We start from the raw sequence: 532,879 nt of genomic DNA on the forward strand, positions 1-532,879 counted from the left end.
TGCTAGTGATGTCCTGCTTCATGATGGGATGTGACTGCATGAGTCAGCATCACACAGCAATAACTAAGAACACCCCCGCATCAAAGACCCTCACGGAGAGACGCTTCACTTGATGACTGAACTGGTGAGTCTCTCACTGGCCCAGACATTCTCAGCAAGTGATCACTCAAGTGCATCTCAGATCCTTGGCTTGGGCCACACTTTATTGTTTAAATAGCAACCTTTCCCCTGCAGCTCTCAGCCTTCCTTCCTGGCTACTCCCTGCAGAAATAGGCTCCCCGAGTCATCTACCTGAGAGTCTCATGCAAACTGCGTTCTCTTAGTCTTCAGTAGAGTCATGTCATTAAAAGGACTTGTTTCCCACAACAGCCAGCTGCTGAAGTGGGTTGGCCCTTCTGCTAAGTCCCAAAAGTCCACCCCTTCCACAGTAATCAGGTCCAGAGGAAGATCCCATCCTTCTGTCCCTTCTTCCTCCCCTTAATATCAGGGGGTCACTCCATTACCTCACCTGGTGGCAGTTCCTGGGAACTATTCTCTTCTATGGGCTCCCAACACAGGAAACCTGATGAGTTGGACAGTCTGCTCCCATGGTCAAACCAAGAAAAGGATTCACTCTTCCCAGTGGCTTTTTTACCAGCCTGCCTGGATGGCACCCACTCTTTGAAGGGCACCAATACCAGGGTTCCTTTCCATATAGTCTTTCTGTGCTTGGCTTTCCCTCTCCAGAGACTCACCCAGCTTCCACCAGCCCACCTTCAACAGTCATGCATTGTCTCTTCTCCAGCCAGTCTCCTTTCCTCTCCCAGGACAGCTACGTAGGAATAGGATGGAGGAACCTTAAGCGTTGCTGCGATCTGTGTATACCTAGGAGATTCACAGTCTGGAGCATGAACTGAATATGTGTCTGGGCTGAGAAGGAATTTGACACAGATTTTGGTAGCACTGCTGAGTTTGTATTAACAAAGGCAACACTGGACTGGCCCTTTTATGCTGCTGATTAAATATATACACCTGACACTTTTACAAAATAGCACAGCACACCTTTCCAAAAAAGATAATGACCTGATCTCAGGACACCAGGGCTAACCCCCCAACTCTTGGGACAAGGATTCTGTTGGGATTCTAAATGATTTAAAGTGCAGTCAGGAATTCAGTTTTATGTGTCATCAGCGGTATAGTGCACTTCCAGCAGCACCAAGCTCCTAGGACCATGCTGGGCTAGGTGGAAGAGTACCATGTACTCCAGTCATGACTGCCACCTAGCTTTTCATTGGAGGTCTTCCATCCAACGCTACTGGCCAGGCCTCTCACTGTGTAGCTGAGCAGATCACAGCTAAAATACATTTGGCTGCAGATATAAGATGACCCAATGACCTAAAACCCCAGTAAGAACTTCTTTTCTCTCCTGGAGATACCAATACTTTAATGAAACCCACCTATGACATGTCCAGATAGCTACACTCTTGGTTGTGTAGGCCAATCCTCCTGAAGGATCGAGAGCCACTAAACTGGTCAGGGGCAGGGGCTAGGCTTTAAACCTTATCCCCACCTTCTTGTCCTTTCAGTTTTCTCCTTATAAGTACAAATGGGAAGAAGAGGGGTTTTCCTGAACTTCCATGTTGCAGCACTTTCTCTGGAACCTGTAAAACATTTATTTAGTGCATTTCCCCATTCAGCCAGCACAGCATCCCTAGCTGCTGCTAGCAAGGCAGATGGGTGCCTAGAGAGTTTACTGCTAGCTTCATGGGTGACATATCAAGATACCTCCCAACCAGAGGCTCAAAGCTTAATAGTGTCAAATGAGCTCCTTTTCCTCTGGAGCAGCATTCCAGGCACTGGACAGTGTCTGGAGATGAGCTAAGGTCCTGTCTGCTCTGCTGGTATGTTAAAGACACAACCAATGTGGATGTCACTTGTAAGGGAGGGGCAGGTTGAGGCTCAGAAATCAAAATTGTAGGCAAATACTTCAGGAAGAAGTTCAAGGGATCAGGGATCAAAACTCGAGTCACAGAGTTCCAAGTCATTGGGGAAGGGGGAGAGGCGGCATCTGGGATGTTCTCTCTTATTTTGCTTTAGGGCAGGAGACCAGTTATTCAGCTGGTGTGGATCAGAGTAGCTCTGTTGGCTTCTGTGGAAACACACTGGTTCAAACCAGCTGAAGATCTGGTCCCTGATGGGAGTTTTTGGAGGGTATGAAGCAGGGATTATACACCTGGCCTAAACTCCAGCCAATGCAGAAATTTCCCCTTCTCTTGTTCCACAATTGTCTCCTAATCTAAGGATCATATGATGTCCCCCCTGAAGAGTGTCTAAATTATTGAGAAGCACAGCCTGTCACCTTGTGCATTAGATTTTGTTGTGTGCATACCCACTCCTGAGATAGACCAGAGCTCAGTACTCTGCCTTGTGGCATGAAACATGCAGTTAAGGGATTGAAGGGTTTTTTGTTTGGTTGCTTCTATTGAAAGGCATTATGAAATAAATGAGGGACTTTGCAGAGTTACAGGGTGCTGCTCTCATGGATAGCCCTGTAGCTCAAATCCAAGGGAACAGTGTCCTACACTAATGGGTGAGATGTTCGATGTGTATGTGAGTTCAAGCAAGAAGATCAGTGTGTGTTTGTATGAGGGAGAGAAAGATGTGTGAGATGTTTTATGTGTGTGTGAGTTCAAAGTCTGAGATGTTCTCTGTGTGTGTGAATTTGAGGGTGAGTTGTTTGATGTGAATGTGAGTTCAAGTAGGGAGGTGTGTGTGTGTGTGTGTGACAGAAATGTGAGATGTTTTATGTGTGCATGAGTTTGAGGGGTGTGTGTGTGTGTCTGCGTGTTTAAGAAAGGAGGCTGTGGGCTTTGATTCTGGATAACTGCCTGCAGGTAAGTGAAGAGAGAGAATAGGAGAAAATGGGGAAAGGACCAGAGGGAATAGCAGCAGTAGAAAATGGGAGAGGGACAGAGGAAAAATAAGAGTGGGTGAAAGAATTGAGGGGGAGAGAGAGAGCAGGAGGGGGAGTGAGTGAGTGAGAGGGAAGGGGAAGGGGAAGGAAGAGAGGTAAATAAGGATGAAATTGCAGGTAAAAATAAAGCAGAAGAAGCCCAGGTGGAATTCAGGCAAACTCTTCTCATCAACACTGCTACCCCCTCCTGTCATGGGAACTGTCACACGGGCTCGGCTCATAATGAAAGGAAAAATATTTTATTCAGATTTATTAATTTGAAAATGAAGCCCGCCTGTCGAGAGGGGGGCAGTTCTTCTCAATCTGTCATCGTTGAACCACACGCTCCTGACACCGGGATTCATTTGTCTTGTCGGCTCTGACAGTCGGATTCTCCCAGAGCTCTTCCTGGTGGAGCGCCCTGGGATTTTAAACTGGATGAAACACATTCCGACAAGGAACAGCCTCTTTATTAATGCAAATTACACAAGGAGAAAAGAGAGAGGGAGGGCGGGCGAGTGCGTGACGCCAGCAGACGTTCTGGTACCTCTCCCTGTAGCAGTCATTTGTTATTTACATTTATACACATTTTTCAGTTTTAATAAAAGGAGACCTGGATTTTCGGTGACATTTATGGACAGTTTGTTTCTAAAAAAATGATGCTATCACCGCAAATGTATGCAACAATATCTATCTATCTGTCTTCGTGCCTGCCCTCCCCCCTGCGCTGAGCAAAGCCTCCAGGAGAGCTAGCAAATGGGCTTTACACGGCACGCATAAGCTCTGACGGGCACTAGCAGCACAATGGGCAGGGGTAAGAGGTGGATGTTTGATCTCTTGGCAGGAGCTGGCCTGTGAGCACCCAAGCTGCTCTGTGGGGTCCCAGCCGAGACTCAGCAACGGACAGCCTAATGCCCCTGCAGAGGGGACACAGCTCAGGGTCTGTTCCCCTTCTGGCAGCAGGACAGACCAGAGAGTAGAAGGCAAATCCCAGCCACACCCCCCTCTGGATCCAGGAGCGACTCCAAATGGAAAGGCTGCTCCCAGACCAGTCTCCCAGCCCAGTAGCAGGACTGGCTGAAGAAGGAATGACTTCTGGGCTGGTCTGGCTCTCCTGACCAAAGAGTGGAAGCCAACTTGAGGCCAGAGTCCACCAGCAGCACAAATGGGCCTGGAGAGTGGAGAGGTCCATTTGGGAGCTGGAAACAGGCAGATGAACAATCAACTGCCCTCCTTCCATTGCACCAGCACAATGCACGGCGCTGAGGAGAGTGGCTCCCTTGTCACAGCAGGAAGAATGATGCCCTGCCTCTCTGATAAGCAGAGGGCAAGGAGGGTGCTAGGGAAACACAAGGAGCCCACAAGGGCATATGTGGGATATGGATAATCTGTGTGGCCACCAGCATGATGTAACCCACCTTTGAAGTGGGGATCCCTCTGCTGGTGGGGCTTGGTAACTAGTTGGGAAATGTCTGCCATGATTGCTAGCAGGTCTCCCCTGGCGGGTGTTGTGAGTTATGAGGCACAGGGCTCCCCCATGCTGGGGCTGAGCAGGCGGACGCGGCTTGGGGGGATGCTTGCTCACTACAGCAACAATGTGGCTTTGCTGCCTGCATGGTGTTGGAGAAGCCAGCATGATGCTTGGCCACTCGGAGTGGTATTCAGTCCCCCTCTAGTGGTTGCAGGACCAAAAACTAGAGGGGATGAGTTTGCTTCAGCCTGTGCTAACGCAGCTGGGTTGTTTTGCTCAGCTAGTAGATGTTCAGAAGTCCCCACTTCAATCCCACCCACTAAAACCCAGACAAGGAAGCAGGCAGTGCCCCAGCAGCAGCGACTATGTGATAAACCTGAGAGATACAGGAGGTGACCTCCCACGCGTAGCAACTTCTGTGGCCTCAGCAGTGGAGGGGAAAGCCCTGGCCTTGATCTCAGCCTAGTGGAGGTTGATGTTAATAGAGCAGGTGTAGTCTTAGCATTTACAGGTGAGCCTGCAGAACAGTTTCCCCTGATCCCTTGCCCTAGCCATACTCAGTCCCTGTCCCTTTAAGGATGGGCAGGATTTGGAACATGGGCCCACAGGATATTAGGTAACTAACATTCCTACATTGCCACTCGGCAGCAGCTGCAACCTGGATGCTCCCTGTGACCCACCGTCCACAGAGGTTGCACACCACAAGTTCTGTCTCTAGTGATCTGACTGACAGTTGTCTTAGCGACCCCTGACTGGCTCCTTAATCCTGTATAAGCCCATGGGCATATCAGGAAGTGTTCAGGCAACAATGTGGATCCTTAGCTAGCTGCCATGCCCACCTTGCTTCTGAGCTTCCAGGATTGACCTCAGCTCTGCCTTGGATTCTGGCTCCTGACTGACCCCAGAACCCCAACACATACCAGGACAGCTGTATTGACCCTCGGCCTCATTCCTGGCTCATCTCTGACCCTCAGCTTGACTCCTGAGTTGGGCTTGACCCTCAGCTTGAGGCTTTGACCACAGGCTGGCTCCCAAGCTCCTGCCACTAGCCCTGCCTGTCTTCACCCAGGATCCTGACACGTCCCCATTCTCCCATGGACTAGGGCTTGAGGGAAGGTCTGTGAGGTGACTCTTTGGAGTACCCCTCAGCCCAGGGCTCAGAGTGGTTGCCAGGCGAGGTGGGGGGGAGTGCTATCTGCTCAACACAGAGCAAGGATGGGAGCTGTGATCTCCTTATATTAACCCTGCTTCAAAGATAGCTGCTGTATTTACATAAAATGGGGACAAGGAGAGCCCCTCTCTGACTCCTGCTGCAGAACAGGACCCCAGCTACTTGTATCTTTCAACCCTAGCCATTGGGTCACACCATGTTACATATCCCAAGCTATCTGCAGAAGCTAAGGCATCAGAGGGCGGAGGGCCTAGTGACTATGGCAGCAGGCTGGGGTTCAACTCTCACTTCTGACACAGCATTGCTGGGTGGCCTCGGGCAAGTCACTTAATCCCTTGGTGGCTCAGTTGCCCATCTGTGTAATGGGGATGATAATGCTCCCTGTCTGCTCAGACTGTAAACTGGTCAAGGTCTCTTGCTGTGTGTTTGCGTAGTGCCTAGCACAATGAGGCCTCTAGGTCCTTCTGTTAATAATGATAAAGGGCTAGAAACTCTGGAGTTTTTTTGTTTGCTTTTTTAAAAAAAGCAATCTGCAATTCCTCTCCATGGGGTCCAAAAGCCAGTTCTGTTAACAAAGGAGTGGCTTGTGCCCCTGCGAGACCCCGTTAGCTCATCAGTGCTGTGTAAAACAAATATGTATGCAGAGTCTGAGCGTATGTGTCTAATGATGTCTCCACAGTGTAGAGAATAAATATTTAATAGTGCTTGTCAGCAAGATCTTATATGGGGATTTCTTTTCTAAAATGCTTGTTAGCTCTTGTGATTTCCATGGCCACCCTGGTTTTAATATTTGAATTTCCTGCTGCATTTTTTTCTCCCTGCTAAAATGTTGGCTTGTCTTTGTTCGTCTTGCCTTGAGATGGCCAAAAAGGGGTGCAGTGGGGATCACACAAATCCGGGGCTCCTTTTCGGCTCCCTTTGCCTTTCTCCCCTCATCAAACAATAGTGGGATGAGTCCCTCAGTTACAGTCATTGGCAAGCCCATTGGCTGGAAAATCAGGGCATGGAAAGAGACTGTCCTTGGTTTCTTTGGAGAGGCCTGATCCAAAGCTAAGTGGAAAAAGTGGGAGTCTTTCCATTGGCTTCAATGTGCTTTGGATCAGGCCCCAAATGAAGAGGAAACAAATTCTGAACTGGATTGTACTCAGGTCAGCTCCTCCCAAGCCCCCCCTCGTAACCAGGGGTGGTTCTATTTCCCCTCACCCAGGTTTTCCATGTTTCCCGAGGATTCACATAGCTCAGCCTGCCAACTTGGTCACTGTCAGACTTCACTTCCCTATCAGGGTAACAAAAGTGCAAACTAACAACAAGGTTCTTCCATCCTGCTTGCACTACTCTTTAGCCTGCTTTCTGGGCTCCGTTCTCCACTCTCTTTAAGTATCTTTGCTCTGAGAAACAGCACAGACTGCCAGGCTGCTTCCAGACCCTACATCAGGGCCTTCTATAGAACCCAAACTTCCTTCCTCCCCCAAACTCCACCCTTTCATGAGGGCCAGATGTTTATCAGGCTGTCACCTCACCTCAATTAGTCCTGCCTCCTTAGGCCGGGAGCCTGCTAATTATGGCACAGGCAGAGGTGTCTTGATTTCCCCATAGAAGGGTCAGTTACCCTGTGATGTAGACATTCTCATGTTCACCCTGTTACGTGCCAAGACACAACCCACGTCATCAAATTGGCATCGGACCATCACTCAGCCAAGTCCTGGCTTGAACAGCAGTGGAAATAGGGCATTTAGAAAAGGGTGGGGATAACCCAAGGGCCTGTTTGCTCCATCAGGTACATTCACATGACTCTTGTTATCTCTAGTTGACATTTCCATGCACATGTTTAACTGCGTGTGACTAGGCCCTGCTCCCTCCCCTGCATTGCTGGAAGTATAGCTAGCACTTCGAAATTGGCCCGCCAGTTGCTGTTGCTCTCCCTTTGGGCCCATGATACCTCCATATTGTCCCTGGCTCTGTCCTTTCACCCACAGATATGATAAAAGATTAGCGCAATGGGTAAAGCAAGAAGTGTAAGAAAAGGGTGGAGGAGGAATGAACAAGAGTCAAGGAGTTCAGCTCAGGAATCTTAGGCAAATCTCTCCTTCTTCTAGGTTCAGGAGAATTTGCATTCAGGGCTCTTTGTGAGCTCCCAGCTAAAATGGTCCATTGTCATCTATAGGGTGCAGGTTCACCTACACATTTGCCTTAAATGATGAGCTTAGGTGTGGTGCAGCAAACTTTCCAGTGCAGTAAATGATTTTGTAACCACACCTCCAACCAGATGAAACTCTTGGCTTCAGTTTTCATGACAGCTCCAAACCTTACGTTGAGTTTGCTGAGGTTCACAGTCTTTTCAGTGAACCTAGAGCCTGAGTGCTGAGCAAGGCTGGGCCATTTGGTGATTTGGAGCTAAACTAGGCCAGGCTTAGTAGGTTTGGCTATGTTTCCCTCTGAGTTTTTGGGATTCCTTCAAACCAGAAGCTCTTTGTAAAATTTCTGGGGCATGAACGCTGTGTCAGCTGAAACAAAGAAATAAAGGCTCTGTATCAGTCACCTCAAACCCCTAACAGATTCCACAATGTCCAGCTCACCTCATGCCTAAAACTAGATCATAGCTCTGGCAAAGTTAAGCTGATGTCTGCAAACATCGCCCTCCTGCACACTGTGTAGGATGATCAGATGTCCCAATATAATTGGGACTGTCCTGATATTAGGGACTTTGTCTTATATACACAACTATACCCACCCCCTGAAAAAATAGTGTCCTGATTTTTCACACTTGCTATCAGGTCACCCTAATGCTATGCCCTGGGGCAATCTATAAAGTGTCTAGTACATACATAGTTTATTTGCCCATTCACTGCTACCTGTGTGAAGCCATTCATCAGCTCAGAGCAACATCTTGGCCTTCTCCCTCCTCATGAAACACCCAAGGGCATGATTCCCCTCGCATATACTGATTTTTTCACCGTGAAACATCACTGGCTTCACGGGAGTTACTTCCACTATGAGCAAGTTGGACAGTGGCCATCAGTTCATTCAGTAATAACAACAGATAAAAATGTGATGACAGCAGCTACAACCCAACTGGGCAAGGACCAGTTACTGCTACTGTTTCTGTTTCCTAGCAACTAGTAGGGAATACCCTGGAGTGTGTGAAAAGGCCTGGGGAATGAGGAGAGTAGCAGACATCAGGAGTCAGGTTAATAAAGGATGCCATTTCTCTCTCTCTTCAGCTTCCCTTCTTCTGCCGACTCCATGGGATGTTGCCCCAGCCAGGGACAAACTCTATGCGTAGGCCTGAATGGCTGGGAACACTAAGAAGGGCAGACCAGTTTGGATAAAATAAGAACTGTCTCAAACCTTCACCCAAGTTTCAGCCAAAACCAAGGTCTTCACTAGCTGAGTCTCCACCTTCACGTCTTAGAATGGAAATATCTACTGCTGTTCACCAGACCCCAGCAAAGGGACTGGGAACTTTAAAGTTATAGGGTTGGCATATGGCATGTAGCTTGGCTGCTACTCCACCTGAGTTCCAGCCACTAACTTTTCTGGCTGCTTCCTCATTCGCCCAACAGCAGATGGGAATTCCAGGGATTCATGGATTCACAGATTTTAAGGAAAGACAGGACTATTATGATCATTTAGTCTGATCCCCTGCATAAGGCAGAGAACCTCATCCAATGATTCCTTCAACAAGCCCACAAATCCTGTTTGAGCTACAGAATCCCTTTTAGAAAGACATCCACTCGTCATTTAAGGACTGCAAGCGATGGAGAACCCACCATGGCCCTGGGTAAGTTGTTCCAATGGTTAATTACCCCACTATTAATGCCACTTGGGCATCAAGAGTAGTCATTTCCTAAGACAGCTGAAGAGCGGGGGAGCAGAACTGGGGGAAGTGGCTGAAAAGAAGGCAAGCAGGACTGAGCGTCAGTGAGAAGAGCACGCCACAGACCATCCATTCCCCCTCTACAGATTCTAGACCTGTGCAGAGTCCTCTGCAAAAGTCAAGGATGGATGGCATCTCAGAGGTGGAAGAGCTCCAGTTCTGCGCAGGAGGGGTGAGATCTGCATGGAGAGGTGAAGCTCCAGATACCCTGTATAATGAAACCTGCACCCTTCTCTGTATTCCCTGCAGGTCTGGGGCTCAATTCTGACAGCCTTTCTTGGGCTGAATAGTACCTTGCAATGGTGCTGATCCAACATCCCCGGAAGTCATTGGAAAGAATCCCATTGACTTCCACTGACTATGGACCAGGCCCAGTTTAAACATCCCTTTTGTTTGCTTGCTTTATCTAAAACCTTTTTTTAATGCGTCAGAATGCCAACCTTCCCTCTGCAATGGAGAGAACCCAGACACCATAGGCTTGTGCTAGTGCTGGAGGTCTAAAAAATTAAGCTGTCCCAGAAATGGGGAGGCGGAGGAATCATTTATGAATTTAAGAAACTTTGTGTAACAGAATTAATTAAATAACAATAGAATCTGTACCAGCTAGGTGTGGAAACTTAGACATGAAAAGGAAATACAGAATAATCCCAGAAGATCAAATGAAAAGTTCTCAGCTCTAAAGGGAAGAAGTCTCTGTAATAAAATAAATACTATGCAAATAATCAATATGTGGCTCTTTTCACTCACAATCAGCTGGGTCTGGATTTGAACCCTTAGCAGTCAGGGCTGCTCAAGCAGACTTGGGACTCCATCCAAACCCCACAAAAGTCAGTGGGAGTCTTTATGCTGACTTCACTGGGCTGCAGATCAGGCCCTGGGGGCGTTCCTAAAAATCCACTTGTGCCCTTGAATTCCCATTTCATTGCAAGACTGTGGACTGGGCTCAGTATTGATAGGATGGGCTCATGATTCTCAGTAACATCTTTCCCATCTGCAAGCTCCCCACCCCCTAAACCTACTTATTAAATAATGTACATTGCTCCAGTTTTATCAGCTACATGGCAAAAAAAAAATCCATTATAAGAAATAAAGGCAGGTGCAGTTAGGTGCAGCAGGCACTCGTTCACTTTCTTTCATCCTCTCTCTCTCCTTCACTCCTGGTGTTTGCTAGTTTGTATGATTAATTTTATCAATTTTCCTGACCTGCTTTGCCACTGAAATAAATATGACAGCTGCAGCGCTGCCTCAATTCGTTCTCTTGCCAAGTGAGCTGCTGAGATGTGTTTTCTTGTTGATCGCAGACTTTGGTAAATATCAAGTAAATAGACTGAAGAGGATTCATTTCAGCAGCTCAAGGCATCAGGATTGTAGACTGAGGGCAAATCCTCCTACAGGAAAATAAAAGAAGGGAAAATCCTTACTCCCCCCCCCCCCCCCCCCAAAAAAAAAAAAAAAAAAAAAAAAAGCAGATATGAAATTCACAGAGCCAGCAAGACCACTGGTACTAATTAATCCTTTTGCTGGATGTCTCAACAGAGGCTAATGGCATGTTTACACTGCAAAAATAAGATGACCTAACTTATGTCGGCATACAGCCACTGCAGTAATTACATTGCTTTTGTGTATCTACACTTTGCTCCTTGTGTCAACTCTGTGCATCCTCGTCAGGAGCACTTTATTGATTGTATTGTCAGTGTGGGGCATTGTGGGAAGGCTCCTGAAAGCCAGTAACAGTCAACATAAGCAACGCAGTGTCTATACTGACACTGCATCAACCTTACTATATCAACCTTGACTTTACATCGCTCCTGGAAGTGGAGTTAAGTCGGCATAGCTCAGTGGGAGCGAGATGTTAGTGTAGACACTTCTATAGTTAGTTCAATGTAAGCTGCCTTGCTTTGACCTAACTCTCTAGTGTAGACCAGGCCTAAAGACCAAATGGATCATGGAGAATGAACATCCTTCTCAACCTTTGATTTGGTGCTTCCAGGTCAGAACTACAACATTGGGTGGAGAATCTTGTACTGCAGTTGACCATGATGGTCCTTTCCCATGGACTAGCAGAGGACTTCAGTCAGAAGGTTAGTCAATCTAGCACCTTTCGCCAGACTTCCCAACCCATCCCTGCATTTTCATCATTCCTATGTAATCACTTGACCTCATTTTCCTCTTTTAATAACCCTGTTTTACTTTTATTATAAACCTGCTCAGTTCTCTGATTGAAATCAGAGTGTTTGTCAAACCCCAGTTAAATTAATGAGCTGCAGCTAATTGTCTCTTTAAAGAAGCAATGAACTTAATAATTTAATATTGGAAGGAGAGAATAAGACATGCGGTGGGGGAGTGGCACTATTTGTGAAAGAAAGCATAGAGTCAAATGAAGTAAAAATCTTCAATGAACTAAACTGTACCATTGAATCACTATGGATAGTAATTCTGTGCTTGAATAATAAGAATATAATAGTAGGGATATACTACCGACTACCTTACCAGGATGATGATAGTGACTGTGAAATGCTCTGGGAGATTAGAGAGTCTATAAAAATAAAAAACTCAATAATAACGAGTTCCAGAGGGGTAGCCGTGATAGTCTGTTTTTAGCAAAACAGCGAGAGTCCTGTGGCACCTTAAAGACTAACAAATATATTTGGGCATAAGCTTTCATGGGCAGAAACTCACTTTGTTGGATCAATAATAATGGGAGATTTCAACTATCCCAATATTGACTGGGTACATGTCACCTTAAGATAGGGTGCAAAGATAAAAATTTTTGACACCTTAAATGACTGCTTCTTGGAGCAGCTAGTCCTGGAACCCACAAGAGGAGAGGCAATTCTTGATTTAATCCTAAGGGGAGCACAGGATCTTGTCCAAGAGGTGAATGTAGCTGATTCACTTGGTAATAGTGATCATGACATAATAAAATTTAACATTGCTGTGCGGGGGAAAACATCAAAGCAGCCCACCGTGATAGGATTTAATTTCAGAAAGGGAAACTAGACAAAAATGAGGAATTTCACTAAACAGAAATTAAAAGGTAAAGTGCCAAAAGTGAAATCCCTGTAAGCTGCATGGGAACTTTTTAAAGACACCACAATAGAGGCTCAATTTAAATGTATACCCCAAATTTAAAAGGATAGTAAGAGGCCCAAAAAAGTGCCACCATGGCTAAACAACCAAGTAGAAGAAGCAGTTAGAGGCAAAAAAGCATCCTTTAAAAAGTGGAAGTTAAATCCTATTAAGGAAAATAGAAAGGAGCATAAACTCTGGCAAGGGAAGTGTAAAAATATAATTAGGAAGGCCAAAAGAGAATTTGAAAAACAGCTAGCCAAAGGCACAAAAAGTAACAGCAATTTTTTTTAAGTACATCAAAAGCAGGAAGCTGACTAAATAACCAGTGGGGCTACTGGATGATCGAGATGCTAAAGGAGCACTCAAGGAAGATAAGGCCATTTCAGAGAAACTTTGCATTGGTGTTCACTGCTGAGGATGTGAGGGAGATTCCCAAACCTGAGCCATTTTTTTTAGATGACAAATCTGAGAAACTGATCCAGACTGAGGTGTCATTAGAGGAAGTTTTGGAACAAATTAATAAATTAAACAGTAATAAGTTACCAGGACTAGGTGGTATTCATCGAAGAGTTCTGAAGGAACTCAAATGTGAAATTGCAGAACTACAATCTGTGGTATGTAACTTATCATTTAAATCAGCTTCTGTATCAGATGACTGGAGGATAGCTAATGTGACGCCAACTTTTTAAAAAGGCTCCAGAGGCAACTCTGGCAATTATAGGCCATTAAGCCTAACTTCAGTACCAGGCAAATTGGTTGAAATTATTGCAAAGAACAGAATTATCAGACAGATAGATGAACATGATTTGTTGGGGAACAGTCAACGTGGCTTTTGTAAAAGGAAATCATGTCTCACCAATCTATTAGAATTCTTTGAGGAGGTCAACAAGCATTTTGGACAAGGGTGATGTAATGGATATAATGTCCTAAAAATGCATATAAGGGAGCACAGCACCAGTGAAAGCACAGCAACCTACTTGTTTAACTAGGTTCCTAAATAGCTTATAGGATCTGGGCCTAAATCATTGTGTGTTGATTAGAGGTGTTATGATTACTATTTTTTATTAGTATTACAGTAGTTCCCAAAGGCCCCAGTCAGAACCAGGCTCTGTTTTATTGGGGAGACTGTTCCAGTATTGCCAACCCCAAATCGTGAGCCAAGTTGCCAAAATCATGACTTTTTAAAAAAAACCAAAACGTTAGATTCCTTTTATTTTCTGAGCTGTGGGGTGTATATACTTCACTTTAAGCTTTTTTCAGCAACCACAAGGGAAAGAAACTTACTTTATTTTTTTAAATGAAAGCTGCAGTTCTCATACAATCTCTTGATTCCTGCAACTGGGACTTTAAAAGAAGCTCGAGATATAGCAAGTCATATTACAAGAGTTGGAAAACTGTCTGAAGAATCTAATTTCAGACAAGTTTATTATTAAATAATCAGATAATTATTTAATTGTTATTATTAGATAACAAGTATTAGTTATCTAGTTGATTGCTTAGAGTAACTCTAAAGCAGAATCCTATGTATTCCAAGATTCTTTAGCAGTGAATTTTTCTGCAGAAGTTTCTCTTTGCTGGAGAATGGCACTCTAGAATCTCATCTTCCATTTAAAAGAAAAATGTTTCTCACTTCTATGGTTGTAAAGAACACTTTGAAAACGTGACCCAAATATAATTAATGTAGTGTTGCCTTCTTGAGTCTGCAGAGAGCCTAAATCAGTAGCTCTGAGAGGTACGAACTGTCCCTTTTCTCTCTTGCATTGTTCCATCTAAAACTGACTACTTCATTGTCAACGTTAACTATTTCACTGCTGATTGCTTTAGCGGACACATCCAGCCACTGCACTTTACCCACAGTGCCCAAACTGCCTCCGTGAGGCCAAAAACCTCATCTACCCTCTAAACAACTGCTGAAACCTCCAGCTTCACCTCTGACGACTCCTCTGATGCAATTACACATTATTAACACAAAATCCTTTGACACTGAGAATTCAGGTACAGCGTAAAATATGTTGAGCTTAATAAAGATAAGTAAACCAGTGGCCACTGAACTGACTGTATTATTTAATTTATCATAGAATTAACTAAAAATCTATTTATTATTATAAATAATAATACCATTCTACAGAATTCAGGGACATTCTTTCTGAATGTAGGCTCAGTTTGCTATAAAATCTGTAAGAAGACTAAGGTCCAGAATGTCAAAAGGTATTTAGGCACCTTACTCCTATTGAAATCAATGCTGGATAGGCAGCTACTCAAAACCTTTGAGGATCTGGGCGTAGGAGACTAAGAAACTAGAGAAAAAGTTGGAAGTTAGACACTGGGAAACCAGAAGAATGAAACCAGCCAATGAAAAGTGTAATTTTTTAACAATGAGAGTAATTAACCTCACTGCAGCGACAGAAAGAGACATCGGTTGTGCACGGTTCTAGAAAAACACCCAGTTTGTGACAAGGATACGAGTGTGGCCTTTTTCTGGTTTACTGGTTTCTGGTAAACTGCTTCCAAAGCAACATAATCTAAACCAGAAAAAGGCCCTCATATACTGCAGTAAGTGTGTCCCCAGGAGGTGCTATATCAATATAACTATAGCTGTTTAATACAACTATAGACGTTTAAATTCACACTGGACTTTATACCAGTATAACTTCCTATGCAGACAAGCCCATAGGCAATGTGGATGAAGTTACTGTCTCTGCATCTTGGGGAAGTCACTCAGGGAATGTCTACACTTGGAGCTGGGGGTGGAATTCCCAGCTTAAGGATACCCACCCATGCTATCTCTTCGAGCTCAGCTAGTGCGCTAAAAATAGGATGTAGCCCCCGAGTGGGAGCGGTCGGGGGAGCTAACCATCCAGAGTACATATCTGTCATCCAGCTGGGGTCATGCCCCCAACTGGACATGCTGTATCCTTATTCTCTCTGTGCCTCAGTCCCCCATCTATAAATGGGAATCATAAGCTTTTTTTTTCTGTCCAGTTGATTTGGACTAAGGTCTTTGCGGCAGGGACTGGCTTTTGCTATCTGTGTGTACAAAGCCGAGCATAATCGATCTCATCCAGAGCCTCAAGGCGCTACAATCAATAAATAATAAACTGGGATCCTTCTCATTTAGGGTCAGACCCCCAAGTCCATTTGAGTCAATGGAAAGGCTCCCATTGACATCACTGCACTTTGGCTTAGGCTCCTAAACTTGAGTAAGTACTTTCATAGCTGGTTATTGGTTCAGTCTAGAACAGACTCATAAGAAGAATCATGGCGATGTCCCAAACAACTAGAGCTCTGTTTTGGGCTACTCCCAGCACTGATCCATTATGCCTCCAGGATGATATTAATTATTAGGATGATCCATGTTATTTCAAAGGATGGAAGGAGGCTGTCCTGAGAGTAACAAAAGTACCAAGAGCAACAAAGCAGGACTCTGTTTTTCATACCAATTGAGGTAGTCAGAAATCCCCTGTCTGTTGGCTGGGCTTGGTTTGTTTGTTTTTTAAATTGACGCAGATCATCTTAGTCTAGGATGAAACAAATACAGCGGCAGATTCCCATCAATTCAAATATCTCCCTGATTTTCAAGGACTTCTGAGAGCAAAAGGCTTGCGGCTACAAAGATTTACATCCCCTCCACAAGGGTTAACCTCATCTCACAGCCACTATTGTCTCAGGACAAGTTGTCAGTCTGGGAGAATGTGCGGTAATGGATTTGAAGAGGATTGCTCAGCCCATGGAGAGGGAGATGCTGTATTTATTGAATAGACATTAAAAAAGAACATTTCTCAGTTTCTCAGGACTGAACTCAGGGTCAATGGATCTTCTTGGCACTGACATGCTGAGTCAACTCCTAGCTTAAAGCTTTTAGAAGGCCCACAGTTAGATTAAAGGATTAGACTCTGTCTTTAACGTTTCCCTGGCAAAATCATTGGGTCTTAAATCATTTATGTTGCCTTGCAGTGCTTTGCGTGGCATTTCTCTGCTTTAAAAAGGAGCATGCGTGCGCACACACACACACAGACAAAATCTTCCTCTTTTCAGATTTAAAATACAGAAGTTCATCATTTCCATTGCTCTGTGCCAATCTGACATGAAGATAAAGGGCTTTGGATTTCTAGTGCACATGCATTGCTGGGCTTGAAACAAAATGGAAGAATGTGAGCTAGAAAGAGTTTGTTGGTTCCTTTGCAAATGGAAACACCCCAACAAAGATGTGATGGAATGCACCTCTGTAGTCCCACCCTGAACACTACTGTAATGATTTTTCTACAAAATATATCTTGTAAGGTATCATTTGAATACTGAGCAATAACATCATGGTGAAATGTATTTAACAACATTATATGTACAATTATGAACCTAAGCTGAAATCATGATGGAAGTGTTTACCAGACAAGTCTGGGATACAGGTAAACATATTTCTCAAAGACAAAGGACAAGTTAACACACCAGCATTCAAAACCAATCATCAGAACCAATGGTCCATCACCTATCAAGTTCCCATTCTTTGGGAAGGAAGGGCATCAGGAGCAACCAGATCTGCATCTTAGCAAACAACAGTGGAAAACCTCTTCCTCCATCAGGCTCCATGTCTCCTTGTTAGCTGCAAAGAAATTTATCTAGAAGTCACTCTCAGGAAAATACATTTCAAAGGGAGACTGAACTATAATAGTGAGGGGCAAAACTACCAAGTTCTCTCTCCTTATCCATCTCTCTTGAACCTAAGATGACAAAAGAATCCAGCTCTTTGACTTTTGGAGGGAGCCTGACCTGAAGGTTGGTCAGTAATGCTCTTGGGAGCATGTGTTCGGAAATTTACCTCGAACCAAGCATAGTTTGTAAAATGTTAGTACTAGGAAGCATTTTATCTTTATTTTTCTTGTAACCATTTCTGACTTTAATGCCTTAATACTTGTACTCACTTGAAATCTCACTCTTTGTAGTTAAATACACTTTTTTTGTTCTTTAATCAAAATTAATCCAGTGCTGTGAACTGTGTGGGTAATTCCATTTAAGGCGGCAAGTTGTTGTATATTGTTCCCTTAAAGGGACAACAGACTTAAAATATCTGAACTGTCCAGGAGCAGGCTGGACAGCATAGAATACACATGGGGAGGGAATTCAGGACTGGCAATGCATTTGTTGGAGTCACCCTGCAAGTAACAAAAGGCTGGTGGGAGTCAGAGTGTGGCTGGTGTTTTGCTGATGAGCTACTGTGATCAGAGTTGCTTAACCAGAACTGTGGCCCCACACAGACACTCAGGGTCTGGCTTACCTGCTGGAAGACTGTTTGTAAGCAGCCCAGGTGGAGCTATAGCAGCAAGGCAGTGGAAGGCACCCCAAGTTGCGGGGCAGTGGTGACAGCCCCTCACTGGTCTGGATTACACCCAGAAACAGAGAGAGATCATCCAGTTTGGGATTAATGAGACAGACGTATCATAATGAAATACTAATAGATTACAAAAATCTTGACTGAGGTTGGCAATTCTGTGGTCAGTAAGTGGAGTTAGGCCTCGAGAAGCTGAAATATATAACTGACCATCTCATCTATTACACAGGGTTCTGTGTGCAACATCGCTTATTTGCTTTCACTGGGATTTTTGCCTGAGTAATAAACCCTAAATAGGGCCTGTCATAGGGTTCACTCACTGCTAATGGCGCCTCCTCGTGACCATCCTGGGGACTAGCTCTGCCCGGTGTTACAGCCTCCCCTGGCAGTGTCTCTCCCAGCCCTTACTGCTCCTTCCTTTGACTGCTTCCTACTCTGTTCTTGCAGCTTCCTGTCCTTCCCCCTTATATTAAGGAGTACAACTGCAGGTTTTCCCTCTTCTAGTCTGTCAACTATCTCTTTTATAGATCCTTCCCAGCTCCTTCCCCCAGCTGGACTTCATCTGCAATTAGGCCCTAGCACACCCTAGATTTCCTCCAGATGAATCCTAAAGTTAATGGTCTCTTGTACCCCTTCAGGCCTTGTATGGGGTGGACATCCCATCACAGGGCCATAGGTATTAAACCTTGATAAGTGTATCGCATCACTAATTAACAGGGGTCAAATGCTGTTCTCTTTGCTGGCGTAAATCTGGAGTAACTCCATTGAATGTGGATTTATCTTGTGTAACTGAGAGCAGATGCTGACCCTCATGTCAGAATCTAATTGCAACTAAGAGTGTATTTTTATGTGGCATCTGGCAAACCTGCAATAAGCTACAGTATTTTTGTGCCAGGGGTTGGGTGAAACCTCATTGATGTGGGTGGATGGAATAGCCACCCTTCATTCTTGATAAATGTAGAAAGCAGTTAAGCTGCTTCATGGAATAGATAGCTGAAACAACAGTAGCTACTCCCCAAAACACAGGCCTTATGCAAGGCTGGAGTAGGAGTTAAATCATGTGGTCTGAGGGGTGTTATGTGAGGTCTGAATGCAAATGGATGGGGCTGCGTATTGTCTGAGAGATCTGCATGCATGTGAGACAAGGAGTAGAAATGCTACCGAAACACACAGAGAAGGCAGCAAGAAAAACCCAGAGAAGCACTTGTAGAGTGACCATGAGAAAAAGCAAAATGAGTGTCCTGGCTAGAAAGAGGCTTGGAATGTGAGCAAAGAAACTGTCTTCTGTTGTGTTCTTTATGTACATTCTGTGTAAATAAACAGAATTGCATCAAAGAAATACCTGACTATCACCAATTTTTTCCCCTAACAACTCACAAGACTCCAAATATTGGCCAACAGCTCAGGTCAAAAGGGGTAACATTATCTATTTCCAATGATTATCTGTTCAGCTAGATGATAACTTAGGGTCAGAATGTGATCCCTTTACTCACATATAGTACCTGACTCGTGGAAAAGTCCCATTGAAAACAATGTATTACTTAGCATGAGTATGGGTGTCACTGTCTGGCCCTTTTATTGGCAAATATAAATGTACACAATATGGGCTCAGTTCTGCAGTCCTTACTCAGACAAAACTCCCAGTGGTAGCCAGCATTTTTTCTGAGAAAGATCTGGCGTTTCAGGCCTTCTGGCAGCCATTCGACAAATAAAGTGCAATCCACTTTTATCATAAAATCCAATAAGAATGAAACTGAACATCCACTTGGAAGGAAGCAAGTACATGGTAAATTTATGAACTCCTGTCTTGTGGAGGACAGAATAGTTAAGGGGGGAAGTAAAGGGCTAGTAAGGAAAAGAGAGAGAGTGTGAGGGATAGTAAATATGTTTTCAGTAATGAAGAGACCTTATTACCTTCTTTCCAGTAAAAACATGCAGAATAAAAAGATGTTAAAAAATTGCTCTCAAATAGACTAGTATAGCTGCGCCTTGCAGTTCTATGCAAATTTTCCATCTAAGTAGCAGCCAGTGTGTTTTGGTTCAGTGAGGATGGCTGGTCTGAGGAAGGAAAAGGCAATATTTACTTACATGCTGGAAAAACACCTTCATTTACGGCTCCCCGACCCTTAGGACACAATGGTTTGCCTGTGACCATAGCAACCAGCTTAGCTGCGAAAGATCTGTATTGTGCACAGCACAGAGGCACAGGAAGCTGATGGCATCCACACGCACAGGTAGACAGTACAAGAGTGAACCATGGGTGGATAACAAGAATGCAGTCCTGAATAACTCAGCGTTACCAAGGTAAATGAAAGGTATATGAGAAGAAAGGCTCAGCTGACTGCAATGTGAATGTGTACAGCATTACAATGTACCACATCTGCTACTGTTGCACAGACAGTGTTAGTCCTCCTGTATCCAGGAAGGCCTGTCTGCTCTCCTCGCTGATGCACACATGGTTGGAGATTGGTGTGTGGTTGCATTTGATCAACAACAACAAAAATGTAGCAACATACTGACCAGGGCAGGGACTGCATGTCCATTCTGATTGATAGATAGATAGATAGATAGATGATAGATGATGAGCATACTCTCAATCTGAAAACCATATAATTCTCGTTTATGGGAATCATCCTGCAGAGTGCCCAAGGACCCCTTGCCAGCACCAGTACTACAATCCCATGTGCAAGCTGGTAGAGGTGCAAATCATGGCTATCTTTCCCCAATCTCTTCTTTTAAGATGCTTCTGAAGTGCCTTGTTGTAACAAGGCAGCCTACCCCTTTAAAGGCCAGGAGGCCTAGGGCCAACTAGCCCTGTTTAATTAGCCCCATCTCATTACACCTGTGCTGGGTGTTGGACATAAGAGAAAGGAAGCTCAGTAATGGAAGGGAGAGCAGAAGGCTGTGAGGAGCCAGAGCAGATCACAAGGCAGGCAGAGGGCTGTGGAAGACTCCAGGTAGGAAGGCTGGGGAGTAGTTGCTCGAGGAAGAGCAGGGAGCCAAACCCAAAGGAGTCCAGAAGGGGGGATATGGAAAGGAGCCTAGGAAGGGTGAAAGCTGAGCCAAGAGGGTTGGGCAGAATTAGAGGAAAGAAGACAGACCCTTTGGGAAGGAGGTGCTAAGCCCACTTGAAGACTGGGGCAAAAGCTTTGTGTTCTGTTTGCTTTGGACTTGCATACCCTGGCAGGGGTGAACTTCTGTAAGTCACCTAGCTGGATGGCCAAGACACTGCAGCACCTTCTGTGGTGGGAGTAGGCTGAAGATTGTTGTGGGGAAACTAAGGTAGAAATTGCTGTAACACCAGGTCTTGCTGGAAGGGAGTGTTCTGGATGGTGAGTCTTATAATGATCATGCTGAGTAAGGGATTTGGCCCTGATCCCTGTCTCCCTTTTGGAAGGCCACTCCCACTTTTTCCAGAGTGCTCCTGAAAAGTGAGAAAGCATTGTGTACCTTTTTCTGCTTGATTGATGAGCCCTCTCTTACCCGATTTCTGGGTATTTATAGACTGTGATCAAGTCATCCTTTAACCTTCTCTTTGATAAGCTAAATAGATTAAGCTCCTTGAGTCTCACTATAAAGGACATCTTCCAGTCCTTTAATCATTCTCATGGCTCTTCTCTGGGTCCTCTCCAATTTTTCAACATCTTTCTTGAATTGTGACAGCAGAACTGGACACAGTATTCTAGCAGTAGTTACACCAGTGCTGAATGCAGAAGTAAAATAACCTCTCTACTCCTACCTGATATTCCCCTGTTTATACATCCAAGGATCACATTAGCTCTTTTGGCCACAGCATTGCACAGCCAGCTCATGTTCAGCTGATTATCTGCCATGATTCCCAAGTCTTTTCCAGAGTCACTGCTTCGCAGGATAGAGTCCCCCCTCTTGTAAGTATGGCTTGCATTCTTTGTTCCGAGATATGTGACCTTACACTTGGCCATATTGAAACACACATTTGCTTGCACCCATTTTACAGAGCAATCCAGACTGGTCAATGTCAGTGACCTGTCCTCTTCATTATTTACCACTCCCCCAACCTTTGTGTCCTCATGTACACCAATGGAAAGTGACTGTAAAACACTGCTGAATCTGAATGGATATTATGTGTATTGTGGTTGCAACTAGGAGATCTAGGCACATGTAACAAAGGTAGTGCCATCCCCAAAGAGCTTCCAATCTGAGTACTGATTTACACCAACTGATGTAAATGATTCCTTGAGGTGCAGGGCAATTGGGAATCTGGCTGAGGGTCAGAAGAAGGTGATGTTTCCAAAATTTCTTTCTTCCAGGCTCCGGCTGTCACACCATCTTGTATCACCTCTACTAGTAGGTAGAACTAGACTTCTAGACCAGGAGAAATGGAGGGGAGCAAATGTTTTACTGATCTTTAAAAGAAGCATTAGGGTGTGATCCTGGTAATTACAGACCAATAGATTTCCCCCCCTCTCCCCAATAACAGTAACCTGGATGAAATGATAATTAAACAGATGAACATGATATGGTAGGTGGAAAAAATAGAAAAAGGAGGTGAAGTGACAAAAATACTATATTGGTCAGATCTAGGGAAGATGGTGATGAAGATCAGAGGAACCTAACAATGCTAGTCTGTTGACTGGAATGATGGCCAATGAAACTTTGGAAGGAATAACTTCGAACCAGTCATACACCTTTAATGGTTTCTAAATTAGCCATAATAATTCAGGAAAAAGACGTGGGCATCAGTGAAGACAGCTCAGGGAAGACCTCTGCTCAACATGCAGAGGTGGTCAAGATAGCTAAGAGAATATTAGGATATGTATAATATAGTAGACACTCGTTTGTAGCAACTTCTTGTTGACCTTTTGCAATGTTGTTCCTAAGTGGCTGTTGCTGTTATGGGGAGTGTCATCTGACCAAAGGCAGCCTGCTTTTCCTGATAAGTAAAACAGCTACAGTACATACATTGCATTGTTACACTATAGATTGTTAGTATGTTTATTATTGCTCCATGTTACATTAGTATACGCACTGTACATTTTAAACGTATGCTCCATTCTGCATTTGTAGCCCACCATCATATTGTATCAAGAAGGTGGTGTTAATTAACGTTATAAAAGCATCAAGTTTTATATTTAGGTTTTAAGAACAAACAAACATCAACCATGACAACAAACACAACCTCTTGCTCTTACTTGTAAACGTTTTTTGTACTTGTTACTCACACTTAACTGTAATGCTTTGTATGCACTGTAAGGTGCTCTGGATAAGGGCATCTGCTGAGCAAATAATAATAATTCTGTAATAACCTAAATTAAAGTATTATTCCATAGCAAAGTGTATTCTATTTATGCAGTGAGTATCAATGGATAAATGTACTCATTTTGAGTGAAAAGAGTCTGTCAATTTGCTCTGATTCTTCTCAGTCACAATTTTGTTTCGAAAATGGGATTGTGTCCCTAAGAGACCTGTAGATTCTGTCACCAAGTCCCTCTATCCATGCAAAGTGCCAAAGTGTGTTCAAAGCCTTCAAAAGCTTGGAGTTTGTTGGAGGTGGAACTTCATCAAAATCATCCTCTCTCTCTTGATTATGAGATTTTCATCAACACGAACACAAGCTTGTTTCTCTGTCCTTGCAGCAGCTGCCGTGCTCAGTAATTCCTCCTTGGTTAGTTCTCTGAATGTGAGCAAATCCTCATCCACTGCCACAGCAGCTATTAAGTCCTTTTTTCCATGTTGACTGGATGTGGAACATTGTTCAGGGGGTCATCAAACTCTTTACTAACCTCGTCTTGTCCACCTTCCACTAGCACAACAAATTTGCCTTTTCTGAAACAGCTGGAAATTGTTGTTGGTTTTACCTTTGTCATGCCTCATCAACAAGACGAACACAATCTAGCAAATTTTACAGTTTTCAGGACTGTCTGAATATCTGCATTGGCGTCCACATCAAGAGCAACAATAATCTGGTTTGCAATTTTTGATCAGTAATGTTCCTTCATGCTCTCAATCACATCTTGATCTATAGGCTGCATCAAAGATGTAGTGTTAAGGGGTAAGAATTCAAGCTGAATGTTAGAGAGAACCACTCCTTGGGGGTGTGCAGAGCGGTTATCTAGTAAGAGCCATATGGCTCTGCAAGTGAAGCTGACAATCCCACTTTTTTAGCCAGTTGATGAAAATCTCACCTATTATCCAGGCATTTGCTGAACTGACATAGTTGAGGAGAAATTTTACCAAACTCCTTCGGAAAGCATCTGGGTCATTTTGACTTTCCGATCATGGACAGTGGGCATTTGTCACTCCCATCCGTGTTGGCACAGATGAGCACAGTTGCCCTGTACTTTGAATTTTTCTCTCCTTCTAACTTTTCGTTTTTTTTCAACATGTCCTGTGTCACAGAGCCCTTTTATATAAAGTCCTGTTTCGTCAGTATTGTAGATGTCAGCTGGGGAAAACTTATCAGGAATGTGCGGAAGTTTTTCACACTGCCACTGCTCAGCTGGTGGGTTGTCCACCAACAATTTTTCGCCATGATTTTTATTGTAAGCGACATTGAAACGTTTCTTCCATCTCGTAAACCAACCATCTCTTGCCTTAAAACTGTTCAATCCAAGTGAAGCAGCAAGCTGAAGGGCTTTTTCCTTGATTGCGGGTTCAATGAGCTGTGCTTCTTAAGCCCTCTTTTCCTGGAACCGTATAAAGAGAGCCTTCACGCCCATGCTTATGGCAGCTATTTGACTGTCCGTTTTAGTATTTAGACAAAAGCTTATCCTTCTGCTTCCTCATTCCGCATACAACTGATTGGTGCAACTCTGATTTGACTACAAATTTGTTTTGAGCAGCCCCTGGAGTTTGACGATCTTGGATAATCTATACTTTTTTTTAACCACAAAAAAATTATTCAAATAAGTGGTGGCTGTGACATCAGAACATCATAAATGTTGCTCTTAGAGGCAGTTATGTTGCTGTTACTAAGAAGACAATTCATGGTAGGGAAAGTGTTCCCAGCGGCAATGGTGTTCGTAAGTGGCGGTTGTTCTTACAAGGTCTTGCTGCAAACAAGTGTTCACTGCTTTTAGGTTTGGCAGAATTCAACTTTTATTTTTATAAGTAATGAATAATGTTGATTATTTGCATGTGGTTTTTTTTTAATTTTTATTTAAATTTTCACAGTTGTTGGAAATTACAGGAAGTTGGACAATAGAGAGGGTCAGAGCATTATTATTTAAAGACAGTAGCTGTTGAGTTTCAAAAAGTTAAAGATTTATAACAATTAAAATACACATTGTATATTTTACATATGATGTTGACAAAGTAAATATCCTTAAATCAAACACTCAGTTTCTCAAGTAGCATTTTTCTTTCTTTCCCTGTCTGTAAATTTCAGTTATCAATGGAAATCTTTTTTGTCAGTTTGTGTGTGTGTGCAGTGAAACGCTTATTACATTTACTAATAAAAATCTAATCCTTCCCAGCCTAACAACATTATAATGTGGTTCTATAAATCAACGAGACGGCATCTCCTGGAATTCTGTGTTTTCTTCTGGTCACATTGTCTCCAGAAGATAGAACAGCAATTGAAAGGGTGCAGAGATGGGCAATGAAAATGATTAGAGGCCTGGAAAGAAGAGACTGAAAGGGTTAGGAGAGTGTAATGTAGAGTGGAGATGAATGAAAGGGGGACATGACAGAGCTACACAGATTAATGAATGGAACAGAATAGGTAAATCAGGTGGTCCTACCTTCTCTCTCTCCTTTCATTACATAAGAACAAGAGGGGTGCAAAAAAGGTGAAATATTTAAAACTAGCAAAAGGAAATCCTTCCCCTCTTCCCCTCTCCCCCCATGCACATCAAATCTGTAAAACTCACTGAGTCCAAGATCTTAGTCTTCAAAACAAAGATTATTCTTTTATAAGGATAATGAGTCTGATTCTCCTCCCACGCATGCCAATGTAAACCAGGAATAAATGCACTGAACTCAGTGGAGTTATGCAAGTATTAAACTTGAGTAGATAAGAGAAGAATCATGCACAGTGAGAACATCCACTATTACCTTCATAGTTCAGGGCAAAAGCCAACTGCTTGATGATACTTTGGAAGGAAGCTTCCCCAACTGGCAAGTTATTCCACAACCTCCATTACTGGAGACAGGCTACCAGAGTGAATGGGCAGAAGGGATGATAATTCCTGTGTCCCTATTTGGGCCCATATGCAAGCACAAAACTCAAAATCTCATGAAATAGCCTGTTCTTGGCAGATGTAAGATGTTAAGAGTTTGACTAATCTTTGGATGCCCGCACTTTTGGAAGCTGATTTGAACAGAGGGCAACCTTCAAGTGTTTCTGATGCTCATCTGAAGATAATGCACAATAGAATGAATGCAGACATCTGTACAATATTTATATTAATGGAATTTCTTCCAGCTTGATTGCTAAAGAGCTCCTTTCTACCCCTCCCCCACTTTCTTCACAGTACATGCAATTGGATCATAGCTTTTGGCTGCAGTTTGTGGTCAGTGCAACTTTATTTTCTATACCTCTTTCATATGAATCCCCCAAATGCTTCCCAGAATAGTAAGAGAAACACAGTGCTAAAGGCAAGGAAGAAAATAGATGCTTTCAGATGAGTCTGAAATAAGAGCAGAGATACTGAAATGCTGTTCCATGAACTTTAGAGAAGTCACTCATATTGACAAGGACCAGACTGCATAAAGGGACAGTGAGAAAGCCAATGCTAAAGGAGTGGCATTGAGAGCTGGAATAAAGTCCTGCAAGAATGGCTGGGGAAAGTTCTTAATGTGCTTTAAAAACAAAGAGGGAAATTACTAGCAGGATCCTGGAAGGGGTGAGTCAGTGGAGGGTCTGAAGAGGAAGGTGATACGCTCTGGTGGGTGTAGGCCTCCACAAGGGAAATGAGGCTTTGTGGCTAAGACAATCTATTGGCTTGCAGGTGAGTGAGGTTCAATTCCTTATTCTGATTCAGATTTCTGGGGTGACCGTGGTCAAGTCTCTCTGCCTCAGCTTCCCATGGGGAGAATGATGCTTCCTTTATCTATCTTGCTTGTAAATGTTTTGAAGCAAGGACTGCCTCTTGCTATGTGTCTGAACAGTATCTAGCACAAGGGGGAACCCGATCTCTGCTGAGGCTGCTAGATACTAAAGAAGGAAAGAGAGCAGTAGAAATCCAGCATATGCTGATGCCTGGAAAACTGAGTTGTGGAGACCCTAGAGAAGGCAGTTTCACTCAGATGCAACACTCTGTTGCAGGGAGAATTTTTTTTTTTAAGCCTCTCAGATCAAATGCAGCTGTGGGGTGGAGAATGGTAACCATCTCTCACCTTGTCCAGCAGTTTGAACATCAGAACCAATGATCACTTATTTATTTTTATACCCAGGAGGTATAAAATGGAAATAATCTACAATTGTCCCTGAATTAATTGTACCTCCCTGCAACCTGATCACAATCTTCTTGCCGAAAGAGTGCCCTCCATTTTCTCAGCTCTCTTCCTTTTGCTGTGGGAAGCAGCACACAGACCGGCTGCCTTCACAGCTGGCTGTTGAGTCCTGAGATTAGAGTTTTCCCTATGGCAATAATTTACTTGGATGCTAATTGGGTTGGCCAGTAGTGAAGTGATAAAATAATACACTGTCAATCTGGAGGGAGAAGAGAGGTTAGGCATGCTGGGACCACTATAGCCCAGCCTAGAGGAAACTGGGGGTCCTGCAGAGGTGAGATCTAAGCAGATCTGGGGATCTTGGGCCAGATCCTCAAAAGTATTTTGGCACCTACCTCCCATTAATTTCAAAGTACCTTTGAGGATCTGGGCCCTTTTTCCCTGGAAAAGTATGCTTTATGCATTTGATGTATTGCTCTAGGGTTGCATGCTTTAAATCCAAGATGGTGGCCAATTTTTGTCCCTTCAAAAAACCAAAAATGTTATCTGCAATGGAGTTGGAGCTATGGCTAATGGGGAAAATGGTATTTACCTTAGAAATGTTAGGGTTTTTTCCTCTCAAAACAAAGAAGTAATTTTGGTTGTAGTTTGAATCACATTGAATTAAAAGTTCATTTTTCTGTGGGCAGGTGTTTCCTTCCCTCTCTCCCTTTTTTCCTTAGAAAAAATTGTCATTTCTATTCAGATAAGCTTTTTTCATTGGCTCTGATAACTTGAAAATATTCTAATTTTTTTATACTACCTACATTTCTTTTGTTAATTTTTTGGAAAAATTAGCAATTGGCATAATCTGGATCACAGGCAAGGCCTCCCTGTTGGAATCATCTAAGGGTAATGTTGTTCTGATACATTTTTTTTTCTTTATGCATTAATGCAAAGAATACTACAGGAAACCTGTGAATATGGCTCTATAGTGGAGCTATGCAGCACTTCTGTGTTTGTTAGAAATGCATCAGTACTTACATAGCACTGTTGCAAGCACTTAAAAATACCCAAGATATTGAGAGAGTAGAGATGCTTGAAATATTTAAGATGAATTTTTTTATTGGTATTTTGTCAAACAATTTGTATGAAGATTTCATTTTCAATTTAAATATATGGGTTTTAATTAACTCCCCCTCCCCCTGCCCAAATCTGAATCTTGCAATTGTCAGCATCCAAAACTCCAAAAGGTTACATTTTAAAACAGAAAAATTCTAATTTTCTGGTTTGTCTTTTCAACCAAAATACACTTTTTGTATGTGTGGAAATTTTCAATAAAACTTTTTTGTCAAACTTCCACCAAAAAAGACACTCCATTGACTTCAATGGAAATATAGCAGAGTAACACTGGTGTATAACTAGGATTGAGATCCACTTCAATCTGGCTATTAGAGTTGGTTGGATTTTTTTTTTTCGGTGAAAATTTTCAGTGCAAATGAAAAACTCATTTTCAATTTTTTTTTTATTTTTTTTTCAGGAAAAACCAATTGTAACTACCTGTAATAGGAAGATTGAGTGGCATTGAGGTGTCATTTACACTAGAGTAACTCTGATGTAACAGGACTAACTTCAGTGGAGTTATCCCAAATCTGGTGTCAGAGGAAAATCAGGCCCCAGACTCCATCAGATAACACAGGGATTGACCCTTGCTGTTTTTTCATGGGGACTTGGGTTCACTTAGAACCTTAACCTGCACTTGCTCCTCTGCCACTTCTCCTGCCACTTCTGTCCTCCCAGACCCTGACCCCACCACACACATCTTTATTAGATAACTTACTGTCCTGGAAACCAGTGGTCCCCTGCACAGCTCCCTTCCCTTCAGCCAGCTCTTCAGGAGCTGCCAGACAGAGCTGCTGCTTTTCCTGATCCCCATCAGGACTGTGCCTTTCCCGTTACAGGGACTGTGTAAGTGAGCACACGCAGGCTGTACCCCTAATCATTTGCATGTAGGGTGACCAGATGTCCTGATTTTATAGGGATAGTCCCGATATTTGGGGCTTTGTCTTATGTAGGCACCTATTTCCCCCTACCACCTGTCCTGATTTTTCACAGTTGCTATCTGGTCACCCTATTTGCATAGTTATTGCTCATTAGCAACCATGCATTGTCTGGGATGTCACCATAATGACCACTGGCATGTGGTTACTGGGACCCCCAGGGAACTGCTCAAAGGATTCTGGGTGTGTGACTCTTTCCTATTCAGTAACACAGCTACCGCAGGAGGAGCTGCCGCCGTGCTTTGGGGAATGAGACCATCTCCTGACCCCCTAGGAGATCTTACTCAACATTAGGAGAGAGAGAGATCATAGAAATGTAAGGCTGGAAGGGACCTCAAGAGGTCATCTAATATCCTTCCCCCTAGGGAACTGCTGAGGCAGGATCAAATATATTTAGTCCATCCCTGACAGGTGTTTGTCTAACCTGTTCCTAAAAACCTCCTGTAACAGGGATTCTACAATCTCCCTGTAGGAAGGCGCTGTGGCCTCCCCCAGAGTCTGGACCCGAGGAAGGGCCGCAGCAACCGGGTTGGACTGAAACAGGCCCAGCAGACAAGTCTGCCTGGCAACAGAGAGGCCGGGCTGTGATAGGGTCGGCAGGCCAGTCTTCCTGGCAACCAAAAGGCCGGGCCGTGATAGAACCGCCCAGCTAGCCCAACCAGCAACAGTGGGGCGGGGCCCCTACAGGAAGGGGCAGTATAAAAGACAGGCCCCAGAGTTCAGTAAGGGGAAGACTGCTGTCAGAGGCAGATGTGCTGCCCCGCCGGCTGAGGCCTAGGCCGGAGTGGAGTGGAGCCGAGCCGAGTCAACACCAGGGATGCTCGCTTCCCAGAGCAGAGACCCCGATCCTGCCACCTGTGGATGAGGAGGGACTCGTGGCCCTACCCCAGACCGCATATCACAGCGACCCCGAGGACCCTGACGAGACAGGTACCTGGGAATACGGGGAGGAAGTGGCCCAGAGACAGCCATAGCTGTGGCTGAGAGAGGGGCAAGACCCCGTCGGCGTGTTGCGGCAGGAGCCCTGCTGACTTAGTGGCAATGCTTTTGCCATTGCTAGGGCCCTGGGCTGGGATGCAGTGGAGATGGGTGGGCCTGCGTCCCCCTCCTCCCTTCCCTAGCCACCCCGGGAGAGCCTCCTCCTCCCTACCGCTCCAGAGAGCGGACCCACTGCTCGCCCGCCCTGCCTAAGGGCTGGACTACGACTCATACGGGGGTGCTGTGGCCTTCCCCGGAGTCTGGACCCGAGGAAGGGCCGCAGTGACCAGGCTGGATCAGACAGCCATCCAACACTCCCCAATATCTATTTCAAGCCTTAACTAGTCTTATAGTTAGAAAGGTTTTTTATCTTAATATATAGGCTTAGCAGAATTAGATGTTGTGTTATAATTTTGAGAGATAATATCAATGTTTATTTTTAAGCATTTTTTCTATTTCACAGTTGTGAGAAATTATGGGTGGGTCACACAAAGGGGAGATCAGACCATAATTAATGACTGGAGACACTGAGATTTAAAAAGTTAAATTGTCAACATCACATGTCAAAATATACAAAATAAATATGCTTAAATGAAATTAAGTTCTCAAGCAGCATTTTTTTATTGCCTTGCCCGTCTGTAAATTTCTATTATTGGTGGAAATATTTTTGTCAGTTTGTGTGTGTGTGCACGGTGAAAATGACTTTTACCAATGTCTGCAGATAAAAATCTACTCCTTCCAAGCCTACTAATATCCAATCTAAATCTCTCTTTCTGCTGTTCCACGCTATTACTCTTTGTCCTACACTTGGTGGACATGGAGAACAATTGATCAGCATCCTCTTTATAACAGCCCTTGACATATTTGAAGACTATCAGTTCCCCCCTCAATCATCTTTTCTCAAGACTAAACATGACCAGATTTTTTAATCTTTCCTCACAGGTCAGGTTTTCTAAACTTTTTATCATTTTTGTTGCACTCCTGAAATCACTCCAGTTATCCACTTCTTTCCTAAAGTGTGGTGCCCAAAATTGGACACAGTACTCCAGCTGAGGCATTACAAAAGCAAAGTAGAGCTGGACATTTACCTCCTGTGTCTTACATATGACACTCCTGTTAATACATCCTAAGTGACATTTGCCTTTTTGCCAACTACATCACATTGTTGACTCATATTCAATTTGTGATTCACTATAACTCCCAGATCCTCTTCTGTCCTATCTGATATCTCATTATAGAGTCTGCAGCATGTGAGCACCAAAGACGCAGGGAGAGCTATAAGAGTGCTCTAGTCTCCTGCAGATCTCTGTGAGAGGTGGAACCTAGACTGATGCTTGAATTCAGATCAGAACCTGGAAGCCTCCCAGATTTTGGGTGGGTTGGGAGCTCTGTGTAAACACTTCACTGAGCTCTTTCCTGAGGGAATCGCAAACAACCGATATGTCAGCATCTCTGGGTCCCACAACATGAGTGGAACCCCCTAAGGTGTGGGGTTGCTCAGTGCTCCTGAATGTCAGGTAGTTGTGTAATAAGCAGTAACCTTTGTTGTGTAAGTACAGTGCTCCCATATCAGAGACCAGCTAGGGTGTATGAGTGAGCATAACTTAGGTTTTTGAAGGCCCTAAAGGTATCTAAAGGAGGCACTGAAGCCACCTCTGGAGTCTAACACAAAGCTGAACCTATCTGGCTTCAAGACTGAGCTTGACAAGTTTATGAAGGGGATGATATGATGGGATAGCCTGATTTGGCAATTAACTGGGCTTTGACTACTAGCAGTAAATATGCCCAATGGCCTGTGATGGGATGTTAGATGGGGAGGGCTCTGAGTTACTACAGAGAATTCTTTCTGGGTGTCTGGCTGGTGAGTCTTGCCCACATGCTGAGTGTTTAGCTGATTGCCATGTTTGGAGTCAGGAAGGAATTTTCCCCCAGGGCAGATTGGCAGTTTTTCGAGGGGGTTTCGCCTTCGTTTGCAGCATGGGGCCCGGGTCACTTGCTCATGGATTCTCTGTACCTTGAGGTCTTTAAACCATGATTTGGGGACTTCGATAACTCAGTCATAGGTTAGTGGGCTATTACAGGAGTGGGTGGGTGAGGTTCTATGGCGTGCGTTGTGCAGGAGGTCAGACTAGATGATCATAATGGTCCCTTCTGACCGAAAATGTATGAGTCTATGTTTAACAATCACACAGTTTGCAAGCCAAAGATTTTTTTAAATGGAAAAAATAAAAATACTTTTGAAATTTTTGTCAAAGTATGGAATATCAATTGATAAAATGTTGACATTCAGAAATTTCAGCTGATCTGAAGCTGCTTGATAAAATGGAGGGAAGTCATAAAAATGTCAGATGTTTTCCCCTATTCTTTCATTGAAATTAGAATCTTAGTCAAAAATTTTCAGCGAGAATTCAAAATATATTGACTGATTCTGCACAGCAAACTTAAGACAGGAGCCCTAGCTGGCTGAAAATGAAGGGGAAACTTCAGGAGAGCAGAACATAACTACCCAGGAAGGAATTTGGCTAGGAGACTGGGACAAAAACCTAGGGAAGTTTGAAAAATTCAGTTTATGTCCAGGAAAATCTTCAAACCCAATGATTTTGTTTTGAAACATTTTGTTTGAAACATTTTGCTTAAAAAAACCCTCAAAATCAATTTTTAATTTAGAGTTGAAATTTTCATTAGAAATCAATAATTGTCTTAAAAGTACTTGTTTTCACAAAATATTTTGGTTTTAACACAATGGCATATTTGTAATGAAAAAACTTTATGGTTGAAAAACATTGACCAGCTCTATTAATAATAATGCTATTTAGGACAGGGACTGTTCTGTGTTTATACAGCATCTAGCATAAGGGGATCCTAGTCCATGACTTGGAGCATCTAGGCGTTACTGCAATATAAATGACATATTGGGGTGCAATCCAGACCATTGAGTTTGCCTCACTATGCTTTGCTGCTATAGCTCCCAACCTGGGATCCACACAAACAGCATACACCCAGAGTGTCTGTGTACAGCAACAGCCCTGGTCCAGCAACTCTGACCCCAGTAGCCTTTTAGCAAACACCAGTCACACTCTGGTTTCCACCAGCCTTGGTTAGTACTTGCAGGGTGACCACAACACACCCCCAGTCCTGGATTTTCCCCCAAAAAGCCATGCGTTCTGCACTGTCCAGCCCTCTCCTGGACAGTCCAGATATATTAGGTCCATTGTCTCTCTAAGGGAATCGACATACAGCAGTCTGCTACCTTAAATGGAGTTGTCCAAGCAATTCACAACATTGGATTAGTTTTAATTAAAAGAAGAAAACCAGTTTATTTAACTACAAAGAGAGAGATTTTAAGTGAGTACAGGTATAAGGCATTAAAGTCAGAAATGGTTACAAGAGAAATAAAGATAAAATGTTTCCTAGTACTAAACTTAACAAGTTAGACGAGTTCAAGGTGAAGTCCCTTACCTCATGTTCCCAGTAACATTGCTGATCAAACTCTTAGGCCAGGATTTGCTCCCAAAGTTCAAATGCTGTTTCTTTTGTCTTCTCTGAAAAAGAGAGACATATATAGAGAGAGGGGTGTTTTTGTCCCTCACTTCTATAGTTCAGTCACCTTTTGAAATGCATTTTCCTGAGGGTTACACCTAGTTAAAGTTAATTCAAACAGTAAAGAAGGCAACACAGTGTCTGGTAGTGAAAGAGGATGCGTATTTTTTCTTCTCACCTCTGTTTGCTGAAATGTAGATTTTGCTTGTCTCCTGTCTTTCCCCCTCTTGCTGTCTGAGGACCCAGTTTACAATTTATATGTAAACTGAGGTAAACACACATTCCTCTGTTTAAGACCTGCTTGACCAGTCATGCCTAATTAGGGCTAAGTGGGTTTGAACATGTGCTATCAACATTACTTAGGGGGAATTCATAACATATAATGCTGCTACAGATATGTCGGCATGGTAGTATTGACCAGTGAGTTATTCGTTTTCAAATGATACCTCATAAGGCATATTTTGCACAAAGATTATTACAATGGTGTGTAGGGTGTGAATACAGGAGTGCATTCTGTCACAAAATGATCATAAAAAATAACATTACTATTCCATAAAGCACTGTGGGATTTTGAATTAATACAGGGGAGCCAGTGTAAGGAGAGTAATCTTGTTTTTCACTGCTATGGGAGTGACTGCTAGAAACTAGCTATGAAAGTTCAGGACCATCAGGGAGGAAGCAGGACTATGCCACCAGCTGGCCTGGCATAAAGAAGGCAGCACGCTGCACAGTCTTACTGGTTGGGTCTCTTAGACAGACTCCAACTGCTTGGAAGAGAATCATCCCCTTCCGTGGCACAACCTCTCCCAGAGCCACCAGGAGGCAGTATGGCTTTTCATCACTTCCAGAAGAAAGTTGTACCCAATAGCTCTATAGGTTCTTTGCCTGCTCTTTGAGAAGGGCAGTTTTTGAGGAAAAAGATTTTAGTGTCACTGCTGCTGTGCTTTCAGAAATGGACCCTGAACGTGGGGACTTGGGCTTGTGAATATAACTGCACTTCACAGCCAGAAGGGGGAATGCTGTGCACCTGTATTGAGGAAGATTGTAAGGGTTTGTCTACACTAGTCACACTGGTTTAATTTAAAGTGTGATTTCAAACTGATTAGGCTAAGCCGGTGCAGAAGGTTGTGTGTACACACATATTTCACTTAATCCAGGTTTATTTGGGTTAAACTTAAATCAGTTAGGAATTGGTTTAAACTAAGCCGCTCTTAAGCTGCAACAAGAGCATCCTGTCCCGTTTGTACTCGACAAAGGAGTGCCTGGGTTCAGCTGGAAACCCTATCACTCAGATTCGCCCCAAATGAAGTGTGTAATGGCCAAGTTATGTGACTGCCGCACACTTACATCATAGTTTCTCAACCTGTGGTATATGTACCTCTGGGGGGTACGTGAGACACAGGCAGGGGATACCCGGGGAAAAACAGAGTGAAGGGGAGGTGGGCAGCTGCCCCCACTTCCCGCCCAGTCACAGGTCCCAGCTGGGAGGCGGGCGGCAGCTGCCACAGTCCTGGGAAGCTGGACTGCAGCTGCCCACCTCCCGCCCTGTCAACTCCCAGCTGGGAGGCAGGCGGTAGCTGCCAGCTTCTGGGGGAGGCAAGCAGCAGCCCCCCACTTCCCACCGGGTCCCAACTCCTAGCTGGGAGGTGGGCAGCAGCCGCCTGCAACTTGCCCAGGTGGCAACCTCCCTCCTTGGCTCAAAGCCCAGTGCCCAGAAAACTTGTCAATTTCACTGCTTTAGCTGAGCAGTGAAATTGACAACTATGACAGCCCCAAATTTTACTAGTTACCCTCTTTTCCTGTTTCTCTCTCTCTTTCACCCTCCATCCCTGTCTCTCTCTCACCCCTTCCTCCTCTCAAATCTATGGCAAAAAATTTGGCGCAGCGCTTTATGTTCCCCATCATTGGCATGCCACTCAAAGCCTCCTAGCTTTGACCAACATCATCTCTAGCCCATGTACATACTTGAGTTGTGCACCCCTGGTGTAAAGGTGGTTACCCCGCCCATGCGAGATCTGACATCTGTCATATCATGGCCTTATATACTCAGCCCTTCTTCCAACATATAGCTCATATTAGTCTGTAAACATAAAATCCTGTGGAAAATTGAGTGTCGGGGTACTTATTAAAATTTTCAGAAGTTAGGGGGTACTTGTTACTTAAAAGGCTGAGAAATATTGACTTAAATTATCAGGCTGTTAGTATTCATGAACGTCAACCACAAGGATTGAATTTGTTCGTTCTGCACGTTCTCCCTGTGCAGCTTGTAAGTTAACAGGATCAGGTGGGGTATTGAGGAGGGGAGACGCACTCCCTTTTCCCGGAAGCTTGTCTACTAGAGCCAATTGATTTAGGGGGATGATTCAATAATGCGCCTCTGGCACTGGCCAGTCTGTTTAGTCACTCACTGGTTTGCTGCTATTTGATGTGGCACCATCGGTGGTGGTGGTAGTGGTGGAATCAGGAGACCTGGGATTCTATTTTCAGTTCTATTACTGACTTGCTGGGCAAGTCACTTTGTCACTTTCTCTTTCCCGTGTCTATGTAGACTTTAAGCGCTAACTTTTAAAAGGTATTTAGATACCTAATTCCCATTGAAATCAATGGGAGTTAAGGCCATATTTTTAGAGTATGTAGGTGCCTATGTTATTTGGGGCAGGGACTGTCTCACTAAGTGTATGTACAGCTCCTAGCACAATGTGGTTGGGACCTCCACGCTTTCCTGTAATAAAAATAACAATGTCAAGAGGGCATCATACCAGAGTTGCTCGGTGCATATGGAGGGACCTGACCCCAGTTCTCTGAGATAAAAAGATGCCAATGACGTTTAAAGCGGAGTGTATAAAATTGTAAGTTGACCCACCTGATGGACAGAACAGAGACATGGCCAGCCACAAGAAAGGAAATCAGTAATGCTCTCCACCATGGAAATGCAGATGTTGAGATGGCCAAATTATTGGACACTCCATGATAGGCCTCTCACAACCTCATTCCATTTTCTAATGCAGGTTGCCCCAGTTGAAGACAAGTTGAGGGAGATGAGGCTACACTGGTATGGGGATACCCAAGAGTTAGAGTCATAGAATCATAAGACTGGAATGGACCTCACAAGGTCTTCCAGTCATGGCAGGACCAAGCATTATCTAAACCATCCCTGACAGGTGTTTGTCTAATGTGCTCTTAAAAACCTCCACTGATGGGAATTCCACAACCTCCCCTAGGCAATTTATTCCAGTGCTTAACTACCCTGACAGGAAGTTTTTCCTAATGTCCAACCTATATCACCCTTGCCGCAATTTAAACCCATTGCCTCTTGTCCTAGCCTCAGAGGTGAAGGAGAACAATATTTTTCCCCCCCTCCTCCTCGTAACAACCTTTGATGCACCTAAAAATTGTTACCATGTCCCCTCTTAGTCTTCTTTTCTCCAGACTAAACAAACCCAATTTTTTCAATTTTCCCTCATAGGTCATGTTTTGTAGACCTTTAATCATTTTTGTTGCTCGTCTCTGGATTTTCTCCAATTTGTCCACATCTTTCCTGAAATGTGGTGTCCAAAACTGGACACAATATTCCAACTGAGCCCTAATCAGTGCAAAGCACAGCGGAAGAATTACTTCTTGTGTTTTGTTTACAACACTCCTGCGAGTACATCCCAGAATGAGGTTTGCTTTTTTTACACTGACTCACATTTAGCTTGTGATCCACGATGATCCCCAGATCCCTTTCCGCAGTACTCCTTCCTAGGCAATCATTTCCCATTTTGTATGTGTGCAATTGATTGTTTCTTCCTAAGTGGAGTACTTTGCATTTGTCCATATTGAATTTCATACTGTTTACTTCAGGTCATTTTTCCAGTTTGTCCAGATCATTTTGAATTTTAATCCTATCCTCCAAAACACTTGCAATCCTTCCCAGCTTGGTACTGTCCACAAATTTTACAAGTGTACTCCTCTCTATGCCATTATCTAAATCATTGATGAAGATATTGACCAGAATTGGACCCAGAACTGATCCCTGCAGGAGCCCACTTGATATGCCCTTCCAGTTGACTGTGAACCACTGATAACTACTCTCTGGGAACTGTTTTCCAACCAGTTATGCACCCACTTTATAGTAGCTCCATCTAGGTTGTATTTCCCTAGTTGTTTATGAGAAGGTCATGTGAGACAGTATCAGAAGCCTTACTAAAATCAAGTTCTATTGGGAGGATGGCCCTTGCAATGATCATGGATGATGAACATGGGGGAGGCCAAAGCCTCAGTGCATGGCCTGGATATCAGCAGACCTTAGACAGACCAATTTGCACAACAGCCAGGTGTTCAATCATGAGTTTTGGAAGAAGGTGGCAGGAAACACCCCCCCCCCCCATAACAGTGTAAGGACTGCTGAGCACAGATTTGTGCTGAAGACCTGGTGAGAGGTCATAGAGCTGTTTGGTGGGACTCTGTTAGCTCAGCAGGGGTGGAACTGAGCAGCACCTAGCTGGAGGGTCCAAGTCAGGAGAAGAAACAGACTACTGCAGGGCCAGGATGATGATGAGTCACTTTCTTACACAGTGGTCTTCAATCCTGATGTGCAGTTCCCACTCCAGTCTTTAACCCCAGCCCACGCACTGAGTCTGCCAGTGCTACTAAATCCTGACCCACGGCTCCACTACTGTTCCAGTCCTACCACTGCATTACCAGTACATCCCACTCCTCCTCCACAACACCTGCTACTATTTATGTCCTTGCTCCTTCCTACCACACTCTGCCAACAAATTTCATTTCTGAGCTGGAGAGCAATGTCACGCCTTGCCCTCTCTCTCTGAACCCCAGCTCTGCTAATGGCCTTCTCTTCTGATCTATGCCTCCCCCCCAACCTTCCAGCCGAGAGCCTGCTCAGCAGACACTGCCCATGCTGCAGAACAAGCTGGTAATTTTTGCAGGGTGCACAGATGAGCACCCGGGCTATGGGTGAAGCTCACCAGTCATTTCCCAGGTGAAACCCTGTCTCCAAAGTCAAGAGTATAAATCCCAGGCCCCTTCATTCTCCCTAAATGTGGCCTTCAAATATAGTTCCCATACAGCTGGCATAATAGTGATCCTCCCTCCTGCCAGCACTGCAAAGAAGTTGAACATTAAAAAGAGCCCTAATTTGTACACCACTGATCTTGGTTTTAGGTGTGTCTAAGCCGGGGCTTCCCAGGGAGTGAAAGATGGTCTGTCACATGGTGTGGAGATTCTATAGAGAGAAAGGAGGCCACTTAGTATCTTCTTCTATTCTCTATAGGTTCTTATACCACGCTTGTCACTGTAGTAACAGATTGCCTTCCACTTGTGCATTAAACAATGTTGCTTAACATCTGCCCATGTCCTCTCTCATTCTCTCCCTAGGGACAACAGTGTGTGCAGTAGAGTGGTAGGTTTATTTTGAGGGGAGGAGCATGTTGGTGGTTTTTAAATATGCCTGTTACTATGTATTTGTCAGAGAAGTCATGGTCAAAGAAATGCACTTGGAGCGGAAGGTAGGAAGGTTTTGTGATGGTCCTTAGCTTCTGGGGGAGTTCATTCCACAGTGTGGGGCCGGCACCTGAGAAAGCTCTGTCTCCTGCACAGACGAGCTTTACCTTTATTGTAGAGAGTTCCACTGGGCCAGAAGAGTGGAGCTATCCACCATCATGGAGCTTTACCTGGCCTTCTAGATGTTCTTGCCCACGCCATGCTTTATAGAGACAGATCTTGCTCATTCAGCTCCACCAGTAATAGCGCTAGAGCAGACAGCACACCAGTATTCCACAGCTACCACTCCTCTTCCAAAACATCCAGGGGATCCTTGTGAGCAACGGGTGACGCCTGCTCCTTAGCTTTCCATCTCATCCCCAAGTCAGCACCTCCTCGTGCTCTGGGCATGAGCATTAGTGGGTGTGGTGGGGAAGCAGTAGATGTGATATCTTGATTTTTATTAAGGCTTTTGAGAGTCCCACATGACATCCTCATAAGCAAACTAGGGAAATGTGGTCTACATGAAATTGTTAAAGGGTGGGTGCACAACTTGTTGAAAGACTGTACTCAAAGAGTAGTTAAGAACATAAGAAAATAAGAATGGTCATAGTGGATCAGACCAATTGTCTATCTATTCTAACCCAATAACCTACCTCCCAACAGTGGCCAATGCCAGGTGCTTCAGAGAATGAATAGAACAGGTAATCATTAAGTTATCAATGGTTTGCTGTATCTAGTGGGGTCCCTCAGGAATCAGCCATGGGTCTGGTACAATTCAATATTTTCATTAATGACTTGGATAATGCAGTGGAGCATGCTTGTAAAATTTGCAAATGATATGAGGCTGCGAGGAGTTACAAGCACTTTGGAGAACAGGATTTGAATTCAAAAGGACCTTAATAAATTGGAAAATTGGTCTGAATTCAACAAGATGAAATGTAATATAGACAAATGCAAATTATTTCATTTAGGAAGGAAAAATCAAATGCACAACTACAAAATGGGGAATAACTGGCTAGGTGATGGCTAGGTGGTAGTACTAGGGTAGTACTAGTATTAGGGCTGAAAAGGGTCTGGGGGTTATAGTAGATCACAAATTGAATCTGAGCCAACAGCAGCTGTGAAAAAGACTAATACATTCTGGGGTGTATTAACAGGAGTGTTGTTTGTAAGACACGGGTCATAACGGTCCCACTCTACTCGGCACTGGTGAGACCTCAGCTGGAGTACTGTGTCCAACTCTGGGCGCACACTTTAGGAAAGATGTGGACAAATTGGAAAGGGTCCAGAGGAGAGCAACAAAAATTATAAAAGGTTTAGAAAACCTGACGTGAGGAAAGGTTAAAAAGAATTGAGCATGTTTAGTTTTGAGAAAAGAAGACTGAAGGTGGACCTGGTAAGTCTTCAGATACATTTAGGGCTAGTATAAAGAGGAAGGGGATCAATTGTTTTCCTTGTCCCCTGAAGGCAGGACAAGAAGTAATGGGCTTAATCAGCAGCAAAGGAGATTCAGGTTAGCTATCAGGAAACGCTTTCTAACTCTCAGGATAGTTAAGCTCTGGAACAGGCTTCCAAGGGAGGTTGTAGAATCCCTATCAGTGGAGGTTTTTAAGAGCAGATTCGACAAACACCTGTCAGGGATGGTCTAGGTTTACTTGGTCCTGCCTTAGTGCCGAAGGCTGGACCTGATGACTTTTCAAGGTCCCTTCCAGCCTGACATTTCTGTGATCAACACTACTTCCCATGGCACTTAAGAGTATGTCTACATCACAACTAGGAGTGAACCTGCCAGCCTGGGTAGACAGACACACACTAGCTTGGCTCCAGGTAGAGCAGTGGTTCCCAACCTGTAGCCCGTGGGCCAAAAGTGGCCTGCAGGGACTTTCAAAGTGGCTTGCCGTTCCTCTCCTGCCGGCTGCAGAAGGGAGTCACTGCCTAAGGACCCAGACAGAGCGCATTGCCGTGGGTCTACAAAACTGGTGTAGGTTCCTTGCTGCAGCCAAGGGGATGGGAGATTAGTGCTCCCCTCCCCCAGCTCCAGCAACAAGCATGGCAAAGCACTCCGCCTGGGTCCCTGGGTGCTGGGGTCCCTGCTAGAGCCAGAGGGAGGGGAGCACTGATCTCCCGTCCCCCTGGCTACAGAAGGGAGCCACAGCGGGCTACAGGACACATGCGGTTTCCCTGCTGCAGCCAGGGGGATGGGAGATCAGCAAGGAGGCAGCTGAGACCTCCTTCTGCCGGGCTGCAGTGGGGGGGGGGGTGGCTGCTGGAGGAAACTGGTGGCCCTTCACGGTTGTAAAAATGACATCTGTGGCCCTCGAGCCAAAAAGGTTGGGAACCACTGAGCTAGAGCGTGCAAAGTAGCAGTGTGGACATTGCAGCACAGGCTGGCTGCCGGAGTGCAAGCCTGCCCAGCCCTCAGGCTCTGCACCCAGGTGGCTAACCCCTGTCGCCGACTTAGCTGCTGTGGTCACACTCCTAGCATGCTAACTCGAGCGGAGCTAGCATGTGTGTTTACCCTGGGCTGAGAGACATGCTCCCAGCAGCAGTGTAGATACCCCCTAAGTCAGTGATCCCCTAACTTTTCCTCTCATGTCCCCCCTACCAGTAATAGACTGTGTCTGCACGCCTTGGGCCAGGTGCAGAGTCGTGGACAGACCAGGGTCCTTGATGGAGGCCAGGAGTAGAGCTGTGGCTGGGAGCCAAGAGCAGGGGCCAGGGACTGGTGGCTGAGCCACGGTGTGGAGCAGCCAGGGCTGTAGCTGTGGCCAGGGACCAGCGGTGGAGCTAGTGGCAGAGCTGGTGGCAGAGCGGGACTGTGTGGCGCTTCCTCCCCACCCCCTTGTGGGGGCTGGCCCAGGCTGTGACCCCTGGACATTCCTCTAGGCCCCCCCGAAGGGCCTGCCCCAGAGTTTGGGGACAACTGTTCTAAGTGTTCCTTGGAGGCTTCTCTCCTCCCCCACTCTGTTCCCCTTTGCATAGACCTGCTGTTGCTTAGTTTGCTAACAGCTGAAATAGCCATCCAAGACTTCATTGCTGCAGGTTCAATCTATGCACAGCAGTGAGGGATTCCTTGCTGCATGACCACTGGCTGGGAATCCTTCTCTTGCCAGCTTGTCCCTCACATTCAGAGTCCTCTATAGCAAATGTTTTCAATGCAATTTTCACAGAAGTTTTGCTGCTGCAGCTGAGCCTGTGCTCTCATTCCTTCTGGCATGTGCCTCTAAACAAACATTTCCCCTGCGTGTTTTTGCCACATTGTTGTTTCCAAAGTCAGGCTGGGTTAAGGCAGATGCAGCCGCTGCTATCCTCCCTGCAGTTGTCCGAAATGTAAATACATTTTATTCATAGGTTTGTGCATTTCCTGGGGTTATGGATTCCTTCAGTTCCCCAGGGAGCTGCTATATAGCCATTAATATTACACTCTGGATTGCTTTTGGCTCCGTTGTGTGGCATTAAAGCTTTCCCTATTGACGTCTGTTTCTAAAAGGGTGGAGGAGCAGCTTCATGCTAAATGGCCCGATAAAAATTGAATTTGCCATGAACCACTCTCTCTGTTGGTGTGAAAAGCCAGGCAGCGCTAGAACAACGCATGGAGCATATGCTGAGCAGAATGTTCTCAGGGAATTGACTAGATGGGATCTTTTGATGTTTAGAATCTCAAACTAAACTAGTGATGGACAAAGCTGGGCAAGTAAGTACCCCAGATATGGCTATTTAGCCGAATGTTAACCAGACCATCTGAAAAGCTTGAACCTGCCAAATTTCCTGCTCGGGGTATCTCACAAAAATAGGCTGTCTTAATATTTGTTAGAGCTGGTAGGAAAGTGGAATTTACATCCTGTGTAAAATGTCAACACTTTAACATTTGTATTTTATCCCAGTGTGTGTGAGGGGAGAGGGGTGGAAGACAGAATTCTTGAAATACATAACAGTGTGGCTTGCCAACCCTGATTATAAAATGAGCCCACTTGATAGAAATCAGGTGATACAAATATAAAAGGCAGCAGGAAGTGGTAGGGTTAAGAGAAGTAGCTGAGAATGCCAGGGGCAGGAGGCCTAGTAGTGAGCTAGGGAAGCCCACAACAGGAGACTGGATGGAACTGGAACTGATAAAAGACTGTTTGATCTGGGACTTTTTTTAGTTCTGTTTGGATTGGCTTGGTTGCCAGCTTGGTGAAGAGTGAATTAAAGGATTTGGGGCTGAGAAGGTGACAGGAAAGATTGTGAGTTCTTCAAGGGGCTCCGGTGAAGAGGAAATGGAGGCAGGTGGTGGTTGTGACATTACAAAATAGTTCTGAAATATTTTGATCTGGAAACAGTGAAGCAATGTTACTGAAATGTTTCATAATATGGAATTATTTCAATTTTGGAATGTCCAAACATAATATATTTCTCTATATAGTATAATATAACAACATTAAAAGTTAAAAAAATTATATCAAAACAATGATAAAGTTGGAACAAAATGTGCCATTTTGACTTCAGATTGGCAAAAAAATGTCAAAACAAACTTCATGAAAATTGACATGTTCCCATGAAACAGCATTTTGCGATGGAGAACTCTTCCATCCAATTGTTCTACTACAATGCAAATGATAGGGCCTGGAGCTCCCAGCCATGATAAAAGTGCCCTCTTGTACAACACCTTGTTGGACAAAGATACAGGTCGAGATCCACAAGGCTCCTAACTTCCATTGCAATCAATGGAGTCACCTTTGTGGGTATGGGCCACAGTTCCTATTTTGAAGAGTTTACAATCTAAATAGATGAGTAAAGGATTATTACTTCCATTTGATAGTGAGGAACTGATGCCAAGAGAGATGAAACTACTTGCCCATGGTCACAGAGGAGTCTGTCGCAAAGCCAGGAATGGAACCCAGGTCTCTTGAGTTTCATTCCAGTACCTGATTCCAGAGATAAGTGTAGATGTAACAGTGTCGATCCCAGGATATTAGAGAGACAAAGTGGCTGAGGTAATATCTTTTACTGGACCAACTTCTGTTGGTGAGAGACACAAGCTTTTGAGCCACACAGAGCTCTGTGTAGTTTGAAAGCCTGTATGTTAAGAAGAATGTCTCTATTTCCTTACCTCTCTGAGATGCTCAGATGAATGGCATGAAATGTTCTGGCTTTGGTTAGTGTGGCATCTATTTTGCCATGGGTCAAAAAGCTGTCTTTATTAATTCGTTGATTATTAAGTCCACGTGAAAAGTGAATTGTTCATTTAGAGTGAGTAGTACCTTTGCCATATGTTGGGGTGCATCTAACAGCATCGTATCCTGGAAATAAACATCTAAAATCAATGCCAGACACAGAATTGGATGGTTGGGACATGGAGAGCCAAAAAACCTAAGCTCTAAAAGAGAGAGACGTCCATCTCCTCAGCTGCAGTAAGCTTGCAGAGCTCTGGTAGCTTCAGTGGAGCTCCACTGGCTTACGTCAGCAAGGGATGTGCCCCAGATGGTTCTCCCAGTTAGGCTAGAGCATGAGTGACCTTCATTCAAGATTCCACCTGAATCAGAAGAACAGGAAATACCCTCACAAATAACTGTCCCACCAGGACGGTATCGGTTCCTTCCTCTGCTCCCAGGGGTGAGGCTGCATCCCCTACTGCCTCACCTGCAGTGCGGGCCAGCACCCAGGACCCTACAGTGACGCTACCCGGGGTTGTGAGGCACTTTGCTACCACCTGAACTTAAATGTGAGGAAGCCTTGTCTGTGCCCGACAGGGTCACCTCCCCTGGCTACAGGCGACACAAGCCTCACCTCTCAGTCTATCCAGGCCCTGGTGTTACTCTGCTGGTGAGCAAAAAGCATGCGCCAGCCCTCTGAGCACCTCCCTGGAGTGTCCAGTGCTCTGGTTCACTGGACACTCTCAGTATTCACAGGTTCAGTGCTCCCAAGACACAGAATACCCCAGCTTCACCTCAGATCATCACGCCGCTTAATACACAGCACTTAGACTCGTAAGAATAGCCATACTGGGTCAGACCAATGGTCTATCTAGCTGTATCCTGTCTCTGACAGTGGCCAGTGCCAGATGCCTCAAAGGGAGTGAACAGAACAGGGCAATTATCGAGTGATCCATCCCCTGCTGTCCAGTCCCAGCTTCTGACAGTTGAAGCTTTAGGGACACCCAGGTCATGGGGTTGCATCCCTGACCATCTTGGCTAATAGCCATTGATGGATCTATCCTCCAGGAACTTTTCTAATTCTTTTTTAAACCCACTTATACTTTCAGCCTTCACAATATCCCATGGCAATGAGTCCCACAGGTTGACTGCGCGTTGTGTGAAGAAGTGTTTCCTTATGTTTTAAACCTGCTGCCTATTAACTTCATTGAGTGACCCCTAGTTCTTGTTATTTGAAGGGGTAAACAACACTTCCTTATTCACTTTCCCCACACCTTTCATGATTTTATAGATCTCTATCATATCTCCCTTCAGTCAACTTTTCTAAGCTGAAAAATTCAAATCTTTTTAATCTTTTGTCATATGGAAACTGTTCCATTCTCCTAATCATTTTTGTTACCCTTCTCTGTATCTGTTTTGATTCTAAAATGTTGTATTTTAAGATGGGACATCCAGAACTACATGCCATATTCAAGGTGGGGCGTACCATGGATTTATATAATGGTATTATGATATTTTCTGTCTTATTATCATCCCTTTCCTAATGGTTCCTTACATTGTTAGCTTTTTGGACTGCTGCTCCACACTGAACAGATGTTGTTTTCAGAGAACTATCCACAATGACTCCAATATCTCTTTCTTGAGGGGTAACAGCTAATTTAGACCCCATCATTTTGAATGTCTGGTTGGGATTATGTTTTCCATTGTGAATTACATTGCATTTATCAAGATTGAATTTCATCTGCCATTTTGTTGCCCAGTCACCCAGTTTTGTGAGATCCCTTTGTAACTCTTCACAGTCAGTTTTGGACTTGAGTCCAAATTTAGTATCATCTGCAAACTTTGTCAGCTCACTGTTTACTCCCTTTTCCAGATCACTTATGAATATGTTGAACAGCATCGATCCCAGGACAGATCCTTGCGAGACCTCTATTAACCTCTCTCCATTCTGAAAACTGACCATTTATTCCTACCATTTGTTTCCTTTCTTTTAACCACTTACTGAGCCAGGAGAGGACCTTCCATCTCATCCCATGACTGTTTACTTTGCTTAAGGGTCTTTGGTGTGGAACCTTGTCGAGGGCTTTCTCAGAGTCCAGGTACAGTTTATCCACTGGATCACACTTGTCCACATTTTTGTTGACCCCCCTCAAAGAATTCTAATAGATTGGTGAGGCATGATTTCCCTTTACAAAAGCCATGTTGACTCATCCTCAACACATTGTGTTCATCTATGTGTCTGATAATTATGTTCTTTACTATAGTTTCAACCAATTTGCCTGGTACTGAAGTTAAGCTTACTCATCTGAAGTTGCCAGGCTCACCTCTGGAGCCTTTTTTAAAAGTTGGCATTACATTAGCTACCCTCCAGTTATCTGGTACAGAGGTTGATTTAAGTGATAGGTTACTTACCACAATGAGTAGTTCTGCAATTTCCTATTCGAGTTCCTTCAGAACTCTTGGGTGAACACCATCTGGTCCTGGTGACTTATTACTGTTTAATTGATCAGTTAGTTCCAAAACTTCCTCTACTGACACCTCAATCTGGGACAGTTCCTCAGATTTGTCACCTAAAAAGAATAGCTCAGGTGTGGGGATCTCCTCCACAGCCTCTGCAGTGAAGACCAATGTAAAAAATTCATTTAGCTCCACTGCAATGGCCTTGTTTTAGATGAGTGCTCCTTTAGCATCCTGATGTCCAGTGGCCCCGTGGATTGTCTGGCAGGTTTCCAGCTTCTAATGTACTTTAAAAAAAAATTCTGCTGTTCAGTTTTTGTCTTTTGCTAGCTACTCTTCAAGTTCTTTTTTGGCCTTCTTTATTACACTTTTCCACTTGACATTCCAGAGTTTATGCTCCTTTTTGTTTTCCTCAGTGAGATTTAAATTGCCCTTTTTAAAGGATGCCTTGCTGCCTCTAACTTGCCTATAATGAAATCAGATATACATTTATTTAACAAAACATAGAGATTGAAGTAGTAGTGAGTAGAAATATTGAAAACAAATGGCTACCTGTAAAATAAAATCATAACATGCATTCTACAGCTTCCAGGTAATTAATAGGCTACTCTCATGTCTAAAAGTATTGCTTACCCAAAAATCCCTGCAGTGCTTTACAGCCAGGCTGGCTTTGATCCTTCTTTCATGAGGTGTGCATGCGGTCCATTTGCTTTCTAGGTACAGGACTCAGTGTGTCCCTTTGCACTCCGGGGTATACCAAAACAATCCATTCTCTTTATTCATAAGCAGGACACTCCCCTGCTGTTTGTTTCATCCTTGTAGATTTTGCAAACCTGTGAATTTCCATTTGGCTCAGTATGCAATAGGCCTGCAGTGAGAGTCACACAGTACACAGGTGGCCAGACACAGAGATAGGTATCTGTCACTCCTGCCTGAAAGGTACACATGGAGGCTTGTCACCTCCTGCCGATCTGCCTGAACTTCAAGACCTTAAAAGCATTACTTCCAGTATAGATACATATCTCCTTAAATATTACCCATCCATGTCTTTTGCAATGATTACAAAGAACGTTGAGCTACCGGCTTATGGTAGAGACCGCACATACCACCCTTCAGTGAATTATCTGACCCAAGGGAGCCTGTAAACTCTGTGCACCCTGTGTCCTCTACCAGTTGGCACTGAGCAGTCCCTGGGTCACACCTACCATCTTCTTTCTCCCTCTGTGATCCTAAGGGGAGCACAGGCTCCCTCTGTTGGCCTCCAGAAGCACAGTAAGCTTCTGGTTACATTACTGCTGGCATATGGGGCAGGGAGGGGGATGCTTCACTCAGCTCTCTATCTCTTGTCCACATGCCGGTCCAAAGACGGTGCTGCAGAAGCAGTGCACGCTCCTGCCATGTGACTGGAGAAGATGGGCAGCACAGGTAGCTGCTTCTGCATGCTGCTTTATGGGGCACAACACAACCCTTTGTCTGAGGACGTTCATTTAGACTAGACTAAAATGTCTCCAACCCCTGAGCATTCCTTGTGAAGCTATCTTTGTTATGCATTTTACAATACCAGCTGAGGCTCCCAACTGAGATCAGGGCCCCATTGTTCATGGCGCGGCCACTGTACGAACACTGAGTGAGGCGGTTCTGCCACTGAGTTAGCTGACAATCTAACTAGCCAAAGGATGAGAGAAAGGAAGGATTATGATGGGGGGAATTCCCATAGTGCAAAGTTCTTTAATCCAGCTCTGACCCCAGACATTCAAAAAATCATGAACCAGGCCCTAAAAATCATTATTTTAAAAAAATGTTGGGTTCTTTTTACTTGATCTCTGATTTTAGAGCCTTGAAAACACAACCCCTCAAGGTTTTCTCTGCCTTCAGGAGGGCCAGAACACACTTTTTTTTTAATGAAAGGTGATGTAATCATTTGACTCCAGGTGCTGTGCTTTAAGGAAAATACCAGAAATTGTGAGAGTTGGCAACACTGTGAAAGTTCAGTGGAGACAAGGCCTTAAAGTGTGTAAGACCATGCCATGGGTGTCTGTGAGAGAGTTAGATTCACTAGTGTAAATTGTCATAGCTTCACTGACTTCAACTTATCCCAGTTGGGGATCTGCCGCAGATTCTTCCAGGGTGTGTGTGTGTGTGTGTGTGTGTGTGTGTGTGTGTGTGTTTACACTAAGGGTGCACTAGTCAAGGTTTGACTGGGTGGGTAAATTTTTCCTGACAATTTTGCAAAGCTGATTTACATATTGTTGTCATATTAACATAAAATCAGAGGAAATATAGGACAGATGCAATATATATGGAATCAATATGTTTCCCCATTGAGTAAAATATTGTGCAATTTTATCTAGTTACTATAAAACAGCTTATCTCTTGGTTTGTTTTTTAACCATAAGCATATTTCACTTTATCTGCTGACAGGGTATGGAGGAAATATATATTTGTTGACTTTAATATTTCAAACCAAACATACAAAAAGGGAAAATCAGCAATTAACTAAAAAGCCCAGCAATTTAATAGTGGAGTCCCTTCTCTCTGGATTCAGCTACCATGTTCTCTTCCTACCTTAGACTTACTTAATTGCAGTCGTGTTAAATCCCTTTATTAATTTTCCAAACCTGCCAGGAGCATAGTGAAATTACTACGTTCACCTTTCAAACATCAGCAAACCTTTGATACAGGGCCCTCATACGATGCAGTAATTTACATTTATGCAACACCAAAACCCAACATGCTCACTCTTCATATTAAAGGTCCATTTATAAAAGTTTTGTAAAGAGTTAATGCATGATTAGCAGATGTTTTAACAAATGGTTAATCGATTGTTATAAAGTCCAGCAGGTCTGTAGATTGCTTGTAATCATCTAGAACACCTTCGAGACATGTGCTTATAACCATCTATAACACAGACTGTTCACGTGTATAGTATCTATCAGTCATCTATTCAACCCTTTAGAAAGGGAACATTGATTTGTAGAGTGACCCATTTCGCACACTGTTCACCAGCTCCTCAGCTGCTGTAAATCAGCATAGTTCCATTGACTTCAGGGGAACCATGCTAATTTGGACCAGCTGAGCATCTCACCCATTACCAGCCTAACCTTGAAGTCCTTGCTAAGGCAAAAGTCCCATAGTTTTAAAGAGGACCTTTGCCTGAATAAGGACTTCAAGGTGGGGTCCCAGACCAATAGAGTGCAACTGAAAGGCAGCCGGCTCTGGGACAAAGGACAGCATCCAAACCACTAGCCAGAAAAAATTAAAATGAGACAAACCTGTCATTCCTGCACAGTAAGCCCCTCCCTTGCCTGGCCAATTGTCTCGGCAATGTGATTCGTGTGCACACTGGTGTCTCCGTGCTTCACTACCGTGACTGGTTAAAATGGTCAGTTTGGGGGGTTTTTATCAATGGGACATTGGCCTTTTTTTCCCTAAACTGAAAACTGAGAAGCTGTTGGCTTTTCTGGTCTTTCACCCAAACCAGAATTCCCAAAACATTGCTGAAGAACTCAGATCTCTTGAACACCTCTCAAATGCCTTGAGCACAAGCCCATCCTTCTTCACATGTTGGATACTCTTCTTTAGGTTTTTAAGATGAGGGACAGGCGATAAGAAAACTTGGCTCCTGCCTCACTCCTCTTCTCCCTCTCCAGCCCCTGACCTTCTGTTACCTCTCCATGCCCTTCCTAAGCTCCCTCAGAACTGCACGCGCACCACCCTGCATGGGCAGGCAACCTCATGCTCCCCACTCACCCTAATGATGCCACCGGCTGTGTCTTCAGCATGCAGCAGCATTCGGTCTTGGTGCCATGAAACCCCTCTCTCCCCAGCCATGCGAGCTGCTGCGAGCTGCCCATCCAGACAAGAGAGAAGGCAGTGGTGTAGGGGCAGCAGGACAGTTGACATCAACCTGCTTGGTTAAACAGCCTACCGGGCAAGTTACAACATTTATCACTGTGCAAGTGCTGGATGCTTTCCCCTGGGGTTTGCAAATGTTAGTTAGTGCCCCCACACTGAAGAGAGGGGGTGTATTATAATACCCATTTTGCAGAGCAGGAACCTCAGACACACAGGCTGAGAAACTAGGTCAAGGTTGCAGAGTACCTCAGTGGTGGAACCAAGATGTAGCTCCCACTGTGCCTCCCGGCCTGTGTTATTATAAATAGCTTCTCCATAAGGGGGCACTATGTATAAGGCAATGTCTAGGAGCGTGGCACTCTGCTTTCAGAAAGTGCTTGATGAGAAAGGACTGTACCCATGGAAGAACAAAAAAAGCTCATTGTTGCACTATCTGGGCTCTCTGTCTTACTCTGCTTCAATTCTGGGCATGCTACATCGCTCTTTGTTCTCATGCTACCACCATTTGATTGGTCTGTTTTGCTCTTGTGCTGTATAGTCCACAAACTACTCTAGTGCTCCAACTGCTTGGGTGGCCTTTGTGGACAAAGCCAAAGCCTGTGAGACTGGTGCTCAGAAACAGTGTTGTGGACCTACGTCCACACTTAGGCTACGGCGCAGGGCTTCTAACATCCCAACTGAGCCAATTACAATCAAGTCTGAACTATGCTTCCAACAGTGTTAGTGCTAGTGTAGATAGCTCTACAAATAGCAATTTTTGGTACTGTGAAATATACTTCAAAATCTCAGAAAAGGACAGATTTCCTTGTGCTTCTCCTCTGTCAACCCAGAGCCCTAAAAATTGGCATCAATCTCCCCAGGATGCCTGTAGAATTCCAAAGCTGGCTTGCTAGCTCCATTCTTCTGTCAACCTTCTAGAGCCTGCTTCATTGCAGAGAGTGGCGCTATAAGCAGAGCTGTGCAAAACTTTTTGTCCGAAAGCTTTTTTGGTTAAAAAATGCAATTTTGGGAACACTGAAATGTTTTATGGATTTGTGTCACTTTCCCCGAATTGTTCGTGTTTAAAAAACACCAAATAAACCAACACCTCATTTTTTAAATTCCAAATGACTTTATTTCAAAATGTCCTTCAATGTTATTTTTCTAAGGATAAAACATTTACTTTTAGATTTGACAATAATTTTAAGAAAAAATTGCTTTTGGGTTGATCCAAAATTAATTTTTTTAAATTGCCATTTACCCCAAAAAATCAGTTATTTGCACAGCTCTAGGGATGAGGCACCTGAACTACAACGCCTCGGAGGCACCATGTCACCTTAGACAGATGTCATTTATTGTCCACCTGTCTCAAAATTGAAACGATCTGGTTCAGTTCAACAAACCAGAATGTTTCAATTTGGACTAGACTAACCCAATGTGAAATGTTTCCTTTTGGTTTTCATGGGGTGTGTGTAGGGAATAAAAAAAATTGAGCAAAATCAAAATTGTACCAGGGAAAAATTTGATGGAAAGGAAACTTCATTTTCCTTTTGAAAAATCATTCCAACCAAAAACTCTTGATCAGCTCAATAATCCTCTTCAATTTTTTCAGCATAGTTAAATGACAAGCATCCATTTCAACTTTACATTTTGTATGTTTGGTCAGCTGGTGTCACACCACTTTCCTGTTGCAGGAATTTTATAGGAGAAGTGGTTACATGGAATATTACATACATTTATGGCCAAATCCAAACACCTTAAATCAATGAAAGACTTTAAGGGGTTTGGATTATGTTTATATACTGTAAAATATATACCATGGTTGGTATAAAAATTGTGCTACACATGTGCTTTGCATGTATAGCTGTATGTATATTTTTGCACTAGTCAGCTGCAATCTCTACTTTCTGTGTAGTATATTAAATTTGCTGTGCACATTTAACTGTGCAAGCTAGGTAGTATAACGGGGTGAAAATGGATTTTTCAGTTCACTGGCAACTCTGATTTCAGGGGGGGAAATTCTAGTTTGATTTGGACCAACATTGAACATTTTTAGCAAATTGAAAAATTTGAAAAAAAATTGTTTCAGGCTGCACAAAATATTTTTCTTTTGACAAAATTGAAACTTTTTGTTTGATTTTGAACTTTTTAAAAAAAGACTATTTAAAAAGAAAATTAAATACAATCTTAAAACATTGTTTCAGACTGAACAATTGAATTATTTTGTATTGAAAATACTGGCTCTTTCAAAGCTGTTGAAATTTTTAAAAAGTTTTTGTTTAAACCAAACAATCTGGTCAAATCACAAATTTGCAAAATGTTAGTGTTGCCGAATATGCATTTTTCTCCAAAAAAATCTTTTGAGTGAAAAATTTCACCTAGCTCTGCTAGGCAGAGAGCATGAAATACACAATATGTGTTTTGATTTCAGGTTTTAAAGTATATATTGAGATAGCACAATGATGGGTGTATTAGAAATGAAGAGAGTTTAGCAAGTACAACATGGGCTAAGATGGAGTGGGACTGCAGGTTCCCAAGGGGTGAGAATGCGGGTTCACTAAAAGGTAGCACGGTAGCGTCCCCCGAGTGAATCAGTATTTGGCTCTAATACCGCTGCCGACTCCCACCTCTCTCCTCTCCTAGGATTCCCCTCACAAAGCCTTCTCAACCTGCTGTGGTGCCTTCTGTCAAATGTTTCACACGTTTGTCACCAAAATGTTTTGGCAGCAACATCATCTCTAGGTTTTGACATAATCCCGAAGAGAGACTTTCTCAATTATTACTAATGGAACATTATGCTCCTCTTTGGGAACTTCTGCATGAATAAAAAGGGTCATTAATGACATCTACTCACAGCCCGGAAATTATTAGTCAATGCTAATCCTTCTTTTTTTCCCTAAACTCCTGGTAATTTCCCATCTCACCTCCCACCCCCTTCTCCAAAGTGTCTAGTCAAAGTCTGCACTGAGTGGAGTTATTGTTGGTGTTATTGATTTTGTGCAAGTAAATGCTATTCCCCTCTCACCTGTGTTTCCCCTTTATTCCCTCCTGTATTGTTTAATAATAGCATCGCACATTACTAGAGCACCTTCCAGACCGAAGGATCCTGTAGTACCTTCCAGTGGGGCACAACCGCACTCCCAGTGAATTTGGGACTTGGAGTCGGTGGGACCATGGGAATGTGACTGTGACCCTTCCCCTACCTGGACAGCAGTGGGGTGAAAGCATGGAAGGAATGGTGCCCCCATGTTCTCCCTTCCTTGGGAGCTATCCGAGCATTCTATCCCACCACGCTGTGGGGTAGAGGCTTCCTGACTCAGGGAAGCAAGTGTATGTCATAGGCCAAAGGGAGTTGATGCCAGTTGGAGACACAGGCAGGTCTTAATGCTGTTCCACAGCTGTGTCTCTCCGGTGGGGATGGGGATATTGTTGAGGTGCTAATGGGAGAGCCAATGGCATTCAGCAAGGTTCCTGAGAGAGGCAGATTTGTCGTGGGGCTGGTGTTTCTTTGTTCTGGGCACCACCCAAGTCTGTAGCATAGAGGCCACATCCCGTGTGTTCATGAGACTATTAGACCACCCTCACTCAGCTTTCCAAGTTGTCCTTCCCTCCTCCACTAGCATTGCCTGCACCCATTTACTGCTAGAAGGCGTATTTGGAGATGGACAGAGAGAAGACAGGGAACTGTTTTAAAGGGTTTGAACAGCATGAGTTTAGGGTAGTCCCATCACTTACAAGTGGCAAAACCGTAAGTGAATTACCCTGGTCATCCCAAGTGACTGCTAATGAACCCTTTATACCACCCAGCCCATCATATACTCTCCATGTGCCATGTATGTTACAGGAAACTTAGGCTCAGATTGTCTGAGAGTTTAAAAAAAACCAAATTAATGTATTCTCCCCTATCTGTCTGCCATGTAAAGCTGGGTGTCAGTCCTGTGAGCCCAACATGCAGGGCCTAGAGGGAGAGGGAAATTACAATGAGAAACCTCTATAAATGGCCTAAAGTAGGTTTTCTCTGCATAATAATGCAGTGATTTTAGAGTCTGATGTCTTGCAACCACCCAGGATTAAAGAGGAAAGCCTTATCCCATTGGAAAGCAGTTCCTCTGGAATAGCTCTAAGCAGACTGCTGTTTCCTCAATGCTGTGCTTTGCTATCTCTATGTAACACTCTGTTCTGGTTGCAGACTTGTCTCTGGGAGGCTGTGAGTGGCATGAATGCATTGGGATTGGTCAGACAAGTCCACATCCTGGGATAGTTTTTCCATTCCCTGGTTGGAGGTGTGGGGACCCAAAGGTGGAAAATTAACAGAGAACTCATGTTTCAAAGGCGAGTAAAGATTCACAGGGAAGGAAATGTTTTGCACTTTCTTGGATCCAATGACTGTCACCTGGGTCCCCCTCCAACCTTGGCCATGTGGTCAAAATTTAATTCTACAATGTACTGATTTACTAATTAGGATTGCAGTAGTGCTGAAGGGCCCTAAGCAGGGATGGGGCACCATTGTGCTGGCACCCTAATGGTTGCTGCCCCAAAGGGCTTACAATAAATGTGAGAGGGCTCGCTCTTTCCTCTGTAGTAATGGCATCAACGAAGGGAAAGGACTTGCTATGGAAAAGGCCAGCCATGCTATGCTTTGGTCATGGAAGGTGAGAATAATTCCTTCAGCCAGGAACCAGATTTCAAATGTGGTTCCTTTGGCTGGGAGGTGGCACCTGTGGGCCCCTCAGGCCCTGTGCTTGGAGTCAGGATGAGGGAGTGGGATTTAGGTAGCTCTTAACCACCATGGTGCTACCTGTATTCTGGCACCATGCAAGGGCCCTGCCAACCCTTTGTTGCACTTCCCATGACCCTGTAGGGAAGAAAAGAATCATCGTACAAGGTCCTCTGGCTGTGTCCTGACATGCTCCCAAGTGACACCCTACACCAGAGGCTGGGAGCAGGGCCAGTGTCGAACCGTTAGCCCAGCTCTACGCTGCTCAGGGAAATACTGAGGCACCATTTCTACTCATTTTAAGGCCGTTTTAGCTGCCAGAGTGACCTAAAGGGATCTTAGCACAACTGAGAATCAGGCCCTTTGTTTTGATTAACCAGAAGGGCTTTAGTTCCCAGACACCTCCACAGCTGATACGTAGCACGATATAGGCGTGGGACAGTACACGTCTAGCCCTGCCCCCCTGGTTCTTCTCTGGTCTTTCTGTAGCGCTGTACATCCTAACTCAATTTTCACTTGTCCCAGCTTCCCTTCTGGCTTCATTTTCACCTGTCCTGTTTAAATAATCCAAATCCTCACCTCTCTTTCTCTTTAAAAACTTTTTTTTTCCTAGCAGGAGTCATGCCTATGTGTGAAAATTACAGTACAGAAGTGTGGTAAGAGCCAAGGAAAGGTGACACTGAAGTTGGGGTGTGCTCACCAACTTATCTCAATTTACTTGGTAGGAGAAATACTAACATTTGGCCTCAGTCATAAGAGGGATGCTGTATGATACTCCACTGGGCTTACATAGTTATTCTCTCTCAGGGAATTCATATTCGCATCGCTCTACTTACAAATCAAAAGACGATTGTTCTAATGGGGAGCTGATCTGAAAACCAGCCATACATTTTCTGTCTTTCCATATTGTTAGTTATTATATTACTGTAGCTTCACAGGCCCCAAACTGAGATCAGGAACCCGTTGTGCAGGGTGCTAAACATATACAGTGAGAGATGATTCCTCCCTGAAGAGCCTACAATCTGACTAGACGAGACAGACAGGCAATGGGAGGAGAAATGGGCACAGAGAGGGGAAGTGACTGGCCCAAGATTACACAGCGAGTTAGAAGCAGATACAGAAGCAGAATGGAGATCTCCTAACACCCAGTCTGGTGCCCTATCTACTAGGCAATACTGTCTTCTAATACATAATTGACAATGGGGGGAAAAATAGATTAACCATTTTGAATTTAGCTGATGAGGCGCCTAGCAGAACAATATCCAGCTGCCTCTCCTGCTGCTGTCAGCAGATGTGACTCAGACACATGGGTCAACATTTCTGAAAGCAGCCAGTGATTTTTGGAGTGCTCATCATGAGACACTTACTGGTGTTTCTAGCTGGATGTCCAGAAATGAAGACATCTAAAATCACTGGCTACTTGTGAAAATTTTCAACCAGCGGTCTTATTGCACTGGGCTCAGAACAAGAGAAATTAAAAGTAATTACAAGTAAAACTCCTGCAAACTTGACCTAAAATTGCTTTTTCTAGACCTAAAACTGTTGTAGCTTGAGGGCAGAAATGAGGGCAGCAGCCCACTTGGAAAGGAGGTGAAAATCTTTAAAGTCATAGTGGTTTTATTTCTGAAACTTTCCTGTCTGGGCTTCAGGGTGGCCTGATTTGGAGGAGGGGAGAAATTCCATATATGAGGAATTGAAATTGTTTAGCAACTAGCAGGTACTGCCGAACAGCTGCTATAATGTGCTACAGTTAGATAGCTTGAGAAATTATAGGCCTGATTTCTGAAGGTGCTGAGAACCCATGCCTCCAGTAAACATCAAAAGGAAGTGCATGTGCTCAGGGCTTCTGAAGAAACATGCTGTGTCAGCCAGCTTTTCATCACAGCTCAGCACCCACTATGCTTCATGTCCCAGTGGGAGCTGCTGGTGCTGAGCTCTTGAAAATCTGGCCTTCTGTTGCCTATAGAGACTGGAAACAAAATAGCATCTGGAGCCTTTCTTTTCTTGATGTCCACTTGGAATCCACCCCCGAGGGTCCGCAAGTTAGTCCTAGCTGGGCGTTGCACAGTGGTTGAAAATGACTTGGGGGATCCCAGTCTAGTAAACATGTGTCCATCTCATAAAGCCTGGAATTAGTTGGCCATCTGCTGCCTTTCCAGGCCTGGATTTAAACTTGTATACTAGAGAGTAGAACACAACTTGATGGTATGCTTGTGTAGAACTAAAACATCCCCAATTCTAAATGTGAGCCAATTACTAGCACCTGGGATTCTTAAGCCAGATGAAAGGAATTCACCAGATAAGATGTTTACTTGTCTATCTTGTCCATCAGCCAGGGGCCAGTGCAATATTGTCCCCCTTGATTCGAATACCTACAGTCTCTGTCTTATTTTCCTGTGAAAAAGAAACCTAGAAGATGCCACTCTCAATTTCACTGACCTTTGGTAGGCAGAAAAGAAAGGATCAACTCTTTCTTCTCTTTTAAGCCTGATCAGCTGAGAAGGGTCTCATGCACTCTGATGAGCAGATACAAGAACTTGCAAGGGCCAGCCATGATGGTCTCCCTCCCATCCAATCTGTCTGTACCTCTTAGTCCTGACACGAAGTACCCCTGCTATTCCAGTCTGCATCAGCATTACTCATGCTCCTCAGTCTTGACCTACAGCACACCCTGTTGACTAGTCCTGGTTTCCTGCTGGATGGAAGCTTTGGGGATCAGATACAATCTTGTTATGGTTTGTGATGTGCCCGGTCACTGATTGGGCACCTGAGACTAATTTCACTGGTGATGTCAGTGCAGGATCCCAAGAGATGCTCAGAATGGTTGGCATTTTAATCCACCTTCCCACACAGTTGAGTTCTGTTCCTTTCTTTCCAGCCACTGCTGCTTTCCTGGCTCTTCTCTGACAAACCCACATTTGACCTTATTCTTTCCCAAGGCCAAGAGCATGGTTTTAAAATCATTTTAAACATAAATACACTGATTCACCACTCTACTGCTTGGGTCTGAGCACACAGTAAATTATCAGGACTTTAATGGAATTTAATGTCACATTAATAGTTAGTAAATGACGTGGGTTCATGTCCTGCTGGAATGCAAAACTCAGCCACATAAATGGGCATCTGTCTCCTATTCATCAGATACTTCTCTGCCCTAGCTGACTCTGTGTGAGCACATCCTGTAGGTGTTGCCCTTCCCTCTGAGTCAGTACTGAACCACTACCGGAGCCAAAGTCTAGGGCTCCCAGCCAAGGAAGCAATCTCCCAACCAGAGACTAGTGGCTCTCAACCTATGAAACACAGACCATTGATGATCACATGCTACTGGCTCCTCCTGCTTGATTCCAGCTGTTTACATTGCATCAGAGACAGCTATAAATGCATGACATATTCCCTGACATCGCTTTCCCAAATAGCTGTTGCTGCCACAGGGATGTTATATGGTTGGGAGGGGAGGTAGCCAGTGGATCACAAATGGGAGGAGAAGTGGGTCTGTGAAACAATCTCCTTAGTCAGATGTGCTCCATTCAGAGGCCCTGTTTCAGGCTGTGGACTAAAGCTGGAGGCAGTCTTCCAGAAATGTAAAACTGAAGTAATCAGAGCCACCTGTGGTCACAGGAATGAGCACCCTTAATTCGGGCATTTCCTATCTTTTGAGTGCTTGACTTTGCAATGTTAATAATATTCTTTTAATATAGATTCTGTGTATGATATGTAAATAGTTAATAGACAAGTGCCAATAGATGATGTTCAAGAATGTGTAGCATAGGTCCTGTGCTTTGTAGAACCAATCCAACTTGTTTCTGTGCTCTGCAAATGGCTTCCTCTTTACATGGGACTCCTAATATGTTGTTAGAAGTGGGATTAAAAGATCCCATAGCAGTTTCTGTAAAAAAAAATTGTAATCTCAACCAAAAATCCCCTCCCACTGCAGAGCTTTGTTTCTGTAAGTGATCTCCCTATACCCCAGAAGTGGTTGCATTTCAGTGGCACTGTAGTTTGTGGCCCAAAGGTGCTATATAAGCATGTTCTATTACAGTAAATGCATTTTATTATTTAATGTTTTATAGCAGTTTCATCTTCAGATGAAAGACATCAATAAAAATGCAGGTTAAAGTATTAAATAAAATCAAACAATAAGATACACTGACATAGCAGGGATGTTTCAAAGTATCTTCAGAAACCCTCTGTTGCTTACCTGGCTGTCAGGTGTTACACGTGGAAGGGTGAAAGTTCAGCAGTCTGAAGTGAAGGCTGGCAGTGTACTGATTTGGAATAGGAATGGGTTTGGCAGAACCCTGCAGTGTTACGTGTGATCAGTTGTTTTCAATAAAGAAGTAATAAGGCTGTCAGTTCCCCCAGCTACCCTAGCAGGAATTGTCTCCAGAACAGTTATGCTAATGCTTGGGGAAGCATCTCTGAATGGTCGCATGGCCAGTGCCTTAGAACAGTGATCTTCACTATTTTTCAAGTGGGGGCCACTTTGGCAAAAATCCTGCAATGTGAGAGCCACATCAACTACTAAATTAACACGTTGGTTACTAAGGTAATATTATAGTTATTATACAATGGATATACTTAGATGTACTTATTGGTGCACATCGTACCATATGGTCAATGTGACGTGTAAAGAAGGTGGACTTTGATAGGCTTGGTACATATTCTAATGTTAAAAATAATATAAATTTGAATATAAACAATTAGTCAGGGAGCCGCACTTAGGGTTGATGGGAGCCACCACTGGCTTCCGGTCCTTGCAATGAAGAACAGAGGGAAAAGAATCTTCGCAAAAATCATAGCTCCAGAATGGCAGTAACTCACCTAAGTTCAGCTCATGCCAGGAAAAGCCAGTCCCTGGAAGGTTGCTGTACCTGGAAAGTGCTTCTATATCCTTACACATCAAAGGGGCTAAAGAAACAGCATGGATTGGTGTACCTGAAAAATCAGTCTATTACACACACACACACACATTACTTTCGTCTGGAACTTTGACATAAAGCGTGCAAGTTGTGCACATACAAATGGGATCACACTGGGTACAGAAATCATTTTATACTGAAGATGGGATGGGCAGGATTGCCAAGGGGAATAGACAGGAATCCATGTTGTGTTTTGTCATGAAAAGGAGAGAAATTCGCTAATTTTGGCTCCTGTGGCTTTTGATGGACTTTGGGTTCAGCCCCAGGATAGTGAAGGTGAAAATCAAAATGAAACTGAGTTAAGTGACACTCTATTCATGGCTTGTGAAGTGTAAGAGTTTGTTCCAAGTAAAAGACTTACTATGTGACTATCCCTCACAGACATTGTGCCCAGATGTATCCCTTTGTTCTGCTGTGGTGGGCGCATTTATTTCTGAAGTGGTAAATATGGTGAACAGGGAATGAGTGTTTAAATTGGATCACCTCCTCTTTGTGTATTTTTCTGTGACCTAATGGCTGACAGACTATCATCAATCAAGTGTTAATAGGGCCACCATTATCTATCAATAGCAACATCTGATATTTCTAGTAGAGATGGGCCTGAACAAAAACCTGGATCCAAACATGCTTGATCTACGGGGAAGTTTGGATCTGGTACCAACCTTTGCAACTGGCTTCTATCTCTATAAAGGGACAAACCAAAACCTAGATCCAAACATCCCTGAAATTTGGGAAAGTTTGACTCTGGACCTAAACTTTGTTGTTCACGACCATCCTTAATTCCCATAACTACTTCCATCCACAAGGATCTCAAAGCACTATACAAACTGTAGATACAGAAATCATTCAATCCAACACCGAAATGCAGCCACCTCTGGAATGGAACACATCAGTTGTTTAACAGCACCCAACACTGTACAGCAGTTAGAGACAAGAAATAAGTAAGAATGCTCTCTTAAATTACTGGTACCATTTTAACTGAGGGATGCAGATTTAATTACCTCATTTATAATTTGATTCATGTGCTCTTGAGAAAAGTACAGTAGTGAAGACCATCATTTTACAACCCATCTGAAAAACAGCAGTACCTCCAGCAGTGAAGGCAGCTGGGGCAGAGTTCCACTACTTACTCAGGAAGAAGATGACCACTTTCCACAGCACCACTGGTTTTCCTTGGAGGTCTCCCATCCAAGGGCTAAGCAAGTAATGCTATTTAGCCTGTGAGATCTGCCACAAAGATCACAGTCTGTGGTGGCATGATCTGAGGGAACATGGCTGCAGCTGCGTCAGTCTGATTCAACAGGATACTTGCAAAGAAAAATACACAACTGCATTCAGGTTAAAAATACCAATTCCAGTTTGAGGGGATGTATTCTGCCAACGAGACCGTCCTACCCCAGTTGTGTGCTTGGGTTTTACAAAGTGGATGAATGGCCCCAGGGGGACAAATGGGGATCACCAGCCACATTTTGAACCAGAACTCGAAGGTGAAAGGTCAATGCACTCAGTCTAAAAAGAAAACTGCTAAACAAGAAATAGACTCCTTTAAAAAAGTCCCTCAGAGAAAAGATTTCAAAACCTTTTTGATTTATGACCTACTATAGAATATTGAGACATTATTTACAATCGATATATGCGCCTGCAAGACTCCCACTGGAGCCATAGACCCGGCCTGTTAGAGGAGAGCTGCTCAGCGTGATCCAATGGAAGTGCTAGCAATGTCCTACTGGAACGGGCAATAAAGTCAGACATGGCTATATATCTTCCAGAAAATGGACCTGGTTACACATGTCTTTGGGCAGCTGACACAGGGATATAGTTTAGGGCTAAGCCAGCAGTTTAGTAGCCGAACTCCTTATTTCTTAACTTTACCAGTAATGAAATCTCTTGCACCACATATCATAGGTATATCCTCAACTGGTGTAAATCAGCAAAACTCTATTGACGGTCATGGAATCAGGCCAGCTGTGGATTTTACTGTGGATTTTATGGCATTTCATTTTTAAAAGGATTTGCAAATACTTTGGGGGCAAAAATTCATTCATGGTAGAATTGCATCCTGGTCAAATTCCAAGAGACTTATTCACAGTCTCCTTTTTAGATGGCCACAGGATAAAGGACTGTTTATCCCATTCTAAATTCTGCAGTGTACTCTATTGCAAAGGTGGCTGCATTTCTGCGTTGGCTAAAATGATTACTTTATACTGAATGATGTGCACAAAAAGGTAGGAAAGTTTGGGATCTAGTTTGGATGAGAGATCGAAGTGCAAAAAGAGCTTCATCATTGTGTGTTGAAGGCTCCAAATGGCCAGAGCAAGAGAAACACTTTGCAAAAGAGAGTGCTTTAAATTTACCTATGCTTTCCTCTTCAGATCCCCTGAAATCACACCTTGCCAGCTTCTGCTTTGTGAGTTGCCCCATTGTACTGGTGCCGTCCCGGCCACCATGGGAACCTTGATGGAACATGTAATGTGCATGCCTGCAGTTTTCCAATTTCCTCCGCTCATGGTGCCCCCCATTGTGCTCATGATGCTGCACTTATCAGACGGGTCTTTGGTGACTCAGCTCTCCAACTGAGTCACACTCTATTAATGTGCAAAAACTAAACAAACCCCTTTGGGGGTGTATGATTCAGCCAGGCCTAGCTCAATGCCCACAATAATATCCTGCAGCCCTCCCAGGCTCCCTCCTTTAACAGTCCAGCCAGGCCCATTGCAGTACCCCTCTGTTTTTAATGTCTCTGCTGCCCTACCTGGGCTCATTCCTCAGTCTGACCAATAGGGCCTATCTCAATACCCTAATTGGCCCAGCTAGGTTGCAAGGTTCCTCTCTGATACTGAGCTGTGCCCCAAGGGCTTTGTCCCTGGGGACTCCTTGCCTCTGCTTGAGTCCTCTGACCCCAACTCTCCACCTGGGTCAGTCTCAGTTCAGCCCCCTTCTAGGGGGGTAATAGTTCCAGGCACAGTTCCTTCCCTAGGCCTGTTTAACTCCCTTCTTCAGGCTTAGCCGCTTCCCCTATGGCTGTTGGGAGGGACCCAGGGCCACCCACTACTCCAGGTCCCAACCCAGGGATCCTCTAAGTAGCAGCCACATGCCACATCCCTTTAACTATTGCTGCTCTTAGTTTTCCTGGGCCACTTCCCCATAACCAATCTCAGCTGAGTCCTGGGAGCCAACCAGAAGCTATTCCCTCACTTCCCTGGTCCCTGCCAGTAACTACCTGCTTAGTCCCATTCAGCCCCTACAGACAGCTAAGAGCACCTCTTGCTCCCCCATCCCTGCAAGGAGACTGAACTCACGCTAGCCCTGCAGTTCCTTTTATATGAGCCTGCTGGGCCCTGATTGGCTGTGTCCCACACAGCCACTCTTGGCAACTTGGAGGACCTCTCTACTGCACTTTTCTGGAATGGAGTGAGGCAGGACTACAAGGCCTCCCACAGAGGGTGTCAAGGTTTCCTTCAAGAAATAGTAAATCTCCCAGGCAAAGCACTGAAGCAAATGATTGAGTCATTGACTTTAAGCATGTGCTTTTGTCCCATTGAAGTTAAGTGTGTGCTTAAGTGTTTTGCTGGATCAGGGCCTTGCAGATGGAATCTTACAAAATTCAGACTGGAAACCAAGCATAAATTAACAGTGAGAATAATTAACTATTGGAACAATTTACCAAGAGTCACCATGGGATTGTCATCACCAACAATATTTAACTCAAGATTGGGTGTTCAAACGGGAGTTCATGTTCAAACAGGAATTATTTCAGGGGAGTTCTATGGCCTGTATTATGCAGAAGGTCAGACTAGATAATCAGTGTGGTGCCTTCTGGCCTTAGAATCTATGAAAAATGCAGCCAGTCGGGAGGGCTGAGGGTAGACAAAATAAGTGATAGCCAAAAATACATAAAACACAAGCCAGAGGGAATGTGATTCAGGTTCCTCATCCTTGGAGTTCAGATGATATCCCCAACCATTATCAGCAGGATGTTATCAGAGTTGCTTCACATCTGTGTCTACAGCCTTTTTATTCCCAGTTTCCTGAGTAGTGTCTCTAATTATTACAGCTGCGTGGAATGTTTGCAGTGAAAAATTGAAGCCACACTTGGTATTGTATCTCATTCAAAATTTGGAGCTAAGTCCAGAGTTGCTGAAAGGTTCATTAAGGTGTGGGAGCTGTCTCACAGCATGCAGCAACACTAACAAGATCTTAAGGGAGGAAGCAAAAATACTATGTCCAGTTGAAACAATGGGAGATTTTAGGGAAGCAGAACAAAGGCCCAAACTGGAATTTGGCCAGGGCATGAGGATTTTACTCTGGTCCACTGCATTGTCTGCCTTCAAATCCCTCTTTATAAACTCACCTCTGCTGTAATGCCAACTAATTGGACAATGATTAGGCAATAGTGTGCTGTGCCTTCTGGTTAGCATGCTGATTAGAGGAAATTGTCACATTTAATTCTTACCTTGTGCTCCCTCATCTGCCTGTTGTATCCATTTTTTGTCTCTTGTCTTCTATGTAGATTGTAAGATCATTGGGGCAAAGACTGTGTCTTTTTATATGTTTGCATAGCGTTTAGCACAGTGGGGCTAGGGACTCTAGCTGCTACCACCATGTAAATAACCTACTCTTGTGCAAAATGCCCCAAATCTTTTATGACCACCACTGATCAGGAGCTTGGTTTTATGTCTCATCCCAAAGATGGCACCTGTAGCTGCAAAGCCTGACCAGTAGCGTTATGCTGGGCTATTGCTGCAGCAGCAGCCACCAGGAAAGGGCACTACCTACTTACCATCAATATTGCTTTCTGCAGCATCTCGGGTTTTTCCCTTGTTGATTTCCAATCAAAGTGTTGAGCGGATCAAGGCCTGCTTAGCTGCAGGGGGTGTTGCTGCTGATTGGGTAGAGGCTGCACTAGTGCACAGCAGGTGTGGACGATGTGTGGGATGGATGAGTGGGAGGCAGGCATTAAGGCGAATGTACATGTGTTACCTCCCTGTGAAGTTCCTTTGCCTACAAGCCTTGATAGTGTCCCTTTAAAGCAATTTGTAGATGGTTATCCTATATCATTAACCTAATTAGTGTAATTGCCACCACTTACTTAATGAGTATAAATGCTGGAGGAATCCCATAATTAGAAGATGTAATTAGGTAATTAATAAGTGACATAGTAAAAATCCATAGAAAAGTTTGTGAAATGGACATGATGCAGAGGTATGTGTCCACAAACATTATTATTACAAATCTTGGCCTCTCCAACATCTATAGGAAAGAGAGCTCCTGCTTAAAGTGAGTAGGAACAGCCCCTGAGAATGCCTCTTGTTTAGATATCCTCTCTGGTACATGTGGAGCTGTTATACAGGCTCTGTGTCAGCCTTGCCCCCTGAACTCTGAATAGGTGGTGTGGTGGGCACTGAATTCTGGCTGTTCTCCTTCTGAGGCCCAGAGGAAGCAAAGCATAAGTTAGAGCAGCCCTAAGATCTCTTCATGGCTGCAGAGCACAGAGGGCACAGAGGTGGCATGAAACTACATTTGCCCCCACCCCCTCCATCTCTGCATAAGAGCAGGAACAGACTGAGAATAATGCCCCATTGTATAAGTGTGATGGAGATTCGGTAGCATCTCCGTAGCTAAGGCTGTAACCAGCTTCTAAAGAAAGTCCTGCTTTATCCAGCCTTTAAATTTGGCTTGGGAAACTGACTAAGTCTGGCAATTGCCAGTTTTACACTGAAGACAAACAAGAAGGTTTCTCTGCTGTTTGAGGACAATTGGTCCAGCTGTTTTGGAGTTACAGGTTTTAAACATTTCCCCTTTCCTGAAATGTTGACTTTTGCCTAGTGTTTCTGTGTCTCCCTGGCTTGTTAAGGCCCCTTTGTACTTTCCATGGAGTTAAATGGCCATATGTGTCTGAAGGAAATCGGTTGTAATTAAGCAATGACATGAAGGATTTTTGTTGTGGATAGTCTGGACTCCAAATCTGCTTCCAGTGACATAAAAGCAACTCTGCTTTTAACTCAGGTTTGCTGCTCTAGTTAAAACCTATAGAGGGGCCTGCATTTGAACTCAAGCTGCTAACCCGAGCCAATAGCCAAATTGTTGTGTCGTCACTGCTATTTTAACCAGAGTTAGTTAACTTGGATTAAGAACCCACATTTTTTCCCCCATTGAAAACATGCCCAGTGTGAGGTATTTGTATTTTATTTATTTATTTGCTATTCATTGCAGTGGAAGCAGGAGTAGGGGTGTGTGAGAGAGAGCCAGCATGTTTTCTGCTCTGTTGGATGGTTTCAGAAAACATAAGGCCAAGATTTTAAAAAATCATCCCTAAAGTTAGGCTTCTAAATACATACTTAGGCACAGATAGCAGTTAAGCCCAGTTCCCTTAGAAGGTCACATTACACAGAACCTAAGCGCTCCGAGCCGCAGCTCTGTAAGCATGTGTTGCTTTCTTCTGGAGAGCTCCATTGATAAGGCTGACAGAAAGCATAGTCATCAGCAGGGATTGAACCCTCAACCTTCAGCACCAGGCACACAAACTCTCATTCATTTGAACTAAAGGAAAATTGACAGTGTGGGATAGTAGCAGGTTATCTAGTCCCTAGACCTAACAGCTAGAGGGAGATATGACCACACATACGGCCAGTGTTTTATACCCAGTGGCTTTATAAGCCTGATTTTGATTTCTCTTGTAACCTCAAACAAAGAAAAAAGTCTTCTCACTTTCAAATGCTTAGGGTTAATGTAATTGACAAATATAATGCCTGGTACAAATTTCATTAAATGGAGTAAGGACTTTTTGACATTACAAGCCTTTCAAATGGATTGTGTTGGAATTTTTGCCAGGTATTCCTTAGGCCTTGTCTACGTGGGAAAGTTGTGCCAATTATACTGAGATAGCTGTACATGTTATAGTTATACTGGTATAGCCCTCATGCGGACACTCTTATTCTGGTATAAGAGGCCATTATTCAGTCTAGCTTAAACCCTTCACAATCAATATATGCTAAATCAGAAAAAGGCTCTCCTATACTGGAGTAAGAGTGTCCACATAGTGGTTATACCAGTATATCTAGATTTGTTTAAATTCAAACCTTAGGTTATACTGAATTTTTTCCTGTATAGACAAGGCCTTGCTGCCCCTCAGTCAGAACAATTGCCAGAACCGGAGCCTGGTAAGTTCTGCCATCATGTTTGCTTTCATTAATATATGAATGGGAGGGATCTTCGGGTTTGGACCTATTATGTTATTAATACAAACTGTGGTTTTGGTGTGCTTCCGTTCAGGGTGGAACCCAGGCCATTCCCATAACTTCCACTCCTCTTCCCCCCGATGCTAAATGGGATTCAAAATGGACAGTGCAAAAAGAGGAAGTTAAATGAGCAGGTATCATGAAATTTTTGCTAGCTGCTCGCCAATTGTTATAAGTCTAGTTTGGGGCTCCACAGCGAATAGCCTAACGTACCACGCCCATGTAATACAGCACACCTTCTAAATTGACCATCTTTGCACTGTCCCGGACTGTTTTGAGTCCAAACAAAATCAGAGTGAGGATTTGGTCTATTGATGGCTTTAATGTATGAGTCTGAATTACTGCATGGAGTGTCACTCTGTTAGGAGTCCCCATGGTTGGCAGTGAGTCAGCTCTGTGCATGAACACAGGGTGCTTGTAAGGATCTGTGCTGTGTCTGCAGGCTAAGTCAGCATCTTGTTGATTCTACCACAAATTTTTCACCCATTGCTGGCTGGTGAAGAAAGCGAACTTCTCATGGAGTAGGAACTCCAGTCAGTAATGTTCTGGGGCAGGGCATGCTTGTTAGGGCCACCTCCATCACTCATGAGCATCCTCCATTCCAAGATGTGCTGGTTAGTCACTAGATGCCTAAATATCTCGTTAGCACACACAGATGGCTGTCCTTGGCTGGCCTGGAACAGAATTTCATGCTTCAACTCAAGGACCGCTAAGATATCAATGTTCTTTGAGTAGTGTCCCTGTGGGTGCTCCACACCAGGTGTTGGCGCATCCTCATGTCCTTGATTGGAGATTTCATCAGCAGTGTCCATCCGAGTCATACATACGTCGTCCCTATCTCGCGGGGCCATTGGCACCCTTTTTAGCACATGCGATCTGACCCCCTCAGTTCCTTCTCAACAGTCCACAGTCCAAGACGGAGCCCTCAGCAGCTCTTCGGAGCCCACTTCACAAATTGTTAACAGTCTCTTTTATCCCAATTAAAGTTAGTCAGTTTACCTGTAGTTTAGAGTAGTTTACCTCAATCCTTCCCTCTGTAAAAAAAAAAATTCTCAGACTTTCCCTGCAGTTAATAGAAATATCATGCCAGTCTCTCCTGTACCTCATGCAGAGACACTATACCAGCTTTGGAAGGGCACTCGGCATGCATCAGATGTCTAGGTAAACAGCATATCACACAGAAATGTATCCACTGCAAGAACTTGAAATCTAGAGCCAGGCATGACAGGGACCTCCACCTGCAGCTGATACTTATAGAGAGGTCTCTGAGACCTGCCTCAGACCCTGGACAGGGTAACAGGTCTTCGGAGGATAAGACTAGTAAAAAGCACTCTACTCCACCTGCAATGGAGCAGAGCAAGAAAAGGAATCATACCAAAGAGGCTTTAGATTCCTCCGGTATACTGACCTCCACGACAAGGAAGGACTCTCAGTGCTGCACTAAATATCTCAGAGATAAAACAAAACAACCCCGATCTGAGATGGCACCATTGAAAGTAACAGTCCGCAAAACAGCAGTAACTGTCACAACATCGGCACTGAGACAGACCTCAATGCCAACAAGTGGCATGGCACCAGCACATACTGTGTCCATGACATCGGCACTGATTATACCCACGGTGCTTACAACGCTGATAGTGTCTGAGACACCAATGGCGCCGAGAGCACTGACAGTGCCAATGGCACCGACAGATATGTCTGCATCGAGAAATGTCCTGGAGTAGACTGTGGAACCGACATTAACAACGGAGCTGATGACACGGGCCCCATGAAAGCATACTGAAAAGTGCAGGCCCCATGTGAAGGAGGAAGAATTCTTAGCATCCTCCCCACTATCACCACTATACAGGACTGACACCTCTCCAGTGCAATTCAGTCAGGAGGAGCCCATTTCTCCCATCTCTTTCTCCAATGATGAGTATGAAGGTGAACAGGCTATCTTTTCCCCCCAACAACCGTCACCTAGGGGGCACCCAACCAAACACCCTCCACATTCTAGACGTCCATCATACCCAAGGCTTGGACTTCCGTGGTTTGCTCCACCAGTCCCATATCGCATGCATTGGCCTAGATGGGACACCTGGTCTACTTATTTGACATCGCGCAGTAGACCATCAACCTCCCAGAAATACAGGGAAAGGTCACCCTATAGATCACCTCCAATAGGACCCGAAACAACTTGTCCTACAGAAGAACAGGAGGAGATAGCAGAGCAAGAGAACTCCATCTGCACACAGCTCATCTTCTTCACCAGATGAGGCCATAGTTCCCCCACCTCCTAGGACTGCAGATGATTTTAGGCAGTTCCAGGAATTGTTTAAGAGGGTGGCTGACAGCTTGGAGATTCCACTCCAGGAGGTGGCAGCTTCACAACATAAACTACTGAGACTATTGCAGACCTCAGCTTCTTCTAAAAATCGCCCTTCCCATGGACAATGCCTTGATGGAGCCAGCCAATAACATCTGGCACATGCCCACCACCATTCCTCCTACTTGCAAAAGAGCTGATAAAAATTATTATGTTCTTTGAGTGATATCCCTGTGGGTGCTCCACATTAGGTGTCATCTGAGATGATCTCAGCAGTATTCGCTCAGGCCGTGTGTGTGCAGCTGTCGACTCCTGGCGCCATTGGCGCATCTTCTAGCACACACGTGACCCGAGCCCCTCAGTTCCTTCTGAACCATCCACGGTCTGAGATGGAGCGCTTGTCAGCAGTTGAACTTTACTCATCCTTAGAAAATAGAGTTAGTTATTAGCTTTATTTAACTATGACTAAACTATTAACTGACTAAAACAGACTTATCTGTTTTTAAAAAAATCAAATTTCTTTTCTTTTCTTTTTTATTTTTCAGAGATTGTAGGAATAAGAATGCCAGGTTCCCCTGGTTTTAAGAGATGTACCTCCTGTAGGGAGGCGATGCCAGTGTCGGACGGACACTCACTCTGTGTGCGGTGCTTGGGTGAAACCCATGTATCTCAAAAGTGATGAAAAAATCCCTCAGACCCTCCTCTGACCCAGGACCAGAAAAGCCTGACACAGAATGTTCACCGAGAAAGAGGGCTTCATCTCCTACCTCTAGTCCTGCAACAAAGAAAAAGCATTCTCCTAGAAGGCTGTCCCCTAAACAAAGTACCAAAGAGACAAAGGGATCCTCAGGTACAATATGACCAGTGCCTTCCAAGGACTCTAAACGTCCTGATCAAGAGTCGAGTGACTTTAAAAGCTGTCCTCCTCTGGCACAGCACTGCATAAAAATATGGTGCAGAAACAGGCTGACCAACTGTCAACGGTCACTACGGCACCGTCATGCCCAGCAGCACTTAAGAAGAATACGGGGCTGAGAGAAATTATGGCACCTACGCTAGCAACAAGATTGACCATGGTACCGACCCTAGAGAATATGCCGATCACAGCACCAGTGTCTGCCAACATACCAACAGCAGCACCGACCCCTAGTGATGCACCGACCGCACCACCAGCTTTGACACTGCACCGGTCTTGGCACCAACTAATATAGTGGAGCCAATTGAGACGATGGCACTGACCTTGGCATCATTGGGCAAAAGAAGATGCAAACAGCACAATATTCAATGTTTCACACCTCATCCCCAAGATCCGACGGCACCACTGGCTCTCCCATACACTTTGCACATGATGGGGCATTCTCGCTGATACATTCCTTCAGCACTGATGATAGCGACGCAGAGGAAGCTCAATTCTCATCTGAGCACTCTTCCCCCACCAGGCCTTCAGTAGAGCCCAGTCATTATGCCCATTATAGAGGACACAAGCTATAGCCTTATTATGGCTCAACATGGTTTGCTCCTCCAATGCCATACCACATGCAGTGGCACAACTGGGATGCATGTTCCTCCCACTCTAGACCATACGAAAGATCTACCAGCTCCCATGTGAGCACAATGAAATCTGTGAGGCTATAGACCTCAGGTTCAGTAGCTGAGAAGAGGAAAGGACCTGGGGCAGAGACCCCATTCATGCATCAGGGGACATCCCTCCCACAAATGAGTCATTGTCTTCACCTGATGAAGTATTCATACCATCTGCACCGGCTGTTGTAGGCGATCCCAAACAATGTAATGACCTCTTCAAGAGGGTAGCTCAGGATTTAGAAATCCCTCTGGAGGAAGTGACAGAGTCACACCATAAACTGCTAAAGATCTTACACACAGCAACCTCCTCAAAAATCACCCTCTGGATGGATGAGACTTTGATGGAGCCAGCTAATACTATATGGATGACACCAGCAACCATCCGTCCAACCAACAAGAGGAACGCTAGAAAGTATTATATTCCAGCCAAGTGGCTGGAATTTCCATTTACCCATCCACCCCCGAATTCACTAGTTGTAGATGCGGCCAACCAGAGGGGGAAGCAGACAAATTATAAATCCATGCCACACGACAAGGACTGGAAATTACTTTATTTATTGGGCAGGAAAGTATATTCATCCTCCACTTTATTAATGAGGGTCTTTAATTACGTGGCATTATTGTCAAACTATGATCACAATACCTATGAAAAGTTATCCCAATTCATCAGTGATATCCCAGAATCCAAGAGAAACTAATACAAGAAACTCATTAATGAGGGCCAATTTGCAGCTTCAGTGTCTCTGCAGGCGGCCCTAGATGTGGCTAATACCGCGGCTACGACAATGGCCATGGCATAAAGCTTCCTGGCTTCACTGTGCAGGTCTTCCTAGGGAACTGCAAACTAAAATAGAGGACCTCCCCTTTGATAAAATGCAGCTGTTTGCCGAAAAGACCGACGAAGTCCTGCACTCTGTGAAAGATAATCCCTTTCAACCACAGTATATGCAGTATGAACCGCAAAAGGGACAACAAAGATCACAACGCCACAGACATCCTCAACAATCATCCACCACCTCTCAATCTACGCAGTCCAATCAACAGTTTTGAGTGCTTGGTCGAGGGTCTGAGCAGCCCCAAACACCATGCAGTGCCAGCCTCTTTAAGGGAAAACTTCAAATTTTGCCTAAGACCATTCTACCCCATCTGGTCATCAATAACAGACAAATGGGTTTTGGAAATAATCAAATATGGATATACCATTCCATTCCTATCCATCCCCCACACCCATTACCCTTCCCCATATCTTTTCAGGGACCCATCTCACAAGCAAGTGTTGCCACAAGAAATAGACCATCTTCTTCAAATAGGGGCAATAGAACATGTATTGCTTCAGCACATAGGAAAGGGATTCTATTCCCATTATTTTGTGGTACAGAAAAAGAGTGGGGGGATGGAGACCCATATTAGACCTCAGGGCATTGAACAAATTTGTGAGATGTCAAAAATTCAGAATGGACACCCTAACAACGATAATATCGGCACTGCAAAGAGGAGACTGGTTCTCAGTCCTCGACCATCAGGATGCGTATTTTCATATTACTATCCACCTGGCACACAGGCGCTTCCTAAGGTTCATGGTCTCAGGAAACCACTACCAATACAGAGTTTTACCATTTGGCCTATCTATGGCACCGAGGGTGTTTTCCAAAGTGCTTGTTCTTGTTGTTGTTGTTTCACATTTAAGGAGGCAAGGAGTCTCCATCTTCCCATATTTGGACGATTGCCTCATAAAAGCACCTACCCAAAGCCTAGCCAAATAAGCTACTGATCAAACCATGACAATATTTCAGAAGCTTGGACTAAGAATAAACATCGAAAAGTCCACTTTGAATCCGACTCATAGAAGTGGACTTGGACTCAACAATAGCCAGGGCATCATTACCAATGCCAAGATTCAGAGCAATTACACACCTGATATCCTTAGTAAGGAACACTCATACTGTGACAGCTCATGTTGCACTACAGCTCCTGGGTCACATGGCAGCTACAACTTTTGTGGTGTGACACAGATGACTACACATGCAATGCCTGCAGGGATGGCTCGCCTCAGTATACAAACCAAACAAACACAGTCTGGGTGACCATTGTCAATACCAAACGAAGTAAAAGCTTCCTTGATGATATGGTGGACTCAGGAAAAGAACATGATGATGGGAATCCAATTTTTCCAGATTCCACCCTCAATCATGATTATGACAGATGTGTCATTCTTAGGATGGGGAGCACACATGCAGGAGGACACAGTTCAGGGCAGATGGTCGGAACCAGAAACTTACCTTCACATAGACGTATTAGAACTTTGAGCGGTGCGCAATGCCTGCTGGCACTTTCTACCACACATAATGAACAAATCAATAAACATAATGACAGACAACGTAGTTTGTATGTTTTACATAAACTGCCAGGGAGGAGCCAGATCCCGCTCCCTGTGTAGCAAATCAATGAAACTGTGGAATTGATGTATAAAACACAACATCGACATATCGACTGCATACCTGCCCAGCAAGCAAAACATCACTGCAGACAATCTAAACAGACAGTTTGCATGTAACCACGAGTGGCAGTTGAACAACAAAGTCCTCAAAGAAATTTTTTTACCTATGGGGGCATCCAGTGATAGATCTATTTGCCACAAAACAGAACTGCAAGTGTCACCTTTTCTGCTCAAGAGCAGGAATAGGATCAGGATCAATGGGCGATGCTTTCCTAATCAAATAGGGCAACGGACTTCTATATGCGTTTCCACCCATACCAGTAATACACAAGGTCCTACATAAAATCAAGACCGACAGAGCAACTGCCAGAGTGATAATACCAGCTTGGCCAAACAAAGATGGTTCTCAGATCTCCTGAACATGTCAATACGCAAACTGATTACACTTTCCCCAAGACGCAATCTCCTTTACCAGGATATGGGTCGGATTTACCACCCAGAAATACAAAGGCTTCATTTCACAGCGTGGCTAATAAGTGTCTCTGTCCCAAAGAGTTAGAGTGCTCAGAACAGGTTAGACAGATACTAACAAATAGCAGAAAATTGTCAACAAGAAGGACTTCCTGCAGAAGTGGCACAGATTCCAATCATAGTGCGAAGGAAGATAAATTGAGGCAACATCTTCTTCTATCCTGATAGTTCTTTAATACATATTACAACTAAAGAAATCAGGTTTATCAGTTAGTTCCTTAAGAGTTCATCTATCAGCGATCACGGTCTTCCACGACAGAGTAAACATGACCATATTCTCTCACCCGATGGTGAAAAGATTCTTAGTGGGTCTACAGAGAGTATGTCCAGTCGTTCGTGCCCCTATACCATCATGGGATCTAAGCCTATTACCTAGATCCATTACAAGAACACCATTCGAGCCTCTAGCAACATGTTCATTCTTACATGTCTATGAAGGTTTCATTTTTAGTTGCTATTACATCAGCTGGATGAGTAGGTGAGATTAGCATGTTGATGGCTTATCCTCTCTACACAATTTTTCACAAAGATAAAATCATCCTTAGGCCACACCCAAAATGTTTACCAAAGATAGTGTCTGACTTCCATATCAACCAACCTATCCATTTACCTACCTTTTATCTGAAACCGCACAACAATCCTCAGGAAGCGGCACTCCATACTCTGGATTTCAGAAGGGCCATAGTCTTTTACCTGGAGAGAAAAAAAGACATTTAGAAAATAAAACAAACTTTTCATATCTCTAGCGGAGTGATCAAAAGGCAAAGCCATCTCCAGTCAGAGGATATCCAAGTGGATTTCAACATGTATTCAATTATGTTATAAACAAAAAGGTTTACAAGTTCCATCAAGGACCAGAACTCATTCTACGAGAGCAATAGCCCTGTCTATAGCCTTTCTGAACAATGTCCCTATAACGGACATATGCAAAGCTGCAACATGGACATCACCACATTCTTCTGTAAAACATTATGCTATTGACCAGGCACCTGCCAACGATGCCTCATTAGGCTTAATTGTTTTGTCATCTGTGCAAAATAATTAACACCGAAGTCCCTCCTCCAATACAGGGTACTGCTCTATAGTCACTTAAAGTGGAGCACCCAGAAGGACATCACTTGAAGAAGAAGAGGTTACTCACCTTGTGCAGTAACTGATGTTCTTTGAGATGTGTGTACCTGTGGATGCTCCATTACCCTCCCTCCTTCCCTCTACTTAGGAGTTCTAACAGTGGACGCTACGGTAGAGAAGGAACTGGGGGGCTCGGGTCACGCACGTGCTAGAAGACGCGCTAACAGTGCTGTGAGTCAACAGCTGCGTGCGCTTGGCCCGAGTGAATACTGCTGAGAAGATCTCCGATCAAGGGTATGGGACGTGACAACACCTAAAGTGGAGCACCTACAGGGACACACATCTTGAAGAACATCAGTTACTGCACAAGGTGAGTAACCTCTTCTTCCTGCTAAAGATACCGAATTCCTCTTCACCCACCCAGCTCCTAACTCACTGGTGATAGAAGCTGCTAACCAGAGGAATAAACAACAACATAACAAATTGATACCACATGACAAAGAGGACAAAAGATTAGATTTACTTGTCAGGAAAGTCTACACATCAGCTACTCTACAATTGAGGGTAGCAAATTACATCACGTTGTTGTCAAATTATGACCACAACAATTACGCAAAGATGTCTGAGTTTATTGAATGCATCCCTGAGGACAGAAAACAACAGTTTCAGACTCTCATAAAAGAAGGACAATTGGTTGCAAGAACTGCGTTGCAGGCTTCCCTCAACGTTGTGGATACCGCAGCTGGAACAGTTGCAACTGCCGTTGTCATGCGTAGGGCATCATGGCTTCACTCTGCAGCCCTTCCTAAACAACTGCAGGCAATGATCGAGGATCTTCCTTTTAATAAAGCGAAGCTCTTCGCAGATAAGACCGATGAAGTCATGCATACCATGGAGGACTCTAGGGCTACGCTCCACACGCTCGGAATCTACACACTTGCAACAAGAAGGAGAACCTATAGGCACCAACTGTATAACTCTAGGTATCAACACTACCCACAAAGCACACAGTATGAGCAACCACACTGCAGACAAAGGCCCCAGCGCCACCAGCAGACAAACCATCTCAGGCTGCCCCTCCTAAATAACAATTTTGAGGATTTGGTCGAGGGTCTGTACGACCGCCCCCGCCCGCCACAGCCAGAGCCCATAATATCTACCATCTTGTTCAAAAAGCACCTACGCCACTTTTACCAAGGGCGAGCATAACAGAAAAATGGGTTCTAGAAATTATCCGTTCCGGGTATACTGTCCCTTTTACCTCCATACCTACAATCCAAACCCTTTCCCCGTCCCTCTTCAGGGACCCATCTCATGAGTACCTTTTGCAATGGGAGGTAGAACATTTACTCCAAATAGGTGCCATAGAGCATGTCCCCTATCAACACAGAGGCAAAGGCTTCTATTCCCATTAGTTCCTCATCCAAAAGAAGACCGGAGGTTGGAGACCCATTTTGGACTTAAGAAAACTGAACAAGTTTATAGGGATACAGAAATTCAGGATAGTCACTCTGGCTACCATATTACCGGCTCTGGAACAGGGGGACTGGTTTGCAGCCCTCAACCTTCAGGATGCATATTTCCACATTACTATTCACCCAGCTCACAGAAGGTTCCTAAGATTCACAATAGGCAACAACCACTATCGATTTGTGGTGTTAACCTTTAGCCTTTGTATTGCTCCAAGGGTCTTCTCCAAGATACTTGCCATCGTAGCCGCGCACCTTTGCAGACTAGGGATTACCATATTCCCCTATCTGGACAATTGCCTGATAAGGGCACGCACGTTTATGGGGGCGGTTCAAGCAATTCACACAACAAGGACATTATTTCATATGCTAGGACTGATGATCTATGACAAAAAATCCACTCTACAGCCTGTGCAACAACTAGAGTTTATAGGCGTGCACCTGGATTCTCTCACTGCCAGGACATTCCTACCAAGAACCAGATTCAACACCATTGTGAACCTGGAATCTATAATTGAAAACAGCCTGACCTTGAATGTACACACATGCCTCCAAATGCTGGGTCACATGGCAGCCACCACATTTGTAGTACAACATGCACGATTGTAAATGTGAGCCCTCCAAATGTGGCTCATGACAGTTTACAAACCACACAGGCAATCATTATACAAAACTGTGGTAAGGCCAAAAAAGTTCAAGCAATCATTAAAATGGTGGACACAGTCCAACAACCTTCTAACAGGGATTCCAATGTTCATAAGGGAAACACCCTCCATCATGATCACTATGGACATATCACTAATTGGATGGGGAGCACACCTACAAGAACACACCATTCAAGGAAAATGGTCAACACAGGAAAGGAAATTGCATATAAATCTGCTGGAGTTATGTGCCTTCCGCAACGCCTGTCTACATTTCCTATCTCTCATAGCAGGGAAAACTGTAAAAATAATGACGGACAATACTGCGTGTATGTTTTACATCAATCAGCAAGGTGGGGCAAGATCCAACTCCCTATGTTCAGAAGCGATAAGGATATGGAATTATTGCATATGCCACAATATCCACATATCAGTGACATACTTAACTGGTATTCAGTACACAACCGCAGACAATTTGAGCAGGCAATTCAGCAACAATCATGAGTGGGAATTGCACAATGAAGTCCTGGAAAATATATTCCAGCAATGGAGTTACCCTACAGTCGATCTATTTGTGACAACGATGAACTGCAAGCGCCGTTACTTCCGCTCAAGAGCAGGTCTGTGCAGAGGATCGATGGGAGACGCATTCCTTATCAACTGGAATATAGGTCTCCTTTAAGCATTCCCACCCATCCCCCTGATATCCAAAACCAGATGCAAAATATGCAAAGACAAAGTGAAGGTGATAATGATAACACCAGCATGGCCCAAACAAACATGGTTCACTTACCTAACACAAAACCCCATGCTAATACATGGGACGCGGCCCTCCATACGTTCGATGTCAGACAAGCCATTGCATTTTACCTAGAAAGAACAAAACTCTTTAGAAAATTTCCCAAACTTTTCATGTCAATTACAGAACATTCCAAAAGCAACGCCATATCCACCCAAAGGCTATCAGAGTGGATTTCCAGCTGCATCTGCACATGCTGCACCCAGTCAGGGGTAACACCACCACAGACGGCCAGGACACATTCAACTAGATCAATTTCTACATCTGCAGCCTTTTTGCATAATGTGCCAATCACTGAAATATGCAAAGCAGCTATCTGGGCTTTGACCCACACTTTCATAAAGCATTACGCAATCAATCAGGCATCAAGACATGATGCAGCAATCGGACTTTCAGCACTATCCTTCATTCAGCCTAACAACTCTGAAGTTCCCTCTGCCAGTTGACAAAACTGCTTGAGAGTCACCTGGAGTAGAGCATCCACAGGGATGCTACTCGAAGAAGAAGAGAGGGTTACTCATCTTGTGCAGTAACTGATGTTCTTTGAGATGTGTGTCCCTGTGGGTGCTCCACTACTCACCCTCCTCCCCTCTACTTCGGAGTCGAGTGTTACAGGTCTTCAGCAGAGAAGGAACAGAGGGGTTTGGGTTGCATGCGCCAAAAAGGGCGCCAACGGCTCTGCGAGATGGGGATAGCACATGTGTTACCCAGACGGGAACTGCTGACAAAATCTCTGATCAAGGATGCGCCAACACCTGGAGTGGAGCACCCACCTGGAGTGGAGGACCCACAAAGACACACATCTTGAAAACCGTCAGTTACTGCACAAGGTGAGTAACCTTCTCTTCTCCAGAAGTATCCCTCCTGGACAGGACAGAGAAACAATAGCTAGTAGCTGCAATACTTATAAGTTCCCCATCCCACCTCCAGAAAAAAATGAAGAGGCTATAGAAATTATTTCAAATTAATTTTATGTATGTCTTGATGGTGTCAGTGCTGCTCCAAAGGACGTCTGAAGTGGACAGTATTTTCTGTGTTAATAAAACACAACTCATTGATTAAAAAAAAGTAGCATCTTTTGACTTGGAATTAAAGCAACCACTTTCAAAGAGTGGGAAATATAATTTTTTATCATGCTCCGACAATACTATGCTCTGACTTTCTCCTTTCAAGGCTCTTCCACCTCTACAGGGCTAACTCACAGCACTAGGAGTCTGGGGGTGGGGGCTAATCTATGGCGAGCAAAGAGAGAGTCTGAGGTGAGATGATGGGAAAGCTGCTAGATAAAACTAATTGGCAAATAGAGTTCCAGAAGGATCAAATGGAGTATCAAAAAGACAAAAATGTACAAGTGTGGAAAGAGAAACTGAATCTGCAGACTGCAAGGAGAGATGGGTGGAAAGATCCATGAAGCTTGACCACAGGAGGAAGAAAGAGCACAGTAAAAGGACCTGTTCAAGTGATTACTTGTGCTCATGGCTACCAGACTCCAGGCTCCACTGCCATCTTCAGCTCCTGTTTGTGGCCCAAGGTCTGAGTCCTCTCTGTGCTCTGCAGACAATGTAGCCTTTAGACAATTCAGGGGCTGGCTGGACCCTGGCACAGGCAATGAACATTTGTACATAGAACGGACATAGGTACTCTGGGCATTCATCCACTGCAGCCCAGTCATGGCCCGCCCATACAAAATGCTCCTGAAAGGCCAAGGAGAACAGAGAGCCAAGGACCCCCAGGAGTAGTTTGCCATGTAATTTGGCACATGGATGTTAGACTATTTTGAAACAGAATTGGTTTATTGCACTGTATGCTTTGATGGCCACTGACAAACACCTGTCAGAGATGGTCTAGGTCAGAGGTTCACAAACTGGGGGACAGTGCAGAGTGTATTCTGAGGGAGGCATGAGACCCTTTAGGAAAAAAAAATTGACTGCGCACTTTTTACCCACCACCATGAACAACTAGCCAAGCTGATCCCTCCAGACAGATCAGGTCCTCAGCTAGTGCTGTGCATTGGACTCGAGATGGCACTGTGCATTTGGACAGATTTCTGTTGAGCTTGCATAGCATTATACAAAGTCGTTGCCATCTGTACTTTAACCCATTTGCTATGACGTGGTGTGCACATTTAATTGCAAGCATCGATCACCGGGCAGTTTTGCTTTTGCTCTTATTACAATGGATCGTGGGCTCTGTTTCAATCAATGCCTTGCTGCTTTTCATAGTTAGTGAGAGTTGCATGTTGGCTTTTCTTTATTGGTATATGTAATTGTGTGGCAGGGGAGGGAGTGTGTAGCGGGGGGTCCTGTCTGGCCCCGTCGTTGTGGCCCTTCCTCGGGCCCAGGCTCGGAGGAAGGCCACTGCACCTTCCAAAAAGGGGAAAATTAGTCACTCCGTACGCGGTTCGCTCCAGCCCCCAGGGCCGGGCGGACGGCCAAGCAGTCTAGTGGCCCCAGCCCTTGGGCAGGGCGGGCAGACAAGCAGTGGCTCCGCTGGTTGCAATGGCAGGGGAGATCACTTTCTCCCAGCGTGGCTAGGGAAGAGGGGAGGGGGAACGCAGGCCCACCCGTCTCCACTGTGTCCCAGTCGAGGGCCCTAGCAGTGACAAAGGTGTTGCCACTGAGTCAGCAGGGCTCCCGCCACAACACGCCGACGGGGTCTTGCCCCTGTCTCAGCCATGGCTATGGCTGTCCCTGGGCCACTTCCTCCCCGTATCCTCAGGTACCTGTATCCGCCGGATCCTCGGTGTCACTGGGGTACACAGCCCGCAGTAGGCTCACCAGTCCCTCTTCATCCACCGGCGGCAAGGCAAGGAGCTTCTCAGCGGAGGGCAGCTCTTCTAGGTCACAGGGTTCCTGGGGTTCCTCAGCAGAGGGCAACTCCTCCAGATCACAGGGCTCCAGGATCTCAGTGTCAGGCAGCTCCTCTAGGTCAGGACCGGCCTTTGAGGATATCCCCCAGCTCTCTGGCTCAGGGGGCTCAGCCCAGTCGCTGGGGTCCAGAGGTCCTGTCCAGTCCTTGGGGCCTGGTGGCCCAGGCCAGTCTAGGGGGCCCAGAGGCCCGATCCAGCCTTTAGGGCTTGGTTGCTTGGGCCGTTCCCGGGGCCTATGCTCTGGGAGGCGCTCACTTGGGGCAGCAGCCCAGCTGGGTGCAGGCCTTTGCTGTAGCCGGCGGGATGGCACGTCTGCCTCCAGCAACAGCCTGTCTCCTACTGAGCTGCGGGGTCTGCTTCTTATACTCCTAGCCCAGGTTGAGGTTCCGCCCTTCTCTGGCCAGATTGGCCGGTCGGTTGGACCTATCCGTCTCCAGCTCCCCGGTTGCCGAGCAGACTGGACTGCCAGCCCTATTACTGTCTGCTTGGGTCGTTGTGGCCCTTCCTCGGGCCCAGGCTTGGAGGAATGTCACTGCACCTTCCTACAGGGTGTAAACTATTCCAGACACAAAAAAGGGGGGCGCGATCAAATGAGTTTGAGAAGCACTGGTCTAGGTAATATTTAGTCCTGCCATAAGGTCAGGAGACTGGACTAGATGATGTCTTGTGGCCCCTTCCCGTCCTACAGTTCTATGATTCTATCCACCTTTCTGATTCTTGCAGTGGCATGTAAATACCTGAGTACAATGAAGTGTTGACTTTGCACTCAAGACTATAATAGCAACTTTTAGTATATATAATGGGAAAAGTGGCACAAACTAATAAATGTCATCACAAGCTCATTCTCAATAACTTCTGTAATAAAAATGTACAACCTGTTGTTACACAATCCATAAACTGTGAGTTGCCATACGGGGCCAGTATTGTTAAATTTCATAACACATCTCCATACATTTCATGAAAGAGTTTACAAAATTCATAATACACAATTCCAACACCTTTGCAAAATTTTTCACACAACTGGCCCACACCCTTCCTCAGAACAACCTACCATACCATTTCATTCCCCCTCCTGCATGGTACTGTGCAAACACATTATGTATGTAGATCCAGAACCAGCCATGATGGGTGCACGGTCTCGCTGTGTGTACTGGTTCAGAAATCCAAAAATGTCGTGAGTCCGCTCCTGGCAAAAAGATTCCCTCTTCCCCTTTCAGACATTGTGCAGAACACAGTGGGCCACAGGAATGCAAATAGCATTGATGAAATTGCCATCCAAATGGTGTTGAAGGCAGTGCCAATGGGATTTCAATCTGACAAATGCACATTCCATCATCACCCTACAGTTACTCAGTATGTAGCTGAACCTTCCTTTGCCAGGTCCTCTGAAATCAAGGTACAGTTTCATAAACCATGACAATAGGGGGGTTCCCTAGAATAACAGCAGGGACAGTGATTCCATTTATAAACCTGTCATTCGGTGGGAATAATGTCCCAGCTTGTCCATGAAGGCAAAGTCCTGAGTTCCATAACACTCTGGCATGATCCCCCTGCCAGTCCATCCCAGTGGTCAACAAAGGCCTGCATAACAATCGTGTAGTACCCTTTATGGTTCACGTGCTCCTTGTGGAAGGGAAACTATAGGCACGTGATTCCCATCAGTGGCCCCCGCATTGTTTGGAAAACCCATTGTTGGAAAGCTCTTTCCAGCTTGGCAAAGAGTGAATCAAAGAATGTTGAGCTGAGAAGATGATTGGATACTTCATGAAATTCCTCAATGGGCTCCGCTGAAGGGGAAATAGAGGTGGGTGGTGGCCATGGTACTGTTGGTAATGTTCAACCTCTTCTATTAAACCACATGCACAATGTTATTCTTGAGGAAGGTGTTTATAAGTACTTGACAAAAAATGTCCTGTCAAGTTATAACTAAGTTAACTGGTACTACTTCCCACATAACAATAACCATTAGAAGGAAGTTTTTAGATAATGGAATCAAGATAACAAAACCATGTAAACTGGCAGTGTGTATAGGTCAGAGTTAAGGTTACTGTGTTGTAATTAAATATGCACTTTCTCCTAGATCATAAGAAAAACGAGTTTGTTCATTAAGAAGGCAGTGTAAGAACTATGACATCCTTAATTAGTAATGTCCTTCCTTTCAAAATGTTTGGGATTCATAAATGATGTGATGGGTAATGACACTGTCACCTAGCCACCTTAACTCATTTTTAGATAAAACATTTTAGTTTTGGAATATTATTGATATCTATAGATATGATTGGAATGTTTTTTTCAACAGAACAATGAACAAAAGTGAATAGAGACTAGAGAATAAACTAACAAATGGCATTGTTCATGCATCGACACCCTGGTTTCCATGGGTATGTGAATATTCATACAGGGTAAAATTCACTCCTGTGGAGAGGGCATTTAGGAAGCTTATACAATGTTTATATTCCAGTTAAGCCTGCAGTAATCCCATATTCTTATGCAAACAATGGAACTCTTGCACGAGTCAGGTTTCCTTATTCATTGCAGCATAGCCCAGTGCAGAGACAGTGTGACCTAGTAGATAAAACACTGGTGTTGGACTCTGGCGACCAGGCTCTATTCCAGGCTTTGCTATTGGCCAGCTAGGTGACCTTGAGCAAGTCACTTGACCACTCTGTGCCTCTGTTTCCCCATATGTAAAATGGGGATAATGATACTGACCTCCTTTGTAAAATGCATTGAGCTCTAATGAAAAGAGTTGTTCTTACTTGTTCATTATTCACCCTTTTAAAGATGCCCTCAATAGAAAAAATAATTAGATTTATGACATCTTTTTGCTTCTTTCTGGTATATAAAGAAGGCCTGAAAGGTTGTGGTTTTTAAAAAGAAAAATTCCTGCTGCTTATTTTTGTTTGTTTGTTTTCTTTTTAACACTAGAAATTCAAATCCTGTATAGGCTCTAGGATGATTAGAGAACTGACATCAGCAGTGAAAGTTGAGATCGGGAAAGAATTTTTACGCATTGTAAAAAGCACGAGTCTTATTTTTTTTAAGATTCCTTTGCTAGTGGCCTTTAAAAAGTTTTAGGACAGGCCACTAGAAACTCTTGCTGATATAGCGGTGCTGGTTAGGAGGTTATTTACAGGATTTTGGTACTGGCAAAAGCCCTAGTTTAGAAAAATTATGCTGGCAAAAAGAAGTGCTTTTGCCAGAATGGCTTATTTTGTTGGGGACCTGGTATAAATTATACTGGCAAAATTTAATATAAACTGCATCTGTGCTAGGATGGTTTGCTGGTAGAGCTATACTGGCTACACTAGAAAAAGTTTGACTAGGCCTTAGTCAGCTAGGGGCCTGATTCAAAACCCACTGAATCACTGAAAGATTACCATTGACTTCAGTTGGTTTTGGATCAAGCCCCTAAATGAGGACCAAGGCCTTGCCCCTAAGAGCTTGCATTTTGAAAAGTTTTTTCTTTGTTTAAAGGCACAGACAGCTGAGTCCTGAGTTGCTGCTAGATTGATTAGAGAAGGATGCCAAGGTTATGGTGCAAGTGACCTCGCCCCAAGCAGGGCTAGGACAAGGACCACCTGCAGAACCATGCATGGCCCTGAAGAGGGTGCTGCAGAGCAGCCACACCTCCACCACCACCACAGTGGAAAGGCTTATTTCCACTTCACAGTTGTGGAACTGGGAGATGGAGTTCACTTGCCCAAGATCCCACAGGAAGTCTGTAGCAGAGCCAGGAAAGGCACCCACATCCTCATAAATCCCAGTACGGTGTCTAAATAGCAAGGTGATCCTGCATTTCTTCACCTGTGTAACAAAACCCCCAAAGCTTAATCTCGTGGCTAAAGGGACACTGTTAAAATTAAAACTTTTAGAATGCTAAAAGTCAAGATGGTTAAAACTGAACCAATATTTTAAACCTTAGTGAGTTTTCACAACTGATCACGTTTGTTGAATTCCAGCATGTCACGCAGCTTTGACAGTGAATGCAGAATAAGCCTTATTCTTTTATGTATTTCCAGTAGAGCCTTGAATGTGCTAGGAACTTTCCAAGCAGAATGCTGAGTTTTCACTTTGTGTAGCTCTTCTATATTCAAGGCTGTTGTGTTTGCTTTGCCCACGCTGCAGGGGAAAGTTTTAAGTCCAAAACACCTCCTGACATCTCTCTCCCTTCTTTTAATGCCACAAAAACATTTTTACTCCGTCAGTTTTGTTAAAGCTCTTTGTCTACAAAATCTAAACTTGAGGCTATAAAACAATTTAGCTGTGTCCCTGTAAAGCTCCCCTCACACTTTTTTCAAGAGTGGGGGTGTTAACCTTGCTGTCCTGGCCAGATTCCAAAGGCGGTAATTACATTCTGTCTCCATAAACTAGCCCTGCAGTTTCTGCTGGAGAATTTATTCGTCACTTCCCCTCCAAGAAATGCTGTGCAGTGCTGCATACTGGCTACTGTGCTCCTCCCCAGAGGTAGCTGCATTTTGAGTGGGTGGGGGGGGGGGTACAGGGTGTCAGTGATCCATATGTTCAGCATACCTCAATAGCCAGGCTGCAACCAGCTTTGAGTTCCTATAGGGTCCCTGTCTGGATATGATGGGCCTGATTCTCAATACCTCTGTTCCTATGCTTGGGGTAGTGATGACCTGGAGAAGGGCAAAGCCACCCTTAAGACACCTTTGTGCTTCCCAGGTCAAATTCTCTGCTGTCATTACGCCAAGAGAGAATCTGGCCCCTGTTATTCCAGGGCTGTGCAGGGACCTGCCTTACCTTCACAGTGGATGCTAGAGCAGCCTCAGGGTTGTTCAGACTGTGCTCTGCTTCTCATCACACGTGCACGCATCCATGTGAATACCGTAGGGCAGCAGGCTCTGGCAATACCCACTCCCCAAGCCAAGGCAGTCATGGCCTGTCTCAGACATACCCCCTACATGGGGGGCTGGGCTGAGAGCAGGGCTGGCATAGAGCCCTCAGATCAGCTTTAAGGCCTCTTTATACTGCCAAAGTGGCATAAAGGGCCTATACTGAGAATCAGGCTCAGGGAAACCAGGCCAATAATCCCTAACAAAGCCTGCTTTAGGCCCAGATGGTATCCTGGCTTGAGCAGCAGGTGTCAGCACAAAGGGGAGAGCACCTTTTCTGGGACTGCTTCTTTCCCCCTTCCCTGTTCAGTGAGCTGGATGACACAGGGACCAGACAGCCTTGACTTCACCCTGCTCTGCTGGTTAGTACAACTTTGCCCGTGTGCCCAAGGAAATACACTGCACCAGGCATACACCAGGTGCTGGGTGTGCCTCCCTCGACCAAGGAAGAATCCAGAAGGCAAAATACATTCTGGTCCTCTCCAGCACAACACTGCACTCCAGGCCTGGGGCCAGGAGGAACAAATGTCAAAGGAGAGAAGGGAAATTGGGAAACAAAATAAGATTCTCCCCTCCCCCAAGTGTTTCCTTTTCATGCCCACATTATTCTTTCTCAGCCTTAGGCACATATTTACTATATTAATTGTAGCCTAACTTTCTCAAATTTTCTAGTGAAATTAACCCTTCATCACCCACTTGTCTCATTTGCCTTCCAGGCAAAGGGTATGGGGAAGTTTTTTGCTAAATTAAAAATGTCGATCACCATTTGAATGATGTGTTTCATAAACATTTTGTAGGGGGAAAAAATCTGTTTTTGTTAGAAATTTGTTTCCCACCCTGTCAATAGCTTTGAGATATTGAAAAAATTTCCCTTCCTGATTTGGGATGAAAAGTTGATATCTTGAAAAATTTCACGAAGTCTGAAACTTGTTTGGTTTGGGTCGACTGAAATGTTTCATTTTGATAAAGGTTTTATTTTAATGTCAAACTTTAAAAAAAAAAAAATCTCTTTAGTCTATGTCTACAAAAATAGTTGATGGAAACGCAGTTACAACCTTAAGGCAGGCACAGAAAGATGTGGCAGATGTGAACAAAAGATGGGATTTTAGACCAGTTTAGTTAAATTGATGCAACTATGTGTGTAGACATTTAAACCAATATATAGCTTGCCTTATAACTTAAGAGTGTCACACTGGAAGTGGCTGATGTGGCAGACTATTTCCTGCCAGATCTTTGGGAGACCTTATTGTGTTACGTTTAAGTATCTTTGGGGTCCATTGAATGGTGTATGTATTATTGTGGGCCAGGATTGTATGTAACTGCTCGAAGTGGGAGATATGGAAGATTGAGACCTAGAGGTTCAAAGGACTATATTGAACAATGGGCCAGACAAGAATGGACTGTTGGAACAAAAAATGTGAAGTGGTTTTCCAGGGGAATATCTAAGGGGAGATGAATGCAAATTTCCCACCTCTGGTTGTGCAAAATCCCAGCCTTTTGGGGCTACACCCTGAGGAGCGGGCCATCGTCTGCTGATCACATTACCCGAGGCCAAGATCAAAGACTCAAGCTATGTAAAGCAAAAACTTAACTAGTCATGGTGGTTCTGGTTCTGAATCTGAGACAGTTAGGAACTTGGAACCCTAGGGCAAACCCAGTTGTGGGTTGGAAGGACTGACACCTCCCAGAGCCTGCAGTTAGAGCTGTGGTGATCTGTAGTAAGGATTTTAGCATGCGTGCAGATTATATTATTGGTTTTTAATATGTTTTTCTCTGTAATGCTTTCACCTTTAGAATAGCTGTGCTTGCTTAGAAAGAGTTGTATTCTAATTTATAACAGTGGGCAATTACAGCTGTTCCTAATCTCTGGATAGAAAGCAAAGCACAGACATTGGCCTGTCTAGGGAACTGTGTAGCCTGGATATACTCCAATCAGGAGGAAGAGAGATGCAGGTCTGTCACCAAGAAGGTGATGGCTGAGGAGCTGGGAGCCTAGAGTGGATGACCTTGGTGGGCCAGGATGAGGGAATACAAGTGCAGTTGCCCTGAACTGACAGTTGAGGTTAGCTAACAAGTTGTAGCTAACTTAGACCTCACCTCGATCTTTTCCCTAACATAGATGCAGGTTAACAACTTTTACCTTAATTTAGCAAATAGGGTCCTTGACCTCAACCAACTAAATCAAAGTTAATGATGTTAAACTGCCTGTGTGCTAGTTTATTATCTAAACTCCCAAGTTCTCATAAACAATTGCCTTAGACAAATCCTCAGTACCCGATGGCTGGAAAAAAAATTTCAGATGAAGAACTCTGGAGGAGAACAACACAGAAACCAATAGGACAGGAAATTACAGAACAAAAATGGAGATGACTAGCACATGCACAGAGGAAAGACCCAAACAATGTGAGACAGACATTGGATTAGAGCTTCCAGAGACGATAAGCTAGAGCACTTTTCCTTGTGTAGGCAACTCTTTGAGGAGCCAGCTAAACTGATTTAAACCAGTATATTAATGTGCCCACATGGAGGGTTTCATCCATTTAACTAATTCAGTTTAATCAAACCAATGCAAGTTTGTGGCAAATACATCCCAACTGTGAAGAGGCAAGGTCTCTCCATAATTAGTACATTATAGTCTATTTTGTCTTCATCCCTTCAAAAGGTTAGTTGTGAGATTTCCATGCTATCCCCATATTTCTTTGCAAAGCAACTGAACGAGGTTGCCATTACAGTTAGCAGAATTCAGTGTGGGATTTTCAGAAGTGCCTGACGTGATCTGATAGAACAAATCCTGCTTGTACTCCTAAATCTTAGCTGCTTTTGAAAATCTTCCCTTTATATGTGGGATTTGTGCTCCTGAATCCCTTCAGGCACTCTTGAAAATGCCAGACTGAATTCTGCTGACAGAAATTTCCCCTTTGATCTGGGGAAGAAGCTCATGAAAGAGCAGAGACAATTCTTCATTTGTTTCTTGTATATTGATAACCCCATCCCAGGGCAGAGATGTACCTCTATGTGGGTTCACATAGTGAACTGTCACAGTGTGGTCCTGATCTGGGTTGGGGCTCTTGAGTATCATCATCAGAGTGGCTCTCTTATAGATATCACTGCACCTACAGGTCTAGAATCTCAGTTGGGGTAAAACAGCATAGCTCTGTGGAAGTAAATGGGCCAGCTCCCCAGCTCATGCAGCTGCACTGATTTATACCAGCTGAGGATCTGGTCCACAGGTGCTGAAGTTGGGACTTGGGCAAATTCCGCTACCCCTCTCTTTTGGCTGTTGGCAATAACTACGATGGGTGACCTGCATTTCCCTTCCATTTGTGAGCTCTTGGTTTAGCAAGCAAAGGAATGACTCCACCTTCACCTCACTGTTCTGTGTGTCGGAGAAGGTTTCAAGAAACAATTGACCAAATGAAACCTCCATAATGCGCCTAAATACTCAAATGTTTTAGACATGCCTGCCCAGCTCAGAGATAAATTAGAGCTATTATCACTAGTGCACAGGCAAACAGAGGGCCATCACCAAACAAGCCATTCACTCAAGAGACTAGATTTTGCAGGCTCAGGGAAGCAGCTTCCTCTGAAACCTCCACTGATCGGCCATATTTACTGGCTGCAAAAAAGGAAGCTTTCCCACAGTGCATCCCTGAAACATAGATCTCTAATTCAGAATTCCCAACAGGCTTTTTTTGGGGGGTCTCTGCTTGGTATTACCTAATGCTATTATTTTTATTTATTATTATGTACTGTTTGTGCAATGCCTAGCACAGTGGGGTCCTGGTTAATGACACGGTCTCCTAGATGGTATACAAATAATAAGAATAGTGGGAGCTGCTCTGTAGTTAAGGTTGTAGAATTCAACTTCAGCAGGAGCTTTAAACCTTTATTTTTAAAAAAATGTAAAAAAAGCAAGTGGCAAATCCAAAGCCTGGCATATGAATGCTGAATGCTGATGAAACATGAATTGATACAGAAGAGAATAAGGAGTTAAATCATCAGTCCTTTTTGGCAATTTTCACTCCAGTGCAAAACTTTACCAGTGACCTCAATGGAATAACTTCCCAAGTGCCTGGAATGTGTGACTGTCAGATCTGCTGATATAATAGCACAAGAGATCCACTAGTAAAGTTTTGTGCTAGAGTATGAGTCTGAGGAAGCTGGGGAACCTATTGTTTTTGGTATCTGCTGGAGGTAGAAGTGAAAGCCTTATGGAGTGTTGGGTTGCATTATCAACCTGTCCTTCACTGGAGCTTTTCAAGAAGAGGCTGGATAGCCATCTGTCTTGGATGGTTTAGACCCAACAAATTCTGCATCTCGGCAGGGGGTTAGAATAAATGACCCTTGTGGTCCCATCTAACACTATGGTTCTAGGTTTATGTATGGCCCACAGCACTGAAGATGCAAAGGAATGTACAAATCTTTCCCCTTAACTTCTTATTTCCATGCTTTTAAGGATTTGGGTGGGTAAAATGTGTCCTGCCCACAATCTGAACTGTCACTAAATGTAAGCCTGTCTACACCTAAAACTTATTCACACGCCTGAGATACATAGGTGAGCCAACCTCAGCCCCTGTATAGACACCACTAAGTGGACAAAAGAATTATTCCGTTGAAGCTGCTGCTAACTGCTGTTTCTTGAGGGGGGTGGATGGAACAAAGCCTTCCATCATTGTAGCAAGTGTCTACACTACAGTGGCACCGCTGCAGCGTCGACATAGTTCTACTTTTTAGCTGCTAACTTGTATTGTGGTAGCACATGGAGGCTGCATTGTGTTAGACATTCCATGGACACACAGCAAGACACCCAGCCAGACACTGCAATAGGAGGTGTGCCTGAATAATCTGCCAAGATGCAAACAACCCTGAGAAAGCAGGATTTCAAAGCACTCCAGGTATGTCTACACTAAAGTTGGGAAGTGTGATTGCAGCTTTGATCTAGCTAGCTCAAATAATAGCAGTGAAGCCACGGCTGCGTGGGCTGGCTGCTTGAGTACATACCAGGGTCCCAGGTGGACTTGTATAGCCCATGCTGCCCGAGCTTCACTGCCACTAATGTTCATGCTAGCTAGGATTGCAGTGTAGACAAACCCTGTGTCTGCCCCAAAGAGCTCACAAGTTGAACAGACCAGACAGAAATCTGATCCCTGTTTTCTAGCTGGGCACAAAGACATTAAATGGCTTTCTTATGATCACATGGGAAATTTGTGATTGCCCCATGCCAGGTCCTGCACCACACAATGTTTCTTCCCAGAGTGACTGCCAAAAAGAGCGAGTACAGAATTGTTTAGTGCTCCAGGCTGACTGACTGAGACAGGATCTGCAGCAACATTTGGAGCAGGGCTGTGATTAATCCAGAGTTTCAGCACTTGGCTGAATATCAAATAGGCAGCCTTGGTACTCACTGACTATTGAATACAAGTAAAATAGCAGTGGGAGCAAGCCTGGCAAGCAGAAGCGGGATTCTCTGTAGCAAGGAGGCTGCTGGGCTTGATGGTGGGAGATTTGGAGCCAGGCTGAGGTTGCAAAAGGCAGCGGTAGGGGCCGAGTTCTGCTGCAGAGCTAATGAAGCTTGTGTGATTTGGGAGCTGCCATTTAAGAGTATATCTACACAACAATCGGGAGGGGTGATGCAGCAGAGGTAGGCATACCAGAGCTAGCTCATGTTCATGCCACCATAGCCACACTGCTACTTTTGGTGTAATCACACCTCCTGACTGCAGTGTAGACGTACCCTTAGTGGCTTGAAATCCTGCTTTCTTCGCACAGGGACAGGAAGAGCAGTGTTTTCATGTCAGTTGGTTTACTCAGTTGAATATAAATATCAGCCAAATGACTGCACTGTACACAAACAGAGTATGAATCAAAGATTCACCACAGCCCTAACAGTGGGTGAGCTGCCAGGGCGTGAAGGCCAGATGGTTCCACTATGGCCAACTCATCTGACCTTCTGCATAACACAGGCCAGAACATTTCACCTGGTAATTCCTGTAATGGAGAGAATTATTCTTCCCTGTCAGGTAAGCAACACTGCCAAGCCCAATGGCTTCAAGCTGAATGAAAGCATCTCTTTTAGAAAGGTACCCCATCTTGATTTAAAGATCTTGGGTGATGAGGAATTGACATTTTCTCCTGGTAAGCTGACCCAATAGTTAATTACCCTGACTGTTACAAAGTTGCATTTTATTTTAATTTGACTGAACTCATCATTGACAATTCTCACAGTTTTTATCATGTCTTGTGATATTTGATTTCTTTAAATCTGCAGCTCCTGGATTCATGTGAGAATATCACCTTTCACTAGGGAAAAAAGTGAGTTTCTAGCCTTCACAGTTGTGGAGAAAAGCTTGGAAATGTGTCATTAGTGTGAGTTAAAGGCTCAATAACCAGAAGGCAAATAAAAAGAACCCTAGGTTTTCTTTAATTGGCTTAAAAAGTAATGAGAATCTTTTTCTGTGTTGCTTTTTTGGGGGCTGACTCATGATTTTTGAATACTTGGCGTGGCAATACTACTAGTTTACATAAGGCCCAGAATGTCCTAGGTTTTATGCAAGGCATGTGGTGGACTGTCCATCACAGTAAGTCTTTAAATCAAGTGATGCTCTAACTCAAACAAAAGCTATGAGCTTTTTTGCAGAAACTATTGGGTGATGTTCTCTGGCTTGTTTTTATGCAGGAGGTCAGATTGGTGGTTAGAATGGTTTGTTTTTGGCCTTCAAATTTATGAACTTCAAATTCAGTGCATCTTCTTATGTCTTTGCCTGCTAGATAAAATGGGTTCCCTAAATTCCAATATTTTCCCCTTAAGTAGATATATGACAATTTGTGGATTTAGTTTATGAACGGTCTGATATTGCAGGACTCTGTACGTGTCAGAAGGCAAATTCCATCTTGATTAGAAGGCTGGACTTTGCCTTCCTGTTGTCTTTTAACCTATATCTTGGGCTAAAATTCTAATGCACGGTGGCAGAATTGGGCTAACAATGAAGGGTTGTTAAACTTTGATCATCCATTCAAATGGAGCGGCCTTGAACAAAGATGGCTGCCACTCAGGCACACCAGCTTTTTGGGTCTGAACTCTGGAGGGGAAGGTAACTAAGCAATGGATCAATTCGTAGGGGACTTTGATCACCTGACAAGACTGACCCAGGAGCTCCCTGACAAAGAGGGCAAGTGGCTATAAAAGAGAGGGTCTCACCACCTATTTTACAAGAAGCTGGGGAAGGAAAGAGGGAAGAGTCCAGAGAATCCATATTTTGGAGAAGCCAAGTGGTGAGAAGAAAGTTCCTGGCTACCTTGGAGAACTCTGACCTAAGCCCAAAGAATGCTCAAGTGGTGAGGAAACTGAGGTAGGGAAATGCTTGTAGGGCTTTAGTAGTACCCAAAGATGTGAACTGTGAACCCCAAGGGCCCACAGTGTGGAAGCTCTGGGAAAGACTGTGCTTAAGCTACTGGGGAGTCTGGAAGAGGTGGGTCAACACTGGTACTATGAGGGCCTGGATAGCTGGTCCTCATTTCCATGAAGGGGTAACACAACCTGTACCCAGGCAATGTCAGAGAGGCCAAGGGTCACAGACAATGCTGAAGCCTACTGAGATGCAGGGATGCTTCAGAGCGCATGGGTCTAGCGTATTAGTACCCAAACACAACAGGCTGGTGAGTGTCCACAGAAGGAACTTCCCCAGGACTGAGTGTTAATGTCAGAGATCATCCCCTTTTGCAGGGGATTATGATTAAACTGCCAATTAGATTTTCTCTTTGATAAGCTAAATAGGCCGAGCTGCTTGCTCTTGCAGGCTTGAGCACACACACTGGGTAAAAGATGTGTTAAAAAGAGAACCAGTGTATGTCAAATATCCTCTCCACACATACTCCTTGCATGACCTAGTGTTCCTTTTAATAAAGAACTAGGCTGCATGAAGCATCCTGGTTTAAATGATATGACCATGTGCTGGAGGGGACTTTAATTGCCCAATGGATGGTGTATTGAACACATCAACAAACTCGCCATTCAGCCTCAAGGAAGATAGTGAAATGCTCTAAAATGTAATTAAAGACCTGGGTCTGCTAAAAGCAGGGAGTCAGCAGCCTCCCACTTATTTAAAAACAAACGCTGCTTGATTGTACATGATTTATTCGCTGAAACTGATTTTCTTTAGTTTACTATGTAACAGACATGGATCATCATCCCAGGACCTGTTCTGTCCACTTCTGTTTATACAAAGGTCATAATACTGTGCACCTGAATAGTTTTTTTTTCAGCCAGCAATTTCTACATGGTTTGGAAATGCACATTCTTACAACACCCTGTGCAGTAGGTAAATATCCATATTTTACAAGGAGGCTAAACTGAGGCACAAAGAGGCTGAGTAATGAACTCAAAGTCTCAGAACAAATCTGTGCTATCGCTCAGAGACTCTGAGTCTCAGTCCTGTGCCTTAATGCCTTCTCGTTATGATGGAGTGACACCCACATCATGGTGAGGAAAGGTTAAAGGCCCAGTTAGTCTTCACTTCACCTGGGTGGTAATTAAGTACTTGTCAGCCACAGGAGTGGAACTAAAGAAGGATCAGGTGATAACTCAGACACTGGGGCCTTATAAAGGGAGAGAAGCAGGCGAGAGCTGTCTAGCTTGCTCTCTCCTGTGAAGGGTGAAGTGCTAAAGAATGCAGGCTAGAGGCCTCAGGAAGACTGAGCCTGGGCAGGACACTGCTTGATCGTGGGGTTGCTACCTTTCTAATTGCTGGTAACCAGACCCCAGAGGCCCTTCTCCACCTCTTCCCCCAAGTCCCTGTCCCCATTGTTTGTTTTTTTCCCCCTCCACCCACCCTTTGCTTGCTGGATCATCTCAAGGAGCCTGCCTGCAGGTAGGAGGCAGCCTTGACTGAGCAGGAGCTGCCATGAGTTAATGACCCAGTGCCTTCCCCTGCCCCGAGGTAAATGGACTTTTGGTTAGGGTGCCATAGGGTTGCCAGGTCTTTGAAAACAGGGCATCTGATAACCCTAGATGGCCCCTGGCCACAAAAGCAAAAAACTCGACTGTCCAGATAAAAACTGGACAGGTGGTAACCCTATGTGATACCAGAGCTGGGGAAAGGCTGTGGATCCTCAGGAAAGGGTGGAACTCAAGGCCTAGGAGTTAGGTTGATTCTTTGGGACTGTGGACTACATTTGGACACTTAGTTATCCCAGAAGGGGTTTGAACTTGCTGCTTCCCAACCAGAGAGCTGAGTAGTGCATGAAGACAGGAGGAGGCACTGGAGACACAACCCCCTGTAACACCCCACCCTGACACACAAGGGTGCTCTGGTGGTGAGTGCACTATAGTCACTCCCAAGACTCAGTCATTGAGCACAGCATCTTGCCTGGTTGGTGAATTGGCGATTCCAGGCTTACTTGCAAAGCAAAACTAAGGAATATATCCAGTGTTTTGCTCTGGAAGACCCATCACATGCTGAGAAGAGAGAGATCAGGCTGCTGGGGAACTGAAAATGAACTGGTTCCCATTAGTAGCTACAGGACACCATTCCTGTGCAGTTCTTTCTGGACAAGCACCCACTTCATAGCTAATCCTGTCTGATCCCCTTAGCAGTATTCTGAGGAGAGGCCAAGGATAGAATGGGCCTAGAGAACATACCGCTCACTTACCAGTAGAAATAACCTCCTGCTGGACCTGGTGAGACCTACTGATGGGACAGTGTGCATGTGACATGTGTCTTGAGGCTACCCTGCTCTGTAGATAGAGGCTTTCAAGTCACATGGTCTGCCAGCAAAAGAGTTTTAATTTGAATGACTGTTTGACAAAGAGAGCTAAAATCACATAGACAGACATCCTAGAGCTGGAAAAACAGCAAGGATCGCACCCCTTCTCAAACACTATGAGAAAAGCAGACCTGCAGACACTGGGACACTGATGTGATCGTTCTTCTCCAATCATCTGTTGAGCAGGGCTGAGAGGTCATGGTCTGCTATACATGGGCAGCTGAGACACGAAGCACTTTCTGGATCCATTTCTGTTATAATTTTGACCCTGTGAGCTAATCCTATGCACTGGAATCGCCTTCTGAGCTACCTACAGCTAATTATATATGTATTGACAGCAGTCAAAAGAGCTCATCAGGATTAAGCAATGTGTCTAAACAAAGTCAATGAGCATGAAAACTTTATGCACCCTTTGGCAATGGGGCTATCTGACCACTAATAAAGCAGTCCTAGCACAGATAGTTTGAAATTGGGCCCATTTTGGAAGCTGGTTACTATCCTGAGAAGCAGCCATGGCTGAGAATCCAGTACTTGAAATCTTGGTCTCTAATATTGACTTCTTGAATGGCTTTGGGCAGCAATTGTCCACTTGCTGCTTTACCCACTTGTAACTAACCTACGTCCCAGAGGGTTTTTTGTGTTTTTTTTTTGTGTTTTTTTTTTTGTTTTTTGGCGGGGGGGAAGGATTCATTACGTACCTGGTGCACAGCCTACTTCCCTTACCCACTTATGCTGACCCATTGACTTTAGTGGGACTAGTCCTAGGGGGCACAGCCTTGTGTAGACCAGTGTAAAGAGCAGGCCTCACTTAATACCTATCCTGAATGTTGCCCTCTCTGCCCAGGGATGAATTTCTCCCTGTGTAAATAAAGTAAACTGGGTGACCTAATCTGCGAAGTGTCACACACTATATAAATGCTGAGTACTCTCTGTTCTCAGAACTGCTGGCTGACCCATCTATTGGCAATGTATAACTATGCTGACCATGAGTGAGAAGAGAACTCCCTTATACGGTACAATGAACAAAGCTACAGTTTACACTCTTTTGTAAGCCTAATAAAGAATCACTTAGTTATGACTAGGGGAATGTCTGCACTTTGCAAAGAACCATGAACAAGCAGAGGTGTAAATCTTAGCTAGGGGCATCTGTGATCTAGAAGGCTTTCTCTTAGGCTACGGTTTACACTGTCAGTATGTTAAGTAAAAATTTAGGCTTTGAACAAAGTTACTGTAGGAGTAGAGGAATATGGGAAACTGAGGTTGCTAGTGTGACAATTAGATGAAGTTAGCAAGGACATGACCCAAGGTTACCCATTATGGCTATATTTTTGGTTATTACTGGTTTTAGCAGGGTTCTTAATGTGTTAAGAATTGGGAATATTTTATTAAAATATCTATTCTGATAAGTATAGGAAGGATTTCCACTAGTTTGTGCAGACATTTGTTTAAATAATCTTTATTGTAAAAGGCCAGTAAGGAGGTGGCAGAAATGCAATTTATGGTGAGGGGCAGAATTTTCTTAATATTAGAAAAGGAGTAGTTTTGTTAATTTTGAGGAGTGCTCCAGTTAACATCCAACGAGTACCTCTGGGTCCAGGATTATAAAGTTTTACTTCACTCTGTCAGTGGATTGATGTCCCATTGATATGTTCTTCCATCTTTGAGTGTAAGTATAATTGTAATATTGTGTTAGTGGCAAGCCTGTTTGCTTAACTAATATTTTCCTTTTGAATAATGTTTTAGTTTTATCATTCAAAGTGTCATTTACTGGTCCTCTACTAAACTTTCTGTAACCGACCTAGAGGCTCAAACCTGAAAACTAAGTTGGCTTTTTTGCACTCTTATCTCTAACAACTTAATATTAATTGGGAAAAACAGAGTTTTAGAACTGCTAGGAAACAACAGCATAACTTACATGGATATAGACCAGGTCTTCCGTGTGTACTAGCAATGAAAATTAATGTTAAAAGTTAGGTGTCCTTAATCACCACAGACAAACGTTCTACCCCATGGATCATGATACTGGGTGCTGCAAAAATAACAGCAGTGCCCCAACACACTGCTACGTTCAGACCTCCGGTCCTAGCCCAGATTCTGGTTCATAGGAAGGAGCAGCTAATCATTGCTGTTGTACCCAAAGACCAGTCAGGCTGTAATCCTGGGAAAGACCCAGTGGAATTTCATAGAGGCCTGGTTAGTGTTGTGTACTCCCCAAGGGGGTGAAAACCAAGGATATAGCTTAATCCCAGTGCTATTTTAAAGACCTCATCTCCATAGAATGACACTACCTGTCTTCTGAAATGAACCGGGGTCAAAATATTTTGTAAAGTGAACTAAGCATTCATGTGCAGCCTCCAAGATACTCACTCCTGACAAATTACTTGCTTGAACATGGGGCTAAATCAGATGCTTCTTGTTAGGCTGCTGGTTCCAATCCCACATATGTCAGGACTGACAGAGATGCTACCATCTGCCTACTCTTAGGTAGCCTTTGTGGTGTGACATTGATGACCGCATAGTTTATAAAGGCCAGAAGGGACACTGTGATCGTGTAGTCTGACTTACATAACCCAGGCCAGAGAACTAACCCCAAATTCCTGTTTGAACTACAGTGTGTGTGTGTGTGTGTATAAAAAAAATCAAATCTTGATTTTTAAAAAATTCCAGCAATGGAGACTCTACCCCCACCCTTGGTAAGTCATTGCAATGGTGAATGACCATTGCTGTTTAAAATGTGTCCCTTTTCTCCAATTTGAATTTGTGTAGCTTCAACTTTCTGCCATTGAATCTCTTTTTACATCAATCAAGTTCCCCTTGAACAGGTGTTGTCATTGGTTCTAACTGCATCCCTGGTGATTGAACTCTGAGGTGAGTGCTGCCGGTCAGTAAGGAGACAGAGAGAGATGTTGAAAATTGGCCTGCTCCTCTGTGCTGTTCCTTCTCTTTTGTTTAATAGAGGACTGCAATTTCTAGGTTCATTGGGCTGGCTGACCATTAGACCAGCACTTCATAAGCATTTACTACCTAAGCTATTTTATAGCATTTCTCTCTATAGTGTCAGCAAGAAATTATACTAGTCAAGACTGATGAGACCATCTATTAAGATTGCTTGACACTTCCTATTATAAGAGACTTTTTCTTTTTTAAGGAAATGATGTGACTGGGAGCAAGCAGGCTGGGGGAAGATTGAAATTGGGTGAAGAGCTAAGAGAGGCTGGGCTGAGGTGGGCAAGGAGACTGGGACTGAGAACCAGCAGGGCAGGGGAGAAGGAACTGAGGAGAGATGGGGTGCATCTGACAAGGAGGTGAAGGGAAACTGTTACTGGCTGGACAAAGAGATTGGGAGAAGGAACTGAGGGCAGAGTGGGAGACTGAGATTGAACAAGGAGCCCAGAGAGGGAGATTGGGACTGGGAAACATTGAGGGCAGGGAACCTGGGTGGTGAAGGGAGACAGACTGGATGAGACAGGACTGGAGAACTGGGACTAACTGGGCAAAGGGACTGGGACAGAGTCAAGGGGGTTAGAGTAGGACATGATGGGCAAGGAGACAGGGACTGGGATGAAAAACCTGTGGAGTAGAAACTGGCTAAGTGAGGAGAGGAGGAGTGATGGGTGGGGAAGAGACAGGGTTGGGGCACAGAAGTTGGAGGAGGTGTGAGGCTATATAAAAGAAAGGTGACCATGTTTATACTAATTTATCACCACTGTTGCCCAATTATGATAAATCTTGTACAAAGTATTTCAGGTAAGGGGTCATTTGAAAATGTATAGTCTAAGTATGATTATCCTGTCTATTTGCATATATCATCATTGTATATGAAGTTATGAAACTTTGCTGTATGTTTATCTCAAACCTGTTGTGTTTCTGCATAACATCCCCACGGCAAGCCAGCCTGCTTGATGGCCCATTAAGAACAATCTGCTCTTCCAGGGATCCTTCCTGAGGTCTTTTCAGGCAGCACATAGGCAATGAATGCCTCATGACTCATCAAGGCACATGTAACCCAGAACTCCATGTTTGTGCCAGTAACTTTCCATTCACATAGGCTGTGGTTATAAATTGCAGACTGTGACATCACTCTGTCTTCACTCCTGCTCCATTTCTCTAGACTGTGATTTTTTTTTTTTCTAACAAGAAGGAAGCTTTGAACAAAGGACTGCTGACCCCCAATCTTTTTAGGAAATCCAGAGAGACTTTTTGCAAACTGGCAGAATTACCATCACTGCTATTATCCTGACCTACAGTCTCTGAAATCAATTGTAATGCATGAGTCCTTTAACCATTTAATAACTGTCTTCTTTTTTATCTCTATAAATCTTTAGTTAGTTTACTAAATATTGGTTGCAGCGTGGTATTTGGTAAGACCCTGAAAATACATGTTGCCCTGGGGGTGAGTGTTTGATCCTTTGTGATTGGTAGAAACTAATGTGTGATGAATTTTGGTTTTAAAACTTTCATCACCTAAGTTCAGTTGTTTGGGTGCTAACAAGGGGCTAGAGTGCCTAGTGGACTGTTGTGTGGCTCTCTGTGAACTAGTGTAGTGATACAAGAGTGCACTTTTGTTACTGGCTTGGTGAAAGTTTGATAGTCTATACCACCATTTAGTGTACATGCCCTGCATTTTGTCAATCTGACCTGAGATTGGCACTCTCAGCTGTGTCCCATGCCAGCCAGCATGACAGGAGTGTGGGGCACAAGGGGTCATGTTTGTGTGGTATGGAGGGGGGAGGAAAGGGCAGAAGAGTCTATGCTCATTCGCGATTACACCCTTCCATCTTGGGCCTGGAGTGGAACCCAGGATTCCATTCCTGGGCTGTCAGCAAATATCTGTGAAGTCCACTGACAAGTGTCCCATCCCCCTCTTGTGCATCCACAAAGAGGATGACAACCTACTACAGCTGTCAGTTAATCTCTTAGCTCCAGTGGCAGAGATCCGTGTTATGGATCAAAAGGCCCCTACACTGATGATGACCCATGTGAGTGTCAATATAATGGAATTTTCTTTTGCTTTTTAAAAAGAACCTAGCAAATGAAACCTCTAAAATTACATTAAAAGGTTGCAAAGTCAGGCACTCAAGTTAGGTAATGCAAGAATTAAGGTTGCCTCTGTAACCTTAATTCAGCTTCTTTGTGCATATCCATCGTGATACAGTCTTTGGGCTTGTCTATGTGAACACTTAGTTTGTGGCAAGCTGCCTCATTCATTGTACAGGATGGATCTGCTCTGGGAATGCACAAGCAATCATAATTCTGACTCTCCTCACTTTAAGATTTTGAAGTCAAGCACTCGAAAGCTCTTTTAATTTAGTGTGTAAAATACACCCACAGCTCTTTCTCTCGCCTCTTTTATGGCTCCCCATTCCTTGTGGAATATAGGGCCTTCACCACTGCCTTCATCTTTGCTGCTCTCCTGCTGAAGTCCTAGCTTCTTCTCATGTCATTTTGATAGCTTTCACTTCTGCATCTCTTGTGCTTTTCCATTCATCTTTGGTCTACACATACAATACATGAAATTAAATCAAAGCACCTGATAAGAACATAATCCTCTCCGCACTCTTGCACAGACTTTTCCTTTCAATCCTCTTTTGCCATCACAGAAATCTTGATGGCACCTTTAAGTTCAAAGGCCTCTGTATACATGAAATAATATAATGCCCTCTCCCTTTACATAAATGGTTTACTGCTGTAGGTGACAAAGCATAAACATTCTTGCTACAGAGCTTAATGCAAAGATTCAGATAAATTTTTGGAATAGCATCAAGTGGGGATTTTGAACACATTTTAATTGAGCTGTGCTTATGGTAATGAGCTCAGATCAAGAACACTGACACACTTAAGGGTCTTGCTGCTGAATAAATAACTACAAAAACAAGGAAAAACTCTCTGAACACAATTCTACCTACCTTCTGCTCACCCTACAGAAGGGTTTAAATAAGTTGAGGGCTACAGGCTCCCAAAGCATGCACGAAGGAACAGTCTGAAGCTCCAGGGTCTTACCATGCATTCTATGCACACTACAGGCTGTAGGATCCAGGTAGCATATGTAGCTATGTCACTACCACCATATGACTTTGTTTTCTATGTACTATGCTTTGAATTTCTAGGAGTCAGCTGTCTGCGGCTGCCATTTTGGGAGGCAGAGTAGTTGTGGGGTATGTCAGAGGAGAGACATGCTGCTCTTGTATGGAAACTTTACTTTAGTTCATTCTTGTTAGGTTCCCCCTCCTCCTGAAAGAATGTGATTTGCTCTTGGGTATGAAAAAACAGCAGGACAACAGAGACACATGAAGGTCAGGAAGGATGGTTCAGTTCGCTACCCGGAGTTATAGGCGGAATTTCCTGCTCTGCCACAAACTTGTTGTGTGACGTTGGGCAGGTCACTTAGTCTCTCTGTGCCTCAGTTCCCTATCTGTACAAAGGGATAATAGCACTGCCCTGCCTCACAAGAGTATTGTGACGATAAATCCATTAGTGTGTGATGCCCTTCACTAAGTACCTTGTAGGTAGGACTGTGGTGCAGCCTGAATAGCTCAGTTAGCCATATGGAGGGGCAGCCTAGTGAAGCTAGGAGCAGGTCTGCAGTTCCCCTGCATTACTGCCTGGATCTGCAGAGGGCAGCCACTGGACACTCAGGGGGAGCTATCATGCCCCCCGACAGCATCAACTTCCTGATTGTCTCTTTTCCTGAAGTCACTGGGGTTGCTCCAGTCTTACACCAGAGTCACTGAAAGTAGAATCTGGTCCATTCTGTCTAGTCGACCAGACTTATTTTCGTGGCTTTTCGGAGCTCTGCTTGAGTGTGTGAGCAAAATGGAGCTGTTGCCCTCCTAGTGAAGAAGGAGATTATGTGACCAAGGACCAGTGTGTATTACATGTCCAATGCACAGAGGTTATGGGCCTGTTATAGACTTCCAGTTACACAGCCTGGCTCTTCAGCTCAAGCTGTAGACATTGACGTTTGACGTTCTTGGCTCAGCCAGTGATGTTGGCCAACGTGGCAGTTATTGCCAGGGTGTGGCTGGATCTTCCATAGTTTTTATGTTCTTATTATCCTCCTAAAGAGAGAATGCATGGGTGCTAATGGACCTGCCCATTTGTTTTAGTCATTCAAGTCCTTTTCCAGCTTAGCTACACTGAAATGAGTCTTAAACCTAGGTGATGGATTTGCATATTTAAGGGATTGTTTTATTGTAAGTGCTATATTTGAACTGGTTTGCTTCCATTTTCTGCCACCAGTTTCACCTAGCGGACAAAGGCATAACAAGACTCAATGGCTAGAAGCTGAAACTAGACAAATTCAGACTGGAAACAAGGCACCATTTCTAACAGTGAGGGTTACTAACCATAAGCACAACTTACCTAGGGACATGATAGATTCTCCATCATTTGCAGTCTTTAATGACAAGTCATTCTAAAAGAGATGCTGTAGATCAAACAGAGGTTATGGGCTTGATACAGGGATTATTGGGTGCTTTCTTTTGGTCTGTGTAATGCAGGAGATCAGACTTGATGATCATAGTGGTCTCTTCTGTCCTCAAAATCTATTGTAGATGGAGGAATTCAGTTGCCCAAATGGTTAGAACAAACTATGTTATGTGAATTTAATGTTTGTAAAAGCTTCTTCATTTCTTACTTCCCTTTAAGGCCAGTTGTATTACGATAACTCAACTGAGCTAACATAGATGAAAACCAGACTCTTCCCTCAATCAAGACATGGCCTTTGCCATTCTTTCCTGTTTCATCTAGCCACATGGTGGAAAACAGACCTGGGATGAAATCCTGTCCCAGTCAAGTCAATGCCAAAAACCTTCTTAACTTCAGTAGGACTAGGATTTCACCCCAATCATATAATCCCAATAGCAGCAATCAAGATAAAGGAAAGATACAAACAGAAGACAGTCAACGAGAGGGGGAAATGAGAAATGAGAAATTAGGGAAAAAAAGAGAGAATTTGGGAACACAAAGCGTAAAAGGAAGTTCTGGATAAACCATCAAATGGCCATAGTACCATGGAGTGGGAACTCATCAATGTCATAAACTGAATAGAAGTGGTAGGCCCAAATCAGAACCTATACTGGAAACTCCCAGAACTGTGGGAATGTTGAGGGTATCTCTAGTATGGGTTCACCTGGATTCCTGTTTCTGAATCCCATTGAATTTTGGGGAAGTTTGGGGCTGAAGCCAGACTTTGCAATTTGCCGTCCTCTCCACTAAGCCTGGCTAGAATACCCAGGGCTCTGCAGGAAGCCGTGCTTGTGAATCAGTACGTGAACCTCTTTGCTCTAAATTAACACTAACCCAGTGCCCAGTAAAAAGCACCATGGTGCAGTATTTCAGGTACCACATGATACTGAGGTCCTGACTGCATGTGACAATTCTCATGCGTAAGCCCACTGTGCTGGCCAGTTTCCAAACTGGTTAATTACATTCTGCCTTCCTAAATTCCTTCTGCCCTTTTCAGGTGGATATGATCCTGTTTTAAATTTCCTGTCCTAAGCTGCTGTGTGCTGTTACTCTACTCGGTAAACCATTGTAGTGGCTGGTGGGTTGATTACTTTATTCTTTGTGCATGCATGCGTGTGCATGTGTTATAGATATAGATATAGCCTTTGGAATATATCACAATATCCCAGAGGCACTATGTAAATATATCCTATTATTACTTACTATAGACACACCTTACTTACTATATATGGTCTAATGTATGTTGATATGATTAGTACAATAGGTAAGGGAGAAAGGATGGCCATGTGTTTAAGAAATTATCCTGAGAGTCAGAAGATCTTTGCCTCTGCCAGACACTTCCTGTGAGACCTTGGACCCAGACTTTAAAACTTGGATCCCTTAAAGTTAGCAACCTCATTCCACCATTTGGTGCCTAAACATGTGGCTTGGTTAACTCAACATGCGCAAGGTTTTGTGAGGTCAACGGAACTGGTGAATTCTCAACACCTTTGAAAAAACGGTTCACTTAAGGGCCTAAATGTGGATGTAGATTCCTAACATTAGGCATGAAAGTATGAAAAGGTCAGCTTAAATCTGTCCCTCCATTCTCCCATCTGTATAATGTGTATAGTAATGTCTTTAGTATTACAGTAGCAATCAACACCCCCTCTGAAATTAGGGCTGTATCTAGTCCAGCACTGTATGGACAGAGTAAGAGACAGTCCTGCTCCAAAGAGCTTGCAGCTTGAGCAGACAAGACAAAGAGCGAGAGGGGTAACAGACTGTCTAAAGACCCACAGAAGGCAGATACATAGCTGGGGCTAGAATCTTTGGGGCTCCTGACTCCCATTCCAGTGCTCTATCCAATGGACAACACTGCCTGTCAGACACCCATTCTAACATCACCCATGAATGCATAAGCTTGTAAGTCTGCATTCATTACTGACTGAAGAGCCCTTTGCGATCCCCACATGGGAGCTGCAATAGAAAGGCAACATATTTGAATATGCTGTTTCTTGCCCCAGGCAAGCTAAATGTCCCCAACCTATGTGCTCTGTGCTTATGTCTTAAAATAAGATAAGCTTCCTATAATCACAGAAATTACAGATGGACAAAGATATAAGGCAACTAGTAAAGTGCTCCAGCTCAGAAACGGTTGTTCCCTACAATGTATCTTCTGTTGCTTTTTCCATCACTTCCTTTTGAGAGAATCTTCGACACACTAATATTTCATTGCCCCTGAGAGAGGCATTTTTTATATTCAACAGGCAGTGCCCTTTCTTGATTTCATCCCATTACCTAGCTATACTACCTCATCCCTCCCTATGCAGTTCTTCTCTGGGTTCTTCCATTCATGAGAGAAAAGACAAACACAGACTCAGACAAGAGAGGTAAGAGATAGTCTTGTGGTGAGGGTAGAGGACTGGGTGTAAAGGAGTGAGCCTCAATTCTCCTCAGACTTCCTGTGTGACTTTGGGCAAATCACTTTGGGTGACAAATGCCTCTAAATGACTCAGTCTCTCTGTGCCTCATCTTTAAAATGGGTATTCTAATACCTAATTTTTCTACATAGTCCCTGCACTGAAGAGCGTATACTCTCTCTTATTATGTGTCTGTACAACACCTCACACAATGAGGCCTGATCATGGCTGGAGTCTAAAGGTGCTACAAATACAAATAAAACTACCTTTGGGAATTTCTGGATCTGAACTGCAGCTCTTCCTCTCACTCTAGGCGTCCAAGCCAAAAGATCAGATGCCTACACCCTCCAAACGCTGCGATCTAGACACAAACTGCCCCGGCTTTTGAACTCAGGTGCTAACCAATGTGGCGTTCATTGGATTAGAAATAGCTCCTGTGGCAAACTGGGAAAGAATGAGGAGCTGGTGCTATAAAATTTCCAAATCTGTCAGTTTCTTTGAATTTTCAGTATTTATTCCTTCTAAAAGAAAGGGGGGAGAGAGCACTTTGAATCTTGCAATCATTAAAACCAATTCCCCTTTTCCTGCCCCTGCCCACCTCCTGATATGTGTGTGAAGCAATCTTTACAACTACACAGCCATCAGATGGTATTGATCCAGATGTGGAAATTGGTATTGACTGCTGCTCTGTGCACTTCCGTGGCTTTTAAAGATACACCATCCAGGTGATTTCACTTTGCACATGACACAGCTTGGGAAGCATTGCCTGCAACAGACCTAACACTGTATATACATATATAATATAGAAAGTTTTGCTTCCTTCACTCCTATTTACCCAAGGGAAGAAGTATGGGAATGTTAAAGCTGCTGGGGTTGGATGCTAAAAACACCAGAAAACACGTATCTAATGAGAGGAATGAAAAAGTTGGACTTGTCTCTATTCTGCACTGGTTGTTTCTCTCTATCTGGCAGACCTTTTCTTTTTAGAGCCAAAGACTGAATCCTAAAATCCACAAATGGACCGGGAGTAATCCTGCATCCGTATTAGGGCAAAGACCCATTGAACTCCTCAGTAGGAGCAGTGTCCCTGTATGAATGCAGGATTGGGCCCACTGATTTTTTTTAAGGGACACCTCTAATGTTGCTTTAAGAATTCTCCGTCTCCCTTCTGTGGTGGAATTTTGAAAGCAGGAAGTAACATTTGACTTTTAATATAACTCTGTGTTGCTTCAGATATTTCCTTTATCATGAGAGACGAGAGCAGAGTGCCAAGAGGACCATAAAAATGCACATTTGCTTTCTTTAGGATGGCTTACTCTGTGCTGCCTTCGTGTTCAAGCGTATGGGGCAGAGCAAGCCAAAAGGTAAGGGAATCTCAGAAGAGTCACAAAAAAGAGCGGGTTAGATTCTGATCTCATTTACATTGTGTAAATCCAGAGTGACTTCACTGCATTCACTTAAGGTTTAGCTTGGTATAGCTGAAAAGACAATTTGCCAAATGGAGTCTAAAGGTATGACTTTCTCTGACTATTGCTGCTGCTGCCGCCATAGAAATTAGTCAGACACTCAATGTGGAATCACAAAAATTCAGACAAGACGCCTTAGACTGGAACTGTGAAAGAAATGCTAAATTCGGGCAGGATGTCTTAGAACTACAATAGAAATGCAAAATCGTTGGCCTATGTTGTAAGGCGTTAACTACCTTTGTAATAGCACCCAGCCATACCCTGTCAGATAGATAACAAGTGACTATATGTGACTCGGGACTCACTGGCACCAAAAGAATCACTGGAACATGCTGGCACCATGAGACCCCCACTGTGTGTTATAAGTACCCTTTGTGCGATAAATGATCTGTTAAGTACCAGAAACTCCACTATACGATCTGTATGTAAAAAGGAATCTTAAAAAAACCTATATAATCCATCTGTATTTTGTACCAAGGTGAAGTTCCAGAGATCAGCACAGGGACGTGCTGTCTGGGCTTCCCTGTAGCTATAGCTTCCTGTGTGTATGTCACAATTGAAGTTCTGCTCAATCCAACCCTAAAAGAGAAGCTGCGTAATCTTTTCCATGACAATTTGGTGCCGTGACTCAGATCTCCAGGCGCTGGTATCATCCAGGACGGACTGCAGACCGCTCCCCATCGAACCCCAGGCGTCACTCAAAAGGTAAGAGACCTCTTAAATCTCTGTTTGGGGTTTCAGAGGAGGGCTGCCTGTAGGCTTCCTATTCGAGAACAGCCAAGTGAAATCCAAACTTTGTTAAGGGTCGAGGTGAGCTTTAAATCTGTCTGTCTCTGGAAAGCGCGCAGGGAGAGTCTGGGGGTTCGTATTGTGGGCTGAGGACGTTATCAGGTCCTCACCTCGGCAGTTTTAAGCATTACACCCCGCAGCACATTAAGAGGTGCTAAGGCGAATGAGTGAGTCCTGAATGATTGTGTTTGACAAAATGAGCCGTTGACCAGGTCTTGGACTAAGGCAAGCTCCAGCCACCCTGATTCCACAGCTAGCCTTGTTGGTGATGGCCGGTGAGAATCAACTGCAAGGGGAGCTTGCCTGAACCCAGTGACCCAACAGACAGGTGGAGTGTTTGCAGCCTCAAGGCTATCCCTTCCCCTCCCCCTTCTCTGATTCATGAGCCTCCTTAGATCCATTGTCCAAGATACCTTAGCCTGGGTCGCTAGATGGGCCTAGGGTTCGGACTCTTGTGACTTTGGAGGACTCCTTTTGTGTCTTGTCTCCTTCCCAACCCCCTCCTGCTAAATAAGCATTCCGTTATCGGGTTCTTTCACCTCGGCAGTATTGAATTAAAGCGGTGCGGATTCCTCAGTAAGCCGTGTGTGAGAGTGAGAGTGATAATGGAGACAGGACAATTTAGACAAGTCAGGTCCCCCGAAGGGAACCCCAGCGTATTATCCGAGTACGCATTATTCTCCCAGGACTTTCAGGTTTCTGGTGAAATGGCACTCTTATACCAAGAGTGACTCGGCTAGGCAATTCCCCGAGGTGGGAACGTTTGATTTGGATAAAATAATGCACTTAAGAAAAGCGCTAGAGTCTCCCAGTCACAATGGGATGCATTTTTGATTGGTATGATGAAGCTTCAAAAAGTCACAAACTCAGAGTCTCAAAGACTCCCAGGAAAAATTAAAACAGCAATTGAAAGAGATACGGGAGAAATTGGCCTCTCCCCCAAATTCAGGCCCTAGACATCTGTATCCAGCATTAGAAGGGGTACCCCATCTTCAAGAAACAATTGAGGACCTGCTAGACCGTGGTCCCCGACAGAGCTATCTATTTCAATAGTGCAGGAGTGTGCCTGCCTGTTGAAGATCTTGGGACAGGGCTTAGTAGCTGTCCCAAATCAAAGCACATTAGAAATCCACTGTGCATTAACAAAGTATTTTTGCAGTCCCCTGGGATAAAAAACTGATTGCTAGCAACCAGAGGATTGATGAAAAATCCAAAAAATATGTTTAAAAAAAAAAAAAACAAAAAAACCAAACAAACCAAAGCCATCCACAGGGAAGGAATTTAAAATCCTGACCTCTCTGCCATCTATACAAGAGGAGACTCCCTTCTCTGCTTTGCAAAAAATTTGGTCCCAATCCCTGGACAAGACAAGCATTAGCAGACGTCTACAGAATTTCCAGTTTAGAGGATAAATTGGCCCAGTACCTGGTGGTATATAACCCATCCAGCCCAAGCAAAAGGGAAACTGAGGTACACCACCTTGTGAAAGAAATTCACCCTAAAACCTTAAAAGGTAGAAGCCATACCAAACACAGGAAAACATAAGGGTAATTTGTCTGTTTTGCCTGCAATCAGAAAGGAGATATGTAAAAGAAAGGGGTATTCTAAGCAATAATCTGCCACCCCCCAAAGGGGGTAGAAAAGTGTTCTTTTTATCTTTCAGAACTGCAGGAAAAACTCGTACCAGTAAAACAGCTAAAGAACAAAACCATGGATCTACTGTTGCAACAAAAATTGTGTTTTGTGTTTTCTGTTTTGTGGTGTTTGTCTTGTTACTAACACTGTTGTGTATGGATGCATGTATGTATGCATAAAGCAGAAAAAAAATCAAGAAGCACTGTAATTGTATTTACAAAAACATCCTCTATCAGGTAGCAAAGAGGAGAAATAAAGGGCAATCTAGATCAATGAATTTGGAAGGAAAAGGGATCCTGAAAATAGATGTTTTTGTAGTATTATAGAGATGAGGGGATGTAATTTTGAATTTCAAGTGCCTGAACTTAAATATAATCAGTTAAAAGTAATGTATACTCTTTATTTTGCTGTAAAACCTGTACTACTTGGAATCATGGAGTTGGAAGGGACCTCAGGAGGTCATCTAGTCCAACCTCCTGCTCAGAGCAGGACTAACCTCAGCTAAATAATCCCTGCGAAGATTTTGTCAAGCCGCAGCTTAAAAACCTCTAAAGATGGAGATTCCACCACCTCCCTAGGTAACCCATTCCAGTGCTTCACCACCCTCCTAGTGAAAAACTTTTTCCTAATATCCAACCTAGACCTCCCCCCCCTTCAACTTGAGACCATTGCTCCTTGTTCTATCATCTGCCACCACTGAGAGCAGCCTAGCTCCATCCTCCCTGGAACCCCCTTTCAGGTAGTTAAAGGCTGCTATCAAATCCCCCCTCATTCTTCTCTTCTGTAAACTGAACAAGGCTAGTTCCTTCAGCCTCTCCTCATAAGTCTTGTGCTCCAGCCCCCTAATCATTTTTGTTGATTGTTGAATTTGATAGTTTTACAAAAGTGCTTGTACATCCTAATTTGTAGAACCAGCTGCACTGCCAAACAGGAAGGGCACAGAGTCATGGTTATTGTGCCTCAGAATGTCAAAATAGGTATTTGCAAGATTTGCCCACCAGCAATCTATGAAGGTAGAATTATGGAAGGTAAGCCCCTTATCAAAATTGGCCACAGGATCCTTTTGGTTACCCCAAGTTATGAGTCAGTGGGCCAGGAGAGAGGGAAAACTATTGGATACCAGGGTTGTAGTGCCTGGAACCCCCAACAATGGGTCTGCCTATCCATACCTTCCTCTGTAGGACCATGCAGCAGAACTACCACAGTGGGAACATGTATTTGGGATAAATTAGAAAATACCACCAAAGTTCTATACAATGGACAATGTGTTTGTATATCATCGTGGGAGGAGGTATTCTGGGAGGATGGGAGTACTAGCAAACTCCCTGTAGATGCATGTAAATGCAAAGTAAGTGTTCGGTATACCACAAACCATACATATTACCTACCAAAGAATCCAAGGGTACAGTACAACTCTCATTGCCAGTCTAACAGAATTTTCAGTGAGCCTTGGGTTAAATTGGTCTGAAACAGCTGATCACTTGTTACAGGGAGCAAAAGTAACCCAGTTACTGCAGCAAACAAAGCAAGATGCTGGAAACAGGACTATTCAAATTTCACATTCTAATAAGAAAATGATTAGAATTGCTAAGGCAGAAAAAAAGATTACTGCATATCATTGGTATGATGTTTTTACTGGATGATCCCCCACCTCTACAGTGATAATGTCTATTATACTATACCCATTGTTAATTGTTTTAGTGTTAAGTTGTATTTGTTTAATTAATATGTGTGCCATGCGTTGTTGGGTAAAAAGAATGTTATCCCAATCCTGTTTTCATGAAATACTAAAAGAACAGAACCACAAACACACACCCCTTCCTACCAAGAGGCACTTCAGCCTGATACACTGTGCCTTAAAAAAAAAAAAAAAAAAGAGGACTGGCTACAACAAGGGTGCCAGTTGCACCCAGACATCTTGTGGCGCTCCCCAGACGGTCACCTGGTAGCACCCACAGCCCTTTTACCCTACCTTGCCCGTGTGACCCACTCTGTGGCTCATTTGAGCAAAGGGGGGATGATCACAGCAGTACAGCTCAATTGGTTTGCCTCACATTTTTCTTCTATAGCACAGCAGTACTGCAGCACCTGTCCTATTTGCCTAGCCCATAACATAGGCCAGAGGGAAAAGACCAAACCTTCAGCACACCCCACTCCATGGGGTCCCTTTGTGAACTTGCCAATGGATTTCATTCAAATGCCTAAATGTTGTAACTTTGAATATGTGTTAGTCATTATGATATGTTTTCAGGGTGGGTAGAAGTATATCCTTGTAGGTGAGCGGATGCAGTAACTGTCGCCAAGAAACTGTTGAGAGAATTTATACCTAGGTTTGGGTTGCCCCTCATTCTGGACAGCGATAGAGGGACTCACTTCACAGGACAGGTCATTCAAAACATATGTAAAGCCTTAGGAATTCAACAACACCTGCACTGCGCATATCACCTCCAGTCTAGCGGAGCTGTAGGAAAAAAAGAATTCAGACTAGATTAGCCAATATATGTGCAGAAACCAGCTTGAAGTGGCCAGATGCCCTACCTATAGCTCTCATGTATATTAGTCCATGTTTTCTGTTGATGGTATTTCTATCTCCACATGAGATCCTTATGGCAAGATCCATGAGATTGCCACACACCCCACCGCCAAACCCACAAGAATTGAATCTACATTTAACTGATGATGTGATACTAAACTATTGTAAATTATTAATGAAGTGTATCAAGTCTACTCACAGGTTCAAGAAGCCCTTCCAGCACCTGCAACGGAACCGTGCCACTCCCTCCAACCTGGACATTGGGTCTATGTAAAGATCCACCAATGACAGAATGCATTGCAGCCTCGGTGGAAAGGACCTTATTTAATGTTGCTAACCATTAATACCGCTTTGCGATGTCAAGGATACCCTAGCTGGGTTCACGCTTCACATTGCAAAAAGACTCCACCGCCGTTAGACCCAAGGGCAATAGAATTTCGGACCCCATTGGTAAACCCCAACTCGACGAACCCTGAGACTTTGAAAGATCGCAGAGAGAGCCCCTCCTCCGACCATCTGTTCTCGACCAATACTGACGAAACTCCAAAGCATCAATACAATCTAAGACCACAAAAACCGTAAAAGACTCTGGTGATGGTAAAATGAAAACCTTAGCTATTATCTTATCCCTAACCCTTTCATTTGTCTTGTCTGCCTGGGATTCTAACCTCCTCGTGAAACTGTCCCAATCTATTGCCGACCAGAATAATCACAGTAATTGCTGGATTTGCACTCACGGACCAGCATACCCAAAGCAAGGTATCCCATTAGTGGCTATACCTGCATCACTAGACATATGGGCCTCAGATGACGACAGCACCCACCTTATATTACAGCCCCTTTTTCCTTCGCTAGGGTAACCAAGTTGGAAAAAGCAGTAGTCACCCTTTCTACCACCATAGAAGCAATGGGAAATGCTATTATGGATGCTATTCAAACCTTACAAGAAGAAGTTTCCCAACTGTCTCAAGTCGCTACCCAAAATCGTATGGCCCTAGATTTTCTTTTAGCCTCCCAGGGCGGAGTATGTGCCTTAATAAATTCAAGTTGCTGTATGTATGTGAACCAGGATAAAAGGATTGAGACAGATATTCACAAAATTCAATCTCAGCTCAGGATATTGCACCAGGTAGCCTCAGAAAACACTAATTGGGGCTTTAAAGAAATGTGGTCCTGGTTAACCTCCTGGCTACGTGACATAGGAACTTTAGGAAAGAAAATTATGTATGGTATCTTTTCAATCTTAATAGTCATGATTGTTATATATGTTGTTGTAGTACTCTTACAATATTGTTTAAAGTTATGTGTGAAACAGTTTACCCGAACCCCTAAAACAAGATTAAACTCCAAGACCAAAAAAGGAATGTACCTGCTGTATTCTGAACTGCTCCAAAGGGAAGAGGAGAACAACAAAGAAATCCAGCAACTAATGGACATTTCCGTTTTGCTGTGAAAGTCCAAACCCTTCAAGGAACCCGTGCATTCCAGCCAGCCCCCAATTGCCTGTTAAATCATACTTGGCTTAATGTAACCTGTGAATAAGCTTTTGACTTTTTTTTTATTTTGTCTTTTAGGAATGTTTAACTGTATACTACTCTAGTCTCTCCACGAAGACCGTGCCATTAGTTTTAGGTATAATTGTCCAAGCAGTGAACCGCCTCCCTTGCCTCTCCGTAGTATGCCCAGTGGATAAGGCATTGGACCAATCTGGAGCCAGGGCCTCCTGGACCTGCACCCCACTGGCCAGTGTGCGGGAAGGATAGGTGCCTGGACCTCTCTTTGGATGAAAGTGAGGAAGTGTGGGAAAGTATAACGTATAGCGGGACAAGTATTTGAACCTAGACTACAGGAAATGGATTCGTGCCACAGGCAAACTGAGATTGTATTTAGTAAAATTTTAGCTAGAAATTTTGATACTTCCATGGTTCCCTCTCTTATAGTGAATTGTGTAAGAAGCAACAGATAACTATGCCCTGTCTGGACAAAATCTTTGTGAGAATGTAACTCCTGAAGTTGTACTAAAAGTACAAAAGGGGGGAATATGGAATCACAAAAATTCAGACAAGACACCTTAGACTGGAACTGTGATAGAAATGCTAAATTCGGGCAGGATGTCTTAGAACTACAATAGAAATGCAAAATCGTTGGCCTATGTTGTAAGACGTTAACTACCTTTGTAATAGCACCCAGCCATACCCTGTCAGATAGATAACAAGTGATTATGTGACTCGGGACTCACTGGCACCAAAAGAATCACTGGGCCATGCTGGCACCGTGAGACCCCCACTGTGTGTTATAAGTACCCTTTGTGTGATAAATGATCTGTTAAGTACCAGAAACTCCACTATACGATCTGTATGTAAAAAGGAATCTTAAAAAACTTATATAAGCCATCTGTATTTTGTACCAAGGTGAAGTTCCAGAGATCAGCACAGGGACGTGCTGTCTGGGCTTCCCTGTAGCTATAGCTTCCTGTATGTATGTCACAATTAAAGTTCTGCTCAATCCAAACCTAAAAGAGAAGCTGCGTGATATTTTCCACGACAGCTGAAAAGAGAATTTGCCAAATGGAGTCTAAAGGTATGACTTTCTCTGTCTATTGCTGCTGCTGCCATAGAAATTACTCAGACACTCAATTCAGTTACTTGAATTCAAAACTCACATGTGCCTTCATTTCCATTAATTGAAGGTCTCTTTTGTGCTGCTCACGTCAATCCATCCACAGTGACCATTCCCAGAGCACTGCAGAGGGCACCTGTCCATCATGCTGAATGGGTGCTTTGAGATAAGCACCCCATGCAGCCACTGAAGTCAGCTGAGGATTTCACATTGCTGACCAAGATCTCCTCCACTTCTGAGGGCGGAGTCTGCTAGGAATTGTCTCCACTGGTATTGCTCAGAGCTTCTCTGGCTGACTTGTGGGCAGTCACCCAACTAAGAACTAAAGTCTCCAATTTGTTCAGTCAGATGCTGTAATTAGAAAACTCTTAAATGACTTGTCTTCAAACTCCTCTCACAGAGTGTCTAGGAGGTCAGCAGCATCACAAGCTCTGCCATCTGGTTCCAAGCCAAATGAAACCTGAGGTAAATCTCTGGCTATGGAGACATCACTTAATAGGAGGATGCGGTTGGGCATATATGCAGACACTATGGTCATCATTAGCTGACGATAGGCCTGTGGTCATGTAGGCAGCCTAGGGGAATGGGCTTAACAACTTCAGTTCTTAATAGGTCTTTTTTTAAAGAAGAAGGGTAGCTGCATTTTTCATTATTGACAATAGGGGACGGTGGGAGGAATATGTTTTGGTTTTTTTTAAATTCCCCCCCTCTCCCCCTCCAAACTGAATTTTAAATTAAAAATCACTTTTATGAATCCTGGAAAACAAAAGCCATTTCATTTTTCTCCATGAAGTTTTCCCTGCCCCTTTTATTAACCAGCCCTAAATATTATGAGGCTGGTACATTTTATTTTTACTTAATCTACTGTTTCTTTTTATATAAACATGTAACAATTTTCTGAGACAGGACATTAACTGGTATAACAAAAAAGTCAGACTTACTCTAGTTGGCAGTGTTCCTTTAGTACCCATCTTTTGATTTGGTAAATACTTAACAATATAGAATCTGAAGGCAAAATTTTTTTACGTGAAACTAAAACTGCAATGTGGAGGAACGGGAGATGTCACGAATGTTCTCCTGAGGAGTGCCAGTAAAGGTAATAGGAACTTCAGCAGGACTAAAAGGGGCTTCCTCCCAACTATGCCATCTGTTGCTGCATAGCAGCAGCACCACCACAGCTCAATAAATAAATGATGCACAAAGCCTTTAATGGTGTGTTTATTGGTTTTGGAGTCTTTTTGCCTACTTTCTGCTTAAAGAAGGCCCTCGGGGGGTCCTGTCTTTCCCCAGCCGTTCATAAAAAACCCTGCTTGCTTTTTTCCATTAGAAATACAGACCTTCCAATCATAATGTACTTGTGTTAGTTTAAGGATCCTATAGATGCTCTCCTAAGATCAAGCTCCTACTGTGCTAGATGTTGTACATAAATGTAGCGAGCAACAGTCTCTGCCCTGTGAAGCATACAATTTAAATAGACAAGCCAGATACAGGGTGGGAAAAGGAAGGGTGGTTTTTTTTTTTTTTATAGCTGGAGCTGCCTTCATCAAGTCAATTGCCTAGGGCTCAGATACAGCAAAGCATTTAACTAGATGGGTAACTTGAAGCACGTGCTTGGAGATCAGTTACTTAGTATTTTGTATGAACCACAGCCCTTTCTTCTAAACTCTGCATGCATGAAGAAAAACATTTTACTACATAAATGAATAATGTAAACTCTTTGGAGGAGGAATGGTGTCTCTGTGTATGCTTGGACAGCACCAGCCACAACAGCCCACCATTCTAACTGAGCCCTACCAGTACTGGAGTAATATTAATCTAAAATAACAATGTTTTGATGCAAAAATCATCAGAACATCACTTCATACTATAGTCTCTGATCCTGCATTGTCTTATGTATGTATGTTTCCTTTTACATACTGAGAATTGTACTATTTAAGTCACTGAGACTACTCAGTGTCTGTAAAGTTAAGCACATGCATACATCTTTGCAGGATTCAGGCCTTATTGGTTTTATAACAAAATATTATGGAAGGGGGTCACCAGGTGGTGCTGTTACAGTCTTAGTTGATTCTCTTAATATGTAAGCACGTTTTTTAGTCTTGGAAGAAAATGTGATGGTCGTGGTTTTCTGGTGCAGTTTCTTTGGGGGAGCTGTAGCAAACTCTTTGCTTTAATTTCTCTAACTAGAGTTGATTCTTAGGGCAGAGTTGGTCCCTGCTAATTGAGCATTGTTGTTTTAGGCTGAGATTCCTGCAAGAGGGGATAGTCTGCATGCTGTTTGTAATCATCACTGTTCCAGGACTGCTGTATATAGTGTAAATAAAACGCATTTCACTAAGAATATATCCAGACTCTGCAACACTGATTTCTCCTCTAGTGGGAAGCCAAGCTGCCAGGCCCTGACATCTGCTATCCCCCATATCAATGAGACAGAAAACACTTAGTTAGCCACAATAAAAACTTTTCAGCTTTCAAATATACATCAGAAAATATGCAAAAATCTTCTGGGTCAAATTCTCTGCTCTACTTTGCATTGCTCAGGCACTGCAAAAGGAGAGAAGAATGGCTGCAAACCCCTCACTGATCACTTGCATTATATAATGCACTCCAGCAATCTCGAGCCAGGGAAAGGTCCTTGAGTACCACCATCTGCTAGACCACATTAAGGAGCTTCAGGGTATCTGAACCTGTACTAGGGCTAGACAGAAAATCAGGGAGACATGAAGAACTCCCATCTTGTAGCAGAGCACCCAGTAGAAGTCAGACAATCAAAATATTTTCTACCCCGACTACTTGTAGCATGGTTTGCTCTTCAGTTGCCTCTGCTCACTGTTATAGTGTCTGACCTATTTTTTAGTTCAGGATGCAAAGCCCTTCTAAATGCCAAAATATTAAAAGATGAATGATGGTAACATTTTATCGTTAAGACGTTTGTTTTTAGAATAGAGCCAATGTGCAAAGTAATTCCCAGCATTCCCCTCTTCTATTTGCATATTCATACTTTTCATGTTTCAGGCCCTACAGGGACACCTGCTGGCACGTTCCTGTGTTGTCTTTGGCTGCAGAATTTATTGCCTCATCTGAGGAAGTGAACCACTGGAAATATTTGGCGATAGAGAGGCTTTTAGCTCTTGGAAAAGGTAGCAGCCATCTAACAGATCAGCAACCCAAAGAACAGGTATCTGAACCCAACTTTCCATCTCTCACATCTTCTTCCTGGCTGCCTCTTGGCTGTGGAACACACTCAAAGTCAAAAACAGTTTGGGGCAGCAGGTATTTCTTACTAAGTGTTCAGTGCCTAGCACAACAGAGCCCTGATCTAACTAAATTGCTTATTACTATTTTTCTTCAGTAATGCATAGATCTGGCTAGAAAATTGAATTTCTATCCTGCAGGAAAATTCCAAAATGCTGAAATGTGATTTTGGCCCAAATTGGGATGAAAAGTCAAAATCTCAGAATTTTGTGCAAAATGAAATATTCTGAAATATTTCATTGGACCATATCATAGCATTTCATGTAGACTTTATCATTTGGCTTTATATTATTTTTAGGCTTGGCTGAATTCAATTTTTTTTCTTTAATAATTTTGATGGATAATATTGATGTTTATTTTTAAGCATTTTCCCCCTATTTTTATCGGGGGGGGAGTTTGCTTTTTAATTTTCAGTTGTGCAAAATTATGAGGGATTGATGGGCAGACAATAGGCAGGGTCAGACAATTATTTAATGATAGTATGAGATTCAAAAAGTTTAAACGCAAATTGCCCACATTAAAACATACAAAGTAAATATCCTTAAATCAATCTCTAAGTTCTCAAGCAGCAGTTTTTATTTACTTTGCCTATCTGTTCATTGCAATATTTTTCTTGGAAATATTTATTCATCAGTTTGTGTGTGTCACTGAAATCGGCTTTTACTGACATTTACGAATAAAAATCTAATCCTCCCAAGTCTAGTTATATTATATTAATAATCAAATCAATAAAGTCAAAATTAATTGTTTCAATAATTTTCTGTGAAAATTTTTACAACCAATATGTTCCTGCAAAACATTTCAGTTTCACTGAATCAGCATTTTCCAACAGAATTTTGGAAAATTTATCAGAATTTTCAACCAGTTTACTAATGCGTTTACTGAGTCACTTCTAGTAAAGGGTGAAGTATTCATTTACTAAATTAAAACAATGCTGCCCTTAATCCTTTTAGTTTATTATTATTTATCATTATTAGCACCAGCTCTAGAAAGAGTAATTTTTGGAAGGCACTTAAGCATATGCTTAACTAAGTTGATGTGCTTATGTGCTTTCATGAATCAGGGTTAATAATAATTGTTTATTATTAACATATCCACTACTGTGCCCTCTTTTAAGTGCCATCTCTTCATAACACCTTGGTGACCTGCCTAATGAGAATGGCTTGGCCTGTTTGTCTTCTCCAGTTCTCTTACTTCAAACACATTAACAAACACACCACAGTATATTCCCCAGAAAGGAGCAGATAAACATGCCATAGGTATATGCCAGAAAGGGATATATTGACTGATTTTTGGAACTTAATAAATATTGAAGATCAGATCTGTGTACTGCTTAATTGTTTGCAAGTGTTGTTGTAGCCGTGTTGGTCCCAAGGTATTAGTGAGACCAGGTGAGTGATACCATTTATTGGACCAACTTCTGTTGGTGTGAGAGAGAAGGTTTCAAGCTACACAGAGCTCTTCTTCAGATCTGCGGAAGGTACTCAGAGTGTCATAGCTAAATCAAGATGGAACAGATTGTTTAGCATAAGTAAACACATTTTAAGAGACCATTCAAGGTGAAGTGGCCCGTTAACATCACTGCAATCATAGGACAAAAAAAGGGGGGGTTAGTGGGTTACAGATTGTTGTAATAATCCATAAATCTTTATTGAGATCATGACTTTTAGTGTCTAGCAAAGTTATGAATTTAAGTTCCCAAGCTTGTCTCTTGAAAGCATTGTGTGGGATTCCTTTGAGGACAAGGACTGAGAAGTCAAATATGGAGTGATCACTTTGTGAAAAGTGTCCACAGTGATATGGTGTCTTTTTTATCATTTTTCTGTGTGAGTTCATTTGAGAGCATAGTGATTGTCTGGTTTCACCCACATAGTTATTGTTGGGGCATTTATTGCACTGGATAAGGTACAATGCATATTGTGATTGGCATGTGTAGGACTCATGAATCTTGAAAAATGTGTTGTGGGGGGACTAACGATCATGGTAGCAGTGGAGATATGTCTGCAGGTTTTGCATCTGTTGTTCTGGCAGGATCTGGTGCCACTTAGAGTTGGTGTGTCCTGGTCTGTGGGGAGCTTGCTTCTGATGGTGAGTTTGGGGGGTTATTTGAAAGCCAGAAGAGGTGGTTAAGTAAAGATTTTCTTCAGGATGTAAAACCCATTGAGTATGGGTTGTAATTGTTTAATGATGTTGTGTGGGTTCCAGTGTGGGGTGGTAGGTGACAACTGGGGTTGTGTGGTCAAAAAGGCATGGGGGGAGAGTTCTGTATTGAAGCAAGTTCTCTTGAGGTATTTGGGTGGCCATACCATGATGCCATCTGCTTCTCTGGTGGAGTGTCCTCATTTAGTGAAGACTGTTTTAAGTGTGGTAAGGTATGTATCCCGGACTTTCTCCTTGGAGCATGTTCTGTGGTGGCTGAGTGCCTGGCTGTAGCGAATAGATTTCTTGATGTGTTGGGGGTGGTTACTGGATTGGTGAATGTAAGTGTGGTGATCCATGGGTTTTTTGTATATAGCTGTATGCAAGGTTTCATTGCTGAAGCTGATCTTGGTGCCTAGGAAGCTGATGCTGGTGTGGGAGGGTTCTAGAGAGAGTTTGATGAATGGGTGGTGGTGGTTGAAGTTGTGGTGGAAATCTATGGGGGAGTTTAGGCCATCTGTTCAGAGGATGACAATATCATCTATGTACCTCAGGTATATCACTGATTTTTGTGGTGCATTTATCCAAAAATTCTTCCTCAAGGTGGCCCGTGAATAGGTTGGCAGATTGGGTAGCCATGCTAGTACACATAACATGGCTCCCATGGTTTAAACAAAGTGCTTGTTGTTGAATGTAAAATTGTTATGGGTGAGGATGAAATAGATGAGTTTGACGATGTGTTTGGGGTGGATATCTGAGGGTTTTCCATTAACTGGTAGCTATTTGAGACAGACAGTGATGCCATCATTGTGAGAAATGTTGGTGTATAAGGAGGTGTCATCCATGGTGGAAAGGATCGTGTTCTGAGGGAGGTTGTTAATATTGTGGAGTTTCTGGGGGAAACTGGTTGTGTACTGGAGGAAGATGGCTCTTTCTATGGTGAGTGATTTGTATGTTTCTATTCCTTCAGTAAGAGGCAATGGCCAGATATGATGAGTCTGCCTGGGTTCCTTTGTTTGTGTATCTTGGGAAGCATGTAGAAGGTCACTGGGGTGGGCTCATGGGAGAATAGGTTGTAGAGTTGTTTGGGGAAGGATTTGATGATATTCTTAAATTCCTGGGTGAACTGTGGTGTGGGGTCTTGTCTGAGTTCTTTATAATAGGTGGTATCAGAGAGTTGTTGGTTAGCCTAATTGACGTAGTCATCAGGATTGAGAACTACAGCAGTGTCCCATTGTCTGCTGGTTTGATCACTGTTTGGTGGTTGGATTTCATGGGCTGAATAGCTCTTACTCGGTAGTGGAGTGATTTTTGTGGATGTGATGTTTGTTAAGGATTTCATAATCAATTTTTTTGCTTGAAGCAGTCAATGTAATAATCAAATGTGTGGTTTCGTCCACTGTGGGGTGTCCAATCAGATGATTATTTTTTTCTTATGTCTGTCAGTGGGGGAGGGTGGTGGTGTGGTTGTGAAAGAATGCTTTGAGGTGGAGTTGGTGAAAGAATTCATCTAGTTCGCCACATATTAGTATGATAGCAGGTTCTGTGGTGGGGCAGACATTCAGGTCCTTGGAGAAGACAGATAACTCAGCTCCAGTTAGAGATCCTATTGTTAAATTGATGAAGTTGTGCGTGTTGTGACGTGTCCATGTGGTGGGTCCTGGTGCCATGGTTTCTCCCATAGGGGGTGTACTGTGGACTGTGGAGTTGTTGTAGTTGGTTCCATTTCTTGTTTTTGTAGTTGGATGGCTGTCATCAGGGTTGTTTTTATAGTTGTTTTGGGTTTCTTGCCTGATCAACAGATAGGCTTCCTGATTTTTTTCCTTCCAGTGTACAGAAGAAAGTGATGATTTCTTTTTTGAGATGGTCCCTTCTGGAGTATATGAGGTTCAGGAGATGGTTCCTCTCTAACTCCCCCCTTTTTTTTGTCCTATGACTGCAGAGGTGTTGATGGGCCATTTCACCTTGGCTGGTCCCTTAGAATTGGCATGACCAGATGTCCTGATTTTATAGCAATGGTCCCAATATTTGGGGCTATGTCTTATATAGGCGCCTATTACCCCTCTGAATGTCGGTCCCGATTTTTCACAGTTGCTATCTGGTCACCCTAATTAGAATATGTGTTAACTACTTATGTGAACAATCTGTTCCACCTTGTGTTTAGCTGTGGTGCTCTGAATACCTTTCCCAAACCTGAAGAAGAGTTCTATATAAGCTTGAAAGCTTGCCTCTTTCACCAACAGAAGTTGGTCTAATAAAAGATACTACCTACCCCATCTTCTCTCTACCAACTAAATTGTCTCTTTTGAGATAAGTGACTGACTGATCGTGCCCAGTTTGGCAGCTCCTGTACCCCAGATGACCCTGTCCCATTTGGGTGCTTTCAGGAATAACATCCTTTCACAAGAACACCTCCCTGGCAAACACAGCATTTACACTGGTATTTTGATAGCTCCCTGTAGCAAGGTGCTGTGGCCTTCCTCGGCTTCTGGGCCAAAGAAAGGGTTGCGACGTCCCTGCTGGACAGAACAAGGCCCTACAGGCCAAATAACCTGGAGCCAGAGGGGCGAAGCCAGGACAGGAAAGGGAAGTATAAAAGGCCGGCCTAGCAGCTCTGTCAGTGGAAAGCTGTTGCTGGAGACAGATATGTCTTCATAGAGGTTGCAATCTGGGCCTGACCCAGGCCCTGCCCCTGTGCGGAGCAACCACCTCACTGATCGGAGCCTCCAAGGCCTGCCCGGGTTGCCGGGCCCAAGTGACTGGAGAAGGCTGCTGAACCTTAGTTGCTGGAAAGAGCTTCCTGAGACCACTGAATGGGAGAAACACCCTGAAGCCAGCCCTGACCTGGAGGCGCTGTCCGACGTCGGGGACCTACTGGAGCGGCCTGAGCCTCGTGTACCAGAGGATCCCCTGCGACCTGGAGCTGCTGCCCTCTGCTGATGACCCTGAATAGTTTCCGGACCTGCTGCTGGTCGATGGTGAGGGACTCGTGGGGCTCCCGCTCGCCATCTACCCCAGCGATCTGAAGGGAGACACCTGGCTGCAGATACCTGGAGATAGGGTGGGAGGAAGTAGCCCAGGGACAGCCGACTAGAGAGTGGCTGAGTGTGGCTAAACCAGTCAGTGTGTTGCGGCTGGATCCCTGCTGCACTGATAGGGCCCTGGGCTGGGACGCAGTGGAGTCGGGTGAGCCTGTCTCCCCCTCCCCCCTTCCCTAGCCACCCCGGGAGTGCTTGGCTTCCTCTGAGCCTGCATACCAGAGGATACCAAGCTTTGCCAGCCCCGCCTGCCTGCAAGGCCGGGGGTTATAGACTATTTTACCTGCCCTGCCCGCTTGAGGGCCGGGGGCTATTGACTGCCTTACCAGCCCTGCCCGGCTTGAAGGCTGGGGGCTGTAAACTGCTTACCTGCCCCACCCACTTGAGGGCTGGGGGCAACAGACTGCTTGGCCACCTCGCCCTGATTGAGGGCTGGAGGCTATAGACTACTTTGCTTGCCCTGCTCGCTTGAGGATCGGGGCTAAAGACTCATAATCTGTGATCTTATTCCCGTAGACCAAGGCGCTGTGGCCTTCCTCAGAGCCTGGGCCCGAGGAAGGGTCGCGACGCCCTGGCTGGACTGTGCCACGAGCCTACACTCCCCAATGTTCCATCGGCCAAAAGCTGGCTCGTACGCTAGCTCTTCCTACAGCATATGGCTCAGTTGTGCTGTGAAAATAGCCTGGATTATATCTGGGTAAATGACTGTTTGCCCATACAGGAGTAAAACAGGGCTATGTAGGTGTCAGAAGGTAGCGTGAAAGAGCTTGCCATGTTCAGCAATTCCTGCTGAATGATCCTGTCACTAACACTGGTGCAACCTCATTTAAGTCTATGGGGATGTATGATACTGGGGCAACTGGGAACATAATTTGGCTCACTTGAGGGAAAACTGCAATGCCTTGTCTATGCAACTTGATCAAACCCGGTGTGGCGCTTGGTCTCTTTTGGGGGCTACTCCACATACACAGATTTCAGAGTCTGATGCAATCGCTGAGCTAAGCAGCTTAACTCCATTAGCTCAGGCATTAGTATGTCATGCTTTTATGGCCAGTGGCCCCAAATTCAATCCCGTCATATTACAAAATAGCTACTTTACTTTCACATTACTTCTCTCCTGGTGGTTTACACCAATTTCAGCCAGCCCTGGGTTGCTGCACTGGTGCAATTTCTGGAGTCAGTCTAGGTTAGGAAATGCGGTTCAGCATGGTGGATCCAGATTCAAGGACTTTCAAAGTTGCTATATCACAGCAACAGCAAGAGGTCCCACCCGCCTGAGGTCAGCATTCCGTCAGGCTAAGTGCGGGGTACACCTGCATAGCAAGAGAGATGGTTCCTGCCCCAAAAGAATTTACAATCTGAATAGACAAGACAGAGAGAGGCTGGGAGCAGAAAACAGGCCCAGCGTGGAGAAGTGAGTTGTCCAAAGTCATTCAAAGGCAGAACCACACATGGAAACCTGTTTCTCCTGAATGCTAGTCCAGGGCTCTGTCACTGGGCTGAGCTGCCTCTCAGACGTCAGTGAAACACTAAACTTGGCAGAGACTTTCAAAGCTTTATTAAACCAAGTTCTGTTCAGAGGTAGGGACTCTACAACACTTTTGAAAAGCTCTGCATGTGCCATCTATTCTAGTGGGAACCTGCATTTCCTGTGTTCCAGGCTGCTGATGTACCAGTAAAATTGCAGACACCAACACCCTTAGTTAGTAAGAATTGAGACGTTAGGAAAATTTGTTTGTCTGATTTTTACAGAGGACTAGCAAACAGGGACAGCTTAAGGCATAGGCACGATGCACCTTTGCCTAGAGCGCCAGTGCTTGGAGTCATGTGATTACACCAGAATCTCATGTTTCTTTTTTTTTTTTTTTTAAAGTGCATTTCTCACCCTTGTGCTTCGGAAGAGAAGCTTAAAGTGAAGTCTGTTGCAACTGATACAGCGACCTCTGCCTGAGTCTGCAGCTGGCCTGAGACTAAAGCTCTGCGAGGTGAATAGCCCGATACAGCTCAATGGGGTGTTCAGTCCAGAACTCATTGCTCTGGGGCACACTGCCAACCCCATCTCAGGAGAGGACTCAGTGTGTGGCAGGAGAAAAGGCATGTAGCTGGCCCAGCCTTCCCATCCATGCAGATACATCCCAGCTTCTGGGATAAGCATTTAGAGCCCCCTTACTATTGCTCCTGTTTCTGCTGAGTCCATGGGTCCCCAGGCCACTGCCTCTCTGGAAGTAGAAGGTGACTCCTGTCACTGCCATACCAAGTGTGTCTGTATGTGAGGGAGGATGCCATGCAGGCGGGAGTCTGTGCCATGCCATGCCTAGCACCACAGATCGCTTCCGCCCACCGCTGCTTGGAAAGCTTCATCAGCCAACATTGATAAAGCACCATGCAATCCTTGGATAAAAGACACTATGGAAGGGCAAAGAGTCACTGATGACTGGAATGCTACTATATAAGAGCCTGACTACGCTAACACCTACTACCCTGGGAGTTGCTCATGCTCAGGAGCCATCCCATTGGAGCTGGGGGCACTACTGCTGACAGTGAGCAGTCCCCGTGCTGGTGAGGGGCAGGCCATGTGGTATTGCAAATAACCCATTTTGTTTCCATACAATAACAAAGAGCTGGATCTAGCCATTTGACCTCCTCTCCCTTTACTTAACAATTTCACATCGGCTTTGAGAGTCACACTTCACGCGATGCTCGCCCTTTCATGACCGCCACCAAGACACCTGCTTCCTCATGAGCAGAACCAAACACGTTCCATCCCATTATTAAGGTTGGACTTTCAGGGGTGCTCCCCGTGCCTGCTTTCCTTGCGCTCTGCCAGTTTCTTTCTCTCTTCCCTAATTCTCTTATTAGGCCAGAAATAGACTATTCAATAGGGGAAGAACAGTTTAGCTGGAATGCAGAAGGCATTTCAGCTTCCTTGTCTAAAGCACCAGGAACACAGTACTTCCAGGCATGTGCATATGGATCTTGAAATTCAGGCTCCAGTGAAATTCACATTCAGGCTCCTGTAAAATTCAGGGTTTGTGTTGTAAATCAGCATAACTTCGCTGACTTCAACAGAGGTGTGTGGATTTGCACCTGCCGGGGATCAGGCCCCAGACTTGGATTAGGGAAGAAGTTGTATATTAAAAGGTCATTATTAACTCTCAGAGCATAGTTGTCCTCAGCTCTTACTTCCTCTCACAATGCTCTAGCCCTAGGCAAAAACTGCTGCCTGACCCTTCTGCTCTTCCCTTCCTCTCCCTCATCAGGCATTTGCTGGCACTCAACTTCCTCCTCCCTTTCCTCCCAGAGTGCCCCACTCTTTCCTTGGGCTCATCCACACTTCAAAGGCAACTGAGGCAGGGTGTGAATTTAAACCCACATGAATTAAGCTAACCAGGAAAAAAGTACTCTCTTTCTAGACGGAGACTGTTTAAACATGGAATTGTTCCTGATTAGCTCTGTGTAAACAAGCCCTTATCCCCCCACAGCTATCTACTGCCTCCCAGCCTCTTCAGACCCCAGAGACCCAACACCTGCTCTGCCCAGGTTCTCCCCACACCTGCACTTAGTACTCCTGCTTGCTGACACCTGTCCAGCCCTCTGCTTGAGTCTGATCAGCCAGCATCTAAAGCACAGCCATGATTCCTCCAATCTCATACTCAGGTCCTTAGGAAATTAGCAGGTGGCCCAGCTGGGAGCCCATGTCCAGGAAAGTGGTGCTGGCTTTTGGCAGTAGGAAGGCATGTCATTCTCAGCCTTCTGCCATTCCAGCGCCTAGCTGGAACCCACCTTGACCTCATCCTCAGAGTGCATAGGACTTCAGGTATCCTCCAGCCCTGAATTGCTCCATGTTTTACCATTATAAATCAATGGAAGGCAGAAATACAGTGGGACATGGTGTGATTGTGTATCCTGTGTGAGACACTGTGGATTGTTGTCTCCCATAAGTGGCCAGACCATATGTAGAGGTTGAATCTGCTAGTACCCTTCCCACAATGCTTTGCAAACCCAGGGATTAATAAACATAAACCGATAGCTTTCTTCTTATTATTGTGGTCCAAAGCACTCTCTTTGGCCACCTGCTCCTTACAATGGGAACATTCACAAGGCTGCTTGTCCTCTTGTCTCTGGAATGGGATGAAGGAGATATGAGTTTCTTATGGGCAGTTCTATCAACAGTTTTCCTGGATTCTTTGCTTTTTCTTGTAACATTTTCCTCCTTAAAGAACCTGCTTATTTTCCTTTCTGGTGTCTGAATGATCTCGAATAATAGCCAGGGCCAATTTGTTTTCCTTTGCCTTTTCCCTTCTCTATCTCTCCACACCCAGAGTTCCTCTGTCAACAGTTTTTTGTCTCTTTTTGTCATGGCTCTTCTTTCACTCCAAGCCTCTAAGTGTCATAGCACCTTTCTGCTCATTCCTTTTCTGAATCCACTTTGATGTTCAAGCACTTCCTTTTTAATCTTCAACTGCCTGATTTGACTTCTCTTCCACATCTCCCTGCTTCTTCACTTTAGCTTTCAATTTCTTCTTCACTGTATCACTTCTTGGGCATTCCTCTTCCACGAGACAACATTCCCGTTAATGCTGTTGCTCTGCCTTGAGAGATTGCCCTTTTTTTCTGGTTCTGCTTTCAGTGCACTGTGGTTCTGAAAGGCTGTAAGTTGTCTTCCTGTCATGTAGATGTGCTTAGTTTCCTCTAAGTCAATATCATCTTCCACAGCTATAGCCTGGCCACCTGAGCTCTTCACCCGTGACTGTAATCTGCCTTTGCTTTAATGGGTGGTTCTCCCATTTCCTGTTTTGGGTGTGAATTCTGCCATCTGGGGTTGGAATTGTTCCTCAGAATTTAAGCTAATTAAAGTAAAAATGTTTTTAAGTTAAAAAACTGTCAAAAAACAATGTTTTGATTGATCAAAACCACATTTTTTTTTCAGACTTTCAGTTCACAAGAATTTTTGCAACTTGGACTTTGTATTTCGATTCGAGGTGAGAAAATTTTAAAAAAATTAAAAGGCTTTCATGTGATGGGAAACCCATGGGTATGACTACACTGCAAAAAGTCCTCATGGCCACGAGTGTCAGAGCCTGGGGTAATTGACAGGCTCACACTATGGGGTTAAAAATAGCATTGTAGACATTACCATTGGGTCTGGAGCCTGGCCAGGGGAGTGAATGTCAGAGCCCTGGGATCTGAGTGGGAATGCCTACACTGCTACTTTTAGCCCAGTAGAGCAAGCCTGAGTCAGTTGCCCTGGGCTATGAGACACACTGCTGTGCCTTACTCTAAGCCTGCTTCTTCTAGTCTCTTCATTGGAAGTCAGAACCTGCTTCCTCCAGAGTGCTACTCTGTTATTAGGAAAGGCAGCTGTTTATATCCCCTGGTCTTCTTACTCAGCATTCCTTTCCAGCATTCCTTGCCATTCTGGACCACAAATCCCAGCATGCTGTGCTGTAGGAACAGAGAGTGGATCATATGTCTGCCTTAAATGGCTAAGACACCCTGTTAAAGGGCTGTTGGAATGCTCTCCTCCTGCCTGCAGTTCAAACCAGACTGTGCCTTTTGATCTTTTAGACACACTGCAAAGCCCAGCTCTTTGAACTGGCAGTAGCCGAAGAAGGGATTTCTTACAAGTAGGACTGTGTGGATGGGCGAGTAAGCTTTATTGCTCTGATGACTGGTGATCCATTGACATCAATGGATCCCAATGAGTTCAGGGGATGTAGGCTCAGGCAGTAGATGGTCTGTGGTCTGTTGGGGAGGAAGGAGAGTTGCTGCTGCTGCTTTGGTCAATTTCTGTTTTCTAACTCCCATGGTAGTGTGTTTTTAGATGCACGTCAAGCTCTGGATGGGCACCTGGTGATGCGCCATTTGGATCCAAATCCCAGTGACTATGTTGTCCAGATGGGGTTTCTAGGGTGGCCGTGTGTCCCTGAAAACAAGGAATTTCCCTGCTGTGTTAGGGCCTGACTTGAAATCTCTGTTGGTTTAACAAAAATGTCTGTTTTGTCCTGGCCTTTGTATTACCTTTTAAGGGGTTAGAAGAACAAAACATCTAAGCCAGTAGGTGAACTTCACAGGTTGAAGGGACTGTTAAGTTACTGCTGACAGTATGTCAAGAACATAGTGTTCCTTAGATCAACCAGGAGATATGGCCTTCATACAGGAACCACCGGGTGAAATTCTATGGCCAGTGTTATACAGGAGGTCAGACTACATCAGTGGTTTTCAACCTGTGGTTCGCAGACCCCTTCGGGTCTGCAGACTCTCAATGGGGTTTATGAAAGGTTGTCATTACCATAAAATGGTGGTTTGCAACCTGTGGTCTGTGGACCCCTCAGGGTCAACAGACTGCCTAAGATTTCCAAAGAGGTCCACACCTCCATTTGAAATTTTTTAGGGGTCAGCAAATGAAAAAAGGTTGAAAATCACTGGACTAGATAATTAGAGTGGTCCCCTTCTGACCTTTAGACTCTAGGGATCCATGAACTTTGCTCAGCCTCTCCATGATCTGCTAGTCAAGGTAAAAGAGTGATGCCATAAGACCTGCAAGGAGAGAGCAGTGACAAGGACTATCAAAATAGCATTAGCCCAGCTGATTGGATGATCTATAACATACACAGAGATAATAAATAACCTGACTGTTTGGCTAATTAATAGTAATAATATTGATACATAGCTCTTATACAATGATGGGGTATCCTGTTGTTTTTTTTTAATGGCCATTTGTAATATATATTGAAGCTTCACAAGGTAGCTCAGGTGCTGTTTTATATGAAAGTCAGCAGGGAAAGCTTTGGGTGAGTCCTTTTTAGATCAAGGACACTGACACCTCCAGAAAGCAAGTATAATTACTGTTCCGGGAATTTGGAGAGGGTTTTAAGTGGACATTGGCAATTGCATCAGCTAAGGGTTTTTTTGTTTTTTTTGTTTTAGAGAACACTAGACTCATATTTAAGCCAATTAATAGAATGGAACTGAGTAAAGTACAAGAGGGACTGGACGGATAATAAGCCAAGTGCTTAAATAAGAAATTGGGGCAGAAGCCAAATGAAAATGGAAATAAAAGGCTATGGTCCAAATCCCAGGATCTTGCTGGAAGAAGGTGACAGACAACATTCCTTACAAAGACACTGGGTCAAAATCCCAGTTAGTGCTGCTGGAGGCAGCTCATGTATGGGCGACTGCATGAAGAAATGAGTCATTTAGGGGTATAGGGGAAACCTAATTGAACAGCGAACCACTGCTACTAGTCATGCTGGCCTGCATACAATATGGGAGACCAAGGCCTCTCTCCATAACCCTTAACCTAATCTATTGATTACATCCACCTTGAGAAATGCAAGGGAGGATGAAAATATATCCTAGTAACTAGTGATCATCTCCCCAGTAGGCAGATGCTCAGTTGTGGGGCACTTTTCTCTAACTTGTCTGCCTCATTTGAGAAGCATCTGTTCTCTCTTCGACTGATTGCTTATATCCATTCCAATATAGGTGTGTGCACGCCCTGTGCACAGATTCCCGGAACTTTTTTCCCTTAGCTAGCTCCGTAGGGTCAGCTCAGGTGTCCCCTGGAGTACCACGCTCATGCCGCGGTACATAGGGCGCCGCCGACCCTGCGGACCCTCAGTTCCTTCTTTCCGCCTGTGACGGTTACTGGAACATCTGCCTCTTGCATACCGCAAGTAGCATCCCTTAGTCTATAGCACGTTCTTTGTTATTCAAGTTGTTGTTAGTTGTTATCATAGTAATAGTAGTAGTTAAGTTAAGATAAGAGATAGTGCCCTTAGGGGCTAGAGCTGAGCCATGCCTGGCTCCACCGGCTTTAAAGCCTGCACTGCGTGTGCAAAATCCTTCCCCGTGAGCAACCCTCATGACCGTTGCCTCCGATGCCTCGGGGAGCAGCACCAAAAAGAGAGATGCCGCATCTGTAAGTCCTTCAAGCCCCATACCCAGAAGGAGAGGGACGCAAGGCTGAAGGCGATCCTAATGGAGTCTGCACTTCACCCGGACTCCGAGCCGTCGCGTTCTCCAGTGGCACCAAGCGTCTCCTCGGTGCAGAGCGCTCCACCAGCACCGGCATGGTCGATACTGAAGAAGAAGAAGTGGCTGAAGGCCGCACACATGGACTCCCCCTGCTACCGGGACAGCAGGGGGTACAGCAGGAGATACCCCAACCACGTGCTGTGGAGAGTACTCCGGCACCGGAATCTCCCCACAGGGAGCGTCCCCCGATTCCTGGGAGTGGGGGAGCGCCCCTGCAAGGGCCGTCAATGCCGGAGGCATTCGCTGCAGCACATGCCCCCATGGGCCTACCCATGCCTCCGTCCCCCCCTCGGCTGAGGGTTCCGGGACCGGCGTCTCGGGGTAAACCCGTGCTGGGTTGCCCCGGTGGGTGGAGGATACAAGAGCCGAGGTCTCCCCCCAGACGATCGAGGAGGGTCGAGAGTGCGGGCTCCCCTCCTAGCTCCGACTCTGAGTCGTCAAGCTCCTCGACACCGTGGCACCGAGGGCGGTCAAGAGACAAGTGCCTGAGGCAACGACGTTACAGTTCCGCCTCGAGCAGGGACCACGGCTTGGGCTCAGATACTCCGGTGCAGAGCCCAGCTTGGCACTGATCCCCAACTCCGTTGCCACCGTCTGCCTCGGCACCAAGCGCCTCGGCACCGCCTGCCTCAGCACTGAGCATCTTGGCACCGCCTGCCTCGGCAACGAGCACCTTGGCACCGCCTGCCTCGGCAACGAGCGCCTTGGCACCGCCTGCCTCGGCACCGCGCGCCTCGGCACCATGTGATCGGTAGCGCTCCCAATCAACGTCGCGACGACATAGGCGTCACCGCTCTCATTCCAGACCTGGGAAGTGTCGCCGTAAATCATCCAGACGGAGAAGGCGTTCCATCTACAGCTCCTCCAGCCGCTCCTCCCCCCGTCAGCACCACAGACGCCGGCACCGGAGATCATCGTCGTCCTGGAGCCGCTCACATTCCAGGACCCACAAGCGCAGGTCAAGCGGCTCAGGTTCCAAGGGGCATCGTATTGATGTGACCCAGCAGGCTCCTATGCCTGCACCGACGTGGTCCCAAGGCCCCTGGCAATGGCCATATTGGGGGCCGTGGGGTACCCAGATGGGTCAAGGGCCCACCTCAGTCCATTCGTTGGTGGCCCAACCAGTACCCCCAACACCAATCTGCCCACAGGAGGGCCACCCCTCGGAGGAGGGGTCAGACCCGGAGGAAGGCCCCTCCACAGGGCTCCTTCCACAGTCCTCCTCCTCCTCTCCGGATGATGCGGCAGCCAGGGACCATAAGGCCCCCTTCTTTGACTTCTGGGCCCACCAGGAGCTTCTGAGGAGAGTGGCGGGCAATCTCAGTTTAGAGATTAAAGAAATATCGGAGGAGGAGGACCCCCTTTTCGGGGTTTCTGAGTCAGCAGGCTCCTCACGAGTCTCCCTACCTGTTCACAAGAGGGTGATGAAAATAGCCAAGACCCTCTGGCAAACCCCTTCCTCAGTGGCCCCCACCTCCAAGGGCGCTGAGCGGAAGTACTATGTACCGAAGGAAGGGTTTGAATTCCTTTATACACACCCCGCCCCAGGATCACTCGTAGTAGACGCAGTGAACCAGCGGGACCGTCAGGGTGGCCAGGGCAACACCCCTAAGGATAAAGACAGCAAGAAGCTGGACCTATTCGGCCACAAAATGTACTCTACTGTGGCCCTGCAGCTGAGGGTCGCGAACCATCAGGCCCTCCTAGGGAGATACAATTTGAACCTGTGGTCCTCGCTGCAGAGGTTCTGCTTGGGGTTGCCCCTGGACCAGGCCGCAGACTTCTCCACTGTGTCACAGGAAGGCGTGGCGGTAGCTAAGGCGGCACTTCAATCGGCCAGTGACGCAGCGGATACTGCTAGCAGGGTGATCGCTTCGGCCATAGTCATGCTCCGCTGCTCTTGGCTCCAAGCTTCAGGCTTGTCCCAGGAGGTCCAACAGACAATTCAGGACCTCCCTTTTGATTACACCGGCCTCTTCTCCGAGAGGACGGATGAGAAATTCCACGTCTTAAAGGACTCACGAGCCACCCTGAGATCCCTAGAGCTATACACCCCACAGGCCTCGAGGCACCAGACCCGCCCTCAGACCCAGAGGCAACTGCAGCCTCCACCTAGGCTGCCCCCCAGACCCGCTCAACCCAGGAGGGGTCGGGATCGGTACCGGGCGCCCAGCTGCCGTGACCAACAAGGATCCTCTGTGGGGTCCCAGCAAGGCCCAAACAAGGGCAATGCGGCCAATAAAAGATTTTGATGGGGTGCACAAGGGTGGCACTCCTCCTTTCCCACTGGGTCTCTCCAAGTTATTTACCCACAGGCTTCAGCCGTACCACGCCGAATGGGAAGCCATTACCACGGACCAATGGGTCCTTGGCATAGTCCTCAAGGGCTATGCCTTACAACTTACGGCCTCCCCCCCCCCCCCCAACTCTCCCCCTACCCAGTCCCTCTTCAGGGACCCCTCTCACGACCAACTCCTCATACAGGAAGTCAACTCCCTCCTCACACTCGGTGCGGTAGAGGAGGTTCCTCCACGGGAACGGGGAAGGGGATTCTACTCACGGTACTTCCTAATCTCCAAGGCCAAGGGGGGCCTGAGGCCAATTCTGGACCTCTGCCATCTGAACAATTTTGTCAGGTGCACCAGGTTTCATATGGTTTCCCTAGCTTCCATCATTCCCGCCCTAGATCCAGGGGACTGATATGCCGCCATCGACCTGAAGGATGCGTACTTTCATATCACTATCCTTCCAGGACACAGAAAGTTCTTAAGGTTTATGGTAGCTGGATGCCACTACCAGTTTTCAGCCCTACCCTTTGGCCTTTCGTCCACGCCAAGGATGTTTACAAAATGTATGGCAGTGGTAGCGGCCCACCTGCGCCTCAGAGGGGTTCAGATATTCCCATACCTGGACAACTGGCTGATCTGGGGCAAGTCCAGGGCCCATGTGAGGAACAGCCTGGCTCTTACCTGCTCCACATGCACCAGACTGGGGCTGCTCATCAATGAGCAGAAGTCTACTCTCACCCCGGCGCAGCGCATAGAGTTCATACGGGCCACCTTGGATGCCACCCAGGCCAGAGCCTTCCTCCCTCAGACTCGGTTTGAGACCATGACTGCCATAATCGACTATCTGCACAGGTCCCCCACGACGACAGCCAGGCGCTGCCTTCAGCTGTTGGGACACATGGCGGCATGTACTTATGTGGTGAGGCTGGCTCGCCTCAAGCTCAGGCCTCTCCAAGGGTGGCTGGCCTCAGTTTATGTACCGGCCAGACACCGGCTGAACAAGGTGGTCACGGTTCCCGCCCAGGTACTGTCCTCCCTGGAATGGTGGAGGGACCCCGGGAAGGTTCTGAGGGGTGTTCCCTTCAGAGACTTGGCTCTCTCAGTGACTCTGATAATGGACGCCTCAGACGAGGGTTGGGGGGCCCACATCAGCAAGGACCTGAGCACCCAGGGACTATGGTCACCAGACGAGAGGGCTCTCCATATAAATGTCAGAGAGCTCAGGGCAGTCCGCTTGGCCTGCAAGGTCTTCCTCAATTTCCTGAGGGGCAGGATGGTTCAGGTCCTTACAGACAACATGACGGCCATGTTTTATATAAACAGGCAGGGGGGAGCGCGCTCCTCGGCTCTTTGCCAGGAGGCTACTCATCTTTGGGACTTTGCTGTGAGGCACGATTTTCACATATCTGCCTCTCACTTCTCGGGGGTCAGGAACAACAAGGCGGACCACCTCAGCAGGTCGTTCTTACCCCGCCATGACTGGTCACTGCACCCGGAGGTGGTGACTTCAATCTTCTGGAAGTGGGGGGTTCCCCAACTGGACCTGTCCGCGTCGTCCTAGAACAAGAAGTGCCCGAGGTTCTGCTCGCTCCAAGGTCGCAAGCCGGGTTCCCTCTCCGATGCGTTCCTTCTAGACTGGACGGGGACCCTCCTGTATGCGTTTCCCCCCATTCCGCTCCTGCCCAAGGTCCTCTTGAAAATAGAGGGACAGAGCGGACATGATACTGATTGTGCCAGCTTGGGCGCAGCAGCACTGGTACAGCATGCTGCTCGACCTGTCCATCGACACGCCAATTCCGCTCCTGAGGTGCTACGACCTACTCTCACAGGACCAGGGTCACCTGCTGCACCCAGACCTGGACTCCCTCCACCTGACGGCATGGAGACTCTGTGGCTGACGGAGGGAGAGACAGCCTGCTCGGCGCAGGTCCAACAGATTCTGCTGGGCAGCAGAAAACCTTCCACTCAGGTTGTGAACCGGGCCAAGTGGAAGTGTTTTACCTGTTGGGCGGAGTCCCGGGGTATCCCACCGTCCGGCTCTCCTATACAGGCAATTTTGGAGTACCTGCTCCACCTGAAGCTCCAGGGTTTAGCACTGGCTTCCCTGAAAGTGCACCTGGCAGTTATCTCGGCTTTTCACCAGCCGATGGAAGGGCATTCCCTGTTCTCCCACCCCATGTCAGTTAGGTTCCTCAAGGGAGTGGAGAGGCTGTATCCCCAGGTCCGTGACCCGGTGCCTCCCTGGGATCTAAACCTGGTCCTCGCCATGTTGACAGGACCCCCCTTCGAGCCCATGGCTACATGCCCGCTGCTCATCCTCTCTTGGAAGGTAGCCTTCCTGGTGGCCATTACATCAGCTAGGAGGGTCTCCGAGGTCAGAGCTTTAACCTCGGAACCGCCCTACACGGTCTTTTATAAAGATAAGGTCCGACTGAGGCCCCACCCAGCCTTCCTGCCTAAGGTGGTGTCTCAGTTCCATTATAACCAGGATATCTTCTTTCCCAAACCACACGGTTCGGAGGAGGAGCGGAGATGGCACTCGCTGGACGTCAGACGAGCCTTGGCCTTCTACATCGAGCGCACCAGGCCGTTCCGGAAATCAACACAGCTGTTCATGGCAGTGGCGTACCAGATGAAGGGCTCACCTGTCTCCACCTGGCGCATCTCCACCTGGATCACCACCTGTATTAAAACCTGCTACAAGCGGGTGAAGGTTCCGCTTCCAGGAGCTGTGACAGTGCATTCAACCAGAACCCAGGCCTCATCTGCAGCCTTCCTGGGAGGAGTGCCCCTGCAGGACATCTGCAGAGCAGCGACCTGGTCGTCGGTCCACACCTTCACGTCTCACTACGCCATCGTGCAGCAGGCAAGAGAGGACGTGGGATTTGGCAGAGCCATGCTGATGAGAGCAGCTCACTATTGACTCCTACTGGACCTTGCCTTGGCTACCCCTCCATTAATACAACATTTGTAGGATAAGCTTGAACCTATTCCTCTCATCCCATCATGATCATGCCTTCATCAGCTGCTGGAAGCCCTATAGAAAGAAAGGGTCCCTTACCCTACAGGTGAACTTTATCAATGTCATGTGTAGGCAGACAATGGGAAAAATCGAATGAAGTCACTGAAAATATCTATTGTTAATAGAATTGTAATATGTCTGCAGTGTTGTAACCGTATTAGTCCCAGGATATTAGAGAGACAAGGTGGATGGACTAATATCTTTTATTTGACCAACTTCTGTTGGTGACAAAAGCAACTCTAATATGTGTATTTCTCTGAGAATCAGCTTGTGAGACACATACAAGAATAATAAAACACTGTCCCAAAGTGTATCCATCCAAAAAGGGGAAAAATATTAAAATATATGATATATTATATGGGCAGCATTATTAAAATACATAGAAGTGAATTTATCATATGAAAAGGAAAGTCAACAAAGATATACTAGACCATGAAGAAAATGAAAATAATGTAAGAATACAAGCGTGTTTTTTAACGTTATAGCATGTAATTTACATGCATGTATGTTAGGCTATTGAAAAATTGTTTGATAAGATCAGAATTCTATTCCCGGCTCTTCCATTGGCTTGTTGGGTTACCTTGGGTTTTGCCTCCCCATACCTCAGTTTCCCCATCTGTACAATTGGGATAATGATACTGACCTTCTTTGGCAAGCGCTTTGAGATCAATGGATGAAAGGTGCTATAAAAGAGCTCAATGTTGTTGTTATTGTTTGTTGTTATATTGTATTATTTGAGAAAGAGAGCTGGTTTAAAACAGGAAATTTCAAATTGGTGTTTTGTTTTACTGAGTCCAGAATGGATCCATTTTCCATATAAAATGTTCTCACTTTTGTTAATATTTGTTCTAAAATTTTGCATCTGAATCATTTTCAAAATCATTAGTGAACATTTGCCCAAATCCACATTTTCTTACTGAAAATCAGTTTTTGAGTAAACCAGAAATGTTAATGATTTTGAAAATGATTTGGATAGAAATGCAATAATAAATCACTGAAAATGTCACAAAAATGGAACATTTTGATATAGCTGACAATTTTTTGCAAAAAGTTGTCATTTTTGAAATGCAGCCAGTTTTCAATTAAAAACCTTTTTGTACTAAAAGTCGCAACCACTTCTAAGAAATAGCATATGATCACGTAATTAAAGGCTGCATTGTACTGTACAAGAAGGCAGAGTTTAAACTGAGGGTATGCCTATGCTACAGTGGCATAGCTACGGCTAGCACCATAGTATAGATGTTTCTTCTTTGAGTGATTGCTCATGTTGATTCCAAATAGGTGTGCGTGTGCTGTATGCACAGTCCTCCAGAAAATTTTCCCCCAGAGGTACCTGTTGGGTTGGCTGTGGAGCCCCCTGGAGTCACGCCTCACTGACACCCTATACAGGGCTCTGCTGATCCTCCACTCCTCAGTTCCTTCTTACTGCCCCTGACAGTTGCTGGAACAATCCGGTTCTCTTGCTTTGCAAGCGATTTCCCCCTTGCTTTTGTTGTTGAGTACCTGTAAATAGATGGAATAATTAAGAATTAGTTGTATTTAGTGTAGATTAAGATAGAGCACTCCTGATTAGTGGTAGTTCCTCTTCTTCCCCTCCCCAACCCTGGGGTTGGGCATGCCTTTGTGTCCTGCAGAACGCCTATTCCCAGACACGACCCGCACTCCTCCTGACTTAAGTGCCTGCGAGAGTCAAACCAGCGGGATCCTTGTAAATCTGTAGGGGCTTCTTTCCAAGGACCCAGAAGGAGAGGAACCAAAGACTGAAATTCTTGCTGATGGAAGTGGCTCTTTGGCCTATGGAAGCTCCAGCAGAGCAAGGTCCCAGCATCTCTGCCTTGGTGAGGAGTGCTCCAGCATCGGAGAGAGAGGTGCCGCATAGAAAGGACTCTGCCAAGGAGCCATGGGTACCGAAGGGCCCGGCACGTGGGGGACAGCAGCACCGATCCCATTCCCTGGCGCCGCACAAGAAGAAGAGGTTGGATACAGGGCACTCACCAACAGCAAGATCTTCCACAAGAGATATGAGCAAAGTGCGACCTGGGTTGGGCCACTTAAGCCCCAATCCAGAAAGTGTGACACTGTTGGTTCCGGCCCTGGGAAGGGGTTTGTTGAGTTCAGCACCTGTGATGTCTCTGCAGAAGGAGACACGGGAGGAGGATCTGCAACTCCCCTCCACTCCCGAGACTTTTGAGGCTGCAAGGGAGCTGATTGAAGAAACAGCCCCGCCGGCCCACTCTCGATGAGAGCAGGCTCAAGCCCTAGCACTGAAGAAGACCTCAGTGCCCTCCAAAGGTAAACTGACAATGATGGCCAGGTCCTGTTCCTCTTGGCACCACTCCCCAGTACCATCTGGCAGAGCACCGCCGTGGTCCCCACGAAGCGAGAGGCTCTCCTTGGACTCTGAGGCAGAGTCCTTTACATCCAATAGAAGCCAGTACCAGGGCAGGTATCAGAGGGCAGAGGCACCACATCCCCCTTTGATGCAGTGCCACCTCTATGGCAGATGCCCCTGGAGTGGCCATTCTGGACCCTGTGGGCATATCACCAGGCCCAGGGGTCCCAGTCGGGCAGGTCATATTCCTTTGCATTGGAATCCAGACCCCGGCCTTCCCACTCACTGAGCACCCCACCAGACACTGGAGATGTCTCAGACCCCAGCACTGAGGTGGATGAATCTCAGGACCCTGGCACCATGCAACCCGGCCAGTGCAGAGAGGCAGAAATCCGTAGTGCTCATTAGGATGTCTTCTTTCTCATCTCCTGATAAGCCGGTTGCAGGAGCTACTCCGGCTCCCATACCAGACGACAGCAGGGCACATAAAGAGCTACTGCGTACAGTAGCTCAGAATATGGACCTCCAAGCAGAGGAGGAGGCGGAAGGTGCTGACCCTATGGTGAACATATTGGCGCTGGTATGTTTTCAACTCCTAGTTGTCAATGGAGAAGTTTAAAGACTTGGTACAGTTGGACTCCAAGTCTGAGTTTGCGGCCGTGGTCAAGGAGGGAAAGGCGGTCTCAAAGACTTTGCTCTGGACAGCTTTGGACGCATCAGTGTGCACCACGTCGTTTGGTGTGGCCATGAGGAGGAGCTCCTGGCTACAGGCCTCGGGCCTCCCACAGGAAGTTTAAACGACTATTCAGGACCTTCTGTTCGAGGAATTGGCGTTGTTCTCATCCCAGATAGACTCTAAGCTGCAAAGCCTAAAGGACTCGAGAGCCATTTTAAAATCCTGGGGTTGATACACCAGCAACTCAGAGGAATCCATTTAAGTTGCAGCCCATGTCCCGTTTCTACCAATCAAGGAAGGACTATAGCCATAAAAGGGGTAGAAACAACGGGAGGAATACCTCTCATTCCTCCAACCGGAATCAGGGCCAAATGCAGCAGTCCTTAAGGTTAAAGAGAAACTATTGAGGGTGCTTAGATCCAACCCGCCCTTTGTTTCTGAACCATTTATCCCAATTTTACCATGCATGGTCCCAGATCGCATCAGATCAGTGGGTCTTGTGCACAGTAAAATAGGGATATTTGCTCCAGTTTTCTTCTCCATCACCTTCCCACCCCCCATCCCCTTCCCTCTTCAGGGACCCCTCTCATGAGCCTCTGCTTCTCCAAGAGGCGCAGTCACTTCTAGGGATTGGAGAAGTGGAAGAGGTCCCTCATGATTTGAAGGGGAAGGGGTTTTATTCCCATTACTTCCTAATCCTGAAGACCAAGGGAGGGCTTTGTCCTATTCTCGACCTGCAAAACCTCAACAGATTCATGAAGAAAGTGAGGTTCCACATGGTCTTCCTGGCCTCCATCATTCCCTCACTGGCTCTGGGCAACTGGCATACTGCCCTCGACTTGAAAGACACGTACTTTCACGTAGCCATCATACCAAGACACAGGAGATTCCTCAATTTCGTGGTCAATCAGATGCATCTGCATGTTAGTCTACAGATCTACACTCCTGCCCTTTGATTTATCGGCAGCACCCCGGGTGTTCACCAAATGTCTGTTGGTGGCCACGGCCTTCTTGAGGAGGCAGCGGATTCAGGTGTTTCCCTACTTTGACGACTCGTTGGTCAGGGGACGCACCAGGAAGCAGGTAGAGGTGCATGTCAGGGTCATAAGGGTCACCTTCAACAGGCTGGGTCTTATGATCAATGGGAAAAAGTGGACGCTAGTACCCACACAGCGGATAGAGTTCATTCGAGCAGTGCTGGATTCAGGGCAGGCCAGAGTGTCCCTTGCCAAAGCTCGTTTCCTGACCCTGTGAGGCACGATTCAGGATTTAAAACAGTACCTTCACATCACAGCTTGGAACTGCTTAAAGCTGCTGAGTCATATGGTGGTGTGCACTGATGTAATCGAGCATGCGAGGCTATGCCTAAGGCTGCTGCAGGCCTGTTTAGCCACTGTGTATTGCCCAGCCCATGACAATATAGACAAGGTAGTCTCTCCACCCCCCTGAGCTTAGTATCTCTGGATTGGTGGTGCGACCCTCAACGGGTGTGCGCCGGACTTCCCTTTCTATCACCCCAGCCTTCCTTATGCCTGGTGACGGACGCATCAGACATGGGCTGGGGGGCCCGTCTAGGGGATCTCAAGACACAGGGCTCTGGACCCAGGCAGAACTGCTGCTCCATATCAGTGTGAGAGAGCTAAGGGCCATGCGTCTGGCATGCCAAGCCTTTTAGGGCCAACTAAGGGACAAGGTGGTATCGGTCCTAACAGACAATATGATAGCGATGTTTTATATAAACAGACAGGTTGGAGCTCGCTCTTCTCCCCCGTGCCAGGAAGCCCTCAGTCTGTGGGAATTCTGCATTGCTCATTCGATCCACCTTGTAACATCATATCTTCCCAGGATCCAGAATACATTAGCCAACAACCTCAGCAGGTCCTTTCTTACTTACGAGTGATCAGTTTGCCCAGACGTGTTGAGCAGTATTTTCCATCAGTGGGGCGTTCCCTGGGTGGACCTATTCACCACAAGGCTCAACAGGAAGTGCATGAAGTTTTTCTCCTTCCAGAATCTCAGCCCCAGGTCCATCGCAGATGCCTTTCTCATTCTGTGGAAAGGCCAGCTGTTCTACGCCTTCCCTCTGACCCCTCTCATCCACAGGGTCCTGGTGAAGATCTGGAAGAAGAGGGCTGTGATAATTCTAATAGCCCCGGCTTGGCCCCGTCAACACTGGTTCACTACGCTACTTGATCTCAGTAGAAATGCCGATTACTCTGCCTCTTCTCTCGGACCGAATCACCCAGGATCACGGCACCCTGCAGTACTCCTACCTTAAGTTGCTATACCTCATGGCATGGAAGTTCCATGGTTGAACTCCATGGAACTGGCATGTTCAGAGCAGGTCAGGGAGGATCTCCTCGGTAGTAGGAAACCCTCCACTAGGGCTACTTATCTAGCAAAGTGGAAACGGTTGTCTATTTGGGCAGCAGGAAAAGGTATCCTACCTACACAGGTGTCAATTTTGGACTATCTGCTTCACCTAAAGCAACAAGGCCTGTTGGGATCATCAATTAAGGTCCATTTGGCAGCCATTTTGGCATTCCACCCTGGGGTGTGTGGGCACTCGGTCTTCGCTAACTCCATGGTTATGCGGTTCCTGAAGGGGTTGGACAGACTATACCCACCAACACATTCGCTGGTGGCCTGATGGGACCTTGTTCTCTCAAGGCTTATGGGTCCTCTGTTTGAGCTCCTTGCGTCCTGCTCACTTCTCTACCTGTCCTGGAAGGTGGCCTTCTTGTAGCCATAACATCAGCTAGAAGGGTATCTGAGCTCAGAATGCTTACTTTGGAACCTCCCTACACAGTCTTCTTCTTCCAGGATAAGGTCTAACTTTGTCCTCATCCAGCTTTTCTGCCAAAGGTGGTCTCTCATTTCCATGCGAATCAGGACATTTTCCTCTCAGTTTTCTTCCCGAAACCGCACGCTAATAGTAGGGAGTGTAGGCTGCATTCACTGGATGTCAGAAGGGCCTTAGCCTTCTACATTGAAAGGACCAAACCATTCAGGAAAATGACCCAGCAGTTTGTAGCAGTGACTGATAGGATGAAAGGGCTGCCAGTTTCATCTCAATGGATCTCATCTTGGATCACTTCCTGTGTCAAGGAGTGTTATGACCTGGCAAAAGTGCCCACATTGGGAATAATGGCCCATTCCACGAGAGCTCAACCATCCTCTGCAGCATTCCTGGTGCAGGTGCTGATTCAGGACATTTGTAGGGCAGCAATGTGGTCCTCAATTCACACCTTCGCAGCACACTATTCTATTACTCAGCATACCAGAAATTATGCTGCTTTCAGCAGAGCAGTTCTGCAGTCTGCAGGTGTTTGAGTTCTGACCCCTCCTCCTATGGTATGGCTTGGGAATCACCTACTTGGAATTGACATGGGCAAGCAGTTGAAGAAGAAGAAAGTTACTAACCTTCAGTAACTGTTCTTCAAGATGTGTTGCTCATATCCATTCCAAGACCCACCCACCTACCCTGCTGTTGGAATTAGCCAGCAAAAAGGAACTGAGAAGTGGAGGGTCGGCAGAGCCCTATATAGGGTGCTATGGCAGCATGACTCCAGGGAGCTCCACAGCCGACCCTACGGTTACCTCTGGAGAGAAACTTTCCAGCAGACTGTGCACACAGTGCACGCACACCTACTTGGAATGGACGTGAGCAACACATCTCGAAGAACAATAGTTACAGAAGGTTAGTAACTGTTTCTTCCAACATCAATAGAAGCAGTTTTTCCATTGATATAATTTAATCCAACTCTCCGAGAGGCAGTAACTAGATCGACAGAAGAATTCTTCCATCAATCTAGCTGTGTCTACATTGAATGTTAAGTTGACTTAACTATGGCACTCAGGGCACAAAATCTTTCACACCGTAAGTGATGTAATTAGGTCGGTCTAATTTTTAAGTATAGACAGTAACAACTGAATGTAGAGTATGACTCACTGTGAATATACCATTTATTTCATACATATAATGCTTAGAATAGTCACTTACACTTTTATGTCACCTTATGAAAAAATCAGTTTTCATATTAGTTTAACTTGTGAAAATAGAAATTTATTTTACTTTCAAACCAATAATGCACAAATATAAACTCTGGGCCCAACACATTTTAATGTGAAAGAAATACATCCACTTTCAAAGGAAGTAGTGTTTGACATATATTAGGTTAATTTTGGGGTTAGCACACACAAGAGAAAAATTTTGGGGTTAGGACACAAGAGAAAACAACATTTGTAAACAGGCTGACATCAATTTATTTAAATAAGCAATTCTTTATGGAACACAAAGCGTACCCTATTAAAGGCAATGTGGGCTAGAGGGTAGGGCACTGGACTGGAGTCAACAGATGTGGATTCTATCCATCACTCTTTCCCCACTGTGACAAATTTGCAGCTCTAAGCATGGGAGATGAAGTCCAGCTGAGGAGCCCAGTCTAGAGAAGAGAATGGGCACCTGAGGCATGTGAACTACAACTCCCAGGAGGCTCCACACCAGCATTTCAGTTTTCAGGCCTGTAAATTTTGGATCAAAAATATTTTTTTCTATGCTCTTTCAACCTTAATTTTGGTATTTCCAGATGGTGCAGGGCATACCCATGGTCTACATTTAATAAACAGTGGAAATTACATGATATGGTGCCAAGATTTTAACAAGGGCCTTCCACAAACATTTCCTGTGCTAAACCAAAGATAGGGTTGCAGAGAGCAGGGATGAGGGATTTGGAATTGATCCATCCCATTTACCAATGAAACAAAACCACTCTTTAATAAGCAAAGTGTGGGGAAGTAACATAACTTAGCACTCACACTGATACTATGTGTAGAGGAAATGTTTATTCCTTATTTCACAGTGTTCTGCTTGTGCAATGGTAGGATGATTTCTTTAAGGGAGTCCAGGGTATCCTCCCCAGGGAAACTGTTTTGAGAATACTAGTTGCAATTTGGTGCAGTGCAAAGGAGATAGGGGTAATGTGCATTTTAGGAGTCATTTGTAGGTCTGAAGGATCAGTCATCTCTCATGGGGACAATTGAATGGAATCCAGTCTTTAGTAGGGGCAGGGGAGTCCCTATAACTCTCCCTTCAATTGGTCTTTCCAGCAGGGGTGGGTGAGCACATTGGAGACAAACAATGGCAAGCAACTGAGGCCTGGACTTCCACCTCCTGCCCCAAACAACTGCATTCCTTCCTAGTCTGTGCAGGGCTTTGCAGAGGGAAGAACAAGGATCACCTGTCTCCTACCTCTGCTCTCAGTCATACCGGGAGGCAGAGATTGATGGGGGCTCATGCCCTCTCAGCCCCCTGCAGAAAGGGGTACTCCTGGCTGCCATCTACTTACTGTCCCATTGAGGGGAAAGTCACGCTTGCCAGCTGTGCTTACTGAGTTGTCCTTAGGGACACTACTATTTTCAGACACAATATGATTTTCAACTTGGTGGTGCCCCTTTGATAACATTTGCATAATTTAATCCAACAAAGGCAGTTTAAAGGGACCAAGTTCCTGAATTATACAGGGCTCTGCTTTGTAAGCTCCTTGTATAGGGCACCTTATACATTTGTATTTGTACAGGGCAGGGCAAACATGGATGGTGCTCCATAAATAATTACAAAACATTCTTTGCCCCACAGAATCCTATGGCTCTTGGGAAGAAAGGAAAGCACTCATTTAACTGAACTCTTCCCATGGGTTTCTCCTACTGCAAAATTGTCACCTAGAGCCCATGCAGGCAACTCTTACAGTATTTGGTGTATGTCTTAAAGCCCCAGCTCCTGGAGGCAGGGGATTATGTGAGGCGCTCAGCTTTCATTTAACCCCCCACCACCACATACACACACAACAACAAAGCTTCTAGCCTTCATGATTGTGGAGGAAAGGTTGAGATTGTGACCCAACTGTAACTTAAAGGCTCAGAATCTTAAGGTGAATAAAATAACCTGATATTTATTTATATTTTGTTATAAAAAATCCTGTGTTTTTCAGACAGTCCCAAAATGTCTTGGGGCCCGCCTCATCATTTTGAAGGTGGAGGGCTGCTCCAGCTACTGAGTGAACCAGGCCCTCTTGCTAAATCACAAAGGGCAGCTCCCGGCTCCTCAGAGTGCAAATAATGCTTTTGCAAGGACGCGCAAGAGAGGCTTGTAAACTCATGGTAGGTTGGCATGTTTGCAATAAACCTCCTTTTGTTTCTTTCCTCAGGGCTGCAGGGGGGCCGGGGTGGGAGCCTTCGCCTCCCATAGGAAGAGCACATGGAGGGAGTGGCCAAGTACACTTTCTTTTGCAAAGGCCCCCTTGCACCTTTAAGGACTGGAGACTTCGGATTGAAGCAGGGCTCAGCCCACCTCTGAACCCGGTGATTGACAGGAAGCTGGGACGAGGAGGGGGGGTGAGTGTATGTGTCTGAGGAAAGGGTGGGAGGAGCTGGGGCCCTTCCCAGATGGCCAATCAAGGGAGAGGGGTGGGCAGCCTGGCTCTCTCCTCCTGTGGCTTTTCTGTGTCAGTTTCAGGAGTCCTGAGCTTGAGCTAAACAAAAGCAGGAGGCAGAGGGGGGCTGCTGGAGTTTGCAGAGACACAGAGGAAAGGGAGGGTGTTTTGCTTGCTTTGCTGCTGCTGCTGGGGTGGGGAAGAGACCAGGCTTTTGCAAGAAGAAGAAGAAGAAGAAGAAGAAGGAGAGGAAAAATAATAGCGAGCAAGCAAGCCAGCCAGCCAACCAACCCACCCCCTTTGAGATTACTCTGGCTGTGGCTAGAGGGGGGTGGGGGAAAGTTTGCCTTGAAACCCTCCTTCGCCCCTGCCTTCTGCAGATCAATGCCTATTTGCAAAAGGATTAAGAGGCAGATTTAAACGCTGATAGTCCATTTCTGCAATTGCAAAAGGAGCCTGGGACTAAGAAAGCAGCCAGAATCCAGCTCTTCTCTCCCCCCCCCCCCCCGCCCCAAGTGGCAAGGAGGTTTATTTTTCTTGCTTTTGGAGTCACCATCCTTCCACCCCCCCCAAGCCCCCTTCCCCCCTCCCTTCAAGAAGCAACGGGATTCCCCCCCACCCACCCATCTCGTTTTGCCTTTTTTTTTTCTTCTTCCTCCTGAGAAGGATTTGGAGACAGCGTGAAGGATAAAAAGCCTGGTTTCTCCCTAGGAGGCGCGCCGAAGGAGCAGGAGGGAGAAGGAAGGGAAAAAAAGGACTGCTGCTCGCTTTGGCGATGGACGATCAGCCCAGGTTGATGCATTCCCATGCTGGGGTGGGGATGGCAGGACATCCCGGCCTGTCCCAACATATGCAGGATGGAGCAGGAGGGACAGAGGGCGAGGGAGGCAGGAAACAAGACATTGGAGACATTTTACAGCAGATTATGACCATCACAGATCAGAGTTTGGATGAGGCACAAGCCAGGTGAGATTGGGGGTAGGGGTGAGAGGGGGGGGAATCTTCTTTTCCTTGTATGGTGCTAGGTTTCTTCTGTAATAGACAGATGAACAATAAATTCATGATCACCATTGTGCTTTCTCTGCTTTGGATAACAGATAGGTTGGTGAAAGGAAGGAACCAGATCTGCAGGAGAAATGTTGATCGCAAGTATATATATTTTGGCGGTATAATATATAGTCACATTATATCTGTCTGTATCTCTATAATTGAAACTCTTCTCTGATCTCAAGCCAGCAGCCTTCATCACTTCCATGGCATAGGGAGTCCAACAGGACAGGAGGGCTAAGTTTTGAACATCATCTTACTGGGTGGTATCCCAGGAGTAGAAAGTCCCAAGCTATACTTTATTGCTAAATTATTTGATTTCCTTGCTTTAATCCTGCCCTTCTTGCCTGCCTCTTGTGACTGTTAGGATTAAAAAAAAAAAAAAAATTGATTCCTTGCTCTTTTGTGTGTGTAAAAACAAGTCACTTTCTCAACAGTTACCAGTTGCTTTAGAAAAAGCTTTTCCATGGGATTTAAAAAGGTAGGCCTTTTGATGAAGGGTGGATGTAGATATTTGCTTTTATTAATTTAAAAAGTCATTCAAATTCTTGTTTGGGGTAGTGGGATGTTTTTTTAAAACTTGGGCCAGTTTCCCTCTGGGTTTACTGTGTAATCCAGCTATATGTACAAAAACTACACTCTTTCTCTTCCCATGAAGCACCTATGACACTACTGAGTGTTATTGGAACCATGTGTGGACCATGTACATTTTTGGAATAGGATTTGAGGATGGTCGTTTGAAGAAACAGCCTAGTAAAAACCGGCTTCCAAACTTAACCCCAAAGAAGGCAGTTGATTCTTCTTGAGCTTTGCATCGTAGTATTTCATTTTGCGCAGGCAATTCTAAAAACACAGTAGCCTGCTTTGAATTCCATAGAAAATGCATCAAGTGGTGTATATCTCTGGGCACATTTAAAAATAATGCACTTTTTGCTAAGGCTACATTTTATGGTTGCGGGAGGGGCATGCCCAGATTTTTTTTATGATAGGATATTAAAAAGAAAAAAAAGCAGTACAAATCTGCTAGCAGGAACACATTCAGCTTCATCGCATGCAAGCTCCATATACAGCTTTGAGACGCTCTAGCAAAACTTAAAAAAATGAAGGCACAGTTTTGGGGGGGTTTTATATAAAGTTGCCAAAAATTGTCTGGAGTATATTAGAATTTTATTATCTGAAGAAAAGCTGTTTGGTGTGGTATGGTGCCCACTGGCACATACGTTCCAAACTGGAGCAGATTGCTAGAGTACATTCTTGCTGGAAAAATGCACATCTCAATAAACTAGCTGATATCCATTTCCAAAAGGATGAGGGTATGGTATTGTATTTGATCTCTCTGTCTGCCTAGCCTGTAAACCCCAGTTTCATAGGACACTTCATTACTGGGCTTATTGTTACAGAAGCAGAGCTTGCTAGCTTTTAGGATGAAGAAATTTCCCACTTCATCCCCAGACAGAGCTAAGGGGGAAAATCTTTATTCTGCAAGTTACAGGAATTGTGTGTATGTTGATGTGTTCCTGCATATATAATTTACATTCAGTCAAATTAAAAACAAACAAACAGAACTTTGAGACCTGGAAGATGCCGTGTGTTCCTTCTTGCTGGGCTTCCACAGCTACTTCCTTACACTACTTTCTCTTCAGCTGCAAAACCGACTGTATTTTTCAGTAATGCGTGGTTTTCAATTCTACTTGCACATCCCAGATTAGTTTTTTTTTTATGACCTTTCTTGTGAAGATGTAAATTGCTAATAGTGTTTGTGTTTGCGTGCATGAAGCACATACATGTTGTTTATATACAAATGGCTGTGATCATTTGGGTTCTCTACTAAGGTGACAGTGTAGCTTTTTTTGGGCTATGCCTTTGTGAGACTTCATATACCAATCTTTTAACATAAGAAGGGGTTTAAGGTGGTGAGGAAAACAATAGTGAATGTTTGCCAGATGTTCACACCATCTTTACATATAATTTCGCTTGGTAAACAGCATTCCCATAACTGATGCCTGATAGGAACTGCCAAGCCCTTTGCAAAGTGATTTTTTTTAGCCATATAATTACATTGTTTCTTTGCTTAAGTGGGCACCTGATGGGTTTTAAAACCAATCAGCCAATTAAACAAGCAACTCTCCTGTCTCTCTCAAAAATAATAACCAATCCCTGCCTCCCCAAAAGAAAAGAAAAAAATCCAACAAGCAGAGGGTTGTGTTTTATAAATGTGTACTGTCCTAACTGTAAGTAATTGAATTTTAACATCAGCAAGTAGGCAATGTGTACACAAGAAGCATAATGTAAACAAGAAAAAAATGAATTTTCTTTCCCCGTGTGTGTATGCGCGCCCCTGGCAGTACATTTCCATACTGTTTAACTTGGGTCCTGAAAAGCGATAAATTGACAATTCCAGTCAGTGCACCTTTCAAATATGGAGGGTACAGGGCATCTGCAGGATGAATTGGAACACATGGGTGTATGAACTAGAAAAGGGGGTAGTGGCGGCGGGGAGAGACAGATCTCAGTGCTGTGTATTTCAATAAGATTGTCTTCCACATGTTTCTGGCTTTGGCTGTTCATTGCCTGGCTAGGGCTGCTAGATTGCAAATGCCACTTAGTAGCAAATGCCATTTCCAAGTAATTCGTAAATTGGTGTAATTTATGTTATCTGCGCTAGCAGGTAGCCCCTGTAACTGATGATCTTTCATCCTTAAGTCCTAAAAGTTACTGCACAGTGGCTTCCCAAGCAGTTTTGACCAAAATGTTTATTATGTTTCTAGATATATTTATATTCCCCCCAACCTCCTTTTGCACATATGAGCCAATCTGAATTTTGAAAGTTGTCTTGAGCTAGCATGGCACCCTAACCTTGCTTCTTTTTTGCAGGAAACATGCTTTAAACTGCCACAGAATGAAGCCGGCCCTTTTTAACGTCTTGTGTGAAATCAAAGAAAAAACAGGTAGGAATGGGGATTCTGATGTTCTTATGCATTTTGTGCTGATTTTGTTTTTCCTCTTCCAAGGGTAGTTCCCTCTCTCCAAAGTTCTTATTTTTTTAATATTATTTTAAAGGGGAAAAGGGAATATTTTATATTTCTGGAATTAACATTGCATAACAGGGCATCTATCGAAAAGGATAAAATATTAATTAAACTTCACCCCATGGAATCTTTTTTGCCATATGCAGCTTTTAATCCATTGTCTCTCTCGTTACGGCTTTAAAATATTGCACCGCTATGAAAAAGTATTTGGAAGTAGATTTTTTAAGAAAACAACCTCCTAAGAATGTGTTTTCATTTTGTCTGTTAAATAATAATAAGAATAAAATTACATTTTTAAAGTTTATTTTATTTTAAAGTTAAAATCCCTGTGTATTTGCCAGTCACTGGGCCAGAGTTGTCAAATACCTTTAGTGGAAGCCTATATATTAGATTGTTGATTACTTTAGGGTGCTGTTTGTTTTATGGCAGGGGGTGTCCTCTTCTAAGGGCGGTAATGACATCACAGCACTCATTCTGCTGGTTCCCACTTTTCCAGACCTCCTACCATGCACTAACACACTTAGAACACGTCCCAGGAGGGCATTTAAATTTTAAAAGCAACAATTAAAATATAGCAGTCATCAATCAAGGGTGATCTTTAACAACAGATGCTCAGGGAAGAACATTTAGTAACATCCGCCGCCATTTATTTATTGTATTTTTTGCAATCTTTAATTTCATTTTTCATCCCCTGGAATTGGTAAATCCTTGCCTATGCTATAGCCTCCCAGAAAAATGAACAGAGTATAGGCAGTGCACAGGTTTCTGTTCTGATCCAACTGCTTCTTTTTTTAGCAAGCTGCGAACTACTTGACTTTTTTTCCCCTCCCCTTTTACAAGCAGGACTGTAACAGTCAATAATTCATATCTAAACTATATAAGCAAGGGCATGACATGAATGAAAGTGACAATAAATATGATTGCACGCCCAGTTGATATACATTGATGGTTACACATGGGGGGAGGGAAAACAGCAGCTTATGGAAACCCGAATATGTGTCTGTTTAAAAAAAAAAAATCATATATAAAGTCTCATCGTGTTAGCAGCTGATTGAAAATGTGATTACTTGACTCTTGTAATATATATAAAATGACTAAGGAGATCCTTTGTTAAATGTTGTTTGAGCAGCTTGTAACCTAGACAAAGCACCTAGCAGTGGCATTCAACTCTCTGAAGTCCTTAGGGCTGCATTGCCAGTGCCTGACCTTATTGAGAAGCCGTGCATTATATATTTCTTATAATATAATGGAGCCTGTATATGGTTCCATAATATAATGGACCCTATATGTGTGTGTGTGTGTGTATGTGTATATATAATATAAATATATATATATATATATATATAAAAAATATATCAGGGATGCTTTGGAAATCCAGCAAGTTCCTTTTCGTCTTCTCCTTTTATTTTCTATTAGCCAAGAAAAATACCCCTCTCTCTCTCTCTCTCCCTCTTTCTTTCCATTATTTGTTTTTCTTGAGAATGTTGTCTATAAAATGTTGGTTGTTGGCCCAATCGCTAATCAATTTCTGCTCTGGTTTGAAATTGAAGCAGTCATGAAGTTGTAGGTGGTGATTCTGGAAATACAGCCGAAAACAACCACCACCCCCACCCGCTCTAATATTTGGAGAAGCTGTGAGGCCATAGGGAATCGGAGTGAGGTGGGAGCATTTGAGTGTCCGTAATGAGTGGGTGTGTTAATGCAGATCCCCTAATTAAAATCTAGAGAGACATTAGGTCAAAGTGTGACAGTGCAAACAAAGAGCAGGTGTACATTGGTACTGTCTTCCTTTAATCATTCTGGCTGGATTGCTAGACATGAGACTGCTGTGTTAAACAGAATAACCCCGCTTACCCCCCCAGAGGTAAATTAGGATGGCATTTGAAATGAATTTTTATCAACTCTGCTGTATATTTATGGAGAATAATTTGTTTTAGAAATGGGGAGGGAAGAAAAATCCATCACACTTGAAATTAAGAAGAGGTGCAGGTTTTTTATCTTTATTATTTTCTTGGATCAAATTCTATAGCTAAGTAGCGATGGTTTCCTGAAGATGAGAGCCTCAGCCAACAGGAAGACACAGGCCTAGTGCAATCCAAGGTGCAAGTGCAAAGGTGAAAGTTGCACTAAGTTAGATTTTCTCCCTGCGTCTGAATATCTGATGTGAAGTCAGTGGGGTAGAATCCATTGTCAGATAAAATCCTGGCTACTGGAGCGGCTTGTGGTTCTGGTGGGGTGTGTGTTCCACTCTTCCCATTACAAGCGTCACAATGTGCGGAAATGGGCATTCACTTTCAAACAGCTTGATTTAAGTGACTCCAGAGCCTGATGGAGACTTTACCACCATCTCCCGCAACATTGTAGCTAATATTTTATAGGGTTACTCTTGTCTGAGCAAACCCAAAGTGTCCGTGAAGTTGTTAGATAAAGAGGTTGTGTTTATTGGCTGAAGAGTTCCCCTTTGCAAGCTGACTCCGCAATTATTTTAAAGGATTTATAGGCATGCTTATTTGTTGGAATCGTCGGTCTCTTTTGTCTGTGATCTGGAGATTCCATTTTTCAGGGTGATGTCTTTTAAAAAGTAATAAATTTAGAGATTTGATTTGACGTTAATGCCAGAAAAATTGTTGCTTAAAAGTACACGTGATTAGTCTCCATTAATTTGCTGTGTTTTCATTTCTTTTTTGGTTGCTTAGTTGAGGGCTAATCAGGAGGACTAGCTGCAAATGGATAATTGGTTTTTTTGGAATAAAAGAATAGTAAAAAATAGAAGCCATCATTGTCTCAAATGCAATTGATTTCCCAGTCAATAGAAATTTAAATAAAAAATTGCACTGGTAATTATGAAAAGTTTGCAGGAGGGTCAGGGTTCCTGTGTGTGTTTTTTAAAGATGATTCTCTGCCTGAGCAGAATTGCTAAGTAGAGGAATCAGGCAAGGCAAACGCAGATGTGCGGTCCTTGGATAGCAAACTGGAAAATATCTGCTGTCAAAATGCAGCAGCGTCTATTTCAGCTGTGAGCGTTTTCCAACTCCGTTCCCCATCGAACAAGATGGGAGAAGAGAAAGAGGGTGAGCGCAGGATCTATGACTATTTAATCCGATTCCTCTTCCTTCAGATCCCTGCTTAATGTTTCACTTTTTTGCTTCTTTCATGAAGGTGGGAATGTGAAATACATTCTAGTTAAAATGACCCTGACAATTTTTTTTCTTTAAATTTCTCAAATGATTTTTTTTTCCTTTCTATGTGTCAAAGTAATTCAGGTATAAAAGGACAATTAATACACCCCAACAGCTGAAATTTACCACGTGGAATATTTATAGACAGCAATGATTAGCTGTGCAATTGTTGTTGAATAGTGGTTTTGGTTTATTGTGTGTGTTTTTTGTTTGTTTGGTTTTTTTTTTTTAATTTAGAACATAGTAGCTATATAAGGCACTTCTTAGCCCCCCCCCCCCCTTCCCCTATGTATTATCTTCACCAAAGTTAACTCAAATCAGCTCTTTGGAGGAGGTAGATTTTTATTTATTTCTTTGCTTCCTTAGCATCCCTTTGTTCTCTCTAGCTCTCTGCCTTTCTCTGCGTTCAATTAACACCCCATCACAGAAATGTAGTCTTTTTTTATAATGTCTCCTACTGTATTTCACTTCCGACACCTCCCTTATTATTCTTTCTTGCCATTTCTTTCTAATATAGCAATTACGTTATGAGGTTTCTTTTCTTTTCTCTCCTCCCCCCCCCCTTCATTTCTTTTTCTAAAGCTGGAGAAAAAAGGAGGACTGAGCATGTGGCGCATGCAGTTGAATGATTCGTGGGGTGCATCCTGCATGTATGTGAGAAAATGGTCACACCAAGGCCCAGTATGGTAGCATGGGGCATCTTTTTTTCTGCTCTGCTTTTTGACCTTTATGCGTCACTTTAAAACTCTGCCCTCTGTTTCCTGTTCTGCCCTTATGCTGGGAGTCTGCAGAGGAGCCCAAGTAGCATTAAACACCCACATTAGAATTTCAGTGGCCGTTTTGCACTTACGGCCTAATCCTGCTTCCATTCCTGTTGTCTTCCCTGCAGCAGAATCAGGGTCCTAACTCCTTCAGGCTCCTTTGCGAATCCCAGCCTCGGTTCCAGTGCTCCCCAGCTTCCCTCCAAAGTAAAGCAGGGTTTTGAATTGTGCTGCTTTTAAAAAAAATGCTGCTGTTCAAATGCCTTTAGCTGCCCTTTTAAGCTGTGCACTGTTCTCCTACTGACCTTGTGCTAGATCCACTGTTGGCATGTGTTTCGCAGTTGGTTTAAGAATATACAACCAGTGGCGGGGGGAGGGAGGGAAGGGAAGAGTGGGGGAGCTTTAGACTTTTCTGCCCCGACAAATGCGGCTTGGTGCAGGCCTCTGAAGGTTGCCAGATGCAGGCCGCAAAAGCCTTTGCAGGACTCTTGATTAAATTAGTTCCAGAAATGTAGCATCTTTAGAGGGAATTTTTCTCCCCAAAACAGTCTTGTCTAGCCTGAAGTGCCAAGAGGAGGGAAGAGTTGGTATCTGTACAGATATATATTTCGCTTCTCCCTTGTAGCAGGCGGCTAACGCAGTTAGAACGGAACAGATGAAAGTAGTGTAATCTGAATCGGCGAGTCAGTGGGGAAGGAGGTTGGAGCTGGCAGTGTGTGATTGACTCTGGCCTGGCAATGGGGAAGACATCTGGGGAGTTATGGGGTGACTGGGTTTTTTTTTTGTAGCCGTGATGCCAAATGAACTTTCAAGCCGCCGTGGCGATGGAAGTGCTACCCCTGCCCCCCTATGTTATCCAGAGGGAGCTGAATCGATGTGATCTGAGGTTAATGCAGTGTGAGGTGGCCCGACGGGATGCGAGTTCCCCAGCAGGCTACGTCTTGTTCGGACACAGCCTTTGATCAGTCTTAAGTCTCTCTCGTGCATCAGACAGTGTCGGGGTGCTTCGGATTGGTTGGCTCAACTGTCCTCAATTTGCGGTGTTGCCTCGGCAGAATTCATTCTGGAGACTGCCTGCCATCACCAGTGTATTGGATACTTTGGACATGGAGTGGTTCATGCTCAGTTAATTGATGCAAGCAAAATATCTGCATGAACCAGGTGTGTGTGAGTAAGTGAATAAGCGAGAGAGAGAGAGAATAACATTTGATCAAAAATCCCTCTCATCTAGATATATTCCATTTCCCCGGTGTCAGGTATTTTCTCAACTCCTTCTCCTACTCCCGGGAGTTCTATTCATCCAAACCTCTCTTGATGTTTCTGAACCATTTTTGAAGAAGACTTTTATTAGAGGAATAGTTCTTGCACCTTATGATTTGAACAAGAATTTGGGATTAGAACATGGGAGCTTCCAGTTACCAGCTCCTGCCTCTGACTGCCTCTGTGGCCATCAGCAAAGTCTTTTAAGGCCTAAATTTTCTAAAGTGACTCGTGATTTTTTTTTTGGGTGCCCTACTTGGGATACTTAAAGGCTCTTCAAGAAGTGCTGAATATTTGTCCTCTGCAAATTGGGTCCCTTCCAGGTGTCTCAGGTTGGGCACCTAGAATTGCTACTCACTTTAGAAAATTTAGGTTGTAACCACTCCCTGCCTCAGTTTCCCCACTGGTAAATTAGGGCTAATATATCTGCCTCATGGGGCATCTGTGAGGAATAGTGCATGTTTGTGAAGCATGTTGGAGAAGCTATATAAGTATTAGGACTGTAAATGGGCTTGTAGTCTGTAAGTACAATCTGTTTTTTGAGAGGAATAGTCATAAAAATAGAGCAATAGAAAAAATGCAAGGCACTATATTTCATCACTAGGTCCCTTTTCCCCCCCCTCTCTCTAGAGTCAGTATTTTACACAGCAATAAGGGAAAACAGCATGTGTTCCTTTATACCTTTGTAATTTCGCAGGTTTTGTTTACTTTAAGAATATGAGGATGAGATGAAAGATCTACCAGATCATATCATCTATTTATCCTACCCGACGATCCAGGAAGAGGGATTTGTGGCTAAAGCTGGGAGTTTAGAAATCTGCATCCTTTCTTTGCTTCTGCCATAGGCTTCCAGCATGGCCTTGGCTATGCTGCTTAAACCTCTCAGAAGCTCAGTTGCCTGAGCTGTAAAGTGGGAATACCACCTCCCTGCTGGGAAGCTGCATTAATGAATCTTTGTCAGTGGTTTAGCGCTCCTCTGATGAGATGTGTTTCTGAAGTTCACGTTGTTGTTTTTATTTCCCTTGCAGCTGTAGTGGCTCAGGGCTTTTGAAAGCCTGGTGCCATCTGCAGCTCAGTCTTTGTACTGGAGAGTATGTACCATGCTCACTGATGGTGAGATTTGCACTTCTCAGCCACATCCCTTTATAGAGGTGGTTGAAACACTGCATTGGGTTCACCTCCCCACTCTGGCCATTATGACCTCTGGGCCTTCATTTGTACAATGGGAATAATATTCTCTTGTCTATTTAGATTATCAGATTCCCAGGGCAAGACCTTTCTTATCATGTATATGTACAGCACCTAGCACAATGGAGCTTTCAGGAGCTACTGTAATCTACAGTAATATAATAGTCTGCTTAATAAGATACAGTAATATATAATAGTGTTATGTATAGCACACTGTTATTTTACTGTAGATTTGTTATAGTAGTTCCTAAAAGCCCCAGCCGTGAGTGAGTGTGCACATGTGGGTGTGTGGGCACACCCACTATCTAGCTGCTGAAAAGGCTACGGCCATCACCACAGCACTATGCCTTTGGTTATTTCCCTTCCACAATCAATAGAAGAGCTATTCGGCGGATCACTGGGTTTCCGTGCAGATTCCTTCCCTGTCAAGTCTGCATTTGGAAGCATCTGCTCAGAGCCACATTTTAAAACGAAAATAATGATTTGGAAAGCAGGCAGCCCGATCCGGCCATGTTCTGCGTAGCGTCGCTCACAGGCATTTTGTCCCCAAATGCTTCCCAAAGTTAAATAATACAAGACAGCGGGCAGCATAAGTATAAATTACAGAAAGCAGTAGTGTGAAGACGCTGAATGCTGAATAAATTAAAGCTTTCAGTTATCAGGCCAATAACAGAGCGGGAGAGGAATTAAGAAGCATACAGGCACAGGCAGAACGGCGACATTTTCTCCTGAGAAGGAGAGTTGATGAGAGGCTTTGGAGGCTATTTATTGAATAATAACTTTTTGTAAATGAAACCCAGATTAACCAAGAATTAGTCACTTGCCCTTGCATTAATAAACCACTCCCTTCTCCCTCCTTTTTAGCCAGAACGATATTATTGTGAACTGTGCATTGGAAGAAGGAAGCTAGTCCTTCAGCAGTGCATTATGGGACACAGTCTTTTGGAAGGGACAGTTAGTGGAGGGGAGAGAAACCCCAATCTCAATTATATTTTCTTGACGTCATGAACAAATGACCCCCCGCGGCACACGCTGCCTAGCAGTGATGGGCTGAATAAGTTCCTTTATTTTTACTTAAATGATTGCACCATACACTAAGATCGTGTCTATGCTTTGCTGCTGTAGGGTTTTTCCATGGGTTTAGGAACTCCCGTAGCTACCGCCTTGTGGGGAGGTGGATTAACTACACCGATGGAAGAACCCCTCCCATTGTTCTAGAGTGTGTCTACTCTACACTGAAGCATTACAGCAGTGCGGCTGCAGCAGAGCCGCTGGAGGGTTTCAAGTGTAGACAAGTCAGCTCCCTGAGACACTCACTACAGCAGTGGGAGGCATTCTTCCGTTCGTGTAGTTAATCCACCTCCCCACAAGGCATTAGCTAGATGGACAGAAAAATTCTTCTGTTGACCTACCGCTGACGACGCCGGGAGCTAGGCTGGCTTAACTACGTTGTACAGGGAGGTTGATTTTTCACACCCCTGAGTGAGGTAGCTGAGTCAACTTAACTTTTGAGTGCGGATCTCTCCTAGGTTGATAGAAGCATTCTTCCGTTCACCTAGCTGCATCTGCACCAGGGGTTGGATCAGCATAGCTCCGCCACTGGGGGATGTGGATTTTTCATGCTCCTGAGCTCCATAGCTACGTTGTATTAAGTGTAGGCCTAATTCAGATTGGAGAAAGGGGAAAAGCCCACTTCTGGCTTCGGGTGCAGAACCCAGCAAATGGGCTTCTCTGCTCTGTTCTTTGGTCAAAGTTGTCTGTCACAGGAATCTCTCACAGGCAGCATCCCAGTTTTGTCTGTTAGTCTCTCTCTCAGGCAGCATCACAGTTACATGCATGTGTAACTTTTTTGGGTGCGTTCGCCAGAGAGATCGGCGGCAGAGATGTGCTCTGAGGTGGGAACTAACAGATCCTGGATTTTAGTCTCTTCGTTAGGAGGTTCCCATATTCCTGCCCCTTATTAATGTGGGTCACTTCTTCCCATCTTTTCCCTGCCCTCCCTTCTTTCCCATCTGCAGTTCCTAACCTGTCTTGCCACCCTTTAATAGCTTTCTTCTCGTCTGGTGAATAGAGTTGCGGGGACAGGGGAAAACCACTGACAGTAATTTAACTGTTTAAAACCTAACACAGATTTTCTTCCTTTTTTTATGTTCTGGTTTTCCTAACAGCAAACATTAAACTAGAAAAGGATCAGGCAGCCTTATGAGGGAGCTGCACAAAGATCTCTGTTGCGGGACAGAGTTTGCCGAGTTGTCTATATCCATGTCTGCACCAGATGAAAGCAGCTCCCAATGCCTACAACATAGAAGTGCAGTACATTGTGCATTGCTCTTGTAGATTTTGGGATGTGCCAAAGCAGTCCAGTTGGATAGAATAGGTTTCAATGTATATTTTGAGGGGGTATCTTTTGTCTGCTTCATGCCCACATGCATGCCACTTTCATGATCTTTTATTTGCAGAAAAGAAGAGCTTACCCAAAATAACCTTCCACTCACTCTAAACAAAATGGACAATTTTTCCCCATTGTTTTGAGACTGTGAAAAATGAGTATTAAAAAAGATCCTTATCCATATTACTAATAACTCTGGTAATTAAAATAATTATTTTCAACATTTTATATCAACTACATTGGCAAAATTAGCTAAAACTGAACAGATTTTAAAAATGTAATTTGTGTTTCCCCACTTCTGCTGATGGCTTGCTTTTTTTTGTTTTTTGTTTCCTTTGTCCACTCACCATGGTCAGTGAAACTAAGCTGGTCAGTTTCAGGTTCTGTTTTTAGTCAATTTCCCATCTCCTTTCTTCTACCAAAATATTTGACATGAACTATCGGACTGCATGCCTTAGACAACGGAAGAAGAAGATCTAGTTTTTCTCCTGTTCGATAACATTTCTTATTCTGCAGTGATGCTGATTAGTAAAATGAGTGGTGAAAGGTGATCTGCAAAAATACAGTACCTGGTTCCTACCTCTTTTCATTGTGCTTTGGTGCCTGATTCCCAGTAGCCAGGCTGAGGCCCAGATCCTGCAAAGACTTAAGCGTGTGCTTAATTTTATTTGCTGTACGTAGTCCTCTTGTCATCAAATGTTTTGTGAGGTTGGACCCTAGAGAGTTTTCCTATAGTCATCTGAAACTTTTGCATTTTTTCAAAATAAACTTTAAAAAAAAAAGCTCTTTGTGTGCGTGTGCATACACATTCCTTAGTTTATGGGCTCCTGCTCTGATTCTACAGTACAGTGAAGCGTTAAACATGTTTTAATAGTTGTAGTGTGCCAGCCATGGCATGGATAGACCTCTACAGGTTTCGCTGCAGTCAATAACTATACAAGGGGCAGAATTAAGGTTATGCATTCAACCTTAAATTGTTAATGTCCTGACTGTTGAAAACATTATGATTGCAAAGTTTTATAGATTTTTTTTTTTTTTTTAAATGTGGCCTTTTTGCATTAAATTGCATTTTGGATTATTATATGGTATGAATGAAAGTCACTGGACAAAATTATAAATTCATAGATTTTTTTTTTCAGGTCAGAAGGGGAATCATTTTGATAATTTAATCCAATTTCCAGTATAAAACAGGGCATAGAATTTCATCCAGTAATTATTGCATCAGGCCATAACTTCTGGTTGGGGTAGAGCATCTCTGTTAGAGAGACATCCAGTCCTGCTTTAAGACTTCAAGTGATAGAGAATCCACCAGATCCCTTGGTAAGGTGTTATAAATGGTTAATTACCCCCTATTTAGAAATCAGGCCTTTATTTCTAGTCTGAATTTGTCTGGCTTCATCTTCCAATCATGAGATCATATCATGCTCTGTCTGCTAAATTAAAGAGACTTCTACTATCTGGAGTCTTTTAAAATTCTAATCTTTGGAATTAGTGGCAAAACTCCCACTGACTTCAGAAGAAGTGGGTGCTGCAGTATACGGGGAAGTGAGTTTGCAGAGAATGTGTGGGCTGTCCTTGGCTGTTGAACCCAGTTAGGAGAGATTGCCAAAGTGCTGATGCTTATTGGGGAAATTAAAAATTTGAGGATCAGTGACTTGATTTACACACTTGTTAACTGAAGTAATGCAGTTTCTTTATGTCTGGAGAGCACTTTGCAGAGCATTTATTCTTTTGTGTATGAGCCAGCCTCTTACCTGCTTCAGCCTAAATCTGCTGGCGATTTTGGATGCTGAAGTTGTTCGGGTGCCTAACTTGACACCTTTTTAAGGGAGCTCGATTTTCAAATGCTCAGTAGCTGTCACCTTCTGAAAACTGGTGTGTCAAACTGGCACCCAAAATTGTAGACACTCCTGGAAAACCTAGGCCATTTTAACACATCCAGATTCAAGAGTCATAAAAATAAGTGCTTCTACCTGAGACAGGATATTCTGTGTGTCCAATGCCCTGCGTGGTGGGACTGGCACCTGCTCTGCTTATGCCTTGGGCAGACACTGGGGTTGCTGTCTGTTGCATATGATGCCGCTGTGGTGGTGGTGGTGGTGGAGTTCTGCACCTGTGGTTGGCCTAAAAGGTCTCTTAGCTCAGTAGCAAATATTTAATTTCCTCACTCTGTGAATACTTGAGCAAACATCCTTCCATTGGTTTGAGGGGCGGGGGCTTCCGACAGTCACCCCACAGGGAGGATTAACTGTTGGAGTGTCTGACAGAACAGGGTCTCTCTTCCCCTAAGGTCTCCTATTGCTATTTGCAGAACCTGTGGCCTGAGTCAGTGTGGCATTTCCCCAGCTGGCTGGAATTTACTTTCTGCCTGGCAGGGCCGTTTTATAATATTTGCTCACCTGGATGGCTTAAGCTTCAAAGTAGGGTGGAGAAGCTGCTTCTCCGGGACCCTGATTTCTCATTGGTGGGTGGGAGTAAAGCAAGCAATGGCTCTGCCTTTACCTGGGTATTAATAACAGGGGCAAGCTTATCTGCTGTTACTCCTCCTCATGTCAGTAACTAGGAGCTCCAGTTGAGGATCAGGACCCCATTGTGTTAGATGCTGTAGAGATAAGAAGATGGTCCCTGCCCCGGAGAGCTTGCTATCCAATCTGCTTCCCTTTAGTTAAGGTGATGTTTGGCTGGCTGACTGTCCATCTCTGGCGGTGTGGTCTAGAGCAATGCCCAGGACTGGAAATCAAGAACTCGGATGTGTTCCGTTCCCACCTCTGCAGTGATGGGCCCATTGCTGCCAAGCACTGCTGCCCAGATCAGCCAAGCTCTTTCTTTGAGGATCTGGGTCTCAAGCTCTGTATTTGCTTCCCATCTATAAAATGGAACTCCTAGTTATTTACCTGCCTCCCAGTGGGGATGGTTAATTGGTTAATGACTTTTACAGTCCTGTATATATGTGTGAGCCCTGTAGAAATGCCCTTCTTCTCTTTCTCTCCTGCCTTTCCTGTTCCTCCGTGGAAGAAGTTGGGTTGCTTTTTGAGCCCCTGTCATTAGACTGCCTGATTCTGGGCAATGGTCTCTGGCTGTAGGACTTGTTGCACCAGAGATCAGGAGGAGGATTGCTGGTTTCTGGGGTGTCACTTTGCCCATGGAGACAGTGGCTATTCCTTCTGTCTGTCAGGCAGGGTAGCTCTTCTGGATAGAGAGGATTATAATGCCCATTCTGTGATGCTTGGCTGTGCTTCCCAGCTATCTCCTGCCTCCCCTGGCTGATGGTTCTCTGCTTTCTCCACAACTTTTCAGTCAGAGCAGATGCAGGAAACGGAAGCTCTGTCTTTCCTGCTCCAGCCCATTGTCAGCCTGGCTCACCCACACCCCAGCCGGTGTGCACTGACCGTGGCCCACTGGCAGCTGGGATATGTGGTGTGTGCTCCTGTGCAACAGAATGATCAGACCAGTGGCTACCTCCAGATCCACAAAGCCAGTGTGGACTGGAGGTTAGGTATAAGGTGGTGCCTCTCTGGGAAGGATCCATGCTAAAGATGGGGTGGGGAAAAGGATCTCGGCAGGGTAGGTCCTGCCTCTGGCAGACCTAGCTCTTCAAGGCCTAGCCTGGCTCACTGCTCTTTCCTCCCAGGGACCCCTTCTCATTCTCCCCAAAGGAACAGCTGAAGTGGGGCCTCATCCCCTCAGTCACCAGCCTCTTCTGCTCCTCTAGAGACTTGTTTGGGTTCCTGGGGAAGGAGACTGATTCAGAGCCACAGGCAAGGGAAGACCTTTTCTATCCCCGGAGAGGATGTAAAAGTTGGCAGCACTGTAAAGATATGTCCATCAGTAGCTACGTCTCCCTACTGAGGAGCCCAGTGCTCTGGTCTCGTGGACCCCCTCAGTCCCTCTTCTAATTCCCCTGACCTTCTGGGGTGTGTCTGGAGATCTGCAACCTCAAGCCATCCTCTGACAGGGTTCAACTCCCTAGAAGGAGTCCCCAATGCTATCGATGGGAGCCTTAGGTGCGGTGTCTGCTCTTCTTCCAAATCAGTTCAGGGGGCTTGTTCACTGGGAGAGGAAGCTTTTCATCTGTGTATTAAAACTCAGAGTGGTCAGGCATTCGCTGTGTCTGTGACACTCCATCCGGTGGGATGACAGCGCAGCGGTGGCTCTCCTTGGTCACTATGGGGAAACCAGACCATCACCTTTATCACTGGCCAGGAAGAAACTTGGTCCTGCAGAAGCCCTTCATGTCTGTAGCCATGTGGACTGGCTCAGTCGAGCCCAGATCTATCTAGTTAAAAGGAAGTGCCACAGGGAAGCTTTTTGGTGAACAGTGACAGGGACTTAGGTCCAGGGACACTGACTGTCCATCCTCAGTCAGAGCCATTGGAACCCTCTTGCTGCACCAGTGCCCTACATCTGGAAACTGTCTGGGAAGTGTTTGCAGTCAGCTGGGTGGCACAACAAACTTACATCTGCCGTCCCTTTTAATCTGGAAGGCATAGGAGGGTTGAGGCATAGGAGACCCTGGTGGCCCTAGAGTGGATTATGTGTGCCTGGTTCTGCTTTACTTGGGCCAAAAAGACCAGTCCTTCCAAACAGAGGCAATCCCCTGAACCAAAGTCCACTGCTGTACCCCACTCTCCTATGCTCAAGCCCTGGCTTGTGGGTGGTTCCGTGACAGCCTGAGGGATTTCAGACACAGCTATGAGAACTTTCCTCTGCTCCTATGAAAAGAGAACATCCTCCATGTACTACTGGATTTTTGGTCTCTTCTCCATTTTGTGTAGGCTTGGGAATTCCAGGCCAGGGAACCTTACATCTGTACCTGGTAATTTGGTTGCAATGATGATTTAAAAATAAATAACTAAACCATCTGGCAGACCTTGATGGGGTCTCACCAGCACAGTTTCTGCCTAGGGAACTGATGTCTTGCTAATGTATTAGAATTCTTGATGTGTGTTGATAAAGTCGTGGATAAAGCCAACTTATTTAGACTTTCAGAGGGCCTTTGACAAAGTCCCTCCATTAGAGGCTACTGAAAAACCTAAGTGGTCCTGGGGTGGGAGGTCAAGGATTGTCCTGGATCAAAAAACTGGGTAAGAGATAGGAAACCGAGTGATGGGAATAAGTGGCTGATTTTCATTGTGCCAAAAGGTTAACAGTGGGTGCCTTAAGGTCCCATAATGGATCCCACGTTTAATATATTGATGTTTGGAATGGGAAGGGTGAGAGTGAGGGATCAAAATTTTGCAGGTAACACAAAGTTATTTAAGTTAGTCAAATCCAGAGAAGACTGTTAGCTTAAGCCCCTGTGAAGTTCCTAAGTGATGGGTAACACGATGGCAGATAATTTTCAATGTCTATCACTACAACATGATGTAGATTGGAGGGCAATTTTGAATCACTCCTACATCTTACAAGGTTCTAAATTGCATTAGCTGTGCATCCTTACGGCCAGCGCAATGCAGGCTTCTGCTCAGTGTGCAGCTGCAGTCAAAAAAGCCAGTGAGGTATTAGGAAGCCTAAGGAAAGCAATACAGATGTCCTTCATAAATTGGTGGTATGCCCTTATCTAGAACATTATGTGCAGTACTGATCACTACATCTCAAAAGATATTGCAGAATTAGAAGAAGGTTGGTTTAGAGAAGGGTGACAAAAATGAAGCCAGACTGGGATTTTTTACATTAGAAAGGAGATGAATGAATAAACCTATAAAATGAGGGCTATAGAGAAGGTAGACTGGGAGAACAGAAGCTCTTGATCTCAGAACACAAGCAGCAAAAGGTGTCCAATGAAATTGGAAGGTGGCAAATTTAAAACTGATAAAAATTAATTTTTTTTCATACAGTGCATCAGACTGTGGAACTCGCTGCCACAGGACGTCATCGACACCAACAATTCAGCAAGCTTCAAAATGATTGGACACTTTATATTGATAGCAAGAATATCTGGAGTTAGTGATTAAAAATTAGAATTGGAAGGAATATTAAACCTCATGTGTCAGGTTTTACACCAATCTCTGACTAGTAGGGATTAGGATGAGACTTTAATGGGGGAGCAGTTCACCCCACATCTTCCTTTTGTGGGGTTTCTGCACCTTCCTCTGGAGCATCTGGTGCTGGCCTCTGCCCCAAACAGGGTGCTGGATAGAGAGGCCTCAGGTCTGGTCAATATGACATTTCCTCTTAGCTTCTGTTTCCCCATCTACAATAAAGCAGTAGGTTGAGTGACTTGCTAAAGGTCTCTCCGAAGTTCTGTGGCAACCTGCATCTAGAACACAGATTTCCTAATTTAGGGCCTCAACACATGATTTTCCTCTGCAGTTGAAAAGCAGAGTTCTGCAGGGCATGCTGTAGAACTGCTTTGTGGATCACGTGTTCAGATGTCCGTCCATATGGTTTGGGCCAGACAATTGGTCAGACCTGGTGCATGTGTGCAGGTGCTGTGGCTATTAAGGGAACTGAGCAATTAGGATGAGGTCCCTGGGGCTTCTCTTGAAGTCCCTAGTTGTGTCCAACCAGATACTGTAAGATGATTATAACTGAAATAAATGTAACAATCTCATTTTAAGTTTTGCCATGGATGGCGAAGCTTGATGGGTCAGTTTCCCTTCCCCTGTATAGCTTCTTTTTCTCCCACGTTAATGCTAGGTTTGCATTCCCAAAGCTACGAAGGGAATGTGCAACCGAGTCTCCATTTTGCTTTCCGTAATAGTATTGAGAACAATTTTGTCCCATCCACATTAGCAGCTATGCTGTTTTCAGGACCCATTGCCGATAATGATTATCTTCACTGGTCACCTTGTTCTAGTGGAGAAGTAGGCAGGGACATGAAACCTGACAAGATCTCTGAGATGCCATGTGGCCCATTACCTAGGGGCCAGTGCAGTGGTGGTTCCTACAATATCTTCTTCAGTGCTTTGCCACTCCCAGCTTCAAATGTTTAAAGTGTCAGGGCTCCCACCAATTCCCTTTGACTATCCCACAGTCTGATAGATCATACTGGTATGACGTTTTTACCTATCTCTTTTTCATTTAAATTCATCCTGTCCTGCCTAAATCATTCCTCTCCTTTCCTGCTCTTCAATCCCTTGCCATCTTGGAAGGTACCCAGGTATTATGATGATGCGCATGTTATGGATCTACTTAGGGATAGCTCTCCAATTAGTAGACACAAGACAAAAGTGGACTGAAGGGTTTTTTTTTATTGGTCAAGGCCAGTTTGAGACTCTTCGTGTCCCTTGCTAGAGGGGAAGGCATTGCTAACTCCATGGGGCTATGTTCCTTACCCTGATGAGATTATCTATAGCAGTGGGGAAATCCTAAATTCTGAACCAGGATCTGGCATGTCACTAAAAGTGGATCTAACATACAAATAGAAGTGGCCCTGTACCAAAACTTGGGTCTAGATCAGGTTTCAGATGTGAGTTGATGGGAAAAGATGAATGCTGCTGAAAACTGCAAATCAGGTAGAGACTTGAGATTTCCAGGTGTGGGATTACTTGAATCTGGGGTTTTTGTTTAGGTGCTTTTTTCCTCTCTAGCGATTCTGGGACTGATCCTTATGTTACAAGATCTTTTAATACTTGACATAAGGAAGGCCCTGTTATGCTGGCAGGCGGCATAATGGGTCCTTCACATCAGTGCGCTTTGGTTCTCCTGTTGCTAAAACCTTTTTATCTGAGAATCCCCAAGTTTTCCCTAACTGAGTAGGGGACCATGTGCGCATTCAAAAGAATTTCTATTTCACCTTTAGCAGAGTTCCAGAGGGGTAGCCGTGTTAGTTTGTATACAGCAAAAACAACGAGAGTTCTGTAGCACTTTAAAGACTAACAAATTTAATTTCAGCAGGCATAAGCTTTTGTGGGCTTCAGCCCACAACTGCATCTGAGGAAGTGGGATGAAGCCCACAAAAGCTTATGCCTGCTGAAATTAAATTTGTTAGTCTTTAAAGTGCTACAGAACTCTTGTTGTTATTTCACCTTTGAGGCAAAGTTGCTTCTTGGAGGGAGGTATGTCCTATTGATTCCCTGCTGCAGCATAGTTCTGCTTTTGGGGAAGAGGGAGCGACAGCCCCATCTGAATGCTCTCCCTTCATCCACTCCTTTTTCAGCTATCTTAGATTTTGTGGGGAGAGGGGAGGGGATGTGAAGGAAGAACAAATGAGAACCATATAAAGACAAATGGGAATCAGATTTAGGAAGCAGACTAGACAACCCCTTGGAAAGGAGGGCGGAGGGGAGTTATCGCTTTAATAGGTCTCCTTCTCGGGTTCCTGGCAATAATAAAAGCTGATATTTTTTTTCTTCCAGAATCCTGCCTGCTCCCCTCCCTTTGCTCTTTTCCCTTAGCCTTTTATTTACTGTTTTCAAAACATCTCTGGATCCAACAGCAACAGCCTCTCCTCCCGGAGCGCCCCACCCCTCCGCGAATCAAGTTACCATCCAATCCCAGCTGACCTCTTGCCCGCTTCCCTTCTCCTCCTGTCTGGTTACCCGTCTGCTCTCTGTGCTCTCTGACCAAAGCTATTTCTAGCTGGACTGTGTTGGCAGGGAAGCTTTCTGAAGTCCCCCATTCCTTTCCCCCCCTCGTCTTTTTGAGCAAGCCTGGGAGCAAACTCCTGTATGTTTTTGTTTGTCTGTATTCTTTGGTGGCCTAGAAGTCGTCTTCTAAGATGGTTTTTAGTCTGATCCTTTAGGTCCCTCCCAAGATTTTTGCCCTCCTTACTCCCCATGTAATTTACAGATGGTCCCTAGGGGAAGGTGGTGTATATGGTAGGTCATTGTTTCTCTGCAAGAGTTGCTGGGGGGCATCTCAGTAAGATGCTGGTTGTCCCTCAAGCCTGCTCCTTGATGGTCTCGGTTGTGACTGGCATCGGATCCTCCGCAGAAAGGCTCTGTTGTGGCAATAGCCAGCAGCTGGGTCAGTTCTGCACCCTTACCTCGGAAAAATCTGCTCCCTGGGTTCTCGTGAGGAGGGGAGGGGACCTAGCCAAATTCCTGAGTCATTTGGAGCTGTGGGGAACTTTCTGGGATTGAGTCCTCCTTGACTGGATGATCCTGCAGGGAATAAGGGGTTCTCCATCTCCAGGAGAGGCTGCTGTGCTGTTTTGGGTTTTTGAGGCAGACGAGAGAGTGGGGTCTCTCTTAACATGTATCAAGGGCTCCCAGAAGCCTCTTCTCCACACCTTTTCCCACCCAAGCTTGGCCAGGAGTGGAGAGAAGTTCCCTTGGGAACCCATCCACCTCTGCTATTCCCCTGCCTGCCATAAGGGCCACTGTGCAGTAACTAATGTCACTGCCCTGGCCTGGGAATTGAGCGTGTCTCATACTCGTTGCAGTGCAAGTGGGGCCTAACCCATTGCTGGTGAGATCAGTGGAGGTCTCACCATTGACTTCAATGGCCTCTGCTTCAGGCAGCTGGGACAGTTACCTTGGAGTCCTTTTGGTGCCTGGCTTGTTTGTTTTTGTTGCAGCTAGGAGAAGAAGGGAGGCAATCAGCCCTGCACCTCTTCCAGCTTGGTATGTTGATAAAAGCACAGGGCTGGGAACTGACACTCTGGGATGCTGTGCCAAACTCTGCTACTGACTCTGTGGCCTTGGCTAAGTCACTTAACCTCTCTGTGCCTGGACTGGTCCTCTCATCTGTAAAACTCTAAGATCCTCTGAGGAATGGGGCTTTAGAACAGCTGACAATTGACATTGGTTCCAATTTCCAAATGGGTGTGCACAGAAATGTGTACGTGCCTGCCTCGAGCACAGGCCAGGGGATTGCGGACACCCCTGTGTGCGTTCGTGAGCATTGATCTTGGTGCTTAAATAGGAGGCGTGCAAAGGTGCTCCTGCACCATTAGATTTGAAAAGGCCGGGCTTATTAAACAGGCTAGATTTATACTTAGTGCCTTCCCCACCACCCATGCACACAGCGATAGCTTTATAATTGCATCACTCAGGAACGTGAGAAACCAGAGACACTCCTGTACCTAGTGGTCCGTTTGCTGCAGCCACACACAGAGTTGTGCAAGTTCTGTGTACTATTCAGAAAGGACTGCCTGAAGGCCTTTCTTCTAAGGCCCCAGAAGGAGTCTGGGCCATAGCCAGGATTCGAACCCAGGCTTCCTTTGCCTGCTCACAATCCACGTCACTAGCCGGCCTCTTGCTTCGAAGTAAAGAGACACACCCTGTGTGGCTAAAGGCCACATTGGCTGCACAGCTGGGAGGAAATTTGTGGTAGCCCTAGTGCCATCGTTGGCAGCCCAAGAGGGAATGATTGATTGATTCCTGTAAGGCAGCATATAACCATTGGGGCCCTCCGGCTGCCAATGGGTTTGCCTTTGCCCTTGCCCTTAAAAGTTGAGGGAGGAAACCACAATGCTGAGAGTTTGACCGATCTCAAAGGCCAGCCAGGGGCAGCTGGGTGGTGGGGAAGCCATGTCAGTTACACACTCTTGATTTCACCACTAGAGGTAAAACCTGTTAGTCATAAACTCTCAGCCTCCGCTTCCAGCAGCAGCCTTATATTTTTGCCCCTTCAGTGAGGTTCAGGGCTGAGGGTTGGGAACCCAAGGCTCAGATTAGCCTGGCTGTTGCTGTGACCCCTAAATAGGGGCTCTCCCCCTCACCCCCCCGGGCTGGCTCAGCCCAAGAGGCACCACGATCTGAATGATCGTTCCTGATGTTTCAGGGTGTGTGTGTGTGTGTGTGTGTGTGTCCGTCCGTCCGTCCGTCCGTCCGTCCCGTTTTCTCTTTACAAACCCCATGGTGACTCTTTATTAGCAATTCCCATTTGGTTGCTTTAAAAATGCAAGCTTTTGCGGCTGGCCCCTGGCCTGCTGCTAGCAGATTTGTTTGAGAAAAGGCTGCATTGGCATCCTGCTGTATTGAATGTGCCTCCTGGGACCGGTGTCTCCTGGGAGCAGGGAGCCAGAGGCCAGTTGCTGGTGCGGGGATGGGGGATGTGCCTCTCTCCTCCCCCACCTCCTCTTTCCGTTGTTCCAGACTGTTTTTGGAGGAGCCCTGCGAGAGCTATGCCTGGTGTGTTCCACTCCACACTGCTTTGCTCTCTCCCAGCGGAGTTCATCCAAAGTTCGTATCCAGCCGATGAACAAAGTGGCTCAGACCTTTTCCTGACTCCTCACCCTTTGTCCTCATCGCTCAGTGACAGACAGGAATCAAATGCCACGGATGGGGCAGGGGTGTGTGTGTGAAAATATTCCCGTTAGCCGGGTGCGGGGGGGGGGGGGGGGAGAACTCTTGTTTAAACAGCTCCCCGAATGCCCGCCGGAGCTGAAAGGTGAGTTTGTTTTCCTTGGAAGGGAAGAGGATGTTCAGCATTTTTAATGACACATGGGAGGGTTTGAACAGGAATCAAAGAGAGGTGGAGATGTGAGGGCCGCAGGGCCTAACAGGGCCCACAGGGCAGAATCCACATGGGTGCATTGCTCATGCTAAACTGGGCACAGGAGGGGGAGAATGCAATTTGGTTCCCTTCCAAAGCTCCATACCTGCCCCCTGTGAGAGGCACATATCCCCTCTCACAGGACTGGTGGGTGGTGCTGGGCAAATTTCTTTCAAGACCCTGCAGAGAGAGGTGTTGGGGGGAAGGGGCAACCAATACATCCTTGCCCGACCAAATCTCTGTTTGTATCTGTGCTACAGACTTCTGCTGGCACAGCCATATCCGTCGGGGTGCGAGGGAGTGAGCTGTAGCTCTGCCAGAGAAGCCCTCAGCAGAGATGCAGTTATGCCAGCAATGCCACACTTCCACCAGGGTAGCTTGTTTTGCTCAGGACTGGGTGTGAAATAAGCCATACCGACAAAAGCTAGTGTAAGTATAAGCTGTGACCAAATGAGCACTTGATTGCTATAACTATCCCAGCCAAAACTCTCCTAGTGTAGATGTGATCTCTGTGATAGGCCCTTCTGCATGGCAGCTGCCCACTAGAGGGGTTTTGTGCTCTAAATTTGGCCTGCTCTGACCCTAGCCCTGTACTGGCTAGAGCTTTGTGGGTAGGGAAGAAGCACATATAAAATACAAGGCAGCAGGGGCTGGCAGGTCTGTGGGTTTGTCTTGAGTAGAGGCTGAGCCTGTCTTAACTAGAGTGTTGCCACTCACTCGATGTTTTGTTCCAGGACACAGAGGTTTGTGGCTTAGCATAGGCTGAGCTCAAATCCTTCTCTACCCACCTTCTGTGTGAGGTAAGCTAGGTCACTTGCCCATAAAGAATGGGAAACTCTCCTGACTGAGACTCTCACCTGCCTCTGATATTTCCCTAGCACATCCTGTATGTCTCCATCTCTGTCGTATTCAGGGTCTGAGGGCTGTACCTCTTGTATGTAAATGCCATGCCCTGGTGGCCAAAGAAGTGATGCTTGGGCACAGAGGGCAGTTATGCACAAGGCAGCCGTATGTCAGCAGTGAGTTGTGAGCCTCAGTGACCTTGTGACAGTGCTTTAGGATGTGACGTGCTGTAGAAATGTGAGATGACCCTTCTTTCTACCTGTAAATAGTACCTTAGCCTAGGAAGCCACGAGCGCTCTGTCCAAGGCATGGGGAAATAGATAGGGGAGAGAGAATGCTATTACCTGAGTTTTGGTCTGCCAGGAGTCCCTCAGTTGACATCCCAGCTCTTGTGAAAGAGGCCATGGAAGCTTTACTGACCTCAAATGGAGGGGGCCTTGGTAATGCAGCTTGGCTATAAGAAAGCAGTTTAATACCACAGGTGGCCCCCTGTTCCATACCATCTTGGAGAGAAAAGCAGACTTAGCTTAGCAAATCACCAACACTACTTCGTTGGTCTCCCATCCAAATACTGAGCGGGCATAATCCTGTTTAGCTTAAGAGCCAGTGAAATTGCACCCCAAGGCTATGTAGCTTCACATTGCTTCTGCTTTTGTAAACTCCATTTTTTAACATAAATCAGCCAGTGATGTGGTTTTAGGCTGGCACTTGGTGGAGTGTTTTAAAGAAAATTAGATGGGGGGAGAGGGGGTGGAGTGGGGGGAATGAGAGGGAAACCACTTGAGCAAATCTGTCAGTTGTACAAGGGCAAGCGAAGGAATGGTTTGCCTGTCAGATGCTTTGTATGCACCTAGAATCCAAAACAGTGTTTATCCCTCTTCCCCTTGCTACCATCCTCAAATGATCAGTTGACTGGTACAGGAATTGATTAGTTTGGCTTTAAAAATAATTTAAAAAAATCCCCCCTCCCGTGGAAATCAAAATGAGAGTGGGGTTCCAGCAGGGTTTCTGCAGAGCTCTGTGAGATACCCTGCTGATGGGTTGCACCACTACAAGTGAAAGGCATGCTTGCAGTGCTGAACTGAAGGGACTCTCTGAGCTCCTGAGGCTCTATACCTGCTGGATGGTGTGAATTCGCTGCTGCCTTGCATCTCGAATTGGGGATGTTGCCACAGAAATCTGTGTTCAACTGTATGCATGGCCCTAAAATAACTCGTAGCCACCCTCCTGTAGGGGGTGCTACACAGTCATGACGTTATTAAAACAGATGATTGTTAAAATAGCTGTCTGTGGGCTGGGGAGGACTTGGGAGAGAGGACTGGGCTCTAGGTTACAGTCCCCCATCTGCCTTAGACTGTGTAACCTCAGTCAAGTCGCATGATCCTTTCTCTCAGTGTCTGCAAGCTCTGGTCTACTCCTGTACCTGGGTCCACATGAGCAGAAGGCTGCTCTGCGCTAGCACAGGGGTCTGCCCATGGAGATACCAGTGCAGGATCGGAGCCTGAGTCTTGAAGCCTTCCAACACTCTGAGCTAGTTCCCAATTGTCTGGAAAGGGCAAAGCATGGACTCTGTTTCCACATGAGTTGTTCCTAAAAATGCCCCTTCCCCCGTTTCTGACACCTCATTGGAATCCCTAGTGTAGACAAGGCTCCTGAGTCCGCAGCCCTTTTAACAGACTGTCTATTAGAAGTGGCTGTCTGGGCTGAGTATGTTGGATTGGTGTGGACTGATAGATAACATCAGAGGCTTTGTCTGCATTAGGGCTCCCCCTGGTGTTTAGCCAGGGTGGGAAGAGTTTAGAAAATATCCCTAGTGTAGACAAGGACCCGTGATTGGCACCAGTCTAATTAGGATGGATGAACAGAGAGAGAATAAAAAGAAGTGTTGTCATTCTTTTTAAAACTGAGTAGGTGTTTGTATTACGTTAGCATCAGGAGATCAGGAGCCTGTTGGCTAGGCACTGCCCCAAAGAGTTTACAGTTGAAAAAGACAAATATTATGTGTCGTCGTCGTCGTCGTTCCCCCCCCCCCCCCCCGGAGATGGAAAACTGAGGCACAGAGAAACAGTGACTAGGCTAAGAACAGAACCCAGATCTCTGGAGTGCCAATGCAGCATCTTAACCATGGGCTGCTCATTCTCTCCATGTGGTGGAGCGAAGCACAGATCTGCCAGGCCTCGGGGGAGAGTGGGTTCCGTGCCTCCACGTTTCAATGTGCTGTGCTTCAGTTGTGCTTTATTTAAAAAACAAAATTTAAAATCCATCAGCTGGGACTGGGTGTAACTTCCCCTCCCTGCCTATAAAAATGAAGTAGGGCCGAAGGGTGGTGAAGAGATTGGATGTTCTGGAGTGACTGCGCTGGCTTGCTTGCGTCTGGGACCTGTGTTCCCTGGTCCTTAGCCCATCTCTCATTTAAATGTGGATAAAATACGGTGGTAATGTGTCATTTTCCACCCATAAATCTACCTCCGTAATATTCTTCTCCTCCCGCCCCCCTCCTTCTCCCCTTTCAACTGTGAGACATGCCTCCTGCCAACACGCACCTCTTGTGAACGACTCAGTGACCGGAATATTGAGCGTCTCTGGACTAAGTGCTCGGCAGCTCTCTGCCAGCGAGGAAGATGATGTGGTGTGTGGGGCTGATTGCTGAGCTGGTCGGAGTGCGAGATGCCTGCTGACAGAATTTTTTTTTAAAAGTGCTGGATGTTTTCAGATGCTCTAATCTGAAGAATTAAGTTATGCCTGCACCTGCTTTTCTTCCTCTGCTCATTGGGTACTTACTTACCTGGCTCCCGTCACTGAGGTATCTGAGTGCCCCATAATCTTTAATGCATTTATCCTCCAACCTCCCTGTGAGGAAGGGCAGTGCTGTTATCCCTATTGTAAAGATGGGGAATTGAGGAACAGAGGAACCAAGTGACAAAGCCAAGGTCACACTGTAAATGGTAATTGAACCTAGGCTAGGTCCCTAAACCCTGAGCCATTCTTCCTGGCCTGTGTGATGGTGGCAGCTTCAGGCTCCCGCAGAGTTTGAGATCCAGTTTGCTCTGCTTACAAGGCAATGCAAGGAATCCCTTGCTGCTAGCGTAGCAGCAGCCTCTGCCCGAGAAACAGAATGTGCAGCTTTGTTTCCTGTCTGATCTGTGCGGCGTCGGCGTCGCTAGGAGCAGTGGTGTTGGAATTGCCACTCAGCTGGCAGTGTGGCTGATGAGGTAGGAACCAGTGTAAAATCCAGCTTGCCCTCGTATGGCTGCTTGAGATCTGCTTTGTCTGCAGGAATTATTTGCTTTGTATCCATAAACAAAGCAGGGTGGGATCTGGAAGGCGGATCTGGGCAGTATCGTAAGTGGTAGCCCAACTGTGAAAAGCTGCAGCAGCGACACAATTGCAAGTGAGCTGACTTGTGTCTCTTGTCATAGACTGAGTGCAGATACTGGCAGGCAAGGTCAGTTCTCGCCAATGTCAAACTTGAACGGTGACCTCAGCGATGTTAAAGCAGAATTATTTTGGACTGTGTGCCAGTCAGAGATACTCATTTGTTGATCCAAGAGAGTTTGAGGTACGCTACAGATTTGTCCCATATGACGAAAGGGGATTAAGAGTAACCCATGATCTTTAGGAAAAGTCACTGATCAGCACCTAGGTCCCTAAAATACAGGGAGGGTACAGTGGGAGGAAATGCCATGAGATTAGTGGGCCCCAATGGAAAGGAAGAAGAGTTAATTTTAATATATATTTTGTGAATCTATTTTAGCTGATGGCTCTGCTCCCCCTGGCTGGCCAGGTTTTGACAACCTTGCCTGCTCCGATTGAAATGAATGGCAAAATTTCCAGTCATTTCTGAGGCAGCAGGATTGTGGTCAAAGTGGAATTACTGAAATAATCCAAAGGACCCCTCTTTCGAGTGTCTTTCTGGCCCAACCGCAAGTGCGAGTGATCTGGCAACGGAGCCTGTTCACGTCCATTTCCTAATGCTTGAGAGGTTTGGGGGGAGAATCTCAGCAGAGGTGGTAAACCCTTGAATGTCGTTGTTGTCTTGCTCATGCATCCCCTCTGTAATGTTGAATTGCCCCCCTTGTGCACTGGAGTGGCCTGAGCCAGGCTAACATGGAGTCTGTGGCTATCTTGCTTGCAGAGAAGAGGGTGAGGGTGGTGGAGTGGGGAAGGCCATAAGTCTGTGGGAAGCAGGCGGGGAGTCCCCTACCCAACAAAAAGATGAAATTAACTGGGGGTGTGTGGCAAGAGAATGATGCATGTTTATCCTGAAACACCTAAATCAGCATTAATAGGCATCATGGCTCTCACTGGACCATAGCAAACAAGATTTGAGCTGCTCCAGGTGTGACATTTTATGCTAATTATTTAGTGAGCTTATTTGTAAATAACTCGTATTGTGGAGGTTTAATGGTGATGAAAGAAGTGGGATTTGATGGCTGTCCAGGGTCTAGCTACATCACAAGCTCATGCTGCCCTGCACCACGGCATAGCCATGTTATGGGATGGCGTGAAGGTGGGAAGCTGCTTCTCCTAGTTCAGCCTCCATGGCCCTTGTAGTTCTTGGCTCCTCTGCTGAGTCTACCAAACAGTGCAAACTGTGGTGATGAGTTTGTGATGGGGGGGCTGGCCCTGAGGCCCATGAAACTCATCACACACAGGGCCCATGGACCATCCATTAATCCATGCTGAGCTGGATTTAGGAAACCAGCTAAGGATTCTGTAGCTCATTAGCAGTCCCCTGAACCATCTAGTCGCCTAAGAAGTGCTAACGTTCCACCTCGGAGAATGAGACTTGCATCCCAAAAAGATCAGTTGTTCAGTCAAGACCTGGTCTTTCTGGAGCTTTACAACAGCAGCACACACTGTCCCTTCTGTCTTCCTCGCACAAATGCTACAACACTTGCCCCACCTTGCCCTTAAAAGAACAGCTCCATTAACCAAAATACAACCATTCAAACAAATATTAACGCCGCCTCCTCCAAATTTGGTTCTTAATACAATGCACTGCAATATAAAATCACGTCAAGCCTCCCCAGGTCCTTGAACTATTGTTATTTATATTACCATAGGGCCTGCGGGCCCAGTCTGGGCCCAAGGCTCTGCTGTGCTAGATGCTGTACAAACACACAACAAAAAACTAGTTTATATTGCCTCATAGGGATCACCTGCAGAGCTTGGACCCACAACAGGTCTCTTCCACAACAACAGATGTTTCTAGTGGGGGTAGGCTGCTGTTTTCACGTGTGTAGACTCACCTAGAGAAGGGGACGTGACACACATTTTGACAGTGTGGCTATTCCCTGTTTGTGACACTGCAGTGGAATGTTGGGAATCTAGGCGCCGCGGAGGGCCTACTGATTGGAGAGAGCCAGTTCTTTTGATGCCCCATTTGGATCTTTTGCAGGGAATGAGCCCAGGATCTCTGGATCATAAAAGTATAAGATTCTCCCACTGGAACGAAGTACCCCTCTCAGTTAGCAGGGAGGCAGTAGCAGACTTATAAACCTCTCTATGATCTTATCCAGTGACGCTCAGACTGAGGCTTGTGAGCTGCAAGTGGCTCTTTAATGTGTCTCCTGCAGCTCTTTGCAGCACATGCTATTAAGATGCTGTGTGAGTTAATTATTAACCAATCAGGATGCTTTTACTGTGTTATTAACCAGTTGTAATTGATACAATTATCCTTGGTCAGTCATTTTCTGGGAGGAAAAAATATAAATATTTCCCCTGGCATGCTGTTTAAATATGAATATATAGTAAATGAAACAATGAATTCACACTACTCTGGCTCTTTTGAGTAATGTTGATTGCTAATTTGGCTCCTGAGCCACTAAGGTCTGAGTATCACTGATCTAACCACTAGAGGGAGACAAAGATCTACACTGCAATCACGTGTGCTACATAAGCACATACTTTGGTGCATTCCTTCTGAAAGGCAATGTGGCTGAGATGTGCTGGCCGTATTAGAGTCTGGGAGCTTTTGTTTCTTGTCCTGTATGCAGTGACCTTGTGCAGTCTCAGTTCTACTCAAGATAACATTCAGAAGCACACTCAGTGACTTAGATACCTAAGTTCCATTGATTTTTGATGGAACTTAAAATCCTAAATCACTTAGACACTTGAGAATTTGACCCATTACCTGTAAAATGGGGAGTGATAGTTGTGAAGAGCACAGAAATATTAACAGCCGTCAGTGGAAGCTCCCAGCTTATAGCCAGTTTGCAATTGCCTAGGATACAGAGTATTTTTGAGGGGAGTTTCTCTGAGTGTGATGTGCGATGTGTGAGACTTGGCAGGGGGCTGCCTTTTCCCCTAGGAGAAATTGCCAGGCATGCCCAGAGTTGAGGTCCTTTCTTTCTCTTCCCACAACTGCTTGCCTCCTCCTGCCTCTGGCTTTTCAATCCAACTGTGTGTCAGGGCCAGAAACCCCCTGAGCCTCAGCAAACTTATCTGAAGTGTCAGTGTGCAGCATTTCGCCTCCCCCACCCCCTGCCTCTGCCTCCACATTTATCAACAATTTCTATTCCCTCCAAGTCTCTGAATTCTTGCTTCGTGGCGTCATTCCCCGACAGAAGCCGATCCATCCCCGTTCTCCCTTCCTTCAAACGAGCCCCGAAGTGCTGGGCAAACATTTAGCCTGTTGTTATTACAGTATTCCCATCTGCATACTTGGTCATAAACCCTTTTAATTCCAGCTCTTTCTGGGGTGGGGTTAAGAGTTCAAACCCATCATTTTTCTTTTGGGGGTCGAGGCGTACAAAAGCTGCCTGCAGCGAGATTGTTCTGGCGGCTGGGGCTGAGAGTGGGTTTAGGCGGTTGGAGGGAGAGGACAGGGAGTTGAGCTAGGTGGAAATTGAAAGAAACCACGCAGGGAAAGTTTTTGGAAGTTGTTGATGCAGAGTTGGGCAGCTGAAAGTTGGAGCTGGACTCAGAGCTGAAGAGGGTGCAGCTTTGGCCAAGCCAATGGCATTGTGCATGCTCACGTAGGCTCTGCGTGGAGCCCTTAGTGCTTCTCTCTCGTGTCTTCTGTTGAGTTGCTGAGATTTAGCAGGGGAACTGCGTCACAGGCTCTTTGAAGGGGGAACATGGAAGGTTGCTAAGTCCAGAATTGTAACCTGTTTTTTTTTTTTTTTTTCCCCCTCTCCCTGCTTTGTGAGATCCTGTTATAAAAGATTCATTCTAATAAACCCCAAATGAAGAGGGAACCCAACTAAGATGCTCCAGTATTGAATTTTAAATGTGGGCACCCCTAGCCTTGGGGAAAGACCCTATAATAACAAAGTGATGTTGTAAAAATTAATGCATAAGATGGGAGGAGCGTAGAACTAAGCTTGCTTCTAAAGCAAGCAAAGATGTTTTTTGCCCCCCAAGCTTTTGTGGCTTTGTTACCACCTATATAATCCTCTCTAATATGTAAAATACATTGATGAGTTTCTTAAACTCAGATCAAACTCTTTCTTTTTATATGTTCTTTTTATTACTCTTGGCCTAGAACAAGGATGGCAGAAGGGGAGTGACAGCGCTCCTCCAGCCAGACTTTAGCACCGTCTGGTGATCCCTGAACTCACCTCTGCCCATGCACCTTTCTCTTGTGTGGGGGCCCAGGACTGGAATAACAAGAGTGGCTGCACATTAGGAGGGCAGTGTGTTGGCAGAACTGCCTGATGGGCAGACTGCATGGTGTTTGTCTCGGTGAACTATGCCTGATTTCTTCTTTTAGCCTTAGTAATATATGTCACCCGTTAATAGAGTTAAACCGAGAACAAAGAAAGTGGAACTGGCTAGTAACACCCCTGTGAGATTCATGCTGGAGTGAAGGGCTGGAGGGAGAGGTTTGGGGCTGCTCTTCTCCCAGTTTGATTGTCAGCGGAATAACCCAGTAATCAGCTGTCAGCTCATCTTGCTAGGAGAAGATTAGTGGGTTCTGCTGAGCTCCAGGGGCAGGTGGTTCGTTAACTCACCGGTATATGGGAGGGTTAGTTATGAAAGCAAGTAATGCAATAAGTACAGGAGCCCTTGTTTTTCTTTGGCTGGCTACTGAGTTTTAATGTACACTGCACCATAATTATTCAGTAGGTAGTGCCACATGGTTTGTACTGTCAGTAGTATCCAGCTGTATGTAACTGCATCGCAGACATGGTGAGTTAGCCTGATGGAGGACTTGACAGCTGGATTGGGGACAACTGAAGCTTTGGCCCCCAGGAAGAGGTGGGAGGCAGTTTGGATCTGTGGGATAAGCATGCCAGCTGGCTATTTCTGCTAAAATCATCGGCAGTGAAATAGTTAACAAGTCATTATTTAAGCCTTCATTGCTGGGCTTCAGGTTTATCACCACCCTGAGCTGACTGGGGCAGCTCACCTCTGAGCTATTGTTCGGAGCTGTCTGCAGGATCAGGCAGGCAGCATTGTATCCGGTATACTCATAGGTGTTTGAAAGGGTTTCTTTGTCAACAACGCTAGAAATGTGTTCTCCCTGCCCATTAATTAAAGTTTAGAGTCTGTGGCTGGGGTGATTCTTTAACATAATCCAGGGTTCCTGAAAGCTGCGCTGTGAACATGTGGAATGTTGTACATACAAGTCAACAAATGTGTGTGAAGGCCTGTTGGACAGCACCTTAGGAATGCCATGCTTGAATGATCCCTTGCACTGGCCCCTGTGGCCTTGTGGACTCAGTGTCACCAGATAATGTGCGCACTGAAAAACGTATGCAGCACAGCTCCTCCCCTTTCCGATGCATGCCACTTAGCCATTGGCTCTTTCACAGCTGTCTTGCTATTTATAGTGGGAAAGGCAGCAGTTGCTATAGTTCAGGTTGCATAATGGTTTCCATTCTAACTCTGTGTTCGCAGTGGGTCATCGTTCACCTTTAAACTGCAATATTCCAGGTGTGGCCTGGGTGGGGTGTAGTTTGCCTTGTGGGGGAGGAAGGGCACTTGAATACAAGATTAGGTGAGGATGTGTGGGTTGGGAGGCAATTTCCCCCCGCTTTATATTAAAGGAATAAAAATCCTCCAGTCATTGTGAGCTGTTGGCCTTAAAGGGGTAGCCATCGTTGAGCATTGGAGCCTTCTACTATACTATGGCTTTCATCTGAAAGTCACGATCCTTTGCAAACCCCGTGTCATACACCAAACTACGTTCTGCATGAGATGTCATGCCAAGCTCCTGAAGTGCCTTGCTGCTCATGTGTGACTGCTAACTGTCTCTGCCAACATGTGGCTCATAGTACACTTTGCTTCATGGTGGGGAGCTCCTGCAGGAAGCTTTGGCTTGTTGTTCTGACAGGCAGCTGTGCATTTGGTAAAACGTTATTCCGAAGCTCCACAGCTGAGATGGGAGCGAAGGCCCAGATCCTCAAAGGTGATTGGGCACCTAACTCCCATTGTTTTCCTTCCCTAAGTGCCTTCCCCGGATGCTGGTATACAGGAGACGGAGGCTTTGAAAGAGGGAGCCCAAGGATTGTGTGGTCTGGAGTTCAGATGATGCATAGTTCAACTTTGTTCTGGAATCTGCAGGCACTGTTGCAAATTTTTTTTGCAAGCAAGCAGTGCTTTAAAGCTCAGGACAGTGATGTTGCTTTTCCAGTTCCCCCTGCCCCTTTTTATGAAAGCAGTTGGGGAGGTGAAAGGCTCGCTACAAAAAAAGACTGTTAAGGGTTAAGGTTGCAAAGTGAAGCACTCAAAGGTAGGAAATGCAAAAGTGAAGGTTGCATCAACACCCTTAACTCTTCCTACTTGTGCATATCATACCATTTGATCTTGAATTACACAGTCACAATCTATTACCCAAATAATACAGTACAATATGATAGAAAGTACAGCTTTTCTCCTGCCTTCTTAGAAGCATGAGTATTGCATCTTGGCGCACTCTGTGTACATCAAACAGTTTCATGAAGGTCATTTGTAGGAAAATAAATTTCCCAGGATTCTGCATCTTGTAATGTTACAGCACAGAGTAGTAGTGAAAGTTTGCAGGTGTGGAAGGCCCAACCTTGCAACTGCATCTATGAGAATGGAGCTCTGGGGTCAACTTGTGTGGGTACGTCTGTTAGGGTTGCCAGTTTTGGTTGGATGTATTCCTGGAGGTTTCATCACATGACATAATCTTTCATTAAAGATGAATCTTTAATCTGGGAGACTCCAGGACAATCCTTGAGGGTTGGCAACCCTAGCTGGCTGTGGGATTAGGGACTAAATTTGCATCTAAACTAGAGTCATGGTATCTGTTTGATCTCCTGAAATACACTGAAAGAAGGCTGTGCCACTAGATGAAAAGAATATGTACTTTACCTGGGTGCTGTTAAAATTCTTAAAATGCCTTGGAGAGAAGAGAACTTGAAGTCTGTCAACAAAGATGTTCTGAGCGTGAAATTTAGTATAAACTTTTAAAAGAATAGAAAAAGCTATCACACGATGTCATCTGTGTATCTTAGCGTCGTAGAAAGAATTGTACAGTATGATGTACAAGGCACTGGTATACAAACTGAGCTTTAGCTAGTAATTTAACTGTTTCCATTATAACAGCCTGTTTTTACTGGCTTGTAAAAATTGGAAACTTTCATGTTTTTGGTTGATCTCTATCCACAGGTGTATTTTATTTTTAAAATTGCATGTTGGGGTGAAATAGTCCATTAGTATATATTTGGGCATCTTGGTTATTTTTTTAAACAAAAATCACGTGAGATTCTTTTTCACCTTTTACAGAAGAAATGGCTGGAAGCAGAATGTTGAAAATATCACTTGCTGAAGTGCCATTGAATATTCTCATGGAAAATGCTTTGGGTGTGACAGCATTAGAGCCTTTGGACAATCATAGTCAGTCTGTGCAAAGTATGTTTTTGCACAGACTTTCTTGCTGCGCTCAAAGCATGCACTAAGGCTGTGTATGCGTAACAAGACCTTGTCTGGGATGGAGCTGGTGATGGCAAACACCTGGGGTAGCTGCCCTCCTGCAGACCCCAAGTGTTGACTGGCTTCAAATGGGTAAATTCAAATGGTGCAGATCACAGATTTCCTTAGCTGTGGCTGTTGGAAGTGGGAGCTGCTGGGAATGGTGGAGAATCTGCCCATTACATTGTAAATGGGAGTTGAGCAATTTTGAAAATCGGACCCCAAATCTGAATCATTGTTCCAGGACTTTATTTGCTGGACCAGACTACGGTGCTGCTTGGTGCAGAGTTTTGAAGCAGTTGTTCTGTCTGAGGTGACGTGCACTTGCCTGCCTATCTTTGCTGGAGGCTGTGAGGCCAATAGAGGGAAGAAGTGTAGTGCAAATGCATAGTATTTTTATTAGACCAATTTCACAGGAAATGAGTCTCAAAGGGTGTGTGCCTCACCAGAATGGCAATGGAGGGTACCAATTAGACCTTTGCATGTGAGCCAAAAGACCTAGGTTTGATTCCAAGGTTGGACATTTAGTTGCTGAGTGACTTTGGCCAAGTCCTGTCACTTCACTGTTCTCCCCTCTGTAAAATGGAGAAGTTAATCCACATCTACATACCTCACAGCTCTTTGACAAAGTCAAGGAGCTTGGAAGAGCAGAGAGCACTACCTAGGGGGGAAAATATCCCTCCGATTTGTACTATCTTCTACCTATTAGTAGTCTACCTAAGATCCCTCCTATTTCTACCATCTAGAGGCAGGCTGGAGATTTTCAGGTTATGCAAGTTGAGAAGTAGTGGAAGGGATTGGGTCGGTACCTGCCACAAACAGCTCCTCTGGAGAGAGAGGCTATCTTGAAAAGAAGTTGAGAGAAAACTCCTTCTGCTGTGAATACAGCGTTGAGCCTCGTCTGTAGGCTGTGGCTCAGTGGTCTGGTGGCAGAATGTTTGGTCGCCATCCTCCAGGGCGACCTCAATGGGAACTATGGGTGCTCAGCCCTCTGAAAAATCAGCCTCTTATTCAAGTAGCTAAATACGGACGTAGGTGCCTAACTCTAGCATTTGGAAGAGTAGGCCTCCACGACTTCCCCACAGTCACGTGCTCAGTTAGTGTCAGAGCTGAAGATAGAACCTGCCTTTCCCAACTCCTGCTTGGAGCCTTATCCATAATAACAAAGCCAACGAAGAGCCACTTCATTCATGTGACCTGGTGAGCCTTTTCGGAGGTTTCACTGGCTTGGGGTTAGTTTTTGAAGGTGTGAGTGGCATTCTATTCAATTTTCAGGAGTCAGGTTTCTGATTTACTAGACAAGGAAGCGATCTACTACATAATAGATTCCTTTTCCCCTACCATCTTCTTTTTACTACGAGGACTCAGTCAATGCAAGCTCTCCCTGTGCTTACCTGTGCCCCTCCCTATTCTGGTGGCTGATGTGTTAATTACGGCTTGAAAAATTGTTTGCCAGAAAATCTTCCAAGAGCATGACCCCCTTCATACTGCCCCTCTTTCCCACTTTCAGAAGCCTCACACCTCACATTCCAGTGCCAGGAATGTTGTCCACGTCTGGGTGAGCGGTAGCCCCTGCATTCTCTTGATTTCAGGGCGTGCTGTCACCCCGGCTCCTTTACCCTCTCTCTTTCTCTCCTTTATGTGTTGCTTGTTTAATTGTTGGCTCTTTGTGTGTTAATGATTATAAATTAGAGGTTGAGTGTATAAAAAGTTAATGAAGTTCAGTGAGTGGAACCATTACGACTTCCCCGGCTGGCACGTACAGGTCGACTGAGGCGGTAAGAAAAGCCAGACACCGAATCCAGCCTTTCAGGGGATCAGGTTTCAGCTCACTCACTTTCTTTCCCATGCACTCTTTCTTGCTGGAAGGAGCCAGAGCTAAGCGCTGAGAATGCCGAAGGTGGCAGGTGATATCTATTCCACCAGTGAGTGCAAAGCCCCACATTGCTCCCATTTTATTTGTTCCCCTTAACTTTTTTTTTTTTGCCTTCTTGAATCTAGCTTAATGGAGGCATGTGCTGTGCTGACTTCCCCCCACACCCAGCTGTTTCAATGTCCTGAAATACTCTCCTGCAGAAACCTTTGCTATTTCAGTTCTGGGCTCCAGCATAGCTTGCCTAGTGCACTTCAGTTCTGGCCTGCAATAGCTGCTGTTAGCTCAGTGCTGGAATTCAGTGGCAGACACTGACTATTCAAAACCCTCCTCTGCTGAGCTCCTTCTGCTTCCTTTCCTTAAAGGGACAGTCCCTTGCAATGTTAGGCTATTCTCACAGTGATACAGCCCTTCTTGTGGCGTTTTCGTACTTGCAAGCTCTGGATCGGAAGGGGTATGAAAGTGGTGGAAAAAAATTATAGCGGGTGCAAGTAGCACTGTCTATAGTTTAAAGTTGCCCATTGTTCAATCTTGTTTTCAGTTGCTTATAACTTTGCTCAACTCTAACTCTTTGCGCTGAAATTTCCTATGCTGGGTGTCTGCCTCAGGCTGAAATTTTTTTGTGTGTGTGTAAAGTGTCAGCTTAAATGGTGCAGCTGTTTCCAAGAATGATATTAGGGACAAATACGTTGTTTTGCCCATGTTCTTTAAATAGTTGTAAGATTTTTTTTTTGGTTCTTTCAGTGGGAAGATCTCGCTCTTCTATGCTTTAAAGCAGGGACTTCAATTCGCATTTGGGTTATGGAGGTGCCTTTTGCCATCCTCGTGAAAATTTTTCCAAATTTGGACATGTTTATGGGCCTCTGAAAAACCTCCATTTGCACACACTCCAGTAGAGCCTTATTAGAGGTTGGCAGCTAAATTCTCCAAAGATTCTGTCTGCACTGAGCGTGCTCCAGTCCAAGGCTGACAGGGCTGAGCAGAACCTCCCCTGTAATTGCTCCTCATTTCACCCAGCAGTTGCTGTGGTGCCAGGCAAAGGAGTTTAGAGCAGGAAGACTATCTTCTCTCCTGTGCTCTCCGGACTCCTGCTGCTTGTCTTGTGAATCACGGGTGCCTTCCTATTTTGCATGTGTTCACCTCCCCTCCTGGCCACACAATCCTATTGCATTGCCACCTCTCCTAGTTTCTACCATAATTATCCTCATGCCTGTGACCTTGTGGGTCTGCTGTGGCAACCAGGCTTCTCCTTGTCTCTTCTAAGCTCTGTCTAATTTGAGTCAGGGGACAATTGGTTTCAAAAGTGGTTTTACTCTCACAAAATGGTGGTTTTACTCACACTGAATGGCCCATCTTGCCGGAAAAGTGGTGCGCCCATGCGTGCGCACGCTTGTCTGAATAGTGTAAAGACCAGTCCATCCGGCCCCCTTCCCCTACCCAGGGACCCAGCCCTGTTCTGGGGGAGTGCTGTAGACATAAAGGAGAAGAGATCTTGGGGGGTGGGGCAGTGGTAGGGGCACTGGGGCTGCAATTTCACTCACAATCCATCCACTGCAGACTCATGACTCTTTCCCTGTGGCTAATTTTCTGTTAAGTGTAGGCATTCCAGGAATTTGTAAGGAATTATGGGGTGGGGGGCAGGGAGGGCAGGAGGGAGAGTATGAAGACTCCTGGAATATAAACCATCTGGTTACGGTCTCTCAGAGCTGCAGTGTCTGGGATAAAGGGCCTGATCTAAAACAGACATTGCTTTAGACAATAAAACTGTATTACACGTTAATGAGCAAATACATTTTAGAAGCAAAGGCGTCACGCACTCTGGGTGTTCTCTTTTTCCCTCCTGACCCAAGAACGGCCCAGCTTTGCTTCCTAAGGGTCAAATGCAGTCAGTGGCTGCCTCTCTCCATTAGAACCGCAGACTCCAGTCACTAGGGACTCGACCGATGACCAGCCCTTTCTAGTCCTCTCTCTGGAGGAATCCAAATGTGCATAAGAGGTTATGGCTTTCTGCTTTCTTTTTCTACTTTTAAAATAAACACGTGCCAGTTGCCTGCTGGCCGGCCAGCTGGCGCTGTGGCTTTTCTGTCACTGTGTCTGGGATTCGTAAGCCTGCGTTCAGGTAACACGCTGAGCATTGATCAGACTGGGCCAACTTCACTTATTGATTTGATGTTGTCTTCCACGTAAGATTTTGTTAACAACTGCAGGGCCTTTCTTAAAGAGCAGCAGACCCCTTCCTGCCAACGTCCCTGCCACGTTGGGGGAAAAAAATAGCTTCAGACCCTGGCGTCTTAATTTCTGCCCTTGCCCCCTCCCCCCCAACCACCCTTGATTGCTGGCAGTTGGTGCTGAGCTGAGTTTACACAGCCCTGGTGTGTGCTCTGACCTCCTAGGCACACTCCCTCGCCCCTCCCCCACCGTTTTCCTGGTGGACAGGGAAGCCATCACATAGCAGCCTCTCCACTGGGGAGAGGTTGTGGAGGACTGAGCTTGCATGCTAAATGGACCAGCTCAGACTCTGCATAGCAGAGGGCCTGGTGGTGGGGGTAGGGGGTTATAATGGCTAGGAAAGCTTCAGTGGAGCAGGAGGCCTTGACTCACACCCCATTCTGCTTGAGAGGCAACGTGGGGACTCTTAACGGGGGCATATAATTGTAAATAAGTGTGTATGCTGGCACCAGAAGGCAGTGCTTTGGAGATGCCAACACATACCCTGCTAATGCTGCTTCTTACAGGAGACACGCATCAGCTCCCCCGTCCTATTAACCCCACCCTGCTCTGCACAGTGATTCCCAGCGCTAACTCCCCAGCACTAACTCCCCTGCAGAAAGGGAAATCCATCGGCCGTCACTCTCTTCAGCCTCAGCATGGCTCGCCGCAGCTTTGCCGGCATCTCTCTCACTGCTTGCCCATAGGCTGCATGGGAACAGAGGCCCCCAGGCTCACAGTGATGACTGCCTGGCAGGCATCCGAATTGTTCTAGTGCCAGTTCACTCGCCTGTCCTGGTCCAACATCCCCTCCCTCTTCTGAAAGGAGCGGGGAAAGGGGGAGACGCAAAGTTAGTTCTGGCCCATCCCAGCTTGGTTGGATTGCCATTCACTTGCCCTTTACTTTCCTATCTTTCGCCAGCAGTAAATCCCAGTTCGCTTTCAGCTTTCTTTTCAGGCCTGCCAGTGCTCTGCATTTCCTTGCTGGCTCTGTGTGTGTTTGTTTCTGGAGCTGCCTTCAAAGTGCCTTCGCCTCACTCTCCTTGCACCTCCGGCCACCACTCAGATATTGCTTTCATCTTTTCATTGCCTATCTCTCTTCTTCTGTTGTGCTGCTTTAACTTTTTGCCTTAGTTTTCTTGCAATTTGAGCTACTTCAGCTCTTGTCTCCGTTGTGTGCGGGGTCGATTTTTTTGTGTTTTGACTCTGCTTTGCATAGGTGTCATCTGCTGGGCAGTTCTTTCTCTCCCTGGAAGATTAGATCTGATTTAGAAAGGTAGGGCAGGATCCCCAGCAGGTGTGAATCAGCTATCGCTCCACTGGAGTCAATGGGGCCAGACCCCCGGGGGGTGTGAATCAGCCATAGCTCCATTGACTTGAATGGCCCTCTGCTGCCTTAAGCCAGCTGAGGAGGTGACCCTTCACAGTTGTGCCCCAGCACCCAGAGCTGTAAGAGCTTGTGCTGGATTTCAGCCCTGCTGCTCCCGGGTGGGAGCGATGTGCTAGCCAAGGCCCTGGCTGAGTGTAAATTCCATCTGTGCTCTTAGGAGAGGCCCCCCAGCTGGAGCGAGTGCCTTTTAAGAAAAGGAGAGGCCCCAGTTTCTTCTGTGGGGGCAGTGAGTGAAAGGGGGCGGGGAGGCGGGAGTGGGCCCGGTGCCCTGCACCTCCCAGTCGCACAATTTCCGAGCTCTTTCTTCACCTAGAGCAAGCGGAGAGCTGACAGCCCACAACAATGGCCCCTTTTCTTCTCCACTGCTGGCGTTGTGATAGGGTTGGGTTACGGCCCCCTCTCTTTGGTGGGGTGCGGGGGGAGGGCATTTGTAAAACCTGATACCGGCGACATGATGTCATGTTGTTTTTGCAGCACTAAAACGAGGCAATGTTTCACCCAAAGTCAGCTAAAACTTACATTGAGCCCAGAGTCCCGGCTGATTGAGGTCTCTCTGGCCAGTCCTCCAGCACCTTGGCTGATCCCGTGACAAGTCAAAATTCCCATGCAGTGGTGGCACCTCTTAACCTCCCCTACAATCCCATTTTGCCACTTTCCTGTGCCTTAACCTATAGATTTAATTAAATGTATTTTTATTTGTGGTGTGCAATTGGGGAAACCCATTTTATACCCTGTGTTCAGTTAATCAGCCATCAACATCTGTTTCCTATTGAAAGGCTATTTGGAGGAGAGCGATCCTTTTTATAGCTTAATCGTTTCAGCAGCAAACATGCAGCCCTGGCTGTCTTTCCAGCATTTCTCCTTCTCTCTGCCTCCCCCTCCACAGCTTGGCTGAGTTTTCATTTAAATCCGTAATAATTAAAAAAACAAAACAAAAAACAAACAAACAAACAAAAAAAACTTTTATTAACCCCACCTTTAGTATTCCACTGAAAGCTTGCATTCAGCAGCTCCTCCACTCTGTTTACCTGATTGTATCATCACCTAGCCTCTGTTTCTCCTTTCTCCCGAAATGTGCCCTGCGTACTGAAGACATTTTGCGCCCGCAGCATGTGCCAAACTAGAAATGGGCATTGGTAAAAATAAATAGGGACCCTCGGTTGAAATGCAAGAGATTAAGAAATCTTTTTTTAAAGGATGAGGGTGGATAGATAGTAAGCATTACTAATAAAAGCTTTGGCTTTGTGATTATTTATTATTTTAATTTCTGTAGCCCCTAGGAGTCCTTATCCTGGAGCAGAACTCCATTGTGCTAGGTGCTGTCCAATCCAGGCAGGTTAGGCATGGATGTGCTGAAGCCATGGATTTAATTATTATTAGTGTTGTTTATTGTGGCAGCACCCAGCGTGATTAGGAACTCACTGTGCTAGGTGCTGCAGAAACACAGAACAAAAGAGATGAGCCCTGCCCCAAAGTGCTTACAGTGTAAGTAGAAGATGTTAGCCAGCAGGTGGGCGTGATGGACAGGTGGAGAAGCGCAAGGGAACATTGATGGCCTACAAGGAAAGCAGAGCCTGCAGCACACCAGCTGATGTGGATCAAACTGTTGGTAGGCATCCTGGCTGGGGAGTTTGGAAAACATTTAGGCAGGCTGGAGGACTTTATGGTGGGTTCCTTCCAAGTGCAGGAGAAGGCAGGAAGGCCCCTTTTGGGACTGTGTAACAAATGGGTGCCATGCTGTGCTGTGAGATGTGCATTTTGTTTCGGGTTAATTACCAGTCCTCAATGCACTCGTATCCAACGGTGGACATTTGACGCTGATCCCTTTCCCTGTTTAGACTCTGCAGGGCAGGGATGGTCTCTTGCATAACTTTACATGGAGTCATTCCAGAAGAGGTATTGGGCTTTAAAGCCACACCCTACCTTAACCTGAATTAATTTTCAAATGTAGCCAAGCCTTTATGTGTATGTGCAGCACTTAGTCCATTGGGGCCCAGATTTCACTTGGGCCTGTAGGCTCTGCGGTAATACAAATACTGATGGAATGGCTGCCTGCCTTTTATTGGAGAGGGGCTGAGGTGGAAATGGGCATCTTTGTTTATGAATGGATAGAAAGAATGGGGTGGCCTGGTATATGGACAAAAAAGGGCATGCTGAGTCATGACGGCCTTTTGAGATATACTACAGCTGCAAAAGTTTAAAGATGGTAAAACTCTATTGGCTCTCATCTGGTTGTGTGTGATGCCTTCCCCTCACATACCCCCTCAGCTGAGCATAACAGGTGATAAGGAAGAGGTTAATGGCCCAATTAGGTCTCAGGCATGCCAACCTATCCACTTCTCCAACAGACCTTCAGTAGTTGGAGACAGCAGCGCTCTGTGGGATGGGGTGAGGTGATGTGTACAGTATGACTTCAGATCTTAACATCACACACACTGAGCCTAGGAATGGTTAAAAATTAGTCTAAAACCAAAAATTCAGCATAAAAGAGATACTTTAGAAGAACGTAAAAGAAAAAATCCATTTCCCTCTTTTGTCGGATACCGTGAGATCTTTGAAGCGTGGCCTCCTCTCTGGCATGCACCTACAGCATCCAGCATAGTTTTGTTGGATCATTTCACTAAACAGTTGCAAGTTATTTCATTGTTACAAACTGCAGCTCCAGAAGCAGTTAACCCTCAGCAGCTGAGGGAAAGCTTTTGATTGTCTCCTCTTCCCCCTTTACGTGAACGTTGGGATAGAGACAAATGCCACGCGAGAGGTATTCACTATTCCCCCCCCCCTTTCATAATCGTAATAAACATGGTGTTTTTAATTTGGAAGATCGGTGCTGTGGATCGGAAAGACTTTCACTGGGGTAATGCTGAGCACCCTGAGTCCCACCGACTGCGATGTGTGCAGAGCAAACTCTGTGAGCTTGGCAAAAGCAAGAGAGTGTAAATGAAGGCTAATTGGAAGCAGTCCCAACTTGCGCTCTGCTGGAGTTATTTACAATATCTTTCGTGCAATGACTTATTGGGTTATTCAGTAAAAGAAAAAAACCCTGCTTTATTTATAGCAACAGTGGTAACCCCTGATACATGAGCTGCTTTGGACATGGAGGCATCCGACCCCACCGAACCCTTGGCTATTCATATTCCCGCTGGTATGCGTTGAAATACGCAGATGTTTGCTGAAAGTGTGGACTGGGGGTGCCATTGGCAGAGGATTTGCTAGGCTGGGCGCCACAGTTGGCCGGTAGAAATTCTGATTGCTCTCGTGACCAGCTGCATAGGCCAAAAGACCAATACTCCAATGAAGGCCAGGTAGTAGATATTTGATCAATGGGGTGGAAGTCTTGTCTATGAACACCCTTCAACTTACACTGTGTCATGCAAGGTTTGTTTTTAATGAAGCTGATTTTGTCCATGAGTAAATTGCAGGTGAGTTGCTCCATTTCACTTTTGTTATTGAGATCCTGCAGGATGAACCTTTGTGGCTTTGTCTTGATGAGGTTTTGTCTCGGAGAAGAGTAATTTGTTCTGAGGCTGTGGGGTGTCCGGGAAGAGGAGTGTCTGCATTTGTTGTATCGGACTTTGAGTTAGGACACGTACCCTAGGACTGAAGTGCATCAGAGTCCTCGAGTCAAGGCAGACAGGACCATCAGATCATCTAGGGGATCACCAGCTCGTGTGTGTGTCGTTGGCATGAACATAGGGATCCTGGTTGTGAATGAACTGCCCTGCCTATGAAGTCCTGACTAGGCAAACTCAGTTATCTGTCCTGGAAGAGGAGTCACCAGGGCTTACTGCTTGGAGCACATTCAATCTCTGTGCAGACAATGCTACTTTTCTTTGGGCGTGTTGCATGCTGTTCTCCATGATGACCATCGGATTATCCCAGGTGCTTTCTGAGTCAGCTTCTGTGGGTGAGCATGCCCTGGTCTAATCTTTTTTAGTGCTGGACTGGATTTAAGAGATTTAGGGATCATGCCTTTGCTCTGGTTGGGTCTTCCTCTTTCCGGGGTTGAAGTGAGGATCTCACCGAGCTCTGAAGCATTTGATTGACTTGGTTGTTTTGATGGTCAGCTCTTGAAATTAGACTCATAGACTATAGGGTCAGAAGGGACCATTATCATCTAGTCTGACCTCCCGCACAACACAGGCCACATGACCTCACCCACCCACTTCTGTAATAGACCCCTAATCTAAGACTGAGTTATTGAAGTTCTCAAATAATGATTTAAAGACTACAAGGTATAGCGAATCCACCAGCAAGTGACCCGTGCCCCGTGCTGCAGAGGAAGGCGAAAAACCCCCAGGGCCTCTGCCAATCTTCCCTGTGGGGGAAAATTCCCTCTTGACCCCAAATATGGCGATCAGCTAAACTCTGAGCATATGGCAAGAGTCACCAGCCAGACACCCAGAAAGAATTCTTTGTAGTAACTCAGAACCCTCCCCATCTAACATCCCATCACAGGCCTTTGAGCATGTTTACTGCTAGTAGTCAAAGATCAGTCAATTGCCAAATTAGGCTGTCCCATCATGCCATCCCCTTCATAAACTTGTCAAATTCAGTCTTGAAGCCAGCTAGGTTTCTTGCCCCCACTGCTCCCCATGGAAGGCTGTTCCAGAATTTCACTCCTCTGATGATTAGAAACCTTCGTCTAATTTCAAATCTAAACTTCCTGATGGCCAGTTTATATCCATTTGTTCTTGTGTCCACATTGGTGCTGAACTTAAATAATGGCCCCTGCTAGATTCCTAGACATCTCTGCAGGTACCTAGGTACTTTGGACTTAGTGGGATATTCTGGCTATCTCTTGTCCACAACCATCGCTGCACTGGTCCAGCCTTGTACTCTTCGGTTATCTGAGCTTAATTTTGTAGGAGGTGACAACTCTAGGGGTGAGCAGAGACTAAGCTTGATACTGTACTCTGCTTCCTCCTGCGTTGCAGTGCCATTGGCATCAGACTGCTGGATAAGCCCCTTCTGCTCCCTACATCCAGGCCAACATTATCTGTGTGCCTTGAGTAGTTGACTATAGCCCAATTACTGCAGTGGCCTACATTCCACCCCCAGTAGTGTGAATGGGGCCCTTTCTGCTCTGAAACGGGTGTTTCTTGGGGCCAGGTTAGATTTCAAAGGGCACCTGCTCCTTGCCATGTGGGGGGCTTCCTTTAATGTCATTTAAACTGCTGCAGCTAGGGCAAAAACATCTGCCACTTTGGCTATGCTGGGAGGCAGGACTACCTCCAGCACAATCATTAGTGGCTTATATTAAAACTGAAGGAAAGGGGATGAAAATCTGGTCACCCTTGCAGTTAGTGAGATTCTGAACCTTGGGGGAACTTCTCATTCTGTTTCTGGCTGCCCCAGGGATTGGACTGAGTTCCATTTCATCCGTACACCTAATGGTAGTGGTTTTGGGTATGCACCTCTCTGGTCCGTACATTACATAGAATACAGAGGTTTTGTGTCAGGGTAATGGACACCGAAGAGCACCACATTGCATGGGACCCCGTGTTCCACCCTCCCATCGTTTTGGCAAGCCCCTGATTCTAAAGCTGTTTGCCTCTGACCCTGCCTCTTTGATTTTCTTTCTCTTCTTTCTAAAGCTTAGCATCAGTGCTTTTGATGTTCCCATCCCCCTATCACTGCACAGCTCCGACAGCACCAGCCCTGTGCCTTTCATTACTGCGTTAACAAACTCGAGTCGTGCCTAACGAGGACGCCTCATACGTTATGCTAATGATCAAGAGACATGTTAATGATATTTTAGAAGCCTAATTAGTGGAATATATAACTATATGCAATTTGGTAATGGACTGTGACAACAAGTTGTTAAAAGGGGGCTTGACAAATCCCGTTGTATGTGGCCTCAGACAAACAGTGGCTGAGAATGGATGATCAGCGACCGTGTGGAGGTAGTGTGGGAGATGTGTGAATTCCTGTGTATGTAGCTGACACGATCTGCTCTTTGGTTTTAAATTTCCTATGCTGCCTCTTGTGAACTGATGTGACCAAAGCTTCAGTTTCTGTGCAAAGTAGTTTTCTCTCTCCAGCTGTCAATAACTTCACCCATACAAACAAAACACCATCTGTTTGTCTACAGCATTGGTTGTACTAGATCAGGTCGTGGATTCATTGGATCGAGTATTTGACCTGGGCTTCGTGCTCCATTGCTTTGGCAGAAGAACACACCCTGAAACTGCCCTGGCCTACTGCATAGCACTGCAGGTGGTGTGGGTGGGTGTGCAGAGAGCATACAGGAGATGCCTGAGAGTAGAATAGCTTTGTGAGGGCTGGAGATGTTTTGGAACTGTCAAGCCCTCTTCAGTTGGCTAAGACAGAGCCGTGTGATATAAACCACAACTGTAACTGTAGAGAGATGAAACATAGTCTCCCAGGTAAAGGCCAGGCCTGCGTGTTCTGAGATCTGACTTCTAGTCTTGGCTCTGCTGCCGGTTGCTTGACTTGGGCAAGCCATCTGGATGTATGCTTTCAGAAGTGTCAGCTGGAAGCAAACGGCTGCCCTCTCTCTCCCTGTCTCTGTTTCCTTCTCTGAGAAGTGCAGACAGCATAGCCACTGTGCTCTAGCATTGTCCCTTGCCGCTCAAAACATCCCAGGTTCAGCTGTCCACTTTTTCCCTCTGGAGACTGTTCTGCTTCTTAAGAGGGAGACCTCATGGACCAATGTTTAGGTCAGGTGGGAGCCTGGGTTTTCTTCTGATCTCTGCCACTGATTTGCTGTGTGTCCTGGAGAAAGTTTCTTCACCTCTCTGTGGTCCGATTGGAAATAATGTTACTTTTCTTCCCCTTGTCAAGCACTTTGAGATCAACTGATAACCATTGTTGCATAAGAGCTAATGACTGATAAGTAATAATGAATGATTGTTAAATATTACTTAAGTAGTATTAATTATTAGATCTTATTGTCAGGAAGCATTTCATGATATTGAGCCTATTTTTTCCTCTTCCTTAATTACTTCCCAACATTCCTTGTTGTATTGTAAGCCTGGTACTGTCTTTTATTCCTCCAGATATTTGTTGACCGCTGTGCCCACCACTAAGGTCATTGTGTATCCATGCTATATACATTTAAACTCTCGATATTGTCATGTGTTCTCTCCAATTTATCAGTATCTCTTTGGTAATGAGAAGCGAAACTGAACCCAGAATTCCACCCCAGAGACCTAGAAAGGTTGCCTGTGATCTTCTTGCTCCATAACCCAACATCTCTGAATGTGCACCTCAGAAATGATCAATCTGATTACATTTTTGGCCCTGCAAATTTCTAAATTTACTAACCACCACCACCTGTCTTTTTGAATGATTGCTTCCTGTATTCTTCCTTTCTCCTGAATATCCGGGTTTGGATTTGTTGCCCCTAAAATATTCCAGCTCCCATTTTTACCAGCTAGGAGAGCAATAATGAGGTGCTGTTTCACAGGCCCATGACCTTGTGGCAGGCATTTTGCCCCTGCATGGCTGCCCATACTATGAATGCTATAATAATCCTGGAGGCACTGTGACTTCTGTGGTTATGTAGCTAGCACCTTTCTATGGAATTATTTCGAGGCTGTAATTCAGCGTGCTTTACTGTGGCTTAAAGTGGACTTTTGGGGGGAAAGCGTGAAGAAAGTACACTGAGATGCTCATATTACCTGCATGGGGGGAAAAATACATCTGAGTTTTTGGATCTTAGCACAATGGAGGCCTGGACAATGACTCATAAGTGCTATGGTAAAGCAAATAATAAATATGTACCCCCCCGGTCTGGGTAGTGATACCCTTTTCTAGTCGGTCTTCTCTCATCTATTGCACTTGTATGGCTCCCATTGCTGGAGAATCTGAGTGTATGACAATCTTTAATGGATTTATCCTCGCAACACCTCTGGGTGGCAGGACAGTGCTATTAGCCCCATTGTACAGATGGGGGAAATGAGGCACAGAGAGGCTAAGTGATTTGCCCAGGGAGTCTGTAGCAGAGTAGGGCTTGAGCGCAGGTTTCCTAGGTTAGTACCTGACCACTAGGCTACCTATGCTTTCGTCAGCTACTTTGATAGGGTTACTGACACCGGATGCAGTTTCCTGTTGTGTATTAGAACTAGGAGTTTATTTCCCCTGCAAGAGAGACAAACACAAGATCTTGGTCAGTACCAGTGGGGTTCTTTGACTTATTTGAATCTGGGGAAATTAGCAGCCTCTTTGAAGCTCAAAGAACTTTTCATCGTCTTGTTGGGTTTTTCTTCCTTCCTTTAAATATTATTTTAAAAAGTTGAATTTCTTTTTCTTACCACTTATTTGGTTTTTTCTGCTAATAACTAAATTATAATGAGACTCCCGTTGGGATTTAAAAAAAAAACAACCTTCACATAAATTATTCCTTTTTTTCCCCCTTCTTCTTTTCAGTAAAATCCATTCTGCATAATAGCTCTTTGTCTCACTTATAGATAGAACGGGGGAGGCCAGGCATCGGAAATGAAGCAACTGTGTTCTTGGGAAGAAATCTGAAGTTCTGCAGTGTTAATAGGGGACTGTGAGAGGGGGTTGGGGAAATCGGGCTTTAAAGTTATATGCTCCTCTGACTAGTGGCAATGTAGAAGCATGTTCTGTTACCTTCTGAAAACATTACCTTTACCTTCTGAAAACATTACCTTACCCATGAGCATTAAGTACATAGTCGGTGTCTGATGTGGAGACTTGGTCTGATGGCTTTTGGACAGTGACTGGTGGGTGATAGTCTTGTGGTTCATAGGAGCGGGAGACTGACCTCTGTTTTATTCCTGCATTATTAGTTGTATTAGTCATGGACCAGGACTCCATTATGCTAGGTGCTGTATCTCCTCGGTTTTTCTTTATGATCCAAAGCAGTCACGTATTCTTTCTTTGCTTCAGTTGCTCCATCTGTAAAATGAGGATAATCTCTGCCTACCTCACCAGTGTTAGCGAGGCTAAATTCACTGACATCTGGAGATCCTTTGGTGGAGGGGACTGTAGGGGGACAAAGCATTATTATTTATTAAACAATGATCTTTTAAAATATTTTTTAAACAGCAACAACTTGGAGTAAGCCATCAAACTCTTACTGGAAACTGCTGTTGTGCAAAATTGCTGTGTTCCATTGTATGTTGTACAATTCACATGTCTTGTACGCACAACATGGCGAAGGTGTTTGAAATGTCTCCATTGTGTCCAAATGCCTCCATCTATTATTTTTTTTTAGCAGCGGGGTGTGGGGAACTCTGACCACCTCAACCTTAGCTTCTCCCCCTCCCTCATGCACCTCTCCAACTCCCTCCTATTAAACAGGTATAATGAATCAGGAGAATCTTTACACTTGGTGATTTTATACCATGGAACAAAGATCAAAGCAGAGGAATACACAACGCCCATAAAATTAACTGCTTTTTCAATTTTACAATGCTTTCAGTGATCAAGAATCATATAAATTTAATATTAATTAAACACTTAGCTTTTAACCTCCTCCCGCATCTACTTTTGGCTGCTTGTTGGGGAAAAATTAATTGGGCATCTTAAATCTTGCGTTACTAAACGGTTTGACAGGGGATTTCAAAGGCACTTATAACTTCAGCAAAATGCACTTGGAGCGTTTGTCCTTCCACTCACCTAATTGAAAAGTCTGAGGAGGGGAGGAAAAGGAAAAATGTATCATTTTATGGTTTTATTTCTTAAAAACATAAAACTTATAGCCCCAGTATTATAGTCTGTTCTTTAATTCAATCCTCTGTCACACTTAACACTTCACAAAATGGAAGTGATTGATCATCTATTACACATGCCCGATTGCTCCTGAGCCGTGTTGGTAGAAATGCATTACTGGTGACGTATACTTAGTGTTACAATATCTTGCAGTTCTCTAGGACTTTCCATCACAAAGTGGTTTACAAACTCTGTGTGTTTAATGCCTCTCACTGTATAAAAGATCTAAAATGTGTGTATGAATATATGCTATATATATTATTAGCTCACCAGCCATTGAAATGCAGCTGTCTTTGGGGTAGAACACAGCACCTCTTTAATAGCACACAGCTTAATCTCATTGCTTAGGACAGAAAGAGAGGAATTGCAAAATAACACCATGGAGATGGGGAAAGTAATAATAATCCAAAATGGAGAGATTCAGTGGAAAGAAGGCTCTTGGAAATCAGTATTGTTGAAAAAAACCTGAGGAGCAGCATGGACAGCAAATTAGATTTGTATTTGAACTGTGGTTTGGCAATCAAAAAGGCCAGTATGATTTTGAACTATATGTGCAGCACTTCATAGAGCAGAGAGATCATAGTCCTTCTCTCTAACTGGAATATTATGTTCTTTTCTGGAAGTCTTACAAATGGAAACCTATTGATTTGATAAAGGGAATTTAAAGAAGGATGCCCCCCAAAAAAGAGTGTACGGAGCTAGCTCGGTGACTGAGAGAACCTTGTTAATTTCCACTATCGACTGGGAGCCTAGTTGACCATGCTCAGATACTCTAGGGTGAAAGAACTTGGTATGAAGTATCTAGATTGACAATAACAGAAACTTACCATCTAGTGAATAATTGATCAAGCAAACCATAGGTGCTGCCTCACAGGATGTACTTTTGCTCATTTGATGAATGCAATTTTACTTATTTGAAATGCTTCCTAGAATACCATTAAGAGTTCTATAGCGTCTTATGTAAACATTAAAGGCATCTTAGTAATGTGAGACCTCACTACAATATTTTCTGCTACAGACCCTTTAAATCGGGGAGAGATGATCTATGTGTGTGTTATTGGACGTGCAAATGAGTGAAGTGCAGAGTGTGTACTGTACAGCTTGACTGAGAGGCCAACAAATTTGGGGGAACCGATAGCTGCTTATTATACCTTTAGAAATGGACCTGAGCTGAAATTTTAGATCTGGATTTAAAGCAGCCCAAAGTTCTTAGTTGGTTCTCTGGTTTTTTGGTTTTGTTTTGTTTTGCTCCATTAAGGATCAACTGTGAAATCTGAATTGAAGTTTGAATTCAGATGTCCCTATCTGGGGACACTCATACCAGGATATTTAATGTGAATGCCTCTCTACTCCTAATCTAATGCTGAAGGCTATGGCCCTGCAAACCCCTTTCTTTTATAACAAACACTTGTGCAACCTGGAACCAGTCCTTGGTGCCACCCTTTGGGTGGGCAGAGGAGAAAAGGGGGCAAAGAATGGAGAAGAATTATTTAGTGTGTTATCCACAACTAAAAATCATGCAACTAAAAATCATGGGATGGAATTAAGAAAGGGAACACTTAAATTTTTCTGATATTCAGCCTTTTTGACAGTGATCTGTGTTAGCCTACAGAGAAGTCTCCTAGTGAAAGGGATGGAAACTCCATGGCTTGAGGTAAAATGTACAGTTTGGCTTAATCTTGCTTTGCCAGAAAGTGACGAACTTTAAATCTCCCTTCACTGCTAACTACTGATTCTTTGTAGCATCATAAGACCGGCCATACTGGGTCAGACCAATGGTCTATCCAGCCCAGTGTCCGGTCTTCCTACAGTGACCAGTGCCAGGTGTTTGCTTCAGAGAGAATGAACAGAACAGGTCCAACTTAAACTGCTGGGGAAATGAGAAGCGGCAAATATCATTGCTGAAGTTATCCAGGCCACATTCCATGATGCTCAACTTCCCTTCTCCAAGGCCCCTGGGTTTCATTCCTAGTTGGATTGAGCCCTTCTCCTGTATTTTATGGGAAGTCTCTTATATGGTTCTTAAATCCTGTGGACTATTGCTCATAAGATACTGAGAACCATTTCATTAGATGAGTATTTTCAAGCAGTCTTCATTGTATAAGATTATTACTAGTGTATTACAGAGCCTAAAGTATGCTAGGCAGAGCCTAGCAAGAGACCAAGCCCCTATCTTTAACAACTTCTATTATAACATTTAGGTACAACAGACCGTACTCCGTAAATGTTATACTATGAGTAAAACCTTGTGGGGCAGTGTCCCTTTAAAAAGAAGCCCTGTCCCATTTGTTTCATGCAGTTGCCCTTTATACACTTGAAATGTAGGTAGTTCCTCGTTCCTGGCACAGATGCTGAGTCTGAGACCTTGGGGAAAGTTCACTGTATGTGGTTTTTCCCCCTGTATGTGTAATGGGGATAATGTGGGGGCAGGGGCATAATAGATGGGGGAGGAGACGGTGTATGGGTAAGATTGAAAGCACCAGAGAAGAGCCAGCTGTTGGTACTGTTTTCATGACCCCATAAAGAAGGGTGTATGTGGGCAGACCTCCCAACAGGCCCAGGTTTTGTGGGACTGTCCCATTTTTGGCCTCCAAACCCCCTGTCCTAGGTGAGGGGCAGTTTGACCCAGGCTCCCCATTTGAGAGGGCCCCCAAACCAGGTGGTGGTTGTGATTTGGTGCACAGGATTGCAATGAATGCCACTAAGATTTGGTCCAGTCACTCCTCCGTGTGCATCTCCAGAAGGACAGCCAGGCCAAACCTGACTGGCGCTGCACCTCACTTTAGGGATGGATGGGAGTGATTCTTTGTCTGTATTTGTGCATCTTGAAGCTCGGAGCCAATCCCTGTCCTAGCTCGCACATTTTTAGGAGAAGCAGTGGCTCTGGCTGATGTCTTGGAATTCTAGGAATGTGGGCAGGATTCCGGGGAAGCAGGGAAAGGTGTCGGGCCACATTTTTGCTGCTCCTCTTTGAAGAAAGAATGAGTGACCTTGCATGCCTCTCTGCTCCTGAGTGCTCCATGCAGCAGCAGGAATGCTACTCAGTGAAGGAGGAGTTAGCCACGCTACCCTGCTAGGGGAGCATGTTCTTGTGGGGACCATGATTGAAGTTCTTTACTCCCAACAGCTAGATCAGGATCTTGATCTTGCTGCTTGCAAGTTGGGGAGGAGAGAGAGGAAGGCTCCGTAAGCTCTCTTTCTTCCCCACCATCCATATTTTATACCTACCTGCCTGCTACATAATTATAGTATGGGCCAGTGTAGACCTATTTAATAACTACATCCTCAGATGGCTGTCAAAAGAAATGGCCCTATGCAGACTCGACAAATACCCTTAAGGATTTTGAATTTTTTGTAAGTCAAGTGTTAAATAGCCCAGATAAATAGAGTTGGGGACCTTAGCCTGCTCATTTCCACCTTCGGTCTCCTAGCTGGAGAGTGTTCGTTGCTTAAAGAGGTTAGCTAAGCCCTGTTTTTCTATATGTTTACTCTACAGGGTGTATAAGACCATTATAAAGAAACAATAGGGCATGGATGGAAGTTTTTAAACCAGTGTAGACCCCATTACGGTATAAGAGAACATTAAGGAAGAACACTTTGCAGTGTCATACACTGTTGAGAGAGAAACATGGCTCATGTCTCCAAAGCTGTGGTGCAGGGTTCAGTGGTGTGCGAGGTGAATGGAGTTCATCATGGGAGTTGGCACAGATCACGATCTGGCCACTCTGTTGCTGGGTTGTGCATTAGAGACTAGAAAAAGATGGTGGAGAGGATGGGGAGAAGCCCAAATTAACGTTATGGGGCCAGAGCTTCAGCTGACGTAAATTGATGTAGCTCCCCTGACTTGAAAAGTAATTTACACTGGATGAGGCCGTGTGGTCTAGTGATGGAGGACTGGCCTGGGATTTAGGAGAGCTAGGTTCTAATTCCAGCTCTGCCACTGGCCTGCTGGGTGACCTTGGGCAAGTCACTTCACCACTCTGTGCCTCCGTTTTTTCCTTCTGTAAAACAGGTATAATGATACTGATCTCTCTTTGTTAAGCACATTGAGTACTATTGATGAAAAGCGCTGAGAGCTAATTATTCATCTCATCCATTTACTGAATGCCTTAGACTGTTCTGTATGTGTCATTCAGTGCCTAAGTAATGTTACTGAGTGCTGGTTTGTTATTCTTTTTAAAAAACATCTTGGGTAAAGTTTTTCAGAATCAACTGAGTCCTATTTTCAAAAGTGACTTTTTGAAAATGGGACTTAAAATCCTAAGCTTTTTACAGGTGCTTTTGAAAATGTTACTGGATATCTAGTTGTTTGTCTCAAATTGAGGTAGAGATGTAAGTGTGTGTGTGTGTGTGTGTGTGTGTGTGTGTGTGTGTGTGTGTGTGTGTGTGTGTGTGTGTGTGTGTGTGTGTAATGTCTGCTAAAGATGCTTGTGTGCTTTAATGAAGATAACAACCGAGATTTCAGTGAAGAAGTTTTAAGTATTAAAACTTCCCCTCCCCCGCAGCGTTGCATTCCCAAACTCAGCTACCCGCATGAGAAACAAATAGTGAAACTGACTACAAATGGACAGTGCAATCCATCATTGTGGGGAAGAGCAAAAAGGAAGCAACCCCATCAATGATAAATACGTGCAAGGTGGGATTTTCAAAAGCACTTGGCTAACTCTGCTCCCATTTACGTGGACATTCGTTTACTGTTGAATTGAGTGGGAGAAGAGTTTAGGTTAGAGCTGAGCTGAAAGTACCCCCTCCCCCTTAGATACTAGTGTGGCTGAAAGATATCAAGCTGCAAAATGCCTGCAAACAGCTGGTTCTAGCGCACTCTCTTGGATCTGCACAGAGTTGTTCTCTTTGGCCTCAGCACTCTTATTATTTCCCCTGCTCTCTCCCTGAGGCCCATGTTTCTTTGACAGGATCCCGAGTTGCCCGCAAAGCTCAGTCTGAATAGCCACTGATGATGATGATGATGATTGAACTTCTCTCTCCTTCTTTCACGTAACGGGTGGCTGGCACAAAGGAGTAAGACATGGGGCTTCTGAGTAATGGCCACGTCACTGGTTCCAGGCAGAGAGAGGTAAACCAGTGGAAAGGAAAAGGCTTGAAATGTGGGTCAGTCACTCACTATCAGCTCCTGCGGGAGGATCAGATTTCAGGTTCCTAGGCTCTCCAGAGGAAGTTGATTGCCCAGTTGCTTTCAAAAGGGCTCCCTGGCCTCACAGATCATGCAGAGTTCTTGTTACCTGCACTAGAAAGGGAAAATTAACTCTGTCTTTGGTTGTGCTCATTTTATGGGACTCTCTAATCTCCTGCCCTTAACTTTTACTATATTTTGTCATGTTTCCATGGTCACTTAGTGCCTTTTCCTTAAAAAAAAATTGTCCTGACAAAAATTGCAGTAGAGAGAACACTGAAATCACAGCCCTGGTGATTTGTTGGTGGGGAGGAGAGAGCCATTAATTTAAGAGATTGATCTCAATTCAGAGGAGGCTGGGCATTGGATAAGACTGGGTGCTGCAGGACAGGATGGGCAGAGCTGCATGGGACAAACGTACACAGTTCGGCCCAGATTCTCAAAGGCGTTTTGAGGGTCCCGGTCTTTCTGCCTATCCTGTTGTCTGTTCCCCCAGCACTATCAGTGACATGAACTCTCACAAATCCTGGCAGAAGTATTATGGCACACTTGGGCCTATCCATTGAAAAAGCCCAAAGAGCTAAATTCTCCACTCTGTAGCGCTATGACATGTTGGGCTAAAAACCTTTTGATTTTAATTCTGAAGAGGCACAAAAGGAGAATTAAAATTGACTCATAGTTTTGTTGCATAGTGAATTGTCACCTTAAATAGAACATTTCTGTCTGAAATGATTTTTTAACCATCTGTACACGTGTACTGCCTGAGATGACTATAACTGACATGTTAGGGAGGTAGATATTTTTCTGGTTTGTTTCACTTTGCATGCAGTGTGCTACACTTGTCCCTTTTAGAGTCAGTTAGTTGCCCCTGCTGTTTGGGCCTTTTACACAGCGACAGCAAGAGAACAGCATTAGAATTAAAATAGGAAAGTGAGAGTGTAGCACCCCACAATTGGCAAAGGGACTCAGGGCAGGTGTGGTACTTGAAACTCATTGGGTTTGGTTTTGAAACTGACTAGATTTCAAGTGGCAGGTGTCTGTTTCAATAGGTAACTGTCCATTTCTGGTGCAGCAGCTTTTTTCCTAATTTGAGTGTGTGATGAAGTGGGAATTTTCTGTAATATTCTTATGAATCCTATGCATGCCTCAGTTCCCACTATAGTTTGCATGACTACCCAGTGGAGGGAGAAAAGAACTAAGTTTGCTCTCAGGACAGGCCAAGAGCCATGGTGTGTATGTAAGGTAGGGGGAGGAGGGCAGGGGCTTGGCTGGCCAAGGCTGACCCCATATCAGTGGAAGACTCCAAGAAGACAATGGAAAACCCAGTCACCAGGATGTTGACACCTAGCATCCAACCATAGAGAGGGGGAAAGATTTCCCTGCCTCTTAGCAGCCCCAGTTTGAGAACAAAGGACTGGAGAGGTGTGAGGTGGAGGGGTAGAAGGGTTGGCTTCTGGAAGAAGCTGGGAGCTCTCTCACCTAGGAACTGACTATGGAGGTGAGATGGAGAGAGACAGACAGCTGGAAAATTCTTTCACTGCAGCTTGGCTGGGGCTCTGGCTAACCAGAATGGACTATGCTTTAACCTTCCTCTCTCTCTGCTAACCTAAGGACTTCCTGTGCTTGACTAATAAACCTGATTGGTTTGAAAATGCTGCCGAGTGTCCCTGTAGATGCTGGGTGAGGTGCATCAATCCCTGAAGAACGTCCATGTAGAATATAGGAGTTTATCCCAGCTGAACAGAGTTCACGATATGAAACAGGAGGGCTGAAGCGCAGAGATTGTCTCAGGAGGCGTTGGGGCCACGTGGCTGATGGGTCTGGCACATTGAAGGGTACTGGTCTAAAGCTGGGGGGGCATAGCACCGATCCTGTGGATCTGTGACTGCTGCTGGCAGCAGAGGGATACTCAATGCACCAGTAGTATTTTGCAATAAGTGACTTGCAGCAGTCACACAAGGCTAATCCAAAGAAACAGCAAGAAAATGGCATATAACCACCTCTCTAAGAAGGACATCATGAACCTGCACAAGGAGAGAGGTTACGCATTGGGAGTTTCACAAGGTGCAGCTGAATGAACGGCTGGAGAAGGATGATCAGCCCCAGGAGCAGGTTCCAGACCCAGCAGAGGTTCCAGCAGCGGGTTGTCTGTCACTGAAACCCCTCCTCATTCCCAAATTGTAGAGATTGTTAGTGTTCTGAGAACTCTTCCCTTCAGTGGGGACATCATCCTAGGACAGGGCTATGTCTCTGGTTTTGGGTCATCACTCGATCTTGTAGGCAGCTAAATCCTCAGCACCATCGGGTTTGCTGCCCTGTGCCAGTTACCCACCTCCATCCAGCTTCTTGTGGCATATCAGAAGCTCCTGTCACAGCCTGGCTAGTGAGAAGAGACCGGCCCTGAAATCTGGCCCTGGTAACTGGAGAGAGCAGTGAAGACCAATGCGTGCCTTCACCATGTTCCCCCTGTGCGCTTTCCCCTTCCTGCCATGGGAGGGAGGGAGAGAAAAGGAGGAAGAACTGTATAAAAAATGTTAATTTATTAATCACTGAATATATAGCAGTTCATCTGAAATGCTGTTGCTATGCCAACACCCTGGGAGTTTATTTTCTTAATCCAAGTGAGGAGCGCTCGGCCCCCTGGTCCCCTGCTGTGTCATTTGAATATGTTGCTGCCGCCACGGTATCTATTTAAAAGGGGGAAGGAAAAAAAAAAGTAGGCTAAACCACCAAAGCAGTCAGATGCAAAGCAGTAAGAGGCCTTTCTCAGTACGACTTAGTAAAAATGACACAAATTAATATACTCTACTTAAACCAGACCAAGATTAATGGTTCTCTTTCAGAGCAGCTTAGCCCAACTGTCACTCGACAGGCGTTCGTCGGACAAAATCAACACTAATCAACATTTATTCCTCTCTTGCCCTTGGGTCTGAGGAGCGTAGAGCGGGCTCCGCCATTCTCCCGCTCGTCTCGCCACGCTTTTCACCCTCTATCCAGCTTTGCCATATATCACCCTTCCTCAGTGTGCCTCTCCTTGTACGGATCCACACGCTCAGCTATCAGGCTACATTAGAGGCATGATAGATTTTCTGTTTTAATTTACATCTATTATATTACAACATAACAGATCTTGATTCAGTGGAGACCAGTGTCTCCTATAGCCAGACTCTTTGGGAGGATTTCTGCATTAACTTATTAGGGTCAGTTAGAATGTGGCTTTGAATAGACTCGCACGCACGCTCCCTCCCTCCCTCCCCTGCAGGCTGAGCAAAGAAGTCTTGGCGCATCTTAGCCTGGAGAGCACACGGCAGCCTCTGTTTTCTATAGACCATCATGGTGAGGCCCTTGGTGTCATGCCTGCAGCCTGGGACTAGGGAGAAAGGCCTCTTGAGTTCTATTCCCAGGCCTGTGATTGTCTTACTGGTGGCGGCTGCTGCTATTATTACTACTACTGCTCGTTGTCTTATGTTGTATGCTGGCAGACCTAGTGCTGAGAACAGCGCTCAAGATCCCCTTGTGCCGGGCTCTGTACAAATACGTAGTAAGAGGACTGGACTGAAGAGCTGGCAATCTATATAGACAAGGGCGGTGCCATTATTTCCATTTTATAGGTGAGAAACTGAGTGACTGGCTCAAGGTCACACCAGGCATTTTGAGGTACAGCTGGAAATTGAACCTACTTCTTTCAAGTCCCCAGCCCACACCTTACCAACAAGGCTATCTTTCCAACTTGCTGTATCTCGGCGCCATAGTTCCTTATCTGTTAAATAGACTTAATACTGCACCCTTACCTTCCTCCGGGTGTGGGGAGGCTAAATTCATTAGTGTCTGTAAAGTGCTTTGAGATCTGTGGATGGAAGGTGCCAGTGAAGGGTGCTGCTATTTTCTTTTGAATAAGAACAAAAGTTCCTGCTATGTGCATGCTATCAGATAAATGGATGGGATGTCAGAATATGGCCTGGTAGGCTTCCACACATCTTGTTGGGCTTCTGCTCTCATTTTGCACAACCGTGCCTTGCCTTCCATATGAACTCTAACTTTGGCTTCTAGCTCTATGCCATTTGATTGGCTGCATAGGAAACCATAGGTAGCAGAGGTATCTTGGCAAGGCAGGAGACTGGAAGAAAAAGCAGTGGCAGAAATTGCAACTTTTGTGTTAATTTCCTCTCCAACTCTTGGAAATGGAGCGTAGGTCAGGGTGCTGTCAAGCAGAGCATGGTATCGTTTGAAAAGCCCGTCCTGTTCTTAGAATTTTGGATTGTTGAAACGAGAGGATTTTAAAAAACAATTATTTCCTCCATTTTTTTGTGTGTGCGCGTGCATGCGAGAGAGAGAGAGACCAATTTTTCCATTTCATTTCCTTAGTCTCCCTGTGCCACAGTGTCACATCTCTCTGTGGACAAAGGCCCAGGATGTGGTGAGGATAAATGTATTAAAGATTTCCAGAGGGGTAGCCGTGTTAGTCTATAGGCAGCAAAAACAACGAGAGTTCTGTAGCACGTTAAAGACTAACCAATGCAAAAATTAAATGTGTTAGTCTTTAAAGTGCCACAGAACTCTCGTTGTTTTTGTTGTACTAAAGATTGAGCGGTGCTCAGATCCTATGGCAATGGGAGTCCATGCAAATACCAGAGAGGGATCAGAGAGATGAGTTTCCAGCTCCCCAACAGCTCTGGCCCCCTCCTGCACTAGCACCATGCTGTTGTCTTTAGGTTTCCTTTGAAATTTTGCAGATAACATTTAAGGCCTCGGCCTTCAGGGACTTATGCTGATTTCAGCCGTAGGTGCTGCAGGCAAATCCCTGAGGTTGTCAGGCAAGATTGGTATTTGCACCTTGTTCCTGCTTGCCTATGTCTGCAATTGGGGCAAATCCCTAGTTGGGACAAGACCTAAATTGTGCCCCCATCCCCTGGATGATCTAATCCAAAACTGCAACTTCTAGTTCCCTGCTGTGGTGTTTGGTTGCCAGGGGTTCTGCTGCCTAGGAGGCAGGGGTGATAAATGGCAGCAGAACAATGCCCAGTACCAAGATCCTGTCAAAGAAGTCAAGCTCACTCTTGCTGGGTGCTGCACAAAGAGGCCTGTGCACCCATTTACTTTGCATCCTGCCTTCCACTGTTTGCTTTGCAACAAGTGTCCGTGAGGCTGGAGGGAGGAGGATCGGTCCAGGAGATACATCCTGCTGTCCCTTCCCTCCCTCCTAGCCTGCCTTCTCTGTCCTATGGCAACTTAAAATGGGATCGGCAAAGGCCCAGAAGCATGGTGGTACCTATCTCTGTTTGAACTTAGCTTTGATTAATCCGGGCACTCCAGCACAAGTGCCATTTTCTAGGCGGTAGCTCTTGGCACGTGGAATTCCTGCCTGACCGGAGTGTAATGAAACTGCAGACAGTGTTTGTGCCTGTGCAGTTTATGATGTGTTTGGAGGAGAGCCTGGTGCTTCCGTTTAAGTTTCTTATTATTCAGCAGTAAAGTAAATGATGCTTGGTATAACTTTGCACTTATAAGACTGTAGCTCAATTTAAAAAACAAACTCCAGTAACAGGAGTGGCACTGTAGCAAGCTCATCTCTGGAAACTGACCTCATTAATTTTAATGATGGGAGAAATTCTCCAACCAGGGAAGAGAAAGAGAAGAACACTGGAGTTTCAGCTGGTGTGAGAGGTGGTGTTTAAACCCATACCCAGGAATCACTGTGAACACTCTTAAATTGGATGCAGAAGGGTTGGAGATCCCCAAAAAGGGGCACAACCAATTTAAAACATTGAGTGAGTCCACAGCACATTGCAAGCCAACAAATGGTTAACTAGGAGTGAGATGGCAGCCCCTGCGTGTATTGTACCAAGCAGACTAGGGTGTGGGCTCTCTCCATCTGAAGTTTGCCAAACTATGCCAGTGCTTGATGGAGCACTTTAGAAGGCAGATATTCGTGCATAGCAGTTCATTATATTCATAAAGTACTTTGAAGATGTGGAAAAAAATTCTATAGAAATGTTGTTTTCAAAAAGTCTGGCTAATTAAGTTCCTCTGAAAAACTTCTGTTCTCATAAATTCATCTGTAATAGCAACTGGTCAACTATTGGGAAAATTAATTTCCCCCAATCCATGCCAGGATTTAAAAAAACAAGTGAATTTCTCTAATTGTCCCGTAGAACTGGAGTCAAGATGTGAGCGAATCTCATATGGTGTGGTATGACAGGGTCTGAGTAAATTATACTATAGTGAAGCGAAACAGATATTTGTAAGTGTCCATATATATTCTTTCATCTTAGCAGATCACTGATCACCCTTCCATTGAAATGCAGCTACTTCTGGGGTGGAGGACAACAGCTGGTTCAAGAACCTGGGGAAGGGAAGGTTAGAGATATTTTGGACAAGAGCAAACCCTTACTCTTATGAAAAGTGCCATGGGCTCTTGAATGGCACATCAGTTTTTAAGGCTGTCTCCAAGAGGCCAATATACAGCATGGAATTGAATTCATCTACCTGCTGAAGGAATTGGGGCTGACTCTCCCAGACTGGGGTTTGAACCTGTTAGCTCCAGAGAGTCCAGATATGCCAAACGCAGTGCTTGGCTCATTTATCCCTGAGGTCTGATTACAGTGGAGCTGTTGGTTCAGAACCAAATTAAATTGCACAATTGGTGGAGGGGGAGAAGTCTCTAAAAATGGAGTTGGCTGTTGAGGCAGGTCAACCAGCTGAAATGAAGGATTGAGAAAGTGCCTGCTGAGCGGGCCCCTTTGGGTGCCTCCTGTGCCAAGCAAGACATCTTCCTGTGTGGTGTGCGAAGATAAAGGAGCAGCTCCCTGAGGAGTTCGTGGAGAAAGGAGCAAAGCGTGACTGGCGATTGTTTGCTGAGGCCCAGGGAACAAAGCAGTTAGGAGAGGGAAATGCAGCCCAGCCTGGCTGGACTGTCCTTTCTCAGAGCTCTGTCCATCCCTTCTCACAAATGACAGTCTCCTCTATGAGGTCACCTGCTGGAGGATGAGTCTGGGTCAGATTGGGTGCTAGAGCTTTGTTAGGTCCCTGGGAACTCACAGGAAGAGGTGGGTGTGCTGATAGGTGGGTGCATGTAGCCAGGATTCCTCCCCTTCCTCCCTCCCCTCAACTGGCTTTGGCTTTTGGGAACTGAAGATGCGGCCATTACTTTTGCTAGGAAGCTGATCTCCTGAAAAGAGGCGGTCAGCTCATGCAGCTGGAGTTGGGTAACACAGTGCAGGGCATCTTTTTATTTAACCTGCTGCCCCTGAAGTGAGGTGTGAATAGCTGCTGTAGGAAAGGGGTGTAACTCAGGCAGAGGTGCTACAGCCAGCTCTACTAATGCACTGAAATCTGGATTTACCACACCACAGGCCTTTTTGGAGTGAAAGCTCTGGGGAGTTGCGTCGATGGGAGGAGAGTGAGCGTCAGCAAACTTGGGAGAAAAATTAAGATTTGAACTCTGGTCTCTCTTAATGCAAGGCTGGAGCAAATGTTATACCTATCTTTTTAAGTAGGCGTTACTGGGACCACAGACCACTAAACCTTACTGCAGTACCTAGAAGATCTGTTGAAATGATAATGTAAAAATAGAAGTATAGTCTACTTAACTAGGGCTGTAGGATAAATCAGGGCTGCTTCTGTAAAGGGAAACTGCTTCTCCACCAGGCTAGAATTCATGGAGAGCACAAACAAAGCAGTGCATAATAGAGAAGCCCTGAGAGTCACTTATGTGGCTTTTCAATAATGCTTTGACACAGTCTCTCACAAGAGGCTATTAAGGAAATGAGTGGTCCCTGGATGAGGGGGCTAAGCACTGACATGGATCAGAAACTGGCTGAGGGACAGACACCAAAGAGTGGTCTGTTTCTAGGATGTCCAGAGGTTTCCAATAGGAGCAGTGTTAAATATGTTAACTAATGATCTGGGAAAGGGGGTGGATGGACAGTGAGTTGGGAAAATTTTCACTTGGCACAAAATTCCCTTGGTTGTCCCTCGTGGTCTGCTAATCAGAATGGATGGCCTGGTGGCACGTGAAATTCACTGGTGCAAGGTAATGCATGTTAGAAGGAAGGAGCTGATGAGACTGTTGGGCTCTAAATTAGTGGTAACCACTCGAGATGGGGTGGGAAGAACTGGGAGTCATTGTGGCCAACCTCACTGAAAGCTCTTATTTGCAGAATTGGCCAAAAAACCACAACCAAGCGCCCAAATCTATAGGGAATATAACAAGTGGGATGGAAAATAATAGTAACAACATGATGCTGTTATATAAATCCAATGGGATTCCTGTACCTGGAACACTGTGTTCTGTTTTGGTCGCTCTGCCTCAAATAAACACAGCTGAATGAGAGAGGCTTCCATGTGAAGAGTTGGAAAACACTGAGATGGTTCAGTTTAGGGCGAAGATGATCAAGCAGGGAAGTCTGTGAAATACCGTGTTTTGTAGGATGCTCCTGTCAAAATACAAGAAGGAAAGACGTCCAATGAAATGCAAAGGCAACCAATTTCAAATCCTAACCATGTGGAGTTTGCCTTATTAAGGCTAACGTTTGGTAGGATTGAAAGGTGAGACATTTTAATGTTTTTAAACCTGAATGCCTAAAGTTAGGACAAGTGTGCTCTTTAAACTTTTGCTAGTATAGTAGTGTTGGTCAGTGTGACTTTTTTTTTTTTTTAAATGACAGTTTTATACCAGCAAAAGCCCTAGCAGCTTATTCTGGCAAAAGGTAGAGATCTACTGGCAAACCTTTTCTAGTATAAACTAGGCCTTGGGTTCCTAAATCCGTAGATAGTCACCTAACAAAAGCTGCATAATTTTCAAAGGTGCTGATCACTTGCAATTCTCATTTAACTCCTTTGGGATTTCAGCGTGCTCGGCACTTTTTGAAAATCAGCACTCCTTGTGGTGCCTGACTGTGGATTTGGAAGTTGAACTTTGAGCACACCCAGATTTGAAGGCTTTGGCCTTATAAGACCATCCAGTTGATAGATAAATATTTTTTATAAGGGCTATAAACCCTTATGCTTCAGTGCATAAGCCAACCCCTCACTACAGCTTAGGAGGAGACTTCTTCTGGAGTGACTTATTCCAAAATTTTCCACTGCAGGGTTTCTTGTGCTGTCCTCTCAAAGATTTGGTGCTGGCCACTGTCAGAGACGGCCTACTGGAGTAGATGGACCACTGGTGTGATCTGGTAGGGCAGTCTCTGGGTTCCCATTAGAAATTCAACTCTGAAACTATTGAACAGGAGAATAAAAATAACATATCCCTTTCTATCTGCCTGTACCAAGGTAGCTGGGCCTGGAAAAAGTATCTCCTCTCTTTCCCCCTCCCTTCCCACTCCATTTCACTTGGCTCCCCTCCCAGCTGAGGCCTGAGTGACATCAGAGGTAGCAGATATCACAGCAGGATTCAATAAGCGACCTTCTCCCTGGGTCACTGGTTGCCAGGGTCAGTTGGCTGCTAAGCTGCATATCAGAGATGTTTTTCCCAGCTGGTGAAAAAGCAAAGGAGAAAGACCGCAGGTGGGGGAGGGAAGGCTACAACAATGGTGCATTGGTCCCACCCTTCTGTGGCCCCGTAGTTGCAGCCTTTTGGCAGTGTTACAGAACTCAGTGGAGAGTTTGTTTAATGTTGATATAAAAAAAACAGAGGCAGCATCTGGTGAAGAGGAGAGAGATTGTCTGGTGGTTAAGGTGTAGACCTGGGAGGCAGGAGATCTTAGTTCTGTTACCACCTCTGGTGTGACCCCGTGCAAATCACTGACTCTGTTTATGCCTCAATTTCCACATTGTAAAATGAGACTCAGTAATTCCTTCCCTCCCTTGCAGGCTGTTGGGAAGGCTTGTTTATAAGGCACTTTGGATCCTTGGTTGGAAGGTGCTCAGTGTTTCATTGCAACAATAACTGTTTAATCCAGAATTATCCAGCCCGCGGGTCAACTAGGTACCTGTAGTCAAATGACTATTATAGGCTTGGTGAAAAGAGAAAATAAGAAGTTACAGACCTAGGCTGTCACAGAGTGGCTAGGATGCAGGTTCAGTGCCCCATGGCCAGAGCAGGTGCTCCCAGTTTGGCCAGTTTAGAGAGTGGGGCAGTGCCTGGAGCTATAAAGGAGAGCAGGGCTGGTTGGGAGGAGGAGACGGCGACTGGCAGGAGATGAGGTGTTTCTTGCAGGGAAAGCTGAAGAGCAACCAGAGGCAGAGGTTTGCTGGCTGGTGTCCACAAGCTGGAGAGCCGGGCTGGAGATGGCTGAAGGTCGGGAACAGCAGAGGGAGTTGGCTGGAGAACTGATGCCGAGAGCAGGGGAGCAGTGGAGGGGCTAGCCCACTGACCTTTCCACGCCAGAGAGCTTGGCCCTAGGAGACAGTGTAAGGGCTGGGGGAGTGAGGGACCTAGTGGAGAGGCTGTGAGATTTCCCGTAGGGAAGGGCGGGTGTTGCACTCTAGCTGGAAGAGCTGGAGTGCCTGTCCAGGGACAGAAGAGGACTGACTGAGAGCCTGGGTGTGGTGGAAGGTGCTGGAATGTGGTAGATCGGTGGCTGAGTGGCGCTGTGGGTTTTTTTTTTTTAAAAAGACTGTTTGTACTGGGGTGATAAATGGACTATGATCTGAACTGTTCATGCTATTTTTGTAATAAGCCAGCCCCAAGGAGGGGTCCTACTGAGGCAAGAGAGCCCGGCCTAGAATCCTTTGGTTACTTGAGGGGGCAAACTATGGCAGGTGCACCGGTCATGCCATGCCCTGCCACAAGAGGGCGCTCCCATCAGGGTCACCCCTAAGCCAAGGACCTAAGGCCAGATTTTTTTAAAGGTACCTAGCTGCCTATCTTCATCTTCACTTAAATACCTTCAAAATCGGACCCTACATTTTCAAAGTTACTAGGGATAAAATTTTCAAAAGTGCCCAAGTGACTTGGGAGCTGAGGGCTTTCAATGAGAACTGACTTCCTTAAATCACTTTGGAAATTGTTGCCCTAGGTGGTTTTGGGGGGGGGGGGGAGGGTCCCGTTTGCAATACTGTAAAGAGGCCTGCTTTTCAGAAAGTGCTGAGCACCCGCTATCTGAAAATCCGACTTTTAAGGTGTTTTAATTTGGGCCTCCAGAACCACTAGACACTTATCCCTGCTTTGTGCCTCTGTCTTTCCCTTCTGTAAAATAGGGACAGTGGTACTTGCTGTCCTTTTTAAAGCGTGCTGAGATTCCTGATGGAAAGCACTAGGTGGCGGTGGGAGCATCTGATTAATTACGTACATAATAATGAAATAACCTGAACACCTTTCACTTTTAAGAGAATTGAGAGTTGTTGTAAGTGATGGATTTACAGCCCTGGAGTGTGAAATCCTTGACCCACAGAAGTGGTAAAGTCCTAGCAGCTGGAGTGCACGCATCTGTGTGTCAGGCTGAACCAAAGGGGCTAACTCTCTAGGAGCAAGTGGAGCAAAATCTCAATGGCCCGTTTGGTCCATGGCTGCTTTTTCAAGCTTGCCCAATGGGGATAGGGGCCAGCTGTGGTGGTGGTTCTTATGTTTGGGAGAGGTGCGTGCTAGGAACTACACTGAGATCAAACAGGTTACTGGACAGCCATCAGATGGTAACAACTTTCACTCCCTTTTGGCCTGGGCTGGATTTGAACTGGTGACCTAGAGATGAAAGGCCCCATGTCCCTTTCTTTGACTCATCCAATATTTGATACTTACATCTTCTGTAATGTACCAGTACCAGCAGAAATCTCGTTCCATGTGAGCCATTTACCACTGTGTTCTCCCAGAAAGTCACTGTCTTCAGTGAGTAGTCTAATGCAGAGGCCCCAACCCCATCATATCTGAGCACCTTCCACGTATTTATGTTTGCAACACCCATGGGAGGGAAGGGTTTTTATCCCCACTTTATAGACGGGAAACTAAGGCACAGAGAAATTCAGTCAGTGGCAGAGCCAGGAATTGAACCCAGAGTTTGTCACAATCCAAACCATAAGACCATCCATCCATCTGTTTCCAATGTGTCTCAACATCCTGGATCTCTTCCCTTCCCCTCCACCCCTAACCCATGCTCAGGTGGGGACGAGGCCTTGATCCTGGCTCCTATCCCAGTGGCATGTGAAGTAAGCTGATGGCTTCCTTTAGATGTTCTGGTACAATTGGGACAGGCGGAGGGCAGGCGTGGCCCCACAAAAGTGGAGATTCAGTAGAATTAGAGAGAGATTTCTTTGGGTGTTAGTGGCTGCTACTGTTTGATGTAGAGCAGCCCCTACTGGCTGCAACCTTTTCCTTTCCCTGGTGTCCATGGGGCAGCTGTCATCTGGGAGAAGGAGCTAGCAGCATGTCTCCTAGGACTACAGTTTGGGAACGGCTAATTTAGAGAACTCAACTGTCGTTTTTATTCTAAATATCTTGGGGCGTCGGGTGTGTGTGTTGGGTGTTTGTTTCCTCTCCCCCCCCATTTTGGCTGTCATAGTGGAATGCATTTAAGATAACCGTTTGCCTCATTCTAGTTCCAACTGGATTCCAGAAGCCACCCCACAATTTGCTGTCTGAGTGCCGGAGATGGCCTGGACTGGAATAGCAAGTGGGGTTTTGGGGGAAGATGCAGGAAATGATTGAGGTGCATTGTCAGAGCTGGGTGGAGTAGCTTTGGAATAGCAGGAGGTGGGACAGATCTGGGTAGGTTGGTGGAGGCAGGTGGGGTAGCTTTGGAAAAGCCACAGATGCGGCAGATCAGGATCAGGGCACACCAGCAGAACAGTATTGGGATAAAGCTTTGAGGAATCCTGTTTCAGGCCCCTTGGTATTGATGTCAATTTCCTGAAATTCATCTAGATCTTTCCCTTCTTCCCCGCCACCACACACAATCTCATTCATTCTCTCTCTCCAAGGTAGAAACAGCCCACTGCAGAGTGGAAGCCATTCTCTGCCCCCAACCGGGGCAAGGGACACTATCCACAGGGACACATATCTGTTAATTTCGCCCTTAATTTTGTGGTTGGAAATGAAACACAACAAAGGGAAATGGCACAGCGCGGGGATGGTTTAACCTTGATAAAACAGTGATTTCACCAAGGCTGATGTTCTCCCATCTATCTTCATCCATCACGGTGCATCTGAAATATGCTAATGAAGCCCAGGGATAGGAGTACACTGCCGTTAAATGGGGCGTTGCAAACGCTCTCTATACCCCCGTGACAGGGTGATGCTACTTACTATCCAAATTTAGTACAGGAAGTAGTACAATTGTTACCTTTTGGATTTGTGGGCTGGGGCAGAATATAGATTGGGCTCTAAAGCCAGGGGAAAGGATCGGGGGATGGGGATGGGGTGTCTGTTAACCCTTTGTTCAGAGTGATGGTAAGTCCCAAGAGCCTTAGCGGATGTTCGTTGTCAGAGCTATTGACTTGAGCGTCAACTGATGATCTGCCCTGTGCTGTAGATGTCTGAATAAGCCCACAAGCCATGATAAAATCAGAGCAGCCACTTCTTCAAATGCACTTGGTCATTTTATTTTGAGAAATGTTTCTCTTTTATCTGGGATAAAACGTCTAATGGCAGGTTAGTCAACGTGCTGCAGTATATCTGGTCAAAGTAATGTGGTCTTACTAATATGGGACTTCGCTTCAGCAAGGAGTGGGCAAGTCACTGCTGTGTGTGTGTGGGAGGCGGGTGGGGGGGAATTAGCAATGTGGGAGTGAATGCTACTGTATTTTGGCTACATATCTAAAAACTACCTTACTGGCTACATGAATATATAGGGATATAAAGTTATATAAACCAGTGATAAAATGACCCCTGTAATCTAATCTTATTCTTCCCATTCCTGTGAGGTCAGACTGGGGTTCACATGGGTGCTCCACGATTCTTTACAACTTCCAAACATCCATTTGTGTCTTTGAGTTATGTATTTTACCGATGTCTATTTTAATTAAGTCTCACAACACCCCTCTGCAGTAGGCAAAGAATATATGTGGATTGCTTTGCCCCCTTGTGGGGTGGAACACAACAGTACAGAGAAATACTTCACAAAAGTGCAGTGGATGGGCAAGGCCTAGTCTGACCTTTACTCTGGAAGTCTGCGCCTCCAGCAGCACAGTGCCCCCCCCGCATCCCCATCCTAGGGCGTTTGGCTTCAGGGCTGTCTCAGAGAGAAGAGCGACACTTACGGATTATCAGACATCACTTCCTGCAGTGCCTGCATTTCCTTTAGCAGTTTCCCATCCAAATTATGGACAAGGCATGACCGTGATCACCTTGTGATCTTAGAGGATGGCAGTATGGCATGTGTGCCTGCTGGAATATAATGTGGGGCCCAGGAAGTTCTTGATCCTCATGGGCTCCCCTTTAGTACCTAATGGCTCCTGCACGCACTGGCCTCTCTGTGGTCAGTGTGGGAATCACTGGACGGCATTCTCTGGCCTGTGCTATGCAGGAGGGCAGACTAGATGCTCATAATTAACTATAAGATTATGTCACGGGAGTCACGGAACCTGTGACTTCCTGCGACCTCTGTGACATTTTCTGCTTCAATTGTGGGACAGACGGGACAAGAGCTGTCAGCCAGTGGGGAGCCCAGCAATTCACTGCCCCTATAGGCGGGGAGAAAAGGGGACCAAGAGCTCCAAGCTGCAGCAAGCAGTGGGGGATCTCTGGAGTTCCCTGCCGCTGCCTGTGGCCCCTGCAACTCCCAGGAGCGGGTCCCTGGAGCTCCTAGCTACCACTGGCGAGGGCCCCCTGGAGCTCTGACCCACCATTGTGTGCAGTGCCCCCAGAGCTTGGAGTCACTGCGGGACGCCCTTTGAACTCTGAGTCACCACCGTGGGGGACATGGGAGCCCCTTGCAGCTCTGAACTATGGGTCCCACAGGGTGGTGGTGGGGGAGCCCCACAGATCCAGAGCTCTCAGCCCTGGCCCCCAGCTCCCTGCCTCTGCAGGCAGTGGGGACAGGATGGGACGGGGCCCTGGCCTGTTGCTCTCATCGCACCTCCCGGTCAGCCTCATTTTGTCATACTTATTTTTAGTAAAAGTCAGGGAGAGGTCACTCCTTCCGTGAATTTTTGTTTATTGCCTGTGACCTCTCCCTGACTATTACTAAAAATAACCATGACACAATCTTAACCTTAGTCATAATGGTCCCTTCTAGCTTTGAGACCTAAGAAACTCCAAGTTTAGAACCAGTGCATTCCACTTCCAGTCTTGTCTGCGAGGTTCTGTCTATCTGTCTGGGGACGTGGGTCACTTATTGAGGGACACTTTGCACCAGTTTGGGGGTATGTTGGATCTCATTGATCTTAGTTCTGCGTTGGCCATGCTGCCCCTAGGCCTTGGGCTATGACCTGTTTGGAAGGAGGAAGCAGAAGAAGGGTTTGGGGTGTCTGTCTATCAGGAAAAGTTCCTACAGGTGTGTCTTCCTAGTGCATCTCCTAGCACGCACATCATATTTCAGCCACGTGTGCTTTCTCTCAGGGAGAGTATTATTTCGATCCTAGGGACTCCTTCAGAGTTGGACAATAGCACATCCATCAAGACTTCTAACAACCCTGCTCTTCTAGTCTTGAGTCCTCATGCTGTTTCCTGAAGCATCTCAATCCGAGACCTGGAGAATCCCCTGCTATCCCGCTCCTGGGGCAGTAGCAGCTGCCAGTCTCTACTGATTGCATGCTGATTTTTGTGCTGTGCACAATTACAGTGACTAGGAAGAAATCCTCAAACTTGGTGCTTTCAAACTGGGCTTGGGAAGCAGGTTTCTGCAAGCTCCGGATCAGTCTGCCATCCTCTGCTACCGATCCTTTGGTGAATGATTACTCAGAACTTTATTAAATCCTCTTCCTTGAAAACCTAGGGCAAGCCAATGTGAGCTAGAGAGCAACCTGGCAGGGCCCATGCTAGCTACAGGAGCAGTGCACCGAGTGTCGTCCCCCCCCCCCCCCCCCGACCCCCCCCGACCCCTCCACATCTCTTGTTCCCATTCTCCCATTGCTGCCTCCATTCCTAATGCACTTGGGAGCATTAGGAAAAAGTTCACAAAAGAAATGAATTATGCATAAGGAATTAATTTCCTTGATGAATAGGGACTTGCAAACTCGTTTGCTTTCAGGGGGTGATTGGGGGAGGTGGAGAAATGAGAGCAAAAGATAAAATGATGGGAGGGAGGGTTTGGTCTGCAGAGGTTCCTGGCCATCCACTGGCCCTTTGGAAGCAACACTGGCCCATTTAAAGTTATATAGCGACATTTTCCTGTCAAGGAGCGTGGATCATGGTCCATGAGATGATCGCTGTAGTTGCACAAAATTGGGTGAGGGATGGTTTGTGTGGGGGGTGCAGGGTCATGGTGCGGTGCATGAGGATATGGTAATGAGCATCTTCCTGTGATGCAAACATGAGAAGCACAGGGTGAGATACAGGATTATCCAATAAGAAGCATCATTACTTTTTTACAGGTCGGGGAAACTGAGGCACGCAGCTGGGAAGTGACTTTTCTAAGGCCACACAGGAGGTCTGTGTCAGAGCCAGGACTAGCAACTAGGTTTCCTAGAAATTTGGCTTTTGCCCTTGGAAGCTATGAAGCGTTAAATGCCGGGAGCACAGGGGTGATAGGGGCTAACATAGCAACTGGTTCATTGCTCATGCTCAGTCTCTTGCTGTTATTGAGAGAGGATCTATATATGGTGTCTGTTTCAGTTCCCAGCGGGCTTTGGGCTAGTCCTCCTCTTACCACACTGAGGGGAGTGGTGGGCTGATAATGGGGTGGGTGGTGAGATCTAGTATGGCCCACCAATGTCTCTTGCATGGCAAGAACCACAAGCATTTGAAGCATTTGTGTCAAGATACTGAAAAGTAATCCCCTGGAAATGTGTGCCAGCAAAAAACCTTCCCCAAGTAGGGTATTCCTGGAGGAAAACGGTTACATTTGTCAATGCCCCTTCATGCAACTTTTGCTTAGCAGGGTCACTTGTGTCGAGGGGTTTGAGGCAGGTTGGTGATAGAATGAAGCTTCAGACAGGCCATACACACACACATGCACACACGTTCGTTCGTTCTCCTTCTGCCCCATTCCTCCTCTGGTGGTGGGAAGGCTTCAACTTACACAGCACTGAAAGGGTAGAGAAAAGCCCCTTTTGTTGGAGAGGCAGGGAATTTTCTGCTAGTAAATTTGAAAAATATCTGGTGGGGTGCAGTGACGGCGGGGGACTGGAAAGGTATTTTTGTCTTTAAAAAGAAAACAGCTGGGCGGACCTCACAGTGAGACCCAGCATTCCAGTGGCTGTGGCTTCTCCTGAGATTGCTCTGCAAAACCCATGTAATTCTTCCTTGTGGTTTTCCCTGACCAATATACTGTAAAATATATTTACCCAAAAAACACTTCCATCAGTTTGGTGTTTTTGAGCAACCCTACAATAACAGTCCACTGTACTGTCTGACCCTCCTAAAGCGTAGCCTATCTACTAGCCAAACTAGCATATGAGGAGCCTTCAGAGAAGGTCCACAGGATTGTTCCTGAGAAGAAAGATTGAAAAGTTTAGGATTGTTTTACCTTTGAAAACAAACGAATAAGAGGGGACATGATAAAAGTATATCAAATCGGGAGCTTCTGTTGTCCCTGTCTCATAGCATAAGAACAAGGGGACATTCAATGCAATGGAAAGGTGGCCCATTCAGAACTGATAAAAGGAAATGCTTTTTCTTGCAACCTGTCATTGGACTGGGGAACTCACTGCCATAGGGAATTGCTGAAGCCAAGAATTTAGGAAGATGCAAAAAGGGATTGGCTGTTTGGCAAGAATATCCTGAGTTACCATAACAAATTATGATAAAAAATAGGAAGGGCTATTAAACCTTAGGTTTCAAGGTTAAGCCAATCTTGAAGTCTCACCCACATCTCGAATAGTTAATGTGTGGGGGGATTTTCCCACATTTACTTACAGAGGGATATTCACCCTCCCTCTGAATGTGCTGGCCATTGTTGGAGGTGGGCCGCTGAACTAAATGGACCTCGGGTTTGATCTAGTCCGGCACTTCTACTGTTCAGTGGAGGATAGGAAATGGGGGGTGGGAGATATTCAGATCAGTGCCTCTTGCGGGGGCGACTGGGGGATTGTAAACAGGACTGGGTAAGATGCTAACGCATGGATGCTGTCCCCTTCCCCTAGCTTGTGCACTGTCTGTGGCGGATCTTGTTTATACGGCTCGCTTTTGATATACTTGATGACTCTGTAACTTCAAAGTAGCTTGTCTCCAGACACTGCCTCCCAGGAACAGCAGTCCTCCTTTGTCGTGTGTGAGCACGTGGGGAAAAGGTAAAACGAGGAGAGGGTAACTGGTGAGGGCTCGCATTTGCAGCTCCAGCCGCTGTGTCTCTACGAGGACCGTCTGGGCCGAGTTGACTTTAGTGGTCACCAGGCCCATGAGCAGCACTGTGTAGAGTCCATGGGACGTGGACATGTGGATGACTTCACTGGCCATTCGTCCCCTTTGGGTGCATGAGAGCAGTGTCTCTTCCTGACTCGGAAATCTCTGTCTGTGATAGCCCATGGCGTGATTCTGACCAGCCCGTGCTCTGCAAAGACCCATAGTGGAAGATTGGCCGTGGGGGTAGGGGTGAGCGATTCCACCCCAAAGCCCACATACGCTCTGGAATATGCAGGTGCTTAAGGTCCTCCCTGCTGGTTCTGGGAGCTTTGCCCTGACATTGCAGCTCTGGGGATGGCTCCGTCCAGGAGCAGCCCATTATGGAGCAGTTAATGTTGCCTCTGTCTGCATTATGTTTCTGCTGGGATTTTCCTGGGAGGGTGCAAGACACTGCACAAAGCTCCCCTGGGCATGGCCCCAGCCTGACCCTTCCTCAGCCATTAGAACATAAGAACGGCCATACTGTATCTGACCAATGGTCCATCTAGCCCAGGATCCTGTCTTCTGACAGTGGTCAGTGCCAGGTACTTCAGAGGGAATGAACAGAACAGGAAATCAAGTGATCCATTCCCTGTTGGCCATTCCCAGCTTCTGGCAAACAGAGGCTACGGACACTTCAGAGCCTGGTTTTGCATCCCTGCTCATCCTGACTAATAGCCATTGATGGACATATCCTCCATGAATTTACCTAGTTCTTTTTTGAATCCTGTTATCGTCTTGGCCTTCACACGTTCTTGGCAGGAGTTCCACAGGTTGACTCTGCATTGTGTGCAGAAATACTTCCTTCTGTTCGTTTTAAACCTGCTGCCTACTAATTTCATTTGGTGATCCCTGGTTCTGGTGTTATGAGGAGTAAATAACACTTCCTTATTTACTTTCTCCACACCAGTCATGATTTTATAGACCTCTATCATGTCCTCCCTAGTCGTCTCTTTTCGAAGCTGAAAAGTCCCAGTCTCCATAATCTCTCCTCATATGGAAACTGTTCCATAACGCCTAACCATTTTTGCTGCCCTTTTCTGTACCTTTTCCAATTCCAGTAGATCTTGTTTTGATAGATAGATCCTTGACCCTTCGAAAGGCTCTCGGCTAAGGCTCAGGTGCAGGGAGCTGGTGCCGCAGAAGTGGTGTACCTCATCTCATCTCTAGGCGAGGCAGAAACAGAGGGACCAATTAATTCAGGAACTGGGGGAGGAGGAAGGAAGCTCAAGGCCCCATCCGAGGGTGTCAGGAGCACTTGACGAAGGCATAATTAAGTTGCACTGTCCTTTCTGTGACTACAGGTTAGTGTTACACCCCCTAGGCAGAGACACCGAGGCTCGTGGGGAAGCAGTCACTCGCCCCAGGACACGCAGCATTAGGATTAGAATTAATTAGGATTAGAATGCCAGCGTCTTCCCTACCCTGCTGCAATTTTGTGCTGTGCCATTTTACTCAGGTATCTGGGCACCAGGAGTCAGATGCCTGGGACCTAGAGCCTGCCCTCTTCCGGCTGTGGGTTTCATAAGAGAGCCAGGACCTGCTGAGAACTGCACAGTCACCAGAACCAACCCACATAGGGAACGGACAGCAGCGGCTCTGGCAGCCGCTGGTTAAAGTGTCTCTTGGGGGGCTAAAGGGGAGGAGGAGGTGAGCTTTGGAGGGAGCACCATGTCGCCCTCAGCTGGAAGGATGGTGGGTAAGATGCAGTGCTTTTGAAGCCTGGTCTTTGTAGATGAAGGGTTAAAGCATGTGCAGTGTGCTTTGTATAGGCCTTCAGAGGTCCACAAGGGAACCTGAGGTTCCCCAGCCACCACTCCCTTCATGTGGGGCAGAGGAAATTCCCTCCTGGATGCATTTGTTGTCCTCAAGATTCCTCCACATCCTTGCAAATTCCTCCCAAAGGCCTTTCTGCACAAACGGGCGGGGTGTGTGTGGGAGGGACATGGATGGGTGGATGCCAGCTAATATCTTTGCGCCAAGCTGTGGTGAATAAAAGTGCTGACTCTTCTGATTTTCATCGCAAAGCTCATGATGTTTGGTGGGTTTTTTCCTCAAAGCCCCAGCTCCTGGAGTTGGGTCATCTCAAGAGGGGCTCAGCTGTCTGTATGATGAGTAAATTCCTAGCTCTCCTGGTTGCAGAGAGAAGCTTGAAAATGTGACACCACTTCGCCCCCTTAAGACTGGAAACCTAGAAGACAAATAAATGGAACTCATCATGTATGTTTAAAAATGTCAGGAGGTTTTTTTGTTCTGGTTTTGAATGCTTACTCCTGCCTTCTCTCAATGTGATTTGCTTATGGCCGGTGAGAACGTAACCCCCGAAGTTGTCCAGTGATCTCACAGGCCCAGTTCTTGGGTGTGTGTGGCAATTCCCTGTGTCCCACCAAGGTCCAGTGGCACAGATCAGGGATTGAGGTTGTTGGGAATTATCAGGCAAAACTCCGCTAAAAACTTCTCGTGGCTAATGAACTGTGTACCCCAGTTCCCGTTAGGAAGTATAGTAGTGTATCAGGATGTCTCAGGCCTGTACTGGGATGTTAAATGGGGTGGGTTCTGAGTTACTACAGAGAATTCTTTCCAGGTGTCTGGCTGGTGAGTCTTGCCCACATGCTCAGGGTTTAGCTGATCACTATATTTGGGATTGGGAAGGAATTTTCTCCCAGGCAGATTGCAGAGATCCTGGTGGTTTTTCACCTTCCTTTACAGCATGGGGCCTGGGTCACTTGTTGGCAGATTCTCTGTAACTTGAAGTCTTTAAAGCATGATTTAAGGACTTCAGTAACTCAGTCTTAGGTTAGGGGTCTATTACAGGAATGGGAGGGTGAGGTTCTGTGGCGTGCGGTGTGCAGGAGGACAGACTAGATGATCATAGTGGTCCCTTCTGACCTTAAAGTTTATGAATAGTGAGGATAAAAACAGACAGGATAGGTTGCTTGATTCACTGCACACTGTCCAACCTGCAGAAAAAATAGCATGTTATCATGTAATTAAAGACTGTTGTACTGAACTCAAGCAAGGGGGCAGAGTTAAGGTGATACAGTCAGTCTTCATTTCTGACTTTTGAGTGCTTCATTTTGCAGCCTTGGTATTTCTCTGATGTCGCTTTTTGTATGTGCTAAAATAACACTGTATAGTGGTACATTAAGATATAAGTACTCTGACAGTTGTATTGTATATAATTGCACAACAAACAGTTGTCACACAGTATATATTAATTATGCATGTTACCATATACACAGAGTATATACTAGCTGTGTAAAATTCTTTTCATCCACCTGGGGCAAGTAATTTTTTTTATAAATGAGCAAATTAAAGTATCGTTAGCTTATTCATTAGCATCTGGGTAAGATCAGGTATGTAGCTTTTGTCTCTGGACTGATGAATTTTCACAGCAGTTTTGCAAGGCAGATGTGCACACATCATGCTCTGGTTCTCAGTGAATGTACATATATGTACACCTGCATGTGAGCACGCATGCACGCACACCCCTACAGTGATCCTACATCCCTCCATGGAACGTGGTATGTACGTGTACACAAATGCGATCACCAGGGTATGCATTCTGCATGACGTTGGCCACTTCCTTCTCACTGACACACTTCGGTCCCCCAGCAGCTTAATGCTACTGATAATCTAGGAGGAGGAAATGGGGATGGGGCAGTGGATATCTTTGAACTACACCTGTTTCCACACTCGACCATTCATCCACTGCCCCCAATTTGCTGGTGCTGACACATGGGGGAGGGGCGGGATGGTTCTCATGAGATGCATTGACATCACAGCTTTAAATTCCTTTTTGAACCCAACCCAGGCCGGTGCCTGGGTGGCATTAGCCAGGTGCGTCCTGCTTTCACATACAGCACCTTGAAGGAGGAGGGATGGGTTTGGTTCCCACTCCCTCTTAAACTGATAAATGGAATTTGTATGTTAAAATGATGATTTAATTGTATTTTCTTTTCTTTCCCCCACCCCAGTCAGTGGCAAGCACAGGGCACCAGCAGAAAGGGGCTTCGTGAGCTGTCGCTTTGCATTGTGCGGATGGGGAAAGGTCTCTACCTGACTTATTTTGTCCCCTTTGCTTAGGCTGTCACTGCTGACAGTCCTCATGTTTATTTCATCTAGCGTGGTAGCTGTCTCGTTTCCCTATCCTCCGATGTCATTAACGCACAGAGAGCGGGCCCTGCAGTGCTGCACCTAATGAATTCCACTGTGGCTGTGCTGTTCCACACCTTGTTACCAAAGCTCAAGGTGTCAAATTAAACCCAGCCTGAAAAAAGAGAATTAAAAAAAGGCAAGAGGGGAGGGTGCATTAAACCATCTTGAGGGGGGGTGCCCGCAAATGAGGAAGGGGTGTTTGCCCAAACAAGACCCTTTAACTGTTCTCTCACTAATCATGGGAGCGCAGTGTCTTCCTCCCCCATGTGGATCTGGTTTGGTGGCTTTTCATTTCCCTTTGATCGTTTCTTTGTTTTATTTTAGCCAGCGATTTCTTTTCATAACTCTGCAGGTCACAAGATATGGTGCAGGAAGTGCAGCTGCTGATTGCCTTGTTAAATAGCGGTGACTTTGCTGCTAAAATTAGAGCATGTGCGTTCCACGCATCTTTACGGGGCTGTGGAAGCATTGGTAGGGATGGGGAATGAAGCACTTCTGTGGGTCTTAAAAGCTGGATTGATGTAGCTAATCAAGCACTCAAGTGGGAGTCCTCTGCTCTGCTCCCCCGCTGTCTCTGGATTGACAACCCTGTGTTTTCAAAAAACATGAGTCAGGGACCCCCACTATTGTGAGATTGACCTAAAAATCATGAGGGTTAAAAAAAAAACCCAAAACTTTGGAGTTCTTTTCATTTTCCTTCTTGGGTACGTTTTCAAGCTTTTTTACACCCCCATCAATGGCTAAAAATGCATATTGTTTTGAAATAGAAGCTGCAGTTGTCCCTAATCCCATGACTCCAGGAGCCAGGTCTTTAAGAAAAACACCAAATATCCTTTGACATGTGATAAAAGTGTGAGAGTTGGCCATGTGGTGTGTTTCTTTGTTCCACCATTAGGGATTGGGGGCTGCACTGGTGGCAGGTCTAGCTTTGGTGTTTGCCCTTAATTTTAAAAAAATAGAACTTTTTTTGTTGTGTCTGTACAAGGCCTGGCACAATGGGGTACAACCTAGCACTGGGACTCTTAGGTGCTACTGTAATGCATCTAATATATAATGTATAGCACCTGGCACATGGGTCCTGGTCCAGGATTGGGGCGCCTAGTTGCTACCGCAATACACCTAATACATAATGCACAGCGCATGGCCTGCTGGTTCCTGGTCCAGGATTGGAGTCCTAAGCGCTATCACAATATCTAGCACAGGTCCCAAACACGACAGCCTGCAGGCTTATAGTGTAGTGATATAAGCGGTTGCTGTGAGGCTGCATGTATCATTGAGGGGGGTTGGGGGATGGGTTGGGGGGATGGTGGGAGTAGTTGGGCAGAGGGGTGGATTCAGAGGTATTTTTTTTTTGCCAAGCTGAGAGGAAGAGGCTGAGCCTCCGCAGGGTGTGGGGAGATGCCTCTGTGCATTGCTGTGGTGATGGCAGCCCCCCCGCCCCACTCCTTCTTGGCTTTCATTGATTTAAAAGAGTTGTGTAATGCAATTATCTCCTCCTGGCTAGTCTTTGTCATTACCTCTGCTGCTGCAGCAGTGGTGAGCACATTAATGTGGAATTAGTAGCAGGATGAAGTGGGGTGGGGGTAATGCCGGGGAGGGAGAGAAGCAACCCCTCTGAAAATGAAGGAGAGTGGAAAGTGCCCTGTGGCAGATGCTGCCGCCTTCCCGTCTCTGAGGCCAGGTCCGGGTTTCAGCCTCTTGGCAAGTCAAAGCAGGTGTTGTAGGAGACCGTGGATTACTTCTCATCAGCTGAATAGCTTGGGAGAGGGCTCCCAGGCTCTGTCATGTCTCCCGGACACAGCGTGGTGTCAGGGGCAGTGCAGAGGGCCCTGGTCCCAAGAGGAGCTCTGGGAGGGATTGTGCGCCAGGGAGATGCCAGGCGAACTGACGCTGCCCCAGCATGCTGGGGTAGTAGTACAAGGAGGGCAGGGCTGGCTTGGTGCTCCATGGGGTGACTGCAGGGAAACAATCAAAGCAGCCATAAAGGCAAAGGTTTTCCAAGGTGACTTGTGTTGTGTTTTGTTTTGTGTTTAGGGGCCCAACTTGAGATGCCCCGAAAGGGCCTGATTTTCAGAGTGCTGCACAACCAACCTCCCAAGATCAGGGCCCTCTGGGGGGCGGGTGGAGTGTCTCAAACTGTGTACCCAAGGTCACCGGTCACTTCTGAAAATCTTGCCCCAAATCACACATCTAGCCGTGGTTTATGGTAAGGCTGGTCATTGCATTTTTGCCAGACAAGCACTATCTACTCTTCATCCATGGCGTGGCTTGCTGTATTTACAGCTGGGAGGGGTGTGGATTCCTGATTGCACGTGGTGCTATGTGGATTTGACAGTTCAAGAGCCAGACTTGCAAGGTCTTGCTTGGGGAAGCCACATTCAGATTGATAGGTAGGAGAACCACTAACATTAACCTCTTGGAGATACTCTCTGAGAATCTCTGTTAATAAGAGCAAGAACCCAGTGCCTTTGTGCTAGGTGCCTGCTATACCCTCCCCCCCCCCATCTCTCTCTTCCCTCCTCTTCCTCATCTGAAACTGGGCCAAGGTCACTGCTTGCCCCCCACCAACCTATGCACTATCTGTGTGGCTCTGTATTCCTGGGGGCCCACGTGGCCAAGGGGGGGGAAGTCTTTGGTTTGAATTTCACCTGGTGCTGGTGGGTTTGACTCTGCCATTTCTGCAACTCCCCCGTCATTTCAGGTGGCACTTTCAGAACCGACTGAGGAATTAGCTCCTGGTTCTTCAGCGCAGGCGTTCCCTGTGTGGTGATCACTTCTCCTCACTGGGTTATCTGAGAGGAGTCCTGCCAGGCAGCCGTCTACAGGTGACTCTCTCGCCATGTGGAAACTCCTCACGGTAATATCCTGCCTCCTACGAATCACCCTGCTTTAATTGTGGATTGTATTGCTAAGGGTAGAGAGAATCGCTTACTCAGTGCTCTTTCTGCCTTAGCTCCATGTACGCTGCTGGATCTGCAGTGTGTTGTAGGAGAAACTGGCCTCCTCTTTATTTGACTCAGAGAAATTAGAGACTGAGAAGACGTATCAAGTCCATCCCTCCATTAGCAATTTGATTAGGCTTATTCCCTGGGTCTATTCTTCAGTGCCTAACTCTGCCTGTCGAAAATAACTCATGTACCGCGACTTCTTTTGGGCCTCCTTTTGGATCCAACATCCTTCGTTGAAGGGGGCAGAGGTCAGAGCTGTAGCAAAGTCTTGTCTGTTGCTTTTTCTTTTATTTTCCCTCACCTCTGAGGTTTGTTGGATGAATCAGCTTCCTTCCGAGGGAGGAGGGAAAGGGGCGATGGATGGATGGCCCCTAGGTTAGCCAACTCCTGGAGCATCTGCCATTCCGTGGCATTTCAGCCCCGTGATGTGTCAGCGAGGTTCCATTCAAGACACTCCCCATTGTGCTGGCTGAAACACCTGCGTCTTGGCTGCCAGCGTGTGACCTGTCAAGCGCCTTCCATGAGCAGAGGGAACAGAACAGGGCGGCCTTGTGCTGAAGTCAAACATGGAGCAGCTTGCTAAGCTTCCAGTTGTGTGCAAGGCTGAATGCTGACTTCTGCAGTAAATGAAATGGGGAGGGGGCAAATAACACAGCTCTCCCCGCCCCCTTCTTCCCCCCAAATCCTCTGACCATTATTTTATCTTACCAGGAAAAGGGAAGGTGGAACCTGATGGCATTGAAAATGGACATGTTAATATTTAAAGACTTCTACCTGTGTCGATATGTGGGAGACGAGCTGCTTTTCAGTTCATTGCCTCGCTGGAATTGGTAGAGTTTTTTCCACTCCCTCCACCTTGACAGGATGGAAAGTGCTCTAAATTCCCAGTGCACCCTCTTCGTCTCAGGGGGCTGCTCAGCACTGTTCTTTTCTAAAAAATAATAGTAACTAATAATAATTATATGGAAATGTACATTTCTGTTTAATGCATGTCATCCCGATGGAACCCCCTTCACTCCACAGGCCTAATCAACTGTGATGCGAGCTGTACGTAGGAATCACTTTGCCTCCCACCGAAATGCCACCAGTTCCAGTTTCACTCCGCACCGCAACCTGGCACAACTGGGTAGGACAGGAAGTGAGGGAAAATTCCATGGCCAATTGACAGTGCAAGGGAAATGGAGAGAGGCAGAATTTAATTACCTCAGTTGGAATTTGGCCAGGACACCAAGGTTAAAACACCTCTATATTGCAAAAAATGCCGTGGGAGGATTAGCTGTCATCATTCATCTGCAACTTGGCACCTCTCACAGCAGAGTGCTCCCTAGCATTCTTCAGATGGGATTGGGATCGGGATCAACCCCTCCTGCATCATAGAGACGGGGATTAAAAATGTCCCTGATGCTTTTTCTAGAAAGAGGATTTCACTGGAGTGAATATGTGTGTGATATTCCTGTTTCCATATCCCAGAAAGCCATGGCCTCTGGAATGGAAAAGTGTTTCTGAATATCTGAGCCCTCTCTCTCAACATGCCTTGTTATCCTCCATTGGCTGGATCCCAGATCCTGCTGTCCTTAGGGTCTTTTACACATGTCTGATGATCTTAGGCTCACACTCTTATTAAAAGTCTGATCGCTGTCCCTTTCCTATGCCCCAGTTCTGGAGCTGGGCATCTTCCCTCAGCATCTGTACAGAGGGGCCCGATCCAGGAACCAGTAGTAGGCAGCTCCTGCTCCTCACTGGTGGGTTTGGGGTCCTGTCTCTACAGATTGCAAGGCTCCAGTGATCCCTTCCCCTGAGGCTTATGTTTGTGTGGGATGAGGGGCTGAACTTGGTGCTCCCCCCAGCAGCTGTTTAGGGAGTAACATACTCTGTGTCAAGGCTACTGTGCTCTCAGGTGGCAGTGGCTGAGTGGCACAGGTCCTGCAGGGTGAATGGGATTTTCAAACCCAGCACATAGACTCCCATTTAAGTATTGATCTGGCCTGAGCCTGCTTCACTTGGGAGGAGTGATAGGATCGTAGCCAGAGGTGGCATGACTGCACGATCAACAGCTTCTGGCAGGGAATGGGAAATGGAAGACAACCACCTCTATATTTCCCATTGGCCAGCACACTTTGCAGTCCTTTGGACTCTGCCACTGAGCTCCCCTGGGCATACCATTGTGGGTGGATGACCTTGACATCTAAGAGCTAGAGAGAAACTGAGTTAAAGGGACAGACAGCAACCATCATGTTCCCCGCACCAGACTGAAAAAGCAACCCCTTTTTGATAGGGACCTTTGATAAAAGACTAACCCTATTGAAAAAATAAACAACTCCCAGAGCAGCAAAAAGGGGTAAATGCAACATAAAATGGACTCAACAAGAGAATCGATCTATTATATGAAGATATTTCCTCTGCTGCCAACATAGGTTTCAAAATGCAGCCAAGTTGTCTTGATTTAACGGGTTCAGACTGGGTGCTTTTACTTTACTGTAGACAGAACGACGGTCTTAAAACCTGCACTGTCCTCTTCTTGACAAGCACTGTAAAAATCAAGGGTTTTTATTATCTCCGCAGGAGCTTTTATTAGGAAAGAGTGATGTCATCTGCGTTAAAGCTAACTTCCAATAATAGGTGTGAAATAGGTGTCACGGGTTTGAGGCAGCTCTGGGGAGCGCAATCATAGCTCTGGGATGCTGCTGTCATTTATCAGGGATACATTTGGAAGTTCATGTTCTTGTTGAGAGGGGTTTTTTTTGTTTTGTTTTTAAACAGTGTCAAGTTGCAAGACTAGAGATCTTATTGGACACCTGCCCAGTAAGTCATTTGCCGTCTCTGTTATTTCCATTAATCCAGGAGGACTATGGTGAAAGTCGTCTCCTAAACGACGAATACAGCTGTGCTAATCTTCCCAACTCTCTGTCAGAACTGTTTTGACTACATCCGGAAGGACAGTCGTGGAGCTAGCGCATGGGGCTGGGAATGGTGCGAAGTGGGCTCCATAATTGTCCCGGCTGCAGACTCCTTGCATAAGCTGGGGCAGGTCCCTGCAGAGTTTCTCCCTCTGTTCAATGAAAGGTTTTGTGAAGCAAAGCTCATTAATGTCTGAAAACCACTCTGGGCTTCTCAGACCGAAGGCACAGTTGAAGGGCAAAGTATTAATAACTGTTGTTGAGGTAAATGTTGTCTCTACATCCAGGAAGTGGGGCTGGTAGATGCATATCTGCCAGATGCTTCTGTCCATAGGTAGTAATAAGACAACTGCGAGGTTAAAACATAGGGGGAAAATAGTAATTCCCATGGAAGTCCGTTCAGCTGTCTTCTCCAACTGCCATCTTTCCTTTAAAAAAAAAACTATGGATTGAAGTTGTGATGAGCAGTAAAATCTTTGCCTGGCCTTCTGCCTGAAGGCACGGCCATGCTGTATTTTCTGTCCCCACCATAGCCAGTGGATAGCACTATACACGATGCCCTGGCAGAGCTGTTTCTGTCTTCCTTGATTTGGCAATTTATTATTTTTTTTTGGGGGGGGGGGTTTGATTTCTGTAATATCCCACTGATCCCAACCCTCTCCCACCACAGAGGAAACAAAGAAATACTTGCAGGCCTGATTTCTAGGAGTTGCTGAACACCTGCAGCTCCCATTGTAACTGGGCTCTGATTACCCCATTGCTGCCTGCTGTATGATGGTTAGAGAGGCAAGCAAAGGACTGCAGTCATACCCCGCTAGACCTCTGTTCTCTTTGGAATTGTGTTTATGCCTGGGTTGGCACCCGAAGTCTTAATTTGCACCCAGACTCCCCCACTGCCTTGTAAACGGACATCCAGGTAGACGGAGGAGAGTTCTCTGTGTGTGAGGTTAGCATGGATAGTTCCAAGGCTCGTGCTCCCTTAGCTTTGCCTGTGGGATGAACGAGACGGTGTGCCTGCATTTTCCCTATATATAGAAGTGAGTTTCGCTGAGCTCTTGCCCGTGCATGACTGCCGTTCTCGACCTGCTCCTGGTCTCCTGAGATACCCAGCATGCATCATGATTTGATGAATGGAGTAGCCAGGAAAGGGAATATAGTAACTCGGCAATAATACCTCACTAGGGGCATCTGCCACACATGGCTGAGAAGAGCTGATGAAAGGCAGCACTGGGCTCTTTGCTGCTGACAGGTAATACTCCAAGCCAGGCAGGTACTCTAGCAAGCAGGAAAAAGTTGGAATGGGTAGGGGGGACTCAGATCTGGTTACAAGGCACCCAGATTTGCCTCTTCCTGCCACCATCCCCAACTTCTCCATGGGAGTTTCCTCTCTATGGTGTCCAGGGTGTCATTCTAGGTCTCCCCTGCTCCGGTAACCACCAGTTCTAGGTCTTTCTTACTGCCCCTCTCACGATGCTCTGCAGATCTGGTTAGCTGGCATGTCCACATTCTCTTTCTATGACTGTTCATGGGTCCAGTTTATCCCCTGCTACAAGGTTCCTGGGCTGAGATTCTCTGCTCCAGGATGGTGTCCAGATCCCTCTGTGTTCCTCTGATTGTCTGTCTTATCCCCAGTCCAGACGGCCTACATCCCGTGTTTCCTTGGCTGATCAGCTATGGAAAGACCATTTGCAGTGAGAAATCCAAATAGTGGCTCTTATGTGCCCTACAGTAACTCCAGCCAGCCAGGCAGAGGCAGTGTCACAGCTGGCGCAGGCACGTTGCTCTGAGACTTCGTCAAAATGCTGAAGGCTTATCATCCTTCTCCCCCCCCGCCCCCCCCTCCAAATCCTGGCTATGGCTGCTCTTTGCTTCATCCAAACATCTTGGAAATCTGGGCCACTGGCCCCGCCATGACGCTGTCCAGCCCGAGAACCACACCCCTGGATTTTGGCAATAAGAGGCGGGTTGACCTTGAACACCGTGTCCCCTTGCTAAGCAACAGCCTGACATGTTGGTGACAACTACAGTCCATTTTTCCCGCTATCACCAGCTCCTGGCTTGGAGATAGGGCTGGTTGGGAGAGCCTTTCTATGTAACCCACTCAGGCTGCAGCTCATTGCAAGCACACTGCATAGTTGCCTGTCCCCAGAGCTCCGATACCTGCATGGCTGGGAAATGTTTCATGGTGCCAAGCAGGAGTAAGGTCACAAATCTACAACTTGCCAGCCGGGTTTGAACTCCATCGACTCCAGCCTGCGCCCGTCCGGCTGCTGCAGGGTCTGGCCTTGCCTTTGGTATCTTGCCTCTTGCTCTGGCAATAGCCTACTAGCAAGGAGAGTCTCATCCTGCATCATGCACTTGGCTGTTTGTGCAGCACGGCGTGGGGGGCGGGGATGAACACCCATTCATTACCGACCCTCCCAGTTGATCTGCTGCTGCCCTGAAGCACACGATGTGGTTCCTTTCCATTTCTCCAGTCGCCTTCAAGTGTAACCCCTGCTATTAAAGAGCCTCTCACCATCCAGCTAATTAGACACATGCTGGAGTGGTGATTAACCTTCAGCCTCCCTGCTGCATTGTGCCCTTAGCTGGCTTGTGCCCATCTGCAGTGGTCAATCGCTGCGTGTACAGCTCACTGTCTGAAGAGGCTGAGGCTGGAGGAGCAGGGACCCCCAAGCCCAGCTCAGTGACTGAGGGTATATCTACACTGCGCAAAAACACCCTCACAGCAGCAAGTCTCACAGCCCCCGGGTCAACTGGCTCGGGCTTGCGCTAAAAACTGCAGCGTGGACGTGCTCAAGTGGGAACGTCTACACTGCTATTTTTAGTGGCATGCCGTGAGACCTGCGATCAGTTGACCCGGGGGCTCTGAGACTGACTGCCATGCTTTTTTGTAGTACCCAGAGCCTATAGCTCCTACTGCTGGGATGCAGACCCACTGGGACAGCCAGCAGTGCTTCACTCGAGGGTTGAGGCTTTAGCTACTAACCCGGATGATCTCAGATACCCAAGGTTGGAGAGCCAGACGTGCAGTACTGACCGGGGGAGTCACTGAGCAACATCAGCCGCTTGTAATCTTGTCCCATTGCTTATTGCACCTAGTCCCCTCCCTACCCCCTGGGAGTGGGCTATGGGGGTGAGAAGAACCACAGTGAATTGTAACACAGGTTCGTACCCCCCTTGCCTGGCGGGGGGAGGGTGTCAGCCTGCTGCATGAAGGGATCTAGAGGGAATAGTGATGCCGGAGAGTGTATTTTCTGGCTGCACCTTTTAGCTCAAGCCATGCGATCACCATTCGGATGTGGATGTTTTTAAAGTCAGGCCTGCAAGGGAAGCCTGCCCATGAGAGTGGTCCTCTGGCTGAGGTAACTGAATTTGATGCCTAAGAAGATGAAAGCCTAAGAGAGCCAGCTAAGTGAGGCATAGTGCAGTAGGTGTTAGGGGCCTTTCCTTGTAGAGCTCTGCTGTTGTACTTAGCTCCTGATCAGCCATACCCTTGCTGCGCCAGCCCTGACTCTGCACCCAGCAATGCTAAAGGCACTTCACTCCTAATGTGTAGTGAGATGCACTCCTCAGGCAAGATGCAGAGGCTGCCAGCTGAGCCACTTTGTATGGTGTTTTATACACATGCCTGCTCCAGGGGAGCAGCCAAGACCTCACAAACTCATTCTACACCTTGTGATTTAGGCCGGATTTGAGCCGGGGGTGAAAGGGTCAGTGTGTGAATCCCACTAGTGCCCGTCCTCCCTTGCTGATGCTTCCCACTGTGTTATCAGAGGGATGTGGCAGTGCCAAGACAGGCTCCTGCGCCAGCGTGGCAGCAGCCACAGCCCTTAGCTTGTTAGACTGAAAGAATGTGCCGTTTTAATTAATGATATGTAAATATCCTTGAATGGGCTGCATTTGCATATTAAGAGAGATTTGCGGAATCTGCGGAGTAATATATTTTAATTAAGGATTAATTAAAAATAATGGGAATTTCATTTCGCCTGGCAGAATCCGTTTAGATCTTAGCACACGTCTGCTTGGGACTCTGGTCTGAGTGCTTAGCATCCTGCATCCAGCAGCTGAGACCGACGTGCCTGCATTTATCCTTTTCTAGCTGGATCTCAAACAGCAAACACAACAGAAAGGGGGCAGGCGGCTATTCCCTTCCCTGCGTCTCCTCTTGGCCGTTTTTTGGGCTGGTTTTTGGTATTCTTTATGGTAAAGTAAGTAAATGGCTCTGAGACACGGAACACTAGTTGTGTTGGCAATTATGTTAATGGGATGCTATTAGGCTATGATTCTATATGAGCAATTGGGGAGAAGAAATGCCTTACTGAGAGAGAGTGATACAACAGACGTCTGTCTTATTGATATAGCTCCAGTGGTGCTTTCTGCATAATTACAGTCGGCCACTTTCCATAGGTGGCGGAGAGGCTGGTGCTGTGTGGTGGAGGGTGGGAATTTGGGCAGCGGTGAAGGGGGAAGAGCAGCCAGTTGCTGGCTGTGCTGTGGAACCCAACGCACGTTCACGCCCTGTGTTTACACACCCCTGAATTGCACCTCCATACTCGTGTGGCCTTCTAAAGCCTAGCGTGTCTCCCCCTCTGCTTGCAAGTCCGTGCAGGCAACCATGATGCTCAGTCTGTGTATTCGCGAACCAGTATGTGCACATCTATCTACTTCATGTCCATGTTCGCACGCATCCCTACCTACCTACACGTTCCCCAGAAGCACACTCCTTCACGTGCACTTGTTCAAAAGACATGCATCCCGACTCAGTCTTTCTGCGTGCACACATCTACTCCCTCGTCTCCATGGGGCACACACGTGTATCCATACAAACCCTCTTCTCCCAAGCTGCAGTGCACCCCTGAAATTCTCAATAGGCTGATGCAAAGGACCCCCAAAGCTCTGCTGTAATAGACTGGTGTTTTTAAGTGAGACCCCCTGGGCCATTTGATGGCTTGTGGCTTAGAAATACCTTGTGCAGAAAGCAAGCGGTCAGTAAATAACGTGCAACAGGGTCTTGGGACAGCCAAGCTCTCCAGCAGGTGGCGACACACCCTCGTCCTAGTGTAAAGTTCCACTCCCCATTTTGGGCTGGGGTTTGGGCTCCCCATCTCTCATCTGGAGGAGGCTTTTTCATGCCTGACGCGGCCTCTGACTTAGATTTCTCCAAGTCTCTTCAAAATCCTGATAGCTTAATCTATTTCAAGAATTTGAGTGTGAGCATTGTGGGGGGGAGGGGGTACAGTGAGTAAAGGGGTGGTTGACAAGAGAAGAGGATGGGGTGGTGAGCATGGGTCAAGGGGTGAGTGAAGTGGGTCAGGTAGGTGGTGGGTGGGGTGGCGAGCAGAGGAGAAGGGGGATCAGGGTGATTGAAGAGGGAAATGGGGTGGGTAACTGGTAAAATGGGTGGAGAGTGAGATGGAAAGTTGGTGAGGGGGAAGGGGCGGGTGGGGGCGAGGTGTGGAGCACTGGAGGAGGAGGATATGGGGGGTGATGCAGAGGGTGGGAACACGGTAACGTTTCCCTTGCACTCAGCTGGCGTATCTTGCAAATGGAGGAAAATGCAGTTTGTGGTAAGTGTCCCTTAATAAATAACCCCAGTGCCTTCTTCCCTATCAGCCGGTGACATCCTGCATTTCTCTTCCCCGTTGCACCAGCCCAAGACATTTAATGATGTGGTGCTCCTTATGGGATGTGATGTCCATGCTAAATATCTCCAGCCTCACAAAATGGTGGGAGAGGAGCATCTCACCCCCCTTCTTTAAAAGATGTTGCACTGAGTGCAGTCATGTCGTCGCTTCCCCCTCCCCCCCCCCAGCGCTTTACATACAAATCCATCCACCCGCTAGTTCTTGGTCGCTGGAGTATTTCATTAACTGAACGAAGTAAAAAAATAATCAATTTCAGATGTTCCCAGTGTTTGTAGTAATGGTCTCTCTAACCATTCTGATTAGCCGAGTGAGATGGAATTTTTCTTTTAAATTACAGTGCGTTGACATTAAATATAGGCAAACTTTGTGTGTGGGGGAAGGGGACCAGCTTTACATTCATCCTTGTCCTTCTCTTTGCTGTTCATCACTTGCTTCATCTTTCCATCCCCCCCCCCTCCCCCCACTGCCCAATCGGGCTTAAATCTCCAGTGAATTCTTTTGGCTACCCATTTGATTTTTTTTAGTATTATTTTTCCACATTGCTGACCCATCATTAGGTTGGTGGTTTTATTATAGGACCAGACTATTTCTAGGAATGGTTCTGTAGCGCTTTTTGAAAGTATAAATGTGCATTTAGATCAATAGCAAGAGACTCTGCATTTGGAAACAGATTTAGTTTATTTTATTTCATTTTTGCCCTACCCTCCTTCGATGGATTGGTATTTGAATTCCCAGCTCAGTAGGGATCTCGTCAAAATGACTTGCTTGCCCATATGCCTTTACCTTTCCTTTCTTCCCCAGACCCTCTTGTACTTCCAAAGAATGAATAAATTAGGCTCAGAGGAGCCCACAGTGGATTTTCCATTATTAATTTTTCTTTTTATTTATTTTTCATGCATTTCCCTCCCTCCCACTTCTCTCTCCTTTTTTCTTTGCTCTCTTTCTCTCGCTGTATATGAACATCTATATGTAGGTGTAGCTCTTTCTTTCTAGATATCTGTGTGTGTGTTTGCAGTATAGGAGCTGTTTGTACTTTTTCCTTTTGATAAGCTGTCATCCCCCTGGCCCTGCTCAGGGATTTGATCAGCATGATCTCTCGACCCCGTGGAAGACATTAAACACCCTCCCAGACCCTTTGCTCTGTCTCCATCTCTGAACCTTTCACTTTCCTTTAATGAGAATTTCTCCTAATTATTTCAGTGGCTGCAGCACAGGGACCGCAGTGTACTTAGATCTCGATACTGGGACGTGACTGTTATGCTGATAAAGGCAGAGATCAATAATTTAGGCCCCAGCTTTAATGGCAGCACTGAGAGCTTAAGTGTCTGCATTCAGGTTTAGTCCTGGAGGTTCCTGGAGTATTAATGATTTCCAGAGGAATTTCCCTCCCTTTTTCTTGAGCTGCCTTTGCTTTTTCATATGCCCCGCATCTTTGAAAAGCTGTTTGTTTTTTTTTAATTTCCTTCGCACTTCCCTTTCCATGCTTATTGGCACAGCCATATAGCTTTCAAGTTGCCCCTGAATTGCCCTTATAAGATTCATCTGGTTATGTTCTGGCATGTCTAAAAGCTGGGGTGGGTGGGAAATCTCTCTCTTCCTGTCTCACTTTGTAGACCAGACAGATCTGCCCTGCTTGGAGGCTAAACAGCAAAGCTAGGCATGGATCATATGTACATAGGGTTGTTACATAGAAATTTATGCTATCAATGGATTGTTGTATGTCCTGTAAATATAGATTATATTTATTATCCTATATTTCTATATATAAAATCAGTGTTGCAACACCAAACTGATTTAGGAACCTAAATCTTATCTTCAAAAGGGATTTAGGCATGTAGGGGACTAAATGCCTTAAAAATGTGGGCCCAGAGTAAATTTATCCTAATGCAGAGGGCTGGGCCAAGGGTTTACCCCTGTGGAGCTTCCCCATTCCCTGCACATAGTGGAGGTGGGCATTGGGGTCAGGCCAGGAGATGGGCTGTCTGACACACAGCTACACATCCTCAGTAACCCCCATCAGGGACAGTAGTGGTAATTGCAGCCGGTTGGCTGGGGCAGCGGACACGGAGGAAGGAGTTTCTTGCACTTCTTGCCCACTGCCGAAATGAGAGGGGTAAATTCCCTCCCATGTTTGGCTCCCATTCATGCAAATTCCCGTTTCATCGCAGTTTTGAATTTGCCCCAGGCAGGAAGCGCAGCTGGGTGCAGCCAGGTCATCTTGCATCCCCCAACGTCCTGTTAGCATGCAAACCCTTGCCAATTGCAAACAAAGGGGTTGGAAACAAGCGCAGCTCTTCAAAATCTCCTCCTCTCCCTGTATACCTGCCAAGACCTGAGGTCAGGCTCCGCCTTGTCTCTGCTACAAGCCAGGATGGTTTAGAAACCAGCAGCAGGCTGGATTAGTGTTTGCTAACTCGCCTGGCTCCTGCCCCAATAAGTAGGCTGGGGAATGTGGTCCTGGCTGATAGATAAGACATTGAATTATTTTCAAATACTGTGTTTGCAAATGTCACTGTTGCTGTTTTTAAGGACAGGTTGTGCAGCCCGGGGAGGGCATGGGTAGCGGGCACTGGGCAGATGTGTGTGTTGGGGGGGAATTCACTTCCGCCTCCCCATCACCAACCGCTGACCCCCAGAGGCTTTGAAGTGGCCCATGCAGCCCCTGGTTGGGGAAGAGGAGGATTTGTGCCCCACTCAATCCTCTGCTCCCACTCTTTCAGGCCTCCTGTACCCTGCCACAGAGCTGAGCTTCACAGCATGCCCTAAGGAGACACCCCCTCTGCTGCTTTGGGCCTTCCCACATCTAGAGGAGGGGCCTGGGGCTCTCTCTTGTTGAGCTAGGATTGCTTGCATAATTTAACAAAAAATGCTCTCTAGAAGGTTTTGCTTCCTCTACCTATCTCCCCATGGCCTCACCGCTGCAGGAGGCTCACACTGTCTTATAAGTGACCTGCCTCAGTGTACCCATCTGTAAAACGAGGAGCATGGGGGTGGTGTGTGGTGGGCTGGGTGTGTGGAGAAGGTAAAGTGGTATTGGGGAGGAGGGGGAGGAATAGGAAATATTTAACCAGTTGTCTTTCAAGTCAATGTGGGCCTTTTCTGCTTATTTCCAACTATCTGCACTTGGGCATCAGGAAAGATTTGGTTGGTTTGAAAAAAGACGACAATCGATAAAGGACACTGGGGGATAAAGACTCTCTGAGTTGAGGACTCAGGGCATTTAGCCACTAGACACTTCTGCTTGGAAATGTGGCTTCATGCACTATCTGGTTAGTGGGAATTTTGCTTGTTTTATCCCCACCCTGATCGTGGGGAGTGTACTTAGATTACTCTTCTCTGAATAGCTCTTTAGTAGCTTTTCTGTATGTTTGCTACAGGGCATCTCTTCATTGCACTGTTAACTTGAGTTATTACATGCGTATTGCCCCTTTCAAGTCCCATCCACACACACAGACCCTTAACTTGAGTGTGGCGGTGCTTTTATCTCAAGTTGGCCAGCCCATCAAGGGTATAGGCTATAGTGTCAAATTAGCAGAACTCATCATAGCCACTTTATAATGTGGCACAGGCTAGTCCTCCAGGGCCTTCCCACAATTCCACCTCCCCATGTACCCCAAAAGAACAGACAAGTTCTCCAACAGTTCACTTGGAAAAAATTCATAGAGCAACTCAGCTTGGTGTAATGCCAAGAACCATGGGATATGCCTCCCAGGAATCTTAGCATCATGTGTGAGTGTGCGTAGCACCAGTTTGGACAAAATAACTTGAGGTTATTTCAGTGTGGCCGCTCTCATTTGAGCTAGGCTGACTCGAGAGGAGTTGCTTGAGTATAGATGTCAAGATTCAAGAGTTAACTCTGCAGTAAAGACAGACCCGCTGGGTCCCTCCCTTCCTTCTCCCATCCCTGGTCACCCCTTCAGAGATGTAGCAAATGCTGGTTGAGAAACCCTGTGTGCCTGTCCTTTAGAACAAAACTGCCCTTCCTTTTTTTTAAAAGCCAGATTTTAATCAAGTTTGTTATGGTATGAGAAATCACGTGTCTCCCCCTCACACCCCTTCACTGATTCCTCTGAAAGTTTCTGCTCCAATCATGTCAGTGTGATGCACGTGATGCAGGTTTCATGGAACCCTGATTATCTTGTTTTTTTAAAGGAACATTCTAAATATAAAATACATTTCAAAAGCCTCTCCTGAGGTTGCTGATATTATCTGAGACTGAAATATCTTTGATAATCTGAATTTGTTTGCCACCGTTGATCGTCTGTCATTTTCTCAGGGCTTTCTGCTTGGACAGTGAGGCTGTACTGCTCAGTTCACTGGTTCTCCTGCACTAGCCCAAGGCTGCTGGAAATCCAGATTCAAATCTTAGGGTCCATGTTTCCTGCATCTGTGTCCCAGGTTCACTGTGCCGATTGGTGAATACTCTATTGCCAGCTCGAAAGGTTCCAGATGTGTGAACTAGGCCCCTCAAATCATGAAATGAATTGAAATGAACAAATGCAGTTTCTTCTTGGTTTTGAGCCTTTTGGGTTCATGTTTTCAAGGTCTTCTCCACAATCACGTGGGGTAGAAATGTACTTTAAAAAAAAAAGAAGGGGGGAGGGGAGGTAGCTGAAATGACGAGAGTTCTGTAGCACTTTAAAGACTAACAAATTTAGTTTTAGCAGGCATCAGCTGGAACCCACTTCGTCAGATGCAGTGGGTTGCAGCCCACGAAAGCTTATGCTTGCAGAAATTAAATTTGTTACAGGACTCTCGTTTTTGCTGTATACAGACTAACACGGCTACCCCTCTGGAACTTTTCACCATTTTTACACAGACACTTTGGGGTTTAAACTGTCGTGTTTAAATCTCAGACAAAAGAAATAGATTAGCCTGTGGTCCCCTAAGCAGCTGTAGCATTCAGGAAGCTGCCAGTCAGGTGGGATGGAATGGGAAACAAGTTCTTGCATGATGATGGAATTCTGTCACCATGGGGCATGGGTATCGTCTGTGAACATCCAGGGGTAAAGGATTAAATGAGCTTCCCCCTTTGCTCTTTTCTTTCATCATGCACCCAAAAGCCATGCTGTAGGATTGGTGGAAATGGAGAAAGAGGAAGGGAGCTTTTAGGACTGCATGGCCAAAGTGTGAACGGTGGTGGAAATATGACCTGCAGTTGCCATCCTCTGCAGTATGGAGTTGAGGCAGCTGGAGGTGACCGTTTCATCGTGGAATGCTGCATTATAATTTAAGTGGTACAGGCACATTGCACGTTGGGACCTGCTCTCTCTAGAAGCTTCCCCTCGATATTCAACAAGAGCTTGCTCCACAAGGGGAGGCCATGTGGCCTAGTGGCTAGTATATTCAGCTGTGACTTGGGGAGGAGCTGGGTTCTATTCCCAGCTATGCCACTGCCCGTCTGGGTCACCGTGGGCAAGTCACGTCCCCTTTCCGTGCCTCAGTTTCCCCATATGTAAAATGAGGATGATACTGACCTCCTTTGTAAAACACTCTAGATATCAACTGGTGAGAAATGATAGGTGGGGGTATTTATTTTTTGACAAGTTAGTTAGAGGCCTGCTTCTGCTCCCGTTAAATCAGTTGCAAAACTCTCATTGACTTCACCGAAAACAGGATCTGCCCTAACTGTGGTCTTCTCTGGTTCTGGTTATTAGTTAGGCCAAGTTTGGGTGCAGCAGTGCTTTCAATACATCCAGGGCTTGCCTTGGAGAAGAGAGGCCTGTTCTGGACCAGGGACAGATGGGGACAGCTGCAGCTTTTACTGGCCACCACAACGTTGCTAGTGAACTACAGAACAACTCTACAATATCCCGCATGCTGCCAAGATTTGTTGGGTAGCCCAGAGCAGCAGGAAATTGCTACTGAAATGTTAATAGAGACTGAACTGCTGGCGGAGGAGCTGTGAAGCCATTTGTGGAAGGAGCCCAGAGAAGATCAATGAAGACACATGCGCAAACCCTAAAAATCCCAAAGTGAATAATCTACCGTGTGTCCAGGGAAGGAGATTAATCCAGCCCAGGTTCAGCCTAATAGGGCTATTGGGGAGTGGGGAGCATGGAAAGGAAATACTCTAGGATTTGCCATAATAGAGCAGACCACGGATCTTTGTGCTCTGCTACCCTGGCTTCAGAAGAAAGGAAACTTTCTGTCGGCGTAACATGTCAGCTATCGAAGGCTTAGTTCTGCTGGAATGTTGGCCTTTGCTGAAAGGGGGATGTAGGTGTGTGCGTATGAACGCGGGGGTTTTATATACAAAGCGTGTTGTGTATGGGTATCTGAATGAATACACGAAACTTTGTAGAGGTGTACCAGTGGTGAGCAGTTCCTTTCACTAGCTGTTTCTTTGGAGTCAATGGGAGCGTGCTCCAGGGGATAAGGCACTGGGCTGGGAGTCTGGAGACCTGGCTTCTATTCCTCGATCTGTTATTAGCCTGCTGAGTGACATCTGGCAAGTCCCTTCCCCCTGCTGTGCTTCTGTTTCTCCTCCTGCCCTTTGTTGCCTGATCTGTTTAGATTGGAAACCCTTTGGGGCAGAGACTGTACAGCATCTGTGCACAATGTGTGGTGCAAATATTAATAGTAATAAAATAGACACAAACTTAAAACTAAAGCTATTTCCAGACACTCTGGTGATGGGGAAGCTAGAAGAAGGGGATGGATATACTAGGAGGCAAACAGTAGCGCTGTAAGTTTAAAGACAGAACTCCTGGTGCATCGGAGGAAGAAAACTGAAGACATCCTTCATGTATATGAATCCAGCATGATTGCTGCTGGACCTTTTACTTCTGAGAGAGGCAGGGCCATCTGAAAGTGAGCACATTTAACACTGGTAGAAGGCAATACTTTTTTGACCCAACAAACAGTTAGCCTCTAGAATTCATTGCCACAAGGTACGATGGAGGCCAAGGGCTGGAGTGGATTTAAAAAAAAAGCACTGGACATTTATATGGCTAGCAAGAATATCCCAAATTTTTATAGGAAAGATTTTAAAAGGAAACCTAAGAGTTGAAGGGATATAAACCCTCCTGTTTCAAGGGTCAATCAGCCACTAAATAATGAGGCTCAGAAAGAAACTTTCCCTGCAGTTGGATTCTCCCTTAATCGCTATTGTGGGCTTTCTTGTATCTTCCTCTGAAGCAGTTGGTGCTGGTTGCTGTTGGAGACAGGACACTGGATTAGATAAACCTGTGGTCTGAACCAGTATGACAATTCCTGTGTTTCTCTGAATTGAGAGGAAAAACGGGGCTTTCTCCACAGGAGGCAACTGAAGAGCAGCACATCTGTGGCACAGAGGAGGCTTTTTAGAGAGTAAAGTAAAATGTATCATCTTAAAAAATTCCAGTCTTATGCTCTTTGCGCTTGGATTGAAAAATAGTTTTAAAATTGGCATTTGGGCTGAAAGAGATAGCAGTGGGATACCAGGCCCAAAGCCAGTAACTTTCATCCTGCAGTTTGGTCGCTCTCTTTCAACCTGTGAAGCTAAAAGTTCTTGCTTCGTTCTCCACTGGTGTAAACTTTTACAACAAAATCCTCGGGGTCTGTTGAATTACACCCAGGATTGCCCTACACCATTCGAGAGCTTGTGATCTGGGGTTCTCCGAGGTAGCCTTCTGTTTCCAAATTGGCCAGCAGGTGATCACCTAGCATGACCAGCATGACTTCTGCCTGGGAGAGCAGTTTGTTGCGTAGCTTGCTTGAGCAATAACTTCCTTAACAGGCGATAGATGGGGAGCAAGTGGGAGATTTCAGATGATCCCCTTGTTCTGTGCTTTCTACTATCAGTGAAAGGGGACACCACTTGTCTTGCAGTGACTATAAGATGGAAGGACCAACTCCAGAGAGGGCTCAGAGGTGGTGGACAAGCACAGCAAGGCAACACTGATGACCTGTTTACATGATGAAATGTTGAGATATGATTTGATGCAGAAAATAACCATGGCCATCGTGTGATTGATGACATTCTGGCAAGTGTGTGTGTGTGTGTGTGTGTGTGTGTGTTTTTATTCAGCACCTGTGTGTTTTGATATCATTGTCCAAGAGAAACATGTTCCATATGGTGGTTATTTATTTGTAGTGTGGTACATAAAGGAAGCCTAGTCGGGGATTATTGTGCTAGGTTCTGTACACGTGAATAATGAAAAAGACTGTCTTTGCCCTGAAGAGTTTTCAAATCCCCCTTGTTCTGGAGTCTAGTCTCTGGCCGAGTTGTGCGTATCTCTTCAATGCAGTTAGCCAGGTGTTATCCCTTAGTCCCCCTTCCGTCCACATACACCATCCTCTCACATGAGCTTGGTGGTGCTTTCAGTCCAGGCTAGCTGGCCTGGCTGGGATGTGAGTTAGAGCCCACTTGCGCTGGTAACCCATCCACTTTGCAGTGAGGATGCAGGCTAACCACTAGTCCGTGATTGGCTTTCCACAGACCAGGTCTCCCACAACTCACTTTGAATTCACTAGAGCTTACTGCAGCACAAAGGATCACTGAAGACCTAGCGTCACACCTGGGGAACGCAGCACCAATCAGGACACCGAAAATCGAATGTGACTTGCAGCGTGGCTGCTCACACCTTGGCTAGGCTAACCTGGGTGCTGATCGCCCAAGTTGACTCTGCAGTGAAGACATACTTTTGATGAGGGGTGCTCGTGTTTAAGTGCGAATAATTGAGAGAGGGACACAAACACACAGGCTATGATTCCTGCATTTTTCCCCACTCTGTGGGGAGAAGTAGGTTCTGTGTTATCCCCAAAACCAAATGGAGATGGATGGAAGAGGATTTGATAGGAAGAAGTGCTACATCTGGGTCTGCATCTTCAGCATCTGTAGGCAGCTTCTTTCCAGCTCTTCCCCCCTGGAAAGTACAAAGCCTTTAATGATTCAGAGGGTAGCAGAGACCTTTACACTGGAAGAGAGTGCCTGTGCATTGTATCAGGGCTAAGCAGGGGCTTAATGGAAAGAGACTTCTGCACCAGGGTTGGGCTAGGAAGTGTCTGTGAGAGGGGGTGAAAGGGGGGGGGAGGGGGGACAGGTCTGAGTTCCTAAAGGTTGTTGCCTGTGAGTTGTTATAATCTTAGCTGTTTTTTTCCCCTAGGTTTCTTTTAGGGTCGCTGACCTTTTATAACTGTGTTTTGCAGCATAAACTCACGATGAAAAATATGTTGCTATGTCCCGACATTGTCTCTCTCTGGGAACCAAGACATGGCCATTGTGGGAATACCTCCTACCAGCCCTGAAAGATTTTGGGGGCCCTATGGTTTGCAGGAACTGGGATTGCCCCTTTCAAAATCTGCATACCTCCAGAACAATCAAGAGAGGCTGAAATCCTGGCAGGCATTAGCCCTTGTTTCAGCAAACTACTTAACCACATGCATGACTTTAAGCACATGAATAGTCCCGTAGAAGTCAATAAGACTAGTCATGTCCTTACATGCTTTGTTGATCTGTAGTCCTGAGCTGTAGCATACATTCTATTTTAAACCTATTTCTAGGCATTGATTGTTTTAAAAACATCCTTTTTATTATAAAACAAGCTAGTAGTGAGAGGAGAGAGATGAGACAGTTCTGCTGTCACTATAACATTCTCACAAAACACGTTACACAAAATCAAGTGAAAGGCAGAGCTTTCATAGTTGTACCTGCCTCTATATTTTATATTTAAAAAAAAAACCCAAATGGAGACAGTAGACTGAGAACTATAGAAGAGGCCTTCACATCTCTCTTTTTTTAAGTTCAGCGCTGTTCCCTGTGAGCAGGGTATTGTGAGTGTTTTGTTAAGAGCAGAATAATTCTAATGATACAAATAAAAACTTGAGAGACTGTCAGAGTATCAATCACTTACAACGATGGTCTGGGTGCAATTCCACTGAATTTGGGGTGGGCAACACTCATTTATTCCAGCATTCTTTTCTGCTGTCCTTTTAAAATAGCCTTGTAAGTAAACCCCAGTACTATCGATTTTTTTTAAATTGGAAGAATTTAACACTACAATATTTTTACTCACCATTTATGCAGTTTGTTTACTCTTTGCACTTCCCTCAGTTTGGACAATGAAATTAGACTGGTTAGTTTAATTTTGTTTATAGTCCATTTCATCTTCCATTTCTCATGGATTAGCTTTAGGCTGCTGCTTTTGGGTTTTAAGTGCTGCAGAGGGAAGTTTCAAATCTTCCTGCTAACCCTCCCAGAAAACCTGTTCTGATTGTGATTACTATAAAAAACATTTATAGCAGGAGCCCCTATCCCCTTTTAACAGAAAATATAGATTTGGAGCTTAAGATCTAAAACCTATACATGCCTTACATTCGCCTTTTACTATGCCAACATAAAGTGTCCGGCTCAAAGATCTTACCATCTGGGTCCTGATTCGGCACACCACTTAGCACATGCTTCACTTTAAGCGAGTCAGTGCTCCCGTTGAGTCAAAAATTGTGAACCCTACATTATGCTTGCACACCATCACTCAGTTTGCTCTGATTGTGTTATAGTCCTTTCCCCCACCATGTGTCTTTCTTGTCTATTTAGATTGGCATCTCTTTGGGGAAGGGATGGTTTCTTACTCTGTTTGTAAAGTGAACAGCACAGGGGGACCCTGAGATTGGACCTCTAGATGCTACTGTAATACAAATAATCATTTGTTTTCTCCAGCAAATCAGTCTCTCTGAGCAAGGGGACCAAACAGCCCTCTTCTCTTACATGCTTATAGAGCCCTCCTTACTGTACTAGCTGAGAGTCTTGTGACCTTTAATGTATTTATTCTTACAACACCTTTGCAAAGAAGTGCTGTTCTCTCCATTTTACAGATGAGGAAGTGAGAGCGAGAGAGATCAAATGACTTGTACAAAGTCATGTCGGGACTTGAATATAGGTCTCAGGAGTCCCAGGCTGGCACTCTACACTGGACGGTTGTTGCCATCCAAAGCCCTTCGGGTGGGTCCCTGCAGGGCAAGCTTAAGGCACAATAAGGGGGAGTCCTGGTGGCAGTTGGTATTGTCGTTTCTCTTCTCCACGGGCAGCCATTCCAGCACGTTTTGCCAGCCACGCATTTCACTTCACAGAAAGAGGGAGCGTGAGAGTGAGTGTGTTCCCGACCTGATGGGAATTTAGTACAATCTTTCCCAGATCTGGTCTGTACGGAATCATTTGGGATTCAGAGGAATTCAGAAATAAACCATCTGGGCACCAGTGCCTAATGTCGTTGATGCTCTGTAGCACTCCGCGATATCCGTACCACCTGCTGCCTGAAGCCTGTCCTGCTGGGAAACCAGCACTGGCACACTGAGCATGTAGCTCCAACGTGGTGGATGTGGAAGTCCCTTGAGCAAGAAGAAACGCTGGTCGTGTATTTCTACAATGGTAGCACCCAAAAGACTCCAGTCAGGATCAAGGCCCCTTTACAAGCATGTGGGGTAATGAGGCCCCCCCACACAAAAAGCTTACAATCTGAACAGACAGAGCAGCACAGAAATAGGATCTCCGATGCACGCGTTGTCTTAGTAACGTGAGGTTTTAAATGTTGGTTCCCCTCAAATCCTCCACCGCCCTGCCCTCCTGTCCGGTGCTGCTTTGTGTCCTTCCACCCCCATCTACCCTTCCTGTCCCTGTTTGAAACAGAGATCTCTAGCTTTACGCTTTTGTGTGTCTCTCTGCGTCTCCTCCCCCAGTCACTGCAACCCCTAATCTGTGTCCCTTTACCAGGAGGCACGACAGGGAGGTTAGCCGATGGTTCTGGTGATGCTGTGGGAGAGAGGGATTCTGCATGCATCTAGAGCTTTCCCTGACCCCAGGTTGGGGGGGGATCACTCTGGGCCAAATCCTCAGCTGGGTAGATGGGCAGATCTTGACTGAAGTCAGTGCTAATGGGTCTAGCTTTCTGTCTGGAATGGTGCTGCTGGGTTTTTTTAAGCACATCTTAATCTGTAACAAACAGATTTACTTGGGCATAAGGGTTAGACATGCCCATTGTTGCCACCACCGATCATTTAAAAACAATCAAGCCTCAGGCTGCGCAAAATCATAAGATTTCAAAAAACTCATTCTTTTCATTCTCCCTGGTTTCCAAGGCTTTAAGGAACATTTGAGTCCTGTTTTCAAGTTTTTTCTCTGCAACCATAAGGACTATAATCTTCCTTTTCTTTCTAAAGAAAGCTGAGACTTTTCCCATATTCACAGGACTCCAGGAGCTGGGGCTTTAGGAAAAATGCTAGATATCACAAGATGCACAATGAAACTGCAGAGGTTGACAATATTGCTTACCAATGAGTGTGTCTACATTATAAATGAATGAGATCAATAATTCATCAAATTCAGCCACTCAGCTGCTGCTAAAGGAGTCTGTGAAGGAGGCAGAACAAAATAGGACTTTCCTGGACTTGACTGAAACCCCTCCCTCCCTCATTCCTCCTCTCCACATGTGTTTCCTTATCAAATTCACCCTTCCAGACACAGGAAATTAAAAACAAACATGCACCTTGTTCCTGGTTTTAATCAGGAAAGGTGGTTGAACCAGGCATTTCTGACTAGGCCAGAGGCAATATATTGGCTGAGCTTTTTAAGGTTTGCCTGAGTCTAATTTATTTATATAGCACAATAGGTGCATGTAGTGCTGAGCAGATAAAAAAGACAAGGCCTTGTTCTAAGAAGGGTGATTTTAAATGAGACTGAAACTAGCAAGAGGGGGATAAGGCCCTAGACTGAGACGCAGAAGATCTGGGTTTAATTCCTGGCTCTGCCACAGACTCCCCATGTGACCTCAGTCAAGTCATTTTGACCAAGGGGAGTTAGGCACCTAAATACCTCTGAAGATCTGCGCCTTTATCTTTTCTTTCCCCATCTTTAAAATGGTGATGATAATCCTTCCTCTTTACTGTCCTTTGTCTGTTACAGATGATAAAGTCTTCAGAGCAGAGACTTTCTCTTACTATGTGTACGTACAGCGCCTAACACATCAGGGCCTTGACCTTGGTTAGAGCCTCTATACCATAAAAAATAATCAGCAAGGAAAGGCAATAAACAAAGTGCTGGGGAGAGGACATGGGATCCATGAGTTTAACCACAGTGAAAGGTTCGGGATATGTTTATTCCATACACTTCTTGATACTTCCACCTCGTTGTTTTTTTAATTGGGTTAAAATACCGCAGTGTGTCTGGAAAGAGGGGTGGTGTGGTGCTGGTTAGTAGAAGGCTGGCTGAGAGATGGGAGGAGAGGGAGATTGCATGGCTCACAGGGTATTGGACGTAGAGCTTGGAGTGAGAAAAGTTGCTTCTGGGAGAAGTCCAAGGGACTGGCTAAACCAGGGGGAATGAAACATCTGGCCCATGTGTTGTCTCACCTGCTTGATATAGTTATGTGGCTGTTTGTTTAGCTGCCATTCTGAAGCCTGCCTGAGTCTGCAGGCAGCCTGATACAGCCTTGCAACACCCACGCACGCAGGTATTGTCCTCATTGAAGGAATCTGAGTCACAAGGTTCACTGGCTCTCTGAAGCCATGGGCTCAGGTCTGGTCAGCTCCTCAGAGGCTGTTTTAATGCAGTTTAATTTCAGATGAGTCTTTGAAAGCAAAGGCCATGCCCGCCCTGGGTAGACAGAGGGTTGCCCTGGCACGCTGTGTCACTGGCCAAAATCTCTCCACTTTTCCTCCAACTATTTGGCTGCCAGCCTGCATGCCTCAGAGCTGGCCGCATGGTCGTGAAGTCCACCTAAAGGCTGTACAGACGCAGTGAGGAACAGTCGCTGCCCTGAAGAGGTTACAGTCTGAGCAGACAAGGGAGAATGGGGTAATCCGTCATGTTGCACAGATGGAGAATCGAGGCATAGAGGGATGAAGTGACTTGCTCATGGGTCGTATAGGGCATTAGTGGCAGAGTTAGGAAATGATGGCAAATCTCTGCTTCAGCGCTTCCCCTGCATCAATGTAGAAATGGAAAGGATCATTACTGTGAGCGTCAATAGTTCGTCTCAATTAGCATGTCCCAGAAGGAAATGAAATAACTGGCCCTTATGCCCACACCTTCCTCTGTCCCCCACCAGAGGTGGGTGGTGTCAGTCTCTAATCTGCTGCTCACCTTGATTGGCCAGCCCCACCTCCCTGTGTCGGCCCAGGCTGACATGCGGAGGGGTTGGGCACCAGCCAGGGTCCCTCTCCTAGCCTCGATGTGCTGAGCCAGGAATGAATGATTGGGACTCGCCAAAGTGTTTAAACACCAGAATTGAAATTAATGTCCCCTCATTGCTGGCTAGGCTGACAATACATTACAGCGAACACCTTCTCAAAGTGAAATGAATGTTTGTTTATCCTCATGAAATATACATCAAAACATGTTGGTGGAAGAGGCCCTTAATGAGCAAAAGGGCTGGGCTTCCATTAATTCCAGGCAGGGAGCGGGCACCGATCGTTTCGCTTCCCTCTCTTATTTTTATGTTGTTCTGAGGCTAACCTGTCCACAGCTGTGTATCTAGACCATTAATATGGGTTTAATGAAAATGCCGGTTGATCTGTCCAAAGATATTGATGAGCGTTCTGCGGTCATATTAATCATCTCATCGTAGGAGGAAATGAAGGGGACGGCTGAGCTGGTTTGTGTCAGGTGCCAGTCCAAATGGGAGAGCGGGGAAGGAGGAAGCTGGGTTTTTTGTTTTTGTTTGGGGTTTTGGTTTGTTGTTTTACCTCCCCTCCCGCGGCTGGATGGCGTGGCCCAGTGTTTAACGTTAAAATCATTAAGCTTCTGCCAATAAATCTATTACTGTTATTTATATTGAGAGGGCTAACGATCCGTCGACAATATTCTCCCATTGATTTTCATTCGTATCGAATCAGTGCCCTGGTTTTAATCTGTTCCGGGGTGGGTTTTTTTGTTTTAGCATTAGCAGTAATGCAGCACACGCTCTCTCTGGCGATACAGTTCTCCCTAAGTGCCGAATGTTTCTTGATAGGAATAAGCTACATTTCTTTATGGCTTATGGCAAACTGCCTTGATTACTTCTACTGTTGTACCCATTATGTGAATTAAATATGTATTCAGTTGCATGCTGCTTGCGATGTTATTGCAGGGTGACATATGGTACCGGCTCAATTAGAATGGAAACTAGCATTAGATAACCCTTCTGATTACATGCATTCCAACCCATTCCTCAGCCTGGCTGCTGCCGCTGCGCCTGCTCTCCTCTTATCTGCAGGCCACGGGCTTCATTATCTGTTATCATCTCTGCCACGCCAGAGGTGGGCTGTGGGTGGGAGTGTGACAGGAAAGGACTGTGGGAGAGAGTGCGTCGCTTTTGGCTCCCACCTCCATGTGAATGAATGATATGAAGCAGTCGCCTTTCCCATCCTCTTCCTTTCCAGACAGACCTAGAAAGAGGGGAGCAAAGTGTCTGCCCTTCCTTCAGGCCTCCATCTGTGGTACCGACCACGGCACCATCCTCTCTGTCTCCAAAGTAGGGGTGCTGTGTTGGCACAGCCTGAGATGGTCATGTGCAACGTGTCGGCGGTGCTCTGGGGCTGGAATGCCTCATTAAAGCCTCATTGATTTCAGGGGGGATCTTTTGTATATTTCTATCACAGTGATGCCTCCTGTTCTCTGGACTTACCTTTCCCCATCAGCAGTGCCTGGATTTGCAAACCATGGCTGGAGGAGCGGGAGACTCTTGTGTGGTATTGGTGTTTAGAAGGTCCCCCATGCCTAGGCTCTGAATAGTAATACTGCTGCTATGGAACGGTCTTTGTACTTCCAAGCTCTCCTCTGTGTTAGTATTTTCCCCCTAATGCTTCACTGTGGATGAGAAGAGGCTCTGTTAAATCTTCCTGCGCTTGGGCATGTTTTCAAAGCGCCGCAACCCGCGTTGGGTCAGCAAGCTACCCCAAAGGGTGTGGCATGAAGTGCTGAGTTTAGTTTGGCCTTTGATTTTGTCTGTGAAATTGTATAAAGCCTCTCGTAAGTTAAGGAAATGAAGTGAATGGTGATTTTTAAAATGAAGCAAATGCCATGTGAGAAACACGTTGGAAGCTTCAAAGGGATTTTCAGTTCTTTTCAGTCATTACAGGGTGACACAGACTGCTAATGGTAGGGTTGAAGTCAGAGAGCGGGAGGCAAATTGTAGAGTGTGCATGTGTGTGTGTGAGAGAAAGACAGACAGACTGACTGTGGCAGGTATGGGGTCTGGTTAAGTATATGTCCTGAGTCCTACAACTGCTGCAACTCCGAATGATTCTCCTACAGTTTATCTAGTAAAGACCTTTGATTTTGGAGTTGAAGAGTCTGGGTTCTACCCTCACATATGAACACGGAGTCCTGGTGAATTATGCACTAGCTATTGGGCAGACAGGCTTGGATAAAAATCCCTTCCCAATTTCCTCCACTCCCAAAGAATCTTTGTTCAAAACTCAGACCAAAACCAGAGTCTCTTCGGAAGCTGGAAGAGGTTGGAGTTCTTCTTCGAGTGATTGCTCATGTCCATTCCACTATAGGTGAGTGCACGCCACCATGCGCAGTTCCCGGAACTTTTTTCCCCTTAGCAGACCCTGTAGGGCTGGATCTAGTGCCCCCTGAAGTCCCGCGCACGTGCTGCGGTATATGAGGCACCGCCATCCCTACATCCCCTCAGTTCCTTCTTTCCGCCCATGAGGGTTGCTGGAACGACTCTTGCTCTTCGCAAGTACCATTCCCCATTGTTGGACTTTGTTACTGTTATTACTTTAGTATAGTTAAGTAGTTGTTAAGTACTGTTAAATAGTGTTAGTTTAGAAGATAGATTAGAAGCCCTGAGGGGCTTAGGGTGGCCAGGCAATGCCTGGGTCACCTGGCTTTAAGCCCTGTGCCTCCTGTGGGAAGGCTTTCTCGCTCAGCGACCCCCACGAACGCTGCCTTAAGTGCTTGGGGGAACAGCACTGGAGAGAAAAATGCAAAATATTCAAGGCTTTTAAACCTAGGACCCCAAAAGACCGGGACATTAGGTTAAAAGCCATACTAATGGAGGCAGCGCTCCGCCCGGCCTCCAAGCCGCCCCGATCCACCTTGGCGCCGAGCGTCTCCTTGGTGCAGAGTGCACCCCCAGCACCGACATCGACTCGGCGTAGAGAGGCATCCCCGGCACCGAGGAAGAAGAAGCGGCAGCGCACGGAGCGCTGACATTCTCCTGTGCTGCTGGTAAGGGCAGGGTCGAGTGTGGAGATGCACCAACCATGGCCTGTCGAGTCCCCTCCAGTGCCTGCATCTCCGAGCAGGGAGCCTCCCCCGACTCCTGGAAGAGGGGGAGTGCCCCTGCCGACGCTGTCGACACCGGGGGCTTTTCAGGTGGCAAGAGCCCTGATGGCCATGCCTACGCCGCCTCTGCCCTCCCTCCACCGAGGGGGAGAGGGCTGGTGTCCTGGGGCAAGCCCACATTGGGTCCCCCCCGGCAGGGGTGGAAAAGTCTCCCACCGGACAGCCATCGGGGGTAGAGCGTGGACGCTCCCCCAACTGTCGCTCCGAGTCTATCTCGTTGAACCGACCCTCCTCTCGGCACTGAAGTCGGTCCCCAACACTGGAGACAGCGCAAGCAAAGTGGCACCACTCGAGGCCCACAGCACGGCACGGGGACAGTTCAAGTTCTCGATCCCCGGTACCGAGGAGGTCACCCGCACCGACACGGTGTAGAACCCGGTCACCCTCAAGGGGACGCAGTGCCCGATCACCGGAGTCTGGTTCGGCACCGCAAAGCTCCCAGCGACACCGCTCCCGTTCCCCTAAGGGCAAATGGCACCGAAAGTTGTTGGCGCCGAGGCGGCGTTCAAAGACGTTGAGCTCTTTGGAGCGCACCTCCACTCGTCGGCACCAGTTGCGGAGGCGGTTCTCGTCATCCTCCATGTTGGAGGGGTCGAGAGGACGGTCCCCGGCATGGAGCCCCACCTAGGTCCTTCCAGCCCTACAGGGGCAGGGACAGAAATAGGGGGTTTAGAAGGCGAACTCAGCCCCCTAGCTCGTCCTCAGCCTCCCAGCAGGGGTCCCCTAAAGGGTTGGGCAGTAGAAAAGGGCAGTTTTGATGGTGCGCCCGGAGGTGCACCCCTACTGCCTTCCTGGATCTGCCCCGCCCCTTCCTGAACAGATTAAGGCCCTTCTATGCCGAATGGGCAAGTATTACATTGGACCATTGGGTCCTCGGGATAGTCCTTTGGGGCTACGCCCTACAATTCACCTCTACTCCCCCCACAACTCCTCCCCTCGTCCCTCTTCAGGGACCCTTCCCATGAGCAACTCCTCTTGCAGGAGGTGAACACTCTCCTCGACCTAGGAGCAGTGGAAATGGTCCCTCCTGGCCCCTTATGCCTTGGGTTCTATTCGAGGTACTTCCTCATCCCCAAGGTGAAAGGGGGTCTGAGACCTATATTAGACTTGCGTCGTTTAAATAAATACATCAAACGACTCAGGTTTCGCATGGTCTCCCTAGCCTCCATTATCCGGGAGACTGGTATGCCACCCTTGATCTCAAGGACGCATACTTCCATGTGTCTGTCCTCCCCAGCTACAGGCATTTTCTCTGTTTCACTATGGCTGGTTCCCATTACCAATTTACAGCCCTACCCTTTGGCCTCTTGTCGGCCCCCCAGGGTGTTCACCAAGTGCATGGCGGTAGTGACTGTCTACCTGAGACGAAGAGGTGTGCAAATCTTCCCTTACCTGGACAACTGGTTGATCAGGGGCAGGTCCGGGTCCCATGTGCAGGACAGCATGGCCCTCACATGCGCTATGTGCAACAGACTGGGACTGCTCATAAATGAGCAGAAGTCCACACTAACCCTGGTGCAGCGCATATAATTCATTGGGGCCACCCTGGACGCTTTCCAGGCCAGAGCCTTCCTCCCTCAATCACGGTTCGAGGCGATGGCCTCTATTATCTCCCAGCTGCACCGGTGCCCCACAACAACAGCCAGGCACTGCCTACAGCTGTTGGGCCACATGGCGGACTGTACATACGTAGTGAGGCTAGCTTGCCTGAGGCTCAGACCGCTTCAGGCTTGGTTGGTCTCGGTATATGTGCTGAGCAAACACCCACTGGATCAGGTGGTCACAGTTCCCCTGCTCGTCTTAGACTGGTGGAGGTCTCCCAGGGCAGTGTTGATGGGCACTCCATTCAGGGAACTGGTCCCGTCGGTCACCCTAATCTCCAACGCCTTGGATGTGGGATGGGGAGCCCACAACAGCGCCAACCTAAGCACTCAGGGGCTCTGGTCGGGGGAGGAGAGGCACCTGCACATCAATATGAAAGAGTTGAGAACTTTTGCCTAGCATGCAGGGTGTTCCTCCGATTCCTAATAGGCAGAGGGGTGCAGGTGCTGACGGACAACACTGCAGCTATGTTTTATATAACAGGCAGGGGGGAACACGCTCCTCAGCCCTCTGTGAGGTAGCTGCCCGTCTGTGGAAGTTCGCCGTGAGGCACAATTTCCACTTGACTACCTCTCACCTCCCGGGAGTGAGGAACGACGAGGCTGATCGCCTCAGCAGGTCGTTTCTACCCCACCACGACTAGTCGTTGCACTTGGAGGTCGTGACTTTGATCTTCCAGAACTGGGGTGTTCCCCAACTGGACCTGTTCGCGTCAGCCTGGAACATGAAGTGCCTGAGGTTCTGCTCGCTCCAGGGTCGCAAGGCCGGATTGATACCCAACGTGTTCCTCATCGACTGGACCATTTCCACCCATTCTGCTCTTGCCCAAAGTTATGTTGAAAATCAAAAGCGACAGGGATGTCATGCTCATTGCCCCAGCCTGGCCCAGACAGCACTGTTTCAGCATGCTGCTGGAACTTTTGATCCCCTCACTCGGGGAGCTCCCGAGATGGCACGACCTTCTCTCCCAGGACCATGGTCGTCTGTTGCACCCAGACCTGGACTCCCTACACCTCACGGCCTGGAGGCTCTGTGGCTGACGGAAGGAGAGAGAGCCTGCTCGGCGCAGGTCCAACAAGTCCTGCTAGTCCTTTCATGGAAGGTAGCCTTCCTCGTGGCCATTACCTCAGCTAGAAGGGTCTCTGAGATTAGGGCCTTGACCTTGGAGCCCCTTTATATTATAAGGGTAAGGTGCAGTTGAGGCCACATCCAGCCTTCCTGCCCAAGGTGGTTTCCCAATTTCATTGTAACCAAGATATTTTTCTCCACATGTTTTTTCCCAAACCACACGGCTCGGGGGAGGAGAGGAGATGGCACTCGTTGGATGTGAGACGAGACCTGGCCTTCTACATCGAGCGTACAAAGCCATTCCGGAAATCGACACAGCTCTTCGTCGCAGTGGCCGACCAGATGAAAGGCTGACCTGTCTCCACCCAGCACATCTCTGCATGGGTTACATCTTGCATCAAGTTCTGCTACGAGCTGGTGGGGATGCCGCTTCCGGGAACCATCACAGCGCACTCAGCCAGAGCTCAAGCCTCGTCTACAGCCTTCGTGGAGAGAGTGCCCCTGCAGGACATCTGCAGAGCCACCACCTGGTTGTCAATGCACACCTTCACATCCCACTATGCCATCGTCCAGCAGGCAAGAGGAAGCGGGATTCAGCAGAGCCGTGCTGAGGGCAGGTCACCGGTAACTCCTACCTACCTCCAAGGTATTGCTTGTTAGTCACCTATAGTGGAATGGACATGAGCAGCACATCTCAAAGAACATCAGTTACTGGTAAATAACCCTGTTTTTTCCATTGTCTATACTTTCTGTACATCCCTGGAGTTTGTGTAGGCCCAGAGGCAGAAGTGCTGCTTGCTAATCTTGAGATAGAATTTGCAATATTGAATTCTCAAGGAACAAACTCCAGACGGTTGGCTATTTCAGAGAAGCACCCAAACTTTAGAGCCAGTTAAAAAATGGGTCCAAATTTTCATGAAAACATTGACACAAATTTTGTCACTTGTTTTGGATCAAAATTTGCCAATCACCTCATAGACGTTTGCCCGTCACTAGATGCTAATGGCTGGTAGAGGAGAATGGAAAAGTTTCTTTACCATTAATAGTAGTTGCGTGGGTTGAATTGATCAGTGTAAGTAACATTAATCATGAAATTAGCCCTTTTTTTTGCCTGTGAATTATCTGCCAAGGGATTCTGATTTCAGCGAATGGCTTCATTAGAAGTATTTGCCTAATCGTTTATACAAACAAGTTTCAGTGTATGGGTTGTTTGCAGATTTTTCTCTTCAGCTGTTTGCTATTGATTTGTGTTGTCATTGCTGACCCAAGTCACATGGTCCTATTTCTGCTCTCTGATTGAATGAGGGAAAAGGCTGAACAGGTGAATAATGAAGAACAAAGCATATCCTTTTCCAGTATGAATTTTTGAACGAATAACCGTTTTTTCTAAGGTTGAAAATGTTGGGATCTATGTCTTGACCTTTCTCACGTATACACAGTGAATGTGTGAATAACAAACATGACCCCAGAAGTAACAAGAGAACCAAGCTGTCTGCTTTTATTTATTTATTGGGAGAAAATATTCAGAAATCACTTTGTGTAGTTTACAATCAGTTTAAGTTATTACTCTTCTTCTTTATTGTTATTTCACCCTTTGCATTTCTATAGAACGTTCCTGTACTAGGCTTTACCTGCATTAATTCTGGCCTCACACCTGGGAAGTAGTAAGCATTATTCCTGCTTTTGCAGATTGGGAAGCTGCCTAGTACAAAGAAATTAAACCACTTGCCTAAGGTAGCAGCTCTGTGGCAAAGAGGGCCAGGATTTCACCAAGGGAGTCTTGACTCTTACTGCTTCTCTCTTCAGTGTTCCAAACTGTTTATAATGCAAACTGCATCTTAGCAGAGATTGTCTCTTGGATATGCACCCTCCTTCCCCCATAGGTCTGCAGCTCCCTTCCCCTGCTATTCCATTCATGAGTGTGTAACATCCTTGTGACAATTGTGGCAATTGCTTCCAATACAAAATGATGAAAAGAAGGTGTTTATATGTTTGTAACTGTCTTTAATGCAATGATGAGTCCGGAAATGAGGAAGAGGAACTGGTACCATGTGATGTCCCAGCTCTGTGTGTACCATCGGTAAGTGCTCCAAGCTACTGATGGTCCACAGGCCATGGTATGAGGAAAGCTGCTCTAGCTACTCCTGCTAGTAGTGCAAGTCTCACAGTAGTATCTAGGAGTTCCAGTTATGGACCAGGATCTGTACAAACAGAACAAAAGGATGTTTCTCCCCCGAATGGCTGACCGTGTAACTATGAGATGAAAGACAGGAGGTGGCTACAATAAACATCCTCCTTCTCTGGCAAAGCTCTCAAAATACCTTACAAATCTGAATCAGACCTGAAAACCTTCAACAACTCTAGAATCCCACTCGAGTAAGAGACCTTATCTACGAACTGGAATACAAACAATTTATTTTCTAAATGAAAACTTTTGCTGATTTAGGTTTTTTTCTCCTTTACATACCTGCCAAGGCCAGAGTTCATGGGTTCATCTTGATGGAGTAGCCACCTGCACTTCATGAAGATGGTCCTTTTCCTGCATCTCTTGCATTGCATTAGATGCTAGAATTGTCAACACTTGCAGGGGAAAGACAGTTGCCAGGGCTTGGCAGGTGAGTGAACAAAGGAGAAATGTATTTTCAGAAGTTACTTGATGTGTGCAGTATTGGTGATCTCCAGGTCTCCACATCTATTCTGGTACTGGGCTTGGGAAATGGCACCATTAATTTGTTTTTAATGTGGTTTAATTTATAGTGAATGCAGTGCTAAACGACTTGGAGAAAGGCTCGATTGAGTTAGTGACCTAGAAAGCGCCCTTAGCCTGTGTTTGCTGGGCCATTTTGAGCTCTGTTGTATAGTCTTAAGTTGTGGTTTCTCAGAGGCTGCGCCCCCCCTCCCTCTCTCCCCCCCCCCCCCCTCGGTATGTGGCAGATGGAATGGTCTCTGGCCACGGTGTCAAAACTGCATCAGTTTAGTAGGGGTGGGAAGGGACCCAATTTTCTTGATTCAGGAATTTTTGCAATTTTTTAATGTGAACTTTTCTGGTATGCATTATCAAAATGCTCCTCGAGACTGTTCAGGGAATGAAAAACTTTGGCAATCAATTTTCTAACTATTTCGGATTAAAAATACAAGTCACACCAAAAAAAAAAAAATGTGTAAAACAAATAATGCCTAAAAACCCGTCAGTTTTTCATATGATTTTTCATTTTTAAAAGACTATGTAAAAAATGTCAGTTAATATTTTTGTGTTTAACTGACTCCATTTCTCCTATGCCCTAGTCACTGCAGCCAGTATGTGTTTAACCCATGTTCACCTATCATAGGTAGAAGTCCTTTGGCTTGGGTGGTAAAGACACTTGTACTTTTAGACTGAGTGGTCCCATGACCAGGTCTCAATGCTGAGCACCCCAGGGGTCACTACCTTTCTTTACCATGGCGATCTATTTTGCAATTTGCAGCTGGGCTGTGTTTGGATATTTTTGGTTATGTTTTAAGTGAAAAAACCTTTAGGTGAATTCAAAGCAGACTTGGCAGCAAGCAGGCTGTCACTGGTCTCCTGACCTGGACCTTACTTATTTGAGTCCAGACTTCTGATAATGACTGGCTGAGTGACACAGGTATTACTGGCCCTACAGAGATTGTTGGGCCCAGTGGGTTGGGGCCAGTCCTCATCTAGTCCAGGTTGAATCCAGCCACAGCTCTGATTTGCTCACTAGAGGGAAAAATCTAGATTTCAGCTTTGAGACTTTAAAAAGAGTGAAAGGAGACAGAAGAGACCCAGGGGCTACTAAGCTGCTAGCCAGAGTGGATTATTTAAATGGATTAGTGATTTCTGATCAGGGGGTGTGTAGAGAGCAGAGCAGTTTTATCCTCGCTGGTTACTGTTATAAGAATAAAGTGCTGTTGTGGGTCTCCAGGCGTTCCCCTGGGGTGGGGTGATTTGAATCCAAGCCATTCTTGACAAGTGCAGAGCCAGCAGGGTCATGCGTGGATGGGGGTAACGGGTGTTGTGCATAACTTCCCTGTCACACTGATTCTGGTTTCACACACACGCTTAGGATTTGCCAGTCTACATCCCCACCAGAGATCTGTCCCCCCCTCAGGCCCTTCCTCCTGCCTGTGTCCCCAAGACATACTGTCCTGCATGGCTGGCTGCCAGCTCCAGCCCAGTATGGGCACATCCCAGCACCTTTATTCTCTTTCCCAATGCCTGCTATTGCTGTGAACGTTATCCCCAGCCTCCCTAGCTCAGAGACTCACAATCTTTAGGTCGTCCTTACCTCTTGCTCTCCCCATGTATCTGGGGCCATCACCGAGTCCCTCCATAATGTATTTCACAAATCTTGAGCCTTCCTTGCTCTGCTGAAGCTTAAAATGCTGGTCTGTATCCAGGCCAGCCCAAGCCTTTATTCTTGCAGTGTCCTCCTCTCTGGCCCTCCTGATTCTCATCTTGCTCTCACCAGTTGGTGCCAAACGCAGCCTCTTGGGGTGCATCTCTGCAGCAGCAGCAGTCAGAGGGAGATTCCCAGTGTGGGTAGACAGTCGCATGTCCGGAAAATAGCAGTGTAGCAGGAGGTAGCATGGGCCCACCGCAGACACACTGCAATTTTTAGAACACCAGCTTGAGCAGAGCTGGAAAGCACGCTCCCAGTTACGGTGTATACATGCCCTGAAATGCTGGGTTCTTCACCCTTTGAGTAGATAGTATCCTTCTGTCTCCAAATCCCTCCACTGGCTCCTGTGTGCCTGCCATATCGTTTAAACCTGATGTTCTTGCTTTCCAGGGTCTGTATCATTCCACCCCACCTATGTCTTGGATCAGGTTTCTTACTGTGTCTCCAATCTTCTCCTCTGTTACCCCGTCTCATTACCTCCTTCTGTCCCCGAGGCATCAACTGGCTTCCCAGTCACCACCCTCCTCTTTATTCATGTCTCTCCTAAAGATTCAGTGAGGAGAAGAAATCAGTGTTGTCACCCAACACGTCGGATTCCCCCAGTGCATCTTGTGTTACTTGTATCTGTCCTGTAAATTTTAAGCTGTCTGAGGCAGGAACTGTCTTATCTAGTCCCTTCCAGGGATTGTTTACACTTGGACCGGCCAAAGCACTGAAGAACATATTGTAGAGAACAAGCCCCCATTGCCCCAGGTTTGACTGAACAGCCTAACAGGTCTCTGCCATTTCACACTGCTCTGACCCTTTCCATTCTGGATGCACTGGTGGTGCTCCATAGTTCAGGTTGACTCACCTGAGTTCTTCTCACCTCCACATGGAGGGGGGAGGACGTCAGAAGCTGCTAGCAATGCCCCATATCACTGCAGCATGCTTAAAACTCCGGCCTGTACCGCTGGCACCAGCCACTGGCTTGATCCGGAAGAGACCGCAGTCACTCTATGAGGTATGAATGAACCCCCAGGGAAGCAGCAAAGAAGGACAGTAGACCTGCATTTACTACTTCACTTCCTTCTCCAATACCCTCCTCTGTAGCTCTGGCTTCCATCAGAACAATGGACTCTGCAGAGAGTTGGGCGGCTGGCCCTACACCCTCCCTTGGCGGGAGGGGTGCTTGCAATTCTGGAATGACCTGTAGCGCGAAGAGAAGCCTTTGATGGCACAGTGGCTCGCCTGGCGGTGTGGCAGACAAAAGGGAGCCTGGTACAGCAAAGTCCCTTCCCTTGTCTCCCGCCAAGCCACTGGTTCAATGAAGAAATAAAAGAGCAGGGTCAGAGGGAAAAAGGAGGCAGTGGTGGAGGGGATAGCATCCCTTTGTCTGAGTCGGGAACACCATGCAAACCCTTCTACATCTGCCTAGTGTTCGTTCTGGTGAGAGGGAAAACCCCTTCCCCCTCATATGCATGTTTCTCTCTCCCCTCCCCCGCCCCTTATAATAAAATAAAGCCCCCAGCAGAAAGCAAGCTGTGATGCTGTCGTCCCCGGCGTTGATGTTATTTATTTTCCTCAGTTGCTGCTCTGGAAGCCTGGAGTTGACAGAGCGGTTTTGTAGAATAGAAACATTATAGACTGTTACTGTCAGAGTGTTAAATGTGATGGATAGAGAAATACAGGAGAGGGAGGGGACTTTATACTAGCCATGTCTGCGAGCCAGGGTGCTCATGGGAAAATAAACCATCCGCATATAAGAAATGAATGAGGTAATGTGGCAGGAGGTAATGGTCTCTTGCTACACGCTGGAACAGAGATGCTTATTACAGGGTGGACTTAACCCTCGGTGGTCTGGTTTCCCGCAGCACATTCGGGGTGGGTGTTTTGTGGAGGGCTATTTTGGGAGAGCGCTAGTGAGCCGCTGGGGAATGGATTTATCTTGAATAACGCCATGTGAGCAGCCTGAAGACTTGTGAAAGCAGGGTCTCCTGGCATTAAGAGACAGGAATGTACTGTGATGCTGATGTAGTGACAAAAAGAGTTGAGCATTCGCTGGTTATTTAACTGAGAGATTTGTTCAGAAGTAATAGCAGCAGCAGTATGCATTTCTATAGTATGTTTGAATGTCTTGCACTCTGTGTGTGATGTATGTGTACATACAAACTCGTGTGTCTGTGTAATTAAACTTATCTGGTAGTGCACAGCGATATTACACACAACTCTGTAGGGCTGGAAGGGAAGAAGCAGTGGATTTCCAAGTGAAATTTCATGGGGGTATTTATGGAGCAGGATGTAATTAACAGAAGTGGAGTCAATATCCCAATGGCACTGTTCATATGAAAAATCCCATGAGCTCTTTAGTGCCAAAAGGTAGTCAAGATTCATGCATCCCATCCAAGTCGTTATGAGCATGTTTAGCTGTGAAGATCTGACACCCTGAAGTGACGTGGCTGCAGACAGCTCAGACTGCATGGCAGGTGACCATGTTGTGTGATTTCTTGTTTGCACGTTTCCTGACCTCCAAGATTTCTGAGGTGTGTGTATGTCTGTGAGGTGAGAAGCTGTTTCATACAGTCTCAATGTGTCATAAGGATAAAGCTGTGTTTTGATGTAACCTGCGATAAAGTCCAAGCTTTCCAGGAAATGAGAGTAGGGGAGAGCAGGTATAGAGCTGGGGTTCCAATACTGAGTCTAGACCTAGCAACTTCCCTGGTACCTGAGTCATGCACCTCATCTGTGTAAATATTCACGTTTGTTTGTTTGTTTGTTCCCCATCAGAGTCCATTAGTGATGCGACTTGCAATTCGTGATAAGGTATAATCCTGCTCAGTGATGCAAAGGAAACTTGCTCTTGATCTTTGGGATCAGTGGGGGCGTGGCTATAAATCTGAATCTCTTGGCTATGGATGTAGTGAGAGGGAGGAATGCTGTGACCCCAGTGGCATTAGCCACTTCAAGTGTTGCCTACCAGCTGTGGCTCTTGGGGTGATTACAAACTCCTGTGTCTGGGAGGTAGCTGTAATCCTTAGGAAATCCACTCATTCGTTAAGTGGCTCTTAAGTGGGAACTAATTAATTTCCAGGGTTTGGAAGTGGCAGTGGAGGGTGCTGTGCAGGAAAAGAGAAGGGGCCTCCGGCTGTTGGGTGGTGGGGCAAACCTGATACAAGCCACCTCCACTTGGGCAGTTCCTTCTCTCCTCCCCTGCCATGACTTGCTTTCCCCTGCGGCCGGTTGCTGGCTGCTACCTGGAGCTGGCCAACGGCTGAGATGGGGATGGGGAAGAGCCAGGATGGGGCAAAGGAAGGAGTCCAGCCTGGCAGGAGGAGGAGCATGGCATCACCCCTCATTTGAAGAGGTGGCGGCGGAAGGAGGGCACGCCAGGGAGATGGGAGGGGCCTTGTTTTTGTTCAGGGTCCTGGTGCGTTGGGATGGAGAGCTAGTTGGGCCAGAATCCCAAGGATGTCCAAGGCTGCAGTGAGGGCTGGAAACCAAGTAATTAAGCCAGCTGGTGAGTCTGAACCTTAATTTCCATGGGAACATGGGAATTGCCATTGTCTGGTCAGACCAGGGTCCATCTCATTCAGTGTCTACAGTACCATCTGCTGCAGCAGAAGTTGCAAGAAACCGTAGTGGACAAAGCCCATAGGGGAAGTAGCTGCTTCCTGACCTCCTGATTTATGCCCTGAAGCATGAGTGTTTATATCTCTCCTAATTCTTTTATCCTGTCTAATGTAACTATGGGTGTTCCCTCCATCTATATCATTATCTCGTCCTCTTTTGAATCCTGCTAAATGCTTGGTTGTCTCTGTGCATGTGGAAAGCTTTCCATAGCTCCAATCACCATCATTGCCCTTCTCTGAACCACCTTTTTTCAGCTGTAACCTGCTTGGGCTAGGTTTGTATTCCATATAAAGGTATACTGTCAATTTCTGTACTGCCATCTTCTGGAAGAGATGCATTAGTCAAACAAAAGTGATTGGGCTCAATACAGGGGTAACCAGGTGAAATTCTCTGGCCTGTTATACAGGAAGTCAGATGAGATGGTGCATCGATCCCTCCTGGTCTTAAAAGCTGTAACTCTTTCCTTCTCCTTATGCTTCCTAGCATTTTGTTTGCTTTCTTTGACTGCCACTGTGTGTTGAGCCGAGGTTTCAGGTATAGTCAATATATATGGAGTACAGTAGAACCTCAGAATTACGACACGAGATTTACAAACTGACCTGTCAACAGCCACACACCTCATTTGGAACTGGAAATATGCAATCAGGCAGCATCCGGGGGGGGAGGGGGGGAGAGTAAATACAGCACAGTACTGTGTTAAATGTAAACTTCTTTTAAAAAAAAAAATGGTGCGGGGGGAGGGTGAGGGGATAAAAAATACAAAAAGAAACTGTTTCTGTGCTTGTTTCATTTAAATTCAGATGGTTAAGAGCAGTATTTTTCTTCTGCATAGTAAAGTTTCAAAGCTGTATTAAGGCACATGTTCAGTTTTAAACTTTTGAAAGAACAACCATAACATTTTGTTCAGAGCTATGAACATTTCAGTTGTTATGAACAACCTCCATTCCCGAGGTTTTCATAACTCTGAGGTTCTACTGTAGTGCCAATTATCCCTTCTAGCACGTGATATCTTGTATTTATCAACACTGAATGTCATTTGCCATCATTCTGCAAATTCACCTTGATTGGTTAAGTCCCTCAGAAGATCCTCTCAGTCTTTTCAGGTCTTGACTGATCTATATAAGTTTGTATTCTCTGCAAAATTTTGTCAGATTTTTATCACTGCTCATCCTCTTTTCCAGATCCTTAATACATCTATTTAACACCACTGGCCCTAGCATAGAACCTTGAGACACCTTAACCTTTTGCCTTGTTGAACATTGATCATTTATTCCTATTCTGTTCTCTCTCTTAGCTGCTTTCTAATCCATGACATCACTCATCCTCTGACCACTTAAGTTTTTTAATAGCCTTTTGTGGGGGTCCTTGTCAAAAGTTTTTGAGAATCCAAATAAATGATACCAGTTATTCTTCTTCATTTACTGTGTTGTTGACATACTCAGAGTTCTAATAGATTAACAAGGCATGGCTTTCCTTTATGATAGCTGTGCTGGTTAGTCCCTTTGATATCCCAATCAGCTAGATGTTTCATTATTGTCTCTCATTATTGTTCAGCCAGTTTAGCTGCTACTAAAGTGACGCTTAGTGGCCTGTAATTCTGTGGCTCTCTTCAGCCTTTTTTAAAGATACACTATGGCACTTGCTGCTTTCCAGTCTTCCAATACAATAGCTGATGAGCAGGTGCGTCTTTTTGTTAGCAGCTCATCCACTTCATTTCTACATTCTTTCAGAACTCTGGGACAGATCCCATCTGCTCTTGATGGCTTGTTGCTCTTCAGTCTATGAATATATTGCACCACCACCTGTTTTAACTGCTCGGGCTCTGACAGTGCCTCATCTTTGCTACCTAAAACCCCCCACCTCAATGGATTATTAACTTTGAATTTTTGTCTTCCATTGAGGCCTTGATTCCCTTTCTCTGCAACCTTCCCCTCCTGGGCCAGCAGAAAGTACTTGATGCTCATCTCCAAAGGCAGCTGCTGCATGTCTATGAACACATTCTGGCTTAGTCTCTCTGTTTTTAGATCTCCATGATGAGAGCTTGATCTCTTGGTCTCTGTGATGGCTTGTATCAGGCTTACTATTGCCTTTTCAGTTTGTAGTACTGCCAGCCCCAAGTGTTCAAAAATCAGGAGTTGGGACTTAAAAATCACCACTGATTTAAAAATTGTTAGATTTTCTTTAAAAATTGGTTCCTATTATTTGCCTTCCGGTTGTGAAGTTGCCCATAGGTCATGTTTTAAAGCTTTCCTCCTCAACCCTGAGGGATAGAAACCGAATTGTTTAGGGGGAAAAAAAAAAAGATTAGATTCTATTGTACTCACATGACCACAGAAGCTGAGGCTTTAAGAAAAAACACCAAATGTTGCAAGACTTTTGATAAAATTGCAAGAGTTGGCAACAATTTCCTTCTGTAAAGGTTAACACAGAAGCCTAGATCAACTGACTGTCTTCTGCTTAGTGGAGTGTGTATGCGCGTGTGTGAGTGGAGTCTGCCACTGTGTGTGCATGTGCCTCTAGCTTTGTTTTAGTTTTTGTCATTGTTTGTTTCTCATTTGTGAAAAACTAATTCCCTAAAAGTTTCTGTTCATGGAAAGCAAGATCTGCTGGCTGATCTGGGTCCATTAATTGAATCTCTGCACCCCACTTTGGCTTCCCAGAGATCTCTGATTACACACACTAGTTCCTTAGGTCTCCATGATTTTTCGATTGTTTCACTAAAACAGAACCGAGAAGAAGCAAGTGGAAAGTAGTCTGCATGGCCACTGGACAGCAGGTCTCTATATAGCCTGTTGACAGAGAGTCTCTTCTCATGAAAGAGTTTTGTCAGCCTGCCGGAAACCAGGACCCAGTTCAACTCTGCAAACCAGTTAGCCAAGAGCCCTCCTGTGCTGGTTTGTTGCCGGCCCCATCGGCCATACCACAGTCCTGGTTTATCTTAGTCAGCACCAGGGCTGGAATGGTGACATCTGTGAAGCTGAGGAGATGACAGCAACCCCTGTGTTAGCTGCCTGGGAGCACTGTTGCAGATGCTCTCTGTAGTGAAGTTGAGGAGTCAATGAAGTATCCTTTCTCATCCTTGGTGCTCACCAGCATAGCATTGTTGCATTACCCAATGCTGTGGCTCTCAGAAACATTCTTGCACATCCTCTTTTTTATTAGCATTTCCTTGTGTCTTAAACCTCCCTGAATCAGTTTAGAGGAAAAAAACTATAACCTTTTGCTGATAATTTTTTTTTTTTGTGTGCACAAAGGCAGGGCTGCTCCAAACCAGCTTTATTTGGTAAACTACTGCAATAGAGACATGTCACAAATAATTTATTCCTGTTTGCTGTAATCTGAAGGAAAACAGATACAAGACCTATAAGAAAAAAATAAAGTAAAGTATTCTTGCTTTCGCTGACAGTACAAAGGTGTCATATGTGAGAAGGATTGACACAGACCAAGGGGTCTTGTGGGAAATATGATAATAACTATAAAGAAGACAGATTATTCCCCAGTTGCCAACATTCAAACCTTTTTACAGTCAGTTCAAACATATAAAACTTTATTGCTCTAGCAGAAAGGGGAACAATTTCTGGTTGCACAGCTTTCCCAGGGCTGGGTTTATACTGTCTGTGTTATTGCTCTATAGTGGCATTTTAAAGTTTATTGAACAAGACTTTTACAATTGAAGGAAGTATATAAAACTGTAAATTTATTAGATTTTTCAGGATAAGTGCCCTTTCTAGTTGTGCTCAAGAATTCGGAGCTACGAGAAACTGCTAGTTACAAGACTTATTAATATTAAAGACTGAGAGAGCGCCCATTTTATACCTTAACTGATCTCAAAAATAATATTATTATATTACTGAAAGTCTGAGCTGTCATGGTACAGAGGTTGTGCAGTGTGTTGTATAGGTTGGTGTATATAACTATCCTGTGTACTGTGTGTGTTTGTGTATATATAGTGAGCATATATGCTATGCACTAATATTTTATATTATGAATGTTACATTGTGGATATAAGTATTTTATAAAATGTACGGGATTGTGTGTATATATACTATACATTGTGTGCAGGTATATAGATGTTCTACAGTGTGTATTTATAATACGTAGGTGTGTGTGACCTGTATATATACTATATATAAATGATTACCAAAACATTATTTTATCTTTATATAACCGTATAATATAGTACAGTACCTAGCACAATAGAGGTCCTGGTCCATGATGGGGGGTCATAGGTACTACTCTAGTACAAATAATTTTGTGTGTGTGTGTGTGTGTACATGTGTATGTATATACATACAATATAGTGTGTAAATGATATATGGTGTGCAAATCATATCATTTACATTATATGTAAATATATAATTTACACATACTATTGCATGTGTATATATAAAGTACCAGGTGAGTAAATTATGATATAATTACATATTTCAGGGGAATGGCTCTTTAGCTGATTTCAGTGGCTACTTTTTAAGCCTGCGGTTAAATAATAATACATTGGAACGGCCTGGATTCTCTCAGCCTCCAAATTCACTCTGTGCCACTTATGCGGCTTAAAATGACCTTAAAGCTGCTGGAGATTTCCTCTGGGGAATTCCCTCTGCACTGAATCAATGAGGGGAACCAAGTCCTGAGGTGTCTTAGCATTTGATGGTCCCAGCTTTGGGTTTTCCTCATTGGCCTTAGAATTCTCATACTAAATATTTGTCTTGAACTAAAATACCCATGAATTTGACCTCCTAACATCCAGATCCTACTTAGTGTCATAGCATGGGGGACGGCGGTCACCATAACAAATGCTGATGTCTTTGTATGTTAGTGTGGGTCCATGTCTACCTCTACACAGCATGTCTCTATGTGTGTGACCGTCTGCTTGTCTCCTTTGTATTTGTCTGCCCGTGTACAGGGCACGTGTGTGTGCATGCACACCCACGTATCTACAGGCAGCATTAGAATGTAGCCATTCCAGCCAGGACCCCCCTACAGTGGGACATGTGGAATATACTTGGATCATGGAATTTGGTCTCCTTCCTTTAGTTGTTTTACATCCTGTTACTGTGTTAGCCTTTTTAATTAGGATTTCTATTAAATTTGGTGAGGCTTTAGCTGGGGAGAAAATAATCTCCCTATAATTGTGGCATGTGCATGCACAGTTTGAGAAGGATGAAGAATATGAATGAGATGTGAGGGTACCCTTCCCCATTCACATGCAGACAGTCCATAATCTCCACCTTTTGTGTTCTCAAACATGCCCGATAACAGAAATATACAAGGACCCCTAACACCCCCGTCCCCTTCAGGATTCTCTCCCTCTCTTTTTGTCTGTGTATCTAGAAAATATATTTTTGTTTAAAAATAGCCATGGAAAGGAAATCTTCATCAGAGCGAACTATCCTTTTACATGCCTTTCCTCTGAGTCAGAGCTGGGAAGGAGAGAAGATGGGAAAGAATCCTTGAGTTAAACCGGAAAGGTTCTTCTCCGGCTCTTTTGTGTGTCAGTCCAGCGGTCCAGAGCAAGAACATTTCTTCCACTTTGGTGTCTGTGATGACAACTTGAAAGGGCCACGGACTCTTTTGAGGTTGAAAGGAAGAAAGCAGGAGCGACATGACACAGCAGCAAATGTAGGGAAGTCAATAAGCCCTGAATCTTTTATGAAACCTTGGATATTCTGATCACAGCTCTGCTGACACCGAGATTGGAATACAGATTATGTGCGAGAGCATCCGTGACTCGAAGCCCTGTCCTAAATCTTCCCAATGTTTTAACACTCCTTCCTGTATTCATTTTTTGTTGTTGTTATCTGGCACTACCACTGCAGAGAGCTGAGGATAGGGCATGGTACATACTGGAGCTGGGGCACTCTGGAAAGGGAAGTGGCAAGAATGTTATCGCAACTAATGGGGCTAAGAACATTATCTCAGTGTATTTTTAATAACAAAATAAAGCAGAGATACTGCGTTCTTAGAGGAAAAGAAAAGAAAAGACGCAAATCCCTTGTAATCCCTTGTGGTGCAGTGCAACAACATTGGAATCGCAAGGGCTCGCCGAGAATTCATTTTGGTTTCATAAAGAAAAGAAGAGAGGGGCAAATAGGAAAAGGAGACCCCTGCGCTACGATGAATTTATGCCTAAGCATTTGTCTTGGGAATGCAAATGTGTTTAAGAATCTCTGAACTAAGCCATCCCTTTTGGGAACAATGGGGGAGGGGAAGACACAGAAAGGACAGTTGGCGAATGTGAAATGAGGAGCTGCTGCTCCATAAGATATCCTGCCTTGCTGCTGATCTGGACTCCAGCTGACACCAGCAGAGAGAGAACCACCAAGAGGTCATTTTTCTAAGGCTGCTAGCCCACAGCAGGGGGGAGGGTGGTGGTGGTCCAGGCCTGCTAAGGAACTTTTTGGATCTTTTGGGCAGGTCTCATCCTGATCCTCTGACTCACGGGGTTTTGGCTCAGTGCCCCCACCACATCTGAGATCATCTCTCTCCCCACCCCCTCCCCCAATAACTCCACCTTCCAAACACTGTACTCCCTTTTCTGTGATCGCACCCTACCCATCTCTCACGCCGCCCACTGGTGTCTGCTGTCATGTTTTAGCAGCCTGATGTATGGTCAAGTCCTGCCCTGCTTTGTGGAAACATGCTAGAGGAGAAGAGAGAGAGCACAGGCCAGGAACCTTGCTCAGTAGGAGGGCAGGAGGTCTACCTACTTTTTTCCACTGGTGCTTAGTTTGGGGAAGCTTATCCACCTCCCCATCCTTCATAGACTTCTGTGACATTGTGCCCCCTGGTGGCCACTGGGACTGAACCCAGGACTTCTGGATCGAAAAGCATGAGCCTTTTACTGCCTGAGACAAAAAAAAAAATGGCTTTTGGAGACTGCAGCAGACTCACAAACTTCGATACATGGATTAGTCGCTAGAAAAGGACAGTCACAGTTGGTTCATGTACATTATTCATTCCCCTGGGTCTGTGCAGTTACTCCTGATTTACGCTGGTGCAAGTGACAGAAGAGTCTGGTTCTAACCCTGTTCTAAGGCTCTGATAGTGGCACAGGGACGGGGAGTGTGTGTGTGGGGGGGTGATTTTCTCTTTAAAAATAGGGCATATTTTATCATGACACATCACCTTTCATCTCAAGTGAAAAGTCTAGCTTTGGATGCCGCTGCAGCCAAAAGATACGAAGCAGCAAAATCCCTGCAATCAGCTGGTTCTTCCCCCGCCTCTTGGATCAGTGCTGCGGTGGTGTCTGCAATAGACATTGCAGCAGCCACCATGGTTTAAGTGCCCACACGGACCTGGGCCAAATCACTTGCCAATTAAGTCCCAAAGCAGCCACTGATTGGGGTGCCTCTGGCCTGATTTCTCAGAAGCGGGGAGCACTGGGGGCGCTGTGAGAATTCGGTGCTATTATGAATCAAGCCCTAGGTATCTCAGATTGGGCACCTAAAAATGAAAGCACCCAAAATCGGTGGCCGCTTTTTAAAAAACCTGATCTTCACGTCTATGTACGTCTATTTTCCACATCTGTAAAATGGGAGCAACAAATCGTATCTACCTCGTGTGGGGAGGAGGGTGCTAGGTGGTTTAATTAATCAATGTCTATAAAATACTTTCAGATCCACATAACGTATGGAGCCATAGGAGGCATTCTTTATTTTTATATGATCCTTCAATTTCTTAGCCTTTGAAAACCAGCGAGAGAAACTTAGGTGGTAAAATTTCAGCTTCTGACTGGTTTTTATTTTGATCTTAAAATAAAGCATGGGGGAAGGGAGTGTCTGTGTCTTCATCCATCCAATTAGCTGGTTTGTTTTTCTAATTGGGGACTGAGAATGGGGTAAGGTAGGGTTTTGGGGGTGTCAAGTCTGGATTTGGGTTTGTAAATTATAGAGGTGGGGGAAAGAATGCAACATTTCTCTCCCGGCCTTATAAATAAACAGAAAGGGCCTCTTAGCAGACAGGTGTGCTCTGTGATCAGTAATGGATGGGCCCCGCCTTGTTGGTTGTAGCATCCAGAGGAGAAAAGAAGCATGTGCTTTTGAAAACAGAGAGGAGAAAAATAGAGCAAAGGGGGGGGGAGGGGGGGAAAAGGGAGTGAGAGGACCCACTGCCAATTGGGCAGTTGTGTCTGTTGTTTGCAGGCTGCTGCTACCCACTCGTTACAATTAAAATGAAGTGTCCGTCAGCGGCTATCTTCGCTGTGTGGCCCATATGTTTCTGAACTGATACTGTCCGGATTATTCTGTTTGGGAAAATGATAACGGCTGTTTATAACCTTGGCAAAGACTGAGGCCTAATCAGGCTGGAGCACATTTTCACTGACTGGCTGATAACAGGCTGTTAGCTGCTTTATCGCTGGGAAGAGAGAGGCCAAAATAAGCAGATCTGTGAGCACAGGAGCCCAACAGAGCGGCACACACTCTGGCCCGGCCTTTATTTTTAGATTCCTTTTTCCTGGTTGATTTCAGTGAGAACTGAAGGATGGGCGGGGGGAGGGTGGGGAAGAAGAGGGATTATTTAACATAGGGGTTGGGGGGCTATTTCAGTCCCACACTGCATCCATGAATAAAGAGGAGGGAATAAAAAGAGTGGAAGTGACTTGGTTTCCTGCACTTCCATTCCCCTCACTGGCCCTTCTTAGGTGAATTTCACCTTGTCCATCCCTGTGCCCCTGTGGGAACAATCCCAGCAGCAGGTCTGTGTGTCCCTGGGCCTCTGAGTAAGATAGCAGCGAGAGTCTGTCTGTCTTTTGCAATGTTGCTTGTTCTCAGGGTTAGCATTTCTCTGCTCTCCTCCTGTCTTTGTCTGTTTTTCCTCTTCCCATCATCCCGTTTCCCTTCTCCAGGTATTGTTCCAAGCAGATTGCTTTGCAGAGCGCTGTGTTGCCCTGTGTAATGGCGGGGGCAGGGCATGTTAGCTAGGAAAAGACTTTCTGTGCAGCTATTCCGTGCTGTCTTAACATTAACTCACGCAGTTGAGATGGAGCCCTGCCTGGTGGGGGTGTTGTCCAAGTGTGAAGACACTAGCCAGATCCATACAGATGTGAATTCACGGTGCTCTACTGACGTTCTGCCCGTGTGAGATTCCCAAGCCTTTGCAGAGATGGCACACCGGCCTTAAATCTCTTCTTTCGTGTTTGAGTTTCGAGCCAAATGTTGTAGTGCACTCTGCGGAACCGCCCATACCTGCCCCGCTGCATTGGCCAGCGAAGTTGGGTTGATAGCGGCTTTGCCTCACCAGAGCCCCCCAAAGCAGCCCTTGCATCTCCCTCCTACTTTCCACATTCACCTACACACGCACCCTCAGCTTTCAATGGGAGTGAGGCTCCCGGCTGCCATTAGCAAAGATGGCCACTGCCCCCCATTCTTGCCAATGGGAAGAGAGCCAAGCTGCCCTCAGGGAAGACAGGCTCAGGCTGGGGGAGTCAGAGAGAGAGGAACACAAGTGAAGAGAAGGGAGGGCTGTCTTTGCTGTGACTTAAAGCTCTCTGAGGATAGTAGGAGGTGGCAGCCATTTTGAAAGAGGGCAATTCTTGCATGAGTTTCGCTGAAGAACAACATTAGTCTTCAGTGTCTGCTGAAGGAGAAAGCTGGAGTTTTGAAAATAACGGGGAAAATGATGATCATTAGCCCTGACTGTTTCTTCTCAAAGACTGCACCAGATCCACCCAGGTCTCAGCTGGCTGCCAGTTTTGGTGGCGCTAGACAATAACTAACCCTAGATTGTTCACGACAGTAACAACAGGAATGCTCAGACACAGGTTTCTGACAGGACCCATTTTTAAAATGAATTTTAACCCCTAACAAATGGATTTCCTTGTAAATTCCCTGAAAATATATTCTGGGCCCAAAGAGCAAGTGCTGTAATTTTGGGGGAGCAGGTGTGTAACACAGTGACTCAATCCCTGTTTTAAGAGGAAAACACAACGCAGGCCTAAGTACAGAGCTACTTCCATGCATGGGTGGCACAGGGGAGAGTGAATTCCAAAGTTGACTGGCCCTCCCTAATTATTTCCTGCCAGCACCTGAGTGTTCCTCTGAGCGTCTTCCTGATTGACTCTGTGTCGCTATGACACCAGAGCAGAAATTTGATGGGGCTAGTCCTGTGAGGAGAACGAGCAGGATTCGGTTCTGTGCTTGGAGCAGTGCTGTGCTGAGAGGGCAGTTTGCTTTGCTTTGTTGTGCGAGAGGCTTCCGTGAAAGGAAAGATCCCTGTTGGTCACGCCTGCTTTTATGCTCTCCAATGTTCTGGTAGAAAATGTCCAGATTTCCCCGTGCAGCCGCTTCTGTACCCAGGCTCTGCTCTGTCTCGGACTCGCAGGCAGGTGTTCCAATAAATAATGCAGCTAAAAATACCTTTTGGCAGCAACTGGGAATTCTTCAGAGCAGGCTTGAGTGGTGGGAATATAGCATCGCAGGTCCATGGGCAGGTGTGTGTGAGAGCTCCAGAAAGTTAGAACAAACACACTCCAGGCGCACAGTCTACATGGCTTGTGGGCCTGTCTCAGCCGAAGGAACAAACCGAGATGTTTATTCCATCCATCCCAGCTTTGAAATAGGCGTCGCTCCACCGAATGTGTTTACAGTCGGCTTTAGTTGAAAGGACAGCCTGCTACAGCCACAGGGGCCCACCAGCTGTGTTTTAGCTTGTGCACGAGCATCACACTGTCCCTGTGCTCTGGGCTCATCAGCAGGCATCAGAAAATAATAGTTTCACTTACGTAGCATCTTGCAGCCCCAGAGCACTTCACGCTGAGTCACGTTCCTGCTGTTGAAATGCAGCCACCTTGTGGGAGGAGCAAAGTAGCTGTTTAACGGCACACAGGGTTTATAATAATGCCCATCCCTTTTTGTCTTGTGCCATGTGAACAATTGGGGAGGGGAAATGGAGACCACAGTTGAAGCTGCAGGGACAACATTGGAAGGCAGTGAATTACCCAAATTCAGTTGCAGCCCGGTTACTCTTTTATGCAAAGAACCATTGGGCCTTTACTGACCACGAGTGGTTTGAGACTTGGCTTACATCTCATCTGAAGGAAGCAGCAGAATCATGTCCCTAACTCCATTGTGTGGCATTGGCTCACTACTGATTTGGAGGAAAGAGGGTCCTATCCTGAGTCACCAACATCACTCCTTTTCACCTCCCTGATGGTTTTCTTGGCGGCTTCTTGTTCAGAGAGCAGCCCCGTATAGCTTGTGAGATCTCAGCCTGCAATGATGTGGCTGCAGGCTTCCCTGGCGTTTGAGCCACTCTTGCATGTTTCAGTGGGCTCCCTGAATACAAGAAAGAGAGTGAAGTGTTAGCCTTCTTTGAAAACCCTCCTCCTGTGGTTTTGCGTCACTAGTGTTTATACCCGCGCAGCCCCTCCTTTCAAGAGCCAAAAGATCAGCATCAGGAATGCGTCTTTAACGTTGAGCAAAAAAAATGCTTTATGATGAACTTAATTTTTAGGCCTGTCACCCTGGGCAATGTCGCTTTCAATTACGTTTGCTTTGCAATGACACCGGGTTGCAGTTTATGAAAGAAAACATCCAGTGTGATTGCGCTTTTATCCAGGATAGGGGGTTTGGACCGGGTGGATGATGAGACAGAGGAGTGCTTCAGGGGTGTCCGACCACACAGCCATTTTAAGCAGCGATTTCACCAGAGCCCTCACGCTATGCCCGTTCAGACTCGCTTGAGACTTGAAAGGGCACCCTCCAAGGAAGTGAAAGGTGCTGGGAAAAGCGAAGTCAGTGGCTTAATAGGTGGTGCTCTTGTCTCTGAGTCAGCGCTGAGCAATGCCCCAGCAAGAAGTGCTACCTTGCTAGCGGTGCCAATTGGTAAATTTGGGTCATTTCAGATCCAGGGACACTTTTTTATAACAGCAGGGGTTTCTAGTCAAGTGGGAATGTTCCTTTTTGAGAATGCCAAGGCAGAGGTGTTTGTTGAGATTCTTATCACGATTTGTTATTGTTTTACAGTAGCACCCCAGTCCCCGTAGTGTTAGGCGCTGTGTGAGACAGTATCTGTCCCAAGCGGTTTACAGTCTAGGTAGCAAGTAACCTAAAAGACTGTAGGTAACACTTATGTGCTGCATCCTTTCCAGACACACAGGGAGATGCAGTCCCTGCTCTGTAGCTAACTCATGCAGACTAAGAATTGTCTGCTGCTTTTTCCACATCTGTGTACTGCTGTTTGGCTTTCCAGAGTCATTTCCGATGCAGAAATGCAGCTTCTAGCAGCTTTAAAAAAAAAAAAAAAAAAAAAAGGCAAATAAATAAATAAAATGGACAGGCTCCTTTTTGGTAAAAATGTGTGTGTGTGTGTGTGTGTGTGTGTGTGTGTGTGTGTGTGTGTGTGTGTGTGTGGTTTCTGAAGCTCACAGCCTGCTGCCGGAGCGTGAAATGCGATCAGAGTGACGTGGACGCCGCACGCTGGGGCAAACTGACTCTTTCCATTTCATCCTGAAAACAGAATTAACATCCTCAAGGTAAAGTTCTGAAATCTCACAATGACCTTTTCGTAAAGCATTGTAATCAAGTTGAACATTTCCAGTTGTACCATTAATCCTTGCCCTATGGGAGAATGTTCCCTGTTTTTATTATTATTATTGCTACTGTACATTTCTGAGAAACTAATTCTGCTGAATGCAGAATGGCCACCATCGACTAGAAGAAGGAAGGTCCAAAGGTCCAGTGTCATCCTCAATTTGATTCTGTGCTGTGGTAGGATTAAGAAGGGAGGGGGCTGAAAGCTGTTGGGTGCTGTGTTCGTTCTAGCTTCTCTTAGGGTTTTTTTATAGTTTGTAATATAAAACATACACAACAATATGGGTCAGATCTCCAAAGAGCTATTTCAAGGCAAGGTGATCTTAGCATGGTTTCTATGTGCTAAGGCCATGAGGTGGTTAGTCTTTGTGGCTCACTTCTGCCTTTGAAGGATTTGATTTTTGGCTGTTGATGTTTAGCCCTTTTAATAGCACTTTATATGTTCAAATCACTGCACAGATGTTACCCACTACCATGAGTACTGGGAGTTATCATTAATCCCATTTTACAGATCGGGAAGGTTGGGACAGAGGGTGCAAAGGAACTGGCCCAAGGACTTGCAGTGAGTCAGTGGCAGAGCAAGAATTAGAACTCAGGACTCCTGACTTCCAGTCCTGTGCTGGCTCCGCCAGACCACTGGGGATGGAAGACAGAAGCCTTATCAGGGGAAGCAGGAGGAGCATGGTATGTCCTTGCCATCCACTGGAGCTAAGTTCTATTGCAAGGTGTGCCCTGGGTTCTGTGGCACGTTGCTGGATTCTGAGAGACAACACTCCCCCCTCCAATTCTCTCCATTCCTCCCTCCAGTTGTTGAGTTAGCAGTCCTCACTTCCTGGTTGAATGGAGAAAGGCCCTGAGCCCAGCTGTTAGAACCAGTGGCACACTGCTAAACCAGCAAGCATTATCAGTAGGGGAGTGGCTAAGGCCCAGATCCTCAAAGGGATTTATGTGCCCAACTTCCATAGTTGTTACCTTTTGAGGATTTGGGTCCAAGGGTACGTCTACAGTGAAAAACAAACACATCCCACGGCAGCGAGTCTCTAGAGCCTGGTCTACAGACTCGGACTCACCCTATGATGCTAAAAATAGCCATGTAGACATTTCTGCTTGGACTCTGGAACCCCGTGAGGAGGGTGGGTCTCAGAGTCCGAGCTCCAGCCCAAGCGGGAATGTCTCCAAGGCTATGTTGAGCAATTTAACGCGAGCCCTAGTCTGTAGACCCAGGCTCTGAGACTCGTTGGCTTGGGTTCTGTTTTGTTTTTTTGCAGGGTGGATGTACCCAGAGCCCTGGTCTACACTTACCCAGCGATTTGGCGGCAGTCGATAGGAGTTACGCAAACTATGCAGAGTAGCTTGCGTAACTCCCATTGACTGTTGTGCTTCCCTTCTGCACGACGTCTTCACTGCACTGTGCCGACGGGAACTGTGTTCCTGTCGACGCAGCGCTATGCCACTTGAGGGGGTGGTTTTATTGCATTGACTTCTGGATCGATTGAGCAGTCAGTGAAGACCTGCTCAATTGATCCAGAAAGGTCGATATGACGGCAGCAACTTTGCCACCATCAGTGTAGATGTACCCTGATTAAGTGGCTCGTAAGAGGTCACCCAGCAAGTCAGTAGCAGAGTTCAGAGGAGAACCCCTGAGAGCTGATTCTGTGTGTCCTACTCTAGATCACTCTCCCTCTTGGCTGTTGAGGGCTTTAACAGATCGTGATGAAATAAGAACTGGAGGGGGTGGTTAAAGAAACAAAGCCCAGTCTCGGGAATTCTCCATCTGCTTGTGTTAATAAGGTGCACTGAAGAGCCTGCCTTTGTCATGTGAAGTAAGCGTCCAGTCAGAGCCGTGACGAGGCATTATCACAGGAGTGTACGCTGGCTTAAAAGCTCTTCTGGCACAGCTGACATATAGCTTGCAATGGCTTGGAACAATGCATATTTATGAAGCGTGGGCAGCCTGGTGGTGAATCGCTGGACTTGGCCCTGTGACCTCCAGAGACGCTGGGCCGTTACAGCTAGCAGCCATGGCTGTTGTCAGGCTGGGGTTTGTGAGGTTCTTCACTGAAATGTTCCAGGGATTGCTATTCTTCCCCCTCCTGCCCCAGCAAGGAAAGGCTAGGCAGAGTAGCCACAGAGTTGGGTGGGGCTGTCCGTGGGGTTTTTCTTGTTTGCACAATGTAGTGGCTATATCTGCTATTTTCCCAGTGCAAGTGCTTCACCAACCCTGGCTTTGGGGCGGGAGAGAGCGGTCACCTCTCACTTGCCCTCTGGTGTCTACAGCGTCAATTTCACCAGGCTGGAGATGTGCCTGATCCCAGTTCCCTGAGCCTGAGTTCATTCCCTGCAGCTGCCACGGAGCATGGCATGTGTTTGTGTGCTGCAGTTGTGATACCGGATGCCTTTAGAATGGATCACAAATACTCACGTGGCCAGCTATTTACAATTATCCACAAAAAAGCTATGTTAAAAGAACTTTATGTAGATTGCAAAGGGCAAGCACTCAAAAGTCAGGAAATGCCAGAGTGAAGGTTGTCTGTGCAACCTTAATTCAACTCCCTTGTGCGGGTTCATTGTGTTACAGACTTCAATTATGTGATCTCAGACTGTTTTTCCCACAAGATCCCTGCCTCATTTCTCAGGAGGGACCGGTTCTGGAGATGGATCAGGGCTGTGTAGTGAAGAAGGCTGTTGTCCCTAGGATCCGGGCCTTATTTGTTACAGAAGATACAAGGTGTGTAGTGAATGAGGCAGGGAACTACAGAAAGAGGAAGGGTGGTCTCGTAGTTAAGGCAGCTGAATGCTGCCCTGGAAAATTGGATTCTAGCCCTGCCTCTGCCACAGAGTTACTGTGCGATGTTGGGCAAGTCAGTTAAGCTGTGCTTTTCGCAGTGTGTTCCTCATTATCTGGGTGCATGACTTGAGACCTTGAGTGTGATTTGCAGAAGTGCTGAACACTCTCAGCTGCAACTGAAGACAGTGGGAGCTGGGCTGTGAACATGTAAAGTGCTATAATACTAAGTGCTCTGAAAAATCAGGTCCTAGGTGTCTCAAACCAGGCACCCAAAATTAGTGGATGCTTTTGACCTTCATCTCTGTGTGCCTCATCTGTAAAATGGTTGTGATAATTCCCCAGATCCTACATAGGTGTTGTGAAGATAAATTAATGATTTAGAAGCACATAGATATTACAGTGATGAAACCATAAAAATCCCATGAGGAGAATAATAATTCTATCTGCAGAGTGGGGTTTGAACAACGTGCAGTGAACAAGGTCTGGGGCCACCCATTGAACAATGAGGAGAAAATAAAATGTTGAATAGCTGCTCCTAAAGTGAGCACTATCCATCTGGTGCACTGAATGAGGCATGGTCCTGTGGAGAAAATAGTATGTGATCATGTAAGTAAGGACTATATTACAATGCATATGCACAAGGGGGTTTAATTAAGGTTGCACAGGCATTTCCCTTCCTGGTTCCCACTCTGTCTCCTTGTCCAGACCCCGTCCACACACACACCAACTCCCAGTCCCAGTTTCTGTCTCCTTCTCCCTGCCAAATTTCAAGTCCCTGCTCCAAAGCACAGGGGCACGCTAGAGCTTTTCAAAGGAAGACACGGGCAAAGCCATGTCTTTTCCCCTAGCCTCGTTCTCAGAAACGATGGAACCATTTTGGCTGAAACTTTCCCTGAAAAAGTCAGCCTGAGGCAGGTGCCCGGCAGGGAAAACTTCCACTCAAGTGGTTTAAATTGGGCAAAGTTATGAGCAACTGAAAAAGAACTGTTTAATGGGAAATGTCAGACAACCTTTATATGGGCAGGGCTGGTAACACTGCCTAGAAATTGTGTCCCATGTGCAGCCTAGCAAACTGGAATAATCATTGAAGTAAAGAGCAGCACCCTTAAGCTTGGAGGGCGGCAGCAGTCAGGTGGCCAAGATGCTGCGTAGCAGTTAGGCTAAGGACTCCGGGGTGGCCCCGTACACTAAAAAAAAAAATGACTGGGGGGTTTTGGGCATGCACGCATTGCAGACATGGCCTGTTAAGGTCTTTGTCCAAGAGATTCTTGTACAGTAAGCTGCATTTATTTAACATGGAAAGATAAATTGACCTACCCAGATTTTAACTTGTGGTAACAGTGTTCCGTCTTGTCTAAGGCATTTACATAGCCACCATTACCATAACGTCTGAGCACCTCACAACTTTTAATGTATTTATCCTAACACCATCCCAAGAGGCAGGGCAAGCACAGAGAGACTTACCAAGATCCTACAGGGGTGCTGAGGCAGAGAAGAGTCTTGACCCCAGGTCTTCAGCCAGTGCCCTAACCACTGGGCAATCACTGAGTCACTATTCACCTCTCTAGTTTTACTCAGTTAGTGATGGCAAAGCGGAGTGCGGCGTGGTTCTTTCACAGGGCCGGTGTCTGAATACTCTGTATTCCATGTGGGCACCCGGACCGTAAGGTACCACTGCAGCATCTATCCATGGAGCCCTCTCTGTTGGTCGCTCCTTTCCTGAATCCAGTCCTGTCCTCGCTGTCCACCTCCTGTGTATGTCAGACCTCCCTCTCTGCTGCGAGGGTTTGATGTGCTGGGGAACCTTCCCGATCTGGCACTGGCTTCCCCCGCTGACATTCCCCTTGCATTGAGCCATGCACCAGGTATCTACTATGGATCCTGGCAGAGCCTACGCTTCAGGGAGTGGGGGGAGAAATGGGTAAGAGAGGGGGAGGGCAAAGACTTTAGGGGTATGCACGTGTGAGGAGGAGATTCCAGACTGAGCAAAATGGCTTCCTCAAAGCCCGCTCCCCTCCCCCCCCCGTCTCCAGCCTCCAAAAACCAACTTCCTGCATTAAGGCTCACTGGAGAGGTGTCCTCTGTCTCGGTCGTGCCTGCCTGTCAGAGGTTATATATATATCTGCTGTGTTCATGCTCATCCTCTGTAACCATTTTCTGCTACAGAATCTTCTGGCTGCTCATTGAAGCCTTAATCCCTAATGCAGCGATCAATGGGTGTGCGCCTTGGCCGCTCGGATGCTCATTTTTTAATCCGCGCTGCCTCCCTCAATGTCATCCTGTTCCATTTTTCTTTATAGAATTTCAGGTCTACTGTACCTGCTGATTACTTAGTGGAGAGCACTGGACATCTCCCTTAATTAATTCCATCGATTTTTCAAATCCCACAAGGTTTGGGGTCCTTAGATTTCTGAAGCAGCTAAATGGAATGTCTAAATCCCGACATTTTCCTTGTATAAATTGTTTTGCCAAGGAGTTGCTGGGAGGCAGAGTTCTGGTGTTATTTATTTGGAGGGGACTTTAACCCAGTGAAGTCTCTGATCTTGCTTGATGGAGGCTGGGGCAATGGGGGAAGTAGTCACGTAGAGAGATGGACAGAACTAGCAATTTGGGGATCCTAAGTTGGTATTTGGCAAGGAATTGGGTGGGGGTTGCAGAAGGACAAAATGGGCAAGATTCCTTTCCTTTCCTGGTCAGACTTCTTCAATGCAGTGCTTAGCACAATTAGTCCCTGTTGGATTAGAATCCAGTTGAGTTTGAACCACGTGCTTCAAAAATGATTGCTGGGAAGAAATATGCAGAGGGGAGGGATGGAAGAGATCCGCCTTGCCATCCTCTTCTCTGAAGGGAGCTTCATCCTGCCCCGCCCCCTCTCCCCCTCCCCCGCCAAGCACGGACGTTGGTGGAACCTATGAAATAAAGAGCCGCCTTCTCTTTAACCTCTTTACTGCTGGGCCCTTGCTGCCCTTGAAGTGCTAGTTGGCTCCCTTAGCGTTCGATGGTGCCAATGGGGTGTTAGGATGGATGAATCTGGCACGAGTGTGATGGTGGTGTGGCAATGGTCATGTTGCCCAGGTACACTCATAGTACTGAGCAGATGCAACGAGGGTGCCATGTCTGAACGAAGATACTGTACCTGGGACCAGCCAGCAATCAGTTAAAAACGGGGTGGCAATAGTGGATGGTGAGGAGAGCCTGTTAAATCAGCCTATGCCAGCTAAGGCTGCTATGCACAGAGCCAAAGTCTCTGAAACAGAATAAGCAGCCTCAAAAGGATCTATTTACCATTCTGGCCCAGTGAGTGGCAGACCCTCTGCTGCATGAGGCTGTGGAGGACTCTGTTGCTATGCACAGAGAGTTTAATTTTATTATTACTCTCCCCTATTTAATGTCTGTCTCTCAGGCAGCTGGTGATGTTTTAATGAAGCTGGAATTGTATAGTCTGTAGCGCTGGGTAATCATAAGCTGCCGAGTCAGAATCAAATTAATAATTCATGAAATTAAAGTGTATAATTAATTCGAACTGTGCAGATGAGGAGAAGGACCCGAGCCTTCAGCCTGAAAGGAGCGCGCGTGTGTGTATGTGTGTGTGTGAGAGAGAGTGAGTGTGTGTGTGTGTTTGTGTTTATAGCAGGTGCATCAGGAATAACTATACTTATGCTTCCATAACGTGGAAAACAATATGCTGTCCTCATGTGACTTAACTTTCTACCCCTAGACCTGGTTAAAAAATAAAAAATCATTGGCCACAGCAGTCCTTAATTCTCCCAAAGTTTTGTATTTTGTGTATTCTGGGAAAAATTGCTTTTGTTTTGGTGGAGTTACGACACCTAGAAAATCATACAGGGTGCATGCACACTACATTTTACACAGAAGTTTATCGCTGTGCCGACAGCTGCACACACGTGGAAAATGTAATGTAATGCAGCTGCACAGTGAGGAATATAGTGACAGTGCATGCATAACTAGTTGCATGCAGTGAATGAGGTAGCGCTCTGCGGGAGCCTTGAATTTATTTGCTGTGCATTGTGTAAGCTAAGAGAGGCACAGATTCTGAGATTCCTAGGAAAGGAATGCTCTCCTGCAAACTTCATGAGGTGCGGGGAATAACGTATTCTGATGCCACCTAGCCAAATGGTTTTCATGTTATTAAAACACAGGCGCATCTAGGAAATTCCATCAAAAAACTACGTTAAAAGAACTTGATGTGCCGATCATCAGAGAAGGAATGATTTTGAAGTGGGTAGCAGCATGGTCAAGGATCAGACTGTGTCCAGGAGGAGAATGTATTGATGAATGATCCAAGGAGTTTGTGTCTAATAGACCCTTACAAGTGGTGCCTGGTTTAGGAAGCAGCAAATTGGTTTGTCCTCCATTTTCAAGATGCACCATGAAAAAGGAAGTTGTCAGCCTCCTCCAAGAGAAACAGGCAGGTGGGTAGAGGAGACTTCTTCACGTCCGCCTCACTCTATATTCCCTTCATGAGGATAAGTTCTTGTCAAGCACTGGAAAGTCATGGCATGAGGAAATCCTATTATCTGTTTCTCACTATATTTGTTGGGTGCATCTTCTACCTAAAATGTAATTATGAGCGCTCTTGTCATTGTAGGTCAAGACTCTCTGGCCTGGAGCCTTCAAACTATTGGTCCATGTGCACGGTACTGGGAACCAGACCCCCATACATTCCAGGTATAGTCAGGTCTTGGTCTGAGAACTTGTGGGGCACCTGTTGGCCATATTCAATGCATCCTACCATCTAGTGCAGCTGGCAGTAGGAAATTTAAGACCCCCCTGATGGTGGGATTTGTTGAAAACCAACACTCCACTAATATTAGAGTGGGACTGGTTATGTTTCCAGCTATTCTTGGGATTGGACTTGTGCTCTGACCAAAAGGTACTGAACCCCAGGAAAGCTGCAGGAGGGTATATTTTAATTTAATTTTAAGAAATCAAGAGAGGCAGCTTGGATGGAGGAGAATCCAGCCGAGTTGAGTTTTGTGTAACCAAAGCCTTGGATTGGGTAGCCGATAATTCAGACTCCCAGACTGGCACCCTGCTTAGCAGACAGAGTCCAACCATTGGGAGTACTCTTTGCTTGACCCTGAACAGATAATGACCTTTTTAAATATCAGGGATGAGTAACGGGGGAATGTCTGAGTAACGGGGGAATGTCCCATTGAGTTTGGCTTACAATCAGACACCTATTGTCATAGCCTCCAGGAGCCAATCAATATCTCTGCTTTAGCTTCCAGTCTGTCCCCTTGTGCCATGTAGATAGGAAAAACCAGACAAGAGAAGGTTCCACCTAATGACTGGTGGGCCCTGTTGTATCCCTAAGAAAGTCATCTGGATCTTTGTGACATTGTCTATACTTCTGAAAATTAACGCTGTATTAATGCTGAATCAGAGAATGTGATTCATTTTCAGTGCTGCAGCTATACAGGCTGTGGGACAGGTTAGGGAAAGCACAATATGTCACTACCCTTGACCTGACGGAGATAAGAACAAATTGCCCTGGAGGCTGAGCCTTGAGAGGAATGATGTAGTGGTTTACAAAAGAATTGGATAAACTAACCTTTTTGGTGTTCCAGGCTCTGCCGTGCCATAGTAGGTACTAATGATGTGCAGAGATGCCCTTATTTTGAATCAGTTTTAGGCTAGTAAATTATGTTAAGATGTACAAAATAAGTGTTGTATGCTTTTAATGGTCAGCAAATGTATTCAGTCACACAGTTCACACATGCAGTAGCTCTGGATAGCTCAGTGCAGATTTTGACAGACCACGATTTCTGCTATTGATCTGTGGCTGAGCGTGAGCAGCGGGCAGATAACATGCATCTCAGTTGTGGTGGTTATGCATCTGGGATTTGCTCATCACAGGAGTGGGTGAACACCATATTCCTCAAATGGGAAATGGATAATCTCCATTTACCCATGTTTACACTTGACTATATGACTGCTTGGGAGAGAATTGCCGTCTCTGCCTTTTACATCTTCTATGTTCTGCACCACACTCTTTCACTCGCATGGGCCTCCAGCCACTTTCCATTAGGGATTAATGGATCATGTTCTCCATCCAATGCAATGGTGACTCTGGAGCAGCCCCTCTGGACCCTGTTGTTTAGAGCACTGACTGGGGGAAATGCCCTTACAGAAGTGGAAACATTGAAATACACCATTGAGAAGGAGAGGTGCTACCTTAGTGCAATAAAAATAATAATCGGTTAAGGGACAGATTAGGAAAAGCAGCAGGATGACCCTTGACTGATGATCCAAGTTTAGCCTTGTGGTTATGGATGGGAAGATCAGAATTCATATGTCATAGATTCTAAGGCCACAAGGGATATCTGTGATAATCTAATTTGACCTCCTGCAGAACACCGGCTTCAGAACTATTTCAGTTCCAGCTCTGCCACTGTGTGACCTTTGGCAAATTATTCTGTCCCTCAGTTCCCCATCCGTAAAATGGGGCTAATATTTCCCTGCCTCACAAGGTTGTCATTTTTTTAGTGTCGTGCAGGTTTCCTTTGAGGGTGAGGATGGATGGGTCAGAGATAGAGTGACCACCTACATGTGACTGTCACAACATGTGATGTACCTAATTCAGTGCACTAAATGCCCTGGTAACAACTAGGTGTGTTAAACCAAACAATTACTATGTTCTCAAATGAACTCAGACAGAAAAATGATAAAAGACAAAACCACCATATCACACACGGGCAAACAGTTTTCACAAAGTGGTCACTCTATATCTGACCTCTTAGTCCTTGTCCTCAAAGGAAACCCGGACAACACTTTCAAAAGACAAGCCTGGGAGCTTAAATTTATAATTTTGCTAGACACTAAAAATCATAGTCTTAATAAAGACCCTGGATTTACGGTTTATTAAAACAATCTGTAATGCACTAAACCCTCTTTTTGTGCTGTGACTACAGGGGTATGAATGGGCCACTTCACTTTGAATGGTCCCTTGGAATATCTGCTAACTACTTCTGTGAAAATATGTTTGACCTTGTATGTAGATGTACCTTTCCCACATCTGAGGAGCTCAGTGTAGCTCGAAAGCTGGTCTTTCCCCAACAGAAGTTAGTCCACTAAAAGATATTACCTCCCCCACCTGGTGTCTCTCCTGTTCTTAGACTGACATGGCTACAGTGCTGCAAATGATAATTTTATGACATTTTAATCATAATAGTTCTTAAATCACATTGAAATTGGTTGTAGCCACAGATACAGTTTTAGTGAGAAATGAACATTTTTGATGATTTTTGCTAAAAATGTTGATCAACTTATTAAAAATATCAGTAATTCCATTTTTAACCCTGTGAAACAGAAACGTATGTCCTGCAGAGCCGTTATATGCTGCAACAGAGAGTGAAAGCATTATCCTAGCATGTGCTGCAGATGATGTTGTCCAAAAATGTAGATGCACAGACATAACTGCAGTGATGGGGAAGTTCTTTTGTTTTTCTGCTCCCCAGGTCCCCTTTGTTTCTCACTATACCATCTATGGTTCCCCAGCTGAATTAATGTTTCAGCAGAGTTTAGTTTTTCCATTGTGTGTAGGGTTTTCCTTTTCTTCCTCTAGAAGACCCATCATGCGACTGCGGTACCGATTTTCGATTTACCATCTAGGATAAACTGTGCCCTTAGCTATGCTATCACCAGCTTCTGCCCCTCACACAAAATGGAAACTTCTGTTTCTCTTGCCCTTTGAAACAAGCTGAGAAAACCTTTTTGAAGTGCTCGTGGTTACTGTGTGAGCAAGAACCCAATAGACAAACCTAGCTCCCTGTAATCCCAGTTTGCCAGTTTTAGATGTATACAGTAGTGTTATGCAGGCAAATAAACTTTATTGTAGTTTGCCTATTTGGATTTGTGACTTTAGTTTTCCTAATTATTCCTGGTCCATTTAATTTTTCTGTTAAGCTTCAGGGCAGTGGAGCAGAATTTTTTCTTTTTGGGGGGAAAATAAAGTTGTGAACCTCTCCCACTTCCCCCCCCCAAAGTTATGAGAAATGAAGTGCCTGGTTTTTGTTTGTTGCTATTGTTTTATGTCCTGGGTAGCCCAAAATTATATTACAATCTATCACAAGAGTACATCAATATGGAGATGGAAAAAGCAACACATTTCAGCTCTTGGATACCTACACACAGGAAATTCAAAGGGCTTTATTAGAGATTTCTTCTTGAATAGGGACAAATGTGCTCAATTCAGTGTTTTCATAAAACTAGTTTTTTGTGAGAGTTTCAAAGGGTCTGATACACCATCCATTGACTTTGGCAGTTTCATACAATTTTTATTTCAGCGAATACGAAGTATTTAAGTGCAGAAAAGGTTTTCTCTTCACTGTCTGAGCAATATCCTGATCTGATTACGGAGGTTGGATTCAGAGGAGGGAGAAGGTCCTTTTTGATTGGACAACGTCGCAGAGTTTAAACAGCGCAACAATCGACTCTTGAAAGCTAAGAGCTCTCTTATAGCTTCTGAGCCGCAATCCCATATGGGGGTCACTACAGACCTGCACTGCCCAGTGAAGAGCACCAAGATTGCACCTCTGGGGTCAAAGCCTGTCTGGTGCTGTTCCTTGCTCACTGTGGGGGGGTGTGTGTGTGTGGGGGGGTAATTGTTCCGTCTGTTAGGCCGTGCTACCGCCCAGTCCTGTTCTTGGAGTTCTGGTCCTATAGCGCCTAGAGGCCCTGACCAATTCAGAATCATAGAAATGTAGAGAAGGGACCTCGAGCCCCCTGCACTGTGGCAGGAGCAAGTCTACTTAGATCATCCCTGACAAGTGTTTTGTCCAACCTGTTCTTAAAAACCTCCCATGATGGGGATTCCATGACCTCCCTCAGTAAACTATTCCAATACTTAACTTAACTTAACTTAGTTAGAAAGTGCTTCCTTGTATCCAACCTAAATCTCCCTTGCTGCAAATTAAGCCCATTACTTCTTGTCCTACCTTCAGCGGACATGAACAATTGCTCACCATCCCTTTTACAACAGCCCTTAACATATTGGAAGGCTGTTATCAGGTCCCCCAATCAGTCTTCTTTTCCCAAGACTAAACATGGCCAGTTTTTTTAACCTTTCCTCAAAGATCAGGTTTTCTAAACCTTTTATCACTTTTGTTGCTCTTTGGACTCTCTCCAGTTTTTCCACATCTTTCCTAGAGTATAGCACCCAGAATTGGACACAGTATTCCAGGGAGGCCTCACCAGTGCAAAGTAGAGTGGGATAATTACCTTCCATGTCTTACATACGACACTCTTGTTGATACATCCCAGAATGTTAGCCTTTTTTTGTAGCTGCATCACATTGTTGACTCTCGTATTCAGTTTGTGCTGCACTATAACTGCTAGATCCTTTACAGCAGTACTACCACCTAACCAGTTATTCTATGTGTTTGATTTTTTTCCTTCCTAAGTTAAATAATTTGTGCTTGTCATTACAGAATTGTACCTTGTTGAATTCTAACCAATTCTCCAATTTGTCAACGTCTTTTTGAATGCTAGTCCTGTCCTCCATCAGTGCCCCATTGCGCTAGACGCTGTACAGACACACAGGAAGACAGGCCCTGCCCTGAAGAACTTAGTCATTCTCAGTGCTGGTAGCCAAAATCCATCTGCCTTGCAGCAGTGTGAGAGAATCAGAAAGTGAAACTGACTAAAACCAGACAGTGGTCCTTGAACACTGTTATGGAAAAAGCCAAGCTAAGCATTGTGTGAAAAACATCATTAAGGCTAATCCCAAATGAATGTAGTCTTCTTGTAGACTGAGCGCCATCCAGCTTGATCCCAATACGTGCTGAAGACGGTCTGGCTGGATAGTCAGTCTGTGTCTGTCAATGGCGACCTTATTGTGCTACTGAAGCTTTTGGCGACCACGTAAGTGCTGGCTGTGTAGTGGCTGTCCTTGGTACACATGCTTTGGAATTCGTTGGTCTTCCATCCTAATGATGTGTCCATACCAAGAGCCTATGCTGAGAGAGGTGGTTGGTGGGTTCGGCTGCACGAAAGTCCTTAAAATAATCTGGTTTTGTGGAATTGAAAAAAAAATATTTCTATTCAAATTTACTTCTGTGCAGACCTTTTTTTTTTTTTTTTTTTTTTAAATAGGTTAAAGCCTAAACATGAGACCTAATCTGGCCTTGAGTTACTCCTCTTGCCCCACTGGGACTCAGTTTCCCCATCTGTTCAAAAAGGGGCATGGATGCCTACCTTGCAGGTGAAGCTGTGAGGCTGAATTAATGCACGTAAAGCTCTTGGAGGTTCGAAGTGCTGTGTAAACGCTGAGTTTTATTAATAACCACCTGCTTGAGTGCCTCTTTAGACGTGTTCTCATTCAGAGTTTTTTTATTTGTCATTACAAAGCTGAATGTAGAGAAGATAAGGAGCAAGCCCAGCTGGTTGTGTTGTTTGCTGCTCTGTTTGCATCACCTCTGGCCTTAGCCGGAAGATAGGAGTTGTTGGTTCGTCCTCTAGTGTAACCTGAGACTTCCCTGTGATCTCTTAGGCGGTGGGCTTTGTTTGTTTGTTTTTTAATTCGTCTAAACTGATCTGCTCTGCAGAACAGACAGAGATCGCAATAGAGACCAACACAGCTCTACACAGACCTCCCAGGAAGCTCTAGATGCACAAGACCAGATCCTTTGCTGGTGTAAATGGGTGCAGCTCCATTGGCTTCAATGGACATAAACCGATTCACACCAGCTGAGGATCTGGCCTGTAATATCTCTACCGCTGTTCTCCGCTTCCCTCATTCAGTAGCTCAGGTGGCTGATATTTATGTTCTTGCTTGTCAGATGGAAAACGGGGATTCAAGAGGCCATTTTCTTTTGTTTTGGCTGCCTAACTGGTATTTAAGGGTGGGCGGGAGAGGGAGGGGAACTGAGGTCCTTGGTGTGAATGCAGTCGAAAGGGTTACAGGGAAATGCAAACAAAAACAATATGCAAATGAGGCTGCCAGCAACAGGTAGACTTAATCAGATGCTGTCAGATGAATTCAGCATCTCCCCGATTGTCGCCTGTGTTAGCCTCCCATTTGGAAGCCCTCATCTGCTCCAGATGTGGTTTAATTTACTGCGACTTGGCTAATTACTGTAATTAAGGATTAATTACTGTTAATTACTTTCACATAAACTCAACGCCAGTCAAAGAGCGGAGCCTTATGAAGCCTGCCACATAAGTGAACACAAGCACAGCAGCCTGGGTGGGCATGGCAGGTCTCTTTATCTGCCTGGATGGTTGTGCTGGGCCCTGGCCTCATGTTGCCGGGGCTGAGGGGCAACGCCTGAGCCTTCGTAGAGAGTCACCTATCCACAATCCCCTGTGTGCGTTGGGGCGGCAGGAGGGTGGCTGTGGCAGGAGTCCAGATGGCAGGCAACGAGGCAGCCCGTTTGCATTTTTATTTGTTAATTATTTTTGTTTGCCTGGCAAACCCCAGATTTGGGGAGGTGGGGAAGGGGGAATCTCCCTGATTGGGATTGTCAGGCAGACGAGCTGTTAAAAGCAAAGCCCCAGTGTTGAGGAGCTGCAGTCTTTCACCCCGGGTTATTAAAGCAAATGTATTTGGAGGTAACAGGCGTCTCTAAGCAAGCAGACGCTTGAAAAGTAACCTCTGGTTCTGGTTTCTTTGATTCCTTCTCTCTCCAGGCCGCTGCAACCTTTCTAGTCCTCTCATCGCTGCCAGTTACACCCTCCTCCCCACTGCTTTCTGATCTCTTCTTGTTTTTGACCTGCATATCTTGACTTCAGACAGCGTGAGCTGCAAAGGAACCACCGGCTATTACCTCTCCAAACTCTCTCTCGCATGCAGCCCTGACCTGCGCACATAAGGCACTTCAGCATCTCATCCAGACCAAAAAATGGCAGTGTAGCTGAGGGGACAGACTTCAGTAAAGGAAGTAGTGTGTGCTGGAGAGAGCATTTCACAGTGAGCCTACAGTTCTTATATGGAATAGCAGTCTGCATGTATCTCCTATTGTGTGTGCCTAGCTAGAGAATATGAGATACATGTATATCTTATGGGGGATAGGAGCCTGCCCTTGAAGGGGGATAGACTGGAAGGTCTATTAGCCTTATTTGATTATTAATCTATATTGTTTGAGTTTAATAGTCTTCAGGGCTTTTTCTGGTGTGTGTGTGGGGGGGTGCATGTAACAAGATCTCGGTATGAAATACATAGACGATAAAACCCTGACGGAGTATGTAAGGGGCACTGAGAAATCCAGTTGTTCCTCTGTGTGAAAGTGAGATGGTACGTGTGGAGTGATCATCGTCTGTTTCCTCTATTCCCCCACCGTGTGCAGGGTAGAGCAGCAACATTCCTTTTAATAATTCAAGGGAGAGAGAGAAGAAACTGTAGTTTCTGATGAGGATTTCACTCTTGCAGTTTGGAGCAATTGTTCTCTGTTTCAGTGACACGTGATCAGTGGTAGGTCTGTATGGGGCGTGCATGTGTATGTGTGTGATATGTGCTTCTATAGAATGTCCTGCAAGTGTGCATGCACACGTGGTCTATACAGAGACACGGGATGTATGTACACAAAACATGCATGTATATATCGAAAGCACAAATTAAGTGCACTAGATATTGTTACTGTATAAACACTATATGCTGTTAGGAAGTGTGTGTGTGTGTGTGTGTGTGAGAGAGAGAGAGAGAAAGCAGGGTGCAGAGAGAGAAATAGGAATGATTAGGTTGGTAGTGTTCTACCAGATCTCTGCCTGCTCGCTATTGTTTCCCAGCATTTGAAGATGAAACATTCATTTGGTTCTCAGAATGAATGGCTTTAATAAGGGCAGCGAGATGAGGTGGGGTAGGGCTGATGACTTGAGAGACCCATCAAGTCTTCCCCTAAGGCCATTTCAGTGATGACATGGACCACACGACCATTAACACTGCAATCAGGACAAGTTTTCTGTGTCCCTCCATATCCTTCACCCAGGAAGGAAGCTGGAGCTGAAGAGGAGATGTATATCAGCAGTAATTAGATTCTGCCTGGGGGCCCCAGTGTAAGCATTCGACTCTTAGCGCTATAGTACCTGAGGGATGGCGGGGGGGAGGGGGGCTTCTCACATGCTAACAATGGCCAAAAGCACAGCAGCAACAGGCATTGTTGTTTTGCAGAGACACTGTTTCACATATAGGTTGCCGGGTGGCCAGCTAGCCTTATTGTAATACAATCAGTCGGGGTTTGAGAATGAGCGAGCCACCTCACCCACAGTCCCATTGATCTTCCCAGTGTCCGACCTCCCTGACTTTCTTCGTGCAGCTCAGGTGAGTCCCCTTGGGATAGGCCCAGCTTCTATCTAATCCATCTGTCTATCTTTCAAAAGAAGTCTGGTTGTCCTCTTCCCTCCCACCCCCCATCTAGCACTGACTGCTTCATTACAATCTGCCTTCAGGCCTGCTTTGGCCTGCTTAAGCCTCAAATCATTATAATTACCATTATTAGAAATAGCTGCGGGGGAGGCATTGGAACAGGAAGCCAAATGTGTGAGTGTCCCTTCACCCGGCAGTCACTGGTTCCGAGCGCAGGGGACCATGAGAGATGAGAGAGCCACCAAAGCCGGCTGATGCGACGGCTGTCATCTCTACTCACCCGAACTGTCAGGCACAGGATGCGGCGGGGTTCATTTTTTTAATTGACACCTTCCTCTCTCGTTCCGTGCTCTCCCGTCTCAGCCTCATTCTTTCTTTCATCTCCCGTCTTTTCGCTGATAGAAAAGCCTCTCTCCACTCCCCCAAATAAAGGGAAAAGGGAGGGGTGGGGTGGGGAGGACAGAAAATCCCCGTGCTGGGAGGAAGGGCATATGTAGTATTCTCTAGGAAATACAAAGGCGAGACCCAGGGAATGCGCCCGCAGTCAGAAGAGCAGGGCAGGACGGAATACATAAAAGAGCGACCGGCTGAAATCTTGGGGAGGCAGAGTGGGGGGGTGTGCCTGTGACTTCTGAGATCTGGAGCAACCCCAAGGATTGTATTAATTTTTCTTTTCAAAGGATGCCAACACTTTGCAAAAGTGTCCCAGCACTCTGCACCACTGCTCATCTCTGTCTGGAGAGGCCCAGAGCTGCAGAAGCAGTTGCCTTTTTGCTCATCCCTGCAGGTCTGGATTGGCACATGGGGACAGAGCTGTGTAACTGACCATTTCAAAAATATGGATTATTTGCATAACTGGAGCACCTAAAGATCTCATTCAGGGATCAAGGTGCCAGTGTGCTAGGTGTTCTATGAACATATAACAACAGGGATAGTTCCTGCCCCAAAGAGCTAAAAAGCACAACTTCTCCTATGCTCACTTGAGGCCTTACGATGCAGCCAGGAAGGGTCTTATCAAGCTGCACTGTAGTGGCAATCCAGAGAGTTGCATAAACTCCCCTAGGTCTATGCACAGGGTGCGATTTTCATAAGCGCTGTGTTCTGGCCGAACGCTGGAGTCAGGGCTAAAACTCCCATTGACTTTGATCAGTGTGGAGCTCAGTGCCATCCCACCTGTGGCGGCCCATCTCCTGTGCCCATCCATTTCCTCCCACTTCCTGCAGGGAAAGGTGCGACCTCCAGTCCGTGCACTCTCCCTCGGCAAGAACACCGTGGGAAGTGATCCTTCAATTGACGGTGCATGTGGGACAATATCAATGTTGGGTTTTACAATCCAGGGGGTCGTGCATGCCAGCAAGTCTGTGGAAAGAGTGCTTTTATTTCTGCCTCCCTGTCTGCAAAGGGTTACACATCAGCCTCTCCCGGCCTTTTGGGTAAAAGAACCATGTGCTTCAGTTTTGTGCATGTGTTTTCTTTTTCCATCCCGGTTGCTGCTGTGTTACCTTGTAAGCTGCTTTCTCCACCTTGCCTTGTTCTCTTGTGCAGCTTGAGGTAAGCAAAATTATTGTGCGATTCAATGAGTATCTGCTATTGAACCATTTCCCTCGCCACCCAAACTAGTCTTTCGTTTGTGGTTATTAAGAGGATTGTCACAGCCAATGACTGTCTTGCTCAGTTCTGTCTCAGAATAAACAAGCTCTCTCTTCCTTCTCCTCTCCCATCTAAACGCAGATCCAACAATTTGCTTTAATTGCCATCGCAAAAAGTTTGTTTTGTATTCTCCCTCCCCCTGCTGTTGTAAATAAGAGCGATTGTGAGGGAGTGTCCAGGGACCTGGAAGCCCCCAAGGTTTGGGGCTTGCTCTAATTATAAGATTAGGGCTCAGCATCTCTTATCCTGAATGAACATCAAAAACAGCAACTGTGCCTTGCGGAGCGCCCCCGATTCTAATCAGCAGTGGCCAGTCCCAGGGCAAACCCCGAGTGCAGATGGACTGAACAGCTGTTACCTGCATTTGCAATCGGTGCTTACCCTGGTTTAAGCAGGGATTAGCTCCACCAACTAGTGTCAGAGTTTGTCTATACTAAGGAGTCATGCTGATTCAGTAGGGGCTGGAGCCGCTAGTGGTTAGAGATAGAACAAATCCCCAGTGTAGACAAGATATCTATCCAACTATACTGCAAAAGCCTCCTATCAAGGGTTTCTTGGGACGATATGAGCCCTATGTGCAAAGCTCAGTTTGTGAGAAACTCCCCATATAAAAGATACAGAGCACTGGGGCATTTGTTACATAGCTGATTATCTATGTGGATATCTGCAGTGAGAAGAAATTACAGGGGAGCGAAAGAGACAGTAAGCAAAGAGGGGCACGGTGAACAAGCAGAAGCCTCTGTGTTCAAAGTGCGATCTCCTCGCCTATCCTTTCCTTTTTGCTCTCTGGTGAGAAGAACAAATCTGGGTGCCTTGGAGAATGTGCGCTTGAGGCGTTTAAAAGCAGGCAAAATGTCTCGTGAAACAAACAAACTAAAAAGGGGTGGAGAGAGAGCTCGCAATGTGACATCTCCTCTCACAATTTATTGTACAGTGTAGAATGTGGTGCTGAAAATGCCGACCGTGTTAATTACTGAGCGGTTCCTGTGGTTCCCCGGGGTTGAACGAAGTCAGAGAAGAAGAGGATGGAGATGGGGAGCGGAGCACACGTGGTAGGGTGAATGAGGTAGTTGTCAGACAAGGGGGTGCAGTGGAGGGTGGGGGAGTGGGGTGAAAGGTACCCCACGATCAGTGGCAATGAAGGTTTTTTTTTGCTAACAAGCTGATCTTGGATGGAATGGAAAAAGCCCTGGAGATTTGGCTTTGTCCCGGGCACTTATTTTTCCTTCAAATGAAAGGCAAAAAAATAACCAGATGTGAAATTGGTTCCTAGCTTATCTAGGTCCCCACTGCTTAGAGGGGCCACAATAAACTTCCTGCTAGTTGAGTTTGAAGGGCCATCCCAACTCTGTGCTTCATTGTCGAATGGGGAAGGTGTTAATTAGACCCCTGGCTTTCTTCTGAGCTGTGATTCTGGCTGGGAATGACTGGTGTGCTGGGATGGATGTGTGGCCGGCCACATGTGAATTATTAACCACTGGAGTGAAGCGGGAGAGTCTCCCATATGAATCACGTGGATATGTAACCGGTAGTTCACTGGGTGGTTGTAAACCCTGCTCTAACAGAGGCCAACTGTAGTTTTGTTTTTAAAACAGAAGAAAATAAAAAAGGAGCGTTTTGGAAAATCAGGTTGAGACATAAAAATCCTCCTCTGAGGAAATCCTGCTGTGCTTGCAAGATACTCAGCCATCCTGGCAAGTGTGTGGGACTGAGTTACGTGTGGTTGTGTCCAGGATCTCTCTTCATTGTCAGACTCAATCTGCCCACCCGTGAGGGTGATCAGCAGCATGAAACAGAAGCATGCAGTAGAGCTAAGTGAATTGCTGCTGCCGGTGATCCTTTGACAGAAGTGATTGTCTCCAGTGCAGGATATGCCTGACTCACCAACGCTTCACCCCACCACCCCTTTGTCCTTGGGCTGGGGAATTCGGAGCCTTGCAGATAGCTGTTACACAGCACTTTTCCTCGACAGCTGTCAAAACGCTTTACAAAGAGGGCAATATCCCCATTTTACAGGTGGGGAAATTGAGGCACAGTGTGGTGATGTGCTTTGCCGAGGTCATCCAGCAGGCTTCATCACCCCTGACACAGCTCCCCATCCTGTCCTTTATCCCATCCCCTTTCAAAAGCCCCACATCATGGGAAAGGAAGGATGGTCCAGTGGTTAGGGCACTGGGCTGGGTCTTGGGAGTCCTCAGTTTAGTTCCCTGCTCTGACACAGACTTCCTGTGTGACCTTGGGCAAGTCACTTAGCCTCTCTGTGTCTCAGTCCCTACCTGGGAAATGGGGATATTAGCCCTGCCCAGCCTTACAGGAGGGTTGTGAGGTGTCAGCTGCTATGGTGTTGGAAGCTATTAGACATCTAAATCATGGTAGGGCTGAGCCTGGACTCCCCTGGCCTGACTCACGTCACATCCATCTACTTATTCAGCTCTCATCGGTCTAGTGTCTGAGGCACACTGACAGGAGTGAATTTAACTGCATAATAGGCCTGTAAAGTAGGGAAGTAGTTGCCAAGGTCTCTTTGTAGAGGAAGGATCTGAACCCAGGTCTCCTGAGTTTAAATGCTTCAACAACAGAACCAACCTTCCTCATCTGGCTGTCATGTGGGTCCCAACCAGCACCTTCTAACCCACTGACCATGCGCTCTCTGCAGAACTGCCAGCCAAGGAGGAACAGGTGCCTGCAGGCTGCATGGCAAACTCTTGTGCCTGGCTTGTCTGGGAGAAGCTGCCTTTCCAAGGGCGGGGATGTTTGATTTCTCTACCGCCTTTCATCCCAAAGTGTGCTTTGAGGCTGTGTCTGTCGCCTCCTCTACTTCTGGCAGCAGCTGGGGGGGAGTGTGCACAGCAGCACAACAGAGTAGCTTAGGAAAGCAAGCCGTGAGGAGTCCCCGTGAACTGGTGATCTGTGAGCGTGTTCATATGAGACGCTTTTCCTGCTCTTAGTGCTGAAGGGGCGATGTTCAACCCCCCCCGCTTGGCGGTACTCGTCACTGTAGCGCCTGCCTGAGCACCTCCCAATCTTTAGGGTATTTATCCTCACAACACCGCTGGCAGGTAGGGCAGGGCTTTTGTCCCTGTTGCAGAGATGGGGAACTGGGCCACAGATCCGCAAAGCTAATTGGGTCCCTAATTCCCATTGGGAGTTAAACACCTAAATGCCTTTTGAGGGTCTGGGCTGGAGAGACTAAGCGATTTTCCCAAGATCGCATCAAGGTTGGGGTGCCAACCAGTGGCCCATCCTTCCTCATCTGGTCCAAGTGGGCTCAGTTACTCACCAGTAAGGGACTTTCTGCCAGATGGGTCTTTCTCACTTGCTGTTTAAACAGTTCCAAGGACCCTGCTACTCACAGCAAGCTCGCTTACCTCATGGTTAGCCCAGCCAGCTTCCCAGAAGACCCCTTTCCAGTCCCAGCAAGGGAAAAGCAAGTGGTGCCCTGAATAATCCACGCAGCCAAAAATGGCAAGTTTTGATTTTCTGCAGCAGCAGATTTTCTCCGTGTCAGGCCGGCAGAATTTAGCTCCTGCACCAAGTCACTCCTGACGAGTGGCCGGGGGGGGAGAGAAAAAAGAGATGAGAAATTATTTTTCACTGTTGACGACATAAAAAGATCTTCTTCAGGTTTGGCCCCTTAGTGTCTAACTTTATAGCTTTTATTCATGCCTGCAGGCCTGAGCAACCTGTATAATTAGCACAGCGAATGCTGCAGAGGGTTGCCTCTGCGTGGGATTCCTGGATCAAAGTGGATAATAGATTTCAAAAGCTCTGCGTTATAGCAGAGAAATGTTGTGTGGGTTATGGTAGGTTTTTACAAAGCTCCTTTTGCCTTTTTTTGGTGTCTCTGTGTTTCTGCCATCAAGACGCACATGGGGTTTGTTGGCTATTGTTTTGCAAGTTGATTCACCATTTGTGACCATTATATATGTATCGAAGAAACATTATTACACCGAGCACAAAGACATTTACTTTAGTATCCTGTCTCTGGCTGCCCAGTACCAGATGTTGCAGAGGAAGGTGCAGCCCTGTTGTGGGTAGTTCTGGGATAACTTGTGCATATGGAAAGTTTTTTCATAACCTACCTTTAGTATGAGATTGGCTTATACCCTGAAGCATAAGAATTTAGATCACTTTCCCTAGTCCTTCCTATTCTGGCTCTGGTTCTTGTTATCCATATACATGTCTGTTCATTTTCTGAATCTGGTTAAGGTCATGGCCTTGGTTATGTAGTAAAATGTGTGGAGTGTTTTTATTTTTATTTTTTCCAGTTTTTGAATGTGCATGTTGTAAAAACTAGGCTGTGGAGCCATAAAAGCCTCCTGAGACCTGATGTTTTGTTGTGATGCTCTGACTCAAATGTTGCGTGCTATAGTGATTATTTTTTTCCTGGAGAAGGAACTCAGAAAGTCATCGACCCATTTCAAGCATCCTGGATCTTCAGACTTGTCTTTAACCTAGTTTTACTCCACTCTTCTCTCTCACTTTCCCTGCCAGGGTCATGACAAGTGACAGCAATGTTAATTAAGCGGCACAGCCCCTTAGGAGGTCAGGATCATTGCCCTCATTTTACAGAAAGGGAAGCTGCAATACAAAGCAGTGAAGACACGAATTATGGACTGCGAACTGTACAGGCACAAGTGTAGGTCTAGTTGTAGAGTCAGGGTGTGAGGTTGAGTGTTTAAAGAGGCCTAAGAGAGTTAAGCACCCAACTCCCAAAGAAAGTCAATAGGAATTGGGCACCTGGCTATCTTTAAGCTTCTTTAAAATTCACAGCCAGAGCGACTTGCCCCGAGGAAGAATGAGATAGGACTGGGCTGAGGATCCAGTTTGTCTTTGTCCTCCCACTCTCCTGCTCTACCCTGCAGTCTATGCTGCTTCTAAGTAAAGAATTCGGAGATCTGTGAGATTTGGAGTTGCTCCTTCCTGACCGCAGCTCTGATTTGTGATTGAAATAATGTTTCCTTTTCTCCTGACCCCAATATCCTGTTTCTAATAGCAAAGCTGCCCCTTTGCTTGGCAATAGCATGTAGCCAGGAGCTTGTAGATCAATTTCCCAGCGGAGGAGAAATTAGTGATGTAGAGGCTAGATATATTCTAAGTTTCACTTGCTTTATACACACGCGTACACACGTCCTGGAACAGCAATGGTCACAAACAGCAACCAGGCCTCTCAGCCCAACCCTAGTGCCTGGTTTGCAGAGAGCAATTCTGCCTCAAAGATAGACTCCAGTTAGACAGAATGTAAACTCTCCAGTTGTTCAGACAACTCTCTCTACTCAGAACATTGCATAACAAAACTAACCACATAACATTTCTTCAAAGGCTAAAAACTTGTTCACACACTAAGAAAAAGGAGGAAGGTTATGTGTAGCCACACCACCTAGTGATTCCTGCCATACCAGTCTCCTCATTTGTGTGTGCCATAGGGCAATCCTGGGCCCATCAGGAGCAGGAGGATACCAAAGGGGAGAGAGATCCCACCAGAGCCTGCCAATAAAATGGCAGCGCCAGGCAGGTGAGCTCTGTGGTTTGTATAGCACAGGGCTAAGTACGGTAATTTTCCTTGTGCTGTGGAGTTGATCGTAGTTTGCCTTGCATTGCAGTTTATGCCTTACCACTCAGCTGCTGCTTGATTTGGTTACTGGCACGGCAGTTACTCAGCAGAGCAGCCCTGGAATCCTTTTCAAAGGGCACAATTTGTGATGATTATTCAGCTCCACTGGGTGCAAGCCTCTGTCTCCAAGCCAGCCTGGCCACTGGAGGATGTTGTTTACAGTTGCAGGACAATGGGCAAAATAAGCAGGGTCCTGAGTGTGTACCTTCTGCCCACACCTTAGTGCATGCAGTGGAAGGAGAACTATAGATCTCGCATTAGTTTTTTTTTTTTTTTCTAAAGCAAGCATGACTTTTCCACACCATTGCTCCTGAAGCGCAGTGCATTGGGGAATGCAGTATGCTCCTCTGCTTGGGGCATTGGCCAGGAAAAACAAGACTTTCCAGTTAAGTAGGTTCTCCTTACACTTGTTTTTAGGCATGAACTGCCTTCCTCCTTCCTCCACATCTTTTCTTCTCTTCTTAAAGTTTGCTGTGTGTGTATAATGATATTGTGCAGAATTTGTACAAGATATTTTCAAGCAAAAACCAGTGAACCCTCTTCACAGTAATCCTCTGGGGTCTGGAAGCCAGTGGGGGAAACTGAGGCACAGAGCAGTTATGTGATTTGTGAAGCCCACACAGTGAGTCAATGAGAGAGGTGTGAATTGAACTAGAGGTGATGGGGTGGCACCCATCTTCTGCAATGACTTAGACCAATGCAAAGAGGGTGCAAAACCATTCCGGATGATAGTACTTTACACCCACCGTTGTCTGGGTGCAGATGACTACATAGGGTGTAGCGCAATGGAGAACCAGGCTCCTGATCTCTTTTCCTATGCTGTTACCGCTAGGCACACTGCCCCCTCTGGGTTTATGCCTATGATATTAAAAACTGACCCAATCAGAACCTGGAAACCAAGGTCCAGTATGACTGAATCAGAACCACAGCTCCAGCCCACTGAACTGTAATCAAACTCCATCTCCAAACAGCACCTCCTTAGCCCATCCCCCACTTTCTTATATATAACAGTGTTCTCAGGAGTATTCCACCTGACCCAGTTTGGTTCCAATATGTCCTTTATATCACAGCCCCACGTATTCTGTGTGAGCTGTGTAATACACAGAAATATTATTTTAGAGTAGGCCTGAGATGTGTGAGCCCAAAAGGAGCCTTCTGACAATGAAAAAGTTGAAGGAGGCTGTTCCTGTCTAGCTCAGCTATGGTGTTGCTGCCAGTCACTTCCCAGCTAGCCGTCCAACTTCAGTATAGCTCGCGCAGAAGCAGCAAAGCCACAAGATGTCCTGTTTCGCCTGTGATGCCACCAGAGGCTCCATCTCATGGCTGTGACCTCCTGTTGTGAAATGCAAAATGTCAGAGGCAGGGTGGGAAAGAAGCAAGATGGTTCTGAAGGATTTGAACCAGAGAGGTGGAAGTGGATTCAGACTTACCTAAAGAGGAGGGGTGTTTGGAATCCAGGGGACTTGATTGGGCGTCATCTCTACACTGAAAGCAAACATTGGTTGAGCTTCCTCGAATGACACCCTTTCCCCCTAAAAGAAGCAAGGTGGTCAGAACTCTCTGGAAATCCACCTTTTAAAAGTTAAATAAATGTGTGTTTTTCTCTCTCTCTGTCAGTCTTTTTCAAGTGGTTCTTAAATAACTAAATAACACCCCATGTCCTTCATTTTTCTTTACCAAAAAAACCTGGGCAGAGGTGTCTTTTGTATGTGATTTTATTACTTAATGTGTTCTCGGATTAAAAAGTCATGTATCCTCTTAGATAAAAGGTAATGGAGGGACACTGTCCGGGAGGACTCTCATCATCTAAGAGTTCTGATGTCTTTGTTCCCAGGGTTAATACGAGACTTTCCAAATCCTGTGCAGTGTCGATCCGCAGCTCTGTTAGTGCCTGGTGTGTACATTGTGTGTATTTAGTGAGTATTAGATATAGAGTGTGTATATTGCATATGAGACTATGTGTTTAGACCAATTTAATGAATATAAAAAAAAGTACAGGGAAGCAGTATCATTTATGGTTATGATGTGGCTACTGTCAAAATAACGTGTTATTTTGACAGTTGCTTTGTCTTCTCTCTCCAAGTCTACAATGAGAAACTAGTTCCTTAGCAACTAAAATGTATCCTCAAACAAGAACACAGAAAAACAACCGTCCCAACAGAATAACATCAACAGCATGAAACCAGTTTATGGTAACTCTCTGGCATATCCTCATGGGAGTGCTGTATTAACAAACTAGATATAATATGTCTTACTTGGCAATGTAATGCTTAGTTCTTGTGTAGCAATTATCTAAGCATTGTACTGACATTAACCTTCAAAAGAAACACATCCATGTGATGTAAGTAAGTTTTTATAGCCTTGTTTTACACTTGGGTAAACTGAGGCACTTGGCAGTTGAGGTTAAACAATGGCCTCTGATTTTTTGGGTGCCCAACTTTAGACACATTGGCCTTGATTTTTAGAAGCGCTGAGCAGCGTCAACTCCAATCAAAATCAGTGGGAGCTCAAGGTATTGGGAACCTACATTCAAAATGAGAGGTCATTTTTTAACTCTTAAGTGCCTTGCTTGAGGATATATAGAAATTAAGTGGCAGAGCCAGGCTTAAAACTGAGGCGCTCTTGAGTCTTTGCCTGGTGCTAACCCACTAGTCCAAACTCTGGAGCATGCCGTATTGCCTGTGAGAGATGATCTTTCTCTTGTGCATGATGTTTTGCTGCTTGGACTCCTAATGCCAATGCAGGTGTTCAAGGCTGCCATTGCTGAGAGTTTTCCCGAATGGAGTAGCTTTGGCATTTCCTTCAGTTGTGGTTTTTTGGGGCACACCCTCATCAGGATGTACAACGTGATGATGATCGGTCAAGTAGGCCAGGAATAGAGGGAGGAGGCCTTGGAAATATGAATGCGGGATGATGGTTGTGAACATCCCAAAACTTTGGAGATTATGAATTAAGTATGCCTTGGAACCTCCCAAGTGGATCCAACTGTGTGATAGTGCATCAGCTAATAACAGACAACAAAAGTCTGTGCTACTTGTTTTTGATTGAACTTGTAAGAATTAAAAGGCAATTTTGAACCAGAGGATACTCCACCTGCTAGGTTGAGCCAATCAGGCTTTGTCTAGTACCACCTTCCCTTTGTGAATAAGAAGCACATCAGTAGAACAGCTCTGCCCACCCAGGATTTCAGTACTTTCCTGCTTTTAAAGGGACAAGCAAATGTAGTGATTACACATAAATCTGGCCTGATGTGGAAAATAAATGAAACTTTATTTGTACCTGTAAATTGGCTGCATGGCCACTCAGTGTGGAAATGAGAGTGAGTTGAATTTAAATGAGAAAAGAGTGACATATGCTTTGGTTTTCATTGTGCTATCTGGGTTTATCATTAGCTAGGCATAAAATTTAAGTTTTCAAAAAATTATGTAGGGACTCTCCTGTCTTGAGTTGTTACTTTGGATGTCTTCTCTGTGTTTACACTAAGGGCCCTTTACACCTCTTTTTGACCACTGGAGGAAAGGGGTCTAAGGGCATGTCTAGAGAGCAGTTGGAGCTGTAATCCTAGCGTGCGGACATGAGCTAGCTTTGATCGTGGTAGTGATCTAAAAATAGCAGGAGCCATAGCAACGGAGGTAGCGGTGAGGGCTGGCTGTACTAGTATGTGTCTAGGGTCTTGGAAACAATTGTACTTCGAGCAGCTAGCTTCTCCTGCTGCCAGCTCTGCATGGGCAACACAGCTTTTTTTAGTGTACTACTTCGATCAAAGGTAGCGCAGGTACATCAACTTGAGCTGGAAATTACACCTGCATCTACAGTGCAGTTGTAACCAATGTGTGGAAGAGAATCAGATCCTGGATTATTAAAAGGGAAAACCACTTTAAACATCTATGGTAAAATTTTCAAATGGGCCTAAGTGAGTTAGGAGCCTAGGTCCCATCAGGGCATTGGCTTCTAAGTGACATGGGTGCATCTGGGAAAAATGTTATCTCTAGAGCCTGACTGTGCACTCTGACTGATGTAAACCAAGAGCAGCTCTGCTGGAGTCAGTGGAGCTATGTTGCTTGGAAACCTAAATCCACTTTCCAATTACCACCAGCACTGTTGTGTGACTCTTCTGCCCTTTTATTTCATCTTGGCCAGTGGAACTAGTCAGTTTCTAGATTCTCTTGCAGTGGGCATGAACTCTGCAGCTGAGACCCCCTAGGGTTTTGTGGAGGAAGGGATGGGGTCATGGCACTATGGACTGAGGGAATGGGGAATGGTGTTGTGTGAGTTCACTTTAGGATTCAAGAGTCCCACGTCCCAAAGACAAAATTGGAAGTGAGGGTGAGGGGAAGTGGGCATTTGCCATGGCTGGGGAGCTTCTGTGTAGATGACTGTGGCTGGGGGGTGTTGTAAGGGCAACACACTGTGATTCACTGACACTCACATCTGGATAGTAAACAGGATCCATGCTCCAGATATCAAGGGGCCAGAGGATCCCTTCCTGCAAGTACACCCCTTGGTGGGGAGAAGAACTTTTGAAAAGATCCCCTTGTAGAGCTTTTCTTGCATCAGTGTGTGGAGTAATCCAGGAAGAGCTGTCGTGGTTTTTAAGCTATTCTCTTTATTTTATGGGGCCCAACTCATGCTTTTTTTTGAAAGGTTGGTGTTATTGGTGCTGTGAACTCTGAAAAGATGCAGCAGGAAAGACCAGGGAACTGGAAGATAGGAAGGGGAAGAAAGTGGGGGAAAGGGAGATGTGCTAAGGTTTTTTATTTTATTTTATTTTATTTTATAAAACATTTGCTTTATGCAAACATTTTGAATCTCTGATTTAATGGTGTTTTGGTTGATTTCCGGCACAACACACACACGTAGATTCTCTCACACTCTCACACTCTTTAGCTCTTGCTGGCTGTCAAGATGCTATAGATACCCATGATTTTCTGTGTTGTGGGGTGTGTGTCGGGGGAAGGGGGATGTTGGCTCAGATGGGAGATTGTGCGGGGGCTGCTTTCAAATCATTTGGCACACATTTTCCTGTTCACTTTGGAGTATTTCATCTTTGAAGCCAGCACTGGATCTTGTGTCTGTGCTGACGTTTTAGAATATGAGAGCAAGCCGTGGCAGGAGCCAAGTATCTGCCAGACTGTGTCGGGAGAACTTTTATCATTTCTGTCAGAGACATCACAACTTGCTTGTCTTACCATACATCTTCCTAAATGTGACAGAATATTCAGCTGTTATTAATTGAATACTCTCTAATTTAACTGCTTAGCAGGAGAAAGAGCGACTGGTTTGTTTCAACATGTAGAGCTGGCATCATTCTATACGTAGGTTTCAACACAGCTGAAGACCCTAATGGATTGGGTGTAGTAAAGTGGGTGATCTGTTTTAACACAAAGTAACTCAATTAGTGTTGGGCTCTAATGGAAAACACACATATAGCATAGTCCCCTGATCCTGCATTGGAAGTCCAGCTATGAGGAGCTCGGTGGAATCTCGGAGCCATGGTAAGACATGAGATCTTGCAGGGGTGGCCTGCGTGAGCTGGTGTGGTCATATGATTAGCACAGGACCCTGGGAGTTCAGGACTCCTGGGTTCTATTCCTTATTCAGAAGCTTGCCTGCTTTGTGACTCTGTTTCCACATGCCTTGAGATCCCTCAGGAATATCTCTGTGTGCGCCGAGTTGGGAGAGGGGCTGGGCAGGCCCAGGGATGGGACTAGAGCAATACAAAGATAATAAGTCCTGGGGCTGTGATACCCCCATGGGATGCTCAGGCAGCCATGGCCAGGAGAAAGCTCTGGGAGGATAGAGGGAACCGCGCTGCTATGGAGATGAGGCGAGGAGAGCAATGTTGGGGCAGAGGACCAGGACTTTCAAGGATCGGCCAGGTTTGGGGACAGTCCCCATGGCCTTTTCTGGGGCTGGAGGAGAATTTGCCCTTCCCCCTCGATGGGACAATATGGAGGGGTCTCTGGGGGGGGGGGGAATTTTCTTCCTCCACTCCAGTAGCTGACGTGGGTGTTAAGCACTTCCTGGCAGTTGAGCTCAAAGCATCTCAAGTCGGGCACCCGAATCAGGAGCTGCTTTTGAAATTTCTGACCTGAACCACTGCTTGCCTCAGTTTCCCCATTTGTAACATGCACATGATGCCTACCTCACCAGGGGGCTTGCAAGATTTAATCCAATAACATCACTTTGAGCTCATTGGATGGCAGTTACTATAGCAGGGGCTCCCACAGTGGGTCCATATGTGAATCAAATCTTAGAGCGATTGTCTCCTGAACCCGTCTTTCCTCCCATTCACGACTGACTGACCACGTTCCCCTTGGACTGGCTGTTGCAACAGGAGCAGTTGCTCACATAGAAAAATATCAGATGTATTCTTTGCATCCTTAATGGGAGGTAGCAGCTGTAAATGGGGGTGAGGGGGAAGGGAGGCAGTACCATGTGACCAGCCAGCTCTCCTCTTGACCACCATCTAGCGTGTCCACAGGGCTCCGTTGGAGAGCTGCTGGGCTGTACTTTGGTAGTGAACACCCCTGGGGCTCTGCAGTGTAGCCCATGGGCTTTTTAACCCAAATCTCACACCAGCACCCCAGGGTGATCCTCAAACCAGGTGAAGATAAGCACTCACCTGTTCAAATCCCTTCTTCTGATCATGCAGAGGAGAGGCTTGAACCTGGGTTTCCCGTATCCTCAGTGAGTTTCCTAACCTCTGGGCTAAAGGGTATAAGAGAGGCTGCTGCTGCCTCCCAAGATACTGCCATGCCTGAGTTCCTTTGTGTATCTGGACCTTACCCTTCAATGTCTCCTTTCAGGGAGTATGTCTACACTGCACACAGAGCCCTGGTCTGTGAGAGCTGGCTTGCGGACTCGGTGTTTCCAAGCCTGGGCTTGAGCATCCAGACTGGGTTTACAGTTGCTGGATCTGGGTTTCACAGCAGTGCTAACACAGGCCTTCTGACTCAGGTCTGTGGCTTGAGCTGCATTCGCACTGCAAAATGCCTGGACTTGGGCTGGAGTCACAGCAGGACTCAGGCGGTGACCCAACCCCTAGCAGGGTCCTCGGTCCCAGGCACTGAGTGCTTGCTACCCTGAGTCAGATTGGTTTGTTTGTGGCCAGAAGGAGGGTTTGGGCTCAAACCTGAGTCCGAGTCCAGCCTTAGTGTGCAGGTGGTGAACCTTAATGCCCCAGCAATTCCCACCTGTCCAGAGAAGAAAATCCAGGTGCAGACAAACGTGCACTGTGAGCAATTCTTCTTCAGATTAAGTCAGTTCCTCAGTGCCTAGATGATGAGGAGGAGGATTATTAATTTCCAAGGTGTCCATCCCCATAGCATCAGGGCTGCAAGTTGTATATCATTTAGGTGGGCCTGGGATACCTGGGAAATTGCCAGTGTGATTCTTTGGTGGTTGCCAACAACTGGTGGTATGACCATCTTCTTGGCCTCTGATAGCATTTACCATTAATCCTATTCTAAGAGCAATCCTAAAGAAAAGACCCATCTTGGTCTCTGTTGCACATGGGGGCTTAGCACCCGGTGGATTGTGAAAAGGCCCGGCTACATGAGAAAGTCTAAACCAGTTCAGTTATACTGGTACAGACCCCTGAGAGGACACTGATTTTGGACTGAGTGGGGTTTTTTGGGTTAGCTAAGTCAATTGAGGACAGGTTGAAGCTAACCTGAAATAAGCCGCTCGTAAACTGAAATCCGAATGTCCATACAGGGGTTCGCAACGATTTCATTAAATTGGTTTAAATAACAATCCAAGTTAAAACTGGTGCAACTTTCCCATGTAGATAAAACCTTAATTGGCACCTCAGAAACCATTTGTGGAAGGTAAAGTATAATGTGTTGAGTTGTGAGGAGCGGCTGTTTGTTGTGCTTGATGCTTTTAAATGGGTTGCTGCCAGAACTGTTCGTGTGTTGTGGGAGAAGAGTCCGATACAAAGGATGTAAGGGCGGGTCCCTCCTCCTCTTCTGCTCATGCAGTCCCACAAGCTCCACCCCCAAGGGGGACTGCTCTCTGTTTGTTGCCTGTGGAAAGGGGCAGTGCCTATTGGAAACCTCAGTGCCTATGGAGGATGGGATCTCTGTAATCTGCCCAGAGCACTAGCTAGGATGACATAACACAGCTGCTCTCAGCTGAAGGCTGGTTTTCATGTCAAGATGTGTGGTTTTTTGTACAGATCTATAGGTGTCCCTGTGCACATCCACACACAACCCGCATAGAGGAAGGATGGTTAGGGCACTAGTCTAGGATTTGGGAGACCCACGTTCCATTTTCTGCTCGGCCACAGACTTCCTGTGTGGCCTTGAGCAAGTCCCTTAGCTTCTCTGGGCCCGTCCAGTGGAGACAGCTGTCCTGCCCTACCTCACAAGAGTGTTGCAAGGAAACATACAGTAAAGGCACTCACATCATGGTATGGAGCCTTTGTGGTGTCTAATCTTAAGGAAAGAGAGAAGGAAGGAATAACTAGGAAATTCCATTTCAGAAAAACAGGTTGACATGCCTTTTGTAAAGTGTTAAGTGCTAAGTGGTGGTGGTGTTAGTATTATCCTGGCCGTCTCATGGAGGATAGATCCATCAATGGCTATTAGCCAGGATGGGCAGGGATGCAACCCTATGCTCCGGGTGTCCCTAGCCTCTGATCGCCAGAAGCTAGGACTAGACGGATGGCACTCCATGATTGCCTGTTCTGTTTACTCCCTCGGAAGCACCTGGCATTGGCTGCTTTTGGAAGACAGGATCCTGGGCTAGATGGACCATTGGTCTGACCCGTATGGCTGTTCTTGTGTTCTTATGCCTATTTGTTGCTCTCAGGCGCACATAAGCACTGGTCAGTCCACACGAGCTTGATTCAAAGCCCGTTGAAGTCAATGGGAGTAATTTCATTGGCTTTGGATCAGGCCACGTGTTGTCTGTTGCTCATGAGACGTCCCTTGCTTTTGGTGGTGTTGCTGTCTGTTCGGTCCTGAGCAATGGTGGCCCCTGGCATTGGAGCTCGGAGCTGGGAAATCGTGATTGGCGCAGCAAACTTGAAAGCAGGGCTAGGAGTCTCTAGGAAGCACCCGCCGTTACGGCTACTCCTTCAAAACGTTACTTTGAACGTGGTCACTGCTTGCTCATTTCATTATTGCTTGAATTTATCATAGCACGTGTCCTGGCTCATGGCTACTGAAACTCCCACACTGAGTGACTGCAGACTGCTTTTGTGAGACGTGACACTGGAAGCTGCAGGCAGTTCCCAAAGAGTCAGGGGTTAGCTCTGCCCTGATACCATGGACTGATCTGTACTTCATCGCGTGGAGGACATTAGAGAGCATATGAAGTAAGGGTCACTGCCTAATGATGTCTGCCAGAGAATAGGGGAAGGTGACTTCCCGGTGCCGGCTTTCAGATGAAAACTTGCATCTCTCAGCTGCCTTCTCCCTCCATAATGGTTACAATCCATGCTGCTTCCAAGCTCCACAACGAGGCAGTGAGCTGTGCAAAATATGATTTAAAATAACACCAGCAGCTCAAGGTACGTCTTCCCCTTTCCCAACATATTTTCCTGCTTGTTGCTTCCAGGGTTCATTCTGAAATCAGTTACCTTGCTGCTTCTTTCTTCTCATGCACACATTGGCTTGTTATTGTAGGGTTGCTCAGAACCATGGTTACTCCTGTTGCTGTTTGCATGAGAGACTCACCTGAGTGATGAAGCTTCTGTGGTTGAGTGGCTCGGGAGCTCAGCTGGCAGGGAGGACTGTGGTGGCTGCCTCTGAAAGGCTAGGGGAAAATATTAGGTTCAAAAGGCTTGGCAGAATCACAGTAAAGTCAGTGGGCCTGATTCTTAACTGGTGTGAATCCCTGGAGCTCTCTAGAAGTCAGTGAAGCTGTGCTGATTTACAGCAGCTGAGGTTCTGCCGTGGTACTAGGGAAACACAGTGCAGCGTCCTCTGGCTGATCCCATTCAAGGTGAGCCTTTATCTGGCATGCCGGGTCTCTGTAGCAAGGCACTTTACCTAAGCAGCGGGTGGGAGATGGGGGAAGGCACCAGCCCATGCCAGTGCCCAGTGACAAGAGATCTGTTCCCATGATCATGGAAGGCCAGATTGTGATAACCGTGTGGCTAGTACCTGACTCCACAGATAGCCCCTCTGAAATCAGTGAGGCGACGGGTGGGTAAGGTATCCCGGTTTAGTCCGAACTGTTCATCTCCGAACTGCCACCCAGCTGACGGTGTTATGTATCCAATCTGACATCCAGCCGGGGGTGGCTTAGCCACAGGGAGGAAGCACCACAGGAGATCTGCCAAGGTGCAGAAGAACAAGGACAGGCAGAGGCCTGCCGCTGCTCCAGATCCACCATTCGTGACAGTCAGTCACTTCCACGTGTACACCCAGTGTCTCTGTCTCTCTCTGGAAAAGTTCAAACACTGAGTCAAGTTTATTGTTTCTATCTCGTTTATTTTAAGTATGGTTTTACACTTTATTATATGCTGTGACATCTTAAATGGAGCCTGTCACTCCATCTTGACTACTGCTAGGGGCTAGAGCCACTTACTGTGTCAGGCATTCGGCAGCCCTGATTAACAATACCAAAACGGATGGATCCAACCCAGGCACACGCACACAATCAAATGTCGATTTGCATATTCAAATTGAGCATGGCATGAAGATGATGTAGCTCATACGTGTACACAATATACATTCTACACACGTATGTATGTGTATACACCCATGTTCATATGTAGAATATATATGTGTGTGAATGCATCTATGTAGGTATAGTATACAGACACATATGTATATTTATTTATAATATTCTGCAGCAGACAAAGTGCACTCAGCTCTTAGACTTTTCCTCCAAGGATGCGAAATCAATTAGGATGGCTAAATGGAGTAATTCTTTTTTCTTGTAAGCCAGTTTGGTATATTGCAAAATGACACATGCAGACGTTTTTCCCTGAAAGTAACATTTTGTTAGGTTAATTCATGCACTGGAAAAACAAACTTTCTTTTCTTCCAGTCCAATCCACACTTACAAGTCAGTTTTTTGTAACCCTGTGATTAAAATGCGAGGTAGCCTACAGTAATTTGAATATTTCATTCTGCCGGCTGCTAATGCACTCTGCGTTACAGATGGTACTTGCTCCATCCTTCTGGACTGGGTTCAATTATAAATGAAAGTAGGGAACTGAGATTTGTCTTTTTGTCTCTGCTTAGTTGGAATAACACAATAAAGCTTGATGGGTAGGAATTCCTCAAGCTGCCTCCTTTTGCCTTGTGCGTTTCCCATGCAGCTGTCTCCTTGCCTTGGCAGAGTTCACTTACCATTCAAAGCAAACGTGTCATATTTTTGTTTGTGTGGTTTTTTTTTTGTTTTGTTTTGTTTTTTTTTTAAATCTTCATTTTCAACTCACGCAGTTTGGTTCCTTTCTATTTTTTTTCCATTTTCCTTTTGCCAGACAAATGGGTGACAATAACAGAAAAAGCTGTTTTAAAATACAGCGTTGGTAGGCATTAGCACTTCTGGCAGGAGACCAAGGATTGACTTCACGGCTCTGGAAGTAACTCACCTTGTCACCTTGGGCACATCACTTCACCTCACTGTGCCTCAGTTTCCAAACCTCTACATGGAGGATAATGATACTTGCCTACCTTCATAATGAACTTTGAGGTCCTCTGCTATGGAAGCATAGGTACTGGAACGAGGGGCACTGCTTATAGCTTGGATCAGCACCCTGAGTTCAGCGATACTGCATGGAGGTGTATCATCGCCTGGTTTCCAGCAAAATATTGCTGCTGTGGAATATTAGGAGTTGTTTATGGTTGTACAATCACAATATCCTCAAGAATGAACAAAAACATTTTTTTCTGCTTTGTGACTAACAATGGGAGCAGGGGGTTTGCAAATCAGTAATAAAGGAGATCTTAGCTATGAGATCTCACCACTATAGGGGTTATATTCCACACAGATGCACCTTGATACTTTTCTCTCCTCTCCACTCTCAGGGGTAAGAGCAATATTACCAAAGGAAAGCACAGGATTCTCGTATACTTTTCATTGTAGATTTACATTTCTAATGACCTGATGGTCTGCTGAGATGATCTTTGATCTGGGATGCAGCAGGAATTTGTCAAAGATCTGCTCCCTTTTAGTCTTCCGGCTGGGCCTCACTAGAATAAGGTTAAAAAAGAGGTTGGTTTAACATCCCAGGTTTCATGGTAATGTAGTGATCTCTTACCTTAATGGTATCAGCGTTGGCATGGCTCAATCAAGAGCAGTTAAAAAAGACACAAGAGGGAAGATGGTTAAGGCACTGGACTTAGAGCTGGAGGAAACTTTTTGTCCAAAACCTTTTTTCAGTGAAAAATGCAGATTCGATGACACGAAAATGTTTCACAAATTCATGTTGATTTTGCTGAATTGTTCTCACAGGGGGAGCTGTGTGGGGGGTTAAAACGTTTTGTTTTGACATTTTCTAAATGAAATCTTTTGGGGGGGTTTTCAGCTCAAGATGACTTTTTTTTTTTTTTAATTTCAATTTTCTTTTTAAAAAAAATTCAAAAACATCAAACAGCTGCTCAATATTAAATGAAACATTTCATTTTTGGATCAAACGAAATGTTTCATTTTGATCCCAAAAATTTTTTTCCCAATTTTTTGATTTGCTGAAAATTAAAAAAAAACTTCTATTTTTGGTCAATTTTATTGACCCCAAATATTTTTTTTCTCAGGTTTTTTTTTGGGGGGGGGAATTGCAAGTAAACCGAAAAATTGATTATTCACACAGCTCTGCCTAGGAGATCTGAGATTGTATCCTGACTGTGTGTGTGATTCTGGACTTCAGTTCCCCCATCTGTTAAATTAGGATAATAACACTTTTTTTCCCCTGCCCTTTGTCTAATTTCTCTCCAGGGCAGGATCTGTCTCTCACAATGTGTGTGTACAGTGTATAGACAATGGGGCCCACATCTCAGCTCTGGCCTCTAGCCATTTCTGTAATAGAAAAAATAATATACAAAATCTTATCCTATTACGACACAGCATTGCCGCCCGAAAATTTGTGTCAACATGATGGTGTTGCATCAAATATAATTAAACACACACAGACCCTTAAAATGTAATTAATTTATCCTTTCTAATTATTTTTCCCAACCTCCCTTATGTCTAACACCCTTTTGAAAGTGTGAAGATGTACATTTTTTCCCCAAGCAATTCTGTCCTTTTCCACTTGGCACAGGCCAATTTTGGGTTTGGTTTCTCCCCCTTCCCCTCTCCACCCCCCAACATGTTTTGAATGGAGCCGAAATGAATGCAGCTGATCCTGTTTCACAACCACTTGGACTTGATGCTACCCAAACAGATCGTTTACAGAACTATGCATGAAGGAACAGAACGTTCAGACCAATTTTCAAGTTGGGATTTAACACCAAATGCTGCCTAGGGGCTGCCAGTTTTGAAAAAGTTTGTCCATGTCCTGCTCTTCCCTCAACTGCATCATGATGCTCATGCAACGTCGCAGTGTATCCAAGGCAGCAGCATCAGGTTGGCACTAACCAGTATCCTGATGCAACAGTGTCACAATGCAAAGAAGTTTTCTATGCCACTAACTGATTTCAAGGCCCACGGCGCGTCCCCCATGTATGTATGAGCCTGGAAATTTCAGGGTGGATGGTGATCTTGGCTGCTGTGGACTCTAGGTACGGCCACAGACCAGAAAGTTGAATGTGAGCAGGTGAAAGCCGTGTGGTGTATTCAACTCTTTCTTGCTTTTCCGCCCAGCTGGAACATGTAGTTGCTCTATTCTGAGCTATGTTGAATTATTTCCAGGTGGTATGTAATTGTGGTGAGGAAGCTGTGAGAAAAGGCAGCTAGCAAAGGAACTGGGAGGCCTATTTGGGTTTCTGAATCTCTAGGACATTTGGAGGGAAGGATTTAGATTTGTCATAGTTGAGATCTGTGATCAGGGAGAAGGAATTCTTGACAGTTGGGGCTGATTGGAAATGTGACTGGGTTAGCATGTGTGTGTATGACTCTACATGTGTGACTGTGCGTGTGTTTGTGTGAAACCCGTCCACGCCACTCTCACTATTAAACTTCTCCAGCATTCAGACATGTGATGGGCTGACTTTGGCAATGTTGGCACAGTTTGTCATGCAAATAGAAGTCACTGACATTAAATTGTGTAGCTCTGGGTGTACGCGATGTGTGTGTGACTGCGTCTGCATGGCTACAACTGTATGGGACTGAAAGCTGTGCTTGCCTTGCCCTTTCTTCTCACTGGCCAATTGCATTTTACCTTAACCAGGAGGGACTTCCTTTTCCAGACAGATCTTCATGAGCCAAGTATCTCTTTTAATTTTAAATTTCAAGCCTACAAAAGCTGTAGGTAGCAAATGATCCCTGCTGGAAGCTTGGGTTTGCCGTTTAGAAGTAGCCTCTCTTCTACATCCCTTTGACTTGCTCTGCAGATGGTGAGATGCTGCAGCACAGCTTCTGGCATGGATGTGCTATGTGCATGCGTATTATGAAGGCAGGCTTTAAGTCCTGCCCATGTACTTCACAAGGATTGTTGAAGCAGGCGTGATGCCCACTGACAGCCCATCAGTAAACTCTATTTCTTAGCAAAAATCTGGAGATGAGGAGGGAACCCGAGGTCCAGATCATTCAACAATAACAACAATAGGCTTAGACAGCGAAGGTCTGTAGCATCGAGTGTCCATGGCCACATTGTACAGCTTGATTTCACGCACCTAAAAGTTTCACAGGGTTATTATTGATCTGATGCAGCCAGGTTATGACTACGTGGCCTCTGCCAGTCTGTGGGCCAGGCAATGTCCCCTCCTGACCTCAGGACCGATCTTCATTGCTCGATGTGCAGGGAGGCAGGTTGTATGGCCGAAAAGTGCCAGCTGACGGTGACCAAAGGTAACTTTGATTCTCTTGAGGCCAGCTCTCCATAATACATCCCTGTTACTGATAAAATCAAACTGCGTGGTGCCCATTGGTCGCATATGAAATGCCTCCAGCTACCTGATATCTTGTTCAAGCAATGCCCACGTTCCAGATCCGTCTGAGAAGCTCAGAAGTACACAGGTTTAATAAATCCTTGCTTTTATATATAATTTCACCTTCTTTTGGCTCCAGATCTGGTGCAGGTCCTTTGCGGCTGAGGCTGCTAAACTGATTCTCCTTGGGTTGTCTGGCTGCCTGTGCCCATTCAATGAGAATTTACTACCTAGATAGATGAAATCATTCCCTACTTCCACAGCTTGTCTGGCAGCACAGATGTTTTGTATTGCCATTTTTGTGCTGACACTCTGGAGTTTTGTTTTTGCCCACGAAATCCTTAGCCCAAGGGCAGCTGCCACATGCTGGAGGCTCTCTGCTGCATCTTCAAGGTCATTTGCATCCTGGCCAAAGAGGACGACATCATCCAGATCAGTATAACAAGCAGAACCGACAGTTCTTCTGGTATTTGCAATCGCCTGCACGGCAGATGAGGGCTAGTGTCAGGGCACATCCCTGCTTCACCCCAGATCTAGTGTTAAACCTGTCATCCTCATGGGCCCCCATCAGGCCTGTGCCCCGAGTCATTATGTAGATCTTGAACTAAACTCTGGAGGATGTTGGGAATGCCACAGGGCAGAATGGAAGGCTGCCTTCCAGACCACTCCGTGGTTATTAAAGATCCCAGGAGCTTTCATATAAGGAAGGATGTTAGCTGTGACGTTTTGGTCATATTCCACAAGAACATGAGAACCAATGATCCATCTAGTTCAGGATCCTGTCTTCCAACAGTGGCCAATGCCAGATGCTTCAGAGGTAGTGAACAGAACAAGGCAATCAATTATCAGGGGATCCATCCCCTGTCATCCACTCCCAGCATTTGGCAGTCAATGGACAGTGACACCCAAAGCAAGAGGTTGCATCCCTGACCATCTTGGCTAAACGCCATTGATGGACCTATTCTTCAGGAACTTAACTAATTCTTTGTTTCATCCCAGTTAGTTTTGGCCTTCACAGCATTCTCTTGCAACAAGTTCTACAGGATGACTGTGTTGTGTGAGGAAGTACTTCCTTGTGTTTGTTTTAAACATGGTGCCTATTAATTTCAGTGGGTAACCCCTGGTTCTTGTTATGTAAAGGGTTAAATAACACTTCCTTATTCACTTTCTCCATACCATTCATGATTTCATAGACCTGTCTCATATCCCCCCTTAGCTGACTCTTTTCCCAGCTGAAAAGTCCCAGTCTTTTTAATCTCACTTCATACCCCTAATGTTCTCCATACCCAGAATCATTTTTGTTGCCCATCTCTGTAACTTTTCCATTTCTAATATATCTTTTTGTGGATGGGGTGATCAGAACTGCACACAATATTCAAGGTGTAAGCGTACCATGGATTTATACAGTGGCATTATGATATTTACTATCTTATTATCTGTCCCTTTCCTAATGGTTCCTAACATTCTGTTAGCTTTATTGATTGCCGCTGCACTGCACATTGAATGGATGTTTTCAGAGAACTACCCACAGTGATTCCAAGATCTCTTTCTTGAGTGGTAACAGCTAATTTTAGATCCTCTCATTTTGTGTGTCTAGTTGGGATTATGTTTTCCAATGTGCATTACTTTTCATTTATTTCATCTGCCATTTTATTGCCCAGTCACCCAGTTTTGTGAAATCATTTTGTAATTCTTCATAGTCTGCTTGGACTTAACTATCTTGAATAATTTTGTATCATCTGCAAGCTTTGCCACCTCACTGTTTACCCCTTTTTTCCAGATAATTTATGAATATGTTCAACAGCGATGGTCCCAGTATAGATCCCTGGAGGACACCACTATTTACCTCTCTCCATTCTGAAAACAGGCCATTTATACCTACCCTTTGTTTCCTTTCTTTTAATGAGTTACAGATCCATGAGAGGATCTTCCCTCTTGTCTCATGACTGCTTACTTTGCTTAAGAGCCTTTGGTGAGGGACCATGTCAAAGGCTTTCTGAAAGTCCAGGTACCCTATATCCACTGAATCACCCATGTCCACATGTTAGTTTGACCCCTCCCTCAAAGAATTTTAATGGATTAGTGAGGCATGATTTTCCTTTACAAAAGTCATGTTGACTTCCCCAATCTTGTTCATCTATGTGTCTGATAATTCCATTCTTTACTATAGTTTCAACCAATTTGCCTGGTACTGAAGTTAGGCTTACCAGCCTGTAATTGCCAGGATCACCTCTGGAATTTTTTAAAAATGGGCATCACATTAGCTATCCTCCAGTGATCTGGTATAGAAGCTGATTTAAATGATAGATTACGTACCACAGTTAGTAGTTCTGTAATTTCATATTTGAGTTCCTTCAGAACTCCTAGGTGAATACCATCTGATCCTGGTGACTTATTACTGTTTAATTTATCTCTTTGTTCCAAAACCTCCTCTATCGACACCTCAATTTGGGACAGTTCCTCAGATTTGTCACCTAAAAAGAATGGCTCAGGTGTGGGAATCTCCCGCACATCCTCTGCAGTGAAGACCAATGCAAAGAATTAATTTAGCTTCTCCATGATGGCCCTATCTTCCTCAAGTGCTCCTTTAGCACCTTGCTTGTCCAGTGTCCCCACTGATCGTTAAGCTTCTGATGAACTTAAACATTTTGTTGTTGTTAGTTTTTGAGTCTTTGGCTAGTTACTCTTCAAATTCTTTTTTGGCCTTCCTAATTATACTTTTACCAGACTTGCCAGAGTTTGTGCTACTTTCTATTTTCCTCAGTAGGATTTAACTTTCAATTTTTAAAGGGTGCCTTTTTGCCTCCAACCACTTCTTTTACTTTGTTGTCTAGCCATGATGACACTTTTTTTGGTCCTCTTACTGTGTTTTTTTTTTTAAATTTGGGGTACATATTTAATCTGAGCCTTTATTATGGTGTTTTTTTAAAGATTTCCATGCACCTTGCAGGCATTTCACTTTTTGTGACTGCACCTTTTAATTTCTGTTTAACTAGTTTCCTCATTTTTGTTTAGTTATATGTTTCTGTGGTGGGCTTCTTTGGTATTTTCCTCCTCACAAGGATGTTACATTTAATTATATTATAGTTGCTGTTACAGAGTGGTTCAGCTATATTCACTTCTGTATTCTGGCTTGAGTTAATTACTCTTTGAATTCCCCTTGCGTTTTCAACTTGATATGATAGAATCCACTTCTTGTACTCAATTGGCATATAATACTGGATGGTCTAGCAGATAGGGCAGTGAACCGGAACTTGGCAGACCTGGGTTTGATTTCTGGCTCTTTCATAGATGCCCTATGTGATCTTGTACAAGACACTTAATCTACCTAGTGTCTCAGTTACTTAGCTTTAAAATGGGAATAGCCCTTCCCTGCCTCACAGGGGTGTTGAGGCTAAAATCCATGGGTTGTGTTTGATTAATAATGGTGAGGTGCTTGGATACTAGGGTGATGAGGGTCAGCTAAGTGGATAGATGGTAGGAGGTGTTTAACAGCTCCTGTGTTCGGGTGGAGTGAGTGATCTCTGTCCATATAAATCACATTGTTGCCATTTAGGAAGGTGTTATATAAATGCAAGGTCTTGTTACTTTTGATATTTAGGATGATTGACATGGAATATGCTTTCACAGGCATATACGTTTGTTTCAGCTTTCTCTTAAATTTCCAACTAAGCAACCCACCAAGTCACCCAGTCCTATTTAATGTATCTGCCACATCCCACCTCTGCTAATATCAGCCTCTTTTGAATATAGGCTGGAGTGCACAATCCCTCACTTTGCATATTCTAACTATTAGCGAAAACAGGTCACTGGGCTATCGGCGATCCCAGCCCTGGGATTTGGTGGTTTGAGCTCTACTCTTCGGGTTTAAGATGTCACCAGAATTCCTGGAGTGAATCCCTGGCCCCACTGAAGTCAACGACAAAATTCCCATTGATTTCCATGGGGCCAGGATCTCCCTGGTGTCTGTTCTCAAGTGGCACAGTTGCTTATCTATTGTTCTTTTCCTGTTTCATTAGCTCTCCTTCTCCCTCTCTCCCTAATCCATTGTGACCAAAATTGTAAAGGGAATGGGGTACACACCGCCCCCATAGCTGTCCCAGTGCAAAGCAGGATTCATGCAGGGAGGCAGGGATGACATCAGGCTGAGGGTTCGATCAGAAATTTATTGATCGGCTGCAGAAGCACCCATGGCTCAAGGCAAAAACCACAGAGGAGGCTGATGCTGGTGTCACAGTTCAAGGCAACTGCACCCATATTCCCCCTCCATGGTCCACCAAGGGCACCCGCATCGAGGCTTATGGTTTGCAGCCATTACCTCTCTTGGGCAGAGACCTGCATCTCTTTTCCTACTGACCAGGCTTTTCCCAGGTTTCACAGTTCCCTGTGATGCTCCCAGCAAGCCAGACTGCCTAAACAGGCCAGAATTTGCGCTTTACTTTCTCTTCAGAGGCTAGGAACAGCTGTAAATTACATACAATCCCAGCCCCCAATAATACATACACCGTTCGTTTAATGCAATGGATCCCAAAGATACTTAACGTTAGGGTCTTCCAAAGAGATGGCAGGAAATTGCCAGATCTGTCCTAGTCGGTTACAAATCTAGGGAGTAATCGAGGCCATAAGAAGTAGAGGGCAATGGAGAGGACGTTACGGCTCTTTCTGATCAGTGCTAAGGCTGTTTTGAATTGTGACGTGCTCTACTGCCTCATTTCTTTTCCAAACTGCTATTGAGTCTCCTTGCATTGCTCTTGTCCAGCAGGGCCTACAGCTGTTGTGCCTGACTGCTGACAATCTTGTGGTTACAGCACTAGACTGACATGTGATTCACCAGTCGGGGCTCATCTAAACAGGGGGTGGTTTCCTAGCATACTAGACTAGTATAATTATCCTACTATAGCTATGCTGGTGGAACTCCCTGTGGGGAAACTCTTGGGGGAGTGAAAGTGCCTTTTATCAAGTTAGCTCGAACCACTTCCAAAGAGATGTAAGCAAACCAAAAAAAGTCCCTCTAACTGTGCTTTGTAAATTTCCCCATGTAGGCCAGCCCAGCTCTGCAGATCTTCTCAAACTAGTCTTTTGTTTGGTGTTTGTACAGTGCTGAGTACAACGGGGTCCTGGCTCCTGACTAGAGCTCCTTCACAATACAAATAATAATAACAACAAAGAAACCCCTGCCCTTCACACCATTGTCTATTTTATTAGGCTACATGTTTTTGTCTCTTAATTTCTTTCTTCCCCTCCCTTTTTTCCATCTCCCTGTGATTCTGTTCTCCTTGGAAACATGTGGCTTTGCATGGAAAGAGAGATGCCTCTAGCATGGGCTCTGTGAAATGTCAGTTCATTGAACAGATGGAACTTCACACCCTGGTGCATGATGACTTTGACACTGAAATATACCCTCCCCTGGGATGTAGGGTTGATCTCTGTTATATGGCTTTCCACGGCTAGAGCCATCTCACCACCCAGTCTTAGGAGAAGGTTTGCTGAAGGAGCCCAATCCTGAAGGTGGCAGCAAGGAACCCTTATCCCCTACTTTTGCCCCTGGCACAAAGGCCAGGAATGACTGAGGGATGCTGCCTCCTACGGCACAAATCACACCAGCACTTCACAGTGGGGATTGCACTGCAGCCTGCCCACTTGTGCTCCCCTGGATGCCAGGGAGATTGCCAAGGGATTGCGCCTTCTGGGATGCGAGATTCCCCCCCCGGAGAGTGCAGCTCTACCCTGCCGCTAACAGGGGCAGTGCCTCGCAGTCACAGTCTGGCCCCAAGTACAGAGTAGCGCCAATCACCTGTTCGGGAGGCCTTTGTCTGCACTTGCAGTGGGATGGGCATGCTCAATCTCCAGGGTTTTTACATTCATGGTGCCAGATTCCAGCTAGTGTAAATAAGTGTGCTTCCATTGAAATTGACGCCCAGCTGAGGACCTAGCCCATAATATCTGTTCTTAAATACCAGGCACTGTCCTGAAGTGAGCAGTGTACACACCACTTTTAAAGACAACTCACGATCAGCTCTGGTGAGTACCACAGCACTGAGATATATTTATAGTGAAAACAACCATACGTTTATTATCCAAGATCAAGATTCAAGAGATGGTGAATAAGGACAATGGAAACAGAAGGGTACATATGAAACAAAATCAACTTACCCTTTCTAGATATTAAATTTAACAGGCTTACCTCCTGGCTACAGCAGTCTTATCTCACCCAAAGCCTTCTGCAGCATTTCCAGCCAAGGCTGGTTGTGATCCCCTTTCCACGAATAAACACACTGTCTGTTTACTTCCTAGGTGCAGGATAGCAGGATGCTTTCCTTGTCCCCCAGTTACAGGCCAGTACGTTTTTGAAGTGCACCCCTAAATTAGGCTTTTACTCCCGTGCTGTTCTTCTCTTCCTGTTAAATCTCACAATCCTTCATCTGCATTTAGCTCAGACTGGTGATTGTGAACAAGACAACACCCAATTTACATTTCAACAGATGGATGGGTAATCATCTCTGGTCTGTCAGGAATCCAGATTTTCACCTCTGCTGCAGATTAGCAACTTGATACAAACTATAAGAACATATTTCCCATATAAATATACACACATACACACATGTAGAGTACATACATTTTACAAATATATTCATACTGACTTTCACATCAATTTTCCTTCGATACCTTAACTGACGATTTTTGGTGAACCAAGATGTACATACTAGTACAGTTGATATTTAGGCGTTTGGGGGTCATGCCTTCATTTTAGAGTAATTATCCAGCTTCCTACACAGCTGATAGTGTTGCTGCAATTATCTGGAAACCTTATTACAACAAAGAACCATTAGTGCCAACCTCAGGCATTTAAAAATCATGAATTCAGCCCCCGAAATCATGAGGATACCTTAAAAATCATGAGATATAAATAAATGCTGGGTTCTTTTAATTGTCCTTCTGAGGTTTTTTTGAGCCTTTAGCATTCAGCTGAATCACATTTTCACTGCAACATTTAGGGCAAGAAACTTACATTTTTCTAAATAAAAGCTGAGATTCTCACATAATCACATGACTCCAGGAGCTGAAGTTTTAAGAAAAACACCAAATATCACAGAGCCAGGAAACAAGTGTCTGAATCAAAGGTGGTGGATCTCCCTGCTTTTTGAGCATTTTTGGATCACTTTGATTTGGTTAGCAAACCTGGGAAACGTGTGGATTATCACTAGGGTGACCAGATATCCTGATTTTATAGAGACAGTCCTGATATTTGGGGCTTTTTTTACATAGGCACCTATTACCCCCCATCCACTGTTCCGATTTTTCACATTTGCTATTTCGTCACCCTAATTATCACTGCCCGACAAGTATCTGTGTTTTTGCTGTTCATGGAGACTCCATGCTGCATGGCTGCAAGAGTTTATTATTGAAAGTCTCAAACTAATGCAGGAAGGGAATTTGAAATGTGGTGGGTTTGAAGCATCTTTTAATCTTAGTCTCCTGTCAATCTCTTCACCTACATATTTCCAATCCTAGATGCTTTGTGCATAGAACAGCAGCCCTTAGGCCATCCACATCCATGGGGGATGACCTCTTAACAGGAGAACAGGCTAGAAAGAAACCATTTCTTTGGGGGAAAGCCTTTTTTTGTTTGTTTCTAATTTCATGGTTTGGCCTGGGAACCGTGCCCTCTGAGGGGCTTCAGAGGCCACGGATTCTCATCAACAGATGCAGTTTGTTCAAAAGCCCATTTCTTTTCAATGAAAAGGATTCATACGCAAAGCATTGAACAGGAGAGAGGGAGTGAGAAGCATGGATCCCAGCTGGACAGGGCACTCTCACGAGCAAAAAAAAGTTCAGACTCTTCAACATTTCCTCTCTTGGCTTTTTGTTTGTTGCTACTTCAGAATTAGGGCACAAAGCTTCAGTTTAGGGCTTTGCACCTACAAATGTTTATCTTAAAGTGTGCTTTTCATAAGCAGATCTCAAAGTGTTTTGCAATGGAGGTCAGTATCATATCTCCATTTTATAGATGGCGAGACTGAGGCACAGAGCAGAGCAATGACTTGCCTAAGGTCATTCAGCAAGTCAGTGTCAGAGCTAGGAATACAAGCTAGGCCTCCTGAGCTAGTCCAGTGCCCTATGCGCTTGGCAATGCTGCCTCCCCATGTATGGGGGGGGAGAGGGAGTAGTTGCCAAGTTCTTATCCCAGCTCTGTGACTCCAGCTATATCCTTGTGTAAAGCACGTCCCCATTTTGCCTTAATTTCACATTGGCAAATGAGGCTCATAATATCTGCCTCGCCGAGGGCGTTAGGAGGATTCGTTTAGTTTTGTTTGTGAAGAAGTGTGAGGATGGAAAGTGCAATGGAAGTGTTGGAAGTTGTTATTGCTTGTCTGGAAGTTTCTTTGCCACACAGTGAGAATTTGATTTCTACTCTTTTGTGGTGGAAATGGGGGAGCAAACTCCAACAACCCAGGGGGCCATTCAGAACTTTCACTAGGATTTTCAGGCAGGATTTTGCCAGACTTTCACCAGCAACACTGTCAGTCTGTAATCATGACAACAATGCTGGCATTGATCTAGCATTGTGTAGTCAATGAGCGCCAAATACGCTACAAAGGTAACTATGACAATGGGGAAACTGAGGTGCAGAGTGGTGACGTGACATGCTTTGGGTCACTTCTTTTTAAAATTGGATTCTCCCTCCCCATGTGTGATGTCCCAGATGAGGATGAAGAAACCTGGTCTAGATTTTTTTTAAAATGCAGGCTTTTTGTGAAAATGGATTTTTTCATGGAAAATATTTGCCATTCGTCGTCCAGCTTTAGTTATATCATTTATATTATTTATTGTGCTATTTAATTTATGTGGCAAGGGGCTCAGTGATGGACATGACTGAACATCCAGTCAGGCTGTCCTAAGGACCTAGCCAGAGACTGATCTGGGTGGCGCTTGATCTGCAAGGAGGTTTGCATCTCTCTGGGATTTGCCATTGATGAGGATGATCTAGTTATATCATTGGATGGGTGGGGGTGGGGCTGGGGGGAAATCGTTGATTACTCTCCCCTCCCTGCTTTAATGTGGTTACAGTCACAAGCATTTCCCACATGGCTTAGTCAGGTACTGTGAACCAAGCTGACCAATAACAGCTGTCATATAGCCTGTGGTCCAACTCTGGTCCACTGGTGCTCTGCAGAGCACTTGCTGGTGGGCAGCAGAGAGCTGGGTAGGCAGAGGATGCAGTCTTGCCTCCACCCTTGGCCCCTCCCCCCAGATGTTAAATTGAATTTAAAAAAGCTGGAAATCCATTGCCTTCCTAACTTCTTCTTTGAATCACTATAGCTCCTAGCAATCCCAGTCATGGACCAGGCCCCCATCATGCTAGGCACCGTACAAACACAACAAAAGGCTGGTCCCTGCCCCAAGAAGCTGGCAATCTAAGTGTAAGACTGGAGAAGGGATGAATACAGACAGGGGAGTCCAAGCAAACAATGAGATGGTGCTGGTCGGTGTGATGGGCAGGGATCTATATACACCTACAGCATACCTGCTATTTTTCCGTATGAGCAAGTGCTGCAGCTGCCAGATGGATGTTACTCCCAGACAGGATGGTGATTGGGGATGAGAAAAGACCTGGGTTTGCAAGACAGTCTCCCTAGTGTGGTGTGGTCCAGACTCTGAAAGAATTTGAGAAGCCCTGAGCTAGTTTATGCTGATAAAGGATTGATTGCACCAGCCCACTAATCCTCTCCTTCATTAGTTAAGCTGATTACAAGCCTGTGTGTGCTCCATGCCTAGTAAGAGTTGTTTGTATGTGGAATTACTCCAGTCAGATTCAATGCTTGGCTAGCAGTCCTGGAGGTTTAGGCAGGACGTCTGAGATGGGGTGGGGAGGGCAGGAGACAGAAAGGGAAGGGATAAGAGAACCTTAATTACAGGGTCTTTCCCTCCCCAAGAGAATATGGTTAAATATTTATTTTAGTTCTTCCAAGGAAGGAGCTTGATGAGATCATAAGATCCTGACAGTTTGACTTCTGGATCCCCAGGAATTTGGCCATGGGGTCAAAGGTTGGCGGCAAAGTAATATTGCGGTGTAATTAAGTTTTGTGATTTGTTTGATTGCACTGAGCGGTGAGCAAGCAGGGGCTGCAGGTGCATTGTGGGGCCTGGTGAAACTGAAGCCATTTTTGTCAGGAAAATAAGGCAGCCAAAAACCTGTGTGATCACTGGGGCGGGGGTGGGAGGGAAGTTGGGGAAAAGGCCACCTGATTAATTGTTGGTTGTTTCATTTTTAAAGTCACAAATGGCCGTAAACCACTATTCCTTCTCCTGCCGGCTGAGCTGCAGTTCCATTTGTACTGTAGCTTTATTCAGCCTGACAAGTTTAGCTCATCGTTTAACAAGGAAGCTAGTGTGTTTGTGTGATGTAACTTGTATGTGGCATGTTACATATCACAAGTGAAGGCGATCGCTTTGTGTTCCATTGCACCTATCACACACCTTTGAGCACCTGACCTGTGTCTGCCCCAATCCAGCTCTCTTCGGAGTTCTGGACTACGGTTAGCATTCCTGCCCTGTGAGTAGCTTCACACAGCTGTCATCTTGTTAAAATGATTTGCCAGAGAAATATTTCCCCCCATAATTAAGCCCTGATACAGCAAAGCTCTGAGGCACATGTTTAAATTTGATAGGCGTCCCACTGAAGTCAGTGGGATTTAAGCACAGGCCTAAAGTTAAGCAGATGCTTAAGTGCTTGGCTGAGTAGAGAAGACCTGCTGAATCAGGGCCATGGGGTAAAAGTTTTAAAGCGCTTAAGTCCCTGCTTCAAAGTGACTTTGGCCCAGATTGATTTCAGCATGAGTTAAGCACCTAAGATGCTTTTGAGGGTCTTGATTTTCGGCACCTATGTTCTATTGACATTTTTAAATATGGAAAATGTTACCCACAGTGCTTTGCTAGATTGCAGCCTTACACTGCTGAGAAGTGCAATCTGGGCCTTGGCTTCCAATACCTTGCAAACCTATACAGCTAGAAATCTGGATGTTGTATACTGTTGGAATGGGAGATCACCAGCACTTCTTCTATTCCTGGTTGATTCAGGTTCCTGCAGAATCTGCTTTTATCCAGACCTGAAAATCCCCACATTATTATCGAGTACATGACTACGATTGCCACATTATTATGGAAATAGTTATTTTAAGTCACATTCAGAGTTTTCTCAAATGTGTTAGTTACAGTTTTTCTCACTTCCTGAGCCTTGCACTGTCGGACTCTTGTCACTAAGGCAACTGGCTTTGCAGTTCTGAGGGATACAAAAAACAGTACAAAGGAAGTATTTTAAAATTCTCGAAACCATTCCTATTTTCTGTAACTTGCATGATGCCTACAAAATGCAGCAGAGGGCGGTGCAGGAGAAAGATGGTCTGTTGGGATGACCCGGATAAATTGCTAGTGGATACGCAGTAAGTGAGTTACAGGTTTTACCCATCCCACACTCCTGATGTGGTCCGTTATGGCACACCTCTACATTATTTTATGCTATTGGGTTCCTCCGTGGTCTGACTGGAAGCCCCATGAAATCAATAGAATTACTCTGGTTGCTGCTCAGATAAGGTCCATACCACATCCACCCCGTCTGTGGACGGGTGAGTCCATGCAGACATAAAATCAGGTGTTCTGTACGTACACTGAATGGGCTAGATCCTCAGCTGACTTCACTCTGATTTCAATGGACCTATGGCACTTTGCACCAGCTGAGAATCTGGCACTGTTGTTCTAACAATAGTGAAAGCAAAGAGTAGTGTAGTTCCGTCCTGAAAAGCAACTCTCAAACTGGCAGTCATTGATGTGAGCAGCTGAAAGGATATGGCTCTCTACAAATAAAAAGCTGGGGTCCTCCCCCCCCACTAACCCTGCAGACCAACCCTGAGGGGTGAACGCTAAGTGGTGTTTCCTTCTCCTAGTACATCAGCGGCAGAAAACCTATCCCAGCTGTGATGTATAGGACGAGTCAAACATACCTTATTTTCACCTGTAATAGATATCATTTGGGTCATGGTTACAGATGACAATGCAATAGCAAGAATGAACAAGGCTCAACTCGGAGTCCAGGCTGACTTGGCAGCACTGGTAGTTAGAAAATTCACCTTTTTACTTTTGTCTGTGGAAATCTGTGGTGGAAACTGCTCCTTAGTTTCACAGTGGTCCTCATTTTCTGGGGAAAAATTCGCCTTTTCCCAGCTGCAATATTCTGCCCTTCGTCTCAGGACAAAGATGGTTCTTTCTACAAAGTTTGAGCAAAATCTGTTCACCCATTTTTAAGTTTTGGAAAGGAGGTGGGGAAAATATACATTTCCTGTTGGAAGTAAATTTTAAAAAGAAGCATTTTGCTCATGTCTGACACACTCTGTCTGGAATGTGTTATGGGTGTCTGTAGGGAAAAAAAATAGATTTACAAAGGAGTTTGAGAATTAGTCACTGAAATCCCTTTGACTTTCAACTTCTTTAGGCTTCTCCTGAAAATCCTAGCCTAAGTTGGGGAGTGTAAACTGATTTCCCCATGAATCGTGGCTATTAAAACACTGCAGATGTGAATAGACCAAGTTTAAAGAAGATTTGAGTGTATCAACAGTGCGCAAGTGCTTTCACCTCTGTTTCTCTGAACGTTAATGTCAATTGGACGTTTATGCACACTTGCCAAGAAAGCTGAGGTACAGATACAGATCCCTTCAGCGTATTGCCCCACACCCTCATTCTCTTCCCCTAAATCCCAGTCTGTGATCATCATCCTCAGCCTCCACATACATTGTCCTCCTGGCAGATGATGCACACAGGCTTTCTGGATTTGAGAAGCAATGGCTCTTGGGGAGCTGGGAGGGAGAGGTTTAGAACCTAACTGCCCAAGGAAAGGGAAAAAGCTCTGCACTGGGACATGAAAATCCCCACCCAAACCCAGGGAGGGCCCGAGAGTTGTCTGCTCTGCTCTTTCACAGTTAGAGGGGAGGAAAAGAAGCCATTGCAAGTTGTTTTTGAGCACTAAACTTGTTACCATGCGCAGCCCAATGTCATTGACTTCCACCGAGCCAAGCCAACTGACACCAGGATTGAATCTGGCCCCATGGCCTTCCCCACTGCCCTCCTCCTTCATAAATCGTTCCCTATTATAAACCTAGACCGACTGCCCCCATCTTATCTTATGCAGAAGCCGCTGCATCTCCTAGGCCCCATAAACAAGAAAGCCCAATTGTTCCCTTTAATTTCCCAGTTCACCTTTATGTTGGGCACTGGCGAGTAACTTAGGCCTCAGACTTAGACTTTATTTGAAAAGAGAGGTGCCTCAATTATTTAGTCACCAGAATGTGTTTGGAGCTGGGGTGGTGAGTGTGTGTCTGTGGGGCAAAGGTGGGGTTTGGTTGGTTTAATTCAGTGAAGCTAGGTTGTGAGATAGGACGAACCCAAACCCAGCGTAGTATCTCTCTCCCAGGATCGTCCTACTTGCTTTGTCCAAGCTGAAGGATAATAAACAAAGAGCAATCAGACAGTGAAGTGTTTCAAATCCTCTCGTTTTAACCATCCAAAGTGTTACAATTAATGCAAAGCAGGAGGGAATCAGGTTTATAGGCTTCAGTATGGCCAGCTCCAGCTGCATGATTAAGACCCTAGGAAATCATGAGACTGGCTTAAAAATAAGGTGGTTTAAAAATAATAATAATAATGAATTTGGATTTCTTTTTATTGGCCTCTTGGTTTCTGGGTCTCCTTTGCAAGTTTTCTCTGCAACCATGAGAGCTAGAAACTTCTATTCTTTCAAAATGAACTGAGGGATTCTTCCATAATAACATGACTCCAGCATTTGGGCCTTTAAGAACTCTAGCAAATATTGTGAGGGTCGTGATAAAATCGTGCGAGGAATGATTTTTAACCTGACAGTAACCTTTTAAGGTCTGCTGTCTCACTGTGCATGTGTGCTCATATATGTCGAGGAGAGTGGTTGGAGAATAATAATAGCCAGCATCACTCGATCTCTCTAGTGATACCCTTCCGCTTCTAGACTCTGGCCTCTCTACAAATGGCCTTTCCACTAGAGACATCCCCAGTTCCATCAGGAAAGCCATTCCAGGGGGTGGGTCATGGCTGCAGCAGAAGCACCCTCTGCTTCTCTCAAGCCCCTGGGTTTTCCAGCACATCTTAAGCACAGTGGAGACAGGGAAGAAAGCCCTTCTAAAAATCACAGCCTAATCACTCCCATCTGCTCCAGTGCTGCTTCCCATCGCCGCCTGCCAGGATACTTGCCTCTGACACTAAGTAGCCCATTATTTTCGATAACTTGCAATCATTTCCTGGAAATCTCCTCCTCCTTTAAAATGTCCCCTCTGGAAAGGCAATTCGACAAAAACATAGGGGAAGCCACCCAGCTTAGGCTGAAATTTGGATTCTGCCTCCATATTCATTAAAAGAATGACTCCGCTGTGTTTCGTGGTGGCTTTGTTCAAGATTCCAGCCGCTGGCACACACTTTTGTCCAAGTGCTCTTTGAAATTAGAATAAAAAAGGAGCTACCAGGTCTTTCTAGATCATCTTCCCACCCCTGCCAAACCACAATAGTTCCCTACAATCTCTTCTCCAATGATTCCATCACATCCCTCTGGAGACTATTACACAAGCTAATAAACAGCATTCTTCCTGATATTCAACCTCACTTTTCCCTTGGCCCAATTTCAAGCTCTTCATCCTTCCAATTTACATCCAAAAGGATCCAAAAACTCTTTGCCAACTATATATAGGAATTACTTGACTGAAATGCAGCTGCCTCTGGGGTGCAATGTGGGAGCTCTTTTAACAGCCCTATACCACAGCTGATGATAAGAAGCAAAGAAGAACATTTTATCTAACCTACAAGGTTAATTATCCTACTGTGATTGGAATCTGGCCAGGACATGTGAGCAAACACCCCTTCTCTTTCAAAAAGCGCCCTGCTGCCTTTCGACATTGTTTGGTTAGGAAAATCAGCACAATGGCAAGAAGTTGGCGACTTGATCCTTTTTTCAGCATAATGGACCTTGTCTCTAATTCTGTGTATCCCTTCTCTTCAGAGCACACTCCTGAACGCATTGGCTCTAGCATGTCAGCCACCACCCGGGCTCACTGCCTAGGTTTGACTGGATCCGTTATGCTTCTCCCCCCCCCGCACAGCTGTGACTTTAAGGACTTAAAAGCAGTGTTTGAGGAGGAAAGAAATGTAAACCTTGGAGGTTCTCTGGCTCCCTAAGATGGAGGGGGTTCCCTGGGAGTTTTTAAGAGCCAGCACTCAACAGCTGGATGGGATCACGCAACAACTCCCTTCTGGACGAGGGTCCCAAAGAAATTCAGGACTAACCAAGGATTGTACTGCCATGATCTGGGGATTGTGAGGATGGGAGGGAGTAAATGAGGGGACAAGAAGCCCAAAGACCATCTTGTAAGTTTAATTAATGCTCTTCCTTGTGCTTTCTCATGTACCAAGTACTCCTAAGATGCAGGCTTCTCCTCTCCTGTTTGATCGGTGCCCTTGCTGGTGTTTTGTCTGCTCTCGAAATGGGAAGTAGAGAATCATGCAGCCTCCAGGTTGGAGAGAACTTGTCATGTTGCCTCTCGGAGCACCTGGAACCCTAACGCTTCCCGGACCGCCTGCCTGTTCAGGGACTCACTGCCAATCTCACACCTCTCTCCCAGGTCCCTGAATAGCAGGGCAGTTCAAGAACCCAGGGCTGATGTCAGGCTTTGCCGCGTGGCATTGCCACATGGGGGACCGGTATCATATCAGTGTCGGGTGAGTCTGTGACAGCATTACATGTATGTGGTGTCACTGCCTGCTGATGCCGCGTTGGAGGACGAAGGTCCAAGAATAGGATCCAGATGATTTTCTCTCGCAGATGGTGATATTAACCCCTGGCTCTAGATAGAGGGAGGAGCCATTTCCTGAGCTGCATGCGTGTGAAATATCAAAGCAGAAAATCCAGGCTTGACCTAGTGAACTAGATTCTCCCAATGCAGTGCACATGGTGGGCAAATTTTCAGAGTGCGAGGAGGTAGCTGCCGAATTCAATAGCGTACAGCCTGCCAGCTGGCCTGGGGAGCTGCTGAATGTCAAATTGGAAAATGAGCTGAGGACATGATACCCACTGGGCCCAAGGCAGAACGAAAGGAGAAGAGGCATGAGAAGGTGCTGCGGTCATTTATCCCTGAGTTAGAGCTGGGGAAACAGAGGCAGAGGTGAAGGGACTTTCCCACACCAAGTCAGCGACAGAGTCGCTACTGTTGAGCTTCCAGTTCTCTGCTCTAGCCATTAAACCACACTTCCTTCCAGCCTGGGGGGAGTCCCACGCCGTAGGCACCTCACTCCCACTCTCAGTTGCTTGTCACCACTTCCCAAAGGCTCAAGGGGATGCACGTGCTGCAGCTGTGAAGCAGGGAAGATCAAACTGGGGCTGGGACAGATCTTAAAGATACCAGGAAAACTTCTGAAATACCAGAACAGGAGATGGGGGAAGGTGGGAAATTAAGGGAGGAGGAAATGGGCCAACGCTGTGACTTGCGCAGAAGTGCATTGCCCTGAAGAGCTACCCTCAGGCTTCATGCTCCAGGAAAGCATCTAGAAGGCTCAGTATGATGGGAATGGGAGAATCATCTTGTTTTCCTTGAGTGGGTCTGGCATGGCGCAAGCAGGACTCACGGTCACTTTGTAAGCCTCCCTGATTATTTTCGGGACGCTACCACATCATGCCGCAACACCACACCAGAACTATCCCGGCTTATGACCCAACCCTATGCTGCTGGGAGCTTTCACTCCATCCTGCCAAAGTCAGAGGAGATGCTTCTAACCGCAGAGGCTGCTGAGTTGAAGGTGGATCCTTGCATGTGGGGATCTGTTGTCTCTGGAGGTGGGACCTTCATATTAAAGTTGAGGATGGTCATGGGGCGAGCTTTGCCCCTGGGCTGCACATTGGTCACCCCGACGACCTGACAAAGATCCTGGCTTTGTTACTTGAACACCATCTAGGGAGCAGCGTGCCAGTTGGCGGGGAACTGGTCCTGATCTCGCAGACCCGCCCGCTAACCTGACTCTGACCCCGATAATGCTGCGGCGTGTCTCTTCCATGATTGCACCCAGCTTGGGAGGTCAGGAATTAGCGACAAAGGCATTTTGCAGCAGCACAAACAGGGGTGAAGTGTGTGGTTTGGTTTTGTTTTGTTTGTATGTTTATTTATCTATTTGGACAAGAGCCGGTTCTTTGTGAAGGAAGAGCATCCTCTAGTGGCGATCAGCAGAGCCGGCAGGTTTTTCAGGCTGTCAGTAGAGCCGCGAAGGACCAAATATTCCTTTTTCCCTGGTTCTTATCTGTATTTTTTTTTCTGTCACGAAGAACAACAAATAGAGTGTTCTGGGCTGTTGGGTCACCACCTTGGACAGTGGGATGGAGGCATCTGAGGACAGAGGAGAAATTCAGGAACATCAGCTGCTAGTTTCTTTTCTAAGAACACCAGCTTCTCTTTAGCTAGAAGCACAGAGAAACAGGGAGGGAAGGAGAGAAAACAGCTCCACCAAATCTATTTTATTTGCACTTTGTTTTTCCCTTTCTCACATGAGAACTGACAGCCCGGGAGCATGAAGGCCTTCCTTGATTGTTCACAGAACTATGGCATCGGCAGCATCTGCACACACTGGTCCCTTTGCCCCGTTTTTAGAGGGGGGCCTGGTTTCCACAGCTCCCCGACGAAGCTGCTGACAAGGGGGCCCAGTCGGTACCAGTTGCAAGGTGGTGGCGTCTGTGACGTGCTCCCGCCTCCACTGAAATCAGTGGCAAAGCTCCCGTTGGCATTGAAGGCAATGAGGCTGAGAGTCCCTTGGTTCGTATGAATTTGTAACTGTCCAAAGCCTCATTAAAGAGTCTGTTCTAGAAATAGACGCACCAGCATGGATGTCCTGGGCCAAATCCTCAGCTGATGTAAATTGGTGTAACTGTTATCTGCATTGCTTTGCACCAGCTGGGGAGCTGACCCCATGTAAACCCTATAAATGGATTTGCACTGAATGCTGCTAAATTCCCTCACTGATTTCCAAATCATTTTCCAGCGACGACTCTTCCCCATCTCTCATCCCCTCCCAGGAGTGGAAATCCACAGACTCCAATGCCCCAGCTTGGGGTGTCTCTCCTACTGTCAGGAATGGGTCACTTGTCCCTTTAAACCCATTTCCAGCTGAGCAGGGGATGAGCAGGAGAAAGATAGGGGGCCGATCTGTGCAGCAGGGCTTTGATCATATGTGATGGCTGCTGGCTTAGGTAACAGCTCTGCCACTTGAAATTGGATTGTGGTGGATGAGTGTTAACATCTCAGGTGCCCTGGCGGAAGGTTCATTTGAGTCTTGTATGGTCCGGAACAATAAAAAAGGAGCTTTTAAACAATCATTTTGTCTCCTACTCACCAGAGCACAGACTTCAAGCAATAACTAGGTGGCATCAGGTCAGTTTAGACACATTGGCCTTTTCATTTATTTATTTAACAGTGTTATGCTATCTGGCTAGCCAAACAGGCACCATTGCTGCAAATCCTAGTGCCTTCTCACCCGGTTGATTTTTGGATCCCACTCATTAAACTTAGATAATAGTAATATAATATGTACTCTCACAAATATGCAGATTGCATATAATAGAACACTGTGTGTGTGTGTGTGTGTGTGTGTGTGTGTGTGTGTGTGTGTGTGTTTCACATTATACAGTAATAATATTTACCAGCTATATAGTGCTTTTCTTGTAAAGGCTTTGCACAGACAAACTAATTAATCACACGTGCACATCTGTGATTAATGATTTTTAGATTTTAAATATTAAAAAATATTTTTGAAATCCTAACTGCAAGTGCGTCTGGCTTGAAAACCCTATTTTCTATTTTTTACCTTTATTTGTTTCCTTTTATCTTTTGAGTCTTGTTGGAAAGAACAGGAGATTATTCTCTGCCAGTCACATCATCTTTGGCTCTGTCCCATCTCCTGCCTCCTCTTCCTCCTTTTAAGTACTGCCGTTTGCCTTTTCTCTTGTTTAGGATTAGGGGTCTCCGACCCCAGATCAACACACATTTCATTGGCACTGCTCCACATTTTCTGCTGTGATTTCCTTCCCCATCATCTCTCCACCTCAGGAGATGTTTTGTTTTGTTTTTGTCTCGTCTGTCAGCTGGCTTGCTTTGTGTGTGTTTATTATAGAATCTTTCTGTTGATTTTTTGTAAAGCATCATGTGCCTTTACAGTAATACGTATGTAACCGAGATGGGGCCTGAACCAAAATTCTGGATCTCAACTCTTCTGAATTCTTGTCCCTTTGAAATTGGGATCCGGATGTAAATGTGGCATCTTCAACGCATCTCTAGTATGTAAATTATAATTGTTAATTAGCAATTTGTAATTTATTTTATTTTACTAACAGATTTACTTGCACATTTCAAGACTTTTGGTAAAATTTCAAACACAAAGGCCAAAAAATACTGAAAAGGACTAGTGTAGAAAATTACGATTTTAAGGCAATTTGGGGGGTTTAGTCATGTTCATTCTCAGCTGGGCCTTTTATTTAAAATTGGTTTCTATTTATAGTAATTGTATCATTCAGAAACTTACTCTAGATTAAGGGAAAATAGGTTTCTTTTTATTTTCACTGCCCCGTTACTACTTTTTATTGGCAGCCAATTTTAGATTATTTTTTTAAACTGACAGTAAAACCATTTGCTGATGGTTAGCAGTGCAGATTACAGGGCTAGGAATAACGGGTCAGATTCATGTTAGACATAAGCTAGCATTAAAATCAATGGATCATCACACAGCTATACCATATAATATATATATATATAATATATGTTGGCCCCCAGAATCGCTATGGAAATTCAGTGCATTAGTTCTTCCTATCTGTTGTTAGCACCCCTGGCTATGTCCAGATTCTGTTTAAATGCAGCTGTTTCTTACCCTTCCCACAAGGCTTACAAAATTAAATACAGTCAATTTTTAAAAGGGGTGATTCAGCATCTAAAGTTGTCATTGTGTCCATTTTTCCCTGAAGTGTAGCCACTTCAGCTGGAGTTTTCAGGAAGGCTACTTGGTAAGTATTTACCATTTTGTCATCCAACTGCTGCTTGTCATTGTGCATACACACACATTGGTTTTGCAAACACGGTCTGCGCATCCACTTTTGCAAAGTAAGCCTGGAGCAGTGACGTGCTTTTTGCTTTAATTTTTATTTTTAATTTTCAAAGGGAGAGGGAGAAAGAGTGACTTCAGGAAAACCTCTTAAAGAGAGTGAATGACTTTACATACGTATAAAGCATGAACTGGTGCTAGAAAATCCTTTCTTTGGCAAGTGATCTGTGGGAATGTGGTTATTGCTACTCTCTTTGCTCAGTACAGTTCAACTAAGTCACAAATGACGAAAAGCCATTTAATAAAAATATTATTTTTCATTTTCCTGTTATCTTCCTCCAGAGCCTCTCCAAATGCTTTGTGCATATTAGTTAAACCTTGTAAAGCCCTCTTTTAAGGGCAGGGAAACTGAGGCACAAATAGTTTAAGGCCCTGATCCTGCAATGAGCTCTGCATAGGGGGCTGCTTGTTGCAGGATTCAGGCTCAGGGCTTAATCCTGCTTCCACTAAAATTGATGGAGATTCACCATAGACTTTGATGGGAGTAGAATCAGGCCAGAAATGACTCACGGAAAATCCCACGGGGAATGTGCACGAGAGCTAAGAGCAGAAGCCAGGCTCCAGACTTGCAGCCCTGTGCCTTATTCACAGATCAGCCTTCTCTCTGTGATGCATTTCAGCAAATCTTGGTGAAATCAAATGCTTGTGTCCTTTGTATCAGTCATGAAAACGAGAGAGATGGGAACGCTGTTCTGATTCTCTCCCCCGGTATATTTTCTATGTGTGCAACACCCAATGCGTGTAGGCTTGTATTTATTGGGATTTGCACAGTTGCTGTTAGTGCCTCTAGTTTATCCACTCTGCAGATCCAAGAACAAGATTTTGCTTCATGTTAATTTTTTTTCTTGGGAGAACAAAGAGCAGAGCAATCATTTGGTCAGATTCTGAGGTCAGATGAGATCGTAGAACAACAACATATAGAAATCTGCCCTGGGGAAAAGCTCTATAGACTATAACAGAGTGCTTGCATTTCCATAGAGCATGTTGACCCCACCTTTAGAAATCTAAGTTTTTATAGCTCACTATTACATTTCTGTTGGTTTCAGCCCTCTGGGATTTTTCCCCAAGGAAAGAAAAAGAAACAAAAATGTAACCAAGAGTTAATATTCATTGAATGATTATTTCCACGGTGAATGATCAAATATTTGCGCAGCTGTTTGGAAATACAAAGGCAGGTTGTTAAGCAGTCTCATGATTTCCAGTTTTTTATTTGCCTTTAAAAATATAATGCCCTTTAAAAGACAAAACCTAAACCTCTTTTTCTTCCTGTTGTAATTGAGGACCATGTGTAAACAGTCTGTAACTCAGGCTGGACATGTGGAGAACACGATGCCCCGAATAACTAAATGTCCCCTTGCATCGGCCTCACATCTACCTTCCCTGTCACAGCCTCATGTGGGTGACTTGCAAAGGCTGCAGAAACAACCAGAACTGGCAAGAGCCCACAGGCCCAGCCAGATACACACAGGACTCGCGATCTGTTTATTAAAGCACCGTGTCTGCAGCGTTAACTCTTGTTGTGCCAGTGGGTTTCCCCTGCCCTGAAATGGGTGCTACAGGTGCTGACAAAAAATCCTTAACTGGAAATTTGTCTGCAGCTCCTTCCCACTTAGCCACCAGGCTGGAAACTATGGCAATGGCTCACCAGTGGAGATCTCCCTGCTGACGTAGCTGGTGGGGCACTGCGGGGGCTGTTCTCTCCCTCTTCTGTCTCCAGCTGGTGGCAGCTCATGAGTCTGGGAACTTTGCCCTGGCACTTCTGCCACCAGTGGGTCCTGCACCAATGGGTCCTGTCTGCGGGGTTCCTGGCCCACAAAAGTTGGGTCAATCCTTAGTGCTGAGGTCTCTTTGCCATATCCTTTCTAAGGAGGGCTGGTGAAAGGAAGGGACAGCTTGAGCAGTAGCAGTGCCAGCTAGGGTTGCCACCCATCCGGGCTTTACCTGGACAGTCTGGTTTTTGGCTTCTGTCTCTGGGTGCCATTTATGATTGCCAGGTGTCCGGTTTTCAGTGACCTGGCAACTCTAAATGGCACCCAACCAAACGCCTGCTTACTGCAGGCAGGGTGAGATGCCAGGTCATTAACTCATGCCAGCCCCTGCTCAGCCGAGCTAGCTGCAGGCAGGCTCCTTGAGACGATCCAGTGAGCAATGGGGGCAGGAAGGTGAAGATGAGCAAGTAAGGGGGGCGGGGCCTGGGGTAGAGGTGGAGAAGGGAAAAGGCAGGGTGGGGATGGGGCCTCAGGGATCTGGTTACCAGCAATTAGAAAGGTTGCAACCCTAGTGCCACAATCTTTCAACGTGCCCCCTTCACTCCGGAGCGAGGGAGAGCCAGCGAGGGTGAGAGCAGAGCCCGTGGCCCGTCCAGGCTCAGGCTCCCTGTTGAGACTGCCACGAAGGGGCCGACCAGCGACAGTTGTGCTGTGGGCTCCAGCCACTGGAAACTGGTCCAGACCCCCAGCTCACTTCAGGCCAGGGCCAGGATAGAGTCATGAGCTGATGATTGCATTCAGTCACTGCCAGCCAGGTGGGGTTTGAAGAGGTGAGCTCGAGGCGCAATAAAGCCAGATCAATGTAAATCGGGCATAGCTCCATTGAAGTTGGGGGCAGATCCCCAGCTAGTGTCGGTCGACACGTCTCCACTGACATGGCTCAAGCTGTGCTGAGTCAGCCCAGTGGAAAAGCCGGCCCTTGCTGCCTGCTGAGCTGATGTTATTGTATATGTTCATCGTCGGTGCGTTGCTGATCATTCCCTCCCACCTCTGTCTCTTCTCGCAGTCCTGAGTATCCGGGGCGCCCAGGAAGAGGAGCCCACAGACCCCCAGCTCATGCGACTGGACAACATGCTGTTGGCGGAGGGCGTGGCAGGGCCTGAGAAAGGAGGGGGCTCGGCGGCGGCTGCAGCCGCAGCAGCAGCATCCGGAGGGGCTGGTTCAGACAATTCCGTGGAGCACTCTGACTACAGAGCTAAACTCTCGCAGATCCGGCAGATCTACCACACGGAGCTGGAGAAGTACGAACAGGTAACAGGCTCATTCACGGAGGCGAGGCAGAGGTTTCCCCCGCTCCCGGCCAAAGCAAAGGCAGAGTTTAAATGAAGCTCTGATCAAGGAATAAACCCATTAAGGGGATAATCCTCCAGCACAGCAGAGGGAGGATAATGCAACAGAATATGGAACCGATAAGAGAATCATTATATTGTTACCTGCACACAATTCTGTACTCCCAGCCAGCATGGCTGTGTGTATACAGGCTGGAGCACTAGTGACATCTATCGTCAAGGTGGCACGAGCGTACCCTCTACAAACTCCTGTAACTCAGAATTTCCTGAGACGTCCACTGTCCAGGCAGAAACCTGACATGTGGAGCTGGTCAAAAATTTTTCCACAAAAAAGGCTTTGGGTTTGTATATCAGAAGCAAAAAATATCATTAATATAAGTTGCAAAAAAATTGTTGATGTCAAAACAATCTGGGGTTTGGTTTGGGTTTTGCAAACTTTTCCATGGCCATTGTTTTAATCCATGTTTTGTTACCAAAATATTGTCAGCATTTGAGTCAGAATTGTTTGAGAAATGCTCCTTTCACCGAAAAGTCCATTTTCAGTAAGAAAACTTGGCTCTCATCTAATGATTTTGATAAAAATTTTGATAACAAATTCAGTGAAAATGACTCTAGAAAACTTTGTGAAAAAGGCAAAACTGACCCATTTCAAACTCTTCGAGATTTCTTTTTACAAACTTATTTTGCCATTTTTCAGCCAGCTCCCATGATAGCCGTGGTGTCTGCCTAAAGGGACTGGTTAGTTTTTAAGTTTGAACAAAAAAATATTCAGCCCTCATAGGAGTAACAGGAGAGAGGAAAGCTTGCCCAGTGGTTATGATCCTAGCCTGGACCTCAGAAGACCCAGGTTCAATTCCCTGCTTTGCTAATGCTCACTGCACCCCTGCATGGAGCTTGCCCAAAACCCACCACTGCCACCACACGGGGATCGCCCGATCTGTCTGGTGTCACTGCTTGCCCGAGCCCCGATGCCCAGGGTTGTGCGCCCGAACCCTGGTGCTGTGCGCTGCCCCTGAATGTTCCAGGTTCCGTTCCCTGCTCTGGTAATGACTCACTGGAGTGACCATGTTTCCCAGAGTGAAAATGGGACATCACATGAGGCTGGGCCTCCCCCCCCACCCCCACCCCCCGGGGCTCATTGCCAGGTTTTGGGGGGATGTTTTTTCAGTGTAGATGTAGCTCTTCATGTCTGTGCCTCCGTTCCCCATCTGTACAATGAGGATAATAGCTCCCAGGAGAGTTTGTGAGGAGAAATATGTTAAAGCTTGTGAGCTGTTCGGATGCTATGACGATGGGGAACATACAAGTACCTAGGGTACAGAGAAAGTGTGGAGGGGTAAGAACATAATTCTCCCATTGTAAAGATAATGGTTAGAAGCCTTTTTTGAACAGCATTAGTGCAGAAATGGGTGGAGTTGAAACTGAGCAGGGAAGAGCACTGGCTGAGGGAAAATGTCTCAAATATCCTGGTGAAATTTGGTCGAGATTTGGCTAATGGAGGAGTGTTTGAATTGCTCATAGGAGGTACAATAATTCCGCTGTTATTTCCCATATTGTTGGTGACAGACAGCTGAATTGTGGCGTGCGTAGGCCTATAACTCACTGACCATCACACATCTCCTCCTTCAGACCCCCAGCGGTGTGAACAATGAGCAAAAGGCAGAGTCCCTGTATTTTGTTGCATGCTGCACTCTGATTTCCAGACTATAAAGGCTTTCAGCCGCTGGCGTCTGTGGAAAAGGCAGCCTGATTCAGCCAAAAAGTGGGACATTCTGCAATATCTGTCACACTTCAGAGAGCCGGTCACAGTTGGTGCAGCACCTGTGTTTAAACAAACAGGTGAGCAGTGAGGAGGAAGGGCACTGAACCAGCCCCGCCCCCTTCGTTGCTCAGTAGGGATATGTATAAACTGCATTGTAAACCCGGGTCTGTGAGACCCCGGCTTGTGGACTCGGTGTTTCCAAGTCCATGCATGAGCGTCCACACTGCACTGTTAACCCAGGCTTACAGTAGTTGGACCTGGGTCTCACAACCATGCCAGCACATCCGTATTGCACTACACAGATCTTCCAATAAAGATCTATGGCTTGAGCTATGTCCACATTGCAAAATGACAGGGCTTGGACCTGAATCTCAGCGGTACTCAGGCTGCAACCCAACCCCCCTAGCGGGATCCAAGGATCTAGGTTCTGAGTGCTTGCTGACAAAAGTCAGACTGACCCTGTGTGTGGACAGAAGGGGGTTTGGGCTCAAACACTGTGTTTAGTGTAGGCACACCCTAAGGTGCTTGGGAGCTATGGAGAACTGAGGTACTTTTCAAGAGAGCAGCTACAAGGTATCCCCTCTGTTGAAGTGTGGAGGAAGGTTTCTATAGCTGCTTTCCCTGCAGGATAGGCAGTCCCACTGAGGAGGATGAGGGAGGGAGAGGAAAGGGAAACCCACTGACTGGAGTAAGGAGGGCAGGGATGGGCACTGAGCGAGAGTGAAGTTTCAGGTCGAATAAAATGTTTTGCTTCAACAAAACCGGAACATTTCCTTTTAATTTTGACCATTTTCAAACATTTTTTATTGTTTATTAAATAAAATTAAAGGCAATTTTGAAACAAAGTCATATTAGGAACAAAAAAATGAAAACAACATTTTTTTTTTGAGAATGCCAGAACAAAACATTTCTATTTTTTTTCAGAATTTTATTTTTCTGGGATTTTATTTTTCCCGCCGATACAATTTGGCAAAACTGATGAGAATTTATTAAATGTTTCGGGGTTGGGGAATCTGCATTTTTCACCAGAAAAAGTATACAAAAAATTTCACCCAGCTGTCTTCAGGAACCCTTGCCTCATTCACTGTGCATCTTGTCCTTAGCTGATCTGTGCAGGCTTTCATGCATGCAGAGAGTGCTGGACAATAAAAGAAGAACCACGCACATCTATCTAAAGCTTTCTAAAAGGCTGCATGATATTACATTACATTACATTATTTCGGAAACAGCGTATGATCATGCAATTAAAGACTGAAGCATAACGCATATGCACCAAGGAGCAGAGTTAAAGGTGCAGGGATAACCTTAATGTTGTCATTTCCTGCCGTTTGAGTACTTAACAATGGAACCTTTTACCATTGTTCCTCTGAGGTGGAAGCTGAGCTCCATGAGAGATGCATGCCCTGAAACCCACTGACCAGTGTGAGTGGAGGGCAGTCAGCACCACACAGGAGCAGAACCTAACACACTGCCTCTCTCGGGTCCTGCACCAAGAGCCCTGGGGTTGCAGACCAGAGTATGTTTAACAGAAGGGCAGATCCAGTGGCAATTAATCATTCTTAAAGGGACAGTTTGTCTTTAAACACATGGGATGGAATGTGCCAGAACACCTACAGGAAACTCAGTGAGATTTGTGCTCCTAACTTCCTGGTGTGCTTCTGCAATTCCCAAATGTTGTTCACATCAATCCACCACCTTCAGTGCAGCCCTTTTGTAATGAATCCTTGGTAAAGGAATAAACAGCCAGTGCAGCAAAAGAGAGGAAATAAGTCATTCGATTTGGAGACTGACACTGCTAATGCTGCGAAGTTTTCATTGCAGTGGTTTCTGCTCGCTCTGTTGTGTGTGGAACAGTGTGGACTGTGCTGCTCAAGCACACCTTGGCTTTGGGGGGGGTGGGGGTGCTGCGTTTAACCCCTTGTACTCTGGTGTGGCGGCTGAGTGGTTAAGGCTCTTGGCTGTAATCCTGAAGGGTGTGGGTTTGCGTCTCGCTCTATCTCACGTACCTAGGCATCTCCAGTTCACCCGGCTGCTAAATGGGTACCCACCCCATCGGTTTAGGGCAGCCAAAGGCAGTCGGACGTGATGTTGGCCACATCTGTCGTGTACCTTTGGTTCTGAAACTGACGTGCCTTAACCATGTCAGCCTGATGAGCCGTTGGCTCCAGGGAAATTTGACTTGCTGTCAATAGGGATATACTCCATTGTCAGTCTTCTGTACTGACAGCAAGGTGTGTCTCTCCAAATGAGCTCTCCCCACCCAAAGCCAGAACACACCCCTCCCAACCAGATGACAGCCAAACCCAGCCTGCCAGCTGCATTCCTGGTGCTGGCCAAGGACCACTTCTTCCCTAGTCCCTCTCCACTGCATTTCTGAGCCCTCCCTTGTGCTGGGAAAACTAGCAGCGAGGGGAATCGGGGCAAAGCTGGGACATGTATGTGGGCAGCATGTATGTAGCTTCCTGTTCTGCTAAGGTGGCACTGGGGAGCCCAGGCAGATATCGACAGGGGAGCCGAGAGTCTGAGTTGGGGCAGAGGACCTGCAGCTCAGACATCAAAGCCTGCAGGCCAGGTGTCCTGACTGCCTGGAATTTTCGGAATGTCTCCCAAGACTCTGAATAACTGGGTTCCGCCATAATGTCGCTATCATGACTTTAGATGTACAAAGAGCTCTGTTGTTTCATCTTCACCCTTGAAATGGCACATAAAGGGATGGTGAGAAGGGCACATTGGCCAGGACTGTCTTGATCTCCCCTGCTGTGTCCTGAGTCCCACCATCCTGCCATCTTTCTGTGCAAGAGAATCAGCACAGCTTTCCCTCTACAGTTCCTGCATAGGATCAGAGGCAGGAGCTCAGGCAGCCCTTTCTGCAGATCACCAGGCTGCCAGCACTGGTGGCGTTAGAGAGCTCAGTCCATTTCAAGATGGTGCAGCAGGAGATTGGATCCATTTGGAGATTGTCAATGGCAATGCCTTGTGGACCCTTAGGAAGTGTGAAGAAAGAAAGTGAGAAAGCCCCCTGGGGATGCTGGAAGGACCCTCAGATGACCTACTGGGTGTTTCCCAAGAAGACCATAGGTTGAGAGGATCCAGGCCCTTTGTAGGGGAGAGCTGTGGGGCCTGCTGACAGGTTTCACTGTTTGGACAGGGCTTGGAGAAGCATCTGCACTTCAAGCAGGCTAGTTGCCCAGCTGCTCAGCTCCAAGCTGTTTGATTTCTCTTCTTGATGGTTGAATGTGGTTTGTGTCTGTTGCAGCCCGACATCAGTTTGCGCTGACCTGAAATTGCACACTTGGGTGGTCTCATGAGCCTAGGGTTCAGGGTGTGGTGTAGACATCCCCTCCAGGTCAGAACTGTCCCAGCAGCAGGGCAGCCAGACACAGGAGCTGGCTGGGACAGGTCCAGTATCTGGCTTCACATCGGGGCCCTGATGTCACTATGACGCGACACAGGTTTTCCCTGCAGTTTTGTCTGGAACGTTCTTTTTTCATGTGAAGATGAGACAGGCTGAAACTACTTGGAGTCTGGAAGCAGCTAGGTAACCGGCATTAGATAAACACCCTGGAGAGGCGTACATCAGACTTCTCAGAAAGTCTCATCCTTAACTGTCTCATCAGAAAGAAAAGTGTAAAATCTGCAGGGGTTTCAAGCCCAGGATCCAGAAGGTCCCAGAAGGAGTGCAGCCAGTGCTTGAAGTTCCAGCTCATGGAGGCCGCCCTTCGACCTACAGAGCAGAGAGTGGGACCATCGACATCTGTAAGGAGTGTCCTGGCTGCCACAAAAGAGCTGGCGGCAAGAAAGGAAATGGTGCCGAGAGTGTCTTGGCACCGACAGGAGTCCCCAGCACCGGCAATCTCCAGCATCGAAGTCAACACGTGTGGCGAAGTGTAACCATTCTCTGGCGCCACAGAAGAGGAACGGGGACAGAAGGCGCTCCCCGATGCCTAAATCCAGGCTTGCGGAGGCTACTAGGGTGCGACTGTGCCGGGACACCCAAGCCCTCAGCACTGTTGACTCCGGGCCAGAGAAGGGCCTCGTTGAGTCTAGTACCAGTACTCTCCCCGTGGGGGGAGAGGGAGGAGGAGGAGATCCAACTTCCCTCCACTCCAGAGACTTCTGAGGTGGCCAGGGACCTTATTGAGGAGGTGGCTCCGCCATCCAGCCGCCCTCCGGAGCGAGACCCAGTACTGAAGAGACCCGCGGTGCCATCTGGGGCAAACCAGCCATGATGACTAGGTTGCGATCCCCCCAGCACCGTTCACCGGCACCGCCCCTCCATGGTCACCAAGAAGCGAGCAGCTCTCATGTGACTCCGAGGCAGAGTCATACGCCTCACAAAGGAGCCACCACCATAGTAGACAGCGTGATCAGGACACTCAGCCCTTTGCGGTACTGTGGGCACCACATTGGCAGATGCCGTTGCAGTGGCTGTTTTGGACACCCTGGGCGTACCACCGGGCTCAGGGGTTCCACTCGGCGAAATCCCATTCCATGGCCTCAGGAGTAAGAGATTGGCCATCCCAGTCGGCGACAAGTGTCTCGCACGACGACGCAGAAAGCTCGGACCCCGGCACCAGTGCTGACATCGTGCATGATCCTAGCACGGAGGATGAAGAACCCACGCAGGACCTGTCGGGAGCCCAGGACCCAGGTGTCAGGGCATTGTCATCCTCATCACCAGATAAGGCGCCTACCTGCGCCAGTTCTGGATGACAGCAGGGCGCACGAGGAACTGCTTTGCAGGGTTGCGAGGAATATGGGCCTACAGGCGGAGGAAATTGTCCAGGGAGGGGACCCTATAGTGGACATATTACAGCTGAAGGCCCTTCTAGAGTGGTGCTCCTCCTTATCAAGACCATAAAAGACAACACCACGACTCTGTGGCAGACGCCCGCCTCTCTGGCTCCAACAGCCAAAAGAGTTGGGAGAAAATGCTTTGTCCCTTCAAAGGGGCATGGATGTTTTTACACACACCCTCCTGGGTCGCTTGTGGTGGCAGTGGCCAATGAGGGGGAGCATCAGGAACAACAGGATCCCACCCCTAACGCGAAGGACACTAAGAAGTTGGACCTGTTCAGGAGGAAGGTATATTCCACCAGAAGGCTCCAGCTTCGGATGGAGAACCAACAGGCTGTCCTGAGTAGATATGTCTTCAATGAGTGGCTCTCTTTCTGGAGACGTTTACAGACTCATTGCCTCCCGACTCCAAGTCAGAGTTTTCTGGACCTGTTAAAGAGGGAAGGCAGTTTAAAAAACTCTGCTACAGGCAGTGCTGGATAGAGCTGATGCGGCTGCTAGGACAATGTCGTCCGGGGTGGTGATGAGATGGAGCTCTTGGTTCCAGGCTTCTGGACTCCCTCAGGAGGTGCAAACCACCATACAAGATCTCCCATTCGAAGGTCCAGCCCTGTTCTCCTCTCAGACTGATAAGCTGCACAGTCTGAAGGATTCCTGAGCCACCCTGAAGTCTTTAGGGCTCCACATGCCAGTGCCACAAAGGAGACCCTTGCCCCGCTTCTATCAGGGCTGGTCCAGACAGGAATAAAACCGCCGTAGGGGCAGAAACAATAGCAGACGAAGGCCCCAGAACCCCTCGTCCGGCAGGAGATCAGGCTATACGAAACCCGTCCTCTGGCAACAAGCAGAACTTTTGAGGACACACCCAAGGACGGCATACGATTCAGTTCCCTGGATCCACCCATGTTATTTTCATACCGTTTATCCCATTTTCACAGTGCATGGTCCCAAGTTACCTCGGACCAGTGGGTTCTTTGCACTGTGAAGCTGGGATTTTTCTCCAGTTTTTGTCATGTCCCCCCTTCCACCCGCCTCCCCTTCCCTGTCCTTCTTCAGGGACCTCTCTCATGAGAAACTTCTTCACAGGGAGGTGCAGGTTCTCCTAGAGGCCGGGGCGGTGGAAGAGGTCTCTTGGGATCTCAGGAGAGGGGTTTTACTCCTGGTATTTCCTAATCCCGAAAACCAAAGGAGGGCTCCACCTTATCCTCGATCTCTGAAATCTCGACAGGTACACGAATAAGTTAAGATTTCGTATGGTTACCCTGGCCTCCATCATCCCATCCCTGGATCTGGGCGATTGGTACGCCGTACTTGACTTGAAGGATGTGTATTTCCACAAGGGGCAATCTTCCCGAGCCACAGGAAATTCCGTTGGTTTATCATTGCTCAAGTGCACTGCTAGTTCACGGTCCTACCTTTCGGCCTCTCAGTGGCTCCCCGGTCACCAAGTGCATGGCGGTGGTAGCAGCTTTCTTGAGGAGGAGAGAAATACAAGTGTTTCCCTACCTCAATGACTGGTTAATCAAGGGGCAAACCAAGGTTCATGCAGAGGAGGATATAAGGTTCATCAGGACCACATTCGACAGATTGGGACTTATCCTCAATGTTCAAAAATCAACTTTGATCCCCACCAGGAGCATAGAGTTTATTGGAGCGGGGCTGGATGCATATCTAGCCAGAGCCTCCCTCCGAGAGTCCTGTTTTCATGCGCTGCAGACTCTTATAGGGGACCTGAGACTTTATCCGCACATGATGGCCCGGAGTTGCCTGAGACTGTTAGGGCACATGGCAGCATGTACCTATGTGGTGTAGCATGCAAGACTGCATCTCAGGCCCCTGCAGAGATGGTTAGTGACAGTGTGCCGACCAGCTTGTCACAGCTTGGACAGTATAGTTCCCCCCCCTCTGTCAGTGCTCATGTCCATTCCAAGACACACCCGCCTACCCCTCTGTCGTAGCCAACCGAGGAGGCGGATGGTCAGCAGGCTCCTATATAGAGCGCCATAGTGACACAACTCCAGAGGACACCAGAGCCGACCCTGCAGGTACTTCTGAGGGAAAACTTTCCAGTTGACGGTGCATGCGGCGTGCACACACCTGCTTGGAATGTACATGAGCAACACATCTGGAAGAACACCAGTTACAGATAAGTAACCATCTTTTATAGAGAGGATGGGGATCAGTTGTTCTTCATGTCCACTGAAGGTAGGACAAGAAGTAATGGGCGTCATCTGCAGCAAAGGAGATTTAGGTTAGATATTATGTACCAGGTTTCCATCTATAAGGGTAGCTAAGCTCTGGACTAGGTTTCTAAGGGAGGTCGTGGCAATCCCGTTACTGGAAGTTTTTAAGACAAATACCTGTCAGGGATGGTCTAGGTTTACATGGTCCAGGTGTTTGTGCAACCTGCTCTTAAAAACCTCCAGTGACAGGGATGCCACAGCCTCCCTTGGAAACTTAGTCCAGAGCTTAACTGCCCTTAGATAGAAACCTGCTACCAAAATCTCCTTTGCTGCACCTACCTTTAGTGTGCCCAACCAGGCCTGCATTCAGCACACAGTGGTGGAAGTTCTTGAGAAACCTGGTGCTTTCCTCTGCATCTTTGCAGGTGGCGTCCCTTTCAGAGCCGTGCCACCATCTGCATTGCTAAGTGAGCTGCTTTCCCCCTGGCCCAGCAGCCCTGGCTTCGCAGACTGGCCAGCAACTGATGGAGTGGGTGAAGAAAATGTTTTTAAAATAAACTGTACCCAATCCAAAACTGCCCTCTGGGGGCATGAGAGAAGCGGGGGGGCCGCAGGTGGTGGGAGCACGTGCAGCGGGGCGGTGCTGTGACATCCGCACGCTAATTCCAGTGGTTACCTGCTTGCCCTTTCATGTCAGGGCTGCTGTCTCACTCTGCCTGCCCTGCTCCAATTAGTATAGTTATTGGCTTGTTACCAGATTTGCTGGAAACCTGCAGCAGGTCTGTCACTTCTGCTCTCCTAGCCAGTTGCTGTGCGTCGTTTGGGGGGCTCTGACTCTGCCCCCTCTCTCTGGGACCTTTCTCTCTGGGACCTTCCTGCCTGCAGAATTAACGGGTCACTTTGTCGGCAGCCCAAGGTGCATTTGAGCCACCAGCACGCTCTTCTCTCCACACTTGCTTCTCACTCCTGAGGGATGAGCACTTAGACTCTTGGGACTGTCCATAAATAACATCTGAAGCAAAGACAGAGTTGGGACGGGCCACCTCACGTGCATCAGAACAACAGCTGATCCTGGGTGGGCAAGTGGTGGCCTTCAATCAGGAAGGAGTTGCCAGCTCCCAGGCACCCCATTGCGCTGCAGACCAAGTGCATTATGGGAGAGCTCTTCTCATGAAGCACTAGGCACTTCGGCAGGGCCGCAGACTAGTATAGTCAGGTCGTTGGTCTGCCTGAGAATGGAAGGAGGTGGGAAACCAGATTGGCTGAGATGTTGCTCTAATCCAGGATGCCAGGAGTGAAAGGCCCAGTATGGCTGCCAGACTGAAATGGCCGAGGTCCTGAGCTGACAAGATGAAGCCTGTATTTTTCTGGTTCTTCCAGCCAACTCCAAAAAAAAATAGGGGGTCGGGTTTTTTTCAGCCTTTGTCCCAAACAAAAGGCTTTATACAGCCCAGCTCCTCCCATTCCCCCAGCAGCAAGGAAACAGCATCAACTCCTCCTCGGCTGCTCAGTCTGGGTTCAGCCGTCTATCCTGGAAACCCATTTTCTGCCTGGCCAGGGAGAGAACTTTTTCTTCTCCCTCTGGAAAGCCAGCCTTGCCTGGCCTCCTCGTTTCCTATATCTCTACCCCAATGGAAGATGTCTCCTTTCACGTTAAGCCTTCTGGAGTGGGACAGGTCTTCTCCCTTTCTCCCACTGCAGCTTTGAACTCTTTCCCTGCCTGACTAGGTGTGCACAGGGCTGGCGGGAGGATCAGATCAGCAGTAATGGTAATTGTCATTTATCAGAACTCTGCATCTTGAAAGGGAGGTACCACTAGGTGTTCATCAGGCCAGCTCTAAAGCCCATAGGTAATTAGAGGGAAGAGTTTGGGCCAGCTATTTGGGTCTGTCTTATATGGCCCCCCACCACCATAGTATCTGAGCACTGCATGATCTCTAATATATTTAGCCTCACAATACCCCTGCAAGGTAGGGCAGTGATATTAGCTCTGTGTTATAGATGGGGAAACTGAGGCACAGAGCGACTAACTGACTTGCCTCAGATCACAAAGGGAATCTGTGACAGAGGAGGGATTTGAACCCAGGTCTCCGAGTCCCAGGCTAACGCCTGAAACCACTAGACCTTCCTTCTTTTCTGGTCCCTCTTAAAGCTCCCGAGGTCTCTGCCCAAACAACCCTTTCCATTCTTGGTTTTGTGCCTTGACTCCCTGTCACTGTCTCAGATGTTGGCTGTGTGGTTTATCTCTGGACATTTTCCTCCTGGTTCTCCCTGAATCAATTTCCCTGACGGGCAGCCCATCTCTAGAGAGATGCAGAGAAATTGGAGAGAGCTGAGGGAAAAGCAGCCAAATAAATCCAGGGACAGGAGCGCATCCGGTCTGAAGAAGGGTTAAAAGCTGACCATGTACAGCCATGATGAAGGGAAAGCCCTACTGTGCCTGTCTACAAATGGCAGAAGGATGGGAGCCCTCGAGAAGAAGAGGGCTTGGTTAGGACAATCTAAGAATTCAGGGAATGGAAGCAAGCAGAGGTCAAAGGAGGTTAAATAGCAGGAAGGTGTTGTGGAGGCAAGAGGCTGTGTTATAATCCTCCGAAGGTGGAAGTTCCACTGCTTGTGTCATTTTAAAATCCTAGACTGGACAAACACTTTAAAAAAAAAAAAAAAAAAGCCAAAACCAAAGTACAATAGGAAATAATCGAGTTAGCTGAGTCCATGGTTTGTGTCCTTCCCTAGTTGTGCTGACATCATGTAGTCTTGAACACCGCCGAATGACCCTCCGATCCTGGGGTTTCTTTTGTTTTTCTTGCCGTCCCAGGCCTGCAATGAATTCACCACCCACGTGATGAACCTGCTGCGCGAGCAGAGCCGGACCCGGCCCATCTCACCCAAGGAGATTGAACGGATGGTCAGCATCATCCACCGCAAATTCAGCTCCATCCAGATGCAGCTCAAGCAGAGCACATGCGAAGCCGTCATGATCCTGCGCTCCCGATTTCTGGATGCGCGGTAAGTTCACCTGTTTTCCACCTGAGAGAAAATGCTTTGGCAGGGGTCAGAGGGAGGGTCTCATCTCTCGTATTGGCCTTTAGGTAGAGCAAACACAGTGAAGATATGCTCTGGTGTAGCAGAGGTGGGACAACCAATGGTCCGATCCAGTATGAAGGCAAGGTGCCAGAAGAGATGGGCTAATGCTGTTTGCTCGTACAAGAAATGGGATACTGGACTAACCAAAAGAACAGTTTGGTGCAGGGTGGCACAAGGAGGAATCCGGTTTCCTAGGATTTCAGCTGGGCGGCTGGGGGGCACTGCACTTGGGGGTGGGAAGGTTTTGGGCCACTTGGAGAAGGAATCGAGCTGGTTTGAGACCTGAGTGGATCGAATCCCCAACCCAGCCTGACAACCTTATAATGCAATCTCCTTCATCAGCCTGCCTATGCTGCCTGCATCACCTCTTAGCATTAAAGGGAAGGAGGGTCATGGCCCAGCACCTTGTTACTCAGCTTCTCCACACAATGTAGCCCATCAGCCGACTTTACTGACATAATCAACTTTCCCACCAGTCTTGCAGCTCGAGGGGGTGGGGGGATAGGGCGAGGGCAAACTGGGCTGTATGCTGCCTTAAGCATCATCAACAAAACTAGGATGTGACAGGAAGCAGAAAGAACGCTGCTGGATTTTGAAAGTGGCGCGGTGTCATCTAGTGGTTAGAGCAGGGATCCTGGGAGTCAGGACTCTCGAGTTGAGTTCCCAGTTCTGCCATTTCCTTGGGGAAATCATTCTAACGTCTCTGTGCCATCCGGAACACGCGGATAATTATCTATCTGCTTCCCTCACAAGGTGTGGCAAAGCTTAACTACAGGAGGTTTGTAAAGTACTTTGCAATGGAGTGGTGAGAGGCGCCCTGGAACTGCAAAATATTATTCACATCCCCAGTGGAGTCTGCAGTGCTGGCACTTAGAAAAATCAATGTTTAACTTGCAAATGAGACTTGTTTGCTCTGGAAGCCACTGAGAGAAAAAACCTAACTCCCCTGCGAGGACATATTAGATCCTTTCCTGACTATTAACCAGGATTCAGATGAATCAGATTTCATTGCATGTGTTGAGGGGATGGGGGGGGGAGGTTGACTGAAGCGAGCCTGGTCGTTGTGGGGGTGCCCAGAGCTTGCTTTCTGGAGCTGTCTTTCTTTCTGGAGCCCTGACCCTAAATCTGTGTCATTTTCTCCTTGCCAAGGCGGAAGAGACGAAACTTCAACAAGCAGGCTACGGAAATCCTGAATGAGTATTTCTATTCCCATCTCAGCAACCCTTACCCTAGTGAGGAAGCCAAAGAAGAACTAGCCAAGAAGTGTGGCATCACAGTCTCACAGGTAAGGGGACGAGGACAAGTGAAGAGAGTATTACCAAAGTAACAGCCTCGCATTTCTCCAGCAGGGCACAAATACCAGGCAAGCTTCTCTTTACTGATCTCCCCAGTGGCAGTGGGTGAATTGCGGGGTGAGTGTTAGACTGATGGCAGGGGTATAATTGGAGGATGGATGGAAAAATGGGGAAGAGGGATGGATTGGGATAATAACCTAGAAGGGATAGAGATGGACAGGGTAGGGCCTAGCTGCAGAATAGAGCCAGTGTGGAATTTAGGCATTGGGGGTGGGGTCAGAGGGTTGGCAGAGCGGGAGCTGAGCAAGGCAACCAAGAGACTTCTAGAGCAAGGGCTGTGTTTGGCCATTGCCTCGCAATCTACAGAGTGATCAGAAGCTCATGCAGGTGCTTGGTACGGGATTTGCTTGCAGTAGTCGTGTGAGCAAGGCCCAGGAAGGAGGCTGTAGCTAGGGCGGGGTTTCTGGTGTGAGGGTCTTGTGGCTGGAGGGCATGGGGGTAGAATTTGCAGGGTTGTTTCTGTCCATCTAGAAGCATGGAGGGTAATTACTCTTGTATTTGCTGAGTGCAATGCCTCTCTCATTGGCTGGCACGTGCAATTTCTGCATGGGAACAAGATATTTGCTAACTAAACCCCAAGGTGGGCCTATGTAATTAAAGGGGCAGGTGCATAGCCTCCAAGCCCCTGGGGTCTAAAGCAAAGTGTGAGCAGAGCAGTTGAGCATCCAGTTTGCAGCTGTCACGCTATTGGTTGTCAGTTAAGCTCTGCCCCTTCCTTCCCTCCGTCCTTCCCTTTCCCTTCTACTGCATGGGGCTGCAAAAAGCTGACATCTGGAACCAATCAGCATGTCCTCTTGCACATGGCCAATCCTCACGCTCCCTCTGGGCTTTCCCAGAGTCAGACATCTTGCGCTCCCTCATGTTTGCAGACCGCTTGGCAGTGTCAGTTGAGTCCTGCATTCACATGAAGATGACAACGGTAACTGGGGCCAGATCTCACCTCAGTGCAGCTGTCCAGTTTCTCTGGGTGGATCAACATCGAACTAGAGACTGTAGTCATGAGGGAATCTTGCTAATTGCTCCCTAAATGCACACATAGCGACCTCCAGTCAATGACTGTGTCACCTACCCAAGTGCCTATTAGTCCTCCCATTGGGGCAATGGGCCAGGGTGCTTCAGATAAAGCAAGCACTGTCCTGATGTTTCATCCCAAGCTTTGAATCCACCCCTTATGTTTTTATGGGGTCCAACAATGTTCCGTTGCCTTTTTTTAATTTGCAAACCATCTCTGCACTCCATAGTGCCCGGAGCAGAAAGAGCCAATTTCCAGGAGAAAAGCTGTTCTGGTGATGTTTCTGACCACACTGAAATAAAGCAATGCTGTCACTCTCCTAAGATTTCCATTCCTGCAAGATTTCGCACATGGCTTTTCACGCCAAAGGGTTACGGATAAGTTGGGTGCATATCTGCACCAGATCATTGGAATACCTCGTTGGAAAGTACGTGAAGATGCATGATCTCCCTGTGCTGTGACGGCCTCAAGTCACATTGCCTTGGGCTGTGCTCCTCTTAGCTCTTGCAAAGCAAACACGATTACATTCACTCACAGATTCATAGATTTTAAGATGGGAAGGGACCAGTTTGATCATCTAGTCTGACCTCCTGCATCGCACAGGCTGAGCCTCACCCAGTGATTTCCGCATTAAACCCTTATCTTCTGGCCAAGCTCTGTTAGCAAGACATCCATTGTCTGTTACTTCAACATCAGAGAAAAGCAAGCCTAGATCTTGCTGAAAGTGGTGTTGGTGAACCAATCATTGGCTTTCTTCCCTTTGACTCAGACGTGGAAGAGTTCCTGACAATTGGAGGTTATTAAAGGTGCCAGGATCCTTTTTGCAAGAGTTGGAATGTTAACACCTGTCTCATGGCCAACTTGCAATCTAAATTGCTACAGTCTGCCTTCCTAAATTCACCCCTCAGTCTCAGCTGGATACATTTTCCCTTCCTGTCTCTCATTGTAGGGCAGTGCTGCTGTGCATTGCTAAATAGCTGATTCCTTTACCTCCAGAGGTGGCCTCATTTTAGTGATGTGCAAGGGGATTTCTATGCAAAATTTGTCAAGCGCTTCGGGATCCCTGCAGATAAAAGGCATCATAGAAAATGGAAGGGATTATTTATACATTGTCCATGCAGTGAAACAATCAGCAATTATTCAGCGAGGATATTCAGCTGGATATCAGTGAACAGATATTTAGCATTTAGAATGGGACAAAAGTCTCAGATGTATCACCCTAATCCGAATTCAGGCTAGAGACCTAAGAGACGGTACTTGCCTACCAAAGACCAGCTAAATGGTCTAGGAGGCAACATACCAGAGTAGATGGAATATTGGCCAGAGATCTGATCTGGTTAACATAAAGTAAGATATCTGATTAGATGGATCAATAGTTTGAACCAGTGTACTCAAAAGGCAGGGTGCCAAAGCAGATGGACTTGTCTGGGAGATCCTTTTGTTACAAAAAATGAGGCCACGATTTTCTAGTGATAGGAGATCTTTGGTTTTCAGAGGGTGATGCTTAGCACTTTCTGAACAGTGACCACCCTGAACCCCCATTCATCCCATAGTTAAACATAACTATGCCTGATTCATGAGGGCAAGTAGGTCCCAAGAGATTGCTGAGAGCAAATGCAAAAGGCACTTGGGAGCCTGTCTGTGCCGGTCTAGTCAGACATATTGAAGCATTTTTGTTTCTAGGAGGCCTGTGAGCGCTCCACCAACACCAGCCAATATGTCGTGTCAGGAAGAGTGCTCCAGGCTACATGGAGAGGGATTATTTTGGGGGCATATTGAGAGGAAGGTAGTTGAAAACTGTCCACACTCATTGAGCTTCCAGAAATGAGCCACCATCAGAGCTGTTGGGACTTGATACAGATGAGCAGCTTGGTGTCGATTTAAATCAGAAGCCTTTTATCACCATCCTCAAACCTTCAACCCCAAACCGTGAACCTCTCCTGAGGTGAGAAGAAATTTAGCCAACATTCCCCCCACCCCAAGCGCCCATTATTCCTTCCTGCCACTGCCTTGGCACTTTTGGGCTCCATCCAAAATGCCATGAGACCCAGTTCTGCAGCATTCCCAGCAATCAGAAGGAAAATCAAATCCAGAACTCTGGCAAGAGAGCCTGCTCTCCTGAGAGGTCCAGCTCAAGACTGTAGACTCGTGCTGCTCAGATGAGTATCTAGATTTGTGGCGCTTGTCTGAGCAGAACACATAACCTTCAGGAGTTTGCCCATCCAACCCACTCATCTGTTAGAGATTTCTAACGTGCCACCAATAGTAGCTGAAAATTTGCTCACTTCTGGTGACTGGTAGGTGTAGCATGGACCTTTCCTGAACTTTTTAACTATGCAGTTAAGTCTTGGTATACATAGCCATGAGGATTGCACCTTGCAACTTTCATAATGATCCAGTGAAGATCTGAAAATAGGGAATGCTGTTGATATAATAATGGGACAGGGGGCATGTCTGTTTAGGGCCTCATCCTCTTTTGGTAGCATAATCCGTGGTAAATCCAATGACAAAGACATCATGTCAATGGACTTTCAGCCTTCAAAAAACACAGACAGCTTTCATTCCAGCCCAGTTTTGGACAGTCATTTGGGAGCCTATTGATTGCCACGTCTGGCCTTCCTTCAGAGATGGAGGGAGAACTCCAGAGAAAGCTAGAAGAAACCCAAAACCTATTTCTGGAACTCAAGCCCAAATCTTTCCCACAGTTTTAAACGTTCTATGGCAATTTTAGTTCCAAGTCTGTGGTTACCCTTAGTGCTGGTTTCATAGATGGCACCAGGATGAAAGTCAAGAGGTCTGGATACTGTTCTCAGCATTACCACTGGCTTGTGGTATGACTTAAGGGACACACTTCAGCTCTCTCTGCTGCAGTTTCCCCATTTGTCCATTGAGGATGATAATTGCCTGCTTTTATATAAATGCTTTGAGGTTGATGGGTGCAACACCCCGTGTAAGTGAGGAGAGAGATTATTGTTGATTTTGCTGCCTGGTCCCAAACGGGACTGCATGTGCCATGTTTGAGACACATCAGAAGGTATCAGAAATTTTCAGAAAGAGCTTGTGAGAAATGCAGCCTGATTTTGCCGACTCAGAATTTCAAATAAGCATCCAGACTCCAAACTTTCGGGTGCTTATCCAGAACTTTTGGGCATTGTCCACCACAAACCTTTATGTAAATGACTCAAATCTATGCTCTTGAAAATTCTCAATGGAGAGCAATGCAATTAATCAATTAGAGCATAGCTGTTAATATCTCTCCATGGTGACCTCTGAGACTGATTCATTGCATAGGATCAGATCCTCAGCTGATGTTGACATCAGTGGAGCTCCACCAGTTTACGCCAGCTACTGATCTGGTGCCTAGTTTTCCATTTCCCTAATTACTTCTAAAGAAGCTCAGTCTGTATTTATAAATCACAGTTCAACCTGTCTTGTTCTGAAAATCTTCAGACAGTTGGGGCGCCATGCATGCAGTGGTCTCTGTGAGGTTCTGTGGAGACACCTCCATTGATTGCTACCTTTGCATTGTGGCATTCTGAGGCATGGGCATTCATGACCTGAGCTGACAGCCTGGGATAGAGACTGCCTGGCCGTGTCATGGAATGGGGCAGTGATTGAAATCTGGACCACCCTGACATTCACCATTTGATGTCTCCCTCCATTGGAAGCCTGGTCTACACACAGAATTTGCACCAGTTTATTAACTGATGCAAGCTAAATTGGTATAAACCAGGTTTCAACTGGATTAAGAGCATCCACACAGGTTTTGGGGCACAGCATTTCGTTCTGTTTAGAGGAGCCAGACAGGCAGTGGAGTTGACAAGATCGACTCGGAATAGAAGAGTTTCCTGGTACCTAGATCATTCAATGGAAACAGCTTTTTTAAAAATGAAAATCTTTCTCTTCAGTGCAGGCACCCTGAACCTAGCAGTCTTGAGTACCAGGAAGTGAAATTGACCAGGCTTCTGATTGACCAAGCTCAGTGGAAACCAGCAGCATAAATGATGAAAAGCAAATTAGATTTTTAAAATCTGAACATTTTTTTAATAATGATCAAGGCTAGGGGGAGCATTCAAAGGCACAAACGGGAATGAGGATCCCAATAAAAGCCAGGTCATGGAGTCCTGTGATTATGGGAGAATATCAGCTTTCATAAGTAAGCTTACAGCCATCATAATTAGAGAAAAAGCTTTAAAATATGACCTGTGTGCACCCTAGAGCCTCAGATCCCAGAAGCAAAATGAGCCCCTCCTCCCTGCCTTTTTAAGCCAGTCTTTTGATTTTTGGAACCTGTTTCATGATTGTTGACTGCTTGGGGTTAGCAATAGTGTTATCTTGACAATGTGCCCTTACTGGAGGTTGAAAGAACAGGCACGTGTACACCTCTTCATTGGTTTTATTGACTGTATACTGCTCTAGGGTCACTGGGGTTGGGATGCAGTTAGCAGGTGGAATCTTTCTTGCAAAGCTTTTAGAAAAAAACTGCAATGCGTAACTTGTTTTATTCCCCATTCCTAACCCCTCCCCTACATCCCCACCAAAATGTGTCAAAGGTGAAACGTTAACTTTTTTGTCTTTTCTTGAACTCGCTCTAGGTATCAAACTGGTTTGGAAATAAGCGAATCCGGTACAAGAAGAACATAGGTAAATTTCAAGAGGAAGCCAATATTTATGCTGCCAAAACGGCTGTCACTGCTACAAATGTGTCAGCCCATGGAAGCCAAGCTAACTCACCCTCAACTCCCAATTCAGCTGGTTAGTTTTTTTTTTTTTGGGTTGTTATTGTTCGTTTTTTTTTTGTTTGTTTTTTCCTTTAATATCTGTGTTTTCTTTTCTTTTCTTTTTTCTGTTTTCTTTTTTCGGTTGGTTCGTTTTTCTGTAATTTTTACGACAACAACAAAAAGAAAAAAAATACGGATTTGATTTTTTTCACTTTTTTTTCCGTTCTGTTTTTTTGTTTGTAAAAGCGATGTGATCATGCTGTGTAACTGACGGTAACGTGTTGGGGTTTTTGCATGGATTAAAAATTTGCTTGAGTTGCTTGCTCCTCAGAAGAAAAAAAATTGTCCTTGCACAATTGATGTACTTCACCAGGGCTGAAAGCATGAGTGACCCTGATTTAAAAAAAAAAAAAAAAAAGACCCAACACGTACAGGATGTCCTAGATCATGCTATTTTCAGTCTGTTTTGCGTGGACTTTTATACCAATTTTTTGGCTGCTCACACCATAATGTCTGGATCACCTGCAAGTATGTGTTCTATGTGAATTTTATTTTCCTTTAGTATCAGTTTTGGCTGAGATCTTCTATCTTCAAGGAAATCCAGTGGATTGATTTGTCCGTCCCCCACCTCCTGCCTTTCTTAGTTGTTTGTTGTGTTTTTCTTTTCATTTGCTTTAAGGGACAAATGTGTGTTTGATCAGTTCATCTTACCCGGAAGTTCATCTTACAGTAGTTCAACTCTTCTGCTAAAGAGCTATGAGATGACTGTTTAATTGTAGCGTCTCTGTGCGCACAGTGCCACCAGATAGAATCACCATTATTCCAAACTGTACATTTTTAGATGCTTTGTACTCATTGTTCTGACCTGCGAGCTATGGGAGATTTGGGACCTAATTAACAGAAACAGAGTGGGTGCCATGTGATTTAAATTCTCTGTATATGTTTTGCTTTAAGGAGGGAAATGTGAATACATTGGTTATGTATCATTCAGCTTGGTCTATGATTATGATAGCCCTTTCTCCAGTGCATAAAGTGGGCTGATCTCAGGTATGCTGCTGCATGCAGGTCACAAGTATGCCAGCAGAGATGTTAAACAGGCAATGGGCGTTTTGGTGTCACTGAAACTTTATTATTATTAGGAAAGCTGACATCATGCCAGAACTTTATATGGCATTTTCAGGCGATCTAAAGAGATGTGGTCCTTTACCCCGAGAGTGCACAGTCTGAATTAGACAGACGTCGAACGTGCAGGTAGAAACAGGAAGAGGATAGGGAAAACAGGACAAAGGTTAAATCAAATAAAATAACATCACATTCTATAGCGAGCGAACCAGGTTTCCAGAAAAAAAAACCCTTCTCACTCTTTCTCCAAATAATCCCTCAGGACTTGAAACTCCGGTCTATTCCCTTGCTGGATTTTTTATTTTATTTTATTATCAGTTACTCCTTTAGCTCAAGTCCTGTGCTGTGGATCTAAAGATCTGCACCCAAACCCTGCTGAATGGTTCCATTTGAACTGCAGTTTTGTTTCATTTTGGAAGTAATATAAACCCTTTATGGTTCAGGGCATAAGCCAGCCTCTTCTAATTATTGGGGGTTCAGTTTCCCTGGGGAGCATGCCCCACTGCATTGTTTCTCGCACCTTCCTCTTTAGCATCTGGTACTCACCACTTCAGAGGCGGGGCACTCGACTAGATGGACCACAGGTCTGAACCAGCCTGGCAATTCCTATGTTTGTGTTCTTTCCCCATCACGTTCATGGGTTTGTTTAGGGTTGCTCAGGAGGGTCTGGCTGCACTCAAAGGTTTGTTGTAGGGTTGCTCAGGAGGGAGTACTAGACGGCTTCCACAACTTTTTTCTTTCATTTTCTTTTAAATACTTCTAAATTTGCAAACTTCTAAACCCTTTTGATCACTCTGCAAATGGATCTCAAGTAAAAACAGACTGGGCCTCCTGATACTGGCAACTCCCCCTTTTTAAAGGCATGGAGTAAATTCAGGTGTGTGTATGTGTTATATTTAATAGTATTCCTTTCTAAATTGGGGATTGTGAATAGCAGAGTCCAGAATCCACACAAACTTGTAACCAAGGTGTGCAATTTTCATTCTTCTCCTATTTGCTCAATTTGAGCCTGATCCAAAGCCCACTGAAGCCAAGGGAAATATTCCAATCGATGGGAAGGTTTAATGGGCTTTAGATCTAGACCATATCCAGCCTAACAGACACACCTCCAGTGGCTTCCCCCATTGAATAATGTTGCAGTGCAGATCTCTTCCTGCGACATTCCCCACAGGCAGTAGCATGGCTTTGTAAAAGGTAAATTGTCCAGACCCTGCAGTAAACCACCAAGATAATCCTCTGATATCTTTCAAGAAAGGGGATAGTCCTGTGGTTGAAGCATAGAACTTGGAGTCCTGGGTCTTGTTTCTGACTCTGCCATTGACTTTCCCAAGATGTGTCTACACCCCAAAATTATGTACCCTTCTTCTATCTGGTGCTAGTGACGGAGGAAGTGCTAGCATAGAGGGACACAAGCGATCTCAACATCATGCCACAAAAATCTTCCTTCCACTTTCAGCAAGGTCTCCGTGACCTTGGGTGAGTCACCTCACCTCAAAATGGGATTAATGATGCTTCATATGGGGATTGTGAGGCTTCATTAATTAGCATCTATAAAGTGCTTTTAGATCCATAGATGGACAGCGGTGTAGAAGTGCGAAGTAGTGTTGTTATTCTGCCTGCATGTATTGTATGCACCTAGGCCTGCTGTAATGCATAGGTGGTGCATAGGTCTCCTAGCTGTTGATGAGAGTGTTCTCACAGATAAAAATACATCACTGTCTTCCAGTGCCTTTTCACAGCCATTTAAGGGAGGTGTTAGGGGGTTTAGCAACACACTGATGTTTTCTTTCAGGTTGTTAGATTTATTTTGTCCCAAAACCCTAGATTCTTCTTCCCTTTTTATTGGGGGGAAAAAAGCTCCAATCTTGACCCCCATTTCAAACATGACCTGGGATTGTCAGTGTGTGCTGGTCTCTCTTCCTGTTTGCTGCTCCTCAGAAAACCATTGCTAATGGTCTCAGAATTCACCCCTTTCCCTCTGGGAGACCTGGCTTTTGGCAGAATCCGCAGGTACTGGCAGAGGCAGCACAATACTTGGCTGTGATTCCTGGCCCCACATTTCAGAGCCCCCTGTCTCCAAGCATCGCCTTGTCTCTTCAGCTAAGAGCATCCTCGTGCTATGCCAGAATCTCCCCAGATCCTCTCTCTGCTCCCCAGGCAGCGTCTATCATCTCTTCCCAGGATTGACAGCTTTGTCAGTTTCACCACGATAGCACTCTTAGGGTCTGGCTTCCCCTTCCCCCTCTGGAACCTCCAAGCTTTCTTTCTGGTGGGGTATGATGTTTGGATGGGGAGCGTGTAGTGGAGAGAGATGCTGGGCTAGCTGCTGTGTGCGCTGCCATCTTCTGTGAGTGCAGAACAGCTACTGCAGTGCAAGCTCCCCCCACACCACCCCAAGAAATTGTCTCCACCCTGAGCTTCAGAGATCTGCACAAGAAGGTGGGAAGCAAGTTCAGTCCCATGGCTAATTAGAACCAAACATGAGGGTGGTTTTCATGATGGGGGTGCCTGCCTAGGAATTGCACCAAGACACCCCTCTGCCAATTTATTTCACACCAAAGAGCTGCTACCAATCTGGGTTGGGTCCAGACTGATGTGTGTTAATGTGAAAGGCTCCTAACAGACCCACCTCTGCCTTTGAGAAATCAGTCTGGTAACAGGCTAGGCGAAGAGGTCACTGGGTGTCATTGGCACTTTGTCTGTAATAACAAAAACAAAATGGCAAATGTCTATCCAAATCGTATCCCCTCTTCCCACCACGTCACTGTCCTCTATGGCTGTCAGTGGGCAGGGATGGGATCCCAGTTAGACAGCACCAAGCACAATGGAGTCTTGATCCAGATCAGGGTGTCTGAGTGCTACTGCAGAGTTAGTGTCAGATGATTATTTATAATGCTGATCACAGCTGGGAGTGGCCGATGGGATGGCGTGGCAACCAAGCCCCTCCTCCCCCCGCCCTTCATTGTGTATATGCAACAACCCCTACCCTTTGTTGTGTGTATGCTCATGCACACAAGAGGCTACCAGTATGTCACCCATGCTCTCCTGTTTTGGGGAAGAGATCAGCATAGAAATGCCATCTCTGCAGGGCTCCCCTGCTTTCCCCTACCACTCCCCTCTCTGAATTGGCTCCCCTTTCCACATTTTCAGGAGACAGGACAAGTTGGAGGGAGGGGTCCCCTGCAGAGGACCTAATGAGCTGAGACAAGGATCCTGGCAGGGGAAGGGTGAACTGAGAAGTGGGATTGGGAAAGGAGAGGTAGAATTAGTGCAGGGGAGAGAAGAGAGCAGGGAAACAGAGCGAACAATGCAGGAGTGTAAGAAAATGGAGGGGAAACAAAGGCAATCCATCCTGGAGGAGCCAGCACCTCCTGTGAGTCCCACGCGAGAAGAGCTGCTGTTGGGGAAAGCCCATCTCAGGAGTCAGGAGGGGTTAGTGTATTAGAGGAGGGCAAACAGCTGGACCTCACAGAAGAAAATACTGAAGTGAGAAGTGGGAAAGGAGGGCAGAAGAATGAAGATTCTGGCAGTTTGCACTCAGCACTGCCGGATAGGCAGTGCGGGCCCAGTCTGCCACTCCCACAGACTAGAGAGTGGATCCTTTGGCTGATTAAGGGGCATATAGACATGCTCCAAAGAGCAGAGTCCTGCTCAGTCCTTGAAGGAGGTAGGAGTTTGGTGCCAAGAACATGAAAAGCGCAACAGATCCCGCGGCCTGCTGACCCCTTTAGATGCTCCACATAGGCTAGTGTGGCTGCCTCCATCTGCCCATCTGATCCAGGCAGCTTGCACACGAGCCCCAGCCAGTGCAGTTAGGTTCCGCGGGAGTGGCCGTGCTGTGTGAGGAAGAGGCAGTGTTCACATACCGGCTGCACAAGCATCTTCCCTTGTGGCTCTTGGGCCCCCAGCGCTGTGACCGTGACCACAGCGGTGCAGCTCAGCGGTGACAGATCTGTGTTGTGCATCGCACCGAGGCAGCGGCAGCTGATGGCATCCATTGAAGCAGGTAGACCGCCAGCATAAGAGTGCGTGATGAGTGGGGGAGAGGCGCACACACTGAGTTGAGGGGACACATCTTGTTTTGTTATACATTTTCAGTTCACAGGGCAGGTTTGAAGGACTGTGGGAAATGGAGGGTGCTGAGGAGGGATTTGATGGAGAGAGGCTTCATGAGGGCTGGATAGTCCAGGCCTAGGGGTCTTTGAGTGAATTAAGGGGACATGGAGAGCAATGGAATTAGCAGAGCCCATGTCCCAAGCAGGGGAGAAACGAGCCACTAGAGATGGGCTGAAGGCATGGACAGAGCTCTGCAGGGCCCCGAGCGCAAGGACCAGACATTAAATTTGAAGGGAAAGTGGAGTGAAGATGGGTGTCCGAGAGCAGTGGGCATGGGAAGCAGTTTAGCATTAGTCCTGCTGGTTTCCTCCATGGTGCCCACATTGCTGGAGATCGGTGCTTACATTCGCTCAAAGAACTCAGCAACACATTGCCGAGGGTCTGGATTGCATCTCTCCAGCCACCAGCCTAAGATACACCTGGATCAGAGAGAGTGCACCTCCCTCAGCCACGTACGCCGGAACACGAACCGGCCTCTCTCCCAGGGCATGCCAGCAGAAGCACTGAGCAGAGCAGCTCATCTGAAGCTGACAAACCTGTGACAAACAAGGCCCTGCGCACACATTGTTGCAGTGTCAACCACAGTGAAAATCAGCTCTACAGCCACGGTCCCTTTTATGCTGCTCTTGGAGGGGATTGCACCGATGGGAAACCAACACCCACTTTATCTGTAAGAAGCCTGAACCACCTGCAAGCCTATCCTGTGTAATCGTCTCTTGTCTTCTGTTGCCTCTGCCTTCCCCCATCCTTTGTGGTAGCATTTGTTCACGTTAGGTGGAAATCCAGCATAAGCTTTCCGGGACAGGGGCTCTATCACTGGATGTTCAGGTGCCTTTTGCACTTGTAGTGCTGTGTAAATAATTATAAGTTTCAATGTCCAAGTTAAGTGTGATGTGCAAAAAGGAAGCCAATAAGCAATAAGGCAAGTAAATTAGATGTTTAGGGCAAGATTCTCAGCTTATGTCAATTGTCAGCGTTCCACTGAAGTCTCCAGCTGAAGACCTGGTCCATAAAGTTCTTCATAGATGGCGGTAGACATGCTGAAAAAACTATTCTGCATGTCTGCCTGGTGCCAAATTCTGATCATCAACAGATACATGCAGCTCCCGTTGACTTTAAATGGCAGTCGCCATTTACCTGGGTTTTACCTGGGTTTTACCTGGGCAATGATGACTTACGTGGCCTCATCATGAAAAAAGTCCATCAGGTTATTGCCGTTGAGAGTATTTCATGGTATGGTGCAGCAGACAAAGTTGTGACCTATTGCTGCATGTGTGATTTCCTCTGCGATTGGGCACAGCAATCATTTGTAGAAGATGCTCGTTTGTAACACCCTTTGAACACCGCATCACCAGGCACTTCACTGAGAGAGACAAATAAGAAGAAATGTAGGATTCAAGGTGGGGTTGAGGTGTGTCAAAGGGCAGTTGGGAATAGAAAGGTGAGACAGCAAGGAGGTTGACATGAGTGGAAACGAGGTAGAAGGAGTGGCAATGACCAAATCATGAAGACATTTGAATGTCGGGAAGCAATTGTGAATCGGATGTGGAGATCACAGAAATTAGGGGTGGAAAAGACCTATTTAGACATGCCTAGTTAATCTCCCTTCCAGAGTTGGTGCACTCAAGTCATGAGGGAGTTTATACTGAAACCTACCACTGGCGACAACCTGGTCATTTGTCCTTGAACTGAAAGGGCCAAGAGTTTCTCTGCCGCAAAAGCAAAAATGACTAAATTATCTAAAGAAATCTTGCTAAAGGGCTATTCCGGTGTCCTGCATGATTAAGCTGGGTGGTGCGGGATCCACAAAGAAGCTATGTCCCCTTGGGATTGGCTATGACGATGAAGTTAATCTCCCCTCAAACAATACTGGCTTTCCCTTACAGCATGTTCCCCAGTGCCTTGAACCGTTTGGTTTTAAATGGGCCGAGTGTCTAAGCTTCCACCACTTTCTGTAGGAGGCTGTTCCTTAGCCCAAGCCCTGTTGCTGTTCAACCTTCATGTCAAATTTAATATTTCTTATTGTCCTCCCAATGGTACATGTGAACAGTGACCATATCCCCCCACCACACGCCTCCATCACTGTGGGGCAATAAGCCAGAGAGAGGGATAGAAGAAGAGGGGATGGATGGGAAGCGGAAGAAGAGGATGGAATTCGGATGTTACTGATGGGAAGCCCGTTAAAGGGACTGGTGATGAAAAGGTCTTAGGTTATCGTCTGATAAAGTACAGATGCTAAACAGCTACAGCAGCAGCCCCAGGTGCTTTTCCTGTTGTTAATTAATTAACATATTGTTTTTGTTTGCATTATGATGGTGCCCAAAAATTCCACTCAAGAATCAGAGATCCCTTGTGCGAGGCTCTGTATGGACATGTATCAAAGCAAAGAACCCTGCCCCAAAAGAACTTACAAGCGAAGTTCGGTTGTTACATTTCAGCACTTGTCAAGTCCCAGGTCGGGCTGCATTGACCATTCAAAAGCTTGAGTCACATAACATGGGCCCCTGGATCTGTGATGAAGCCTCTTCTGATTGGTGCATTTCGATAGTGCCTTTTAAGCTCAGGTCCCTTAGATGCTAGTGGAGTTGTCATTCTGATGACACCTCTTTCCCCTCTCCCAGCCCGTGCATTAGCCCCTCTCAGCTGCTTCTCTAAGACTCTGGGCCCTTGTAATTTTCACACATGACTTGTACATAGACAGCAGAATGCTGAAACAGCACCACAGACAGCGGAAAGGGCTATCTCGGCAATTACTGCTCTGATGCAAATGCATCCGTACATGCAGTACTTTGGTATGCGCATATTTATCTTTGCATCTCCATCAGCAGCAAGGCATAGTTAACATTTGTGTAGGCACAAACGTTGTAAAAATACTCTGTGCCAGTAGCAGTGTATGTCTTCTGAACAGCCTATCTCGCGCCCCTCATGATTTCCAAAACACTGCTGCTATTCAGAATGAGAGTTGGTGGCTGTTTGTTTTATTTATTTATTTTTCTACATTCTGCAATCTGGTTTGTTCGCTTTCAATCAAATGTTAGTGAAGTGTATGTTTTTCTTTATTTTAAACTGGAGAGGGTGGGGGAGGATTGAATAAAATAGTTGCCCTCTTGGAGATAGAACAATCACTAGCAACTTCGGAAGGAAGTGTTGTCTTGTGGTTAGTGCAGGGAGCAGTGGAGTCTTGGGTTCTGCTCCCGCCTCACTTGCTGCGTGCCCTTGAGAACATAACTTCACCTCTCTGTGCCATCTGTTAAAGGGGAAATAACAATTCTCTCCTACCACTCGTGGGGCTAAATTATTAAGACTAGCAAAGTGCTTGGAGATTCTCAGAGGAAAGATGCAATACAAATGCAAAGTAATAGTATTATCATATACTTTTACCTTTAAAATAACCCCAGGTGCAGAAAGGAAATGGAAGCTCTTTGCCTGCTAAGCAAGAGATGTGGCGGTTTCATTTTTGCTATCTACTGAATAGTGCCTGTTGTTTCTTATTCTTGGATTATTCTCTGCAACATACTGGGCAGTGTTTTGCAGCAACACGCCCACTATCGCCTTTACTGGGTGTGTCCTTTTCAAGTGCATTTTGGGTCTGATCCACTGATGTCAAGGAAAGTCTTTCTGTGAGTTTTAGGTCAGGCTGTCTTTGCTGAGTGATCTTCCTGGCTCCCCTTAATTTTGAGACCTTCTATAGTCTCATATGGGACTTGTGAAGAGATGCTTTGAGAGTTAGCACCTGTGTAGGACAAATTCTTAACAGCAGAGCTCACCAGTTGACTTCCTTTTTCCTTCTTGGAAGCGGGTTCCATCAGAGGAACCTCCCTGGTCAGGATTATTCACTCCCTCTCTATGCCAGGAGGAGAGAAATGGGCTATCGATTTGTTTCAGAGCTTCTTACGCATGACTTATTGCTGGGCAATTCCACAAAGACGATGGTTGCTAATCTGGGTTTGAAGGGGAGGAGGGTGATGGAAATTTGAGCAGCTTGGGGTTGTAGCAGTACAGTGGAGCTGACCTGGGTCCCTGAAGTCTCCCCCTTTCCAGGCTAACGTCATGTTTATAACCCAACCTTGCACGTTGAGCTTTCTCACACTTCATGCGCTGAGCTGCACGAGTGTTTCAAAATAATTCCGGGAAGCCTTTTTTTCATACGTTCCAGTTGTGCAATGGTTTTGTTTCCTCTCTTCAGTGGGCAGGGGAGATGGTCAGGTACCTCAGAGCTGGAAGCAGAAAACCTTGTTTCTGCAAAGACATTTTTCTGTCCCACCCAGTTGTCTCTATTATTATCATTTTCTATTGTAACGTGACAACCTGTGCATGCGGAGGGCTCCCTGGTCTGTAATTTGCTTGCAGAGTTCACTGTTGATAGGCAGGTAGCATGAAAGGGGTAGGGGATCCTCTCATGGTCCTTCGTGGGTGCTTGCGTTGCCTCACCAATGCCTATAATCTGCCAGAATGGAAGTGTGAGATGCCAAAGGACATTAAGAGAAGGTCTTCTCGTCCTTGTGAACCTTAGCTCCTGGAGGTCTGCCGCCCCACCTGATGACATGGTCCAGTAATGGATTTATTGTAGAGGGTAGCAGAACACCTTCTTTTATAACCTATATCCTCAAAAGCACAGTCCCCCCTCGTCTCACCATCAGACCTCCTCTTAACATCTGTGGGAGTTCTGGCCTGGGGACGGGTAAAGAATCTGCCCCTTACGCACTAAGGCTGAGCTGTTCAAAACAGCCTAACGGATTTGGATGCTCTCAGATGAATGGGAATTGGGCATCCCAGTGCCCCAGGCTGAGTTTTGAAAATATCTGCCCCCAGTTGGGAAGTTGTTAAGGATCAGTCTTATGTTGAGATGTAATAATGTGTGGCTTTGTATAACCTCAAGATCGCACCCTTTTTTTTGCTTGCTCTGTTCTTCATACTACTAACCTGACTGTGTGTTTTGTTTTTGTTTTGGGGTCGCTTTGCATGTCGTTCCTTCCTCTTGGCTGAGAGTTGCGGGGTGGATCCTTTTCCTTTCTATGATTCAGGTGCCTCACTCTTTCCTTTCCAGGTTCTTCCAGTTCTTTTAACATGTCAAACTCTGGAGATTTGTTCATGAGCGTGCAGTCACTCAATGGGGATTCTTACCAAGGGGCCCAGGTTGGAGCCAACGTGCAGTCACAGGTAGGGACCCATCCGATGTGCTGCCAGTAAATGCGTTAGTGTTGGAAGAGCCCTTGATTGTATTGGCATTTCCCACTCCGGTCCCAAAAGGGAAATCTTATATGGTGCAAACAAACCATTCAGCTAAACCAACAGGAAAAACCTCCCAACCCCCACCAAACCAAAAAACCATTGTCTTGGGGAATCTTGCCCACACTTTGTGAATGCATTTGGCTCTGGCTTGTTAGTTGCGTTAGGAGAGGTTTAAAAGAACAGGCATGTGCTCAAATGAAATTAGCCGAGGTCTAGCTTGCTTGCTTTATTTTTCAAGGGACGGGACCAGCTGTTCGTACTGGTGTCTCATTTGCAAGGCTTCCACTTGTTCGTTTGGTGCTGATGCTCGGTGTCTGATGAAAGGAGAGCAATGCTGAAATATACAAATACACCCTGTTTTAATTATCCGTCAAAAGCCCAGGTTTAGGCAGCCAGACAGCCCCTCTCGAGTCCAATGAGACAGGGAAGGGCTTTGGCCATCATTTCAGGAGTATCAACAGCTTTGAACAACAGAGGGTCCTGCCTGTTAATTATGTTAGATGCACATAACATCTTCGATAAACTTCTTGCTTCCCATCCATCCCCAGCAACTCCATGAGTCCAGTAGGCAGTCAGGGCTTCCCAGCTGGCAGGAGGTGATGCCTGCTCAAACATTTCTGCCTTGGAAAGCTCTAAGCCAAATCAATCCTGGATGCAGAGCAAGGTGTCGTTGACGAGGATCATCCAACTTGTCCCTGATACAGCGGGTGGCTTGGGATGTAATTGGGGATGAAAGAGGGGACCAGCCGGGCAGAGTGGGGGGAGGGATGGTGACCTGTTGCCATGGTAGGTATGCCCACATTCTGTGCCCTCTGGGATAAAGCAAAGGAGCCACGTGAATGATATTCACCTAGACTTGGCGTCAGGCAGTTCTCTTCGGTCAACACAGGCATACCGGTGGGTTGAAGGATGGAGAGGTAGAGAGAGGGAAAGGGAGCTGGAATTTCAGTCCTGTGCATAATTGCCGAGTTAGCTGCAGCAAGGAACTTAGTGCCCCAGTGAGTTTTCTTTCCTCCGCGCTGTCTTTGTTGCGATGCTCAGAACGGACAACTGAGAATGACAATGCTGGTGGAGGGTGGGGGGAGTCCTCCATCTTCCATCCCAAAAGCTACCCTGAAATGGATCATGATGTTTGTTTTTTATAACGCGCCAAAATGCAACCCAGAATGGCTGTGCCTAATAATCTCTCTGTCTCTAATTTTCTTTTTTTGTTGTTGTTGTTGGTCTGTTTAGGTGGATACCCTTCGCCATGTTATCAGCCAGACAGGAGGATACAATGACGGGCTCGCAGCAAGTCAGATGTATAGTCCGCAGGGCATCAGTGTAAGAAAAATAGGCTTGTTTTTCTTTTTCTTGTTTCATTTTTGTTCTCTCACTCCCAATTATTTCAAAGCCATAGGGCTTAGAATGCCACTTAGTAGCACTTGTCTTAGCTTTACGGTCACCTAGTTTATTGCTTCTGCATCGGTCACGCCGACGGCAGAGTTCTGCCCACAAAAAGTGGCGATTGGGCAGGCTTCATGCAGGCAGCTGGCGTCTAGGCCTGTCAGACGCAATCAGTGTTTGCAAGGCACCTGCGGCCACATGCGTTCAGCTGAGAGGAGCTGCTAAACAGGTGACACCTAGTAGAACAGTGGTAGAAAATGTCACCATGAGCCCGGGCCTTGAAATCTTCACAAGGAGGCCAATGGCCGGAGCCCATCATGGACAGATTCGTGGTCTAAAAATAACCCTTCCCCTAGTCGGCGTCTAAAGCCAAAAAATGATGGTGGTGGTGATGATGGTGGTAAAAAGGGGGGAGGGTTAAAAACATCTTCTACTTGTTCTTGGGTGTGCTGGCGGCTCCTAAGCAGCATGAAAATTCATAGCGACAAGCTGTGTCGTACAGAGTGAAATCGATCAGACAGACACAAGGAGAACCGAGTGTAGATTCGGGACAGCAATCCAACTTCATTTCTCAGATCAATCGTCCACCATCTCAGCAGCAGTGACAGCAAGCTGGGACAAGAGGGCAGCCTGGAAAAGGAGGCTGTTCTTGGGGAGTTTTTTTTTTTTCCTCTGGCCCTTTTAGAGGTCACAGAATCAAGCTGGGGGTTTACTTGGGAAAGCTCAGAAGAGGAAAATGTGTTTGTAATGTGTTTTGTTTTTGGTGTATCTGACTTGGGAAGAGAGGGAGAGAGAGTAAAGAAGGCCATTGATGGCACGGGCAGAGATAAGGTGAAGGATTTAGACCCCTCCGTCTCTCCAGATACCCTTCCGGATCCATACACTGCCCACCCAAGGGGATCTGTTCCAAACGAGCCACCTCCATTTAGGGAATGGGCGGGACATCATTGGCCCCACCAGGCATTGTCCGTGAGTTCATGTCTTTTCAAAACAAAGGCACTGGGAACGAGATGTGATATGAGTGGAAGCATTAAAACAGGCTCCCCAGCCATTTTGTGAAGCTGCATTCAAAAGAGCTTTCAAACCCAAATGCTAGTAGTGCCCAGGTGGGACGCGGCATCCATCCGTCTCAATCCATCTGCGACCAACTCGCATGTTGGGCTGAGCAATGGGAAGCCCCTCGTTTTGCTCCCCCTTGTGTTTCCTGTACAGATCCCAGTAGAGGCTGAAATTAGAGATTTCCCAGCGTTAGGCAGCAAATTGAGACCTGTGTGTCATTGGGATGGCCAAAAAAAAATCCACCAAAGCAGGGGGAGACTTAGAATGCCATCATGCGGGGAGAGAAACGTGGTGGAAGGCTTGGCTCATTGCTGTGTTGCTTTTACCTTCTTTATAATTCAGCCGTGGTGAGAAAAGGGACATTAAGGCTTAGCACAGAGGCCTGACGTCACGAGGCAGAGCCAGGCGGCTTTGTGAAGTAATGCAACTGAACATGTGCAGATAATTATGTCCGATTACATAAGCCTGTTGCAAAAACCGTGCTTGGAAATGCCACATGAAAGATCCCATCGTTCCACATTAATTTCTGCGTTAGCTGAATTTATTCCCTTTCTGGCTTTTTAATACTGAAGAGCAAATGAATTTGAGTCTGATTGTGATAAGATATGATACGCTTGTATAAATTAAAAAATAACCCTGAGGAGAGGCTGAGCTTGTTCTGACCGGGGAAGTATTTGAAAATAGCAGCCATCTGGGCTAAGTCAAAATATTGGGGGAGTTGCTAGTAGGGTGGGGGGAATGGGGCGAAAGATACAAAAAGGGGAAAGCAATCTCAAGGCACAGGGCTTGGTAGAGCACCCCCACTCTGTTCAGCCTGGTACTGCAGGCCATCAGCGGAACCGGGGGAGCCACGTGGCCCCGAACAGACCATTAGAAACACAGACGCTGCGGTGACACAGACAGGGGCTGTTGGTTCATGCGATATGTTTCCACTTTCAGTTTGGAGGTTTGGGGGATTTGATGACTGGTTTGGGGGGAGTAGCGGGGATGAGGATTCAGCACAAAGGTGTTGCGTGAGGGAGGGGTGTTATGTGGGGATGGCAAGTTGGCTAATGGTTAAAAAATTGCATAAAAGATGGCTGTTTTCTCTCTTTCTGGAGTGACATTTCTATTCCTGTCGGTGTGTCCCAGGATTGAACGGCACTAAGCATTGCTCCTTGCTTGTCAGTTGGATGCACTTAGACATGGATGCTCAGATGGGGGTGGGGAACAGTTCATTTGCAAACAAGCAGCAAGTTTAGAAAGCGTCTTCCTGTTTGTCTGTCTCTCTCTGAGGCTCTACTGATCAAATATGTTGTGTCGCTTACAGCTCTGACAGCACACTACTATATGTCTGTAGCATTCATTATCACATCATTTCACCTGCTTTCATCCCAGAGGATCCCAAAGTGCAGGGAGTGTTTCCCCCCCCCCCCCCACCATTGAAATACAGCCACCTCTGGGGAGGTCTCTGGCAGCTGTTTACCATCTCACAGGAATTTTAAGACAGGAAGTGGAGAAGAACACCATGTCCAGCTGAGACACCAGGCTAGGGCTGTATCCACACTCCAGCAGAGCTTGACTGGACCTAGTTACATTTCACATCTGTGCAGAATTCTTAACTGCGCAAGTAACGATGCTGCCCATGACGGCTCCCAATTCTCGGGATAGGAACGTCTAAGGGGAAGCTACCAGCAACACAGGAGACCGTGCGTTGCTGATCACAGCTTAAACCATCACTGGAAGCTCTCCGAGATGGGTGCGTTAAAACCCAGTTAGGATTCGTATTGCTGAAGATCCCACTCGCAGCAGAAGGTCAAGACTATGTCGATGGGGGTTGGGGCTGAATAATCTGAAGAGTGTTTCCCAGCTCTGTCACTGGATAGTTTGATGACGGATGCAGCTAAGGAAGTTTCTCCACCATGCTCTTTCCATCACTGCCTTGGCATCATGTCTCCTGGTGAATGCTTAGTCTTAAAACGTATTCTAGTCAAGATAGTCAGAGCCAAAAGGGCCTCCATGTACTCTGTAGGTAAGCGCTCAGGGTGCTTCTTGTCAGAGCTGCTAAACCCAAATGGTTGCTCCTGTTAGCTCTGCAGAGCTAAAATAACTGGATTCCCTTTCTGCCTGGTGCATCATGAACAGACTTATCAGCTATGTCCCAACTGTAAAATCTTTATTAGCTGTGTTTGATGTCTGAGGCAGAGAGAAACCAGTTGAATTTCCATATCCCAGGTGGAGTTAGCATCATCGACTGTTGGAATTGAGACTCATCTTTTGACTTATAAAGTGAACAGGACTGATCAGGAAGTGGCTGAGGGTCAGTAGCCCATGGTGTTACTTTTCCAGACTCTCATTTCATGCACATAGTAGACCTGGATGGGGCAAGTGACCAATGAGCTGAACCCTGGTTAGACATGGCCTAGGAGGGATGAGGACAAAAAAGTAAATATTAGAGTAATACAGAAATAGGCCTGAGTCACAGGGCTGGGATCCAGAGGTGCCCAGGATTCTGGGGCGCTAGGAGCTGGACTTTTATGCTTGTTTGTAGGTGGGGTGGGACTATGAGGACAGGAGCATCTCTGTTCTGGGACCAGTTTGGGTCAAAAAGCAGGCAAGTAAGAAAACCATGCAGCCAGGCAGCCTTCTTCTCCAGCTCCCCTGAGCTTGGGAGCCACATCTAGGGCTGAGGGAGGGGTGTTTACATGCCAGCAAGGAGGTCAACTAGTGCCGGCTTTGAGGAGTGTGTTAGGATGTGGCCACATGTCGTGACACACACAAATCTCACCGCCTGGCCCCCTCGTTGGCAGTTGCAGCAGAGGGGCCAGCGACTGAATGGCTCATGAAGAGTGACTAGCTCTCTCGAGCCTAGAGATGGGACCCAGTGTGTCGGGGTAAGCTGCCAGCGCTGGGTCTGTTCGGGGGATAGAGAACTTGAGAATCCAGACACCGCCATCAAACACATGGATAATTTCTCTTCAGGAGATTGTTTTCTCTAGCCTAGTCCCCACCCTTCCCATCTTTTGGCTGTCGTTCAACACAGACTCATTTGGGGCTGAAGTGGGGTCAGGTGTCTCCTCCCGTTCTGTCTCCTCTCTCTCACTCCAGCGCACATCCCCTTGTGTCTGAGTGGCACGATGGGCTAGAAGTAAGGGTGGATTTTGTAACAAAGGCTCCAGATTAGGAATCTGAACTCTTGAGTTCTGTCCTTGGCCTTTTGCTGATGCAGCAAGTTGCCTTGGGCCAAAATTTCACAGAGGGCCGAACCCCCACTTCTCCCACCAGTGAAAGCGAAAGCCAAGGTTTTTGGGGCTGAAATGGGGATGCTGGTCAAAAAATGTTCAGTGAACCTTTTCTCCATCTGAAAATGCCGTTTTGTGGAAACCTAAAAGTTTTGCAGGAGCACAGTGGATGTGGTGGAAGTTCCCTCAGGAATTCTTCCCAGGTGGAATTCATAGAGAGAGAGGATGTGAGACCCCATCCTAGCCAGTAGTCCACTGGTTTGGGCCTTCACCTGGGATGTTGGAGACCCAGGCTCAAATCTCTCTCTGAATCACGTAAGCGGGGACTTGAACTTGGGTCTCCCACATCCCAGCTGTGGGTCCTATCTGCCAGCTGGCACCCATGAAATGAGGCACTCAGCCATTTGAGGCCACTTCTGAAAGCGTGGGCCTGGACCTCGCCACGCTTCCTGTGGCTCATTTGTAAACTGGGCAATAACAACTGCCTCGGAGGAGAAGACTGCCTGGGGTGCGTTCATTACTCTGCGGAGATCTTCGTGTGGCAGGCTCCCTAGAAGTGCACAGTATTCTTGGGTTGGTGCCATTGCATTTCCCAGGAGCGGTCGGAGAAGAGAGAGCAGCACTCCAGTCCATAAAGCCCCAGCCTAGCTTTTCTGTTAAACCATTCCAGTGAGGGACTTGCTGGTTCTGAGCAATGACAGTGCACAGTGCCCTCCTGCTGGGTCACCAGGAGTCTTGCTCACTCATAGATGGCATGCTCCCCTTATAGTACTGAGCCAGGGAGTGCTGTGATGACCACACAATGTTAACAATTTGGTTGCTGGTGGCCACTAAGGAGTGGGTTGTCTTTGTCCTTAGCCTGTGAGTGCAGGAGGATGGGTGCGAGGGGGCCTTCCTAACACCTTGCAAAGGCACCAGTCCCTGCGCTCACAAATGTCGGAGCTGCTTCTTCCTTCTGCCCCAAGGGTGCCAGTCACCCTGTGAAGCTGACCTGCTGTGCCATAAGGAACTGACTGCAGCAGCCACAGGGAGGGGCAGCATGGGCACTCCCCCTCCTACACACTGGGGAGCTGGGTAGATTTCCGACCTGCTTCCCTGAGCTCAGCCCTCCTCTCCCTATGTGGGCTAGTGACTACAGAGCTCTGGCCTGGGATGTCCCGAGTGTAGGGGTGTTAAATCTGGTGTTATGGCCAAATGCCAGCTTGGATAACTATACTCTAGCTCAGTTATAATTTCAGTTTGAAACGCTATTCATGTCTTCCCTGCCTTAACAACTGCTGCATGATATTTCTGTGCTCCAGCGAACAGCTGCCACACTCCACCCCAGAGAGAGATGCATTTCAGTGGCGGATATCTGTTTGTCTATATAGCCTGTGTGTGAAGTCACCACACTGGTTAAAACTCTCACTGCTGGCTGGACAAAGTTTTAAAGAGAAGAGATATGATTATTTGAGACATTCTTCACCCACACTACCTAGATAGCCGCTCTCCCCAGTTCCCCAGCTAGTCTGTGGCCCTAGGTTTGGCCCCTCATGCTTAAAAAGATTAATAAAAAAAACCCTAGGAAATTCTCCCACAAAAGAACTTTAGCTTTAAGGTTAAAGGTTAAGGTTGCTTGTGTGTATTTTGCCACAGCACCGCAAACTCTAAAAGCAGAGGAACCCTAAGTTAGGGCAATAGGCGCACACTACACCATACCCCATCTCCAGGCATTAGCCCAAGACCATCACAACCCGAGAAACACACTAAAGACCCCATCTAAATGCATTCCCTTTCAGTTCAGTGATGCACCATCAATACACAAGTAAAAGAACAGGCAATCGCACTGCAGTGCACAACCTGACCTGTTAGTGTGTGTCCTTGTATAGCATTATGAACATATATCCATATAAGACATTGTGCGTGCATGCGCACGCACACACACACACATTTCAATAATATTTGTCTGAATTTCTTTAGTGGTGTTTATTTGATACCTGATCTGATTTGTTTTTAAGGCTATGCGGTAGGTATTGATTAAAAATGTGTGGTTTTGATAAGTTAGGAAATGATGATGATCTACTTGCAATCAACTTTGGATTCTTTCTCCATCTGGTGGCTGGTATATGGGGATGCTGAGATCATAATTTGATGATGATATCTGAGAGTAAGTCACATGGTGCTGGAAGGTTAAAAGTTAAGGCTGAGAGGTGCAGGGGCAGATTCAGTTCTCCAAGGTGCGCACTGAGGTGATAGAGTTGCTGAGCACAGTGTGACTGTGATGGGGAGAGTGGTCATGCACTGGAGTGGCTGGATACTGGTTATAAGAGGGGCTTGGGTGTGTCTCTGGCTGTTATCAGGCTTTCGGCCATCTGTAAAGCTGTTTGTTGAGTCCTTGTATCAGGAGCAGCTCATTAACTCCTCCTGGGAGATGAGGGAGGCTCTGAGTGAGGAGGAGCAAGGAGGCCAGGATAGAGGTGGTGCTGGAGGGACGCCCTATTGACAACCAGGCTAGACAAGAAAGCTTCAGCGGAGGGCTCGGTCATAGTAGTGTTCCTTTTTTTTGAGCCATCAAGTAAAGGTCAGGCCCAGGCAGACAGGGAGTTTGGAAGCTGACTCTAGATCCCTCGGCCTTGTTGAGGTCAGGGTAGGGACTCAGCTTCATCCCATTTGATCCCAGAAGAGGGGATCCTGGAGACTCCCTGCACAAGGCGATGAGGAAGACGACAAAGGACTACGAGTGAGCTCAGAGTGTAACCCTGCAGTGACAAGCCCAGCAGGAGGTGCCAGCTGATACCCCACCATTCTTGTTGTGGTTTGTGAAGGACAGCGAGCCCAGCAGGAATGGCAGCAGCAGCTCCCAAAACAGCCACATTAGAGACTTCTTCGCCTGGTCATCCTGGCCAGCCAAACTCTGCCCATCCCTGCACAATCACTGGAGCAGAAGATCACCCTAGTCACTTTAACAGGTGGCTGCTACATCCCATAGGGAGAGGAGTCCTAGGCTGTGATGGCAGAGGCATGTGTGTCGTGTACTGAGCCTTGCCCAAGATGCAGCTGCAAGGGGCAGTGATAGCTACTCTCTTGGCCCAAATAAGATGAGTTGGAAGAAGATTACCATCATGGACTTTGAGGGGAACCGACTGCACCCGAAGGGCAGCCGCATGTTTTCGTCCAGTGCTTGAGGGAGTGGGCAGCTCGTTGGCCCGAACTCAAGATCCCAGTGATAGTACTGGAGAGGTGCCGGGAGGATGTGGACACGGGCATGCCAATCCCAGCTCTCCAGACTGGCAGAAGTGGTGCAGCAGCCAGGAGAATATCTGGAGGTAATTCTGCTGGCGAGATCCTCACGCCCACAGCTACATCCTGAAGCACAGGGCCAGTCAGGCTGCCAGAGGGAAATAAAAGGCCTTGGGCTCTGCAAGGGGAGAGCCAAAAAAAGGCATTTGCCCCAAATACAGGCGGGGAGCCACTTGTCCCTCCTGGAGCGTGTGTTTCATGTAGGAGGCTGGAACTCGGGGAAGAGTTCTGCTCCTCGGTGGAGTGGGAGAGAGATGAGCTGCCTGATGTCATGAGTTGTGGGGTGACCAGAGCTGTAGGGGGCTCATGCAGATAGAAGGTGATGTGGGGTCAGCACTGTACCTGGTGCCTGTGAGGTGCACCCACGTGCTGGTATGGGGAGCTTCCTTGGTGCTGAACCATTGCAGACATCAGGAGCCATTCAGGTCACCTGTCCCCAGTCAACTCCCAAATGGAGCCTGTGCTGTAACCCCTACAGATGAGAGGGCAGGTGGGCCCATTTGGGGCTGGTGTGTCCTGTGCTAGGGAGAGACAGGGACACAGTCACGCCCCCTGATGCCGCAAGGGGTGATCATGGACCTCACTCAGGACACTAGAAACTCAGCAGACAACAAAGGTCCCAGGTCTTCTGGCAGCAGCATGGATCTTGAATGAGGAAAATAGCAGCAAGCACTCCTGTGGCATTGCTTTGGTCCCTGTGTAAGGCCACTGAATGTCTGTCTGTCTGTCTGGCTCATCAGGGCAGGTGTGGCTTGTCAACTCTAGCTGGAATATAAAGGAAAAATAGCTGTGTGTGTGTCCGTCCATCCATCTGTTCGTCCCCTTTCTACATGCTTTGTATGCCCCCTGTCTCCTTCAGCTGTAAACTCACCAAGGCAGGGATTGTGTCTTTGCATGTGAGCAGTAAATAATAACAAAGGCAAAAAGCAAGAGTAGATGAGATCTGGAGGGAAACACTAGGAGCAGCCAACTGAGGGAGGAAGCTTCAGCTGAAATGGACATTGGGCTTTGACATTGCTATTAAAGGCAACCCCTCAGGAAGGGGGTGATTCTGGACACAGACTCAGGGTCTGTGTGCTCTGTGGAGAATGGGTTAGGGACTTGGCCTGGTCACATAGACTGATGCTTGGAGGCTGGCATTCCTTTGGCTGTAGCTGTGGTCTGAACTTGTGATTTCCTCGCTTTTTAGTGTTCGTGTCATTGGGAGAAAACACAGTGAGCAACCTTGAGTCCTAGCTAATGCCGTGTGTTGGTGTGTGCAGTGTGGGATTCTCAGAAGAGGTCCACAATAGCCTAGCTCTGCCCACAGTGAAACCAAGGAGGGGTTTACTACAAACGTCAGTGCAGAGCCCTTTGGAAAACCGCGTCCATTGAGTCAAAGGCATCTTGTGATCCTTTCAAATGAAGGGTGTGACCGAAGTGGGCGCTGTTGTAATGTGCCTCCTTGGAGCCCAGCTTGTCTGTGCTAGTGGCTCAGGATGCTGGAAAAACATGAGGGTCACCTGTAGCAAACTGGACCCCCCATGTACCTTATCCAGCCCCCATGGAAGTTGCTGGGCACCTTTCCTTGGACATCACTGAGCTCCAGCTGCAGCATTTTCCAGTTAGGGCGGGGGGCACCGCTAGCCAACTGTGAGTGGAAACTCACCAGATGGGCGATAGCCAAAAGCCACAGCACCTACAATGAATCAACATTTTCCTGGGCTTCTCCATGACCCTTTGCAAAAGAGGCTGCCCAGGGGCAAGCGCTCGTTCTTCATCCTAAGAAATAAAGGTCATTACCAGACATGAGTAAAGCAGGGGCTTCCCAGTCGGCTCTTTGGGCTGTTAAATAGCAAAGTGCCACATTCGTTGTGGGAACGATTTTCTCTCTCTCTCGTTTCATCAGTGGATGTAATAAAAAAAACCCTCTAAAAATAGTGAGGCACAATAGGAATGGCAGTCCTGTTCTGAACGGCGGCTCCTCCTCTCCCCCTTTCTGATAGCCGTAATGACCCTACAAACACTAAATGGCATTTGAGTGCATTAAGCAGCAAACTCTCTGGTGACATAGCAATTACGGCTCTGAAATAGATTTGGTGCGTCACAGAAGATAAGGGTTTTGAAAGTTTCTGTTGTGATTATAGCTTGTAACTCCAACAAATAACAGGCTTCAAAATAAGAGGCTGCCAAAAGAGCCATTGTGGTTTTTCCTCAGTGATGGCACGTAAATTGCTATTCATGTCCTAAGTGTACTTGAGTATGCCAGTCTCCGGGCAGCAGAGTTGGCTCAGTGTCTCTCTTTACACAGCCTGTCATTGTCAGGCTGATAATCTGTGGTAATTGCTGCCTCTTGCAACGGTCAGAGATGTGTAAGGGTGTATCTTCCGTGAAGCCATCAACAATGTGTGTCTGTGCCTGTATGTGGTGTATGTACTCAAGTGACTGCGGTATCTGCTTACCGTCTGACCTTGTGAGTCTGTGTCTATAGATGTATGTGTCGTGTGTGCACAGTGTGAGGATAGGAGTCTGCAGGCAGTCTGAGGAGGCATGTTGTTGTGACTGTATTATATGAATACAGTGTGACTGCATACGTGTGTGTGTGTGTGTTTATGCGTGTGTATACAAGGTGAATGTGAGTGTCTGCCTTAGGCGGAATATGTGTGTCGATTGTATGGATGTGTGCATATGTCCTTTGATACGTATAGTGGGACTGCACATGTTTGTATGCAATGCTTCTGCCTTGTTTGTGCATGCGTCTGTGTACACAAAGTGAATGTCTGCCCTAGGTAATGTATGCATGCGGAAGTGTCTTTTAGAGCTGCTTGAATAGGGATTTTTTTTGGTTTGAATTGAAAAATAAAATTAAAAAAAAATCATTTTGGGTTGACTCAATATGAAAATTTTTCAGCGACCCAAAAAACTTGGTAAAAATTATTTTGAGTGGCATGTAAACATTTTCTTTCTTGCGTTTAACCTTTTATTTAAATAAACAGGAAGTAAAATTCAAACCAAGAAGTTGCTTCAAGTCCAAAAATCAAAATGTTTTGATTTTTGTTCAGAATTTTGTTTCAACTGAAACAATTCAGCAAATTCAACACAAATTCACAAAATGTGTCCATCGACCTAAATCTGCATTTTTGGGCAGGAAAAGTTTTGGTTGAACATTTTCACCCAGCTCTAGTGTCTGTGTATATATGCACATGTATGCCATCTGAGGATGTCTTTGTATGCAGAGAGAGAGAGTGTGTGTGTGTGTGTGTGTTCGTTCCCCTTCTGCACAAAACCGTTTTTTTCATTGCCACCCTGTTGTAGCAACTAATACAGAGTAGCTTGGTTGTGGCTGTTTTGTCTGGCTGGGATTGTCTCTCCTTTCTGTGGGCTGCCCTGCTGATGCATACCCCACATTTGGTGGCTGCATGGTGTTTCCTCCCATTATGATTATTTCTCACCAACCGTGCCATTGCTGGAGTGACTTAAGGAAATAACTCATGTGCACCCTGCTCACAGCAGCTGTGGTAACGGCATGTGGCCCATCTGCAGACACGCACGCTTGGTGCTGATAGCAGCCACTTTGTGGCACCCCAGTGTTTTTCTGGGTTGCAAATGAGACTTTCGTACAGTACCAGGCTTACTCGGGCTGTCATAGGCAGTGATGGATTCTCTGCGTCAGCGGAGCACTGCGGAGGTAGGTGCAGAGGAGGAGAGATGGCTCAGGCATGTTTAAAACAGGACAGCGGCTGCTACTGACTTGGGTGCTGGCAGGAATTTGGAAGGATTAATTAAAGTAGCATTGAATCAATGTCAGAGTGAGGTAAGGAGGCTGTGCGCACATCTGCTTCTCTCCAAAGGGGACAACAGCTAGGAGAGAGAGAAGCAGCAGCAGCAAAGGAATGGCTGGTAACCTTCCGTTCCCCTCCCCCTCCTACAGTGCAGGAGAAGGCAGGTCCTTCTTCCCCACTCCACCTTGGACACCCTAACAGTGTGGCCATGGCTAGAAAAGTGCCACATTTTTATCCATCGTCTCCCACTCCCACCTGCTGGTTTCACTATGACGCACATGCTCCTCCGCAGTAGCCCACAGCCTGGGATTCAGCTGGGAGAGCCATGCTCTGCTTTGCAAACAGCCAGCAGGATTGCAGCTAAGCTCCAACTGTGCCATCCCTGGTGCTGCAGCTAGAAGCAGCAGAGAGACCGTGGCGGGAGCTCCAAATCCCACACGGAGTTTGTGGTGCCAGCCCATGGAACTGTGGGGTTTTTCTGCTCATCAACAGGGTGAATTTGTTGTGGAGTCATTGAAAGGAAATAAATCCAGATGCCCTGGAAATCTTGCACAGAGTCCTTTCTCAGATGGTAATTGCACTTTAAGACAAATGAGCACTCATACATGGCTTGTTTGTGGTTTTTATTCTACTTAATAACCCACAGTAAAGCCAGGCAAGGGATTATCCCTGGCGGTTCACACGGCTGGCATCCCAAATTCCACAGCAGCGGCACAGCTCACGTCCTGCAGGACAGCCAAAGTTTGGCAGGGATCCTGGTGCCAGTTTAGACATTAGGGCCCCTTTTCTGGGGTCAATTCCTGTGTGGAAAGGGATTTACTGAATCCCCCTGGCCTGCCTGAATTGGGAGACTCTCACTCCTAAGCATGAGCTCACCCTAGAGATCCCAATCCCATTGGCCTTTGAATGGCACCAGAGACCTGGGCAGTGTCATGTCCATGATAATCTTCCTCCCCCAGGGGTTCTCAGCACCTTTGTTAACACCCCCTCTCCTCCCAGCTTTCCCTGCTTTAATACCTGCTGCCCATCAGCAAGGCCTGGCCTCGCAGCCTCCCTCCTTACAGCCAGAAAGGACTTCCATCAATCCCACCATGGATGGTATGGTGGTTACTCTACATGATGTGTGCCTCGCTCCGCCAGCTGTGCTGCTTCCCCCTTCTGACAGCCGAGCTGGTGATGGGGGCCAGATAGGTTGAATGCTCTGGTTAACCCCAGAAGAGGACAAGCACGGGCAGTTTATGTGCATGGGGCGTCCACATGGTCATGCCCAGCATGCCTCAACTGGAAGGGCCACACTGATGGGCGACAGGCCTGTTTCCATGGCCTTTCTCAAGTCTCTGGCTTCTCAGCTAAGGCTGCCAGCCAGGTTAGTGCTAATCCGTAACTCTTAGCAGTATGGTGCTTTTCATCTTCAGGATGCTTTTGAAGCCTTAGCTAATCCCCACAACATCCCTGTTTCCCAGCTGCCCAGGAGACCCCAGGGCTGCCCAGGGAAAGTTGGTGAGAGAGCTGGGGTTGTGACTCAGGCATTCTTGGCTCCTTGTCTGCAGTGCAAAGAGAGGGTTTTTTTGTTTGTTTTGTTTTTTTTTGGCGGGGGGGGGGATGGGGGGACAGGATACCCACCCCCAGGGAAGCGTGATATGTTTTATATTGTTCCTGTGTATGGGGAGACCCGCTTCTGTGAGGTGTTGGGGAGAAGCACGGTAGAACTTGGTTGGTGGTGCTGGTTTTTCTGACAGGAACACTGGTCCATTAGAATCTGGAGGGAGGGTCAAGGAAACTAGCAGCTTTTAGTCAGTGCCAGCCTCAGTGGCATTTAACTGGTGATCGAGGTGATAACACTGACGGGATCCATATTCCATTCCTGACCCCCTAAGCCGTGCAGCCTCTCCGTGTGGGACCATCTTTCAGTCTGACTGGACAGCCAGCATAGAATTATAGATGTTTAGGATTGGAAGGGACCTTGGGAGTCTTCTAGTCCAGTCGTCCACACTCAAGGCAGGACTGTCTTATCTAGACCAGCCCTGACAGGTGTTTGTCTAAGATGCCCTTAAAATTCAGTGTGCACATAGATTCAAGATTATACTCAGCCTTCTTGACCTTGCTCGGCAGCTCCCCTCACTGACCAATGAAAAGCGTGTGTCTGTGCAAACTTGCCTGCCCAAAAATGACTTAGGAATATTTGGGGGGTTTTCTTTAAATGTTCAGAGGGTGCCTCCATCCAATCCAAGTGTCCCCATGCACAAGTATCCCATGGAGCCAGCAGGCTGTTAGTGGAACCAGGGAATTAATCTGGCCTTTTACCGCTATATCCCAACGTGGCAGCTAGATGATGTTGCAACACCATGAGGATAGCTGCAAAGCAAATTACATGCAGGTGAAAAGGGATGGATCAATAGTCCCTAGAAAAAGCCACTGTCGCCTCACCAGACCTGCAAGCATCTCATACTACTTTGGAACATGCTGCTTGTCAACTCCCAGCTTTTGGGAGCCCTCCTTAGAGTTCAGATTGACTCTGCCAGCTTGATGAGTCACTCCAAGCCGCATCAGCTGTAGCTCAGTGCATGGCTTCATTTCACACCCAGGGATGCATGCATGAGGGGACAGTATTAATGTGGCACTTGACGGCTGAAAAATGTCTCCCATACCAGAAAGATTATGTGGCAACTTTGCAACTCACACAAAAGAAAGATAAAGATGAAATGGGCCTAACCAAATAAGGGGGGACGTGGAGTGATGGCTCGAGGGTCTCCAGCTCTGCCAAACCCTATCCTATCAGATTCTGCATCCCGTGGGATGTGCTGGTGTCTTTCAGGTACAGAGGAGAGACGCATCCTGCCTCCCAGTGGAAGGCGATTTGCTTGAATGGGCAGCCAGTTATAAAAGTCATGTCTATACCTGCAGGCCATCCGACCCACCTCAGCCCTGGGCGCTGCTCCTGTTTGTGTTCTGTGTGTATACAGCACCTAGCACAAAGGGCTCCATAACTGGAGTTTCTAGGCACTAGGCTAATAATAGTAGTATAAACAGGGCAGAGACGTGGCATCTCACCCTGCTGTGAACTACACTGACACACGTCCCATTTTTGCCAGCATAGACCTGCCAAAATGTTTCGGATGGGAAGTTTTGACTTAAGACAAAAAAACTGAAAACTAATAAGGTTTCAGGTTCTGGCTGAACATTTTGGGGTTTTCTGCCGAAGCATGCTGAGGCAAGTGCTGTCCATGAAAATGTTTGTTTAGCATTTAGAAAATGCACGTTTCCTGGTTTTGACAGAAAAGTTTTGACCAGCCCTAGTTTTGGAGTATCGCTGCCCCCGCACCCTCGGCCCTGTGCAGCACTAGGTTGTTGCACACGGTAGTTTAAAGTCTGCTCTAACCTCATGTGCTGCACAAGGCTGTGTTCAGAGGGGCTGTACCGAGCAAATATGGGCAAGTGGAAGCAACCTCTGGTCAGCACCGCCAATGGTGAGGATTGAGTCCATCTGTAAAGTGATGTTCAGGGCACGTTGCCCCTGGGGCAAAAGGGTTCAGGGCCAGATCTGTAAAGGTTTGAGGTGCCTGAAGATGATCCAGGCCCTCAGTCTCCAGGAATCCCGAGCTGGTTGGCAACAACAGCATGTGCTAAGTAGATGGAGCATGGTAGGAGCCAGCCAGGGGATGGAGCGCCGGGCATGCTGGGCTTGGCCGGCCTGTTGATATAAATCGACTGACTGAGCTCTTTGTTTCCCTCAGGCTAATGGAGGTTGGCAAGATGCTACTACCCCCTCATCAGTGACCTCCCCCACAGAAGGCCCTGGCAGCGTCCACTCTGATACCTCCAACTGATCTCCTAGCAAATCGCATCCCTGGCTGACCCCAGCCCCACTCGGGGGCGGGGGTGGGAGGGGAGGGTTCTCTCCTGATACTGAAGCAGTCAGACTGGAGGTGGAACCAATCGGGAAAACACAAGAGTCGCCTTCTCTTCTCTTCGGCGGGATGCTTTTTTCAGCCAATCTGGACACTTCTTTATACTCTCTTCCCTTTCTTTTCTGGGCAGAAGCCACCTCTCCTCTCACCGCCACCCTCTCCCTAACCTTCTCCCTGAAGGATATTTGCAACAGTTAGAAGAATTTAAAAAGGGGGGGGGAAAAAAAAACAACAACAACAACAAAAGCGCCTGTCCATTTCCATGCTGGTGTTTTTGAGGAGCCAAAATTTACCTCATTTCTTTCCTAACAGGCAACCCACCTCCTTCAGCTTATCTTGCACTCACACTACCTCTTAGCAGGAATACTCCACATCAGCCTCTCTTCTGCTGCTGCTTCATCACTCTTCCAGTTCCGGGGACAGAGCTAACAAAAAGCTTTCCTGTTCCGGAGTGATCCCTGAGCATTTCCAGTAGCAGGGAGGATAAATGCATTCCCAGTGCTGCTGGGCATATAGGAAAAGGGAGCAAAACTCCTCTGCTGATGCTCTCCTCACTTTCAAAAGGTACCAGAACATTGTGCTTGCAAACAGATGTAGAGAGCAAACACTAACCCTTCCCTCTGCCACCGGGCTTTGCATCAGACCCCAAACACAAGCTATTTAGCTCTGCAGCAAATGCACGTGGCACTGGTCAATGTGCTTAATGGCAAAACCCTAAGGAACCAAAAGTAGCCTTCCCTGCCTATATCCTTTGCAGCATGGTACTGCTAGGAAAGAAACAGCAGAGCGCAATGACTGAGAAATTATGGGCATCTGGAATGCTAACATTTAGCGCTTATATAGTTTCACCCAATCAAAGTGCTGCAGAAACACTGGCAAGCTATTGATGGGGGTGGGGCAGATTTGCTCTGCGCATATGATGTCTGTAGTGTCTTTTCTTGTTAGCACTGAGAGCATTATGCTGAGTATGAAAAGCTTGTGCTTTGTTCTGAGGGGGTGTACATGCCTACCTGTTGTGCAATTGGATGGGCACAGGAGTGCCCCTTCTGCAGTTGCAATGTATGTACCCATTAGGTACAATATGGCCCTTAAAAGGTGTTCTGATAGCATCCTGTGAATTACCAGGCATGAATGTTCCTTACAGCCAAGCCAATGAGCAGTGAAGGGTGAGGGGAGAGAACACAACCCCAGAGATGGATGCACACACAATCAGTACATCAATTGAAAGGATTGGATATTTTAAGTAGCTATTAATAAACCAGGTCTGTTTGTGTCAGGGGGAAAAAGCCCTATACACTAAAATATTTTCTAGTTTGAGGATTTCTTACAACTTAAGGTACTGGTTTCCATCTTGCACCTTTTTGTGAATCTAAGACATGACATGATAAGTACTAAAATAAATGGTGTTACCTTCCACCCAGCCACTCAGTAGCCAGGATCTTCCAGCATTCTGCAGCAGGCAGTTCTGCTCACCTGTGAGTTCTCCCGCAGCACTAGGTCAGCTGTAGGGAGGAGGGACTACTGATTGGGTGAGGAGAGGGCGGGGTTTATTCCTGGTGGAACGTTCCATTGCTCAGCAGGTGGGAGGGTTTTCCTTTTAAAAACAAAATGAGACAAGGAGGGAAGGATACAGCCAACAGTAACTTTTGCAACAGAGTTAAAATTGATTGAGCTTTGTCTTCAACTGGAGGCCTCGCTGGGGACATTTCATAGGGAAGATAAATGGGAGAACACAAAGCAGGGCAGTTCTGGTGGCAAGTTCTCCTAGACAGGAAGGCAGCCTACATTCCAAGTGCTGCTGTGCAGTGGGAGGTGACTTTCCTTTAATGGGAGGGATGATAGAGCACATTTTCATATCTTCTCGTTTACAAACTACAGCCCTGATCCTGGGAACACATATGCGCAGTAGTCCCATTGAGCTCAGGGGCTCTTCCTACAAGCGTCAAGTCAATGGGTCAGCTCACGAGTGTCAAGATAGGCATGTGTGAGATTGTCTGCAGGATCAAGGCCTAAGTCTTAAGCAGCTCTGTGTGCGTGTGTGTTATGCATACAGATCCCCGTGTGATAAATTGCAGAGGTATGTGATCAACAGTGTCTAGCCCAGGCACCTTTGAGCACATTACCTGCACTCTGGCCACTGACCTCCCCTGGCCTTTTTTCCTACCAGTTCCAATATTAGAATAGTGCAATTATGCAGCTGCTTCAAGTAGCCACCATTTAAAATAAAAGCTCTGCCAGAAAAATAGCTCCTCTTCCCCATCGAAAAAAATGTCTACTGATTTGCCGCCAGGCATGGGCAATCTTCAGCCCTGCATGAGTGGCAGGTCTATGGCCTTGAGATGCTGGAGCCCGGCAAAGCTGGAATGGGGAGCATTATTCTGTTCAAAGGGGGAAGTCCCTGGCTTCCCAATGGGCTGCACAGCACTTGCTAATAGCCCATGGATGGTTCCAAGATATTGGCTTTGAAATTTGTGACTAATTTTTAAATAGACAAACTAGTTTGGCTGGATTTTATAAAATTCTAATGTGTAGATACTTATATCTTTTCCCTCAAGAGTCTTGTGCAGTTGGATTCATAGTTGGTTTTTTTTTTTAATTTGGACAAAAAATGTCCAAAAAAATTCTCTTGCTCTCTCTTTCTACAATTTTCCAGTGACCTGTAGTGCTGAGACGCCCATGTTTAGAGGTGGAGGGATACAAAAATAGTCCCAATTAAGGGCCAACTTGTGACACCCCCTTTACCCACAACGATAAGCAGTTACTTCCACAAGTAGTCCCTGCTGACTAGTTCATTTTGAATATTCATGGGTGTAAGTACTCACCAGTGGGAGTAAAGTGGCCACCATTCGGTCCTAAGTATTTAAAAATTGTCTAGCCAATCCCTACATGGCATGTATAGGACAGATGATGGGCCATGACTCTTCCGGTTGGGAGTGACATGTCCATCCCACAGCTTTCTGTATAAAGCTTTTATACTGAACCACACCATCATCTATTCTCTCTCTCGCCTTATCACTAGGTGATACACACACAGACACAAGTGCTGTTTGGGTGAGTGGGAGGGTAGGAAGAAAAAATAGAGCTCCCTTGAGAATGTGAACTGATATTTCAGGCCTTAGGCCATGTCTGATGCTTTGTGGCTGTCTGACGTGGTGGCTCAGGTGGGAAAATGGAAATGTTAGGAACAAAGAGGGATTCATTTTCTGAAGGGACCGGCCTCATATGCCACCCCCCTCTACTCATTATGCACATAGCGTCTCTGCCACCTTCTCCCCACTTCTCAAATTGCGCCCTCCCAGGTAGCCAACTCTTCTCCCAATATGGCGTCTTGGCTACATCACAGCTGAAGGCCTTGATCCAGCCAAGAACTTAGGCATGTGTTTAACTTGAAGCAGATGACTTGTCCCATTGAAGTGGATGATTTCAGTTGACATATGGGAGTGATTGTGGGCTTACCGCTCAGCATGTGCTTAAGCGCTTTGCTGGAACGGGGTCTGTGGTCCAGAGCCTGTGACTGGCTCTAGGCACGTAGACCCCTCCCTCCATTACCTAAGTGGTGCCCCAGTGAAATGAAGTGGCCTCCATGTAGGTGTAAGGACCCTCTTCAGAGCCAACTGTGATGGTACCTCTTGAAAATGAATCATTTGAGAAACAGATTAAAGCCTTCCCCTGGAGATCCCTGTTCTACTTGAAAACTGCACTGTATGCCAGCCAGCTCCAGAGCAGCAGGGAGCATTTAGCTGGAGCTGCATTTATCCGCCTGCAGTTTTTAACTTGTCTCCCTCTCAAACCCCCATTCACCACAGCATGATGTTGACTCCCTTATGACACTTCACACAAGTCATGTTTTTGGGTTTCCTTTTTCGGTCCTGTTACGTTTTTTTGTTGTTGTTGCTGACTGGTCGGTTGCCTTTTTCTCACAAACTTTGAATTTTGGTTTTTCTGTTTTTGTTTTTTTTTTTCTGCCCAGAAAATCCTGACTTCGATACCAAAAAACAAAACAAAACAAAAACAAACAAAAAACTAAAAAAAACCTGCAGAAACTAAAAAAAAAATAAATAAATAAAAAAAATAAAAAAAAAAAACAAAAAAACCTTGACGATTCTTTCAGCTTTATTAACATTTTCCATTGTTTCTTGCGATTTGTGTCTTGTTCTTTGTAGCATTGATGATAATGAACATTTGATAATGAATGTTCTTGTATATTCAGATAAAGGAAAAAAAAACCAAAAAAGCAGTCTGAATTTAATAGTGTTTATAATAAAAGAAATTTAAAAATGACCCTCATAGCACGCAAAAGTGAATGGGGAAGAATTTCCACTCCAGTTCTTTCTGTGGCAAAAAGCGCTTCATTCCTGTATAGTTTATAACACCAAACTACCTACATTCATCTTCTCTTTTGTTTTGGTTTTTTTTCCATTTCTTAAAATTTTATTTTGTTTTTAATTTTCTCGCATTTGTGAATTAGTTCAAGAATGGTAGAAAACTGTAGAGTTGTGCACATTCATTTCCTCTTTCACAATGTTTAAAAAGTGACAGTAATTCATTTTGTAAAACTTTAAAAAAAAATGGTTGGAATAGTGAGCATAATAGGTACATTCTAACACTTTATGTTTATTAACGTTGAGACCCAGTAATTACATTTTTTTTTGTTTTGCGTTCCTTTCTTTTTCTCCTTCCGGGGGCAATTATGATGATGATGATTATTTTTTTAAATTGTCCAAGACTATGGCTTTGTAAACTTCCCTTCCTCCACTCTCAATGTATATTCAAGGTGATGTGAAAAGCTTAATTGGCAAAAAACCATCTCGTTTGTTTGTTTGTTTTTCTCGCTTTTCTCATGGAATTGAATCTGCTCTGAAAGCCTTCTCCATCTTCCCCCCTCCCTGAAAAGTTAGACGTTGCTGATCTTGTGCTCAGTTGCTCGGTTTCTGAGGTGAAGATCCTTGAAGGTATTTACAGCCCTACACATTGATTTCAATGGAAGTTATGAGCCTAAATACCTTTGTGGAGCTGGGCCTACGTGCCAATCCTGCTAGGTGCTGCGTGCTTCAGCAAAAGGATGAGTACTTTCAGGTTGAAGACTTAGCGATGGTCTCCAGTTCAGCAAACCACCCCTACTTAGCAAAGCTCTTCAGCCCGTGCTTAAGTTCAGTTACAGTCAACTGAGCACATGGTTGAAGTTAAGCACATGCTAAACATTAGGATGTTTCAAAGGAATTTAAGGGAGTTCAGCACCCAAATCCCACTGTGTCTAACTCTCTGGTGCTGCTGAAAAATCCCAGGCTAAACTGCTTTGCTGAATAGGGATGGACGTCATATGTAAGTGCTTTCCTGAATTAGGGTCCCTGTGAAATTCAAGACTCAGTCTCTGAGCTCAATCCTTTCAAATTCTAGAGGGCCCAGCCTTTCACAGTGCAGCTGGCAGTTTCTTTCCTTCTATAATTCAGAGCACTATCAAATGATTGGGTTTTGCTTTCCTTTTCCGCATTGTTCCCAGCAAAAACTAGCATTGGGCCAGACTGCCCTTGCTGTTTCTCCTATGACTTGATCCAAATCCATTAAAGCCAATGAAGGACTCCAGTGAGTCTGGCCCAAAACACTGAAGTGTACAAAAATATCATCACAGAACTTTGGCTGTTACCATAGAATACGTCAGTATCTTGCATAAACGGCTCCTCCAATTCTGATCACCTTGTGGAGTTAGTTTTTTCTATTTTGTAGTAAGAGGCTTCTCCATTTCCTCATGACCTGGTCTAAACTCAATTAGGACCTCATCCAAAGCCTCCTGAAATCAATGGAAATACTTTTTCACACAACATATAATTAGACTATGGAACGCATTGGCACACGATGTCACTGAGGGCATGAGCATAGCAAGATTCAAAGAGGACTTGAAGATTTCTATGGATAACAAGGATAGCCAGGGTCATAATGCTAAAAAAGAGCATTGGAAGGGAGATAAAACCTCATGTTTCAGGGGTTAAACCAATCTCTATTAGGGCTCAGATGAGCCCTTCATGGGGGGTAGATTGCCTCACGTTTCCCTGCTGCGGAGTTTCTTACATGTTCCACTGAAGCATCCCATGCTGGCCACTATTGGAGACTGGATATTAGATTATACAGACCAGGGGTCTGACCCAATATGTCTGTTCTAGGGAAAGAATCCCAAGTACCTGCAGTGGGCTTTGGATCTGACACTAAGGTAGCACACACTTTCACCAGTCTGTGAACTGGACAGGAAGTTTGGAGCTGAGTAAGAGCTGGGCCTGTGGCATCTGCTCCTGCAAACGCTTATACATATGCTTAAATTTACATACGTCCGGAGGAGGTGACTGATTTTCAGTGGGCTACCTCCAATGCAGAAAGTTAAGCATGTGCCTATGTGTTTGTGGAACCAGACGGCTGTATTTGGAAGGTAGGCGTAATTAGCATGATAAAGGAAAATAAAACTTCAGTGACCTCCTGAAAAATGATACAGTCCAAGGTGCCAGTTCAAGGAGAGCTGTTTATTAAACCATTGATTTTAACTTTTTTTTCCTTTTAAAGAGGTCCAAAAAAATCTTAACCTTTCACATCACTATTTGGTTTTGTTTTTTAATCTCAAAGCTTCCTGGAGTAATTTTGCTTTCACACCCACTTTATTATTATTTTATTAAAATCTAAATCAGTCATTGCAGGGTTTAAAAAAAAAATTCTCATTGCAAACTCTTTTCTTGTAAAGATAGTCCAGTTCTGAATTGCTTTTTCTTTTCTTTTCTTTTCTTTTTTCTAACGGATTCAGAATATAAAACCTAAAAAGACTCTGCAGTGACTTGGTTTTTGAAACATTAAGCTTTTCTGCGTCTGTAAAGACAAAGGCCTATGTCTTTTTGACCCCAACTGAAACTTTTATGTTCTATAATGTTACTAACAAGGTGTAGGTTTTACAGTCGCCTGATTTGTACTGGTAATGCATATTCCAAATAAATAGTTTCTTTTGTTGCAAACACTGGAGTATTTCTTGCAAGCAAAACCAAGTCGCTGAACATGTATTTGATATTCAAAGGCCAAATATAAGCGTACCACAAAGAGAAAGCTGGCTGGTAGTTAGAAAGTCGATTTGAAGAGCCATACACAAACCAATTCACATTCATCCCCAACCCAGCTCTGTCAATATACCTCAATCCTGATCTCCAACATTGCCATAATACAGAACAGGTGTACATAAATCTCAGAGCACTTTACAAAGGAGGTCAGTATCATTAGCCCTATTTTACAGCTGGGGAAATAGAGGCACAGGGCAGTATCATGACTTACCCAAGGTCACTCAATCATTCAGTGGCAGAGCTGGGCATACAGCCCAGATTGCCTGAGTCTCAGCCCAGTGTCCATCCGCTAGGCAACGTGACCTTCCCTTAAGCTTCCTTATTTGTTAAACAGCCATGAAGGAAGCCATCTCTGCTGAACCCACCCTCTGATGTTTCTTTGCTCAGTTCTCTGGTGATTGTAGCCTTTGGCTCCACATAGTGGTAGGATGTCAGTCTTTTGAGTCGCCGTCTGTATTTTACACACACATACCCGGCTCACCCAGTCCTGGGCTACACGCAGCTGCATCGGTGCACCCTGTAACTCTCTTACTTGTGACACTGCCTGCTAGTTCAGCCCACTCAGCGATGTCAGACTCTGCTGAATGGCCTGGGAGCACAGCTACAAGTAATCCTGGGCAACTAGGAACATGACTGTAAAAGGAAGACAGGTATGAAGGCAAGAAGTTTCCAAGAGCGATTAATTGCTACTCACACTCTTTGCAATGATGGGTCATCCTTGCAGGTTGCAAAGAGAAGATGCTACAGAAGCTAGAGCGGGCATGGCCCTAGTAGCGCATCTACTTCATCGTCCCCATCCAGCCAGCTCTGCAGCGCTCCCTACCATTTATTCGCTTAGCTTTTTGCAGTTTAGTTTCACATGACCCCCCTAAAAATGGAGCGTCCCTCACGTCCCTTGGGAAACTAATGGGCCTCTGGCACCACTAGGAAACACTGCCTGGTCTTCAGCCTACATTTCCTTTAGCTCAATATCCCCTTACGGCCTCTGGCAAAGGGTCATGGTGAAGCAAGCGTTTGGTGCTTGCCTTTCAGTGGTTCCCGAGACGCCTTATCCATGATGTTACCCACACATCCATGCAATCCTGGCCTCAGTATTTCTCCACTCATGGTGTTCCCGTTCCAAGGACAGCATGTCTATTTTGGACACAAATGACTGAGAGTTCAACTTTGGACATTAACAGTCCAGACAACTGACACAAACATCCTAGGCTAAAAGGTGGCATTAAGCTGGAGCTGTCACTATGGCCGAGAGCTTTTCAACCTTGGAGGGAGCGCTCAGAGAACATCTACACTGCACCTTGAGGGGTGATTGCTCTAGCTAGCTCATGTACCATTAACCGTGACGATGACGCAGCACGTGCTAGCTACGTGTAGGCTGTGGGGGAGCCTGGGTATATGTATTGCTGCTTCACTGCTCTAGCTGTGCCCAATCACACTGCCAATTGCAGTGTAGACATGTCCTCTTGGGGAGCAGCCTCAGCATTAGCCCCCAACGAGCAGGCCATGGCTGGTCCCCTTAGCCTGGCTACCGCTTCGTTACAGAGGCAGAGCCAAGGGGCAGCCCTGCTCTGCCTCCCAGCCCCCTTTGCACAGCAACCCCTGAGTGCAAGGAGCCCTGTTACATGCGTGCCCTGCGCTGGGGGAAATAGTTCTCGTGCACATGCCCCAGCCTCATTTTGACCCCATTGACTTAATACCATGTGACACTGGCGCACGAGCTCAAATCTGAGCTTATAGTGCATGGCTGGGCTTAAACCCCCTTTCCCATCACGCTGGTCAAAAGACATACTGTTGTCAAAAAAAAAAAAAAAAAGGGGGGGGGGGGGTACAAAAATTATTTTTCAATGCAAAACTTGGGGGGGGGGGGAAAAAACAGGAAAAAAAATGGCATTTGCAAAATTTTTCTGAGCTATTTTTGTAGTAGCCTATTTTTAATCGCAAACATTTTTTGCAAATGGTTTGCGCCCATAACCCATGTGTGGGTGGGGAGAAGCTGCTTTTTGCTCATCAAAAATGCTTCAACAAGCGTTTTTGAAAATGTTTTTGCTAAAAAAAATTAGGCTAGCATCCATTGTTGTTCGCTGGTGGTGTAGCCCTGATGGTCCCAGGTTATATGAGACAGCGACACAGTGGGTGAGGCAATAGCGTTTAGTGGCGAAAAAGACACGCTTTCAAGCTCCACAGAGTCCTTCAGGTCTGGGCCCGAAGAAGAGCGCTGGGAGCGTGAAGGCTTGCTTCTCTCACCCAGAGACGGCGGGCCAATGACAGACATCACCAGCCCCCACTTTGTGTCTTTTAATAAAATAATTCAGATTTAAAAAAACCCAGCACAAATGGGGCACTTTGAACCCTGCACAATGAAAACAACTTTGCAATTTTTTCAGGGTTTTTTTCCCCGTCATTTCATTTTTCAACTGGCTCTACGTTCCGCTAGTTTACGCCGCAAGGGTCGGTCACCTAATAATGTCCAGAAAGCAGTGTAGATGTGGTGGTGTCAGTTGCCAGAGGGGCCAACTGCCCAGAGTACAAGCCTGTCTGAAACCTTCGGTGGGTACTCAGGGTGGCTAGCCCCTCCCAGTGCCATGGAGCTGTGGCCAGGCTGCTGTTTTCAGTATGCTAGCTCAATCAGAGCTAGAGCAGGTTTGTTGACCCGAGCTGGACAGTGCACCTCCACATCCAGTGTAAACATGACGTCTGAGTCAAGGTGGCATTTGCACCTGGCTTTATCCATGCAGGCTGAGCTGCTCAAAGCCGAACTGGGTGTCTAAATGCCTTCAGCAACTTTGCAAACCTCATTCTCCAAACCTCCCAATCCTACTAGGTGACCCAAATGGCTGGTCCATGTGACCATCCTAAAGAAAGATTGATCTATACCAACCCTGAAGCATGCCCAGAAGAAGCGGCAGCCCTGAAGACACAAGGAAGCGCTTGTCCAAATGTCTCCAATGCCAAGTAAGTTTGGAAGAAGTGAAGGCTCCAAATAGTTTGGAGCAAATCAGGTGAGTCCCTTAAGATTCAGCTGGTTTCTTAGCTGGGTTTCAGGGTTAGATCCTGAGCTAGTGTTAATGGGTGTACCTTCCCTGCAGCGTCTGTCTCACAGGTGGCCTTTGGGGATCTTTGCATGGGTGCTCAATGACACTGACTGTCACATGTCATTGTTTCATCGCCCCTTTAGCTACCCTTGTCCCATACGCTTCATGTAACACAGTCCCCCTCAGTCAACTGCATGTCCCTGCTATCCCAAGCCAGGTGAGCGTAGTGCACCCTGTTACCAAAGGGCATTTCGTGCTAGCGCATCAAGGTCCATTTCAAAGCTAAATTTGCTCTCTGGAAAACTCCTGCAGGCTCCAAGAAGCAGCCAGCCAGGTGTGTGCTGCAGGACCTCGTGTTTCTGTTGCTGTGTGTGAACACTGTTCTCCCAGTAGCCGGGCCCTTCTCCCCGTAGCCTAGTGCTGACATTTGTTCTGAGCCGGCTTAGCCTTTAAATGCAGCTCCTGCCCTTTCCGCTGAATCATTCCCAGTTCTCACCTCACCCTTCTGCCTGCAGTCCCATGATAAGCGTTTGACATTTGCTACTGCTTCAAGAACATTATTTGCCGAGTACAAAAGCTCTGTCCCCTGAAGGGAAAGGAATGAATACCTAGGCTCTTTCAAATCGGCTACTCTCCAGTGCCATTATCCACCTGTTGGGATGGTGCTAAATTACTACAAATCACTGTGGTTGACGTAAGTCTGACAAAGTTTGATAAGTCCGAGTGCTAAAGGGTTATGGGAGCGAGGCCTCTTAGCACCAGACATTATATGGCAACTCACTAAAAATACAGAACTTGCTCTTGGCACTAACATAAGCCATGAGTGTTTATCCAGGCCTGTGTGTGTGTAGCTGTGCTGATATGACAGAGCAACGATCATGGTCAGCCACTGGCCAGTTCGCTTGGTGTGTACACATGGGTGTGTGTAATGGTGAATCTGGGACTAACGGACCTGGGTCAACTGAGCCTGCAGAACAGCATGACATCAGGTGTCCAGGCGAATATTTGACCATATGGACATCAGCCAGCCCCTGTTCCTCCCAAAATTAATTAGAAAAACAAGTTATAAATAATCATGATATGCTAAGTAAGTGCTAGCAGAACATATTTTGGGGACATGTGACTCCTTGGGAAAAGGGTGTAAGTACTGGGGAATATCACATACCATACAGAGAGACCGCCCAATTAATAGCTGAAGAGGGATTTTAGAACCAAAGTCAGTGTAGCCAACACCCTATCACAAGGGAACATTAAATAGATCAGGTACTCACGAAGAAGCAGAACCAGAGAGTCAGGATAGCCAAGACCCTGCTACGGGGGACTCAGAAAACAGACCAAGTATCTAAAGGAACCAAAAAAAGGAAGGAAACAGTCTCCATCTAGAATTGGCATCTGTACCTGCTTCATTTGCTAATCAGGATACTATGTGGGGCCAGCATAGTTACTGAGGATTTATGCTTGGGAAATTGAGGCTTACTAAGGAGAGGCACTGTATAGCTTTTTCTGTCTGTGATACCTGTTTTTCAATAAATAGCTCTGAAGAGATTGAATCCTAGTCTTCGCTAATAGAATTATTGGGTACCCAGCTGTGGGTACATGAATCGATCCTGGCCCAACGTCAATGGAAAAAACCTGACTCAGGGTGTCAAAGTTCCCCAAGCCATTGATCTGAGGCAGGTCACATTCACAGTAAATGGTACACAAAGGAGTGCCCTGCATCACATCCAACAGCCTAGGGATGGGTACCCAGCTGGCTCCTGGAAATAGCTTGTTGGCGTGAGGTCAAGCAAGCTGTGAATCCCTGCCTTTCAGGACTGTAGTCAAGTGCATTAACCATGCAGCCAAGGTGCAAAGCTGTGTTTAGCCCCTTAGAATTCAGATGGGCCATCAGAGTGTCCCAAAAGTATCCGCTGGCATGGCAGGGAGCGGGGACAGCTGTAGGAAGGAGGCAGAGTCCCTCTTAAGCTCTGAAAAGCACAACCCAAGATTAAAAATAACAAGCAAACAGCAGGTCAGCAACAATAATGTGTTGCAATTGCACCTAAGGGGCTCAGATGTTCTTTCCTAGGGGTTAATGAATGGAAGCCTGACCGGCCCTGTCCATGAGAGGTTAGGAAGCATTAGTGATCTTGAGTCTATTGCTAGCGAAACGGCGGCACAGGACGCTCTCCCCACTGTGGGGGTGTGATCGCTGCGCATTATGCCAAGCACAGGCGTTGCCCTGTTACTTTGTGGCCTCCCGCCTTGGTCAATCAGATGCCTCGCATCTCTTATTTAGATTGGGTCGGGGGGAGCCTCTTTTCATTATAGGGGTGTAGAGCCCTTAGCACATCACAGCCCCGAACCCTGAGTGTGGCCTCTAAGCGCTACCGCACCAAAAGAAATGAGTGATTTGTCCAAAACCGCATTGAGAATTTCTTAGAGCGGGGATTAGCTTTCTTGTTACCTGACTCCTCTCTTACTCCAACAGCACCTGTCTCCTGGGTGGCCACAGGCAGCTTGCTGTGCAGGTGAGTTGGCTTAATCCACCTTTCTGGGAGGAGTCCCATTGGGGTGGGGTTTTTTTGCTCCTTTGCTGCCCCTTACACTTGCCTGCTCGGGTTAATGCCCCCTTGAAGGCTTGCTGCATCGGCAGCCCACTCACAAGCCCCCGCAGAGAGAGAGTTACGAGGCGCAGGCTCCTGGCACCAGCACCTCTGATGGCCATGGGATGACTTGTAGGGCTGGAAGCTGAGGGTGGCTTTTTGTTGGTGTATTTTTAAACATGTTTTAATCAGCTCGTTAAACTGCAATCTGTCTGCACATTCCCAGCTGCGCCGCTCAGCCTTTGAACAGCTTTTTCACATATAATGAATATATGTAACATAAGCAGCAGTTCTGTCGTGCCTCTGAAAAACGACAAAGTGGGGGAAACAAATGAGTAAATAAAACCCCCAGATGGCCTCTTCTCCTGCTGTTTTGGGCCTGATTCGCCGCCTCACTGGCACCATGTGCAGCCAGTGACTCCAGCCACGGTGGGCATGAAAGCCCCCGGCAGTCTGATCTGAGCACATGATAGGCACTTCGCTGTTGTTTATGTATATAAGAAAATTATTGTTTCAATTATTGGAGACCATCAAGTTGTGCCCATGTTTAGCCTACTTAACGCTCCGCTCTTCCTGCAATTTTCCTTCTCCACCGTGTGCTCTTTTTGCAATTCTCCTGCCCTTCCTGTTTTCCCATCTATTCTTTGTTACCCCCGTGGTAAGCAATTCACAGCAGGGATCTGGGACGGGGTAGGAAACCTGAAAAACTCTGGAGCTCTGCAGGAAGAGGACACAGGGCTGCTTTCAAATGTTTGGATAGATTTAAAAAAAAAAAAAAATTCTCAGGCAAAAAACTTCATTAGACGTTCGAAAGAATTGATCATGTCAGCCCCAAACAGTCTTTGGAGAATCCTCAAAAAGGCACAAATATTAAGAAAACCTGGAAGTTCAAAGGTCAGGCTCTACTTCACAAAATAAAAGAATAAAATAAACTGCACAAATACTCAAAAGTATGTAAACATATACTGAAGGCCACCCAAACAACCTTAACTCTGTCCCTGCTGCACCACCATATGACCAACCAGAAACGCTGAAACAACTTTAACCTGTCCTTATCACAGGTTGCTCTCCACAGTGACCACAAAACATAGAATACCTTGGGCCAGCCGTGGGCTGCTGTAAATCAGTGTAGCTCCATTGATCTGCCCATTTAATTGTACCATCACCCAGACACCTGCCTTCTTTGTAGACCTCCCTGGTTAAAGATATATTTAACAATTTCTGTGTAGACAAATAGAAGGCAGGGAAACCATCTCTCCTTGCTCATAGAAGTTCTGTGTAGTGCCAAATAAATGACCTTCATTAGGCAATGCGCTAGAGTAGCCACCTATAGAACCTCCATGATAAACACCATGGTTAATGGCTTCCAAGGCCAGGAGGGACCATCGTGATTGTCTAGTCTGACCTCCTGCAAAACTCAGGCAATACAATTTCACTGAGTGGTTCCAGCGTCAAGCCAAACTTCTTTTTGAGCCACTGCATCTCTTTTAGAAAAATATCCAATCTAGCTTTAAAGGCTAGTGATGGAAAATTTATCACACCCCTTCAGTTATTTGGGCCAATGGTTAATTACCCTCACTGCTAAAAATGTGCACTTGTTTGAACCTTGCTGCCCTTCTGAAGCTGTGGCACTTACACAAAATGAGGAGAGCTTAGTGTAGGGACAGAATATCAGATTGCCATCAGCAACAAGTCTGTTGGAAACCTTTTATGAAAGCCAGTACTGGGTGGTTCACATAGTCAATGCTCTCAACTCAAGGGAAGTGCTGAGGGCAGAGTTAAGGTTATTTGGTGACTTTACTGTGCATTTTTAAAGAAAATTGAAACTTTAAATTTGACTGTGTAGGCTTCCTAAAACTTTTGTCTTGGGGAAAAAACTACAAGGGTCTCTAAAGGTTGAAGTGACAGATACTTTCAGTCTTAACTGCAGTGTAGCAAAGATGTTTTGCCTGGGATAATCACCTCTTAGAACCTTGGACCCATGCTGCAAAGCAAGGAAATTGAGAAATCCCATTAAGTATATGTATCATTAAGGACAAATCCCCAGAGTTTCAAAACTACAGAATGTCCAGTCAAAGAGAGAGAAATTTTGTCTCTGTGTTTGGAGACCATTGTCACCTCATAATATAGAAGAAATTCAGATTGGGGGATGAAATTGTTTGTGCTGCAAGGACTGCTGGTTCCAGTCCCTCAACTTCCCTAACATAGATTTATTTTCAGGAATGTAGCAAACCCACTGCCTAAAGCTTGAAATCACATTACTTTAATGGTTACTTAAAATTGATTCTCTGCTCATTAATACAAAATTTACTTTGCAAGCAGATTTGAGTCTGAATGCTATTTCGAGGGAATGCAAGAGGCTTTTAGACCCCGACACTGAAAAATGTAAAAAATGAGCCTCATTTGGAATTAAACTCCCCTTAATTCTCCTTGCCTAGTTAGGACTTCCTGTCTTCCAGAAATCAGATTACAGAAGGGCAATAATTCATCTCCTAAAGATTTTAGAATTATTCCAATACAAAAAACTACATTGCATAGGAATTAACAGACTGGACCAGACCCAATGCCCATCTAGTCCAGTGTCCTGTCTCCAGCAGTGGCCAGCACTGGTTGCTCCAGAGGAAGAAACCCTGTTAAGGGATAACCTGGACACAGGTAAAGTCTCCTACTAACTTTAATAGTCAGAGGTTGGTCCTCCAGCTTATATCACTTCTGAAGCTCTTGTTTATTTTTTAGTATTCACTATTCTAACTGAAGATGTTCTTTTTAATCCATATAAATTGCAGGTCTTTTTTGGAATCCTATTAAGGTCGTGGTCTCAATGATATCTTGTGGTAATGAGTTCCACAGGCTAATTAAAAACTTCTTGTGTCGAAGTTGCCAGGTTGTTCATATGCATCGATCACTATCACAAAAGTCCACAATCTTGGAAATACCCAGTTAAATTTATCTTCATGCCCATTCCCATCATCTGCTCAGGCACATCCACCCTCCACAAACCTACCTCTTCCATCATGCCTGTAAGCAAACACACACCTGTGAATGGAGGCTGCAGGGAGCCTGTGGAGGGAACAGATTTGTCGGTGGGGACCTGGGGCTAATGAGGGGTGAGCATGAAGACGTAAAGGGCATGGAAGAAGCAGACATCAGGAGAATTGGTTATTGAGCTGGGAGGGGGGAGATGAAACAGAAGCATCTCCATGCCTGCAGTGCAAGCAGCAGAATTGCAGCCTACAAATTAACTGCAGAGGAAGGTGACTGATTGGTTGGATTACCTCTGACATTAAGAATGACACTTAAGCTAGGGTCCTGTCCCTTCCTACAATCACCTAGCATTTTTTACTGACATCATCTCGTGGAGCTGTAACACACAAAAACGCTGCTAAGCAACTGTTCTTGATTTCCTGGCTCCTGTAGTGTGTTATGGATCAAGGTTACCAAGTGTTACACCCTTGTCACATGGCCTGGTCAGCATCCAGATACCCCGTGGGTATTGTTACAACCAATCAAGTATTATTAAGGTCTCTGCCTTTCTCTCCAACACAGCTAAGCAAATAATAGCAATTTTCCTCCTCATCTTTGGATTTCTGGGGGCCCTTGACAACAAGCACCACAAGCTGCATTACCTTCCTCCACTCCTCAAGAAGGTTCGTACTTTCTTTGTCCTTTGGCTTCCTGCAAACTCCATAATCCTAACCAGTCTGGCCTTTGCCCAGGTGGCTTCCGGCACCAAGGCCTTGGCACCATGTAATGTTTTGTTTGCTTGTGTGTCACATGTAGGCGGAAGCAATACCCAAGAATGATTCTTAGTCAGAGAGATTCAGGCAGCAAAAATGTTACTGCTGATATGCTCAGAGGGTGGGATTTTCACACAGGACAAAGCAATTTAGTCCCTTCCCCTATGTCACTTTGGCGCTTGTGAAAATCCTACCCAGCAGCTATAAAGAAATGCACCACAGCTCACAATGAGTATTCATTTCACATGCTAATTGCTGACTATCAGAAAAACAGAATTCATCTGTTCATATATTGCCTCCCAGTAGTATTACACATATTTCCTCTTGTTTGGCTCCCTCTGTTTAAATCAAAAAGGGTTTTAAGGATCTGGTGTGACCGATGTGGCCCTCCCATGTAATAATTCATGAATACTGCACAGTGACCAGGCTATAGGGATGTTTGCTGAATGGCTATACTGGGCTCACTCAACAGAGCTGTAAGGAAACAAATAGCGGGCAAAAACAATGACTGTAGGTTGGTCACCCACTAGCAAAGACTTGAGGGTTGTTACAGGACAATTGGGAGACCCTTGGTCCTGCAGAGGCTGGCTTGCCCACCAAACTGGTTTTGGAATAGCAGGGCCAAAAAGCCCAGGAACTGAGAGAACCGAGAACCCTGGCTGGATAAAAGTTACTCTGGCCATATGGCAGAGGCGGTAGCTGTTGGAGGCAGCTGTTGCTGAGAAGCTGTTCAGTCTGAGACACACAGAGATACCTGAGGATGTCTGAAGAAGTTAGACATATCTAAGCATCCATCAGGGGCATCCTCTAGGTAAGATAGCACTGCATCTAGAGTGTTTGCTGTTTTAAAAGCCTTGTTCTGCTAAATTAGTCTTTAATCCTAGTGTTAAGATTCAACAATACTTTGGTTTAAGCAGGCCGTCTGGTTTCCTACAGGTCACAGACTTCCAGGAGAGGTAAAAGCACAAGGCCTGACACCTGAGGAGGTGCACTCAGAGAGACCAGGAAGGCGACAGACTGTATTTGGGCTCAGGGTCTGGGTTTGCTTGCCAGATCAGATCAGGGCCATGGTTGTGGTTTGAGTTGGATGCGACTGTCCCAAATCTCATTAGGCTGGATGAGATATCACAAGACTGGTAGAAACCTTGTGAAAATGGCTGTGTTTGTGAGTTTTTGGTTTCAAATGCAGTAAAATGAGAACCCAGGCCCCTTCCCAGTTTGAATCTCAGTCAAACCAAAATGATTGACGTTTGTTTGGAACCAGAGATTTATGTCTGAACCACTTTAAATTCAAAGAGATTCTTGGGATGCCCCATCTCTGGTTTGAAAGTCCTGCACTTTAACGTGTGCTTATATTGAAGAACAGAGTCAATTCACAAAGGAGAGACGCAGGGTTTTCACTGGACCGTCACACGCTAACTGAAATTGAATGTTGTCAGATGAAAGGTTGAAAATGATGACATCTGCTGAGAAACATCAAACATTTACAGTGGCACAGCTAGTCCTGCTATAACAGAAGTCAGTGGAAGGACTTCAATGGTATTTGCAGCAGATGCCTAACTGTTGAAGTCGAGAAGGGCCCCAAACCAATGCCATAGACACAACCAAATGAGCCCAGCAGAATCCTAAAACCCAGCTGTCAGCTCACTGCTGGATGCTGGCATATCGGGGCCCTGCAGGTCCGTTTATTGGTGGTGGTGCAAGTCATGACGCCGACTGCATATTCTCAGTGCAACTCATTTTATTTCAACTATATACACCACTCCCAGAATAGAGATGGTCAAACAGCACGTCAACTCTCCCAGGATTATTATAGCCTCTTCCCTCTACCAGGAATCTCAGCACATACACCAATGTCCAGTTCCCAGAGTGCAACTCTACTCTCAGAATTGCCTCTAATTAGGGAGCATTAGACCGAGAGTGAATACTCTTGCTGTTTGCAACAGCTCCCCACCCAAAACTTAAACTGTGTCCAAACTAAACAACAATCCAGCATTTGAGACTGAAAACTGCTAGTAGGCTAAGAACTCGTAAGACTATGCAACATTGCCATCTAGTGACACTGCTATAAAACAGCCTATTGCATCTGCAGGGTGAGAACAAAGGGTGGGTGAATAAAACCCACAGCCTTTTCTGTTCCTCCCTCCAGACAGAAGGACAAAATATCATGGTTACGTGTGCTTAGTTGGTATTAAAAAAATGTACATATATTGACCTAAAATGGGGACCGCGGGTGTTTGGGGAGTTGCTAAATGTAGCCTTTAGATCCTCTTCCAAGTCCCCTGTGCTGCTTCTGGGTGGTGGGAGACCTGTGTGCAGGGCCTGAGATTTTTAGCTATTTTTGATTTTCTTAATGCTGAAGGGAGCCATTTATGAGGCAGACATAACATGGACGACTGAACCTGATTCCCCATTGGCCTGCACCATCATTGGGACTAGTGCAAAGTGGATGTGACATGCTACCATCCTGAACTGGTAGGACAGAGATGCAAGTGATTGCGCTCAGTGTGTGGTCAGGGAGAATCAGGACCGTGTCTTTTGTCAAGAGAAATAAAAACAAATACAAAATGGGAGATAATGGAATAACTGGCTTGGCAGCAGCACCGCTAAGAAGGAACTGGGAGTTGTGGCAGATCACAACCTCAACATGAGTCACCAGTGCAGTGCTGTTGCAAAAAAAGGAAATGCAATTTTGGGTTGTATTAACAGAGGCATAGCATGCAAGTCACAGGAGGTGATAACACCGCTCTACTCAGCACTGGTCAGGCCTCAGCTGGAGTACTGTGTCCAATTTTGGTCATCAATGCGTAGAAAAGATATAGAGAAACTGCAAAGGATCTAAAGGCAAGTGACAAAGATGATCACAGGGATGGAATGCAAGCCATATGAGCAGAAGCTGAAGGAACTGGGTATGTTTAGTTTGGAAAAGAGGAGATTGAGAGGGGACTTGATAGCGATCTTCGAACACTTGAAAGGCTGCATAAAAAGATGGAGAAAAGTTGTTCTCTTTTGCCACAGAGGACAAGAAAAGAGGCTATGGGTTCGACCTACAGCCTAGCAGATTTAGATTAAATCTCGGAAAACACTTCCTAACTGTAAGAACAGCAGGACAAAGGAACAGAGTGCCTTGGGAGGTCATGGAAGCTCCTTCACTGGAGGTTTTCAAAAAGAGGCTGGATAGCCATCTGTCCTGGATGGTTTAGACACAACAAGTCCTGCATCTTGGCAGGGAGTTACACTGTATGACCCGCATGGTCCCTGCTAATCCTATGGTTCTAGGATTTCTCCCCTTCTTGGTGTGACTCAGGGCCTTAGGAACTGTAACTGAGCCCTGAGGTGCAGGTTATTAAGGATGCCCATGTGATTTGGATGTCCAGTTCCCACTGAAACAAACAGGTAGCCAACCGCCTCCCTTTGGCAGCTTTGAAAATCTCAGCCTCAGTTGGAGCATGGTGAGAGACGCCGGAGCTGCAGCGGGCAGTTGGAGCATGGTGGGAGATGCCAGAGCTATAGTGGGCAGCCGGAGCGTGATGAGAGACGCCGGAGATGTAATGGGCTGTAGGAGTGTGGTGAGAGACGCCGGAGCTGCAGTGGGCAGCTGGCGCGTACTTGGTGTTGATGGACTCTTGGGATTTGAAAGAGTGAATGTACTGGTTGAACAGTGCTGGGGGATTCTGGTGTAGCGGTGGGAGTGTTGTAATAAATTAACCCCACAAAGTATTATTTATACTTGAAAGTGGGTGCAGAGTTGCTGGAGACTTCAGAAAAATGGGAAACTGAGGCACCAATCATGCTGTAACCTGCCACAGGAGGGCCCTCCAGGCAGGACTGCCCTATGAAACTCAGGTATAACAAGATCTAATGGCTGGAAGTTTGAGCTAGACAAACTCAGATGAGAAATAAGACAATTTTACAATGTTTTTTAACCAGGAGTAATTGCCAAAGGTTGGGGTGGCAATTATTAAATCAAGATTGGCTGTTTTTTCTAAAAGAGATGCTCTAGAGCACATGGGAATTAGTTCAGGGCTCTGATTAGATGTCCCAAGATCCCTTCTGGCTTTGGAATCTATCAATCGATAAATGATCCCGATCCTACCTCGGAAGCTGGAGTTCCAGGAAAAGCCCAGGAACCTGTTCATAAGAGGAAGACTGAGGTGCCCTAGATTCCTTCCTGAATGCCCTGCCCTTGTGTTTTTTGAAGTCCCATTCAATGACCGAGGTAGAGATGGGAAAATAAATATCCAAAGAAGCTACCCCAACAACCCAGATCCAGGCGCCCAGGATAAAAAAGTTCCAGAGGGGTAGCCGTGTTAGTCTGTATACAGCAAAAACAACGAGAGTCCTGTAGCACTTTAAAGACTAACAAATTTGCAGAAATTAAATTTGTTAGTCTTTAAAGTGCTACAGGACTCTCGTTGTTTTTGCAGGATAAAAAAATCGGTCTTGTTTTGAGTCACTGCCTGGAACTCATCCCCTATGGATTTCTTGTCAATGATTATTCAATCTCCGGTCTGACCTTTCTATTCTAAATAACACTGCAATATCAGTGTGGCACAGCCTGCAGCACCGGCAGGAAATTAACTGTATCAGCCACTCACAGGAGACCTGAGAAATCCCCTCAGTAACTGAGCTCTGCCTGGTTTTCTAAAACACCCCAGGAATTATCTCCCTCCTATCCACTCCTCCTAATACCAGTCTAAATATCACCTAGCTCCCAGCTGTTTAATTCTAATAAATACTCATCTATTCTCCAAACAGACAAATGTTAGGTCTCAGGTGGGCCCTGTGCTTGATAGGAGGGAAAGGTGGGGGGAAGGAAAGAAAAGCTGCCTGAAACTACCTCTGGGTTTCCATTCCTGTAAAGAAGGTGGCTTGTAAAAGCAGCCGGCAGTTCCCAGTCAGCCGGGGAAGGCAAATGCCATGGATGGCTGTTTATTCTACAGAGGCGGCACCATCCTTGCCTTGAGTTTTCCACCTAGAGAATTTTAGCCCCATGTTCCACTCTTTACCGACGATGCTGGGTCACCAGGCTGATCCCTATTGCTAGTCAAGGGACAAATGAATTTTTGAGGCATTCTTTGGCTATCCTACTTGCTAACTTTTCTCGGGGAAGCTGTTATTGTAGGCCTGGCCTAAAATCACTCCAGCTACGCAATCCCAATTCCAGCACCTGCTAACCATCACGTGCTTCAGCAGCAATGCTGCACCTCGGGCACAGGTTGCTTGCAAAAGCTAGATCAAGCAGAACAAAGGTGGGTCATCACACGGAGCTCGGCGTCCACCACGGAGCTCACACAGAGCTTGGCTTGGAGCCACTGGATCTGGCAGAATCCAGTGCACACTTCCGATAGCCAGGACTGCCTCACTGGCCCCACCATCCAGCCAGTTTCTGACCTTCGGGCGTCCCGTGCCTGGTCCCCAGCTCATGTTCTGCCATAAACCAGCTCTGTAGTTGGTAGGCTGGCTGGGTGGTCCATCTGTAGGCGTCTCATAGAGCACTCCAGCCAGCCCCTTACTCTCACCTCCCTGCTCCTGGCAGACCAATCAAGGACATCAGTGGGCCACTCAGTCTGACACGGGCCTGTCAGCCCCAGGCTTCCCCTTGGTGAGCTGCAGGAGGCTTGCCAGAGGGAAAGCTGTCTCCAGTGTGCAGCTGGGAGATCCCACCCTCAGACCATGTTGCATGAAACTCTGTCATAGAATCATAGAAGATTAGGGGCCTTTTCTGCAGAACTGCCGCCTAGCCAGTCAGTCCCCAGTCTCTGGCAGTGCATGGGATTCATATCTACCACGCCCTGCAGCTTACTGCCATCTGCCAACTTGCTGAGGGTGCAATCCCCCCCATCCTCCAATGTCCTTTTTTGCTGTTTGGGGCTGGGATGTGGAGGGTGCCGGGGGGAATGGAAGTTGTGCAGTGGTTTCCCCCATATTTACTGATGGCATTGAAAGGAAATGCTCCTGCAGCCTTAATGCTATGTTACCCTTGGGCCAGATCCCTAGATGGTGTAAATCAGTGTGGATGCTCCAATATATTCAGTGGAGTGCTGTAAATTTTTCAGTTACTGAGGACCTGGGCCAAATGTTTGTGTGTGATTTATGTTTGTGCACGTTTATTGGTGACCCCACCCCCTATACATACTTACAGAGAGCTGGTTAAAACAGACAGGGGGATTTACTTAGCTAAAAACACAGCAGTCCAGATGTTCCAATCTAGGCATCCAACACACCAAGTGTGGGCATAAGTTGCACTCCGTTTCCAGATGCACCCAGCTGAAAGCTGGAGCCAGGGACGGAAAGCCTAGGAGTCCTGTCCTTTGAAATGATAGTAACTGAGAATTCTCTAGCGTCATTCATCCCTCAAAGCTCCGAAGCGCTTCACCCAAGCCGAGAGATCTCCACATCCCTCACTGACACGCAGCTACCTCTAGAGCACAGGGTGGCAGCTGTCTAACAGTGCCTAGCGCCATTGCACAATCGTTTAGGCCAGGAAGTGAGCGAACTGTGAGGGGGATTTTCAGGAGGCAAAAACCTGAATTGCAATTAAGCCACTACATCAGGGCTGACTGCACGATTCTGGCCAAAAGTCCCAGGGAGGTAGGCCCTGACATCTAACGGCAGCAGAGCCCAGAGCACAGGGTCCCCAAGCTTTGTCCACCTGGCACACATGCATGTCAGGGCTGCGGGGCACTGGCTGAGCTATGCCAGGGACCCAGAGCAGGAATAGCCGATCAGGATTTAGGTGCATCAGCAGAGCTGCGCATGGGAACCTTGCAAAATGCCCTATGTTCGGCCATTGTGGAGGTACTCCCCCTCTTCTCTGTGCTGAGTTCCCTTGGAGCATAAATTAGATGCACGGTTACATGTTACTCGTAACAAACACCAAACAGCACCAAGCCAATGGGCCCCTAATTGCTCCCCTCACCCAACCCAGTCTGGCTGGTCTAATACCAAATCCCCCTCAGATTCTGAACGTACAATATTACCTCCCACTTAGGCGCCTAGTCCCACAGGTGGAGGATGCTTTGAAAAGCTATCGTTCTCGCGCTCTCCCTCCCTCCCACACACACTAATTGCCTTCAGATAAGTATGATTATCAATTTTGCAACATAGCAGCAAGCAGCCAGTGGAACTAAATTAGATAAAACTGGCTGCTGTTCAGATCAGCTAATTGAATTAGCTATTGTTGTGTTACAGACCAGGACAATTTGGGGAGAGAGAAAAGACCAAAAGGCCCAGTCTAGACATGGTTAGAGCCAACAGAACATGGCAACAGGAGCACATAAAGAGCAAGTTTGTATTTTGATTATAGGACTTAGACTCAGGAGATCGGTGTTAAATTTTTGGCTTTGCCACAGACCTCTCCCCACCCTACCCCCTGTGTGATCCTGGGCAAACACCTTAATTTCTCTGTGCCCCAGCACCCCAGCTGTAAAACGGTCCCAATTCATTTCTGTACACGAGAGGCTGTGCTTTGGTAAGGGAGGTCATATAAGAACCTAAATAAACCATAGGGCTGATCAAAAATTTTCCATCAAAACTCTTTTTTCCCAACAGAAACTGGATGGACACAACACATTTTTTTTTTTTACTTAAAATGGCTGCTTTCCTTGAAAATATTCAATTTTCATCTGAAAACCAATTTTTTTCTCCTGAAAATGTGGATGAAAATGATTTCCCCCCCCCCATTTTCATTGAAATCTTCCAGTGATGGGGGAGTGGGAGGAAACATTTTCTGGTCGTCTCTAATAAACACCTATGTGTACATCACATTAGACAGAGGTATTTCCTCCAATTTAATGAGTGCTTGACCGTGAAACCAATCCCTATTTTTTGCACTGCTTTAAACTTTCATTAATATGACTTTTATCCCATTTCACTCATCTCTGGTTTCATGTCCTTTCCATTTTTTCTTCTCTTGTTGGTTCCCATTTGTCCCTTGTTCTAGTGTTCTTTCTTTGGCTTCCTTTCCAAACGCTTTCTAAAGTTTGTCTCAATCCTGTGAGCTAATCTAACTAAACTAGTATCTGAATGCTGGAGTTTGCATTATCTTCTATTAGTTAGGGGTAAGAAATTGGGAGGGGGCCTAGAAGCTGATAAATTTGTTGGACTAGTAGGATGGTTGTGAGGTTGTGGTTTGCCTTATTTGCTGGTTATAGGTTATTGTGTAATACACAACATAATACACTTGTATGATGTACTTCATAACCAGTGGCTACAGCTAAGAAATGATCCTAATCAGAAAAGAACCGATTTTAAAAAGAATTTCTAAAAAGAATTGCACCACGCCTAACAATAAGCATTTTCCTCAGATCTTACTGCCTACAAAGATAAACAGATCTGGCAAGCTTATCTGCAACATCGCCATCTGGTGACTCCTAATAACATAACAAACCCAAGACAGAATTTGAACTCGTGTCTCGGAATGTGACAATAAAGTTGAAGCAGGATTTGAAGTCAGGTCTCCTGATTTGAAAATTGCTGTTCTTGTTGAGCTCACCCATTGCAGAATATTCAGGGTCTATAGCCTGAGCTATTTTTGTTTTAGATCAGTTGAATGTCCTTGTTTTTAATAAGTGTACATCTCTTTGTTTAACTCCAACGCTGTAAATGCACACGGCATATTTGGCCCAACATTAGGGTTGCTAGGAAGTCTGCTGGAGTCTGCTGGCATCTTTCCTCGCCTGTCATCCAGATGACTGGGTGATTTTATGTTGCGCACACCGATTCCTTCACGCATTTTGACCTTTCAAACCTGCTACATTTTATAAGCGCTGACTGGCTATTTGCATCCCAATTACCAAAGTACAGGTTGTGACATCTTCTTTTCCCTTCCATCGTCAGGGTGCCACAAAGGTTGTCAAAGGAGGGGATGCCTTGTCAGAAATCCAGCCACCCTGTTCTCTCTGCTTGCTAGAACAGCTTTCAGGACCCTGGCTCTGTCAGAGCCAGGTATGTGTCAAGCAAAATCCCACTTAATGATTTGGTGTCAAACTTGGACCTGCAGCTGATCCATATCAAAGCAGTATGGCTGAAATCAAATGACACTGTTTGTCTGGCTAGGAATTAGCTGACAGGACTTGCTTTCCACTGTCTCACACAGCTGGCTGGGGAGACAGTGTTGACTGCAGAGCTGTGTATGTGTGGTTTCCACTTGCTGACATGAGGGTGTTTGCTGCTTACGCAAATGTGTTGTTTTTCTTGACTGTTATCTTTGTTAGCCACAGCACCAACCAGAAACCATTGCTTGTATTGCTGGAGAAGTGAGCTAGATATGGACTCCTAGGGAAGGTTTGAAGTCACAGTGTGAGCGCCTCCCCCTCATCATTGCTCTTATGTAGCTGTCATCTTGGAGTAATCTACTGGGGACAAGCGTTGCCTTCCATTCAGCCCAGGGGTGGGAGACAGGTCACTGGGAGCTCCTTGTATAGCTTCAGAGTTTCTAAGGCCTAAAAAGAGCATTATGATCTTCTAGTTTGATCTCTTGTATAACACAGGCCAGAAGAGTTCGTCCATTTACTCCTATATTGAGCTGCATAACAGTAGGTGAGGATTTTCCAAAGTGACCAGTAATTTAGCGTACCTCTGGTTTCAGTCACCCAACCCAAGACAGCGTAAGGGGATCTGAATTTCAGAGGGAAGGAGCCCAGTGTCCACATTCACCAGTCAACTTTGAAGCTCTTGACCATGAATAAACATTATTGGCCTTGGCTTGGATTGCCCATCTTCTCCTTCCATGACTTCAGACAGACACTGAGAAGGCTTCTGGTGGGAATGTGGGAGGGAATGTTAGTGGTTAATGCTGTGAGTTCCAACTCCCGTGTAGGGCCCCCAAACTGGTCGGGACCCCTGGGCATGGGACAATCCACCCCTTTTAGGCTTCCCTAAAACACTGGCGCCCCTAGGCACATGCTCACTGTGCCTAATTGGAAATCTGGCCCTGGACACGAGTTGGGGAGGCTTGGGGGTTTGAACACCCCTACTCTCTCCAGACGAGGACAGAGTTCTGTTGTTGGTGAGATGGCTGTGGTGCTGGCTGCCGCTCTCCCTCACAGCACAACGCAGTCCTCCTCTGGAGGTGCCAGGGCCCCCAGTTTTGCAGACTATGCAGCATCCTTCAGCCGTGGTGAATGGCATTCAAAGGGAAAGCATTTATCAATTAATGACAGTAGGGTCTTAAAAAAAGCCTCGGGGTGTGAGGCAGCTAAAGGCCACTGAATTTCATTGAAGCTGCGGGCCGAGCTTCCTTATGCCTTTGCGACTCACAGCCTACATAGAGAAGGGCCAAAACCGTACCATCTGTCTGCCCTCCTCCCCTGTCCAAACCGGGAGTTCAGGTCAGATGAGGCCTGGATGTAAAGCATCACTTAGCAAGACAAAACCCAGCTGATGGGATTTCATAACAACAAACCCCATAGCCAGTTTTCTTTAGTAGCTTCTCCAGTCCACCTGCTAAGAATCAGTGCAATATCACTCCCTTATGCTATTGCCTCGGGTGCTTTGTCGCCTCCGTTTTGAAATGCTTCAAACAACAAGCCTTCCACCTCTTCCCTTGGGAGACTATTCCACAGCCGCATAGCTTGCTCGCCGCCGGGAAACACTTCCACTGAGCACTTTGCGATTGGCTGGGAGAACAGGCCCGGTAGGCTGGGCAGGGGGAAGGAGGGAGAGTCCTGATACTGTATTTCTCTTAGCTCCTTGTTTCTCTAGTGGCTGGGTATGTGCAATCCGCCGCCCCCACCACCGGTCTCTCCTAGCGTGGGGGGCGATCATGTAGCACACTTGTGTCACTCATTCAGTAATGACCCTCCTGCATTTTTCAGTGCAATGGGGTTTTTTAGAATGAAGACCAGATTTTGGGCTGTGTCCAGCTTACCCCAGGCAGAGCAAATTTGGGTGCTGGCTGTCAGGGAGCTGGCTTTGTCTCTCTGATTCTCTCCGGGCAGGTTAGAGCTGCCAGCAATGTGCTTGCTGGGAACAGTCCGCAAGGACCATCTCCCAGCCGGGGATTCCTGGAGCACATCACTTTGTGGCCACTCCTCCCACACCCCCCGCACACCTGCAAAAGGCCCCCATGTCAGGTGGTGTCAGAGCAGCTCTCTGACCTCAGCGGTCTTCCCCAGGCTGGGGTAATCTGGGCAGGGGACTTCCACCCAGGCTCTGCTGCCTTTGCCACTCGGGTGCTGCAGAGCAGAACCGAGACTTTGTGACCTTGCTATTTGAGTGATGTCTGAGCTCCACTCCTTGTGTTGTCCAGGGGCACCCTGATTCCTCCCCACTTCCTGCTTCCCCACTTCCGCCATTCGGGGGAGCCCTGAATTCAATACCTCGCTTCATGCACATGCCTGTTTCAGCTCTTCAGCCTCTCCACATGCCTCACTCCACCTGCTGCAGCATACAGGCCTGGCTGGGCAGTGGCTGAGACCACCCTACCCGCGGGTGAAGTACCAGTGGAGCCTCTCCCCTAATGCCCTGTGTAAAGAGGTTCATTACAATCACTAATAGGGCTGACCCCTGATGTAGACCTCTCCTCTCCCTGAATGGCTGACTGTAGCCGCAGCTGCTTCTCGCTGGGCTACCCTGTACATGTCCCAGATAGTCTATGGCAGATTGCATGATTGTGGGCAGCTAGAGTATTAGTCCTGCGGGAGCTCTGCCAGAAGCCCTCTCCTCAGTGCTGTTCTAATTTCATCAGCCAGTCACTCTTCTTTGGATGTCCATTGCCTTATCCTGTAACGTTTCTGCTACGATTATTAATACTTTTGGCTACTAAGCCATGACACATCATCCGGTAGCCCTCCCTGATGTCCATGGATTTCAACCCTTTCCATTTTGTCTCTTGTACACAGGCAAGCACACTCTCCTTCTCTGCAGCGTCTCAGCTACTTCTCTTAATTTCCCAGTCATTCATCCCACATTCAGGGAAGGCAGATGTAACTTCTGGGCTCTCCTTTTTAGCCACATGCACCTGCTTGTTTTCTACAGCTGGCAGGCGAAATGGTTATCCATCGCTTGCAGGGGATGCCCTAACATTGAATACGACAGCGATAGAGCTCAGTGATTGGCCCAACTTTTACAAGTCAGCTGGCCAGGCCTGATGCTCCTGAAATAGGAGGTCCTTTTCCTTCACGGCTGAAGAGCCCCAGCTGCCCATGCCTCACAACAAATACTGAACATAAGTGAGGTTCAGAGAGACTATGTGACTTTCCCAGCATCACACAGGAAGCCTGTAGAGAAGCAAAGAATTGACTGTGGGTCTCCCAAATCCTGGATTAACACCTGACGTCTGGGCCATTCTTCTTCTCTCCTATTCTATGGGAGTCTTCCCATTCAGTGGGAGCTGGAGCTGGCCCTCTGGTAGAAAGCTGCCAGGAACAGAAGGAATCCTAGAGAAATAAAGATCCTTGGAGACCAAGGCAAAAAGACATGCCTGAAACACCTGACATGGAAACAGACGGATGCCCCAGTGGTGGAGATGTGGGTTTAAGTCCCAGTTCTGCCACAAAAGTCCTATGTAACTATGGACCTATCATATCGTCTGCCTCCATTCCTCATCTGTAAAATGGTAATAATAGCCCTTTCCTCCCTCCTAGGGATGTTGTGAGGTGCTCAGGCACTACAGTAATTTAACTGGACCTAAATTCTGCAGCAAGGCCCTGGGTTCTAGGGTACTGCGGAGAGTAGTGTTGTGGGATGTGGTTTGGGATTGCAGGATAAACATATTGCCTACTAAACTTTCTAGTTGTGAAATAGCTGCTACATCTTTGATTGTCATTAGGTTCAACAGTTAACAATCCACTGTGGTGAAATGGGCTTGTTGACACTTCTCTTACAACAGTTGTTTCAGGCTGTCGACTCAGAAGAGCGCACTGCATCAGTTTACATTTGGTTCACGTTACACTCTTTCTTCACAACTACAAGGGTTAGAAATATAACGAAAAGAACCAAGAGTTGAGACTCTTGAGCAGAATTCTACAGCGATGAGTGGGTTCTGCCTTAGATCTTGAGGGCTCAGAATCACAAAACAATGGGATTATAGTGCAAATACTTTTCTGCATCTGACATGGACAGACAGGAAGGAGCAGGAAGCAACACGGTTATGCAATCAGATTCGTTGCTAAAGTAGCAAAGATCTCTCTGACAGGCTGCCTCATCAAATGGAACAACGGGTAGCCCTCAGGGCAGACAGGCAGGCAGGCTGGAGTGCCTGTTCTCTGCGGGATCCGATACTGTATGATCTCTACCTGCTGCTTTAAACTGACTCTGGGAGGCACCTACTTTTGTTAGTTTCACATACCTACTTTCAGGTGTCATCAGCTTCCAGGGCATTGGGATTCAATAGATATGACATACTTTCTCATAAAATACCACTCTGGTGCTGCACCACCTGCTGCATGTCTCCTCCAAATTGGAGTCAAGTAGTTCTGGTGGAATAAGAACAAACCAGAAGCTCACCCACAGCTCAGGGCTTTTTTGAGTTGGAAAAGTTTGGATAATTTTCTGGTTGTAGTCAAGAAAGAAAGTGGAGTACCAGCCTATGGAAACAGGGAGATTATGCTCAAAGGAATCTAGGCTGATTTCTTAACCAAAGAGGTTTCAAATACACTTGGACAGGTGGAGTCAAAAAAAGTTATGTATTTTCAGTGACAAATTTTGAATAAAATAAATTTCTTTGGACATTGTTTTTCAGGGTTTTTCAGTTTCTTCCCTTTTCAGTTTCTCTACGATTTTCCAACCAGAATGAAATGTTTCTGTGAAAATGTTCATTTTGCTCATACAGTCATTTTCAGTTGGAAAAAAAATGGTTTGATTAAGAAAATTCCAAACAATTCTAGGTTCAGATAAATACCCACGGCAGGCCTTGGCAGGCTGTAGACCTATGCTGTCAGAAAGGGAAAGTTTATTAATTGAGATTTGAAACCTGAACCTTTCCAAAACCATGAAGCACTCTTAGAAATCATTTGAAACATACATACATGCTTCTATTTGGCTCTATAACTAAAGAAAGTTAATGAGTTCCATCCCACATAGCAGATGGATATCGGGTCAGCCTGTTAGTTGCAGAACTTGACTGGCATGCAAGACCCTCAAGAAGAAGAAGGTGTCTAGAGGCCACTAGATTCTGCTGTATGCTTATCCACAGCGCTGAAAACTCTTAGGTGCTTCTGAACCAAAGGGACCATCCAGAATGTTTGCCGTTCCCCATCACTTATTTTCTTCCTCTTCATCAGAAATGAGTAAGCCCACAATGAAATACACCCATGCAGGGCAGGCAGACATGTGCCAGGAAAATAAAATTGGACTCCAAACATTCCCCATCTCTCTAACCAAAGCCTGGCTCTTTCCAAGGTGTAGGCAAGTCTGGTCAACATTAAAACCAGAAGCAAAAGAGCCACAATGGCACAGGAAGGGGTGTTCCAGGAATGGTGATCTTTTCCAGACTGAGTGAAAGCTGGAAACGCTGGATATGTTGCAAGAGAACAGGCTCTGATGAGCTCTTAAACTCAACTTTGCAGACAGAGGCTTGGATAGTGTGAAGACCTGCTCAGCCAAGAGTCCAGCTTGCAACAATAACATTATTGAACTTCTGAACAATACCACAGACCTTATTCTTATATGCCAGTCGATGGCACTCTTAATCAGTATTAAAAATACACATGCACACCTATCTACAGATACTGCTTTTTTCACATACAACTCTTGTAACAACTAGTTCAGCTAAGTATCCAAATGTCTGGATCTTTATTAGAACTGCACTGAACCTCTTGAGGTTATTCAGTGAAGGAGCTAATAACACTTATTGGCTTATTGTAGAGTTGGTGGAAAGGAGGAGTGTGTTGATATGCATAAAGCAACCTTTATAGGAAACACTGGTTACTTTTCATCATAAAATGAGGCACTGCATGGGACCTATTTTTTTCTTCTTTGAACTTTTCATGTCAAGAGTCTCTTGTCTCTTTCTTAAGAATAAAAGCCACAAGTAAAGGACCATCAAGAAATCATGGCCTAGCATGATACCTGGTGTAGTGTGTTACCTTTTCATAGAATAATAGAATCATAGAAGATTATGGTTGTAAGGGACCTCAGGAGGTCATCTAATACAACTCCCTGCTCAACAGAGGACCAACCCCAACTAAATCATCTCAGCCAGCCCAACCTTCCCTGCAGTCAAACTGAGAGTCTGCACTAGCCATTACTGATGGCTCCAGCCAGCTGTAGGATGACTTCATTCCCAGACCATCCCAAGGAGCTGGTTAAGTTTCTGCACTCACAGCACAAAATTCTTGTATGGCTAAAATTCTATGGGCCAGATTATCAAGTCAGCTTGAAATTGAAGTTAATGGAGCCGTGCCAGTTTACATAAAGGGCCAAATCTTCAGTGGGTGTATCCCTCTCTCTTAGTACAAGGAAGAAGACTGATTTCACAAGTGATTGTGGGTCTGGGTCTGACATGAGTAAATGTGTAGGCACTCATGTATGGAAGAGCATTTCAGTTCCATGCAAATTAATGCAAACCAAGACCCAATGTTAGTGACCTGCTGGAGGTTGTTGTCTTTTCTGTTGGGGGCATGAATCGAAGGAAAGATGTGCTCTGAGCTGCATAACTCACATACTGCAATGTGACTGCCAGTATAGCTCCAGCGAAATGCTTGTGGGCTATTAGAAGGAAGCAGGGTTAGCTTCTTCAATGGATCTCCCTGCTTATATACTAGCAGAGGAGCTGACCTGCAGAGCAGGCTGCAGTGCGGCCCATTTGTATAGTGTTGTTGTGGGAGAACTGAAGATGGGATTTTCAAAGGAGCCTGAGGGAGGTACCCAATTTGCGTTGAACTTCATTGGGAATTGGGCGCCTGAATTCCTTCAGAGCTTTTGAACCACTATTATTGTCAGGGCAATGCTGCCAGGAAGTTAAGTTGCACAAACAGCAGACCAATGCATAGCATAAATCAGTCGGCCAACTGATTCATGCTTCCACCCCATCCTGTTGCTTTTCTTATCATTTAAGGTTTGTTGCTTTCTTATTTTTCTGAGTATGTTTAATACTAGTTAAGGGTGTGAGATGACAGCCCTGGAGCCTCTACTAATCCTACACACTGGTAGAACAGCAGGGTAACCTTCCCCCCCACTGTTGAGACTGCCAGTGAGGGAGACAATGGTGGAGGTGACTGTTTCCTGAGATGGGCAGTTGCACTCTAGGAACTAACCTGTCTCCGACAACTCATTTCATACAGGCCACTGGACGACCATCAGAAGGTAACAGGTGATGACCACCCAGACCTGGGCTGGAATTGAATGAGCGGCCAACGGGGAAAGGCTCATTGCTCCCCAGTACCAGCCATCCCTCTAGCCTAGCTATATTTCTGACCAAATTCTCTATCCCAAAGTCATCAGCTAAGGATCTGTTCAGAGCAGAAACCCAACTAGACCAAGCTGCAAAGACAGCAGCAGTTTTCTCCTGCTTCTCTTTTCCTCAGCCTCTTAGTTTGTGAAGTTCTGAGGACCTCTGATGGTTAGCCTGCTGTACTTGGCAGGATATCTGCATGAAGAGACAGCACTTTCCTTTCCACCGTGCTTGGAGATATCACTTGGGCTGCTGTAGCTCACACAGATTCTAGGAACTTTCCAAAAGGGGCATGCCTTAAAATACTTTGAAAATAACGCGCCTTCTTGTAACTCTTTTGGCATCCATTGACAGCAGGAGTGAATTTGGTTCAGTATGTTTACATAGCTTCATAGTAATTTAGGAAAGGCCAAATTCAACCTTAGCAAGAACTCCAGTCCCCTCATTGCAGTAGGGATAAAGTGGCCTGGAGCTGTTGAGGGCCGGGAAATAACAAAGGGAGATATAAACTATGGCTAAAGAATTAAAAGTGGACAGATGTAATGTAATCCATAGGAATAAGTGGGAGATAGAATTTAGCTCTCAGGAATGACTGCAGGTTTTGAGACAATGATCTGGATCACTTTAGCTATAAATAGCTTTCTTTGTGGGCAGCTCTAGCACACATTCTACACATGTATTATGGTAACCCCTCAAGGCTCCTTTGTACTAGGTGCTGTACAGACACAGTGAGACAGTCCCTGCCTTGAAGTTCATATACTCTAAATAGATAAAAGAGACAAAGAGTGGGAGAAAAGGTGTGTTACTATAAGTAATAGACAGATAGGGCACTGAGGCCCAGAGATGTCAGCTGCTGTTGGCACTAATGGGACAGATTTTCAAAAGAGGCTGAGTTCCCATTTAGGCAGCTGAACAAAGTAAGGGACTTACTTACCCAAATTCACAGAGCAAGTCTAGGGTAGATCTGGCAACAGATCCCACACTGCGTGAGTCTCACACCAGTACCTTAGTTCTGAACCACATACCATTTTTGTAGCGGCTGAACTATTCCAGTTAGGGATGTGATTTTTTTTTAAACCAAAATAGTTAAACTGGTACAACCCCTCCTGTGGACACACTTAAACAACTATTAGGGTGCCTTATAATGCGATAGCTTATTTCCCTAAATTTGTGGGAATAAATTATGATATAAACACCTTCATACCAGTAAAAGGGGGTCTTGTATTATTTTAACTCTGCCGGTATAGATAAAGCAGAGTGTAGACAAGTTCTTAGCCACTGGACCATCCTTTCTCTCTGATAATCAAAAGCAGAGGTAGATCTGGGCCAAAGCCTGACATCCAATGAGGGTAATAAACCATTGGAACAACATACCAAGGGGTCACAGTGGATTCTTCATCACTGACAATTTCTAAATTGAGACTGGATGTTTTTCTAATAGCTCTGCCCTAGGAATTATTGTGGGGACATTCTCTGGTGTGTGTCAGACAGGAGTCAGACTAGATGAGCACAGTGATCCCTTCTGGCCTTGGAATCTATGAATCTATGAAAAAAGTGTTGCAGTAGGTTTTGCTTGTGGAGTGAAAGCAGAACAATCTGTGGCAATCCCTCTTCATTGACTATGATCTTCTGGTGAGGCATAGGGAAATGTTTTAAGCTGGAGTGCAGCCATGTGCATGGTTTTGGGGCGGGGGGAAGAGACCAGTAGGATTAAAATTAAAGAGGGGTGAGACTCTGGGTGTTCTACTCCAAAAAAAAGATGGGGAAACACCAGATGAATTTTCCTTCCCTCGTGACTCCCTCCCACCCCCAGATCTCGCCCTTTTCACTCCTGTCCATTAGCCCCCAGGAACACCCTTTCACTTTCCACAGGACCTTGGTTATTTAATTGTAAGCTAATAGCAGCCTTACAAATAGAAGTACAGCATTAGTGTATTTGTGGCTGATGCACAGCAGCACAGCACAGCATCCTCTTGGATGCTCTGTAAATCCAAGGCCCTTCTGTCTGTGCCCACCGTATCCATCAGCCAATCTCCTGTGCCGATCTCAGCCTAACCTGCCTAGCCCCTGGTGTAACTGGAGTGCTCTGTGTCTGTACAGAGGGAAATCGGTAGCTAATAGATGAGCTGGGAGCAAGAATATGTAGCGTAGCTCCTGGGTTTTGTAGAACCAATGGTTGTGCACTGCAAATGGCCTCCTCTGGCTACTCTTTCCATGGAGCTCTTAGCTCAGGGCTCCAGATGAAACTCAGAAAAGATATTGTGCGTCCGATCTCATCCTTCTCTTCTCAAGTCCCTTGGCCACTTGTGGGTCACTCCCTTCACTCTTGCCATTTATTCCCACCGGCCTTACAGCTGTCCAGCACTCTTCAGGGTAGACTTTACCCTGCTTGTCACACCCCGCTCCTGCTCCTTGGGAAGCAGTGTTTTATCCCATTCTATGTATTGGGCTTTCAGAGCTCTCAGGCTGCTTCTTCCCCTGCTGTGTGTTCTGCACTCTCACTGACTGCTTCATTATCTCGTGGGTCACCAGCTATATATGAAGATTCCAGTCCCAAATGGTTTATAAAGTGCGGGGACGTACTTTGTAGCAAGCTCATTGCACACCCCAGGGTCTTCTTGCATTCCCACAGAATTCGTCTTAGAATACAGTAGACTCATATTTCTGTCATTTCAGAGAGAGATGTCATAATGATTTACAGGGAACTGGCTATGGTGACAAATCCAAAGTTTGATCTCGCTTGTTTTGTTTTTTGCCCCCGTCAGTTTACAAAATTCACATTTATTTGTCTGATTGATAGGGAAATTTAAAAAATGCCACAGTGAGATATATGCACTTCTGAAAATCACATCCTGCTTATATGTCCATCTATGAGCATGCACCCCTTGCAAGTAGCAAAATCATGAGTGAACTCTGCAGGTCATCTCAAGTGAGCACTGATAATCCCATGGTGCAGCACTGCTCCAATCTCGATCCTGTGTTACAGCTCGTCAAAGTCTTTCAACATGTTGTATAAATTTAGAATTTTGCCAGCCAAGAGGGGGGGAAGGAAATAAAAATTGCACACTCCCCTCACTCCATCACTTCTTTGAATTGGCATTGGAGCTGGTTGAAAAATGCTAGAATTTTGGCCAAAATAATAAATAAATAAAACTGTGTGTTGGGGGGAGAATGTTTGCAATTTCCATCTTGTTTTTGTTTTAACCAGCTCTGCACTGTGCAGGTGCCAAATGTTACAGAATCAATTTTGAGCTCTTCCGTAGACATTAATCACTCTTTTCCTTATTTGCACAAATGGGGATAAAAATCCTCTGGTTGTCTATTTAGCCAGCAAGCTTTTGAGGCAAGTACTGTGTCTGCACCTTGAGTTCAGCTGGGGCTTTGAAGTTCTATTCTATGGCTCCTGGTAATAATTTTACTGGGATTAAGTATGTGCTCAAGTGCTTTGCTGAATCAGGGCCCTACCCCTGAAGGACCTGATTCCTCAGACCTCAAAACTGTGACTTGTCCAGGTACATATAAATAATTATAGGTGTTTTAGGGCTCCCTTTGAACTAGGTACAGTGGAAGTCCCGGTAGTTATAGAGCTGATCTAAAAGTTGACGGAGCAGCAGCAAGCATGATGCAGAGTCCTCTGAGCTGCTGCTCCAAATGGTTGCAGTAGTGTTCTTGCTTCTGCCCTGCATGGAGCCATTCAAGGCGCACAGCCCTGCCCCTTGAGCCTGCAGGCTGTGCAAGCTGAGGCATGCAGTCCTGCACAGGAGGGGAGGAGGGTGCAGGGGAAGAAGAAGTGAGGGCAGCTGCTGGTGGATAACGAAGCACGCAGCAGTTCTTTGGGGCCCAGTTCACTCTCCTGCTCCAAACCAGAGCGTATGCCAATTTCAGGCTGCTGAGGAGTAACATCAAGGAGGAGGAGGTGTTGCTTTCATCCATGCTGCTGCTGAGTGCTCTACCTTCTGCCCTTGATTTGCATCCTCTTTGGATTGCTCCCTGAGGCTCCTGACCATACTGCTAGTAGGATACAAAGTACATTCCCAGTCTTTTTTTGAAAGCCTTCAAAAACATTTGTAAAGAAAAATCCCTTTTCTAGATCTCTTAGGTTGCAGGTCAGTGCCTTAACCACCAGTTCTGAATAGTGCTCTTGCTGGATCATTGTGGTGTTTGCTTTTAGGGGTGGCTGGTGGAGGGAAAGCTCACCCTTTGGGGGAAAGAAGGAAATAATTCTCTGCCAGGTTGATTTTTTCAACCAACTGGAAGCTGTTTGAAGCTCCTCAGGCATTTGAAATGCTGAATTTAGTCCCAGGAGAGAAGATTTGGTAGGCAGAGCCCTGGGAGGAAGTTAAAGGAAGATGGTTGGTTGTGTGATAAAAGTTATGCCCTGTTGCCCACTTTATCACATGGGTATTGTAACCCATTGGAGAATGTGTTTTACAGCTGCCCTCTTGGCCAAAACAGGTATCACCACCACATTTGTGGTGGTTAGCATTTTCCAAGGGGCATAGGTGAGTTAGGTGCCCCACACCTATTGAAAGTCAATGGGAGTTGGGCACCTAACTCTGTTAGACCTCTTTGAAATCCCCCCAGCCCAGTTTTTCAGTACTGCTTTTACGTTAATATATAAGCACAGCATCAGGCACTCCTGACTGCAGTTGGGTAAACTATTAGAATCATAGAATATTAGGGTTGGTAGGGACCTCAGGTCTTCTAGTTCAAGCCCTTATTCAAATCAGGACCAACCCCAACTAAATCATCCCAGCCAGGGCTTTGTCTAGCTGGGCCTTAAAAAACCTCTAAGGATGGAGATTCGACCTCCCCATTCCAGTGCTTCACCACCCTCCTAGTGAAAATTATTTTTCCTAATATCCAACCTAGACCTCCCCCACTGCAACTTGAGACCATTTTCGTTGCCCTCTGCTGGACTCTCTCCTGTTTGTCCACATCCTTTTTGTAGTGGGGGGCCCCCAAAACTGGAGCTAATACTCCAAATGTGGCCTCATCAATGCCTAATAGAGCAGTACTAACTGTAAAGAGCTTATTTGGTAGCTTAAAGGTAGCCCCTTTTCCCATTCCCAAATCATCAGTGTTTACAATTGATTATTTTTTATGCATTGGTTCATTATTCAAAGCTAGTTGAATGGCTCATATGGCCTTATGGATCACGCCTGAACTATGTGCTGCAGCTTTTGCTTTGATTGTTCTCTGTTCGTAGCCCATGTGCTGTGCGATTAGTCACATGATAATGTCTCTACTTCCCAACTGGAAAACTCAGATGCCACAAAGGGCTTTCAAGGATGGTTGTTGGACACTTCAAACGTGAGTGCTTGTGTACATTTGCACTAGTCTTATATGCTTTCTACACACATTCTTTGGGGGATGGGGAAGGGAAATCACCTGTACACATACTTACAGAAATAGACTAAAAAGAATAACAAAGCAAATTTCGTTTGAATGTTTGTAGATTTTTTTTTTTGCTCTGCTTGCCACTTTACTCATGAGCTTTCACCCAAGAATGAAACCTACACTAACAAATAAGTGTATGCGAGCCCACCCTCTATAGCAACAAACCAGAGACAGGCTTTATAACTTTAAAAAACAATTTCAGATAACAGATTTAAGTTTAAAGATGGTTATAATAATTGCAATTCACTAATAATTACACTCATCTGCAGAGAGCAAATACCTTGTGAACATTAGCCACCTCTTCCTACATCAACTTTATGGAGAAGTAAACTGAGGTGTGGAGAGGTTAAGGGACTTGTCCAAGTCACCAAGCCTGGAGCAGAACCCAGGAGTCCTGGAGCATTGTTTCCCCATTCTGATTAGCAGACAACACTTCTCATTATAAACAATGAGGAAAAGGTTATTTTGAAAATAGCGAAGCATCTTGACCAGGTCCTTCCTCAGAGTCAGAGCTTCACTTGTTAAATACATTTCAAATGAAAGGAAGAAGCTTCAAACAAAGGCATATACCTTGTAGCAATTTTTAGTCTGTAACAGATGCCTCTGCCTCACCCATATTCCCTTCGCTGTTTGTGAGACTTTGATTGCAGCAGCCTAAAGATTCACACAGCGTGAGTTATTGTCTCTTAATTACATGTCACCTAGTGCAGAAGGCTTTTCCCAGACGCATTCCTCCAGCCCCCTGGATTATCCTCCAGCCAAACTCGGGGCTAATACCTGGGCCACGAAAGCGAAAATTTCATGCATACAGGCATTAGGCAGCACCGTGAATCGTACCCCAGCTCCTAATAATCCCTCCAAAATAACCGAATGGTTTGGAGGCATTAAAGTTATCATTTGCAGTAAAGCCCGGGTCTGTTTCCTGGCGCGTTTAATATATCGCAGGAAGTTTCACCCATAAAAGGTGATTGTTATGTTTCCTCCAGCTCACCAGGAGTGTATAACTTATGACCTCCATAAATGTGAGTGGGTCTCACGAGTGAATACATCAGTCTTTGGAGTAATTCTGCTTTGTAGTAAAATATTTTACTGTGTCCTCCCTGTGCCTCACATGGTTTTTTCTTCAGCCTCATGAAGATGCCCCTACAATATATAGATCTCAGCTGCTACCTGGCTGGGCTCTGAAATGAAGGGGGCGGGGGTATAACCTGCTCCTTTTACACAGGTGTTTCCTGCAGCTCGGCTGGCAGGTTCTGCTCAGACCCAGCTTTCTTCAGAATGACCCTCTCAGTTGAGCTGGCAACAGGGTTGATCCCTCTTGTCAGAGGCTGCCATCTGTAACGCCTCAGATACTGCAGTGCGCGTCACACACACAGCATAAACCTGCAGCCTCACACCCACGCACCACATCCTGCTGCTTTACACGCCACAGGTGGGCTACACAACACCACACCGCAGCCTCCCCACAGCACAGGCGGGCACTTTGCCCACCACACATCACCTCCATGCCACAACATGGGGTGGACACCACTGCCTTGTTCTGATGGGGCATCACCCACCGTAGGCGTATGCTGCTCATCTCTCATAAGGCTGCCTTGCCATGAAGCAACGCAAGCCTTAACACGGCGGTGCTGCCTGTACTGGAGCCTCCTTCTGATGGCACGCATGCGTGGTGTCCCTCTTTCGTGGGGACGGTCTCCATTTCCCAGTCTCTCCCTCTCAGTTCATTGTATGCCCGTGGGAGTAAGATGGGCTCCTATTTTCCTTCCCAGAGGCCCTTATTTATATCTTTCCAATGCTGACACAGAAATGTGAGGTACCTGTATTATCCATGTTGCATTGCAGGTTCTCCTCTGTGCCCTATTTACAAGAGAGGCTCAGTCTCAGCGAGCCAGCTTTAGCTCATGCTTTTAGCGCTGGAGGCGCCCAGTTCAATCCCTGGTGTGTTGGCCAAGAGGGCAGTCATCGTACTGGACTTCTGCCAGAGACAGCTTCCAGGGTCTGTCTATACTGCAATAAAACACTCGTGGCTGGCCTGTGCCAGCTGACTCAGGGATCACAGAGCTCAGGCTGCGGTGCTGTTTAATTGTGGTGTAGACATTTGGCTTGGGCTGGAGCCTGGACTCTGGGACCCTCCCCACTCCCGGGGTTTCAACCCGAGCCCAGAAGGTCTTCACTGCAGTTTTGAGCCCTCTGAGCCAGAGTCAGCTGACCCAGGCCAGCTGTGCATGTTTGATTGCACTCCTACAAGAGCAGGCTACCATAGTTCTCAACAGCGAGTCCAACTGAGATCAGACTCCTGAGAGAGACTTTACCTTAGGAAGCAATGCAACCAGCAGAGTATTTGCACTGATGCAGGGCTGGCAGCCTTTTTGAAACAACGATGCTTTTATTAGTTAATCGCAATACAAGGCCTTAGGTTAGCGTGGAAAAGCCATACTTAAGACAAAGTCCATACTGGTTGAAACAATGATTTTGCCCTGCCATGAGGTCCATCTTTGCTCTCTCTGTCCCTGTCTGTGCAAGGGTGTGTCTGCCTCACCTCTGTTCCCCCACATCATGGGGTGGGGTTCTGCTGCTCAGATTTCATTGATAGGATTAATGATGTTTTTCTCATAGGTTAATGGTCCAGATCCTCAGCTGGCATCAAGGGGCAAAGCACTTTGGACTGCCATGGAACTACATCACTTGACTCCAGCTGAGAACCTGGCCCAGTACTGTTAACTCTTTGTCATTGGGGTTGTATTTGTCATGCTTTGTTGGTGGCTTGCAGGGGGATGTAACTAAAATGAGGAGTTGATGGGTTTTGACACTGAAATAAGCTCTGGTGCAAGGATATGAATGAAGATGAAGGGAGGAGCTGAGCATCATGATTTTATTTCAAAATGCATTTTAGTCAATCGGAGTGCACCGTAAGACAACCGCTAAGGTTGTGCACCTTGTTCTGCTGTTGTCTGTTCCAATGGAACATCATTTTGCTTTGTGTATGCAGAATGGCACTAGACCAGTGGCGTCATGGGCCATGACCAGAGCTTCTGGGTTAATAACGACATAGACATTTAAATGACAGTGTATCACAAATTAGCGAATTCACCTACTCCCTGCCTCAAAAGGGGAATCAAATAAAACTAAAAATAGCCAAGAGAGCAATGACTGATCTATTTGATTCCTTTTTTTCAGGGGTAGTGCTGATTTGGTCAGAATTTTTTTTTTAAATCTCAAAATATTCAAAAAAAATTAAAGTTGCTTCTCTTTGGTGGGGTTCAAAATGGGTCATTTTGGGAGACTTTTTGGAAATTTTCCCGCAGAAGCGTTTTAAATTGAATTTTTATTCAGAACTGCCTTAGAAATCTTTATAGAAATCTTTCCTGTACATGGCCCTTATTCTGAAGTCAGTTACTGCACTGTAAAGTGATGCAGCACATTGAAATAATGCTGTTGGTCCAGATTGTCACTGGGAGTAGATGAGAGCTACATGTGCCCGAGTCACTTCTCTGGTTACATCTACACTGCAATAAAAGATCCGCAGCATGGCTGGTGGTTAGCCCTGTATCAGCTGATGCTGGCTGGCAGGGCTTGGGCGGCGAGGCTAAAAATCACAGTGTGGCCATTTAGGCGCTGGCTGGAGGCTGGGCTCTGAGACCCACGAGGTGGGAAGGTCAATTGACCCAAGCTCTGAGACTCACTGCCATGGGTTTCTTTATTGTAGTCTAGTCGTATCCTTTGAGGCCAGCTTGATTCTGACCCAATGACAAGGGATGGGCTCAAACTGCAAGGTCATGATCCGGTCCAAAGTTCAGAGGCCCGGGGAAAAATCCAAGGTTTCTGGTCAGACCTTTCTCTACCAGTGACTGAAGTTGCTTTCTCCCAGTGCTGTTTAGTGAGGTGAGTGGACTGACTTGGGGTCCCCCTCCTCCTAACGGGCAGGTGTTTACATTGTGAAAGCCACCACCACACCTGGCACATCCCAGCCCCCAGTGCTGGCGCCTTCAGCAGAAAGGATAAGGACTGAATGCCCCATGGAGGCTGGACTCCCACCTAGCCTAGATCCTCCTGGTTGGAATTGAGGCTTATGGGCTGTGTGTCAGCTAAGTTTGTACGGCTTGTGCCCTTTGTCTACTTGTCTGGTGGACACAGAAGATAAAGACTTCTTCAGATCTGTCAAACCAACACTGGGGGCTTTTCATGTGGTCCCCATAATTCATCGGTTTCTGGTTCTGTGCGTCTCCTTCCCTCTCATGAGGCAGAGGCCTCAACTGTTTCTGGGTGAAAGGCCCCTTTCAGAGATCCACTCCTCCTGCTGGAACCAGACTAGCTGCTCCCCTTGGCCAGCAGAGCATTCATTTTAGGACACCTCATGGTCTCCAGTTCAAGATGATAAAGGTGAACAAGATGTCAGAGGAAAACAGAGCCCCTCTGAGGTGGTGTGAGCCAGTCTAGCTATAGTGCTCATAAGGACCTACCACCGTAGTATCTGAGTGCATCACAGCAATGCCATGAGATAGGGCCGTGCTATGAGCCCTGGTTTACAGATAGAGGCACACAGGGTATGTCTACACTGCATACTAAATACGAGCTCTGGCTAAGGTTTGAGCCCAAGCCCTATATCCCCCCTTCCATCCACACACTAATCAGGCCGACTCGGGTCAGCAAGCTCACAACCTGGATCTTAGAACTCTTCTGGGGAGTGGATCAGAGCCCAAGTGTCAGAGCCTGGGACAACTGACTTGGGCTCACAGGACACGTGTTACAGGGCTAAAATAGCAGTGTAGACATTCCCACTGGGGCTGGAAACTGGGCTCTGAAATCCAGAGAGAGGAGTGGGTCTCAGAGTCCAGGATCCACACAAGTGGGAAAATCTACACTGCTATTTTTAGCTCGGTAGTGTGAGCCCAAGTCAGCTGACCCAGGATCTGAGACTCGCTGCTGTGAGTCCTTTTTTTGTCATGTAGATGTACTCTAAGTGATTTGTGCAAGGTCACAGAAGATGTCTATGGCAGAGCAGGGAATTGAATGCAAATCTCCTAAATCCCAGGCTAGCTCTGTAACAACTGAACCATCCTTCCTCACCTGGACCAGTGAGACATTTGCCATTGACAGGATCAAGCCCATGAGCCTACTCACATTATTTTTAAAAATCTCCTGTTTTTGCTGTTCTGAAAATGTTAAATTCCAAGGACTAACCTTTCTTCTCCCTGTAAAGTTCCGCTCTGTCTTTTCCTTCTCATTGCCTGATTGCTTACGGCATTTGAGGTGAGTAGGATTAGTTGGTTTTTAAAAAAAAATTCAACCCCCGACTTGAAATGTGATCTACTGGGAGCATGAGCTGCACCTTTTAATTATTGCTAACGAGGTAGTATTTAAATAGCTTTATATGGAAATTGATGGGCCCTTCTATGCATTTGCTGCTTGATTCAGAGAAGTCATAAGAGTTTATTAAAAATTACCATCATAATAAAGCAGCAAATCTTCTGGTTTCAAACACCGAGGGGAACACCTAAAAGAGTTGGAAATTTGTCCCTGGTAGGAGAGTATTAAAGAGAACCTACATTATAGTGTAGCCAGATGCTGTTGTATCATAACAGCTGGAATGGTGCTGGCAGAGCTGTGGAATTTTAGGATCGCCTATTAGAACCTGTTCTGAAGACCAAGGAGGTCAATGGCCCTTGGCTTTGGATCAATCCCTGAGGGAGAAGGAAAAATTGGTAAACAGAGACTGATGCTCCTCCCTTGAGACATACATCATCAGGGGAGACTAAATTGTCTGTTAATACGGTAAGGAAGGGGTAGCCTGACAGGGACCAGATTTTCCTCATTAATATTAGGTCTTATAATGAGCAGGAAGATTCTAGCAAGCTCAGGGTAACAATTACATCCCCTTTAGGCAGTGTTCATAACAAAATGAAAGCAATTTTGTCAATCTGTGAGTGTCATATCTTGACTCAAGTCCTTACTGTGCTATAGACTCCCTGTGTGACCTTGTCATGTAGCCTGTCCATGCCTCCCTCTGGACAGTGGGGATAATAATCCTTCCTCTATCTGTCTTGTCTTTGTAGATTGTGAATTTTCTGGGGTGGGGACTGTCTTTGACAACACGTGCATGCAGTGAATAGCACAGCTGGGCTCTGATCTCAGCAGTGACATTTAGGAGCTAGTGTAATACAAATAAGAATAAGAACATACATTAGAAATAGTCACTGCTCAAAAGGCATTTACAGGGTTAACTTGACACAGGAACAAGAGCTGGTTGAAAATCGGAATGTCCCCCGTGTGAAAAATTCTGAAGTGTAAAAATGTGGTTTTGACTTGAATTGGGACAAAAAGAGAAAATATCTAATTTTTTTTTCATAGAATAGAAAATTCAGAAAAAAATTTATTTGAAACTTTTTGACATTCCTGACATCCAGCCTAAAATATGCTTTTACTTAACTATGAAAATTCTGCTAGCCACCAGTAAAATATGGAGATGCCCAGTTTAGGAGTCCTGAGGCTTGTCTACACGGTGACTTAGCACGGCCAGGACCCTGCTACCCTAGTGTGCTTTGATGTACTTAACAGGATCCACAAGGCGACCGAGTGTGCAGCAAACTGGTGCACTATGAATTCAGATCCCGGCTTGCTGTGCACTAAATCGCCGTGTAGACAAACCCTGGAAAATCCCAAACAGACTGTAATCCAAGGATTCTCCCCAGCTATTCCAAGCCCTCCAGTGCATTGGCTGTACCTGCCTCAGAGTTTGCCTCACACTCCATGACCATTGTTAAGAGCTGATGTAAAGAGCTGCATGTTCAGTTCTCCGTGTCCACTGAAGGTAGGATAAGAAGTAACAGGCTTAATCAGCAGCAAGGAAGTTTAGGTTAGGTATTAGGAAAAGCTTTCCAACTATAAGGGTAGTTAAACTCTGCAAGGGCGGTTCCACAACCTCCCTTGGAAGCCTATCATTGGAGGGTTTTAACAACAGGTTGGACAAACACCTGTCAGGGAAGGTCTAGGTTTACTTGGCCCTGCCACAGTGCAGGAGGCTGGACTTGATGACCTCTTGAGGTCCCTCTTGAGAGTCCCAGCCCTACATGTCTGTGATTCTATGCTGGAAGTCATTGATAGTACATAACAACTTCTACTGGGCCTGCAAAATCTATGAACAAGGTTGAGCACCATCTACAGGCAACGTTATCTATTAACTGGCCATCCCTTTTATAGAGAGTCCTTGTAATAACCATGGCCTCTTATGACAGCTATTACATTCCACTGGAACTATAAAACTAAGGACCAAGAGAGAAGGATTCAAGAGGTCAAGAGATAGAATTTTCATAGAAAGTGGGCCTAGACTATAGAATTGCTCCAGTGAGATAGAACAAAGACCACAGGACTAGTCAATTCCAGAGCTAAATGCAAGAGATTCCTTTGGCTTAGCTTTCCCACAATAAATTCTGCACGTGAGCATGTGCGCGCATGCACACACACAAACAAATGTATTAAATAAAATGAAATCCTACCAGTCAACTACTCAAGCCATTTATTGTTTAGGGCTCAGAAGAGGAGGGTGGTGGGGAGGGACAGAGATAGCGATTTAGCATTACTGAGAGGGGCTCAGATTCTACAATGTGGAAGATCATATAAGAAACCAGCTAGACAGAAAGGTATTATTGACCAATGAAAACTTCCCAGCTCTGCTGTGATTGGTTAGTTTTGAAGGACTCTCACTGTGAGTTTTAGGGTTTATTCAAGCCAAACTTGGGAGCTCAGGGACTCTGTGCACATCAGATCAGAAGAAAAGATTTGCATGAGCCCTTCCGTCCTTCAGAACTGTATACAGGAATAGTGGTAATCCCAAATTTTTACTGAGTCCCTCAGTGGCCTCTTCAAGCCTGAAAATGGCTGCTAGTGCCCTTTAAATCAAAAGGAGTTTCTTATTCCTTGGAAGTGTCTTTTTTTTTCTGTGTGGAACGGATATCTTCTTTTCTTAGTGCTGCAGCCAAGACAATAATTTTTACCCAAAAGTTGACGTTTTAATGCAAACTGCCCTCCCCCATCATCAGTTACAAGAAAAGGTAGGGGAGGAAAGGCTCAGAGACTTACTGAGCTCCCTGCTAATTAAAAATGCAAATTAAGGATCAAAGCTCAAATCATACGTCCCGTTAAATCTTTCCAAAGGTGCAAATTACAAGAGTGACGCATTGGCAAAGGGGCTGCTTTTAATTTCAAGATGAATTTCCAGTCTCCCAGAAGTAGGAGAATAACATGGTTACAAGCGTTACATAAGTGGTAGCTCCATTAACCTCCAGCAGCCAAAGTATTCCAACCCACCGAGTCCCACAAAAGCCTTTCCACTGATGTCAATGCGCTTCAGATTAAGTTCTAAGCCTGCTTGAAGTTAAGCAGTGCAGCTGCTTAGAAAATGGTGCAAAAATAGCCGGGGGGCAAATCATCACCGTTTTTAGTTTTCAAAAACAGAACAGTTTTTCGATTTTTGAAACCATTTATTGAACTATTTCATCAGAAAGTTTTGCTTTTGCTATGGAAAAAATCTTTACAAAAATTAATTTTGTAATTAAAATAAAATTGTATCATGTGACTGAGCTGACCAATCCAGGTGATACAGTAGCAAGACAAAATGAACAAATAAAGGAGAAGAGGTACAGAATGAGGGATGAGGAAGATTTTTCATTATTTAACCCCCTCTTCCCCCCCCCTCAAACACACACACTTTTTTCCCTTTCCTCCACTTTTTTGCTTGGCTGCTTTATGTCTTTCGATTGGCCTTCTGAGCCAAATGATGAGATTTTAAAAAAATTCTATGAAAATTTTCCAAAAAAGGATTTTCAACCATGAAAAAAAACAAAAAATCAGATAAGAAGCTTCATGAAAAAGCATTTTTATTCACAAAATTGCCACCAGTTCTATTCCACATCTTCTAAAGCATTTTGCTGAATAGAGATGAGATTACTCAAATGCCCAACGTTAAGCACGTACTTACTTCCATTTTCATAAGCACCAAAATGACTTAGGAGCCTAAGGGTTATGTCTACACTGCAGCTGGCTCGGGTCTGCTGATTTGGGCTTGCAGGACTCAAGCTGCAGGACTATAAAACTGCAGTGTAAACGTTCAGGTGCCAGCTAAGCCTGAGCTCTGGGACCATCCTCCCTTCACAGGGTCTCATAGCCTGGTCTCCAGCCTGAGCCCAGACATCTGCAGTGCTATTTTATAGCCCTGCAGCCTGAGCCCCCCGAACCTGAGTCATCTAACATGGGCCAGTTGCAGCTGTTTAATTGCAGTGTAGACAGTGTAAGTCCAGCTTTCAAAAGTGATTTAGGAGCCCGAGCCTCATTGAGAGTCACTGGGAACCTAGGGGCCAGATTTTGAAAGGACTGAGGCAGCAGTGAGCAGCACAATGTGGCTCTGTCTAGGGGAATTTTCTGCCTGGGGTGAGGTGGGTCCGCACCGCCTCGACTCCCCATAGAGTGCCTGGGGATATTCAGCACCTAAGAGCTGGGAGTCACCTGAGCTAGCCAGGACTGAAATGCCCCTGCGGGGAATGGGAAGAGGAGAGTGGCTTGGATGCCTACAGGGCTGACCCAATGCACCTGACTGATGGTCCAGAGCGTGCTGCCTCCCTCTGCTCAGAAACCTCAGCCACAAATCTCCTACCAGAATCAGGCACCTCAGCCAGGTCACAGCCTGCAGTAGCCCAGGCCCTAGCAATCCAGCCTGTCTCGCTCTCTGTGTGTCCTGTTCATGCGCGATGCCTGTCTTCCACTCGCCCTTCATTTCCCGGTGGCCCCAGCTGCTTTTTATGCATGTGCTGTGCTGCTCCCACCTCCACTGTCCCTGGCCTGCCTCCAGCCCTCCTGCTGTGGGGTCTGACTTATATCAGGTCTGAGGTGTGCTCAGAGCTGGCCTACAGGCTTGGGCCTTGCTGGTGAGACAAGCACACCCCCACCCAGTTTAAAAATTGCACTTAAGGGCCTCAAGTTTTGCCTGGAGGGGGTTAGGGGGCGCCTGAGGTGTGGCTTTCAAAATGTAGGTGGTGGACTTAGGTGCTAAATCCATTACTCCTAGGGCTTGCCTACACTTGAAATGCTACAGCTGCACCTCTGTAGTGCCTCAGTGTAGACACCACCTACACCAACGGGAGGGGTTCACCTGTTGGCATCGGTAATTCACCTCCCCGAAAAATCGTAGCTAGGTCGATGGAGGAATTCCTAGCTCTGTTTATACCAAGGGTTAGATCAGCTTAACTACGCTGCTCAGAGGAGTGGATGTTTCAGACCCCTGCGTGATGTGGCTGGGTCAACCTAACTTTTTAAGTGTAGACCAGGCCGTAGTTTTAATTGCTGAAAAAGCCGTTTCCCCTGTGTTTAATGAATACATTTAATTAGAGTTGGTCACATTTTCTTTTACATTTTGATGAAACATGGCCTTTTTCTCAAAAACAATTTTTTTTGGGTGTAAAAATTTTAGTTTCGATTAAATTTTCAATTTTTTCAGTGAAAATCCAGAAACTGAAAACTGTTCAGGCAACATTTTTAGCTTTCTTTGAGGAACTTCAGTTTGCAGAAATGTTAGCTAGTTTTCAAAAAGTGAATTTATTTTTATCATTTTCCTGCAAAAGAGTTTTTAAAAGCTGAAAATTTTCACCAAAAATGATTATTTTTTAAACCAAAACTTTTTACTGAATGTGATTTTTGAACTCCAAAAATGTTTATGGTTTTTGTTTTCCATTTTTCACTGAAAAAATTAAAACAAGAGCCCCCCCCCCCCCCCCCCAAAAAAAAAATCACGGGAAATTAAAATGAAATTAAAAAATAAATATTAAAAAAATTCCCATGAAATTTTGGGGTATTTTTTCACCAGATTACTATTTAATTCCTTTTCCAAAAAACAAGAAATGTACATCCACTGATATATCTGTATACTGCATTGTATTGCTTACCTTTTACAATTCCTCATTTTCGTTGTCAGATCAATGAACCCATTTTTCTTCTTTTTTAAAAAATAACCTCATTAAAAAATTGTTATCTACACATTCCAATGTGCTTACTGACTTCTGAATGTAATAGTCTTCATGGAATTTTAATTTTCAGAATGAAACCTACCGTCAGATGGCCCCTCACAGCATTCTCAAAGCCTTAGTGGAAAAGATCAGTCCCCTGGGCTTGCCTTTTCATTTCTTTAAATGTAAGTATTTCAACCAATTGCAAAATTCAGTGATTATTTAAGAGCTCATTATTATTATGTTAGCATCTAGAGGCCTCTGCAGAACACAGGGACCCATGTGCTAGGTGCTCCACAGACGCATAGTAAGAAACATTCCCCACCCCAAAGAGTTCACAATCTAAACAAACAAGACAGAATTATTATTATCCAAATTTAACTGATGGGGATCTAAGGTAGAGAGAGGTTAAGTGCCTTACTTCAAGTCACATAGGGAGTATGTAGCAGAACCAGGAACTGAGCCCTCCGCCCTTAAGCAGTGACACAATACTCTAAGCATAAAGCAAACCTTCCTTCTCAAGAAGGGCTCATTGAAAACCATTGTCTCAAGAGTAAATATCAGCTTTCCTTTGCAGTGGTGGTTCAAACATCTTCTCATGGGGAGAACTATTCTGTTTTGCCTTTACAAAATGGCAGGCAATTATTAGTGCCTATTTTTGTTTGGAGCACTGCCTGCAGTCCCAAATGAGTCAGTGGCTTTCATTGTCCCAGATTCTCTCCATGAGATCTAATGGACAGCTAATGAAACCGAGTCCTTTCAAAATATTTTGCAAAAAGCCACCCAGGTATTGCCCCTAAGCCAGTAGGATAGTGCACTGCCCTGGGATGTAGAAGAGCCCCGTTCAAGTTCCACGTCCCAAGTAAGTGGTCTCACTGCTACATTACTGGCTAGTCTGTGGGCTCTTGCTCTTTCTGCTTTGGACCATTCTGAAATTCCATCTTGGACCTGAGTCATCTGCCCGACAACATTTTAGGCAAAACCAAAATGTTTGGGTGAAGAGTTTCTGTTTTGAGGAACTGGCATTTTTAGACCAAAAAAAAAAAAAAGTTGAGTAATTCCCACCCAGCTCTACATGTGTTTGCAGGATTGGGGCCTGGGATCCAGACCTTGAAAACACAAATGGATTCTTTATTTACACACCTCAGAGGGGAATCAGCACTAACACGTGATGACCCCAATCCTGCATGGAGTTTTTAAGTTAACAGAGCTGTACCTTTTTGCTCATGTTGCAGCTCATGATTTTAGATTCAGAGGTCCCAAATTTAATTCCTGGTGCCAATGATATACCCAAATGTTTCACATTACACTTAGTCTGGGTGTGATCCAATAAATGCACTTGCTTAACTTTTCTCCTGCAAGCAGCCCCACTGGCTTCAAGGGGCTTACTTACATGAGTACTATTACCTACGTTTGTAAGACCCGGCCTGGACTTCACTGCAGAATTAAATTGTGTTATAATTTGAGTGTTGCCCCTAACTCGAACCCTGTCCACACACAAAGAAAACCCTTAACTTGTGAATGGTGGTGCTTCTAACTCCAGTTTGCTGGCCCATCTGGGGGTACATGCGAAAGCTTATGTTAGCCCAACTCCTCAACTGCTAATGTCATCACAGCTTGAGGGTTATTCTGCAGTGTAGCCATTCTGACTTGAGCTAGGAGTTAACTTGAGTGTCGAGAACTCGAGTGAAAACTGCAGTGATGACAGACCTTTATGCAGGCTCTGGGCCTATGTGATTAAATTGGCTTACCAGAATTGGCCCATTGAAGTCATTGGGTGACGCGTGCTTATGGTGAAGCTTGTTTGCAGGATCAGTGTCACAGCCAGCACGCTCCATTTTACTGCCTGGGTCTGCTGCATTCAGCCACGGCTGCTGGGTTTGGATTCCTGGTCCTGCAAGGGAAGATTGAAATGCCAAAAAAGAATTTGCATTAAAAAAACCCCTATTTTTGATTTGTTTTCTTTTTTTTTTTTTAAACCTTTTTGGACCTGAATCCCTGATTCAGCAAGGTACTTGAAAAACAAAAGGGTAGTCTCATGGGAGATAGTGGGACTTAAGCATGTGTTTTGCTGAATCAGGGCCAGAATGACTGTATAATATTTCCACCCAACTTACATTATTAGACTAGGGTCTGTCAGGCATGTATGCTCTGAACGTTCAATTAATAGATGCTGCCAAAGTCCAGCTACAGTAATTATCCTGTTAGTTTGCTGACTCAGCTACATCAGACTTCCCCTACTCCTGCTGCTAATTAGACTCCAGCCTCTCATCTGTTAATAAGCTTCCAATGTATTTGCATTGGAAAAAAAAAAAAGGTGAAAGAAGCCCATTTCACCTTCAACATGTGGCTAATTCTTATTCAAATATTGACCCTCTTCTTATAGCTCAGAAACATCTGTGTATATTGCGCCCTGAAGAAGCAGTTGTGATCAGGTTAGCCCTTCCAGTGGGGGTCCCTAAGCCCTCCTCTTGAGCAGATGAGAGGGAAGATTAACGAGTGTATTTATTAGGCAATATAGAAAGACGCTGCAGTGCATCAACAATGCCATCCCTGTAATAGAAAATCCAGCTTCAAACTCCTGTGTCCTGCTGCCTGATGACTCAGATGGAGTGACCTTGGCAAGTGTCTCATCTCACCTGGGTCCAGCATTGCTATTCTTATTTTATTAATATCAGCGCTATAAATGCCACTTAACTGGGATGCAGTTAATTGGAATGGCCACTCCCTTGCAATGGTGCCCAGAGAACCAATTTCACCCAGTGCGAACATGATTGCTGAGCTGGTGCAGTATCAGTAGGCATAACGTTGGATAGAACTCTCCCATAGCATGACCGTCTTACAAAGATAGCAACTAAGGTCAAAATGTGCAACGACCTGCTTGGAAAACTGGCCGTAACGACATAGAGAGTGATGGCCTTGGCCTCTGTTATTCAGTGGCAAAGTACTGTGCTTCAGGATGGGTTCGCTCATCTCACACCAAGATGATTGCTGTACAGCTAAGTTCCACCCTCTGTATTATTTCAGGCACACTTAAATCTACTTCTCTACCATGGTTACTGGTTCTCTGCAATATTGCTTCTCCCGCTGTTCGCAGAGGGGAAAGCATAGCAAAGCTCGTAAGAAAATTGCATGATATGTCACATCTACGATTAATTAAAGACTTGCTTGATCCACCTCATGGTTGTCTGCCCTCTTGTTGCCCATTGTGAATACATTTACGGAGCCGGGATTTACGGTACAGCAGTGGCTCTCAACCTTTCCAGATTACTGTACCCCTTTCAGGAGGCTGATTTTTCTTGTGTACCCCAAGTTTCACTTCACTTAAAAACTGCTTGTTTACAAAATAAGATATAAAAATACAATAGTGTCATAGCACACTATTAGTGAGAAATAACTTACTTTCTCATTTTTACCATAGAATTATAAAAGAAATCAATTGGAATATAAATATTGTACTTACATTTCAGTGTATAGTACATGGAGCAGTATAAACAAGTCATTATCTGTATGAAATTTTAGTTTGTACTGACTTCGCTAGTGCTTTTTATGTAGCCTGTTATAAAACCAGGCAAATATTTGGATGAGTTGATGTCTCCCCTGGAAGACCTCTGAGTATCCCCAGGGGTACATATACACCTGGTTGAGAACCACTGTGGTAGAAGATGCCGAGCGAGCTTCATGGTCCAGAGAAAGTGAGAAATAATTATCTTGTCTGAGACCCCCCACTCACTGTCAACCTGGGTTTGATTTACCACAAAGGCAATGGAGCATTCTGAACCAGTTTTGTACAGGACATGGAATTTGTGCGGCAGTGGAACTTTGGTGGCGTTTTAGAGACAGTCCACTATGCCAGTGTGGACAGCCACAAACCAGGACACACATGGTTGAAGATAGCAAAATTACTCAATTTCCTGGAGGTCTTCGTGTCTTGATCATTGTTAATTAGAAAGCTGTGGCTTGGCTTGACCGGATTGAATATGCCAAAGAATATATACTACAAACATTCCACTTAATTGGAACACATCTGATTAATGCCAGAGGGCTTAACTAGGTGCTAAAAGTTGTAATGTTGCTAAGTGCAGCCACCTCTGGGATGGAATGCAGCAGCTGTTAAACAACAGCCACCGGCGCTACACCAGTTGTATGAAACCGTTGGGTGCAGCCACGATTGCCCCCCTCCCCCAGCCTTTAACTAGTGGAGGGATGTCAACATTTTGGAATTTTGATTAAAAAATCAAAATTTGAAAAGAAAAATCAGGAAACATATTTTGTGATTTTTTTTTTTCAAATTTCCTCTCTCCACCTATGTATAGCCCCATTGACGCCCACATGCGTGGGTTAGATTGCAAGATTGGAGCTGCAATGTGTTACTGTTGAAGGGAAACATTGCTAAGGAAATGGAATCCCCATTAATTTAACCGCAGATCTCTCTAGCAGCAGCGTGCTCTTCAAATGTAAAGGCTGCCACAGTGCCCTTTTTCTCCTACAGCAGATCTCTGCAATTGGCAGCCAGCCCAGTGTGGCTTGGCTTGCTAAGGAAGGCAAATCTACTGACCTTTTCCATTAGCAGTGTTCAAGGTTTGCAAGGGAATACCCATAGATGCTGTGAAACAGAATCTGGAGGTGCTGATAGCAATTCCATTGTTAAGGCTGCGTTCAGTTTTTCACCTAAGAGAATGCAGCATTGTTGTTTTGGATGAACGTGATGCGATGGCTGATGCAGGACTGAGCCAGCAATCTCTAGACCTACTACACCGTGAGTTAAACACTCCACCTTTCCTCAGTATTATAACAGACTCAGAGCCTTTGTGCATTAAGCATAGTGGGGAGCATCTGTGACATACTCACCAGTGCGTTACATGGGGAATACTGTGTATTTGACCATTAATTACAACACATCATCTTTGAATGAAGAACTGTTAATGACTTTTTGAGTTACAAGTCACTTTAAATGATCCCTTTAACAAAATGTTAGGTTTGAATCTCATTATTTTCTCAAGCCCCTTTAGCTAACACAGATGGCTTCTTACTAACCCTTCAAACTTTACATGGAAACTTCCACAGAAAACCCTGCTAATAGGCTACATTTGGAGAAATGATGTGGGACTTAAGCAAAGTAGTTAACGGTTGCAATCTGTTTTGTCAAATATATTTGTTAGTGAATATATTTCAAGTTGAATGTTGCTCCAGAATGTCAACTTTTTTTTTTTTTTTTTAAATTATGGGCTATGTCCTTTGCTGGTGAAAACCAGCATAGCTTCATTGAAGTAAATGGGCCAGATGCCAACTATTAGACCTGGTTGAAAATTGGGAACATTTTTGCATAGAATTTAAAAATTGTTGAGGTTATTTTTAGTCTTCATGTTATGAAAAGGAAAGATTTTTTGTTTATTCCAAAAATGTTATGAATATTTTTATGGAAAATAAAAAATTAAATTTTAAAAATTTTCCTTAATTGTCCCTCTTGTTTCTCCTTTTCCTCTTCCCTGCGCCTTTTTTCCTTTTACCATTTTGCCATTGAAAAAAGGGGCAAATGAAGGAAAAACTATAAACTATAAAAATGACTCTTTTTATTTTTTAGTTGCACTAGAAACATGGAAAATTTAGAAAAAAAAAAACATTTTTTTTTTTAATGAAAATGCCCAATTCTGAAAAAAGGCCATTTTTCAATGATAAAAAAAAATCAATTGAAAATGTCAGCCACCTTGCCCCACTACAAAGCTCTGAAACATGAGATGCTTGCAAACTTGCTGTACCACAGATACAGGACCAGGTCTGCAGAATTTGTGAAGGGTCATTGGTGCTGTATGGAAACCGAAGGCAAGCAGCTAGATTTCCTAATTTGCTAGCTATCTCCAACTCTGCTGAATCTGAATGTGGTTGATTTCTTATTTCTTTGGATACATCTTATGCTTTTGTCACTACAGGGTTCCAATCTTGTAGAGTAAAGAGGGTCTGGTACGTTAAGGCTGTAAGTAGCTAAATGCGGAACAAATATTTAATAATGGGCTTTTCAATCTAGCAGACAAAGGCATGACAAGAGCCAATGGCTGGAAGTTGAAGCTAGAGAAATTCAGACTGGAAATAACGCTTACATCTTTAACAGTGAGAATAATTCACCATTGTAACAATTTAACAAGGGTGTGGTGGATTCCCCATTACCAGCAAGTTTTAAATCAAGATTGGATGTTTTTCTAACAGATCTGCTCTAGAAATTATTTTGAGGACGTTCTCTGGCCTGTGTGATATGGGAGATGAAACAAGATGATCATAGTGGCCCCTTCTGGCCTTAGCATCTATGAGAAGCCTTTCACTTCTGGAAACTTGGGTTCATGTTTGGTAGCTCATAAAGCATTTGCAGACTTGGTCGTCATTCAAGAAGACGAGCAGTTTATGCTGAAGAGGGGGTGCTATAAGTTGGAAGCGAGGTTCATTGACAGAGCTGATATAGCACAGGTCCCTGCATGTCTGGAGTTGCTTTGAAAGAGCTGTGGAGGGGACCCAGAACTAGAACAGAAGAGGGTCATGCAGATCAGGATTAAAATGCACTGTCAGAGCTGTATGGGGAATAGTGTCAGCCCTCAAACTTCCGCTCCTAGAATTTCCATATCCAGAGCTCACCCAGAGCATTATCAGGTGGGCAACACAAGGCTGCTCACCTAATTCACAACAGCCATTTAGACATGGGTATTCTAGAAGGAAAAGTGGGTTCCTTGCAGGGCTCACTTGTGTGCCATAACCCAGAAGCTCTCTCAGCCGTTTCACGGAGATGCCTCTTTGTCCGAGCTCTGGGAATAAACCCAGCAGGTTGAACCGCATTGGCCAAGGCACCAAACCATTTTCTGTGGTGAGCTCTGTGAATGAAGATGGGGACAGGTTTTCGCCCCCTGTGCCTTTATGTACATGGCATGTGTGCCAACAGAAAGTCCTAAAGAAGAATAGATGGTGTGGGTGAAAGCTGTCCAATGAAGGTGAACCTGCCATCCTAGTGCTGTGGGCTTCTAGGTTATTTGACACAATTAATTAACCTGAGACTCAGAGACTTGCAAATAAACCAAACAGCAGCTTGTTTGCTGGAGCGCGTCCAGCAACACGTGACCTGCAGTGGGGGGTCTGTTTCAAAGCCTTCTGTGCTATCAGCTTCCCCATTCCGTGTGCTTTGGAGGACGCAGTCAGGGTGGAAGTATCAGACTGGAAAATTGCCCACTGATCTGTTACAAACATATTGTCAACTGCTGTGCCACCAATCCCTGTATCATGAGTGATGGGTCAACGTCCTACCCCTGGGCTCTTTGGAGCTTGTGTCCGCTGCTGTTCCTACAGCTGTGGAATACCCTGCCCAGCGAAGAATGCTCACAAAGATAGCATGGAAAGAAGAGGTCAGCAGCCCTAGCCCTGAAATGCATACTAGAGGCTGGAAATCATGACCAATGACAGTTTCCCTTTCTCCATCCGATTAGCTCCTAGGTTGTTCTTCTCCCAGGCCCTTGAGACTGGGCTATTCTAACTGCATATGCTTTCCATAGCTAGAGCTACGAGACATTTCCAGCTGCCCTTGTGTGGGCATTGGGTGGGGGAGACCCACTGACTCATCTTCTGTGTTTACCAACAATGCTACTGCTCCTGTGGATGCCATCAGCATTAAATCACTGCTGATGAATGGTGGCAGCCAAAGGGGAGAGAGGACAAAATTGCTCCCTTACCATCCAGTCCTTGCAATGTACTCCAGGCTCACACTGAGACTCATTTGGAGGCTGTAGCATAGCCAGGCGTGCTAAGGAGGAGTCTCCTCCCTTTGTGTTGGTCCATGGGAACTGTGCAGAGCTTGTTTGGGGCATGTGTTGATCTTTGCATATCTTACTGGGACATTTCTGTCTTCTCTTGAGAGCTCTTGTCATAAAGCCCCATATCCACCAGCTGTGGCCATGTACTAGAGTGAATACAATTCAACAGCCACCTCTCCTAGTTGGTTTTGTCTGTGTTAGTGTCTGGTCACAAACTGGAAACTGAGCTGAGAATTCAGATGTCTTCAGCAGGCTGCCCTGCCTCTCTTGTTCCCCTTTCTTCACTTGCTTTGGCCCCCTTAGCTATTGGTCCTGGTCTTTTTCATATTATAATGCTAGGGGAGAACTCCAAACCCTAATAAAGTAGAGACACTCTCAAGGACTTGTTCCAACACCACTGTGTTTTTTGATGTCCTTAAACATATAATTTACACACCCGTGGTCACTCACACATAACCACCTTTCCCCTTGGATGAGGAGCTTCTTCAGGGGCATTCTGGGAACTGTAGTTCTTAGAGCCCTTTTTGACCAGGAATGCCTGCTTGTAGCCTCTCTCAAATATTCACCGGTCCCTTCCACATCAAGAACATCCAGGAGCCATGATGTGAGAGGTTGGAATACCTAGATCTGTGCAGAGGACAGACACTCTGTTGCATGAAGGATTTCAAGATTTAAAAAATAGGCTTTGTTCCAAACTGGAGTGAAAACCAAAAATTCCTGCAAAGGAAAATTCTGCAAAAAAGCCATGTTTTGGGTTGATCGAAACATTCCATTTTGAATTACTTTGTATTATAGAATAATATTGAATACAAAATAAAAAACAAACAAATAAAATGTCATTTCAAAACATCACACCAAAACATTTTCTTCTGAAAACGCCAAAACAGGGTGTTTTGACATTGTCACAACTTATTTTTTTTCTGAAATAAAATGGTGGTGGTGACCTGATTTTGCAAAGCATTTCAATTTTGATGGAGCTGCAGAGTCCGACAAAATATGGTTCCATCAAAATGTCTCTGACCAGGTCTAATAACAATAGGATGCAGGAGACAAGTCTGTGATGTACAAACCGTCCTGAGATAGCGGCATCAGCTTATCATTCTCCTGTGTCTAATTATCTCCTGTCTATCATTCTCCTGTGTTTAATTAATGGGCATAGCTAGCAACTGTGGTTCCTGGGCAAATGGGGAAAAGTAGAGGCTAGACCGGCTGGCCTGGATGGGTACTTTCCTATGTAAATAGCTTTTTCTGTTGTCCAGGTGAGGAGGAATATGATCAGATACAAACATTCAGCTGAACTAAGTCTCCAGAGTTTAAGGCTTAGCTAGCCTTAGTGGTAGCTGCTACTGTCCGTGCAGAGTATCCAGGTTACATCTTCCACATGTACATTTATAGCCATGATGATTATTATTGATGATGTATGATTATTTGAATTACCATTGTACTTAGGATCCCCAGTCCAGGAGCAGAGCCTTGCTGTGCTAGGAGCTGTACAGACAAGTAACAAAAAAGATAGTCTGAGCCCCAAGGAACTCCTAGTCTAGGTGTCAGACAGACAGACAAAACAGACAAATGGGGTGGGGGCAGATAGACATAGGGAGAAACAAAAGGGAGTTCAGCAGGAATATATAAGTCACAGCTTGTCAGATGTCTAACCCAAGGCATGCAGGAGTAGTGTATCAACCTCACCCCAGAGATGGGTTTTCAGGAGGGATTTCATGGTAGATAAGGGGGTACCTTTTGATGGGAAGTTTTCCCCCCATGCACTGGGGTGTCTAGGAGGAAATGTTGGAGGGACTTGAGGGAGCAGCAGCCAGATGGGCGCTTGAGGTATTGCTGGGAAAACTAATGATGTCATCGATTATACATATAGCAAGGGGAGTTTCAAGGTGCTGAAATTCCTATTCTGAGCTGAGAACAAATATCCCATGCACTTAAAAACACATCAATCAATCAGCAAATTGGTTAAAATCATAAACGTGATATGCCATCATCCAAACCACACAGACCAGTTCCCTGCTCCTTCCAGTTGCACATCCTGAATAAGGTTTTAGAAAAACTATTAGGGCATGCTCTTATTGACTTACATTTATTGAAGGGTGGCAGCAATGAAATAAAAACTCCCTCCATATATTTATTAACCAGCTGCTGAATCTCATTCAGTATGTACATTATACACAGCTGGCATTTAGAAAAGGGACTTGTGTTCCTAAGGCTTTTTGATGCTTTTGAAAATCTCCACCTTGACCAACAGGTGAGCCAGTTGATATTGGGTATTCAGAAAGCCTGTGACAAGGCCCCTCACCAAAGATTCTTAAGTAAACTAAATAGCCATGGGATCAGATGAAAGGTCCAATCATGGATCAGTAACTAGCTGAAAGAGAGAAAACAAAGGGTAGGAATAAGTTGTCAGTTTTCACAATGGAGAGAGGTGAACAGCAGGTTCCCCCCAAGGATGTGTGTCGTCACCTGTACTGTCAATATAACCGGAAAAGGAGGCTAACAGTGAAATGGCAAAGTTTGCAGGCAATACAAAATTATTCAAGATAGTTTAGTCCAAAGCAGACTGAGAGGAGTTAGAGTGATCTTACAAAACTGGGTGACTGATCAGCAAAATTGGCAGCTGAAATTCACCCGTTGATAAGTGCAGAGTAATGCACACTGGAAAAAAATAATCCCAACTATACATATGCAATGATGAGTTCTAAATTAACTGTTACTGCTCAAAAAAGAGATCTTGGTGTCATTGTGGATAGGCAGCAGGTTGAATACAAAAAAGGACGACGTACTTTGCACTACTAGCCTGTGGAATTAATTGCCATGGAATGTTGTGATGGCTAAAAGTATCACTGGGTTCAAGACAGAGCTGGATACGTTTATTGAGGATAGATGCACCAATGGCTACTAACCAAGATTGTCAGGGATGCAACCCCATGCTCAGAGCCCACCATAAGCCTCTGACAACCAGAAGACAGAGGTGGATCTCTCCATAATTGCCCTGTTCTGTATACTCCCCCTGAAGCTCTGGAATGGGCCACTGTCCAAGACAAGATATGGACCATGAATGTGAGCCAGTGTGGCAGCTCTCATTTTCTATAAACAGGCAGTTGATAGGGGAACTAGCTGTGTCTTTTCAGCTTAATTATTAATTGTAATGATACCTGAATGCATACACCCCCTTTCATTTGAGGAGCTCAAAGGGCATTCAACAGAGGGTAAGTACTGGTGGGCGTTACTAGGTGGCATTGTAACACAGTTTTTCAATTTCTTTTCCTTAGCATGCCAGTACTGTTGTTAATACAGGATCATCTGGGGGAGCAGCTGCAAACAGTAAAGGAGTTTGCTTTCTACCTTCACCTGAGTTTGGGGTGTGGGAGGAGATGTCTAAAAAGAAGGGACTGAATGTGAGCCCTGAATGTGTTCCAGGACTGGTGTATAAAGTTGCACTGAGAAGACACCCAGACGTTGCTTCACCTATTTCTCCTCCAACCTGCATGGCTCCAAAATCTCATCATTTGACAGAGGGGCAGCAGTATGATTACCCCATTTTGCAGAAAGGGAAACTGAGGCACAGAGTCGTTAAGGGATTTGCCCAGGAATAGAAGTTCTGACTCCAACTAATTCCCTTCCTATCCCAGACCCTGAGGCAGGAAGCATCCCTATGCAGAAAAGCACACAGTAATAAGTATTATTCTTAATAGGGACTTCTTAAGTCCCACTGAAGTCATGCTTTTGCATGTGCTTAAGTGATTTCCTGAAATCCTGATTCAGCAAGTTATTTAAGCACACACCTAACTTTAAGCAAAGCATCTGCCTAGGTGGGACAACTCGTGTGCTTAAAGTGAGGCAGGCACTTAAGTGCCTTGCTGAACTGGGGCTGTAAACCTTCATCTTGCAAGATGCTGAGACCCCAGATCTTCAAAGGTATCGAGCTGTCTAGCTTCTGTTCCAGTGGGATCTGGACCTGAGTGCCCATAACTCCCATCAACTTCAAGCGCTTTGGGGGAAGCCCTCAGAGCTGTGTCCTACACAGTGCGGCGCATTCTGGGAGGTGCTGAGAGTCCTCAGTGCTGAGTGATGTCAGTGGAAGAATAGAGGACTTGGAGGATCAGGGTTTTAGGCCCCAATCCACTTAAGCACAGGGGTGACATTACTTACATGGGCCTGCTCATACAGAGTACAATGAAATGTGCAGAAGTGCTTATAGTTCTGGGAGCTTTCACCGTATGCAAACAGAGATCTAAAAATGTGCCTTGAAAGTGCAAGTCTTCTGCCTCTCCTCCCACTGACCTTCTTCCACAGGAAGCAAGCCGCACATCACAGCTGTTTGTGCTCTCTTGCCTTTAAAGTCCGTAATACCAATGAGTTTTGGAACAGAAAGAGCTAAGACTCTTCAGTCCTGAGTTCTGTGGACCAAGACAGCAACACTAAAGAGCAACCAAAGCCACTGAAGCACATGCTGCCACGTTATTGTCCAAAGCCAAGATGCCCTAATTATAAAGTAGCATTTTTATGGATGTCACGGGCTGCTTTGCTGAAGTTGAAAGATACAGGGAGGAAAATGTGATCATGGATCCTCACTGTCTTAAGAAAGTTAATTAGACTCTTTTTGGCATATTAGTGAAGACAGGCTTATTAGACCCATTTATACGCTAATGATATGCATATAACTCTGCTATCAAAGAAAAATGCATTTAAATAAATTGATTTACAGTTCAGCTGTTATCGTGTCTTTAACCAGCACTTTTGCACTCACATTATACAAACTTAATTGGCTTTGAATCTGAACATTTTTTTGACATCCCACCATTAATTTAGCTCTATCCATTGTTCCTCTCTTCTTTGCTATAGTGTGCCTGTATGTTAAGGCTACTGCGGTCAGTGTTTTTTTTTCTCCTTAAGTGAATTTGTGCTGGTGAAAGATACCAGAATTATAACCCTGAACGGCTAGGGACTCTATTTATCCACAGGAAGCTTTTCCAACAAGCCTCCCCATGCCTCAGCCGTGAGCTAGAGGGACCATCTCTATACGTGGAGGAAGAGTTCAGTGTCTGGGGTCCACTTGGTCCCTGGCCTCACTCTGGAGACTGCCAGTCAAAGGACTAATTAGTGCCATTTGAAGCATGAGCATCCAGGAGCTGTACTGGGGCCACCAACTAATTTCACGCAGGCCACCAGCTGGTAATAACTTTCAGTCACTCCTAACCTCAACTCAAAATTAGTGGCCTTAAGGTGAAAAGCTCCCTTGTGCAGTCCCAACCCCTTGAAACCAGCGGTTTTCAACCTTTTTTAATTCATGGATCCCTACAAAATTTCAAATGGAGGTGCAGACCCCTTGGGAAACCTTAGACATAGTCTGGGACCCCCAGGTTGAAAACCACTGCTCTGAGCCATCCACAGAGCCTTTGCTAGTGAAGGATTTTAACAGACTCCTCAGTAAGTAGTAGCAAAAGATGAGGTGCCTGGTAAATGACCTGGATTTGACATCTTTAGGGCCAACCAATGTGCCAGCAAGTACACGAGCCTTTTCAATGGCCTACGTGAATGCTATTATAATCCAAATAAACAAACAACAACAACAGAGACTGCCACTCAGCTGTCTTTTCTTCCATTACCAGGACACAGGCCTCGTTTCAAACTCCAAAGTGCAGCCATCACAAGAAAACATTTCCAGAAACACAGACAAAAAACTGCAATTCAACAAGTGAGAGTTTGAAATTAACACAGCCCCACTAAGAGCCTGAGCCAAAGCCACTGTGATCCCTGGGAGGCTTTCCGTTCATTTCAATGGGCAATGGATCAGACGCTGCAGCCAGCTGCAAGACAAGGACACAAACATAAGTCTGTTGCTTTTAGCTTCTATTGGCTTCTTGACAAAGGAAAGGGTCAGCTGAGGGCCATATGATCAGCGAAGGTTAGACGCTAATACAGGGCCGCATCCTCAGCAAATGTCAGCTAGGATAGCTCTAGCGGCATTTTACAGCCAAGTCCTTCTCAAATCTCTTCCTACCATCACTCCCAGGCTGATCTAGAACCTAGGAATCCTGGCACCTGTAACTTGCCCTAAACATCTGTTTACGCTGCAATTGCATGAGGAAGTGTATTACAAAGAGTCTTGTCATACTCCCGAGCTGAGCCTCATAGAAGGGCTCATCTTACATAGCTTCAGACATTTAATACCTGGGTGAGTTTATGAAGCATTTAATACCTAGATCTTTTTTAATTGAGTGTAGGCTGTAAAGGGTGTAGTTCACTCAAATTAATCCTCCCTGAGCAGAGCTATTACTACATATCAGGGCTGACCAAAAAACAGGAATTCTGTTCAGGAAGAAATTTGGGGGGATTGAAATTTGTATCTATTCTGCATTGGAACAAAATGGAGACCCTTTGGAATTTTTCACAAACAACTTGAGAGCAAGAGGGAAACGCTCACCAGGGGTGTAGGAGATCCAGACTAAAGTATTGTCTGCCAATCCAGCAAAGGTAGGATTTGAACCTGGGTCTCCCTCATTCCAGGAACACATCAGGAGTTTGGTTACAGCACCCTGATCCTGGGAGTAACTACACTGCTTCTGGCTCCTGTTTGAGCAGCCTACATGTTGCTCTAATTCATGCCACTGGCCTACAGCATCCTATACCAGTGGAAGATCAGTGTAGCTCAATCATGCCTCCAACCACTCCTCCACAATATTGGGGGTGGGTCATCTGGCAAAGGAGCTAGCTTCTCTGGCTTCACACCGTGGGAGAGTTCCCCTCCGCCAGGGAATTCACCATTGGCCATTTGCAGCCAGAATTCATCTCATTTGCACTGCCTGAGTGGTGCAGAGTGGCTAGATTGTATGGGACAATCTGGTCTATTGTCTGTAATAACACGTCGGGATATTCTCCTTGGCATGGTTCAGCTGATTGCATACACTCACAAGGCACCCTGAGGCTGCCAGCCACTTTTTTTTTCTCCTTTCACAAAACTTTAGAGCTCCATGTGATTGGGAAACAAACCAACCTGGAGTTGAATGGCCAATAAATAGCAAGCTTTGAAATGGATTCATCCTGAAGACTCGAGAGGAGCTTCTCTGGAAATTCTCCTTTGTGTCAGAACAGGTAAATGAGAACTTGCAGGCATACTTATCTCATATGATCCACCAAGACCTTTGGTCCGTTCTGCTTTGTCTCATCTGAAAGTCAAGGATTTCTGCTTCCACTAGCTTTCTGCTATTGGATGTGTTTGTACTCCCTCCTATTAGGAGTTAATAGCCAGTTAATGACTGTGGTAATAACTCTTCCTTGCTGCCTCTTCCCCTTTGTGGTTATGCTGTCATTGTGGCCAGACACTTGGGTTCTCCAGGAACTTGATTGCACCCAGTCATCACAGTATTTGTGTTTCTATTTTTCAAAGGTCTCTTCCATATCAGGGAGCCCTTTATAGGACTGAAGAAACATGAGATTTAATTATGTCATGGTGTTCCCGCCCTCGGGAACTACAACACCATAAGAAATCAGATACTGTGCTATTTCAGCCTTGTAGATGGCTCCCTGCAGCAAAAACCCAGTGAAAAACAAACATAAATGCAAATATTAGACCTCTCTCCCTCACCCCTATCTTTATTTATTGAGAACAATTATTTACAACAGATGTTGGAGCTCATCCCTTTGAAACACAATAGCATTTAGAGGCTCAGCCAAGAACAGGGACCTTTGTGCTAGGTGCAGTACATACCCATAGCGAGCATCAGTCCCTGCCCATTAACACAAGACGAAGGGAATTAGATACAAAGGTGTGGAGTGGCTTGACCAAGGTCACTCAGCCGATCAGTGACAGAGCCAAGAATAGAATCCAGGTCTCCTGACTCCCAGTGCAGTGCCCTTTCTCCTAGATTGTGCTGTAAAACCACGTGCCAAGAAGGGGGGGGGTGAGTTTTGGATACTGAGATAGAGTGTGTGCTCTGCAGAGCATGAGGTAGAGGCTCAGCTGTATCACAGAGGCCAGCTGCAAACTGGATTTAGATCAGGAGCTGATTTCCAAACCTCCCTCCCACAAAGCCTGGGGCTTTTGGATCCCAGGTTTTGGTTCAGCCCAAATAATCACAGTTTGCATGGCTCACCAGAAAACAGGACTGAAGCCTGAAGTCCTGTTGTGATAACTGGACCTACGAATTTACCCTAATTGGCAGCTCAGCAGTAAAAAGTATGTGAACGTTCATAAAATGTCACAATAACTTATAATAAGATATGTTGACTGGGAAAGGTACGAATGGGAGAAAGAAAGACTGAATTAGCCTAAAAAGAAAAAGCCACATTGATAGAATTCAAGGGCTATACTGAAATTATGTTGGGTAAAAACAGAAGATGTAGAACTGGAAATTAATTAACCCATATCAATGTGTTGGAAATTAGGCCCAACTGGCGGACAAACTAAAGAGGGGTTGGGCTATTCTGCCCACCTCTCCCTTTTGGGTCCTTAAAGAAAGAACAGATGGAGAAGAAGAAAAATGGAGAGGAAGCACAGGCTTCACCATCCTGGCTGCCACCCCCACCATCTCCTGAGAGGGTAGGCCTTCATCTTCCTAATCCAGACCAGAGAAGGACCCAGACAACCATCGCCTGAGGTGAAAAGTGATTGGACTTAACAACGACAGCTTCAGCCCATCTCAGCTAACTTCTCCTCTATTCCCCAAAAGGACATTTATTCCCTGTTCTTCCCTTGATACAATCTAAGAGACCGTCAAACCCCCACCCTAAAACTCTCTCCAGCTACAGGGAAAGGGAACAAGAAATGTTGTTAAAATGATAGCCTGACTTAATACTTTCCATTTCAACAGCTTTGTTTTCCCTTCTTTTCTGTGTCTTTAATAAAAGGCTAAAGGGATTTTTAATGGTGTTTGTGCTGTGGTCTAGGCAGATTAAGGTCTCTGTATACCAAATCTTATTTAACACTATTTAATGCTGGACAGTGACGGGACTGTGCTAACACCTTTGCTGAGATATTCCAGCTAAATTAATCCAGTAGTCCTTACTATGGTGACACACTCGTTGACTTGGGAGCGGTGTGTGTTCTACACTTCTGAAACTCAGGCCACTTATTTAGGTGCTCCAAAGTTTGAGAAAATTGATCTTTGTCCATAGATATCAGCAAGGCCACGAGATAAGACCTGTGGAGTCAGAAACACCACAAATTTGTAACCGTGTGACATCAGGCTTTGGCATCTGCCTCTCCTTTGCCACCTGCTTCACCTACAGTGTCGGGACCTTGGCTTCTTTTCCCCTCTAGCTCTTGATCCAGGATGGACTAGTGGGGGGTCTCTCTGGGTCCCTTTGGTTGCAGAAGGTGCATTATGTTTTTGGACATTCTCCACTGATGCTTAGACTTGGTTTCTCATCCAACTGGAAGAGGAGTGATGAAATCAAGCCTGCGTGTGTGTGTGTGTCTGTCTGTCTGAAAAGGCTCTCCAGAAGCCATAAGTCTCTTTATGACATCTGACATCATTAAATTCCAGATGTATTAGCACTAGCTTTCTCCTTGTGTGCAGCCTGTTATTGGAGTTGAACTCAAGATGTTCTCCACCTCCTCATTTCTCTTTGATTCAGGCACCAAAGGAAGGGAATGGGTTGGAGTTACATTAACTTTAATTCATAGCTTAGCCTGCAATATTTGAATACCACAATCATGTTACAGTACTGCTGAAATTCCCCTTGGGTCTGTCTGTTTAATTAACTAGTGGTTAAAATTCTTCCCTGCAAGTTTACGGTAGATACATAGACTTTTACTGAGAATTTCTCCAATCTCCTCTCCAACTTCCAGCAGAACTCCAACAGGATGGGCAGAAGGGCCCTGCCTCACTCTATGGTTAAATATTCTTCTGTGCAGTGGGGTTACTCTGCAGTAAAAGCCTAGATCTGCAACACCTGAACACTGGAATAAATTCAGATCCAAACTCTGCTGCTCAGGTTCATTTCTGATTGTTCCAGCATTGCACCTTTCGGTGTGCATTTCTTAGGAAGCAGTGAGATTAAATATGTGCCCAGCTAGGATTTCCCAAATGCAAAAAAACCAAATTTGCGCTGTTAATAAAAAAAAAAAAAAAAAAGTACCAATAGGGAAAATCTGGAGAAAAAATAGCATTAGAGGGCTAATAAGTGCATGCATGTGTGTGTTTTAGTGGCTTTAGCAAATTCCATTTTCTGTGCTGCTCGACAATGTTTAAAAATGAAATATTAAGAAATTAGCATGATATAATTTTATGTTTATCTAATATTTTATATTTATTGGCAAATATTATGATTTTGCTTATGAATCTGCTCAGAATCTCACCTCTTCGGGTCTTTAAAAGTTATATAAATAACAAGAAGTACCAATGGGCTGGACATGTCCCCTGGGGCCAGAGGGGTGGGAGCCAGGATGGAGCTGAACTATTCCATTCCTCTCACCTTCAAATGAGCTCCATGGAGTTGTAGCTCCACAGGCTGGGAGGGGATTAGTGATAGTGGCGAAGACTGGAAATAGGCATTCACCACAGTCACGATACATGGAATTACAGTCTTTCTGAAACAAAGTGGATTTTAAAGGGAACTGCTACGACTGCAGACAAACCAACAGGCTTCCACACAGCTTGAGTTCCAGCTTTGCCTCCCTTGATTTGTTGGGGAAAAGTCAATCTGGCTTGTATAAAGGGAAATCATGTCTCACCCATCTATTAGAATTCTTTGAGAGGGTCAACAAGTATGTGGACAAGGGTGATCCAGTGGATACAGTGTACTTGAATGTTCAGAAAGCCTTTGACACAGTCCCTCCCCAAAGGTTCTTAAGCAAAATAGGCAGTCATGAGATAGCAAGGAAGGTTCTTTCCTGGATCAATAACTAGTTATAAAATAGGAAACAATGGGTAGGAGTAAATGGTCAGTTTTCAGAATGGAGAGAGACAAATAGTGGTGTCCTCCAGGGATCTGTACTGGGACCAGTGCTGTTCAACATATGTATCAATGATCTGGAAAAAGGGATGAACAGTGAGGTGGCAAAATTTGCAGATGATACAAAACTACACAAGATAGTGAAGTCCAAAGCTGACTGTGAAGAGTTACAAAGAGATCTCACAGAACTGGGTAACTGGGCAACAAAATAGCAGATGAAATTCAGTGTTGATAAATGAAAAGTAATGCACACTGGAAAACATAATCCTAGCTATACATACAAACTGATGGGATCTAAATTAGCTGTTACCACTCAAGGAGATGGTAGAGTCACTGTGGATAGTTCTCTGAAAACATCCGCTCAGTGTGCAACTGCAGTAAAAAAAAAAAAACTAATAGAATGTTAGGAAGTATTCAGAAAGGGATAGATAATAAGTGTGAAAATCATGGTAAGCCCACACCTTGAATACTGTGTGTAGTTCTGATCTCCCCACCTGAAACAAGATATATTAGAATTGGAAAAGGCACAGAGAAGGGCAATAAAAACTATTAGGAATATGGAACAGCTTCCATAGGAGGAGAGATTAAAAAGACTATAACAAAGTTCATAAAAGAACTAGATAAGTTCCTGGCAGACAGGTCTATCAATGATTGTTAGCCAAGCTGTTCAGTAGCGCAACCCCATACTCTGGGTGTCCTAAGCCTCTGACTGTGAGATGCTAGGACTGAATAATAGCGGATGGATCACTTGATAATTGTTCTGTTCTGTTCATTCCCTCAGAAGCACCTGGCATTGGCCACTATCGGAAGACAGGATACTGAGCTAGATGGACCTTTGGTCTGACCCAATACGGCCATTCTTATGTTTATGTTTACCAGTATCTACTCCCTATCTAGAACTCTATACTGCACATAGAGACATCTAGTGGCTGAACAACAGAATGCAAACAACAGCATTACAATAAGGAACTTTAATCCCAGTTCGATTTGCGGTTTAACAATGGAAGGAAAAAGATTTTCTAATACCTTTTAAGAATACAGGCAGGAATATGTCTACTAGGGTTTCCACTGGAAAGCTCTCAGAAAGCCTCAGCTGGAAACTCAGCACACCCAAGTTTCCTATCTGTGCACTGGAGATAGATGGCCTGGGGATAAACGCAGAGGTAATCTAGGTGTGAAGGGGCATGCAAGACACTACACAGGCTATGCGGAGCCTCCTTTTGGATTAAGATCATGAGCCTTTGCTAGCAGGGCACATGATGCTGTAGTACAAGGATATCTGAGCCCCTGATGTCTGATATCTGTGATGGAGCACCACAAGGCTCCATACTTTGCCCTCTTTTCTTCATTTACAGTTTCCCACTGGGATATTTTGTTAGCTGTTTCAACCTTGGCCCCCGCTTCTTTGGGGATGACGCTATAATACTACATTTCGCTCCGAGCATTCTCTACTCACTACCTCTGTCAGCTTCTGGCTGTATCATAACGTCTATTCTTAAGTGCTTCCAAACCTGAAATACTCTTTGCATACAAAATGTCCTCTGCATCCCAGGCCTCTGATTGTAATCCCTACCGTTCTCCTTAATTTGTCTTCCAGGGCCAACAATCTCGACATCACCTTGTCCCTAGCCTTTCCCGTCCCACCTCTCCTTCGTCTGTAAATCCAACGAAGGAGTGTCAGACTGACGGCTTTGAGGGCCACAGTCATTTCGCTACAGAAGAGGGTCAGCATGAGCGGCACACAGGAAGCTGCCCACACACTGTCCTGTCAACGTGCCTTGACCCTGGAAGAGAGATTCATGCTTCTATGTCCCTTTTGTGCTGCTGAGACTGCTAACAAGGAGGCCGGGCTGGTGGCTCATGTGATGTTATGTGAAATTTGCTGCTGGCTGGGCAATCGAGACTGAAACCGGGATCCTCTTTCACACAGGCCTCCAGGCAGACATCAGATGGGAGCAGCTTTTTATCACCACTATGTGAGCCTGATTCAAACCAGCCACCTGTACAGTGGATGGGTGGGTATCCCATTACCAGGTCCCCGGTCTCCAAGCTGGGGGATATCGACTTTAGGAGGCCTTTGTTTCTTTTTCCTGTGGGTGGTGAGTTGTGCCATCTCCGTTGCTGTCCATTGTAATGGTTGCTGGCTATGCCCTCTCCTGGGACCAGACCCCCCAGGAAATGTGTGCATCTTATGTAGTCGATGGAAGTCACAAACACTGGAGTTGGGGCCCTGATCTACTGTGCAACAATCCCAGGGAATGCAGCGAGGACTCTGAAGCTAGGTGGAGCCTTTGGGCTTATTTTCTTCAGGGGTAGTTTAGGATCCCAGTTCGAAGTGCTCGTAGGGGAATTCAGACCCTGCATGCTGCAGCACAGGCCTGCAATGCCTTCTGTTGCAAGGCATTCCTTCTGTGATGCTGATGCATATCTCCATTGTGCCAGCATGGCCATGCTTTGCGATAAGAGCTGCTCCGAAGAGTGGCCCTGCCGCTGGGTGCCAGGGAAGGAGCTGCCCACACCGTGCATGAATCCTGTGATGCGAGCACAGCTTCAGCACTAGAAATGGCCTGTGGTCCAGGGCAAACTGTGGTGAGCAGGACAACAGCAAAGTTGCACAAACGCTGGAGGGATTGTTGTTTGACAGATCCTACTTCCCGCGTACCTGCACAATCTCTCCTCTCAGACTTTGGTGCAGACAGGAAGGGCAGGGGAAGCATTACTGAGTAGATAGATGTGTGGCATACACTGAATTAGGTGCCAGGATCTGAGCTGTGATGCTCTTTTGCTGAGAGCCCGCTGCTTTCCTTAGCTCCTACAGGTCTCATTATCTGTGGAGGCTGAGGCCTACTTGTTCTGTCTCCGCGCAGCTTGCACACTGTCAGCCTTTATCAGGATCTTCCCTGTTCAGGCTCACGTGCAGTCATTATTTTAAGACCAGAGATGCAAGTGTAGTGGAGTTTATGCGATTAACCGCTGAGATAAATGTTAATTAGTTTTCAATTTCTATAAAGAACCCCACTGAGAGAAAGATTTGTTCAATCTGTTAATGGCTGCAGACAACTCCGAAACTGGGGGAAAGGGGAGCAGGAAATTACAAGGGGAGAGGAGAAAGGGCACTGGAAAGGCACAGTGTATATGGTGGAAGGCAGGCAAGGGTTAAACCCAGCATGAGCTGAGCATGCGACTCACAACAAAAATCGTCTGCCTTATTGAGATGTCAAGCAGGGTAGACAGGGAGGGGACGAAGGACAAGGAGATGGGGGGAAGATTGGAGAAGCAGAGGGGTAAAGGGGAGGCAAGAGAGGCAAGAGGGGAAAGCACCCTGCCAATTTGTTCAGTTATCTGAGAAATACCTTATTGCCCTCCAGAGCCACGTGCTCGGCTGAATTACCGAGCAAATGTCGACACCACCTGCGGGAAATACGGCCTGTAAGAAGATTCCCAGAGATCTTGTGTCTTTTTTTTTTTTTAAAGGCTTTCATGTATTTTCCAAAAAGGCACCTAAATAATTAGCCCCAAAGCATGAGTTGGTGCAATTGCAATGAAGCCACCCCCAGATCTCGTACACAGTAAAAATAAATAAATATCCCCCCAGCTTGCAACCCCCTCACCCCCCAACAGCACGTGATGTGCTTAGAAGTGAATTGCAAATGACATTTCATTAGCGGCTTGAATAAAGCTGTTTTCCTCTCTCTTCCACAATGCCCAAAAGCAACTGTAATCTCTGGCACAAAAGTTATCTTCTGACAAACAAAGCCAAGCTGTATGAATGGTTATGGGTAGGGGATTTGGTGCCCTGATTTTAGGACAGATGAGCTTACAATTCACTTTGGAGAGTAAAATAAATGGAGCAAAATATACAGGGAACATGCAGGGTCTTGGGCTAGGAGATAAGGATAGGCAGGGTGGGCTAGTGGTTAGGACACTGGAGTGGGATCCAGGAGATCTGGATTCTGTTTCCAGCCCAGCTGGTAGAATAGCTCAAGTACCATCTGGGCTAGGATTGATGGCCTGGTGCATAGAGATAGTACACCTAGGTTCCATTCCTGATTCAAACACAGACTGCCTGCATGGCCTTGAAAAAGTCACTTATGCTGCCCAGTGCCTCAGTTTCCCCATCTGTAAAATAGGGATAATCTTTTCCAAGCTCTTAAGCATGTTGTAAGAATAACAGCCTTCAGTGATTGTGAGCTGCTCTGTTGCTATTGTGATGAGGGCTAGGTGACACTTAGACGATCAGCTCTGGGTGAGTCCCTGTGGAGCCAGGGGTCCAAGAAATCTGTGCTCAGACAGCTGGGAGGCTTAGAGCCCTAGAGCCATCACAGTTTGTTCCATGCAGACCAGGCCAGCTCTTTGCTCACCAAATGGATGCGGTGCTTTGGAAAGCACCTGTCGCCATACGAACCTGTGAAATGCCACGGACTTGCCAGCTCCTGCCAGGGTCTCGTCTGAAATGTGACAATCCTCATCGTGCATTTCCTGCTGAGAGGACAGGCAGAGACTGCTGGAGAGAGGGAAATGCTAAGTGGTTGTGATGGCCCTGCTCTGGTACAGTAGCTCAGTGCTCTCATTTCCTCCACAGCCCCCTCTGAGAGCTAAGCAAAACGTAGGTGTTCTTAACCCTTTGGAGACTGATGGAAATGTGTCTAGGATCTGATCTCACTCTCTGTCCACCACACACATTGTAGCACAATCCTTTTTGTTTGTTTGTTTGTTTTTTTAAAAGGAAAAGTCTTTCATGTGAATTTGGAGAGACGTGCTTGGCCAGCTGCTCTAAGGACGGAAGTCATGTCTTGATCCACGGGACAGGTCCAGCACAGATGGCGGTAGTGTAAGAGTTCCATCGCCAGAGTCACCTGCCAAAGTGTTTCCCCATGACCTAAATGGAGAATACTTCTAGGTGTGCCCAGATGCCAGATTTATTCAGCCCTTGGCCTTCCTGCTATGGCTGACAAAGGAGCCAGCTGTGATGGTGGTTTCCAAGATGGGGCCACTGGTCTAATAAAAAATGGCCAAAGATGCTCCCCAACTCATCTCATATATGCCACCAACCCCCCAGTAACAGCTTTCACTAACTATGTCTCAGGGCTGTAGATATCCTAGAGACTTGGAAGTGAAAGTCTCTCAGAACTGTCACCAATTCCTCCGGCCATCCAGCCCTTCCACGTTTTTATAACCACAACAATTTCACTCTGTGATGGGAGGAATTCACTCTGTGTGAAATGGCAAGCAGCGCATTGAAATGCACTGCAACGATCTGGGGCTGTCATGTCCCAGCCTCCCACTTGGATTGCCATTTGGCCTGAGCTCACCTAGAGCAGGTTCCATCCGTCCAGCCATGCATGTGTAGGCTCCTAAATGTTCCTTTAGCCTGCAGTCTGAAAACCACTGCTGTTCTTAATCCATCTGGCCGGCGGCACCATAAAAAAACTCCTTAAGGCAGCCACAGTCTGGCTTCAACCCACAAAACGAGGAACCACAGGCTGGTGGTCGGGAATTTTCCAACAAAACATGATTTTTTCGTATGAAAATTTTCATTTTGGTCAACGGTTGTGAGCCATCCTGGTTATAGTCTATTCTCTAGAACTTTGCCAGGTGGGCTATGTGCCCCCGAGAGCACAAATTTCCCCCAAGGGAAAAGGGGCAAGGAGGAGATAGGACAATAGCCCTTCTCCCTTCCTTTATGCTAACTCATCGAGCTGACCAGCCACAGAAGAGGGAGCAGAGGCAGCAACTTTCTGCAAGATGGTAAGGAGCTGAGGGAAGGAGAGAATCCCTCCTGGAGCTGCCATTGCAGTGAGCTGTGTGGACCTGCAATGTCTTCCACGTGGCTCTGTGCCTTACAGGCATAATTTGGGCATCGGCGCTGCAAGCACACGTGTAACATGTAGTTTGACCTGTTCTTTCTTTAAGCTGCTCATGGTTATGGGTCGTCATGGAATGACCCACGACCACTGGCTTTCTCCCCCCACAAGCTGGGATTGTTTTTTATGACATAATAGTCAGGAGAATTAATATTTTGGCTAAATAGAGCAAAAACTGCTGTTAGTATTTACTCAGCTTGGCATATAGTTCAACACTTGGAGCCAGACTCAGCAAAGAACTGCAGCATGTGCTTCGATGAAGCTGATAGGACTTGGCCGTGTGCTTTCAGTTAAGTGTGTGCTTTGCTGGATCAGGGCCTTTAAAAACTAGAGAACACAGAGAGGTTATTATTCAATAAAGGAAGGCTGCAGTGTCCTGCAAATGGCACTTCATTTCCCCCAAGTTTTCTAGCCTATCTCACTGATGGCCCATGGAAAATTCAATCTCTGCTCTAGGTGCCCAGGGTTAAACACCTGCTCTGAAGCATAAGGGATGCAGTGGAAAGTGTGTATGAAAAATGGGGAGGAGGGAGAGCCTTGCGTGGCCCCTTGCAGCTCATGATGAATCTTTATAACTGATCCTTTGCAAAGCAAGATTTGCAGGTTATTAGCATTCCAGTAGCACCTGGTGGTCCCATTGTGCTAGGTGTTGTACACATATATAGTGAGAGACAGTCACCACACCGAAGGGCTTATCTCTGAATAGACAAAGGGTGGGAGGGACGCGAGGCATAGAGAGAAGTGACATGACTCCGATCTCACAGCAGCTTGGGGGCCAGATAGAGCCCAGCTCTCCTGTTTTCCAGTCTAGTGCTATACCCATTAGACCATGCTGCCTTCCCAATAATATACTGCCTCTTTGGTAATGAAGCACCATCGAGCCTTGTCCAGTCAGTACATGATTATGATTATGAAGGTGATGATGTGCATGCAAACTAACAATCCAGAGTCATTTTTTTCCCCATAGGATTTGGGTCTCATTAATTAATTGTAGAGCTGGGCCCCAGCTAAAACTCCCTGATCCAAATATCCCCGAACTATGGGAAGTTCAGATCTGGCTCCAGATTGAAACATTGCAGCATGAGTCCATTTCTGATTAATGGGTAAACCACTGGATAGAGGAGTATAAGCCAAAATTTGGAATTCGTTTACGTACTGCACCTACACAATGAGCATGTCATTTTCCAGGGTAATGTAAATGTTTCTCGTGATTTACACGATATTACCGGCAGAGAATGACATGATGGATGCAACTGTGTTGTGGAGAGTTGCCCTTGTTCCATGATCTGAGCTGTGTCTGTGACGTGGGGGAATGACCACTGCATGGTTGTCAGTTTTACATTCTTCTGGGAGCTTTGTTTTTCCTTTGCAACAATCCACTGATCCCCCTGCTCTGTCTTCAAACCAGTGTTTAAAGCCCAATCCTTGCACTTTCCCTCCGGTCACTGATCTCCTGCAGCTCTGTCTCCTCCATCCCTCAGGCCTCGCCCTTCATTTGTTTGTGTTGCTCCTCTCCGAGTCAGATTTTGGGACAGGTCTGACTCAATCCAGATCACATGAGGCTCACACCCATGGTGTGGTGTAAGGAATACATAGAATACTGATGATTCTGGCCAGGGAATGCCAAGGAGAGCAAATGGTATTAAAAAGAAGAGAAATTAAAACTTATGTTAGCCAGGAAGGAGCATGTCCCAGTGGAGAAAGTAAATCTGGTTTTCCCTAGCTGCAGCACAGACTTGCTGTGTGAAACAGAGCAGGTCACTTCATTTCTCTGTCTTTGTTTCCCCATCTGTGTGTACAGTATGCTTGCCCACATCTATACTAGCACTTTGAGACACACAGTTGAACAGCGCTAGACCTTAGCTGGCAGATATCACCATGGCTCCACTGATTGGAATGGAGATGTGCTGATCTACTCTACGCCAGCTGAGCAGCCGACGTGCTGAGCGGAGGGTGGTTTCAGAATTTGCGCGGCCGATCAGGGCTTCCCGAGTAGAGAACGAAATGTCTGAAGAGGACTTGCCTGATCTGTCCTGAATCCACAAGCGCTTTCTTTATTTGATTGTTTTCTAGCTTTCATTCTGGTGCGTGCCTGCCTGGCTGGGCATTTCTGCCAGCACAGCTGTGGCAGGCAGCAAGGCGTCCACGCTGCGCAGGGGCTCTTTGCAAGGTTTCGTTTGTGCACTGGCGATGAGTTAGGACAGGCAGGAGAAGGGACAGGCCCCGGCTGCCAGGCCCACTGTCAGAGCGAACTTTCCCTCTCCCATTAATGACTTTGATGTTATTAGGCTGGACAGAGGAATGTCTGGGCGAATCATTTTCAATGCTATTACATATTCATAATGGACTAAATATAGTCAGAGAAACAGGACTGGCGGGCATAATCCTCTGGATGGTCAGAGTGGATGACTTCTCCATCGAAATGAAATGCCAAAGCTCGCCCCACTGCTCCCCGCGGGGCAGAGAAACCCATACCCCTCTCCCCAAACAGGAGCATGAAACTAAGACACAGTTGTTAGGTTTTAGCCCGATCTCCCGGTGGCCAAATTCAAATAACATTTCATCTGGCCCAGGCATTTTGTTCTGACTTGTAGAAATGTACAGTATACAGCTTCAGCCGGGAGTGGGCTTTGTCAACCCGCCTCTCTCCTCCAGGGCTCCGGGGCCTTTTTCAGTGCCAAAGCCCCGGAGTCGTGTTTTTCATTAAATGAGAAGGTTAATGATTTCAATTATGTAAAGGGAAGCAACTAAATGATTATAAATAAACCTTTTTCCTCAGCTATGCAAGGAGGGAAGTAGCAGGAGAGGGGAAAGGAAACGGAGGGGGTGGAGGTGAAATAAAAACCCACTGGATGTGCTCCTTAAGATGGCAGGACGAGGGGCTGGTTGGTGGCTTCCAGGCTGAAAATGGGGTCAAAGCAGAAGCAGCGGGGGTTGCTTGTTTGTCTGCAGTTGAGAAGCTAACCGAGCCACCTCTCTGCGTGATGCTCCAGCGTGAAAGGTGGATAAGCCACCACAATCACCCCAGGTCCAGCTAAAAATTAATCAAGGAGGCATGGAGCCGGCGCAGATGGTCCCTTTCTGTGAAAACAACTCCAATGGCAAACAATGCCCTGTGTAGGCTCCCAGCCCCCCTCCCTCTCCTGTCCCCTCTGCATGTGCTTCTTAACTCTCCCACGTTGCGTGAGAAACCCCAAAAGGCTTTCACAGAGCCCGCTGACCACAGGGGCTGGAGCTGTCACTCCGTCCCTCCCAGCTGGAAATGCTCTTCTCTGGTCTTGCTGCTGATGTGGGGCTGGAGGGACTGACATAAAGTGAGTTTAAAAGGACTAAATACAGACAGCTTGGCTGCAGGCCGACCAGGAGAAAGAGGGATGCGATAACCAGCTAGCTGTATTTGGAGGGGGCAAGCACCAGGGTAGGAAGGAATTTTATAGGATGGTCTTTCAAGTTGAGCCCTGGAATAAGCCGAGGCACGTCCCACCGAAACAAATGTCCAGCGATGGGCTCAGGTGGCCGGGTTTCAGTCTTGGCAAAACATCATTTGTGTTTTGCCTTCCCTGGGACCCCAGTGCAGATGAGTTCCAGTTTTAGAGACACCTCTGTAGGGCTATCAAAGAGTCCGGCCTCCTGCCTGTCCTTCCACTGCCCTCAGGTCAAGCGCACGCAACAATAGTCATCTCCTTCAAGAATTCTCATGCTGGTGCCGAAAGGATGTGGGACTGGAATCACCACAATCAATATGGCAGACACTCCAGGCTCATCGTCAGTGCAAGCATACCATACAACAGCTCCAGGCCAGCTAATATATGCAGGGATTCATTTGCTTCTTCAGCCTTCGGCATTACTTAGAACCATAAAGTAGCTTGCAGAAAACTCACCCCAGCATGCAGCAAGGTTGCTGCCAGCATTGCCAGGGCACACAGAGCAATGTGGTAAACACGTCCTTGCTATTGCCAACATATACGCAGGAGCAGGCAGTTCCCCGACACCCAGCATTAGCGGCTACAATACAGCAAGAAGTCATTTCCTGCACGCTCTTGTGTGTAGCATCGCTACGAGCATCCCATCCAACACAAACCCTGCAGCAGTTACCTGGCTGCCTCGCTCCACGCCAAGCCCAACACCCTGGCGGCACGTATCCTTTTTACCTCTCCGTCCCAGCTCTCCCATGGTGCTGCATCCATACAGAGCAGAGCAATTGGCTTGCACCTCCCCATACAAGCAAAGCACCACACTGCCTCCCAATCAGCTGGGTATCCCACATGTGGCCCTCTCAGAATCAATGGGGTCTGCTCATGTAGGGAGGGAGGAAGGGCATTGCAATCTAGCCCTAAATCAGTCTCTATCTATAGCCAAAGCTTTCCAACCTAACGTTCGCCTCCTCATGCTACATTCAAGTCAATGGGAGCTGCAGGTGCTCAGACCTTTGGAAAATCAGGTCACTCCAATCTGCGTGCCTTGCTGTAGCTTTAGGAGCCTGACTTTGGGCCCAGAGCTGGGGGAAATTTTGGCTCAAATACTTAATAGACCAGGAGAGGCCGTCTTTTTCCTATTTTCCCCTAACTGCAACAACATCACAAAGAATTAGAAGGGGAGAGAAGGAAATATAAGGGTTGTAGAACGCAGCAAAAGTGTGTGATCTAGTTTATACCGAGACCTCTGTGAGGGCAAAATGTTACACTCTCCAATGTAATGTACCATATGTTATGTGTTTTCACCCAAACTGCGAGAAGAAACAAGATTTTCTTCCTTGTTGGATGTGAACGAGGGCCCTTATTCACACCACTTTGTGTGTGGAATTGTAGCATCATAAGGAGCTTCTCCCCCACACAAACACATATACAAGACAAATAAAGGCCCTGTACTTGATAGTGGCCATTGTTGAGCAAAACATCTGAGCCCATGCTTAACTCTGAGCATGCAAGTAGCTCCAGCAAGTTACAGTAAGAATGGGCTGAGGTGTTTTGCTGAATAGGGGCCATTGTCAACAGAATAACCCAGATGTCTTGTTCCTGCGTAGGTGTGTGGGTATGTACGCGTGTGTTCTCACAGCCGTGTTCCTTAAAGTGAGTTATACCTGTGATGGTTCTTGCGCTACCCAGTGCTGAGTCACTTAACTGCCACCTGCCTCCTGCTTGAAGGAGTCTTTCTGGTGGTAGCTGAGTGTCAGCTCCCTGACACCACCAGCTCTTCAGCCACTCCAGCTCTCTCCTCTGGGCAATGCGAGCCCTAATTTCATGGCACAGGTTAACAGTAGGTGCATCCCAACCCTCGAGTCTCTGTGAATCGCTCCCCTGTGATGTCCAGCCCCCAACACTGGCTACTCTCAGAAATTCCAGGCCCTCTGCACCCAACAGCGCAATGTGCCCCAGATAAATCTGAGGAACTTAAACCACCACTCCTGCAAGCCACACAGCACTTGAGAGCACTTAGGATAAAACAAAAGAAGAAAGATTGAATTAGAAGTGAGAGAAAGTGAAGGAAACAACTGGTTACAACACAAAACAAAGTCATAAATCACAAACCTGGCTCTGCACTTATCAATAGGTATCTTTCCTCTCTAATAAAGTCGGCTTCTCCTCCCAGAGTTCAGTCTGTGCAGAGCTGGCTGGTTTCACAAGAACCAGGATCCAAAGGTTCATGAAACACCCCCTGCTCCTTAAGGGGTTTCCTCAGTGAATGGCTGAACGGAGCCCTTGTGCCTTTGCCTTCTCTCTGTTCTACTGAAACGACCTTCTGTCTTTATTCACAGCTAGGGCCATCTCCTGCCTGCGAGAAGGGTCCTGCACACTTCCAAGTGGCTTCCATCATTTGCCATTGTTTTTGATGTTTTTCCATTGACTGTGGTGAAGGTAGACAACAGACCCTTGCATCACCTTGCCAGCTAGTTAGAGCGGGGTGAGGACTTGCTCTTGCTTGAGTGGGTCATCACCGAGACACATTACCTGCTAGTGGCCAATTCCTACTCCAAGTCCATAAAGTTCAATATAAATACACTATTCCTTAACTATGACCCGTACATATAGCTAGCAATGACTGTGAGTCTTGACAAGTTATGAGTTTCCTGTAGCTACCACACGTTACTCTTGACGGAGAAATGTCCTGTAAGGACACGACTTGGGTCTAGTGAGTTTGGCAAGTCTTAGGTGAGCGCAGTTTGTAAAGAACAGGGGGACCCTTTGCCAAGGGTTCTCTGTGTCACCATATCCTTAAAGCCAAGCATGTGTTCAATTACTTTGCTCAGTTGGGATGATATTAAACACATGCCTAAGTGCTTTCCTGAATCAGAGCCTATATGCAAAAGTTTCAAAAACAATGAGAGAAGCTGAGATGAGTGATGAACAGGGATCTGAAAACAGCCAACCACCCCAGGTACCTGGAGGAGCCTCCAGCTGGGCAACTGAATTGGGAATCTTCAGATCCTAAGCAACTCGATCTGCTATCTGTGCTTCTGTGCTGCAAGACAAATTCTGACTCTGGTTGATACTACTGTCCGCACTGCTGACTGCCTCTTCCAAACCTCTAGTCACTAATGGGCGAGACTGATATAACAGGGTTTGGTGCCCACTGAGCCATGTCATCTGTGGTTACTGGAGATATGTGCATTACAGATTTTTTGGTTCACTGGTAATTACAAAAATTTGGGGGAGGAAGGAATCAGTGTGGGTTGAACCAAAAAAAAAAATATACATATATATAAAAAAAATATTTTTTTTTTCTGAAAGTTTTGGAGAACTAAAAAATGGGGCGGGGGAAAAGGGGGAATTCATTGTGTGTCAAATGACATGTTTTGTGCTGATGTTGAGCATTTTTTTAACCTTAATTTTAAAACATAAAATTCAAGGGAGTTTCAAAACAAAATGTTGTTTTAAATAAAAATAGAAACATCTCAATTAGAAAACTTGAAAAACAAACAAAATTTTTTCTAGAGGTTTTGTCCCTCCCCAACCGAAACAAGTCAGCAATACTGACACAAATTCACAAACTGTTTCGGTGTTGTTGAAGCTGTATTTTTCACTGAAAAACAAAAAAGTGTGTCAAAAAATTTCACCCAGCTCTACTGTTTATATCAAATAACTTCCATGTGACCATCACTGAAGGAAATCAGACCTTCTAATCTGTGACATAATTAGATGCTTTTTTTTTTTATTGGCTATGGAATTTTTACTCAGAGAATAAAATAGTAATACAGAGGTGTGTTTTTAGCCTGGAAATTTGGCTTAGAGCTATTGCTATCAAGAGTTATGCACATGATATTTCATTCTGGTCCTCAGAGGTTTTCCCTTTGCAAGAAACTATACTGCCTTTTTTCTCCTTTTAAAAAATAATCTATTTGTTCACTTTTAAAAAGTGGATTAAGAAGATACAAAGCCCATCACTGAATATGTGCAAGTTTTATTACATTACAGCTTGACACAAAATAGTTAAACTTGAACTGGTTGAAATTTTTCAACTTTCAAAGTGTCATGAAATTTTGATTGAAAAAAATGCAAAAGTTCAAAAAATATTTTAATTTTTTTTTGTACCAGGTCTATTAATGTTTTTCCTCCTTTACTAAGCTACTAAGAACCACAATCAGTATTGCCGATTCTCACAGTTTTATCCCGAGTCGCATGATATTGGTATTACTTTTTCAGCCCCAGCTCTTGGAGTCAGATGATTAGGTGAGAATATCAGCTTTCATTTAATAAAACAAATTTTAACCCTGCTGGTTACAGAGAAGCATTTGAAAATGTGAATCATAAAGGCTCACAACCTATTAGGCATGTTAATTTTTTTTTTAAATTATGCAAATAATATATATTTGTCATAAAATCATGATTTTTGAATGCTTGGGCTTGGGTAATATTGCATAGTCCATGTCTACCTTTCTCTTGCAGCAGCCAAGGTCATCAGAGCCACTTAAAGCAATGGAAGGAAGGCAGTTCCCTTCTCTGCTTTAGGGGCTAGCAAAATCTGTCTCACGTTATTTCACAGAGTTGTTGGAAAGCAGATGGTGATCAATTGTTCTCCATGTCCACCAAGGGTAGTACAAGAAGTAATGGGCTTAGTTTGCAGCAAGAGAAAAGGATCTTAGAGTTTAAAAAGCTTCCTAATATCTAAGGGCAGTTAAGTACTGGAACAGGGTAGCCAGGGTGGTTGTGGATCCTTGGAGATTTAAGATGAGGTAAGACAGTCATGTCAGGGATGGTCTTGGCTGACTTGATCCTGCCTCAGAGTGGAGAGGGTGCGGGATTAGATGACCTTTCAAGATCCCTTCCAACCATACCTTTTTAGGAGTCTAAATGCAGACTCCTTCAACCCAGATGTGGACATGTAAAATGCTTTGTTTGCCTTTTAGATACATTTAGTCACTCATCTTCATACTTCATATCGATGCCTTCCATATGTATTGCCTCAGAGGGAGTCGCATCATCAGCTAGCATAACTATATGTTCAGTATTAGCATTCATCCATCAGTCAAAGCTAGTAAGTTCTCCTGCTATTCTTGCTGGGCTGGGCAGAATGTTCACCTGTACTCCCACCTAAAGTCTTCTGCAGTGAACCAGGCGAAGGCCCAAGCCAGACTGGAAGTTAACATCTCCATTTTAAAAACTGCCTCAGGCATTTGTTTGAAGAGGCTGGCATTGCAGGCTATCTTTGAGGAAACCAGACTCCAAACTCTCCCATTCGAAAGAGCTCGCTTGCTATGACGATGCTGGGGAAGCTGGCACTCTTTTTGTCTGTACCATCAAGCTTATGCTTTCAGCAAAGGGCAATGATGAGGATGGTGGTATTATCCAGATCAAATCAAACATCTGTGCTTGATGGTCCATGGTTACAGAAGCGAGAAAACGAGGGGTGATGAGCCAGTTTGGCTAAGAACCGCCCTTTCTTGACTAATCACCTATCCGTTGAAAGAGTGAAGTTATTGGAGAGTGGCAAAGAAGAGTTCTTCTTCATGAAATGTAGTGATGACAGCTGATGTGGATGGCTGGAGTGGAAGAGAGCACTATGCAGCAAGCCTGATACTGTTCACTTCCAGAGGTGAATTTCAGAATACATTGGGCTTTCTTTCTGCAGCTTGTTCCTGATATAAATGTGGGACAGCTGCATCAACAATGCTAAAATCCAGCTCACGGCCTCTTGTTGCATGAGGGTCTTTATTAAATGGCCTTTCTGATGACACCCAGTCAGACATAATCAGACGGTCAATGTCAGGAACTCTCAAACTCCATGATCACTGGAGCTAAGCGCTGTGTACCTGTATACATGCATGAGTTCTTTGACAGAACAATCTATAGTACATATGTCCTGTCCTAATAGCCCAGAATCCTGCTAATTCCATTTTCATCAACATGCTTCACAAATGGCAACCATTTTGACATGATGATATTAATTCACCCATTATGGTCTGAACAAACACACATGGGACTTGACCATCATTATGCTGCATCTTGTGCACTCATTTAAACCAGGGCAAAGTGGGTATGGAATACTCACAGTTCAGAATGGTGGCATTCTGCACTCATGTTGGGCTGATGCAAGTGACTACACAAGGAGCGAGGCAATGGAGAACTGGGCCCAGGGTTCCAGCACTGCACAGTTTGGTTTAGGCGCACACAAACACCGAATCTGAGGCTCAATGACAACATGTGGTTAATACACCATGCACTATGAATGTCTCCCATTTGTACTTTCTCTTAGCAAAATATTTTCAGTAGGGCAGTTTCTTCACAATTATTACAAGGTTGTCATTAGCTGATAGAGCCCTATAGCTTTGTCTTGATGCATGTTTTGAGCTGATGTAAAATGCAAATTGTTGCAAATATGCCTCAAGGTATTAACTAACTCCGTATGTAGCCTAATAAACCTATGGGCTCTATTATAGAAACTCCATGAACATCACATAAAAGTCAGAGAGGCAAAAGAGCTTCTCCACCTCTGAGGTCTCCAGCCAGGTCAATACACTGTCTCCAAGCAAACAACATACCATCTTTGACACCAATAATTCAGAAGGTCAAGAAGATGCTCTCAAGTAATTGGGTAGTTAGAGGTTGTTTAAAGAAGTGTGTTACCCAGTTCACTCTAGTGGTTAGTAGGGAAATTCCTATGGTAACTTTTTTACTCAAAGGCAACCTAAATGCACCTATTCACCTGATAGACACTGACTGGGAAGGAATAGTTACTGTCTTTCTTGTTCCTGGACTTTTTTTAAAATCACCTTCTTCCCCCCTGACTTTAATTCTGGTGAAAAGTTGCTCAAGTGACATTTCATGAGACTGAAGCCCTTTATCTAGTGCCTGATCCAAAGCCCTCTGAAGTCAATAGGAAGATTCCCATTGGCTCCAGTGAGCTTTTGATCAGGGCCCCCAAAGCAGGTATAGTGTGGGCGACAGCATCCCTGACACAGAGTGCCTAAGCCCTGTCCTAGCGCAATCACCTCTGGGAGTGAGAGAAAAAAATTAGGTCTTCACGCGCATTCAACCCTTGATCTCCCTGTTGAGTGAATGCCATTGACGACGATTGTTATGATATGAACACCTAACCACAATCAACTGGACCTAGAACCCAAACACATTTCTGATATATTGCTAAACAGTCTTTAGATGATAATTTTCAGTCATAGCGAAGCCTGCCTTGTCAGAGATGAACAAATAAGACTTCAAAGGCTTAGTAACCCTTCATGGAACTTTTGTCCCATTAAGCCCTTTGCAGTGGGTTAGATCCGTTTTCCCTGCTGTTTTTTAAATGTTGTCTAAAATTCCTTTGGGTGGGTGGGGGGGAATATTTCTGCCCCTTCTTGTACGCAACTCTTGAAATGAGATCACTTGGCTTGATTTGATTCATACTTTTCCAATATTATCCAAAGACTCCCAAATGAAACTGACCCATAGTAAGATCCCTGCTTCTTCTCATTCAAAAACCACTCGTAAAAGAAACATCCATTGCATGAAGTATTTCAGACAGATATGATCATGCAGCAATATGCTAGGAGGACCACTCTATGTGCTTGTATCGTACTATTCTCCCATTTGTGCCTTCAAGCTGGAAGCTCTCTGCCATTCTCCATCTATTGTACAGCACTATGCATGCATAAATAGTATTTATGGATTAAACTGGCAAAATGTCATTTCTATCAATTAAATCTTTATTTGGGGGGAAAATGGGGGAACAAGTTCCTTAAACCACCAACTTCTTGTCAAGTTATTTATTTTTCCTTCCTGGAACACATGGCTAAAGTAGTTGATTTTTCTTTTCTCCCTTCTGGTTTGGTACACATTTGTCCCCAATGCTGGAAAACACATGATGAATTTCAACAACAGAATGAATTTTTGAGTCTACTTATAAACCCCCAAAACGACTGGTGTACAATGGGAAAACGCTGACACAGCCCTCACTGTCTTAGTTATCATGGTGTGGAAACACAGCTATAAGACACATACCGAGAGAGAATAAATAAGAGAGAGCTGTGAATGAATAACCTTCTGTGTCTGGATGGATGCCTTTAATGGCAGGATAATCATGTATATTGATGCTGATTTAAGGTTGGGGATGTAGAATTCCCAAGTATCCAAACCTACTTGTGTGCAACTCTAGCTACCTCTAGTGGACAGTGTTCAGAACTGGCATTGTACTGTTGCATTGTATGTTATTGTTATGTGTCAGGCTGTCCCAGCCTTGGAGTATTAAGGCAGACTCCAAAATCTTGTCCTGTTCTAAACTGGGCAGTGATAGTTAAATATATTTTGTGTCCAGCTAGGTGGTCAGAATGATCTGATTGTTAGTGGAACATGGTGGCTGTTCTTTTTAATTTTAAAAAGTGAGATCCAGATTTTGGTGACCCTCAACCTGTTCCTGACTAAGGCATTCCAGCGAAATTTAGGCCCTGATTCATTTTGGTGTGACAAGCATATGCTGAAGGACTGATCCAAAGACCACTGAAGTCAATGGAAAGGCTTCCATTGAATTCAATGCATCGGGCCCAACTCAGAGCCTTAAGCACACATTTCATTTTAAGATGAGCTCAAATCCATCTCTATGAGACAAAGCACATCCATCCATGCTTAAAGAAAAGCAGAGGCTTAAATGTCTCACTGAATCCAGGCTTAAATTATGAAGCTCCAATGCCAGGCCTCTCTGTCATGAAGCCACACCACCAGTCCAAGCAAGAAATAGCAATACCCCAGGAGAATTTCAGTGAGCTGCTGAGCTACAACAGCAGCATTGTCAAACCCATGCACTCAAAAATCATGACTCAGGCCCCAGAAATCATGAGTGATTTAAAAAAAAATCATGAAATTAAAAATATTTTTTTCTTAAAAAAAAAAAAAAAGCCTTCTGTTTGAGCTTTTGGGATTCATGTTTAAGGTACAACATTTTAACAGTGAGCATCATCTACCTCTTTCGTATGGCTGGTGCACTGTAGCAACTACAATTTCACCTGAAGTTGATTGAGCCACATGGCTATACCAGGAGTGGCTGAATTTGTTACAGTGATGCCTCCTTTATATTTATAAATTGGGCAATAGGTGGTGCTAAATTTGATGGTCTGTTGTGGGGAGCCACACTTGCACTCCGGGGAGTCCTTGATTTTCCATTTGTGCGTTAAATGTCTGAATCTTCCATGATTGGTTTGGATTCAGTTCAGAGTTGACCAAGATATCCATGGGAGGTCAAACCCAGGAATCTTCTGCATGGGATCCGACACAGGGTGCTTATTTTTAAAGTCTTGTTTAGCCCAATCTGCTTTCCAAGCCTCCTTCTGATCATAGCCTGATTACATAAAGCTAAGCCAATATTCCCAAAAAGGCTTGTGGGACTTAAGGCATTGAGGGTGAGGAAACGTGTTGTCAAGGTCTTGGAGGATAGGAAGACATTTGTTTTCTTGGATTCGATGAGCTTCATAAAGTGTCACAGCAGTTCGGCGTATTGGCGGGGGAGTGATGTTAAACAGAACAGGTAGCTATGGTGTTGGAGTCGACTTAGGGGTTCCAGTGATGCACCGCATCACTGTATTCAGCTGGATGTCAACAAGTCACACGTGGCTGCCTCTGCTCCATACCGGTGCACAATATTCAGCTACCGAATATGCCAGTGTCATTGCAGATGTTCACAGCTCTAATGCTGATGCACTCCAGGTTGTACCTGCTAGTTTCTGAATGATGTTTGCTCTAGTTTTTGTCTTTACAGCTACCTTCTCGAGGTGGTCACTGAAGGATGCAGTTGAGTTTCACTCCAAGGTATGATGGGGTGTAATCATGTCGCACATTGTCACCACAGAAAGATACATTCAGTGTGTTTTTGGCATTCCTATTATCAAGATGAAATTCATTTACTATTGTTTTTCCAGGGGTTGGTTGAGCCTCCATTTCTGGAAGTATTGTTCCATAATTCAGAGGTCCTCTGTTAATACTTTCTCAGTGTCATGGCAAGATCATCTGCACATCCAAATTTTCATGATTTAATTGGAGGCATGTCGCTTATGTAAATATTTAAAGTGGTTGGTGTGCATACAGAGCCTTGTGGTAGCCCATTGTTTATGGTACGGGGTGAGCTGCTCTTAATACCCATGTACACCCATAAGTGTCTATTACTCAGCATAGTGAAAGTGATTCACCACTGGGAAAAATTGCCAAGGGAACTGGTGTGTTCTCCATCTCTTGCTGTTTTCAGCTCCGGACTTTGTGGAAGAAATGCTTTAGTCAAACTGAAGTGATGGAGCTCAGTACAGTGATAGTTAGGTGAAAATCTTGGGCCTGTGTCATACAGGAGGTCAGACTATAATGATCTAATAGTCCTGTCTGGCCTTAATCTGTGAGTCTATGCACACAGTTTCAAGCTTCTCTCTGCAACCATGAGAGCTAAAAATGATTTTTTTTAAATGAAAGCTGAGATTCTCACTTAGTCATAGGAATCCAGAATCTGCGGCTTTAACAAAAATACCAAGAGTTGGCAACACTCCAGTAGAAGGGTTGAAAGCTCCATTATAATGCACTGGCTCTCCTGCTTAGAGTATCGTACGGATATCAAGACAGTGGGGTGCCATACAGGAGCCTGGATAGATTAGAATAGAAGAAGCCTTTATAATCAAGGATAATGTTTTGTAGAGAGACAGAAGCACTTTTGAATACTTCCGCAAAGCATTGGCACTATTTTCAGCAGAGCTGGTTGGAAAAAAAGGGGAACATTTCCAAAAGTGTTGAAATCTCTCCCCATCCTCACTTTGTATTTTGACATTCAGCAATTTCAGCCTACTCTATACAGCATGTAGAAAAACAGGCAAACTAATATTGCAGAAATTACATCTGAAGTTTTCCCCAATTTTTTCAAATTTTAAAATTGTCAGAACATTTAAAAAAAATCAAAAGAAAAAAAATGTAACTAGCTCTAAATTTTAGCATAAAAGGGGCTGATAGGAAGGATTAGACCTTACTGAGAGTCATCATCAAAAACATCCATCACCCCTCTCGTGAGTTTCTTTCTTTGGTAGAAATTCTGCCATGACTGGATTCCCTTTTTATTTATTTGTATTTGAAGAGAGAGACTGATATTGGTTTTAATGATCCATGACTGTAATACAAATAGCAATCATAGATATTAATAAGATCCTCTCTGCAAATCCAGTTCCATTGCCTAAGCCTCAAACTCTATTTCAATGAAAGGCCAAAGTACCTCCTCCTGCTGTTCGTGTGATGGCCACCATCTTGGCCCACATCAGAGAATGATGCAGGGCCTCCTCCTCTTTGGATCAGAGGGAGGGTGAGTGAGTGAGTGAGTGACAGACAGACAGACGGGCTGCACTCCCACTTCAGATTCACCCAGCTGCTGCATTCTCATTTCACCAGGCAGTGAAGAGAAGAGCACTGAGCCCAGTTACACCCCCTCTGCTGCCCCACATTACTTTAACCCTTGCAAATCAGCAACTAAGAGCGACCCAGTAAGTGTGGTCTCATGGAGGTGTTTCCTCTATATACCCTAGTCTAGAAGCCAAACCCTGCCCTCTCACCCCATGCAATCTCATTGGCATCAGAGCGGGTTGCACATTGTTAAAAGACGACTAAATTTAATGCTACTACCAGTTGCTCCTTTAGCTCATGGTGTAAACATAGTACAGAGGTACTGTGGCTTTGAAGGACTTGTGTTCAAATGCTGCTGATGAGCTTTGTGGAATGTACATAAGGTTCCACATGCTGGAATTTTTGGGGGGTTCCCAGTTCTGTTTTTAAAGAAAACTTAGGGGATTCCACCCAAACCAGTATGTTAAAAGAACATGATAAAAGATGCAAAGCCAAGTGCCCAGAAGTTAGGAAATGTCAAAATTAAGGTTGCTTTTGCAGCCTTAATCCTGCTGCCTTGTGCCTATGCATTATGAGATGGTCTGTAATTATCACAATTCCCCCTCCCCCCCGGAGTCCAGTGCACAGGATGAGATTTGAATGTTTTCCCACAACCGTAGTCTTCTCTAACTCTAGGTTTATTTTTTCCCCAGAGGAATTCCTATTGGGTTTTGTGTGTTTCACCTTGTTTTTAAGAACACAGGCAGGGCAAAACTAACAAAAGATCTGCTCACTATAGGAATCTGAATTCCTACTCTATGATCTGAAACGATAAGGCTAGACAGTAGACATTGCCAGAGCACCCTGCACATTGTTGTTATTATTATTATTAATAAATTGTTCTACTATAGGACCTCAGAGCCATGCTCATGTCCACAGGACATCTACCTCCCTCTTCTATGTCTCCTCTGCACCCTATGGGCTGTAGAACGAGTAAGGTGAGTCAGAATTCTTCTCCCACCTGTGCATCTTACATGCTCACAGTTGTCTGCCCTCACTCCTTCACCTCTCCTAAACGCAGTAAAGGCAGCCACTCACTCATGAATAGTTTATCATTTCTTAGCGATGTCTTTTACACACTTAGTGGGAAACTCAGTGCAAATAGTACTGGGATGCTGTCTGGATTAGGAATGACCATTTATAATATTACTAATACCAATATTACAGAATTGCTATAAATGTCGTATAGGATATGCTATGCAAGATACCAATGGAAAAAAGTCATGCTTCGCTAAGATTGATGAGCATGTTTATATGTATGTATCAGTTTTGTATTATAAGTGCTAAATATGTATGGTATATTTGTATTTCAAACTTGTGCTGTGTTTCTAGGTGACACGCCCAGACAGGATAGCAGCAGCACTAAGCCTGCTTAATGGCCCATAAAGGGAACTCAAATGTACAATGAATCCAGTGAAAGATTCATGAATCCAGGAGCTACACCTTATGAATTACTAGGACATGTAGGAACATGCCTATGGACAAGACAGTCTGAGGCTTTTCCATGCTGTGTTTAGGACAAAGGAAATAAAAGCCTCATGGCAGAAACTATAAAATGCAGTTGCACTGTCTCCATCTTGTCTTCATTCCTGCTTCCTTCCTATTCTAGATCAACTATTCTACACCTGAAACAAAGGACTGAGACCCTTCCAGGTACTGGATGTACTGCAGAGGCTCTGTACAAGCCTGCAAACTTCACAGTTCTGCTGAGAATCTGATATACATGAAGTCATTTGTATGTATCGGATTGCTTTGACCATTTAACATCTCTCTTATTTGTTTCTTTCCATTTATAATAAACCTTTAGTTTTAGTTACTAAAGGATTGGCTGGCAGGATGGTATTGTGAGTAAGATCCAAACTCATATGGATCTGGCAAAGTGGCTGATCTTTTGGGGATCAGGAGAACATTTTGGCAAAGGAAATAAAGTTTAAATAACTTTTCTCTTTACTGGATCCAGTCGCTGATTGGGAGCCAGAGCCTGAAATGTAATAAAAAGGGCTCTAAATTTACTGTTGTTGCTTCTTGATAACCAGTGTGGGAAATCAGGAGCACTGTTTGTGACTGGCCAGGGAATCTAACTTCAGTATCACCCACCGGTTTTGGGAAAATCTGCTCTCCTTTTGCATCCTGCCCTGATCTTGACATTTTCAAGTGGGTTACCCTAGGCATGCACGGGTCACAAGTACTAGGTATGCAGAAAGTGCAATTTTCCCAGCCTTGTAGCTTGGTCAAATCTTTTTTTTCCCCCATTCATTTCCGCTTTAGTTCTGTTTAAAAAAAGAATTGTGCAACCAGTTTTTGTTTAGAGGAAGGTGTATTTTTTCCTTTGTCATGCTCAAAAATAGCTGATTTTTGTTTCGGCTATAAAATACAAGAGACACATTTACCTTTAAGCAGACCCAAAAAAGTCTAAAATGTGTCAGCCCACAAGGTGAAAGTTTTCAGAAAGTTCTGAACTATTCAAAACAGGGTTACAAGGGAATAGTTTGTGTACTCTAAGTATAGTCGTTGCTTCTGCTCCTGCTCTAGTGATGAATGGTACAGAGAAAGTCTGCTGAGAGTTCCTCTGTACCCTGTCTCATAATAAAAGAAAAAGGGGAGCCCAGTGAAATGAAAATGTAGTACACTGAAAACTGAATAAAGGAAATGCATTTTCCCTGGTGCAAAATTAACCCTGAGAACTCACTGCCACAGGATATTATTGAGGCAAAAAGATCAGCTGTGAAATATCACCCACATTGACCTTATCCAGGATAAAAATATACATGAGGTACATGGCCCTGCTACAAGTCATGCACCTAATTATTTATTAGAGAATTTTGCACCTTCCTCCAAAGTATCTAGTAAGGGCCACTCCCAGAAACAGGATGCATGGTTGAATGAGTGGTCCAATCTGATAGCATTGCCTATGCTATGCTGTTGTATCATGGCTTTTCCGAATTTCACCAAAGCAGCGAGGAGATGGCTTAGATCCTCTTCCTCCCAAAGCACAGGTCTCTGGGGCTGATCAATGTGTGGTAGCAACGCTCCAAGATATAAAAACTCATTGGAATAAGAGATGACATTGCAGGTGGGATCTCCTGAAAGTAATCCACCATCACCACACGAGAGGGGTCAGTAACTAGAGGGGTCATGGCACGAAGAAGTGTGGTAGGAGATGGAAAGGACAGGGACCATGGAAATTGACGTGATGTGGGTCATGTGTGTAACTCACTGGTCCGTGTCCAATCCACAGAGCATATGGGTCTGTGATACCCTCAGCTACAGAGCCTGGTTCTTTATTTCAAGCCATGGAGCCTCAGGCTTCTAGCTTTGGAGGTTCCTGGTGTCAGCTGAGATGACAGTCATCATCTAAATGGGAGCCCCATAAGTAGCTGAGACCTGTAACAGGCCAATATCTTCTATGGACTGGGCACAGAGGGGACCCGTGCTATTACCAAAGAGCCATTGGGTACTGATCCTAGAATAAAAAACCAGTGAGGCTAAATCTTGAAGCAAAGCAGAGCTCCAGATTCCCCTGGCAAGTGGACTGAAAAGGCTTTGCTGTCCTACCTCCTGAGTAAAGGAGAACTCCAGTAGCTGTTAGCCATATAGGGCCCAGGACACATAGCTGAGTACTCAGATACCATGGAGTAGAAAGCAGTGTTATGCATACACACATCAGTTCATTAGAAAATGAAGCATGTCTTATCTGTTCAATAAACAAGAATGAAACATTTTGATTTGGGGGAATGTCAGCATATTTGGTTTCGATCAAAAATGTCAAACCCAAACATTTCAACATTTCTGAATTGAAGTTTTTCAGAATTTTCTTCCTACCAAAAATTTTGAAATTTCACCTTTTTGTCCTGATTTGGGAGCGAACAAATGTCAAAGTGTCAGAATTTCCCAGGGGATGTACATTTTGAATTTTGCTCAGCTTAAAAACCTTCCAATTGCTTTATAACCATTAAAAAACTAATCCTCGATGAAGAGGATTGGGGAAACTGAGGCACAGAATGGTTAATGGACTAGTTCAAGGTGAGTCAGTGGCAGAATCAGGATTAGAACACAGACACTCCTGGCACGTCATCCCATGATGAATTCCCTAGCCCACACTGTCTCTTGAGCCTAGCACACCTTGTCCCTTCCAGAGGTGGACAAAGCAAAACCCATCTTCCTCACACTGGCCTGGTGAATGAGATCCTGGTTGTGGTGTAAAGAAACCTATCGTCTCAGGAGGGCTTTGTACAGAATGTAAAGTACCTTGCTGTCAGATCGCTGCATTGGTAAGAACTTTGTCAGCTGCCTTGATTTCTCAGTCTCTTCCTTGAGGTTATCCAGCCAACATCTTCATTCCCTGTCCCCTTCACCTCTTTGTGAGCAGTTTGATAGTAGCTGGCAGTCTCATGGCTATTCTTCTCAAGGCCAAGCCTTTGTGAGTTGCCTCTTTATGACACAAGATCCAGCATCAGTTCAGTCATTAAACATAAGCTTCCTGGATACACTTCCTAAAGAGACTCGTGACAGTAACAGGAGCAAGATACAAAGTGATCACTGGTGTCTCATAGGCAGGCGAATGGAAGATTCGATAACAAGGCTAATGGTAAGCAGAGAAGGGCAATAGCTGTGGTGAGGCAGTCCAGGCTGACACAGCTTTTTATAGTCTGCTCACTGTTTAGTTCCAGGGTCTGCAAACTGCTGGCTGCCCCCAGCCTCAGACAAACATGAAATAGCCATGAGCCAGGTCTGTCTAAGGCACTTATGACACCCACTACTGTAGTATGTGAACACCTTGCAATCGTTAATCTCAAGACACGCCTGAGAGGTAGGGAAGTGCTGTTAGACCCATTTTTACAGATGGGAAAAACAGGCCCTGAGAGACTTGCCCAAGGTCAAACAAGGAGCCTGCAGCAGAGCTGGGATTTGACCTGGGGGCCCTTGAATGCTCAGCTAGTGCCCAAGTGACTGCGTGACGACAGTGTAATGACGCAGCTATGCAACCAGGAAAGACTTTCACCTTGAAGCCCAGGAACGTTCCTTAAAGAAGCCCGTTATCAAGCCCCCAGTGATGCCCACTCCACTGAGGACTGCCTGAGGATGCCCATAGCCAAGGACATATTGTGCTGAAAGACATGGCCCTCTAGCCTAAAGAGGATCACCACGAGGGCAGGAAGGATGAGGCATTCCATTGTGAAGGAGCCCCATGGCAACACCTCCTGCTGGAGAAGGGGGCTTTCTGCCCAGAGAGCACTGCTGTCCAGGCAAATGGACGCTCCATCCAAAAGCTGCCCTCGGCCAGGCGCGCCTGGCATGCCACTTGAAAATTCCCGCTGCTGAGGTGAGGTGACTCTGCAGCTCCAAAAACCTTACTGCCATGGGGGCCCCAGATGAGCAGATAGGAAGAGAGGGAGTGTTCCTGAGGTGTCTGGATTATTGAGAGGGGTTAGTTTAAAGACACCTTGAGTGCTCCGGAAGCTGCTGGGGCCTTTGCTTACCATAGATGTACAAAAAAGGAGCAGTGCAAACTATGCACCGTGAAAAGCCTACTCCAGGCCTAACTCATCCAGCGTGATGTTTCACCAAACTCAGACCAGGTCCCTCACATGTTGGCTAAAGCTACAAATTTTGAGCCAGCCTGAGCTCATGGAGGATTTCAGCACAAAGCCTGGTGAAACATTGGTTTTGAGGGAAGTTTACTTGTGAGGCCGGGGTCAGATTCCATTTGGCTCAAAAACACCAGGGAGAGGAGCAAGGCCATCTGGAATGAAACCAAAGACAGTTTCCACACAGCCACCCCTGACGTGGAATCTCCAAGGGTTGTTTGATTCTGGGTTTCAAGGACACAACGTGCTGCTGAGAAGAATGAACAAGACATGGACATCCCTGCTACTGCAGACCTCAGAAGCTGTGGAGGGTAAAGGCAGCGGCACTGGGGCAAGGAATGGGCCATGGAGTCTTCACGTTTGGGTCACTGTTCACATCCAGGCCAGCTGGGAGAGGGTCAACAGAGGCCGGCGTCTGATGGCTGGTGGGCAGTTTGGAAAAAGTGGCTTTGTTGGGTCTTAACCTGGTTCCTGGTTGACACGGTCTCCAGGACCAAAGCTACTGCTACTGGCATTAACTGGGGGCTGCCTCAGCAGAGGCCCAGGGGTGAATTCCCCTCTCACTCCTACACAAGATTGTACCAATAACCACTGCAGTCAGTGGACAGGGAGTGCTGTCATGTGCCAGGAGTATAGTGCAGATTCAGGGTGGATGTCTGCGGGCAGGAAATAATAATTACCAGCACTTAGTTTAGCTTTTACAGAGTGCTTTTCATCCAGAGGCCTCCATGCCCATCACAGAGATCTGGATCTTTAGCTGTATTTATAGATGGGGAAACTGAGGCACAAGGGCCTCACCCAGCATCAGAGTCGAGAACAGGAATTCAGGTCTCCCAGTTGCTAGTCCAGTGCACCACACTGCCTCTGTGTGGCACGTTTATACTCCTCACCTCCACTCCCCAGACTGGAGAGGTGTTAACTAGCCCTTTCATCTTGAACAGTTCCTGGAAATAAGCATTAATTAGTTATGCTGAATTATCTGTTCCACCTTGTATTTAGCTGCAACACCCTGAGTACATTTCCCAGACCTGAAGAAGAACTCTGAAAGCCTGTAATCTTTTCTCTCTCACCAACAAAACTTGGTGCAATAAAAGCTATTCCCTCACCCACCTTGTCTCTCTCATATCCTGGGACTGGCACAGTTGCTACAACACTGCACACACCCTTTTATAACAGTGGTCAGGTGGGGGGGGTCAAATCTGGGGGAGCTGGGAGCCACTGGGAGGGCAAGTCTGAGAAAGCTCAGTGCTGCATCTGACTGGGGAATCAAAAGGCTGCATTCTCTGGGGCTGCTGATCTGGCGACCTTTTCCCCCCCCCACCTTAAAATTCACTTAAGAAATCAAAGCGAATGTAAATGAAAGCAAACAAGAGCCAGACTTTAAATAGTGACTGATTTGTGCAGAAGTCGGTCCTGTGCCCTGCTGCTCACAAAGAGGCTGATGGAATTGAAGGTGAGCGGAAGCCTCATGCACGGGAAGTGGTTGCTTTGGTTGCTGCTGAAATTGACCTGTCTCCTGTCGTCCGCCAGACAGGGATCTGGTGCCTTTGGAGCAGTGAGGCCCAAGGAGAGATGTCAGCAGGCAGAGAGATGTGGATGCTGCCTAATTTCACATGACTGTCTCTTGGTTGCCTGAAGCCAGCCCTGGAAATAGCTTTGAAAAGACTTTGTAACCTTCTGCGATAGATTACAAACTGCAGGAGCAAAGCAAATGGTAAATAAATCAACAGCAATAGCCAGCCCTGTCAGGGGAGCTCAACAACTGCAGTAGCCTCAGGAGTGCATAGGCCTGGAGAAAAGGAACACCTGGAATTAATAGGGCTACATTGCTAGCAGGGAGGAAAGTCCATGAAAAATAGTCATTCCTACCACCCCCAGCATGCATCTTGGGCCTGCACTTGCTATGCTTGAGAGGGGCATCCTCAGCCAGCAGCTCTTGTACCCTAGAGTGGAAATCAAGAGGCTCTTCCCATATCGAGGAGCCAGCATAATTGCCCATATACTTGCTTGGATGCCCCTGAGTGGACAGACATCTGGGCATCCTGTCCTGCAGCGAAGCTCTGGCATCTTGAGCAGATACCTCCATGTCATGCATGTTTGAAAGCTGGTGCCCTTGGACAGACAGCTCCCCCTGTGTGTCAACAGCTGTGACCCTCATCTGGAGGGCCCCTGCCATACCCAAGGGCTGGCGTCCTTCTCTAGTTTACATTTGCTTTTTGCCTGAATGAGTTTAAAAAAAGACAAAAATGCTTTCTGCAAGCATCTGTGCTAGTAAAACCCAAGTGCATAAAATGCTTATGACACCCAAAAGGGCTGCAAATACATTCAAAGCCAATTCACTGCAAAGTGCTCTTTGGAGTCAGTTGTTTCCACTATTCATCCAGCTCTATTAATAAATGGACTATAACTAGTCAGGAATTTTCCAAGAAAACATTTCCTCCACCCCCATGGGAAAACGTGGAAGCATCAAAACAGAAGCTGTTCATAAGAAAGGATCAGTTCCAACAAATCTCCTGATTTGAAAAATGTTGAGGGTGTGTTTGGGGGAGAGGGGACGGGAGATTTGAAATTATTTAAAAACATCCATTTTGACAGTTTCTGAACAAAAAAAAATCTCCTGATTCAAAGTGAGTTTTCATTCCAAAATTTTAGTTACAGTAAATTCATACTTTTAAAAAACTTAACATTTTTAAAAGATCAAAATTGAAGAGAAATGTTTCAAAATGAAACGCTTCAGATGACCCAATTTGAAATATTTTTTGGATTATCGGTTTGCAAAAAATCTGAGATTTTGACTTTTCATCCCATTTTTGGGATAGGGGAAAAATGTTGAATTCTTGAAAACTCTCACCGAATAGGAAAACTGTTCCCTGCTTAGCTCTATAAATAACCACTAGCCTACCCAGAGCTGCTGTACCCTTTATGATCTTCCTCAACCCCTCCAAACATGTGCAATCACCACCCCAATCCCAGAAAAGCGAAGATTCTGTGTGATCCATCTGGAGGGTACTAAAGGGCCTCACTCTGAAATAGGTCGCAGGATCTAGCCTATTTTCTTCCCAGCCTGAAAGATGCCCAACAAATGGGATGGAAAAATGCATCTGGGAGGGGACAGTGTGAGCTCAAGAGCACAGTGGTGAAAGGCTCTCTACAGGGTAGAGTGTGAGCCCAAGAGAACAGGGATGAATGAATCACTGCAGGACAGGCAGTATCAGGAATTGTGTGTGGGTGATATAGGCACAAAGGTAGCTGGTTCCCTTTGGCACCCCAAGGAGGTGAGTGCCCTATGCCTCCTGTCCATCCTAATGGAACTGCTGTTCAGCAGCTTGACCACAAGATGGAGGCTTCTGCATTTAGACCTGGGCATCTCTGCAGATTGAGGAAAGCAATACTTTCTATTTGTGGTGACTAGCCAGGGAGCGGGGAAAGATCCCACAGGTAAGGGAACACGGAGGGTAAGAAACTGGCCATTAGCCCATTAGATTATGCTGGATTTCACAGTGAGAAGCTCAAATCACTTTGCAAACACTGTTGGTGTAGACTCACCACCTCCTTGGTGAGTAAGATTGCCATAGACAGAGAAGTCTCGGGAGTTATTCTAACTCATGGCCTCCAGAGCAGCAAGGAGGTGCAAAACTGGCATAAAGCACAGAATCCAGCCCAAAGCATCAAACGATCCCTTTCCTCTATATGATAAGTTATATTGCTGTGATTGAGAAATGTAATCAGCAATGAATGATTAGAAAATATTCTACACTCTTCATTGACCTGCCACTCCCATCTAAACTCACATTGGATGTACATGGAAGTTAGGTGCCTGACTGCCATTTGTGCCTTTGAAAATCTCCACTTTCAGAAGAGCTGGTGGAAAAACTGGCTGGAAAATGTGGTTTCTTTTAAAGTAAAACTTTTCATGGGAAAGACGCCAGTTTTGGCAAAAGCATTGATTTTTTGCATCAGGAAGATTAAAAAGAAAGTTTTGGTTCTAAATTGATATTTCCCTCTCAAATGTCATTTTAAGTCAAAATGTTGACTCAGTGTTTCATTTCCAATCAACATTCCTAAGTGAAACATTTCGTTCCAAAATGTTTTATTAAAAAAATTCTGAATTGAAGTTTTTCAGAATGTTTCACTATGAAACATTTTTGATATTTCAACTTCTTGTCCTGTTTCAGAACAAAAACCAAATAATGAAAAAAAATCAGAATTTCCTGGGGCGGCAGAAATTCCATTTGCTAAGCAGCTACTTTTAGTTATGTAAGTGTGAAAAAACATCTACTTGTCCACCAGAAAATCAAGTAAGAGTTTTTGGCTAATAGGAACTAAAAGTTGGATGTGTTTTGTAACATCAGATTTGCCATGGTCTTAGAATATTTGTTTTTTCTATGGTTAATAGCCCCAATGTGCTGGGTGCTGTACATACACATAGTGAGAGTGTCTCTGTCCCAAAGAGTTTATAATCTAAAAACAGAGAAAAAGGTGAGAGAAGTAACAGAGATGAGGCAACCTTCCATATGCCAGGGGCAAAGACAGGAATTAGAATCTGTGGCTCCTGAGTCCTAGTCTGGGCCCTCGCTACCCATCTGCACTTAAAACTGACTGGAAAGTTTTCATAGAAAAAAATTGTCAAAAAAGTGATGTTGCAACAAAATTGAATTTTTCCCCCCACAAACTCGACATCAATTTTGATTATATTTCCCATGAGAAAAAAGATTTTATTTTAAAAAAAGTTTGAGAACGTTGTGGAATACGGGTGAAATTTTTCCCAAAATGAAAATTTTAAAACAGTTATTTCTAAATCTCTTTGCAAGATATTTTGATTTTTTTTCAGAACAGAACAAATATCAAAATTTCCTGCAACATGGAAACTCCACGTTTTGATGGACTCTGTCCACACTACAGTGTGGCAAAGAAATCCAGTTCAGATATAAAGAAGTTACACAGCTGAAAATGATGCATAACAGACTCACAGACTTTAAGGCCAGAAGGTACCATCATGATCATCTAGTCTGACCTCCTGCACACCACAGGCCCCAGAACCTCACCCAGCCAGTCCTGTAATAGACATATAACCTCAGGCTGAGTTACTCAAGTCTTCAAATCATGATTTAAAAACAAGGCTAGCCAGTACATCATCTGCAATTGCTTAATCACTTTCTTTTTTTTTTTTTTTTGGTAAAAAAGGGGATCATGTTCTTTTTCACAGATCCAAAAGCAGCGATAGAAGAAACTTTCCAAAACAGATAGCAATGCAGCTCATAGCTTGAGCAGAGAGACAGAAAACCCAACTCAATGCTGAGAAAGAAAGCAAGCTAAACAAAGTCAAGGAAGGCAAACGGACACAGATCAAAGTTGAGAGATAGACAGACAGACAGACTGGAGGACAAAGCTGAGAGAGACAGACCCAGCCTGATCCTGTTTTCCTGTCCAAATCTTTCTTTTGCCGTCTGCTACCCTGCCCTCATGTGTGTCTCACATTGGGTAAAAGGCTGTCATGACTTTGTGGCTGAGGTGATTAATTAGCACCATCGCAGTGTTGGGGAACATGTGTCGGACTCCACATCTGCCCCATGACAGCAGGGCTCAATAAGAGAAGTGTCATCCCTTCCCTCTCACCTCCTTCCAGATCTAATCGGCTGTGACACACGTGCCAGCTGTTCGGAGAGGCGAAACGCAGGCATGTTCCAAATGCAGGAACATGCCAGGCAATGGACACAGTCCTCCGAGTCCAGGTAAAAGCAATGGGGATGTTTTAAAAGTTCCTGGGCACTTCATTCAGGATTCCCCTGCAGCATGGTTAATCTGGTCAGATGGAGATGCTACTATACCCAGCAGCTGGTGCAAAGTCTGAGATGTTGTCACAGTTCCTTAGCGATCTGTGAACTTCACAGGCATTGCTATACTGCACTTCACAACAGCCCAAGCCTTCCCTTTCCAAAAGCAGAGATCCCATGTGCCTGAGCTCTAGAATAGTGGTTGCCTGCTAGCTTCATAGGTCTTAGGATACACAGCTCAGCAGCTCTGTTTTCATCCAGCAGAGAGCAAGGGTGAGACACACACACCTTAGCTAGTGCAGGAAAACCTTGTCACTTCCCACATGGTCTGTGAGACAGTCACTAATAGGTGGCTAGGCAAAGGCAAGGAAAATGTGAAACTGACTAAGAGGCTCCTGGACCTGCGTGTCCGAGATCAGACTAGAGTCTCGCTTCGGCTCCTCGAAGCTCACATAATATGCTGCATCATTAGCACCTTTCATCTGACTCTCAGAGCATTTCCTGAGCATTAATAGCTGAATCCTCACAGTGACCCAGAAGGCAGATAGATGCCCCAATTTACAGGTTAAATGACTTGCTCAAAGTCAGGGCAAACCAGCAGCAGGGCTGAGATTATAACTCAGAGCTCTTGATTTGCACTCCCCTGTGGTAAGCACTAGCCTGAGAGCTTTGGAATGCTGATCTGAACCTTCTGAAATTCTCCAAGAGACTGAAATATAGAGCCAGGATGGAACCCAAGTTTTAAAAAATGGGACCTACACACTTCTGAAAATGTTATCCTCAGGCCACCTTGTCCCTATATACACAGTAACAGTTATAATTATACATTGCTACTGTAAATACTAAGATGAGATTTTGCCAGAGTTCCGCTTCCATTTAGGCTCATGGATGCAATTTTCAGAGCATGCCTAAGTGAATTAGGAGCACAAGCCAATGGCTCTTTTTAAAATTCCACCTCATAAGTACTGACGTTTTCAACCGAGCACATACTGCAGTGTTGCCAACCCCATATGTCACAAACCATGAATCAGGTCTCAAAAAAACCCCATGAGAGCTGAAAATAATAATAAACATTGTGCTCTATGTCTTTCAGTTGCTGAACCTTTAGAATGAACGTGGGTCACGTTTTCAAGCTTTACTCTGCAGCCATGAAGGTTAGAAACACTTAAAAACAGACAGCTGGGCTTTGCCTGTAATCACATGACTCCAGGAGCTGAAGCATTGAGTAAAAACAGAGAATCATGATTGCTTGCAGGACCTGTGCTGAACTCTTTTGAAACTGGCCCAATTTGTAGGTGCTGAACATTTGAAAATCTGACCCGCAGCAATTTGGAAAAGCTAACTCAAAGTCTAATGAGAAACAAAAACTCTTGCTCAAAGGAAAAATTGCCCCCAAGAAATCTAAAATGGTGATGCCATGTTGCATGTATTGTTTGAGCCTGTCCAGATCTGAGATTCTTTTAGCAGTCTTTGCAACAGGAAACTGAAAGCTGAATGGACACGATGGCCCTGATTCAGCAAAGCGTTTAAGCACATACCTAATTTGAAGCATATATTTAAATGCTTTGCTAAACTGCGGCGTTAGCCAGGCTATATCCTGACCTGTTCTAAACCACCTTTTATCTCTGCCTAGCTTGTTATCAATGCTAAGATGAACAGTAAAACAAACAAGTGAAAGGCTAATAAGAAAGCTCTCAGTTTCAGGATTCCCATACCAACAACTGACATTCTGATGCCCAAATTAGGGTGCTTGACCCTACACTCAAGGAGTCAGAATTTACCCACACAAATGCCCATTTCAGGTGTTATGTGCCGGTCTGTGCATACAGATGGGGAACTGAGCTCCCTGGAATTAATTATATGGAAACTATTATTAGTTATTTCTATTGCAGTAGTGTGACCGAAAGCACCCCAGAGTCCCACCCTATGCACATTGTAATAACTGTGGTACAAAATATGCCTTGTGAGGCATTGTTTGAAAACTAACAACCCGCTGGTCAATAATATTGTGGTGAAATTATAATGTAGCAGCATTATATGTAAAGTTCTGAATTCCCCCTGCATGATGTTTTAGCACATGTTCAAAACCAGACAACCCTGCCTGGGCGGAAGTTGTTAAACCAATAAATGTGCATTTACTTCAATTTATATATAAGTAGCAGATTGGGTCTTCAAAAACAGCAGGGGAGGAGATGGCAGGAACTAGAACAATTTGCATTGTAGTACATACAAGTGAGGGAAGAAATAGTATGGAGATTCCTGTACCACCAGACTCCGTGTCGCCTTCCCTTACTGTTGGGATAAATTTTGCTTTGAGAAATAGCCTTCAGAGGAATCCACTTTAAAGGTTCACTGAACTATAAAAGAAAGGGGCAGAAAACCCCAAGTTCTCTCTCTTTCACCAAAGACGACAAAGGCCCCAGCACCTTCATTCCTCAGGGAGAGATCTTGACCAGGAAAGGCTCGGTCACCATCTCGCTGGAAGACTGGGGATGAGAAAAGCTATCTTAAACAAAGCCTTGAACCCAAACTTGCTAGATTAAGTATTAGAGTTGTAGAGGCATGTTTTCACTTTTATTTGCTTCTAACTTTTTCTCTTATACCTGAATTCACTTACAATCCTTAGTAAACTTGTTTGGGTTTTTTTTAAATCTAAACCAGTCCAGTACTGTATTTAGACGGAACTGTTTGGGAACTCCAGTTAAAAGTAACAATGGTTGCATACTAACCCCTTACAGGAGTAACGAACCTTGAGGGCTGGACATGGCAGAACTCACGTTTCTGAGAAAATCCAGAACTGGGAGTGTGGTGGGTTCGCCCAGCAGAGAGTAGCCAAGGCTGATGGACTCCAGCATGGGGCTGTAGATAGGTGGGACTTTTCAACCGGGGCGGTCTAGCACACACACACTCATGGTGTGACCTGCATGCTTGTAGGCTAGTTGTGAGTGGCCCAGGTTGGGAGCTACAGCAGCAAAGCATTGAGAGACACCCAAGGTTATGGCGCAGATGGTGACACAGCCCCTCACTGGTCTGGATTGCACCCCCACAATCTGACAAGCAGCACCTAGGATCCCCAGTTATGGACCTGGACCCCACTGTGCTAGGTGTTCTACATATGATTAACACTGTGCATGCAATCTGCCATCTTGCACTCCTTCACACAGGAGCCACATCTGACTTATTCATCAGTAAAAAAGTACTTAAATGTGTAAAAATAAGATTTTAAATGGTTGTACATCCTGTTTGCAAGAAAGCTCATCTTTCAATGGGCTTGTCAAGGGCTATGTTAATAGCAACTTGATATTGATAAGAGTTTACAAACAGAACAACAGAGATTGACACTTCTGTCTAGATCAGGGGTCCCCAAACTTTTTTGTCCTGTGGACCACTTTCCGAATTATTTTTTTGCCGTAGACCCCCTGCCTGCCTAATATTAAATTTTCCTAAACTTTATATCGTCAAATATGTTTTTCACAGCTGACACAGTGCTGTTCACTTTGATAGGGCTTTGTAAAAAAAGAAAACGAACTTAAATTTTTTATTCAGACTTTTATTGAAACAATTAAATTAAAAATCTTATTTTTATGTGAAATAAAACAAAATTAAACGTTAATAGCTCAAAATAAAAAAAAAGGCTAAATTAAAATTCTCTTTAAAATTTAGCACAAAACTCTGTAAATATTTGGATTTTGGACAAAAATCAGAACTTAGTAACAAAACAAAACCATAAAATAAAGCTAAGGTTCAAAACTAAAAATACAATAATTAATGGTGTTAATGGGAGGGATGAACTTGATGCTCTGATAGCAATTGCTTAATATTTGGAGTCAAATGACTGAGGTATAGCCTTAAATCGCCTCGTTCAGTTATTTGCAAACGATTTCTTTGTTTTGTCAGCAGATTAGTTACTGCGCTAAAACCCCTTTCCACGAGGTATGAAGATGGAAAAGCTATCAAAAATTTTCTTGCAATACTCCATAATGCAGGATAAGTAACAGCTACATTTTTCTGAAGCCAGAACTGCTGATACCCCTTTTTGAACTGCACTTTAAGTTCTTCATTAGTGCTTATTTCAATGAGTTCTTCTTGTAGTGCGATATCCGATTCTTCAATTGCACCGTACGGATCGATAACCCAGTGCAGTATTTCCATAGTTAAAACATCATCAAATCTGGTTTTAAAGTCTGAGTGGAGGGCATTTAAATGTTGAACATATGCCAAAATGTCATCATCCTGAACGTTTGTCAATGATAAGTTGTGGAACTACGAAAATTTGCGCCTTCCAATGTTTTGTTTGAATAGGTTAATTCTGGCAAGAAAAGCTGAAATTATGGACTTTGTTTTTATTAAATTCAGGCTGTCTCCTTGTAACTGCAAGTTAACCTCATTAAATTTAGCAAATAAATCTGTTAAATAAGCAATATCTGGTTTCCATTTTATTAAATTTTCTTTCAAAATGGGAGCTTTATCATCCAAAAACTCCAAAATGGGTTCAAAAAGTGCAAGAATTATAATAACAAAGTCCAAAACTTATCGTACCTACTCATATAATTAATTATTTCAAATTTAAAATATCTACTTAAAAGTTTACGAAACACCTGAAATAATGATTTCGGTGGGTGGACCCCCATTTACATATCGTGGACCCCCACATTTTTTTGTCGCTGACACGGACCCCCTGAAAGTCGAAATCGACCCCTGGGGGTCGATATCGACCACTTTGGGAACCAGTGGTCTAGATGGTACCTGTGACAAACTGTGGTTTGCAGACATTTACAGTTCTGAACTGTGGGTGTGAACTGAAGAGTTGGGCTGCTAGATAGCTGTACTATGGATAGCTCTCCCTCTCTCTCACACACATGCATGCACGCAAAAAAGTCAATAGGCCAAGTCTTGCCTTCATAGGCCCATTACAGATTTCCTACAGGATTCAGTGGAATCCCAGTGCATCCACCTAAAAGAAGAATTTGGTCCAGTAAATCATTCTTCCTGCAGGGACTTACCAAAAAAAAAAAAAAAAAAAAAAAAAAAAGAAAAGAAAAGAAGCCCAGATCAGACAAATAAACAATTCAACACCTTCTTCTCATTTCCTGAGGCAGACCTTGGCTTTATCTATATCTGTATCCCTAGAAGAGTGGTTCTCAACCAGCAGTATGCATACTTCTGGGGGTACGCAGAGGTCTTCCAGGGGGTGCATCAACTCATCTAGATATTTGCCTTGTTTTATAACAAGCTACATAAAAAGCCCTAGCAAAGCCAGTACAAACTAAAATTTCATACAGACATATAGCCTTGGTAATACCACTCCATATACTACACACTGAAATGTATGTACAATATTTATATTCCAGTCAATTTATTTTAGAATTATATGGCAACAATGGGAAAGGCAAGCCATTTTCCAGTCATCATGTGCTGTGACACTTTTATTTTTAGGTCTGATTTTGTAAGCAAGCAATTGTAAGTGAGGTGAAATGTGAGGGTTCACAAGACAAATCAGCCTCCTAAAAAGGGGTACAGTAGTCTGGAGAGGTTGAGAACCACTGCCCTACAAGACGTCTCATGCAGACACTTCCTTTCTGTGATAGCTACTTCCAGCCTCTCCACAAGTGGGGATCTGAGAAGATTGAGCAGACAGAGCCTGGTGCAGGCCGTCAAACAGCGGGACAGTAATAACCTCATTATTAGTCTGGAGATGCCAAGACTGCCAGCGCAGCAGCCCTTCTGCTGACCACACTCGGTCAGCAGTTTGCGAAGCCAGTAATTGCTAGCGCGGTGCCTGCTTCACACCTTGCTTCTCATTAGCTCCCCACCGCTCTGCCACATGGGCAGATGAGGCATGTCTGCCGAACGCCCGCCTCCCGTCCCACTTGACTCCAGAGGAGTTGAGCTACAGTCAAACAAAACAACCCTCAGCACAGCGATAGGTTTATATACTCTGCATAGCAGCAACAGCCACGTTCTTGCTTATCTTGTCATCTATAACACTCGCCACCCCATCTAACCTGGCATGCAGCTATGTCAGAGAGCGTTGGCCCCTTCGCTGCTGCCACGTTGCATTTTAAATCAGGGCGAACCCTGGCATTACCCTGGCTGAGAGCCTCAGGCCCCATCCACAATGCCTTTCACTGGGTAAGGGCTCGCTTTGCTAAATATATGCTTCGCACCCACAGTTAAGAGTGGGTGACTTGTACCACTGGCCCATTCCCACGAGCTGTCTAGTCCGGCACACAGGTTGATAACCGCCACCGATTAGCCACACAATTATTTTGCTCTTTGGACGAGCACCCTAAGTTGTGGTGCTGTAACCAGTAAAGCTGGTCTTCCTTCGTCCCATTAATCTGCACCATTCGGTACCCCACAGTGCGCTTTCTCATGTGTCGGGAAGGCCAGTCTATATGCCTGAGCGCTCTGGCTAGATTGTCTGGAAGCCAGGGATGAGTTTAAAAAAGCCTATGGTTGGTTTTGCTGGACACAGATCTCACACCACTGGCTGAGGAACTGGACATCGGGAGCTGCTGACCAGCTGCACTTGCCACCTCTCTGCTATGAACTAGCTGGGAGGGTCAGGCTGCAGAGGGGAGAGCACCTGCCATCGAGAGGCCGCAGGGTCCAAGCACTGGCTCTCGAGCCAGGAGCTCCAGAATTCCAATCCTGGCTCTCAGCCACTTGCTGTGTTGTCTTTGGACTTGGGTGTGGTCATCATGGGTTGAGATCCCTATGGCTTGTGCCCTGCAGGAGACCAGACTAGATAGACATAATGGTTCCCTCTGGCCTTGAGATCTATGGAAATCCTGGGTCGACTGAAATCAAGGGGAGTTTGGCTTTGACTTGAGTGGCAGAAGGATTTCACCCTAGGAATCCAGACCATTCTAAATGCAAATCTGTATCAGCGGACCCTTGACTGCCTCACACAGAACACAAGATGCTTTTGTTGCCATACTGGCAGAACCCCTGCTCGGGTGCCCCTCTCCTGGTGAATTACTCCCACTAGGTATTGGATTCTTCCCACCAAGAGCCAATCTTCCCCGCAACTTGATATGGCACGGCTGTGCCCAGCACATGCCAAGGCCACTGCTCTGGTATCAGCTTGCCAGATGGAGGGTAGCTGCCGCCACTGGGCAAATTTAGTCCTGAGAGAAGACAACTGAGCGGGGACCTGATAACAGTTTTCAAATATGTTAAGGGCTGCTATAAAGAGGACTTGAATTAACTGTTCTCGATTCCCATTGGAGGTGGGACAAGAAGTAATGGGCTCAATCTGCAACATGGGAAATTTAGGTGAGATGTTAGGAAAATTTTTCTAATTCTAAAGGTACTTAAACTCCAGACTAGGTTTCCAAGGGAGGTTGTGAAATCCCAGTCACGGGAGGTTTACTTGGTCCTGTCTCAGCACAGGGGGCTGGACTTGATGACTTCTATAAGGCCCTTCCGTTCCTACATTTCTGTGATACAGTGGTTGCATTAGCACTGATGAGATAAAACAGAGATTTCCTAATGGTCACTTTGTATTGTATTTAGCTCTGGAGGGACAGACGGACAGGGTGACCCCATGGGCATAGAAGAGGCTGCAATCTTTGCATTCCCCCACCACAAACACTCAAAACCCTAAGCAGTTTCAGACAGTTCAAAATGTTTGGTTAATTGTCACAGGGCACACCACTCACCGCTGGTCTGGGGTCTCCTGCCGGTCACTTTGGGGATTAGCTCTTGAGGCTGCTGCCTCCGTCTGCACTCTCTCCCTCCCTCTGGTCTGCAGCCCCTCTCTCAGCCCCAAGGAACCTCAGCCTCCTCTTCATGACTCAACCCTCTGGCTCAGTCACTCACTCAGTGTTCGCTGCTCCTGGGGCAGCAAAGTCCCTTCTCTTTAGCAGTTCTAGGCAGTTTGCCCTGCAGTGCAGGGGTAAGGGAATCCAGGCCAGCCCTCTGTTCTGAGTTCCAGTCCAGGGACCCGCAGTTCTGGGCTTTCTTCTCTCAGCCCTCACTGCTCCTTCCCTGGACTGCTTCCTACCATTGTGGTTCCCCTTCTCTCCCTGGGTATACCAGCTCCAAACCCCCCTCCCTCTTCCCAGGGAGTGACTGCAGCCTTCCCCAGTAGCCCTCTTCTGTTGCCAGCTACCTGCCTGTTACTGCACAGCTGAGCCTGCTCCCAATTACTTCCCTGCACCCTGGCCCCTCCTCCAGGTTCAGCCTGTAGAATTAATTGGCCTGCCACCTTAACCCCTTCCAGTCCTGTGTGGGGTGAACACTCCATCACACTAGCATTGATTTATTTAATTATTTTTCACCTTTGTGTTCTTATGGCTTACTGATACTGTCTGGGATCAGAAGCACTGAAATACTGGGAGAGGTGGAGGAGGGTGTTACATGGGGACCATCTCCACCAAAAGTCTGGATTTCCCACCCCCAGAAAGATTTTACCTCCTGTAGCCCCTTCCAGGGCTGGCTTTCTTTCCACCCTCCCCCATCCAAAGATGGTTTTTTGTCTTCCTCCCACTTGTGAGCCCTTGATATACTTTCCCGGAGAGGCAGCCAAATTCACCTCCCAGCAGGAATTACTTGAATTCTGTGTTGAAGCCTGTTACTTTGCCTAAGATACAGTGCTCCTTCTGGACACCGCAGCAGCCCAGGAGTCACCTCTGTTTCTTCTAGACCTCTCACATCTGGCCTTGCCTCATGGGATTCCTGGCAGAGCTGCCTGGAGGACAACAGCTCCATTTCATAGCAGCTTCTGAGGTTTTAAGAATTGGTTTTAATTTCATATTGGAACAAAAATGAAACCTCTCAAATGTTTCTGTGAAAAGAGCTGTGTTGAAATGTTTGTTTTCAGACCAAACACTGAGCTTTTTGCTTGTGGGTCCAGCCTGGTGGTTAGTGCACTTGCCTCCAAGGTAGAAGACCCAGGTTGAAGGCCCTATTCTGTCTACATCAGAGATGAGATCACTCAAGTCCCAGAGCATCACTTTGAACCTGGGTCTTCTATATCCCAGCCCAGTGCCCTAATTACCAGGCTACAGAGTTACGAGCATCTCCCACTTGCTTTGTCAAAACGTCTTTGTGAAACATTCTGGCTTTGATTAAATTTCATTTTGTCAAAACCGTTCCAACCAGCTCTGATTCCTAGCTCAAATCTGTAGCCCCAAGAGGTTGGGAATAAACATCCAGACTTCTAAATACTTCTGTCCTTCTGTCTTTTTTGAGTTCTGCTTGCTACCCATTCCGGGCTGTGTGCATCAATAGTATTGCCAATCCCACTCATTCAGAAACCATGTGTCTAGCCCGCCACCAATCCTGAGATAGGCTAAAATTCCATGCGATTTTAACCGACAATAAAGATTTGGATCTTTTTCATTTGCCTTCTGGTTTTTTAACCTTTAGGGTGCACTTGTGTCACGTTGTCAAGGTTTTTTCCACAACAAGGGCTAGAAATTCACTTTTCTATAAATGAAAGCCGAGGTTCTCTCGTAATTACCCGAATGCAGGAACTGGGGCTACAGGGCAGCCCCAGACTCACAGTACAGTCATGAGTTGGCAACACGGTCAACAAATTATACAGATTTAAAGGCACAAATAGTCCCCCGAGCAGCACATTTTGCTGGAGAGGACCAAGCAAGAAATGATTTATTGGTCTCCCAGATTTTTTACTCTCTCCTCTTGCAGATAATCAGGCAGATAATCAGCTGGTGCTAATGTGTGTGTAGCTCCATTGAAATCAATCAAGGATAGAAATCCTGTTTACATCAGTTGAGAAACGGGCCCATGGACTTTTCTGTACATTTTCTCATTTACAGATAAAGACAGGGCACCTTTTGGAAACTGGGCAGCTGCTTACTTCTGCCACCAGTTTTTCTCCAATTTCATCACATCATTCTCGCATCACTGCCAACTCACCACTTGCTCATCTCACCCCAGGACTGTCTTAACTGAGATGGGCCTTTATCAGAGTGCCATCCTGGCTGTGAAAACACCTTCACTCTGGAAGGCAGTTGTGTTTATTGTGTCCACAACCTTGCAAGAGGGAGAGAGAGCATTTGGAGTTTTGACAAACTCTGATGGAGGAGGCATAAATTATAGAAGCTTAATTTAGAAATAAGTCAGAGCTGGGTCTTGTTCTGCAGGTGACAGTGCACTTCGTAAAGCAGGACTGCAGAGGTATTTTGATACATGCACACACACATCTGCATTATACCCTGTGTGAGGGGGAGTTGGTAGCGCTGTTAATTAAAACGACTCCATCAGATGCTAGAGAGAGATTAGTTGTCACATTGCGTTAAAGGAATCCTTGGTTTATTCCCAAGAAGGGGCTGGACTGCCCGCCAGCCTGTCATCTGTTCCTGTGCCATGGATATACCCAGCCAGTATGGCTAATTGGCAGAGTCTGTGGAACAGAAGCCCCCTTGTTATTGGGAAAATATTGACTCCTAATGAAGAAGAAAAAGAAAGGATGTGCATGCAGTAAACTGATTTCACTTGTTCCAAGGTAAAGTCCCCACTGGACTTCTCTTCGGTGGCAGAGGCTCCGTGGGCTTGGGCTCTCTTTGACCAGGTGAATGGAAAAGAACCTAAACAGAAACACAGGGTAGAAAGGAGACTGGTGGGTTTCTAGCAGCTGCACGTACCTATATCTTAGCCTTAAACACAAAGCAAGCAGCTTCTTGGAGTTCTGCTACCTCTGCAGTCCAGGGGCACCTCTGTTTTCCTCCCAACAGCAAGGCCAGACAGGGAAGTCACAAAGTATTCATAGACCTTGACCTACCCTGGCTATAGCACTGCAGGAAAAGTCAACTTTGGGCCTGATTTTTTCCTCCTTCTATTAGACTGGGCTTCTCAGATTTTTGAGGCTGGCCCCATCGTCCCTTCAGTACTCATCTAAGGTGTGGTTTTTTGTTTTGGTTTATTTTTTTAGCCTTGCTAGTTGTTTCTCCTGCTTTCTTCACATCCACTTCTCTCAGCAGGAGGTGGAATTCTCAGTCTGTGTTTCCTTCATTTCATTCTATGCTCCCCTTTTCCAGCCTAGGTCAAGGAGCTTCCGTCCATCTCCCCTTCAAATGCATATTTTGCACGATCCAGTTCACAGCCCATAGAGTCTGGCTGTTTGGATGGTTATCTGCCTCCTAGGAATTGCATAACTGGCTAAATAACTTTTGGGAGCTTTGCAAGAGACAAAGGCTGATCTTTGGATCAGATATAACAATGCTACAGCCAATATCAACTTTGAGTCTTAAAACAGGTGTGACTGTCATACAATCATTACCAGTGACAGAAATATCTAGGTGCAAAAGATGCAGCTAGAGCAGGAGGTCCACGATCTTTTCCAAGGTCTTCTACATTCAGGTTGTCCCTGAAATCTCCAAAGGCTTTCTTGAAGCTGGGCAAATGGCTCTCTGAAGTACTCTTTCGTTTCTCCATTTGCTGCCTTTTCAAGGAGACTGGACTCATGATCTGTCTTGCAACTTGACCTACGGATTGACTCCTGTGATTCCATTGTAAAAATTCCATCCATAGCTATGTAAACTAGGATAAAAATGATAACAGTTACCAATTCTCATTCTTCAGGCCATCACCAGCTAGGGTCAGGAAGAACTCTGCGTGAGGGAAGTTATAAACCTTCTTCTGAAGCAGCTGGCATTGTCTATTGTTGGAGGAAGGCTACCAGGCTGGAAAGGCCTCCAACACACGTTCATTTTGTGAGGCATTAATTTTCTCTCTTCTCCATGTTCATGGCTTCTTTTCAGAACAGCACACCTGTTTACACAGACACCCGTGAATGGCCTTCCAAGCCAATCACAATGCTGCTCTCAAAGAGAACAGTCTTACTGACCCCTCCATACTTCTTACTCTGAGATCCAAAGATCTCACTTCTCAGATACACAAGAGCTCTACAGCCCAGATCCACAAAGATATTTAGACTCCTAACTTATCTGGGCCTGCCTGGCTACAAGCTGGTGAGACTGAAGCTGCAGTGTCCCCACACTGCTGCTGTCATCACCAGCCTGCTGGTTTCTAAATACCCATTCTGGTTGTGTCAGTATTAGAGCTAGGCTTCAAATTTAGCTCCAGAGAGATCCAGTCAATGTATTCAATCAATGCCATTTAGAGATGCATAAAGAACCCATTGATGGTTTATTCATTTATCCACTGATAAGCTTGTAGTGTTTATATTATAAAATCAGGGCAGGGATTTTCAAAAGTGCCTGAGGGAGTTAGGAGCAGAAACCACCCTGAGTTTCAATGGGACGTGAGTTCCTAACACCCATTCTAGAAAGAGAGTGGATGTCAGGCAGTGAGTGCTACAGCTAAGATTTAAAACGGGTTCTATTATAACCTTCTGTTGACACATGCCCATAACTTTCTGGGAGAATCAACTTCGGGTCTGAAATTTTCTAGGCTTGTTCTTTGACAACAGAATCTTTTCCTGTTTTTAGACGGTTTGAGCAAAAATCCCTTGACCCTTTTTTAAATTAGGAGAGAATTTAGAAAAGAAAAGAAACTTTTCCTTCTATAAAAAAAATCTGTTCTGATTTTTTCATCCCCCCAAAACTAGCTGATCTTTGAAAGGTGAAATGTGACTAGACTCCCATGAAGACATGCTGCTAAATAAAAATCTGGCTGCAAAACATTGGTGAGGAACATTTGAAAAATGTGCTCAGAGGGAAATTCTATTAAGGTTTAAGCTGTCGTGCATGTGTGAGTAGTAGCAAACAGCTGCCTTGTAACCACTAGTGCTTTAAACCAACTAGGACATTGGATATTATGATATCACAGAGGGTCCAAATCATGCTTGATGCCGTTCATACCCATAGTCAGAGACAGTCCCTTCACCAAAGCATTTACAATCTAAATAGATAATGGGCAGGAGAAACAAACTGCTGTTACCCCATTTTATAGGTCGAGAACTATGGATCCATTTCAGTCCATTGTCTTAATTGCCAAAACCATTTTTCCAACACTTGTATGCTACCCCGAGGTTGCTGATTTGATGGAGTTTATCTAATTGTTTGACAAGGCCTAGTTCAGCCTGGAGTTTCTCTTGCTGCTGGTGAGAGGTAATTGTTAGGCACTCCAAGCACAGTTCTAAGGGCTGCTCACTTAAGCTAGGTCAGTCTTCTTGGCTAGCATGGAGAAAGGGGAAGAATTCTCCTACTGGCCTAAGAATTGCAATCTTATTTTCTTGGCAAGAGAAGGTTAGATCTTCCAGAGTCAGCACTAGGCATAGAGGGTGTTGTTCAGAACAGATAAGACATGACACAGACCTTCTTTTGGTAAGCAAGCGGGGGAGAAACAAAGGAAATCCATCCAGCTGCTAGAGGGATCAGAGAAGTGGTCAAATCTTATTGCTTGAGTGCTATATATGATAAGCGTCCCACAAAACACACAGTTTGACGCGAAGAGTCTAGTTCTCAATTTTGACCTGGAGGAAACAATCCAGTGGCATAGTCAAGATATTAAAATCCCCCTGATCTTCTTATAATCATGAGAAGTCTTCCATAGCTATCCTATGGACAAGTTAGAGTCTTGGATGTAACATGTTATTAGTTATTTGTATACCAGTAGCACCCAGGGGCCCCAGCTGAGAACAGGGCCCCATTGTGCACACCATGGTACATACTGGGAGAAAACAGCCCCCGCCTCAAAGAGCTTACAGCTGAAACAGGCGAAGAGTGGGAAACAGGCGGTATTATCTCCATTATACGGATGGGGAACTGAGGCGCAGAGAGATTCAGTTACATGGCCAAGTGGCTTGACAGATGGGCCAAGCAGCTTGACAGCTGTGCCAAGTGAGTTCCATATGGCTGCCTGCAGCCTCTCATTTCAGTGATTATAGACTGTGATTTTCCACTAACAAAGAAAATCCCTTGTTGTTTCCAGCTCCCTCCATCACTCAGAGATTGTTTGCCTCAGTTTGGCTCATTGGCCCACTCAAGATGGTTCCGAACCAAAACATTTCCTCCCAATATCCTCGAACTTGGAGGAGTTCCAAAATTCGAGTCCAAAGGTTTGTGTCTTGAACCCATCTCAAGTGCACACCATTTGGGTCTGGGCAGGCTGACAGATTCGGTCCGAGGGACCCACGGATGCGGCGGCTGCCGTGCACTGCCAGTGACAGGCACGCCAGTCCTTCGGTCAGATTCAACTAGGATCAGTGCCCAGGCGAAAGGGACTTTGGGGTGAGTTTGCCTCCTCTTCCCAGCAGGTGGCATTCTCAGCTCTCCCATCGCTGTGCTGAGGCCTCAGACCTGGACCTTGCTGCAGAAACAAGTTCCCGTCTGCTGTATTTTTAGGAGCTTTGTTTTGTTGTAGTAACGAATGATAATAATGAAGCTGTATTTGTGGACTGGCGAGATTGGAGACAGGTGATTGACAGAGTAATAACGACTCTCCAGCTGGTATCCCAGGTACAATAGCTGGCTTCTGAGAACTGCCTGGAGGCAGAGTACATGACACAGAGACACGTCAGCCCTCCTGTGACCTCTGGTTAGGGGGGGCACAGTGGCAGAGTGACTTAGGATTGGTCACCTTTCACATGGCATCCTCGAGGGGAAAAGACTGCCTCACAACACAGTGACACCTTGATAGTGTGCCACCACGAGGCCGTGCAGAGTCATGACAACACCACACTGAGTCAGCCCTGAAGATAGTCTGGAGCGCTTTTAATCTTTCATGGACATTGAATACAGCATGTAAGGTCAACCCATCAAAGTCATGACTGTGCTACAAGAATCGGGGGAGAAAGGGGAGGAAAATCAGCCCAGCTGATGATGCTTTTGAAACAGAGGGAATGATAGGACCTTATTTCACACAGAAGCGTTTGACACATCTTAACAAACGATAAGATAACTCAGAAATTCAGCAATAGCAGTTTCTGGGTGAAATAAATGCACTCCGTTTGTCCATGTAAAAAGCACCTATGATAACAGACCAGAGCTGTTCTTAAGTACGTGCTCTGTAGAATATGGATGCTTGTTTGTCATTTGTATTTCCACAGTGCCTCTGTACCCCAACCAAGACTCTGTTCCTCTAGGCTCTGTACATTCACATAGCGAGAGGCAGCCCCCGACATGGAGAGGCTACTATATAAATAGACAAGACAAAGGAATTATCATCATCTTGGTTTACCATAGAAGGACCTAAGGTGAAATCTGAGGACCAGATTTTAACAATATTTAGGTGCCTAAAGATACAGGTAGGTGCCTAGTGGGATTTTCAGAAGTGTCTAAGCACCTAATTCTCACTTGGCCCTGAGTGACTTGCCCATGATCACACCAGAAATCCGTGGCAGGGTTGAGGACTGAATTCAGAACTCCTGAGGCCCAGTTAGCTGCTTTACCCATTACACCAATCCTTCTCCCCACAACCCTCATACACAAAATCCACATCACTCTTCCTTTGCTCAACTACAGTAACCCATTTGGGTTCTGGATCAGCATTTCCTACAATTTCCTTTGTTCTGCTGATTTTTTTGTTTGTTTCTTCAGGTGTTTTATCTCTTTTCTAACGTTAACATTTAATGAGTTCATCTAAAGCTAAAGGCTGTGAAGTAGCATCTCCCCTATCTGCACTGAATAATGAGTGTGAAATCTGTTCTGAATTCGGAGTTTTATAAGACCTCAAATTTGCAAACATTTAGTCATGCCTAACTTTACATCCATGAGTAGTCCTACTATTTCTCTGAATCCCTGTGAGCAAACAGGTCAGAATTGGGCTTGTGCAATAAAGTTAATCTCTGGATCAGAACTCTCCCTTAGGTCTCTGATGTGGGGTATTCATTCAGACCATTCTCTAACACACACACACAATTAGCCCCAACCTAAGAACTATGCATCGCAGAACATACTTTGTTTGTTGTCTTGAGAAATGAAGTTGAGTTTTAATGATCTAATATAATGTAAGGGGATGAGTGATCGAGTGACACAATTCCTATGTTCCCACTGAGTGAGAATTGTGAACGTTGGGTGCTTGCTCAATATGGGTGGCTGAGAACATGGAAAAATTGGATCTTTGAACTTTCCCTTAAAAGTAACTCACCAGTAACTCATACTACCCATCTTCTGGGATTTCAGCAGTTCAGGTATCCTTTCAGAACTGGTCTGTTGAAATCTGGTACATTCATGTGGCTAGCAGCAGATGCTTAAGTTTCTGAGGACCAACCTACCTATTCATTCTGTGTGGTCTGGACCAGGGCTCAGTTCCCACCCCTTCCACCACTCTGGGCAGGACACTGGAACAAACTCTCCTACTTTTGTGAAAGGTACCACCGGATCTGTAATGAACACCAATGTTCATCTACCCTTCTTCCTGCTCCTCAGTAATTCCCCAACTTAGCTCTCCGAACTGTGGTATCACCTTGCTTTTTTAAAATCTAGTCTGATTGAGACCATAAGCTCTCCAATGTCTCCTTTGACATGCATGAGCTACTGTCTAAATAGAAGGCATATTGTTATAACAACAAAAGTGAGTATTGATGGTATTGTATAATAGACATGAGCACCTGACCTTTTTCCATCTCCGGAAGACCATCCACCAGTGGAGACCTGTCTTCGGACTTCTTCCACAGGCAGAAGAGGCTCAAAGAGCACTTAACACTTCAAATAGTGTCAAAACAGCATCAACACGACCTTCTCAATCCTCTTCCCTGAGCAGAGAGGATCAGAGCCAGGGCTACAATTGGTGAGATGGTTTCATTATTCTATCCCTTGCTGAGTCAGCCCTGCAAACAAGGACTTTCTGGCCTTATAACCTAGAAAGCTATGGATTATGTGGTTAAGGCACTGCACAGCCTCTTAGGAACTCTAGGTTCAATTTCTGGCTCTGCCATGGACGCTCATGGGTGACCTTGAGCAAGTCACTTAACCTCTCTGGGCCTCGGTCTCCCCATCAGTAAATGAAGGCAATGATACTTCTCTACCCCCAGAGGGCTGTTGTGAGGATAAACGCACTGGGATGTGCTCAGCTGCTCCCGTGCTTGGTGACTGAAGGGTACAGAGATAGATGCGAGGGGAGGGCAACAAGGGGCTTAGTTAAACATATCCGCCCCAGTCTCCCAACATGTGAGAATCTCCTGGAGAAGAGTTTCTCTCTTTCAGTCTACTCATCTGTGTCTTTCTTTCTTGGTCTTCCTCTCACCGCACCCCCACCCCTGCATAAGTGGTGATCAGTTTACTCTTCTCTTTGCATGCACGGAGCTCTCCTCACTCACGAGGCGCAGAACAATGTCCGACAATAAAGAGCCCCCTGCAAGTGGGAAAGAGACTGCACCAAAGTGCCCCTGCTATGCACGGCATTCCCGATGGCGGGCCAAGCCGGGAGATTCACCTGTGTGGGCAGACAGTGAAGGATTGTTCTGAGCAAAACACTGTGCAATCAAGTCGAGATAGCGGAGGCAATGGGGTCAGGCAGGCTGCCTGGGGCATCTTTCATCTCCAGTTTATAGTGCTGGGGTGTAAAGTGTGTGCTGGATGGCCCCAAGTCTTGCTCAAAGGCAGCCTTGTTCTGCGGACTATCTGCCATCTCTCTGATGTCACAGGTTTCATTTGGGTAGCTCACTTCAAAGGCGCATTGGGGGTTTTGATTTTGCTATTTGGGGGATAATAGCAGGGCTTTTCAAAAGCATTTTGCTGTGCAATAAAGTCAAATATTCTTAAGCGCAGCAGGCTGAGTTCACCCAGTTCAAGGAGGGCAACTCCACAACAGGAGCCAAGAAGGCCATGCCGGGGCTGACAACGGGAAGCTGGGCATTCTTCTCCCTTTGACACAGCCCTTCCTCGCTAACGCCCTGCACTAGTCCCAGTGCAGTCAATAGGAGGTGCTAATCATGGGGGCTTCTGCTCACATGTGGCATAGACCTGTGTGTGCTTGCATGTGGAGGTATACAAGTATAGGCACACTTGCAGGAGCATGGCATCTATTGAGATCACAAGCTTGTTGGGCCAGCGACTGTCTCTCACTAGCAGCAGTAACACACCGCCCCCTGCACTTGGGGTCGGATTTTGTCTGGGGCCTCTAGCTACTACCATACTACACATAGTGCAAAAGGATATAAAACTACACAATCACCATCTTATTTGATTGCAGCGTTGTTGTAGCCATGTTGGTCCCCAGGATATGAGAGAGACAAGGTGGATGAGGTAATATCTTTTATTGGACCAATTTCTGTTGGTGGGAGGGATGAGCTTTCAAGCGTCTCAGAGCTCTTCTGTCCCTTCCACCAACAGAAGTCGAGCCAATCTGAGTTGAGGCAAGCACAATCACATATGACTGTCTTTGATCCTCAATACCAGGGCTGTTGCTGCAGGATTTTAGGACAAGGCTGCACGACTGTATTAAATATCCTATTTTGTATACAGAAATATTTTACACCCCTACCTGCTGCACTGATTGAAGACACCAGCCACCATGTTCCATCACCTGTCACCATTCACCAGACGGCCTCACATAGTTGCTCCTAACCACGAAGGATGCAGTTGCATATTCTTGTCTGTCATCTTGTCTTTAATTTAGTTGTGTCAGGGTTCAGAGTTTGAGGAACACCCTCCCAGTCTTGCTGTAAGGTTGTTAAGCATGGAGCTGTGAGTCCTGTCCCCTGTAGGAAATGCCATCACTTGTTGCTAGAGAGTTGCACACGCTGTGGCTTACGTAGACCAAGCTGTACACCTCGCCGGGCCCTCACCCCAACTCCAACTGGCTCTCTCCTCCCTCCACTCTAGTCTAAACTCTGTTGATTTTGATGACATTCAGAAAACCAGAAAAGTCTGATTTCCCCTAAAATCAAGTGGATTTTCATCAAAATCAATAGGGTTCTGAACCAGGAGCATGAGGGACTTAGAGTGAGAGCTACAGGCCCAGATGAGGGGGGACTGGATGGAATTGGGGGGCAAGACGCTTGGCTGAGGTGGGAATGGGATGAGGGACCCACTAACCTAAAGTCACTGCCTCACCCTTGTATCCAGAGTGACTTCAGCACAGCATGGGATAGGGGCGGGGGGGGAGCAGGGCATTAAGAAACTTTGTCCATCTGTTACTGGGCACAGCTGGTCCCCTGTGTAACAGAGCAGACTCAGGTCATTCATGATCTGGAAAAAAGGGGTAAACGGTGAGGTGACAAAATTTGCAGATGATACAAAATTGCTCAAGATAGTTAAGTCCAAAGCAGACTGTGAAGAGTTACAAAGGGATCTCACAAAACTGGGTGACTGGGCAACAAAATGGCAGATGAAATTCAGTGTTGATATATGCAAAGTAATGCACATGGGAAAACATAATCCCAACTATACATATAAAATGATGGGTCTAAATTAGCTGTTACCAATCAAGAAAGAGATCTTGGAGTCATTGTGGATAGTTCCTTGAGAACATCCACTCAATGGACAGCAGCCAGTCAAAAAAGCTAACAGAATGTTGGGAACCATTAGGAAAGAGATAGAGAATAAGACAGAAAATATTGTATTGCCTCTTTATAAAGACCACATCTTGAATACTGCATGCAGATCTGGTCACCCCATCTCAAAAAAGATATACTGGAATTATCAAAGGTACAGAAAAGGGCAACAAAAATGATTAGGGGTAAGGAAAAGCTTCCATATGAGGAGAGATTAATAAGACTGGGACTTTTCAGCTTGGAAAAGAGACAACTAAGGATATGATAGAGTCTATAAAATCATGACTGGGGTGGAGAAAGTAAATAAGGAAGTGTTATTTCACAAAAACTAAGGGTCACCAAATAAAATTAATAGGCAGCAGGTTTAAAACGAACAAAAGGAAGTATCCCTTCACACAACGCACACTCAGCCTGTGGAACTCCTTGCTAGAGGATGTTGTGAAGGCGAAGACTATTAACAGGATTCAAAAAAGAACTAGATAAACTCATGGAGGATAGGTCCATCAAAAACTATTAGCCAGGATAGGCAGAGATTGCTGTTTGCCAGAGGCTGGGAACGGCTGACGAGATGGATCACTTGATGATTACCTGTTCTATCCATTCCCTCTGAGGCACCTGGCATTGGCCACTGTCGGAAGACAGGATACTGGGCTAGATGGACCATTAGTCTGACCCAGTATGGCCATTCTTATGTTCTATGTCAGGCAGGGATTCGTTTGTGCAGGAGGACTCCTCAGTGACCAGTTCCACCAGCTCCCCAGTTACTTTGCACCACTGTGGGAGCCTGTATTTGGGTCCTGATCCAAACCCCACTGAAGTCAATGAGAAGACTCCCAGGCCCAGATCCTCAAAGGTATTTAAATCCCATTGAAACCATTGGGAGTTAGGTACCTAAATACCGTCGATGGTCTGGACCCCAGTGACTTAAATGGGCTTTGGATCAGGCCCCTGTCCTAGGGAATCATGTGTGTGTGTATGTTCAGCCCCGCTGCAAAGGGTGCAATCATGGACCTTTGAAGCTTGGGTGGACTGGAGGCCGAGATCTACAACATTCACAGAAGCTGCATTCCTTAGTCAGTAGCATGTGCTGCACCCAGGCTCCAGAACCCACACATCATTCATTTAGGGGCACGGTCAGTCCAACAAAAGAGTTACTGAGGTGCCTCAATATGCTGGAGCCTCCTGCTGAATGAATAAAGGTAATGGAGCAGTGACAAGGACATTGCCAACCCTTTCGCTAGACAGAAAAATGACATTTAGAGTCACAAGCACTCGGGAAAAGTTTCAGGCTCACAAGCTTCTTGGTCCATGGCAGGCACCTGCTCCAACAGGCATTGTTTAATCAACAGTTCTGAGATTTTTGTAGGGGGTGAATTCCCCACAGGGGAAATTCTATTTCCCAGTAAATGAAACACTGAGAATTGTGAAAAATGATGAATACATGCAGATGTGCTTCAGGGTTGATACACTTAGTAATGCCATCCCTAATCATTCTAAAATCATGAGCCGGGTCTCAAAAACCCCCTGAGGATATTGCCTTAAAAATAATGAGATTTTTAAAATATATATTTTTGGCGGGACTTGGGGAGGGGGAGGGGGAGGGGGAGGAGTGGGGGGAAGAAGACTGTCTTCTGGTTTCTCAGCCTTGAGGGTGTATTGGGGTAATGTTTTCAAGCTTTCCTGTTCAACCATTTGGGCTAGAAACTTATTTTTACACTGAATTCCTCATGTAATCATGAGTCCAGATGCTGAGGCTTTAAGAAAGACACCAACTGTTATGCAACTTGTGCACAGCATTCCCTCAGTCAAAGCCAGACCTAGCAGCACGCAAACTGTTATGAACGTGAAGGGGAACAAGAAGGGTTTCTACAGGCATGTTGCCAACAAGAGGAAGATTCGGGAAAGTGTGGGCCCCTTAGAGAATGAGGGAGGCAACCTAGTGACGGAGGATGTGGAGAAAGCTGAGGTACTCAATGCTTTTTTTGCCTCTGTCTTCACAGACAAGATCAGCTCCCAGACTTCTGTACTAGGTGGCACAGAATGGGAAGGAGGCTAACATCCCGCAGTGCTGAAGGAACGGGTCCAAGACTATTTAGAAGGCTTAGACATACACAAGTCCATGGGGCCGGATGCAATGCACCCAAGGGTGCTGAGGGAGTTGGCTGAGGTGATTTCAGAGCCATTGGCTATTATCTTTGAAAGCTCGTGGCAACAAGGGGAGGTCCCTGAGGACTGGAAAAAAGCAAATATAGTGCCCATCTTCAAAAAAAGGGAGGAAAGAGGATCCAGGGAACTACAGACCGGTCAGCCTCACCTCAATCCCTGGAAAAATCATGGAGCAGGTCCTTAAGGAATCCATTTTAAGGCACTTGGAAGAGAGGAAGGTGATCAGGAACAGTCAACACGGATTCACCAAGGGAAAGTCATGCCTGACCAACCTGATTGCTTTCTATGATGAGGTGACTGGCTCTGTGGATGTAGGGAAGGCGGTGGATGTGATATACCTTGACTTTAGCAAAGCTTTTGATACTGTCCCTCACAGTATTCTTATCAGCAAGTTAAAGAAGTATGGGTTGGATGAATGGACTATAAAATGGATAGAGAACTGGCTAGAGCATAGGGCTCAACGAGTAGTGATCAATGGCTCCATGTCTAGCTGGCAACCGGTCACAAGCAGAGTGCCCCAGGGGTCGGTCCTGGGGCCGGTTTTGTTCAACATCTTTATTAATGATCTGGAGGATGGGGTAGATTGCACCCTCAGCAAGTTTGCAGATGACACTAAGTTAGGGGGAGTGGTAGATACCCTGCAAGGTAGGGATAGGATACAGAGTGACCTAAACAAACTGGAGGGTTGGGCCAAAAGAAATCTAATGAGGTTCAACAAAGAAAAGTGCAGAGTCCTCCACTTAGGAAGGAAGAATCCCATGCACAGCTATAGACTGGGGACCGACGAGCTGGGCAGCAGCTCTGCAGAAAAGGACCTGGGGGTAACAGTGGATAAAAAGCTGGATATGAGTCAGCAGTGTGCCCTGGTTGTCAAGAAGGCTAATAGCATATTGGGCTGCATTAGAAGGGGCATTGCCAGCAGGTCACGGGAAGTGATTATTCCCCTCTTTTCGGCATTGGTGAGGCCGCATTTAGAATATTGTGTCCAGTTTTGGGCCCCCCACTTCAAAAAGGATGTGGACAAGTTGGAGAGAGTCCAGCGGAGGGCAACAAAAATGATTAGGGGCTGGAGCACAAGACTTATGAGGAGAGGCTGAGGGAATTGGGCTTGTTTAGTCTGCAAAAGAGAAGAATGAGGGGGGATTTGATAGCGGCCTTTAACTACCTGAAAGGGGGTTCCAGGGAGGATGGGGCTAGGCTGTTCTCGGTGGTGGAAGATGACAGAACAAGGAGCAACGGTCTCAAGTTGCAGGGCGGGAGGTCTAGGTTGGACATTAGGAAAAAGTTTTTCACTAGAAGGGTGGTGAAGCACTGGAATGGGTTACCTAGGGAGGTGATGGAATCTCCATCCTTAGAGGTTTCTAAGCTGAGGCTTGACAAAGCCCTGGCTGGGATGATATAGCTGAGGGTAGTCCTGCTTTGAGCAGGGGGTTGGACTAAATGACCTCCTGAGGTCCCTTCCAACTCTAATATTCTATGATTCTATGAACACTATGCACTAACTCGACATTTAAGAGTGTCTTAAACAAGCTAAACAAGCAAAGATTTTACAAAATCTAATCTGACTATGGCAATGGGCTCATGAAAAAAAAGCCAGTGATAACAGTTCTTTAACAGCACACGAATGTTTCCCTTTAATGTTGGGAACGAAAACCTACCAGCCTTGTGCTGCTGCATGAGAATCAGGAAGTGAAATGGACAGCCTGATCCTGACCTGTGCTGCAGCAGATTTGTGCTGGTTCCCAAAAAGCAAAGCTGCTCTGAGTCTACTGGATCTGTGGAATCTTAGAGCTGAGGCCTAATGTCTACACTGCAATTTTTAGCCCCGTAGCCCGAGCTTCACAGGCCCAAGTCAGCTGGCCTGGGCCAGCCACAGCCATGCCACAGGTCTTTTATCCCTGTGCAGATGTACCATGAGTGGTCACAGGTTCGGCCGTTTCCACATGGCAAACCAATGTGAACTCACTAGTTCAATAGGAGGAAGGGAAGAGTAATAACAGGATCCCAACATCGTCCGATGGGCCTGTACTCAACTCAAATAAGCAACAGATCCAAATTTGTGTTCTGGACCTCTTCCAGTGTATGTCTACACTGTCATCTATCGGCCTGGGACTCACTGCAGGAACCCAAAAGGCAAAGTAATAAAACAATAAACAGTTCATATAATATACAGCATGGAGCCAGAGACCCAAGCACCTCATGCTCAGGAACCCAAGGTCAATGGCAGCTGCGAGTCGAGGAACAAATAAACAATACAAGTCTCTGACTCGCCTCTTGAGCTGGTTGCCAGTGAGGTGAATACACGGAGGGAAGATCAGGTGGACACGAGGTGATTCAGGAATTGGATGGACGATCAGGAATGGAGCCAAAGTTGACTACCGGGAACAGGGACGGACTCACGGGGGGAAGAGGAACTAACCACAACAGGAGTAGGAGCAGGAATGATGAACAGGTAAGTCGTGGCCCCAATCCAATTAGCACAAGGGAGAAAATATGCGACAGTCTGTGAGGCTGCCACGTGAGAGGTCAGCAACTTCCAAAAGTCTCCAAAACCTTAACTACGACAGTTCTGACCAATCAGAGAGTCTCCTTTTCCCGCCTTGGTGCACCGTACACTACTTTGCACATGGTACATAGGTGTTTTCCACACAGCACTGCAGTCAAGTGTACATAGCACTAAACTGTTGTGCACACGGCCCTGAAGGATTCGGATGTCCTATGTTATGGCCTACTGAAATACACAGGCCCATAACAGAGAATGCCAACCTAAACTCAATGGTCAACCAGGGTTTATTGGGAGGGGTGCCTAAAATCATTAGAGTCAGGGAACAGAGCTATTCAGTGCCATTGGCCCTCTCCAGGCGTGAAATTTGCTCTCTGTAGGAATGAAGGACGGCTGCTCACATGGGCTGACATGTCCAGGCAGGGGAATCGTGAGGGGTTTGGCAGCAGTTATAAGAGGAGCTGCCCAATCACACTGGCAAACCAGGTCCATCTCCCCTTTTGTGACCTGCACAGATGGGTGCCAGAGAAGATATTCGGGCCTGGGACATGCACCAATGGAAATAGCATATACACCTATGGGCTGGGTGTGGCGAGGGTACTGGACAACACTTGAAAGTTGGGTACCTCATTAGTCAGGCATATCAGGGCTGTAAGGGCACCCTCTTTCCCCACATGTCATAGCAGCATACAGCAATGGCACCATTAGCCTACACAAGTCAACCTCTTGTGCATAAACTCAGCCATACTAAACCAGACAGCTCTTGGGATCAGGTAGAGGAAGGGCCTGAGTTTTATTCCCAGCTCCTCCACTGATGTGTTGTGTGATCTAGAGAAAGTCACTTAGGCCATAGTCTGGACCCCTTATTGACATAAGGGAGCAGTTACATGCAGGAGTAGACCCAGTTTCTTCGATGGACCTACCTGTGAGAGTCGTTGCTCTGCACTGTGAACAAGGCTCCGCCCGTTGCTTCTGTAATTCATTGCACCCCCCTGCAGAAAGCAATTAGAGCTTGTCAAAAACCAGTCACGACATGTTGACAACATTTTTCATTGGAAAAAGACATTTGAGGGGTTAAAATTTAGATTTGCCAAAAAATGTAAGAAGAACCCCCAAAACATCAGAATTCAAGAAATTCTCTTACCCTTCCTGTGTGCGGAGGTCAGCTGGAGGGCCTTCCAGTGAGTCCATTTCTGTTAGAGAAATCAGTGACCACAGGTCTAACTGTGAGGGTGTCTTCATCTTTTGGGCCCCCCGTCGTGCCTGAACATGGCATTGCAGGGGACTTCGGCTCATGTACACACTTCAGGGCCACTTCCTTGGACACGATGATCAGACCCAGCCAGTGTCTTCTCCCATCTCCCTCTCTGAAGACCTCTGCTTCTTAGCCCTGGCAGAGCTTCTCTTATCTTGCTTCCCCAGCAGGGTTCCCCTGCTGCTTCCCTTCACCAGGGACTTCAGCAATTTGCCTCTGGGGATCTCCTGACTCCTGTCACAGGCCCTAAGGCCGAGATTCCCCCCACAGGAGCCAACTCTGCTCCCCTTGGGTCTGTTTCTCCTGTCACAGGCCCTACCTCAGGGCTCCCTGTGGATGACTCAACATGACTTCCTCAGGCGGTTCCCAGAGGGGCTCCCCTTGTTCCTCCCTCCAAGGTCTCCCCACTCTGCTGCATTTTGAGCTCTGTTTAAGTAGTGCTCTCCCTGCTGCCCCACCACAGCTGGGGTTGGTCTTTTTAACTCAGCCACACCACCACCCGGCTAGGGTTGCTAATTAACCAGCTTCTCAGTGAGGCAAAGGGATAGCTGCTAAATCATGGGCAAGGCTGAGCCCAGCTCGCCTGTGACACTGATGTAGTATAATTTAGTTGTTTACACAAGGCACGTGTTGTGTTAGTACACGACGTACATCTACAATGCAGTCATGGGGGCGGGGCAGGTGACTGCAGCTCCTGTCAACCTGCCTGAGCTGGCTATCTGGATTCTCAAGGTAGCTGAGCTGTGGCAGCACAGTCTAGCCCTACAAGTAATTACCCTGGGTGCCTGGCAGGTTTGACCAGGCCATGCAAAGTATGTGAACTGCCACGGCTTCACGGCTCTGAACTGTGAGTGGAAAGCTAGCTCAGGTGTGTCTCCTTGCATTATAATCACACCCCCTGATTGCGGTATAGACATGCTCAAAATGCACACAGGCAATCTCTTCTGCAGCCACCTCAGTTCAGTTCTCCCTGTCCTGTTACCTAGCAACAGCTCCTCTCAAGCCTTTCTCCACTTGGTCTCCGCTCAACTTGGGCCAGTCTGTCCCCCTCTGAACCTGGAGAGTTTTAGAATACTTTATTCCCCTCTCCTTCTCAAGCCCCTAGGCTGTCTCTATCTGAGAAACCTCTAGTCCAAAGTGTCTGCCATGACACAGCTTGTGTCATAACAGTACTGTCCTCAGGAGGACAGTGGGAGGCCTTATTAATGTATGTGAAGCATTTTCAAGTCTGGGATAGAAGATAAACATTAATATCAGCTCTGCCTGGAGCTCCTTTTCTTGATTTTGGCACTTTGGGGAGTAGTGGGGCTCATATAAAAGTGTGCAACTCTGCAAGAATATATGGTAACAGCAGCTAGGGAGGAAATGTAAAGTAATAGAGCCCATAAGGATCTCTGGGAGATACACACACAGATCTGATTGGTGGGTATTAAAAGTTCATGGGAGCCCTAATAGAAGTCTGTCAACTCACTGCTAATCTTTCTTGACAGAAACCTTATAAGAAGTTTAATGTGTTAATTAGCTCGAGAGTCTAGTCAGTGTGAAAGCCAAAAGGGGAGGGATATTTGGATTACTGGTTATATTTTCATTCTTCATTTAACTGATTTTCTATGCAGCGTCCCAGGGAGAAGGATAATTTGGCCTCTAAATTGCTTTGCTCATGCAAAACCAGATCACACTTTCCACTGTCCAGAAGGTTGCAGTCCTTATTTACTGGGACCCTAGTGAGTTGTGGCACAAACCCCGCACCCCAAATATGCATTTGATCATCTGCATTGCATGTGTCTGCTGAATATGCATTCGACACACTGCTCCATGCCGTACAATAGTGGGTCTGTTTGCCTGCAGGTGGAGGGGAATGGGTGGGGGCACCAGACCCGCACACCTGTGCTCACCTGAGCACAGTCAAGAATGTGAATAACTTACATTTGCAAGTAGCCAGAAACCCATCAGCGCTGAGAGAAGCTGGATATGTTAGCCGTGACAGGGAATGTTTTTCATACTCTGTAAATCGTTTTGGTTTTGGGGGCAGTTCTGTCAACTAAACATCACAGACTCCTAGAGCTAGCTGGTGTTACGCAGCTGGTCTCACTAGAAGAACAAAATCATCCCCTTTGGCCTTAAAAGCCATTAATTTTAAGGCTAGGCATAACCATTATGATAATTTAGTCTGCATAACACAGACCTTCCTCAAGCCCACTGACCTGAGTTTGAACTACAGCATATCTTTTAGGAAGACATCCAATCTTCATTTAAAAAGAGTCCACATGATGGAGAACCCACCATGTGCCACTTGTTAATTACTCCCCCTGTTAATTTCAAGTTTGAACATGGCTGACTTCTGGTTCCAGCCATGGGTTCATGTTGTGCCAGAGACAGGCCCGAACCTAAAGCCCATATCCACACACTGCTGAACTTCGGCGGGGTCTACCTTGGGATCCCAGCTATGTGATATGGCCCCATTTCTACAAATCATCGGACATCAGTCAGAGTGCACCATGTGCTATTTGCTTTTCGGCAGAACAACTAGAATGTATTTCAATCATGCCTTTAATTCTGTTGGATCTCAAAGCACTTTACAGATGGCATATACGTTTTTATATCTTGCCCATCTTCATGGTCTCTCCCTCTGCCCAGGACTGAAGTGCAGCCACCTCTGAGGTAACATTTGACATCCATTCTTCATCTACAACACTATACAAAAGTTCCCAAGTGAAGCAGCACTGCAATGGAAACAGAGGGAATTTTGGGGAGGGAGAATGTAAGTGCCTGAGCTGTAATTTGTCCAGGACTCCTCAGCCAACATAAAGAATTTTAATGACATCAAGGATTCATACTCCTAGTTTTATGACTCTCTCTTGAGCAGCATAGAAGCATCATGTTGGGGCAGCAGGTTCAGTGCTGACACAGAAGGACTCGAAAACGCAGCGGTGCTGGTGGCTCTTTATAATCCTCTATGTAAATACTGATCAGGCTATAACCTACATCAGGCCTAACTGTCCACATCTCACTCAGATCACTGAGTATTTACTCACTGGGACTACTTGTCTAAGTGCCCAAGGCAGGCTTACACAATTGGGTCCTTAGTTTGTAAGTTCAGTGAGATAACAGCTCAAGGTCATAAGGCTAGAAAGAAGCAAAATCCCTTAACGTAGGCAACACACTACACAACAGATCACAGCCAGAGAGAATGAACAACTTGCCGTGGGGTAGGAAGAATCATTTACAATCGGACTGGACAGAGTACTTCAAATCACATGCTGTGGGGAATAGTCCCACACTGATTGCGGGTAGGGATCCTGAACAACCCAACAGGCCTTTTTCCCCTCTCTGCTTCCTCTTGTTCGATGATGGCAATGCACAGTGACGGGGTAGGACAGGACCGGAAATCAGGAAGTGTAGGTTCAACTCCCGGGTCTGCCACTGCTCAGCTGTGTGACCTCAGGCATGTTGATGGTCTAGGTAATCCTGCCTTCATTGTGGGGATGGACTAGATGGCCTCTTGAGGTCCCTTCCAGCCCTACATTTCTCTGATTTCTCTTCCCAGTCTTTGTCTGTTTTGGTTGTAAACTCTTCAGTCTCTCACACTATGTGTTTGTACAGCCCCTAGCACAAAGGGGCCCTGATCTTACTTAGCACTAATAATTACGACAGCTCGTGGAAAGGTCAGTACCTTTGCTAATGGCCATTTGAAGCCATCTGTCAAAAGCAATCATCACTCACTTTTCTAGTCTGATTTCCAGGAAATGGCAGTAAGGAGCAGAGACATCAAACGGACCATCAAAGGGCTCTTTTCTGGAGAGGGTTAGAATATTTTGTTCTGTTGCATACTTGCTGATACCACCTCAAACTGGACTGTGCTTCTTTCACCCATTAGCAGGCTAGGATGCCAATGGTGTGTAGGCTTGACTTCTCCAGTCTGACAATCTGTCACCTCCAAAGCAGAGCACATTTATTTGGAGTATAATATTTATTTGTTGCACAGTGCCTACAGGCCTATCAGCAAGTGTCTTATAAACAGTCTGGAGTTTTCAAGAGGGCTCAACCCACTAGGCTTCCAACTCCCATCAAAAGCCAATGGGAGTTGGGTGCCAGAGTCCCTTTGAAAAATCCCAAGTGTATTAAATAAGGACCAGGTTGGGAAAGGTCCTTTCGTTTCTGTATACCCTAGGAACCTGCCCAAGGTTCTTGAGCAACTGACATCCCTCAAGTAAACTCAGAGAGACTGCACCCTTCATACACACCTAGGAAAGAACAAGCACACACAACCAGGGATCCGCCTCCCCCCCCATTCACAGGAATTAAGTAGTGACTAGATCTCATGCTGCCCTCAACACAGGATGTTGGTGAATTTCACCCTCCCTATTTTAATCTTGATTTGTGGTGTGTCATTTTCTAAGCCTCAGTCACATCCCCTAGGAGCAATTCGGTCTTAAGAAGAGATTCTTCGGTTAGGGAAGAAGTGGAGATGTGTTGTGCTGCTGGCGAACAGATGTGGCCGTTCTGAGGGAGGCAATTTAGTCTCAGGAATTGGTGCCCTGCCCCTGCATGCTCAACTCCCCCATCGGGATTGCAGGGCAGAGATTTAACACACAAACCCACCTGCATCTCAGCAGACTGCAGATAGCTGAGGGAATGAAGCTGCCCCGAAAAATCTGATCATTGCAAAAATAGGAGACAGGACAGAAGTTAAATAAAAACAACTAAATCGCTCTGGCAACAGCCCCTTGTTCTTCCTCCTTGTTCTTACCCACCCCCAAGCAATGATGGCCCCAACTCCATGACACAGCCCTATAAACTCAGCAACTATCCTCCACCCACACTTCTTTCCTCCCTTCTCTAAATATTCAAATCAGTCTGGCCCTACCCAGCTCTAGCTGTACACACATGCACCGTGCACATATAGTGTATCCGACATTCACACACTTGTGCTCAGCCCACAAATTCACATGCTGTACCTACTCAAGCACACACACACACTGTGACAAACTTTACTCAGAATTTCCTCTAGTCATTTTTGTCATCTGTCCTGCCCCCAACATCCTCCTCCATCTCCTCCTACCCAGTCACATTTCCCATACTCAGTTTTCTGCCTTGTTTTCCAACACTCTCACTCTCCCTGCTGCCCCTGCGGCACTGTGCCAATGTGCACTAGTTAAACACCATTATGTGTTAAACAACAACGGCAAGGTCTGGAATAAAGAGGCTGTAACTCACAAGGCAGCATTTTACGTCCTTGTTCTCCTCCATATAAAGAAGCATAAAGTTACACGGAAGGATTTGTTTGAGGACCAACAGCAGAGAGGTCTTCTCCCTGGCGATTTGTAAACACACAGTGAAGCATTGTGAATACTAACCTGAATGCATATTGTCACTCCTTTGCATCTTATTATTTGGTCTACATTTGTTAACATTTAGCACCTATTTTCTTTGCAACTCAGACATTTCAAAAAAAAAAAAAAAATTCCATAGACTTACCAGATCCCACCGCCTATTTGTAAAAGATACTACTCCTAATGGAAAAGCCCTGTGGAATTGAATAGAGCCTGGTAATCTTTCTATAGGTTTTTCAGATAAACAATTAAATTTCTGCTATAAAATTCTATAGGAAAGTTCCAAACAGGTGTACAGAAAGGACCGCATTCTCTGTTAAATTCTATAGATGGTTAGAGTAATTTCTGAAGAACCTTCTTGGTTTCAATGTTACTATATTCAGTAAGACTCTTCCGTACGGAGAAAAATTTCCCACCACAAAAGGCACTGAATCAGTTAGTGGCACAGCACTCATTGCTTTTATTAATTATGAATGATATTGGCCAAACGTTTGGAAAAGTCATCAAATCCCCAGCCGGTGTAAATGAGTATGCATGGCTGCCATTATTCTACAACCTGAGCACCTAATAACCATTCACGTGTTTCTCCTTACAAAACCCCAGTGAGGTAGGGCAGTAGAATTAGCCCCACTTTTTGCAGATGGGGAAACTGAGGCACAGAAAGGGTAGGTGATTGGCTGTGTTCACACAGGAGATCTCTAGCTGAGCAAGGAACTGAACCTGCGTCTCTTGAATCCCAGGCTAGCCTCTTAACTGCAGGTTTATCAATGAAGCCATGCTGACTCACATCAACAAAGGATTTGGTCCGTCACTGTCTGTGGTATTGAGACTACAGTTACAAAGCATTGCACTTGTTTCGTGCTGTGAATGTTGATGCACACTGCTTTTGCCACTTCGGTACTGCTTTACTCACGTGATCAGGTGGATAGCTTTGGTACCAGGAAATTTTGCCATTGGCACCAGTCTACTTCCAATCCAGCCTAGGAGTGAAGGGGCTGAAAGATGTCCCCAGTGGATAGTTATTCTGTGGCCTCCTGAATGTGAAATGAGTTTAAGACCTTAGCCTTGGTCCTTTCAGACACCTGCCTATTGGCCCTGGCTCAACTCCTCCACAACGCAGCGAGCTGCAGCAAAGAGACCAAGGAGCGAGTGGCGATTTCGCTCCCTCATGTCTGAGGCCGGAGCAGAAGCAGCCTGCAGGGCTAGTGTTCAGGAAATGGGTGAGAAATGGTTTTCTGCAAACTGATATTTGGGGAGGGAAAGGTTCAGTGACTACTTGGGGCTCTGGTCTTACTGTGGGTACCAGTGGGTGAAACCAGCTTGGCAGCCAATAGGGGATTGCGTCTGTGGCAAGGGAGCCACGTCCTAGCATAGTAATAACTGATCAGGTGGATGAACTGGGAAGCACTGTAAGGACAATCCTATAGGATTTCAAAAACAATCTCTTTGAATGCCTTTTTTACCAAGTCATTGCCCGGCTCTTGTCATCTTGCACTCAGCCTCCATTGAGCTGTTCCCAGGTAACCAGATCCCTTCCCGTACACAATGTGCCTACTATACTTGAAGTGATGTTATCAAGCCATGCTTGGCCCAGTGCAGGCGCTCAGATAGCAGCTAAGCTAGGGTGGCCCTGGGTCGATGGAGTGAAACGGGACTCTTCATCCCCAATCTAAATACACAAGGGGCTTTGTGAGCCCTCTTGGGATCAAAACACATTTATAAAGACTCATTAGTGCTTAATTGGGTAGTGTTTATTTGCTGAGTTCAGAATTCCCTATATAGTCACCGTACGCATCGCTGTCTAGCCTTTCATTCCAGATAAAGGCGACACCATCGTAAACATTTGGTAACTCCTTGAGTGTTATGGGCCTGAGGCGAGATGGACAGTACCTGATATTCTGAGAGAGAGAGAGAGGGGAAAATCAAAGAAACAGATGTTAAACTGCATGAATAATTAATTAAGGGATAATTCCATTTTCTTTACTAAGCTTGTTTGCACTTAAAAGCTTTCTGGAGGAAGTGGTTAGCATCTGATTGATGGGATTTTTATCACTGAGGAGGAAAAAGATGAAATAAACCACAATGCTCCAAAAGATATTATTTAAGAGAATTATTGAAACTCAGATCTATGATTTGCATCATTCTGGTTCAATGGACAAGGGATGTGGTGCCCTTGAGTGTCATTAGAAATCTTTTTGGCATCTTGGTCTAGTCCGCCGTACTGCAGAACTTCTCATACATTTTCAATACCTTACTTCAGTTTTTCAAAGTCCATTTTACTGAGAGGGTAAAAACGGACTCTGGAATGGAAACCAAACAGCCTCTTTATGTTCTTGGTCCCACCTGGACACTGAACGTGATGGGAAAAAAAGGACACTTACAAATGTGCAGCAGACAAGTATCTTCACACATAGAGTTTCTAGGGGCCAGTTTGTGATATCCTCACTCATATCAAGTAGGATCTCACTCTACTGAGTGAAATCCTGGCTCTATTGAAATCTATGGGAATTTTGTCATTGACTTCAGTGCGGTGAGGATTTGTCCTGTGATTTCAATGGGACTTGTGGTGTTATAAACAGAGGGACAGAATACCATACAAGAGGAAGCCAGACATCAGCAACAACAGATCATGAAAGAGTGCCCTAAAAATATAAGAGTGTTGCCAAAAGTATCGGTGGAGTGAAAAAGGTTTTTCCTTGGGTTGTTTTAGGACTAGATCATACCAACAGCACAATCAAAAAGCTCATTAAAAGGTGATTAATATGAAGGAAAGGCTATAGTAAAAGCTTGGGAGTTTGAGTCACACAAGTCTCTCTTATGGGGCCTGATCCAGAAGTCTACTGAAGTTGATAGGTGCCACTTCCATGGCTGGTTGTGCAGTACATGGTACGTAGAGGCAACAGAACATTGGTCTTACTCTTTTCTATTCTGAAACTTACAAACTGTGCAGACTTTCTTAAGTTACACAGAAGCAGATCTTCAAATGCTGCCAAAGAAAGGAGAGAGAAGCGGACAGAAGGACTATTTAAACTGAATGGGACTAATTTTAATCCATGTTTTGAAGAGTAAAGAACTTGTCTCAAGAGTCAGTGGAGCACAATGGTGAATTCTTCTTTAGTTGGGGGTTTGTTTCAGCATGTGTAATATCTCTCTTGGGTGTTATGATAGGGAAGATGGCTTGTCATTTGATTTTTTTTAATTTCTTAGTGTCTGTGCTTTATGGTTTGGTATTCTGAGAGATTGTGTATCATGAGCACCATTTGACAAACAGGGAACAAAGGTGTTATTTAAGAAAAACTAGGGCTGAGATTTTGAAAGCCACCTGAAAGGATTTTAACACTGACTTCCTCAAATTTTAATGGGAATTAGATATCCACAGCCTTAGATGGCTTAGAACATCTGAGCCCAGGATTATTGCACAAGATGAGTGTATCTTCACAATGTGCACAAAGAGTGATTGGTAGAAGATATGACTTCAATAAAATGATCTATTACAAAAAAGAAAATTCTTAATTATATTTTAGCCTCTAACATCTTGGGCCAAATTCTGTTCTGGGATGACACCACTGAAGTCATACTGCATTATATCACTGATAATAAGATTCGCTATACCAAGGCACCTTCTTATTTTAAACATTTTGCATGGTCTTAGTTTACATGGGAACATGACTGACCCTTTTTTCCTCTGTCATATCACTTCCCTTTAGCCTTTTTTATTCCCATCTATTCTCTCCCTCTTTCATTAAGTTTAAAACTTTCAAAAGTATCTAGTGATTTAGTCTCTTTAGGGCCCCAGAAAATCATAGAACCATAGCATTAGAAGAGACTGCAAGGGTCACCTAGTCTAACACCCTCATCTAGTCTACCCCCCGCCCCCAATGGAAGTTGGGCTCTTATGTGACTCAGGCACTTTTGAAAATTTTACCCTAGATCTTTAAAGGAGTAGATCTCTTTACTTTCCCCCAAACCATCCACTGCAACCTTAATTCAGCCCCCTTGTGTGTATGCATTATGATACAGTCTTTAATTGCATGATCACATTCCATTTATTCCACAGGACCCCTGCTTCATTCAGGGAATGGTTAGTTATTCAATATCTTTTTATCCTCCATGTTCATTGTGTGGCCCTGATGAAAGATATTGCAACCCCAACGCAAAGACCGTAGGGGGTGATAAAGGTTAATGACTGAGGTTGCAAACACCTCCAGAGAGGCACCACACCTGGGGGAGGCTTGCATATACTGGTTCAAACTGGGTTTTTCCATAGACAGCAAAGAAAGAATGCTTTTTCTATAAAACTGCTACATTTAAACTGACTCAGGGCCTTCCTTCTGATCCAGCAAACAGACAGACACCTTCTGTCCAAGGTGGCCCCACACCTTGCAGAAAGGTTGGAAGGACTTTGGCCAACTACAGCCCCGCAAGATTGAGGGGTGACCTCTTAGCACACATATAGGAACTTGTATACAATTTCTCAGTCATGTTTTTACCTTAAGAATAAATGTGCTTGTTTAGAAAGAGCTGGCGGTGAACTTGTAACTGCTGGCAATACACTGTACACAGCCCTCGGAGAGAAAGCAAAGCACAGGTACTCCTTTCAGGCAGTCTGATTTGCTGGGGATATAACAGTGTGATGCAGGGATCTGTGGAGCCTTAAAAACCCACAGTAAGAAGGGAGTGGGTCAAGGGTCCCTATGTAGAGACAGGGGATGCCCAGAGACCTGACTGGGCATTCCTGGAGTGGACCACAGAAGGGGGAGATATAGGTACAATTACCCTGAAACTGTGACTACCCTGTGCCTTATTTACTGCACACCCCACAACCCCTGCAGTGAATACAGAATTATTAGTGTTTCTCTGGTGCTCTCACCACTGCATCTGAGTGCTTCACAAACATTAATTTTGCTTCACACCCCCAGAAGATGGGTGGGCATTAGCCCCATTGCACAGATGGGAAACTGAGGCACATAGAGATTAAAGCCAAGATGGTCACATGTGCCACTTAATTTAGAGTGACCAACTCGAGACAGACATAGCCTGATTTTTTTAGCGTAATTAGCAATTTTATGCCACTGTGTGTGGTCAAAGTACACTGCCAGTTCACTCCCAGCTGCAGCTGAAGTTCTCAGCACTTCTACGAACCGGGAGTACATCAATGCTAATGAGAACAAAGAGAACCTACCCAGCCTATAGGAAGCAGGGAAAATTAAGATTTTGGGGACAGCAGACCAATCAGGAAAAAGGGTTGACACTTTCATGTACCTGCACAGAATGTAGGTATAGGCAGAATCATCTTATAAAAAGGGGGTGCCCACAGCAGGAAAATAGAGTTTCCTCAGGAGGACTCCAGCAGGATCCATCTCTCTACTGATGATCACTCCTTGAGAGACACATCATACCCTTACACTATCTAGGAGGATATGAATATGGCTATTGTTATAATATTTGCATGGATATATTTAGGACATGTGTATGCTGTGACACCCGTAACTGTGTCGGTAACCTGAATAAAATTGATAGAAGACATTAGACTTTGACCTTGTGAAGGTATGTGCTATTTTTCTTGGTTTCCATGTGTGTCTATGAGCTCTAGCTCTAAAACAGGCAGAGATAACTCTGTTGAACTCAAGACTATAGCCCACCAGAGCCAAACCCATGGTGGTGTGAAAGCACATCACTAAAATTAACCTTAAAATAAAAATAAAAGGCTCTGTTGCCACCTCCTGCTCTTCATTCTACCCACATGCATTCACAGTAACTCCAGTCAAGCCTACGGAGCAGTCTGGATACACACCACTCTGAGCACAGAATTTGCCCCATCAAGTGCTTCTGCGGGAGGAATTTCTCTTGTTTCCAATGGCAGATCACCAAAGGAGAAATTTGAGCCTTTTTCCTTAAGCAGCAGCAGCCTGAAGGGGCTGAGGTATCCAGAATCCAAGCTCTTTGCTAAAAGGCCTGTTGGCATTTGATCATTTGGAGCGCTGTAACATGGGTTTCAGCAGGATACACTCATAAGGCCTGTGACCTTATACACACCAGCCTGGACTCCAGTCTGTAGGAGGCCTGCAGCTCATGAGATTACCTTCAGGTGACCAATGCCAAGAGAGCAGCAGCAGCACGCAGTGGGACTGAGCTGAGAATTTGGCTCAGCTCCTCAGCGAGTGTCAGCCATTGCAGCTTTCTTAACTAGAGCTCTGCCCATTTACACCAGCTGAGAATCTGGCCCTGTGTCTGCATTTGGAGTGCAAATCCTCCTTTCCACAGGTTCACATAACTTCGCAGTGAAATGTCCTTTGCTGATGCTGAGCACAGAAAGCCAGACCCTCAGTGGATGTCGCTCCATGATAGCAATGGAGTCGTGCCATTGTCACCACCTGAGGATCTGGCTCCCGGCATCATGTTTGCACCTGAAGCATTTTCAAAACGATTCATTTAACCCCTTTCACTTGATGTAAAGGTTTTAAGGAAGTGAAGAGTTTGCTAGCATTGGATGGTGTTTTGGGCTGGAAAATACACCCGGGATTTACAAATTCTGGTTTGGTTTGAAGATTAAGACACTCAGCAAATGATTAACTATAAAAAAGAAAAATGGTGATTCCTCCAGCACTTCCACTGTGAGGGACCCATGACACCACTGTGCAAAACAAACAGGATTTGGTGTCCATAGACCCTCAGTGACCTCTCAGTTTACCACTCGCACAAGACCAGATTTTACTTTACTCCTGACATTTTTGCTTAATCCATCTCAGTCCATTAAACCCTTTATCAAAGTCTTTAAGAACCTCTTCTGCCTCCTGCTGTGGAGACAAGCAATGAACCCATCTGATCAACTGCATCTGCAGACTGATCCTCAACCCACACTCATATCGGACTCGTTACTTGAGTTACCTGGCCCTCCTTCTGAGTGGAGAACAGGAACTTCCCATTGCCATGTGGGAAGAGAGAACCTCGCTATTGTGTCACAGCAAAAAAAACACCATCCCTTTCTGTGGCTCCAGCACCACCTGCTTCTGTTGCTCTCTGGGGCTTGGGAAGCTCCTCTCCCAGAGCTTTGCCTCCTTGCTGACTGCTGAAACTGGGACCCACTAGGTGGAAGAATCTGAATGGGGAGCAGCAAGTAGAGCTGGTGCCTGCCTACAGGGTGCACAAGGTGCCAGATCTTTCCCACCAGTAGAGAGAAGACTGATCCAAGAGCTGCCCCACAGGGAGTCCCACATGTACCTCCTTCCTGCTACAGGAAAATCTGTACCACTGCTGGTTCCCCTTCCCTCCAGAGGGACAAAAGAGGCAGAGCCTTCTGCCTACAGCTCTCCCTCTCCTCCTGGGGAAAAGAGAGACCCTGTCCCCAGTGGAACAAAAATGGCTGAGATTCCTTACCCCTCTGGGCTCTCCATGGTGGGGTGTGTAGGTGGAGGGGATGAAGACCGTCTGGTAAAGCACAAGAAACATTCCCTTGCACAGCTCCACACACACACACACACAAATACACTCACTTTCCCATGTCTGACTATGGGCTTCCTTCAGTTACATAGGAGCCCTTCTCCCCAGTCCCTTCCCCAGACAAGACAATGCAGCGCCCTCCCTCCTGACAACATGCAACCACCACCACTGAGGAGTTTTTACCTACCACCTCCTCCCTCCTTTCTGCAGCTTAACCTCTATTGACTTCAACAGAGCAACGCTGATTTAAACCAGCGGAGGCTCTGACCCTTAATTCAGAGTGTATTTTTTCACAACACAGAATTCCTGCATCCATGGTTATGTGCTTCTGGATAGCGCAGCCTTGGCCCTTCGCCGCTTAGATGCTCACTTGCTCCAGCTGACTTTGGCTGAGTCTATTGCAGCCTCATTCCATTCTACGTCTGGCCAAGCTCCTGTATAACCTCATCACTGGGAGCGAGTTAATGAACATAATATCATTCAGAGCTAGCTAGCTCCTTCCTATCAATATCATCTAATCAGTAGCCTTAACTGAAAGATAATCTCTGCCTTGATCTCCTGTTGGCCAAGGAGCAGCTTCTGAAAACACTGGGGGCTTTGTTAATTCAGTGTTCCTACAGAGACACCAAGGTCAGCTCCTGCTCTCTTCCCCTTCAGTGTCCTTGCTTTGTGTAAGAGGGGAATGACTTGGTTTCTCTAGGAGACTCCTAGAAAAAGCCCAGTCCCTTCCCTTCTCAATGCCATGGCAGGCTGCAGTTTGGTTCTTTCTCTGGATAGGACAAGGCACTAAATGGGCAGGGAGCAGGCTAAGCAAAAATGGAATTGAAAACATTAGGTTAGTACCACAAAAGGGCTTATCACATGAAGAAGCTACCCTGTGAATTGGACAGCTCGGGGGATTAGTACTGGACTATAGCAAGTTTTTAACCTGTTAGGTAGCTGGTTTGTATCTGATTAGAGGGTTGATAAGGACAGGGGTTGAAAGCTGACAATCATGTGCTGACTGCTGGCTCACCTGGGCCAGATGACATCATGGGTTTCAGTTCCCTTCTTAGGAGACAAGTGTCACCATTGCAGCTGGTTCTCCTTGGCTACTTAGGGCATGTCTACACAGCAATTAAATACCCACAGCTGGCCCAGGTCAGCTAACTTGGCTCCTGGGGCTAAAAATACCTGTGTAGATGTTCAGGCTGTAGCCCAAGCCTGAACTCTGCGGGTCCCTGAGCCCAAACATCTACACAGCAATTTTTAGCCCAAGGAACCTTAGTCAGCTGACCCAGGCCAGCTGTGCCGTGGGTCTTTTACTGCAGTGTAGACAGACCCTTATGAATGGTCTCAGCCCACGTGCTGAATAATTAAGGCACATTAGTGGGAAGGCATGAGGAAACAGTTTGTGCTGCTGCTGGGATATAATACACACATGGGCTATATTTTTAACCAACAAAACAGCTAGCTTTGCTGAAATGAGTGAAAATACCCTCCTGTATACCAGCTGAGAATCTGGCCCTCTGAGTTATTCTGCTGACAATCCACCATATGTGATAGCTCAGTAAAGCTGCTTGAAAAATGCCAACTTTTTCAACAAGATATTTTGGGAACTTTTCATTTTTTTTTAAATAAAAAAATTCTTCAAGAGTGGTTTCCACCCCCAAATATAACCTGAAACCAAAAAGGGTCCGTTTTCAAAAATATTGGTTAGAAATAGAGTTTTAGTACAAATTTGATTTTTGAAAAACCAAAACAATTTTTTTTTAAATCAAAGTAACTGAACTGAAAAAATTTACTAAAAGCTGCGAAGAAGACTGAAAAACATGCTATTTTTGATTTCTTGTTTTTAGAGAAAAGGCTGGAAGGTTTTTGTTGTTGTTGTTGTTTTTTAAACACTAAAACAAAAACATGATTAAAATCTATTTTTTTGATGAGAAAAACATTATGATGAAAAATTTCAACCAGCTCAAGTAGCCACTCTAACAACAACAAAGACTCATCCAAAACCCTGACCAGGAATCTGCATAGAGTCCAGGAGGGAATTTTCTGCCCTAAGAAACATCAAAACCACCACTGAAGGACTTTAAAAACGTAACTGGCCAGCCGCTAAGCCACAACTCCTGCACTGCAATATGGTCAGACTTGGTGGCTTTTGAGGAGAACTGGAGTCCCAAGAAAGATGCCTTCTCACAAAGAGCCACATAGCTGCTACGTAGACATCCAGCCCTATCCTATCCCCCAGAGATGGAGCCTGTGGGCCAGACACGGGGCAGTGACAGAAGAGGAATGGGTTGCCATGGCTCACAACTTACAGGCCTGACTGATGGCACTGAACTAGGGAGATGTCTGGGGACCGTGTCTTCATCGAGAACAAAAACCACCCCAAGGGACATCAGAGAGCAGGGGTGTGGGTCCCTGCTATCCCCCAATTTCCATCACCCCACTATGAGGGGGAAGGGTCAAAATAGAGAGGTAGTCACTTAAAGAGCCTTCCTTTTATGGGGTTCCAGGCCCCCTGTCAGGTGACCACCCCGAGCTGCTTGAAGTCCCTCATCAGGTAATTTGTTGCTTAGTTATGGCCCATCTGAGCAAATTGATTTCTCTAGGCTACAGCCAGCTCATTGTTCCACAGGGGTTCCCTTTGAACTGAAGATCATTTAACTTAATCATGACTCTTGATTGTTCTCCATTGTTTGCCCTCTGCTAGGTGAAAGGATATCTCCTGACACCTCTTGATGTTTTCAGCTGTAGAGAAGGTTACAGTGTCAAGGTGAGGGCTCAGAACCATTTCACAATCAAAAGGGCAGTCACAGAGAGCTGGTCTACACTACAGAATTAGTCTGGCTTAACTGCTTTGCACAGGGATGAGGAAAATTTCTCACCATGTACAACGTAGTTCAGCCCACCTGGTGTAGACAGCAGTAGGCTGACAGAAGAAATATTCCATAGACATAACTATGGCCTCGTGAGGAGGAGACTAACTATGCCAACAGAAGAACTTCTCCTGTCACTGCAGGCAGTGTCTAGACTGAATCACTGCGGTGCGCAGCTGTGCATCTGTAGCGTTCCAAGTGTAGACAAGCCCTTAGTGTTCACACTACAGTGGTGCAGCTACAGTGTTTCTAGTGTAGACATAGGGGTGGGATCCACAAAGGGACACAGGGGGGTGCGAAGCTGAGCGTCACAGCACCTAACGTTTAGGCGCTTAGAAATTCACAGGACCAACACTGCAAACCACCCAGCCTGAGTGAGGCACCAAGGCTCCCTGTACAATGCATGGGGAGAGAGAGAGGCACCTTAGAATGTGAGCCACAAAGGCCAGCCCGCAAGGTGGGAAACTGCCTACCCTAGTCCCTGGGAGATGCCACCAAGAAAGGGATGTGTTAAGCCCCGCTCCTCCCTCAGAGCCAAGAGCCTAAATCCAGGCTTCAGAGAGGGTCTTTAGCTCTGCTTAGAGATCCACAAACAGGAACCCACTGCCAGGAGTCAGGCAGCTTAGGTGCCTAACCCACTTTTTGAGGGAATGCATTAGGTGCTTCCTTGGCTCCACACCAAATGGCCAGTGGAGGAGGTGGTGGTGGTGGTGTCCCTTTTAGCACTGTGAGCCCAGTCATTAGAGGGATATTGGAGATCCAAGTTTAATTTTCTCTCAGGCAGAAGGGGCAAAAGACTTGAACAGGTGTCAGCTGCTTCTCCGGAGCCCTCTCTAAGCAGGGGGCTATGGCAGATTCTGATAGAAGAGTCCCTCAGCCTCTCCTGTTGAAGCTGTTGTCCTCTGGATAAATAAAGCGAGCGTGATTGGAGCAGGGAGGCTGGACCCAGGGTCTACCACCTCCCAGAGGGGTGTCCAAACCACTGGACTACGGCATCCTCGTTCCAGCTCACTCGCTTTTTCTTTCTCTGGCCCAATGACTAGCTAAATATTTATCCACAGTGGAACAGGCCGTGGGCCAGAGAATGAGAATGACTCTGTGGCCCAGTGGTTTGGACCCAATCCAGTAGGTGTGTTCAGAGACCACTTGCCAAATCGGGCCCCGCCCATGACTTAGGTGGATGACCGACTAACTTCCCCCAGTTCGTGAATTGCTCTGGGCTTAGGTGGGAGCTAGGTGGCCAGGACCCTCACAGTGTGTGTGCCTAGACACAGGAAGGTGGCCGCCGGGGAATATGGGGGAACCTTTATTTTGAAAAATGTAGGCACCTAGTGAGTTTAAATGTCCAGAGGAGGAGCCAAAACTGGGACCTAGACACTTAAGTCTGGGGTTTAGGTTGCTTAGTGCCTTTGTGGGTGCCACCCAACACAGTTTGCAGATTGATAATGGAGTGACAGCAGCCCAGATCCTCAAAGCTATTTAGGCGCCGAGCTGCCACTGATTTCAGTGGGAGTTAGGTGCCTAAATCCCTTTGCAGATCTGGGCCACTGTGTCTATGGATCTGCCTCAAGCCTATTAGGCCATAAGACAGATTGTCTCACTGAGCAGGGCCATTACATGGGCAGTTGGCGGTAGCCAGAGAGGTCTAGCCAGCAGCTTTGTAAAAGTATCTCTGAAAAAGGCACAGGAAAGTCATGCCGTGCTCCTGGAAATGATTTCTGGTGGAGGACTGGTTTAAGAAACCATATTTCCAATGCAATCCAGGTCTTGCCGTGCCCTACGCAGCACAGGGAGCACCTCTGTCTTACAGAGAAATATCATTAATGGGTAATAAGTTTTGAAATCCATTGATATTGCCAGTCACCAACCTGCCTCAGATTCTCTATATTTGTACGGCCAGTGAACCCCAGTGACCCAGCCCACCACAAGCCCTTTCAAAGGAGACTGAAGAAGGTTGGTGCCCATCGCCCACTGAATTTCAGTAGGGTTTCGGCTCCTTGCTTTGAAAACACCAGCCCAAGCCTTTCCTGAGGTGAAACTCCAGCTGCGGTCAATGGTAGTTTTACTTGAGTGAGAGCTGTCTCGAAGGTTTGGCCGCTAGCTCATAGTTTCTTTTGACTGTCTTTTTCAGGGGAGAGCCAAAAGGTTGTGATCATCATTGCCTAAGGCCAGATTCCTTTCATTCCAGCAGCTTTAAGCAATCTTATTAGGACATTGTTCCCTAACTCCTTCCGGCTGCAATTAGCGAACCTCTTGAAGTCTAGAGGTTCCCACAGGTACCCTGACCCTTCGACTAATATTCCAGCCAACTCAACCTCCTTGGTTTGTGACATTTGGTTGTTTCAAGAAGCAAGGCCTAAATCTTCTGAGGTATTTAGGTGCCTAACTCCCACTGAGAGAGGTCTGAAATGAAGATGTTTCAATTTGAATTTCCAAAAGCTTCAGGTTTGAGGTTAGGAAGTGAGGGTGCAGGTTAGGAAGTGAAGCAGGCTTTGTCCACTCATCCAGCCCCAATCCTCACCCCCAGCCCTGCTGTATTTGGTGTCTCACTCCAGCACACGGGCTGAAATTCACCCAGGATAAGGCCTAAGCACCATTTAAGTTTTCTGCAGAGGGGTGAATTGAATTCCCTGTCCCCGACTTCCACCGCCTCTGTGTTTCTCTCTCAGCTGCCTTCCCCCCAGGCAGCCATACATGCAGCAAAGAAAGATGTAGGAACGGTGGGGGGAGACCTTCTGTGACCTTGGTAGTATTAAAACCTTCCTGGTGCAGCTGGCATTTCTGACAGCATTTTCCTGTATTGAGATCTTATTGGTGCAGGGCTTGGAATACGTGTCGAATTACCTGCCACACGAGACCGCAGGTATGTCAACTCCACATCTAACAGGCAAGAACTGGGGGGAAACTTCTGTCTCTCTTTACTTTTCTCTTCACACATAAGAATTCCCCTCACCCTACCAGATCTCATACTATGTAGGACCATTTCATTTGGTTTTCTAATGCCAGGCTCCAGGCAGTATGTTCTGGGCAAAACATTAGATTTAAATCATGAGGCAAGATCCCCTCTTGTACACAGGGAATTCAGAATGACACAGCAAGGTGAACCAAGCACAAAGACATTCAATAAGAGAGTGGGTGGTAAGCAGGGTTTCTGCTTTCTCTGAGAATTTCTGCAATGGCAAAATCTTCTCTGTTCTGAAGTGGACACAAAACCAAAACACTTCCAGTGAAACATTTTAAAAAAAAATTCATTTGGGTTGATCAGAACATTTGGCTCTGCTCAAACTGAAACTTTTTGTTTCAATTTTGTCATTTGTCAATTCATAAAATAACATAAAATAACAAAAATTAAATGAGAAGTTATTTCAAAATGGAAACTCAAAATGGTCCATTTCGATCTTATCGGAATACTTGCTTTTAATTTCTTTTCCAAAAGGAGATTTAATCTAAATAGACATATTTCTGTAAAACAACATTTTGATTGCAACAAAACAGAATTTTCCAATGGGAAAATGTGCCACCGGAAAATTGCTGACCAGCTCTGTTAAATAACCCTCCTTGCTCCCAAACTGGTGGCAGTAGAGAGTAAACAGCCGCAAAAGACACTGATGCACTGTCACGGAAGGAGCCATACAGAGTTTCTAAATGGTGCAGAAGTGGAATTCCACATGACTGGAGCGCTGCATCGTAAGTGCCTTGTCTGGATTCCCTCCCTTCAAAGCATTGCTCCAGTCCCTTCTGCTCCATGGCTATTGCATGCTCCTTATTTATTGGCCCACTATTTATCCTATGGAGCTCCTATAAGAATGGTTGAAGCACCTAACCTCTTTGTACTCACAAAAAGATTGCTGTGGCATCTTAAGAAAAGAAACGTTATGCAGCTGCTTGACCCTATTATACACAAGGCCCTGACATTTCAACTACAAGGCAAACTAGCACTCAGCCCTTAGGGACCAGAGTGAAGACACATAGGCGATTTCATGTCTGGAGAAGTCATTCTGTTGGGGGACAATGGACCAGGCAGCAGAGACCGGATTGGAGGAAATGTGAACTCATTTGCATAGTGAGGGGACATGTTTTAAGAGGTGTGGACTCAATGACATTAACCATCTGTCTAATGAAAAGTGCCCCCATTATCATGATACAGAGAGAAGATGCAGGCTTTTCAATGATGTTTCATTATTTCCATTCCATGCCATCATTTTCAAACACATCTAATCCTTTATGCTTTTCTATCAGTTTTCCACCACTCACTGCAAGGAGAAATGCTCACTGCAGAATGAGATTAACTCATTAGGAAGTTTCTCCCTGTTATTGCAATTCGTTTTCCAGCATGCACCTTTCATCAGATGTAAGTGTAAAATGATAGAAGCATTTCAGAGAGGTGAAAATGAAAAACTGGCCTTTATTATGTTAAAGAGAAAATTTTGGACCTATTTCCTTTCTTTCCCTTTTTATAGCGGCACCCTCTACCCCCATTCCCTGTAGTTAAGATAGGGGAATGGGACAGAAAGCTGAGGTGAGTCTGTGGAGGTGGGGAATCAGAAATAAATAAAACTGGTTGGAAAAACTTTGAGGGAACATTTCCTTCGGAGAATGTGATTCCATCAAAATCGGAACACTTCACAAAATGGTGTCAATTGTGCAAAAATTTCATGCTGGAAAAAAAACAGAAAAAAAAATTCTGACCATGTCAAAAGGTCTCATTCCAACACTTTGGGACTGATTTTTCATTTTGAAACAACTTTTTATTTTGAAATTTTTGAAATTTTGTATTCTATTATATATACAAAATGAAATGTTTCTGTTGATCTGAAATGAATTTCTTTTCCTTAATTTTCTTTTATGGAGAAATTTGAAATTATCAGGTTCCGTTTTGATTCAGAATGAAGATAAATTTCAAAAGCCTTCACAAAATGAAATTTCCATCCTCCACCCACTTCTTGAAATAAATGTCGCTTTTATTTTCTACTCTCTTCTAAATATGTTATTATTTAGAAATATTCTTGCTTATGGAAAGCAAGAGAAAGCACATGAAAATTCCTCTTTTTTCTGATATTAGTAATTATTCAAAATTTATATTACAGTAATACCCGAAAGTCATCAACTGGGGATCTGGGCCCCATGGTGGTAGGTACTGCCCAGACACAATCCCTGCTGTACTTGTCTGTTTTGAAACCAAACTTGCCAGAGTTAAAGGAAGGCACAAACATCGCTTGCTTTAAAAGACAGCTAGTCAATGGATCGTGGTGATTTACATATAAGGTGGGACTGATGCTATGGTGACCACTAATCTGGTGCAGGAAAACAATGAACTGTGCAAAGTGCTTCAATGAATGGTTACCAAAAGACAGCAGCAGAGGAGCCTTATCCAAAACCCAAAGAAGTGAATGGAAAAACTCCCATGGATTTCAGAGGCCTCTGGATCAGGCCTCATAAAGTGAGCAAACACCAGTCAATGCAACATAGGACCCTTGGTAGAGTAGGTTTGTAGCATCACAGGAGTTAGAGGTGGAAAACCCCTATTCCTATAGTTTATTTTGGCTGCCACATTCCCCCAGCCCATGTAAGGATTCTCAAGGATTTTGTCTGGCCTAAATTTACCCCTTTGACTTTGGAATGCTATTTAGTGGTACTTTCCAACTGGAAAGCAGTGACTAGTTTATTTCTGAGTTGGAGGCAGAGTGGACCTTTGATTGCTTCTCTACGAGTGGCTATTCCCCTGTCTAATAGATCCTTCATTGTTTAAAATATATATATATAGTCTGCTATTCAGGGTACATCTACACTGACGGCGGCAAAGTCGCCGCTGTCAGATCGACTTATCTGGATCGATTGAGCAGTCAGTGAAGACCCGCTCAATTGATCCAAAAGTCAATGCTGTTAATCCACCCCCACAAGTGGCGCAGCACTGCATCGACAGGAAGGTGGTTCCTGTCAGTGCAGTGCAGTGAAGACGGCATGCAGAAGGGAAGCACAGCAATCGACAGGAGTTATGCAAGCTACTCTGCGTAGCTTGTGTAACTCCAGTCACCTGCTGCCGAATCACTGGGTAAGTGTAGACTAAGCCTCAGACTAAATCCTCTTTGGTCAGTTTATCTCACTTTGCCCTTCCCAACTCCTGTTCCTCTTGGACATTCCCACCCATCAGATAACTGCAGAGTAAATGGGACATCTCACACACAAAGAGACCAGCCGCTTTGCAGAGATTTTTAATTTAATCTTGGTATGTCACTTCAGATGGTGTGTCAGCTTCTACTACATTTTCATTCATCAGCACCCCATTACATTCGGTGTCAGCTCTTTAACATGGCAGCTAGCCGAAAATTACAGCACCACAGTTATTTACATTCATTTACATTTTGTTGTTTGCATAATTTATGAACAAGAACACAAAATTACACAACACATAAACTATAATAGGATAAGGGTGCATCTGCACTCGCCTCAGCACAGGTCTTGATTCTAAGACAGACTCTTCCAATGTTCCTGCGGCTTCCCCAGCGATTCAGTCAAACTCGTGGGTGGAAAGCAGGCAGCTCTCCCACTCTTGATTTGTCTCAAAGATCACTGGGACATTGAAACATCATGCTTTTGTGTTGCACTGATGAAGCGAAGAGCAGTGCAACCCATTGTTTAAAGGGCGGTATAATCAGAAAAGTGACAACGCGGGGCTCCGTATATATTCTGTCTTCTGGAGGCAGAAGAATAACTCAAGTTGATCCAGAGTCCAGCCTCCATTTTCAAACAAAGGGCTCGATCCAAAACCCTCTGATGCCAATGGGTGCATTTCCATTAACGTCAATAGGCTTTGGATCAGCTCCAAATGGAGGGTGTTTCTAAGGGCTCATTTGAGCCCTGGCACCTCTAGCCTTGGCAGTTCAAAGCCCCGCCACCTCTGGGCTCGCCGCATCAATTATGAAATCCAAAAAAACTGCTTGAGCCCTGGCACCTAATTGCTTGAGCCCCAGAACCCCTCTCATTATAAATTAAGCTCTGGAGCTCATCTATGCAAACACTTAGTGCGTGGCAGGCTAAGGTGGGGTAGATTCGCACCCCAGCTTGCTGCAAGCTAAGCCTCCATCTAGACCTTGCTGGTGAGTACTAAAAGTTATGCAGTGTGTTTTGATCTACTCTGCTTTGAAACTGGAGGAGATTAAAATGCAGAAGGGAACTATCAGCAGGGTCCACACAGACAGTTAGTGCAGGGGAGATTCACACCCCATCTCGCCACAAACTAAGGGCTCAGGTGAACAGACCCAAAGTGCTGGCCTCACACTCTCCACGTGGGTACCGGAAATCCATCTGAGCCCAGCAGCAGCAATGTGGGGCTTGTCTACACTTGAAAGACTACAGCGGCCCAGCTGCAATGTCTTGGCTCTCCCCTAGGCATAGGTTAAACACCTACCCAAGGGGCAGTGGCTAGGTCAACAGAAGAATTCTTCCCTCAACCTAGCGCTGTCTGCAACAGGGGTTAGGTCCACGTAACTGCGTCGCTCAAGAGTATGGATTTATCACATCCCTGGGAGCCGCAACTGCGCCTCAGTAACTTCCCAGTGTAGACCAGCTCTTAGATTCTGCCATCTGAGCTTAGCTGATCAAGGCTGGCCCAAGGTTCAAACAAGGATCTGCATGT

The 532,879-nt window shown here is 45.7% G+C and overlaps 1 protein-coding gene and 1 long non-coding RNA gene across 6 annotated transcripts; both read left to right on the forward strand.

Annotated features, from left to right (window-relative positions):
• The first annotated feature begins 145,907 nt into the window (after positions 1-145,907).
• Positions 145,908-391,384, forward strand: PBX1 (PBX homeobox 1). 5 transcript variants are annotated; one of them, XM_067532580.1, is made up of 10 exons: positions 145,908-145,986; positions 146,736-146,990; positions 149,946-150,019; positions 338,112-338,356; positions 349,955-350,145; positions 351,373-351,508; positions 357,186-357,345; positions 367,597-367,709; positions 369,015-369,104; positions 384,222-391,384. In XM_067532580.1, exons 2-10 carry the CDS (start codon positions 146,800-146,802, stop codon positions 384,312-384,314), a joined length of 1,293 nt encoding a protein of 430 aa, XP_067388681.1. In that variant the 5' UTR covers positions 145,908-145,986; positions 146,736-146,799; the 3' UTR covers positions 384,315-391,384. The 5 variants fall into 5 exon arrangements, with proteins under 5 accessions (XP_067388681.1, XP_067388683.1, XP_067388685.1 ...); XM_067532582.1 differs by lacking the exons at positions 145,908-145,986; positions 367,597-367,709 and having other exon boundaries at positions 146,133-146,990; XM_067532584.1 differs by lacking the exons at positions 145,908-145,986; positions 367,597-367,709 and having other exon boundaries at positions 146,133-146,990; positions 357,186-357,234.
• An 83,177-nt stretch (positions 391,385-474,561) lies between these two features.
• LOC137142988 (uncharacterized) lies at positions 474,562-488,466 on the forward strand. Its single transcript, XR_010917070.1, has 3 exons — positions 474,562-474,601; positions 485,404-485,464; positions 488,208-488,466. It is a non-coding gene; the product is annotated as an uncharacterized lncRNA (long non-coding RNA).
• Positions 488,467-532,879: the final 44,413 nt, after the last annotated feature.

Source organism: Emydura macquarii, unplaced genomic scaffold (genome assembly GCF_026122565.2).
Source record: "Emydura macquarii macquarii isolate MOO-44397 ecotype Brisbane River unplaced genomic scaffold, CSIRO-AGI_Emac_v2 contig_3287, whole genome shotgun sequence".
NCBI classification, from domain to species: domain Eukaryota; kingdom Metazoa; phylum Chordata; order Testudines; family Chelidae; genus Emydura; species Emydura macquarii.

Bases quoted from the DNA above. Each gene is read 5' to 3' on its own strand.
- PBX1 (XM_067532580.1), top strand. From the start codon at position 146,800: ATGGACGATCAGCCCAGGTTGATGCATTCCCATGCTGGGGTGGGGATG. The intron at 367,710-369,014 runs GTAGGGACCCAT...TGGTCTGTTTAG, and splicing joins GAGCCAACGTGCAGTCACAG to GTGGATACCCTTCGCCATGT. The intron at 369,105-384,221 runs GTAAGAAAAATA...TGTTTCCCTCAG, and splicing joins ATAGTCCGCAGGGCATCAGT to GCTAATGGAGGTTGGCAAGA.